Below are 576716 nucleotides of genomic sequence, written 5' to 3'. Positions count from 1 at the left end.
TTTAGAACCTGATAGTCTTTAAACAAGCCATTCCAGTCATGATGAGGTGATGTATGAATACATGCATACATTCAAAGCACTGTTTTCAAAGTTAATGCAAGTAAATACAGCAATTCCTCTTTCAATGTTTAGGCAGATCATAATTATGAGCTAGCCAAATGTGGGCATACTACAGGGAAAGTTTAAAGGTCTGATAACTTGAAATAGGTTTTTAGGAGAATTCATCTACTTAGACTTTTTAAATGCCTGCCATAAATGAAATTGAAATGGTAGAATGGCTGACCACAGCAATGACCAGCCCTCATCGGGGCCCTGGATGATTTTTGGTCTAATAACGCATGCTAGTGTTGATGTTTTTTGGTCAAGAGGGTATGAACAGGAAGAATTAATGCAGCAGGCTTTCTTTTAAATGCCGATTCACATTACTCTGTTCAAGCTGCGTTGAGATGTTAAACTGGCTTACTATAGACTTTGTAAAATGGCTCCAGAAGAGTAACAAACTGAAATCTTTGAGATCACACAGGTTGGAAATATGTACATAACTGCACAAGGTGTCAATTCTGCTATACAGTGCAGTTTTAGTCAGTTTTAGTTGCATAGGTTTCCATTGTATTTATAGTCTGTTTATGCTAAATCTGGCCAAAGATGAGCATTGTCCACCACTAAAATGCCTCTGCCACTTTGAATTCTGTGCTAATTTTGTGGCCAGAATGCGGTGATCAAAACGCTCAATCTTTTTACAGTGGCATAGGAAGATGGCAAAAATTTCCTAAAGTGCAATAGATTTTCAAGTGTATTGTGCCTTGTTCTAAAACTTTTATTAAGTAGGTGCACTTGACAGTATTGAGGTCATTTGTTATGGTGCTATTTCAATTAGTCTAGGTTTAGGCCCTTGTACATTTTGCCCATAACTTTTTACAAAGTACTTCTTTTATTGCACATTCAGAGAATTTTATATATATGTCTTGTGTGCGTGTCCTTAAACTTCCAATCTTATTTTGTCTCTTGGAGATTGTTGAACGCAGCTTGTCTAGGAAGGGGATGGGACTAGATTCTAAAATTTATTTGGGACCATGGGAATGATAGTTGGGAAGAAAACTATTTGCACACGACAGATTTCTAGATACTTTTTGCTGCTAGTTTTATGTAATATTTATTGAACATTTTGACAAATATTTATTTTTGTAAGCCTAAAAGTGATTCTTTGAAAGTTTAAAGAAACTTGACCAAAAGACAGTACAAAAACACTGGCACTTGAATGTTGAATGTCACCGTATGCGTGAAATTATATATTTCGGGGTAGTGTGAGCTTTTAATGTTAAGTCATATTAAACTCTTAAGTCAAATTAAGCAGACCCGGCATTGGCAGTGTAGCCATAACTTTCTGATGTTAGTAAAAACAAAATTGGCGACTTTAAATTAAATCATGCCAAGGTTTTGATACACTTGTCTTAAGATATTAATGAAACACTTCAAAACACTGATACGAAGTGTCCAGATTCTCAGATGTTTGTTGCGTGAGTTTTGTTTAGTTGTGTGTATTTTTTTTTTCAGTGAATGTCTGGCACATTGCAATCCTCAAACATGTGGTTATCTTTGTTGTATTGGCATAATCAGTGACTTGTACATTCAGCGATAGCATTTGAGCAAGTTTTATCAGCAAGCAATATTTTCAGTTAATAATTAAGGTTTCAAAAATCACATAAGAATGGATTTAAACTTGCTGAATGTAAAGATTGAACCTCAAGTCACTGTAGCTTTAGTAATTGCTTATTGTATTAGTTTAGATGCTAGCACTGCATGTGCTGTGCATATTCTGATTTTATTAAAATAAAAAGTTGAACTGCACAGTCTCCTTTGTTGTTGTCAATTGTGGTTTATTATTAGAGGTGAAAATAAAGTTGTGCTCTTGCCTGAAAAATTGTAATGTGTATTTTTTTTTTTTTTTGGTTGGTGTCAGGTGCTAATTTTGAGATGCCTCTTGAAGACAAAATTGTTCTGGTTCCATAAGTATTTGTAATAAAGGATGAAGATGTTAGTTTGGAATACACTGACGAAAGGATTTTTGTAATAGATGGGAATCTAAAAGGTGTCCTTATTGATGTACAGCATGTATAACAAATTGGTTGTACTTTAAGCCCTTTAATAGGTGGGAATCTGTTTTGAACAGTGGCAGAATGAATTGGGTAAAAGTCAAATGTATTGGTAATCCAACAAGTGATGGTAAGCATTTAGGGAGCAGAACTTACTTAGGGGGGCCATTCCCGTGGCCGAGTGTTTAAAGTTCCGCATGCTCTCCTTGGGCAGCCCAGGTTGGTGGGTTCGGATCCTGGGCACAGATCTTCATCAAGCCATGCTGTGGCAGCGACCCACATACAAAGTAGAGGAAGATGGGCACAGATGTTAGCTCAGGGCTAGTCTTCCTCAAGCAGAAAAAAAATTGGTGATGGATGTGAGCTCAGAGCAAATATTCCTGAGTGAAAAAAGTATTTGGGGTCAAGATGATGAGAGATGGCATGGGCACTCCCTCTCCATACCTTCAGTTTTATTTGCTGACACCACACATTGCTGCTGGCAGCTGCTACCAATTAACAGGAGACGGTATGAGAGCAATAGCTGAACAGATAAGAACTAATAGGAAATTAAGTTGAACCATATGAAACGACGGCTCTGGGGTCAAAAATGGTCGAATGTTGGCAATTGGGTAGAGTTCTACCTAATGAAAGTATGCATGTTCAGCTTTTGTTTCACTTTGAGTCCTAGGTTTGCAGTATGATTAAGAAAAATTTCTGCATTGTAAAGAAACACTTGGTTCCGGACAGTTAGTTTCAGAGTTAGTCATGATCTCAAAGCAGCAAGCCAAAGTGTTTAGGGCAGGATTCTGAAGCAAAGATGCTGTATTGATTGTGGAGATAAGGAGGAAGGTAGTTGAGCCTGTTTAGTCAAGATAAGGGGAAAAGAGGTGATGGTAGAATAGACTGAAGTGAAGGTCAATGGCTGAAGGTGGTTCAGAAAGATTGAAATTTGATTCTAAGGATGGTTCAAGGTCCCTTTTATGTAAATGATGAGAAATGTGAACGAACACCTGAGATAGCCGGTGGGGGTGGGGGCTGCCTAAATTCTCAATTGAGATGATTTCTAGTCCAGCAGAATTAAGATTATGATATCCTAAATTTATTTACAATATTTCTGTAGTTAAATGATATAGTTAAATACATACTTAAATGCTGTTGTCACTCTCCCCCACTGTTGAAGTGTTTCCTGGCTTCATTTTTCCCATCTCAGCTGAATTTCAACACTAGATAACTTTTTTCAAAAATGACATAGCATGTCATAACATTAATAAAAAATAAAAAATAAAAAAAAAAAAAAGAAATGGCCCAGGAGGAATGAATAGCAATAAGACATCAATGTCATCTGTATACTGATTTGTGATGAATTTCCAAAAGGCTTAATGGTATGATGCTATGATATATAGGGGCTTCCTGAAAGTTAATAACTGTAAGTTACCCACTTGGAAGAATGTAATGGGGAAAAGTATGTGATCACAGATAATAGATAAATAAGTAACTTCAAAAAAAAAAAAAAAAAAAAACGGAGGGACATTCTACAATGTCTGACCAGTACTCCTCAAAAGTATGAAGTTTATGAGAGACAAGGAGAGACAGAGGAACTCTTACAGACTGCAAGAGACTAAGAGGAAACAGCAACTAAATGCCATGTGGGATTCTAGATAGGCTCCTGGATCAGAAAAAGGACATTAGTGTGAAATGAGTGAAACATAAATAAAGTCTAGGTTTAGTTAGTAATATTGCAACTAATGTTAACTTCCTTTTCTTTTTAATTTAAGAGTAAATATTCAAATAACCTTTGCTGCCAAATAATTTTCTCAAACACCTCCAACATCTCTGGCCAAGATATATGAATATAAATGTATAAAAATACAAATGCATGCACCAATTTCTAAAAGATGAAATTAGCACTCCCAGTACCTCACACTCACATAGCGAACTCTTCAGGTTTGAAGTATCCTACTACTTCTGACTGAACCAGAAAAGGAATCTTCTTTAAACCCCAGCGCCTTATCCTACATTGGGGTCACAGCCTCCTATCTACTTCCTGTGGCAGCAGTCAAAAAAAAGAACATTCCTATCTTTTTCCCTACAACTTCTCATTGTCATCAAGAACATAGAGCTATGCATACAAAAAGTGCTCAGTGAAGACTTGATGAATTGAGCTGTTTGGTTCCTTTAACATGCGTCCTATTCTGTCACCTCCATTTCAATATATTCAGCAAAGAAGAAAGGGCAGGTGTGAAAGCAGTATGACACACAGGCAGACAACAAAGAAAATGTAATTTCCTTCTCTCTGCAGGGCTCTAGCTTCGGCAGGTAATGGAGTTACTCAAAACCAAGTTAGGGTCTTTTCATGCCCCTAAAATCACAGGGCTAGGAGACTGCCTAAAACTGTGCTGAAGTAAAATGCTGCCGGAGGGACGCATACCTGTAAGGGTGATGTCGTCATCATCGTCATCTATGATTTCTTCTTCAGCGACATCCAGGGAGCTCTCAGTAATCATGTCATTGGGCTCTTCCACACAGGCTAGACCTGCGTAACTATTGAGAATATCAGCACCAGGAACATGTTCCACAATTACGGCAGGAAAAATAGCTGGATCACCAAGCTGGGAGGGTGAAGGAAAAAAAACGGATTAACAAAGTTTTAATTTTATTAGCTATAACTAAAAGATAATTTATACTGGACATCAATTTAGTTTTTACTTTATCAGCTACCTGTATTTTGACAATCCTTCTAGGCTGCAGAGAATATATCCTTATTAAGAACAAATAACTTTCATTATCAGTCTTGAGTCTTAAGTTTTCTCTGGGAAATGCTATAAAATTATACTTATAAACCACATTAAATGTAAAAAAAACTAGTGTCAATAACGTGTAAGAAGTGGCATACAAATGAAATTGTACAATTAAATAAAATCTCAGCAAAAGTTTCTTTCACAGAAAAAAAAAAATGACATAGCATGTTTGAAACTGTCCAGCGTCTTTATACTCAATATGAATTTTTTGTCTATTTGGGGTGGCTTTTTATCTTGTCGTATACTCTTAAGTGACCTGGTTGCATGGTCACAGGCTTGCTCTTTGAAGCTCAGTAACTAAGATTTCCGAGTGTTGACAGTGGTCTTACCCGCCTCTACTGGAATGCAGAGGTTTCATTCACTGCAGTTACAAGACTTTGAAAGGTTGAAGACTATCTGGTTTGGGGGGCTTTTTCTCTTCCGTTCTGCTCTCGTACACGGTTCTGGGTATGTTTAAACTTGTTTTGCTTAATGTCTTGTTCTCTGGTCAGTTTATGATCTACTTTTCAGCATGTTTAGTCTCTGTTGTTTCTATTGTGGCTTTGCTCTCCATAGTGACTATTTTCCATTTCTTTCCTCATTTTCATCGTTGATTCTTTTTTTCTGAGTTTTCCTGCCCTCTGTCTGAATTGTCTGAGTCGTCTGAGTTGTCTTTAGAATAATTCTGGAAATGAGATTATTTTGACACAGAGCGCTATGTTTGTATTTTGTGACCTGGAAACATGTTGATTATGGGAGAAGATGTCATAAAACAGATCAACACGTTTACTTTAAGAGGAAGAGATATCTCAAAACAAGAGTTAAACAGAATTACCATATGACTCAGCAATTTTACTCCTAGGAGAATTCTACCCAGGAGAAATGAAAACAAGTCTTCAACTTATGTTTGCGTGTGAATGTTCATAGCACTATTCACAATAACCCAAAAGTGGCAACAACCCAAGTGCCAATCAACTGACGGATGGATAAACAGGATGTATATACCTAGGATGGTACACTGTTCGGCAAAAAAGATGGAGTAGTGATGCTGTCTTCTCTATCCTCTGGGGACCGGACCACAGCCATAATTTCCTTCCCCCTCTTCAAAGGGTCATTAGGTGGGCCTGTCGGTGCTGTGACACATGTCTACGTTCTGACTAAGGGTTTCTGTGGATGTATGTCGAGTTTCAGTCGTGTTTCATTGTAATTAGCAGTCATGGTGTATAATTTGGGGCTGTTTTTGTTTTCCCTGTTACACTGAAGACATTTTTAGAGATAAGTAGAGGACAAATGCCTCTCTTCCATCTTTGCCTGGAAATCCTCATTCTTCACTTCTTTTTCCACTCTAGTTCTAATGTAAGTGCCATCCACACCCGCCTAGATTTTCAACTGCCCGTCTAATTCACCTGACATCAGTCGAATGGTCTCTGAACCTCCACTCTAGCAGAGTCACCTGATAGGATCTAGTGGGTTATTTAGTAGACATTTACAAGGCAAAGGTTGATTTAGGGCTCATTCAAAAACTAGTTTGAGGTCTGCTGAGTACTGGGCATTGGGGAATATAGCTATGAATTCAGATGGAGTCCTTGCCTTCTTGGAACCTAGTTTTTCTTTTGTCGTTCCTCAACTGGGTTGCAACAGAAGTACTTGGGAAATGATTCTAGGGCAACTCTCCTGAGAAAATGTATCGGGTTCACCCAGTGATTTTTGCTTTTGTTTTTATTCCTGAGGCTCTGAGCAATTTCAATGCAGCAAACTTAGGTATAGAGTCCACTGTTCTCTACCCTTTATCATCTGTTCCAAAACTTTCAATTGCCATTATCATGCTTCAGGTACTTCATAGCAGAAGCATCACTTATTTCAACTTATAATAGACACTACAACCAAATTAATGGCATTCTATTAAGTGGCCCCTATGGTGTGGTGCTAGTCTACCTTTGGAGCTTTTATTTCCCATACCTTATACTGTAGCCAAATATGAGGCTGTTGTCCTGACTGCATCCTGCGGTCTCTGCCTCTGCCTTAGTTTTCGTTCACCCTGTTCTAACAGACTTGAAGCTGAATTAATGTTTAAAGTAATTTATATATTGTACTCAGAATATTAAGCTGTCATTTACAATTACTAGCGATGTGGAGAACATAACTGCTCTAATGGGTGGAGGAAAGAGTAGGTTACAATTGGAGCGTGCAGAGTGATCTCAACTATTTTGAAAATACATAGACTGGAAGGGAATCTGCTAAAATAGTGACAGTTCTTGTTTCTGGTTGAAATTTAAAGATTTTCTGCTGCTTCATACTTTCCTATACTGAACAAATTTTATACAATTAGAATATATATATATATTTTCCTTCATCTTCTCCCCAGAGCCCCCCAGTACATAGTTGTATATTCTAGTTGTAAGTCCTTCTGGTTGTGCTATGTGGGACGCCACCTCAGCGTGGCATGATAAGCGGTGCCATGTCTGCACCCAGGATCCAAACTGGCGGAACCCTGGGCTGCTGAAGTGGAGCATGTGAACCTAACCACTTGGCCACGGGGCCGGCTCCTAGAATGCATGTATATATATACATTTTTTTTTTTTTTTGAGGAAGATTAGCCCTGAGCTAACTGCTGCCAATCCTCTTCTTTTTGCTGAGGAAGACTGGCCCTGAACTAACATCCGTGCCCATCTTCCTCTACTTTATACGTGGCACGCCTACCACAGCATGGCTTGTCATGTGGTGCCATGTCTGCACCCGGGATCCGAACCAGTGAACCCCGGGCCGCCAAAGTGGAACATGTGCACTTAACTGCTGTGCCACCGAGCAGGCCCCTAGAATACATTTTCTAATAAAACTTATGCTTTTTAATTTTTCAGCTTGAGATGATTATAGATTCATAGGAAGTTGCAAAAATAGTACAGAGGGATCCTGTGTACCCTCCGCCCAGTTTCCCCCGCCAGTAACATCTGGCATAACTGTAGTACAACATCCAAACCAGGAAATTGACATTGGTGCAATCCGGAGACCTTATTCAGATCTCACCAGTTTTATACGTACTTGTGTGTGTGGTTCTATGCAGTTTTATCACGTGTTGATTTGGGTAACCACCTCCACAGAACTGTTCCATCATCACTGAGATCTTCCTAGTGCTTCCTGCCTACTCACCCTGTCACTAACCCCTGGCAACTGTTCGTCTGTTTTCCATCTCTAAAATGTCATTTCAAGTTTGTTAACATAAATGGAATTGTGCAGTATGTGACCTTTTGAAATTGGCTTTTTGTCAGTCAGCATAATGTCCTTGAGAGCCATCCAAGTTGTTGCAAATGGTTTGTTCCTTTGTGTTGCTGAGTAGTATGGATGTTCTGTAGTTTCTTTATAATTTAAGCCATTGAAGGACATCTGGCTTGTTTCCCGTTTTTGACTATTACAAATTAAAGTTGCTATGAACATTCGTGTACAGGTTTTTTGTGGAACTAAGTTGTCATTTTTCTGGCATAAGTGCCCAGGAGTGCAGTTGCTGGATCATATGGTAAGTATATGTTTAGTTTAAAATCCTGCCAAACCATTTTCTGGAGTGGCTGTACCATTTTACATTCCCACCAGTGATGCACGAGACATCCGATTTCTCTGCATCCTCACCAGCATGTGATATTGTCGTATTAAAATAATTGGGGCGAAGTGATATCCTACAGTGGCCTTAACCTGCATTTCCCTAACGGCTAGTCATGTTGAACATCTTTTCATATGCTTATTTACTATCCTTATATTCTCTTTGGTAAAATATATGTTTGTGTCTTTTGCTCATTTTAAAATTAATTGATTTTCAGTTGTTGAGTTTTGAGAACTCTTTACATATTCCAGGTACAAGTCCTTTGTCAGATATGTGGTTTGCAGATATTTTTTCCTGGTCTGTATCTTGTCTTTCCATCTTAGCAGGGTCTTTTGCAGAGCAAACACTTTTAATTTTTTAAAAACACTTTAACTTTTGATGCAGTCCAATTTACTAGTATTTCCTTTTGCAGATTGTGCTTTTGGTGTCATGTCTAAGAACTCTTCCCTAGCCCTAGGTCCTAAAGCTTTTCTCCTATTTTTTCTAATAATTTTATAATTTTACATTTAAACCTATGATCCATTTGAGTCACTATTTAAGGTGTGAGGTTTAGGTTGAGGTTCACTTTTTAATCTGCTAAAAAACAAAATTCAACCGACTAAATTTAAAGATCTAATTGGCTGTATTCAATGATTCATGAATTGAGCAGCATCCCATCTAACAAGTGGGAAGCTCCCAGAAGCTGCACAAAATGGAAGACTTTTATCGGCAGGAGGAGGCAGGGCAAGGAAGTTATTCTAGCAAAGAGTGGATTGTTTTAGGCAAGGTCACCTTCCTTTGGGGGAAGGCAGGGGTCTATCAGGCAGATTACCTCACTGGTGCTGACCAGGTAATTCCAGATTGACTAGGTAAAGGTTACATTCCTGGGAGAGGCTGAAACTGCAATTAGGTTAGGTGTGAAGTCTTGTTTTGCTGATGTGGGGCTTAGCACAAGTGACTCCATTTGGGGCCTGTTTCTTTTTTTAAACTAATCTATGGACGTCCAATTATTCTAGCACCATTTGTTGAAAAGACTAGCTTTCTTCCCTTGAATTGCTTTCACAACTTTGTCAAAAATCAGTTGAGGGGCCGGCCCCGTGGCCAAGTGGTTAAGTTTGTGCACTCCGCTTCAGCAGCCCAGGGTTTCGCTGGTTCGGATCCTGGGCACGGACATGGCACTGCTCATCAAGCTGTGCTGAGGCGGCGTCCCACATAGCACAACCAGAAGGACCTACAACTAGAATATACAACTATGTACTGGGGGGCTTTGGGGAGAAGAAGAAGAAGAAGAAACAAAGGAAGATTGGCAACAGATGTTAGTTCAGGTGCCAATCTTTAAAAAAAAAATGAGTTGACCATCTTTGTGTGGTGAGTCTGTTTTTGGGTTCTCTTCTGTTTCATTGATTTATGTGTCTATCCTTTCACCAATACCACACTGTTTCAATTATTTCTAGCTATATAGTAAGTCTTAAACTTAGGTAGAGTGATTCCTCCCACTTAATTCTTTTTCAAAATTATTTTAGCTATTCTGGTTCTTTTGCCTTTCCATATAAATTTTAGAATAAGCTTTTCATTATCTACAAAAAATCTTGCTGGGATTTTGGTGGTCATTGTGCTGAACCTATAGATTAATTTGGAGGAGAACTGATATCTTTACTATGTTGAGTCTAAAACGTATTTTTAAGTTGTGGACTCAGAACATCCAGCCAACAGGGAAGATTATCTGGTACCTCCTGTATGGAACAATCCTATTGATTCATCCTGGGATCATGTTCCTTTTTTGGAACATATCCAGGGAGCAATGTGGCATGCAGAAATCTATTAAGGAGTGCAGCGTCTAGTCACGGCAGCCTAGGTATGTCCGATCAACCCTCCTGCCGGAGCCAACCCTAAAAACGCAGGTAAATTTCATGTAGGCATTCCCGTTCTGAGCCAAAAAGCACCTTCTGGAAGGGTTCCTGTTAGGGACAGAGACAGAGGTTTCCCAACAGTTAAATAAGTCAGTAACTGCCTGCGCAGAAAACCCGATATTCAGCTAATCCCAAACTTGGAAGAAACCTTATACCTTTTCAGATTCATCTTAAAACTCATCATTTTGAGAGGACTTTGGAGTCTTACTTGACTATTAATTCTCAGCACGCATTGACCTTAATTACCATAATGTGCTAGAATTTTAGTAACACTTAAAATTTTAATGTCATCAAGGAACTGTGGCCTTGGATTGTACCGTGGTGACTTTCTGTGGAAGTTCTTTAATGGCATACACTTAGGCAGAAGCTTCTTTTTCACAAGGGACACAGAAGCTACCATGTGTAATTCACAATCCTGTTTATTTTGTGGCTTTCGAAGAGATCTACAGTGCTAACAGTATTCCTTGTAAGAGGACCTGTGGGATAAATTTATCTTGGGTATCAGTGTCACAGATAGGCTTTGTTTCTAAGAAATATGTTTTTCTCTTACCAACATTGAAAACGATATGCGTCTTCACTTTGGCCCACTCCTAGGAATGAGGTCTATGGCATTTATTAACAATATCCGTGGTTGAACCTTAGTCTACTCACTTTCTTTTTCCAACTTTTTTCATTTGCTTGCGTGGACATCTGAAAGTTGCCTCCAAATTTTGGAGTGAGATAAGGTATAAATACATAAAATGAAAGAACACTATTTTGTTAGTGTGTTGTTTTGGTTTCTTACCAAACAGGAAGGAATATCTTGAGATGGGAATCTAGATTTAGCAATGATAATAAAAAGAAAAAAGGAGGTGGGGAGGGGCGGTTCTTAAATTCTGGTGGCACAGCAACACAGGTGATCCTATTCATTTCCTGCTTTGGAGTTGAGTGGGACACAGCTCTGAGGTTTTATCTAATTCTGTAGGGAAGTTGGGTTTATCTTCTTGTCTCCTGGCTTTTCCAGGAGCTCATCAAGACTGGACGGCTTAGGGCCGGCCCCATGGCCAATCGATCTGCTTCAGCGGCCTAGGGTTTCACCAGCTCGGATCCTGGGCGCGGACCTAGCACCGCTCATTGGGCCATGCTGAGGTGGCCGCCCACACAGCACAGCCAGAGGACCTGCAACTAGAACATACAACTATGTACTGGCGGGGGGGCGCTTTGGGGAGAAGAAGAAAGAAAGAAAAGACTGGATGGCTCCTATGACTGTGTTCTCTACTAGGGGAGATTAAACAACTAATGAGATTTGTTTTGAATGATAGTGTCAATAGGGTGAACACAACTATAGGCTTACTATGTTTTAATGATCAAGCAGCCAAAATAAAGGCGTTTTTAAAGGTGTTTAGTACCAGATGATAAGGATATATTTTGGTAATAGCTCCGTTTAAAACCCTAAGGAAAGACAGGAACTAGCATCACCCTTGGCCATATCCATGTTTTTTGTCCTCTTGGATGCTTTCCATTACCTCTTGGTGGAAGAGGTACAGCATGCTCCTGTTTAAGGCCCAATCTTTCATTTGTGCCTTTCTCAAGAACTTAGTGCTGGGGTGGTGTCTCATCTGTTAATGCATCATCCGCATTTCCCTCTCTCCTGGATCATTCCCTTAGTTTTAGTTTCCCCCATCTCAAAGCCCTCTCTTTTCCTTTTTTTTTTTTTTTAAAAGGTTTTATTTTTCCTTTTTCTCCCAGTACATAGTTATGTATTTTCAGTTGTGGGTTCTTCTAGTGGTGGCATGTGGGACGCCGTCTCAGCATGGCTTGATGAGTGGCACCACGTCTGCACCCAGGATTTGAACTGGCGAAACCCTGGGCCACTGAAGCAGAGCACACGAACTTAACCGCTCGGCCACGGGGCCAGCCCCATCAAAGCCCTCTCTTAGTCTCACATCCCTCTCTAACTTACTACTCCATTGTTCCATACTCCCCACCCTGACAAAACCTCAAATTCACTGTGTCTACTTCCTTACATCTTTTTTTTTCTTTGACTCTTACCAGCATTTTTGTCCATCATTCCACTGAAGCGGCTCTTATTAAAGTCGCAGTCACCTATTCTTTCTCATCTCACTCAGCCTTTCAGCAGCATTTGACACCGAGCACTTTCTCATTGACGCTTTCGTCCCAAGCTTTCCATGAGCTCACACTTACCTGGTTTTCCCCCTCCTTCAGTCTCTCTTGCTGAATTCTTTTCTGCTTCCCAACTCTTTAGTATTGGAGGGCCCCGGGGCTCAGTCATGAAGTGGCCTCTCCATCTCCAGTCTCTCCCTAAGTGCTTTCACCCAGTTAATATTTTATGTAGATAATACATTCACTTATTTCAAGAATCACATGAGGCCAGCCCCATGGCCGAGTGGTTAAGTTTGCCCTCTCCTCTTCGCTGGCCCAGAGTTTCGCTGGTTCAGATCCTGGGCGCAGTCATGGCACGGCTCATCATGGATAACTGACATTTATGATGACTGTTCAAGTTATCTTTTTTTCATACTCAGTAATGTTTCTGAAGTTTTCTTTATATATATCTTGCAAATTTCATGTGAAGTTTATTCCTAGGTATTTTATGTTATTTGTTGCTATTATAAACGGGTTATCTTCCTCCATCATATTTTCTAGCTGGTAATTGTACATATGAAAGCTATGGATTTCTATATATTTTATTTTCTGCTACCTTACTGAATTCTCATATTGTTTATAGTCATTTCTCAGTTGATTCTCTTGGCTTTCCCAGGTATGCAGTCACATCACCTGCAAATGATGAGAGTTTTACTTCCTCCTTTCTAATTATTGGGCCTCTAATTTATTTCTCTTGTCTGATTGCTTCAGTTAGTATCTCCAGCACAATGTTAAATAATAATTGTGAATTCTTCTGGTGTTTGCCCATTAAGCATGATGCTGGAATAATGCTAAACATGTTAAAGATATCAATCTAGTCATATTTTGAGTTTTTATCAAGAATAGGTGTTGAATTTGTCACACGCATTTTCAGCCTTTGCAGAAAGGATTATGTGTTTTTTTCTCTCCAGGTTTATTAATATACTTAAGTATTTTAATAGATTTTATAATATTCAAATAATATGTACTCCTCACCATCTAAACCAAAGAACTGAATAGATGATGGACAGACATAGATACTTGTACTTTCTCCCTCTCTTTCCCTGATCTCTCCAGGGTCCATCCCCCATCTCTTAAATAGCATGATCATTTGCCTAGTCACTCAGATCAAAAGCTTAGAAGTCATTTCTTTTTTCTCTTTCTCTCATACAACTCATTGGCAAATCTCCTAAGTTCTACTTGCAAAGCTGACCACTTTATCATCACCACTGCTAAAATCCTGGTCCAAGTCAGCTTCCTTTCTCCCCTGGACCACCATGACAACCTCCTTAACTGGTTTCCCTGCCTCCATCATGGCTTACAAGACTCCACCTGATTTGGTTCTTGCCAACCTCCGCTCATCCGCTGAGCTCTTCTCCTACCGACCTCCTTTCCACCCCTTAACCGTGCCAAGTTCATCCTTTCTGCTAGAACCTCCTTTCTGCTCATGGCTGTCTCCTCCTCATTCAGGTCTCAACAAAAATGTCACCTCTTCAGAGAGCCCCCCCCTGACATTCCTAGCTAACTACTCTAATTAAAGTACCAAGGAAGCCCTAAAGGAGAGATGTGAAACCTCTGACAGGACCTGGAGCCCGTCTCTTACCTACGAGAGGTGGGGCAGTTGCTGCTGAGGCCGATGACTCCTCTTTGGCCACCTCGCTTCCAGGCGCAGTGGGAGCTGGGCTTCCACTCTCTCCTGGTCACTAGATGTGGCACACTCCAGGCAGTTACATGCTTCCTGGTTCCCCAGATGCTCCTGTATTGAGGGCCATCCTCCCCCACTGTCTTCCTGCTGTGAAAGGACCTATAGCATGAAACCACTTTTACTTCCAAAAAGATGCTGTCCCTTCACGAGCAAGAGAATACCACCTTACCGACTGTGACTTTCAGCAAGTGCCTTAGCCTCTGAGGCACAGCTTTCTTTACTGTGAGATACGAATAGCAGTACCTACCCTATACACTCTTTGTGACAACTAAGGCATGATGTGTTTAAAGTGCTGTTTTATGATTCTATGGTTTCAATGGGCATATAATAGCAAACTGCCATGACTGTCACCAAAAATAAAACCCTGCTCCTCCCCCCAATCCTTCCCCTTTCTCTCCCAGGGTGGGAAGCTCAGAGTCACCCTGACAACTCCATGTCTCACCACCTCTCTCCACGAACCAGTTACCTGAGGCTGCCTCATTGTCTCTGAACATGGCTCCTGTCTGTTGTCCCTTCCCTTCCTGCTGCCTTCAGCCTAGACCATGGAAACGGCTGCGTCTCAGCCTCCCTTCTCCCCCGTTCTCTGACAGATAGCCCTGTCCGCTCTTCCCTCCTAACGGACCCTCAGTTTAGTTGAGGACGGGTGTGCCTCTCTAAGAACACTTGGTGCCTCAGCCCGCCTTGCACCTGGGGTAGCCCTGTCTCTCAGTTCTGGTCAATCAGATGTAGGTGCAAGTCCCTGGGGTGGGTGTCCCCTCCCAAACAAAACCTTGCGAGAAGGCTTTTGGCTCTACTGTTTTTTATCTCCTAGAACTTGGCGCATGACACCCAGAGGTGCAGGAAGCAATCTGTGACCACAAGGACAAAAACTAAATGCTGACAATGGTGGAGTAGAAAGATGAATGGGCCTACATCCTGGGCAACTCCGTGAAACCAGTCCCCCACCTGAGCTCTCTTCCTCCGGACCTCTCATTGCGTGAGAAAAGCAAACCCCTGTGTGTCTCAGGCTCCATCCTTTGGGCTGTCTATTCTTGCAACTCTTTGGCAGGTTTAAATTTTTTCCTAAATAAAAAATTGGGAAGTAAAAGAATCTACAAGCTGGTGGGAAAGGGCAGATCCAATCATCTGTCATGACAAAAAGAGTTTAACATATATTTTCCATCACATGAGATATTATTTGCATGGTTCTTTTGCAAATATTATGAAATTTCTTGTTTTAAAACTGTAACTGGGGGCCGGCCCGGTGGCTCAGCCGTTAAGTTCACACATTCCGCTTAGGCGGCCCGGGGTTCGCCGGTTCGGATCCCGGGTGCGGATATGGCACCGTTTGGCAAGCCATGCTGTGGTAGGCATCCCACATATAAAGTAGAGGAAGATGGGCATGGATGTCAGCTCAGGGACAGTCTTCCTCAGCAAAAAGAGGAGGATTGGCAGTAGTTAGCTCAGTGCTAATCTTCCTCAAAAAAAACCCCCAAAGAACAAAAAAAGGAACCTTGGCAGCAGATGTTAGCTCAGGGCCAAACTTCCATACCAAAAAAAATAAATGAATAAGAAAGAAAGAAAAAAAAAAAAAGAAAAAGAAAACTCTCTATATTTTTATTTTTACTGTTAGAAAAAACAACACACACAGACACTCCTCCCAGGGATATGGAGAGCACCTGACTGTGGTGACACTGTGTCATCATAATGCCCTATGACAGAGGTGAGCCCATTACATGGAAAGATCAATAATAACCAGTCAAGAACCAGTGACTCAGTGATGATTACCACAACTCTTAATTTAAAATTTTTTCTATGAGTCAGACATTGCACTTGCTGGTTCTTGCAAGCACCCTGGTGTTAAGGAATTATGGCTGGCTTTTTTTTAAGCGTGATAATGGTAGTGCTGTTACTTTTTTGAGAGGGTTCCTCACCTTTTAGAGATACATATTTACCAACGAAATGAAGTGGTGTCTGGGATTTGCTTCAAAATAATGGAGGAGGGGAAGTGGCTCAGGGTATAGATGAAACAAGATGGGCCATGAGTTGACAGCTCTTGAAGTTGAGTCACGGGTAAATCTTTTAAAAAATATTTTCTTAGGGGGCCAGCCTGATGGCATAGTGCTTAAGTTTGTGGGCTCTGCTTTGGTGGCCCACGGTTCGCAGGTTTGGATGCTGGGTGTGGACCTACACACTGCTCATTAAGCCATGCTGTGGTGGCGTCCCACATACAAAATAGAGGAAGATGGGCACAGACGTTAGCTCAGGGCTGATCTTCCTCACACACACACACTATATATATATATATATATATTCTCTTAGGATAAATTTCCAGGACTGGGGTTATGGGAGGCTGGAAACATTTATGAGTTTTTTTTTTAAGATTTTATTTTTTATTTTTCCTTCTCATCCCCAAAGCCCCCGAGTCCATAGTTGTGTATTTTAGTTGTGGGTCCTTCTAGTTGTGGCATGTGGGATGCCGCCTCAGCATGGCCTGATGAGCGGTGCCATGTCCGCGCCCAGGATCCGAACCAGTGAAACCCTGGGCCACCGAAGCAGCACACACGAACTTAACCACTTGGCCACGGGGATGGCCCCTACAAGTTTTACACCGTGTTATTGATTTCTCTCCACACTACCAATGGTGAATAACAGCCATGTGTGCTCAGACTCCATGGTAGGTGCTTCCTGAAGCACATTTGTCTTCTCCTGATGTAAACTATTAGCAAGAGAGGCAGAAGGCATGCTTGTTCCAGCCCCCTGCATAGACTGAAAGGGCACTACAGGAGCAGGCTGATGTTAGTAAAAGAAGGACTTTACAGCTCAAAATAATGCTTGGGGCCAGCCCTGGTCCCCTTGACTCCCTGCATTGCCCCTGCCGCCTCATCAACACCCCCAAAACACTAACTCCAGTTGACTCCACTGCCCAAGCCTTCCTCAGATCCAGCCACTTCTCCCTAACGCTCCTGCCGCTTCCCTGCTTGGGGCCATCCGTCTATGCCCCTCACCTGAATTGCTGCAGCGACTTCAGAACTGGTCCACCTGGCCTGACTTTTCTCACCCGCAAATCCCTTCTCCACCCAGAAGTCAGAATGATCCTTCTAAAGGGCAAATTTGCCATGTTATTCTCCTGTTTAGATAAACTCTGCAGTGCCAATTTTAAAAAATTACAGAAAAGTGTGTACCACATGGTCCTATAATTTAATGAATAGTTATAATGCAAATACACATCTAACTCTCTCCCAGGTCAAGAACAGCTTTGCCAGCATCCCAGAGGCCCATTGCATAGTCCTTCCTAATCTCAGCTCCTCTTCCTAGAGGTAATCACCAGCCCCTCCTTGCTTTAAAGTTTTATCAGCCAAATATGCTACCTTAAATATCAGTATTGCTTATTTTTAGCTTTCTTTGCTGTATAATATTCCATTTTGTGACTATCACAATGTATTTAATCCATTCTCTCATTCCTAGCCATTTGGGTCATTTTCTAGTATTTTGCTATTGAGAACAATTGCAAAGCAAGATTCTGGGCTACAAAATTTCAAAAAAACACAAAAAGAGAGAAGAAATGGTATAATGAACCCCCATGGAACCGCATGCAGCTTCAGCAATGATCAACATTGCAATGCAAGTGTTTTTAACGTGACATCAGAATCTCTGGGGGCGCCTTTGCTAAACATCCAGGTTCCAACTCAATCCCTGGAGAGTGATTTAAAGGCCTGTTGGAAACACTCCCCATGTGACTTTGGAGCACACTGCTGGGTAGGAATCACTACTTCAGTGGCTCCCCATTGCCCTTGGAAAAGCCCAGATTCCTAATATGGTGGCATGGCATGGTTCCTGCTTTATCTTTCCTCTCTCTCTGTCTTTTTTTTGGCGTCACCCTCTGACTCCAGCCACACTGAGCCACCTTCATCCTTCTGATCCTGCGGGGTCTTTTTCTCACTTCAGGCTTTTGCATATGCTCTTCTCTCTGTCAAAACCACTCTTCCCTTCCCCCTTCTTCTGACTAATTTCTATCCTCCAAATCTCTTTTGTGATTGGATCCGTCAGGGGCCTGAGAGAAAACAGAAGCACACTTGGCAAGATATTTTTTTAACTTTTATTTTTATTAAAAAAATTTACATAACTAAAATTGACTTTTGGGGGGGTGTACAGTTCTGAGTTTTTTTTTTTTTTTTTTTTTAAAGATTTTATTTTTTCCTTTTTCTCCCCAAAGCCCCCCGGTACATAGTTGTGTATTCTTCGTTGTGGGTTCCTCTAGTTGTGGCATGTGGGACGCTGCCTCAGCGTGGTCTGACCAGCAGTGCCATGTCCGTGGCCAGGATTCGAACCGACGAAACACTGGGCCGCCTGCAGCGGAGCGCGCGAACTTAACCACTCGGCCACGGGGCCAGCCCCTTTTTTTTTTTTTTTTTTTTAAAGATTTTATTTTTTCCTTACAGTTCTGAGTTTTAACACACATATAGATTTGTGTAACTGCCACCACAATCAGGATACAGAACATTTCCATTCCCCAAACACAGCCGAGGGGTATTACTTTATAAGTCACACCCTCCCCTCACCCTGAATGCCTGGCAACCTCTGATCTGCTCTCCATCACTATAGTTTTGCCTTTTCCAGAATGTCCTATAAATGGAACTGTATAGTATGTAACCTCTTGAGATTGGCTTCCTGCCCTCAGTACGCCTTAGAGATTCAGTCCTGTTCCCCACATCAGTAGATCATTCCTTTTATTGCTGAGTAACTACATCATTGTATGGATATACCACAGTTAGTTTCTCCATTCACATGCTGAAGAATATTTGGGGAGTTTCTAGTTTTTGGTGATTATGAATAATGCTGCTACAAACATTCATGTACAAGTTTTCCTGTGAAAATAAGGTTTATGTCTCCAGGGGTAAATATCTATAAGTAGGATCACGGGGTCATGTGGTAAGTGTATGTTTAACTTTATAAGAGACTGCCAAACTGTTTTCCAGAGTGGCTGAGCCATTGTGAACTCCCATCAGTGATGTGTACATTCCAGTTATTCCACATCCTCACCAGCACTTGGTGTCGTCAGTATGTTTCTGCTTTTAGCCATCCTAATATTACGTTTGCATCTCATGATTTTGTTGTGCTTTTCCCTAATTGCTAGTGATTTCGAGCATCTATTCATGTGCTCATTTACCATCTATATATTTTCTTTGGTGGAGTATCTGTTCAACTCTCTTGCTCATCTAAAAAGCTGGCTTGTTTGTTTTCTTACTATTGAGTATTAGGAGTTCTTTATACATTCTGGACAGAAGTCTTTTACTGGATGTAATTTGCAAATATTTTCTCCCAGTCTGTAGCTTATTTTTCATCCTCTTAACAGTGTCTTTTTATTTAATTAATTAATTAATTAATTAATTTTTGAGGAAGATTAGCCCTGAGCTAACTAATGCCAATCCCCCTCTTTTTGCTGAGGAAGACTGGCCCTGAGCTAACATCCATGCCCATCTTCCTCTACTTTACATGTGGGACGCCTACCACAGCATGGCTTGTGCCATGCAGTGCCATGTCTGTACCCGGGATCCGAACCAGTGAACCCTGAGCTGCTGAAGCAGAATGTACAAACTTAACTGCTGTGCCACCGGGCCGGCCCCTAATAATACATTTTTTATTGTGGTAAAATGTACAGAACATAAAATTTACCATCTTAACCATTTTTAAGTGAAGAGTTCAGTAATATTAAGTACATTCAGGTTATGTAACCATCACCACCATCCATCTCAGAACTCTTCATCTTGAAAGTGAAACTCTTTACTCATTAAACAGTCATTCCCCACTGCCTCCTCCCCCAACCCCAGGCAACCACCATTCTACTTTCTGTCTCTATGAATTTGACTACTCTAGGTACCTCATACGAATGGAATCATATGATATTTGCCTTTTTGTGACTGGCTTATTTAGCCAACACTAGTCTCTTTTGGTTACTATGTTCATGGAATATCTTTTTTTCATCCTTTCATTTTCAATCTATTTGTGCATCTCATGTAGATAGTATATAGTCAGATCATGTTTTTTTTTTTAAATCCATTCTGCAAATATCTGTCTTTTGATTGGAGAGTTTAATCTACTTACATTTAAAATAATTACCGATAAGGAGAGATTTGTGTCATTTTGCTTTGTTCTGTATATGATTTACAGCTTTTTTTGTCCCTCATTTCCTGCATTAATGTCTTCTTTTGTGTTTAGTTGATTTTCTGTAGTAAAAAGTTTTAATTCCCTTTTCATTTACTTTTGTGTATATTCTACAGCTATTTTCCTTGTGGTTACCATGGGGATTACATTTAACATCCCAATGTTACAACATTCCAATTTGAATGTATACCAGCTTAACTTCAACAGCATACAAAAACTCTGCTCCTACAAAGCTCCATCTCCACCCCCTTTCAGCTATTGATGTTACAGAATTACATCTTTATACATTGTGTGTCCAAAACCACAGACTAATAATGTTTGTATGCATTAATCTCTGAAATTATGTAGAAAACAAAATGTAGAGTTACAAACCAAAGTTACAATAATACTAGTTTTTAAACTAATAATAGTTTTCAAAAAATATATTAGTCTCTTAAGTCATGTAGAATACAAAAAATGGACTTACCAACCAAAGTTAAAATAATCCTAGCTTTGATAATTGCCTACATATTGACCTTTACTGAGATCTTTATTTCTTCCTACTGCTTCAAGTGACTGTCTAGTGTCCTTTCATTTCAACCTGCAGGACTCCTTTTAGCATTTCTTTTTTTCGCTGAGGAAGTTTGGCCCTGAGCTAACATCTGTGCCCATCTTCCTCTATTTTATATGTGAGATGCCTGCCACAGCATGGCTTGATAAGTGGTGCATAGGTCTGCACCTGGGATCCAAACCTTTGAACCATGGGCTGCCAGAGAAGAGTGTACAAACTTAACCGCTATGCCACCAGGCTGGCCCCCCTTTTAGCATTTCTTACAGGGTAGGTCTAGTAGTAATAAACTCTTTCAGCTTTTGTGTATCCGAGAATATCTTAATTTCTCCCTCACTTTGCTGGATATAGGATTCTTGGTTGATGCATTGTTTTCCTTTTAGCTTTCTGAATATATTAGCCTTCTGGCCTTCCAAGTTTCTGATGAGAAATCTGCTGATAATCTTATTGAGGATCCCTTCCTTGTGACAAATCACTTCTCTTTTGCTACTTTCAAGATTTTTTCTGGGCACCTGCCCTGTGGCCGAGTGGTTACGTTTGTGAGCTCTGCTTCGGCGGTTCAGGGTTTCACCGGTTCAAATCCTGGGTGCGGACATGGCAGTGCTTGTCAGGCCACGTTGAGGCGGCATCCCACATGCCACAACTAGAAGGACCCACAACTAAAAATATGCAACTATGTACCAGAGGGGTTTGGGAGAAAAAGGAGAAAATAAAATCTTTAAAAAAAAAAAAGATTCTCTCTTGGCCTTTTTATAGTTTGATTACGTGTCTCCGTGTGGGTCTCTTTGACTTCACTCCACTTGGAGTTTTTTGAGCTTCTTGGATGTTTATAGTCATGTCTTTCATCAAATTTGGGAAGTTTTCATCCATTATTTCTTCATATATACTCTGTCCCTTTCTCTCTCTCTCTTCTCCTTCTGGGACTCCCACAGTCCGTATGTTGGTCTATTGATGGTGTCCCACAGGTGCCTTAGGCTCCGTTCAATTTTCTTCAGTCTTTTTTCTTTCTGTTCCTCAGACTCAATAATTTCCATGGTTCTATCTTCAAGTTTGCTGATTCTTTCCTCTGCCTGCTCAAATCTGCCTTTGAATCCCTCTAGTGAAATTTTCATTTTGGTTATACTTTTCAGCACCAGATTTTCTTCTTAGGTTTTCTCTTTATTGATGTTGACATTTTGCTCATACATTGTTTTCTTGCCCTTCTCCACATCTTCCTTTGAGCATGTTTAAGAGTTGTTTTAAAGTCTTTGTCTAGCAAGTCTGCCTCTCATCTGGTCTTTCTCAGGGATGGTTTCTGTTGGTTTATTTCTTTCCTTTAAATGGGCTGTTTGTTCCCGTTTCTTTGTATGCCTTGCAATTCTTTTTTTGTTGAAAATTGGACATTTGAATCTAATAATGTAGTAACTCTGGAAATCAGATTCTTTCCCCCTTCCCCAGATTTGCTGACTTTCGTTTTTGTTTTTCCTTCTTCCCTCCAACCTTCCGTTTTTGTTTTTTGATTGTTGTGTCTGTGCCAGGGACAGCCTGAGGTATAAACTTAAGTTCTTCTCAGGGCTTTCTTAAGCCTTTCCCTGAGCATGTGCAGTGACTTTCTAAATTCCCCTGTATGTGTAGTTGCTTTTGAATGTCCTAGACTTTAAATATCTGGCTCCCAAAAGGAGAAAAAGAGAAAAATAGAGGAAGGGATTTTTAAAAAGTGCTGGCCCTTTAAATCACCTAGAAGTTGCATCAGCCTGAGGGGGAGGGGCTTGTAACAGTGAGGGGAGAAGTGCAGTAATGGCTGTCTACTTATGTTTCTGCACCTCCAAGATCAGAAGCAGCAATCAGTGATCAGAACACAGATGACCAATTTTTGTAGGACAGGATCCTTATGCCCACCCTGGCTCCTGCAAGCCACCTGCAAGCTGTTCCAGGAATACATGCACAGTTGCCTGCCAGGAATCTGGGAGACAGGCACCTGATACCATGCTACCAGCTGAAATTGACTAAAATTAACCACAATTTACCTTCCAAACCTTCCCCTGGAAGTTACAAGCCTTGGCGTAGACTCCAGATTTCCGAAATAGTTACATCAGACAGATTCTGCCAGTGCAATTGTTGTCTAGGTGGGGAGATGGATTCGTGGTACTTCCTACTTCACTATCTTCCCAGAATCCTCTCCAACAGTGTCTTTTGAAGACCAAAATATTTTCAATTTTGATGAAGTCCAATTTATTGATTTTATCTTTTATGAATCAACTTTTGGTCTCATGTTCAAGAACTCCATCTAACCCTATCTAGGTCATGAAGACTTTCGCCTATGTTTTCTTCTAAAAGTTTTATAGTTTTCTGTTTTGCATTTAGGCCTGTGATGCATTTTGTTTTCTTTGTGGGAAGGTTTTTAACTACAGATTCCATTTCTTTATTAGATATATGACTATTCCAAGCCAGCCCTGATGGCCTGGCAGTTAAAGTTCAGGGTGCTCTGCTCTAGTGGCCCAGGTTTGCTTCATGGGCACAGAATCCCACCACTCATCTGTCGGTAGCCATGCTGTGGCAGCAGCTCACATAGAAGAACTAGAAGGACTTACAACTAGAATCTACAACTATGTACTGGGGCTTTGGGGAGAAAAAAAAATAGACTCCAGAGAGCTCCCTTGTTCCTTCCACCACATGAGGACACACATGAACCAGGAGGCAGGTTCTCACCAGACACTGAATCTGTCAGCACCTCGATCTTGGGCTTCCCAGCCTCCAGAACTGTGAGAAATAAATTTCTGTTAAAAAAAAAAAAGATACAGGACTATCATATTTTTCTATTTCCTCTTGGGTAGTTTGTGGCTTTCAGGAATTGGTTCATTTCACCTAACCTATAAAATTTATGTACATGAAGTTGTTTGTAGTATACTTTCATTATCTTTTTAATGTCTATAGTGGCTGTTAAGATAACCACTCTTTTATTCCTGATATTGGTAATTTGTGTCTTCTTTCTTTGTTTCTTTGCCAGTCTAGCTAAAGGTTTAGCAATTTTATTGATCTTTTCAAAGAACTAGCTTTTGGTTCCATTGATTTTCTCTATTGGCTTTCTGTGTTTAATGTTATCAATTTCTGGCCTTATCTTTATTGTTTCCTTCTTTCTGCTTGCTTTGGGGGTATTCTACTCTTCTTTTTCTAGTTTCTTCCTTTTTTTTTTTAGGAAGATTAGCCCTGAGCTAACTACTGCCAGTTCTCCTCTTTTTTGCTGAGGAAGCCTGGCCCTGAGCTAACATCATGCCCATCTTCCTCTACATTATACGTGGGACACCTACCACAGCATGGCGTGCCAAGCGGTGCCATGTCTGCACACAGGATCCGAACTGGTGAACCCCAGGCCACCGAGAAGCGGAACGTGCAAACTTAACGACTGCGCCATCAGGCCGGCCCCTCTAGTTTCTTAATATGGAAGCCATGTAATTAATTTGAGACTTTTTTTCTAAAATAAGAATTTAATGCAATGAATTTCCCTCTAAGCACTTTGCTTTATCTGAATCCCATAAATTTTGGTATATTTTCATTTTCATTCAATTTAAAATATTTTCTAATTTCTCTTTAGGCTTTCTCTTTGACCTATGAATTATTTAAATGTGTACTGTTTAATTTCTAAGTATTTGGGAATTTCCTAGATATCTGTAATTGATTTCCTTTTTTTTTTTTTTTGAGGAAGATTAGCCCTGAGCTAACTACTGCCAATCTTCTTCTTTTTGCTGAGGAAGAGTGGCCCTGAGCTAACATCCATGCCCATCTTCCTCTATTTTATACATGGGATGCCTACCACAATGTGGCTTTTGTCAAGCAGTGCCATGTCTGCACCCGGGATCCAAACCAGCGAACCCTGGGCTGCCGAGAAGCGGAACGTGTGAACTTAACCACAAGCCCCTGTTGTTGATTTCTAGTTTCCATTCCATTGTGGGCAAAGAACACATTTTGTATGATTTCAGCTCTTCTAAATTTGTTAAGGGTTGTTTAATGACACAAGAAATGGTCTATTTTGGTGAAAATTCCACATGTACTTGAAAACAATATATATTCTGCTATTATTGGATGGAGTGTGGTACAAATGTCAATTAGATCCAGTTGATCGATGGTGTTACTCAGTTCTTCCATATCCTTGCTGGTTTTCCCTCTACTTGTTCTATCAATTACTGAGAGAGGAGTGTTAAAGTCTCCAACTATAATTGTAGATTCATTCATTTCTCTTTTCAGTTCTATCAGTTTTTGCTTCACATGTTTGGGTTTACACACTTATACATATTTAGAATTGCTGTCTCCTTGGTAAATTGGTCCTCTTATCATTTTGTAATGTCCCTCTTTATCTTTGGTAATCTTTCTTGCTCTGAAGTCTACTTTGTTTGATATTAATATAGCTACTCCAGCTTTCTTTTGATTAATGGTTGCATGGTATATCTTTTTCCATCCTTTTACCTTTTTTTTTTTAAAGATTTTATTTTTCCTTTTTCTCCCAAAGGCCCCCGGTACATAGTTGTGTATTTTTAGTTGGAGTCCTTCTAGTTGTGGCATGTGGGACACTGCCTCAGCATGGCTTGATGAGCGGTGCCATGTCCGTGCCCAGGATTCAAACCTGGGAAACCCTGGGCCGCCAAAGCAGAGCATGTGAACTTAACCACTTGGCCATGGGGCTGGCCCCCCACCCTTTTACTTTTAACCTGCTTATATTATATATAAAGTAAATTTCTTTTAGATGGGATATACCTGGTTCTTGTCTTTTTTAAAATCTAACCTGGTGATCTCTATTTTTAATCAGTGTGCTTAAACCATTTACATTTAATGTAATTATTGACACATTTAGATTTAGAACTACCATGTCATTATTTGTTTTCTGTTTGAACCATATGTCTTTTTCTTCCTCTGCTTCTCCTTTTCTGCCTTCTTTTGTATTATTTGAATATTTTTAAACATTCTATTTTAATTTCTTTATTGGGTTTTTAACTGTATTTCACTGTATGGTTTTTTTAGTGGTTGCTCTAGGGATTGTAATACATATCTATAAATTTTCACTGTCTACTTTGAACTAATATTTTACCACTTCAAAAGGAAGGTAGAAAACTTACCACCATATAAGACCCTTTACCCTCTTCCTTATGTTGTAGTTATCATAGGTATTACACCTATGTTCATTGAAAGCTCTCCCAGGCAGTGTTATAATTTTTGTATTCAACTGTCATACATATTTTAAAGAACTTAAGAGGAGAAAAATACTCTATTCTATTTACTCAGATGTTTACCATTTATATTTCTTTCCCTTCATTCCTAAAGTTCCACGTTTCCCTCTGGTATCATTTCTCTTCTGTCTGAAGAACTTTTTAGAGCAAATCATCCATCTTAGCTTTTCTTCATCTGAGAATGTCTTTATTTTACCTACATTCCTGAAAGATATTTTCACTGGATATAGAATCCTGCATTGACAGTTTTTCTCTCTCAGCACTTAAAAAATGTTATTTTTAGGGCCGGCCCTGTGGCTGAGTGGTTAAGTTCGCGTGCTCTGCTTCAGTGGCCCAGTGTTTCACCGGTTCAAATCCTGGGCACAGACATAGCACTGCTCATCAGGCCATGCTGAGGCAGCATCCCACATGCCACGACTAGAAGGACCCACAACTAAAAAGATATAACTATGTACTGGGGAGCTTTGGGGAAAAAAAGGAAAAATAAAATATTTTTTAAAAAAGTTATTTTTAAACTTTCTGGCCTTATGGTTTCTGATGAGAAATCTTCAGTCATTTGAATCATTATTTCCCTGTATGCAATGCAGTGTTTTTCTTTGCTATAAATGGATTTTTTTCTTTTTCTTTGCTTTTCAGAAGCTTGATTATGATGTGTCTAGGGTGGATTTCTTTTTTTTTTTTTTTTTTTTAAAGATTTTATTTTTTCCTTTTTCTCCCCAAAGCCCCCCGGTACATAGTTGTGTATTCTTCGTTGTGGGTTCCTCTAGTTGTGGCATGTGGGACGCTGCCTCAGCGTGGTCTGACGAGCAGTGCCATGTCCGTGCCCAGGATTCGAACCGACGAAACACTGGGCCGCCTGCAGCGGAGCGCGCGAACTTAACCATTCGGCCACGGGGCCAGCCCCTAGGGTGGATTTCTTTAAGTTTATAATGTTTTGGTTTTGCCAAGCTTTTTGAATCTTTACTCTCATGTTTTTCTTCAAATTTGGGAATTTTTCAGATGTTATTTTTTCAAATATTTTTTTCTGCACCATTCTTCTTTTCCTCTCCTCCTAAGACTCCAACAACATGAATATTTGACGTTTGGTCTAATCTCTGAGGTCTGTTCACTTTTTAAAAAGTCTTTTTCTCTCTCTGTTGTTCAGATCAGATAATTTCTTGATCTATCTTCAAGTTCACTGACTCTTTTCTGTGTCATCTTCATTTTTATTGAGCTCATGGCAAAGTTTTATATCTTATTTCAGTTATTCTAATTTCTAATTCTAAAATTTCTTCCACTTTGTTTATTTTTATAGCTTCCATTTCTCTGCTATCACTTTCTGTCATTCCAAGAGTGCTCATACCCTTTGGAGCATGTTTATAATACCGACTTTGAAGTATTTTCTGATATTTCCAACATCTGGGGCATCTCAGGGTTGGCACCTGTTGAATCTTTTCCCTTGTGAGTTATTGAGATTTTCCTGGTTCTTCGTATGCCAAGAAATTTTGAATTATGTCTTGGAAATTTGAATACTATGTTATGAGACTCTGAGTCCTGCTTGAATCCTATGGAAAATGTTGATTTCTTTGTTTGACTGTTTTAGCAGGTAATTGATTCAGGTAGGTTCAGGCCACAAGTTCTGACCCATCTTCTGTAGGCTGTGGTTCCAATGCCAGTCTAGTTTTCAAACACCTTGCAGTGCTATTCAGGTCTGTTCCATGTGTGAGCCACTCAGGGGCCAATTTGGAAGCTAGGCAGTGGTCTACTCCATAGTTCAGTTGTCAAAACCTTTGGTATACTCTTTAGAGGCAGAGCCAACATTTGGAGCCCAGGACTTTATGCATAACTTTATGTCGTCCCTTTCTCAAGTTCCCTTCTCTTTGCAGTTGCTCCATACTCTACAGCTCCAAGGGACCTCCAATCCTGGTCTGGTGACTAGAAAGCCTGGGCCTTAGGTTCCCTGCTCTACCACACAATTCCTGTGACTGAGTCTGTGTCCAGGGTCAAGCTGCAAGGGGATATATAGAAGAACAAAAAAAACAACAGGGATTTCCCCCATGCTCTTTGTACCACAGTTCCTCTGGCCAGAGAAAAGGATTCTTTTGGTCAGAGAGAAATTTCAGGTACCTGCTTAACCAGTGTTGCCATTGCTGCTGCCATGGGACTGCAGCTTTGGAACTAGGGCTTGCTTGGGGCTTAGGGTTGAAAGAAAAGGGTATTTCTCCACGTTCTCTGTGCCACAGGACTCCCCATCCCGTTCTTTGGACCAGAAAAAGAATGCATATCTTGGAGATCTTTCTGTCCACATCTGGTGCACAATTCTGGAATTTGTACTGCCTTTGAATCCAGGCCAGGAGATATGGGAGGTAAAAAAGCCCAGGAATCGCACTGCTGGATTGATCATACTTTGAGTTCTGGTATACTTCCCCAGTCTGCCTGCCACCATTTACTTTTCAGAGTCCTCAGATAAGCTGCTCTGTGCATTCTGCCCAGGATTTTTAGTTGCATTTAGTGAGAGAAGCAGGATAGAATGCACTTGCTCCATCTTAACCAGAATCAGAACCTAGTTTTTAATTTTGAATTCAGATTTCCAAAAATGTTGCAAAAATAGTACAGAGATTTCCCATATACCTTCACTCAGCTCCCCCTTATTTTTACATCTTACATAAGTATAGTACAGTAGTCCCCCCTTATCCCTGGGGAATATGTTCCAAGACTCCCAGTGGATGCCTGAAACAGCAGATAGTACGGAACCCTATACATACTATATTCTTTTCACTTAAAGGAAGCACTTCACGACTTCTCTTTGGCATATCTGAATTGCCAGCATCACTAGTCTTGTGCTTTGGGGTCATTAAGTAAAATAAGGGTGGGTTGAACACAAGCACTGCCATACCACATAGTTGATCTCATAACCACGACGGCTACTAAGTGGCTAATGGGGGGGGTAGCGTACACAGCATGGATGCCCTGGACAAAGGGATGATTTGTGTCCAGGGCTGGCCAGAGGAGGACAGTGACGAGGTTTTATCACGCTACTCAGAATGGTGTGCAATTTAAAACTTATGAATTGTGTATTTCTGGAATTTTCCATTTAATATTTTCAATCCGTGGTTGACCATGGGTAACTGAAACAGCAGAAAGTGAAACCGCGGATAATGGAAGGCTACAGTACAATGACCAAAACCAGGAATTTAAACTTGATATGAGGCTATTCACTAAACTAGGGACCTAATTCAAATGTCACCACTTTTTCCAGAAATTTTTTTTCTGTTTCAGGATCCAACCCAGGAGTCCACATTGTGTTTTGTCGTTATGTCTCCTTAGTCTCCTCCAATCTCCGACAGTTCTTCTGTCTTCTCTTATCCTTCCTTGACACTCCCGAAGGGTACTGGTCGTGTATTTTGTGGAGCATCTCTTGATTCGGGTTTGTCTGATGTTTTCTCATAATTAGATTGAGGTTATGCATTTTTGGAAAGAATACCACAGAAGGGATGTTGTGCCCCTTTCATCGTCTCGGAGGTTACAGGACGTCACTGTGTTTTTTATTACTGGTGATGTTAACCCTGATTATTGGTTAAGGTGGTTTCTTCTGTGTTTCTCCACTAGAAAATTACTATTCCTCCTTTGTTATAATAAATATCTTGGAGAAGATACTTTGAGACTACATGTTCATCTTGTCTCTCTTAGAACTTTGGCCCACTGATTTTAGCATCCATCGCTAGACCTTCTCTGCAGGAGTTATTATGGCGTTCTTTAGATTTCCTTCACTCCTGCATTTATTAGTTGGAATTCTTTTGCAAGGAGGAGCTGTCCCTTCTCCCTCATTTATTTGTTTATTCGGTTATTTATTAATATCAGTATGGACTCTTGAATATTTATTTTATTCTATGAGTACTGCCCAGTACCGTCGCTATTTATTTTGTTGTTAAATTGTTCTAACTTTGGCCATGGGAAGCTCCTTCAGGTTGGCTCCTGTGTCCTTTCAACATGCTCCTATCCTTTTGTGAGCACTTCCTTGTTTCCTTTTTTGTTCTTTTCTTTTTAAAGATTTTATTTTTCCTTTTTCTCCCCAAAGCCCTCGGTATAGAGTTGTATACTTTAGTTGTGGGTCCTTCTACTTGTGGCATGTGGGACGCCGGCTCAGCATGGCCTGATGAGCAGCGCCCTGTCGGCGCCCAGGATTCGAACCAATGAAACACTGGGCCGCCTGCAGCGGAGTGCGCGAACTTAACCACTCGGCCACGGGGCCATCCCCCTCCCCTTGTTTTCTTTATGCAGATTTTTTGGGGAGACTTTTGATTGAAGGTACCATTTACAAACGTGTTGGCAGGATGAAGGGAATTAACAAGGGATGTCGAGGCATCCAGGAACTAGCAACACCAGGAAGCCGTTAACACCCGTTGGTCTGAAGGGGTCCATACTGTATGATTCCATTTACATGAAGTTCCAAAACTGGCAAAATGAATCCATGATATTACAAGTCAGGATAGTGGCTATCCGTCACTAAAAGTCTTTAAAAATCCATGTTAACAAATGGTTTACAGGGTACAAAGTGCCTTTGCACGTCTGTTCTCTCATTTTTTGCTCTTTTTCATGCCGAGTACTTTATTGATATACTATTTACATACAGCAAAGTGCATAAATCCTAATTGACCAGCTCAATGAATTTTGTCACATGTATACACTCAGGTAACCACACCTAGATCGACCAAAAGAACATTCCAGCACTCCTGAGAGTTCCCCTTTTATCTTCAGGACAGCAGAGCTGTTATTTGCTCCTGTTACCACCAAGGAAGATTAGCCTGAGAGACTGAGACCTGGCGTGGTGCCACCGCCTCCTCGGGGTCAGGATGGCGCTGCCCTCACAGCGGAGGGCTGGCTGAGTGGCCCTTGGTAGCCTGCTCAGCACCCTCCATCTTGAGCTCGAATCATTAGCCAATGTGTTGACTTCCTAGAAAATGAGGCGCTGACCCCTATCCACATAGCCGGGCAGGGAGCTGGGGTGACAAGATGGGAGGCACTGGCTAGTTATTTTCCAGACTCATCTCCCAACCATCAACATTCTGGACAATGCCCTGGAGTCTGAGGGCTGTCAGTGCCAGGTGTGATGACGCTAGTGCCAAGCTAGAAACCACCCCCAGGGAGGGAGTGGCCCCCAACCCGTCCAACTGGGTGGGCAGGGTGCCTGGAGAGGAACAGGCAGCCCCAATCTATTGGTGCCTGGAACGGGGCTGAAGCCAAAGCTTCCAGGAGGTCAGTGTGGGTGCACTCAAGTTCAATTCTGTTGCCCCCCAATCCTGGCCTGGGGCTGGGTGAGGTTTGAGGGCTGACCCTAAGAGCACTAGAGCAAAGAGAAGATGAATCACGAGCTTTCCTGTGGTTTTCTGCCCTTTTTCAAATAGGCTCTCTCCCCAGGACACAGCCCTGGGGACACAGCCTGAGCACCTGTGTGGCCTCTGTTCTTCAGGGGTGACCCAGGAGGCTCAAGTGGGGCGAGGACACCCTTGCTCACTGCTCCTCAGAGCTCTGGGAAGTTTCTTGGCCCTCTCAGGAGAAGTTCTCTTGACTCTTCCAGTCAGGAACAGAGCCCCTCCACCCCCTCCTGGGACTGGAACTCTGTTCTCGAAAGCCAAAGGACTGCAGAGCAGGCATGGGGCAGAGGCTTTCCGGGGTTCCCCGCAGGGCACAGGCCCCTCTAGCCACACTCTCACTGGCTCCTGAGAGTGAGAGCTTGAGGAGCCGCGTGACTCATTCTGTTTCTCGGAACGAAAGGCTCAGAGGTTCCGATGGGCTTATTTATTTATGACTGAGCTCTGGATGACGAAGGGACGTGAGAAACTTACAAGGGCTTGACAAAAGTTAGCCAAGACTTGGGCTGCAGCCCATGAGAAACCCATGAGTTTTTCTATTAAAAAAAAAAAATAAGCCTTCATTCCAAAGCCACAAATGAACTTACACCATCTGCTCATCTCGCAGCCAAGGAGTACAATTCCAGGAAGCAGGAGCAGGGAGGCCTCCCGTGGCTGATGTGTGATGACCGTGGCCAACAGCTGTTTATTCTCGAGGACTGTTTCCACGTGGACCCATTTCGGGGATTTTCTGTTCTTCACATGGCAGAGAGGAAACGAAACCCCAATTGCTCTGTATCCCCTTTTTCTTCCCCTTTTTGACTGACACATGGTGGCTTTAGCTCCGTCCTCCTGGGGCTCATGACAAGCCCAGGGACAAAGAAAAGCCGGGTCTCTACTCTGACCTCGCCCACAGGGAGCCTGTGTGAGCAAGGCAAGCAAACAAACAGCCTTGAGCTGCTCAAGGGGACTAAGGTTTCACTCAGTTCAAAAAAAACCCTCTTCCTGTTCCCGGGAACCGAGCTTCTGAGAAACAACTGTCACCTCTGCCCACACAAACAGCTTCGTCTCGATTTACAACCAGATCCTGGTGTTGGACTTTGCTGTGAATTCCAACCCTTTGATTTCAGCACAAGTCCTCTCGATGTTGTAAAGGTGTGTGTTGGGGGGACTATAATCACTTCTGGACAGGAAGTTATTTAGGCAAAAAAAGAAAAAAAAAAAGATGAAGCTTTGCTGTGAGTACAAACGCAGCCACACCTCAGCCCGAAAGGTCCTTCCAGAAAGATAAGGAACTGGCCAGCAAAAGTCACATGCTGCCCAAGCCCCTCTGAGATCCGGGGGAAATGGAAACTTCCTGTTTGTTTTAGTCCAGCAGAGTCGCAGACTCGGGCATCTAAACCATGGCTGTGGTACTTGGAAAGAATCAGAACCGCAGTATCAGTCCAGAACATTGTGGCGTTGCCCATCTCTTCAACCATGCCCTCCCGTTCCCACGCGAGGACGAGACAGAGATAATACCATAATAACACATAGGAGTTACCCAGAACTTGCACCAGATGCTTTCGATTAGCTAATTTTAACCTCACAGCATCCTTCTGGGGTGGAGATGGGGAGATTTTTTACACATCAGAGCCATCCTAGGAGGCAGAATGGCCCTATCACAATTAAATAGCAACTCAAAGGCTGAGTCAGGACCTGGCGCGGTCGTGGGCCATCCCCCACTCCAGCTACTTCCTCCTAAATATGGCTCATTGCTCAGCTTCTTGGGCCTTTAGTTTTAGCACCAAGGCTGCTATGATTAATTCCTTCGTTCTTCTCACACTCGTAGGCACACCATTTCCACTGTCCCCACCCTGGGGCTCTCTGTGGAAGGTGATCCAACCCAGGGCCACCCAACGCCTCAGAGGAGTCCCAGGTAATTCTCGGAATGGTAGACAAGTAGGGCTTCCAGAGCTTAGCAGGGGGATGCTCAAACTGTCACACCTGTGGAGCATGTTAAGAATACATATGCCAAGGATGTGCAGAAAATGGAACTCTCATTCATTGCTGGTCGGATGGTTCAGTGGTGCAGCTGCTGTGGAAAACAGTCTGGCAGTTCCTCAAAAGGTTAAACATAGTGTTACCCTCTGGCCTAGCAATTCCACTCCTAGACATCTACCCAAGAGAAGAACATACATCCACACAAAAGCTGGTACACAAGCGTTCACAGCAGCATTATACATAATAGCCAAAAAGTGGAAACAGCCCAAATGTCCATCAGCTGATGAACGGATCAACAAAACGTGGTCTACCTGTACAGTGGAATATTACTCAGCAATGAAAAGGAAGGAAGCAGTGACATGTGCTACAACATGGATGAAGCTTGAAAACATTATGCTTAGTGAAGAAGCCAGACACAAAGGACCACATAGTGTATGATTCCATTTATGTGAAGTGTCCAGAATAGGCAAATCCAGAGAGACAGAAAGTAGATTATTGGTTGACAGGGGCTGGAGGAAGGGGGATGGGGAGTGACTGCTGATGGGTTTGGAATTTCCTTTTGGGGTGATGAAAATGACTTAAAATTAGCTAGTGGTGATGGTTGCAAAACTCTGTGAATATACTAAAAGCCACTGACTTGCACACTTTGAAAGGGTGAATTTTATAGTATGTGAATTATATCTTAGTTAGGCTATTATCAAAAACATACATATGCCTGGGCCTACTCTCAGGAATTCTGGTGCAGCAAGTCTGGGATGGGACCTGGGCACCTGCTTTTTTAGTAAAGTACCCTAAATGCTGGGGAGGGAGTGGTTTACAGGAAGCATCTGACACCTCTCACGTCCCCGAAGAGCGAGCTCACAGTCACCCTGGGGAAACATAGGAGGCTCTTAGAGGACAATTCAAGGTCAAACCCTGTGGTCCTGGAGGAGAGCACGGAAGAAGTTTGAGAGGGGGGACAAAGGAGGGCTGGGGGACTGAGCTGAGCCTTGGAGAATGGACAGGATTGTGCAGACAGATGGGACGCATTCCAGGCAGGGGAACGGGGCTGGCAAAGATTCAGAGGTGGGAATGAGCACGGCGTGTGCTGGCAGTGGTTTGGGGTCTGCCTGTACTGATCTGGAAGGTGAAATTGGGGGAGTTGGGAAGACAGGTTTGGAGCAGTGGGCTGGGGTCCTCCCTGAACGCCAGGATGTATCATCTCTGGGGATGCGGAGCCAAAAATGATTACAATGATGTGAAGAAAGCATTAGGAGCCATAGCCTGGCATTTATGTAAAAAAGTCCTGTGAGCAAGGACTGGCAGTAAAAGTCTGATTGAGAAGCTGGGGCAGGAATCAAGAAATCAAATGGTGGGGTGGCCCCGTGGCCTACTGGTCAAGTTCACACGCTTCGCTTTGGTAGCCTGGAGTTTGCAGGTTTGGACCCTGGGTGTGGACCTACACACCGCTCATCAGGCCATGCTGTGGTGGCGCCAACATAGAAAAACTAGAATGACCTACAGCTAGGATATACAACCATGTACTGGGGCTTTGGGGAGAGAAAAAAAAAAAAGAGGAAGACTGGCAATAGATGTTAGCTCAGGGCCAATCTTAAAAGAAAAAAAAAAAGAAATGAAATCGTGAGGGTCTAGGCCAGGGGCTTGATGGGGATTGGAGGGGAATGAGCAAAGTCAGAGTTTAAAGAGGAAATTGGCATGAGATTGGCTAATGGAGAATGAAGGAAAGAGAAGACTCAGAGGGAAGCCTACGTGATCCTAGACACGGAAGAAGGAATCATGGCTGCTTCCCAGTGAGACCAAGATCTGGTTTAAATGCCAGCTATAGCACTCTCGGCGGCATCGCATGGTGCAAGGCACGTGACCTCTCTGTGCTTTAATCTTCCCTACGGTAAAATTCAGACAACAGTAGTGACTCCGCCATAGGTTGTCAGGACGAGTAACAGAAAATACACGTGAAACAGAGAGAACATTCTGAAGAATTCAAATGGGCTTTTCTCTCCTGCGTTTCTATATAGGCCCCCCTTCTCCTGGGCAGCCTGAGGAGCCATTCGCTTGGCAGTGGGGAAGCTTTTTCCAATTTCTTCAGTGAATTCAAAATCAATCTTAGATAAACAAACACATAGATAGAGAGAACAGATTGGTGGTTACCAGAGGGGAAGGCGGGTGGTGGGACAGTGAAAGGGCTAGAGGGGCACGTGTGTACGGTGACAGATGGCAACTAGACTCTTGGTGGGGAACACGATGTAGTCTATACAGAAGGCGAAATATAAGGATGTACACCTGAAATTTATACAATGTTACCTCAATTAAAAAAAATCAATCCTGAGTAAAAATGAACAAGTGGGACTACAACAAACTAAAAAGCTTCTGCACAGCAAAGGAACCCACCAACAAAACGAAAAGACAACCTTAACAATTGGGAGAAGATAGTTGCAGATCACGTAGCTGATAAGGAGATAATATACAAAATATACAAAGAACTCATACAACTCAATAACAAAAAACCAAACCATCCAATTAGAAAACAGGCAAAGGATCTGAATAGACATTTTCCCAAAGAAAACATACAGGTGGCCAACAGGCACATGAAAAGATGCTCAGCATCACTAATCATCAGGGAAATGCAAATCAAAACCACAGTGAGATATCACCTCACACCTGCTAGAATGGCTCTTACCAAAAAGACAAGAGATAAGTGTTGGTGAGGATGTGGAGAAAAGGGAACCCTTGTGCACTGTTGATGGGAATGTAAATTGGTGTGGCCACTGTGGAAAACAGTATGGAGATTTCACAAAAAATTAAAAATAGAACTACCATATGATCCAGCAATTCCACTTCTGGGTATTTATCTGAAGAAAATGAAAACACTAATTCAAAAAGATACATGTATTTCCATGTTCATTGCAGTGTTGTTTACAATAGCCAGCGTATGGAAACAACCTAATGTCCACCAACAGATGAATGGATAAAGAAAATGTGGTAGAGAGCCAGTGCTGGTGGCCTCATGGTTAAGTTCAGTGCACTCCGCTTTGGTGGTCCAGGTTTGGTTCCCGGGCACAGACCTCCACCACTGGTCTGTTAGTGGCCATGCTGTGATGTGGCTCACATACAAAAAGAGGAAGATTGGCGGCAGATGTTAGCTCAGGGCAAATCTTCCTCAGCAAAAAAAAAAATAAATAAATAAAAAGCCCTTTCTAAAACAAAAATGTGGTGTACATATACAATGGAATATTATCGAGCCATAAAAAGAATGAAATCTTGCCATGTGTGACAACAACCTTGAGGACAATATGTTAAGTGAAATAAGTTAGGGAAAGACAAATACTATATAATCGCCTTTATATGTGGAATCTAAAAAACCCCAAAAGTGAGCTCATAGATACAGAGAATAGATTGGTGGTTACCAGAGGCAGGAGGTAGGGGGATGGGCTGGGAAAAATGGGTGAAGGGGGGCAAAAGTACGAGCTTCCAGTTTTATATAAATAAGTCCTGGGGATGTAATGTACAGCATGGCGCCTACAGTTAACAATACTGCAGTGCATATTTGAAAGTTGCTAAGACAGTGGGTCTTAAAAGTTCTCATCACAAGAAAAAAAACTGTAACTATGTATAGTGACCGATGTTAACGAGACTTATTGTGGTGATCATTTGCAATATATACAAATATTGAATCATTATGTTGTACACCTGAAACTAAAACAATGTCATATGTCAATTATATTCCAATTTAAAAAAATCAATCCTGGAGAATCAGATCACAATATTTCTTCCGTGATGGAGAGACAATACGCCTTCCACCATCCATCAGGTCACAAAGCTTGTTGCCTTTGAGTAGGAGGCTATATCCTAGAGGAAGTGAAAACCTGGTGTTTGCTCCTTCTGGTCGCCAGGAATTGTGGGAAGAAACCTGGAGGCGGGGCCAGGAGAGGTGTGACAGTGGGTTCCAAGGTCTCTTTTCTGGGCTTATGGCCAGAGAAAGGGTGGAAAGTTGGAGAAGTTGAAAGGGAAGCCAGAAGCAGGAGGCCTTTGGCCAGATTCACATTTGGGATCCTGAGCGGAGACTGTGTCCCACACCACCGCCCTCTCACACACACCCACTTGGGGACCACATGGGAATGTCTTGGTAGCGAGACATGGTGAGATAGAGGGGGCAGGAGTGTAGGCATCTGGGATTGCCCTCTGGTGCTGTGTGGCCTGGACAGAAATTTCTGTTCTGGCTGGATTGAGGCCAAGAAGAGGGAGTCAGACTATAGGTAGAAATTTATGAGTCAACATCTACTGAGCCCCTAGAAAGTTCCGCTCTGGGAAATATAAAGAGAGCAGTGTAAAGGTGAACTCCTGTTTGAACTCTTGAAAAATGATCCTTGAAGCCAAGCTTGGAAAGCTCACTGACGAACAGTGTGGGGAAACTCATAAATTAGGGAAGACAAGGTCAGAAGCCAGGGAACACCCCCAGCCAAGGGGAGGATGAAAGACAAAGAGTCACAGAAAAGACCGGAAGTGTAGCAGGGAAACGGGAAAGTGCTGTGTCAAAGAAGCCAGGGGAGGCCAGAGCTTCAAGGATGGACGTTCAATTCTGTTAGTGCTGGGGGCACCCCCCCTGCACTGGGCCGCCCAGTTAGGCTAATCCCTGTGGAAGGAGCTGGGTTCCTTTTATGCCTCTGAGCTCCGCGATCGCCTTACAGTTCAGGATGGGCAAGCTGAGTTCTCCAGGCCTTGAATGTGCCTTTTCAGAGAGGATTGGCGCACTGCTGTTGGATCCCTGGCTGACGGGTCCACAGGGTAGAGACCACTCAGGTCCTTGCTGGTAGAGTCCCTGCCGAGACCACACCTATTGTGGGTGAGACAGGTGAGTCAGGACCTTCAACAGCCCAGGGGAGCACTTCCTGTCGGAGGGGAGCCCGGGCTCTGGATCTGGGCCAGAGGGCATGGGAGCAACTCAGTTCTCTTCCACTTCCATGGCAACCTGGGCAGGGTGGCCCAATCTGGGTGCCAGCGTGGCAGAGGCCGTGGGAGCGCCCAAGGGCGGGTGGGCAGGTCACTTGCGTGGCCAGGCCTGCCCAGTCCAGATCTGTGAACTGGGCCAGGAGGGCGTGTCGGGCAATTAACCGAGGACGGCCGTGGCTGTGTACACCCCCGATTTCCACACCGCTTGCTGCTTCTTGTTCTTCCTGTCTGGGGTAATTTTAGTTTTGCCTTGGTTGTTACTTTTTTTTTTTTTTTTTAAAGATTGGCACCTGGGCTAACACCTGTTGCCAATCTTTATTTTTTTTCTGCTTTTTATCTCCCCAAACCCCCCCCCCCGGTACACAGTTGTACATTTTAGTTGCACGTCCTTCTAGTTGTGGGATGTGGGACGCCGCCTCAACGTGGCCTGATGAGCGGTGCCATGTCCACACCCAGGATCTGAACCCTGGGCCGCCGCAGCGGAGCGCGCGAACTTAATCACTTGGCCAAGGAGCCAGCCCCGTTTGTTACTTTCAATAGCACTTGGACTGAATAAAAAAGAAACTAAAGAGAAATAGCCCCCCTATTTGGACTCAGAGAGAATCGTGGGGATGGGTTTTCAAGCCCCTGGTTGGGAAGAGAACAGTGGGGAAGTCGCTTCCTGAGGCTCCAGGATGCTATGAGCGTTACCAAAAGGACAGATGGTTTTCATGGGATATATTCATCCTTGTGACACCACGTGGATATGGAAGTCTCATTTACCAGGTTGTTTTGAGATTTTTCTGATTTGAAACTCCTGTGTTTTCTGCCAATTTGTGTGTGTGAAAGTTATCCCCTCAAATTATTAAAGTAGACAGCTCATTCTGGTGTTCAAAGCCACTGTAATTTGATCCCAGCACCGCAAAAATCAGTCTTCTCCCTCATTATTTGGTAACATAGACTCCCGGCTTGTCCGTTTATTCACTCGCCCATCCGCTCATTCAGTAAACAGTTTCTGAGGACGAAGTGTGGGCTGATACACTGCTTGAAGCTGGGATGCAGAGATGAAAAATATGGTCTATGGGGGCAGGAAGGGAGAAAATAAGAACAAATTGACTGTTCCATGGGAAGGTGTTAAGCCAGACGCTGCCAATGGCCCGCCTCTTCTCCCCTGGAAGCCCTGAGCTCACCTGCAGCTGTAGTAGGCAGGCAGCGGACCACTTTTCTACCTCAAGGCCTGGCTCCCTCAGTTTCTCAGCTTGAGCACCTGGAGGCACATCTGGAATTGGAGGAAGAGAGGGGAGGGGGTAGCAATAGGGGATGGGAGTTGGTGGAGAAACGCCCCAGCCTCCTGGTCCTCCAGTGGGACAGTTTTGAGGCTGTGCCCCTAGCCTCTCCGATGATCCCCAGCAGGACTGAGCCCCGTCGCCGGTGATGGGGATGAGTTCATAAGCTCACCCTTTGGTGGCTTCTCTCTCTGTCTCACTTTCCCCACTCTTTCTCTGGTGATCCTTGGGGTCACCTCTCAAATAGACTACCTGGACCCAAAGTCGTGTCTCAGGGTTTGCTTTGGGAGATGCAGACCAGGACAACAGACATGTGAAGGAGGGAGGGTGTGGGAGCACAGAGGAGGGGCCCCCAACCAGACTGGATGGATTACGAAAGTTTCACCAAACAAAACGCCTTGAACCAAGAAGATCAGGAGCCTGAGTTGGTCAGTCAAAGAAGAGGGAGAAGCAGTCGGGTTGCAGGCAGAGGGACCGACAGGTGGAACAGTTTGTGGGTGTGAGAAGCCCTGGAGGGCTGCGGATAGCTCAGAAGGACCAGCCTGCAGGGTACACAAGGGTGGGGGTCGCGGGGTGAGCGGGGGCCGATCTTCCCCGCAGCCAGGCCTGGGGTGGACTCCGAGTCTGCAGGGTCCCCCTATGCCGCATTCCATTCTCGGTCAAGTCCCTTCTCAACTTCAAAATCGGTTCACCCCGATCAAACACCCCACCCAGCCCCCTTCCCCCGCCGGCGCCCACCAGAAAAAAGACAACAGCCGATATTGAGATGCCCACTTTTTAGCGGAAGTTCAGGCATCTCTCACAAACATAAAAACCAAACCACAACTCCACCCTAAGGTTTTGAGAGAAAGAAAGTGGAGAAAGCAGCCAACAGTCGATGGCTTATTCCGCAGTGAATATTTGTGAGGCATCTACTGGGAGCCAGGTGGGTGCTCACACAGCGGCCAGAGAATGGCAGGGCGTCGTTCTTACAGGGCAAGTCTCTGTGTCCGTTTGCAAGTGGCCCCTTGCCTGAAATTGAGCCATGGCGTTGACAGCAAGTAGAAGTATTCAGCTGAACACAGGGGAAGTGGCAGAAAGTCTCTCCTTCCCATTTTCAACTCTCCTCCCGTTCTCTCTCCGCCTCTCTCCCTTCCCTCTTTCCTTCTCCTTCCTTCTTTTAAAGAATTGTGCTTTCATTCTCTTCAAGTACCCACAAGGGCAGAGCTAATCTTGTTCTTTTGTTTGTATTTATTTTTCCAAACAGATAATACATACACCTTTGTTCTCCAAGGAGAACAAAGGGAACCTGGAAACAATCTTCCTCCTTCCTCTGTCCTCTAGTCACCAGGTCCCCTCCCCAAAGGCAACCCTTGGGACCAGTTTCTTGTATATCTTCCAGAAATATCCTATGCATTTACCAAGATACCTCATTATATTTTTCTTTTTTGGCCCCACATAAGTAGTTGCATTCTATACACCACCTAAACCTTACATTTCTACCTAAAAATAATTCCTGGAGATCTTTCAATATCAGTGTATCTGGAGTGGCCTCATTTTGGGGGCCATACCATTGTGTATTTGGCTAGCCTACTGTAGACAGATATGTCGGTTGTTGACAGTCTTTTGCTGTTACAAACAGTGCTGCAATGTATATTGTCGTGTATAGATCATTTTGCACACGTATGAGTCTATCTGTAGGACGAATCCTTAAAGGTGGAGTTGCTGGGTCAAAGGGATGAGCAACTTTAATTTTCATAGATATTTCCAATTTGCCCTCCACAGAGGTCATACCTATTACAGGCTGGCCAGCAATTAATGAATGTGCCAGTTTCCCCACACCCTTTTAAACACAGCGTATTATTTTCTATGGCTTCGTAACAAATGACCACAAACTCAGTGACTTAAAGCAACACCCATTTGTTAGCTCACAGTCTGGAGGTCAGAAGTCTGGCACGGTGTGTCTGGGTTCTCTGCTCAGGGTCTCACAAGGTGAAAAATGAGGTGTTGGCCGGGCTGAGTTCTTGTCTGGGGGCGCTGGGGAAATATCTCCTTCCAAGTTTGTTTCTGTTGTTGGCAGCATTCAGTTCCTTACGGTTGTCAGACTGAGGTCTGCCTCTCCTTGCTGGCTGTCAGCTGCTCTCAGCTCCTAGAAACTGCCCTCATTCCTTGCCACATGGCCCTCTCCATCTTCAAGAGAACAACAGTGAATCAAATGCTTCTTGTGATCTGGGTTTCTGACTTCCCTGCCTCTGACCTCTAGACCTATTTAAAGGGCTCATGTGATTAGGTCAGGCCCACCCAGATCATTTTAAGGTCACCTGATTTAGGAACTCAATCACATCTGTAGAATCCCTTCACAGCAACACCTAGATGAACATATGAGTGAATAACAAGAAGATGCCTGTACACCATGGGGTGGGATTTTGGGGAACCATCTTAGAATTCTGCCTGCCACACACTGAGTTATCAAAGTTTTGATCTTTGTTAATGCGAGAGATGAAAGTAAAATTTATTGGAGATTTCTCTTACTATGCCTGCAAATCTTTTCATATATTTAAGATCCATTTGCAATTCTTTGTGTTTTTTTGGTGAATGATGTCTGCTTATATCCTTTACCCGTATTTCTACTGGGTTCTTGGTCTTTTACTTTTTTTTATTAGAAGAGTTCTTTATATGTTAAGGATCTTTCCTACCTTAATGACTTTGTTTGTCTTATTTATTTTACCTGGAACCTCACTCTCCTCCTTGCTGCCTCCTGAAACACCATTCATTCTTTACAGCCCAGGTCAAACCCACACTGCCCAGTGGGCTGTGCCTGACCATACCAACACTCACTCATCAGCTCCTCTTTACCCTTTTCTTGTGCTGTTCCATGCTTATGTTTGTTGGTTACTCTTGGCTTCCTAGCTGGAATGTTGAGCTTCTTTACTTCAGGGATCCAAAGAAATTCAGATATAAAACTGAGCACATGATATGCACAAAACTAGTATCTGTAAACCGATAAATTGATGCCTTGAACCAGAAGTTAAAGTTTCAGGCTTTGTCTCTACATTTCCTATGTTCGTTACAAATACACGTCACCAGACACCCCAAACAGCCTTGTCTTTGTAACTTCCACCCATTTTTATAGTTATTAAATGATATTAGAGCATGTTAATGAATGATCTCTCATGTAATCACTCATTTTTTTTGTTAGTTTGTTTCTCTATGGCATGGTTTAATTAGTGAAATTTGTCTCCAACTCTAACATTTTCTTATTTGATTTGTTTTGAAATTAATTTAAGATTTTATCAGAGAATATGTGTTCATTTTTTGTGTGTGTGTGAGGAAGATTGACCCTGAGCTAACATCTATTGCTACTCTTCCTCTTTTTTTTTTCGCTTGAGGAAGATTGTCGCTGAGCTAACATGTGTACCAATCTTCCTCTATTTTGTTTGTAAGACTCTACCACAGCATGGCTTGATGAGTGGTGTGTAGGCCTATGCCCAGGATCTGAACCCTTGAACCCTGGGCTGCTGAAGTGGAGTGTGCGAACTTAACCACTATACCACCGGGCTGGCCCTTGTGTTCATTTTTTGGTTTTTTTGAGGAAGATTAGCCCTGAGCTAACTACTGCAAATGCTCTTCTTTTTGCTGAGGAAGCCTGGCCCTGAGCTCACATCCGTGCCCATCTTCCTCCATACTTTTCCATACTTTTTATGTGGGACATCTACCACAGCATGGCGTGCCAAGCGGTGCCATGTCCACACCCGGGATCCAAACCGGCAAACCCTGGGCCACCGAGAAGTGGAACGTGCGAACTTAACCGCTGCGCCACCAGGCCGGCCCCATGTAAAAAATATGTATGCTACTTTTGCACTGAGTACAAATGGTGCAAGGTCAACTTTGTAAAACAACATGTTCTTCTCCTGCCTTTTGCACTCATTTTGACAGTAAAATTAACAATTGCACTTCAATATTTCCCCAAACTTTTCAAACAGCCCGGAACTGTTGACAAAGTTAGCCCAGCTGATTCAGGCACACACCACCGTGGACAGCTGTGGAACATTCCACGGGTGCACAGGCCTTCAGTTGCTGAGGAGTTGCCCCACACTTCCCAGCCTCCCACTGGACTTTACCCCTCTGCATGCCAGCTCCTGATGCTGGGTTTTCTCTCCCAGGCCCAGCCAGGCTCTTACCCTTTTGTCTCCTCAGATGACTTCAGCTTCCTCAGGCCTAGCACTCCCCGGGCTCACAGTGCGAGGCCTTGCCCCAGCTCTCTCTGCTCCACCTGTGTCCTGCAGGTGTCTTGCTCTGGCCTGGCCCCAGGATGGGCCTCCCAGCACTGGATGCCTGGCCATTCTTTTCAGGGGCAGAGACATGCCCGGTGTTACAGAGATGAGGACGAAGTGGCTGTCGGGCCCTAAGGCCTGCCCTTGGGGATGTGCATCGTCACCCCCCTGCACGCATGTGCGGTCGAGGACAGGCTTGGACAACCACACCTGACCACCGAGCATCCGTGAGGAGCCGCCTGATGGGCTTGCCCCATCCCAGTGTCACAGTGTGATCCGACACCCTCCTACCTCACTCGACAGACCTCCATCTGCCCTGCGTGTCAAAGAGCCTCTCCGCCTCTGCAGGACACCCTCCACCTGGTTTCCAGTTGAGGCTGCAGTTTTACGTAATTATGGCCTTCACCGAGTGCTTCTGTGTGCTGCGCGCCGCACGAAGTGTTTCGCCTGCATTATCTCCTGTGAGGTAGGTACTGTGTTCAGCCCATTTCACAGAAGAGGGGACTGAAGCTTCCAGAGTTTCTGTTCCTGGGCAAGTGTCACCACAGCTTTCCAATTCATGGCCCACAGCCAGACTGAATGACTCCTGTGGCCCCACGCTACCTCATCATCCAGGTGACAGGTAACCTGTAAATTTGCCTCCCTCTACTCAGAACTCTTCCTCGTTCATGGCGCTTTCAGCTCTACTGCCTCTGAGCCCCACCATAACGCCAGATGCCTGTCAACATCTAGCAGGACTTCTCTTTGCCCTGGTGGGACACAGCCCCTGCCAGATTTAAGGGAGGCCAATGGGATACCCTACAATGTGGGAAAGAGGGATATACAGCACGGGCCAACAGACATTGGGCTCCAAGGGAAACAATCAGAAAACAGCCCAAGACTCTCCTTCCCCCCACGGCTTCTGCTCTCCCTGTTGAAAAGCTGAAGTCCACTTTCTCGGCCCATGCAAGCTCACAGGCTTCCTCAGCCCCGTGGAGTTCCACTGTCAGCGAACGCTGTCCAGACACCCAACGGCATCTTCTACCACTCCCCACTTTGCCTGGCTCATCGACAGCCTGCCCCATTTCTTCCTGTATTAGTGTCCTATAGCTGCTCCAACAAATTGCCACAAACTTAGGGACTTAAAGCAATGCCCATTTATCATCTTACAGTTTGGAACGTTAGAAGTCCAGACAACAAAGTGTTGGCCGCTTCCTTCAGGAGGCTCCAGGGAAGACTGCATTTCCTTGCCTTTTCTAGCTACACACTGCCTGCATTCTTTGGCTCATGGTCCCTCTCTCCATCTTCAAAGCCTTCAACGGAGCATCTTCCAATTTCTCTCTTTCTCTTTCTGACCTCTGCTTCCATCACCCCATCTGACTCTGCCCCGCTTGCCTCCCTGTTAGAAGGATCCTTGTGATCGCATCGAGCCCAGCTTGATAATCCAGGCTGATCTTCCCATAGCAAGATACTTAGCTTGATTACATCTGCAAAGTCCCTCTTACCACATAAGGTGACACAGTCACAGGTTCCAAGGATTGTCATGCCTCCCACCACAACAGCCCAACCACAAGAGATGGGAAGCAGGAGAACATGGGGGAGGAGGTACTGGGCCGTGGCAGCACCTTGGCTAGCTCTAGTTAATATGTACTATGGGAAGAGGCGGTGGACCAGAAGCACCTGAGGAAACCTGCCTTTCATCTCTGGAAAAGGCAAGTCTTTCCTCAGACAAATTTCAAGCAGTCCCGATTTTGCTTTGCCCTGCCCAGTTGCCTAGTGGGGAGACGACAGAGGGATGGGGATTCCCCATAAACTGGTTCATCTTACCATCCCCGATAGGATGGAGGGCTAGGGGCCGGCCTGTGGCCGAGTGGTTAAGTTCCCGCGCTCTGCTGCGGTGGCCCAGGGTTTTGCCGGTTCGGATCCTGGGCATGGACATGGCACCGCTCGTCAGGCCACATTGAGGCGGCGTCCCACATGCCACAACTAGAAGGACCCACAACTGAAAATACACAACTATGTACTGGAGGGGAGAAAAAGGAAAAAAATAAAATAAAATAAAAATCTTAAAAATAATAATAATAATAAAAAAAAAGATGGAGGGCCAGCAAGGAAAGCCACCACTTCCACACACACGCCCTCTCCTGTCCCGTCCAGCTCCTGCCCCCTGCCATTGCCCCTATTTCTACCTCTCCTTCAACTCGACTTGCCTGCTGGCCTCCCTTTTCCATCCTTTGCCCCAGTAATTGTTGAGCCAGGCCCACCCTCCGGCTCTTCCCACTTCAGTAGAAATATGTGTACCATCTCTGGTCCCCTGCATGTCAACTACTGTACCTCGAGGAGGTGGGCATTGTTCAGGGAAAAGGGTCTGGAAATATTCATCACTGTTCTCTTGTTCTGCCTGGCCCCTCACCCCTCGCCCCAGGCATTCAGACCAGAACGGACTGCACACCGTCTACCCTCAACAGAATATGGGTCACTGTGCTCAACTTTGTGAATAATTGGGAAGTGATTTTTTTTTTCCAGCCCTACGATCTCCAAAAATGCTTAATGATTTGGTTCATTTAGATGTAATTCGTCAAGATCCTGGAGTTTAGGGGAAAATGATGAATTGCAATGACAAGCAGATAGACTATTTAAAATCAAGGCTGCCCCAGAATAGCCAGAGCATGTGATCCACATCTGGAAAACATCTGCATGAATAGTGTGGCCGCAACGGGATACCAGAGAATTGGAAATTTTAACAACTATACAGAGGGTTTCTGGGTCCTAAGAACACCCAAACAAAGTCTCTGCAGATTATATAGCAAACTGATATTCCAGGGGAAATTCAAAAACAAACCCTTTTTAAACACAAACACAGCAAAACAAATGTATGACTTAATGAATTATTATAAGCCGAACGTTTCTGTAACCACCACCTCGGTGAAGAAATGGAGCTTTGCCAGGCACCCCAGAAATCCCTTCATGCTCCCCGCGCCAATCACAGCCTCTGCCTCCCCCAGAAGTAACCATAATCCTGACTTTTGCACTAATAAAAAAAAACAAGTTTTATCACCCAGTTGTGCATCCCTACATACAACAGTTTAGCTTGCCTTTTAAAAAGTCTTATTTAAATGTCTTCTACGTCACTTTTAACCTATTTTCCCCCTTCCATCCTTTTCTTTTCCTTACAATATTATCCGTTGAAGGGCCTGAACCATTTGTCCTTGTAAGATTTCCCATAGTCTGGACGTTGCCCCAAACGGGAGAGGGTGCCGTGTCCCTTTGCTCTCCATAAGAGGAGGTTTGGGCTGTGGAAAGGAGGACTGGTGAGCGTGCCCACCTCGCCGGCTCATCTGTGGTCTTTTCCCGGAACTCTTGTGAGTGGGTCTGGTGCGTATTTAGCTCCCCCCGGCTGTGGGGCGCCTGCTTCCTCCGCCTGGTCCGTCGGGCTCCCAGGAGCCCAGCTTCCCTCGTGGAACTCTCTCCAGTGACCCCACCCCATCCCGGGGCCAGGGGACCTCGCACACAGCCACGGTCTGCTGGCTTCATTCCCAGCTCTGGCTGGCTTCAGTGAGTTTGTGGAGGATGCAGCCAGCCCCTCTCCACAAAAGATGCTGTAGAGCCTGCCTGGGATGGGGCCTGTCTTCCGGCAAAACAGCTTTGCAGCAGGTCAGCTGGTCTCTGCCTGTGGTTATGCCTCTGGCATGTTGCCGCAAAAGTGAGCCTGTTGGGGCAGGCCCCATGGCCTAGTGGTTAAGTTCGGGGCCACAGCAGGTTCAAGTTCCTGGTGAGGACCTACACCAGTTGTCGGTGGCCATGCTGTGGCCAAGACCCACATACAAAATAGAGTAAGATTGGTACACATGTTAGCTCAGGGCAAATCTTCCTTAGCAAAAAAAAAAAAAAAGGAAGAAGAAGAAAAAGTGAGCCTGTATCCCATGAAGCACATGTGATGGCCTAGAAGCATTCTTTGTTGCAGTCTTTTACTGCCCTGTCCTGAGTGGGCCTACAACATAGGCTGGGCTGCCCCAGGACGCAAAGGGAGTGCCTAATCCCATACTGCCTTTGGACCCGGGCAAGAGGGCCCTGCTCCATGCTTCAGAGGGTCCCACATAGCACAAGAACACACAGAATACTCGTGGTAGAGCTTGCATGGGCACCACCGCCTTGGGATCCAGGGGTCAGTGCCAACATAGCCCTGAGCCCTGAGCTATGCCCGTCTCCTGACAGCTACTTTTGTCCCTAACACTGTTCAGGCCCCAGGGAAATACTTCTGCACAACGCTTGCACTGTGTTCTCAAAACAAAAGCTGACTATTGATGGAGACCTTGAAGGTTTGTGGGCTATGCCTCCTCCGATCTTGGAGATTGCCACTGCCTCAGAGGGTGGGGAAGATTTGAGCTGCAGAAGGCTTAGGTGACAGAAAAGACAAATTAACTTGTCAAATCCTTGCGTGCATGCAAGAGATTCACACAGAACCAAGTATCATTTCCCACTGATGCGCTGTGTCCATATTCTTGCTTCTCTGTGTTCCAAATTGCACTTCCGGTGGCACCACATGGTGGCTAAGGCACACCATGAGACATTAAACAATTCATATTACTTTTTTTTTCTTCTTCTTCTTCTCCTCAAAGCCCCCCGGTACATAGTTGTGTATTTTTAGTTGCGGGTCCTTCTAGTTGTGGCATGTGGGACACCACCTCAGCATGGCTCAATGAGCGGTGCTATGTCCGCGCCCAGGATTCGAACCTGTGAAATCCTGGTCTGCTGAAGCCTAGCGAGCGAACTTAACCACTCGGCCAAGGGGCCAGCCCCCATATTACTCTAAAATCTATACATATGTGTGATATCTGTACACACACACACTCATACTCACAATGTGCAGGACATAGGGTATCAGCTCTCTACAATGGAACCTAACTGGACATTGAACACTAATAATGCAAAAAGTTATACATTCATAAAAACATGTAACAAGATTTAATTAAAATTTCAAATTAATAAAATTTCAGCATGATGTAAATCATTTTGACTTTAAATTCTGATGCATAAATTTTAAATAAACATGTGATATGGGGGCCTGCAGATGTTGGGGCTAGTCTGACCTCGCCGACACACTCCATGCTGTCAGGCAGCTCAGAGTAACGTCCAGGATCCCTGGCTAATTGCAAACTGCTTTCTTTAAAGCTCAAGGCCTCAGCCATTCTCCTTTGAGAATGTCCACTGTTTCCTCTCCTTTTCCTTTTTGCCTCTGTTCCTAATATTTCCATTCTGAACACAGATTATGTACTTGATTAATTACAGTCCTAAAAACCTTCGACTGTTTGTGGTCGCCCAGAGTAGTAAGATGTCAGGAGTTCTTCGCATACTTTTGTGTTACTCCCAAATTCCGAACTTTTCCAAATTTTCCAAATTATTTTTATAATCTGAAAAAAAAACACTGTAAAGAAAAAAATTGGACAGAGTTCTGTTGTTGAGCAGCAGATAACTTTTCTTGGTCAGGAGTGTGATTCATATAAACCCCAATAAATTTTAAGAGAATTGACTCAGTCATTCGGTGACTATTGACTGACTACCTACTATAAGTCAGGCACCGTTCTAGGAACTGGGGACACAGCAGCAAAGCTTTCATTCTCTGGAACAAAACATTTAAAGTTCTCTCCTAAAAAAGTCGCAGAGAACTGTAAGACGAAGCCAAATGGATGGCGGCTGGGAATGAGGAGAGGCAGGAACGGGTAGACTTAACTCTGAATTGATTTAGGATTCATTTATTTTGTCCTATGAAATGATTTCAATATTTTGTACATGAGCTTATGCAACAAACCCTATTTTAAATGGGTAATTAGTAATTACCACATTGAAATGGAGTACTTTTTGAGATGGGTTTTTATAACTTACAAATACTTATGTACAAAAATATATTTTAAAAAGCCTCAAGGAGAATGATTCATACTCGAGAGCCAGCCCTGATGGCCTAGTGGTTACAGTTCTGCCCACTCCAGTTTGGCCCCTGAGTGAGGACCTACACTACTTGTCTGTCAGTAGCCATGCTGTGGCAGGGGCTCACATAGAAGAACCAGAAGAATTCGTAACTATACACAACTATGTACTGGGGCTTTGAGGGGTAAAAAGGGAGAAAAAAGGAGGAAGACTGGCAATAGATGTTAGCTTGGGGCAAATCTTCCCCTAAAAAAAAAAAAAGAATGATTAATAATCGAAATCAGCCTCATTCATGGAGTCACAGGGAAGAAGACCAGCAGCCACCTCTCTAGGTGAAAAGTCCCCTGAAGATTTTGCAGTGGTCAGCGATTCAGCTTCCTGCTCAAAGGAATAGCAGAGAGGGCTCTATAACCCCCTAGGGAGGGGGCGAGGCAGGGTGGGGGCGGGGTGTGATGGGCACACCCTGATCAAGCCAGGAACTTGTCAGCTGCTGAAAAGGAAGGCAGGGTGGAGACACTCAGCTAGCTGGAAGAACAAAGTTCAGTCCAGGCCTCACGCCCCTTCTGGCCAGCTGCCAAGCCCTAACCCTCCACATTTGAAACTTGAATATTTTGTAAATTGGCCCCAAATTGAAGAGAGAAGGTCACTTCCATTGGAGGGTGGAAAATGGCATTCCCTGAGCCTGGCTGGGGTTAGGGACAGTAGAAGGAGCAGCTCATCTCTGTCCTACCTGGTAGTAGGAAGGCGACAGGGACAGCCTCACTGAGGGGCTCCTTGCTACCTCTCTGCAGGCTTTGGGTACAGTGTGGACAAACCAGCTCTTTCCTGGTTGACATTTGACTTTAGCCGTGATGGAACCTCCTACAAAAGTGCTGCCGCTTCCTGACGTTTGTAGAACAGCAGGAAAGCTCATCACACTTTTGCCAAAGTTCTGGATGATTTCTTGCTTCTTGAATTCTTTGTGATCTGATCAGGTTCCCACAGCGAGTACCATCTTTAGATCTGGGCAAGAGGGGCCCCTGCCCTGTGGCCCGCACTTCCGAGCGTCCCCACAAAGTCACAAGAACACATTTCTTAACAAACACATGGGCACCTCTTGGCTTAGGATCAGCTAGTCGGCCTTGGCACAGCCTGGTCCTTGACCTTGAACATCCACTCCCAACACTGCCCGGTGTTCAGGCATCCTGCGTCCTTCAAACGAGAGGGGACGATGGCTACACGCTGTGGAGATCTGCGGGCTGTGCTGCTGCAGATGCCAGAGGTGGAGAGCGTTTCAGGGTGTGAGGAGGAGGGTCTGAGGGAATGAAGTCATCATCACCGAATTCCTCAACTCCTTCCTCTCAGGAACACACAAATGTAAACGGTTCCCCTAGTGGTTGCGAGTGTCCATTTTCTTGCTTCCCTTAGAATCCTAATTCATGGTTGTAGAGGTACTCATAAATTAAAGTTATTTTTCATAACATGGCAGCTGAGGAACATGGGCAAAATAGTGCATAATATTTAAAAACATATAAGCAATATTTAAAGACATATTACAATATACAACATTTATATTACTCTTTCTTTTTCTTTTGAGGAAGATTAGCCCTGAGCTAACATCTGACGCCAATCCTCCTCTTTTTGCTGAGGAAGACTGGCCCTGAGCTAACATCCGTGCCCATCTTCCTCTACTTTATATGTGGGATGCCTACCACAGCATGGCGTGCCACGCGGTGCCATGCCCGCACCCAGGATCCGAACCGGTGAACCTTGGGCCGCTGAAGTGGAACGTGAGAACTTAACCGGAACGCCTCCGGTCCGGCCCTATATTACTCTTAATTTGGTATATATGTGGGTCTCTACCTCATGTGTGAAATGTGATACCAGATTTTTTATATTATTTTACTGTTACAAAATATTTAATAAGAATTAAATAAATTTTCAAAAATAAATGTAAAATGTCATCTTTAAATAATTTAGATAAAAATTGGTATCTGTTGATTGTATTTGCCATGTAATTAAAAAATGTTCTTATTGTGGTAAAATACGCATAACATAAATTTGCCATCTTAACTATTTTCGAGTGTACAGTTCCACTGTGTTCAGTACATTTATATTGTTGTGCAACCATCGCCTTGTTCCCTCTCCAGACTCTTTTCATCTTGCAAAACTGAAACTCTGTGTTCATTAAGTCCTAACTCCCTTTCCCCCTCCCTCTGCCCTTGGCAACCACTGCCATTTAATTTTAATACATGATTTTGAATATTTTAGAAGAAAAATATTTTTGAAACATATGAACATGTTTAAATATGTTTGTTTTTGGTACCTGCTTGAATTTAAAAATTTGACATAAATATATTAAAAATGTGTGCAATTTTAATGCAATTACATCTTGTGAGATAACAGAAAATATGCAGGTTGGTCTCTGCCCTCGGTTCCTGGCATAGAGCTCCCCAAACCCTTGTAATTTCCTAAGTGGTAAGAACACGGGAGCATCTTTTGTTCTAATATTTGGTCTGTGACCCTGGGTCCTGACACAGAGCTCCTAAATCCCTTGGAATTTCCTGGGTGACAGCAGTGTCTAATGAGGTGACTCCTGGATGGGGGCTGGTCACCAGAAAGATCAAGCCATGATTAGAAGCGTGGAATTTTCAACTCCACCCCCATTCTCCAGAGAGGGGAGAGGGGCTGGAAATGGAGTTAATGATGACTCATGCCTTCATTATGAAGCCGCCATAAAAATCCCTAAACTACAGGGTTTGGAGAGCTTCTGGGTTGGTGAACACGTGGAGGTGCTGGGAGAGCGGCGCCCGGAGAGGGCGTGGAAGCTCCACGTCCCTTCCCACGTACTTTGCCCTGTGCCTCTCTTCCACCTGGCTGTTCATCTGTACCTTTATCTTATCCTTTTATAGTAAACTGGTCAACAGTAAGTAAACTGTTTTGCTGAGTTCTGTGATCCACTCTAGCAAATTAACTGAACCCAAGGAGGGGGTCATAGGAACCTCCAGTTTATAGCCGGTTGGTCAGAAGCACAGGTGACAACCTGGACTTGTGATTGGCATCTGAAGTCGGGTAAGAAGGGACGGTCTTTTGGGATGGAGTCCCTAACCTGTGGGATCTGGCACCATCTCCTAGTGTCAGAATTGAGTTGAACTGTAGGACACCCAGCTGGTGTGGCAGAGAATTGCTGCGTGGGGAAAAGCCCCACACGTCGCATGTCAGAAACGTTGTGAGTGTGGTAGTGGTGTGAGAGCACGGGCGCTACATAGGAAGAGGACTGAGTTTTTCTAACACACATCTTATGTTCAAATCCTTTAGATAATTGCTATCAATAGAACATAAATTGGGTGAAATTTTTCATTATGGTAGCATAATTTGTGATTTTGTAAAACAAAGGCGATAAAATAAAATGTATGCAATATATATGCTAATCCATGAATGATGTCTGTCTTTATTACTCATCCAGACTCACAGAGTATACAAACACACCCAAACACAGCTGATTTCAGTAGTCTTTAACATTTTATTGACTCTCAGTCATATAAAAAATCATAGCTTTACGTATAGATTTATCAATTTTGTCATTGTGAGGGTGTGTTTGTCAAGATAGGAGAGTAGAACATATTTTATTGAACAGTTTGCTAATTTGGTGTCTAACTTCAAGTCTTGAGATATATGGTGTTGGGCCCTCCTTTTGTACTCGTCCCGGACAGTTTAGGGTGGCCAGATTTAGCAAATAAAAATAAAAAAGCCAAGTTAAATTTGAATTTCAAATAAACAATGAATAATTTTTTAGGAAAAGCATGTTCTATGAAATATTTGAAATATACTAACAAACTATGCATTGTTTATGGGAAATTTAAATTTACCTGGCAGTTGTCCTTTACTTTTAGCTTGCAGCCCTCCCTGAATTCCTCAAATGCAGGGCGGAGACTTGCCTACAACTCACTAATCTGCTATGAATTTTTACAGCAATGCAACTTTGTGTAACCTGCTGGGGATTTTACAAAAAACCTTCTCCACTGTCAAGTAAAAAACAGAAAAGTGCCTGAAACTTACACGTGTGATTTAACAAATGTTTAGAAAGCAAACACCCACGTCAACAACACCCAGATCCCAAAGTAGGACATCGCCCTCACCCTTGAAGTCCCCAGGTGTCCCTTCCCATCATAATTCTCTTCTGTCCTCAAGAAATAATCCCTCTCCTGACTTTTATAGTAATTATTTCCTTGCTTTCCCTTATATTTTGGCCACTCCTGTGTGCATTCTAAAACAGTATGGTTTAGCTTTGCGTGTGTTTGAACCTGGGAGAAATCAGTTATACTGTATGTATTTTGGGGGAGAGCTAGACACTCTATGTTGTAGCACCTACTCTGGTTTGTTCCCTCTCACTGCTGTGTAGTATTCCACGGTGTGCATATTACATGCATGATTTACTCGTTCTTTCTGCTGTTGACGGACAGTTGGTGTGTTTCCGGTTAGGAGCTCTCACAAGCAATGCTGCCGCGGCTATTTTCGCACGTGTATCCATACACGTACACGAGGATTTTGCTAGGAATACTCCGGGTTTTAGATTACCTAAATCCGGAGATTAAATAAACATCCAAATAAGATTCATTGTACATATTGTCTCTTCATTCTGTGCTGAAGAGACACAGGAATGAAAACAGAAGAATCCTAAGTTTCATCTTACCTAATTCAAGGAGCAAACTATTGTTAAAGTTTATACCAGAAAACTGTGTCATCTCTATGTATATGTGAGAATATACAGTTCCGCCCCCTCCTGCTTCTTTTACTTAAATTTAGATAACATAGGCTTTTAGTTTGTGCATTTCTGAAGTTCTCAGTCCTTGGAAAAGGGGAATAAAAGTAGCCATCCTCAATTTTCTTCATCTTTTCCTTTTATCTTGCCAGTTTTGTGGCATTTATTTGGTTGTTCCATCAGCTCAGCTGAGTCCACCTCTAATTATGGTGTCTGTACGCTGGAAACAAGACTTGGAAAGGAGGCAGAAACAGCTCCTGCTGACCCAGATTAATTTTTTCCAAGTGAAATGCCTGTAATTAGGCCAGGAATGATATTTTCCTGGAGAAAGAATTGATGAATTTAGGAAACAAGTTTCAAAGCCCAACATGCACATGTCTGGGGTGGAGGAGTTGAAACGCGAGATAATATAAGAGTTTGGCTCAGTCTCTATCCACTCGCTTTCTGTAAAGAACATGTTTTTAGTAACCCCAGCCCTATCCTTTGAAGAGAGAGCTCCTCCAGGAGTAAAGGAAATGGGCAATCAAAAAAAAATTATTTTGGTTGGAAAAAGCCTTTTAAAACAGATCTCCAACCCAGAATCCACAAAGCCAAAAACTGGTAGTTTTGATAATATAAAATTAAGAATGTCTATGTGAATAAAAATACCATAACTAGAGACAAAAGGTAAATAGGGACCAAAAAAAATCTTTGAGATACAAATGGCAGACTATAGGTTAATTTCCTGAGTATTCAAAGAGCTCTGACTGATTGATGAGAAAAAAGAACAGAAACCCAACAGAAAATGGGCAAAGGTCAAGAACAGGTAGTTTACAGAGAAAGAAGTGGCTAAGAAGCATGCGATAAGTGGCTCAACGTAATTCCTAAATAAAGAAAAGAAAATTAAAACAACAGTATTCGCCTATCTGATGGTCAAAGATTTAAAAGTTAGATATAAGCAGTATATAATAGAAACAGAAATTCTCATTCTCTCTTGGTATGTGTGCAAACTGGCAACTCCTTCAGGAGACAATTTAACAAAACCTAGCAAGTTGGCAACATTTAGCATGGTTTAAACTCTTCAAAGGGCACAAACTCTTTGACTTAGGAATTCTACTTCCCGGGATTTATCCTACAGATATACTGAAACAAGTAGGTAAAGATAAATGTAAAAGAACGTTCATTGTCGCATAGCTTGTATCATCCAAAGCTAGACATTGGTTAAGTAACACGCAGTGTGTCGTTACTGTGGTAGAATGAGAGAGCCCTATGGCTGCTGGTGTGGAAAGATCTCCGTGGTAGTCATTAAAGATGTTCCCAAACGTTCTGCCTCTCTTCTCTCTCCCCACACAGGGTAGGATTTCGCTTTCCCACCCTCTTTGAAGATAGATGTGGCCACGTGGCTTGTGGCCAATGATATCTGAGCAGAAGTGACATATGTCCTTTCTGGGTGAACACCCTAAGTGCTGGTGTGTGACATCCCCTTCTCCCTGCCCCAGTGATTGTGGACCAAATGTGGAGATGGGGCCTGGTCTCAGTGACTGCGACGAGCATGTCCCTCTTATCTACCCAGGTTAGACATCTCGTAGGAGTGGCAAATAAACATTTAAACCACTGAGATTGTGAACGCTTTTCATTACCTCAGCATATTCTAGCCTATCGTGGCTAATACACTCTCCAAGACAATTATTAAATGGAAAAAAAAAGTAAGTGCAAAAAAGAGTGATCTCATTGGTATGCATGTGTGTTTATATGCTTAAGAAATTTCTGGAAGGATTTATGAGAAACTAAATAGGGCTTACAACAAAGGTGTTGAAAGGAGGCAGAGATGGGGAAGGCAATTTCTGCTTTTCACATTATAACCCGTACTGTTGGATTCAAAAAACAACAACAAACCGTGACCATGGTAAGTTTAAATTTAAAACTAGCTAATGTTTCCACAAAAAGATTTCTGCAAGAATGTTCATGGCAGCCTTATTCATAGTAGCCTCAAACTGGAAACAGCCCAGATGTCCGTGGAGGATGGATAAACAAAATGTGGTATAGCTATAGAATGGGATACTTACTATCCCGCAATGAGAATGAATGAACTTCACTAAATGTAGCAACATGGATACTCACACAGATGTGACACTGAGCAAAAGAAGCCACACACAAAGGAATATGTACGCTTTATTCCGTTTATGTAAAGTACAGAAACTGGCAAACTGATTTATGGTGTTAGAAGTCAGGATAGTGGTCATCTAATGGGGGGATGGGTTTCGACTAGGAATGGGCTAACATGGGCGGGCTTCTGGGGCCACACGGATGTACTCAGTTTGTGGAAAGCCATGGAGCTGTGTCTTATCATATGTGCACTTCTCCATATGCAGGTTACACTTCAATAAAAAGTTCAGAACCAAATCTGGTTGATATAGAGAATCAACAAATAGAAAGAAGGTGGCACTTGGCTGGGGGGTGCTGGCTGTGCCGGGCAGAGCCGGGGTCGGCTGTTCTGGCCGGAGGGGCCCTGTTGGCAGCGGCTTCTCCAGCATGCGCAGGCCGGGGCATATTCATGCACTGAAGCCCGGGGAGCCCAATGCCCTGGTGTGAGCCCCGGAATAAAACCCCAGCAGGCTACACTCCCCTCCCATGCATGACCTCGGTGTCAGCCTCTTCACATCGCGTTAAAAAACCCTGCACTGACATCCACTGGCGCCCTGAGCCTTTCCAATGGGGCCAGGGTGCCCTTAGCAACCAGGGCAGGAGCTTCAGTCTATTATGGGAGAGATGCAGAAACACAAGCTCCAACAGGAGCTGCTGGCTTCCCGGCAGCAACACCTAATTAGCTTCCTGCAGGAGACTTCGTTTTGTCTTTAACATAAAAAAAATTATCTACTTTAAGCAATCTTATTGAACAAAGGCTCCAATGAAAATCAATCTTATTGTTGAATCCATATATAGCGTAGTTCAGGAGTCCCACGAGGTTAAAACGACTTTCACAGTAATAGTAAGACAGTGTTGAGTTTTGTACTGTCATTCTCACGGAGTGTACAGTGGAGTTTTTCAAGGCTTATATATGTTTGCTAACACAAAAGATGGAAGAGAGAAGCATCTGGAGAATCCAGCTGTCTTCTAGTAAGCCGTACATGAGAGATTTGCAAAAATGTAAAACAATGCCACTCTTCTGGTTAATTTTTTCTTGTTTTAGAAAATATAGTTATTTTTCACAAAAGTATATGATTTATGTTAATATGTAATGGGTTTCTTATTTTATTTTTATTTTTTACTTTTTTTTGGTGGGGAAGATTGGCCCTCAGCTAGCATCTGTGCCAATCTTCCTCTATTTTGTACATGGGACACTGCCTCAGCATGGCTTGATGAGTGGTGTGCAGGTCTGTACCCAGGATCTGAACCTGTGAACCCCAGGCTGCTGAAGTGGATTGTGCGAACTTAACCACTACACCACCGTGCCAGCCCCAGTTTCTTATTTTAAATGATTAATGAATACATCTTTTTTTATTTCTCAGTTTTCATTTTGAACACAGTAAATATTGATAGATGTAACCCACATAAACAAAAGCTTTTTGGAGTCTTGAGTAATTTTTAAGAATGTGAAGGGGTCCTGAGACCAAAACATTTACGAACCGCTGCTAGCTCTATAGTTTTTTCCAAAAAATCCTCTTTCTTTTGGAGTAACTTTAGATTTACAGAAAAGTTATAAAGCTCGTACAGAGTTCCCATGCCCCCCTCACTGAGATTCCCGTAATGTTACTGTAGGGGAGGAAGACTTTTCCTCTGCCTAATGTGGGTTCGTCTGGCCGGGGAACGAATTAAATTCACATGAGACAGAATAGCAAGAGAAAATTAAACAAAGCTTTATGAGGAACCATGGCCCGGGGCCTCTCTTCCCAAAGGAAGAAAGGGCACTGAAGAAGTGGGGTGCACAGAGTGGTTATACACCCCCAGAGAGGGTGTTTCACATGTGATTGAAATGTCCCTCCCACAATAGTCACAAGATTGCCCTGTCAGCACAGCACTTGATGGACACAGCAGGTAGTGGTCTGCGGTCTCGGAGGGCGTAGCAGGAGGCTAGTCGATTGTCTGGAGCTGGGCGGTCACAGGTGAGCGCAGCAATCAGTTCCTAGCCTAAGGAAAGATGCTTGCTCCTTAAAGAAATGCCAACGTTGGGAGGGGGAGGGAAGTCAGTTACAGGAGGTTACCAGACAAGCACAATAAACAAATGCAGATTTAAGTCCTTGCCTTCCCCGTTGATTAAGAGTTTCTAGAGATATCTTTATAGATGGAAAGTTCCTTTACAATGTAAATGTCTCTTACAAAGGGTAAGTTCTACTTGTCAGTTTCTTTCCTGTCTGCAAAGAAGCCAGCCTCAAATAGTCCTCATGCCAAATAGACATATCTTGGGGTGGCCATTCCAGTCCCCACATTAGCATCTTGCACAACGTACATGGTACATTAGCCAGAATGAAGGCCTCGATATGGGCACATTACTATTAATTAAACTACAGACTTTGTTCACATTTCCCTGGTTTTTCCACTAATGTCATTTTTTGTTCTGGATCCAATCTAACACAGTAAATTTAGTGCATATAGTTTTTTTCTAATTTTTCAAATTTCAGCAATTGTCTTTTTATGCTTTTTAAATTTATGGAAAACACGACCGGAAGTCCCCTCACGCCCTATTTCAGATGCTACCTCCCCAAAGGTGACCATCAGCCTGACTTCCGACAGCACAGAAGACTCTTGCCTGGTCTCGTACTTTACGTAAATGAAATCATACAATGTGTGCTCTTTTGTGTCCGGCTTTTTTTGCTCAACAATCTGTGCGATTCATTCGTTTGCTACGTGTACTTTAGTTCATCCATTCTCATTGCTATACAGCACGGGTCAGCAAACTTTTTCTGCACAGGGCCAGAGAGGAAATATTTGAGGCTTGTGAGCTGTATGGTTTCTGTCGCAACTACGCAACTGTGCGGTTGCAGCGTGAAAGCGGTAATAGGCAATAGTAAGCAGACGGGCGTGGCTGTGTCCTGATAAAACTTTATTTACAAAAACAGGCAGCAGGCTGGATTTGGGCCCCAGGCTATCCCAGGCTATAGATTGCAGATCCCTCCATATAGAATTCCATTGTGTGAATATCCATAATTGATCGATCTATTCTACTGCTGATGTGTATTCCAGAAGCTTTCAGTTTGGGGCTGTTGGGAATGGTGCTGCTCTGAACATTCGAGTACATGAATTTCTCTTGGGTGTATACCCAGGAGTGGAATAGATACTGCCAAACAGTTTTCTAATACTATTGTACCAATCTACACTCCCAGCAACAGTGTATGAGAGTTCCAGTTATTCTATATGCTCACCAACACTTGGTATTGTCTTTTCTTTCGAGCCATTCTGGTGGGTGTGAAGTGGTAACACATTATGGTTTTAGTTTGTAATTCCCTGCTAATTAATGAACTTGAGCAACTTTACATGGGCTTTTGTGCAGTGTGTAGTCAAGTCTTTCATTCCTATACACTTATCATCCATGCATGCCTATTTGTCTTGCTTTTTTCACTTTATATTATCTTATATGAACATTTTCATGTTTTTACATGATCCACATATATCATTAAAATTTTTGCTTAGTTGTCACCCATATTGCTGTATAGCATGTTTTCGTAATTCACCATTATCAATAGCCTGACTGCTTTTTTTCAACATAGAGTTTTTTGTGTGTGGGGGTTATACTTCCCAGAATAAAATCACTGTGCCAAAGAGTATGAATACTTTTATAGTTCTTGTTATATATGATAATTATATATATATATATTTTTTTTTTGAGGAAGATTAGCCTTGAGCTAACATCTGCCGCCGATCCTCCTCTTTTTGCCGAGGAAGAATGGCCCTGAGCTAACGTCTGTGCCCATCTTCCTCTACTTTATATGTAGAGGGCCTACCACAAGCATGGCTTGCCAATTGGTGCCATGTCCACACCCGGGATCTGAACCGGTGAACCCCGGGCTGCTAAAGCAGAACGTGCGAACTTAACCACTGCACCACCGGGCCAGCCCAATAATTATATATTATATATTTTGTATTATGTTTTCATTGGTTAAAAAATATTCTCTTAGGGGCTGGCCCCATGGCTGAGTGGTTAAGTTGCACGCTCCACTGCAGCGGCCCAGGGTTTTGCTGGTTCGGATCCCGGGCGCAGACATGGCACCGCTCATCAGGCCACGCTGAGGCGGCATCCCACATGCCACAACTAGTTGGACCCACAACTGAAAATATACAACTAGGTACTGGGGGGCTTTCAGGAGAAAAAGGAAAAATAAAATCTTTAAAAAAATATATTGTCTTACAAAGTCGCACTAGTTGACTATTTTGATTACAGGGTACAGAAATCGAACGCAAACAATTTAAGCCTCAAAGGGAATTTCTCGGGGGGAGGGGCAGGGGAGTTGCTGTTTAATGGACAGAGTTCAGTTTGGGATGACGGCCAAGTTCTGGAGAAGGATGGTGGCACAACAATGTGAGTGTACTTAATACCGCCGAACTGTACTCTTAAAAGGGGATAAAATAGTAAATTTATGTTCTATATGTTTTACCTAATTTAAAAAAAAGAGGGGGAGAATTTCTTGGCTCTAGCAACTTTGGGTGTGGCTGGTTCCAGGGGTCCGAGCAACATCGTTAGGATGCTGGCCTTCTCACTCCCACATCTTAGTTCTTTTCTTTGTGTGGGTTTCAATCTCAGGCAGACTCTCTCCACATGACAATTGAGATGGTCACTAGCATCACCACGTTTACGCTCTCCTTAGCCCTCAGAATCCTGGAGAATTTACCATGACTCTCTCTCCCCCACTGTCCATGTCAGTCTTTGAAAAGGGCTCTGATTGGCCTGCTTGGACCCCATGCCCATTCTAGGACAATCATTGTCTTCAGGAGAACAAGTCACTCTGGCCGTCTGAGTCACCTCCTTATCACAGAACCAGGGGATTGACAGTTCCACCAAAGTCAAACAGAGTGGGGGAGGGGAAGTTCTCCAAAGAAAGAGATGACCTCTCTTACCAGAAGGGAGAAGAAATAGGATGGGGCAAAAACAACAGATGTCCACCAAATATGTTTTGGATTCCCTGTGTAACCCAAGAACTTCCAAAGAGAGCATTTAAACGCATCAAAACATTCTTATGCGATTGACATTTTGTTTTGTTATTCTAAAAAATTTTAATGTTGGGCCAGCCCGTGGCTGAGTGGTTAAGTTCGCATGCTCTGCTTCTGCGGCCCAGGGTTTCGCAGGTTCAGATCCTGGGTGCGGACATGGCGCCGCTCATCAAGCCGTGCTGAGGCAGCAGCCCACATGCCACAGCTAGAAGGACCCACGACTAAAACATACAACTATGTACTGGGGGGATTTGGGAAGAAGAAGGAAAAAAAAATTTCAATGCCTTGTGGTTTGACCGTTTGGTGGGTGATATTTCTGTCTTTCTGTGAATACCAAACCTAATAAATTGAATAAACTCATTAATCTGTGCTAAATTAAGAGTGACTCTTTGTGGTCCAATATAGGATCATAGTTTTTTGTGTTTGTTTGTGGATGATATGATCGATGTACACTTGAAAAGAGACTATATGAACTTTCCCATCTTTAGTTTCTCCACATGTCTCTTAAACTTACATTGTTTATGGAATTATCTTTTAGCATGTAGCACAGGCCCTGGAACCTAGTGAGCCGTCCAAAATTTTTATTGAATCAGCTATTCAATCATAGAGCATTTTCCAATTTATTCTTTGTCTATTTCCCAAAATGAATTGTTGAGGGTTCCAAACAAGACAGCATTCGTTTTTGTCTTCTTGCCTTTCTGTCCGTTCTTTTCTGGACTTGTTGAAGTGGTTTTGTAACACATACATTCAGCATTTTTCCATTTTCATAATTTAATTTTCATAATTTGGCCTTTATGGAATGACCTTATGTATTTATTGTACTGCCTTTTGCTCTTGCATCTGCTTTATCTGCTACCAAAATAGTAATCCCAGCTTTTCTTCTCTTCACATGGGAATATCCTCTTACGCTGCTGCTCTGTTGATTTTTTTGGTTTGTGTGTCTCTTGTAAGCCACAAATTGTTAGATTTTGTTCTTTCGACAGTGAGCTGCCTTCTTTTTAATAGGAGAGTTCAGCCTGTTTACATTTAACCCTTTAATTGACGAAATTTTACCATATCCTATTTTCTTTTAAATTTATTTTAATTCTTTTTTGTTCTCTCTTTCCACTTATTGACTTTATGTAGGATACTTCAAACTTTTTGTTTTCTTTTGAATGATATCAACAGACAGCCTCAACTCATCTATTCTCCCAATGTTTTCAATTGATTAGGCTTTTACACAATTGTTTAGTTCTAGGATTTATTTCTCCTATTAACCTGGGAGACTTTGAATTCTCACGTAGGATGTTAAAAGTCGAGTTCTAAAAACTTTATTCTCTGTTCTCTGCCAACTCATCCTCAATCATCTATGGTTGCCAGACAATTATTTCTCAAAATATTTACTGATTTATTTTACTTTTTCTCATCCAGTTGGTCCCTTGGTGATGTTAGAATGTACTAATCTCTCATTTGCATCTTGCTGTTTGCAGATTTCTGTCGTCTCCAAATGGTACTTTTGGGCGTTTGCGGCATCACCTTACGGCATTACGCCCTCTGCCTGTGTCGAAGACTATAAGAAGCCCTATGCAACTCTTCACTGTGTTTGTTGTAGAGACGGTTTTGAAAGCATTTTTGTTTTTTTAGATGTCGCAATGCCTGTACGTACGTATGTATGCGTGTGGCTTGAGGGAGTGTCATTCTCACTCATTTCTTTGTTGGTTTTGGAAAACGGCTATTTTTCATAAAAATGTACTATTTATGTTAACATGTAATGGGCTTATTATTGTTTAAATGAATTAATAAGTACAGATTTTTACAATTTCTCAGCTTTAATTTTTAATACCATAACTATTGATAGCTATAACTCACATAAACAAAGGCTTTTGGGGATCCTTAATGATTTTTAAGGGCATAAAGGAGCCCTGAAATCAAAAAAGTTTGAGAGCTGCTGATATAAGGCATCACTACATGGATTTTTCTGTTAATTGCTGCAGAAATTGTTAATTTCTGAAAAGCATTCCTGAGTGATACAGAACAGAATTCTTCCTGGAGAACTGTCTTTGTGTAGAAAAGCGAATTGATGCGCCATTGTGATTGCAGAAAGAGCAGGGCTGGGGCCACCTGGGAATGAGACAAAGAGCGAGCCAGACTGCTCAGCATAAGAAAAGAATGGGTACTTGGGGTGAGTGTGCTAGGGAGAGGAACAAAGGACCGGGAGATGGCTGCAAAGTGGCTGGAGGTGGAGCTGAATGGGAGAGACGGCCAGGGGAAGGGTCCCGGGTGGGAAAGGAGGGTGGGGTGAGAGAAAGAAGTATGGCTGAGCGCTCTCGACTATTCTCTTTTCGCTCTCCTTTCTGCTCCTCTGTGAGGCAGCCCCCCATTGCTGCTTCCAATTCCTCAGCAAAAGTGTGCTACACATTCACAGCAGCCTGGGCGAGTGGTGTTTCAGAGAGATCGAGAAAGGGGCTTTACTACATGGCGTGGAGAGAAAACAAGAGGTGAAATGGGGACGACAGAGAATTCTGTCCGGAAATCAGAACCGGAAGTCACTAGGCAAAATGTACCGTTCTGCTGCTCCACCCCGCTCTCCGGCGACTCCCTGTAGACACTGGAAAAAGGACAGAGGGTTTCCCACCGCAAGGGGCTTTGAGCGCATCGTATTAGAATTTCAAAGAGCTGCGTTACCGTAGCCGGTGTCTGCTTATCAGTTCGCTGCTCAGCTGTTTCCCAGAGGGTTTGGCATTTGATGGCTGCAAGTTGCCTGTCATCCCTTTCCAGGTGGCAGGAGACAGCAATCTTGCAGCTCCTCGCCTCCTGGGGAGGACTTAAAAGGCGGGTACAGGACTCTGGGGGTCTTTTTGAAGCAGTCAAGTTGATTTTCCAAACATGCAATCTCCGTATTTTATTACTGCTGCTCTCTGGGTTTTTGGCCAGTTTACCTAAAAGATGGCCACTTTTACTGTTCATTTACTCTGTTTACAAAGAAAAGGGTTTTTCTTTTGAGGATTCTTTCATTCAGGTAGGGGGAGTCTGTACTTATTTAATATGTTTTAAAAATCTAATGAGGAGTTAGCATTTGGAATCTTTGCACCTTTCAGGATGAAAGCAGCAACGATCTGTGGTTATGACGTCATCGCCGTTAATTACCCCTTTGCAAAACTCTGCCTGAATGGAGAAGAGGTGGGTGTGCCTATGTGGGTATTTAACGTGATGATTAAAATATATTAATGATGGTTTTCACTTCTCAAGCGCGGTACATCTTAGAATCTTCTTTAAAAGTGTTTCCGCAGGCTTTAATTAGCCCTTGTAACTACCAGGAAGAAGCAAACCAGCCCCATTTTACAAAAGAGGAAAGTGAAACACAAGAAGAAGGATCCTGTTTGGGAGAAAGATTTTGGTAGAATAAAGCTGCCTTCTCACAGCTCAACAATGAGCTTAACCTTTCTCCTTTTCTTCCACCAAGAATTGACATTCACAGGCTTTAAATGAGGAGCACAAATTTGTTTATTCCTTGACAAGCTGGACACCTGAGCCCAAACAGCACATTTTGGGGTCTGTAAGAAATTAGTGTTTATTATAAGCCACCTCCTGAGGTTATCTAAACGAACAAAAACCAAACAAATAAGCAAACCAGGACAATAAATCAAATGGGCCATAAACCCCCAAAGTTCTGATTCTCGGTTTCCTCTTTAGTTTAACCATTTTGCATTCTGGATTATGTATAGAATTGTTCTAGATTTAAAAAAGGAACAGACGATTGCTAATTATTTCACTTTTTATAGGTTATTTTCATTCTCAAAGGAAGGAATTATAGGAAAGTTGATAGGACTGCACGGAAGGAAATGCAGAGAAAAACAGAAAATTGTCTTTACACCGAATATATTTAGCTATATATCTGAAAGGGGCCGAATGAGGGACACACTTTTTAAAAGCTATTGTGAAAAGTTTTCAATCACACACAAAAGTCGAGACTCCATGTATTCATCACCCAGTTCCCACAGTTATCAACTTTCTGCTATTTTCGTTTCAATTATCCCCTGCCATTTGTTTTGTGGGAGTATTTGAAAGCAAATCCATGGCATCACAGAAGGTGAAGGATCAGTTCCAGGAAAACACATTCCAAGGACTTTAAGAATTTGAAGTTAAAAGTGAGCAAAGCAAGCCAGCCAGGAGTAAAACCTAGAATCTTCTGATCCATAGTCAGACGCGTTGTCCATTGCACCACTGGCCCACCCCTGCAATGTGACTGTCAATATTAGTATTTTTATTACTATATGCAGTTTATACCAGACGAAGAAATGGTTGATTTTTTATTTAGACAGGGATGAGAACCAAAATCTGTACTGATTCTGGGAAAGCATGATTTATTTCATAATTGGTTTGCATCATATACATTGACATAAAATATTTTCATTAAAAAAAACACAAATCCCAGACATCATATCATTTGACCATAAATATTTCTATATTTTTTCCTAATGAATAAGAACCTTAAAAATAGAACCATAAGGGGCTGGCCCGGTGGCATAGTGGTTAAGTTCACACGCTCTGCTTCAGCAGCCTGGGGTTCTCGGGTTCAGATCCCAGGTGTGGACCTAGCGCTGCTCATCAAGCCACGCTGTGGCAGTGTCCCACATGAAATAGAGGAAGACTGGCACAGATGTTAGCTCAGTGACAATCTTCCTCACACACACACACACACAAAACAAAAAATAGAACCATAATATCATTATCACACCCAATAGAAAACCAATTCTATATATTGTCTAATAATCAATCTGTATTTCATTTCTACTGAATGTTTCAAAATTGTCCAAAAATTGCGTTTCTTGATAACCCTTCAGTCTTTTACTTAACAGATCTCCCTTCTTCCTCCTCCTCCTCCATTCCATTAATTTGTTGGGGAAACTGGATCATTTGCCCTGCAGAACTTTCAACAGTCTATATTTAGCTGATTGTATCTTTTAACATATTTCTCCATCCTTCATATTTCTTTAAATAGTAGCTAGATCTGGAGGCTTGATTAGCTTCAGGTTCTTTTTCTTTTTTGGCCCGGAATACTTCAGGGGCAGTGCTGTCTACTTTCTATTATGTCACATCAGGAGGCACCTAATGTCTGGTTGTGCCATTTTGGGGGCATGTTAAGAATGATCAGTAGGATCCATGATTTCATTGCAACATAGTGATTTTTCTCATTCTATCACTTCCGCATTTATCAGCTGTGATTTTTTTTCAAAGATTTTATTTTATTTTGCCTTTTTCTCCCCAAAGACCCCCGGTACATAGTTGTGTATTTGTAGTTGTGGGTCCTTCTAGTTGTGGTACGTGGGACACCTACCTCAGCGTCGCTGGATGAGCGGTGCCATGTCCGCCCCTAGGATCCGAACCACCGAAACCCAGGGACCCGGAAACGGAGTGTGCAAACTTAACTACTCGGTCACGGGGCCAGCCCCCTCTGTCATTCTTTTATAAAGAAAAACTTTCCCTCATCAACGACTGTATTTGGTTACCCAGAAATACAGTCCATAAAGGAAAGGCAAGATAAATGCTGGTTTCTTTCCCTTTAGTTATCACCTGTCAGAATAATGCCCTAGTAACCTGCAAAGAGGACTCATGACTCTTAAATATCATTACAAATTCATGGATTTAACTAATATATTTATTTTATTTGATTCGTTTCAATTCATTACGGTCACTATTCTTACTGATGCTTGTCCCCCCTTTGGTTAGTGGAACCATTCAACTTCCCCTCGACCCAACTTTCTCTGATGGCTTGTCTTCTGAAATAAGATGATGTGCCAGGATCATGTTGTACTTTGCCTGCCCCAGACCTGGAAGCAGCCTTTTCTTCAAGGAGCTCTGGTTCCTTTGACTGGGAAATGAAGAGAGATCTACTTCTGATGCAATGTAAAGAGAGATGATTTCAAAAGAGGCTCCAAGGAGGTGTATCTTTGGGCAGCAGGCAGGGTTTGTTGAGTGAAATGACAGGAAGGAACCAACAAACAGGGCATCAGCCACTATCAGAGCTACCTAGCCTGGTCAGGAGGACACAGCACTGGGAGACCGTCCCCAGGGTGGGACCTTTGGCAAGGCAAGCCCTCGCCCTGGCATCCCTTCGAGCCGGACTTTCTGCACCTCCAGGTACGTGACTAACGTTTCCGGCACAGCCACGCCCTGGGACTTTCCCTGGCGCGCCCCGCCCTGCCCTGCCCCGCCCTGCCCCGCCCGGCCGAGCTGGTGAGAGCGGCGCGCGGGGGCGGGGAGCAGGCGCGGGCCGGGGCCTGGGAGCCGGGGCCTGGGAGCCACCCCGCCCGCGCTCCGGAGCCTCGGCGCCCCCTGGCGGCCACGCCGGGGCGGGGCGGGGCGGGGCGGGGCGGGGGCGGGGCGGGGGCGGGGCTCAGCACCCGCTGGCCCGCCTCTTCGCCCCGGCGGTGGGGGCTGGGCCGGTGGGTCCCGGCGGAAGCCGCAGAGGTGTGGCAAGGATGTGACCTTAAGTGGAAAGCCGCTGTGTCACGCGTGGTTGCCAGCCGGGGCTGGCGAGCTGAACTAGTTCTCCGGCGCCCGGGGCCGGAGAGGGGGATGGCGGGAGGGAGGGGCTGCGCCGAAACATCCAGACCTGTGACTCGCCGCCTCCTGCCCCTGCATTAGCGAGGCGGGGCGCCCTGCGCCCCGGGGGACGGAAGGGGGCGCGAGCCCGCATCCCGACTAGGTCCCAGCTTGCACTTGGGGCGACGTCACTCAACCGGGCGGGGGTCAGAGGAAGGAAGTTACTGTTTTCTCTGCCCCTCCCCTCCTAATTCCAGTAAGGAGGCCCCTGAGCCCAAGCTGATGGAACCAGCCCCCACGGAGCTGGGTTTCGACTGGAAGGCAGGAAGTGGGACGACAGGGGAAGGAGGAGGGTTCGCTAGCAGAGAACAAAGGAGCTAGGGGCTTTAGCCACAGAATGGGTTGAGCCAAGGTAGTTGAGGGGTGTCTGGCCAGAAGTGGAGCGGCTCCCTCCCCGTCCCCCTTCTCACGTGGGCAGGGGGAATGGCCACAGGGATGGGGATCCTTTGTCTCCTTGTCTTGCTGGGGTCCCAGAAAAAACCCAGGGCTGGGAGGCAGGAGGACTGGGTCCTAGCTCCGCCTCCACCTGTCATACTGGGGAGCAGGTCACTCAAACTTTCTGGGCCTCCGTTTCCTCCCTTGAAGAAGGATGGGTGGGACTAGATTATGGAGTGTGTTTCAAGTACTGTAAGGCATGGGAATTGAGCTTACCTGTCTTGAGACCACCCAGTAAGTCAGAGAGAAAAAGGTGGGTCCAGGGCCCAAGGTTGTCACTCACCCCAGTTCTCTTTCTATAGCCCTCCCCCATTCTCACATGGGCTCTGTTGGGGCCTGGGGCTGGCCACCCCGAAATATCCCACAATAGCATATGCATTATTTTGAATTAAAGTTACTTGTGTTGACAAAAATAATCCATAACCAATCTATAAAAGAAAATTTGGGTGAGTTTATTCTGAGCTAAAATGGGAGGACCATGACCCGGGGCCTTTCTTCCCAAAGCAAGAAAGGGCACCAAAGAAGTGGGGTGTACAGAGTGGTTATATACCCCCAAAGAGGATGTTTCACACGTGACTGAAATGCCCTTTTTACAATAGTCGGGAGACTGCTCTGTCAGCACAGCGATCGATGGACAGAGCAGGTAGGTCTGCTGGCTCGGTGGACACAGCAGGGTGGCAGGTCTGTTGTCTCGAGCTGGGTGGTCACAGGTGAGCACGGCAATCAGTTCCTAGACTAAGGAAAGATGCTTATCCTTAAGGAAATGCCAATGTGGGGGGAAGTTGCACCTTTATCTTAAGGGCCTTTGTTCTTGCCATAGGAGATGTTTAAAGCAGATACACAAGGCATGGTCAATGGCTATGTCATGCCCTTTTGGAAAAAACAAAGTCAGGCCGAATTAGGTTTACACCAAATGGCTTCCCTATATATTCCAATATGTCCTATTGCTTGCCATTTCTATTTGTCACTTGAGAAGCAAAAAGGGGATTCTGGCCCTGCTGTCGCTGTTCCCCTGACAGCAGGAGATAGATCTCCCGTGAAAGGTGCTTTCCCTGCATCCTTGTCACCAGAGCTGGGGATTCAGGGCTGAGAAGCGTAGACTACCTGGCTCGTTTACTACCTCAAGTCCAAACTCTGCTTAAATTCCTCACTAATTACATACCCCAAACCTAAGCTGCTTTGTCCTGTCATTCCTCACAAATTGACTGTTTCTTTGTGTAAAAGATATATATACTGCCTGCGTTTACATTCTCTGAGCATCATTTCTGTATGATTTCCAATATGTATGTATTAAACTGGGTTTTTCTCCTGTTAATCTGGTCTTGTGTCAATTTTCTTATTAGTCCAGCCATAAGAATGCAAGAAGGGCAGAAAGGGCTCCCCCCTGCCCCGACAGCTTCAATTCTCTTTAGCAAACATTTGTGCACCTCTGCCTGTGTGCCAAACACAGCCTCCCCTAACATTTGTGGGACCTGGGGCAAGAGTCCACATGCAGACCACATACCATATGCCTAAATATTTAAAAGTTATAAATCAAACTAACACACTGTTAAATAAAACATGTTCTATCCTCTATCTATGATAGATAGACCACCATAGCAATCTGGAAGGCCGAGTTCAAGTTTGGAATTCTTGTATTCCTCAACATTCTGAGCTGGACCGTGGTGGCACAGAGAGTGGCTCCAGCTCAATGCCCATGGCGTTGGCTTTCCTCTCTTCCCAGCCCGGGTCCCTCCCACACCACAAGGGCCCTTTGCCACACACGTCCTCACGGTCAAAGAGCTGCCCCTTAAGGGGCCACTTCTCAAGTGTGCATGGTGGTGGCACAAGCTTCCCTCAGGAGGATGGACTAAAAAAAGCGGGTTCAGAATCCGTTGGGCAGGGAGTTTTGAGGTCAGGGTACCCAGAATGTGGGTCTGGGGGTGATACAGGCCAGGCATTGTGGGGGGTACAGACTTGGAGCAAGCACAGTCCTGGACCGTCGCAACACTATGAGAGGCAAGGCTGATGCATCCGCCTGTGGGTGAGGAGGGCGGGTGCCAGGAAGGGGCTCATTTCTTAGAGAAGGTAGCCCTTGCGCTAAGCCTGTCCGGAAGGTTGGAGTTTCAGCAGGTGAAGAAGTGGGGAAAGAAAGGAGCCTGGGGACCGGCCATCCAGGCTCGGAGTGTCTGTGAATTGTGGGCACGGTGCAGAAAGGCTGGAGCGAATCTGTGTCCTCTGAATAACGAGCCACGCCTCCAGTCTTGCTGCACCACGGAGGGGGGCCACCAGCTGTGGAGCCCCTGAGGGGCAGCCTCACCCATCAAAGCGGAAAGAGACCGCGTCCCAGGGCAGCTCTGCATTGGGCAAGAGTCCCCACCCCCTCCCAGCGCCATGCCGCCTGGGTAACGGGCGCTTCCTTACCAAATGCGGGAGGCTTGGCTCCTCCCGGCCTTCATAAGGAGTTCTGCCCCCTGGTTTGCTGCAGAGTTGACCCTGGAAAGAAGTTTTCTTTAGGAATGTAGCCGTTGGCCCGAGGTTCCCCATCTATAAATAAAGGCCTTGAATGAAGCGGTCGCCAGCCTCCTTCCCGAGCTCTGCTGCATCGGCATCGTATCAAATGAAACCGGGCCCCTTGCTTTGTTTCACTTGGTGTCAGGCTCAACGTGCCCGCGCCTCAGCCCCCGCGGAATGGCCCTGTCTCCTTGTGGTGTGTGTACGTGTGAGCAAGCACAAGGAATCGGGAGCAGAGAAACAGGAGGAATCTGGTTTAGCGTCCAAGCCCCCTCTGCGGGTGCCCACAGGAGGCGGCTGACGTCTGAACTGGGAACCCGAAGGAGGAATTTTGTCTTTTCCTTTCATTAGAGGCCCCTTGCTGAGTCCCCGCTGGCTGCCCCCAAACCAGTGCAGCAGGAATTACAAAGAAAACAGTAGGGCCTTGCCCACCCCCGCCCCATGGCCACCTGCATAGGCGAAGTGTTGCCTCCCGGGCCCCCTCTACTTCACGTGCTCACTTAGCATACCCCTCCTCCTTTTTCCTGCCCCTTCTTAGCAGCCACCAGCTGCAACAGGACGGAGAGCCAGCGTGACGCCCCGGGGGTCCCTGAAAGGCTGGGGCCCGAGCTGTCTTGGTCTTTGGATAACAGGGTCCAGTCTGAAGTATCTCCTTGGGGGCGTGCCAGTCAATCGCACTTCCTGTGGCAACCCCTTCCCCTTTACTTTTTTTCCCTTGGGAGCAAGGTTTCGATTACCCGGCTGCTTGTCCCCCTGTTGGAGTCAGTGGTACTAGCTGGCCCGGTGGATGGGCCCCTTCCTCTCCCTGCTGAGAATCTCTGCTTGCTCCTTACTTTCCACTCGGTAGAAATGTCTGATTTCACAGGCAGGGAAGGTCTTGCTCAGGGGGATCCTCGGCCCAGAGCAACAGACCCACTAGCCTGGAGACGACCGAAGAAGGTTTGCTATCGACCCAGTAAGCCGCGGACAAGGGTTGGAGGTGCAGACAGGCTCCTCTCCCAGCCACGTCTTAGCCTCTGGCCTGCTGCTGGGGGAGCGGAGGCTTCACCGGGCCAAGGTTCCGAGTGAAGGCTGCAGGGACGCCTCCAACACTGATGGTCACAAGGGGAGTGCTGGCCACCACACCGTCTGGGCAGGGTGAGCCCATTCCTGGGGACAGGGACTAATGGGGAGCTTCCTCCACTCACATCTCTACCCCCTCCCCAGTATGGTTTCCTTCCCAGCAGAGGTTATGGACAAGTTCAGCCATATTTTGGCTTTCAAGGCCCAAATGGAAGAAAACAAAGATTCCCCAGGACACAGTACACTCAGATGCTTAGATTCACACCCAGAGCCCTTGTTGTGAGAAGGGAACTCCAGGCTTCTGGCACCAAGAACAGCACAGCAGGACGGCAGGGACGTGGCAGGTTGCCATGGATACCTGGGAGTTGAGATCCCAGCAGAACAGAAGCCAAACCCTACAGCCAGGCCAGGTGGATCTGCTGGGGCCAGGAGAATGTGGGGGCACCTTAACTGCTGCCACCACCTTGAGCAGACCCCCTCCACCACTTCCCTAAACCAGGGCTTTACCAGGCATAGGAATCTTGTTAAAATGCAGATGCTGATTCCAGAGGTCTGGGGTGGGGATGCTGAGATGCCACATTCCTAACCAGTTCCCCCATGCTATGAGCTGCTGCTGGTCGTGGGCTACACTCTGAGCAGGGAGCCCTAACTGAGTCCTGATGGATTTGAGAAACCTCAGCCAGGTTCTGAAAATGGCCCACGGACCTGCTGTCCTCTGCAGTGGCTAGCACAGCCTCAGCCCCAAAGCAGGGACTCCGGCCTTGCTGCTGGGAAAGGACCCTCTCCACAGTCTGTTTTCAGATCATCGCCATCACCCACTCCAAAGAAGGAACGCCAGCAGCCTGCATTTCGGGAAAGCATCATTATTTTAAGCTGTCCTGTCCCTTCCTCACCTCCCCAAGTTATATAACGTGTCCTTGTTGAAAATGCTGATAATGCTATTTGGATGGCAGGAAGCCAACTTCTGGCCGCTTATTGCTTGGGGCTGGGGCTGGGGCTGGGGTCAGGGCAGGAGGTGGGTTCTGGGGAGGGTTTAAGGAGAGAAAGGGGCCAGGCAGATGGAGAGGCCAAGGCCTGGGAATAAAGCTGATTGGTGTGTCAGCAAAATCTGTCCGTGGCTCTGATGATTCGAAAGGCAGACACATTCTTTCATCTCTGTTAATCCTCATCTGATACAGGATTTTCCTGCCATTAAATCTGGAGAAAGAAAAACAAGCACTCCAACCTGGACAAGCAACTATTCCTTCTCACCCCGGCTCACCATCCCTCTACTTCTCTGTCGGACCATTTTTAGCGTCGGTGGCTCCCTGACTTGGGAGATGGATGGGCTAGGAGAGCCGAGGGCCACCTCAGAAGAGCAGGAGGACCCGGCAGAGCCCCGGGACGGTAAGCGACATTTGGGGACTATTCACTAATGCCCTTCCGCAGAGGTTTCTTCTCTGTCCATTTTCTTCCTGGGTTGTCAGTGATTTCATCTGAGTTGTTTTCAGAGTTTTAGCCTGATGAAGGGTTTCCAAATAGATCCAAGCTGTCAATTTGGTGGGAGCTTCTGATTGGCTGTTGTTACTGGTTTCACTTAACCCATCACCAAGGTCTTTGGGGAGAAATGAGTGTGAAGAAGGAGAAAAGGCAGGGCGTTCAGGAGGAAGTGTGGAGGAGTGGGGAGGGGCCTGAGTGTCTGGCTTCTCAAGGGACCCCTCCTGGGCGCCCAGTGACCTGTGCTCTCTCCCCTCAGGTAGGGATCCCACAGCTGGGCGGTTCTAAGCCGCCAGGCACGTGAAAGGCCGCGGGATGCTGGTCCTGCTGCTGCACGGTGAGTTCCGAGGCTGGCTCCTTTCCAGCCCCTGCCAGTGAGTGCAGGGGTTGGGAAGCCCGTAGAAGATGACAGAAGAGGCATGGAAACCACAGGGCTTCTGCAAGTGGCTTCCATGAAAGTTGTACCTGGACACCAGTTCTGATTAGGTTTCCCTGAACCTGTGATCACGGGGGAGGGGATGGAGAAGGAGAGAAAACAGCAGGTGGTGGGTTTTTTTTTCACCTAAAAACAAAACTCCTGAGCCAAATATATGAACTATTCCTCTTGGTGACTTTCTTATTCTAATTTCACTTAGGAATTCATTGGTGCCATTGCCGAAAACTACAGTGGTTTTCTAATCACATTAAGCTCATTTAGTTAAAAAAGAAAATCCCTTAGCGAAGCCCATCTTCCTAAAGGAAGGAAAAAAAAAAAAGAAAACTATCATGTGGGAATTGTGTGATTATGGGTGTTTAAAAATTTTGTCTCAAGTTTTTTGTCCTATTGTTAAATGGGTTTTGATATAACAAGAAGACATCACAGAATTTTTCCCACACCTCCACAGCTCCAGCGGCTCAAATCTGAGATAGCCCAAGGAAAATTTCCTTGTTAAGTTCTTCAGGAAATTATTCTACACAAAGAGTCTGTTTTTCTGACCCTCAGGTGAATGTAATTATTTGAAGTTATAACTACCCAGGTAATAAACCTCTATGTCGTGCTGGTCTATAGCACTCTACGTAGTGCCGGTCAAGAACATTTTACCAGATAATTCTAAAACGGTAGTAATAGAATTTTCTTACTCTTTCTTCCACCTTTTCAAACAGTAGAGCTTGCTCTATTCAGTGAATCAACAGGTACACACTGTACCTTCAATACACTCAAGGGACATCCTGCGGGTTATAATTGCATAGGCTTTGTCCTTGAGAAAGTTACATTCTTTTATGAGAGACCCAATAAATAAATGAGAAAAAAAATTGGAACAAGGCGCAGGGAACACTCTGATAAATAGGACATGACTTCCTACCTCGAGGAGCCTCCAAAGGACAGAGGTTGACATTTATATAATTACAAACAGCCAGCTCCATGCCGTTTCTCCTACCTGGAAAGGATATGACATTTGATTGACTCATTGGGACAGAATGTTTGCTTCTAAGAGCCAATAGTAATTTAAATGTGCCCCCAAAGCCCTCCTGTTCCCCACAGAATGCAGACAGTATTCATAGTCTGCGCACTGCAAAACAGACACCGTCCCTGCTGCAGAAACCCGAAAGACATCCAGACTTCTTGTGACAAGTTGGAGAGCTTAGCGGTGACATCATTTGCTAACAATAGATGCACTTAAAATTAATGACCGTCTCCACATCCCCTGGCGCTTTAATTTAAAACACACTCAGTAGCACAGGCAATATTACTCTGACTACAAGTCATAGGGATTATAGACGACATGTTCCCGAGAAGCAGGCAGGGCCAGGGCTCTGCCTCCTGAGCTAGAAAAAAATGACTAAATGAGCCTGACAAAACAAGGCCACGGTGGGATCAGAAGTGGCGCACAGCAGGGTGAATCTGGGGCAAGACCAAAACAGAAATTCTCCTCCAGACACAAGGGTCTCCGGAAGTGCCTCTCCTCTCGCCCCTACCCCCATGCCAACCCCTTCAGGGTCTTCCTGCTGTCCACAGCATCATATCCCAATTCCTCAACTTACTTTACAGGCTCCTTCACCATCAGCTTGTGTTAAACCATGAGTCCAGGTTTAAAGAGGGCCAGGGTGTGTAGGGGACGAGGAACTATTCCTGTACCCTCTAGGTCCTTCTGGCTGGCTTAAGAATTAAATTGACATGAGACAGAGTAACAGGAGAAAGTCAAACAAAGTTTAATAACATGTATACATGGGAGAAACCCAGGAAAACTGAGTAACTCGCCCGAATGGCCAAAGCCACCACCTTAAATACCATCTTCAGCTAAAGACAGCTAAAGATGTTGGGGGCAGTGGTTTGGGACTTCAAAGAGGAGGAAGGCAATTCACATGGAGATGGAAAAGCAAATGTTTGGTAAACAAATGTTTGCTGGGCCACCTACAGACAGTGTGACCAGAGAGAGAACTTTGATAAAATGGGCTTAGCAAGGATCTTTCCAGTCTACCGTACCCAGAGTTATCCATGGTGATGGCCTGTCCTAGGACATGCCTTTTATCTTAAGTTCTTTTAGGCAGTCAGGGGGAAGGTCAAAGTTTCTTTCAGAGTCTTTTGTCCATAAAAATAATCAAGCCATGGGGCCTGCCGGGTGGTGTAGCAGTTAAGTTCCTGCACTTGGCGAACCCGGGGTTCACAGGTTCAGATCCTGGGCGAGGACCTACACACCGCTTATCAAGCCGTGCTGTGGCAGGTGTCTCACATATAAAATAGAGGAAGATTGGCATGGATGTTAGCTTAGGGCCAATCTTCCTCAAAATAATAATAATAATCAAGCCAAAGAGACACATTTTGCCATGGCAAATTCTGATCCCCCACAGTTTGCATCTTATTCACCTCACTGTCTCTAGAGTATAAGGCATAGTAGGTGCTTAATAAGGGTTTGTTTGTTGAATTGGTGAACTCGTCCAGATTAGAACTGTTACAATATCTGATAAAGGTCTCGCATCCAAAAGATATATCTATATATACATATATATTTATACAAAACTCTTCAAACTCAATACTGTAATAAGAAGACAACTGAATTTAAAAACTGGGCAAAAAATTTGAATAGCTATTTCATCAAAGAAGATACACAAATGGCTAAGAAGCACATGAAAAGATGCTCAACATCATTAGTCATTAGGGAAATGCAAACCAAAACCACAATGAGATGTTACTTCACACCCACCAGGATTGCTAGAATCAAATCAATCAGCAGCAAGTGTCAGCAAGGATGTGGAGAACTGAAACTCTCATGCACTGCTGGCGGGATTGCAAAAGGGCGTGGCCACGTGGGGAACTGTTTGGCAGTTTCTTCTATAGTTCAGCAGATACTTACCATACGACCCAGCAATCCCACTCCTGGAGAAATGAGAAATTAAAACACACATCCACAAAAAGACTTGCACACAGGTCCTTACATCAGCTTTAGTCACAATAAGTGAAAACTGGAAGCAACCCAAATGTCCATCACCGGGTGACTGAATACACAAGTGAGGTACATCCATACAGTGGAATACTGCTCAGCAGTGTACGCAAATGATCACTGGTACACGGAACAGCATAGATGAATCTCACAAACACGATGTTGACTGAAGGAACCATTTTATCCCATTTATATGAAGTTCTAGAAGAGGCAAAACTAAACAGTAGTTCAGAAAGCAGATCAGTGGGGGTCAGCCCGGTGGCTGAGTGGTTAAGTTCTTGTGCTCTGCTTCAGTGGCCTGGGGTTTCTCTGGTTCAGACCCCAGGTGCGGACATGGCACTGCTCATCAGGCCATGCTGAGGTGGCGTCCCACATAGCACAACCAGAAGCATTTACAACTAGAATATACAACTATGTACTGGGGGGCTCTGGGGAGAAGAAGAAAAAGAAAAAAGAGAGGATTGGCAACAGATGTTAGCTCAGGTGCCAATCTTAAAAAAAAAAAACAAAACACAGATCAGTGGTTGCCTGGAGCCGAGGATGGCGAGGGGACTGCTGTCAAAGGGGCCTGAGGAAAATTTCTGGGTAGTAGAAATGTTCTAAATCGTGATGGAGTGGTGGTTACATGGGTGTATATGTATGCTATACTGACTGAACTGTACACTTAAAATGGGTACATTTTATTGTAAGTAAATTATACCTCAACCAACTTGAGTTAGGAGAAAAGAGCAAGGCTGTAGGGAGACAGCAGCTGCGCTCCAGGGAGAACAAACCCCTCGTTATTGAGGGTCAGGCGCTGTGGCGTGTCGGGCAGTATGTGTGTGAGATGTGTCAATGTTAGTGCATAGATAAGTAGCTCCTTCCTTTTGACTGCTGAGTGGTGTTCCCTCGTTTGTTGTACTGGTTTGTTTATCCATTCCCCTATTGTTGAGCATCTAAGTTGTTTCCAGTTTGGGGTGATTATCAATATTTAGGTCCGGAGGCCTTTCTGGGGCTTTGTGTTCTATTCCTCAGACAGGACAGCTGTCCACTTTGAAATCTACGGGGACTGCGAGGCCATCAGCAGACCACCCTCCAGGGACAGACTAATTTCTCCTTCCCCATGGCTCGAATTAGCCAGCAAAGCTGCAGTGTGAATCCATGATCCTTTCTTTCTTGTCACAAAAACTACCTATGTGGTGTGAGAAGTTCTGGGGTCACCATGAGGTCAGAGGCCATAGGATGGTCCGTCCCACTGCATTTCTGTTTCCCCCAGCCCATTTTGTTTTGGAAATTCAGCACTGGGTATTGGCCTGAGGAGCAACTGGGAGAGCGTTTGCCAGGAGTGGGAAGGGAATGATTTCTATAGCAAAAGTGGCGGAATAGATTTTGCCGAAACCAGAAAATTGACCATATTTTCCCTTGCTATTTTGGTTTCATGAGGCACAAGTTCTTTGAAAACAATGAGAATGAAGAAACGCTTCAAATTCAGTCTGTGGTTGGAAACTCCATGAGTAACTGTTCTCCTGGCAAACCTCAAAGGGGAAAGGCACATATTCAAGAAGCTGAGGCCTCACGAAGGCGAAATTCCTCAGCTGGTCTGCATTAAGACGACATTCTGTGGTGCATCTGAGCCTGACCTGCGCTGCCTCCCTGCAGCTCGGGGGCTGGCCGCCGCACTAGACCAGAACACAAAAGCAGGGACCCAATTCTGGCAGTTGCCCAGATTCAGGGACATCTTGTAACTTTTTTTATTGAAGTAAAAGTCATATAACATAAATTAACCATTAACCATTTTAAAGTGTATAATTTGGCAGCATTTAGTATATTCACAATCTTGCATAACCATCACTCTGTCTAGTTCCAAGACATTTTCATCACCCCGAAAGGAAACCCTGTACACATGAAGCAGTGACTCCCGACTCTTCCCTCCGCTTCGCCCCAGCAACCACTGATCTACTTTCTTTCTCTATGGGCTTGCCTATTCTGGACATTTCATATAAGTGGAATCGTACACTATGTGACCTTGTGCGTCTGGCTGCTTTCACCCAGCATGATGTTTCTGAGGTTCATCCACATCATAGCACGTGTCAGTACTTCCTTCTTTTTGATGGCAGAATAATATTCTACTGTGTGGATATACCATGTTTTGTTTATTTATTCATCTGTTGGTGGACATTTGTTGTTTCCATCTTTGGGCAATTGTGACTAGCGCTGCTAAGAACGTTCGTGTACAAGTATTTGTTAGAACACCTGCTTTCAGCTCCTTTGGGTCTATACCTAGGAGTGGAATTGCTGGGGCAGATGGCATCTCTATGTTACACCGTGTAACATACCACACAGATGAATCGCATTTTCATAAAGTTAGTCCACCTAGACCCTTGGTTTTTGACGTGGGCTATATATTGGAATCACCTGGTGAGCTTTCACAGCACCAATGCCTGGTTCCTCCCCCGAAGATTCTGATGTAATTGGTCTGGGGTACAGCCTGGGCATTGTGAGTTGTGAGTGGGTCAAAAGCTCCTCACTGATTTTAATGTGCAGCCCAGGTAGAGAACCATTCTAGACTCTTCCTTACAGTCTACTTGTAGTGATAACTTCAATATTCTGACACTTGGTGTCTTGCTTTCCACTCATGGTCCTTGAAGTACTGATCTCCTGATGAGATTGAATCCTGTGCAACAGTGGGTCAGGGGGCCTGCTATGAGCTTTGTCCAATGCTTTCACAGCTGTTTCAAGCATTACAACTCATCTGGGTCCTCATAATTGTCCACCTGCTACAGATGAAGAACCTGAGATGCAGAAAGGTCGTCTGAGGTTAAAAACCAAAACCAAAAGTAAAACAAGCAGTATAAGGGAGCAGGGGTGAAAGGCAGTGTCATCAAAATGTCTGAAAGAACTAGAGTGCGAGGCCACGCCCTCAGGCTGAGTGTTTGCAGACTGACTGCTCTGGAAAGCTCCACATGTGAATCCTGAAGCTACAGAGGCTGGCTGAGCAGGGGCCAGTCCTGCCGAATTTCTCATCGTCCCCTCCCTCCCTCAGATTGGGAGTGAAAGCACTGAAGCCTTTTCAGATTTCCACATGGATCCTTCCCAAAAATACTGATGTGAGAAGAGACATTGCTAAGCAACTGCCAGTGAGTTTGACCTTCTCTTCTCACACTGCGATCTTTATTTTAATTTGGTAAATGTTTTTCTGGCCAAGGTATTCCCCTGGAATTCAGCTCTGCACAGCCAAGGAAATTTGTTTTTGCAATGATCACTGCTGATTCCAGAAGAGGCCACTTTTCATTTGCATTTGGAAAAATCAGGGATGGCCTAAACAGTTTTTGATTCAATTTTCCATGTTTCTTGGCAGTGAATAGCAAGGAGCTTCCTTTTGGTTGAGGGGCACTGCCTGGTCCCGAATTTGAGTCATTTTCTCTTTTAGGGTGAAGAGTTCACGAGGTTCTTCGGGGAAAGGGGTGGGGGTGGGGGCCGAAGGAGGAGATGGTACTCTAGAGATTAAGGGAAGCTGTCTTAGTCAGAACCCTCGTTGCAAACCCACTCTAGGTCGTTGAAGCTGAGAAGGGGTTCATTCGGGGATGTTAGGTGTTCCGAGCCTTCCTGGTTGGAGGTCCAAGTAGTGGGGCAGCTCCAGGAAAGGCCCCATCGCCCCCACCACTGGTGGGCACACCTGGCAGCTCACGGGAATCACGCTGGGTGCTGGGTGCCAGAAATTCCACCATGGGAGCCTGAAAACCAGATGCTTCTGTTACCATCCTAGCCAGAAAATGCCTCCTGCCTGGTGCCTAGTTCTGAATCCAAGTCTCGCGGGGTGTGTCTGATGGATAAAACTAGGTCATGTGCCTGGGTCCCAAGTGCAAGGGAAGTTGAGAAAGGGAGTTTCTGGCTTCTATCTTGAGGAGGCAGAACTTGTAATGTAGGAAATTCCCTAAATGTAGCAAGAGTGCTTCAAAGGTGCTGGGTAGCCAGAAAGGGTGTCAAATGTCCACTCCTATCAGAGATGGCTTGGTTGCAAGGAACAGAAATCGACTCGTCCACGCAGATGGTTTGAGTGGGTTTCTGAAAAGGAAAGGGAAATGTCACAGAAACAGCTATGGCAGGGCCTTATGGGAACTAGAGAGCTGGCGAGCAGCTTCCCACTCTCCCTGATCTCCATCCCTGTGATTCTCACGTTGGCTCTAGTCCTCTCTCTGCACACCAGCTTCCTCACCTTGCCCTTGGCTCCTGCTGCCCCAGAACTTTGACCTGCACTGGGCTTTGGTACGAACCCCAGTCCCGATGCTATACAGGCTGGTGCTCACATGATCTTGCTGCCTGTTCCAGGTTCACAAGGAAGGAATGAATCTGATTGGCTCTGCTTAGGTCAAATGTTCACCCCCGGTCCAAATGGCTGTGGCTGAGAGGAGGCAGCAGAGACCTGTAGGCTCTGAGTGGGGTATTTTTTCTTAGAGGCAGTGGTTGGCACCAGCTGCTGTCCAACCACGGGAAATGAGACCAGAAGGGCCCCCAGAGGTCAGGAAGTGCAGGCCCTTCAGTTTACAGTTACAGAAACGGAAGCTCAGAAAGGCTGACTGTGTGGAGTGGGGGATAGTACAACACACAGAGTGGAAAGACAAAACGAAGGTTGGTGTCGATTAAACCACCTTGAACCTCAGTCTCCTCTTTTGTGAGAAGAAGAGAATAATACTTACCTTGCAGGGTTGTCGTATGAAATGAAATAATGTATGTAGCAAGCTTAGCCCTGAGCAAACACCAATTAAAAGTTGGTTGTTATAAGAGCAAAAGAAACCCATAAAATTTGATTAATTATTTGCTGTCTTTTGGGACAGAGTCCACCTGCAGGCCTTGTTCTGTTGGCCTCCCAGAGCCACTGCCAGCGGCTCTGTTCTAGAAGTGATACGAATGTCATCGTATAGAATGTACTCTTTTATGTCAATGTTTCTTTTGTTCAACACGTTTTTGTTCTTTGTATCAGTGGCTTGTTCCTTTATAGTGGGGAGTACTACTCTGCTATATGAATATATTGTAATTTATTTCTCCACTCTCTGGTTGGGTAATTTCCAGTTTTTATCTCTTATGAATAAGCCGCTATGAACCTTCTTGTACGGTCTTTAATGTGGACATTTTTTGTTTTCATTTCTCTGGGGTAAATAGCTAGGAGTGGAATTGTGGAGTCATAGGGCGGGCATATGCTTAGCTTAATAGATACTGCCACAGTTTTCCAAAGTTAGTGAACAATTTCCCACTCCCACCACCAATGGAAGAGAATCCGGTGGTTTGACATCCTCCCCAACATTTGGGGTTATCAGTCTTTTGAATTTTAGCCGTTCTAGTGGGTGTGTAGGGAAATCTCACTGTAGTTTTAATTTGTGTTTCCCTAATGGCTAATGATGTTGAACACCTTCTCAAGTGCTTAATGGCTACTTAATATATTCTTTTGTAAAGTATTCAAGTCTTTTACCCATTTTTACTTAGTTGTCTTTTCATTATTCATTTGTAGGAGTTGTTTTTATAGTCTGTATACAAGTCTGCATATATATATACTGTGAGTATTCCTTTCCTTAATGGTATCTTTTTTAAAAACAAAACAACAGCTTTATTGAGGTATAATTGACACATAACAACATATTTAAAGTGTACCCTCGTGAAACCATCAGCACAATCAAGAAAATGAACATATCCACCACCCCCGAGATTCACGGCCTTTTATATTCCCTCCCTGCCTCCCCACCCATCTCCAGGCAACCACTGATCTTTCTGTTACTAGAGACTAATCTGCAGTCTCTAGAATTTTACTTAAGTGGAATCATACAGTATGTACTCTTTTTTTGTCTGGCTTTTTTAACTCAGCAGAATCATCTTGAGATTCACCCATGTTGCATTTATCAACAGTCCATTCTTTTTTATCACTGAATAGTATTCCATTGTATGGATATATCATAGTTTTTTCTTTTTTTTTTTTGAGGAAGATTAGCCCTGAGCTAACTACTGCCAGTCCTCCTCTTTTTGCTGAGGAAGCCTGGCCCTGAGCTAACCTCGGGCCCATCTTCCTCTACTTTAAATGTGGGACGCCTACCACAGCATGGCATGCCAAGCAGTGCCATGTCCGCACCCGGGATCCTGAACCGGCAAACCCCAGGCTGCCGAGAAGCGGAACATGCGAACTTAACTGCTGTGCCACCAGGCCGACCCCCCTATCATAGTTTGTTTACCCCCTCAACTCTTGATGGGTGTTTGTGTTATTTCCACTCTTGGGTTATTATGAATAAAGCTGCTGTGAACATTTATGCCCAAGTCTTCTGTATGGCCATATGCTTTTATTTCCCTATGAGGAGAATGCATGGATCAAAAGGCAAGTGTATGTTTAACTGTTAAAGAAACTGCAACATTGTTTCCAATGTGGTTGTACTCTTTTACATTCTCACCAGCAGTATACAGAGTCCCAGTTGTTCCACATGCTCTCCAACACTTGGTATGGTCAGTCTTTCTAATTTTAGTCATTCCAATAGGTGGCTATTTTCATTTGCATTTCCCTAACAACTAATGATGTTGACCATCTTTTGACGTGTTTATTTGCCTTTTGTATATCTTTTTTGGTACAGTATTTCTTCACACATTTTGCCCATTTATTAATTGGGTTGTCTGTTTTCTTATTATTGAGTTTTCAGAGTTCTTTATATATTTTGGATACACGTCCTTTATGAGAGTCCTTTTTCTATGTATATATCCCACATATATATCTCATATATACAGAGAAAATATACAGATATTTTCTCCCAGTCTGTGGCCTGTCTTTTCATTCTCTTAACAGTGTCGTTGTCTCTCAAAGAGCAGAAGTTTTAAATTTTGAAGTTCAATTTATTACTTTTTCTTTTATGGTTAGTGGTTTTTTTTTTTTTTTGGTCCTAAGAAATCTTTATCTACCACTAGGTCACAAAGATATTCTCCTATGTTATCTTCAAAAAAGCTATTTTATAGTTTTAGTTTTTACATTTAAGTCTATGGTCCATCTAAAATGAGTTTTTGTGTATAGTGTGAGGTAGGGGTTGAGGTTCTTTCTTATTTTCTTGGGATTGCAATATGCATCTTTAATTTATCTTGGTCTCCCTTGACTTAATCTTTTATTATTTATTTTTTTATTGAGTTATTGATAGGTTACAATCTTGTGAAATTTCAATTGTACATTAATGTTTGTCAGTCATGTTGTAGGTGCACCACTTCACCCTTTGTGCCCACCCCCCACCCCACCTTTCCCCTGGTATCCACTAAACTGTTCTTGGTCCATAGTTTTAAATTCCTCATATGAGTGGAGTCATACACAGATTATCTTTCTCTCGCTGGCTTATTTCACTTAACATAATTCTCTCAAGGTCCATCCATGTTATTGCAAATGGAATGATTTTGTTCTGTTTTGCAGCTGAGTAGTATTCCATTGTATATATATACCACAACTTCTTTATCCATTCGTCTGTTGCTGGACACTTAGGTTGCTTCCACGTCTTGGCTATTGTAAACAGTGCTGCAATAAACATTGGGGTGCATAGGACTTTTGGGATTGCTGACTTCAAGCTCTTTGGATAAATACCCAGTAGTGGGATGGCTGGATCATATGGTAGTTCTATTTTTAATTTTTTGAGGAATCTCCATACTGTTTTCCATAGTGGCTGCGCCAGTTTGCATTCCCACCAGCAGTGTATGAGGGTTCCTTTTTCTCCGCAACCTCTCCAACATTTGTTGCTATTAGTTTTAGATATTTTTGTCATTCTAACGGGTGTAAGGTGATATCTTAGTGTAGTTTTGATTTGCATTTCCATGATGATCAGCAATGATGAGCATCTTTTCATGTGCCTATTGGCCATCAGTATATCTTCTTTGGAGAAATGTCTGTTCATGTCTCCAGCCCATTTTTTGATTGGGTTGTTTGATGTTTTGTTGTTGAGTTGCGAGCTTGACTTAATCTTATACTGTTTCATGTATAATGTAAGATCCTTATCAAAGAGTACAGTTCAGTTTCCTCCCTTCTCGTCCTTGTGCTGCTGTTGCCATGTTTTTCATTTACATTAGAGACTGCACGGTACATTGCTATTTCTGCTTTAAACAGTCGCTTGTCTGGTAAGCATTTAAGGTGAGAAAAGAATAGTCTGTGCTATTTAGTGACACATCTGTCACTTCCACTGCTCTTCATTCCTTCCTGTAGATTTGATTTTCATCTAGTATCATTTTCCTTCAGGCTAAAGAATGTCTTCATTTCTTGTCGTGCAGAAGATCTGCTCGAGATGAATTTCCTCAAATTTTGTTAGCCTGAAAGTATCTCTACTTTACTTCATTGCTGGAGATATTTTCATTGGATATAGAATGTGAAGTTACCAGATTTTGCTTTTCTTTCAGCACTTTTAAAAGACATAATTCTATTGTCTTATGGCCTCTATTATTTCTGATAAGAAGTCAGTCATCATGTTTCATTGTTGTTTACTCTATGTAACGTGTCTTTTTTCTTTGGGTGCTTTAAATAATTTTCTGTCTTTGCTGGTCAGCAGTTTGACTATGATGTGCCTAAGGGGTGTATGTGTGATGTTAGTTGGGGTTGGCTGAGCTTCTTGTTTTTGATCAAATTTTGGAAATTGTCTTCAATTGTTTTTCTGACATATTCTCTCTCTTCTTTCCTCTGGGACTCCAAATACATACATATTAGTCTAATTTCTTGATATTGTCCCACAGGTCATTGAAGCTCTCATCATATTTTTTCCAATATTTTTTCTCTCTGTGCTTCATTTTGGGTAATTTCTATTGACCTCTCTCCAGATTCATGAATCTTTTCCTCTGCTGTATCTAATCTGCTTTTCTTATTCAATGATTATTTAAAAATTTTCAGATGCTGTACTGTCTCAATACTAAGATTTCCATTGGGTTCATTTTTAGTTTCCATGCCTCTTCTAAAATTAAATTCCCCATGTCTTCACCCATTGTATCCATTTTTTCCCCATAAATTCCTTAACATATTTTTAATAAATCCTTGTTTGGTAATTCCAACATCTGGGCTGTCTCTGAGTCTGCTTCTGTTTTTTTCTTTTGATAAGTGTCATGTTTTTCTGCTTCTTCACATATCTAGGGTTATTTCACTGTATACCAGATATTGTAGATGGTAGCTGTGGAGACTCTAGATTTTCTTATCTTCCTTTGAAGAGTGTTGAATTTTGTTCTGGCATTCAGTTAAATTACCGGCACATCACCTTGATCCTGGGGAGGCTTGGTTTTAGGCTCTGTTAGAGGAGGCCTAGTTCAGTTTAGCCCTTTGTTCTGGGAAATGGTCTTTACCCCTAAGGTGTGGCCCTCTGGAGTTATGAAAAGCTCAACATATTTCACACGCCCTTCTAACTTGCTGGGCCTTGAGCTCTTTTTTTTTTTTTTTTTTTTGAGGTAACACTGGTTTTATAACAGTATATAGATTTCAGGTGTACATCATTATAATTTGAGTTCTGTATACACTACATCGTCTTCACTACCAAAAGTCTCTCAATCTGTCTCCCATTACTGGGAAATTGCTAAAATCTCTGTTTAGCTCTTCGGGCCTTCAATTCTTGGCTCCTTGGCATCACTCCACACACATGCACTTTAGGACTCAAAACAAGCATCCAAGGGGAGTCTGTAGGCCAGCATGGTGGCTCCTCTTTTGTGGCTCCCTCTTTACATGTTTTCCCTCCTCAATTTCTAGCCACTGTGGCAGCTATACACTCTGACCTCTAACTTGTCAGCCTAATAAACCTCTTGCTTTCTCCTCGAGCTCTACTCCCTGTGCTCAGTGTGGACTTGAAAACGCCCTGAGAGGAAAAGCCAGTTACACGTGGCTCTCACCTAGTTTGCTTTTCTTCTTTTGAAGGTTATTTCCACAGTGATTGCCTGTTTAGGTTGCTCTCCAGTGCCATCAAACAATTTTTAAAAAATATTTTTTCCAGAATTTACGCTAGCTATCAGCAGGAATGTTAGTCTGATACAAGCTGCTCTGCCATTATTGTAAGCAGAACTCACCCAAATATGGTATTTTTTCAAATTTTGTTTTGGTGCCCTGCATTTCTGAATCACTAGGCATATATACTTGGTCTTCATATTGGGTAAACCAATGCTGGCATTCGGTTGTCTGTTCTAAGGATTTACTTCATTTAATTTAAATTTCACTAAATAATCCAGTAAATTAGTTATTCTTAATGGTTATCCAAGTTTCAGAGGCTGAAAATAGGTCTCTAATAGTGACAACATCTTGAGTGTTGTTAAAATTTAAAATAAACTTTCATCTATTTCCTGAAATAGATAATACCTTCACATGGTTCAAAATTTAAAAGGTAAAAACGATACACAATAAAAAGTTTCACTCCCACCCCTCCTGCAAGTGTTTTTTAAAAATTGGCAGCTACATTTTGGATCTCATGCGTTATACAAGCAAATTGGTTGTATCCTGTCTGTCATAATCCCATGAATTCCTTGACAAAGAGTTTTTTTTAAAAAATAAATGACATCCTCCAGCAGAAATCATTACAAAGGAAGGCATCAATTCCATTTAATTCTGGAAACATTTACTGAGCCGTACAGTGTGCCTAGAACAATGTTAGCTATTGTGGAGGAGAAACATGAGTCATATGGTTGAAAGTACACTTCTCTTAATTAGAAAGGAGAAGAGAGTAGAATGAAGGACTATTTGTAAGGAAATCTGATGCCTTCTACTTGACCCAGTTGGAGAGTTGATAGAAAAAGGTTCCGCCTCTGTCGAGCTGACACCTGGAGTTAAGGTTATATTCTTGGCCCTGTATCTCTCATAGGGTCTCTCTCCAGCCCAGCAGCCGCCCTGCTTACAGCCAAGCTCAGCACAAGGTCTAAGAACCTTGCTGGAAGCTTTGTGTCTAGTTTATGGTTCTTAGGGAGAAGGAAAAGCTAAGTCAAGCCTCTGCAACGTCAGGATGTTGAACTAGCTACAGTTTACAAGTAAAGCACTGCTCAAAGGGCTGCGTGTTCTCCGGCCAAGTCCGAAACGGCTGAATCCCCTTCCCAGCAGCTGACAAAACATGGAGCGTCCACAACAGCCGTAATGAAAAGACTGGAAGCTGAGCAAACTTACAGAGGCGGCAGCAAGCGTATGCTACACGCTCCCCTTGTGGCCACACCTTCAGGTTCCCACAAGGTCTTAGACAAGCAAGGCGGGGTAAGGTGTACTCTGTGGGAGGGACTGAATAGCAGGCCAGGGGGGTTTGCTAGGAATTTGGGAATACAAGGAGCGGCAGACATTATATCAGTGGTCAGGTCTACATCCGGGTACCTTTGTTCCTCTGCAGGGATTTCAGATGGAGCACACTCCGCCTGCGAGCTGCTCCTAGCCAGAAAATAAAACTTGTACCTTTTCCCATCGGAACTCAAGATGGGTTTGGGGACCTCTGGCTACCACAGGGAAGCAGGCCGTGCCATCTTGCCTTGCTGCAGGTGGCAAGCCTACTGGAGGACCGTTGAAGTCTTTATCTGATCCTCCATTCAGATGCTCAGAATAAAGTTAACTTATAGGCATCATTCTTTCCCGTGATGATGTAAAAAAGTCTCTAGAGAGCAAGGGCTGGTGAACAGAAATTAACCGCACAGTGTCTACAATGATTCTTTTGAGATGTGTAAGAAGGTCATTGATAGTTTATTTAGTATGCTGTCTTTATGGCTTAATTTTAGTGACTGTTAGGGAAGAAAATTGACAGGCTTTTCTTTCATCCCCAACCTCCTGTCCCTTAATTCTCCTCCTTCATGAGGCGTAATTTACTCAATGGGGGTCTTCAGGAATTGAATTCTTATGGTGGGAGGGACTCGAGCAGCATCGATAGAAATACAATGTCAGCCACATATGTTTAGATTCTCTAAGTAGCCCCATTAAAAAAGGTAAAAAGAAACAAGTGACATTAATTTTAATATTTTGGTTAACCCAATATATATAAAACATCATTTCAACGTGTAGTCAATATGAAAAGTATTCATGAGACAATTTACCCTTTTTTTGGTACTAAGTCTTTGAGCTCTGGTGTGTATTTTACACTTACAGCACATCTCAATTCAGGCTAGCCACATTTCAAACGCTCAGTAGCTGCATGTGGCCAGTGGCTACGGTACTGAACAGGGCAGGATCAGCGCACAGGCCACAGGGATGCCCTCCAGGTCCCCCCACACATGCAGGCGGTGCACCCTCTAGGCTGCATGCTAGGACAGCGGAAGTGATGATCCAGGCAGGAGCAACGGGTTTAGAATGGGGTCAGATGCCCGGATTCCAGATGGGTTTTGCCGATGAAGAGAACTGGAAAGCAGAGGGGAGGGCGCCGTGGGTGGGAAAGCTGGGTAAGGTCTGGGAGGCAGGAAGAGGCCATCTGGAGGACGAGGCTATGCAGGACGTCTGAGAACTTGGTGGAGGGCCGCATCCTGCCACACGGACAGGTGGGATTCTACCCAGGACAACCCTTTGGCTGACAGTGGCTCCTTTTTTGTCTTTCCTGCCCCCTCCGCGCCCCGCCCCCCCCCCCCCCCCCCCACCAGCGGTGGTCCTCGGCCTGCGCAGCGCCTGGGCGGAGGAGGCCTGCACGGGCACCTGCCCCACCGCCTGCGCCTGCAGCAGCGCCGAGCGCGGCTGCTCGGTGCGCTGCGACCGCGCGGGCCTCCTGCGGGTGCCGGCCGAGTTCCCGTGCGAGGCGGCCTCCATCGACCTGGACCGCAACGGCCTGCGCTTCCTGGGCGAGCGGGCCTTCGGCACGCTGCCGTCGCTGCGCCGCCTGTCGCTGCGCCACAACAACCTGTCCTTCATCACGCCCGGCGCCTTCAAGGGCCTGCCGCGCCTGGCCGAGCTGCGCCTGGCGCACAACGGCGACCTGCGCTACCTGCATGCGCGCACCTTCGTGGCGCTCGGCCGCCTGCGCCGCCTCGACCTGGCCGCCTGCCGCCTCTTCAGCGTGCCGGAGCGCCTCCTGGCCGAGCTGCCCGGCCTGCGCGAGCTCGCCGCCTTCGACAACCTCTTCCGCCGCGTCCCCGGCGCGCTGCGCGGCCTGGCCAACCTGACGCATGCGCACCTGGAGCGCGGCCGCATCGAGGCCGTGGCCTCCAGCTCCCTGCAGGGCCTGCGGCGCCTGCGCTCGCTCAGCCTGCAGGCCAACCGCGTGCGCGCCGTGCACGGCGGCGCCTTCCGCGACTGCGGCGCCCTGGAGCACCTGCTGCTCAACGACAACCGGCTGGCCGCGCTGCCGGCTGACGCCTTCCGCGGCCTGCGGCGCCTGCGCGTTCTCAACCTGGGCGGCAACGCGCTGGGCCAGGTGGCGCGCGCCTGGTTCGCCGACCTCGCGGAGCTCGAGCTGCTCTACTTGGACCGCAACAGCATCGCCTTCGTGGAGGAGGGCGCCTTCCAGAACCTCTCGGGCCTCCTCGCCCTGCACCTCAACGGCAACCGCCTCAGCGCGCTCGCCTGGGCCGCCTTCCAGCCCGGCTTCTTCCTGGGCCGTCTCTTTCTCTTCCGCAACCCGTGGCGCTGTGACTGCCACCTACAGTGGCTGCGCGACTGGATGGAGAGCTCCGGGCACGTGGCCGACGTGCCGTGCGCCGCCCCGGGCTCCGTGGCTGGCCTGGACCTCAGCCAGGTGGCCTTTGGGCGCTCCTCCGATGGCCTCTGTGTGGACCCCGAGGAGCTGAACCTCACCACGTCCAGCCTAGGCCCGTCCCCAGAGCCAGCGGCCACCACCGTGAGCAGGTTCAGCAGCCTCCTCTCCAAGCTGCTGGCCCCGAGGGCCCCGGGGGCCGAGGCGGCCAACGCCACTCAGGGGCCAGGCAACGCCTCGCTGGCCGGCAGCCTTCCCTCCCGCGCGCTGGGAGGCTGGGCCCGCCAGACCCGGCTTCTCCTCGGCTCCAGTCTCCTCCTCAGCGTGGCCCGGCACGCGCTGTTTGCCCTCCAGGTGGACTGACCCTGCCCCAGTGAGGTGGCCCAAACGCCTTGGCCAGCGGGGCAGAGTTAACTGGGCTCGAGGGTGTTTGTGGTCGAGGAGAGGGGAACAGGATGGGGGCAGGTGGTGAAAATTCCAGCGGAGGGTGGAAGGGACAGTCTGCCTCCAGAGGTGGCCCTAGGAAGAGAAGAACCCTGGGTAATGCCACGAGAGGGAGGGGGAGGTTATGGATTTCTGCTCATGTCACAGGGACGTCAGTTGGGGAAAAGAAGCAAGAAGGAACAGGGGCCCTCTGGTGAGAAGGCTAGGCATTGGAAGCTTCTAGGACTACAGGGCTCTACCCCTCACCCCCCAAGTCTTCCAGGAAACAGGGCCTGCAGTGCCTGAATGAGAGTCCATCGGTTGGCTAAGTCCTAAGAACTGTGCCCGTTCTCCTGGGGGGCAACCCATGAATCCCAATCCCTTTGTTTTCTACCACAATCCTCCTCCCCCTCCCCCGGGGGTCTGGGGACCCTTGGGTCCAGAAAAGATGGACAGGAAAGAAGGGGTATGGGAGAAGGACTTAGACCCAAGGGGGTGGCTGTGGTTCCTAGGGTCAGGGGAGATGTGTTAGAAGGCATTTAAAACAAAGATCCATTTCATTTATTACACACTTATTCCCAGGGGTCGCCTTAGCTGCAAAGGACCTTTAGGGCAGGGTAGGGAAAAAAGGGGGGGAGGGGGTGTCTGTGGACAAGTAAATTTGTAAAATCTTAAGATTATGAACAAAAAAAGAGGTTAAACAGCTTTCTCTACTGAGTCTTTCATATGCAAACAGGCATTGTGAGTCTTCCGGGGAGGCCACAAAATCCTCTTTTCTTAGCGCTTTGTGGGAAGAGTGTCCAGAAGACAGAGATGCCTGTGTTAGCAGGGCAGGGAGCCTCCAGCTTGGATGATCCCATTAGGTGGGGAAGTTATTATGGGCTGCACACTTTGGGGCTAACAGCCAAGAGGAAATGAGGCAGCCAGTAGCTGGTAGGGGGGCTGAGAGATTTCCCAGGGTGGGAGCTGGCCGACTGTAGGCCCCCAGGCCCGAGTGCCAGAGCGATGGCTGTATGTCTGCTGAATTACTTGCTCGAGCTGTTTTCCACACATACGTAATGATGATTGCGTTTGTTAGCTTTCTGGAAATCCCTAATCTTAATGTCCTGAGTTCCTATCTCTGTATTTGAAGAGGTGGATTTTCAAAGCCCACGCAGATTCAGGGTGCACCGAGCTCTCAGTTCTTCATGGTGACAGTGCTGCTTCTGTGTCTCTAGGTGATACTAAGTATTAGAAATGTTGCAGAAATCGCCACCAAGGGCAGGAGTGTTCACATGGGTTTTGACCATTAGTGGTCACCAACTCAATTTAACAAGTCATGCCTGGCATTTTAGAAAACAAGATAGAACAGAAAAGTCACAGAGCATCACGTGTAATATTATAAGACTAAGTGTTGTTTTGTGAAACTTTAAAAAAAATTTGTATGCATTTGTTCAGATTGTATATGTATGTGTGTACCGGGTTGCTGTGTACAATTTATATTTTATTGTGGGTTATGTGAAAAAAGTTTGAAAACCAATAATCTGGAGCATGGATGATTTTTTTTCTAACTTTTTATTTTGAAAAATCTCAAAGCTCCAGAAAAGTTTCAAGAATAGTAGAGTGAACACTTTGGCCGTTCCCCTAGGTTTCCCAGTTGTTAACATTTTACTATATTTGCTTTCTCTCTCTCTCCGTATTATTATTTCTTACTAACAGTTTGAGTTAGTTGCAAACATCATGACCCTTAACCCTGAAATACCTTAGCGTGTAGTTCGTAACAAGGACATTCTCTGACATTCTTACAGTACCATTATCAAAATCAGCAACTTTTGATAGAATACTATTATTTAAAATATGCTCTATATGGAAATTTCAACTGTTGTCAAAATGATTTCTTAAGCAGTCATTCTGTTTTCTATGGGTGGAAAATTAGGTTCTTAGGTCGTGACTTGTGTTCATTTGATGACGATACTCGAAATCTCTCGATTGATTTTAATGTTTCAAAGTGAATTTGTTCTCCAAATGTCTCACTTTTCAAATGTGAGAACCAGATGAGGTCAGAAATGTTTGTTCAAACGTGTGTTGTGGCCATGGTAACTGGGCGAGGATCACGAGAATCCTGGAGACCAGATCTCCGCGTTTGGGTAACCATGGAAGTCCACGGCAGACACGCAGCCTGCGTTACTGAGGAACAAGATGCTGCCTTGGGAGGAATGTCCTTCCTTTCATTTGGAGCAGGTTCCTGAGAGTCAGCCTCAAAACGCTGCTCCAGTTCTGCCTGGGTGGTTAGATGGCCAGCTTTTTAATGAACGTTTGTTTGGCTGAATGTTTTTGAACAAGTATCAACACTGAAATAGCCTCCGGGGAGGCAGATTTTTATAGAGCTCCCCAGCCCAGTAGAATTCTGGGAACGTGGGGAGTTACTGCCAAACAGATCCAGAATCGCCTGGAACGAGTTCCCAGTGAATTGTGGCCATTATGAGCTCTCATGAGAGAACAGGGTGTGGAGAGTTCCCAAGTTCTGAGTTCATTAAGTTTCTCACCCCCTCACTGGCTAATTAGTACCTTGGGAATCATTAAGGTGCTATGGATTCTGCTAAGTTCAAAACTATATGTTCCCGTCAGGATGGGCCATGTTATGCTGTGGTAACAAACAACCCCCAAACTTCAGTGGCTTACTGAGGGTTATTTTTTGCTTATGCTACCCGTCCAACGTGGGCTTATTAGGGAGGCTCTGCTCCTTGTTGCGGCTCAGGGACCCAGGCTGATGAAGGATCTGCCATTTTAGGACATTGTTATTCAAACACAGGTTGTAGGGTTTGCCCCAACAGAGAAGGAAAGCTTGGGAGAATCATGTATCACTCTTAAATGCTTCCACCCAGATGTGACAGATGTTGCTCCTTACACTTCATTGGCCAGAAATATCACGCGGCCATACTTGACTTCAACAAGGCAGAGAAGTATGGTCCTCCCACGTGTCCAGAAGGAGAGGAGAACTGGGACCCTTGAACACTAGCAATGCTTAAAGCACTAGGGGCTGCAGGCAGCTCACCTGAGAGAATGAAGCCTGGACCTCTCAGAATGTTGGAAGAAACAGACGCTTGAGGGGGTGATCCGGTGAGCGAGCCACAGACCTTCTTTCCTCCCAGCTCGCCAACGAGGCTTTGAGCATGGTATTTGCTCTGGCCATTAAGAATGCTGCGGCCTCATTGTTTTTGTTCTTTCAAGAAAGGGGAGAGAAAATGTAGAGACAAAAGTTTCATACTTTCCCCTTTAAAAAAATATTTTCCACACAAAGACTCCATGTGCAGTATTCAAATGCCTGAAACTTGATCTTTGGAAAATTCCCTCTCAGAAAGCTCCCTGGCTGTTTCTAAGAGGTCCTTCTGTGGTAGTTTCACAAGGATGGTCAACAGCCCTCTGGTCTACCTACCTGTTTGTCAGGCCACCACAATGCTGCCCTCAAGGGGATGCTGTCTGCTGGGCGCAGCTGTCCTTGAGTGTTGGTTCGCTCTGCCATATTCACCTCGACTTCAAGTGGGGACCTTACTCTCCCGCTTGATCTTCTGGCCCAAGGATGGCTTATCCTCCCCGCCCTCCCCACCCTCTGAATCCCTCCCAGCACAGGAGAGCATGCCGGCCGAGAAGTGGAGACTTTTCTGGGGGGTTGGGTATAATGGAAGAGAAGTAAGTAGCCCATCTGACTACTGCTGGCTGTGGCTGTTGGCAAAACCCCCAGACCCCAACCCCCACCAAGGGCCCCTGCGGCTGGGCTGGCTTAACTCCCTCCCCCACCCACATGCGCCGGGAATGCCCAGGCCCCCCTGTGTTTCTGAGACCAAACTCCCAGGGAGGACTTTTTTCTTGCCCCCCAGTCTAAGGCCCACCTCCCCAGCCCCACACCAGAAACTCTACTCTCCCGACAGTGGCCAGTCTTGCCCTCTGCAGCACTCCCCAGGAGATGTCACGCACAGTCTCACAGTGGGGTCCATCAGAGCCGAAGAGGCCAGTCAAGTCCAGATCCTCAGCCCAGCCGCCTGCCTGCCTGCCAGTCGCTTCCTTCACCCCCACTCCATGTTGCCTGAAAACTGCTGCTCAGACCCTTGAAAGAACAAACAATAGTTCTGGGGACACCAGTTAACCTAAAGTTGCACAGAGTAGAGTAACATTTCTCTCCATAAAGCTCCAACATCTGGGAGACTGGGAAACGGGCTCTGATAAAAAGATGGAGCAATCTCCTTCTTTTTAAGTGTTGCGTGTATGACCAATGTTTGTTTGTCTTGAAAGATAGTCCCTTTTTCAGTTATCCAACAGGACTCTCCACTTCGCCCTCTGAGACTGTGTTCAGGTTTCCCCACAAGAGTGAGAGGTGGGCCCTGCCTTTCTGTTCGTACCAGCCCGATGGCTTCACAGAGCAGAGGACAGTCTTTCCCAGAGGCCCACCCAGGCCTCCATCCTGGGGGCAGAAACTGTTTGTGACGTTAAATGAGTTTCTCGGGTTCCAGAAGTCTGAGAGTTCCGTCTCTGACCTGTTCACTCTGTTGGCCAGGGAATGTCTCTGCACCTACTGGCTCTCCTGAGTGACATGTGTGGGGCCTTGCACGGCCTTGCAGCCAGTGTGGTCAGGAAGGGCCGAGGGGGACAGCAGTCATACCAGGGGAGGTGGTATTTTTGTGTCAAGCAGTAGTAACTACTGGATCTCTGCTCCCTGCTTCCTACACACACACATGCTCACACACTCACGGGGGCTGGACGGATGGAGAAAGAGTCGGGGCAGCTCTTAAGCTCAAAGAGCAGTTTGGCATCCGTCTCTCAGTGGCCGAGGTGCTAGGCTGGAGGGAAACATGGCCCCCTCCACTGTATTCCTGGCCAACTTCAGTTGCTGAATGAATGTTCCTTATATACCTTCTATTTGTGTTCCAGGCAGAGAAAATTTGGAAGCACTTACATAAACATTTGCAAATTTCAAGGGAGTTCCCTTGAAACATTGCTGAGTTTTACAACTATGATCCTGAGAGGAGAAGGAGTTTTTGTTCACAGCTAGGCTGAAACACCAACCTGCAGGGAGGCCTGTAGAGGTCTTACCTCTGGTTTCTTTCTTTCTTTCTTTTTTTTTTTTTTTAAAGATTTTATGTTTTTTTCCTTTTTCTCCCCAAAGCCCCCCCGGTACATAGTTGTATATTCTTCGTTGTGGGTCCTTCTAGTTGTGGCATGTGGGACGCTGCCTCAGCGTGGTTTGATGAGCAGTGCCATGTCCGCGCCCAGGATTCGAACCAACGAAACACTGGGCCTCCTGCAGCGGAGCGCGCGAACTTAACCACTCGGCCACGGGGCCAGCCCCCTTACCTCTGGTTTCTAGCAGCCTAAAAGGAGTTCTCTCTGGGCCTACATAACCTCGTACCCGAGGCCCATTCATGGCTCACTCATGATCCATTAGTGGGTCACGGCATTGGTGGTGACGACCAGCATTAAAAAGTAATAGTGACAAAGCAGATAGGGACACTTCAGTAGGCATCACATTTAGTAAGAAAAGTATCATTTCATTAAACTTTGCTTCAGTTATGTGTGTGCGCGTATACCAGATCACAATATAAAAATCTCTCTTACTGTGGGTCACGATCGTGAATATTTAAAAGCCAGTGTCATAGATCAGTTTGATTCCTTACTTATTTTCAAAAAGCATGGGGTTGAAAGTAAAGGACAGGTCTCGATTTCACTTGTTGGTTATTCGTCTCCCAGTCAACTTATTTTCTTGGATCACCACCAAAAAGTGGCCTAGCCTTATTTATACCCTGTGTAAAGACCTGGTTAGATCAAAAGAAGCAAGACTGGGCATTTCAAAGAGCACCCGAGCAATTAGGAGCTAGAATCGAGGTGCTCTGTGGTCGGCCTGAGGAGGCAGGATGCAGTGGTGTGTGCAGACCAGGCGGTAATGAGTGTGGGGCTCCCATAGTGAGGTTCCCTACAGGCCCACAGAGGGCTAGTGGTTATTTCCCTTAATCAGTTAATGACTAATAATGAGAAGGTCTTTGAATGACCCTCTTGGTTTCTCGCAGTGATATTTATTATTAAACCATTCAATAACATGAAAAAACCACAGCCGCCACCCAAGGGTAAATGATTACAGAGATTGTGATCATTTAGGATAAACTGTGGTATGTCGCCTCTATGCCTTGTTCCTAATATTAATTATATATAACTGCCTGTTCTGAAATGTTTCTAATTCTACTCCAAAATGCTCGTTGTTCTGGAATTCAGATGGCTACCATTATTGGCTACCTATTTTGTGTCAGATAGTCAAGGCCTAATTATCTAATTCTCTCATGTTGGCATTGTTATCCCCATTTTATAGATGTAGAAACTGAGATTTAGAGAATTAAGTGACTTGCCAAAGATCCAGAGCTAGTAAATGGCCAAACTGGAATTTGAATCCAGGTCTCTAACCTCCAGACCCAGAGTAAATTTCCTGCCTTCAGATAGCGATGTGACACTTTTCACCTCTGGGAACTTTTCTCTTCTGGAGCTAGTAGTTGAAGTTCAGAGGAAATGACTGAAAAAAGATTCCAAAAGAATTATACACCATGACCAAGTGGGATTTATTCCAGGAATGCAAGGCTGGTTCAACTTTTGAAAATCAATGTAATCTACCATATCAACAGACTAAAGGGAAAAATCCATATAATCATGCCAATTGGTGCAGAAAAAGCATTTAACAAAATCCAATACCCATTCATGATAAAAACACTCAGCAAGTTAGAAATAGAGGGGATTGATTTGATAAAGAAGTATTTATAGGAAATCTCTAGCTAATCTCATACTTACTGGTGAAGAACTGAAAACTTTCCCTAAAATCAGGAACAAGGTGAGGATGTCCACTCTCACCACTTTTATTCAACATAGTATTGGAAGTTCTAGTCAGAGCAGTAAGTCAAGAAAAAGAAATAAAAGACAGACATATTTGGGGGCCAGCCCTGTGGCCGAGTAGTTAAGTTCTCGTGCTCCGCTGCAGCGACCCAAGATTTCGCCAGTTCAAATCCTGGGTGTGGACATGGCACTGCTCATCAAGCCATGCTGAGGCAGCGTCCCACATGCCACAACTAGAAGGACCCACAACTAAAAATACACAACTATGTACCAGGGGGGTTTGGGAGAAAAAGGAAAAATAAAATCTTAAAAAAAAAAGACAAGAAATATTGTCTTTGATAATTGGCGAGGAAGTGGAGAAAAGGGAACCCTTGTGTACTGCTGTTGGGAATGTACATTGGTGCAGCCACTATGGAAAATGGTATGGAGGTTCCTCAAAAAATTAAAAATACAACTACCATATGGTCCAGCTATTCCACTTCTGGCTATTTATCTGAAGAAAACAAAAACACCAACTTGAAAATATATATGCTCCCCCATGTTCATTGCAGCATTATTTACAATAGCCAAGATCTGGAAACAACCTAAGTGTCCATTGACAAATGAATGGATAAAGAAAATGTGGTAGGGGGCTGGGCCAGTGGCATAGTGGTTAAGTTTGCACACTCCACTTCGGTGGCCTGGGGTTCGCAGATTCAGACACCAGCTACAGACCTAGCACTGCTTGTCAAGCCATGCTGTGCATCGCACAAAAAATAGATGAAGACTGGCACAGATGTTAGCTCAGCGACAATCTTCCTCAAGCAAAAAGAGCAAAATTGGCAACAGTTGTTAGCTCAGGGCCAATCTTCCTCACAAAAGAAAGAAAGGAAAAAAAAAGGAAATGTGGTATAGTAGTCCCCCTTTATCTGTGATTCCTCTTTCCGTGGTTTCAGTTACCTGCAGTCAATTGCAGTCTGAAAATATTAAATGGAAAATTCCAGAAATAAATAATTCATGAGTTTTAAGTTGTATGCCATTCTGAGTAGCATGATGAAATCTTGTGCCATCCCATTTTGTCCCACCCGGGATATGAATCATCCCTTTGTTGGATCCCCAACCATTGATATCACCTGCTCCTCATCTCCCATCGTTAACGTTGTCATGACTCAATGATCCTCCTTCTGATATATCATCAGAAGGTCAGTAGTAGCCTAACGTTACATCTCAATGCCTACATCATTCACCTCACTTTATCTCATCATGTAGGCCTTGTATCATCATAAATACACACACACACACACACAAAGAAATATTAATGGAATATTATTTGGCCGTTAAAAAGAAATGAAATCTTGCCATTTGCAACAACATGGATAGAACTTGAGGACATTACGCTAAGTGAAATAAGTCAGACAGAGAAAGACAAATACCGTATGGTCTTACTTTTATGTGGAATCGAAACAAACAAACAAACAAAAATGAGCTCGTAGATGCAGAGAACATATTGGTGGTTGTCAGAAGCTGCGGGTGGGGGAGCTGGGCAAAATGGGTGAAGAGAGTCAAAAGGTACAAAATTCCAGTTGTCAGCTGAAATAAAGAGTCTGAGTAAAGATTAGTGAAGGAGTTTATTCGATAATCAAAGTGAGAAATTCAAGTCCTGGGAAACAGTTCAACAGAGCGCTCTGATGGAACTGCTCCGGGGTCTATAGATCTGAGTGCAGTTTATATGCCCTTTTTTCTTAGCAGTGTATCTGCAGAAAGGCTTATGACTTATGCGTCTAACAATCATATATGTCAAAGAGGATAGGGTACATCTGTTTTTTCTCTAGATTATACATTAAGGGTAACATAAACAAGAATTTCTTGGTTACACATCAGACCAGTTCAGAGATGCTGATGTTATCTGTGTGTGGAGGGAGGCAAGGACCGGGGTCGCTATTTATTCCCTTAATCTCCAAGAAATGCTGCTGGGGGTGTAGAGTGACGTTCCCTTTATCTTTCCTTGTTGCTGATGTCTCCAGTGGCATCTTCAGTCATGAGGTGCGGGGTTGCAAGGTCATTTTGACACAGGCTGAAGATGGCCCGTGCGGCTCCTTCACAGTCCAGCATGGATTTTATTGGACTGGCTTAAAGCCTGCGCAGTTTGCTTGCTGGATTCACCTGTTAGACCAGGGAGAGGGGGCCTGAAAGTCTGTTCACACAGTTATAAAATAAATAAGTCACAGGATGCAATGTAGAGCACGGTGACTATAGTTAATAATACTGTGTTGCATATTTGAAAGTTGCTAAGAGTAAAGCTTAAAAACCCTTATCACAAGAAAAAAATTCTGTAACTATGTATGGTGACAGATATTAACTAAACATTGCAGTGATCGTTTCACAATATATACAAATATCAAATCATTATGTTGTATACCTGAAACTAAAATAATTTTGTATGTCAATTATACTCAATAAAAAATGAAAAAAAAAAAAAAGAACATTGGCAAAAGGCATAAAGAGACATTTTGCCGAAGAGGCCGATAAGCACATGAAAAGATGTTCAACGTCATTAGCCATTAGAGAAATGCCAATGAAAACCACAAGGAGATAACATCACACACCTATGAGAATGGCTAAAATAAAAAATAGCGACAATACTAAATGCTGACAAGGATGGGGAGAAACTGGATCGCTCATAGACAGCTAGTGGGAATGTAAAATGGTTCAGCCACTCTGGAAAAAGCTTGGCGATTTCTTCCAAAATTAAGCATATAACTCCTTATGACTCAGCAGTTATACTCCTGGTCATTTATGCCAGGAAATGAAACTTATGTTCACACGAAAACCTGTAAATGAATGTTCATAGCAGTTTTAGTTTTTTATTTTAATTTAATTTATTTTTTTTAAAGGTTGGCACCTGAACTAACAGCTGTTGCCAATCTTTTCTTTTTTTTATTCCTCTCCTGAAAGCCCCTCAGTACATAGTTGTAGATTCTAGTTGTGAGTGCCTGGTTGTGCTATGTGGGACACCGCCTCAGCGTGACCGGATGAGTCATGCCATGTCCACACCCAGGATCTGAACTAGTGAAACCCTGGGCTGCTGAAGCAGATCTCATGAACTTAACCACTTGGCCATGGGGCCGGCCCAGCAGTTTTATTAATAGTAGCTAAAAACTGGAACCAGCTCAGATGTCCTTCAATGGGAGACTGGTTAAACAGACTTTGGTCCATCCACGCCATGGAATACTACTCAGCCAGAAAAAGGAATGAACTAGTGATACACACATCAACCTGGATGAATCTCTGGGGAATTATGCTGAGCGAAAAAGCCAATCCCAAAAGTTGGCATACTGTGATTTCATTTATATAAGATTTTTGAAACGACAACATTTTAGAAATGGAGAACAGATTAGTGGTTGTAAGGGGCTGGGGACTGGGTTGGGGGTGGGGGGTGTGGTTATAAAAAGGCAGCAGGAGGGATCCTTGTGATGATGGAACTGTTCAGTATCTTCACTCTGGTGGTGGATGCATGAGCTTACACAGCTGATAAAATTGTATAGAACTAAGTACACACACATACACACAAATGAGTACTAGTAAAACTGGGGACATCAGAGTAAGCTCGGTGGGGTCAACTGTATCACTGTCAATATCCTAGTTGTGATATTGTACTCCAGTTTTGCAAAATGGGGGAAATTATGAAAAGCATATGGGGATCGCTTAGTATTATTTCTTACACTACATGTGAATCTACAATAATCTCACTAAAAATTTCAATTAAAAAAAGATTCCAGGGGCCAGCCCAGTGGCACAGCAGTTAAGTTTGCACATTCTACTTTGGCAGCCCAAGCTTTACTGGTTCGGATCCTGGACACTGCTTGTCAAGCCGTGCTGTGGCAGGCATCCCACATATAAAAAGTAGAAGAAGATGGGCATAGATGTTAGCTCAGGGCCAGTCTTCCTCAGCAAAAAAAGAGGAGGATTGGTGGCAGATGTTAGCTCAGGGCTAATCTTCCTCAAAAAAAAAAAAAAAAGAAGAAGAAGTTTCCAACATTTGGATCCTTGATTTCCAAGGTAGAAGGGTGTTTCAAGACCTCTTTGCGTTCCCGGCATAGGGCAGGAAGAACTATTCCTCTACCCTCTAAGTCCTTCCGGCTCGTCTAAGAATTAAATTGACATGAGACAGAATAAAGGAGAAAATCCAGGTTTAATAACATATACACATGGGAGAAACCCAGGAAAATTGAGTAACTTGCCAAAATGGCTGAAGCCACCACCTTAAATACCATCTTTAGTTAAAGAGAAAGGAGGATGTTGGGGGCAGTGGTTTGGGATTTCAAAGGGGAGGAAGGCAATTTACATGGAGATGGAAGAGCAAATGTTTGGTAAACAAATGTGTACCATGCCATGCAGAGACAATGGGACATGGGGAGAACTTTGATTAAAAGGTCTGTGTTAGGTTCTTCCCTGTCTATCGCACCTAGTTCGTATGATCCTATAGTTATCTTATGGTATTAGCTCCTTCCGGGAACAGGCCTTCTATCTTAACTTGTTTTAGGCAGTTAGGGGGAAGGTCAAAGTTTCTTTCAGAGTCTTTTGTTCTTAAAAATAATCAAGCCAAAGAGACACATTTTGGGGCGGCCAATTCTGATCCCCCACAGTGGCATGGTACTGTCCTGGTACTGCTCTTCATCTTTCAAATACATTTTAACTAATAAGGAAAACAACTTTCATTATTAGACATGGTTGCATTTTTTTGGCTTTCCCCTGCTCCCCACTAGCAATTTTCTTTGCTGACGTTTTTTGCTTTTTCTAGCTTTTAAATACATTCCAAGAGAACGCAGTCCATTATGCAGAGCATCATCAAACGCTCCCCTTGGTCTGAAACGTTTCTCTCGCGAGCTGAGAAGTGGCTTTGCGTGTTCCCCTGGCATGTTGTTTGGGCCTTGTAAACTAGCATCCTCTGGTTGGGAGCTGGTCCCCAGATGGACGAACCCACAATCGCACTTCACTAATTTCAGGTTCTGGCCGACCAGGAATGACTTGTGCTTTCTGGTTTCCCTGGCACACGGCTGACATCACAGGGCTTACTCATTCTGATTAATACAGTGATGGCAGGAACATCCTTCTGGAAAGACAAAACCAGCATTACTTGTCTCGCCTCCCCGCTGAGTGCTGAAGCTTCCATTTCCTCATCGAGAAAAAGCTTTTTACCTCAAAGAGCTCTTGTGAGGAATGAAGGGTAGAAATAGCTGTGAAGCCCTGTGCACCAGCCAAGGACATGTGAGTCACCACTGTAGTCTCAAGTAGGATTGGGCTCAGCTGTGAGTAAATAACCTCCAAATGCCAGTGGCTTCAACAAGATAGAAGTTTATTTCTCTCTGATGGTAAAGTCCTGGGAAAGTAGTGGAGGAAGGAAAAAGAATTTTCCTTCCACCCTTCTGAGTTGTTAGCAGAGACCCCCGTAATGAAAGACAATTAACAAGAGAAGAACGAAGTCCTAGTTTATTAATATTGGATGCCTCCTGTATGCATGGGAGATACCCAGGGAAACGGAGTGACTCCCTGAGGTGGCCCAACCAGTTTAAATACCATCTTCAGCTAAAGACAAGAGAGGTGTGTGTGTGTGGGGCTGGCGATGCCAGTTACGGGAGGCGCCCAGGAAAAGCTCCGCAAACAAGGGTCAGGCTGTTATGTAGATTTCAGTCGGTGCCTTCTCCATTGATAAGATTCTCTTGCGATTTATTCATCCTTCTCTTCCTGGTACGGAGAGGGAGATACTCTTACAAATGGAGATTACCTTATAAATGTGAATGTCCCTTATAACAGGGTAGCTTCTGTTTTCAGAGCTTCTCCTGTGTTTCCTGTTTCTCAAAATAATCCTTATGGCAAAGAGGCGTATTTTTCTACCCTTCATTTTCTGCATTTGATCATGGCATTGTGGTTATGTCAGAGAATGTCCTTGTGCTTAGGACACACACGCTGAAGTATTCAGGGGTGAAGGGTCATGGTGTGTGCAGCTTATTGCCATTTGATTCAGCAAAAGCAAATCAGAATGAGCATAATAGTGCATATATCATATATGGAAAATATGGTACAAAGTTAATAGGAAGTGAATCTAGGAGACAAGTTCATACAAGGCTCGTTGTAATCTTCTTCCAACTTTTCTGTGAGTTTTTAATTTTTTCAAAATAAAGTTAAATTAGGGGCCGGCCCGGTGGCGCAGCGGTTAAGTGCGCACGTTCCGCTTCGGTGGCCCGTGGTTTGCCGGTTCGGATCCCGGGTGCGGGCATGGCACTGCTTGGCACGCCATGCTGGGGTAGGCGTCCCACATATAAGATAGAGGAAGATGGGCATGGATGTTAGCTCAGGGCCAGTCTTCTTCAGCAAAAAGAGGAGGATTGGCATTAGTTAGCTCAGGGCTAATCTTCCTCAAAAAAAAGTTTAAATTAAAAAAAATAAACTAAACAAAAAAAAATTTTTTAAGGCCTGCCCTCCCCTGGGGTAGTTCATGTGTGTGAGCACTTTCCAGTAGGTGGCTTGTGATGTCTCAGCATTTCGAGCTGATCTAAAGCATCAGTTTATGTTCAGGCAACTGGCACCCAGCTGGCCTGGGCTGAGGTGTGGAGGGGCAGAGAATGCATGTGATAAATAAATGAAAAGCAGTAGGATATATTGGAGTATATGAGGAAGTCATTTGGTTTAAAACTAATCCGGCCTGGCCTTGTTTTTCCAGAAAGGCTTCACGTGGCCTGTTGAGCATGCATTGTACATTTGTCTTAAAACATTTAAACGTTTACAATGTCCCAAAGACAAGAATGATGCCCTTAAAGATAGGGATGTGGCTTCCCCCCATATCAGCATTTCTTCAAGGATGAGCATCTCTTCCTGGGAACTAAGGATTAATTACTGACCTGCTGTGCTCACCTTGTGATCACTGACCTGCTGCCCACCGACCTGCTGTGCCAGCTAAGCATCTCGTGACAGTAGTAAAAGAGACATTCCTGTCATATGTGATGGATGCTCTTTGTTCCAAGATGGCATATAACCACTCTGTACACCCCACTTCTTTGGTGCCCTTCCTTCCTTGGGGAAGGAAGGCCCTGGGCTACAGTCCTCTGAACTAGCCCATAATAAACTCACCCCAATTTTGATTTATAGATTGATTATGGATTATTGGCATCGACACATGTGGCAGCAGTAGGCAAGGGGCTGCGGAAGGGAGGGCAAACTTGGCCTAGGATCCCCCCAAGAAGGGCAGGAGAGCCTGCAGCTGGGGCCAGAGGCGATCAGAGAGATTTGGAGGAGCAGGAGGCCTGGGCCTCAGGGCCTCAGTTCAGCCCTGTTCCCGACAACCACTCAAACTTTTCCATATTCCAGTTCACAAATGAAACTTTTTTATGTTTCAATTCAGAAATCGGCTGCCCACCTTTCGATTCTTTGCAAGGGAAAGGTGAAGCTCAAAGCCAGGGACAAATCCAGGGCCGTGGAGGGAAGGCAATGGCTCCTGTCAACGTCAGATACCTTTGTTTATTCTTCAACCGGTCCACACTTATGAAGCGCTTGCTCTGTACTGGCCACTGAGCTAGGTTGCTGAGGGTGAAAAATAAGACCCAGAGGCCCAGTACGGGAAGCGGACATGTACACAAGCATTGCAATTCAGGGAGACGAATGCGCGAATTCAGCAGAGGGTGGACATCAGAGAAGGCTGTACAAAGGAAATGGTTCTTGAGCTGGGTTCTGAAGGGGGCAGGGGTCCCCAGCTGGAAGAGGAGAAAAGGTGTTCCCAGCTGAGGGAATAGCATGAGCAGAGCCACGGAAGCCTGGAAGAACACGGCCCAGTGCAGGCAGCAGAAGGATGGCTGGGACGACTGGTGCGTGCTGGAAATGATGGGAAATGAGACTGGAGAGGAGGCAGAAGAAGATTGGAAACATTAAGTGAGCACTTACTACGCCCCTGGTACTGTGCTAAGTACTTTATGGACATTGGTTGAATTTTCACAACCATGTTATGAGGTAGATATTATTATCCCCATTTTATAGATGAATAAACTGAGACCCAGAAGGTTAGGCATATTGGCAAAGACTATACAACAAGGACTTAGTAGGGCTGGAACTTGAACTAAGTCTGTTCGACCCCAGGGCCTATTTTCTCAAACAGTAAGACTTTTTCCTGGTGGTGTAGAGGGCCCTCAGAAGCTTGCTGTTTATTTATTTATATGTGTATGTATGTATTTATTTATGACTTTATTGAGATATAATTCATATACCATGCAATTCCTCCATTAAAAGCATTCAGTGGTTTTCTAGTATATTCACAGGGTTGTGCAACCATCACCACGATCAATTTAGAACATATTTATCACCCCCCAAAAGAAACCTTGCACCCATTAGCAGTTACTCCCCATTCCCCTGGCCCTTGGGAATCACTCTTCTATTTTCTGTGTCTGTAGATTTGCCTATTTTGGATGTGGCCTTTTGTGCCGGTCTTCTTTCACTTGGCGTAAGGTTTCAAGGTTCATCCACATTGTAGCATGTGTCAGTATTTGGTTCCTTTTTATGGCTGAATCATATTCCATTGTATGGATCGACCACATTTTATTTGTCCATTCATCGATTGATGGGCCTTGCAAGCTTTTAAGTAGAGGAGAAACGGGATGAGTTGTGATTTAGAAATATTGCTTTGGTGAGTTGGGAAGTCAGATGGGGTGAGGCTGGAGACAGGGAAATAGGTCAGTGTGCCATCTCCAAGGCCTCCGTATGAAAGGATGGAGGTTTCCCAAGCGGGAGGCAGGGCTCTGCCTCTCTGCCCATCTTGTAATGCCTGCCCCGCCCTCCGCCGCTCCACACATAGGAAGGGGAATAAAACAATGTTAAATGACCACTGTCAAGCACTAAAAAGACACACTGTCCTCCCATTCAAAGGAAACCCCCAAAGGTCAGAGGATCGACAGGCGCTGGAGGTGAGGAGACACATTGGAGAGAGGTTTAGGAGGTGAAAGTATGACAAACTTCCACTACTGAAGGACTTGAAGCTTCATATAAAGTATTTCTACTAGATATCCACAGCGAACATCATGCTAATTACTGAAACATTAGAATATTTTCCAGTAAAGTTAAGGAAAGACAAGAATGCCTGCTATCGTTTGTGATAAATATTGGGCTGGTGGTCCTTTGCCAACACAATAAGACAAGAAAAATAAATGAGACATTAAATATTGGAAAGAATGAGGCAAATTTGTCATTATTTGAAGATGATATGAGCATCTACATAGAAAAATTTAAGCAAATAAGCTGATCTGAAATTAATAGGCTTATGGAAACTAATAAGAAAGTTCATCAAAGTGGGCAGATAGAAAAATCAACTTATAGAAATTAGGAGCATTATTATTTACCATTGTTTTCGTTATCTATTGCTTCATGATAAACCACCCCAAAACTCAGAGGCTTAAATGACAGTCATCTTGTTATTGCTCACAATTCTGTAGGTTGACTGGATTCATGTGGAAACTTCTTCCACTCCATGTGATGTTGGCTTGGGGCTACAGACATCAGAGGTTTAAAATTGTTTTTCAAGTATAATATACACATAGAGAAGTCACAGATCATAAGTGTACAGCTCAATGAAATTTTACAAAGTGAACGCGTCTGTGTATTTAGTACCCAGATCAAGAAACAGAACAGGGCCAGCACCCCAGAAGTCCCCCTAAGCCCGCTTCTAGCTACTATCCCCAACAAGGGTAACGACTATCTTGACTTCTAACACTATAGATTGATTTCTCTTGCTCTGTGCATTATATAAATTGAATTATAAAATGAGTTGTCAGGTTTTTGTCTCCTACATTTTAATTCTCTGGAGTTACCCTCATAATACTTGTTAGTACTTTTTAAGTATTTGGAGTAATAGCACAGGCACAACTCTGTGCTGGTGGCTGGGACAGATGCTGGTGCTTGTCCCCTTATTTCTAGCCTGACTTCACTACTGAGGCCACTTGCAAAATACTTGTGCACACTCTCTTGAGGCTAGGAGTGGGCCTGTGATTCAGATCTGGACCATGAGACATAAGGGGAAGTCTGTTGGTAGCCTTTCTTTCCTGATTAAAAAGAAAACCCTGGGAGGAGAAAGCCTTTTGTATCTGCCCCTCTTTTCCTGCTTGGGATGCTGCTGTGAGGACATGATGTCTGGCACCATGGCAGCCATCTTGAGACCAGGGGGCAACAGGTCAGTGTGCCCAGTGTGCCAAGGGAGGTGGCAAGGAAGGATAGAACAACTGAATTGATACCAAACACCAGCTATCTCTCACCTTCTTGGTATCTAAGAAAAAGAAACTCCTGCTTGTCCTAACTACTGTTGGTTGAATTTTCTATTACGGCCAAAGTTTTCCTAGGTGACAGAATAGTGTGGCAGGGAATTAGGGCAGAAGGCTGTATGCCTTCTCCTAACACCTCATTTATAAGTGCATCATCACATCAAGGAGGACATTTGTCCTGGAGATGTTGGCAGGGACCAACCAGCTGAGAGACAATAACTTAATAACTGGCACAGTACCCAAAGGTCCCAATAGGTCTCTTCCTATTGCAAAACGCACAGAAAAGATGTACAGCTCAATAACTTATCACGAAATGAATACTCATGCAACCACCACCCAGATCTAGAAACCTCATCTCCTCAGAGCTCCTCCCATCTCTCCCCTGCCTCCTCTCCCCTTCAGAGGTAAGCACTCTCCTGGTTTTTATGGCAACTACCTTTTAGTTTTCCTTTATAGCACACATCTTTGAACACTATGGTTTGCTCATTTTCAAAGTTTATATGAATGGAATCATACTGTACATATTCCTTTGTGTCTGGCTTCTTTTATTCAGCATATTTGTGAGATTATCCGTGTTGTTCTGTGTGGCTATAGTTGGCCCATCTTCCTTGCTATATAGTGTTCCATTGTATGAATATATTACAACTTATTTATTTATTCATTCATTTATTCTACTGCTAATGGACATTTGGATTATTTCGACTTTGGGGTTCTTAGGAATAATGCTGCTATTAATATTCTCGTACATATCTCTTGGTGTACAAGTGTGTGCATTTCAGTTGGATATATACCTAGGAGAGGAATGACCAGGTCATGGGGTATTTGTATCTTCGACGTTAGTTGATAATGCTGAACTGTTTGCCAATTTACATTCCCTTCCTTGGTGTATGAAGTCCCCATTGCTCCACGTCTTTGTCAGCACTTTCTATTGTCTGATACCACCAGTGTGTTGAGTGTATAGCGGTATCTTGACATTTGATGTACATTTCCCTGATTACTAATGAGGTTGAGAATATTTTCATGTGTTTACTGGCTAGTTGGATATCCACTTTTGTGAAGTACCTGTTCAAGTCTTGTACATTTTTCCATTGGGTTGTCTGTGTTATTGATTTGTAGGAAACCACCCTTTGACATGTATTTTGCAATATTTCCTCCCATTTTGTGGCTTGCCTTTTCAGCTTCTTGATCATGTCTTTTGATAAATAGTCTAAATTCATTCTCAAGATCCTAAATTTAATAGTCTAATTTATTAATCTCTTTCTTTATGGTTTGTGCCTTTTTTTTTGGTGGGGAAGATTGGCCCTAAGCTAACATCTATTGCCAATCTTCCTCTTTTTGCTTGAGGAAGATGGTCACTGAGCTAACACCTGTGCCCATCTTCCTCTATTTTGTATGTGGGACGCCACCACAGCATGGCTTGATGAGCAGTGTGTAGGTCCTCGCCCAGGATCCAAACCTGTGAACCCCAGAGCACCAAAGCAGAGCACATGAATTTAACCACTATGCCACTGGGCCAGCCCCACTTTGTGCTTTTTGTGTTCTGTTTAAATCATCTTTCCTACCTACGTCATGAGGATATTCTGGAATACTATTTTGCAGAAGCTTTATTGTTTTGCTTTTCACATTTAGATCTATATTCTGCCCAGGGTTGATTTACGCATATGATGTAAAGTAAGGATCAAGATTTATTTTTTTCCACACGGTTAACCAATTGTCCTTACATTATTTATTGAAAAGATTGTCCTTTGCCCACTGCCCACCACTCTGCCAGTGTCCAAATATGCTGGGGCTGTTTCTGGACTCTCTCTTTTATTCCATTGGTCTATATGTCTATCCTGGTGCCAATACTACACTAGTTTACTTACTGTGACTTTACAATGTCTTTTTTTTTTTTAAGGATTTAAAAATTTTTCCTTTTTATTCCCAAAGCCCCTGGTACATAGTTGTATATTTTTAATTGTGGGTCCTTCTAGTTGTGGCATGTGGGACGCTGCTTCAGCATGGCTTGATGAGCAGTACCATGTCCACGCCCAGGATCCGAATCCGCGAAACCCTGGGCCTCTGAAGCAGAGTGTGCGAAATTAACCACTCGGCCACGGGCCCAGCCCCTTACAAGAAGTCTTAAAAGCTGTCAGAGGAAGTTGTCACACCTTGTTCTTCTCCCTCAAGATTGCCTTGTGGGGCTGGCCCCGTGGCCGAGTGGTTAAGTTCGCACGCTCCGCTGCAGGCGGCCCAGTGTTTCGTTGGTTCGAATCCTGGGCGCGGACATGGCACTGCTCGTCAAACCACGCTGAGGCAGCGTCCCACATGCCATAACTAGAAGGACCCACAACGAAGAATATACAACTATGTACTGGGGGGCTTTGGGGAGAAAAAGGAAAAAATAAAATCTTAAAAAAAAAAAATTAAAAAAAAAAAAAAAGATTGCCTTGACTATTCTAGGTTCTTGAAATCTCCATGCAAATTTTATAATCAGTTTGTCAAGTTCCACAAACAAAACAAAACAAACAAAGCATGTTGGAATTTTGAATTAGATTGTATTGAATCTATAGACCAGTTTGGGGAGAATTGACATCTTTACAGTATTGCATCTTCCCATCCATGACTATTGTATATTTCTCCATCTGTTTAGATCTTCTTTCAAGGTTTTCAATAATGTTTATAAACTATAAACTACATAGGACTCTTGTGCGTCTTTTGTTAGACTTATTCCTATGTGTTTGATGGTGTTCAAATTTTGCAAATCCCCAGCAGTTTTTTGTCTGCTCGTCTATCATTATGAGAGAGAGATGTTAAAATATCCTCTATTAAATTGATTTGTCTATTACTCCCTGAAGTTCTGTTAATTTTTTCTTTCCTTTGAGGCTAGATTATTAGGTGATTACCAATATAGAATTGTTATATCTTCCTGGTGAATTGAACCTTTTTATTGTGATGAAATGATCTCTAATAATGCTTTTTGCCTTAAAGTCTATTTTCTCTAAAATGAATATAGTGACACCAGTTTCTTTTGGTTAGTGTTTTCTTTTCTTTTTTTTTTTTTTGCTTTTTCTCCCCAAATCCCCCCAGTACATAGTTGTATATATTTTTCAGTTGTGAGTCCTTCTAGTTGTGGCATGTGGGACGCTGCTTTGGCATGGCCTGATGAGCGGTGCCATGTCCGTGCCCAGGATCTGAACCAGCAAAACCCTGGGCTGCCAAAGTGGAGCACGCGAACTTAACCACTCGGCCATGGGGCCGGCCCCATGGTTAGCGTTTTCATAATAGATCTTTTCTGTCCTTTTATTTTCAACCTTTGTCTATCCTACGCTTAAGATGTGTGTAAGTCTAGAGATTAAAATTTTAAAGAGTATAGTCTGAGCATCCTTTAAATTGGAGAATTTTTAGTCTATTTGCATTTAATGAAATTTAAAAAATATATTTGAGCTTGCATTTACCTTTTTACTAAAAGCCTTCAATTTGTCCTTCCTGTTTTATATGACTATTTCTCTTCTTTCTTGCCTTCTTTTGTATTTAGTATTTTTTTATTATTCCACCTTCTATTAGCTTGGAAGTTATACACTCTTTTATTTTTCTTTTACTGTTCACCCTAAACTTGCATCCTTGACTTACAAAAGTCTAACATTAATTAATGCTAATATCCTCTCCCTTAACTATGTAAAGACCTTAAGATATATTAACTCTGTTTACCTCCTTTCCAACTTATATGTCAGAGTTACCATGAATTTTAATTTTATGTATATTTAAAACCCAACAAGACATTATTGTTGTTCGTTTATACAGATGTAGCCATTTACCCATTTTTTTTTTTTTCCTCATGTGTCTAGTTATTTTGGGTTGTTTGTCAGACATTGTATCTGCTAAGTTATTTGTAGAAAGTATTTGAGGCCTAGGATGGTGTTATCTTCCTCCAGAGACAAATGACATTTTCTTCTGTGAGGCACCTGGGCACAAGCAAGCTAGGATCACCTCAGTCAACTGGCTTTGGAAGAGTTGAAGCTGAGCAGGCGCCTGAGGGTCTCTCTACTGGTGGTTCATCCTCACCCCTAAGAGGCAAACTTTCAGGGTCCCCACTAAAAGTCAGAGAAGTTCACTAGCCCCTCCTTAGCCCCCAGACCCGCCCTGATGCCAATCCCTTCCCCCACTTTTGAGAAGTTGTCACAAGTGCTGCTCAGCCTCCTCCTCTGGAATGGGCATGTGTCCCCAGAAGAAAAGTGGCCCTAAATGCTTACTCACTCCCTTGGGCATCAGTTTTCTTCCAAATTCTGGCCCTATAATTCTTTCCTATCTTGTTAGTTCACTAATGTCTCCAAACAGATGTTTTTAATATTTCAATCAGCTGTTTCAGTTGTCTTGGGTATGAGGGTTGGCCCAAATTACACAGTCTGCTATTAGTGGAATGTGAAATCCCTTAATAAGACTTTAACTTTGAATTTTCCTGATCATTTGTCAGATTCAAGGAAGGCCATTCAAATTTTTTGTGAATTGCCTGTTCATATCTTTGCTCATATTTTTCTTTTAAAAGTGACTTTTAGAAGTTATTTATAAATTATAGATGCTAATTCTTTGTCAGTTATACACACCAATAGGATCATCTCCACGTCTGTGGCTTATCTTTTTAGTTTATTTATAGTGTCTTCTGTAAACAGAACTTATAGTTTTGGTTTTTTTTTTTAGATTGGCACCTGAGCTAACATCTGTTGCCAATCTTTTTCTTTCATTCTTCTCCTCAAAGCCCCCCAGTACATAGTTGTATATTGTAGTTGTAGGTCCTTCTGGTTGTGCTACGTGGGACACGACCTCAGCACGGCCTGATGAGCAGTGCCATGTCTGCGCCCAGGAACTGAACCAGAGAAAGCCTGGGCTGCCAAAGCAGAGCATGCGAACTTAACCACTTGGCCATGGGGCCGGCCCCAGAACTTATAGTTTTTAATTTAAATTAATTCAACTTTATCAATCTTTTATTTTCATGGTTTATACATTTTTGGTTTTGTTTAAGAAATCTTTCCTTAGCTTGAGGTCATAAAAGTATTTTATACATACAGACACACTCAGACATATGTATACATATAACGTTTTAAGTTTTAAAGATTTGCTTTTCACACTTAGGTCCTTTAACCATCAAAAATTGTATTTTTTGTGTATGGTAAGGTAGGGATCTAATTTAACATTTTTCCACATGGATAATTCAATAGAATAGTCCATGATTTCACCACTGCATTGAAGGTCCATCTTTGTCACAGTCAAGTTTTCGGGTACCTGTGGATCTGTTTCTGAGGGCTCTCTTCCTGTCTGTGGGTCTACGTGTCTCTCCCTGCACACTGCCTTTGTTACTTCAGCTAAGCTCTTGCCTACGCTTTGTTTTGTGGGTGAGCAACTCTCCCCTGCACGTTTCAACCCAGTACAACTCTGCTGCTGGAGGTCGTTTTGACGTGACCTGTGTGGCCCAGTGAGCTGAAGCTGACAGCTTGAGTCCTCAGGCAGGAATCCAAAGCACTTACAGGGAGGGAACGATTCGGGCTGAATTGCATGACTTGTTAGGGGGTGTCCTTTGACTTCGCGCTGCCTCTTTGCCACTGTGTGATCCTCCTCATGCAGGGCTGTCCTCACAGGGAAGTGGGAGGCTCTCTGGCTCTGGAGGAATCAGGGTCTGATGGTGGCAGCCAGGCCCGGTCACAGGGCCAGTGCAGGCTCGGAGGGCTGTGGACCTCAGCCCATGGTGCTTCCCGCTGCCTTCAGCCACTGCATGCGCATCCTCTGATGTGGGCCCATCAGACAGCCATCTGTGAAATGCTCAGGTTGACTCACTTTAAAAACTATAAAGATTGGGACTGCCTGGTGGTGTAGTGGTTAAGTTCTCGCTCTCTGCTTGGGTGGCGCGGGTTCGTGAGTTCAGATCCTAGCACCGCTCATCAAGCCATGCTGTGGCAGCGACCCACGTAAAATAGAGGAAGATTGGCAACAGATGTTAGCTCAGGGCCCATCTTCCTCACCAAAAAAACCCCCAAAAACAAAACCCTAAAGAGATTCCACCTACCTTAGCTTCACTGGAGCAATGATAGCTGTAATCGTTACACATGTAATCACGTACACATTAATGTAAACTATTAAACTAAAAAACCATCATGTGTGTGTTCCCCTAAAATGGTCTACAGCCAGCAGGAGCCTGTGTATTAGGCGTACACATCCGGATGGGGAGGAAGAGGGAGTCAGAGGGGTTTCAGGGAGGAGGAAGGGGGCTAAGGATGGTCCCAGCAGTTGCACGCTCTCCTCACTCAGGCTTACAAGCAGCCAATCACGGGGACGCTCTTCTCTGTGTTGTATCCGTGGGAACACTCAGCGCTCGAGGCTAAGCCAGGTGCCGAGGTTCCCCGGGGGGGAGGCGGCGGCCCTCGGACTGCACACGGCTTGGACTCGCGCTGCTACAACCCCGTGCTACCAGGTCGGGGTGGGGGAGGCGAACACAACCCACAGACCTGGAGACCGAGCCACGGAACTGTCCCTGCCATGTTGCCCCAACAGTCACCTGAGCTACAGGAGCAAGGGAAAGGGTTGGAGAGACATTAAAATATATATATTTAAAAAATATTACAAGTGAAATTGTAAAATAAAGAAAATTTTCATTTATTATCCTACCTTCCTAATACCACCACTGTTTGAGCTGGTGAATATTTCTTTTTGGTTAAGAGCTCGAGGTCAGACGACTGACAGGGACAAAGGTACCCAGGGCGTGCAAAGCGCTCGGTGCCTGAACATCAGAGAGACGCTCAGTAAATGTCACTCACTGCCTGTTATTTTTTAGATTCTTTTATTAAAATTAGTTCCAAGAAATAGAATTATTGTAGGAAAAATGCGGACTTTAATTTTTATGGTTCTTGATAGATGTCACCAGATTCCTTGCTGTTACTGTGAGCAGAGGTTGAAAATGCTGGTTTCATCAACCCACACACACTAGCTCGGGGTATTATTAGATTTTTTAAATCTGCTAACTAACAGGTCAGTGTAACACCTCAAGGTCTTTTTTTTTTTTTTATTTTAACTTGCATTTCTTTGATCATTGAGATATTTTTCAATGTTTGTTTGTTTTTGAGGAAGATTAGCCCTGAGCTAACATCTGCTGCCAGTCCTCCTCTTTTTGCTGAGGAAGACTGGCCCTGAGCTAACATCCATGCCCATCTTCCTCTACTTTATACGTGGGACGCCTACCACAGCATGGCTTGCCCAGCGGTGCCATGTCCTCACCCGGGATTGGAACTGGCGAACCCCGGGCCGCCGAGAAGCAGAACGTGCCAACTTAACCACTCGGCCACAGGGCCGGCCCCTCTACAACTTTTTCATAGGAAAGTTTATATTTTTATGGGGTCAAATCTTTCAGTTGTTTTGTGACTTCTTTCTTCTATATAAACTTAAAAAGTTACCCTCTTCCAGAGTTTTACTGACTACTTAATTCTGTATTCTTTTCATTTTTGTATTGAACTCTTTGTCTGAAACTAATTTTGCTGGATGAGGTCTTCATTATCTTAGCTTTAGAACTGATTAAAATCTGGAAGGGCTGGGGGCTGGCCCCGTGGCCAAGTGGTTAAGCTCACGCACTCCGCTGCAGGCGGCCCAGTGTCTCATTGGTTCGAATCCTGGGTGTGGACATGGCACTGCTTATCAAGCCACGCTGAGGCAGCGTCCCACATGCCACAACTAGAAGGACCCACAACGAAGAATATACAACTATATACCGGGTGGCTTTGGGGAGAAAAAGGGGGAAAAAAATAAAATCTTTAAAAAAAAAAACTGGAAGGGCTGTTCATCTCTCATTTCCTCTTTTTCCCCTTGTCCTTAATTAAAATTAAGATAAAAAAGTCACTGTTTATTCTTCTAGATGAACAGTCATTTTGTAAAGGTCCAAAAAAATTGGTGGATTTTGGTTTGGTACTCTACTAACCTACACGTTAATTTGGAAAAAATTGATGCCACTAAAATATTCACTTGTTCCATCCAAGCACATTTCTGTCTGTCTTTGTAAGTCTTTTATATTCTCAGGGCCGCTTTGTCTTCTTTTCATAGAAATCCCACGGATTTTGTTGGTTTTTAAAAAAACGTGCTGCAGTTGAGAATGGCATCTTTTCACCTTTAAAATTTTCTAACTTGACTGCTAATATGTAAGAATACTGTTGAGTTCTGTGCTTCTGTATCTGCTCTTTATTAATTGAATGGATGTCTAACTGTTCTCTTTGGCGTGTCTAGGTGCATAATGATATTATTGGCCAAATATGGAGGATTTTGTCTCATCTTTCCCAGTGTTTATACTTCTTTCTTCTGTTTCTGGGCAGTGCTTATAAGCAACATTACAGAATCACGGAGGGAGGAGGCGACGTTGAATAAGGCAGGGAGCGACGTGTTTAGTGTGACCCCCCTCACTGCGTTGAAAAATATAAATATAAATAAATAAAGATACATGTATATTTGCACAGAAAAATCCTAGCCTGACAGAGATCCACAGAAGGTGTTTATGGCAGTTGTCTCTGAGTGGCAGAATTTGGTTGAATATCTACTTTTTGTTTATCCATATTTTCTACTCATTCAATGAAGATCGTGTGTTTTTTAGGTAATTTAAAAGATAATGGCAATTTTAATGCCTTTATTGTGTCACTTTTAGGTGGATTAGGTTGGTTGTGGGTTGAAATAGCTATTCTTTATCTGCTAAGGATATTTTCTACCTTATTTAAATTTTTTTTTTTGAGGAAGATTAGTCCTGAGCTAACTGCTGCCAATCCTCCTCTTTTTGCTGAGGAAGACTGGCCCTGAGCTAACATCCGTGCCCATCCTCCTCTGCTTTATATGTGGGATGCCTACCACAGCATAGCTTGCCAAGTGGTGCCGTGTCCACACCCGGGATCCGAACTGGCGAACCCCAGGCCACCGAGAAGCAGAGTGTGTGAACTTAACCGCTGAGCTACCGGGCGGGCCCCTCTACCTCGTTTTTAAGAGTTTTTGTTTGTTTTAAAATTAGAACTGGGTGTTGGGTTTTGTCAAATGTTTTCTTTGGCAGCTGTGAAGATGATCATATGGTTTTTCCTTTTTCTTGTTTGTAAAACTCAGGTATATTTTACACACAATCAAATGCACACATCTTAGCCGCTCAGTTTGATGTGTTCTGACAATTGCATATACCTATGTAACCATCACCCCAAGCAAGAAATGGAACATTTCCACCACCCCAGAAAGTTCTAGGGGAAATTCTGTGATAAGCTGTTGATTTGTGTGGCCGAACCTCCACCACCAGCCTCGTGCATGGTCTTGATTTCCCCATGTCCAGCCTCAGTTTACCATCTTGAGGGCCTGGAGCCACATGCGAGGGCCCAACAGGCTGTCCCCTCTCAAGGTGTCCATCAGACCACTCTGGTGGCAGAAGGGAGCCAGATCCTCTGCAGGGCAAGTGGCCAAGGGGAGGGTCAGATAAAGCTGCCTTCTGAGACGTGAAGAGGGCCATGGCAGTAGCTTGAAGCTTCTAGTGATGGAGCGTAAGAATGTCTACGGCAAAACCATTTCTGGGCATCAGCCCTGAAAGGCTAAGCGGGGGAGGTGCGGTGGGTGCAGGACCCCCGACAGAGGGTGTCTGCAGGCCCCATGTCTATGAGCTCATTCGTTGATAAAGTCAGATGCCACCTTCTGGAGCATTCTTTCCTGGAACACTCCTTGCCTTTGGCTAGGTTGCCAGCTTGCACTACTACATTGTCCCTTAGGGGGCTAGCTACACTCAGGATACTCAAGGTCACTACCTTTGATGACCTTGAACTCAAGGTCACTGTTTCCTACCCCTCACCAATCTTGCGTTCTCTTGGCGGATCCCCAGTCTTCGCTGCCACAGTTCACGGAATGACACCCAGTGGTATTTATTCAGCATATCATATTACAGTAAACTGGGAAAAACACAGAAATACATGTCTCTCTTCATTTCCACCAGCTTAATATTGACATGTTGGATGTATTTTCAACGCCACGAAGTGCAGAAAATAAGCTTAATGGTAGCTTTATGCTTTTGGTCCTCTGTGCACGGAGGGTAAGAAGTCTGCAGAAAGATGACCTGGGATTCCCTAATCAAAAGGCCAGGGGCTCGATGTCTTGGGTCTGAATGTGATCTGGACTCTTCTCTGTATTTTTTGTCAGGTGAAGTTTGAGTATAGCAAATAATCATTCCTGGTTTATATTTCCTTAACATGGGTCTTCTTAGCGTGAGCCATGTGAGCACATTTGGCACGGGCTGTTTCTGGGGGTGTGTGCTTTTGGACACAGTAAGTGTGGGTGTCTGAAGGCGCCATGCTTCTTTGCTTGGGCAGAGCCTAGGGCAAGGGCAGGGAAGGGAGGTGTAAAGTAGGTCACTGAGGCATGCCAGGGGCCACATCCCAGACTCCAGGCAGAGACTTAAAGCAGACCACCCAACAGCAAGGGCGGTGGGCTTCCTCCTGAGGCTTTCTTGCATATGTCAAATAAGGGACAAGCTTGCCATGCGGGGAGCCCACACCACTCCGATCAATTTAGACTTTTATTTCTAGGGGCTGTCACAACTTGGATTTTTTTCTCTTCTTTTAAACCTGAAGCTATTTTAAATCTGCATTCCAATGCAAGCAACTGAGCTTGAACTGCTCTCGAGACACAGTCCATACCAGCCAGGCTGAAGACACAGACTGCCCGGGTGGACCCTGGGAGCCTCAGACGCTCCTCCTCTGAGGGATGCCCTCTGCCCCTGGCCTTGTGGGAAGGTCTGCAAGGCCTAACCCTGTCCCTCTAATCCTTGTGTGGTTGGTTCCCAAGCGGTTTGGCCTGCAATCTGAGGAGACAACTGCCTTTTCGTGTTTTATACATTTTATTCATACATTTCTCCAACTTTGAAATGACAAAAGCCCAATTCTATGGTTTCCCATTACACAGCATCCTACAGGTATGTATTTTCTACAAAGAATACTATGGAGTTTCTCTTCTTCCCCTGTCACACAAGAGAGAATGGATTAGGGTTCCATCGACTTGTACTGGCCTGGCAGTGCACCAGCGTCCTGGTTGTTCTGGTGACAGGGCAAAGGGATCAGGGCGGGAGGGCGTGTGCTAAGGCATGTAAATAGATACACACAGAGAGAAAGAAAAGCGGGACATTTACAAAGAATCCGAACCTTTCTGATCCCTTCACCTCCCGGGTGTCGAAGGACACCTCCTGCACAAATGCTCTTGCCCGCTAAGGCTTTCTGGACCCCGCAAATACTTACAATTGGGTACGGTGAAATATACAACAACCGTTCACATCGCTCTCTTTTTATCACTGAGACAATACTTCAAAACCTTTTATAAAAAGGCAATTATACATACAGAAAAAAGAACACGTTGGCAAAACTTTATGCAAAACAACCCCAGAACTGAGTTTGAATGGCGACGCGCCCGCATTGCAATTAAACGTGATGCTGTGGTCTCAGCAGGAGAGGACTGTGTGGCCTTCGCATCAGTGACCCTGCCTGTTGCCCTCGCAGCCTCCCGCCCACCTGCATGGGGGCCATTCCAGGACACAGCTGAGACTGGAAGTCACTTCCCCCAATTCTTGGTCTCTTCAAAACAAAACAAAACAAAGACAGGTGGGGCCACTCACTGTGGAGGAACACCTGTTTCTATACCCAAGCAGAACTCCTTCTAAGAGACTGCACGTCGTCTGGGTCCCAAGATGGTCACCCCCAGGCCTCCATTGGTGAGAACACCAGCATGTTCCCTTGGTCAAGTGCCAGAGAGAAAGGAGGTAACACGTAAGTGGCAGCATGGTTCCGAATTTCTGAGCATATATACATAGATATGGAGTTGTGCTTGGGGCCAGAAATGAGGTCTCCGTGTGGTGACACATCTCTCTTTCCATTTTCTTTTGCTCCGTCCATTTGCACAGGTTCAAAAGAGTTGATGGAGGGTCAGGTGAGAGGTGGTGGGAGTTCTGGATTCTCCTATCCCCTCGAGAGCTAAGACTTGGCAGTCCTCGTCCTAGAGTTGGCATGGCCTGCCTCCTCCTCCTCGCTCTGTGGGCTGGCTCTGCCTACCGCCTGTAGCACAAGAGTGGCAGAGAAAATACCAGGTGAAAGGGATGTGGACTGGTGAACAGTCGTCTTCTCCCTTTCTTCCACCTCCTGGATGCGTGTCACAGCTACACTTCACCCACTAAGTTGGAAGACCTGAGACTTCCAATTATTCCAGGTTGATGGCCAACTGCTAAGAGAGCGTGGGCCAAGTCAATCAAGCATTAAGTCCTGTGGGGACAGTCCTGTAACCGAAGACACCAACTGGAGAGGAAAACCTTACTTCTAAAGGGGTAAGAAAAGGAAAAGTTCTACCAAATGAAATGATTCACGCTTGTAGCCCTTCTGTAAGCTGCAGGGAGAAGCCAAATATCTAAGAATTAATTAGAGGCGCAGAACAAGAGAAAGGCGCTCAGGGACCTTTAGGCCACGACATGCCGTCATCAGCCTCAGTATCGTAAGCCCTTGTAAAGAGGATGGAATTCGGAGGCTGTGTTCAATTCTGGACAATCAAACCCCTCCCCCACCCCCCAACACACGTGCACGCGCGCGCGCGCGCACACACGCACCAGTTTGGTCAGAGGAAACGAGGAGGAGGGATGAGGACGTGAGGGGCTTATTTTGGAATGTGGATTGCAAGGTGCCTTCACCTCTTTCCAAGGAGACAGCATGGGACCAGAAGTTATAATTAAGAATTGATTAATCAAGAAATGTTCTTGCTAGCTTTAGCAGCACGTTCTCTTTGCCCCAAGTTAAGAGACTGACCTGAACCAAAGAAAAGGACAACCCACGAGTGGGAGATGACGATTTGCTTTGGGCTGCCTGTCCTTAAGGGGCAGTGTCCACTGTGGGCATTTCCAGTGTCATTTCCTCGAGGGTGGCTCAACTGATTAAACTTTTTCAAGGAATGAGCCTGAAGCCTTAACGAACAGATAACTACAAGCGATTTCAAAACAAACAAAAACCCTCCTCTGCAGTAATAAGCTCAAAGGCCTTAAAGGGATAATCGTGGCAAGGAATCCAGGCCTGATCGGCTGGCCGCAGCAGCGTGAGATGGACTGGAACCCAGGGAAGAGGAGCCTTTGCTGCATCCTTCACACGGTGAGGGCTTTGAGACACCTTCAGCCATTCTGCCACCGAGGATGGGCTCAGAGGATGCTTTCTGAATGCAAACAGCAAGAAGTAGGCCACTTCTTTCTTTTCCTCGCTGAGGAAATATTTTAAACCGTCTCACCTGACAGGAGATACATTTAATTGCATTTTAAAAAGCTACCATATTATCTTGACACTGGGAAACTTCCAGATGAATTAAATTGAGTGATATTTTCCTTTTTAGTGTTAAAAATGAATATGCTGCATGTGCAAAGTACTGCCTTGTGATTAATCAGGACATTTCTTCTTTTTAACAAATAATTAAACATGCTAAAAACACCTTGTTTTTGGCTGTAGGTAGTGAGGCTGGGGTGGGGAGAGAGCCCTCAGGATATGGCTCAGTCGACCCGGGATAAGATTTGATAATCTAATCATTTGCTCTGGTCTTTAAAAGGAAAACAAATGGTTTTGCAGATGGAATGGAAGCAGTAAAGAAGCTTTCTGGCAATTTTCTCTGATTGCTTAGTGGACAATTGTAACGGAGCGGCAGCAGCAATGTACCGAAATTACTCTGAATTCAGAAATTTAAGTATTTTCTGCTAGGTCATAAAGACACTGCTTAGAGAAGACGTGTATTAGTGGAATGGAACAGATGACCTCTTTGAGAAGTCAGAAGGAGTTCTGGGCACAGGAATTTTGCCATCCGCACAACGGATGCCTGTGTGCTTCTCTGAGGACGCACAAAGCGACGGGGATGAGGATGAACGCTACAATGCTCCTCAATCCTGGGGCCGTGGGTATTTACCGCGGCATAGCTTTTCTCTTCCTCTGCTTGATCCTCCTTTATCAGCATGGCGGAAGGCTTAAGACAGGCATCCTCAGCATCTCTGGAGATTTGGTCTCAAAGGGCAAGTAGGGGTGTGGGGGTTTCTACCAGAGGGAGGGAGCTTCCGTTCCCCATGTGTGAGTTGTAGCCTTCTTTGTGCTTCATTGGAAAAGAGGTAGAACGGGCACTTTGACACTGAGAAGAGCCCAGAACCATTACAGGAATGACTGGCTGGCCTTGGCATCAGTTAGATTTAAATCAATCCTAACACAGCCCTAAACAATGCTTGGGGTTTCTCTCTCCATCCAGGGTGTCTCCGGTTTGGTGGTTTGGTCACCCTGCTGTGGGGCCCCAACAGAAGCAGTTCACTCAACACCTTGTTAGTAAGTTGCAGACTCATCTGGTCACTGACAAAGGACAACATCAGAGAAAAAATCAGCATCGTTTAATAAGAGGAGGTGGGAGGGGAGGGTGACACCGTGAAAGGAGTACAGATGCCTTCTCTGTGTGGCTCTTCAAGAGGAGCAGGTCAGCTCAGGACACACCCCTGCACACCCTGCCAAGGCACGAAGCAATGAGGCCTTCTAACCGACAAGAAGCAAACACAACGGTATTTTTTCAAGGATCACAGGTTAATAGAACCACTTCACACCCTGACACACTAATGAAAAACCTTCCACTGACCTCTGGCAGAGTCAGAAAACCCCCAGTCTGAATCTCCTGCATTGGAAGAATGTGACCTCATGGAAGGGTGATGAGATGGTTAATGTCTCTAAGCAACAAGGAAAGATGATTCTCCTGTGCCAAGGGATATAGCAAGAGGAAGGAGAAACCACAGATGGCCTCCAGTACATTGGTGGCCCTCGGGCGCACTGCACTCTGGGAGCCAGGCGTGGTCTGAGCTGTGCTCTGGCAGGGTATTTTGTTTTTCTGCCAACTGATAGTCACTCCTGGGCCTTCGATGGTTCAATGAGCATCTAATGGATTATAAATCTAAAAGATTATCGGCTCGTAAACCTGAACAAATCTATAATGAAATGAAGGACCCAAAGGCATTTAATTATTGAACACATAAAAGGAAGTATATTTAAAAAAAAATTGGTCAAACTGTCCTGTTAGTTATCATTTTAAAGGAATTTACAGGGCTGTTATAGATTATTCTTTTGGAATAATTCAGTTTATAGCAAATGCCTAAACTGGTTTCTTCATTGCACAGTATATTCTCTTAAAATGGGTACTTTAAAACAATTACATACATATTAAAAATCCTCATTTCTTTGCTTAATTAAAACGTTAATACTCTCAGACAACACAGATCTGAAATGGTGAAACCAGCAATTCCCCCTCCCACCTTACAACAAATTAAATTGAGACAAAATTACAAACACATTTCACTACATGATTATTATTAATAAAAATCAGTTTCTTCTTTTTTTTTTTTATAAAGTTGCCCGAAATGCAAGGGATGTGCATAGGTTTACAACTTAGTCATAATAGCATTTTATTCTTATTCCCCTGGGTGTGCCCCGTGAACGGAATGTACTTTGCTGTAGATTACAGACTGTTTTGTCCAACACAGACACACCGACAGCATAAACGCTCGCGACTGTCCACATGCATTAAGAGTCAAGACCCAAGTTCAAATCTCTACAAGGTTTACAGGGTGCTTCAAAGAGACAGTATCACATTGTCTGGATGTTACATAAAGGACTTAAAAAAAATACTATTCTAAAAAAAAAAAGAGAGAGAAAAAAGGCCTTTAAAAATTTATGACTGTTTTGTAATCACTAGACTGATTATTTCAAATAAATAAAGGAAAGAAAGATATTCCAATCCATAAAATCAGACTCTAAAAAGAATGTAGTGTTCCACCCCCAGTCAAGGTAACAGAATCATTGTTTATTATTATTAAAATAGATTATAGAAAGCAGCATCTATTTTGTGCAGTTTTTAGGGGCCTTGGAAATAAAAAGCTATGATTTCCAAAAATATAACATTCCAAAGGATTGAATAATACATACATTTAAAGATACATTTTATTAAAGTTTAGGAGAACTGATTAAAAAAGATACTGTCTCTTTAAATTAGTGTGTAATTGTTTTTCTCCTCCTATCTATTCGGACATGACAATAATTATAAATGTAGGTCACACTACAACTAGGTAGTCTCTAGGGACCACGACCTGCTGACACAAGGCCGATAACAAAGAGGCTTTTCCATGGATGAGGTGGCTCCCAGGTCTGCATCAGATATCTGGGGCGGGGCCTAATAGACCCAGGAGACGGGGACCCACTGCGGGGCTGTGCACACGAGCTCGACGGCTTCCTCCAGATGTCTGATTGTCTCATCGATTTCATTGTTGATAATTGTGAGATCGAAGTAGTGTGCGTATGTTCTCTGTAAGATATCAGACTCCTTCTGCAGACGCTGAAGAGATTCATCCTAAATGGGGATGGGGAGGAGATGGGGTGGGCATGGGAGAAGGGAAAAGCAAAGAGAAGAGAGAAGTCAGCTGGGTTCTTTCTCTTTTCACGGTTCTGTTTGTCCCAGTGTCAGAAACAGGCAAGGCCAGACCTTGACGTGCCACATCTGGGCATGAGGCCAAGTCTGCTTTGTGACAGAGGAGACGACGGTCCTTGGGATGGCGGGGTTACAGAACTACTGCTTCCAACCGGGACTGCTCACCATGCAACAGGGGGCTCCACGCCAAACTGAACGGACCAGAGAAAACGGACACTCTCCAGCAAACACACAGCCCCACCAGGCCTAGCGGTGCCTGGGTCAGTCCAGGGACTGACGGGTATGGCCCAGGCAGTTCCGCCCTCATTCCTCTCACCCAGGCCTGCCTGCCGGGCCTCTCCCGCTCTCCCGTTCTGGCTTCGGGGCGAGGTCAGAGCCCTGCACCCCTTCCCTCAGGCTGCACTCACTCGGCCGGGCCCCAGAGCCCAGCTGCATTTGCACCAAGAAGCCCCTGCCTCTGGACAACAAATTAAGTTGTATTTTTCCCTTTTCTACTTAGAGGTTCAACATGTTCCAGGAATTCAATTACATATAATGGCCCCCACTCAATAGCAGCAGGTGCCAGAGGCAAAAGCTTTTTGGATGCTACAAATAATGGATGAAATAAGGTCATTTCCCAGACACAGCGGCAATGGCATCTGATGAATCCCTCACATTGGTCTGCACTGGAAATGGCCAGACGAATGTCACTGTTCCTAAGTAGCTGCATCTCTAATGGAAAAGCCTCTGAAGGAAAAGCAGCTGCGGAACTCTAGGGAGCTCTGCTGCAGTAAAGAACTTTCTCTCAACTTCCATAGCTTGCTACCCATTTTGAGAGCCCTCGCCAGGGTGAGCCCACAGGAGGAGGGAATTCAGGGCCCCTACTTTGTCATGGAGTCTGACTTTAGCTTCAGGATGGCAGCTCTTTCAAGACAAGGGATCTCTTACGAGTCACCACAAAGGCTGCCTCTGCATTTTCACTGGTCAGATCTTATTACGCTGAACTTCCAATGCATAAGCTCAAATGTGAACCCAGGGAACTCTGTAAGTCAGATTAACGCCCCCCCCCACAGCACTATATAGGTGCGCTGTTGGGCTGAGTCTTAAATATATATATGGATACAACTGAATACCTGTTTATCTGATTAGTATCTCTCTCCCCAACTAGAGCGTAAACTTGTCTCGAGTGCCCTGTCATCACACTGTGCCCAGCACTGGGCATTGTGCCTTATACAAAGTAAGTGCTTAATAAATGGTACTGAAAGAACAAGCACTTGGCTAATACTGGCCATTACAGGATTTGATGAGTGTTAAATCTATAATCAAGAGCCAGAACAATTCTACTAGGAAATGGGTCCATGACGACAGAGACAGAGCTCCAGAAAAGCGAAAAGATGCAGTGCCTTCAGGGACGGGGAGCCGTGGCACCCGGCGCTGGCTTAGGGGCCCTCCTCTTCTCTGAGGCCCATCTGTTATTTATAAGAGACCCTTCTTGATGAGCCTCAGCTTGTGGGTGCAACTTTCTGGAAAGAGGATCTGAAGGGAAATAATGACACTTGATCAATTCCATCACGGCACTGCAGTGGGGATGGACAGACAACAGGGAGGTTGGGAACTCAATCTTTTCTATCAGGACACTGTGAGAGGACAGTGTCCTACCTGTTTTGTCATCTTCTACCAGAATTTCAAAGGACATGGCATGCTTTGGATGTTAGGTTAACTGCTCCAGTGTAGATAAGACTTCAGTCAATGATCACCTTCTAAGGTCCTATCAACACACTTTCTGCTCGCACTGAAAAAGCATAGTATTTTCACTGTGGCTTTACTTTACAATAAACACAATGCAAAAGCCCCATCTTAGGAAACGCATTCACCCAAAGACAGGAGTGCTTCCTAGCAGTATGAGAAGGAACGGTTCCCACCATGTCACTCTCGGGGCTAGGGGATTCAACTGCAACATAGAGTCCTGGGCTTCAGAAACCACTAGCAGAGTTTACGATTTGCTCAGAAAGCTGGGCTGATGAAAACATTCAAGAAAATTTATGGCTGAAAGCATCACATTTTCAACGCAGTTCTCTTTACAGAAAAATTAAGTTCCCTCTTAAGGATCGTATAAGATGAAGCTGTATTTGTCACTTTCCTCCTCGACAACAGCTTGTCTGTGGGCCGGACTCACACGTGAGCAGGACTTAACTCAGTGAAAACAAAATGCCTCTATTCTAACAGCAAAAGCAAGGATTTGTGGGAACAGAATGTCTACATTCTAAATCTATGAAAGGAAACAAGGCTGTATTTCATCACCTCCTAGCTGGTACTTACAGGCAATTTTCTGCACCATTTTGGCAGCTATGGAAAATTAGTAAAAGGGCAGGAAAACAGGCAAACAAAAACAAAAACAAAGCAAAGATGATAATTCAAGAAAAATACATGGCAACCAAAGGATAAGAGCTAACCACAATGTGGAGTTTCAAACATGTTTGTGTACTAAACAAGACGGGAAAAGACAATTTACAAAGGAATACCCTTTTGCAAATGAAATAAAAAATAATGACTGAAAATATGAGTAACAAAGAAATCTAAATACTCAATCTTCCTTAAGGGTACACAGAGTGAAAATTTATGAGTCTTGATTTTACTGGTATAGGCTTGGCTGAGTTTACTGAACAGAGCCAAGAGCCCTCTGGTGGTTTCTAGACCCTGTAGAAGTAACGGTCTTCAGCATAAGTTTGTGTAGGAGTCTCCTCTTAAGAATGACCCTACAACAGAGAAACACTTACCAGACTCATGATAACTACCTTCTAAGTCAGCCTGCTAGGAGATGGTGCAGCCAACCCTCGCAGGCGCCATCTCTGTGGCAGCTGCTGACCTGAGTTGGCCAGGAAGGGGACAGAGCTCATTTCTTGGTAGTCTCCAGGGGCCTGGAGAGAAATTCTGCGTGGGTTCCACTCCAGAGGCTGCCTAGGGGAACCTGGACTCAGCCAGGGTCATGGATTCCTAGAGTTCTCTTCAGGCAAAGCAATCCTTGGCTCGAAGCTGCGCCTGGGGGCCGCCTCTTTCTTAGCATAGTCCCTCTGAGGAGAGGAGCGGGAGGCCCCCCGGAAAGGAGACTGCTTGATAAAGCCACAGGCTGACCGTGATGGGGATTAAGGTTTAAAGTTGCCTAATGACTCTTACCCGGGAAGAGCCACACCTCTCTATGTTGTTTAATTCCTAATGCTGAAAGGGGGCCTCAAGCTTGGGAAATCTTAACGGCCAGCATCAAAAACAAAGCAGAGCTTCATTAAGTTGTCTTAACGAGAAGGAGCTTTGGTCTGGAATACACAACACAAATGGATCCTTAAAACAGGGTGTGCTTATTTGGGGAAAAACTGAATGACTCTCACCTCATTTAAACCTGGAGTAATAGTTGGTGCAGCAATAAAAACAACAAAAGGAGCGAACTCTGCAGTTCTTAGGACCTTCAGCGCCTGTGTAAAAAAAAATATTGAGACTTAAGAAACAACTAATCAAACTTTCAAATAAATCTATGAAAAATCACACAACTGAAAACGCCCTCGATTCAAATTTTTGGCAAGGTATTATTAAATCTACCAACTTTATAAATAACTTATATTACTCCTTTTCTTCCAAAGGGCGGACAACAGCCATCAGCAAAAAAAAGGTGACAAACTGGACATTTTTCTTAGGAATCTCACGAATTAATCTGACTTATTTTTCTTTAGAAAAGTTAACACTGATTATGTTGGTTAATGTTCATTTAAACCTGGTTGTTAATTGTCGCCTGAATTTTAGTTGACAGGAAAGGCATTTTGGGGCAGCTTGGACCAGCAGGCTGGCTTCACCACCCATGTGCAGCCCACTACACCGGGTTTCGAATTTCGAATTGCTAACAAGGATAGCAAATCCTGGCTGCTGTCACTGTGAGGGTTGGGTGCACACCTACACAGGCCGTCTGAGATGCCCTGATGAAAGGCCCCCATGGGACTCACGGGGAAGGGAGACCCTGTCCAGGGCTGGGGCCACGAGCCCCGGGCTTTTTGTCGTGGCTCTGCCACTAAAGGAGCTGTGTGGCTGTGGGCAGTTCATAGGTCCAGAGACAACACTGCATTCTAGGGAGAGGGCCCTCTAAGCCCCTTTCAGTTCCCTTCCAAGGCATCACAGACCTGCACTGCGCAAGCTCCTAGTCTGCACAGACACACGGCAGCGCAGCCATCCGATGCTGCATGAGCTGATTCTGGTAAGGGATCACCGCCTCAGTCCCCCAGCAAGAACGTGGCCCTCCTAGGGGTTACCAGCTCCTCACCACACAGCAAACCCCAACATGCACAGACAGGTGCATGTTTCACAAGTGACTGAGACAGAATTAATTCAGGTGCATCAGGAATAAATATCTGGCTGTCCTTTATACAGGCATTTAATATGTCCCTTCTGTTAGCCACACATCTTGCTTTCTAAATGGCCTTTCAGTTTGTTTGCTGTGCTCTACTCCTGTTCCTCCCTCTTTTGCCTGGTTTCCTATAGTAGCCATTAGAGCGGTCCCTCCGCCTGCGGTTTTGCTGCCCTGCACTCCATACCAAACCCTGTCACTAGAGTATCTTCCTGAAAGGCAAATCCCACAGGCCGTTCCTCTGCCCGAAGCCTTCGGCAGCTGCCTCCCTCCTGGCCTTGGGATAAAATGTACACTCCTTAGCATGACTGACCGACCCCTCCCTCATGAGCTGGCCCATGCTTACCTGACAGCCTCTCTCTGCCCCTTCCCCTCCAGGCACTGGCTTTGCTGAACTGCTGTCAGTTCCAGAAAGGGCCAAACTCTCTCTGGCCTCCTGGCCTATTTTCTCACTACTCCCTCTGCCTGGACCCTCCAACCCCTCGCTCCCACCCCTACTCTCCCTTTTGCTTAGCTGAGTGATCCTTCAGCACTCGGTACTGATGTTCTTTTCTCTGGAAAGTCCTTTGTGAGCTCTGAGTCTAGGTCAGGCGCCCTTCCTGCGTGCTTCAGACGCACCCATACTTATGCACCTGTAGTACCCATCACACTGGAAATGGAAATGCCTGGATACTAGAGAGTAAGCTTCTTGAGGGCAGGGGCTATGTCTCATTCTGTCGTCTCCCTCATGCCCAGTATGGCACCTGGCATAAATTGTTTTTATGATAAAATGAAAATATAAGAGCAGTACATATAATTTACACAAAATCTATCTTGCCTCTGAGGCAGGTTTGACTAGAGGGCACTATGCTTTTGTGGCTGAAGGGAATCTCTTGGCTCTATGAATACACAGGCACGTTAAGAGGCAAACTGGATAGTACAGGCAGACCTTGTTTAATTGCGCTTTGCAGATATCGTGTCTTTTACAAATCGAAGGTTTGTGGCAACCCTAGATCAAGCAAGTCTATCGGCTGCCATTTTCCCAGCAGCATTTGCTCACTTCGTATCTCTGCATCACATTTTGGTAATTCTCACAATATTTCAAACTTTTTCAGCATTATTATAATATTTGTTATGGTGAACTGTGATCACTGATCTTTAATGTTACTACTGTAATCGTTTTGGGGTACCATGAACCGTGCCCATATTAAGATGAATTTAATTGATAAATGTTGTGTGTATTCTGACTGCTCCAGTGACCACCCATTCCCCCGTCTCTCTCCCTCTCCTCCAGCCTCCCTATTCCCTGAGACACAACACTATTGAAATTAGGCCAATTAATAACCCTACAATGGCCTCTAAGCGTTTGAGTGAAAGGAAGAGTTGCACGTCTCTCACTTTAAATCAAAAGCCAGAAATGATTAAGCTTAGTGAGGAAGGCATGTCGAAAGCTGAGACAGGCCCAAAGCTAGGCCTCTTGAGACAGTTAGCCAAGTTGTGAACGCAAAGGAAAAGTTCCTGAAGGAAATTAAAAGCGCTACTCCAGTGAACACACGAATGATAAGAAAGTGAAACAGCCTTATTGCTGACATGGAGGAAGTGTTAGTGCTCTGAATAGAAGATCAACCAGCCACAACATTCTCCTAAGACAAAGTCTAATCCAGAGCAAGGCCCTAACTCTCTTCATGTCTGAGAAGGCTGAGAGAGGTGAGGAAGCTACAGAAGAGAAGTTTGAAGCTAGCAGAGGTTGGTTCGTGAGGTTTAAGGAAAGAAGCCGTCTCCGTGACATGGAAGTGCAAGGGGAAGCAGCAAGTGCTGCTGTAGAAGCTGCAGCAAGTTTCCAGAAGATCTAGCTGAGATGATTAATGAGGGTGACTACACTAAAAAACAGATATTCGGTATAGACAAAACAGCCTTCCATCGGAAGAAGATGCCATCTAGGACTTTCATAGCTAGAGAGGAGAAGTCAATGCCCGGCTTCAAAGCTTCAAAGGACAGGCTGACTCTCTTGTTAGGGGCTAATGCAGCTGGTGACTTTAAAGTGAAGACAGTGTTCATTTACCATCCTGAAAACCCTAGGGCCCTTATGAATTATGCTAAATGTACTCTGCCCGTGCTCTATAAATGGAACAACAAAGCCTGGATGGCAGCACATCTGTTTACAACATGGTTTACTGAATATTTTAAGCCCACTGTTGAGACCAACTGCTTAGAAAAAAAGATTCCTTTCAAAATATGACTGCTCATTGACAATGCAAATGGTCATCCAAGAGCACTGATGGAGATGTGCAACGAGATGAATGTTGTTTTCAGGCCTGCTAACACCACATCCATTCTGCAGCTCACCCATGGGTCAAGGAGTAATTTGACTTTCAAGTCTTATTATTTAAGTGATACATTTCATAAGGCTATAGGTGCCAGAGATAGTGATCCTTCTGATGAATCTGGGCAAAGTACATTGAAAACCTTCTGGAAAGGATTCACCATTTTAGATGCCATCAAAGAATATTCGTAATTCATGAGAAGAGGTGAAAATATCAACATTAACAGGAATTTGGAAGAAGTTGACTCCAACCCTCATGGATGACTTTGAGGGGTTCAAGACTTCAGTGGAGGAAGTAACTGCAAATGGCTGGAAACAGTAAAAGAACTAGAATTAGAAGCGGAGGGGCTGGCCCGGTGGCACAGCGGTTAAATGTGCATGTTCCACTTCTTGGCGGCCCGGGGTTCGCCGGTTCGGATCCTGGGTGCGGACATGGCACTGCTTGGCAAAAGCCATGCTGTGGTAGGTGTCCCACATATAAAGTAGAGGAAGATGGGCATGGATGTTAGCTCAGGGCCAGTCTTCCTCAGCAAAAAGAGGGGGATTGGCAGTAGTTAGCTCAGGGTTAATCTTCCTTAAAAAAAAAACAAACCATGGAGCCTGAAGATGTGACTGAATTGCTGCCATCTCATGATAAAACTTTAACGGATGAGGAGTTGCTTCTTATGGATGAGCAAAGAAAGCGGTTTCTTGACATGGAACCTACTCTTGGTGAATGCTGTGAAGATTGTTGAAATGACACCAAAGGATTTAGAATATTACATAAACTTGGTTGATACAGCAGTGGCAGGGTTTGAGAGGAATGACTCCAATTTTGAAAGAAGTTCCACTGTGGGTAAAATGCTATCAAACAGTATCGCATGCTAGAGAGAAATCGTTTGTGAGAGGCAGACTCAATTGGTGGCAAACTTCATTGTTGTCTTATTTTCAGAAATTGCCACAGCCACCCCAACCTTCAGCAACCACCACCCTGATCAGTCAGCAGCCAACCAACACTGAGGCAAGACCATCCACCAGCAAAAAGATAACTCGCTGAAGGTTCAGATGATGGTTAGCACCTTTTAGTAATAAAGTATTTTTTAATTAAGGTATGTACGGGGGCCAGCCCAGTGGCACAGTGGTTAAGTGCGCACATTCCACTTCTCGGTGGCCCGGGGTTCGCCGGTTCAGATCCCGGGTACGGACATGGCACCACTTGGCACACCATGCTATGGTAGGTGTCCCACATATAAAGTAGAGGAAGATGGGCACGGATGTTAGCTCAGGGCCAGTCTTCCTCAGCAAAAAGAGGACGACTGGCAGTAGTTAGCCCAGGGCTGATCTTCCTCAAAAAAAAAAAGGTATGTATATTATTATTTTTAGATATAATGCTATTGCACACTTAATAGACTACAGTATAAACATGACTTTTTTTGGGTGAGGAAGATTGGCCCTAAGCTAACATCTGTTGCGAATCTTCCTCTTTTTGCTTGAGGAAGATTGGCACTGAGCTAACATCTGTGCCAATCTTCCTCTATTTTATATTGTGGGTTGGTGCCACAGCATGGCTTGATGAGTGGTGTAGGTCTGAGCCCGGGATCTGAACCCATGAACCTGGGCTGCTGAAGCAGAGCGTGCCAAACTTAACCACTATGCTACCAGGCTGGCCCCTAAACATAACTTTTATATGCACCGAGAAACCAAAAAATTCATGTGCCTCACTTTATTGTGATATTCGCTTTATTGTGGTGGTCTGGAACTGAACCTGCAATATCTCCGAGGTATGCCTGTAAAGGTTTTAACTTTCCTTATTGCAAGGTTCACTTTCAGTAGGATTATGTTTCTGAATTTTAGTTACACAGTATCTCCTTGTGGGTTAAGGGAACCTGGCACATTGTTTTACCTGTCTATCAAAATGCTTCCTCTTGTGAGAGAGCTCTTCAAGCTTGCATATGTTCATTTTTGAAAGAAGTAGCTGGCAATTTCTTTGCCAATCCTTTTATGACTGAAGACTTGAGCAAAGAACAAATATCATGAGAAAGTCCATATATAGCTGAATTGAGCTTAAGAGGGATCTTCACTTAGAAATGTCCTTTTTGTCAATATTATCTTGGGCCTTTTTTCCGTCCTTCCTGTGCTCATAAATCAGGTGACTACAAGGTCGGTTGAGATATAAGGTTTCCTCTTCACCCCACACCCACCCACAGCCAGCTTCTGTGCAACTGAGATGGGAAAAAAATCCAAATGCACAGTTCCTACCCTTGCTTCCATCCCTAAAGCTACTCCTTGTGCCACATGGACGTCCACACAGCCCAGATGCTGCATGGAAGCCATGGAGGAAGTCAAGCATGACACCCCGGGTGTGAAATGGTCTTTTCTCTGTTAGTGACCCCAGCCTGACAGCCACCCAATTCTTTGAATACTTTCAGTTCTAGCCTGCTATCATATTACAGTAGCAGAAAATACACTACTTGGACAACATCAGCGCCCTGCAGATAACCTTCTCTGCACTCACGCACGCCCTTTGCCTTTATCCATGAAGACACAAAGGTCATTCTGCACCCACTGCATAAAACTGTCAATGAGGACTGTGCTGATTACACTGCCAAAGGCCTCTTGTGTCTAAGAATCACATTATATTCCTTTAGCAATTAATTCCAAGGGAAGAACCGGCATACTTCTGTTAGAGGAGAATTATGTGATCCATGACATTTCCCCTTTTTGTCCTGGTTGCCAGGAAGTTCAAAGCCCAATTTCAGGTTCCTCATAGTAACTACAGTAGCCTCTGTGGTTAGAATGTTTGCTTCCTCTTCCTTTTCATGGCTTTGATTTTCTCTTCCTATCCTATATTATTGCATTTTCAAAAATTATAAGACGCCTCAAATCCTGATTGAGATGTTCTTGTCTAGCCCCCCTCACATCTTCAGCAGAGTCACCCACACTTCCATAGTTGTTCCTCAAGGTCTCTGTCCCCATACTCTGCTCTGCTTATGGGCCTCAAGTGAGTGCCATTTTTTGTGCAGTCTCAGCTTGCCTGAGGCTCAGGGTCACTTCACGGGCAGGAAATGGAAGTGTTTCACAAGGACTCCCCTCCTTCAGGCTGTTCATAGGTGACTTTAGGTTGATCTCTAAACCCTCTTCCTTTCTGACTTAAGATAAGACACAAATTTCTTAATATTTACAGGCAAATATCTTTTTCTGAATCCCACAGAGGAGAGAGAGAGTCTAGAAAGATCAATGAAAATATGTTGGGTTCAAAGAGGCAAAGTAATATTAATTTAACATTTAAAGTTACTTCTTTAGTGCTCTTTTGTGGAGATAAATTGATTTTATGGCTCGTCTATGGCCAATAATTAATCTCAGGTGCCTATCCTCAAGGAATAAAATCTCATTTGACCAAGTGTCTAAGATGCAGATATCTTTAAGACTTATCTGGTTTGCAAACTTAAAAAGTACCTAAGGGCAAGTGTCTGAGTCATTTTGTACCAAAATCTAAGTGTTTAAGGAAGACCAAGCACAATGACCTCAGAAACAATTTTAAGAGAGTCAACTGATTTCACAAAACAGCCCCTGGTTCAGAACCTGGTTCTTGTTTCTAAGTAAAGATTCCTAACACGACAGCAGCCACACCTTGATGACTGCTTCTCCCTCTATGGGCAAAAGCAAAACCAGAAATATTCTGCTAACTCAACTTTTTAATGCAGCAAATGGATAAATCAGAATAAAATTAAATCTAAAATCTAAAACTGTCACAGTAAGTTTTGATCACACACTGGAGCTATTAGTTTCAACATCAGGGACACAGGTTATTTTCTGAGCCATGGCTTTATTTCCGTGAGAAGTAAGTTCCATAGTTCTTCTCAGGTTTGACTGCCTCCTAGATTTTTCTAAATGTTAATAAAAAACAAAGATTTAAATTGTACTGCTATATACAAGGTAGACCAGCTTAAGGATTCCTAGGGTCAACTCTTCTACGTTGGTACAGTGAAAGGAGGATTTATTATAAAAAACCCCAAACCCAAACCAATAGTTCAAATTCAAACCTCATTTTCAACAGGCTGTAAAATCTTGGTCAAATCACAATTACGCTAAGCCTTGGTCTCTTCATCTACAAAAGTAAATACTGACATCTTTACCCCAGGGTTACGAGGATCAGGTAAGGAGTACTAAGGCTTGGCAAAATACAGAGCACTATAGGAACACAGTCCATTCTTATTATTTTAAAAGAAGCCAGGTTACTAATTTCCCTCTAGTTTAATGTCTTTACCACAGTCCTCTAGGTTTAAGGTTGGACCGCAACATCTTATCACATAGTATTATGAGACGTGGTCAATCTTGCCTGAACTGTCTAAAGTATGTTGAGATGGCACAGAGTATTAGACCTGAACTCAACGAGCTGAACACCAGTGTCAGGTGGTCTTTCTATGGTCTACACGTAGCGGAAGTGGTGTCAGCAGTGGTAGAAGGAGAAGGTTTTAAAAAATGCCACATGGCACTTCTCCTGTTATGGGCAGTTTTTGACGTACATTGAGGAAGGAATTTCATCTTTACAACTTGCACTCTTATTTGTATTCTTAGCTCCTGGCACAATGCTTGGCATATAGTAAGTGCTTAACACAAGCTGGCTGAATCGAACTGTCCGTGAGATAAGCTGAGGGGGAATCCAACAGGCTGGGGCAGGAAAAGGGTGTGGAGAAAAATGTCCTAAGGAGAGAGCCTAACCGGAGAAACGAGGCTCTGCCTGACACCAAGTCGGTCAGGTCCACGGGCATCCTGAAGGCAGGATGTGGGCCTTGCCCAGCCTGGGGAGAGAGTGGGCTGAAGGGAGAGACGCCCGAGGATGCAGTCTAGTTGGTGCAGACCCTGTGGGCATCTGAAGCTGTACCACTGGACAGGACAGTCAGTGTGACAGCAGGACTGGGCATGAGGGCCCTGGGCAGGAGAGCCTGGAACCAGGGTGGTCAACCAGACCAAGGGGAGGAGCAAGATCTGGGTGATTCCTGTCCCCAGGGCCACAGGCCCAGAGTCTCAGACAGAGAACAGGACGCCTATGGCCTGCCCTTGGGGGTAGGTGGTTCTGAGAGGCGGGGACACAGGAAGCGGGAGAGAAGAATGCAGTGAGCTCATCCAGCAGTCAGGGGAGCAGGGTAAGTGCCCAGTCCAGGGTGAGGGGTGCTCTGGTGCCCAGTGCCACATGTAAAAGTGACTGCTGTGGCTGTCCTGGTAAGGCTGAGAGAAGTGTCTCCCGCTCAGCAGTGCAGAGCAATGCATGACTGGGCAAGGGCAAGGGCACAGGGAAAGCTGGCCGCCAGGAGGGGAGCGGAAGCAGCAGCAGCAGCGGTGGCAGTGGTGGCGGTGGCAGCAGCGGCGGCAGCAGCAGCAAGTAAGGCAGAAAGCCCTTGAAAGTGGACTTAGGTAATGCAGAAGGGGTCTGAGGAGCCCTGCAGCCAGCATACTGCTAGAGACATTACTACCAGCAGAAAACGACGTTCAGGTGAAGACCAGTGTGGAACCCAAGGAGAGGATGTCGAAGACCAGGACCAGGATTGAGACTTTGCCTCTAGCCACCCCTGGCCAGAAGATTTTTCCAATCCCTAGTAAGGAGGGATTAGTAGTTAAAAATCAATCTGCGTTACACATCATATATTTAGTTCTATTAAGGTCCAAGTTAACTGTTAAGTAAACTATATAGTGTTCACCCTACTGTGGCTTTCCTCCCCACCCCCTTAACCAGATTCCACGTTCAAGAACCCTATCAGGTGCTGTGAAATGGAAACGGGTGAACCCAGTGGCCACGATGTTAGGATCTTGGAGCTGAGTAACTGAGTCATCAGGCCCCAGATCACACAGACCCTGAATACGTAGGTTCCGTCCTCAATTTTGGGATGGCTAGGGCGCCAAGTCTCATACGGTGGCCCTTGAACAAGGATCTTCCCTGCGTGGGACAGCCAGGTAAGCCTCCTGATGAAATGGAGCCTGCTTGAGGGGAGCTGGTCGACCATTCTAGCAGGTGGTATACTGATTCTATTCATAAATGATAAGGGACTTTGGGTACAGATTTGTCTTAGAAATGGTAGGCCCCGGAGTCACACAGGCACCCACAAAGCTGTCCCATGACCTCCCCCAATCTACAACTCCCAAATCCTTCCTACCGGGCTTTAAGGCCCACTTCTGCTTGGTTTGTCTTCAGAGATGAAAAAATTGCTTGTCAGCATTCTGATGTAAGGCCTTCGGTTTTCTTTTTTTCAAGTTTAATAATTTCTATTGCCTCTAGCATAGGACTTATCTACAAATCATCTAATCATCTCTGCATCTGGCTCTCTGAGTCCTCTCTAAGTTCTCCATAGCCCTCCTAGTTTCAGCTCAGGGCCAGACATCGTTCTCAGTAAAGAGATGGCAGAGGCTGAGAACCACCACGGGTCTCCATTCCTGCTCCATCTGACATCCCCCGGGGCTCACTCACGCTTGCCTTCATAAAGCTAGTGCTGTGTTTCAGCCCAGGCCCCAGGATCAGAGTTTCTCACTGGTGATTAGTATAAGATGCTGGCAGAGGCCCTGATGGCCCAGCCTGAACAGTACCAAGAGAGGAAAGGCGGCTGTTGTGACGCCAAAGTGCCAGAGTCTCATCTTGAGGTCAGATTATTGTAGGATTTCTGGCAGGCACAGACCCAATCAGGTACTTTATCAAGCTTCCGAGTATAAGCAATCTCATAAGAGAACAGTCTCTGCTTCTTAAATACACGGTGTGTACACTGAGTCCAATGATTAGTCAGTTTGCATTCTAGACTGTTAACCCACGATACCTTCATTACTGATACCTTCCTGTAGTTTATCATGTTATGTGACCCATGATGTTCTGATGGCATTTTTGACTTCAGAACCTGAGCTTAGCATGCAGGCAGGATGACGGGGGCTGGGTGTGGCTGCGCATTACCTGAGGCTCCACATCCAGTATTGCAATCAGGCCCTGCTCATGGATCTTCCGGATGGTCTCCAGTTTTGTCCCGTACATCGCATCCTCGTGGCTGCCATACTCCAAGTACTCATTATTAGAGATGTCTTGCATCATTTGGTCATGAGATACAAAGTAATAATTCTTTCCATTTTCTTCATCTTTCTTTGGAGGTCTGGTTGTATCTGTAAAGTCACATGTCAAGAGAGGTTTAAAAGGCTGAGCTTATGGGTTGATGCTCCCAATGGACCTACTGAAACCCCATCTCTTCTTAAAAGCTGTGGATTCTTTAGTGTATGTCTCATGCCCTGTTCCCATCCCCTGTAGCTCTGTAAAACTAAATTCCAGAAATCATATTTATCTGTGCGACATCGGATCACAGGAACTGGTTAGTTGTTTGGTTTGGTGAATCTTTCAGTGTGTAGATGATACCTATTTCATCCATTCTTGGGTCACCACAGGAGAAAGACATTAAATGACCCAAGATTAACAAAACTTACTGTATGCCTTAATGTAGTTAGGTCTTCAGCAGAAGGAAAAAAGAATTAAAAAAGTAGAAAACCATATATGGTTAAATTTAAATAAATGAAAAATGAAATAAAATTAAAATTTCAGCTCCTCAGTCTCACTAGCCATATTTCAAGGATTCAATAGCCACATGTGGCTAATGGCTACTGTACTGGACAGTGCTGGTCTACAGCATCTTGCAAAAGGAGAAAGTTAGAATACAGCAAAAGGCACATCATATTGAAAACATAATGATCTTAGCCAGATGTGGCCATAATAGTCAGGGAAGACGTAAACCAGGAATTGGCAAACTACGGCCCATGAGCCAAATATGGTCCACTGTCTGTTTTTATAAATAAAGTTTTATTAGAACATAGGCACCCTCATTTATTTACATATTGTCCACAGCTGCTTTCATGCTACAATGGCAGAGTTGAGTAGCTGTGACAGAGACCACCTGGCTTGCAAAGCCTCAAATATTTACTATCTGATCCTCTACAGAAAAGGTGTGTTGAACCCTGACCTAAGCGGGTGTATAGTAAACTATCTGCCAATAAGTCCGAGTGCTACGGGACACTAATAGGATCAGTATTCTGCAAAACATACTTTAGGAAATGTTTTTCTAGACAAGTCAGAAACATTGGTTTTAATTTTCTTTCCTGCCACCTCTTTCTCCCTCTCTTTTGCTTTCTTTCCCCCTTCTCTTTCTCCTCTCTGTCTGTCTTTCCTTCCTTGAGCAAGGACAAATTTATGCTACTCTTTCCTGTGTACATGAGTCCAGACCCGTGGGGATTCCCCCTCTCCTGTCTCAATGAGACTATTGGAACTGCCAAGTGCTCATGGACATCAAAATGTGGATGTTTTCTAGAAGAACCCTTTCTCCAGGCACATGAAAAACTGAAGAAATGGCATACTATGTTGACGTTGTACTATCTTCAGTCATCTTGGGAGGCAAACATATGCTATATACAGATCCGGGGTAAAATATCTGAGAGTAGACATGGCTGAGGTCAGCAACAGTAAGCTTTAAAACCAAGCTAGTTATCTGGCCACTTAACAACATGGAAGTTTAATTGTTATGTGATCAAGAAGAAACTAAATGTTAGCTAATTCTGCTGTACTCATGATCTAGACATAAGGAGAATTAAAAGAACATTCCAAAGTGTTTACTAGAAAATCCCAGTGGCACCAATTGAAACGATATCTGATGAATTTCTTTTTTGGTGTAAATCAGACAGGTTCTGGGATGAGGGTGGTCTTATGAAGCCTTGTGGCTCTCCGGGCTGCTGAGAAAACAGTAAGTGGTGTTGACATGGCTTCAGGAAGGCATTAGAAGGCCCTACAGGATGGGGCTAATCTTCCCATTTTCTCCTGTTGCTTTTAAAATTCATTCTCCTTTAGCTCTTCCCACCCTGAACAAAGCTTTAACTGCTAGAAAGCTTTTGGGATTCAAATTTTACACTTTGGAATAATAATAATAAAATGAGAGTGGTAAGACGGCTACTATTGATTCAGCATCTGCTAAGTACTTCACACGATCTCGAACCCTCTTTCCTTTCCTGGAATTACTTCATTTTATAGTTGAGGAAACAAAGTGGGCAGGAAGTCAAGGAGAAGATAGAGAAAACGAGGGGAATAAAAATACTACAGGTCTAAAATTCTTTATAATAAACAACCGATAGCAAATCAACTGGTTTTAAAAGTGAGAAAAGCCAACAATTTAGGTACTGATTAAGGAAAATATTGTTATATTGAGACAACTATACCACTATTAAAACCTATTTTTCTGAAGAATAATTCATGTGAATAATGTTTATCACATACCGTTGGAAAAATTAGGTTACAAACAGAATGGGTGAGCCCAGTTTTGTTAAAAAAAAAATAACAAACAAATACACACACTACGTATGTTTGCACTAAGAGAAGCCAGGAAGGGTATACAACAAAAAATGAAAGCACTGTGATTGGAGGAGTGGGGTTGGGATTAGCGTTAACTCATTTTGTTCTTTTTTGGATTTTCCAAATTTCCTATAACAAACAGTTATTACTTATGTAATCAGAAAAAATACATCAATTACAATATTAAAAAAGTACTACGAGAAATATACTTAAAAGAGAGTGAGACGTCGCTTACGTGGAATAGGGTATGCAAACCGGTCCGGGTGCTTGGTGATGAGGGTGTTTTTTATGTGTCTTCTCCCAACACCATGCGCACCTATGTCATTTTTTAAAAAGGAAGTTAAAATTGCCAATTGTTAATAATATTCACAAAATGTTTCGAAGACAAGAATAACGAAGTCACTTATTCACTCAAACTTACCTAATAAGACTAGTGTTTTCCTTTTGAACGCTGGCAGTTTTACTACTTCCTCATATGTAACAAGATCTAATTGATCAAACACTAAAATGCAAAGATTTGGAAGAAAGGTAAATTTATGGAAGGAATATTTCCTGTATGTAAATTATAATTTTACTGGCAAAACTAAAGTTACAGTAAAACCATATCTTAAAAAATATGAATCCAACTCTATATATAGCTTACATGTAATTTAAGTCATATAACCTTTTGGGAGAAAATTTCATTTTTACGCCCATGAAAATGCACTTTATAACCAGGGGCATCCAAAAATGTGTTGAGCACATGCATAAAAGTCCAATTCTAAAAGATACTGCATATCTTTTCATGCAGTATCTAACAAATCATATGAATTCATTCAAAACCACATGCTGTTCATATTTTTGCAATTCCAAGAAATTGGCAATACTAAAAAGAAAGTCTGCAGACAGTGACCAACACGAATACAGCATGAATGTAACTAAAGCTAACCAAGAAGGAGGCCAGCTAGATTATTTCTAGGGATGGATGAGAGATGCATGGACAGCTGGTCTTTCACTTCGTGGTTCTTCCTTTCAAGAGAGTTGCTGAAGGTAGCATGCTAGACTCTTTCAAAGTCAAGGTCTGTAAATGTGATTTCACAAGCTTTTGAAATGAGCATCTCACAAGTTTTATTGTAACCCAGTTATCCATTCAATGGAAAGTCTTGGGTATGTAAGTAGGGGAACATGCTTTCCTGGGCGTCAACCTTTGTCAGCCTGTGTGCAGTAAATCAGGATGGATAGAATGGAAAGAAGCATGAAGCAGAGTCTGAGCTTGGAAACATTTGCAAAAGGGGAGTTCTCTAATCATTACAGACTGAGAAGAAATACTTAAAAAATATATTTTGGAAAACTGCGTCTTAACAAAATTATTAGAAAAACTTTCCTGAGGGGATGAGCATTCCTGTTGAAGTTCAAGGTGGTCTAATTCTCACATACATTTGAAAAGTCTCACAAGAAGGCTAAAATCATGCATTTATGTCTCCTGTAATATTTTTCTGTGTAGTAACACCCAAATGTTGTCAGGCATACACTGAAATTTCTTTTTTTAAAGAAAATTGAATAAGCCCTGGATTTTAGGGGGGTTGAAATAAATTCAATAAAATTGATTCTATGGTGTAATAAAGGAATCTGGGATGCTTCAATCATTAAGAAAAGCTTCTACTCCCTGAAACAATATGGCCAAATGCTTTTGAATATCAGCTCAGTCCTTAACATTTCTGATCTTCCCAGTAGCAAAGAACCTTAAAATGCAAAATAGGATACCCTGGAATGCAGATCAGAAATAAACAACAAACAAAAGTATCATTCCCAAAATATTAAAAAAAAGAAATACAGTACGTTAAAATAAGGGTTAGTGCATGTTAATGGGTATTTGTACATTTGTTTTCTTTTGATAACTTGATTCCATAAAGGTTGGCTAAAAGTCTCTAAAGCATATTCTCTAGCAATAGCTAAAAACCAAGGAATGCTTTCTGTGTTTAGAATGGCAGACTCACAAAACCAAAATGAACATGAGGTTCTCCGCGTGGTAGAGCTAGCTACTCATGCTGCAATGGTAATGGAGTGACGAGTTGCAAAAATAAAAGCAGGAGTGCTGACAGCATTGCTTTTTATACCTATTGCCCTCTGAGTGATATTTCCATCAGGAAAAAGTGTGCTTATGAAAGAGGTGCATCCACAAGCTGATATATTTCAATATATAAAAATAATCAAGCATCTCACAGGACAGCAAGATGATGACAACACAAGTTTTCTGAGTGGTATACACATCCCTTTTCCTCTACAGAGCTCTAACTCCAATTCTACTGAATTGAGACTTGTCATTTTTTAAAACACATAAGAATGAGTTAGATATCAACAATCAACACCACAAACAAATGAACAGATATGTTACACATCAATATCTTAACCATAAATGAGTAGCATGAAGAGGTTACTCTGGTCTAAATGAAATGATTTCATGATTGTAGGATTGAGAAACAATAAAAAAAGATATTTTAAAATGAGACATACAAGGAATATAAGGAGAACACTTAAAGATTGAAGTTTTAAAGGTTTTGTTTGCTGATTTAAAAAAAAAGAACTTAATGAAAAGAAACCGTCAAAAACAAAGAGGCATAGTCACTCAACAGGTTACTTACATGCACAGAGGCCATTGGGAGTAAGACAGCATGAAAAATGTACAGGGGTCATTGAAATATGGCTTTTAATATATTAGTAAAATAAAAGTATAATATGCACAAAAGAAACTTTACCATGCAATATTCTAAACACGAGGCAAATAAATCACATTAAGAAACAAACTCATTTTAATAAAAATTCAACAATATCCTTATATAAAAGCCAGCGGGTTTTATATATACTAGCATATGCATAGAAATTTTGTCTGGCAATAGTTATAAGAAATCTTCTTCGGGGAGTGTAAGTGTGGAAACCTTTTGCTTTTCATTTTGTACCTTCCTATACTGTATGCAATTTCTAATCACATGTGCCTATTACTTTTATTATTTTAAAAAAATGTCAACAGGGCAGTGAGATTATGGGCCACTTTTTGGTGTCTTTAGAGTTCTCTGTATTAAGGAGAAAAAAGTAATAGCTTTGTAAAGTCAACCATGCTAATTTGTGGTATTAAGCATAATTTAAACACACCAATGAATGGTATTGTAGAAATCCTCTGTGTTCATATGTACGTACGTAAATAGGGTATCTCAGGATATTTAAATACCACTGCTCAGGGTTCTAACATTTAAAAACATGAATTAATGAAGACTTTCTTTTTAAAGTTTACATTAGTAACTTGATCTTAAACTGGTTTTGGAAGTCCCGGGGCTGAGGAATCTCAATGCCTCAAGGGTATAGCTTTTCTAGCAGCATGACAACACTTTTCACATCAAATTTACATGGCTAAAAATCTCTTATGCGTTGCAGAGAATGTATTTGCTGTAAACAGTACACACACCACAATGAGATCTATTTCCAAGGCTTCAGAAATACTCTCTGGCATAGTTTACTCATATTATTGTGATTTCCTGGTAAGCTACTCAATATTCATGACACTTCTAAGTATTTAGGTAACTATTTTCCAGTTGAATTTTTTTCCATAAATAAGCCGTTAACATCGATTCCTTGTCTCAGTTTGAAAAGCTACAAGTATCTTCAAATACTGTAAAAACCTCCAACTAGAGAAGACATGGCACGCTGGTAACACTGGGCTGGGTGCACACTCAAAGGCTTGCAGCGGCCAGGCAGCAAATGTGTTTGAATGAGTGGGCCAGGTGCAAGAACGGAGCCGGGGGGGACGATGGGTCCTAGAGAATGAGTGTCCATCCAAAAGGGACATCAATAGCCCAGAGTCTTGAAGGGAGAAAGCGGGCCTAGTGTCACCACATCCTCTGTTCTTTCAAGGGAGAGCAGAAACTCAGATTTTTATGTTAAATATCTGATTTTCAAATGTGATAACTAATTAAAATTATTTTAAACACTGTGTGTGTATGGGGAAAAACAGAATTTATCTATGGGTCATACCCAGCTAACAGACTGCCACTTTATAATGTGAGATGTAGGTGACACAGTTTGAACAGAATTCTGCTTTAACTAGACGTGTGGAATTTCCTGGTGACAGAAATGGAAGGAATTAATTCTAGTATTATTGTTCCCATCAGTTCTAGATATTGATCAAGTTCCCATCCTTCATCTTTACTACAAATATAAGCAACTTCAGAATTTGATGATAAATTTTGAGTCTTGCCATCGATATACGCTGAATTCTCAAAGATTTAAAGCAAGAAACAAAACATACGGCCCTTATTTTAATTGACTGAGGACTGGGGAAAATCCCCCACAGTATTTTACAATCAACTTCGGAAACAGCCAGAAAAATCCTTCAGAAATATAGTTTGATTTGTGGCCCCTGAGCCCATTTGGTTAGTTCTTGGTATTAAAGAATACGATACATTAAAGTTCTCCAAGTATCTGCCTTGCTGATGGAGTTCAACAGTATTTATTTCTCTTTTAGAGCAGTTCTCTATAGAGGCAATGCTGCACATCAGGATGAACTACCATCACAGCTAAAGTAGAATAGCTGACACAATCCTGGACTTCCCTTCTTGACAATCTCATCTCTTGCAAGGTAAAGGTAATCACTAAACAAATGGTTCTTCTGGACTTTATAATGAGTAAAATGGAAGAGCTGGTTGGTGAACGGGAAGAAACTTGAAGAGATGGTAACAGAAAGGCCTTGTCAGGCAGCATACTTCAGAAAGTCCAGGAAAAAAGCTGGGCATCTTCTCCTAACCAGAAAAACTAATAGGAGAGCTCATGAATGACGATTTTGTGGGAGAGGGAACCCTAACAATGGCATTCTAACTAGACAATCACAAATAAGCCTAAACACAAGTTCTACAAAGAAACTTGAGGGGCTCTGCAAGGACCTTATAAAAAGCTCAGACTTTCTATCAAAGGGCATGTAAGGAGGGTCTCATATGCAGTGACAAATACTGACATGCAGAAGGAACTGTGAGCATGATGAGGAAGGCTCTGAGGCCCAGAGGCCACCACTTAAGAAAATGCTGACGACGACAAAACAGTGCTGGTACTGAGTCTTCCCTCCTCGCCCTCCTCAGTTCTAAGTTTACCAGAACTTAGATAGGTCTCTGGTTTTGGGTAGGAGGTGTAATGTCAAGACGACAGAGAAAAAGCAGTTCTATTCCATCCCCATGAGGCTCCTGCCTTCTATATCAAGGGTGATACCCTTCAAACTTGATAGGCAATGTTTACCAGAGCCAAAGCCTGAGATAAGGGAAAGTAAATGAGTACTTGGCTTCATTAAATGATACCCATTTGTCAGGCCCAGTGATGAAAGAACCTGAGATCCACTGAATTTTAGAATTAGAAAAGATATCCTTGATTGACTAACCCAATTCCCTCATTTTGAGTCCCACAGGAGCCAAGTGATTTGCCCAAGTTGCACGGTTACTTAGGTGTACTAATTCCTGGTCCTAACTCAGGTCACCTATTAAGCTTACAGGTGCATCTGCAGGACCACTGAGCACCACCCATGATGAGTCAGAGAGAATGGGAACAATGGAAGATCAGAGAACGGGAAAAGTGAACTGTGGAAAACACCGGCTGCCAGATTGGATGCTAATTCTCTGGCAAAATTCTTAAGCGAATGATTCAACGGATTCTTCGTCAGAATTTAGAGATTCTAGTTTTTGAATCAATTGGCTTCTTATTTTCCCTCAGAACTGAATGAAATAGTGGCAAATTGAATCCTCATGTCTACATGCCCTCCATTAGTGGATTATAAAGCTAATGATGAATTGACAGCCTTAATCAGCCATTTCTTTGCTTTTCTAGGTTTAAATTAATTTTAATGCCATCCATATCTATATATCATTTAAAATTATTATAGGGGCCGGCCCAGCGGCGCAGTGGTTAAGTTCACATGTTCCGCTTCTCGGTGGCCCGGGGTTCGCCGGTTCCGATCCCGGGTGCAGACATGGCACTGCGTGGCAAGCCATGCTGTGGTAGGTGTCCCACATATAAAGCAGAGGAAGATGTGCACGGATGTTAGCTCAGGGCCAGTCTTCCTCAGCAAAAAGAGGAGGACTGGCAGTGGTTAGCTCAGGCCTCAAATAAATAAAAAATTATTATAAACACTAAAAGGTTTTATAAATATATAATGTCAACACATCTTGTGAGCCTGTCAGAAGCTGACGGAAATAAAAGGGACCATGGAGACTTGGCAAAAACCACTGACATTCCATGCTAAACAACATTCTGTTGATACTACAGTGAATTTCTTCAAATAGTACTACTCGAGCATTCATAGTTAATAGTTGCTAAATTATGTTTAATCTGCTTTAAATATTTCTTCCCTTTATAAAACAAAAAAAGCCATTATCAGACTAGTGCTCTGTAGTGGTACATAATCAGAAATGATATATTTTCTTGGAAATAAAAATTTAGTACAATGCAGCTAACATGAAGGAAAAGACTCCTCATTTAACTGAACCATTTAAAATGAACCCAGGTGGCCACTCACATTCATTCCATATTATACACTATTTCAAAATGTTTACTTTTACTCTCTGATTAAGAAATGAACAATTAAGAGTTTCTACGTCATTTTTCCTAGTGAATACTAATAATACATTACATTCTACAGAGAGAAACATTATACTGGTAAATCAGGTATGCACGGTTGCATCCACCTGATGTTTTTTGCCACATGTTTCATTTTTGGACTTATTTCTGAAACCTTGGGAACTAATCTAATGCCAATGTTGGGGCTTGCAATTTCTCAGAAAAAGTTCCTTATAAAAAGAGTCATATTAAGAAGTTATTGAAAATAAGTAAATCCCACTCTGTATATCATCATGCACGTTCTTGAACTTAAGTGACATCCTGTGAGTCTTCTGGGAATTCTACTGCAATGACAGATCATGCTTTTTTGGTTATCATTTCAGTTTTTAGCAAAGGAGTGAATATTTTGACTTAAGTTGAATGAAAGCTTCTATATAGACAAACACTCCGTGAAGGGAAGGCCAAGATAATGTTCTTGGTCTCTTAGGAGCCAGGAAATACCATGAGGGAAGAAGATTAGTCACAGAAACGGATCAAACCAAATTAGTATCCAATGTCATTTGTGCTCTTTCAAACCAATCACCGAACCATTTGCAGCACAGCTCTTTGTTAAGAGTGCATCTTTGCCCTTAGAAACCTGTCACAGGGCCATGTCCAAGGGCCGGAGAGGAGCCAGGAGCCAAGAATCCTGGTGACTCAGCAAATGCTCAGGCTCTCATTTCTCAGGGGAGGACTTAATGTACTGGGTTCTTTTAAGCTCCAGAGAATACCATTTCCAAATGGTATTTTCTTCCTATAAAGTACAGCTCTGCAAAATATCTGGCAAATAAGCAACGTAATAATTGAAGTTAGGGGTTTCTTAAAGTTTTTGCAAGCTGATGAAGATCCCATTGGTGGAAATTTTGGATAGAGAACTCTGAAGACTGAATTGAGATGTTATGCCTGTTTCAGTGTCTGAGCTGTGTAACCGTCCTCAGTAACAGCTGTATTTTTCCCTACCTGCATTGTGCTTTGCCAAATATTTATCTTTGTACTGCTTCTTTTTCTTGCCAAACCAAGTACAGCTGGCCTGCTGCTCCTGTTTGGTCTTCTCCATGGCGATGCAAGCTACTCGCCTAGCACACAAAGAAAGAGAAAAAAACCCTCATGTGTATAGTTTTATGTTGATAAAACTGAAAAATATCATTCATTTGGAGAGTTTACATGAACCTGCATGAACATACTCCTCTCAGTTTTTTCAAATCATTCAGATAAAGGTTGCTCTTTGGCTTTCACGATAATTTCCTACAAGTATTTAAAAACACAGGTTTATAATAAAAAGACATTGTATTCCCTGAGCGTATACTAACTGGTAACACAGATGAGAAGCCTAATAAACACACGGTCATGACACACAGTGGAAGGAGCATGGGATTCTGAGTCGAGACAGGTCTAGTTTGCATCCTGGCTCTCTCTCTCTCTCATTAGCTTCAATCCATTTAGTGTTAGGTGCTTTTCTAGGGAATTTACATGTATTGACTCATTTAATCTTTCTATCGACACGTGAAATCGTGTCATCACTTTACAGACGAGGGGAATGAAGGACTGAGAGGTTAAGTAATTTGCCCCAAATCACACAACTAATAAGTGGGAGAGTGAGGACAGTCTGGCACCAGAGCCCATGCTCTTAGCCAGTACCCTCCATTGGCAACTTCCCTAACCTCTTGGAGCCTCTTGGATGGCTGTAATAAAGGATTAGGACAAAAAACATAAATAACATCCCTAGTACAGTGGTAGCCACAGTAGATGCTTAATAAATGCTTAATAAAAATGCTTAATAAGATGCTTAACAAAAAAGTAAACTACTACTACATGGCGATTCTAGTCTAAGATAGAAACAAATGCTATGATTAAATCCACAGTTAGAATTACAATCAGAAAATTATAATTTTGTTCTACATGATTACACTATTCAGCACTGGTAACATATATACAAATGTTGTTACAAAGTTGCTCTCTTAGGTTTAGTCTAAGCAAATACTTGCCTTTCAGGATATTGCCACAGAAAGTTTTGCTTACTTAAAGATTTTGCTTGTGGGCCAACCACAGGTCCCTGAATGAGTCACATATAAGGAGAATCCAAAATCACTATCAGAATGCCATACAATGCTATTGAAAATGATGTTATTTTCCAGTGAGGCTGTACTGATTTACACTCCCACCAGCAGTGTATGAGAGCTCCTATTGTTCCACTTCCTTGTCAAACTTGGGATTATCTGTCTTTAATTTTAGCCACCATGGTGGGCAAGTAATGGAGTAACATTGTGTTTTGAGTTTCCATTTCACTGATTATTAATGAGACTGAGGACTTTTTCATATGTTTATTGGCTGTTGGATTTCCTCTTTTGTAACCTTTATTTTTTTGCAATAAACTGAACATATTTAAAATGTACAGTTTCAGTTCTGACATATGCATACATCCCATGAAAACATCACTACAATCAAGATAACAAACATTTTCATCACGCCGGGAATCTCCTTATGCCCCTCTGTAATCCCTACCTTCCTCCTCCGGATCCCCAGGCAACCACTGTCACTATAGATTAGTTTTGCATTTTCTGGAATTTTATATAAATGGAACCACACAGTATGTTCTCTTTTTTGCCTGGAAACTCAGCGTAATGATTTTGAGTTTCATCCATATTGCTATGTGCAGCAACAGTTCATTCCTTGTTATCGCTTAATAGTATCCCATTGTACGGATATGCCATCATTTGTTTATCTATATACCTATTGATGAAAGGTTAAAAAAATTTTAGCCATTCTAGTAGGTGTGTGGCCACTGAGTTTTTGTTACCGCATTTTTTGTTCTTGGAAGTTCCTTTTGTTTCCTTGTGGCCCTGGTTATTTTGACTTGCTCGTCACTGCCCTTGACAAAGTTTATGTGGCCGGGTTAGGAGGAGCTCTAGGATGTAAGCGTTCTCCTTCAGAGACTTTCTTTCTGTTTATAACAGATATTCGAAACTATTAGTAAAGGGAAAACCTCAAATCAAACGCATGGCTGGAGTTTCCCTGGGTGCAAATCCATTCAAAGTAGGCTGGTGGCCACAAGTTTTTCAGGGGAACTTTGTTCTCCTTTTACTCTTGTCTTTTGCTTTGCCCAGTGACAAGGCAGCCTTCTCTACAGTCCCTTGGTGGTGAAAGGCAGTAAGGGGCATGCTTAGCTGTTTGCTCTTCACCTGGGGGAACAGCCTTTTGCAGTCCTAATGATGTGGGATGGGTCTCCTAACAGAATCCCCTACTGGTACAGGCCTCAGGTCTTAACCTTGGTTCTCTGGCAGAGAAGTTTTCGATAACAGAAATGCCCTCCTGGCAAAACGGGTCAATTTGTACTCTAATTTTGACCACTCTGATTAATGGCTTTCATATAAAAGTTGGTCACTGAGTTCCCCAATATGTCTTCAGCTACTCAATGCTTTTAAGGTAATTTTCAAAAGCATATTTTCTGCAGCACTTTTCATTGTTTTCAGCAGGAGGATTGATTCCAATAACCTAGTCCACCTTTACAGGAAACAGGAAGCAAATATGGTTTTTCCACTGCCATTTCTCAGGGTTCTTCCAGAGGACTCAAGTTCTAGGTATTGGAGAGACATGATTTATACTGATGATCTGACTGGGGAGAAGAGGTCTGAAATCTACATAGTTATTTTCAATAAATGCTTACAACGCACGGCAACATTCAGGAACACATTTTGTAAAACATAAATATCAGTAACAATAGCATCATCAAAGTGACTGAGAAATCACTTTACTCCTGCTAATGCTTCAACTGTTTCTTGAAGATCAGGCTGAAAGACAATGCCAGATGGAAGGCTGCTACTTCCTCTATCTGCGCCTACGATCCTTAATTCCTTGGTAAAATGATGGCATCTGAAGCTATCAGCTCCAACATTCTAAATTTAAGAATATTTCTGGGAAACATGGGATAGCTGAAAGAGGCATTCAAGCAAAAGAGATTAACTGGAAAATCCCTTTCATTAGTGAGAAAAATGAGTGAAAAAATAGTTATAAATATCTGTGGACTCAGTGCCTTTGGTCTCTTAGCTAGGGTCAAGTGTTTTGGGAGGAACTAGCACAACGTCTAATGGTTGTTATTTTTCTCACATGAAACAAAACTCAGACATAAAGTTCTCTCTTTTGCACTAGATTTCTGATAGACTGCCTAAGTACCAACAAAGGTAAACTCATCAACATTTTTCAAAAAATAGTTCAACTAGGCAAATTGTAATAATAATAGCAGAAACAGATTTAAGCAAAATATATAGTAGTCTGTGACTCCCCTTCTTTCAGTTAAAAACAATGTCTGAAAACTGTCTGACTTCAACTTGCTTTCAAAGCTTAATCTTTCTAATAGACATACATTTTTAAGACCTGGTAAGGTAAAGAATGAAGCTTCTGACTGCCTTTTACTTCTAATAGTGAAACACAGTTTATCTTCAAATACCCCGAGTGACACTGAATCACTGCATTTGCGTTTTTTGCTGGTGATGGAGTGGGACAGGGGTGGTGAGAGCACGCAGAAGGGCAAGCAGAGGGTACATTTAAAAAAAATGCAATTCTAAAAGGATTGAAACAGCATATAGGAGCAGAGGGCTCTGCTGAGAGACCGCGACCTGAGGCTAGTCACTCAACGTCTCTCTATACTTTCCTCTCCTTACATGTGAAACGGACACGTGGCTCTCTAAGTAGGAGGCTCACCAGATGCTGTGGATGACTAATTTGAATTTTGTCTGCCTACTAGAGCAAGGAAGCTATCAAACAAGTTTTATACTACAAAACAATAACAGAAAATTGAAAAATGGTGGGCGGAGCCTCATTTTTATTACAAAACAAAACAACAAAAACATACCATTCCTGAAGTTCAGGAGAAGGAATGAGACCTGCAGTTCCATTTTTGGAGTTTTCCAGTTTACCCTGCCACCAATTGTGATCATCCTTACTAATAATCTGGATAATGTCACCAACTCTGAATCGAATGCCAGCTTCTTTGCAGGGGATGAGGTCATCCTTGGCTGGATCATATTCAAATTGTGCTCTTACATAGATCTATAAAACAGGAGTTTGTAAGAAAGGATGCCATGGTGATATGAAAGAGAACAGCTCTAACCGAATAACCACACATCAACACTTACAATACAAACAGGACATTAGATGGTGAAAGGAAAAACGATGCATGGAAATACGACACAAAAAACTGCTACCACTAGAAACAATGTACTGCCTTTGATGTGTACAGATTCAAATCTTTGCTGTTTTTATTTGGAGGGAACGCTTAAGATACTTAATAAAAATAAGGACTTAATTTCTGCTTTTACAGTAACAGAATAGGCCTATAATTATAGAGAAGTACGCCTACCATTTTTAAATCTGCGTATATTTAGTTGATGTTATGGATAAGTTGTCATGATCATGTGGCAGCCTTTAAGCCATAAACACAAGCATTCAGGGTAGGTTTTAACTCTAAAGCAGTACATGATATAAAACTAGCAAGAACCCTGTGTTGGTATCTTACTGTAAAATGCCTACATGACAACTGGCAGTGTGTCTACACACTGCTGATAAACTGAAATGTAATTCAATTTTTTAAAGCATTTAAAAAAATAGTTTTATGTTTTAAAAAGGATTTAGGTTTAAATCTGTATTTTACTCTTAGAGAAGAAAAACGAATTTGAATCCTAGGTTTGCCAATGTAACACCTGAAATCAGCAAAGAGCTTCAAGAACACATTTGAGTTCAAGGCTCTCAATTCTATGATATGTAAACGTAATTAGTAAATATTAAAAGAGAAAACAGATTAGCATACAATGGGTTACCATATGGCAGCATTTTACAAATTACTGGATTTCTAAATGCTTTAAAATAAGGTGCTAGATATATCCAATGCTGCATCAATTATGCAGCCTTAAGACAAAACTGTGGGTGAACTTTATCAGCCGCTAATTTATGCAAATCTTAATTCCAAATCTGATTATTTTTTAATACATTTCAAGAAAAATCCCATAAAAATTCTATTTCTTGAAATTAAATTTGAATATTAATGTATAAGTCACTGTAAAACCAACCTGAAGGCATTGGAACTATTGTGTGATTATTCTGTTTTTCTTTTCAGAAATCCAGCCCATAAAATTAACAAGTCTCTGCATTTGTACCTAAAATCCATACTTTAAAGTGCTGGCAAATAGAAAGTTACTTGCTAGTGTTAGGCAGCACATAACTTTTCATGTTTGAACCAAGAGAGTCATATTAGGACGTAAAGCCAGGATATCTATGTTCTTATTTTTCATTGCAAATGGCTTTTAGAAATATACATGCAAATACAAATTAAGAAAAACCCTTCAAATTTCAGAAAACTATTGCTTAAAAATGTTCATCAGCATGTACATTTTAGTTTTTCTTGGAATTCTAAGAATTTTGTAACCTTTTAAATTCTTTTCCACCCCAGAGGCAAGCCCATAAGACCCCCAAAGGCTGAATTCTTAACCATCAACACAAAATTATCAGGTTGAAATTACAATAACCATCACAGCTACAAAGATGTGAGGAAAAAATCTTTATAGAGAATTAGTCATGTGTAATGTGTTAAAATGAAATGGTACAAGCTCTCAACGCTCAAATGTTATGGTCCAAAATGCAGGCATTATGGGATGGAAAGGGTTAATAAAGGATTGGCTATTAGCAGCTCAGTTTAGAGAAGTTTCTATAGAGGATATCTATTCACCTGTCGTCCTTTTGGTTGGGTAGTTGATGGCAAGTCCTGTAGAATAAAGCCAACCCAGGAGAAAAATTTTCATTTACTTTTCAAGAGTACAAGGTAATTTGTGTGTTCTGTTACAATATGGTTAAAAAATGAGCTAGATTTAACTTTAAATAGATAATATACATTATTCCATTTCTCAGAAATGTTGAGTTATCAAAAAAATCAAACCCAGGCCATTTAGCAGCAAGCTGAAGAAAGCAGGTCAGTTTAAGCAGAGAGAAAATGTGTTCTTAAGAAACAACTCAGCATCTTCAACACAAAAGCCACTGCAAGTGAAATAGCCTATTAAAAAAACCCCAAAAAACTAGAAGAGCTGTTTGTTGCCCTTTTCAACTTAGTCACTGCAACCATTTAGATTTTGAAAAATTCAATGGCTATATGAATATTCACCATCTTAAAAGTATTAAATGTTAATTGCTATAAATGAGTTCCTCTGGTAGCCTATTTTGAAGTCAAAAATAAAAATCATAGGAAATTTTCTTCCATGATTTCTCTTACTGATATCAGTCCATTTGAGATAATCTCTAAATTATTTAAAATTTTACCTGATAAAAAAGTTGACATATTTTTAAAGGGCAAATCAGTAGTCAGGAAAAAAGCGATACTGCTTCATTATTAGAATTCTCAATAATTTAACAGCAATATCGGCAACTTAGAGAAGATTTTGTTACCCCAGAATATTGCACACCTGCACCTATAAGTGCTTCCATTTGTTTAAATAAATGAAAAATAATTCTTTTTATATTCCAAAATGGATAGTTCTGAAAAAAGTGTAAAATTCCAAGTTCAAGTCAAAATATAAAGTACTTTGTGTTAAAGATGTGATAACAGCGTGGCTTAAGTGCAGTTTGAAGCCAGTTCCTTTTGCTTTTCATATCCAGGCAAGGCTTATAATTCACAAAAATATGTGCACGTACCACAATAACAGAGGGCACACCAATTCGTAAACTTAGATAGCGGAAACTAAAACATGGTGCTGATATCACTCAGAATAGACAACTACAAAGCCCGAGAATACCCAAGTGCCTACTCTGCAAAATCCTTAAATTTATCTTTCTCAAATTAAAAAAATATGTAGAAATTTCAACAAATTTCCATTTACATCCTTTGCATAAGTTTGAGCAAAGTCATCAATACTAGTGGGGTGATACAGAAACATTTTGAGAATGACCAAAATAGTCTTGAACTATAATTCTTTAAATTTAACTAATGAAAGAGATTTTTAATGAGAAGAAAAAGTTGAAAAAGATTTTCCAGGAGTAAACTGCATTGTAGCTGTAGTAGCCTTGTATATCGGCAGAAGACAATATTTCCACTGAACACATGTAACTAGAACACTCATGGCAGGTGGCACCAACAAAATTGTCACACTTTGCTGTGTGGAGCTAGAGTTCTTACCGAAACAGAATTGTTAGTGCTGCTATGACCATTAGCTGGGGACTGTCTGGAAGTGGAGGGGGAATCTCTCTGAAATAAGACACAAGGTTCATTAACACAGAACACCAGCACAGAAACAGAGATATTCACATCAACAGTCACAACCACAGTCCGACAACCATTTCCTTTGAGGTTTTAGCTGTAAAGGTGCCATACTAACTGACTTGCATGATTTCACAGAAGTACGAAAAAAATTGTGCAATTTGAAGATTCACATACTGTAAGTGATGACTGTGTCATTCATTAATCATTGCTTTTCTGTCTCCAACATTCTACAACTTTTGCTTTTAAATATTTAAATGAGACCCAGAAGAGTGACTTGATATTAAAATCCTACCAAGTACTGTAAATTGACAAATATTACTATAAAATTATTTTGCTGAAGATCCCAACTGCCTAATCTTTATTAAAAATTAGGTTTGAAAAGTATTTAAATAATTTTTAGGTACTTCAGTGTCAAAAATTACTGAATGACTCAATTTGCAGTGAAACGAACCTAAAAAAAAGACTTCTTATGTGGTAATCACCTTAGAATCTTTCTAGGACAAATATTACTAGTAAGAGTAAAAAGATACATACATAGCAGAGAAGAAACCTTTATTCTTTAGATCACTTTAGCAGATTGATTAAAACAAAATCTCGAGCCTCTAAAAATATTACATTTCTGGCAAAGATCCCAGGAGCCACAGCTACTCTCCTTAGATCCAGGCTCCTCCACTGCACTCCCTATACTATTTGACACACTCAGAATCCTTTCCAGGCTCCACTCCCTTATTGTCCAAATCAACTTTAATGATAAGAAGAAGGAGAGGAAGAAAATAAGTATTTTTAAATTTTTGGTTAAATAGAGTTCTTTGAAACCTTTGAAATGTGTATGTCTGCTCAAAAGACTTATTTTTCTAGAAGATTTAAAGAAAACTTCTGGAACTTGTTAGCCTTTTAAATAACAGGATCCCTTAGATGAGCATTCTCAAACATTAGTGAATAGATCGATCTCTAGGTGCCACCCCCCAAGAGACTCAAGTCAGTAGGGGCAGGGGTCCCCTCTTTTACCAAGGGTCAGGGGGATGCTGATGCAGGTGGCCAGAGAGTCTTTCTGTGGGAAGTATTGCCCTAGCTGGGAAAAGTTCAACCACAGGCTTGAATTCTGCCAGAGCACAGGAGGGTCAAATAGGTTGGGGGTGGGGCTAGGAGGAGAGTATTACTTTTTCTACTATTCAGAGGTAAAGAAGGTAAGAGGAGGGCTCTTCTTACTCGAGAGCATAGAACTTACATGTGTAATACTGTTCTCATCCCAAAACTAGTTCAACCACTTAAAAAACACAAGTGAAACTTATATTAATAACTAACAGTACCTTCTGTTACTTAGCCAAAAAGACAAAAATCAATCATATTTACTAAATTTCTTCAATGATGAGAAGTGGTATGAGGACCATCTGTGATTTTAGATGCTTTAAATAATGTTTTAAAATGCTTCATAAAATGTACATGTGACATCCTCTCTTTCCCAGCAAGGATTGTGTTCTAGGTAAGGAATTTCAAAACTATGAATCCTGGAGAAGAAGCAGTTCTCCATTTTCTTTTCAAATATAGTATTAATTGAAGTTCCATAAAAATCCACCAAGAGGAGCTCAAGACCTGACATAACAGAAACTCCAATTGCCACGGCTCACTAAAAATATACTTGACAAAACTACAAATTCTTATATTTATCTTTAAGCCAGATTTTTCTTGTGAAATTTAGAGCATTACTAGAGAGTGGAAGAAGCATTATAATTTCTCCCTCGACTTCTCCTAAGTACAAATTCAATTTTCTAGATGAGTTCCAATAAGTTACCTGTCAGTCTTAAAAATTAACTGTAGGAAATGTGTACTTCGTGTTGATGTACACATACTTGGAAGATGCACATGAAAGAACAAGCTTCAAAAAATAAAACTCAAGCCAAATGTGCAATGACCAAAGATGATACCATTTATGCCAGTTTGTATTTCCAAATATAAAAAGAATAGATTTTTGAATCTCATTTAATAACCAACATAAAACTGAATAATATAAGTTGGAAAAGCTACAATTTCGATAGGATAAGCCTATTGTATGAAAGAAACTTTGGGGTTGTATTACTCTAGAAAATTTACTTGTTTACGAATCACATAACATTCCAAATTTAAACAATTTCATAGAAGGTTGCAAAAGCCTATATTCCTTTAATAAAGTCAGTTATCAATTCCTCAAGGACTTAATATCCATCTAGAGACCTGTCACAGTTATTTGAACGACTCTATCTTAACAGAAATGATCGCTTCTCAGATTCTTGGAAAGAAGAACTATCTATGAGATTTATTAACAAGGGAAGTGAATGTACTTCCTGGAAATATTAATGCCATTACGATCTTCATTTTTTTCCTAAGAAACTTCATTTACTCTTTATTAAGCCTTATGTCATTATTTGTAGCTTCTCTACAGTTCGCTTCGATTCCAGCCTGCAGAAAGTTCAAGTGCTGAGGAGATCCCCATGGAAGTAGGGCTGAGTAGGTGGATGGGACCTACTCTGTTCCGTTATCTTTGTTGTAAAATTGGTGTGCAGTGATCAACAGCACAGGCAGAAACAATTTCCCAGAAAGCCAAAACATTCAGCCATCAGCAGACAGTTAGTTAAGAGCCCAGAGGAGACAGAGCTTCGTTAGAGCTATTACCTCACAGGACGATGACTGAGTGCGGTAACTTGGCACGATCTTGAAGGTAATACTCCCCCGCATTTCCCGCTGGAGGAAGAAAAAAGGAGACTCTTAACGAACAAATGTTGCACAAAAAAACACGTAAGAAACCACTCAAAATGTGTGGGGGCAATTAATGCAAGCCAGCTGAGAGTGCATGGGCCTAAAATGAAACTGAGTTACAAAGCAGGGATCGCTCACAGTAAACAGTAGAAGTCGTTCCTGGGAGAAGCCTTGCAAAGTCAAGGCTGACTGCCTTGTTCACACAGCAGTGGTGTAACAGACCTCCAATGGTCACTGTTTTATAGACATGAATACAAAAACCTCTCAGTGACATGTCTTTCAAAAGTGAATATAAATTGAATCGAACAGTAGAACAAGCAATTACATAAAAATTATATTTGGTAGGCTACATTACCATGTGCACTCCATAAAATTTACTTTTTATTTCACAATTTTGGCCTTATGTTTTTTACTGTAGTGAGTCTGCGGTGCGTATTTCACACTTAATAGATATTCATAGCATGGGAGGCTGCCACATTGCAGTGGGAAGAAGGTCCAGGATCAGAGGTCCAAGACACCTTCCTCTGCTCGTCAGAGCCTGTCATTTTGCTAAAAAAAAAAAAAAAAAAATCCAAAGCCGAATTTGAACACATATTTTGGTTATGTACGGTCAAAAATGGCCTGCCCTACTGTGACTTTCCTACCCTCTGTGCTCTAGAGAGATCCAATACAGCTGACTATGACTCAGCTAAACCGGAAAGAGGTTTCTGACATGGCTGATGTCAGCAGAGCTGAGGTCAGTGAGAAACTAGTTCACATGTATGCACAGCTGGAAAGGTTTTCTTTAAACATCTGCTGGATAAGAAACAGGAGATGAAGGATGAAAGGAGAGTATTAAAGCTCACACTGCTAAAGATGGGCAAAATGTTTCCAAACTCTGCTGCATGTAAACATCTTCCTAGTTGTCAGTTCTTAGGAATGTTGTATAAATTCAAGTCCAAACAAACGATGGTACCAGAAATACTCTGATTATAAAAGAATATCCCTTATTTGTGCATTAAAAAACAAGCTAACAAACTGAAAGTCAACCTTAGAAAAAGAGACTTTCATTTACTCACAAGCATTTTTTGCAGCTGTTCCACTGTTTGGTTAGCCACACTTATGCCATTGATTTCTCGAATTTCATCTCCAACATGAAGTGTACCTAAGATTTACACAAAGTTATAAACATGAAATTACACATACATTTTAATAACAAAACCCAAAGGCAACAAATGTAAGTAATTTTTAAAAATTAAGGGGCTGGCCCCGTGGCTGAGTGGTTAAGTTTGCGCACTCTGCTTCAGCGGCCCAGGGTTTCGACGGTTTGGATCCTGGGCGAGGACATGGCACCGCTCATCAAGCCATGCTGAGGCGGCGTCCCACATGTCCCAACTAGAAGGACCCATAACTAAAATATACAACTATGTACCAGGGGGCTTTGGGGAGAAAAAGGAAAAATAAAATCTTGAAAAAAGAGAATTAAGCTAAATATCGAAGGCCAATATTTCAGAAACAGGTACAAGTTTGGCTCATGCAGTAAACTCATCAAAACATACACCTACTTATGGAAGACACAGTTTTGAAAGATGGCTGTGGAAATTGGCTTATTTTTCTGACAGAGGCAGTGTGTATAGTGGTTTACAGTTATGGCTTCTAGATCCAGCCTGTCTTGGTTCAAATCTCAGCTACATCACTTACTAGCTTTAAGATCTTGGGTAAGTTACTGAAACTCTCTATGTCTCAGTTTTCACATTTATAAAATGGAGATGAAAATAGTACCTATCTCATAGGATTATTTTGAGAATTAAATGAGTTTAATACATGTAGAGGGCTTAAAATTGTTCTTGGCACATAGCAAGTCCCATTCAAGTGTTTGCTGTTATTATTATCAACCAAATATGACACAAAGGCTGTTGATTTTCAAAGAATTGTGATATAATACCTAGGTAACACTGAACTTATATTAGACATAACACAACCTTTTAATAATAATTTGATAGGCATTTCAGAGTCCTGTAATACTTCAACTGGAAAAAGTGACTGAGAAGCAATGCTTAAATAGAAAGTTATGTAAAATTTTGCTTCCTTATTTATAAATTGTGCACATTTTTACATACTGATCTGACTTCGTTATGAAAAGCTCACAGTATCTTGTAGAGGTAACACTAAAATGCATACAGATAAAATAAGATGCCTGGGATTTGCTTCAAAATAACCCAAGGGAGTGGGCAGTAGAGCAAGTACAGATGAAACCAGTGGCCATGAATTAACAATAGTTCTAGCTGGGTTATGAGCACATGGGCGATCACTGCACTATTCTCTCAACTTGAATTCACTGCACTATTCTCTCTACTTATGTTTGAAGATGAACATAATAAAAAATAAAACAAAAATTTGGGCACTTTTGCTTCCAATATGGCTGATCAGTCACTCAAAGACTTTCTCATAACTATATGCTGCTTAGGGCACACCTCTTGAAGTGTTACGGGTCTCACAAAAGTAGTGCAAATCCCCAAGAACACTTCCTACTCCCATCCCCTGCCCTCCCCTCCACACAAAAAAACCCTGTGAACTGGATCCAGAGCGGTGGCAAACTAAGGGTGGAATGAAATAGTGGGAAGGGTGAATGCCACAGTAGCAATGCTGCTAGCTGGATTCTGAGTCTTGGGCCAACAGCAAGTTAGAGAAGCTGAGCCTAGGATTCCACAGGAAGTCAAGACCCAGACCAGTGGCAATCCACGGCAACTGGTAGAAAAAGGAACAACCCTTCTCTGGAGGAAAGCGTTCCCAGTTTAGGCCCACAGGACTTCCACTAATTAGATAAGCCATAACCTCTTGCAGATCATCAAACATAAAATAAGGCAAACTACTATCTGAGCCATCAGAAACATAAAAAACAGATTTAGATCCTCAAGGAGGATAGATACTGGAATGACTGGTCAGATTGGAATATAAAATAGCTATATGTTAAATATTAGGAAAAAATTAAGGACTCAATTAGAAGGATGAGTATGCAACAAGAGAATATCAGGTGTGAACAGACAGATCTGAAAATAAAAATAAGAAGAAATGACTAGTACTTCTAGAAAAGAAAAATATAACTGGTGATACAAGCCACTGACTGGATGAGCGGAATGGGAGTTCAGATATAGCTGAAGAGAGTTTCAGTGAACTGGAAGATAAAACAGATAAATTATCTAGAATGCAGGTCAGAGAAACAAGGAAATAAGGAAAATAGGAAACAAAAAATAAAAAAATAGGAAAAAGATCTTAAGAGATATGCAGGGAATGTCTAACATACATCTACCTGGAGTTCAGAAGGAGAGAAGAGAGAGAATTGGAGAAGAGGTAATATCTGAAGAAATAATGGTTGCAAATTTTCTTGAACTGATGAAAACATGATTACACAGATCCAGAAAGAATAATGTATCCAAAACAGGATAAATAAAATGAAATCCATGCTGAGAGGTAGTGAAACTATATAATATCAAAGACAAAGATCTTAAAACATCCAGAGAGAAAGGAGAGATCACCTACAAAGCAAGGAAAATTGCAGTGACATCAGACTTCTCAGTATCTAACAATGGATGCCAAAAGACAATAGAATGGTAACCATCAACCTAAAATTGTGCTCTCAGCAAAATCTTCAAGATTAAGGCTGAAATAAAGTATTTACAGATAAACACCACCTGAAAGAGTTTATCAACAAGAGATTAACACTATAGGAACTTTTAAGGATTTACCTTAGAAAGAAGGAAAATGGTCCCCAAAGGATGGTCTGAGATCCAAGAAGGAATGGTGAGCAAATAAAATCATAAACATTTATATAAATCCAAACAAAAATGGTCATGTATGTTAATAGTAATTTCAAATTTGTGGATTTAAAACAGGACAGAACTAAAATACTGGGCCAGAATAATATGCAAGTCAGGAATGTGATCAAATTCAGTGTTTGTTCCAATGTCTTTGTATTCTTTGGGAGTGGGAGTAAGATACTGTTTCACTTTAGTATATGTAAAGTTAAATGTGCATGATAAAATTTCAAGGTAACCACCTAAAAAATGGAAATAGAGTGCTGAAATTCTAAACTACCAGAGGACAAAAAAGAAACAAAAAATAAAGAAGAGAATCAATTAAAAAATGGAATAAATATAAATAAAAAAGCAAGATGACAGAAATCATCACAATAAATATTAATGGACTAACCTTGCCCATTAAAAGATAGCAATCATCAGAATGCACTAAAAAATGAAAAACCCAGCTTTGGAAATGTTTGTAAGAGACACACTAAAGCATACAAGCACAGAATGACTGGAAATAACAGAATGGAAGAAAACACACTAGCAAATACTAAATTAATACTACGTAAAAAAGGTTTTAAGTAGAAAGCATTAGTAAGGATAGAAATGGTTACCAGGCACTTCTATGTACCTAATAAAACAGCTTCAAATACATAAAGCCAAAATTGAGAGATCTATAGGTAGAAATTGAAAAACTCCACTATAATAATGAGATATCTCAACAACTATTGATAGGTCAAATAGACAAAAAATTATTCAAGATATAGAAGATTTGAAAGAAAAAATTAACAACCCCAAGCCAATCATCATATAGAGAACCCTGCATGCAACAATTAAGGGATAAACATTCTTCTTGAGTACACATGGACCATTTACAAAAATGATTTAAAGTGCTATGCTGTAAAGCAAGTCTGAGCAAACCTCAGATAAATGGTGTCATACAGACCACATTCTCTGACCACACTGCCATTAAGTTAGAAGTAAATGATAGAAAGAGATACATAGAAAATCCTCTTAAATATAGTACGTAAAAAACTCTTTTAAATAACTTAAGGGTCAATGAAAAATATCATAATAGAAATTTTAATTATAATAAAAATGAATTATAATAAAATCTTATTAGATCTGAATTATAATAAAAATGCTTCATCTCAAAACTGGTGGGATATAGTTAAAACAGTACTTAGAGGTAGAGTTTAGTCTGAAATGCTTATATTAGAAATGAAGAAAGACTGGAATAAATGAATTAAGTGTCTAATTTAAAAAGTTAGATAAAACCAATAGCAAGTAGAAGGAAGGAGATAATAAAAACTAGGTCATAAAACAATGAAATAGAAAATAAATATACAATGGAGAGAATTACTAGAACCCAAAGTGGGTTTGAGAACAAACCCCTGGCAAATTGATCAAGAGAAAAAAGACGAGGCACAAATAAATGATATGAGGAACAAACAAGGGGACATAATTACAGAGATGGCAGAGAATAAACGGTTTAAGAACACTAAGAAGCTTACTGCAATAATTTTTAAAAGCAAGATTTTTCAGGAAAATGTAATTTACCAAAACTCACTCAAGATATAGAAAGCCTGAATAGCCTTAAGAATGTCAAAGAAACTGAAGCAGTTGTAAAAAAAAAAAAAAAATCTTTCCTAAAAAAAAACCAAACAAAAACAAAACATCAGGCCCTGATAGTTTTATAGGCAAGTTCTATCAAACTTTCAAGGTACAAATCATTCCAGTGTTATACAAAGTCTTCCAAAGAACTCATGAAGAGAGAAGGCTCTCCAGATCATCCTATAAGGCCAGTGTAACTTTGAAACTAAAATCAGACAGAGAAACACAAGAAAGGAAAATTAACTACAGGCCAGTCTCACTCATAATTACAAATAGGAAAATCCTAAACAAAATATTAGTATCCACAATGACTTGGCTGTATTTATCTGAGAATTGCAAGGGGAGGTTTATCTTTAGGAAATCTTTAAAAGTCATTCACCATAAAAAGAAAAAAACCAAATGATCATCTCAGCAGATACAGAAAAAACATCTGACAAAATTCAAAACCCAATTATAATTAAAATGTCCAGCAACTAAGAATATAAGAGAACTTGTTCAGTCTTAATGAAAGGTATCTACTAAAAATCTATAGTAAATGTTATTCTTTGTGGGGAAACATTGGAAAGCTACCTTTTAAAAATGAGAATAGGACAAGGTTGTCCACTACACCACTTCATTAAAGATGGCAGGTCCTAGCCAGTGCAGTAACATAAGAAAAAGAGATTAATAATGCTGTGACATTACTGAATTTATGGCAAATTATTAAAAATAATAAACAAAAAATTAATACTGGAATCTAAACCCAAACATCCTCCCGTGTGAGTGCAGTCAACTCCCAAAGTCTATAAAGATGCCCCTGAAGGCAGCAGTAATGCCAGACCCCATCTGTGTACACAGCAGTCATCTCTAAAGGGGACAGGAAGGCGCTAAAATGCTTATAGTGTTACTTCTTGCTCTCTGGGGTTAAGAAAAGAGGTGTTAAGCACAAAAATAACCCTATCTCAAAGAAAGGAAGTCTAATTTTTGGACACGAGAGTCATTTTTGGATCAGCCTCTATATTCTAGTACATATAATTCAGCCCTTTCAAAGAGGAGCCTAAACCTACATGTCCAAATCCTGTCTACCTGAGGGCTAATGAAAGTTGCACTTTCTCAAAAAATCATTCTTTGTCTACTTCAGTCCTTAGTGAATTCCTTCCTCATAATGACTGCACTTACTGTAGTAGGTATTAAGAACTTAATAACAGATTTCACATCTCTTATTTTACCATTTAAATTTTATATTGTTATCAAACATTAATCTCCTAATTTATAAATAGCGTATCTCATTTCTGAATGAATGAGAGAGTAATTCTTGAAGTGTCATTTAACTTTATATATGTATCTTATATCCCAGAATAGATGTCTTCCATATATCCTGGGGCTCGATGTGATAGTTTGCTTTATCTCCCATGGTCTCTAATAAGTCAGGATCTAAACAGAGATTCAGAGATGCTCCAGCAACGGAACTGTAATATATACCCTCCCTCCATTATGTACAGGCTGGAGCATGTACAGATGAATAAGAAAAAATGGAGGCCAACAGTGATTAAAACCAAAGGTAGAGAATTTAAACAGATGGTTTGCATGGACCATAAATTAAACAGTCTTCTATCTAAATCATAAAGGTACTTCCTCCACTAGGCTACAGGAGAAAAAGTTAAGGAAGGAAGGAAGGAAGAATTGTATATACGAAACTTACCTTGCCTGTGAATCATGCCTCCATGCATAATTCTTGCAACAATACAATGATTTAGCTCATTCATTTTTAAAGTGATTCCCTATAAAAAGTTAAGTAAAAATAGAATTACTATCAGAGGGCACTTCTTCTTATATCATGATTTTGTTGTTGATAATTTTAATTACAAAAGTTAGGAAAACATTAAAGAAAATACGGAAAATCATCCATTGCTCCACCATGTCATGATAAAAACATTATTTTTGGTATTTTGATTGCTATAATAGTAAACAAACATTTTATATACTGCTTTTTAATCTTCTAATTATAATTATTTTCCATGTTGCTTTATTTTTTATGTTGCTCATTTTTTAAAAGCAGTTTTTATTAACATATAATTGACATACACAAAGTATACAATGGGATAAGTCTGATATATGTATACATGTGTGAAACCATCACTGCAATCAGGATAGTGAATATATCCATCACTCCCCAAAGTTCCCTCGTGCCCACTGGTGACCTACTCCCATCCCTTCATGCCCACTCCCCCGCCCCAAACATCCCCAAGCAACCACTGATATGCTCTCGCTGGCTATAGATTAGTTTGCACTTTCCTTAAATGAACTCATACAGTACTCTTTTTTTGCTGCTCTTTTTTCACTCACAATGTGAGATTCAACCACATTGTTGCATTATCAACAGTCCATTCTTTGTTCTTGCTGAGTATTCCATTGTATGGATATACCATTTTGTTTATCCATTCACCCACTGAATTGTTTCTAGCTTTTGGCTATTAAAATAAAGCTGTATTTCTGGGTTAGTCTCCACGTGGTCATGACACATTCTTTTTTTTACAATATAGATTTGTTTATAATTTTTAATCTATATTCATGAGGGCTTCTGGTCTGTAGTTATCTTGTAATGTCTTTATCTGGTTTTGGTCTCAGAGTAATGCTATAATCATCATCATCATCATCATCATCATCATTATCATCATCATCATAACAATAGTAATAAAAAATAGCAAGTTGGGAAGAATTCCATCCTTTTCAAAGTTTTGGGAAGAGTCTGTGTAGAATTGGTATTATTTCTTTACTAAATGTTTGGTAGAATTCACCAATGAAGCCATCTTGGCCTAGAGTTTTCTTTGAGGGATGGTTTTTAACTACAAATTTCATTTTTAAATAGTATAAGGCGATTCAGTTTATTACTTAAGTGAGCTTTGGTAGTTTCTGTCTTCTAAGAAACTTGTCCATTTTATCTGAATTGTTTAATTTATTGACATAAAGTTGTTTACCATATTTCCTTATGGTCCTTTTTACATCTGTAGAATCTGTAGTAATGCCACTTCTCTTATGCACAATACTGTTAGTGTCTTTCTGTTCCTGATCAGTCTGATCTTCTCAAAGAAAAAGTTTTTGTTTTACTGATTTTCCTCTACTGCTTTTCTGTTCTGTATTTCATTGATTTCCACTTTGGTCTTTATTATTTCTTTTCTTACTCACTTTGAGTTTAATTTGCTTTTTCTCTTGTTCTAGTTTCTTAAGGTAGAAGCTGAGGTCATTGATTTAAGACATTTCTCCCTAAGTACTACTTTAGCAGCATCCCACAAATTCTGGTATGTTGTGGTGTTATTTTCATTCACTTCGAAATACTTTTTAATTTCCCTTTTGATTTCTTCTTCGGCCCATAGGTTATTTAGAATTGTGTTACTTGGTTTTCAAGTGCTTGGGGATTTTGCAAAGATCTTTCTTTCACTCATTTCTAATTTAATCCCATTGTGGTCTGAGGATATACTTTGATATTAATATAGCCACTCCAGCTTCCTTTTGATTAATGTCATCATGGTATATCTTTTCCTATCCTTTTACTTTGAAACTATTTGTCTTTATGTATAAAGCATTTCTTGTAGGTGATATATAATTAGGTCTTGCTTTCCCCTGTATCCTCCCCCGGGTCTGACAATCTCTGCTTTTTAATTGGGGGAATTTAGACTATGTATTACATTTAACATTTTTATTGATACAGTCAAGTGTAACTATATTTCCTTGCTATTTGATTTCTATTTGTACTATCTGTTCTATATTCCCTTTTACCTCTTTTCTGCCTTCTTTGGGATTAATTTATTTTTATTTTCTCTTCTGTGTTGTCTTATTCACTATAATTCCGTTTTGTTGTATTAGTGGTTGCTTTTGGTTTATGGCATACATCTTTAACTTACCACAGTATACCTTTAAGTGATGTTATACCACACCACATATGTTTGAAAATGTTTTTATTTTATTTTTATTTTTTGAGGAAGATCAGCCCTGAACTAACATCTGCTGCCAATCCTCCTCCTTTTTCTGAGGAAGACTGACCCTGAGCTAACATCCGTGCCCATCTTCCTCTACTTTATATCTGGGACACCTGCTACAGCATGGCTTGCCAAGCAGTGCCATGTCCGCACCCCAGATCTGAATCGGTGAACCCTGGGCTGCCAAAGCAGAACCTGTGAACTTAACTGCTGTGCCACGGGGCCGGCCCATGAAAATGTTTTTATTTTGCCTTTATTTTCCGAACGATACCTTTGCTGGGTTTAAAATTCTAAGTTGAGGAGGGTTTTTTCCTTCAGTACTTTAAAGACATCGTTCTTCTTAATTGTACTGTTTCTGATAAGAAATCTGATATCCTTATTTTTGTTACTCTGTATGGTAACATTTCTTTTTTTTTTTCCTCTATTTTTTTTTGGACATAGTTGTGTTTAATAATTTGGGGAGAACGATTCAAAACCTCAGTGGTGGTCTACATATATAATTGTAACATAATGCTGGCATGTTTTTATATCACCAAACACAACAAACATTGTTTTAAGGAAATTGAAAGACTGTCGGCAAATGAAATAAAGCTCTAGACAGTAATTTCTTTTTTTTTCTTTTTTTAAATTTTATTTTAAATTTTTTTCGGATGTACATCATATTTCGAATTCTGTATACATTACATCATGTTCACCACCCGAACACTAATTATAGTGCATCCCCTCACATGTGACCCTAACCACCCCTTTTGCCCTCCCCCTTCCCCCCTTCCCCAATGGTAACCACCAGTCCAATCTCCAATGCTATGTGTTTTTTTTTTTGTCGTTTTTATCTTCTACTTATGAGTGAGATCACATGGTATTTGACTTTCTCCCTCTGACTTATTTCACTCAGCATAATACCTTCAAGGTCCATCCATGTTGTCACAAATGGCCAGATTTCATCCTTTCTTATGGCTGAGTAGTAGTCCATCGTGTATAAATACCACATCTTCTTTATCCATTCGTCCCTTGATGGGCACCTAGGTTGCTTCCAAGTCTTGGCTATTGTGTATAATGCCGCAATGAACATAGGGGTGCAAGTATCTTTATGCCTTTGTGTTTTCAAGTTCTTTGGATAAATACCCAGCAGTGGAATAGCTGGATCATATGGTAGATCTATCCTTAATTTTCTGAGGATACTCCAAACTGCTTTCCATAGTGGCTGCACCAGTTTGCACTGCCACCAGCAGTGAACAAGGGTTCCCTTCTCTCCACACCCTCTCCAACATTTCTTGTTTCCTGTCTTGTTAATTATAGCCATTCTGACCGGAGTGAGGTGATACCTCATTGTAGTTTTGATTTGCATGTCCCTGATAGCTCATGATGTTGAGCATCTTTTCATATGCCTGTTGGCCATCTGTATATCTTCTTTGGAGAAATCTCTGTTCAGATCTTTTGCTCATTTTCTAATTGGATTGTTGGTTTTTTTGTTGTTGAGCTGTATGAGTTCTTTGTATAGTTTGTATATTAACCCCTTATCTGACATGTGGTTTGCAAATATCTTCTCCCAATTGTTAGGTTGTCTTTTTGTTTTGTTGATGGTTTCCTTTGCTGTGCAGAAACTCCTCTAAGAACAGGAACCAGACAAGGATGCCCACTGTCACTACTCTTATTTAACATAGTATTGGAAGTCCTAGCCAGAGCAATCAGGCAAGAAAAAGAAATAAAAGGGATACACATTGGAAAAGAAGAAGTGAAACTGTCACTCTTTGCAGACGACATGATTTTATATGTAGAAAACCCTAAAGAGTTCACTAAAAAACTTTTAGAAATAATAAAGGAATACAGTCACGTTGCGGGATACAAAATCAATGTACAAAAATCCGTTGAGTTTCTATACACTAACAACAAAGTAGCAGAAAGGCAAATTAAGAATACAAGCCCATTTACAATTGCAACAAAAAGAATAAAATACCTAGGAATAAACTTAACGAAAGAGGCGAAAGATCTGTACACCGAAACCTATAAAACATTGTTGAGGGGCTGGCCCCGTGGCTGAGTGGTTAAGTTCGCGCGCTCCGCTGCAGGCGGCCCAGTGTTTCGTTGGTTCGAATCCTGGGCACAGACATGGCACTGCTCATCAGACCACGCTGAGGCAGCGTCCCACATGCCACAACTAGAAGGACCCACAACAAAATATACAACTATGTACCGGGGGGCTTTGGGGAGAAAAAGGAGAAAAATAAAATCTTTAAAAAAAAAAAAAAAAAAAAACATTGTTGAAAGAAATCGAAGAAGACACAAAGAAATGGAAAGATATTCCGTGCTCTTGGATTGGAATAATTAACATCATTAAAATGTCCATACTTCCTAAAGCAATCTATAGATTCCACGCAATCCCTACCAAAGTTCCAACAACATTTTTTACAGAAATAGAACAAAGAATCCTAAAATTTATATGGAACAACAAAAGACCCCAAATAGCCAAAGGATTCCTGAGAAAAAAGAACAAAGCTGGAGGTATCACACTCCCTGATTTCAAATTATACTACAAAGCCATAGTAACCAAAACAGCATGGTACTGGCACAAAAACAGACACACAGATCAATGGAACAAAATTGAGAGCCCAGAAGTAAACCCACACATTTATGGACAGCTAATATTCGACAAGGGAGCCAAGAGCATATGATGGAGAAAGGAGAGTCTCTTCAATAAATGGTGTTGGGAAAACTGGACAGCCACATGCAAAAGAATGAAAGTAGACCGTTCCCTTACACCATGCACAAAAATCAACTCAAAATGGATTAAAGACTTGAATGTAAGACCCGAAACCATGAGACTTCTAGAAGAAAACATAGGCAGTACGCTCTATGACATTGGTCTGAGCAGCATATTTTCAAGTCCCATGTCTGACCAGGCTTTTCTCTATTTTTAAGATCTTCTATTTACCATGGGATCTAAGCAGTTTGATTATGATGTAGTTTCATGTTGTTTTCTTCATGTTTCTTGTGCCTGGGGCTCATTGTGGTTCTTGCAACTGCAGATTTATAGTTTTAATCAAGTTTGGAATGTTTTCAGCCATTATTTCTTCAAATATTTTTTCCGTCTCTTCTTCACTCTCTTCTCCTTCACAGACTCCAATTAACCATCTATTAGGCTGCTTGAGGTTGTTGAACAGCTCAGTGATGCTCTTTTCACTTTAAAAAATTCCTTTTCTCTGTGTTTTGTTTTGGATAGCTTCTATTGCTATGTCTTTGAGTTCACTAATTTTTTTCTTCCAAAATGTCTAATCTGTCATTAATCTCATAGCGCATTTTTCTGCTAATTCTAATATATTTGTCAGTTCTGTGTCAGTTTTGATTATTCTCCATACTATAGGTCACATTTTCCTGCTTCTTTACATGCCTAGTAACCTTTGACTAGATGCCAGATATTGTGAATTTTATCTTGTTGCATGCTAGATGTTTTTTTTTATTCTTATAAATATTCTTAAGTTTTGTTCTGGGATGTAGTTCAGTTACTTGGAAATAGTTTGATCCTTTGGGTCTTGGTTTCATGATTTGTTAGGCATGTCTGGAGCAATTCTCCATCTAGGGCTAATTATTCCTCATTACCGAGGCAAGGCTTTCCTGAGCTTTCTACACAATGCCCCATGAATTTGTTTTTCCAGTCTGGCTGGTGGGAACAGCAGTGGGTGTTAAGCACTGTTCCCTCTAATCCTTTTGGATGGTCTTTCCTTGGCTTCTGGTAGTTCCCTCTCATAAATGTGCTGATCATTATTGAGATGAATACTTGAGGGAGACTCTCTATAGATTTCTGGGGTTCTCTCTTTGTGCAGCTCTCTCCTCTTCAGTACTCTGTCCTATGAACTTTAGGTGCCTTGGTCTCCCCAGACTCTCAGCTCTGTGTTCTCAATGCAGGGAGTCTGCCTGCTCTGCCTCAGTTCCCCTCCCTGTGCAGTGGCCTGGAAAGTCTCTCAAGTCAATCATAGGGCTTACCTTGTTTGCTTCCTGTCTCATAGGAATCACTGTCTTTTATTGTCTGATGTCCAACGTCTTGAAAACTGTTCTTTCATGTAATTTTGTCTATTTAAAATTTGTTTTGATTGTTTCTGGTGAAAGGGTAAATCTACTCCCAGTTACTCCATCTTGGCCAGAAGTGGAAGCTCTACATATTTAATGCCAGAATACTATTCTATGGAGTAGATTACTTTTTGTTTTTCAATTATTCACCATTATATGACAAGCTTTCATAAACATACTTTTGCATTAGACCTGGCTGTTTCTAAGAATCATACAGGAATCTTTTAAATAAAACTGACTTTTAAATTTACTCTTTGGATTTAGATTTAGGACGTTTGGAATGGAGCCCAGAAATCTATATTTTTAAAAAGTTCCCTTGGTGAAAACTCGTCTTGAATTTGAGATAATTAAGAGTAGGGGGACTCTGTCTTATCTTCTTCATTGGAGAGTAACACTCTATTAGAAAGCTTCATGAAAATATTTGAGACTTTATAATCTAGATTCTGTCTGAATTTGTACAATTCTACAGAACAGAGGTTTGCATGGTTCCTATTTTGCAGTTCTTAGAAGTAGTAGGCAAGCAATGTAAAAAACTGCTTTATCAAAATGTTTCTAGTTCCAACATTGAACTGTAATGTTCAAGTTTCATTTCCAACTTCTACATTTCATCAGCATGAACAGGTGCCAAGAGCAGTGTCTCTGGAAAAATGCTGTAAATTAATGTGTAAGTCAAATCTATCTAATTTCATAACGGAAATGATAGTACAATGAGAGTTCTATCCTTGAAATTAATAAATTAATGTATTCATTCAATCAACATTACTGAAAACCTGTTATGTGGCAGACACTCTGCTAGACACAGTAGTGAATGAAACAGGGTCTCTCATGGCTAGGGGAAGTTCACCTCAAACCAACTGGAGTTAACATTTATTATTTTGTTTGTCCCAAACATTTCTCTGCAGAGAGGAATTGACTCATATTCTGTTCCCAAATTCCAGGGAAGGGATTGGCTCAGCTTGGGTTGGGTGCCTACTCCCGAAGCTATCCTAGCTTGGGATAAACTCCTGGCCTTGCCTTGTTTATATAAGCCTTTTCCCTATTGTCTAAGCTAGTTCAAGTTTGGTCTTTATCACTTGCAACTAAGGGAGTCCCAAGGAATAGAGAAATAATTATAAGTGCGATGTTACAAATGGGAAAAAGGGCATAAAGGGAGTATATCACCCTCGGATGGTGGACCTAGCATAGTTGGACACATTGTAGAAGGTCCAAAAAACAAAAGAGATCATGTGGGTATATCCTGCACAGTAATATAATGCTTTTAATAAGACAACTAAGCAAGCAAATTAAGCCCTATTAAATGTAATAGAGAACTATACTCTATTATTGAAAATATATATTTTACATAAAATAATTCCCATTTTTATGACAACCAGTCAAAAGGAGAAGAAATAAACACCTTCACTAGGATCAGAGAAGACAGAAAGAGAAGGGTTTCTCTAAGGAGACTTCTAGGGGAGACTCAAGGCCATTTTATGCTTTCTGAAAAAAGTAACTCGGGGACGCAGTTTTACATTTTTACTTAGTCTATGTTTTTATGGAGTCAGCCTTCATATAAGAGATGAAGCAAATGTCACTGAGCTGCTTTAGAACATGATGATCACAAGACATTTCTGGGATTCCATCTTGTGGTCTCTTCCACCTTCCTGTCTGCTTTGCTTGGCTGACCGTCACCCCTTCTTCCTGCCTCTCTGACACGGCCACCTCTCCTCTATAGCTCTGTCATAATTATTTTTGTTAAACTATGCTGAACTGCATATTTACCTGTTTAATGTAGGCAGCCTTGCCAAAAGAGAGCTTCAGGAAGGAGCCTTGTTTTATCCACCACTATGTCACTGTCATCTAATACAGTGATTTGCACATAGTAGGCACTTAACAAACATTTGCGAAATGAGTGAATGAATATATAAAATGAATGAATGGATATTAGACTTTCAGAGCTAGGTGGGATCTTGGAGATCATTCAGTCAAGTATGCTTTTGGCAATACTTTCTAAGCAAAGTATGAGCAAACTGAGGCCCACTGACATGAAGTGATTTGCCCAAGGTACCCAGAAGCTGCCATTGCCCGTGCTCTTAAGCCAAAGAGTTGCTTGGAGAGCACCAAAAGGGGTAGGGTGATTTGCACATGCCCTGCTTGCTGCAAGTGCTGGGATAATATAGTATAACTGGCAAAGAACAGTAAATGAGTATTACAACCTGAAACATCTAGAGTTGAGGGCTCTCCGGAAATTGCGGTCATGGAATCACTGCTCTGTAACTCTTCCTTTAATGTGGAAAGTAACTGGGCAACTTTCGTAAGTAGGTAATTTGTTTTTCTATATCTCATATCCCTTTTCTATGCTCTGGGGAAAAAATATGAATGCATAAGTTTGAAGGCCCCCCCCAAGATATGATTCCTCCCCAAAACTTAGAACTTTCCCAATATTCCCTGACTGAGTGAATAGCATCATTTGTCCATCCAGTTGTGAAAACCTAAAGCTTAGGGTCATCCTTGATACTTGCTTCTCCCTCAGTCCCCACTGTCAATCCATTATCGAGGTCTATTAATTTTACTCTTCTGTTAAATATATTCACTTCTTTTCATTGGACATCCATCCCTCTAGTCCAGAGTTCCCCTGTATTACTGCAATAAAAGCCTCTTACCTGGTCTCCCTATATCCACTCTTGTCCCCCTCCAATCCATTCTCCAGAGTAATTATTTCTAAAATGAAAATCTGACCTTATCTTCCTGCTTATGACTTCTAATAGCCTCCTACTGTTTTTAAGATAAAGAACAGAATCCTTAACATGTCTTTCAACACTTGTATGGTCTCCTTCCTGCCACGCACCTTGTTTTCTATAGTCCAGCTGTGGTGCTTTCTTTCCATCTTGAAACTATCCCAAGAGCCTTTTCACTACCAGGTTTCCGCCAATGCTACTTGATTTGCTTGGATGGTCTGCATTCCCTCAGCCCCTCTATGTTCGTTTAACATTAAAGAGCTTTTCCTTGATCTTCCCAAACTACGAGAATTCTACCAGAATGAGGCAAGCTTCAGCATCAATTCTACAATGCTATTCCTAAGCACTGTAAAAATTAATATATATTAAATAGGTAGATGTGAGTGGAAGGAATTTTATTATAGTAATGTTACTCAATTCTTTGAACGCCTTCTGAATTAGTCTTCCTGTAATTTCATTGAAGGCAAAAGATCTGGAAATCACCAGACTTGTAAAAGAATGTTTACACATTTACTTTTTCAACACCAACGCCAATATTTCAAATTGTCCCTTTCTTTGCTGCCCCGGAGGTTGTTTTTTTTTTTTCACACTCAACACAGTTTTTTATTTCACAGCTTCTGTTCTGATTGACTAAACTTAAATTTCATTTCAGAGTTTTTCCATGATTTTGCCTTAAAGGAAAATGATCTTGGTCTGGATGAACAATATCTTCACAGGCATTATGCTCATATCATTGTTCCATTCTCTTTAGACATCTCTGGTCATGCAAGTGCCCCTGCAGGTGATCATCAACTTTTTCAACTTCTGGACAGGTTTGACTGTGGATTTTGTCTTCCATTGTTCACGGTTCTTCCCCGTGCCCCAACTTGGAGAGTGCATGCCCCAGAGGTTTTTACACTCTGGAGTAATGTACCAGGTATGTCCTTTTATGGTCAAGTTGTAGAGCAATTGTGAAAGGAGAGGTGGGAAGGAGAACCAACATGCCTTAGGCGTGGTGTCATGCAGAACAACTCTGGCAGGGGTGGGGGTGGTGGTGGAATGAGGATCTGGAAACTGATTTCTTTAAAACTATCCATGCTCTCCTTCCTCCTCACCTCCTAGTAGTAACAAGTTCAAGTTAGCTGCTCTAACTCATGCTTGGATTTTATGAGAGTGTAGAAAACTTTCTTTTTCTACTTACCATTGGTTCATCTGTGTTCTTTTGGAACTGGACCAGCCGAACTCTGGTCACGTTCTCCATATCCATGTCTCCGTTTGCGCTTTCTGGAGAATCACCATTTAAATAGGGAGAGGTGGGAGGAGGTGTGACCCTCAATGCTTCATCACTGTAAACTTCATGTGCCACTACATCATGAGTCTGAAGTAAGGCCTGGTATTTTATGAAGGAAGTAAAATATTAATAATAGTATTATTTCGGCAGAAATGTATTATATAAAATTATTCTTTGTCTCTCAAAAGCATCTCTCATTTACAGAAAACTCGAAGCACATTACACCTAGATACAACTATATCCTAATTTCTTTGTGACAAATAATCATGATAGATGGATTTAAAAAAAAAGAATGAACAAATGAATGAGTGAGTGAGTGAATCATTGAATGGATGCGTTCGTTGATTACCTGGTTACAGGTGTTGCCTGACGCTATGAAAAAGGACCCAGCTAACTTGTTCAAATAACGACTGACAGAATGCAGTCTAAAATAACTTAGCAGAAACAATCATGTGTAAATAGAGGTGGCAAATCTGTGCTGGGGCTTTAAAATGGAAACAGATTTAAAAAGAAACAGTGCAATAGCTGGTATATTGAGCGAATATCTTTCATTGATGGTATTAACAATAATTCTTTTATATGACTCAAAGGATGAAGATAATTGATAACAAATGACAGTAAAAGAAAAAAAACACACACAAGTGCACTTGAAAAAAATGTAATTTTCCAAAATATCATATATGATATGGAGTTCAAAATTTAAACCTATTTAATGTTTTTGTTCATTTCAATTTTTTGGAGCATTGCTTAAATGAAAAATAAGTTGACAATTATTATTATGACTTCTTTTTGCAAAGCCTGTTAACAAAGAAAAAGTGATTTCTTTGTGTTGATATCTGTATATGTCATCTTGGTGAAACTGGATAATAAATATCCCTTGTTTCTCTAAAAAAAGATATTCCTCTACTTACTGTACTTTTTGTGCCATTTTAAGTTTTCAGTAAGCATGAATATTTGAATATTTCTACTTCAAAGAGAATTTTACAGCTAAATATAAGTATGTTTGGAGCTTCACACAGATATTTTCTTGTATGCTAATTATACATTCAGTTCTATTTTAGTCTGTGGTCTGTGTGGTAATGAAATATCTAGAGATAATGAAATGTAATTAAAATTGCCTTAAAAGTATAACCCTTAACATCTCAAATTAAGTTATTTAATTAAAAGGCTTATCAAAGTCATGACATGGCTGTTTTAATTTTAAAGGCATGCATACGAGGCAAAAATAAAGAAACAATGCAGTAAAATCATAAAGAAGATGGGGTTGATTTGTCATCACGAGAGCATGTGCTTGGGAGCAGTACATGCATTTGGGTTTCTAATGGAAATGGCAGCTATTTCTAAGATCTCAGAGGACTAGTCTAAACTGGGGTCTGCGTGAGGGGCGCTGAGGGGCACTAAGCAGTGCACAACTTGAGAACAGGGCTCCACAATGGCCGTGGGGATCTTGGCTTCTGGACCACTGCCCTGACTACATCCTGCACTGGTACCCTGGGGCCTGGGTATGGAAGTTGTGCTATGTCGGTACATCTCTCCTTTCCTGGTCTAATTGTGGCCACTTAAGAGACTAAGATTTAGGGCAAAAAGCAAAAATAATAGATAAACTGAAAAACTTCATATGCTAAAATTAGGTTGATTGTATCAACTACAGATGTGTCTTCCATAATTAGTGAATTTTAAAAAACATGCTTTGTATGACTGGAGGATATATAGCCAGGTAAACAGAGAATCAAGCTTTGATCCAGAGAATGCCAGTTACATGGGCTGGAGAAAGTGTTCATGTTGCTTTTTACAAATGATTTCTATTCATCCCTTTAAATTATATAAACAAACACTTGTATTTAATGTATTATTTATAAAGAAGGGTAAGTCCACAATCACAAAATAATACTCAAATTGAACTTTAAAAGAAAAATGCTCAAATTATGTCACCAAATAAAGTCACACTTGACATTAACCACAATTTGCCACTGTAAAAGACTGCTACCACAAAATAAAACTTAACGTAAAGTTCTAATGCGTATGCAAACAGAAAAAAGGGGCTACTTCTAGATTGTTAAAAAAAAGCCATTAAAAAGAATATGCAGGGGCTGGCCCGGTGGCGCAGTGGTTAAGTCTGCACGTTCTGCTTTGGTGGTCCAGGGTTCGGATCCACGCACCGCTTGTCAAGCCACGCTGTGGCAGGCATCCCATATGTGAAAAAAAGTAGAGGAAGATGGGCACAGATGTTAGCTCAGGGCCAGTCTTCCTCAGCAAAAAGAGGAGGATTGGCAGCAGATGTTAGCTCACGGCTAATCTTACCTCGAAAAGAAAAAAAAAAAAGAATATACAAAATTAAGAAAATAGGGAAATCAAAGTTTGGATATTTTTCTTCAACTATGTGACGAGGTATGATTGAGCAATTGTTACTAAGCTGAAACAGCTGTTATTTTTAATTACATAAGAATCATGTAATAGGAAAGAAATACTTTCACTTTTGGTACTGTAGTAAGGATACGGACAACTGACAACTTCAGACTAGAGTGAGAAAAAATCCCCAACTATTTAAAAATGAATAGGAAAAATATAAATTTTACACTTGAAAAGTGGTTCCTCTGGCTTCTTAATCACAAATCATAAAATTTACCACTTAATAATGAAACTTTCATGACAACCTAAGGTGATTCTAATCATCTTGTTTTTTGGGAAAGTAGGATACAAATTTGCGTTTAAAATCTGTTCTAGATCCTATTTCTTAAAGAAAAAAACCCACTACCTTTCTATTATATTAATATCTGTTCTTAATGTTTCATATTTTACAATTATAGTAAGCAAAGGATCTGTTCTTTTTATAAAATCAGTCTTTCTAATGGAATAACTGAAAAAGGAATTAGTGTGGTAATATATATATATATATATTTTTGAGGAAGATTAGCCCTGAGCTAACTACTGCCAGTCTTCCTCTTTTTTGCTGAGGAAGCATGGCCCTGAGCCAACATCCATGCCCATCTTCCTCTACTTTATATGTGGGATGCCTACCACAGCATGGCTTGTCAAGCGGTGCCATGTCCACACCTGGGATCCAAACTGGTGAACCCCGGGCAGCCGAGAAGCGGAACGTGCGCACTTAACCGCTGCGCAACCGTGCCCGCCCCTAGTGTGGTAATATTTTGTATGACCTCCAAAAATAGAGCACAGACTTTAAAAAATCATTTAAATCTTCACTTTTTTTTACTCTTTCTTTAATTACTGTAAATATTTACATCTGTATTTTTAAGTGTCAGGCAATTCATTGTTAAACCTGCATTTTTTTAATGATCAGAAAGCAAAGAAAAAGCCAGATAACTGGACAAATAAATGTGAAATTATAAATATGCTAAAAATAACCACCATACCTTGGTATAATTAAAACATACTATAAGCCTTAAAATATTTCCCTTTAGCTATTAATATTTCTTTAAAAATACCAAGATTTTGAAACCACAATTTTAAAAGGCTTATAAGATAGAAAGCTCCAGCATTTAAAAGTTTATTTAACATAGTATATATAGCTCAGAATTATATTTCCCACATGGGACATTATCCAAACATATGCTTATTTGGGAATGACCAATGAGCTCAAGTTAAGTTTATAGGAAAATGAATCCTCACTGCAAGTCAACCCACTTTTAAGAGCACGGGCTTTGGAGCCACCAAGATCTGGGTTTTGAACTTCAGCCAGGCCACTTTCTAGGTAGGTGACATTAAGCAAGCCTCTTTACTTTCTAGGGTACAGTTTCATCTCTGAACTGTAAAATGGGGTTAGTCATACCACCTCACATCCCAATCTCAGCAAGTCCTGTTGTATCCAACCATCTCCAACGCAGAATCCCAATCTCTCATCTTCCGCCAGCCCCATCCTTCTCCATCCTTCTCATCCCCATCGCGTCTCACAGCAGCCTCCTAATTGGTCTCCCTCTTTCAACTCTTATCTCCCTTATAGTTCATTCTCTATACATCAGCCCCAGCAATTTCTAAAGCACAAATCCGATATTTTCCCACTTGCAATCATTCAGTGTCATCCTGCTGCAATCAGGAGAAATCCAGACTCCTTACCATTGTCTGGAAAACCCTACTTGGTCTGGCCTCTGCCAAGCTCTGCTAGCTCTTCTTGTATTACTCTCTCCCTTGTTCACTATATCCCAGCCACAATGGCCTCACTTCTGTACTCTGACCCTACAAAGCTCCTTCCTGCTTCTGGGCCTCTGCATCTGCTCTTCCCATGTTTGGATGTTCAGAAGGCTGGTTCTTTCATAGAACAAGTCTCATTCCACACTTTAACTCCTCAGGGGGGCTTTCCCCTGACTATCTAAAGTAGCTCCCACTATCATCTCTGCCCTATCATCCTTTCTTTTCTTCATAGTTATTATCACTATATGAAATTATTTTGTTAGTTTACTTGCTCACTGTCTCTAGCTCACCTATCCAGTGCACCCCCCCCCCCCCACTAGAATGGAAAGATGTAGGTCCTTCTGGTTGTGCTATGTGGGACACCACCTCAGCGTGGCCTGCTGAGCGGTGCCATGTCCACGCCCAGGATCCGAACCAGCGAAACTCTGGGCCGCCAAAGCAGAGTGTGTGAACTTAACCACTTGGCCACAGGGCTGGCCCCGGCATTTATAAATTTGATGAATGAATGAAAATGTCTTTTAAGCATCTAGCTAGGTATTCAGAAATTATATGAATTAGTTATTTCTGAAAATGTTTACTAATAGCAGTACACATATTAACTCCTCTCTGACTTCAGAAATGCAAAATAAATCAAGGCTTTGAAGGTAGGTAAGTCGTGAGACATGGGGCTAGCTGAGCTTTAATGATTTTGAAAAAAAACTTAACCTTAAAAAAGGCTCTTAGGTATGTTAATTTCTTTATTAAGCTTACGTCAAATCTGAAAGATCTACTGGTCTCAAATGGTCCTATATCATTCTCTGAATTAAGCTGAGGTTACTTAGAAATTCAGAGACAGACGTGTCCGTCCAAAAAGTACAGGTTTCTATCTATGGAAAACAGTGCACAGAACAGTTAGCTGAGGCGAGGCTAAGCTATCTGCAAACGGGCAAGTTCCTAATCTAGTCAATGTTTTACTGCGAACTTACTATGTACCCCACACATGGAGTAACTAACAATATTCATTAGCTAACATCTCTCAGGCATCAAGCATACGTCAGGCATCGTGCTAAGCATGGTAGATGTATCATCTACTTCATTCCTGTTCCACCTCCAGGCAGTTGGCTTAGAGGGTCAGAGTTCACAGAGCTAGGGTGGCAAGGCTGGAGTTCAGTCCCAGGTCTCTCTGAATTCACAGCTTTAACCACTTTTACACTATGTAAGACATGATGTCTAAAGGGGAATTAATTATAATCTGGGGGAAACGTGGCCTACACATATGAAACAATCAGGGAACCAGATAATAGTAAGGGTAATTAACTCCTGATATTTGTGATTTTTCAAAGTTGAGGATACTACTAAGGCACACAATTTCTTCATTTTCCTGGTCTGTGAAACAGAGATAACAACAACGATTACACGAGATCATAAGTTCAATGAGAACAACAGAACTGAGCTGAGATGTGCCCATTCACTAGTGAAGAGATCTGCTCTAGCAGGCAGTGCATTAGAATGTTACATGGGTGAATACAAACAAGTGCAGAAAAAATTAAAGAGGCCAATGTGGATTTTACAGCTGTTAGAGAGATTCTGACAGCAGAGGTGGGATTTGAGCGAGTCCTGTGTTTACACACCTAAGTCGTAAAAATGCACTCACCCACAGGCACAGAACCTGGTTGCCTGTAACTCAGTGGAGAGTGTTGTTATCATATGGAATCAAGTCAAATATTCTCAAGGATTATATCTGAGTTCAGCATTTAATGCTTGGGTGGGACATTTAGGGTGAATAAAGTAATCTCTTCTTCCTGGGTGGTCACTTTGAGGAAAAAATTCTATTTCAACGACTGGGTTAAAGTTTTAAAAACATTGTATTATCAAGTACCATGTGTGCTAAAACTGACGGTAGCTGATATGATATCTATTATACTATCCCTATATACTGTATATACCTATATACATACCTATTATGCTCTTACCGTTATTTTAAAACTATCACCTCAATAGTAGTAATAAGAACGTGGCTTTTAAGTCAGATTTTCTCCCAAAGGGCAGTCACCTGGATTTTCTGCTCTTCACATATACTGATTTGGCTAATGTTTTAAAAATGTTATATTCAACATGAATTTCCATCTGTAATTGTGCTTTTGCAGTTAAGTAGACAACTATGGACCTTCTCCTACAGAAAGGCATCTCATCTATTTTGAGTTCTGTTTAACCATTTAGCTTAACACAAAGTGGCTAAATACGGGTGCTATCACCATTTTCCATACAGTAGAAACGAAGAAAGTTTGAGCTCTGCATTGTCAAGAGCTAGAATTCTTCCAGTATACCACCTAGATACAGAGAGTTCTTTATTAGTGAAAACTGTCTCCACTTTGAGCTCTCTGTGGTTTAAGTAACATAAACAGTTCCAGTGACTTAAGGACCGTCCTATGAGGAAGCAAACCCCTTGTCTGATGACTACACAGTCCTGGAATCTCCACCTCACAAACAGCATCCTTACAACTGCGACATAGAGTAAACAGAAGAATCTTCATGTATTTGGTGTCACCTGGTATTATAATCTTAACAGTCTGATATTATACGGATAAAAACACATTTGACGAAGATGGCTGCTTGGTGAGGACTATTAAAAACTGCTGTGGAAAGTCAGGTCTCAGTTCTGTGGAAGTTTAACTGTTACTCACCATGAAATGAGGTTGTGTTAAAATACGCTTTAGTTCCTTTGCATCATTGTTCTCAGGGTAACATGAAATTTCTTCCAATACCTTAAAAAAAAAAGCAAGATACATAATAGTGCAAACAGGATGCAAGATTTTGAAAATACAGGATTCTTTTAAATAAAAAATTAGGAATAAATTTTTATGGCAGGTAAAACAATTATTTCAGAAAAAATTCATCATTTTATTGAAAGGTTATTAATATATAGAAGAACTACACTGATGGTAATAAAAATAAAACAAATTGCTATAATAGTCTCTGCCTACATTAGTCAACTGTAACCCAAAAGGTTATTGAAAAATACAAAACAAAATGATAAGTCCACATTTATCACAGGTGTAAGAAACTTAATTAACTTGATGGAGAAATATTCCTCAAATTTTTTTCCAAACTCACCATCAAAATGAATCTGTAATAAAAGTTAATAAAGCTTTCTTTTATATTAACAAAACTGTCAATTCCTTTTAGAAAGATTAAAATGGCATAGGCTCAAATAAAAACAATTTAAAGAAGAAAAACACTTAGGTAATTTTCCTCGCAGGCTGGCCGAATCAATGTTATTTTCCACATTCATCTCCTCACACAGAGAGAACTATGCCTCTGCCAATGGTTCCTAAGGTTAATTGCCAGGGAATCAGAGAATAATTAAAAAAAACAAAAACCAAAAACCAAAAACCTTTTCTCTTTCCACTCAATTTTCTTCACTAATTAGTTGTTAACATTTTCTCAGTACAGGTAGAAATGGTTGTTTTCAAACGAAATTGTTCTTCGAGTTATTCCTTACCACCAGGATGGATTTTCTCCAATTAAAATCTGATTATGTGACCCGAGCCCAGGGGAAAGCCTCTTCTTTTCCGGAGCAAGCATACCGATCCGGTCCTGCGCAGATGGCTGGACTCACAGAGGGGTTCTACACATTGCACTCCCTTCCGAAAGTTGAGCCAGTCAAAGATTGCTTCAGCAGGACTGGATGGCAGGGGCACACAAGTCACCTGCCGAGTAGGAATCTCTCGCCTCACCTTAGCGAATCTTAATACTGGTGCAGGAAGGGACACTATGAGGTCCCTTAGCCTAAGGTTTAGATTTCAGTGGCATACTTCTGTGCTACTCAACCACCTCCTCAGGGAAGAATGAACAAACAAACAACAATGGGGGGGGGCGGTGTTCTTTCTTATCTAAATGCATCCTTAAGGAGTGCTGGTTACGCTGTTAATTCCTACTGTTTAATGATGAAAAGCCAATTCTCCTTGGTGTATTTTATGCTTTGAGTTTCTCTACCAGTGAAATGAAAGGATGAAGCTAAATACTCTTTCTGGTCCCTTGCTACTCTCACAGTCTATGATTTTAAACATGGAGATGTAGTCTCCTAAATCAGAGAGAATCTCTCCTAGCTGGTGCCCTGACCATATGGGGCCCAGCAGCCCCCCGGCCTCAGTCTTGCTTCTCAGTGAATATACGACATTTTCCGGTATAGGTCTTGCGTCTTTCATATTCTTTCACTTAGTAATCTCACTTTCTAAGAAATCATTTTTTTAAAGGGAAATGTTTATTTGCATAAGATATTTATAACATCAAAAAGTGAAAGGAAAAACCACGTGTCTAACAATGGAAGAACTGCTAATTCATTATAATTTAGTAATAGCAAAGAAAAATTACGCCATCGTTAGAATTTAGATTTATGAAGACCAAGTAGAAACATGGAAAAATGCTTATTATATGATGTCAGGTTAAAAAAAAGGATACATTTTGATTGCAACTATATTTAAATTTATATACAAATGGATAGTGATTGGAAAAGGATATGCAAAAATGAAAAGTAGTGTGCTAGGGTGATGGGATTACGGATGAATTTTTATTTTTCCAAACTTTCTGCAATGTCATGTTTCTATAATAAGAAAGTTAAAAATAAGTTTATGATGGATACAGGATGTACACTAACTGACAATTTATAAAAATGACTTCTCTCTGAACTCAGTATATTTAATTGCTATAGATATTTAATTAACTTTCAAACATTACTACCTTAAAAAAGCAACTCAAATTTTCAGAGTGCATATTTCCACCAAGTACAGTAAAATACCTTTTTCCTTCTTTCTTTTTTTTTTTTTTTTAAAAAAAAGAGAAGTAAAATTGATATGTTGATGTGTTCAAGTTTACATAGCAGAACCAGAACTAGAATCTAGGCAACGTTGCTGCTGAGATTTTTTTTCTTTTCTGTATGTAAATGCTCAGTGATAAAGTTAGAAATGCTAAATCTGAGCATAATGGTCCAACTGTGACTCGAAGGAAACTGTCTCTTACCATGCAGCAGAAATGTTTTCAATAAAGGCAGCAAATCTAACACCCAAGTACATTTACAAAACATGTCACTTACCTCTTTGGCTCTCTGTACTGCATCACTTGGAGGGTTCCTGATCTGCGGTGAGGACTTTGTATTAATTTTGTCATACAGCTAAAGGCAAAGAAGAAAATCCAATCAACATTCATCATTCTTTGCTAAAATTCAGAGCTTCATATTTATTATTTTACTAAACAATATTTTCCTCTTAAAAAAGCAGACTGGTGATTTCAGTGGGATCTTCTTGTTAATAATCTCCTATTCATTCAATGAAATTTGTCGGAGAATGAGTCTTATGCATATCTTTTAAAAATATCATCTGTAAATAGTTGGTCCAAAATTCCGTCAATGTGGTAATGTCCTTGTCACTTTAAACTCATCAATATTTCAGAAATCACATTATTTTTTTCCTCTGATAGAAGCAACATTAAAAAAGATGAATACAGAGTAAAATGAAAGAATGCTTTCTGGCCAAGACACGACTGAAAAAATTTTCACAGAAATCTAAGTCTTGGGAAAGGGCAAACCCAGCTCCTTCTAGGAAGGAAGGTTCTCACGGAAGGTTTGTGCTTGTTTCACTAGCGCCGTTCATTAACAGCATCAGTGCTGGCATCCTTCAGCAGGAAATCAAGGACATGAACTTTTTTCCTTTTTAGTCTGCAAATTCACAGAGTATGAGAAGACTATTTAAAAAACCCCATACACCTAAAAGATCCAAAATTTAACTTTCTGAAGAAAAGGAATTTAATTCTTTAGAGAAAAATCTCTGTAGTATAGAAATGCAATTAAAGCATTAATTTCTACCTCAGATGCAATATCTCAGTCAATAGTCTGCTTTGAAAAGTGAAAAGTTGAAAATGATCTCGGTGAGTCTGCCACTTCTATTTCCTAAGTTCTCTAAAATAGGTGGGGATTTTTGAGGTTGGTTTTGGTTTTGTTCTTTTTTTCCTCCCCTACTATGCACAGCAATGCTATGTGAGAGGTCAAATACTGACTGTAAACATTCTTCAGATTACAGGTAGGTTTCTTTATACTGATGCAAGATACAGCTTTATGATTTGTAAATATTTGGGCCACATCATACATAAAAATGCCTAATGATAAATCAATAAATTTTAAAAACGGCCTAATTCAAGCAATATGAAGATAGAGCAGTGACCATTTTTAAATGATGACGTTAAGAAAGCACTACTAAATCAGAGGTTAAATAGTATAAAGCCGGCTAGTAAAATATTGCTCTATTTAAAATATTTATTAACATTTAGGGGACTAGTGATATGTGGTTGGTTCACAAAAGTTTGCCCCAATCCCTACAGAATACATGTGGGCAGTCTTCATCCTCTCAATGATTTCTATCTCTAAAGATTGTAAATTTGCAGATTTGGAACTAGGGAATATATTTTCCCATACAAATAATGTTTACACAGTGTTAGGTTCCCAGACTAGTCTATAAACTAAATATTGTACATATGCAATAGAAATAGAACAAAAAACCCCAACATCCTAAAAGTAAGGAACTGTAAGTTAAAAACAACCATTTAAACTACATGAACACTTAAAAAATAGACATAGCCATCACCTGACATGTCATAATATTCATAATCACACAAAATAAAAAACCTACATGATTAATCAAAAGATTTTTAAAACTCTTGAATGCTGCTGTTTGGGAAAAAAAGCAAATTTAATTTGAGGCTTTACATGTTGATGGCACTATCACTTTGCTGAATTTCACCACAAAAACGTTTTGCCTTTTTCTTGACCAAGAGCTATTACTAAGACTACTCTCAAATTTTTCAACTATGATTAGGATTAGTTTCTATTTACACATTTAATAAATGCACATTAGCTTTTATTCACAAAGCAACAAAAATTCCATAGTTCCCAGAATTGCTCTCACTGTATCAGTGGAGACTTTTTATTTTTGGTGTGGTCTTACTATGCCAAAATGGGTCCCTAGGTCTTATGTCAGTGTGGTTTCTTGAGGACTTGTAGCAGAATCAGCTGGGGTGGTTATTAAACATCCAGAATCCTGGGCCCCACTCTAGACCTACTGAATCAGAGTTTGAAAAGGGGATCCAGAGATCTGTGCATTAATAAACTCCTTAGGTATTTGTAAATCTTATGCCCAGTGTTAACTTTTTTTTTTTAAAGATTTTATTTTTTTCCTTTTTTTCCCCAAAGCCCCCCAGTACATAGTTGTATATTCTTTGTTGTGGGTCCTTCTAGTTGTGGCATGTGGGACGCTGTCTCAGCGTGGTTTGATGAGCAGTGCCATGTTCACGCCCAGGATTTGAACCAACGAAACCCTGGGCTGCCTGCAGCGGAGCGCGCGAACTTAACCACTCGGCCACGGGGCCAGCCCCTGGTGTTAACTTTTGAGAGTAACACTAGTAGTACTAATAACAACAACGATAATTGCTGTTTTTATTGAGCGCTTATTAAATGCTACTTACCAAAGTTCTTAATATATACTCCCTCATTTAACTTCAGACAACCCTATAAGGTTGATACCCCTACTTCTCCCACTTTACAAATCAGGAAACTGAGGCATAGAGTAGTAAAGTGAGAACTACCATTCTAGCCTTACAACTTCACAGGCTGCAGACACCTGGAGTTTCAATATTTTCAAGGCCCTGCTCCAAGGAAAGTGCTCAGATCAAACTTTCCTCTGCTTCTTTGGGCTGGCCTGATCCAATTCATCCCACATTCAACCAAAGTTCAGCTGAACTAGTGGTAGGATGCTAAATATCAAAGGCAGATACAGTAGGACGGAATTAAAAGAAGGGGCCTTCTGCCTGAGGTGGGGGCACTGGGTGCTGCCCTTCCAGCTGCTAGAAGAGCATGGGAGTGGAGCTCTCAAGGCAGGCATGGGATGGAGTGGATGGTGTCCATGTGGCTAAGAATAGATGGTGGCTCTCAACAGCCTGCTCATTAACCAAAAGGGCAAGTGAGAATCAAGGCAGGAAGGGGCTCACTTTTTCACTATCAGTGGGAAGAAATGACCTCTTGTTGACCCACCGACCCACCCATCCACCCATCCATCGTTTCCTGAGGTACTAGGCAGTGGGGTTCAATTTACTGCGGTTACGAAAATGAAAAAGATGACTGTTCTTGACCTCAAAGAACTCATAAATTCCAACGACATGAACAACCAAAGGTCCAGAAACATATGATGGCTTGATCCCTTCAAGGACCAGAGAGTAGTTTGGTTCCCGGCAATATCAACTGGAACGGATCTCAGTGAACAGCCACAAGTTGGGGACTATCTGGATGTGTATGCATAACATGCCAACCTTCATTTTCCCCCTCAGTTTCTGACTGTATTTTTGCCTTAGATACTCAATATTTCAGGGATACCCATAACAAAATACAAACTGTTTGAGAAATGTGGCAAAGCAGGTAAATAGAAAGTCATCAATGGAGAAAAGTTTGAGGGTTAAAGTGTTTTAAAACAGTAGTCAGAAATATGCAGCTTTTCAACTTCTTATTCTTATGGGTCATCTTCATATTGTATGCTCCCTACGAGATGAAATTCCAGACTCAAAGTTCAAATGCAGGTGGAGTTGTGTCAAGGTCTGGGGGTAAGTGAGAAGTGGTTGGGTTTTGAGAACAAAGGAAAACTGCAGCTTCTCTTTACCACCCTTTACTCGTCCCGGAGTCCATCATGTATAAAGAATATACAGAATAATGTGATTTGGGACTTTGCCTGTTGTCTTGGACTTTCAGCTGAAGCCCAGAACTAAGGCCAACAGGAAGTAAGTGGTACCAAGTCCACTAGGAAGCTGCGAGACCATCCCTCCAGGGTTTGCTGAAAGGAAGCCAAAATGGTCCCTCCATATTCACCCTAGCACCCTATTTTTCCTATAGAGGCAGAAGCCTGGAATCTGTAGGAGTTACAGGATGAGGAGAGAAGTATTTGATTTTTTCCCTTCCTTCTTCTTGGGGAGGAAAGGTGAGGGAGTTGCTCCCTCTCTCATGCAAAGTGAAGGATGGTGGATGCTCCAAAAGAACCATGCATAGAAACTGGAGGTGCCAGCAAGGAGAGCTCACTATCTCATTCTCTGGAGGGATGTCTGCTGAGTTGCAGCAACTTATGAGGTCTATCTTGGTGCACTAGGAAGAGACCTGTGTGAGAGAGTACTTGGGGCAGCCTGACACGTAGTGTTTGGGGTCCTAAGTGAAAAGACATTGATGTCTGCCACTTTCCCGTCTGGGGGCCACCTGGGCAGCCTTTGACGGTAGGGTGACGCCAGCAGTAGGGCAGCCCACACTTGTAGTGTTATGTTGGGGCTAGAATGTGTGTGTTTCCCATGAGTCAAGGAGCTGCCTCAGAATGTAACTGGCTGGAGCCATCTTACTGGAACCCTGCCCAAGAGGGCTGTCTGCACAGAGCAAGGGGACCCAGAAGTAAGTAGCTGTGGGGTGACACCTGGGGGCAGGAGCTGAGAGGGTGTTGCTGAGGCCAGCTGCAGAGTACACTGATGATGCAGAAGCAACCAGGACAGAGCAGACATCTAGATGCCTGCCACGTCAAGGGCATCAATAGCCAAGAGAGCACTAGCTGCCCGACGGACATGATTCTAGAACATACTGTTTAAGTGCTTCTTTCTCTTTTCCATGCCCAGACTCGAGTTCTTTGCCATTCAGTAACAACACCTAGCATGGGGCTGAGTACACAGTAGATGTTTAATACATGTTTCTTCAAAAAACAAATGAGCACTTGAGCTGGTGCACAGTTACTGTAAACAGATATTTCTTAAAAATTCAGAGTAACGTAAACAGAGCGGGAATACCTATTTCTTAGCTTGTTTCTTTAGGAACCAGATATCATTTGTCTTCAGTCCTGCTTGCATAGCTAAAAACTTTCCTTCAAAATTAACAAATATATTTTGACCACATTTAGTTTGTTTCTTTTTTTTGGTATGTTTCAAGTCTGACTTACTTCATAAAATTTTCAAAGTAGACTAGAACCTAGATATCAACATGATTCAACGCCTCCATTTTAAGAAGGAGAAAGCTGAGGTCCAGTGAGGTGAAGTGACGCACTCGGGGTCCTGCAGCCAGAGCAGCAGGGACTAGACCGTGGCCTCCGGAGGCGCTGTTCTTTCATTTCCTCAGCTTGTATTAGAATTCAGCAATGCAGGAAACCTTGTGCCAGGGAGACACTTTCAGCAAATATTTGGGGAAAGAACTGCAGAAAATGCCATTTATAGGCTGTAGGAAAAAAACATACTAAATATGACTTAAAAGATATTAGCCAATCAACTACAAGCCTTGCCCTGTTATCAAGAACCTTAGAATCCTAATCCTTTCCTGGCCAGATGGTAAACATTTCAGGCTTTGTGGGCCATACGGACTTTGTCACAACCACTCAGTCCTGCTGTGGATGCGAAGGCAGTCATTAACAACCCATAAGTAAATGGGCATGGCTGTGTTCCAATAAAACTTTATTTACAAAAACAGGTGGCTAGCTGGATTTGGCTTGAGAGCCATAGTTTGCCCACCTCTGCTCTAGAAGCTTAAATTCGAGGAGGACTGAAATGACAAAATCTATTTCCTTTTGCTATTTGCTTTCCTAAACTTTGAAGGTGTCAAGTGTATTTGTAAAGCTGCAGTGTAGAGGGTGAGGCAGAGGGAGAGAAGAAAGTTAATAAATTATCCCTAGAGAGAGAACAAGAATGAATCTATTACTGCTTGTTTTCTCTTTCTGATGAAATTATAGTTACCCAACTTCAGCACTTTTTATCAAAAAAAAACCCCAACACAACAAGGCGAAAGGAGGAAACATGAACAGCCGCAAGGGGAACAGACTGTTTCACACCATCTCACTCACAGACAGCCCTGCTCTCTGCCAGTCTCTGGCAGTGGGTCAGATATGACCACACACACAACTACATGGACATGCCTCATCTTTCTGTCTCGAGGTTCCATTAGGAGGCTGCATTCTATATTTGAGATGGGTTGTTTTAAACAAAGCAGAATTGTTTTAAACAAAGCAGAACAAAGGTGGTGGTAATATTAAATTCAACTCTCCTGAGATTGTACTTCCAAACATAAAGATAACAAAATCAGTTAATATGTCACTTTTTATTTACATTTAAAACACTAAATCAAGTTTCATTTTTTTACCGTACTCCATTATATCTCACTCTTATTTCTAGTCCTCAAACAGAAGCCTTCATTTTGCTCATAATTTATACATAGCAATTAGCAAGATCAACATTTAAAATGGAATGGTTGGCAGAGAATCTATAAAATTACTATCACTGGGTTATGTGTCCCACTAACTTTTCAGCACAGAGAAAAATCAAATCTAAGGACCAGAGCGTATATTAGTTGAGAAAGATTATAACTTTTTTTTTTTGGTGAGGAAGATTGTCCCTGAGTTAACAGCTGTGCCAATCTTCCTCTATTTTTTGTATGTGGGATGCTGCCACAGCATGGCTTGATGAGCGGTGTGTAGGTCTGTGTCTGGGATCCGATGTGGTGAACCCCAGGACGCTGAAGTGGAGCGTGCGAACTTAACTGCTATGCCACCAGGCTGGCCCCAGATTACAACTTTTGAAACTAGACCGCAGACCTAGGCCAAACAATGAATGGGTTTGTAGAGTTGCAAGGAACATTTAAGTTCATCAGCAACCACCATCTTACCACTTACGTCAGAGATACTGAAGAGGCTCCCTGCCAGAAAAGAAGTCAAGTTTTCAAGAGTCAAATGTTTAGCTGCAAAGTATGCAATGAAATGTGTCTGCGATCTTAGTAAAACAGATAATAACAGTGTTCACAAGTTTACACTGTACAGTAATACTGGGAATTGAAATGACTTTCTCTGGAAACACAGACTATCCTATTAAGAACTTTCGTGACAGTTTCTATGAATTGTCTGTGAAGAAGCTGGGCAATTAAGAACAAAGTTCCAGTGTCATATCTTTTCAGTGAACTTAGCAGATCAGACATCAATATCCAACAGTACTTTTAAAAATACACTTGAAATCTGGCAAAATGTTAGGGAAAAGTGATTTAATACTAAAACATAAGGAACTGATATTCAACTGCTGTACTATACTGGAGCCGATTTTTTAAAGTTAGAGATTGGAGAAAATCTGAGATCTAAAAATCTATTTTTCTTGCTCAAGTTTATATATGAACTTACTGTCTTTAGGTTAAAAATATGAAAATGCCTTTTCAAAGCTCTTCGGCATCATTAAAAACGACATAGTCCAAACTTGGAGAAGAGTAGTATATATTATGATTTATGAAAAGAAATTAAAATCACTGAGGGCACTTTTTATTTATGAGCAAAAAAAATGCCTATTCTATCAGCACTAAAAATTGTTTTTCCTGAAAATTTAAAGTTTCTAAAAGTCAATTTAATTTTTTTAAAATAGTTGAAGAGAGCACTCAAAGATTAGTCATGCAGAGGATGTTCTATCTGTACAGAGATAATGCACTCCATTCATTTGAAAAGAGTACTTTCATTTTATTTGCACATTATCCTTGCTATGTGCTAACTTTCCCTCTAAAAGTTCAGAAAACATGTAAATAGCTAAACTTTTATAAAACCTTAACTTAACTGGTTTCTCCCGTAAAAAATAGTCTGTCAAATCTACAAATTTAGTGACTGTAATGAAGTAGCAGGAGTCCCATCCTGGAATTTAGATTTTCCCTGGAGAAAGGTTCAGGGCTGCTACCAATACTATGGCCCAGTTTATACTGGGCACCTTGAGTAAGAAATGGATATCTGATGGACCTTATATCGTATTTAGTGGCCAAGAAGAATGTTCTTGGAAGTCCTTGAGTTAGATGTTCCAGAAAAGCTTTAGCCTAATGTATAGCAGTGAGATGATAGCTTAAATCAGGTTTTAGAAAATCATGGTGGGGCATATGTCCTTACTTGGAGTCTTAAGAAGGGGTTCAGCTGGCCTAGTAATATGCAATTCTAACTAAATCCATTATGAAAGTTTTCTTCTGACAGCACATATGAAATTGAAAAATCAGTACATCTGGGCCAATTCAAGATTTCCTGAAAGGGTTGCAAAATACTTTGGATCTTGACAGTGAAAAGCACACCTGAGGAGGCCCTGTTTGGTTTAGGTTTTAATTGTCTGTGTAGAGAGCTGCTTTTGTTTCAATCCCATTAGAACATTGCACTTACAGGGATTTATTTTTGAATCCAAGAAATTGAGACTTGGTTGACCTCCTAGTTCAATCTATAAAGACTGCGCCTTTGGTGGCCTAACAATATAGGCCACTGTGGTGGATTTCTGGTCAGTTGACAGCTCTTTCTGAGAAACTCAAACACTGGCCTCAGATGACCTAATTTGACTGTTCTCTAGGCCTTTTTCAGTTGGCAAATAACTCTAAAATTAAGCCCTGTAAGAAAGAAATTGTAGCACCTATTCTTGAGCAAGCAAAAGAAAGCACGAGGAAGAACAACCAGTTAGATGATATAAGTAGGCTTTGCATTGCTTTTATTCAAATCTTCTGAAATGGGGTACTTTTTAATACTAGATCCAAGAGTTTGCCCAATTGTGAGAAATTTCACTATGATGTGAGTTTCCTTTCCAAAAAAAAAAAACCACTAAAAACATTTTTAAAAAGTGTTAAAACCTCATTTCCTAATGTATGCTTCTGAAGCATCTACAATAATACTTAAATGATATTTACACTAAATGAATATCCTATTATTAATTTGCTGCTTTAAAAGAAAACATTTACCTTAGGTGTATCACATAATATTTTATTACTGATGCAATACAATAATTTTTGACTTATGATATGGCTTTTATTTGGCATAGGTAAACACCAAGCATTTGTACAAGTAGCTGTGGCAAACGAATTTCTGTTGTGGAAAGTTAAAAGAGAACAAAACAAAGGCAGTCTGGCACAAGTGGTTTTATGAGCTAATGCTTGAAGGGCCACAAAGAAAGCAGCTATGTTCTTGGATTGTGAATTCTATAAGCCAACCTCATGGAACATTCTTCAACTGAGCATATCATTCTTTTCTAGGGGGAAACCCCTCCCCTTTCCTTGAGAACAGCATGCAGAAGAATCAGTGCTTTGCACTTTGAAGGCTTTTTGAACATTCCTTTGCCTTCTGGTAAGTTGACTATGGTGCCATAAAAAGAGAATGGCACTCAGTGGGAAACACAGATACCGGGGACAAACTGATTCATTATTCCTGGTATTTTAGAGTAAATTCCAATCCTTGTTTAAAGAAGTAATTCATACGAACAAATAAGGGAACTAGAGGGACTCCTGTAGTTAGTAATACTTTCAGTGAAAATAACACATTCCTTTCACAAAGATGTATAGCATAGGAGCTAACTTGGAGCCCAGACTGAGCAATTGCCTGGGGATGCAACTAAGGATGAATTCTCTACCATTGGAGACTTTCATTTTGAGAATTTGGCTTTTCCTATTATATAATTGTCTACCATAAAACATTGATATTAGATGAATGGATAAACAAAATGTGGCATATACATACAATGGAATAGTTTTCAGCCTTTAAAAGGAAGGAAATTCTGACATCTCATAACATGGATGAACCCTGAGGACATTACATTAGGTGAAATAAGCTAGTCACAAAAGAATAAATACAACATAATTCAACTTATATGAGGTACCTACAGTAGTCAAGTTAATTGAGACAGAAAGCAGCATGGTGGCTGCCAGGGGCTGCGGAGAGAGGGAACAGTGAGTTGCTGTTTAATGGCTACAGAATTTCAGTTGGAGAAGCTGAAAAAAGTTCTGGAGATGGATGGTAGTGATGGTTGCACAGCAATGTGAGTGTACTTAATGCTACCAAACCGTACACTTAAAATTTACCATTTTAACCATTTTTATGTTGTATATATTTTACCACAGTAAAATACAAAAAAAAGATTATGTCAAATAAAATCTGCAAAAAAAGTTATGAACTTTGGGATATGACAAATACGTATTTGAAGGTAGAAGAAATGAACTAAAAGAATAAACTAAAACATATTGCTCTGAGGTGCACCCCCTTTATTGAAAAATATACAAAATTATGTAATTCATAATGTTTTTAAACAAAAAAAGACAGTTTGGACTTCCACAAGGCACAACTATGCATTGGTTAGTAAAACAGTTCTTGAGAGAGAAAAACAAATTTGGTATTTTTAAGTCAGTAGATGGTAACTTCTTAGCCATAAAGCTAAATATTGAGATGAGGAAATCAGTGTAACGACCCGGTGAAATCTACCGGGATGACCCCTTCAGTGGGCTTTGGGCACTGCAGAGGGCAGGCAGCTTGGCTTTGCTGGCTTGGTGATAGACACAGGGACAATGCCAGGAGACATTGGAAACTGCTGTTGTAGTGGGAGTAATGGACTACAAATGACATTATGGGATCCACAGTACACTATAACCCATAGCACATGCAAGGAACTTCCAACAGTGCTTTACTTTAAAATAATACAAAATGAGTAAAATAGATTTTTTAAGTAAAAAGGAAATATATTACTTCTCATTTTTTCACTTTTAAAAGCTTTATTGAAGTATCATTTATAAACTGTAAAATTCGCCCATGGTAAGTGCATAGTTTGAGGATTTTTAGTAAATTCATACAGTTGTACAACCATCATCTCAGTCTAGTTTTAGAGCATTTCCTTCATCCCCAAAGTTTCCTTGTGTTCTAGCTAAGCACTCTTTGCCTAACCCAAGGTAATGAAGATTTGCTCCTGTATTTTCTTTTAAAAGTTTTATAGTTTTAAGCTTTCACCGGATCTATGATCCATCTTGTGGCAATTTTTGTGTATGGTGTGAGGTAGGGGTCTAAATTCATTTCATTGACTATGGATATCCAATTGCTCCAGCACCATGTTTAAAAAAAAAAAAAACTTTTCCTTCCCCACTGAATTGCCTTGGCACCTTTGCTGAAAATCAATTGACCATGAATGTGAGGGTTTATTTCTAAACTTTATTCTGTTCCATTGATCTATATGTCTATCCTTACACCAATACCACACTGTTTTCATTACTGTAGCTTTATAGTAAGCTTTGAAATTAGTTCTCCAACTTTTTTAATATCTATTTTATTTACATCTTCTTTACTTTCTTTCAGCAACATTTGTAGTTTTCAGTATACGAACCCTATACGTCTTTGGTTCAATTCGCTAAATATTTTATTCTTTTCAATGGTATTGTAAATATTCCTCTAATTTTATTTTCACATTATTCATTGCTTCTATATAGCACAGTTAATTTTTGTATATTGATCTTGCTACATTTGCCTATTAGTTCTAGTCGATCTCTTGTAGATCCTTAGGATGTTCTACATACAAGAATATATCTCTGCATGAATATAGTTTTACTTCTTCCTTTCGAATCTGCATGCCTTGAATTTCTTTTTCCCACCTTACTGCACTGGCCAGAACCTCCAGTCCAGTGTTGAATAGAAGTGGTAAGAGGGGATAATCTTTGCTTTGTTTCCAGTTGTACTAGTTTTCCATTGCTGCCTAACAAATGACCAGATACTTAATAGTTTTTTTTTGCTAAGTTTATCGATATCTACATTACGAATAAAGAAAAACTGGGGCCGGCCCCATGGCTGAGTGGTTAAGTTCATGTGCTCCACTTTGGCGGCCCAGGGTTTGGCTGGTTTGGATCCTGGGCGCAGACATGGCACCGCTCGTCAGGCCACGCTGAGGCAGCGTCCCACATGCCACAACTAGAAGGACCCACAACTAAAAAAAAAAATATACAACTATGTACCTGAAAAATAAAATTAAAAAAAAAACGAATAAAGAAAAACTACTTTGAAAATATTCAGGACATATATTTCCAGCTCTCTTTACCTCAGGAATTTTGTTTTATGTGGTACTTTTCTACTGATACTAATACTTTGATACACTGATGGAAACATATGGGAGGTTTGCCCATCTAGTTAGAAACAGTGGAATGACAGACCCCCGTACCCAAAGCAAGCAGCAGTGCACTTCAACCTCCAGCCCCAGGAGGCAAGTAGCACAAGGGCCACTACCACGGGCCCAATATCTAGCTGGTTTCATATTTGCTGAAGCTCACTCTTAAGACTAGATGGGACCCTGAGAAGGTACCAGTAGCTCAGCCTATGAAGGTCCCCGGACAAACCTTATTATTCTAGACATTTTAGTACAAATCGACTGGACTACAAATTCATGGGAAACTTAGCTTTGGCATTTCCTGACTGGTAATCTATTTAAACATCCAAACTTAACAGTGTATTAACTTACTTCTCAGACCTCAAATTTCTCAGAAACATCAAATTATTGCAGAAGTTCCATTTTTTCCCATTATGAAACTTTTGAGTTCTAAAAATATGCTCTTCCCAAATATGGCTACTAATTTAATATCAACTCAAAAAAGCAAAACAGTAAATCAAGAGTTGTCGTTTTCCAGTGTTAACTTTGGGTCAGATAGAAAAACTTTCTAACTCTCCCTAAACAGTAAAAAATGATAATAAAGATGTCAGAAATACAAAATATGGAGCATTCTAGACACCAAGTTATTTCTAAAGCAATATTTTAAAATATTACTTAATCTATTATAAAAATCTACATATAAATTAATATCAAAACTGCTAAATTAAGTTGCTACTGCAGTTAGGTTTCGCTTTATTAATCTAATCATTGATGATGTTTTTAGAAAACAGAATCTTAGGACTTCTCACAAAAATAATCTTAATTAGGTGGGGCATCACATTTCCTATGGAAACAGCAGTCTGTAACCAATGCTAACAGCTGTTCAGAGGTATGACAGATGGTGGGTGAACGTTCAAAACTTAGTTGTCACAGTTTGGCAGACAGAAAGAGAAATGTGTCATTTAACAATGTTTTATAACATTGTTGACTTACAAAGTAAATATTTATTGTGTAATAGGAAAATTTCTACAAGAAATTAAGAAGACCGAGGATCACCACCAAATAACATTTGCAAAATGCTTTTTATCTGAAAAAGCCTTGATTTTTCAGTCTGTCCAAACGCATCCATCATCTGACCATCCAATGTATCACATACAAGTTCCAATCCAAAACTGATTCAAAATATCATTAAAGGACACAACAACACTTCAACGCCAATTCCCAAGAAAGCCTAATTAATGAATCACAGGGTAACATTTCGTTATTTTCTACTAGATTTGTGTAATTTGCACTCACAACTGAAGAATCAATTCAGGGCAAAATCAGTTTCCATGCTGTACAGAGTTGGACACCGTCTCCTCAAAATTCATGTCTACCTGGAACCTCAGAATGTGACCTTATTTGGAAATAGGGTCTTTGCAGATGTAGTTATGATGATTAGAGTGGGCCCTAAATCCAATGACTGGAGTCCCTATAGGAAGGCCATGTGAAGACACAGGCTCACACACATACAGAGGAGAAGGCCATGTGAAGCTGCAGGCAGAGATCAGAGTAGATACAACTACAAGTCAAGGAATGCCAGGGATTACCGGCAACTCCCAGAAGCGGGAAGAAGCAAGGAAAGATTCTCCCCTGGAGACTTTGGAGGGAGCGTGGCCCTGCTGACACCTTGATTCAGGACTTCAGCTTCCAGAACTGTGAGAGAATAATTTCTGCTATTTTAAGCCACCCAGTTTGTCGTACTTTCTTACAGCAGCCTTAGAAAATTAATATATATACACCAAATTGTCTTTTACTAAAATTGATCTAAATATTTCATACACAGATCATCTCTGGACCAGTGCTTTTAACTTTTAAAAGCAGACATATTGGAACAAGCTGGACCAAGCACAGTTCTTCCTCAAGCCTCTTTATTTCTCCCCATAAAATGAGAAGCAGCGTATGCGTGCCAAGTGGAACTGGTTAGGTAGCAAACATTTAGAGATTTCTGGATCTATTTCTAACTGCAGATTAAACTAGATGTTCTTTACTAGAATTCAAATCAGAAAGCATTCCCCCCCTCAGTGGAACCACAGTATTTCTCCTTTTGTTTTAATGTAAATTCTTTCAACATGACACATGTTTTGTTTCCTCCAAACAAATTCTAATGTTTCTTTGAACTTGTTGCTATTTTAAGGGCATGACTAGAACAGATAAAGTACTACATGATCTTTAGTCTTCTGTAGGAACTCAGTCCTGTTTCTCTTTGTCAGATTAAAAATTATGGCCTCAAATTTAACTATTTAGAGTGTTATTGAATTAACTAAATACAATAAAGATATTTCAAAACATGGCTCAGTAGGATTAAGTAACCATCAATTCATAGTCCACAAAACTATGCCACTAGGTGTCAGTACTTGGAATCCTTAAAAAGGAACCAATGTTGATTCCGCAAAACAAAACAATCCAAATCTAAGCACGGGGTATGGAACATTAGAAGGAAGAAAAATGAATGTTCATTAAAAAGCTTCTTCTCAAGAGGTGGTCACGCCATGATCCTTTTTTAATGCGTACCATATGCATTTAAGTATTAACATTGTTTTAATGGTTAGTTTTCTCTATATGGCAGCCACTTGAATACTTCATTGATTACAATCTTGAAATGTAGCCTGTTAGCTCTGAAATAAGAGCTTAATGAACCATATTTATGGGCTGCAGATCATGAGGGTACATTCTAATGATGGCTTATGTCATTCATGATGATTAAAGCTTTCAGTGAAGGATGGCTCAGTTTGGATCTTCAGAACCAAATGCATCCCAACCCTCCCAAGGCTGACCCTATAGTCAGTCATTTCAGGAGAGTTTCAGGGTTCACATGTAGCACTTGTCTGCAAAATTCTGCAGACGTGCCATGTTTTTATCGGGCATAGCTCATTTTCAGTCCACCAGCTTCCTTTTCAAATTGAGATACACTGACAGGGCAAATGCTGGTACTGCAGACACTTCTTTAAATTCGTAATTCATAAGAATCCAAAGGAACTTTAAGCATGTTTTTCCTCACTACGATCTATGAGTCACTTCTGAAGTTGTGACAATGTCTACCCAAGAATGCAGCAGTTATTCAAAATAACTGTTTTCAGGGAGGTCTGAGGAGTTTAGCATTGAGCAATAAGTGGCGGCCTGGCTCAGTTCCAAAGTCCAGTCTATATCTGAATATCTGCACTTCCTGGTAGAAACAAGCAATGTTCTTGCATTTCCCCAGCAGTCTCAAGCTTGGTGTGCTCACATACCTCCTCACATTACTAAGAAAAATATAACTTTGAAAACCAATTTGGGCTTCTCTGAGGCCTTAAATGACAAAAACTCATTGATCTAAAGAAGGTCAGTAAATCTTAGCAATTACCTAACCACGGACTACATTGAAATAAACCAAACCTCCACGCTCTGCTGCAGCTTCTTTTAAATATCCCACACTTACTACTTCTAGAAAATGAGTATGACTTCTGTGGGAAATTCACAACTGTGAAAACTTTCTGCATCATATGAAGCAATGATAGAGAACAATAGATATTTAAATAGCCAATGAATAGAGGTCAAACCCTAAATCAAATAATACAACAGTACATAACACATGACAATAATGACAATGATGATGATCATGAAGGAGGGGGAGGACGAGGAGGAGAATGAGGAGAAGAAGAAGAAGAAGCAGATGAAGATGATAATGGAATGCTAGGGGTTATCCACAAAATGGAATGAATTTCAAGGGCTTTTTGGTTCCTAAAGAAAGTTAACAGCTATTTGAAATAAACTTAATCTGAAATGTCCTCAAATTACTTAAAATAAATTACACTAAAGAGAAGACTCATTTCCTTATCTCCCTGAGCACATTTTTAGCTTTATTGAGGTATAATTGACAAATACAACTGTAATTTATTTGAAGTGTACAATGTGACAGTTTCACAAATGTACACATTGTGAAAGGATTCCCACAATCAAGTTAATTAACACATCAATCACCTCACATATTTATCTTTTTTTTTCTTGCTGAGGACCCTTAAGTTCTACTCTCCTAGCAAATTTCAATTATACAATACAGTGCTATCAACTCCAGTCATCACGTTGGACATGAGATCCTCAGACCTCATTCACCTTATAATCAAAGTCTGTACCCTTTGACCAACCTCTCCCCATTTCCCCTACCCCCCAGCCTGGGGCAACCACCATTCTACTCTGTTAATATGAGTTCAATTTTTTTTTTTAGATTCCACATATAAGTGATACTATGCAGTATTTGTCTTTCTCTGTCTAGCTTATTTCACTTAGCACATTTTAAAACTATATTTCCCAGCAATCTTGCAGTTAGGTAGCCATGTAACTAGTGCTTGCCAATCATATATAGGCAAAAGTGATATAGCCCATTTCCAACCTCGAGCCTGCAAAATTCTCCATTTTCTCTCATCTGCTGGCTGGATGCAAAGGATGCAGTGGAAGATTCCAAAGCCCTGGGAGATAGCAGAACCACACAGTGGAAGAGGCCTGGATCCCTGAATGACTGTGGAAGACACCCCTGCACCTACCTGCATTAGACTGTGATGTGAGCAAGAAATAAACTTTTGCTCTGTTAAGCCATGCAAATTTTAAGATTGCATGCTATAGCAGTTAGTCAGCCCTGATTAACACATAAACTATATAAAAAAGCCAAAGTAAATTTAAACATTTGATAGTTAACTTGATTTGGTCAAATTTATGGAAAGCAGCAGCTGCTAGAAACCTATGACTGCACTCGTGTGAAGTTGAAACATAATGCAACGCTCTTAGCTTAGCTTTTCCCAAACTAGTTCTCATCAATTTGACAGGACTGTAAACAAAAGTTCTGTGCCCAAATTAGTTTGAGAAATGCTATTAGAGTTAATCAGATTTCTTTGCTATAGGACATCTCAGAGCTGTTAATATACTAACATCCATTGTGAATCTGTATAAATGGAATAAAGAATGTACCATTTCCCAAATTTATTTCGTCAATAAATCATTTAACCAATAAATTTAAGATCTATCCCCTTCCCCTATGGCAATAGCCACCACTATCTCCCAGAGCAATGTTCTGTAGAACACATTCTGGGAAACTTTGCTTTAGTTTAATTTGTATCATATGGTGGATTAATCAGAGTTAGCACCAAAACGTTCCAGGCACCCCAAAGCAAATATCATTCGCTTATTAAGGGAAAGTTTTTCTTATAAAAAGACTAATATGTACTAAGAAAGTTTTCACTGCTGAAGTTAACCAAGTTCTCTAAGAAAGGTATTTTATTCAAAATATCACTGAAATGAAGGCAGATGTGAACTGTCAGTTGATTTTTCTTTGTATCTCAATCTGCTGTCAATGGAACCTGTCATATTTAATGATGGAATACATTCTTATGTTTTAAGAAGACACTGAGCCTATGAAAACCATCAATGTTAAATATGAAATGTGTGTGTGAAAACAGTCCATTGCACAATATCTTATTTATTTTTCTCTCTCCTATACTCATGCTCGAAGTGCAATGTTTTAAAATAATGTTTAAAGCAATAAAAAGTGATCACAGCTAAGATCAATGGCTTCTCCTAATAGGAACACACGTACACACACACACACACACACATATAAACATACACATATAACTTTTTCATTGTGACTTGCTGGGCTATGTTGCATTTGTTCTGTATATAATATACTTTATTTTAGTTATGAATCTATCATGGATGATTTCCCACATTTCTCACAGACTTAAGGCAACTGAAAAAGGACTGTTATGATGGACATCTGGAATTCATGTAAAGTAAAAAGGTATGCTGAATATTCAATTTGTCAAAAAGAAATAAAAAGAAAAACAAAGACTTACATCTAATAGTGTATGAAGATGCTGATCCTGGAAAACACTGTGTAGAAAATCTAAGTCCTTTTCACTGCAGTCTGTAAGGGCGTGAATTTCTTCCAGGCTGTCCAGCACCTGTGAGACTGCTCCTGAGGAGAACAAACAGAAAAGAAACAGCCAGTATAGAAAGCCAATGTCAAACTATCATTTGTAGCTTCAATGTTACAATTCAGAACAAAGAGAACTTCAAAGGTTCACGTCTTTACTGAAGGACAGACTTGAATGAGTTTCGTATCACTTAAGGAACAGAGTATTTTCAGCGAGTTTATATTCTTAATGTATTTGTGTGCTCCTCATTTTTCAAAGTAAACTGAAGCTTGTCTTACTTGGATTAAGGAAACTCATCAACTATATTTGAGCTACGAGGAGATCTGGGTCCAGTAAGTTATCTATCAGGAAGAGAGTACGGGTTCCACGATCCCATGACGTTTTAAAATATTACAGGAATAATCCAGGCGAGCCTTTCATACAGGTGCATTCCATCAAGAACTGAAGGTAAAGCCAGCTGTAGATCTGAGGGACAAACCTTCAACCGGGAGCTCCTGCTGTGTGAAACAGGCTGCTTAGGATTTTTAAGGCTCAAATTTAAGTGAACAAAAATCCCAATCCTTTCTTTTTCCTTCCTTTACATACAAAGTCAAGGGAACCAAATCATTCTCAGCCTGTTAGGCTCTTTTTATTCAGGAGAGAAAGACAAAGGGTACGTCTGCTGACTGACACTTCCAAATACCATATTAAATATTAGGGCAAATCATTTTTGCAGGGCAAAGCAAATGGTAGTGTGGTCACTTTCTTTAAATTTCCTCTTATAACCAGGAATCCGGAGAGGTGTCAGTAGGGAAAGATGCGTACTGAGTAGCAACAAAGTCACTTACACAGCACTGAAGACATGGCTGGCCTATCATTCTGCAGACAACATGCACATACATACTCCAGAGAAAGAAAAGAACCTGGAGAGGCTAAGCTACAGAACATTTGTGTACACAATGTTAGAGAAATTTTAACAATAAGCCCCTCACCGCACATGTACGTCTTGGACCAGCCGTTTTCAACCAGTAGCAATTTTGCCCCCCGAGAGGACATTTGGCAATGTCTGAAGACATTTTTTGCTGTCACAACTGTGATGGGGGGGCAGGGGACGGGTTGTGCTACTGCCATCTAGTAGGTAGAGGCCTGGGATGCTATTAAACATCTTACAATGCCCAAGACAGCCCTCCACAAGGCAGAATTACGCAGCCCCAATGTTCATAGTACTGAGGCTGAGAAACCCTGCTTTAGATGAAGATAAAAATCAATCTTCCTGTTCTGGAACTCTATGCTGTTTTTAAGTACTTCTGGTCTTGACCCTCATCCATTCACAGGCACTTACTGGTGAGAATGTAAATTAGTACCACTTTTCCAGAAAGCAATCTGGTAACATATATCAAAGAGCCTTAAAAATGTTCATGCATTTTGATTCACTAATTCCATTTACAAAAACCCAGCCTAAGGAAACAATAGGAAAGGTAGAAAAAGATTTATGTATTAAGGATATTTATCATATAAAATGGAAAAAACATCTAATAATTATAGAATGACTACATAAATTATAGAACATCCATATAACAGAATGTATAGGCAAATGAAAATTGTTTTTGAAGGATTTTAAAGACAGAAATTCTCATGATAGAAAATTCAAGAAAGCAGAATGTGAAACCATACAAACTGTATATTCCCAATTATGACTGAAAAAAGATATATATACAAACTCAGGAAAAAACAGAATGAAATACACCAAAAGGGTAACAGTAGTTATCTTTATTTTCCTATTTATACTTCATTCTGTTCTCGTCCATACTTTCTGAGTTTTCTAAAATAGAAAGAGAAGGTTGCTATATAAGCAACTGCTTTTTGTAGTACTATTTAATTATGTTTAAGATTTGGGGCTTAAGCTACAAATCAAGTGGTTATCCATGTGGAAATTACTGTGGCTTTTTTAAATTTGATTTTTTTTTTTTGGTGAGGAAGATCGCCCTGAGCTAACATCTGTTGCCAGTCTGCCTCTTTTTGCTTGAGGAAGATTGGCCCTGAGCCAGCATCTGTTGCCAATCTTCCTCTTTTTTTTTTTTTATTGAGTTAATGATAGGTTACAATCCGCCAATCTTCCTCTTTTTGCTTGAGGAAGATTGTCACTGAGCTGACATCTGTGTCAATCTTCCTCTATTTTGTATACGGGATGCCTCCACAGCATGGCTTGATGAGTGGTGTGCAGGTCCAGGCCTGGGATGCGAACCTGCAAACCTTGAGCTGCTGAAGTGGAGTGTGCGAACTTAACCACTATGCCACCAGGCCAGTCCCAAATTTGATTTTTTATTATGAGATAATTATAGATTCACATGCAGTTGTAAGAAATAATAGAGATCTCATGTACACTTCACCCAGTTTCCCCCAGTTGTGAAACTGTCATACAACATCACAACTGCGATACTGACACTGATACAGTTAATCTACAGAATATTTCGATTGCCACAAGGATCCTTCATGTTGCCATTTTATAGCCACACTCATTTCCCTCCTACCCTACCCACCCCAATCTCTGGCAACTACTAATCTGTTCTCCATTTCTATAATTTTGTCATTTCAAGGATGCTATATAAATGAAATGATACAGTATGTAACCTTTTGGGATTGGCTTTGTGTGTGTGTGTGTGTGAGGAAGATTAGCTCTGAGCGAACATCTGTTGCCAATTTTCCTCTTTTTGCTGGAGGAAGACTGTCGCTGAGCTAACATCTGTGTCAATCTTCCTCTCTCTTACGTGAGATGCTGCCACAGTGTAGCTTGACGAGTGGTGCTAGGTCTGCACTTGGGATCCAAACTTGCGAACCCTGGGCTGCTGAAGTGGAGGGTGCCAGCTTAACCACTATCCCACTGGGCAAGCCCCTGGGATTGGCTTTTTTGACTCAGCATAGTTCTCTGGAGATTCACCCAGGTTGTTGTGTGTATCAACAGTTTAATCCTTTTCATTGGTGGGTAGTATTCCACAGCATGGACGTACCACAGTTTGACCATTCATTTATTGAAGGGACTGTGGATAATTTCTGATTTTGAATAGTCACACCTGCCAGGCTATTGGTATTCTTTCCTTGAAAACATTAAGTGGATATTAAGTGGGATAAAAAAGGTACAAGGCAGAAATCAGTTCTCATTTCCCCCGCTGTCCCTGAAAAGGTATTAACCGAACCCATTTCCTTCTACCTGCTCTTCTTAGGACTTTTACTTTGTTCTGAGTAGGAAAAAAACTCTGGAAATTAGTTCAAAGCCAGCTCGCTCGTCATGCCTTATTGAAAGCCTTGGAAAGTAAGAGCTAATATGAAGCAATTAGTCCCAAATGTCCCACTGAACCCCTGACTCCAGCACATCACCAACAGCAGAATTAAATGATACCAGGTCTATAAAGTTACCAAAGCCAGTTCTAAACTTCTGGATTTATGAAATAGCAATAACAAAAATACTAATGAAGGTCTTTTTGGTATATTAAAAAAATTCAACAGATACCACAGAAACCCAATTATCATTTTCATTCGGTTAGCTTAGTGGAATCTTATTTAGTTTTTTTTATTGTCTCTATCCACCATCACTTATGGTGTTACACAATCTAGGTAGCAGTTTATTAATACTATAAGATTAAAATAAAGCAATCTTGTATATATCGAATACTAAGATGGCAAGTCTAACCACTGGGAAGCAGTTTTGGCTACACCAGACCATGGACGTATCATTTGTTGGTCTGTGAACTCCCAGAGTTCCTGGCCCATCAGCAGACTCCATGAGGTACCCTATGTGTGCACTTGTTCACTCTTCTTTTCTGTGCTGTGAGGTCCTTAAGGCACATCTATATTTGATTCATTTTATAACATCCACAAAGTATGCATTGAATTAATTACTAAAGAAACATAATATAGTCATGTGTCACATAATGACGTTTTGGTCAATGATGGAGCACATATATGGCAGTGGTCCCCTAAGATTAGTATCATACAGCCTAGGTGTGTAGTAGGCTATACCATTTAGGTTTGTGTAAGTACTGTAGGAGAGGAAGAAATTTCCCTCTATCCTAGGTTCTTCTGGTTCGTCTAAGAATTTAATTGACATGAGACAGATTAACAGGAGAAGAAGAAACAAAAGTTTAATAACATACATACATGGGAGAAACCCAGGAAGACCTGGCTAACTTGACAAAATGGTGCAAGCTTTCACTATAAAGACCATCCTTGGCTAAAGACAAAAGAAGATGTTTGGGGTGGGAAGAGTCAGGGACTTCAAAGGGAAGGAAGGCAATTCACAGAAGGCGAAAAGGAGCAAACGTTTGGAAAACAAGTGTTTGGCCAAACAGAAACAAAAGAACACAGAGGGGAGCCCAGCAAACAAGGTTTTCTAGGTTCCTCCCTGTCTACCATCTAGTTCATGCGGTGCTAAGGTGAGAGCTCACTTCCTGAGACACGTTTGTTTAATCTGAATCCTTTTAGGCAGTTAAGGGGGAGGTAACAAGAAAAACTTTCTGAGTCTTTTGTTTCTTAAAAATAATCAGCCTAAAATAATCCTCATGTTAGAGAGACACATTTTGGGGTGGCAAATTTTGTTCCCATCAGTACACTCTATGATGTTTGCACAATGACGAAATTGCCCAACAGCACATTTCTCAGAATGTATCCACATCGTTACCTAACGCATGACTGTAATAACAGCAGCTCCCAATTCTTGAGTGTTTATCATGGGCCAGGCACATCTCAGGACACGCAATGAGGTAGATCTATTACCCAACCTTTCTAGATAGAGAACTGAGGTTCAGAGAGGCCAAGGCAGGTTACAGCTGGAAGTGGTGGAGCCAGGACTCAATCCCAGTGTGTCTGGCTCAGAAGTCTATGCTCTGGCTGACTTACTACACTAATTGGTCGTACTAGGAAACATGGGGGGAACCTTCAACAACAGCTGTGTGTGGTTTATGCATGGATATGGAGGTTAGAAAAGAACTTGAACACTGTTGGGTCAGACAATAACCAAAGCATTTACTGAACATTCCTGCTTTTTGCCAGGTGCTAGGCAGGAGCTTCAGAGAAAACAGGTGTGATCCTTGGCCTCGAGGAAGGGGCTCTCAGGCTGGGGCGTGAAGGAGGCAATACTATACACTGAAGTAAACAACACAGAAGAGGTTAAAAAAAAAAAAAAAAAAAAAAGCAGCACAGAAACAGGCTGCCCAGAGGGGAGCTGGGATAGCCTCAGAAAGGAGGTGGATGAGCAGGAATCCAACACCACCCAGGGTCTAATCTGCTTTGACGGACCCAGTGGATGCTTTGATGGAAAGCACAAAGGCATCTGTTAGCCTGTGTTTCCAGGAGGCAAGACCCACCAGGTCAACAGGTCTATTTAACCTCCTTAGACTGTCATCTTTTTTGAACTGATTTACAGTCTTATCTTATACCCAATGTGATTAACTTTGTGGATTTTCAATCATGGAAGGAAGCATTTCCATGGCTGTACTCAAGTTGCCTATTTCAAGCTCTGAAAAGTGCCCCTAATTTTAAGTTTCTGTAATTAGGTAAGAAAACTACAGTTTTTATTCCATTTCTCCTTCATCTTTCCAAGTTGAATAAACATATGTTTTTAGTTTAACTTCAAAATCTTTCTTCACCCTTGATCATTTTAACACCTTCCATTGAGCCATTTAACACGTCTCCTAGTTCCATTATTTCTTCCTTTGGGTATGACCAGCAGAACCACAGAACACATTCTTTGTCTGATAGATGTGTATAATTTATACCTGCAGTTCAATCCAAGCCCATCAAAAAGTCCCATAATTTTTCAATTCATTATAAAATATAAACGTACACAAAGACATTTCTGGGGCTTTTCCATTGCTTTTTGCTTTAAACACTGAGGCAGAAGTAATAATTAATACAACACAACACAATGATACACACACGCATGCTCCTAAGCTGCTACTAGTACTTATTTTGTTGATCAATACTGTCATATCTGAAAGAACGATTCATTTTTCTCAAAAACTGAAAAGGATGTTTTTTTCTATAAAACTTTTGAATAAACTCGTAACTACCTTGGAAAAAAATCAATAAATAAATAGTACATGAGTTCACCTCAGAGAGCAATTTATTTACTGGCAGGACTGTAGGCTATTCTATCCATTTTCGTATTCCTGGCTGCACTTTGCAGAGTGCTTGGTACCAAAAGACACAATAAAATGTGTTTGGTTAAAATTATTTTTTCTGAGCAAATTCTGAAGAATTGAATATAAGGTATTATAACAAAATAACCGCAGAAAACAGCTGATTTTACAGTGCTTTTTCCTTAAAGTCATAATGAAAATTATTTTAATATTCATGTTTGTATAACAGTTTATAATTTCCAAAGTGCTTTTACAGTTATTACCTTACACGATTCCACAATAACTCTGTCCTGTATACAAGTGTTTTTATACGTGAAAAATCAGAGGCTCAGCAGGGTTAAATGACCCTGGGGCCACGCAGTGAACAGAAGAGCAAGTTCGAGAATGCAAGTCTCTGACACCAGCCCCTCCTGAAATGATGTTTCATCCTCAGCAAGGCACCTGAATAATTTGCATTTGGTAATAAGATGATATCCAGTTTCTATTCTCTCTTTAATTTCACTTTTAGTTACCATATAAGGTTTATTTTCTTAGGCCTTGGTCCAAACTTTCACAACGATAAATTCATGAGAAAATAATCAAAACTGCCTTCAGAATAGTATTTCACTTTAATTTTTGCATAATTAATCTGGTAATCAAGTTTGTATCTAAAAATTAGGTCGATAATTTTATACATTTTAACTTTGAACATTTCTACTTTTTCTAAGAATCTCACTAATACAAACCAGTTTCTCAAAAGTTTTCCGTTACTATTATGAAATAATAATCAAAAAAGCATAAATATGTCAACTGTTTTAAAAATGTTTTCTGAGTCTATTTCTTTAGAGAGGAATATGCTTTTAAGGTCAATGAAAACTTTTTGAGTCTAGAACAATTTCATTACAAGAGTGGAAAAATCTCATAAAAAAGTTGACTGAGTTAAAAATAACCTGAAAGGAGGACAGAAAAATAAATAGCAGAATGTTTAAACTAAAAAGTTCTCAGTGTCAAAGTAGCCTGAGTCTGTATGAAAACTGTTTCCTCTTATGTTTTACTATGAAAAATTTCAAACCTATAGAAAGTTGAAACAATTGTACTCACTACCTAGATTCTCCAGTTGTTAACAGTTTTCAATTTTTGCTTTATCACACATCTATCCATCCATTAATTCATTTCAAAATAAGTGGTAGAGTGATCCACATCAGCACACTTTACCCCTAAACGCTTCAGCATAGATTTTAACACTTGTCTGTCTCTCTCAGGTAAAATTTACACAGAGTAAAATACACAAATCTTAAGTGTACAATTCAATGAGTTTTGATAAATGTATACATTACATACATCTGATAACATTACATACATCTGTTATTTCAGTAACAAAGATTTGTATGTGTATATTTAAAAAATGATCTGTATAGCTATAAAATGCAATGTCACTGAGCAAACACAGCATCTGAATCTCGTCTACCTTCTCCTGTGGTTGTCAATAACCTCTTTCCTATTAGCTATCCCACTTACACCACACTGAATCACTACGCGCACATTCAGATCACCCACTCAATCAAAGCCTCTCCTTGCTAGCACAACAGCATTGTAAAAAAATCTGCTTACTAAGGTATAATTTATTAAGCTAAAATTCACAATTTGAGTGTACATTTTCATTACTCCAAAAAAGTTCCCCTCTTGCCCCTTTGCAGTCAATCTCTTCCCTGTACCCCCACTTCAAGGACGATAGCTTTTATTCTCACTGTACAAGGCAAATTCTGGTTATCAATCAAGTTATAAGCAATAATGAATCCTGTAATGGAAACTGGATTTTGGACTTAAGTATTTGTGCTATATCCAATTCAAGTTGTGAAAACTTATGCATGATGATAAATGCTTTAGATTCTTTATGTATAGATTATAGTGCTGATGCCTCAAAATTTATTAGTTAAAAGAAGTAAACTCTGCAAATGTATTCTGTCAGAGCACAGATGTTATAATTCAAATGCCATTTTGCTTGTTGAAATAGCCTATGTTTCCGAATAGCAACATTGTTGGACACAAATGTGTCAAAGTACTTTAAGTACCATTCTGCTGGTTATTAAGTGCCCATTCACATAAAACTTTATGACTAAGGAAAAGCACTACTTAATACCTCCAAGATGCTTTCATTCCCAAATGACATGATAGGTCTGATTTAAAAAAAAAAAAAAAAAGGAGAGGGGTGCTAAATCTGGAGAAACAAGAGCATGGCGGGCAGCCTCTAAGATGACCCCAAGATCCTTGTCTCCTGGTATTCACAGCCTTGTATAATTAATCCCTTTCCTGGAGAGTGGGCTAGACTTATTAACTCACTTCTAATGAACAGAATAGGGCAGAAGTGATAGGATGTTAGTTCTGAGATTAGGTTATAAAGACTGTGGCTTCTGCCTTGGGCGCTCTCTTACTTTTGCCCTCCCTCTTTGATCATTCATGCTGGGGGAAGCAAGCTTCTATGTTGTGAGCAGTCCTATGGAGAGGCCCAACAGCCAGTGAGTCCCACAACCATGAGTGAGCTTGGAAGAGGATTCCCCCTGCAGTTGGACCTTCAGATGAGACTGCAGCTCTGGACAACAGCTTGACAGCAATCTCACGAGAGATCTCGAGCCGGAGGCACTCAGCTGAGCCACCCCCAGATTCCTGACCCATAGAAACTATGAGATGATAAATACTGCTTTGAGGTTATTCATTGCACAGCAACAGATAACTAATATACTGTGAGATTTTTATATTAAATCAGCTGCAATTTGAGCTACCAGTAACTAATGCAAGAAGGTGTGACAATGACTTCAATTATTAGCAACCAGATTTTCTAATTTATCTTTGTCTCATATACTTTCCCCCCATAACACTGAGGAAAGGGTTTATTCTATTGTTTTAATTGAAATTATTATTGAGGTAATTGTAGATTTGTATGCAGTTGTACGAAATAATACAGAGATCCCTTGTATACTTTGCTCAGTCTCCCCATTGGTAACATTTTAGGAAACTATAGTATAATATCACAACCAGAAGACTGACATTGATACAATCCACCCATCTTATTCAGACTGCTTTGGTTTCCCTTGTACTTATTTGAGTGTGTGTATGTGTAATTTCTTACATACTTTTTTCTTGAATATTCTCACATACTCAAATTACATTCCTTTGTAATTAAAATCTAGCCATTATATTATTCTTTATAAATGTTCTTCTGATGGTACAAGTTGTCAAGAGACATAAATTCAGGGGTTTATTTCACAGCTCCACATTAATAAATCTAAAATAGAGTCAGTAACAGAGTAATAAAAACTGCTTATAGATTATGTAATTGTCAAAGGAAAATTCACTTACCCTGAAAGTTTTCTTGAAAGCAAAGTATAAAATAAAATGTTACCCTTTCCCCAGAATTAATGTATTTGTGCTTGAAATTCAGATGTGAAATAATATTAAGTACAGTTAAAATTTTAACACTGCCTCTTTTTCCTCTTATGAAAGAAGTGAGAAGTTAATATTATTTGTATAACAACGCCTCAGGAAATCAATATATCCAAGTTTTTATTTTATGATCAGGCAGTGTTAAAATTCATAATTAAACATCTAAACACAAACAGCCAAGGAAAAAGTCAAGCTGATTACGAACCATGCAAAGCCAAACACTTTTGCATAAAAGATAAACCTTAGAGGAAAACAAAGGGGTACCTACTTTCTGCTGCTAGAAGTCCTAGGAGGAAGGCAGCATATGGACAAACAACAAACAGTATGATTTTAGAGCAAGCAGATTATCAAGCCACAGTTGGGCCCAGCAGATGAGCCACAAGAAGCATGGTCCCCCGGTGGAGCCCAAAGTGAGCCCCTGTGTTCCATGAGCACAATCACGGGGACTGTTCAGGATTTCAGTCACCACCGCACTGGGTTCTGATTCTGACTTCTTTGATTTGAAATATGAGAACAGAACATTCTCGCTTTGGATTAGTAAGTAACACAGCAACAATCCACTGTCTATCATAAAATAAAACTTAACAAATTCTAGCGAACGTATAATAAACTAATTTCAATAATCAACGTAGACAAAAATCTCATATAAAAATTGTTTTACAACGTAAACAGCATACCTAAACATTTTAGACTCTTCTTTAGATGACAAATTGGGAAACTGATTTGTTTTAAATTCATTTTTAAATTGTGGTTTTAAATAGAATTTTCGGGGGACCAAAATAAGATCGCCAGCTTTTAATTTTGTCAAGCAAAGTCATTAAAAAAAATCTAACTACCTACCATTTATTATCATTTTATAGAAAGAATACAAAAAGGCATTATCTAAAGATGAACAGCAGACTGCCCATCTCAAGAAAGGGCAGTGGTGACCTTACACGTTTCTCTCTCTAACTCCTCCTTCCCCACCCCCTCACCCCCACTCTACCACAAGCACACGCTCTATGAACACTTTTCTTTTTTCGCCATGGGCCTAGAAGTTTCAGGTAATGATGAAAAGTGTTTTGGTGTCTTGTACTATAAAACAAACCTATGCAAATTTAAACAGAAAGACAGTGGAAAGGATAAGGTTGGGAACTTAAAATAAATGATCAACTTAAAATAAATGAAGAATTTAAGGATTAGAATTAAATAGAGAAGGAGTTAGGCTTGAAGATTAATGGAAATATTTTAAAAAACGAAATAAAAATGAAAATATAGATGTGTTAATTTATGAAAGGGTAAAGCTGTTATGTGAGTCTAGATAAAATATATAACAGGCTTTCTGCAACCAGCCGTACAACTATTACGTTGGCTGCAGAAAAGAAAATTTGTGGCAGATAGCCATTTGATAAATAATGCCGATAATAAGAGTATAATGCCTCCCTTTAAATGGCTTAGCATTAAAAATTAATTTTAGGAACATATTAATAATCCCTGATAGCCATGTGAAGTTTAGGAAAATAGAATTTTCTTCAAAATTTTGTGTTTGACTTCTGAGTATATAAAAATTTTGTCTTCATTTAGGGCAGATGATCAGATATGTACATTGCATAATAATTACTCTATCTTGCATTTGTAGAAGCTGGACAGTGCCATTTAAAATATTTTAGAGATAGACATTTAGCACATCAAAGATATATATTGCTTACAAGAGCATTAAGATCCAGAAACATTAAAAAAAGACAAAAAAAAATAGCGTGACTGCAGGAAAGGGAAGCAAGAAGGAATGCTAAATTGTGAACATCTAATTTGAGGGCTTGCAGGCTACCTGCAAGACAGAGTAAGAAATCTTTTTGTTTAAAAAGCAAGTACTGTAATCATAAAATTTTCAACCATATCATTTAGAGATTGTACTGAAAAACAGAAAATATTCGGCAACAAAAATGTACTTAATAGAAAATAAGCATGTCTATAACTACAGACAATTCCTTTCCCTAAAAGGAAAATCCACCTCTTCGTAGAAAGGAACATTTAAGACTAGGCAGAGGCAAACAGTATGGGGCAACATTAAAGATTAGGATTACGAAGCTGTTGCAAGGACCATCCTGCTCTCTAGGCCGATTTCTAAAGATGAAAATGGTATCAGAGATCTTGACCTAAAACCTCTAAATATATTCCAAGTATATGACTATATCACATAGTCACAGTACAACATAAAACCATTAGTGGATCCACTCCCCCTAGACAGCCAATTGTAACCTGAGTGTAAGAAGAGAAGAAAGAGGTTCGAGCTAACAAACAATAACAAAAAGCTATAGGTGGAGGGAATACAATGGACTGGAAGAAAAAGGACAGACATGAAACAGGGAGCACTGGGGAACATACCTATAAACACAACTATGGCCTTGCCTGTCACGTGGTAAGGGCTCTGGATTATTACCAAGTCAGCACAAGAGGAAACAGCAAGGCCTTTCTCTCAGAGTCTCTTCTCTAAGATTCCCATTTCTGAATGTTTTTGGAAATCACCTTCACTCAAAAGAGGAAGATTCACATCCCAATTGGTAAAGGTCAAAACAAGGAACTATATACATGGTGGAATGGGAAACTTGATCCTGTCATGTTGCACAAAGTGGTATGTAAGCACATACCAATTGGTAAGAAAGTCTGTATGTGTGTGTGTGTGAGCATGTATGTGCACATACATGTATAAAAGAGGAAGGAAGAAGCATAAATACTGACAAACACTCATGGTTCCAACCTAAAAGAAGTATTAGCACCTCCATTTTTCCTATATTTCTAAGTGTGAAGAATAAACAATTCATGCTTTTGGAAGGACCCTGAGCCTTGATTCCAATGGTAATACATGAATACTGAATGAGCCGGTCCAGGAGTACAAAATTCAAATCACCAGTGCAAAACAAGGTCAACCATATGACAAACACTGAGTGACTCTAAAGAAAGAAGGAAAAAAAGCTGAGGCCAGAGGACATGATGTAGAAGTATATAAAAAAATACACGAGTAAAAATTAAAAACTATAACACACTCATACACGCATTTACATATACATATAAATGGGTCCTATGGATTTTTAGTAAATAATTTTTGAGAATACCTCACTGGTAAGATGGAAATCTGAGCACTTTATACAATAATTTTGTGAACGCTAGTGAGTTTTTTTCAGGAGTACCTATAGACATTTCATCAAAATAGGGAACTCTTCTTCTACGTTCTTATCCCTTGAATGCTTATATACATGTGTTATAGACTTTATAAAAAGAGAACTTAATTGGTTTAAGAGAGAACTCACAAGACAGCTTTACACTGAAAGATTCAATTAAAAGCAGTGTTGTCCTGAAGTCTGATCTGCTACAGTTGACATGGGGAAAATCTTACATCAGAAGTTTTTGTTGAGGTAGAAGGTAAGCAGAAAGATCCAGAAAGACTGACTATGACATTGGAGTGGATGAAGTGCAATGCTGAGTCTGGAGTGGGGGAAGGGGAAGAAGTATTTCTGAGATAAAAAAAAAAATGTGAAATGTTGGTTTTGCAGCAGTAGGGGAAAGCAACTCTGCTATTAAAATTAAAAGGAACCAGACACATGGATGGGATTTGGTTGCTGACAAACTTCCTTAGAATCTCTTGGAGAATCTGACTGAATCACAGAGAAAGTGCATTCACAATGGAAAAGAAAGGATGTAGACACCAAATGATTCACACTGGTGCATGGATGATGCAATTACCTGAGGAGGTAGGGTCTTCGGAGAAATCTGGCAACTCTTCAGGGGGATCCCCGTAGAATGAGTTAAACTTGTGACTTGACACAGCTGCTAGTACTGCACCCTAAAGCAAAGAGATGAAAAATATGCAGTATTAAAACAAATACAAAAATCTAAGAAAGTAAATTAAGCAATGGTTATTTAAGGATTATTCAGAAAGCCAAATATATGGGACATGACAGCTAGAAGAAAGGTAGCTTTTAAACAATTTTGGATTCTTTTAAATAAATCACACGTGCATTTACCAGAATAACACTGTTGGGGATTGTAAGAGTATATGAAACCATTTATGTCTTGAACTCAAACATGTACCACACAATGGAATATTCTGCAGTGATTATAAAATGATGCTGCAGGAGGATGTTTAATGAAACGGAAAGATGCCTGTGATGAATTACATAAAAAAGGTTTTAAAATAATCTATAGTATGACCTCATTTTTGAAAAAATAAAAGGTTAATACAGATATAAAAGACTGAACATATACCAAAATATTAATAGTATTAATTATCTCTGGGAAGTAGAAATAAGTCATTTTTCTTTTTTTAATCTTCTTTTCCTCTTTCTTTTTGTTGTTAACAGTGACTAGGTGTTACTCTTGTACAGTATTTCTCAAACAGGCCACACAGCATAATCAACTACACATGGCTCCTTTTTTTATTTTGTGCAGGCAAAGATTCGCCCTGAGCTAACATCTGTTGCCAATCTTCCCCTCTCTCTTTTTTTCTTCCTCCCCAAAGCCTCAGTACATGGTTGTATATCCTAGTTGTAAGTCATTCTAGTTCTTCTATGTGAGCTGCCACCACAGCGTGGCAACTGACAGACAAGTGGTGTGGTTCCATGACTGGGAAGCGAACCCAGGCCACCGAAGTGGTGAGTGACGAACTTTAACCACTAGACCACCGAGTCTGGCTCTACACATGACTTATATCACGTGCATAGCCTCTCCTGAGTCCTAGTTGAGTATCACTGTCACATTGAGTGCATGACATTCTTTAGGACAACTGGGTGGAAAAAGGTTGGGAGTTATTGTTTCACTAACAAGAAGAATGATAAAAGTTATTTTGTAAAAGTGTTCAATTCTACGAGTTACCAAGTGTAGGTCAGAATATGTGGGTGTGTTCCTTGGCTCTGCCACTTTCCGGCTGCACGATGCTAGTTGAGTTAATCATTTAACCTCTTGAGGTTTTCTCAAGTTGAGTTAATCATTTAACCTTTTGAGGTTTTCTCATTTGTAAAGTGAGGATATTAAAATTGACATAACTTACCTTACAACACTGTCAAAAGTCATATATGTATATACAAGTGCTTTGCAAAGTGTAAAGCATTTTGTAAATGCAAATCATTACCAATCCTATTAATATATAGCTAGAACATGAGCAAAGCCTTTTGCTAGTCTAGGTAGAATTGCTCATTTATGTAGTCTAAGTATCAAATCACTTAAGTAGTTTAAGTCTAAAATTTAAATATTGAACTCCTGGATTTTCCTGAAAAGAAAGATAAATCTTTTATGTATATAGGCATTTATTAAATATATGGAAAGATTAATAGAAATACATTTCCACAAGGTTTGTTTTTTGGGGAGGAGGTCATGTAAGGGTTTCTTCCTACAAATATAAGTTGAAAAAGAGATGGACCACAGAAAGGGAAGAGCAAAAAAAATGAGAAGTGATCTTGATGATACCATCCCAGGCAACTCTTTAGATTTCCAAAGGTCCAGGGTTAATGCATGAGAGGTTCTTAAGTGGAATTTTATGGTCAGCTACCACGATGAAAAAACAGTACTGAATGTTGAGTTCTTCTTTCTACAGTAGACGCTTATTTCACTTTAAATATTATGCATGTTCCCTAAAAGCTGGGTGAGAATGGGATTTTTACATATCAAATCACGTATTTCCCATACACTGAAACTAAAATTTTAGAGATGCTTTATTTTTATTTCCAAGTGGAGTTCAATTGAGTTTCTTAATATGTCAATTTTATGTTTCAAGGCTTGTTCTAGCTACTACTATAGTCAAAGATCTAGAAATATTTATACTAGGAAAGCACTATTTAAAAAAGAGCTGTGAGAGGTAAATTCTTTTGAAACAATAGTAGCAAGTTTCTGTCTTATGGTTAGCAGTTTATTTAATTCTCTAAACTCAGTGACTGCAAGTGGGTCGCATAGTAAATACAAAGCTATTATGTAAAACTGCACAATGGTTCCAAAACAGTTTATGGATTTATAGAATTTTATTAGAGTTTGAAAGTCCACCTTAGAGATGATTCCTGCAGATGAGGAAACCGAGGTCCAGAGAGGCTTAGCAACTTGTTAAATGTTGCTGCCAACTTAGAATCAAGAGAAGAAAGAACTGAGGTCCTCTGACTACTCTCCCCAGTTGAAAGGTTTTTACTATACCTGGGGTCAAAAGCCTTTTTCTGTAAAGGGCCAGACAGTAAATATTTTAGGCTTGCAAGGCTTATTCTCTCTGCTGCAACTACTCAACTCTGCCATTGTAGTATGAAAGCAGCCATAGCCAAGATGTACATGAATGTGCATCACTGTGTTCAAATAAAACTTTATATATGAAAATAGGTGGTGGGCTATTTATGGTCCCCAGGTCCTAGTTTGCCAACCCCTGTACTATGTTATTGCTATTAAAGAGCCTGTGGGTACAACAACAACATGAAACCAGATCTTACACAAGTAGTTCTTCAAACTTCCCAGTTTAAATCCTCAATAAAAACATTTCCTATCTACTTTAATTTAGGAGGTATACTTTAGTATGTTTTGAGAGTGAAACATAACAATTTTGAGTCAAGAAGACTATTTACAATCTTTTAAGATAACTAATATTAAAGATGCAATTTTCTACTAAGCAAATTAATCTAGAAAGGAGAAGGCAGATTCTAAATTCAAAGAAAAAGAAAACTAATATTAAAACTAATATTAAAAACTAATATTAAAGATGCAATTTTCTACTAAGCAAATTAATCTAGAAAGGAGAAGGCAGATTCTAAATTCAGAGAAAAAGAAAACTACAAGTGATTAACACTTAACTCAATCAAATTATAGTTAATATGTCAAACATCAAAATGGAATGTTCCAGCTAGATGATTCTGTGTTTCATTTAAGGAAGTGCAAAACAAGAAAATGGTTAGCTCAGACTTCTGCTAAGTTAAACTGCTGATTGCACTTAAGGAGGCAACAAAGTTATCAAGTAAGGAACAGGAGAGTTGAACACAGGTGAACTGCTACTTGAAGACAACAGCCAAAAGCCAATACTCCCTTTCTGGATGCCCCCAAACTGAGCTCAGAAATAAGCACCATGAAGTTTGACAGGCACAAGGGCACAGAGGGATATTTTAAAAAGTCTAAATACGAAACACACAAGTATGAGATGTAGAATAATTGACTTTGCATCCAAGTGGCAAGATAACACCCAGTCATACCGTAATGTACTGAGGGGGCAAAACCCATCACAGGGACATACAAACACAAGTGTGACATAGAATTTGGGAGACAATCATCTCATTAGGATTCAAAACCCTGAACTCAAAGCCCTAAAAAGAGTGGAGAACTTGGAGAGGTTGAGGCTGAAAAGAGACGACTAAAAGGCTAGAAAATTATTTCAAGGTAGAAATGTTAGAAGATGTGAGCTGACTACATGTAAGAATTAGGTCCTAGATGATAATGAGGTGAGATCATTGATTAAATCAGAACTTCTGATCTCTCTCCATATAGTCACAACCAAAGATATCATTCAGTTTAGTCAGCATAGCCTATACGTATATGATACTCAAAGATAACCTAAACACAGGTCTAAAATCTAAGACTGCGTAACAGTCAGTTAGGATACATGACTAAAGGAGGATGTGTTATCTTCTCTGAAGAAGATGAAAAATGGGACTTGGAAGTGCAGTAGATATGGCTATATTTAAGAGCAACTGCATGGAAGAGATAGCTTAGGAATCCTTTTGGGTCTTTGTAAAAGTATTTTATAAAGATGGTCTTTTAATGCACATAATAATTTTCAAAAGCTAGATTGCCTAAGTTAGGAACCAACAAACAAATTCTATATTCCAGAACTGGAAATTAATTACTTTGTAAAAATCAACATAGGAAGATCAAAATCACTTCAATTAGTATTTATGTAACTGTTCATACCAGAATAAGTTTTCAGTTTTTTGGTGCCTTTTGAATACCAGATTTACTTTTGAATACCAGATTTACTGCTCTGAGTAGCTGGAGGCCACAACTGCTGCGCTTACTGCCTCTGCACAAACCCTCGCTACAGGAGAGGACTACATGTAAAGGCTGGCTTTCATTAGGGCACAGAGGCCCTTGATAAATCCTTAAATTAGCTCTTGGTGAATTAAGGGAAAGGGGAGGATTGCCAAAAGGCGGCTATTAGAGCTTCCTGGTTGACCTGTCAAAAGGTGCCGCCTAAGTAGGTATCGGCATTACTCTTGGCAGTGCCAAGACTTGGGATCCGGTGCTGTACAGGAGAACTTTCTGTTCTGATGGAAATGTTCTACACCTGTACTGTCCAACATAATAGCCATCAGCCACATGTGGGATTGAGCACTTGAAATGTGGCTAGTGCAACTGAGAAATCAAATTTTAAATTTTATTTGATACTAATTAATTACAACTAAAATTTAAGTAGCCACAATATGGCTCAGAGCTATGGCATGAGATAGTGCACCTCTATAAAGTACTGGAAAATAGCATTCCTAAACAAACTGTTTCTAGTTCTGCAAAGTTCAGGAACCCAAGAGACCAACTGGTAAATCAGAGAAGCATGCAGGTTCCACCTTTGCAATTTGCAAAGTCAATAAAGAAAAACTGGAGAAAGTTATCAGAAATCTCCCTCACTTTCTGTATATACAAGGAATAAATGGTTTTATTCTCTAAATTGAATCACATGGATTCAACTCACTATTTCTTGAACTAATTGCAATAAACTTACCCAAATACAGAATACTGCTTCTATCTAATAAAGAATTTCTTAAACATACTTCATCATAGGGAAATTTGCTTTCTAGAAGTAGAAATAATTCATGAAGTGAAGGGGATGATTTCTACAACAAATTCCCTCCTAAGCCTCTTCCCTAGATAGACAGGATTGGACACTCACAGCACCCACCCTAGCCCCTCCCCCCTCCCTCTGCTCAGTAACTCCTTCAAATAGATGGCACCCAGGGTTAGAGCACATACTCGTAGGGCAGAGATTTTCCCAACAGCCTAGATCACAGAGCCTGTCCCACGCATCCTAACATTCAGTTTGGGAAAACATGTTCCTCATATCTAGTCCCATGCTCAGGCCTATGTAGTTTATTAAAGGAAGTATTGTAGCTAGAGGATTTTTAAACTGTAGTACTAAAATTCTAGAGCCTAGTATGAAATAAAAAGGGGGAAAAAACTCCAACAAATGAAATGTCTGATAACTAAAATGGGGAAAAGAAATTTTCCATTATTATTCACAGACATCAAATAAAATAATGAAAGGAGAGGGGCTGGACCCATGGCCAAGTGGTCAAGTTCGTGTGCTCCGCTTTGGAGGCCCGGGGTTCGCCGGTTTGGATCCTGGGCGCGGACGTGGCACCGCTTGTCAGGCCACGCTGAGGCGGCGTCCCACATGCCACAACTAAAAGGACCTACAACTAGCATATACAACTATGTACTGGGGGGCTTTGGGGAGAAGAAGAAGAAAAAAAAGATTGGCAACAGATGTTAGCTCAGGTGCCAATCTTTAAAAAAGAAAAAAATAACAATGAAAGGAGAATAAAAAGAAGTGTGTGATAATTCAAATCACATGCAGGGTTATATTAACTTTTTTTAATCTACAGTTTGAAAGATAAAGTCTTAAAATGATGTTAACGCTTTCTAATTGTTCAATAATTTTTCTCATTAGGGATATGTTGTCTCCTGTGGCCTGCTGAAGATGTTAAATGCCAAAATGAATGTACGAATATGGGAAGAAACAATTTCTGATTGTTGAGTACTGATGCTATTATAATCAATAAAGAGTAATAATCTTGAAATTTCAGCAAAGTAAAATAGTAATGTTTTATATTTTGGCACAAAAAAGTTTCACAAAACTTTCAGAATAAGAAAAAGGTTCAAGCTCAAAAAGAAAACTTACTACCACAAATACATAAACACTTATTCAAATCAGTATAAGCCCTTTGGAGGGCAAGTTATTTATAGATATCAAGTCTTAGGAGTGACGTCAGCATCATGGCAGAGTGAGTTGTTCCCTTTGTCTCTCCCCTCTAAGTTACAACCAGTCAGACATCCTGTGATCGACAAAGGACTCCTGCACAGCACACCAGAACCCTGTGAGTGATGCATGCAGCTATCCTTCTGAAGGTGTGTGGACTGGACCTCTGGGAGGCAGTGGAACTGGGGGAGCAGCCCCTCCCATGCCCCCAGTAGTGGCAATCCAAATACGGATCCTCACACCAGCTGCAGGCCAGCTACTACAGGCTGCAAGGGCAAAGATGGCACTCCTGGCTTGGCCCCTGTTCCCCTCAGAGGTGGTGAGTGGCCCACATGTCTTGAGGATTCAGGACACAGAAGGGAGCCGGTGACTCGGCCCCCTTCTTCTCCCCTGGCAGTGGCACTGATCTTTCCAGCAGTGGGGACAGCATCCAAAACGTGAATTTCCCTGGAAGGGGCAGGATGCCCTGATCTGAGGTTTCAGTGCACACCAGCATGTGCCAGTGCACAGAATGTTGTAAGCCAATATGACTGTGATAAGTAAATTAAAAAAATAAAATAAAATTGAGAAGTCACAACAAAAGTCTTAAATATATATATATATACTTTGATGCTAACAATTCCAGTAGCAGAGAGCTTATCCTAAGAATATAATCACAGGTATACAAAGGTTTACTAATGAAAATAATAAATGCAGTAGTATTTATGACCATGGAAAACTGGAAGCAACCTCCATCTCCAAAAGCTGACTACATTATGGTATGTACAATATGATGGAATTTTGTAGAACCATTACAATTTGTGCTTTAGAGTAATGACTCAGTACGGTGCACACATCAGAATCACCCATGAGGCTTTTTCAATAAACACACACCCCTCCAACCTCCTGCACACCCGGAGCTGAAGGAGGGGGGAGTGGTCTCTCAGCTGAGTTGAGTGGTGCACTGAGCCACTGTTACTGTGGGAATGTGTTGTATATCCCTCAAGTGTGCTGAAGTGGAAATCAGTATTTAAGGATATATTTCGTCACACGGTATACAAACAAGCAGGTTATAACATAAAATTAACCATTTTAAAATGTACAATTCAGCAGTATTTAGTACATTCACAATGTTGTGCAAGCACCACTTCTGTCTAGTTCCAAAACATCCTCATCACCCCCCCAAAAATCCCCAAACCCACTAAGCAGTCACTACCCAGCACCTGGCAATCACCAATTTGCTTTTGGTTTCTATAGAATTATAGACATGAATACCTATTTTAGATATTGCAAATAAATGGAATCATCCAATATGTGGCCTTTTAGGTCTCTTTTTGCATGTGGATTTCCAATTTTCCCAGCATCATTTGTTGAAAAGACTATTCCTTCCCCATTGAATTGCCTTGGCACTTTTCTTGAAAATCAACTGACCATAAATGTAAGAGTTTATTCCTGAACTCTCAATTCTGTTCCACTGATCTACATGTCTATCCCTATCCCATACCAATAGCACAGAGTCCTGATAACTGTACCTTTATTGTAAGTGTTGAAATTGGAAAGTATGAGTCTTCTAATTTTGTTTGTTTTTGTTATTCTAGGTCCTTTGCATTTCTGTATAAATTTTAGGATCAGTTTGTCAATTTATGCTTTTTTTTTCTTTTTTTTGCTGAAGAAGATCCTCCCTGAGGTAACATCTGTTGCCAATCTTCTTCTTTTTTTGCGTGAGGACGATTAGCCCTAAGCTAACATCTGTGCCAATCTTCCTCTACTTTATATGTGGGTCACCACCACAGCATGGCTGACAAGTGGTGTAAGTCCACACCCAGGATCCAAACCTGCAAACCCGGGCTGCTGAACCAGTGGAGTATGCTGAACTTAATCACTACACCATGGGGCTGGGCCCCTGTGCTTAAACTTTGATAGGGATGGTGTTGAATCTATACATCAATTTGGAAAGAACTGCATCTTAACAATATTGAGCCTTCCAACTCATGAACATTAAATGTCTCTCATTTAGATCTTCTTTAATTTCTTTCAACAATGTTAGTTTACAAGTCTTGCACTACTTTTGTCAAATTTATTCTTAAGTATTTAATTCTTTTGATGTTATTGTGAATGGAATTATTTCTTAATTCATTTTAAGACTGTTCATTGCTCATATATAGAAATACACTTCAATTTTGTATACTGATCTTGCATCCTGCAACCTTGCTAAACTTGTCTGTTATTTCTAACAGCTTTTTTGTGGATTCCTTAGGATTTTCCACACACAGGGTCACATCATCAGTAAAGAAACACAGTTTTACTTTCTTGAGGATGCCTTTTACAGGCATACCTCGGAAGTATTGCGGGTTCAGTTCCAGACCACTGCAATAAAGCAAATATCATGATAAAGCAAGTCATACGAATTTTTTTGGCTTCCCAGTGCATGTAAATGTTATGTATACACTATAATGTAGAGTCTATTAAGTGTGCATTATGTCGAAAAAAACAACACACATATCTTAATTAAAAAATACTTTATTGCTAAAAAATGCTAACCATCATATGAGCCTTCATGAGTCATAATCTTTTTGCCGGTGGATGGTCTTGCCTCGACGTTGGTGGCTGCTGGACTGATCTGGGCAGTGGTTGCTGAAGGTTGGGGTGGCTGTGGCAATTTCTGAAAATAAGATAGCAGTGAAGTTTGCCACATCAACTGAGTCTTCCTTTTATGAACAATTTCTCTGAAGCATGTGATGCTGTTTGATAGGATTTTACCCAGAGTAGAACTTCTTTCAAAATTTGAATCAATTCTCTCAAACACTGCCACCACTTTATCAAGTAAGTTTATGTAATATTCTAAATCCTTTGGTGTCATTTCACCAATCTTCACAGCATCTTCACCACGAGTAGATTTCATCTGAAGAAACCACTTTCTTTGCTCATCCATAAGAAGCAAGTCCTCATCCGTTAAAGTTTTATCACGAGATTGAAGCAATTCAGCCACATCTTCAGGCTCCTGTTCTAACGCTAGTTCTCCTGCTATTTCCACCCATACACAGTTACCTCTTTCACTGAAGTCTTGAACCTCTCAATGTCATCCATGAGGGTTGGAATCAACTTCTTCCAAACTCCTGTTAATGTTGATATTTTGATCTCTTCCCATGAATCACGAATGTTCTTAATGGCATCTAGAATGGTGAACCCTTTCCAGAAGGTTTTCAATTTACTGTGCTCAGATCCATCAGAGGAATGGCCGCTATCTACAGTAGCTATAGCCTCAAAAAATGTATTTCTTAAATAATAAGATTTGAAAGTGGAAATTACTCCTTGACCCATGGGCTGCAGAATGGATGCTGTGTTAGCAGGCCTGAAAACATTTGTCTCATTGTACATCTCCATCAGCGCTCTTGGGTGACCAGGTGCACTGTCAATGAGCAGTCATATTTTGAAAGCTTTTTTCCTGAGCAGTTGGTCTCAACAGTGGGCTTAAAATATTCAGTAAACCATGTTGTAAACAGATGTGCTGTCAATTCAGGCTTTGTGGTTCCATTTATAGAGCATAGGGAGAGTACATTTAGCATAATTCTTAAGGGGGTCCTAGGATTTTCAAAATGGTAAATGAGCGCTGGCTTCTACTTAAAGTCACCAGGTGCATTAGCCCCTAACAAGAGAGTCAGCCTGTTCTTTGAAGCTTTGAAGCCAGGCATTGACTTCTCTCTAGCTATGAAAGTCCTAGATGGCATCTTCTTCCAATAGAAGGCTGTTTTGTCTACATTGAAAATCTGTTGTTTAGTGTAGATTATTAGTGTAGTTCATTAATTATTTCAGTTAGATCCTCTGGATAACTTGCTGCAGCGTCTACATCAGCACTTGCTGCTTCCCCTTGCACTTTGATGTTACAGAGACGGCTTCTTTCCTTAAATCTCATGAACCAACCTCTGCTAGCTTCAAACTTTTCCTCTGCAGCTTCCTCACCTCTCAGTCTTCACAAAATTGAAGAGGGTTAGGGCCTTGCTCTGGATTAGGTTTTGGCTTAAGCGAATGTTGTGGCTGGTTTGATCTTCTATCCAGACCACTAAAACTTTCTCCACATCAACAATAAGGCTGCTTTGCTTTCTTAAAGTTCATGTATTCACTGGAGTAGCACTTTTAATTTCCTTCAAGAACTTTTCCTTTGCATTCACAACTTGGCTAACTGTTTGGTGCAAGAGGCCTAGCTTTTGACCTATCTTGGCTTTTGACATGCCTTCCTCACTAAGCTTCATCATTTCTAGCTTTTGATTTTTTTTCTCTCCAAAGCCCCAGTACATAGTTGTATATCCTAGTTGTAAATCCTTCTACTTCTTCTATGTGGGATGCTGCCACAGCATGGCTTGATGAACAGTGTGTAGGTCCATGCCCAGGATCCGAACCTATGAACCGTGGGCCGCCGAAGTGGAGCACTCAAACTTACCCACTACACCACCGGGCCAGCCCCAAGCTTTTGATTTAAAGTGAGAGATGTGTGACTCTTCCTTTCACTTGAACACTTAGAGGCCACTGTAGGGTTATTAATTGGTCTAATTAAATATTAGACCAAATGTCTCAAGGAATAGGGAGGCCCAAGGAGAGGGAGAGAGACAGGGGAATGGCTGGTTGGTGGAGCAGTCAGAATACATACAACATTTATCCATTAAGTTTGCTGCCTTATATGGGCATGGTTCACAGTGCTCCAAAACAATTGCAACAGTAATGTCAAAGATCGCAGACCATCATAACAAATATAATAATGAAAAAGTGTGAAATATTGTGAGAATTACCAAAATGTGACAGAGACACGAAATGAGCAAATGCCGTGGGGAAAATGGCGGCTGATAGACTTGCTTAACGCAGGGCTGCCACAAACCTTCAATTTGTAAAAAAACACCAGCATCTGTGAAGGGCAGTAAAGCAAAGCACAATAAAATGAAGCATTTCTGTATTTTGTTTTCTTCTCCGATTGTATTAGAGGCTGAAAATTTGTATTTTTAATAAGTACCTAGGTGATGCTGATGCTGCTGGTCTGGGGACCACACTTGGAGAGCCATATAATGGATATGACATCAGAGGAAAGTAATGAAAGGGAAGTGAATATTATAATATATCACAAGTATAAGATCTTCTCTTTCTAGATACTGTGAAGGAAAATGATGATCAAAATGGTCAGAAAAGTCTAAGCATAATTTCTTTGGAAGAAATACATAGAGATTATCCAGTGAAATTTTTGGTGGTTTATATATTTTTTAAAAGCCTTTTAAAACCTCAAAGTGTTAATGTCAGTGACTAGAAAAAAGCTAAAATGGTATGGAGTATCTATTTAGGAATTATAGTTGTTTATAAATAGAGCACCAAATCAAAGGTATTAACATCAAAATCATAATAAAACAATAACAACAATAATGTTAATAGCAAATAATGTCTATGGAGCACTTATGACTGCCAGGTACTGTTCTAACTGCTGTAATATACTAATTCATTGAATCCCTATAACCTATGACTTAGCGATTATCATAGCCCCACTTTACAGATGACGAAATTGCGGCACAGAGAATTTCCATCACTTGTTCCAGGTTACACAGCTAGTAAGTGTCAGAGGCAGTTTTCACCCAAGGCAACGTAGGTCCAGAGCCTACTCTTTCTCATAATGCTCTAACTCCTTCTCTTTCTTCTTGCTACCAACAATAAAAATTTCCTACCTCTGACGAAGTAACAAAAGCAATTTTCTACTGCTGTCTGTGATCTTCCCTTTTAATCACTTCAAAGGGAGTCATAAAAATAAGGTTGTTGCCCACCATTTGAGGAGCTTAAAAACAGTGTCTGGGTAGAAGGATGGGTACCTAGCTGTTCATTTGTGAAAATACGTTGTGTGGTGGGCTCTGAAAGCCAGGGAAGTTGCAATCTCTGTTCTAGAAGCTTGCAGAAGAGGCAGAATGAGGAGAATTAGTTCCTTCGGGAGGGTAGGTCTAACATGCTTTAACCAGGGTGGCTGAATCACTCAAAGGAATACAGTCTTACCAGAAGCTGAAAAAACCTGCTGATGTTCCCAATTCTAGGTTGTTTGGTAGGTCTTGAAACTTTAAATAGCCCTGCAAAGGGATGTGGTAAGTTCCCATGACCCCTCTCTGCTGTGACAGCTTGGCCCTGTCCAAATGAATCTTAGTCACCACTTTGGCTATTTTAGGCCCAAGTCTGATTTTGCGGCACTAGGAGAAAGACAGCAAGTGTTTCTTGTGATGGGGCAAGCCTGAGCCCTGTGGTAACAGGCCTGTACATGGGCAATGAAAGGTTCAATGCCAAACAGGGTAATGTCACATAAGCCAAAGCAGCATCAGAGCTAAAAAGACTTTAGGGAAGAATTGAGAAAGAAGTATAATTAATGGTTTCTTTGGGGAGGAAACTAGCTTCAAAAACGGCTGGCCAAATTTCACTTTGGATAATGAGATTTGCTTCTTTTGTAGGCTACACTGGGTTAGGTGTATATCAAAGCAAAGAAACAGAAGTCTTGGGAAACTGCTTTGGGTACCATCTCAATAATGGCACGTCATTAATAATTATTTTTGCAAAGGACTTTCAAAGCAAATAGAGAAGAGCAGTTTGAACCTCTGACAGCAAAAAGAACTAGAAGAAAGGCTTAAGTGGGGATAAGCATCCCCAAGAATGACATGTTAAAATTTCCATGCCCTATAGTAGCACTGTCCAATAGAACTTCTTGCAATGATGGAAATGTCCTACATCTGCGCTGTCCAATATAGTAGCCACTAGCCACATATGGTTATTGAGCACTTGAAATGTGCTAGTGTGACTGGGGAACTGGCCCTTTAATTTAATTTAATTTTAATTAATTTAAATTTAAATAGCTACATGTGGCTAGTGGCTACCATGTTGGACAGTTCAGCTCTATAGGATAATACCGTGGCCTACATAGTTCCCCCAAAATTCATACAAACGTTCTTATAAATCTAGAGTTGTATACAATCACTCACATATTTCAGGGGTTGAATAATAATGAGTAATATTATTGCAACTTACGACATATTTGAAAATACTTACAAAGAAAAGTTTTATAGTTGGCAGGAATCACACGGCTAAGGAAGACTACTATCCAATCAGCCACTTAGAGGACAGAGTTAAAGTTTTTTACAGTAACTGAAAGTAAGTCAAACCTAAGTTAATTTTAAGACCATAATATAATAATTCCCTCTGTTGAGGGGAGGGGGAAAATGCTGTCCCATACAATTTTCGCCCAGTGCTGAAAAGATTCCATTATTTTATGTTGGATCTTTTTCAAAACCTTTTAAAGTCAAATGGGCTCCCCATATAGGGTAATTACCATTTTTTTTTGTGGGGTGGAGGATAGGGAGAGTGATAAAAGCAGAAAAGTACGTAGGAAGAATAAAGGAAAGGTGGAAAAGTAATTTGAAAATATTTTCCAGCAGACCAAGGTAGTGGGAATTTTTACTGTTTTGGGATGGTTGTTCAATCCTAATTCCCATTCTAATTTCGTGTTGTTTCCATTAAACTCACATATTTTTGCCAAAATATTTAACTTTGAGAAAATGTGGGCTATGGTCATATTTAACAATCATGGATAATAATAGTAAATTACTATTTTTAAAGTAATTATATCCGTGCTATAAATTTTAAAGATAATACAAATCTAAAATATGGTTAACCTTCCATTTATTATAACTTATTACTTAGATTCATACTTAGATACTACCATAAATGATTTAAAAAACCAAAATCTTATTGAAATGGTAGTAATTTTTGGAAGTGAAAATTTAGCTAAAAGAAAAACAATGGCCAACACTAGGATATATTTATGGGTACCGAAACAGAATAAAAACATTATCATCAACTGCATCTGTCTGGCTTTTTGCTGATTTCTTTAATTTACCTTTAGTTTCCTCCTTGCATTGAATTTCCTCAGTTGCTCTACTGTTTCTGGAAGATGAATCTTGTAGGCATAACGATCCCGTTCCTATAAAAGAAGAAAGATAATGAACATATACAACCCTTTAAAAAAGTGAAGAAGCGGGCCACCCCCTGTGGCCTAGTGGTTAAGTTTGGTGTGCTCTGCTTCAGTGGCCCGGGTTCAGTTCCCAGGTGCCAAATCACACCACCCATGTCAGTAGCCATGCTGTCGTGGCAGCTAATGTAGAAGAATTAGAAGGACTTACAACTAGAATATACAAATATGTACTAGGGGTTTGGGGAAGGAAAAAAAGAATAGAGGAAGATTGGCAACAGATGGTAGCTCAGGGTGAATCTTCCTCAGCAAAAAAATTTTTAAAAACGTGAAAAAGCTTAATCTAAAGCAAACTTTAAATAAAGCCCAAATTCTTAAATGTGAAACTTACATGGAATTCTAGGAGACTGGAGATTTTATTCCATGATACTGGTAAACATTCTCAAATGAGGGATATGAAGGTCAAAACTGATAGGAAATAATATTTTATATTCAGCAATGATAAAGGGCTGAAATAATAGGTCATGTAATTTTCAGATATTTGGGTATGTGGCTAAAATAATTAATCATAATTATTTCGAAAGTATGAAGTTATCTTTGACGTGATCTTGTCAGGTAAAATGAACATTTGAAATATTAACTCCACAACTGATTGAGCATTCTTAGTTGTCAGGAATAACTGGATTTAAAGATATCACAGTATCTTCAAACTAGAACAAACTTTTGGAGGTCATCTAGTTCAATTCAAACCTAATTCCCATATTTCCCATGTGGGATCCCCTTCAATCCCTGATGGATGATCACTCTCTTTGACTTCATCCAGTAGGAGATCATTACTTTATGGCAACCCATTATAATTTTAAGAAAATGAAAAAGTTCGTACCTAGCCTGGGCCCCTATCTGGCTTGTTTGGGCTAGCTGTCTTCTGGGGCATCACAGAGCACACATACTACCTCTTCCATATAATAAGCCTTCAGTCGTTAAGAGGGGAATCACACTTCCACTAAATCTATGCTTCTCTACGATCATGTCTCCAGTTGCCTCACCCATTCTTCAAGTATATTTCAAACCTCTTGTTATTTTTCTTATTCCCCACCTTTGGTTCTACTCTAATTTGTCAATGTATCTTTAAGATTTGTCTGCTATAAGTATTCACTTCAGAAATATTTCTGGAGAGCCTACCATGTGCCAGGCATTGTTCTGTGCACTTGGGCTACACAAGCAAACAAAACCAACAAAGATTCAGGTCCTCGTGTAGCTTATACTGTAGTGGGAGAAGATAAGAAAATACAAAATACGTAAATTATAAAGTATGTTAAAAGTGCTATGGAGTGCTAAATAAAGCAATGAAACAAAAAGTGCAGGAGAGTAAGAGAGATTGAGTACATTGCAATTTAAAATAGGGCGGTCAAAGTAGCCCCAGTTGAGAAGGTGACATCCAGAAGAGGTGAGGGAGTGAGTGGTCTAGGCAGAGAGAACAACCAGTGTAAAGGCCCAAAAGGAGGGAGCGTGCCTGGAATTTTCAGGAACTAGCAAGGAGACCCATGTGTGTGGAGTAAACCGTAAATCAGATCAGAGAGGTGACAAGGCTGGGGTAGGCCATAAAGGGCCTTTGGCTTTTATTCTGAGTGGCAGAGGGAGCAACTTGGGGGTTTTGAGCTGGAGGGACAGGATCTGACAACTTTAAAGGAACACTCTGGTTGTTGTGCTGAGAGCAGATTGGAAGGGGGAGAGGTTTGACACAGGCAGGGAGACCAGTCAGGAGGGAAGAGATGCTGGTGGACGAAACCAGATGCAAACAACAAAAAGGGTGAAAGGGAGAGAGCCTCGCAATATATTTTGTTTTCCCCAAAAAGTTTTACTGAGGTATAACTAGCATACAATAAACTGCACATTTAAAATGTACAATCTGATAAGTTTTGACATCTGTATACAACCGTGAAACCATCACCGCAATCAAGATAATGAACATATCCATCACTCTCAAAAATTTCCTCATGCCCCTTTGTCATCCCCCTCCCCAGGCAACCACTGATCTACTTTCTGTCACTATAGAGTAGTTTGCATTTTCTAGAATTTTATGTAAATGAAATCATACTGTATGTACTCATTATTGTCCAGCTTCTTACACTCAACATAAAGATTTTGAAGTTGACACATGTTCTCGCGGGTATCAATAGTTCAGTCCTTTTTATTGCTGAGTGGTACTCCATTGTATGAATATACCATAATTTGTTTATCCATTCACCTGTTGACAGACCCTGGGTTGTTTCAAATTTCTGTCTATCACGTATAAAGCTACTATGAACATTACTGTACAAGTTTTTGTATGGACATATGTTTCATTTCTCTTAAATACTTAGGAGTAGAATGGCTGGGTCATATTACAGGAGTGTGTTTAACTTTTTCAGAAACTGGCAAACTGGTTTCAAAGCAGTTGCATCATTTTACACTCGCACAGCACTGCATGAGTTCCAGCCGTGCTACAGCCTCATCAACACTTGGTTCCATTAGTCTTCATGAGTCCGGCCATTCTGACATATGTGTGTAGAGGTATCTCACGGTGGTGTTAATTTGTATTTCCTTTATGACTAATGATGTTGATTTGCCATCTATATATCTTTATTGTTGAAGTGGCTGTTCAAATCTTTTCCCGTTTTAAATTGGGCTGTGTGTTTTTTTATCATTGAGTCTTGAGAATTCTGAATATAAATCCTTTAACAGATAATTTGCAAATATTTATTCCCATTTTGTGGCTTGTCTTTTCATTCTCTTAACAGTCTCTTTCAAAGACCAGAAGTTCTTAATTCTGAACATATTTTGAAGGTAGAGAGAAGAGAATTTTCTGACAGACTGGATGTGGGGTGTGAGAAAAAGAGAGGAGTCAAGGATGACACCAAGGTTTTCAGTGTGAACGACTAGAAGTCTGACACCAACTGAGTTGGGGAAGACTGCAGACAGATTTTTTTGAGGGGGTAAGATGGGGAGGGGATCAGGACTTTAGTTTTGGCTATGTTATGCTTGAGATATCTAAAGTTCAAGCTGAGATTCAAGTAGGTACTCAGACATACAAGCCTGGAGTTCGGAGAGAAGTCTGGGCTGAAAATATAATTTTGGGGGGGGAGCATAAAAATTTAGAAGGTGTTAAGTATTAAGTTAATACTTAACTATGTCCCAGGCACTGAATCTGGGACTTTCATAGGCATTATCCCATTTATTCTTTAAAACAACTATCTAAGATAGCAGAGGCAATACCACACATTAGTTATATCAAAGTGTCATGGTTCAAACTGGACATAATTGTCATCATCATAGCTAGCATTTACTGAGGGCTTGTTATGTGCCAGGCACTGTTCTAGTGCTTTACATGTTTATATTATTTATTCCTCACAACAATCCTAGGAGGTACATATCATTACTATCCCATTATATAGTTGAGAAAATGAGATGCATTATACCAGATGAGGATTAATTAGTATGAAGTAGACCTCTTACTTCCCTTGATCTGGATACTATGTAGTATTTATAAGTAAAGTTCAAGGTCATCATCATCATCACCACCACTGCTTCCTCCTCTCCTCTTCTTCCTCCTTATTATTATTATTTTGTAACTAAAATTCCTATTTGTATGTGAGCCACTTCTAAAATCATAAAATCTTTTATGTAAAAAGGCATTGCCTGTTAGTACATGCCAAGTATTCTTGGCACATTAAACCTTTTAGAATGGGTGGCAACATCTTGGAAGAAAACCTGGAGCCAATAGTGTAGCATTTGTAAGAAATGTTTCATCATCAACACAGGATAATGCTGTGCAGAAAAATATGAACACTAATTCAGAAGGGTTAGACTCTGAATGTGAAGAAAATTTTAAGCATTTCTTAACTAATTTATTTGCATTTTTATATATACACAAGGTTGATATATAAAAAAAGTCTATGTCCTCCTCCTCCAAAATCAATAAAATCAATATTTTGGTATTACGTACTTACACAATTTATTTTTGAATTTATTTATTTATTTATTTTCTGCTTTATCTCCCCAAATCCCCCTGGAACATAGTTGTACATCCTAGTTGCAGGTCCTTTTAGTTGTGGCATGTGGGACGCCACCTCAATGGCCTGAAGAGCAGTGCCATGTCCGCGCCCAGGATCCGAACCAGCGAAACCCCAGGCCGCCTCAGCAGAGGGCGCGAACTTAACCACTTGGCCACGGGACCAGCCCCTATTTTTGAATTTAAATGTAGGATTTTGCAGTTAGTTCTGAAAAATTTCACCTTTATTTTATCAGTGAAAATTCCTAAGGAATGAATACAAACACTTTAAAATTTATTTTCTATATTAATGACTAAAAGTGACAAGAGTTCTACTGGAGAGCAAAATATTTTTCTCAAGTACACATACAGCACTTGATGTCAAAATGACTCCAGTTTTCATCTCTCCATATATTAAATATCTTGGAAATAATTTCATTATCTTTAGTGACAACCTCCTTTTCCTGCATTGAGCAAAAACAGGTTCACCGATACAGAAGACATAAGAATTTGTCAAATAATTAACCAGCAGAGAGAAGGACAAAATTACTATTTAAGAATGAGCAATGGAATCTTTTAATGGAGTGCTATTACTGTTTGTGGATTATAAATTTTAATTCTGTTATGTTTGATGTTTAACATATACTGAAAAAGAAACATCGAAATTGCCTTTGCATTATTTTTTGGATAAAAATTGTTTTGCATCATGATAGAATATAGGAAAAAAAACACAGGGAGGGTCTTAAAAACAAGAAGAAAAAACCCCAAACAAAAAGAAACTGCATGGTACAGCAGGAAGACAGTGGTCCGGGTCGTCAGGAAGACTTCTGTTAAAGTTCTGAGTCATTTAGGTACTAGCTGTATGACCTTACGTTCTCTCAGTCTCAGTTGTTTCTTTTCAAAAACTAATCTTACAGGCTCGTTGTGGAGATTAAATGAGGTGCTGGATAGGTACATGATTAGTTTTAATAATCACTCTTAATAGTCAAGATGTAGAAACCTCTGACGTAAAATAATTTAGGAGCTCTTGTAAGTGAGTGTGTGTGCGTGTGTATCAACAAATAGCTTTCTAAATAAGCTTTGTTATTTTTCCAACTGAAAACGTGTTCCTATCATGTAAGGAAAAAGGTAAAAATAAAACCTAGTGAAAATCACAGAGGACCAAACCTGTGACCCATTTCTAACTGTTTCCAAAAAGGGTGAACCAAGAGACAGCATTTTTTTTTTTTAAGATTGGCACCTGAGCTAACATCTGTTGCCAATCTTCCTTTTCTTCTTCTTCTTCTCCCCAAAGCCCCCTGGTACATAGTTGTATATTCTAGTTGTGAGTGCCTCCGGCTGTGCTATGTGGGACGCCGCCTCAGCATGGCCTGATGAGCGGTGCCATGTCTGCATCCAGAATCCAAACCGGAGAAGCCCTGGGCTGCTGAAGGTGGAGTGCACGAACTTAACCACTCGGCCATGGGGCCGCCCCATCACAGAGTATTTTTGAATGAAGAGTCTAAGGCTGCTCTGTCTAGTATAGTCGCCACTAAATAAGACTACTAAAATTAAAATTAAATATAATTAAAAACTCAGATTTTCAGTTGTACTAGACATATTTCAAGTGCTAAATAGCCAACTTGTGGCTAGTGGTTACTGTACCGGCCACTGCAGATATAAAATACTGTCAGCATGGCAGAAAGCTCTTATTGGACAGTGCTAGTAGGGAGTCTCTCTTTCATTATTACTACTACCGAATTGAGGCTAAAATCTAACTGAATTTTGCTTAAAATGAAATTGCTTAACATTTTAGGTATATGTGACAGAAAAATTTTCCACTATTTTTTTTCTTTGAAGGGTCTTCATTCCCTTCCTCAGAAGTGAGATCAACCCTCTGGCTGACACCTAATGTATGTGAGAGAGAAGGGCCTGGAGAAAGTGGCTTGAAAGATGCATGGCATGCCTGGTTTCCGGAGCAAGAAATGGGCATTGGAGCTGCTTTTTAAAGCATTCCATATTCTATAGAATAGATACTTCTTTTTCCAAAGTCTACTTTTCTAGAGTTCTTGATAACAAGACAATTGATGATTCAAAAGTGAAAGCAACTAACAGAAGGCTCTGAAACCTGGAGAAAAGGCCGACTGGGGAGGGAGTCCCAGGGCTCGGGGGGCGATCCTGTGGTAATATCGCTGGGAATTTTTTTGCCTCCTACCATATCCTGGCCTGGCTGTGAGAGCCGCCCGCAACCTGGAAACTCCAAGGACAAGGAGCGCAGACAAATGGACTCCCAAGAAACGCCTCCTCTTTTTAGCCAAGGACTGAGAAGAGGTTGGCTCTGCAGCACAGAACCCTTTTGACTGTACCCATGCTACTCCAGGGGAACACCACGAAAGAAGCCAAGTTCCTCCCCCTCAGAGCTCTTTCTACCATCCCAGCCCTGCCTTACGCAAACAGCAGCAAGCAGGTGGGGCCCCACCCCCGCAGAGAGCAGGGGCAGGATTACAAAGAGAAGGGAACTGGGGAAGGAGTCTTTAAATCTCTATATGAAGTCCTTGGCACACTCCCAACACACTCAAGTGTAAAACCAACCAGAATCAACACAGCAAGAGCTGTGAGACTAAACCACGGCATGGAATACCTCCTCAGGTTTCGAATGAGGTAGCACACAAGTGGGGCTGACCAGATGAGTACTGCAAGCCATTGAAAATGAAACTGGTGGGTCGGTCTGGTGGTGCAGTGGTTAAGTGCGCACGTTCCGCATCTCGGTGGCTGGGGTTCACCCGTTCGGATCCCGGGCGCGGACATGGCACTGCTTGGCAAAAGCCATGCTGTGGTAGGTGTCCCATGCATAAAGTAGAGGAAGATGGGCATGGATGTTAGCTCAGGGCCAGTCTTCCTCAGCAGAAAGAGGAGGATCGGCAGCAGATGTTAGCTCAGGGCTAATCTTCCTCAAAAAAAAAAAAAATTTCATAGAACTATACACCAAAAAAAAAAAAAAAAAGGAATACATATAAAAACTAGGGCAATTCGAATAAGGCCTGTAGTTTAGTTAATAGTAGTGTTTCAATGTCGATTTCCTAGTTTTGACAATTGTGTTATGGTTATATAAGATGTTATCATTGGAGAGAAGAATGGTGAAGTGTACACGGGAACTATCTGTACTATTTTTGCTACTTCTATGTGAGTCTAAAATTATTTCAAAATAAAAAATTTAAAATAAATCACTTCCGGTCTACATGTTTAACCCTCCCATAGGCTTCCTAATTCCAAATACCCCAAATCACTCACTGAGCCCCACTAATTTTCCTTTGTTAAAATCTCTCAGTCTGGGTACTTCTTTCCCACTTCCACTTTTAGTCCCTGGTCCAGGCCCCTCTCACCTCCTGACTGGACAGCGATCGCTCTGTAGGATGTCTTGGCCTCCACTACTTGCCTCCTGACAGGCAACCCACCTGCACACAGTGTCTGAAGGAATTATATGAGCATGCCGCTTGTGCTGTATCCTCGCTCAAAAACTTACAGTAGCTTTTCACTCTTACGCTTTAGTATCTAAAGGACTCAATGTGGCATTCTAGACTATATGTATTCTTTCCTCAAACCAGATTTTCCAGTGTACTAGTGCTACAATCCTCCAGATAGCTGACCTTTGTGTTACACCAGTTTGCTGCCTGCCCCCGTCTGCCCTGAGCACTTTGTAACGCTTTGTCTGTGCTCCCCTGCACGTCCCACGTGGAGCACCTGACCCCCTTTAGTCCCACTAACATGCGCAGCCCTCCCTGGGGCTCCAGCCTGCAGTGATGGCTCACGCTCCTCATCAGTCCTTCCGAGCCTACAGCTCTGTACTCGTCTGTGATGCTTCCCACGTGTGACTTCTTTGAGGTTATCTTTCTGTGTCTTTATATTAGTGGCACTTGAAAATCCAGTTCATAGCCTGACTACGCCATTCTCTCTCTACCAGATCAAGAAGTTTAGTACGTAGCCTACTGTGAACTCTTATTTCTAGTGGACACCTTTTCCGACCAACACTCACAAAGGTGAAGTGGAGAGGACACAGAAGATAAGGACACAACCAAAAAATACTTGGTTTTTAATAAAATCATGCTTAAAATTATGATTTCTGATATTTTCTAAGTGGATAAAATCACAAGATTAAAAAACAAGTCTATTAAAGTCTCTCTTACCAGAAAACAAGTAAACAATAACAAAACCCAAGGCATTATAAATGAAACAAAAGAATAAAAATAATGTTTTTATGGATTAAATAGTCCAACCTGAAATGAATAGTAATGTGATATGAATTCAGAAAACTTTCCACAGCAACATGCCCTGCACTTTAATGAAGAACTTGATCCATCATCCCTTGTGCACACTAGATGCTGAATATACATTTAATTGATGTGTTGACTGACTTTTCCAAAATTCAAATTGATTAGCCTGACCGAAATAGTCTTTTCATATTTTATTACAGCCAATATACTTTAGGGTCTACATATTAAGGCTACAAAGGGTGTGAAAAGAGCTAAATTGTCTATGAAGAAAGCACAATTTCAGCTGGTCTTATTTTGCTGAAATAAATATTCACAGCAAATATCACTAATTTAGATAGATAAAGGTGTTAAACAGGTTTGATTTAACAATCAGAAGACATTTACATATTACTTGGCGTATTTACTCATTCTTTTTTGATATGAAATGATTAACTAGGACTTTTTTTGTGGTTTTAGCAAGAAATAATTCTTGGGTTTTTTTTTTTGACATAAAGCAATGCATTACGACTTTGGGTACTCTTCATTACAAGGATTTTCATCATCTTATTTCTTCACTTTGCAGTTATTCAGGAGTTTTTTATGTTTAAACCATAGCCCTTACTAAGTTAACACCACTTACATCCACAGCAATGATGTACAAGTATACATGGGTAAGTTTTTAATATAACAGGCCTGTTCTCATCAGCTAGATAACATTCTCATTGAATTCTTCCATCTTCAGATGACACACAAGCAGTGAAGGTAAAGTGTAGTTCAGACATGGTACATGGCACTGAGCTCAAACAGCCTTCTGGAACTTTCGCATTTAAGTTACTGACATTTTTTGTCTTTTGTCTTTCTGGTGCCAGAAATCTATTATTTATTAAGCTCATATATTTAGAATGAGAACTACAATCATCGCAGGGACAAGGGTTTCCAAAAATAAATATGTTATTAGCCAAGACAAGCATGATAATAAAAGCCAAATTTTCTAAAGGATCTTAGAAATGACTAATGCGGCTGCCATTTTCATTGTTATTTGGCATTTAAGCTAGCTTCTAATGAACAAAAGATCCCCATTATGGAGAAGCTAAGAAAAGTAAAGGAGAGACAGAAGTCCCCCCTACACTGTTCATTTCTGGGAGAAAAAAATACTAAGAAAGCATCTAAGAACTATTTACCTACTCTTTTCTGGGGGACATCAGGAATAACTAGGACTGAATATTTCTAGTCAAAAATAATTAGAACTGAGTATCAGAGGGTTGAATGCAGATTTGAGAAATAATATTCTTAAGGAGAATCAAGATTCATCGGAATTTCAAAATTGTTCTGTAATATTATTATTCCATGTCACTGTCAATAAGATACATTATTAATCTACATTTTAATATATCTTACTGTTTTGCATAATCTTTGGGGAAGTAGCACGGTATAATTCATTCGTTCATTCAGTCAATCGTTAATATTTATTGAGCACCTACTATATGCCAGAAACTTTCTAGGGTGCTAGACGGAAGTGAACCAATAGCTAAAAGTTCACACTCTTATGCAGCTTGTATTTTATTGGGGTAGACAGACAACAAATAAATAAGTATAAGTACACTTATGGTGACAAATGCTATGGAGAAAACTAAGGTGGGGAAGGGGGAGAGGAATACCGGCGGCAGGGGGCATTCCTTCTCCCAGATTTTAAATTGAGTGGGCAGGGAGTACGCCATGAAGATACCTAGGGGAAGAGTACTCTAGGGACGGGCACGACTAACATAGAGGTGCTGAAGGGAGAATGTGCCTGCTGCGTGAGGAACAGCAAGGTGGCCAACAGGAGGAGAACAGAGTAAGAGGAGAATAGTAAGGGGTGACATCAGAGCGGTATCAGGGAGCAAAATTATATACTGGATTAAGAAAGAATACCTCAGAGGAGAGGCCTGGCCTGAAGGTATAAATTCAGGAGTCATTGGTGGACAGATAGCATTTAAAGCCTTTAAAACTAGATGGGGGGGTCGGCCTGGTGGTGCAGCGGTTAAGTTTGCACATTCCACTTCTCGGTGGCCCGGGGTTCGCCGGTTCGGATCCCAGGTGCGCACATGGCACCACTTGGCACGCCATGCTGTGGTAGGCGTCCCACATATAAAGTAGAGGAAGATGGGCACGATGTTAGCTCAGGGCCAGGCTCCCTCAGCAAAAAGAGGAGGACTGGCAGTAGTTAGCTCAGGGCTAATCTTCCTCAAAAATAAAATAAAAAAAATAAAACTAGATGGGTCTCCAAGGGCCTGAGTGTAGACAGAGAAAGAGAAGCAAGGATGGAGGTCTATGGGGTGCCATTGTGAAGAGGTGGGTGGGGGGAGAGGAGGAAGGATCAGCACGATCTGAGAAGGAGCAGCCAGAGAGATAAAAGGGAAACCAGGAGAATGAGTATCCTGACGCCACGAGAAGACAGTGTTTCAGGAGGACGGATGTCAATTGTTGCTGATACGCCAAGAGGTAGAAGGCCTGAGATCTGACCACTGGACTTAGCAATGTGAAGGTCATTAGTGACTTGGCAAGAGCTGTTTTAGTGGAGTCGGTAGGATTGCAACCCTGAGGAGAGTGGGTTCAAGAGAAAGGGATGGGAGAAACTGGAGAAAGTGAGCACAGACAACTCTTTCTAGGAGTTTGCCATCAAGGGGAGCAGAGAATAGGGTAGAAGCTGGAGGGGGTTGTAGGGTCAGGAGAAGGTGTGTGTATGTGTGCATGTATAATAAAAATAAACTGTAGCATGTTCGAGTTAACAGAGATAGGAAACTGAGGATGCAGGACGGGGAAAACTGCTGGAGTGGTATCTTTAAGTAAATGAAGGGCTAGAGCTCGTGTACAAAGGAAAGGGTTGTGGTGGCATGAACTAAAATCCTGGTTCCCCCACCGAGAGCTTCTGTGACTTGGGGCGAGATTCTTAACTTCTCTGAGCCTTACTTTTCTCCTCTGTAAAGTGAGAATTTCTTGGAATTATTGAACTGTATAATGTCTTCATCAAATAATACTGTTTCATTGAAGTCCCAAATTATCATTTTCCTTAATACTCATTCACAAGATGGGATATAAAAAGAATTTAGGAAATCTGCCTTTTTCCTAAAATAATGACTCCATATCTAGTATCTATTGAAATAAAAATAGTGCTACAAAGCAGATAGTCATGCCCAAAATAAAGATCATTCATTTGTTATTATAACACGGTACTATTTCAGTTGTTCATGTTGCACATTTCGGAACATGTGTTGGTAAAGTACAAACGTGCCTTCCTTCCCGATATATTCTGTCTCAATCCACTTTTGTATCCTCTGTCTGACAGCTGAATGTCATTCGAATGGTATGTGCTCCACTCCGATGTTTACAGAGGATGTGAGCAAACAGCGAAGAAGATGAGCAAAACTGTAATGAAAAGATGCTCAGAAAAAACAAAAGGTGGAAGGGGCACCTTGCAGAGCAACACATTCCTGTCACTGGAGATGTTCAAATGAAGAGTAGATGGCCACCAATGAGCTCACGTACCTTAAGCCATGGGTGATTCAGTGCTTCATAAACAGTGATCCTTTCCGCTGGATCCAGCATCAGCATGCGACGTACGAGGTCTTTGGCACTTTCAGAGATGTGGCTCCACTGCCTTGGATTCATCTGAAGAGGAGGAAAGGAAAATTACATGGTCACTTTCTGGGAGAAGTTAGCATTCACTATTATTTAATATTCCTGTGCTGTTTCAATGTGAATAAAGTTCTCAGAGCAAAGAAGAGAAATCTGATTCTAAAGGCTTGCTTTCTAAGGAAGAAGAGGACAAACCCGATTCTTTTCTTGTTGCTGGTTGTTATATGAGATTTTGTATCAATAAACATTCCTTACATATGTTCTTGTTATTACATAAGTTATATTTTTAGTAATTGAAGAATAGAACGTTCATGATTCCAGGTTCTACCTCAGCTAAAATAGTCTAGAATCTAGACTCGAAAGAAACTAGAATACTTTGATCCAGAAAGGACTAAAATAGAATTTAAAAATTAAGATTTTTAAAGAAATATTTTTAACATTTTGTTTTTAAAAATTAGGATTAGCAGTAATTGTGAAGCTATACAAAGTTATTAATAGGATATTTTGGTCACAGTATATCAATTTCAGTATTTAGGTAAAAATATACTATTACTATAGGCCCTGCAAAAATACCCACTTCACTGGTATATTGTCCTCAGTGAAGTTACTTTTGTTCCTCTTTTAGAGATGAGACAACTAAGCCACAAGGTAAACTGACTAAGGTCAAACTAAAACAATTATGAGTTTTTCAAAAGGCACAGGATTTGTGAGAAAGGCCGTGGATCTGTGAGGAAAAGAGCTGGAAGGCTCCTGGGAAAATGGGTATGTCTGAGACCAAGAACCAGAAAAAACTGGAAAGGAATGCTTAGGGCTTAGAGTTGGGAAGGCAAGTGGAAACAGGAGGGTGGAGACGGAGTAGGGCCTCATTCTCTATTTAATATCAGGAAGCCGACTGATCGAGGGAGCTTATGGGAGCTGCCTGGTGCCAGGAGCTTTAAGCAATGCCGTGGCTTTAACTGGCAGAGACCAATGTCACCTTCTAAGAGAAAAAGATGGAGAATAAAGACCACAACAATTTATAGCCAAATGAAATCACAAATTGCATCACAGACATATAAAGCATTACAGTTTGGCCAAGGGTGAGCATTAGACACTTTACTCTGGCTAACGTGAGGCTTTGTACTTTGAGATGGAGAGTGGAAAATGTTCCATTTTCTTTCTCTAACAGAATTCCAAACGATAGTCACTTCTGCTTGTTAGCTCCTTCAATTAAAATGAATGCCATGAGACTGTTGAAATACTGTCACCCTACTGAAATTGTGACCAATTGACCAGTCGGAAATAAGGAGGTGAGTGATTAGATAGGGCTTAGAGAGCCTCGTTCCCTCTTCCCCAACCCGGAGCTGATGAGCTCCTTAAAGTCGGAATGATTTGTTCTCGGGAAAGGGGTTGAGAAATCATCTAAAGGTGGTGGTAAGACTTCTCGAGTGAGTAGAAGATGAGAAGTATACACCTCCCTCCTTTTTACGAGAGAGTCCAATCCAGGATTTTCTCTTCCTTTGGCTGTGAAGAGCAGCTGAAATTAATTTGTGAGGTTGAGTAAAGTGGAACAAAACAGGGCTTATAAAACAGTCTCACCTATTTGAATACTACGGCCAGGCAGCTCAGACTCCTGCTGTGTAGATACCAACTGGCTATCCCGAAACAAAGGACATAAGATGACACTGCATCTTTTATACACTTTGGGAAATATATTTTTATTTATAAACATGTTAATTGAAATTAAATGTTAGCACTTAAAAGAAAGCTAGTAAATGAAAATAAAAAGTTAAAATAATTTAAGATCAGTAGCAGTTTATAAACTATGACAATTTAAATTTACACTTAAAATATGTCATCAAAATTTTCTTGAAAATACCCACTGAGATCAAGGAAGTTTGTTAATAGTTCTTTTGTTAAGAACCACCAGGATGATGAAATATTTTTGAGATCTGCTTCAAAATAATCTAGCAGTATGTGGAATATAGATTAAACAAGATTGGCTTTAAGCTGATAAGTATTAAAGCTCGGGGTTCATTATATTATTTTCTCTACTAGTTTTATTTGTTTGAAATTTTCAATAATAAAAAATGTAAAAATAGGGGCCTGCCCAGTGGTGTAGTGGTTAAGTTTGTGCAGCCCGCTTCAGTGGCCTGGGGTTCGCAGGTTCAGATCCTGGGCATGGACCTACATACTGCTTATCAAGCCAGGCTGTGGCAGGTGTCCCACATATAAAATAGAGGAAGATAGGCACAGATGTTAGCTCAGGGTCAATCTTCCTCAGCAAAAGGAAGAAGACTGATGGTGGATGTTAGCTCAGGGTTAATCTTCCTCACCAAAAAAAAAAAAAAAAGTGTAAAAATAAACGCTGACACCATCAAAGCACAGTATATTTGGGGGAAAAAAAAGGCCCACTAGGTTCATCATTGATGGCAGAAAGGGATCTATACACTTCAAACTAAGCTGCCAAAAACCTGGAGTGTTTGTAAGGAAAGCCACGAATATAAGAGAAGTGGGGTTAGCCAAGTAAAAGAGCAAATAAGTTATTAACCTCAAACGCCAGTTACAGAAATTATGATATAGCTGCCACCATCCATCTGACTGACTTTAATACTAAGAATATGGAATTTTAAAATAATTTAATTTTGGACACGTGCTCTATCCAAGTTTCTTACAAAGAAACAAAAATAACTATTCAATGCTTTAAAAATAGACAAAATAAAATACCAGAAGCTGTTGGAATGAAGCACATTGCCTTGGAAACCAGAAAGTTAGCAACTGAACAAACACAAAGGAATAATTCTATTAACAAATGCTTATAACTCAAAAAGGCAGGTGGGAGATTTTATTATCTGGTATCTACGTCATAAGTCACTGTGAGGATGAAAGGAGTTAACATAAGACCTTAGAACAGTTTCTGGCACACAGTAGGTGCCATGGACGAATTAGCTCTCATTATTGCTAGTATTATTATTACGCTGATGCATTACGAATTGTGTTTCTTTTCACGTTAGTATCTGTAACTTCACTTGGCAAAATTCAACCAGAAAGCTATGACCATGCATTCCTGATAGCCACTCACAATTTCCAGGGATTGGAGGCGGGTGATTACTTACAAGCGGTTTCCCGAAACTTTTAGTCACCCTGAAAGGACTGATTTTATTCCCCAGTGGCCAACTGACTCTAAGAGAAACAGAAAAATCTATACTTAAAACATCTTTCTCTGTTAACAAAGTTTTGGCATATATCTTAACCTAAATAAAATAAAAGAGCAACCTGTATGCCTTTACAAGCTGATGGCGCACAAGGCTGAAGGGGAAAAGAAGGATAAACCATTCTCAGCTTCTCACCTCCACAAGTTTCATTTACGGCTTAAAAGGCTAAGGTAGCAATTCTGAAACTACAATACCTTTCATTTCTTTTTCTTTATATTTTTTCAAGTCCCATATAAAATTGTAACATTATTGAGGAATTGAAAAGAAAACTTCAGGGGCTTCACAGTTTTGAAGTCATATAAACCTGTGTTTGGTTTTATGTTGCCAGGCATGGCTGAAAATGAAACAGTGATTCTACTGAATAGAAAGTACAGAGTTCAGGAATAATGGGAGGAAAAGGAACTTCTCCAACATAAGCAGCCCTGATCTGATATCCAGTCAAACACTCCCCCATGCTTCCCACACACAGCATCCTAGTCTGTCAGCCACTCATGGTGGTACAAGGCAAAAAAGTCTAAGAGCTGGGGTAGTGAGACCACCCGTAAGCTTATTTATTTCCAAGAATTACTTAGGTCTTTTTGGTATGGCCATTACAATGTCAGTAATGACTTTTTAATTTTTCAGTAATGAAAGTAATAATGTACTAATCACCAGTTTGAGAATAGTGCATGCAGTTTCCAATCCATAGTAACCAAAGAAGAATATGAATGTTTAAGTCACACCAAAATGGCTCCAAATTACATTAGGAAATGCAGTTGTGATACTGGCATTTCAGTTTATCCTGGAAAGTAAATGGCAAATTTTTCAGCTGTGCTGGCTGACTACACAAAATGCAATAAACATACGTGATAAAGCAAAATAAATAAAGGCTAATAGACAATAAATCTTTAAATCATCTGACAAAGAATTACTACAATTACCTGCATAAAATTTCCATTTTAACTTTACAAATTAAGCAAAAAGCTTTAAAAATAAAGGCTTTTTCTCAAATTACACAAAGAAGAGCCAAATAACTTTATTTTCTAGCTTAGCCTGAATAAATGGGTTCGGTCACCAGATAGCAACGGTTGTTTTAAAGTAAGTCTCCTCTCTGCCACCTAGATGACAGTTCAGCTGACAGCAACTCAGAAATTTACCTGAGGCCTATGTTGCCTGGCAAGGCTAGTGGATCAATGACGCGAACAAGCACTTTTCTCTGACTGGGTAACTATGTGACAGTCAATAAGCAATCCAAAGACAGACAGTAACTTCAAAACACATTTTTCAGAACAATTTAATCTCAATGGAAAAATAAAATATTCATATTACCTTATATTTTCCTTTAATAATGCCTTCAAACAATCTTTCCTTGGTTCCATAAAAAGGCAAACAACCACTTAGCAGGATAAAAAGGATGACACCGCAACCCCAGACATCTACAGGTTTTCCATAAGGCTCTCTTTTGACAACTTCTGGGGCCATAAAATGAGGTGTTCCAACACGTCCTACATTTAAAACAACAACAACAAAATTAAGGAAAAATGTTTACATAAAATGGGCTTTTATTCTCATTTGAAAACTTCATCATAGAACTATAACAGTCTGAACAAAAAGTTTAACAATAGAAAAATTCTTTCACCCCCTCTCCCCTCTTCCATAAAATCAAGTTCACAGAAGGAAAAAAATTGTTTATCTAATCACCTGTTGAAAACAGAGCCCAGGAGAGCTACTCAGTCTTTTCACACTGGTACTATTTATTGAATTCAGCAGGGTACATGGTAAGTATATACCTATTTTTTGCTTCATGAAGAAGTTGTTTAAATTTTCTAAGTTTCACATGTTCGAAAATCGCTAACAATATAGAGCAGAGGCAGGTGGAAGAGTCAGCAGGCAGAGTCTGCAGCTGCCCAGGAAAGAATCAGCAGTCTGCCCGGGGCAGGGCAGGGAGGGCAGGGAAGGGGGCAGGAGTGAGAAAAAAAATCTGTGGAGAAAAAGATTACTTTTGACTGCCAAATGGAAATTCTCAAATTAAACCTAATGCTGAGAACTTTGATTTGGAATTTGAATCTGAAATCCTGTTCAATTGATTTTAGGAGTTGACTATAGCAATTAACAATGGTTAGTAATATTTTGTTATAATAGGATCTTTTAAGCTTCCTCCTAATGTTAACATTTGAAGAGAATGAGAGCAAATGTATGACATAAACCAAAGCAAAATCATGAAGCTCCTCCCATTCAACTCTCCGTGACCTCCATCTTCTTTAAAGTTTCCTTTTCCCCTCTCTATCAAAACCAGCTTTCAGGAAGGAATCTGACAGCAGCTGTCTGCACACTAGTAGCCATCTTTAACTCAGTATCCCACAAGAAGTCTTTTCTTCTACTGTAGAATGAAAGACTTGTACAGTGTAGGGAAGTTATTGTGGGAGGAGGCACTGCCCACCAGGCTCCCTCCTTTTCTCCTCTCTCTCATCATATCCAGCCCAAGATAACTTTAACTTTGAACACTGCACAATACTTATCTAGAGCTTAGAACTGTGGTTCAGAACTAAAAAAGACCTTAGCGATATTCTCATCGTGCTAGAGAGAATGTACCATAAAGTCCTGTCAAACTTGGTGGGGATGGAGAAGGAAAAAGCAGCACTGTGTACTGGGGATGTTCCTTTGTGCAGATCATTACGGTTCCCCTCCTTCCTCCATAATAGAAGAGTTTAAGTTCAGGGTTCAGAGAGTGAAAAAACTTTCATTTAAAATGTATAGTAGATCAATGAAAATTCTGTACTGGTTAGAAGGAAATATTTTTATTGCCATATTGCCCCATTTTGCTTCCTCAAGTAACATAAAGAAGCTGAAGTGATGAGAGCTAAACCTCCTAATTCATTAACAGCCTGGACGGGTGGGGCCATTGAAGAATTCACCTTGTTCTGATGGACAGGAGTTGGCACGAGTAGGGAAAAGCAGGGCAAGAGATCAGGGTACCTGCTGACAGTCTGGATGACTCTGAAACTCAATTTGACTCCTACCACTGCCCACACAAGTGCCAAACTACTCAAAATGGGGCCTCACTTTGGGAACAGTCAGAGCCACCATGGCCAGTCTCAGCCATCCTGAGGAGGTTCTCCCCATTTACCTGGATTGAAGACTAGCCTGTTCTGGAGAATTAGTGTTCATCCTTGAGAAAGATGCATGTCTTTTGGTTCAATAATTTTCTCACAGATGATGGGGGGAAGACCATGGTAGAAAGACTATATAGGAATGATCTTTTTACTTCATGCAGATCAGTAGAACGTGAACGAACTGGAGTCAACCTTTAACATACACCAACCTCCCCAAACTCCCTGCTTGTGATCACTCGACTTTTCCTTCTTGGTTTTTTCCACTTGGTTTTTGTGACTTTGACAACAAAATTCTAAGAACAGGAAGTCAATTACCAAACCAAATTAAATCTAACTGTATATGACATACTTTAGATACACATTTAAATACTTAAATGTTAGATTTTTTTGATAATATAATAAAAGCTCATTATCTAGAACCTCAGGGAAGGAATTGTTCTGAATAGCTACATATTCAATACTTCAGGACTTGAATCTTTATTGCACCCAAACCTTCTTACTTTAATAATTTTGGATGGCTACCTTTCTACAATTTCCTGACTTCTTTGACACAAGATGCTACACATAATTTAACCTTTTCTTGATGACTCAAAATTGTCATTGTGGATACTGGTTAAAGAACTATGCTTTCGAACAGGAAACACTCTCAGGAACTTCAGAGGTACACAAGGGGTGATTTCTTCGGTATTAAAAGGCTGCCGTGCTTTCCAAGTTTTGGTATCTGCTCAACACATTTTTTCTGTCAGGTTTTCATTTCTTTTCTCTCACTACACTTACTCCAGGTTTGGCTTCTCCTAATTTGTTGCATAAAATCTGCTATTAACCGGAAATGAATTATCAACCAGATTCTTTCATTTAATAACAATTTCCTAAGTGCCTGCTAGGTTCTAGACGCCATGGTCGGTGCTGTGGGCACAGAGGAGGATAAGCCATGGTCCCCCTTGCCCTCACAAAGCTCAGTCTTTGATACGATTACAAATGCCTGCATCAAATGCTACATGGAGGTATGCAGCCCAGACCGTTACAGTAATGTGGAAGAGGAGGAACAAGGCTACCTAACTTGGGAAGGTGAAGATCAGCCTGCTTTTAAGAGGAGATGATTGTTAGCTCAGCCTTTAAGAACAGTAAGAGTTAACCAGATACATAAAATGACAAAAGGCATTCTAACCAGAGGGAACAGCAGGTGCAAGGTATGAAGGATCATGAATCCATAAAACTTTATAAAAAACGGGAGCATGTCAGCCTCAGAGAGTGTGTCTTTAGACGCTCACTTGAGAGGACCATGAAAGAGTATAAGGGCATCAAATGTCTTGCTGCTATTATAATTATTTTTTAGGTTCCTAGGTATCTTCTAGGTAAGTGAGTTTTCCAGCTGAGTTTCAAATAGGGGAAGTGTAAATGTATGTAAATGGTTTTTACTATATGGAACACATAAAGGAAAGAATTCCTTTCTATTTGGAGGACTGAGTGATCAAAGATTCTGACAGGAAAATAGCTTTCTGTTAAAGATTAGCAAATGAGTTGATAAATATTAGTAAAATTTTCAAAAGTATCTTAAACAAACAGGAAGCTTTTTATAAGAGAAATCACTTATCCCTTATCTACATACATTATACTTTTAAAGACATTGTAATACTTGAAGTAGTTATTTCAAGACTGCAAGGAAGGGTATGTTAAGAAATGATAACATTTTGACCATCACAAAATATTTTAATTCTTGAAGCACTGAGAAAAATAAATTTTGCATAACTGACACACTGTGTGTTCAAATTCAGCTTTAAAAATATACAGTGTAGGGGAAAAGTTCATGGACTTTAGGAAAATAGATTAACAGGTAGAAAATGTCCAGGTAAATCTAATGAATCTGTTTTTCCCCCTCAATCAAGAAGCACAGTAAAATATGAGACCCGAGCCATGCTGAATACTAACAGGACCCAGATCCAGATCAAGGGAAACAAAGTCATTATATACTGTCAGTAGATAACACAACACAAGTTTGTTTCATTTCATCCCATCAACCTTGGGGATATAATCATCAGATATTATGTGTGATAATTGTGTAGTCTCAACACAGGGGTGGGTCTGTACAAATATCGAATTTGAGAGAGTTAAATAGCAACACTTGTTTAAAAACAACAATTTAGGATTTGTAGTTGATTGCAAGATTATTATGAGCCAGCAGTGTTATGCGGTTGTCCAAAAAGCAAATGCAATTGAGAGCCTGAGAGAAATGTAAGACCCACAGCAAAAGAAGCAATAGCCCCAAGCTCCTGTGCACTCAACTGTACCTGTAGTTGTGCTCAGTTTTGGCTCCGTTCTTTGTGCATAGTGAGGAGATTCTGAACCAGTTTATATAAGGAATGGCTACATTAACCTAGACAAGTTAATTTGGTTAAGACTTAGGGGAACATGACAGCTGTCTTCAAACCTGAATGGCTATCAGGTGAAAGGATTAAAACTGTTTAGTGTGGCTTCAAATGTCAGAATTAGGACCACTGAGTGGAAGTTACAGGAAAATAGATTTCTGTTCAATGCAAGGATGAATGTTTCAATACCTAACGATCTTTCTGAAAATGCAATGAACTGTCCTGGGACATAGTGAATTCTTTGCCATCTGAGGAATTAAACTAGAGATCAACCTTTTTCTGGGAATTTTATGACAGAATTCAATCATTAATTACAAGACTGGAGAAGTTAAGGCCCCTTCAAATCTGAAGATTCAATGATTCTACAATTAAACCATGTGTTACTATCTGTCCCTATGGTTAATCTTCTAGTTACAGATGAAAAGTGTTTGAATTAGGAAAAAAATCAGTTTTTAAAACTCTACTCAACTTGCAGTTTCTAATATTATTGGAAATGATTAGCTGGAAGAGAATGTAAAACTAGAAGAAAATCTAAACATAATTTAATTTTTAGGGGGCAATGTGGTGAAACAACTGTTTAAAGAAAACAACTGACTCATGGCTCATTTTTCAGAGATGGTCTATGTTAGGAATTTAAAACTATGGACCAAGAACAGTTTAGTGGATACCAGGGGAAAGGTGGGGTGGGGGGTGGGCACAAAGGGTGAAGTGGTGCACCTACAACATGACTGACAAACATTAATGTACAATTGAAATTTCACAAGATTGTAACCTATCAATAACTCAATAAAAAAAAAAGAAGATGGTCTATGTTAGTACTACCGCTTTGACGTTTAGTAACAGTGAATCAAAATAAATGAAATATCCTGTGTAACAGATTATTTTGATATTTATCATTTGTCTGGTATTTGAATTTAATGTAAGCATTCTTGAAAGTTGACAGCTTTAAAAAGGTTCTGTTGATATTTTTCATATTTTTCCTCTTTGTGAAGGCTGCCGGTATTTGGAGATGGAAAATAGGAGGCAATGATGAGAAGATTGATAGTTTGTAGAATGGAGAACTAAATAATTTGCAAAACTAAGCAACAGAACTAAAAACAGAGCAGCATTCTGAGCCATTGAAAGGAATAAATAAAAAAACAAATACTTGAATCTGTAACTGGCATCCACCTCTGTACGCTGGTGAAGAAAGTTTCTATTTTAACTTTTCTTCTTCCTTCTGGCACGGGAACTTTCTAATTATGTTCTGCTTTGGATAAGAATAAAATCAGTCTGCATTCACATCTGCTTGCTCTTCCCAAATACTCAGATTGAGGGCTTGAGCAGGACTCTTTCACAAATGGAAAGAGAAAAACAGCATGGAATTAAAAATTAGCCATAGATGTAAACCTGAAAGTGGTTAATCCACACATTTTAGATTTGACTTTGTTTGGCCAGTTCAACTTTAAAAGTTACTTTGCCCCAAATATCATCTTCTTCCAACACTGTTTTAATCTCTGCGTGTAGGGTCTCTTCTCTGTTAAGTGCTGGGGATACAAAGAATAAAAAGACAGAGTCTCTTCTTAAGGGACTAAAATTCTAGTCATGACTACAGAGTTATTAAATTCAAAAATATATGATGGGACTTTTTTGAGGCAGTTAGGTGGGGTGGAATGGAGTATGAAACACTGAGGATGTGCTAATATTTAATTTGAAAGTTTTACACCAGCCTGAAAGTGACCAAGTTTTGAAGGAAATTTTTAAAAGTATTCTTACCTCCAGCTACCAGTCCAGACTCCCCTAACTGAATAGCTACCCCAAAGCCCCCAAGTTTAACAGGTGCTGAGTTTTCCTTTGAGGCGAGGAGAACACAGTGGGGCTGAAAAGACAGACAAACAACAAACAAACCGAAGATAAAGATTAATTGAAGATAAACAATTCAATTTACACAAATGGAATAACATCATCATATAGTAATATATAAAAGCTCCTGGAATTATTTTGGATGCTTAAATTATTGGTCCTAATCTTACTTCTGGCTGATTTCTCCAAAGACTTACCTGTTTTATCCAATATCTTTCAGGAATTATTTTTTTCAAAGATTAGGGTATGGTGCTAAGAATCAGAAAGCACGGATGCTCAACTAAGACAGATATATTTTCTGCATTTTCATGCAATATTCTCTTCCTTTGAGTGACAGTCTACATTTACTTAAGGAAAAATACATTTTCCACCTCCTGACAAAATGTTTCTTGAAACCTCTGATTTTACCTATAGGACCACTATATCTTGGCCCTTAGGGGATGCTGATGGTCTTCTCCTTGTCCACCCTCCCACCATCCTCTTTCTGTTCTTTATTCATTCCACCCTCAAGTAAGAAGAGTCAGATTGAATGACTTTAATTGAGCCTTGCTCCTAGGGAATCCAATGCCCTTCTCCCGCAGGTCTTTTCTCTGGACTTGCCCTTTTTCTCTGTGGGAGTGGGACATGAGAAAGGAGAAGGAGACAACTTGGCTGGCCTTTGGTCCAGGGCAAAGACATCCTCTACAAGGAGTGGCTGCTTGATCAGGGCTCCCTAAGAATCATATGCTTTGTGGTCACAATGGGAGTTTCTTTGTAGGACCTTGTCCTTTCCATCTATCTTTTTCTGCGACCTTGTTGGGACTGGTGTCAGGAAGGGATTTAATTGTGAGGACCTTTCATCTCTGTTCAAATACTATGCTCCCCAATATGACTGATGTTACACATGACCTGCTCTTAAAATACGGGTTAGTGAAAAAGGCAAGCCTCTTCGGGCATAGAAGACAAAAGTACTTTTTATTCTCTCCTATACTTGCTCATTCATAAAATGACACAGTTTTAGTTCAGGTTTAGCCTACGTGATAGTGGACATGAAAAAACCTGTGCAATAAAACTCTGAGCTGGGGCCGGCCCGGTGGCGCAGCGGTTAAGTTAGCACGTTCTGCTTCTCGGCGGCCCGGGGTTCGCCCGTTCGGACCACAGGTGCGGGCATGGCACCGCTTGGCACACCATGCTGTGGTAGGCGTCCCACATAGAAAGTAGAGGAAGATGGGCACGGATGTTAGCTCAGGGCCAGTCTTCCTCAGCAAAAAGAGGAGGGTTGGCAGTAGTTAGGGCTCATCTTCCTCAAAAAACAAAAACCAAAACAAACAAACAAAAGGAGTAAAACTCTGAGCTGGTACACCCAGAGAGATGTTTGATGATGATACACAAAAGTGGGAGAGATCTTTACTCTGCCCAATGAAAGCATCAGGGTTCTACTTCGGAAGTTACTCTTTTTGTCCAAAGATGTTTAAAGACTTTTACAATAGAGTCTAGCACAAAGAAAGATGAGCCCTCAAATATAGATGTGCGTATGAGTGTGTGGGTGAGAGAAAGAGAGGAGAGGATAAGCAAGTGTAAATGAATGGTGAGCAAACTGCAGCAAGACACAAAGGAGCCAGAAGGGTCATGAGAAAACAAGCAAACCTCTACAGAAACCAACCGATAAAGACTGCTCTCAGTCAGAACTTTCAGTTGGTTCAAATGGAGACCGATGGCAACAGACATCATGAAGAAAGCAATAGCCCTAGCAAGATTCTAGCATGTGGCACAGCAAATGAACAAGCCTAGAAACAGACGGGCATGATGCAGAAGAAGAAAATACAAACTAGACCCAGACAGGGTCTTCTGGCCCTGGTTTTCGTCACCTTTTTAGGAAGGAGAAGTGGAAGCTTAAAGCAGAATCCCAAAGAATACCCTTTAATAGTTTGCTGACTATATTTATGCTTAAGTTAACGTTACACTGAGATTTATGCAATTCTTATTAGAGTGTGGATTCGGTCATTCTCCACAAATCCTTAAGTGAGACAAATCATAAAATTGGAACTTAAAATAGAAAATAAACAAAGAAACCAATACAAACAAATGAATATAAGACCAGATAGTGTTAAGTGCTATGAGGTAAAATTAAGCTGGTAAGGAGGTCTTACAGGTTTGGAGACTAGGGAGCTTAGTTAGTAAGGGGGGCAATCAGAGAAGGCCTCTCTAATAGTGTAATATCTGAACACAGACCAGAGTGAAGCGGCAGTGTGGGCCATGTGGAAGCAAGTTCCAGGTGGGGAGGATAGTAAGTACAAAGGCCCAGAGGCACGAGGAGGGTTCGTGTGTTTGGAGAAGCGTAAGGAAGCCAGCAAGGGGGAAAGGAAAGAGCAAGGGGGAAGAGTGGTGGGAAATGCGATCCAGATGATCAAAGGTCCTAACATTCAGGGCCTTGGAAGCCATGGTCAGAACTCCCAGTGATAAAGCCCATAAGCTGAGTGAGATGGGAAACCACTGGAAAGTTTTGAGCAGGGGAGCATTATGATCAGTTTTAGGTTTTGAAAGCATCACTTGGGCTGTTGTCTGGGGAAGAGATTGCAAGGGCACAAGAGTGGAAGAAAGGAGACCAGGTAGGAGGCTCCTGCAGTTGTCAAGAGTTGATGGTTGGCAAGTTGGCAAGAGAAGATGGTGATCTGGATTAGTCTAGAGTGAGATGGTGAGAAGTGGCCAAATTCAGGATACATTCTGAAGGTAAAGCTGACAGGAACTGCTGCTGGATATAGGGTGTGAGAAAAAGAGCTAAGTCAAGTATGACAACTAGGCTTTTGTTCTGGGCAACTGAGTGAAAATGAAGATGCCATTTACTGAAATTAGGAACACAGGGAGAGGAGTTTACAAGAGGGATCAAGAATTCGGTTTCATACAGATTGAGATCTTATAAGACAGGACAGAGAAGGCTACGATTAGAGATACAAATTTGGGATCAACAGCATATAGATAGTATTTACAACCAAGATAATGAATGAAATCCCTTAGGGAGTGACTGCTGATAAAGAGAAGAGGTTGTGGAGGACTGAGACCTGGTGCCGGTCAGGAAGATGAGAATGGCCTACAGCAAAGGAAACAGAATGCTGAGACAGTGAAGCACGAGGAAAATCAGAGGGGTTTGGTGTCCTGAAATGCTACTGAGAGGTCATTTAATATGAGAACTGAGAACTGACTATTAGATTTGGCAACCTGGAAGTCACTGATGACCTCGATAAGAGGGGTTTTGGTGTTATGATAGAGACAAGAATCCCCATTGGACCAGGTTTAAGAAAGAATGGAAAGAGATGATGTAGAGATAGTAAAGTCAGGTATCTTTCAAAACTTTACTGTACTAGGAATAGAGAAATGGGATGTAGCTAGAAGAGAACGTGAAGCCAAAGAAGTTTCTTTTCACTTTTTAATATTTACAATTGGAGAAAGTAGATTAATAAAACTCCATGTACCTGTCACCCAGCTTTAACAATTACTGACATTCTGCCATTCTTGCTTCATCTATCCCCAATCATTTATTACTTTTTTTGCTGAAGTATTTTAAAACAAATCATATCTTTCATCTGTTAATAGTTCAGTATTTCTAAGATGACTTAAAAAATAACCGTAATATTATCACATCCAATAAAATTCACAATAATTCTTTAATATCATTAATATCAATCCATATTCAATTTTTCTTGGCTGTCTCAAAAATGTCTTCTTATAGTTGGTTAGTCCAAAATGATATTCAAGGTCCATACACTGCATTTGATGGTTGTCTCTCTTAAGTCTCTCTTGCTCTATAACATACCCCCCTGGAACCTTTTTAAAAAATGTTCATGCCATTGATTTGTTAAGATACTAGGTAATTTCCCCTGTGGAATCCCTTGCAGTCTGAATTTGACTAATGGTACCTACGTGGTATCATTTAATATGTTCCTTAATCTCCTATATTTCCTCTAAATTGGTAGTTAGATCTAGAAGCTTGATTAGATTCACATTCAATTTTAGTTTTCTTGCAATAATACTTCATGAGTGGTGTATCTACTATAATACATCAGGAAGAACATAATGCTTGGTTGTTCTAATTTTAGTGACAGGATTGATCCGTGGGTTCAGGTGTTGTCTGCCTTGATCCATCATCATAAAGTTCTCTATCAACTTATCATTCAATGATTTTAGCAGCCATTGATGCCTAGCTTCAAAATTAGGGGTTCCAAAACGGAGGTTTTCCCTAATACTTTGTTATGAAAACTATCAAACAAAGAGAAAACTGAAAAAATTCTATAGTAAATGGCCATATATTTATCACATAGATTCCACAGTTAACATTTTGCTATATTCCCTTTATCAAATATCTACCTATTCATCCTTCTATCCAACCATCAATCTATCTTTTCACACTTTAGCACACATATCATAGAGTTTAATATTTGTTTAAAATTATGTTTAAGGTAAAATTTACATACTGTGAAATGCACACATCCTAAGAGTACCATTAGAGAGTTTCAAGAACTTCCATATATCTGTGTAACCCAAATCCCTATCAAGGCATTATCATCATCCCAGAAACCTTCCTCATCCCATTCCCATTCAACCTCTGCTGCCATGCCCCCAGTGCAAACCCCTATTCTGATATTTTTTTCACCACAAATTTGTTTTGCCTGTACTAGGACTTCATATACATGAAGCCATGTGGCATGTACCCTTTTATGTAAGGCTTCTCTCAGTCAGTATGTTTCTGAGATTCATCCATTTGGTTGTGATCAGTAGTTCATTTTTTATTGCTGAGTAAGTATTCCATTGTATGAATATACCACAGTTTCTCCATTCTCCTATTGATGGACATTTGGGCTGTTTCTAGTTTTTGGATATAATGAATAAAGCTGCTATGAACTATTTCCAGAATAACAAGTTGATTTCTGGGCAACCTCCAAAGGTGACCAATGAAGGGTTTTTTTTGGTATTATTAATTTATAGATTTTTTATATTTGGCATGTTTTAATCAATTACACCCATTATTCCTTCTGATGTTCAAATTGTCGCATTTTTGGCAGTGGGCGCCCCTTTAAGTCAGATCTAATGTCCTTTTGTAAGACTCTAGGAGTCTGATAACTTCCTTGCTCTCAGATACAAGAAGATGTTCGAGCCTTATCTTGTTCATTTCTTGCCGTAAATCTAAAACCAGCCATTTCTTTAGTCTCATTTTTGTTTATTGGAAGAAGGTATTTAAATCTACAACAGGGTATTAGGTATATTATTACTACTCGGTTATCACTGCTTTGACTTTTCAGTGGACAGAGCTGGAAAATATATGTTTTTTAGAAGGAGAAAAATAAATCACCAATTCATACTGATGCTTCTTCCTACTTAATTATAGGGTTTTTACTTTACTTCTTGATTTTGTCACGTAATGTTGGTACTTAATGACATTAAAATAATTACTCATTTGCTTTATCCTTTAGTATATATTGGTATAAAAGTTTCAAAATAACAATACCTACATTACCATTAACAACAAAATCACTATATGCTGTTTAGGATTTCTTTGTGGGTTTTTTTGTCCTTAGGATGTATTCTACCAGGGATATCCAGTCAAAATACTGCTCTACTATCGAATAAAGTAAGAAATCATGAGTTTGTGCTGATATAAATAAATAAGTGAATGGGGAGAAGGAAAGGCTTTTCTTTAAGTAGAAAATCAATTAATAAATGCAGAAGAAATTCTGGCATTAGAAAATCACCATTTGGCAGTTAACATCATAATAAATGATTCAGGTAGGAACCATCAAAGGGTGCTAACTAGTGGGTGAAAGTTTGAAGAGTGACAAGATATTTATACAATCTCAAAGTAGCTCCTCACAGGATATTTATTAGTTACAAAAGGTAAAATAGTAATTTTACAGAGGAGAAACCTGGCAGACAGTACTAGCAAAGTTACCACTGCTAGTAATGGGACTGATAGCCTGTGCTTCCTTCACTGAGAAGAACTCAGCAACACTGCTGTGGTATTCCTGCCAAAGGACACAACTGGATGTAATCATGAGGAAACATCAGACAAACTCAAACTGAGGGGCATTTTAGAAAGTAACGGGTCCATCTTCTTCAAATACTGTTTCAGATTAAAGGGTTTAAAGGAGACTGAAGAGGTTTAACAGCTAAAATGCAACACATGACCTTGTTTTTATTTTTGCTATAAAGGATATTATTAGGACAATTGATAAAATTAGAATGTCTGTAGATTACATAATAGTATTCTTTCATATAAATTCCCTGATTTTGATAATTTTACTGTGGCTATTAAGAGAATTCCTTATTTTTAGGAAATATATAGACAGAAAGAGATAAGATAAGAATGAGAGAAGAAGAAGGATAAAACAAATGTAGAAAAATGTTAACATATACGGAATCTGAGTGGAAGGTGTCTGGAATTCTTTGTACTACTCTTGTAACTTTTCTGTAAGTCTAAAATTATGTTTAAAAAACCCACTTAAAAGAATCCTCCTTGTGGTTATGCTATCAATTTGTTACACAGTGAGGTCAATTTGTTTTAATTAGATTTTGACATAATTTGATGTTTTAATTATATAAATCAGGGGCCAGCCTGGTAGCATAGTGGTTAAGTTTGTGCGCTCTGCTTTGGCGGCCTAGGATTCACTGGTTCAGATCCTGGGCATGGACCTACACAGTGCTCATCAAGCCACGTTGTGGTGGCATCCCACATAGAAGAACCAGAGGGACCTACAACTAGGATATACAACTATGTACTGGGGCTTTGGGGAGAAAAAAAAGAGGAAGATTGGCAACAGATGTTAGCTCAGGGCCAATCTTCCTAAAAAAAATTATATAAATCATGTACACAACAGCTACAAAGTCAAAACTGTAAACAAATACCATTCAGATAGGTCTAGCTTTTGGCTCCTGTCCTCAATCCCAATCTCTCCCTCCTCACTGGTAACTGTTTGTATTAGCTTTTGGATTATCCTTCCATTGTTTTGGTTTCTTATTTTGAAAATAAGAAAATACAGATAAATATTCAAAATTTTCACATAGCAATGTGTCTGATAGATGACTCCATAGCAGTACCTAGAGATTTTCAGGGAAGTTTTGTGTTTTGTTTTGTTTTGTTTTTTAAAGAGAGACATTTGTGTGCTGACGGGAAAGATGCCGTAGAGATGAAAACCAACCCCAGGAGAGGGGATGGGGTGTAATGCCCAAGTCAGGAGGGGAGTTGTCCCTAGAGAGAGCAAAAAAGGCAGCCTACAGGGGCACCTGTAGATGCAGGCAGATGTGGATGTAGAAAGATGAGGAAGTTCTCTTTTGAGCGCTTCTATTTTCTATTTACTTTGAAATAAAAAGTGATCATCAGGCAGGAATAGAGAAGGAAAGGGGGTTGTTGGCAGTTTGAGACGAGCAAAAGTGTGAAAAAGTATTTTCAAAGAATAGGAGAAAGAATTGACTAAGGCAGTGGTTTTCAAACTTTAGCATCAGAATCACACAGATTTACTGGCTTCTACCCCCAGAGTTTCTGATCCACATGGTCTGGGATGAGGTCAAGAGTGTGCACTTCTAACAAGTTCCTGAGTGACGTTGATGCTACTGGTCTGGGAGCCATGCTTTGAGAACTACCAGACTAAGGAAATATAGCAGGACTGCTGGCAGCATAGGGGCCACTTGAGGTTTGTGATCAAGAATCTGAAGTGAGACCAATCAGCACGATTGTGTGTCTGTACCCAGCAGTGCTCATTTTAGCCAGCATGGGCCTGGAGTAGGTAGTGGGCTGAATTCAACCAGAGTTGAATTTAGATAAAGAGAGAATGGTGATATTAGTAATAGATGGCACCAAACAAGCATATCCATTTATTTCTTCTTTTTGTACTTCTGTCTTTACATAAATAGAAAGTTAAGATACCACCAAAGGAAGAAGCAGAAGGAGATATACAGGAATGAGCTAAGAACATAGAGACAGAAAGTAGAAAGTTCAGCAAGAACAGGAAAAAGCTCATATAAAGAAAGAACTAGAAAAAGATTATATTCAAATCTGGTCACAGTAGGGCCACCAGGGAACTGAAGATTAAAACATATTTAGTATTCTGAAAAGGGATGACAGGTGTGGAAAAATAGCTAGCATAATACAAAAAATGATTGTATTATATTTTATGAAATAGAATGCTAATAAACATCTATTTAGTCATTAAAAAATCCTGACAGGATCTCAAAAAGATATTTACACACTCATGTTTATTACAGCGTTATTCACAATAGCCAAGAGGTGGAAGCAACCCAAATGTCCACTGACAGATGAATGGATAAAGAAAATGTGTTATATACATACAATGGAATATTAAGCAGCCTTAAAAAGAAGGAAATCCTGTCACATGCTACAACATAGGTGAACCTGCAGGATATTACACTAAACAAAATAAGCCAGTCATAAAAGGACTCCACTCAAATGAATTATCTAAAGTAGTCAAAATCATAGAAAGTAGAAAGGAGGTTGCCAAGGGCAGGGGGTGGGGCAGGGGAATTAGTGTTTAGTGGGTATAGAGTTTCCATTCTGCAAGATCAAAAAGTTCCAGAGATCTGTTGCATAACAATATAAATATACTTAACACTACTGAACCATGCATTTAAAAATTGTTATGATGGTAAATTTAATGTTATGTGTTTTTTAGTGCACACACACACACAAAATTCCTACCGGGCTAATAAAGTAATCATAGCAGACCAATACAGTAATTATCTTCCTTCTCAGAAGTTCTTGGGGGAAGTAAGAGCTACCACATATTTTTATCCTAGCAATTTAAAAACATTCTGTCCCATGTATCATATTTATAACAAACTAAGAGCTCTGGAGAATATGAGTTCAGAAGAGTGTATGTACCTGGAAATAATTCAAATGTTAGATACAGCCCAATGAATATTATTTAGCAGGAAGTAAAGAAAGCTGCAGGGCAACAATTATGGGGAGGATAAAAATTTTTCTTCATTTCAAACAACAACAAAAAGGGAAATGACACTAAACTGCAGGGCCAGTGGTTACATGGACGGACAGATAGTAAATATTGGAGTAGGATCAAATCAAAAACTGCAGAATTCCTTCATTATTTTCATTAAAATATAGAAGATATTTCAATTAACTTGGGAGAGTTTATCATAGTGATAATAAGACCTTCACAAATCTTATCTGGTCCTAAAATTATAAGATTGTTTTAGAAAATAAATCCAAGATCTTAAAGTAATACATGAAAATACACTAAAATAATGTACAGATCAAGTAATATTTTAAAAAATTAAAGAAAAAATAATTCATAACTTATGTTAGTATAATTCAATACAGAAGTGCCATTTTATGTGAATAACTTAATTTCTAAAACAAATCCAGAAAGAAACAAATTCAATGCTTGTGCTTTAAAAGTCCACATACCATACAATGCATCATTTCCTGGGAAAAACAGAAAATACATATTTCTTCTTAGAATTTATGACACTTCTTTATTTTGGAGCAGAAGGGAAAAGTTTCCACAATTGTCAAGGTGGAAAGTATTCATATAAAAGATATAAATAATTTCCTTAAAGTTAAATGTTGATTGAACTTAAAGATAAAGTTGTTGCATAGTGGTGGGGCTTTTCACTATTTTCAGACGGATTCTGAGAGTTGTCATATTGAAAAAAGAAAGAAAAGGGAAAAAAATTCTATTACCACATGCAAAAAAAAAAAGAGACAACCCCAACCAATTGCACCACGACCGGATGGAGGAGCTCAGCTGACACACCAAGACAGTCTGTGTCCTAGGGAAGCTTGGGGTTCAGCTCCTTTTACTTCAAGAGAACCTGAACTGTGAGTATTCTTTGATTTCCACTACATAAATAGTCCTTTAATTTTAATTAAAATTTGATTATCTAAATATTAAAAGTGAAACCTGCTTCGTGGTGACTAGCAACAGTTTGCTTTCAGAACCCTGAGTAAACTGCTTGAATGATACCTCCGCCTTGACTTGAGTCAAATTGACGCTGTGTCTTCTTAGTTACTTGAAGTACTCTAGGACACTGGAGGTATTTAAGCATATACTATCAATATTATCACATATTTATACTGTATTTTGCATATTGCCATAAAGACTTGCAGATATACTTGAATCAATTAAAAGTTATTTTCATATGCAACAGTTTATTACCAATGTATTATAAATGATCTACAATATTAACTTTGTTAAGTTATGCTGTCTCCCTATTTTCAAAGATAGTATTTTCTTCTTTATTATATTATTACTATTTTATGGTAATTACCAGACTAATTAAACTTTAAGTTTGGTGTTTCAGAAGTAAATAAGGTGAATATTAGATAAAAGAAAAAGCAAAATACACTTTAGTTAATTCAAGTAAAATTTTAAAAAATGGTTTTTTTTACAGATTAGTGGTTACCAAAGGAGAAGGGGCTGGGGGAAAGGTGAAAGGGGTAAAGGGGCATATATGTACGGTGATGGATAAAAACTAGACCACTGGTGGTGAGCACGATGGAGTCTATACAGAAATTGATATATAACAATGTACACCTGAAATTTACACAATGTTATAAGCCAATATGGCCTCAATAAAATAATTTAAAAAATAAAAAGGTTATGAAAAAAAATTCACACAAAAAGATAGTTTTTTTAGACACAGTTAAATTTATAACAGAACCTAATGTACTACTGATAATATTATTTCCCAAGTAACATGTTTTCAATTTTCATTCTGTATGCAGCAATTAACACAATTTTTGAAGCATAGCCTGAATGATTCAGTCATTGTCAAGTCAAACTACAAACAGTGAAAGGTTGCTATCATTGCCAAATAGGTACGTATTTTAACATAGCAATGTGATATTTTCGTAAACATACCCCAAACTGCATTTAAAAAGCTTTTGCTCACTGGAGGCCACAGTGGAATCTGTTTGGTCCTGCCCTCTAGTACAGAAGCTTCTACATGAGCCAGTTGAAAAATATCAATAAGGGTAGAGTGGTGGTGGATACAATGCAGCACTAACACAGGGTTGCAAACTTCAAGATTTGCCAAGTAATAACATTAAAAAACCATTTACCATCTACTATCAGAAACCCATTGTGACCACTTCAATATAGCACACGAGTTACAGGTAACGTCCACTGAGAAATTAGTCCACTATGTGAATGCAGTGGTTTGTTTCTTGTCTTCACTAGCCATTCTTAACAAATCAAATAAGCAGTTTTTAAAACATCAATAAATGGCCTTAAGAACAGTGGGTGAGTGACACATTGCAAAGGAGGCCAAAAATCAGCCATAAATTTAAAACAGAATCTAATCTGTTAATTTGTCCATAAATGACTGGTCACTAGCCATCTAATTCATGGTTCTAAAAGATGGCTACTATTAAACAAATGCATTGCTTTTGCCTTATTATCTTTAAGCTTAGAAATAAAACAAAACCAGAAAGGTTTCTTGGTGATCTCATCCAACCATTATTTATTTATTTTATTTGCAGATTAAAGCTGAGGCAAATGGTTTCAGGAAATGTGCTTTGTGCTAACAGCTTTCTAGAAACATCTTGATTATGACTATCAGGGCTAGAAGTAAGTTTGAAAAGATATGCTCTGGGGGATGTGTTGAACATTCTGATAAATGATTTGTGATTCTGTAAACTCCGGACTTAGTTAATTAGAATTATGGACATAGAAAACAAAAAAAAGATTAATATGTTTTCCAAAGAAGTAAAGCTAGATGGCATAATCTCTTCTTAAAATTGCTAATATGGAGAATGTTAAAGGAATTGTGTCAAAATACTGCTGACAGAACTCATCGTTAATAAAGAAAATGCTGATCATATGTGACTAGGAGGGGGGAGGTTTGGTGAAAAGGACCATGTGCTCTAAACAATAGACAGATCTGAGTCTCAACTTGGGTACTGCCACTTAAGGGCTATGTGGTCATGGGTAAAGATCAAAACCTCTTGATCTCTCATTACCTCTTTTGAAATACCTACTTCACACAACTGTTATAAGGATTATGCAAATGAAATAATATAAATGTGCTTAACACACCGCCTGGTACACAGCAAATGCTAAATAAGTATCAGTTAATGGTTTAGCCATCTAGCTCAAGGGTTCAATTCTGACTGCACATTAGAATCCCCTGAGGAGCTTTTAAAGGCAACCATTGCCTGGGGCCCATTCCAGACCAATTAAATCAGAAGATCTGGGGATTGAGCCAGGCACTGATAGCTTGAAAAAGATCTCAAGGGGATTCTAATATGCAGTCAGGATTGAGAGCCACTGAGTCTCTTCTACAAAGTACCCAGTTGGTGGTACGAAATCTCTGGTGGTAAGACCCTTATTGCCTCCCAAGATAGACTGTTTCATTCTAAAAAAGCATTTCCTTAAAAGGAGGCAACATCTGTCTCTGCCATTTCTACTCAACTGGTCCTTGTTCTGCTTTCTGAAGATACATATCACAAGGTGAAATCCTTTTCTCCATGGCCTAGTGAAGCGTTCACATCTTCAGGGTAAAGTGCCTATTTCCTTCAAATTGCTCCTATGACACGATTTGGGCTTTTCTCCCCATTTGCTCTCTGGCCTTTTCTAAGTGTGCTGCGAGGATGAAACACTGTATTACAGGTGCAGTCCTACCAGCTTGGGATCAAACCAGATTAGTAGTAACAATCTCCATTTAAGACACTCCATATCTATGAATTCAACCAAAGAATGGCTTAGTTTTTGTTGCAGCTGCATAACACTACTGATACAGCACCCGCAGTCAACTGCAATTGCATTTCTGTCAATGTAGCTACAGCCCTTCCTGTACTTGAATGGTGGATTATAACATCCACTTGTAGAACTTTACATACTTTTCTACTAAATTCTCTCTTTCATTCCACAATATTTATTGTGCTAAGCACTTGGTACACAGAGGCAAACAAAACAGTCTTGGTTCCTAACCCTAACGGAGTTTAAAATATAGCACGGGGGAAGAAAAAAACCAACTACTTACAGATGAGTTTTTAAAATCATTTCAGCTATCCCAGCTTTCAAAAAAATCACATCACTTGTCACGCCTCAGGCTCCCTTTCATCAGTGGCTATGAGATGTTTCTACCTGTGCCTCTGTGAGTTCTCTAGGTAAGCACACAACACAGGTCCCTCTACGGTGCCCTTTTCCTCTTCCTGGTGATCTAGATTACATTATTGCTGCATTTTTTGGCAGCCTGCCATTCTTCCTAGATTGCCCTTTTAGAATTTCAGATCACCAGAAACATTCCTGTAAGTTTCTATAAACTCTGTGAAATCTGTCTTCCTGCAGTTGAGACACACGACAGACTACACTCCGCGCTGCTGCCTCCTTCCTTCCACTGTCCTGAACTCCGGAGACAGGCTTCCACCAGTGATTACATAACTTCCTCTTCACCAGCCAGTTCCTCTTCCCTGGAATCAACTTTTCCCCTTTACAAAATTTTAAAATCAGAATTTTAACTTCTACCAAAATAGTTTCTTTTTGATCAAACTATAGGTAGAGTTTTAAGAAAGGCTAAGTTCTTCCACGTTTTTCTCTGTGTATAATGTCAGATCAGGAGATTAATTATTGTAATTCAAATCCACTTTACATTGTAGCATTCAGAGCTTGAATGTACACTCCTGCAAAAAATGTTTACCAAGGGCAGGGTCTCTCTTGTTCACCTTTGTTTTTCAACCAGCACTTAGCCAGGTGTGAAATATTTACTAAAATGAGATGAATCAAAAGGTGTTTTTTTAAAAAAACCTTTTATTGAGGTAACATTGGTTATAACATTAACCAATTTCAGGTACACATCATTATATTTTGATTTCTGTGTAGACTAAAAAGGTGTTTTTTTAAAAGCTAACTTTCATTAAGCACTTGCTATGTGCCAGGGCAAAATTCTTCATATGCATTTTTCATTTCTACAAACATGAAGACTTAGAAAAGATTAAGTTGTTTGCCCAAGGTCACAGAGTTAGTTAGGCCTGATTTTGATAACCTTGCTCTGCATGTCTTTATGTTATACCTGCTGAGGCTGCTGTAGAGAAACAGGCAGTCACTCTAAGAAAGGAATGTGATGAGACCTCCTGGAATCCCCTCCTCACGTCTTCTAGCTCTTTATCACGGCGTCTCAGACTGAGCTTTTCATAGCAGTCAATGCCCAGGAAAGGGCCAATAACAAGGAGTATTGCTAACATTCTCTGCTGCCACAAACAAGTAGAATTCACACACTATCTCTTATAAGGTTCTAGCAAGTCTCAAATTACCGAACCCAAGGCATATTTAAACTGCAGTTAGCTACTTTCAAACTCTTGGATCGCACATCCTGTTTCCCATCGATACTATAACTCTGGGCTCTATGCTTCCAGGTCAGGAGACTGAGCAGACTCGGCTTTGTCTGGCTCCTTTGCTCTCCAGTGCAGCGCTACAAGAGTCGGCCTAATGAGGCAGGCGGGGGCTGTGTGCTCTCTTGGTCTGTTATGTTAATTGCACGCCTCTATAGGCAAATGATTTTAATACCCTCAACTTGGTCTTTGGTTGAAAAGAAAGAAATTTAGGACCTTTTCCTCTGTTCCCACCACGGAATGAGACTGCCACAGGTTATCTGTCACATGCCATGTGGCAATATGCGTCAAAATAAACGAATGCCATATTATGAGGGAAGGGGTCAAGGCAGGAAGCTGTGGGCCCACAGCTCACTCGTGGCTAGAACTACCTTTAGGGAAATTGATGCTCACCTTCGAAAAATATGGGCTGTCATTTCACCTCCATCTCTATTCCCATAACAACTTCCCTAAGAAAAGACGATCTCATAGTTCAGTTGTTTATTTTAATATAATAAATGAAACAAACCTTGAACATTTACCACAGCCACAGGAAAGGTTGGAACAGGACATTCCGTAAGATTCTACTATATTTGCTGCTTGTTTTGTGAAACCAAAACGCTGCCACATATATAGTGTAGATACCCAAATGGTCCAAAGTAGGATAAAACTAAAGTTTCTCACGATATCTGAAAACAAATCATTACTTACGCTTTGAGTTAAAGTAGCTGTTATTAAATAGCAAATAACTCAATGTTTGGCATTCTGTCGCAGGAAAAAATCTGAAGACGTAAAAGCTACACACAAGGAACATGTCATTTAGCCTCTTCACTATTTGATCCCTACAGAAGAATGAGAAGTCACACTGTAACAATGGCGACCACTTCAGTCAGCAGCTGGCCCTGCTCCTCCCAGGGAGTGCACTTCATTACTAATCACAGCAGCCAAGTGCCACGCAACTTCTCAGGAGCATCAAATTCTACTGCCTGTTTCATGGACGAAAAATTACTCTCTAGTGTGTTAACAACATTCTACTCTGTTATTTTCATCGTGGGACTGGTTGGAAACATAATTGCCCTCTATGTATTTCTGGGTATCCACCGTAAAAGAAATTCTATTCAGATTTACCTACTTAATGTAGCCATTGCAGACCTCTTACTTATCTTCTGCCTCCCTTTCCGAATAATGTATCACCTTAACCAAAACAAGTGGACGCTGGGTGTGGTTCTTTGCAAGGTTGTGGGAACACTATTTTATATGAACATGTACATTAGCATTATTTTGCTTGGATTCATCAGTTTGGATCGCTACATAAAAATTAATCGGTCTATACAACAACGGAAGGCAATAACAACCAAACAGAGTATTTATGTTTGCTGCATAGTATGGACAGTTGCGCTTGCTGGATTTTTAACTATGATTATTTTAACCCTTAAGAAAGGAGGTCATAATTCCACAATGTGTTTCCATTATAGAGATAAGCATAATGCAAAAGGAGAAGCAATTTTTAACTACGTTCTTGTGGTAATGTTCTGGCTAATTTTCCTACTAATAATCCTTTCATATATTAAGATCGGCAAGAATCTATTGAGGATTTCTAAAAGGAGGTCAAAATTTCCTAATTCTGGTAAATATGCTACTACAGCCCGAAATTCCTTTATTGTACTAATCATTTTTACCGTGTGTTTTGTTCCCTATCATGCCTTCCGATTTGTCTACATTTCCTCACAGCTAAATGCGTCGTCTTGCTATTGGAAGGAAATTGTTCACAAAACCAATGAGATCATGCTGGTTTTCTCATCTTTCAATAGCTGCTTAGATCCAGTCATGTATTTCCTGATGTCCAGTAATATCCGCAAAATAATGTGCCAGCTTCTTTCTAGACGATTTCAAGGGGAAGCGAGCAGGAGTGAAAGCACTTCAGAATTTAAACCAGGATACTCCCTGCATGATACATCTGCTGCAGCTAAAATTCAGGCTACTTCTTAAAGCACTTGAGGTAAACATATTAAAAAGAATGATAAAATACAGCCTCTTAATTCCTTGAAGAACTAAAAATTATGAAACAAAGCTCTAGCATTTATAAAGCTCAGATCTTCTTAAAGCTCTTTTCTTATGTCATATTTCTTTTGCTTAACTGTAAAATATTTCAAGTGAAAGAAAAGCTTACACTCATCACTAGATTTTAAATCTGTATGTAAAATCTTTTCAAAATATATTGTTAGGCTAACAAACTTCACATAGATTATAAAGTTAAGTGAAATTTATGGCTTTAACAACAGAATAATTAAAGATGTCACAGTTTCTCAAATCACTAGTTATTCAAAATCAAGTTCTTCAAAATCAAGAATACTAATTTAAAGTGTGTTTAAAAGTAAGTTAAATGATTCAAGGACAACTTAAAATGTCAGAAAATATATGTTCATTGTCATTTAAAAGCGCCTGTATGATTTGCCACTGTATTCATTTATGCCTAAACCTCTATAACAGATGAAATGATAATAAAATTCTAATAAAAAATGAAATCACCCATTATCTATCACTGCTTAGATAAAATGGAAAGAATTTAAATACTGTACAGTAAAATCAAACAGATGAGCTAAGAACTCAAAAGCCTGGCAACAGTACTTAAAACTGCACCTTATTTAAAACAGATTTATAAAAGAATGATTCCGCCCTCTCGCACCACACTTTGATAGAGTGAAATGGAAGACGCGCACACCGCGATCCAGCAAGTCCACTACTAGGTATACAGTTTATAGAACCACTCAAACACGCATGCAAGAAAACATATGCAGTGATGCTCAGTGAACTACTGCTCATAATACTAAACGAGTGGAAACAACCTGAGTGAGTGCGTACTAGCAAAGGAATGGAGAAATCAACTGTGGCTCATTCACAAAATGGAGCACTGCACAGCACTTCAATGAAATGAACTACACCTGCATGCACCAACATGGAGAATTCTCAAAAACAATGTTGAATAAAAAACGACAACAGAAAAGCTGCAAAAGGATATGTAGCATATAAAATCATTCATGTAAAATACAAAACCACATAAAACAATACCATATTCTTTATGGATCTATACACATACAATAAAAATGCAAAACATGTATACTAATATACACAACATATACGCCAACTTAAAGTTAATGGTCACATCTGGAGAGATTTGAAGCAAACATGGCAAAATAGTAATGTCTGTTAAACCTGTATGAATATTTTTGGTTTATTTTTGAGTGTTTGAAATATTTCACAACCAAAGAAAACCTGTAGATTAGAATTAAAAGGAACAAATTCTGAAGTTTTCATGTATGTTCAAAAATGATTGGAGAGTAAGCCCTAAGGGAAAGGGCTCTTATTCATCACTGACTCCCCAGAGCTTAGTGGAAGCGCCCGGCAGACAGGAGATCAATACATATTTGTTGAGTAATTGAATGAATGAGTGAATGAATGGATGAATGAGACAGGGAAGAAGTACTTAATAGAATTGAAAAAGTGGGTGTATTTCTTTTTTTCCCTAGTCAATGTATCTGGATACAGCTGCACAGAACATCATACAATCGTAATCAGCAGCTGTAATTAAGGCAACCATTCTCAAAAGTTTGGTCAGCATTTGTTCAGTCCTTTGGTCACACACAGGATCAGAATGCTGTTCACTGAATATGTAAAAGCCTCTTATGACAAACTCTAAGGATCCATTCATAAGTTTCTGTCACAGAGTATGAGAATTTTTTATAGTCAGATACTTCAAACTTCAGGTAGGCCACTCGCTGGGAAATCAATACTAAGAATCAGTTTTGTTAGGGCTGAATTTGTTTTAATGAGATTTGGTTTGTATATAATTAGTGCTCAGTTAGCCATATTTCAAAAAATGCACACAATTGGTTGAGTAAAGAATAGGTTCAAAGCAGAATTATATTTAAAAAACAAGAAACATTTGAGAGTAAAAACTGAAATTTGCAGACAAATCAGAGGCTCAGAAAAAATAACATTTATATTAATTACCTTGCTCTGACAATGTCAACAAATACCACCTAACTGAAATTCAGCATTTGTATGATTTTAAAATATGACAATATTGATTTTCCCTCATGTTCCCCAAATTAAAATTTTTTTTACATTACTGGTAAACACTTCATATCTCTACATGTCTCTATTGTAAACAAGCATACAGTTTGAATTGTTAAATTACACTCTACTATTATTATCAGTTTTATGGAACATTAAAAGAAACAAATAGACTCATAGTTCTAGAAGCTGTCTCATTATTTAAATTCAGAGAGGGGCTGGCCCCACGACTGAGTGGTTAAGTTCACACGCTCCGCTTTGGTGGCCCAGGGTTTCGCCGGCTCGGATCCTGGACGTGGACATGGCATCGCGCATCAAGTCACGCTGAGGGGCGTCCCACATAGCGCAACCAGAAGGACCTACTACTAGAATATACAACTATGTACTGGGGGCTTTGGGGAGAAGAAGAATAAAAAAGAAACGAAAGGAAGATTGGCAACAGGTGTTAGCTCAGGTGCCAATCTAAAAAAAAAATTAATTAATTAATTAAATGAGATGATCCCTATAAAGCCCTGCACAACGGCATTTTAAAAAAATAAGAAAAGTACAGGGAGTTAATTCTTGCTATAATATTTGTGATAAAATAAATTTTGATAATGGATTTTGTTTACTGATAAAAGTTTCACTAATAACATATCTTAGGATAACCCGAGTCCTAAGAATATTTCTAAATTTGTAGAAAGACATGCTACTGACTTACCAAATTTCAGGCTATTTATTACATATAATCTTTTATTTCTTACTGAGCATTAGTATATGCAAGCAGGGAACACTGTCCCTACCTCCCCCAACCCAACGCTTAGTTCTAGAAGCATAGATAAAAAGGAAATTCAGAAGTACACACACATCCTCACCTTGCAAAAGATTCACAACAAGTTTCTAAATAGCATCTCACATATGCAAAACCAAACAAGGGCAAAATTAAAGGCCTGACTGCCAGAGTGAGACCTAAATGCTGAGTATTGCTGTTAGTTTTGGAAAAGTATTCTGTGCAGAGCCAGGTTTGACGGCGGTTGAATTTCTAAGATCAGGTCAATAGAAAAAACATTCTGTTCTAGTACAGAAGGCTTTGTTTCCAACTTCTTTTTAAAATGGATTCTTCAGTCCTGCTGATATAAAAGTAGAACTAATATAATTACAAGTCTTTGAAGCAAAGCCTTACTGAAAGTTATCCACAAGAGAAAACCAGCATGAAATAGAGTTCTCTCAACAGGCAAACTGGATTTTGCAGAAACATGTTAATGGGCTAATTATTTTTTAGCCTTTTGAAATACGAATGGAAATTAATTTTACCAGATATTAAAATAAATTCATATCCTTCAATAAGGAGAACACTGTGGAGCAGATGCAAAGATAAACTTATTAGTGGAACAGAATACACATTGCTCAGCAGACCCTCGATGGCATGAGATTATATGACAAATTAATGGCTCTCAAAAGGGCAGGAGCAGGAACAAATCAGAGGGAAACGTAAGATTCTGTTAGTCAAGATGTGCTAGAATCTTGCAAAGTGGGGTTAAGTGAATTTTTAAAAAGTTTCCTGAGTGACTCTCATACACTATCCTCCCTCAAAATCACTGCAAATAAGGGAGCCATCACAAAAGGATCGGGGAAGGAAGGGATGGATTAAGAAACAGTGCTGTGCTTATTTAAAATAGAGAGCCAATTTATAGCCTCACCTTGTATCACACCAAAAAAAATTATAAGTGAATCAAAGAGTTAAATGTAAATAATGAAACCATTAAAAGATTTAAAAATACATGACTATAACTCATCTGTGAATGGGAAAGAACTTTCTATTAATAAAGCAATACAAATAACCATAGGGGAAAATGCATAGATTTGACTTAAAAAAAGTAGATTCTTTTTTGTCAAAAACCGTAAAGAAAAATAAAAGCAAAAGCACAAAGTGGGAAAAATATTCACAACAGACATGACATTTACTGGACAGCCTTTTATGTCAGGCACCAACAGACACCATAACTTGTAAAGAAACTTGCATTTTTGATCAGAAGAAAGCATTTGAAACTCAGAATATAATCCGAATTATGTCAGCTCAGATGAGACAGAAACTAAGGCACACTCTCACGCTGGATGATGCGGTGTCTTTTTTCCACTGCTCCATGGCCCAAGTGAGAACACACGCCTATAAGCGGCTGCGGCAGTGCCACCCTTCAGTCTGGTTCTCAGATAAAGATGTGGAGGGCTAGTTGGGTGGTGGTAACAATAGACTTAGAGCTAAGAGGGAAGTGCTAGGTTTGTCCTAAACTTTTACTTTTCTTCTTATTTCTTCCCTTCAAGATCACATGCAAGGGAATGGGAAGCAAAGTAAAATATATTTATTTATGTGTCCTTCACTGTGCTAGGTGCTTGACATGCATGATTATCATTTAATCTTCAGTGCAGTGGTGTAAGCATCAACTGTATTTTACATATGAGGGGATGCAAGTTGGTAGACGTTCACTCCATAGACATTGTCTCTAAGTCAATGCTTTTTTCACTTTCATTTCATTCTGCCCAAGCACAGTGGTAATTACTGAGATGTTTTTTGTTTTTTAAAAAAACATAAATTGGCATTAATATGTCTTTGGGGCAAACAGTTCTGCTTATCACTCATCAAAATTGTGTGATGTCAAAAAACCAAAATCTTAAAGACTACTTTTCTAGCTATCACACACTTGCACACTCTGTGAAAGCTCTGCCTGAAACCAGTACAAAAGCATACAGGTTGAACAAAAGGAAAAAAGGGAAATCAAATTGTAGCATCTCACCCTTATTAATTTTGCTTCTGGCCCAGGAAATGCATAAAGAACCATCATAAGATGAGCTTTGGAAAAGGTTTCTAATTATAGTTTGGATACAGGCATTGATGACACATAGAATCTCTTTTTGCTTTAGTAAGCCACGCAAGTTATTTCAGAAGCAACAGTTAACTGTTATAGTTACACTCTGGCTTGGTAATTCCACATATAATTTTTTTTAGTTATAAAATGTTTCAAACATACAAAAAAGGGAAAATACAACATAACAGGAAACTAAGCACCCATCACCCTAACTGGACAGATGTTAATGTTTTGGCTGCATTTGCTTAAAAGTTCTCTTGTACCCATATGTAATCCAGAAAGTTAGATATACTAAAGCTCATCCCGAGGTAGCCTCTTTCCTGAAGTTACCGTATATCATTGTGATGTATATTTTTATACTTTTATAACATATATGCCTAACAATTTGTATGAGTTTTTGTTTTTAAAATGTACACAAATAGTATCTTACTATTACAGCCTTTTGTAACTTTTTTCACTCAAATTATGTTGATACATGTAGGTCTCGTTCATCCATTTTTACTGATGCGCAGTGTTTCATTGTACAAATAAACAACAGTTCAATTCTCCATTTCCTCTAACAATGGGCCCTTAGGTAGTTTCCACTTTTTTGCTATTAGAAACCATATACAAGTGAATTCTCTTGTACACCCTGTGCAACCAGTGGAATTTCTCTATGGTTGACACCTAGAAGTACAAATGCTTGGTTGTAAGGGTATGTACATCTTCAGTTGATCACACTTGTGACAAATTGCTTCCCAAAGTGATTTTATTACTTTATACACCTATCAGTTTATAGACCTATCAGTACTAGTTAAGATATGAGTTCCTGATTACCCACATCCTCACCAATACTTGGTATTATCGGATTTACTAACTTTTGCCAAGCTGGTAGGTGTGATATGGCATCTTCTGTGGTTTTAATTTGCATTTCCCTGATTACAAGTGGAAAGAAGCAGCATCTCATGTTTTGCCCATTCAGGTTTCTTCTTGGTGAATGGCCTGTTCATATCTACACTTTTCCCCCATTTTCCCTTAATGAGTTGCTTATCTTTTATTCTTTTCTTTCTTTCTTCCTTCAAATTATTGAAGTAATTCTTTACATATTCTGGATACTAATCTTTTGTTGCTCATATGGGTTGCAAATAACTACTACCAGAATGGGACTTATCTTTCACTTTGCTTATGGTTTCTTTTGCCAAACACTATAAGCAAAGTAAGATATTCTCTAATCAATGAATCTAGATAAACCCGGGCCCTTTGACATACACCCCTCAAGGACCAAGCTCAAGAATTTGTAGACAAAACTATCTTATAATTAGACAGCTTGGCATTTCAGCATAAATAGTACACAGGAGTCAAAATGAGGTGTTCCCTGAGAACACAGAAACAGAATTGTTTTCTGAGACTTAAAATACAAAATTCAAACATCTGAGTACTGATATGCAAAGGATCTTAAAGTGTTGAAAGTCTCCTAGACCAGGAGTTGACCTGTTAAATGTATTAACATATTTAAAGGAAGAATTGGCCATTCACTAGGAGGTAACCGAGGGAAAATTAGAAAAAATGTGGGGTCTGGAGGGAGAGACTAAAAAGATGCTGGTATTGCCCATCCAAACACAGTCCAGGGGAAGAGTCTTGACCAATGGACCAGGAGTATTACCATTCCATTGCGAAGTCCCTGGCAAGGATTATGGTGGGGCTGGATCTAACAGGTCTTCTTAGCTCAATGACATTAAACATTATTAAATAATGAACTGAGAGGCAGCATAGCAGACAGGCTAAAAGGGTGACTGTTGCAGCCAGACTGCCTGAATTCAATTTCTGGCTCCACCACTTACTATGTAACCTTGGACAAGCTCTCTTTCCTCTCCTGAGAAAACAAGAATAAAAGGAGTACCTAACTCAGTGTTGTTATGAAGACCAACTGAGCTAATAAACATATCTGGCCAGTAGGAAACATCTAATATATGTTATCCAAATACCCAAATGCCAAGGGAAAGGGAGGGGAAATATACAAAATGGAATGGCCAGAAGCTGAAGGTAAAATTCAGAACTAGGAAGATATACAGTGGAAGCTGATCTGGATCCAATGAGGTGGGGGGAAAGTAACTCAAGTAACCCTTTAACTTTAGCTTTCATTAATAACAGCAATGTCCAGGACAGGAGCGGAAACAGATCCATCCTATTCTGTGCTAGTCAGAACCATACTCTGAAACTTGAGCAAGGAGAAGAGGAGAATGTGGGCCACCTTGCAGGATGCCACAAGAAGGACTGTTGAAAGAATGGGATTATTTAGTCTTAAAGCAGAAGATTAAGCAAAGACATTAGAGCAAAAATGTGTGTGGGGGTAGCCTCAGAGAGCAGCATAAAGAGGACCAGTGAAGGACTGGAGTTGCAAACAGCATGTTTCACCAGATTCTAAGAGAGGGTTTTCTAATAATTACAGATCTCAGACAGAATAGAAAGCCGGTGAGCTATTTCCTAATAGAACTATTTCAATATAGTATGGATCTCCAGCAGCCTGGGAAGGCAGCAAAGCATTTAATAAAGTTTGGATTAGATGTTCTTTAGATCCCTTTAATAGAAGTTTGGGGTTTTATAGAACGCTCAATGCCTTAATGAGTGGTAACTAGAGGCCACCTACGATCATGTTGTGCCATCATATTGTGCTGATACAGCAGTGCCCTCAGGGCTACTCAGATGTGTGCAGCTGAGGGGAAGGAGGCTGCTGGCTGCACAGTCAACGGGCCCCAAGCAGTTTCCCTGAATCTTCTTTTGTAGCGACTTTGTCCAGTGTCCCTTGCTCAGCAAATAGTAGGTATTCATTAATATTTATTGCTAGAGAGATTGTTTAAACTATGTCTAAAATAAGTGGATGGATTCTGGGAGCTTTGTGACGTTTATGTTAGGTGCTGAGGTATCTTTGCTTTCTTACTGACCCTTGGCTTTGTTCTGTGCAATCAGAGTGGCCAAACAGGTCACCACACTGCATTCTAAAATACCGACAAGGTACCTTTGCTGCAAACCTGGCTCAATAGCATTAACTCAGGTGCGAATGGTAATCACTCTACTGTGCTGTATTTTCAAATTTTATCCAATTGCAAACCTCTGGACCAAAAGATCTTAATGCCTTCCACTAATACTGCTGGCAATGCTGTTATAGGCCATTTCCTGTTATAGACATTTCCTTTCTACATTTCCTGCCTCTTCTCGTGTTCTATTACTTACGAAGACTTTCTAGTACCCCCAATACCCCCACCCCCACTTTTTTCCTTTCCTGTACTCAGCAGCACCTCTTTCTCTTCCCCAATTCAGTTTTGTCTTTGTTTTCCTACTTTCTCTTTTAATTGTCTTTCTCACAATTTAGTGCCCTCTTCTCTTGTGTGTCCCCTGATCTGTCAGAAGCAGAAAAAGCTTCATATTTGTGTGGAAATTCAGTTTGTATTCAAAAGAAAAATACTGTTTCCTCTATATTAAAAACAGCTTTCAGCTGGTTGCGAAGGGAACTGATGAGGTTTGCATGCATGTTCATATTCAGTTCCCCTTTGTGGCCAGTGAGACTTGAAAAACACTAGAACACACAGGGTCAGCTCTTGTGGGGACTGATTATAGAGTTCCAAATATATATGGCGAGTAGTGAGAGGAGTCAGCTAAGTAAGTAAATGTGGGTCTCATGCTCTGATAGTTTGCATTCAGGATCCTGCAAATAATGAAACCTGAGTGATGAGTACAACCTGGCCTGGTGGGGAGAAAAGCTACCAAAGGGGCAAGCTAGACTAATTGTCTTTCTACCTCCTTCTAGGCTCTAGTATTGGGGATGTCAATGAATTTATCCAGCTCTCAGGAGCAAACTAGCAAAAACCGTCTTTTCTTCTAGTTTTACTGAAAAGCTAGATTAATATCCTGAAAATAGAAAAGAAAGGGAGACGTTACTTACAGAGGATAAAAAGTACAAAGGAAATAGCATGGATTTATGACACGCCTAAATACAAAAAATAATCAAAATGACAGCTCCAAGACCATAGTAGGACACAGTGGGCACCCCTTTACAAAGTAAACCTAGCCTTTTTTGGGGAATATTACCCAAGAAACAATGGACTCTGAAGTATACATACTATATTAATCCCCAGGGAAAGAGCCAATACACTGCACTTTGAGGGAAAAATACAAAAATTCAGTTGCAACATTACAATTGCAAGAACATTAAAGGAAATGTGGTAGATTAACAATGGTAGATTAAAATTCTCTGCAGCTCCTCCCATCCAGAGATGGAGTCTTTGCCCACCTCTTGAAATCTGGGCTAGAACTGTGGCTTGCTTTGGTCAATAAAACATGGTGGACATTGTAATACATCTGAGCAAGACCTTAAGAGGGCTTGCAACTTCCAGTTTTGCCCTCTTAGAACCTGGAGACCACCACGTTGTAAATAAACCCAGGGTGAAAGATCACATGGAAAGAGATGCTCAGCCTGCACAACCATCTCAGCTAAGGCTCCAGACATGTGAGCAAGGCCATCGTGGACCATCCAGCCTCAGCTGAGCTGCCAAATGACTAAGAAGCTGTATAAACGACCCCAGGTGAGACTGACAGAACTGCTCAGCTGGGCCTAGAACAAATTGCAGAATTGAGAGAGAACAAATGGTTGCTGTCATAAGCCAGCAAGTCTGGGGATGGTTCGGTACCCAGCAAAAGATAAATGATGCATATAAAATATAAATAAAATGTATGTGTACCATTAATTTCTAAAAAGGTGACAATGAATATAATTTCGTTAACAAAAAAGACTACGTCTTAAATTATTTTACTTGAAAGCTGTGTGTGTGTGTGTGTGAGAGAGAAGGAGAGGGAGAGATATCTATTTTCTAAACCACTACAGGATGGGGAGTGGCAGGGTTACTGATGATTTAGTAACACACATCCCACAACTAGAATGACGTGCAACTAAGATATATAACTGTGTACGGGGGCGGGGGGGGGGGCGGTTTGGGGAGATAAAGCAGAGGGAAAAAAAAAAGATTGGCAACAGTTGTTAGCCCAGGAAAAAAAAAAGATTTAGTAACAAACCATGTGTTCTCAGAGATAAAAACAAGCATATCCTCCCCCTGATGGAGATAGCTGAAGAATGAGGCAACCCTTTAGGTGGTCTCTTAGGACGAAGGAATCTGCCTAGTTTGTGAAGCTGACAGGAAGAAATGGCTACAGTGGAAGATAAATGTGATTTCTCCTATACTTTCTTCACTAGGTGAAATATACTTTACATTGCATGTATTAATAGACATGACGTGCTGTATTCATTACAAGCGTTTTAGTATTATTTGACTTTTAAAACTACGTCCATGAATTGCTATGATTAAAAAAAAGGTTAAAGAAAAACTAAAAGATATGATAAAAACTTTCACATACTAAAATGTCAGATTTTCTTCTTACCACTAGGATAATTGTACTTGTGAATGTTTTACAAAGGCGACTCCTGTGATAATCACTAGCATGAAACAAAACAAAAAATCCCCAAAGGACATATCCTATTAAAGGCAGATGAGTGGCACTAGGTTGACATCTTAAGAAATTTAACACGTTTAAAGTGTTTTTTGGCTACTAAAATAAAGAAGTTTATCATTTTGTTAGGGCTTAAAAAAACTAAACTTTTAAATCGTTTTAAGTTTCTAGTTGGAAAATAGTGCAACGCAGGCAGCTTATGCTTCAGGCTTTAATAGCAAAAAGGGTTTAACTAGGGCTGGTAATACATTGCCCTCTGCTGGCCAAAGCATCACCAAAGAAATGAGTCTCTTATAGACCTTTTCATTGTTAAATTCAACGGTGGTTTCTTCTTTCCAATTTTCTCTAGTAGATATTTCTGGAGATATGGAACTCCAGAGAATTTCTATTTCCTGGCTTCAATATATTATTTGTAAGTTTATTAAAACAATACATTTTACGTTGGTTTTTGATGGAGGAAAGAAGAAACAAAACGGCAGTATTAGAAACTATGCCACATATAGTGCAATTTGAGAAATATCTAAAACACCAAGACTTGTTTAGAGGGATGCCTTAAAATGATACGTCAAGTATAATATATCTCCATCCACCAAAAGATTACCAAGATGCAACCATCAGTACAAGAACTGATTTAGGCAAGCATCATCAATGAATGCTAAAATCCATTGTATGAAAGGGAAACAATACATTCGAGTCTCAAAATATGACCCTCAGATTACTTATCAAAGGGGAAAAGGTACTTTTACAATGGGGAATTGGCAGAAGTTAATACATGTCCAGATTGAAAACTGGAAATAGGTATATAAATTAGACATATTTTTGGTCACTGGGAATACTCGGTCTCCTTATCCAAAACAATAAACCAGATTCTGGTAGCAGGTAAGAATATAAGCTCTGAAGTCACACTACCTCGGCTCGAACCTAGGCCCTACAATATACCAGTTACATTACCATCAGTAAGTTATTTATCCTCTATGGACCTAAATATCCTCATCTAGAAAATGAGAGTAATAACAGTATCTAGCTCAGAGATATTTAAAAAATTAAATGAATTAATATATATAAAAGCACTTCAGTGGCTATCATTTATTATTATTATATATTTTCTAAAAGCAGTTCTCAGGAAAGCTTGTTACTTCAATACTTGGGGCTGTTAATTAGAGAATGAATACAGGTACTAAGGAGTACACGATGTAAGACCTCAGATACCCAACTCTTCCTTGCCTTCCCTTGACGTCTCTCTCTCTCTTTTTCCCTTGAATAAAGATAGCAAGTGACATGGAGCAGGGGACTTAACCTCAAGACAATTTTAGAAATTCAAAAGAAGTGATTGGTAATAAGATGGCCAGGAAACCTTGGTCTTGGGAAGAAAGAGACAGTTGTGAGAGTTCTGGGCACTGATATATGATGCCTTTCTAATTCCCTAAATCTCACTGTAAGCCAAGTTGCTGTTTCCCAGGGTATAGGTATGTGTATGTGTTTTGTACCTGTGGCAATAGGATGGCCTGAATTATTTTTAGAATTCTATCATCAAATGTTTCATTTTCAGAAATTTTTATCTACTTTAGGCTTCTCAAAGAATCAGTAAAAAAAAAAAAAAAAAAAAGGTAGGTTCTGAAGCATAATATGAACCAAACTTGACTGACTTGAAGATGTTGAAACTCAAAATTTGATTGTTTTCAAAAATATTTTTGCCTCCTCTAATCCAATGCTAAAGTTTCTTCCCTTCTCTAAACCTGCTAATTTCCCATCTGCTTTCCAACTGTCACCTCTGAGGTCATTCCAATTTTATGACTGCCACTGAGACTGCTACAGTGTTTCTGTGGTGTGCCTCTCTAAAAGACAATGTCTATCTAGTGCATTAAAGCATGTATGAAAACACAAAAGCCAAAGGTAAAGTATAGTGAAACTCTGATTAGCAGGTCCGCGCTACTGTGATTTATAAGAAATATATATTTGGTCACCAGCCACAGTTTTTAGGTCACAGCTCCCAAAACCCTTGGCATCTCCTAAGTGTTGAGAGTGATAAAGGTGTCTTTTGTTAGGTTAATGAGGTGACTTTTGGAAAGCATCTAAGGGTGGGGGCTAGGTGCCAGTGGAACCAACCATGTGATCAGAGGGTTGGAACTTTCAGTCCCACCCCCTGACCTCCAGGGAGGGGCGAGGGGCTGGCGGTTAAACCAGTTGCCAACTGCCAACAGTTTAAATCAGCCATGCCCATAGAATGAAGCCTCCATAAAAACCCAAAATAACTGGGTTTGGAGAGCTTCCAGGTTGGTGAACACATGGAGCTGCTGGGAGACAGGCGCACCTGGAGAGGGCATGGAAGCTTTGTGCCCCTTCCCTACACCTTGCCCTATGCATGCCTTCCATATGGCTGTTCCTGAGCTATATCCTTTTAAAGGAAACTGCTAATCTAGTAAGTAAGCCAGGCCTGATGGTCCAGTGGTTAAGATTCAGCGCTCTCACTGCTGCGGCCCAGGTTTGTTTCTCAGTCAGGTAATAATGTCACATGTCTGTTGGTTGTCATACTGCAGTTGCTGTGATGCTGAAAGCTTATACTGGGATTTCAAATACCAGCAGGGTCACCCATGGTAGACAGGTTTCAGCAGAGTTTCTAGACTAGACAGACTAGGAAGAAGGAACTGGCCACTCACTTCTGAAAAAATCTGCCATGAAATTGTTATGAATAGCAGCGGAGCATTGGCACTGGCTGATACAGTACTGGAAGGTGAGAGGATGGTGCAAAAAGAGTGGGCAGGGTTCAGCTCTGCTGTACACAGGGTTGCTAGGAGTTGGAATTGACTCAATGGCACTAACAACAAAATCTAGTAAGTAAAATGTTTCTGTGAGTTCTGTGAGCCGCTCTAGCAAATTAATCAAACCCGAGGAGGGGTTCGTAGCAACCTCTAATCTGTAGCTGGTCGGTCAGAAGCACAGGAAGCAGCCTGGGCTGTGTGGGGCAGCCTTGTAGGACTTAACCCTTAACGTGTGGAATCTGTGGGTAGATAGCATCAGAATTAGGTTGAATTCTTGGACACCCTGCTGGTGTTCGAGAACTGTTTGTTGATGTGGGGAGCCCCTCCCCCATGTAGGAGACTGGGTCTCAGAAGACCAAAAAGAAGGTCCATTTACGTTGTCATTGACTTTTCTTACAAAGCTAAGCACTGTTCTGTGCTATTATAAATTTCCAAACTTTGGACTAGAATTTCTGACTATAATTTTTAAATAGTGCTTGAGGGAAATACTCCCATGGTTTGCTAAGAAATCAGCTCTTACAAGCAAGTAGAGGTTTTTCTTCACACCCCAAGTAAGAGTGGGAGGGCCATGGTTATAGCTGCTCGTAGTAGGTGGCAAGGGCCTGAGCAGTGCAGCTGGAGACAGGGCTGTGGCCAGACACCACATCCTGAAGAGAGCACGGTGCTCAGAGAGCCTCAAACAAACCACAGCTTTGAGTAACAGGTCTCTGCCTCACTCCTCCTAAAGGTAACCATTGCCTGGGGCGTGCATCAAACCAGATAAAGGGTTCCACTGCCCCTCTTTTGAGAAATAATTATCTTTTGAATGTGATGTTCTAATGGGGACTACATAAGGCATGTCTTCTCATCTTGCACACCAACCTCCCAATGCCCTGAGCTCCTAACTGGTCAGAGAGAGCACTTCAAAGGCCAACTGGAGCCAATTTAGAAACTAGCTTGGATAGCCTAAAATAACTGTCTAGTTGAAGCACAAAGTTTCAAGTATGACTGAGCTGTCCTGTGTCCTCTGGGTTCTGGCTCTGAGGGAAGTTGATAAGGGACCCTAATCCTAACCCCAATAATCCGTGTGAGTCAGGAAAGCTCTCATGTACCCCTATTGTATATGTACAGCTCACCATCAATTGTCAAAACAATTACTATATGCCTGCCCTTAGAACCATTCTTACTGAACCACTCCAAATGAATTCCGAGACCAGAGTCAAAATTGCACTTGATACTCACACATATATCTCAAAAGCAGGAAATTTAGCACAAGGTGGGACTTATATTCTTGGGAACTACTCTAACACCTCAAGGAGTAAACATAAGGGGCAGAGCAGAACGCTTAGGAGAACAGGATGTGGCAGATGAAATAGGAAGTAATTAGAACTGTTAGGCAAGAGCATTTGGACTTGGACAACAGAAGTAGAACTTTGAAGAAGAGATGGATGGGAAAGATGAATGAGAACAAAGAAAACTAACGGTGACCTGAGTAAGAAAAGTCGATGGGCCACTTTTACAGAGAACTTGCAATTCCTGAAATTTACACCTGACAAGTTATATTTGTTCATCCAGTATGCTCTGACATCTATGCTTTTCTACCAATTGCAATATTTCCTAGTAGCTTAGAAAAATATAAATAAAAATTTCCTCATATTTCAATTAGGGAACTCAAAGTCACTTAAAGAATTTATACTGATATTGATGGCATAAAAATTAGTTTAATGAAGCCCAAAGGTTTCAAAGATAGAAAAAAATTGGGCTTGATTTCTTTCACAGTCAATTCTGCTACCTCGGAGCCTAGAATAGGAAACCCTGTCTGAATAAAGTTAAAAGTATTCAAAACTCGACCCCAGTTTACTTACCATTAAGTAACATAAGATACCTTTTACTGACTCCCAAGAAAAACCAGTAATTTCTGCTTTCTAAGGCAGAAGTTGAAAAAAAAAGATGTGTGCTTTAATTTACTAGTGTGTGACCTTGGGCATGCTATTTAACCTATTTGAGACTCCATTTCCTCACACGTAAAGGGACTACTGCCACTCATCGCTAGGATTCTTACACGTAAAATGCTCTGCCAGTACCCAGCACAGAACTGTTGCTCACCATGCATTCTCTTCTCTTTCCTTCCGGAACTACTTTGATTCACTGCTTCCTCCCTTTTCTAATTCATAGAGCACCACATATCACAAGTTCATCTGAATTCTTGGCTTGCTTGTGGAATCTCTTGAATTTTCAGAGACCCTAAATTAGCTTGTGGCTAATATACTTCTTCTCTAACCTCCACACGCTACTAGAAACATAATAAGCACTCCAATAAATATTTGTTAAATGAATTGCACTATTTAAAGAAAAATACAAAGCACTAAAAATCAAAAAGAAGAAGAAATGGCAAAACTTACACCTATCCAGGCATTCTGGCCCAATCAACTATCAGTTGTGTAGCAATCATTTTAAGCAGTACTTCTGACTCTTCCTCAGTCCAATCGTTGATTAACATCTGTGGTTGCCAGCTTCTAAGATGGCTCCCAATGATCATCACCTCCTGATATTTACCCCTCCACACTGTGTGACCAACAGAACATTGCAGAAGTGAGGGTGTTGACTTCAGAGGCTAGATCAAAAGAGGCACTGCAGCTATGGCCTTGTTCTCTTGAATCACTCGCCCTGGGGGGGAGCCAGTCGCTAGGGTGTGAGGACGGGTGTGAGGATGGATGGCTGCGTGACCTTAGGCAACTATGTGACCTTTCTGAAGTTCAGTTTTCCTCACCTTTAAAATGAAGATATTTATTTCATAGTATTTATTTCACAGGGTATTGTGAAGATTAAACAAAAATTCATGTAAAGCACATAGCGGGATGCCTGGCACATAACAAGCTTCCATTTCAAATGGGGCTCATACTGGTGGTGGAGGCAGAAGCTGCAGGAGCAGTGACTGGATGTGAGATGCGAAGGAAAGAGCGGAATCAAGGATGATTCTTAGGTTTTTGGCTTGAATAACTGAAGAAGTGATGGTATCATTTACTGAGTTTGGGGACAATGGAGGAAAAGTTGTGGAGAGCAAGGGCATTTATTTTTTGGACCCAAGGTGCTTAAGTGTCAAACAGGTAATATTAAAATGACCTTTCAATTACTTATAAACAGTATTCCATTTCCATTCTTTCTCCTCTAAATTACTTCGAACTGTTTTTTGTTCTAAGTAATTCCTTCCTGGAACATGAAAAATTGTTGAAGTAAAAAATGATAGGAATCCCAGAGGCCAAATTACTGTGCAATCAATGGCCCTGAAACTGTGGATGTGTCACTGTTCTTAATTAAATGATGGCAAGCATTAACAAAGATGAACAGCAACAGAACAAAATCTAGACACTCAGGTAGTTCTCACTTCTGTTTGGAAGTATTAGCAAATATTAGGGAGAATTTATGCAATCAACATGAAATAAGATAAGCATGGGGAGTTAAGAGAAATGGCAAAACGCTTCTATGAATTTTAAATGAACATTTACTGATAACTAAAGTGCTCAGGTTTGATGAAACTAGATTTCTGTTCCCATTCTCAGAGGCCCACTAGTTTAACTACTCAAGGTAGGGTAGTGCGTGATGCAGGTTTCACTCCGCAGCTGTACACACTCAGCTTTCATTTAGTTAATGGTTCATAGACTGATTAAACAATACTCTATATAAAATTGGTTTCACAATTCTTTATAACTATTCATTTTACATGAGGCATATTTGGTCTTCAGATTCTGGCACTTTCCAGGATTCCCCAAATCTATTATGAAATGCTCCAAACAATGTATCACTTTGAATCTGAATGGAGGCAGCACAGGGCAATTTGAAGAATGGGTTAGTTCATTAGTAACCAAGTTGGGACTCAAACCCCTGGGTGCAGTCTGTGCTTACAACTGCTGCTCTGGGCCTCACTTCTTTATCCTTAAAACAAAGGGTTTCTGCCCATAGATGATCATGAAGTTCTATTCCAGCTCTATAATATTTGATTCTAGTAAGCTGCTACAGGTAAGAAAACTGAGTTTTGTTTCTCTTTATTCTTGATAAAGATGAATTGCAAATAAGCCATTTACAAGTGATTTTACAGACAAGTTTGTACCAATATTTTACTGGGTTACTATTGTGGGGGACTGGAATTGGCCACCCCAAGATATGTTTCTTTGGCATGAGGATTATTTTGGGCTGGTTACTTTTAAAAACTGCAGACAGGAAAGAAACTCTGAAAAGTAGAATTTACTTACCCTTTGTTAAGAGACATTTATATTGTAAAGGAAATCTCCATCTGTAAAGGTGTCTCCCTCTCTGTACCAGGAAGGAGGGATGACCTTATCTCTAGAAACTCTCATCAATGTGGAAGGGAGGGACTCAAGTCTGCATAATAACCTAACTCTTGTTCACTGTACTTGTGTGGTAATCTCCCATGATCGACTCCCCCTCCACTCCCAACATCCTCCTTTGTCTTTAGCTGAAGATGATATTTAAGGTAGTGGCTACAGCCATTTTGGCGAGTTGCTCAGGTTGCCTGAGCCTCTCCCATGTATACATGTTATAAAGCTTTGTTTAATTTTCTCCTGTTATTCTGTCTCATGTGAATTTAATTTGTTCTCCAGCCAGAAGAACCCAGAGCGGGTAGAGGAAATGTCTTCCTCCCCTACACTATGGAGTGGTTCCCTCTACCACTGTGTTACATAAAACTAACTAGCCATGGGAGTTAAACCTTTACCCTTAACTTCAGCCAAGCATGCTAATAAAGCTAACTGAGATGTAATTGGTTCATGAAATAATCATAAGGAAGTAGAGTGTATATATCATCTACCAACTTCCTCCCGCTACAGAAATAGAGAAATGAAGTGTTTTTTTTTTTGAGGAGGTAACTGCTACATTTACCATAACTATTAAATTTCTTCAATACTCTGTTTAACTTCCTTTTCCCCCCACTGTTGTTGGTGTCATGCAAGAATCTATTCACACTGACTAAAACTGAAAGATACTGGAAAAGTGACAAGCAGAGAATTTTAAACTCGAAATTTAGCATCGCTGCCTGGGAACAACAGAGCCTTGGATGGCATAAACTACTCCTACAGGTAAGACTGATCACTTACTCTTAGCTTAAAAGTTAACTCTATAAAAACTCTAACAGGGTGAAAATGTTTAAATTTTGAAAACTGATCATTAAGAAAGGTAGTCAGCATATTAATTATGTAGATAATCATTAGTGACTCAACTTAGAGCTGTAGAACTTTTTGTGTTTGTCAAATTAGCAGACACAATATGTTCATGAGTGACTCAAGACAGACATTCTGCTCAGGGAAATGCAGACTTGCAGACATTTTCTGGGGAGCAATTCTGCAGACATAACGTGTGATTTTTGGTTTCTTAAGCTTTACAGTACTTCCCAAATTTTAGACAATAATTATCTAGTAGTTTTATAATCAAAGATTATTTTTAAAGGAGAGGTATATAGCAGATACAAGTTTGATGTTTGGGAAGCTAAAGATGGCGAACTAGTCATTTGTTACAGTAAAGTTCCTACAGAGTCTCAATGTCATCTGTCACATAAAGCTAGCCTCTGTCAAAGTCTTTTTTATTTCTCTTCTGTTCTAGAGCATTTGCTAGTGTGAAATAGAAAAACAAGGCAATGGTAATGAGTAATATGAGACAGCAGATGCTGTATGAAGTGGTCTAGTTTAAAACAAAAAGGAATACTATCTATTAATACAGAAGCACTATTACCTTTACAGATTTTAGTATATAATGCATTAACTACACAAGGCGGGGGCTAGTGTTTTTCTTTAATCTCATCATAAAAGGAAGCTCCATTCCTTACGTAAAATAAAAATCTACTTTAATCAGCTAAATTTTCCTAGGAAATAAACTGGGTTATTTCACTGTCTCTTTGACTAATTTTTAAATCAGTCAAGTTACAGATTAGGTTTTATATATTTACACCTGGATATTCACTAACTGCAACCAGATTCCAATTGGTCAGATTGCACTGGATTCAGATACAAACTAACTCTGTAGCATATGGACTGTTTTCTAAAGAAAAATTGCAAATGATAATGACACTGGTAGACATTAATTAAAGGTTTCCATAATTGAATCCAGAGACACTGCACAGCCCTCAAGCTTTCAAGTCTTTAGGTGGAGATCGCTTGGTTTAAAAAATTATTTCAAAATTATAATAGTGTGTTTGGAAAAAAAAAATCCCTATTTCTTTAAGCCAAGATGCAAAAAATATAACCGTAATTTTTAAGAACAGTAGAGAGTAAAATAGCCCTGAGGGGCTGACAGCATATAAGAATCTCAGAAGACAGCATATGCTAAAATTTTTGTGTCTATCAAAAAAGAGAATGTGATTAAAAAAAGAAGATTGAGAATCCTTACTCTAGATTATAAAAATCTAGAAAGCTATGGTGAAAAACTCAGAGAAATGCGGCACATTCTGAATAGAGCTCATGATTCTTATTTGACCAGAATCCAATAACTTTTCTTTGTTAGTCCCACCTGAAAGAAATAAGGAAAGGAAAAAATAAGAATGAAAAGAAGTTTGTATGACTCTTCGATATTTCATGTGTACCCTTTGAAGCAAGAAAGATTTAAAGGCTTAAAAAAGCAAAAACCACACCTCGCATTTATGCTGTGATTAAAATATCTTCTAAAAGAAATCCTATTCTTCGAAAAACCAAGATACTAAATTACACACGAGGACACATGAGGGCGCTCTAACCAATAAGCATAGCAACTAGTTTTGACATAGAATTTTAAAGTAAATTTTTTATTGAAGTATGATAATTTAGCATTAAATATTTGAAATAAGAAATTATTGATACCCTTTGGTAAAGATCCTGGGATTTTGGTGTCTATCCTTCGTCACTACACTTTCCTTCTGTTCAATTTAGGATCTTGACTCAGTATTTGTTTATGTGGAATTAAATTTACTTCTGAAATATGAAAAGAGACTCTTCTAATAGTAGATTATAGAGAAGTGCTTTAACTTAGCCATGAAAAGATAACACTTTGAAAAGTATTTATGTACAATTAAGGTGATAATTAAAAATCAGTCTTCTATTAATGTGGCCACAAAATACTTTTTGTAACACTTTCCTTTGGCCAGTACATATTGCTTGCATGTGCCTTGAATTTTTTTAAATTATCTTTCTAGGCAAAAATTAATCGTTTACAAATTGCTCTGTAATCTAATACAAGAACTATAAATTCCTCAGGTATAAAATGACAAATCTCAGGCATTTAACTATTTACACCAAATTTTGTTTTTTAGACAAAGGCACTATCCACAATAATCAACTTTTTGCTTTTATTTCAACTGGATAATCCTGATTAGAAAAGGTGAGAAGGTATCTATACTTTCTTTCTATCCAATGCATTTATGTTACTATTTTATTTCACCCAATGCTTTCTTTAAAAGAACTATTCAGCTTAAATACCATCTAAAACTTTAATATTAAATATCTGCAATTCTCTTCCAGCTCCTGTGACAAAATTCAAGAAAATCTGATATAAATGAGTAACAACACAACATGCATTCATCCATCCATGATCTCCTCCATGGCTTTGCCAATTATTTATACCTTCCTCTGTATCATTGGTCTCTTTGGAAATTCTCTCTCTCAATGGGTATTTTTAACAAAAATAGGTAAGAAAACATCAACGCACATCTACCTAGCACATCTTGTGACCGCAAACTTACTTGTGTGCAGTGCTATGCCTTTCATGGGTATCTATTTCCTGAAAGGTTTTCAGTGGGAATATCGATCTGCACAATGCAGGGTGGTCAATTTTTTGGGAACTCTATCCATGCATGTAAGTATGTTTGTCAGCCTCTTAATTTTAAGTTGGATCGCCATAAGCCGCTATGCTACCTTGATGAAAAAGGATTCCATGCAAGAGACCAGTTCATGCTATGAGAAGGTATTTTATGGCCAATTACTGAAAAAATTTCGCCAGCCCAACTTTGCTAGAAAACTATGCGTTTACATATGGGGAGTTGTACTAGGCCTAATTATTCCAGTTATCATATACTACTCAGCTGTAGAGGCTATAGAAGGAGAAGAGACCCTGTGCTACAATCGGCAGATGGAACTGGGAGCCGTGATCTCTCAGATTGCAGGCCTCATTGGAACCACATTTATTGGATTTTCATTTTTAGTCGTATTAACATCATACTACTCTTTTGTCAGCCATCTGAGAAAAATAAGGACCTGTACGTCCATTACGGAGAAAGATTTGACTTACAGTTCTGTGAAAAGGCATCTTTTGGTCATCCAGAGTCTACTAATAGTTTGCTTCCTTCCTTATAGCATTTTTAAACCCATTTTTTATGTTCTACACCAAAGAGAGGACTGTCAGCAACTGAATTATTTAATCGAAATAAAAAACATCCTCACCTGTCTTGCATCAGCCAGAAGTAGCACAGACCCCATCATATTTCTTTTTTTAGACAAAACATTCAAGAAGACACTATATAATCTCTTTACAAAATCTGATTCACCCCATACACAATCTGATGGCTGACTTCTGAATGGAAACCACCACCAAATAGAAAAGTGTTCATATGACTCTATTAGGGACACTAAACTACATGATTACCAGGTCATAGCTTGGTTAATAACAGGCACCGAGAAAGCCTCTTTGGCTTTAACAAATACATAAATAAATAAATAATCATATACATCACTTTACAGTTCTACTTATACTGAAAGCTGAGATGGCAGAGACTTTCAGAGGCAAAAATCAAGCATATTGAAAGGATCCCACTGCTTCTGAAACCCACAGACCATTTTCTGTTTGAACTCAATCGCGGATGCTTCTATTCAGAGCACAGTATTTCACGACTGTAGGATAAAAAAGCAAATTGTTTATGACTTCTGCTTTCTAGTTGTTAGAATACAAAGGTCTATCTACGGTTAGTGTCTTGTTGGGAACTTTAAAAATGAGTAAAAAAAAAGTGAATAAGAAATTTCCTCAAGTAAGTCCCATCTAAATGAACAGGTAAAAACCCAAGGTTGTATAAACACATTATTCATTTGGTATTATCTGGCTCATGTTACTGGGAGAAGCAATATTCATTGATTCTAATATTTATTAAACAGATGTTATTTATAAATATGCTTAAATATTTGGATTAGGTGTTGTCAAAATAAAAAGCTAAAACAATGCATTAAATGCCGATCTCCATCACATTTTGCATATTTTCCTCTGTATTCAATATAAATAATGTTATTAATGACAAACAGTACCTGGCATGTAGATATGTTCAATTACTTTTTGTGAAATAAATGACTAATAAGGCAGTATAATAGTATGGGCGTTGAGAGATGGTCTCTGCAGTTAGATTCCCTGGGTTCACTCCCAGGCTCCACCTCTTACTTAGCCGAACAATCTCAGGCAAATTACTTACCCTCTTTAAGTGTTAATTTCTTCATTTGTAGAATAGAAAAATACTACGTAATTCATAGGTACTATTATTAAAGCAGATGATGTTACTTTTTATGAGTAGCTATCATTTACTAGGCACTCTGCTTATATGCTTTACGTGTATTGTTTTAATCATCACAATCCTAAAATATGCCAATTTACTGATGAAAAAAATGAAGTGTACAGTTAAGTAAGTTGCCCAAATTTTCTCCAATATCTAAGTAAATATTTAAAGAGTAAGCATTTCTTGATGGTCATTTCTTTCTTTCATGTAATCCTGGAATCTATATTCTGCATTATATACATTATAATTTAAAAAATGTGTGTTTTGTCTTTCTAAAAGAGATCATAAGCACCTTTGGAACTATAGTCCATTTTCTATTTCTCCTCCCATGGTACTGGCATTCTCTGCTCTGATAAGAACCAAACAAAAACAAGTGAATAAAACTGAAGTTGAATAAACGTGAACTGTAACCTGCTACTTCGTTAGAGACTGCTTACAGACTCATTTATTCTCGCCATGGTAATTTCTTCAGTGCTCAAGAAGAAGTTTAAAGTAAGTTCACAAAGTGCTTCCAAATCTTTAATCTCATAGCATGTTTTTTTCCTGAATTAAAAATGTAGAAACAATTCACTGTACCAATTCCCCAAGAGCTTTGTGTTCAAAATCACTAAAGATTTTTCCAGCACATCTGAGTAATTTTCATTAAAAAAGAACAGAAAACAAACAGTAAGTATTTTTTTCTCCTTGTTTACTTCAATGCTTAACTGAGAGAAGAAAATGTTCAGAGAAAAGTCTGAAAAAAACCTACGCTGGCTTCCGATATGTACAGTGTCTATCCATTCTCTTACAGCAATCTGGGTCTGGCTGATTAATTTGCAGAGAAAAAGGTAGACCTGGGAACTCCACGTGACTCCCTAAGTGCTGGCTGTAAACAGAGGTGTCCAATCTAGTAAATTCATAGACATGAGAATCACAGAATGACCCAGAGTGGACCAGGACAGCTCCTGAGACACCAGCTTCCTCCACGGTTCTATCGCTAGTTTTATTCTTATACAAGTTTTAAACCAAAACTCATTAGACTAAGAGGAACTGAGAAGATGATCAATAGTTTGCATTTAACATAAGCTATACTGTATGAAATCTCACTGCACTTAGGAGTTTTAAAAATATCTATGACTTCTAAAAACCATTACTTAAAAAAATCACTTTTCATCGCCACTAATTTTAAATTAAAAGATAAAAGATATTACCAAAGTAGAGTTTCCTACATTTAAAAAAGGCAGGAAAGGAGGTATGTAATTTCTCTTCAAGTGACTCATTCTGATAGAAAACCCCACTTTAATTCTCTGGACTGAACGGTACACTGAGCTTCTCAGCACCATGTTTATCTTTATATCATAGATGCCTTCCTGAACAGGCGATTCTAAGTCATGTTGAATTTTTTGTGTAATTGAAGAACTGGCTATTTAATGTCACAGTAAATATCTTATATGAAATATCACTTCCTAAATTAACCCTAATTTTAAAGTGTGGATTTCAGAAAGACAGTCTTTTTTAATGCATCTGTGAGTTATAGTCAAACACAATTTCAGAAATCCACAATTTTGATTTATAGGCCAACAAGATCTTAATTCTAGAAAACAGGCATGACAAATGTTTATTTCCTCTTTTATTCTTCCCAAAGACACATTCTCATTGAGGCAGCTTTCAAACTATTAATCAGGAACACAAACCATTAAGACTAGACAAGCAAAATTAAGGACAGCTACTCAACCTAGAAGTGAGTTCCTACTCCCCGGGTACAAGAGGAAGACGTCAATCCTGTTCTGATTTGGAAAGGACCGCTGCAGCTGAGCCCTGGTCTTGCTGTCTGCAGGGTGGGAGTTGTTAAGAACAAATGTGGGAAGATAAGCTGAAAGGAAATCTTGCTTGGCAAACCACAAAGGGAGCACAGAGGGACACTGGCAATTTGCTAAGCATTTCAATCATGCAGCCTAATGCCACAGATCTTCCTCTGACTGCCCCCAAATTCAAATTGAACTGATATCAGTGGGAAGAGTTATAAAACCCTGATAGAAAAAAATCTTTAGCTATATCATAAATGCTTGCTACCCCTGGCTCAGAAGGAGAGAAGCAGTGAAAGTATTTACATCTAATAAAGAAAAGAAGAATCACTCTTTCCTTTTGAAATCAGAGTTAATTTTTTTTAGGGGAAGGGTGAGGTAGAAGAAGAAAAGCACAGCAGTTAGAAATACAAGATAAATTTAAGATCATCTTATAATTCATACAATTTTTCTAAGTACAATTATTAAAACTCCATAGTCAAGCCGAACATGCACATTATGTTCAACAACCTTACAAAAGTAATACAGAAGATTAACCGGTGTGCTTCTTCTAATAAAGAATAAAATAAATAAGCTTTCATCTTAATGAAAATTTCAATTTCTTTATATAACCTGAGGGACTTTTGGGAGTTGTGGTAACAGATGTGAAAGAAATGTCAGCGACCAAGAGCAATAGAGGAAGAAATACTATAAGAAATTCACAAGGCTCCTGCAACTAGTGTAATGTGATGAATACCTTACAGAATCAAGTCTGGCCCCATGCAGGTGAAAGGAGAACTGAGACCAGAAGGGGACGAAAGAGCAGCCAGGCGTGTTCCCGGATTAACAAGGAAAGCCATTAAAAGGAAGCACACAGAAACGCTTGGGTGGAGGCTTCTGGCTCAGTGTCTGTGTGAGTGGGGTTTTGCACACTTCTGAGAACTAACTGAGCCCCCAAACTTCCCGGGCACAGGCCCCACTCAGAATAGAAAGTGACTGTGTGTAGAGCAGTTTGCATTCGGAGAAGCTGCTTAACTTCAACTTCAGTTATTAAAATTGTACACCAGTAGGTCAGAGCCACAGAAACGTCTAAGGATTGCTTGGTCTCTCCACGCCCCGTTACATTGTGAGGCTGTTTCCAGGAGTTAGGAGAGACAAGAAAATTCCACCAACTCTCAGTACTTAACAAAGCCAATGAAGGAAGGCAAGGAGCCAGGAGTTGCATTTACCTTGACAACTGTGCTATTTCTTTCTAAAGTATAGTACTTTTAATTTAGGGGTTAGAGAAAGAAAAGAGAAAAACACTGAAACATAATGGAAGTTTTCACATCCTTTCACAAGAAAAAGAGGAATAAAAGGGAAGAAGAAGATAACAGGAAAAAAAAAGAAATTTGCATGCATGCTTTAATTAATACCTGTAGGGAGGCAAAACATGAGAATTATAACATTATACTATGACAGTGGGTCTTAACCAGGGGCGACTTTTGCACCCCAGGGGACCTTTGGCAATGTCTGGAGACATTTTGTCACAAGTGGGGGGAAATGCTACTGGCATCTAGTGGTTAGAGGCTAGGATGCTGCTAAGCATCCTACAACACATAGGACAGCCTCCCACAACAGAGTACCTGGTCCAAAATGTCACTCGTGTGGCTGCTGGGAGACCCTGTACTATGATGGCACACCCCTTCAAATTTCAAAGGATTATACAATTACTTTTTATGCAATTTCATGTGAAACTCCTTCTCCAAAGCAAGTAGTTTCCACTAGAGGTCATGTGGCACCACATACTCAAATCTAACTTGACAAAATCAAACATTCTTAGACTAATTTATGATTTCAAAAAGAACTGCCTACCAGGTAAAGAAAAAAGTATTATTCATCAATATAATGCTAGGACCTTTGAGAAACCTAATGCTTTAGGATCATATGCCAAGAATTATGAGAGAGAGAGAAGAGAGGGAGAGAAAGAGGGAGGGAGAGAAAATGAGAATATTCTTGGCTAGAATGAAACAGGTAATTAAATAATCTAAATTTTTCTAGAAGGAATGAAACATTGCAATGCTCTTCTATTTTCTTTACTAAGCATAGGGAAAGAAAACTTTGACAAAACCTTTAACTATAAAAACCAAAATCTACATACAAATGAAATCTATGTACAGACAAGTCATTGAATAGATGTCTGAATGTGAAGAAAAGCTAATAGGCTGTTTTATTAGCAAAAATATTAACAATACAACAAGTGAAAATTTAAATTATTAGCCATGTGAAATGTATTACTAAAGTTTTATAATTACTAGTACTTTGGAAAACCCCTATAACAAGGTCCTGAATAAAACTACTTCGGGTTACCTAAGTTACTGAAGTTATATTAGGAAATCCTGTGACACAACCTTCAAAATATATCTGGAATCTCTGTTTTTATCACCTCCGTTGTTAGCACTCCTGTTTCCCCGTTTCCACCCTTAGACTCCTATTCAGTGTATTACCAACAAAGCTACATAGTCCTGTTACCCCGGAAAGTCAGATCACAGTCTGCCTTTGTTCAAAACCCTCTGGTGAATCCTCATTTCTCTCAGAGTAAAAGTCAAAGTCCCTCCCCTCCTTTCCTCTCTAACCTTATCTACTGTCCACTCTCCTCTGTGCTCATTTTGCCTCAGCCGTACTGGCCTCCTTGCTATTCCTCGAACAGGAATCCTGTTCAAAAGGCTCCTGTCTTAGTGCCTTTGCACTAGCTGTTCCTTTTATCCAGAACACTCTTCCTTTGGATATCAGTTAGCCCACTCTCTTTCCTCCTTGCTCAGATGTCATCTTCTCAATGTGGCCTGCTTTGATCACTTTTTTTAAAATTGCAACTCCTTCTCTAGCAGTCCCTATCCCTTTGGCTGCTCTGGTTTTTTTCTGTAGTCCTTCTCACCTTCTAACTTACTATATAGTTGAGTTATTTATGCTCATTGATGAGTGTCTGTCTCCGTGAACTAGGAAAGTCAACTCCACAGGGGCAGTGATTTTACCTGTTTTGTTCATTGATGTAGCTCCGGTTCTAAGAATAGTACCCAATATATAGTAAGCACTCTTAAGAAAAATACCCCCAGATTCAAAATTACCAGTTAGCTAAATGTGAGTATTCCATTTACCCATGCAAAATGTATAGATCTCAGGTACTAAAATATAAAGAACATCAACATTAATATGTGCTCTGTGCTGAGTCCATTTGCCAACTGAGCAATGGTGCCTTTTCTGGTGGTTTCCTTTTATTAATTTGCAGTTTGAGAATTACTTCCCTCTCCCCTTCTTTAAAATTATTTGGCAGGTGCCTTAAACTAATTTAATAAAATCCAGTGTAAAACTAATTTTGAGCCCTTGCACATATCGTTCCTTTTACCTGAAATGTCCTCTCGTCTCCATATAACTACCCCATGACTCAAGACCGGGCTCAAATGTGACCTCTGCCATGAAGTTTCTCTGACTCTGTCTTTTAATGATATTTCCTATCCTCTACCTTGGACAATAATTATTTGTTCTGCCTGTCTGTGAAGATGGCCACAAACAAGTTCTCCTATCCTTGTGCACATATGCCACTCCTCCAACCAAAAGGTGTAAATCTATTTTTCCTCCTTGAATCCAGGTTAGTCCTGTGACTTTTTGACTAACAGAATGCAGAGGACATGATACTGTGCCAATTCCAGGCGGAGGCTTCAAGAGGCCTGGCAACTTCCATTTTGCTCATTTGGAGCCCTGAGACACTGTCCGGCTAGAGACGGGAGGCCAGGTAGGAGCAGGGGGAGAGAGACAGAGAGACAGAGATGCCCTAAATGAGAGACTACGGAGAGCCCAGCCAGCTCCCAGCTGTTCTAGTCAATTCAGCTGAGATGCCATAAAAGTGAGTGAGGCCTTTGTGGATATTAGCCATGCTGCCTCAGCCAACAGCCTGTGAAACAGAATCTGAGCAGTCTCCATCAAGCTCTGCCTAAACTGAAGAATTGTGAGCAAATAAATGGTGGTGGTTGTTTGAAGTCACTAAGTTTTGGTGTGTGCTCACCCACTCAGTAGGTAACAGATACACTGCCTCATCTCCCTACTGAGACCATAATACCTTTAGGGCTCCAAGCACAGTATTCTGCATCAAGTCGGCACTTGAATACTTGTTGAATCAATCAATCAGAAGGTAAATGAGAAGGTGAAGCCCCGTATTCAAATATAACCACTTTGAGATTTTATTTGGTTTTGGATTGCCATTATATCAAATACCAAGGCTCATCAAAAGCTGACTATATTATTGAAAGTATTAGAGTATGTTGTCAATCATTATTTATCGTATGATGTTGATGTAATTACCTTTCAAGAACAGAATGCAAAATAAAATTGCCTTTTAAGCAAAAGCGTTTTTGCCATAATGCTATTACATGAAGTAAGAATCTGTTTTACACATTTTAAGTTTTCAAATTGCCGTTCTGTCATTATATGTTTTATGTTACATACAAGGAAATACAGTTTACTCTGTATATATGCATTTTCTTATATTAATTAAATGCAAAAGAATAACACAGCATGCTACTATCATTGACAATTTTCCCTCTTTTATCTTTCCACGCTTCTTATTCATTTTGTTTGCATAACTGAAGAATACTTTTTTTCTTTTCGGTGAGGGAAGATTCACCCTGAGCTAACATCCATTGCCAATCTTCCTGTTTTTTTTTTTTTTTTTTGCTTGAGGAAGACTAGCCCTGAGCTAACATCCATGCCAGTCCTCCTCCACTTTGTATGTGGGACGCCTCCACAGCACGGCTGATGAGTGGAGTAGGTCTGTGCCCAGGATCTGAACCTGGGAACCCCGGCCACTGAAGTGGAGTGGGCAGAACTTTGACCACTTGGCCACTCGGCCAGCTCCTGAAGAATACTTTTTTATAAAAGTGCTATGAATCCATTGGGTTGTTCAGTGTTGATAATAATAATATCATTTTCCTATCCCCACATTTGAAAAGAATGAATATTTTACAACTAATTTACGCTAATGTGTATTTTGTACATTTCTCTAATGATTTTTCATTTGCTATTATAACACGCCACTGGATTGTTTTGGAATTGTTCATGCTTTCCCTCAGCTTTTAACCACAAGAATTTCAGTTAAAATTTCCCAAATGTTATAGAAAATTTAACTAAACTCTACTTAATTTTCTTAACCATTAAAACACATTGAAGAAGCCAGACCTTTGACAGTATGTCTTGAGGGAAGGAGAGCACCATGTCTGTGGATGCTCTGGGTTAGAGAGAGGCCTGTGACAAAACACCAGAGCGTGAAAGTGGACAAGAGGGACAGAGAGACTTCAGGGGCTCTTAGTGATTCAAGGCCTTGGAAGGGGCTGGGCATCAGGAGGAAGGCCCAGTGGTCTCCTTTCTTGCATGCCTCCATGTCCTGCCTGACACTGTTAGGAGACAGAGACTGACAGTGCTCATGAACTTGATACTGGGATCAAACAGGCAGAAAGACTGAATAATAGTAATATTCATATTTCCAAGGGTACAAACGGTATTACCTTTATAATGATTTCAGACTATGTTTAAAAACTATCTGCAAAGAAAATAAAATGCTGACTATTCTAGATCACAACGTTACAAAAATGTAAGTGTATGATGAACTTTTACTGTATAAACCAAATTCTAATTTTCCCTCCAATTAACTTAGTATAGGATATTGTTTGGTTCTTCCTATCTTAAATTTTTCATTTCTTTCTTACACACACAATGGCAAAAGAGGAATAACAGGATTTTAAAATGCATGTACATTTTAATAAAAATAAGGAAATTGAAATTACAAAAAAGTGTTCCTGTTAAGAATTAGTACGACTCTCCATAAAAAGCAGTTAAATAAATTTTTATTTGTAAGTAAAATTAACTTTAAGATGCTCTCCATAAGAATATGAAAGAAAAATTTCTGATTGTTATCATTGTTACAAGTCAGTTTCTCTTCACAAACATTAAAGTTAGTGATAAAAATGACTTACCTTCACATCCCTGTGAATTATATTATTATCATGACAATAGCGCAGAGCTTCCAGTATCTGTCTCATGTAATGACTGTAGAAAAACAAAAGAAATCTAAAACTGTAAAAAAAGCCTTTTTATTTTCTAAAACTTAACATACAGTGTCCCTAGCTTGTAACTTCCACTTTCACATTCACTGCCTATGGATATTTTTCATTTGAGTAGACAAGATTGGTGGAATGCGAAGCAGACTTTTTATGCACTTCATGAAGAAATAATGTGTCCTATATTTTCTAAGATATCTAAGTCAAAAGAATTTCACACAGTTCATAAGTAAAATAGCTCTGCAAACTAAAAATGTAAGCTTACAACATGAAAAAAACATCAATTCTATGACACTCAGTTAATTCTATTTAGTTACACTGGATTGCTTCTAAGTGCTCAGAGGTACACCAAGAATTCTGGCTAAAGGGGTGGGAGCCTTTTATCTGCCAGCGGAGGCTGGCTCTCTACCTTATTTTCATTTAGCTGTAAGGACAAACAAGAGAGAAGAGCCCCCTTATACCTACAATTTCTTTTTGCAACATAATCAAGTGTGAGTTGGGGCATCTTTGAACACAGCAGAGTTATTCTGGGCCTAAATTCTAGGGAGCTGATCAGGCTCCTCACTAGCGGCAGGGATCGGCTGAGGTTCCCCACTGGGTCCAGGTGAAGAACAGAGGAGGAGTTAGCATTTCAAAGAATTATGCTAAAAAGTGGTAACAGAGTCAACTAGAAACAAGGATGTGACAATAGTAGTTTACTCACTATTACTTCAGAATTCACTTTGACTTCCTTCCCTCAATTCTAAAGTCCGTCTTCTGTAATTCGGCTACGTCTCTTTCTCTGAGTGTCTTTTCCATCTTCTCTTCCTCTGCATTTTACTCCCTTCATAGCTATTTTTCCTATTATCCCTCTTCCTTTCTCATTTTTCCTTTTTCCATCCCAACCACAGAACTGCAAAGTACTCAACATTATTTATCATACAGTATTTATTGAATTTTGTTTTATCTTTCCAAATCTTATATTCCTCACACTTTACAATAAAAACCAATTAATTTAATAGTACTTACAAATGACCTTGTGACTTAAAACAAACAAAAAAAATCCCCAATCCTGCTTTACGATTAAAAGACATTTCCATCAAGTTTCCTCTTTGGGAACTCACATGAATGTCCCTCTAATTAGCATATGCATTATTTCACATGTTACAATTGATCAGAATGTTCCATTTTTTTAAATGAAAAGTAGGAAAAAATATATATACTCTTTGCCTGGGCCAGTGCAGCCTGTAATTAAGTTTCTGCTTAAGTTAGGGGTTCTTAATCTGGTATTGTGGTCCTTGTCTGGTTAAATGAGGCTTTGCAGGATCTGTGACTCCCTGAAATGGCAGAGGCAACAGATGTAAAAGTGCTCTGTAAACTCTAAGCCATGCTACAAAGGTTAAGTAAGTTGCTATCATTACAATATTATTATAGTTGTTAAATTTAGTTAAAGATTTAAGGATAGCCTATTTGTGCATCTGGATGTGAACACTGGAATAGTGGGTAAATTTAAATTAGGTACTGTGGACAGAGTTTATACCTACAGCATGGACTACTTTGGATACATTGTAGTAAGACAGCAACTTCTATCTTTAGCCCAAAGAAAATTCCTATCTTAAAGCTTCATTGAAAAACAACCTCAATGAATATTCTTTAATCTGAATATCAGAGTACTCAATTATTTGACCCAAATGTACATACATATTAGAATCTCTGGGGTGTGTGGAGGGAGGGCAGAATTTTTTTCTCCCCAGATATAACAGATTTAAACTGATCTTTCTCCATCCTCCTGGTCATGACCCCAGGAGCCTGTGTGTGTTCACAAGCGCAAGCAGAATAAAGAGGGAACCAAAATTCACCCACATGTTCTAGAGAGCTGCTGACTAAACTTTAATCAGAAAGCTTCATTTCATGAAGTATCATGGTGGCCTACGCTTTCAGAGAAACTCAGCAACATATACGTTGTCTCCATCTTCCTGAAGGATCAGGAATGATAACTCTGTGGAAGGAAAGAGCTGGCTAGCAATTCACTCACTTCCTTTGGAAGGACACATTTCCAGGGTGGTGGAAGGAAAGGGAGGTGACTCAGTCTCCTTGTCAACTCTGGGTAAAGAGACTAGGCTTTTTGAAAGGAAGAAGAGACCTTATTTCTGAAGCGCCCTTAACAGAATGTCCCTGGCTAAGGATTACTTATGGTAAATAGAAGCCAGGATCTTTGAGGCATGGATGGCTTCCTGGAGTATGTCATGTAAGCTCTAAAACTCTCTGGGGTATACAATGGAGATGTTTCATAACTGAAATGTTCCCCTCTGTGTGTGGGATCCCACAAATTTCACGTAGAGACCTCATCTATTCTGGGCCAGAGATGCATTTCTGATGCGAGAAGGAATAACACGGGGGGGGGGGGGGGGCTACCCTTGAAGGCCCAGACCACTCTGCTTCAGCTGAGCCTTTTGATTGCCTGTATCCTTGTAATTATTTAGTAAAGCTTGGTACTAGGTAAGAAGATCTCTCTGATTTGTGCGAGTTTGATTTGATAATCTGATCCTGTATGTTAGCTCACTCCACAACTCATCATCCCTGAAAGAACAGAGGTAATCACTAATTGGGTTGTAAGGACTGAGCGCAGTTTTATGCCGTGCTTTGCTGCTCCTCTTGAAGCTCAGCCAGTTGAAGCAAAACATTATCAATTTGATTACTTGGTGTCTCACAGTCTTCTTGCAGTTGGTCTCACTAGAATACTGATGCCAGCTGAATTTTCCAACAATGAATCACAGAATCAGAGAGGAGGAAGGAAGGTTAGAAGTCATCTGGTTGAACACTCTACACCAAAGGAAGGATCTGTGTGCCCTTGTTATATGGTCATTGATCCTCCGCAATAGGCAACATAATTAATAATACTTTCTGAGGCGCCCCTCCCCCGCCACTTTGTCATTTTTAGAAAGGGTCTTTAATAAATTGTGCCAAACCTCTCTCTTTGCAGTGTCACCCCACTGGTCCCAATGCTACTCTTTTCTGGTCCATTCTGGAAAAGTTGCCTTAATAAAATCACCATTTTAACAACAAATATATGTGGATTTTAAAATCAACAGTCTTTCATCTTGACATATACAAACATCTACCTTTTCACTAAATCTCAAGATTGAGAGAGATCTCAAGTCATTTCACTGTATGACATTACCTCTACACACTATTGTCCTCCTGATCCTGATACCCAGCCCAGTGGCAGGGACAGGCTCGAAGTTAAAGAAAAGCAATACAGATGACTGGGGAACAGAGTAAAAGTGGTACTGGTTTAACATCAACTGGATAGCATACATGCCGGGTACTCCAGTGTTACTGCGGTTCAAAAAGGAAACAGTTATCTTCCTCCAGTGAGCTACACTATTCTATAAAATCAACATTCAGAATTTTAGTTTTCTCTATTTGTTGCTGCTATTGAAAGATATCAATATGGGAAAGTACAAAAGGCAAGTTGTCTCAAATTCAAACAATGATACGCAAAAGCCTGAGAGTTTCGTTTAGTTGGATAAAGTGGTTTACCACTATGCCATAAGAAAAATCAAGATGGTATTGACTATTTTTGCTATTAAAGAATGCTTCTTAATTTTGAAGCACAATAAAAAATAAAAATTTAAAATTGTGATTAGAACTCAAAACGAGAGAAAAAGGGGATTTAAAAAACCCTAGAATGTGCTTTAGTGAGGATGGCACAAAAGAAAAGAGGATATTTAGCCTGAGTTCTACCACGAATACATCAGGAGTTGAAAGAAGTAATTATAGTTAATATATATAGACTTTCATTTGCTTCTTTTCTCTAGCCACAGTAGGACAGAAAAGCAGCTACCTCAAATTGAGCATATTCTTTATTTTGCGCAATAGCTACGGCTGCTCCATCTCCTGAGACTGGGGCTCTTGCTTCCCAGCCAGGCGGAGGCAGGGCAACAAATCTGAAGAAAGTCAAGCTACTCTGAGCTCAAAGTCCTATTAGGTAGTCTCCAAGCTGTTTCCAGCTCTATCTGTCTATGATGCCATAATAATAAAAGGAATGATAGGAGGGAGAAAGTTGTAATCATTTAGTGGTAACTTTCTCAAATGGTAGAAAGTTTTAATAAATGTTAATGGATTCATGGGTTTGAAATCTTCAACACATTGTGGTTGGTGACTGAGGAGAGATGCTGTTACCCCATGGATTAAAAAGGCAACCCGCTGGAGTGGGTATTTATGGTAGGAGTGAATGTCACCAAAGCAGAAAGCTGTATTGCTCTAAATATAGAAGCAGGTGGCCCCGTGCACGGCTCCTGTGATTTTTCATATTTACTCCTTGTTTTGAGCCATTAGTTCTTTACAACTCCTCCCTCAGAACAATGGCCACCGTTTGACTGGGAGATCACACACTGGCATGAAGCAAATACATTCAGCAGATAAACTGCTTTTATTTCTGTTCCTCTTGTTCTGTGCTTTTCCTCAGATTAACTGGTCACATAACAATTTGCTATTACTAAAAGGCAAACTGAAGAACTAATGAGGCACATTTGCCAAAAAACAAAAATCAAATATACAAACAAAAAAGCCAAGTTTAATTCTACAGGGTTCCTCAGCTATCAAATCCCTCCTTGTAAAAAAAAGTCATTGGAATTGGGAAAGATAGCAGAACTGATGTTAAGCTGTAAACTCATATTAACAGATAAATTCACTGTTCAGTATTCTGCATTTCCAGTCACCATTCGGTCCCACTAAAGCACCTACAACAGATACGCTCCTTGAAGGCAAGAGTGGCAGTACGCTCATCATCAGGTCAAAGAGCAGTCCACTCCAATGTGATTTCCTTGTCATTTCCTTTTTTTACTTCCACCTCGACCTCTGGGGAGTCAACAGAAATTACATACCTGGCTACAGCTTCACTGTATACAAAACCAGCGTCAGCTCGCTTTACGATTTCAAAACACAGATCCGCTCCATCCATACTGTAGAGAAATGTGAAAAAGAAAATAAGAAAAGAGGAAATTCCAGGAAGAAAACACTGAGAGTGAATACATTGTAACTAAGTTATTAGTTGACTTACAGCTAATGATAGTAATAAATCACTTAAATCTCCTTTCAATGAAAAATAGCCAAATTATAAAGAACAGTATAACCATCTTAACACTGAAAATCTATAGGGAAAGAAAAAGGAAGAACAAGAAAATGGTAGCATCAAATAACACAAGGTATGGAAAACTGACTATAAATTTTTTTTAGGTTATCACAATAAGAAGTCTCAGAAAACGGCAATGCTGGGGACTGTGGGCATATTGTTTTCTTTTTAGATTTTAGTTTTCCTTTTTCTCCCTAAAGCCCCCTGGTACCTAGTTGTATATTTTTAGTTGTGGGTCATTCTAGTTGTGGCATGTGGGACACCGCCTCAGCATGGCCTGACAAGTGGCGCCATGTCCATACCCAGGATCTGAACCGGCGAAACCCTGGGCCGCTAAAGCAGAGCGCACAAACTTAACCACTTCGCCATGGGGCCGGCCCCATGTGGGCATATTTTTGAGTTAAATTCCACATATCTAGTCACGTCATGTGATATTTTAAGAATATAACAAGAATTCTAAAACATTTAGCTATAGTTCTCACCACTAAATGAATATTCAAGCTATACATTGTGGAACGAAAAAAATGATTAGCTAATCCATAATTTACTTCTGTTTACACTTCTATTACCAAAATTAATTGCTACAAACATATTCTAACACACTGATGTGTTCGTGACACAGTGCCACCATCTTGCCCCCACACTTAAAATGGTTCTCTATTTCTAATCAGATCAGTAAGGCCTCTTGTTGTAGCCACACCCTGCCTCTTCTGCCTACCCTGTCTATGACTTTTCAAGAATACCTCACGCTCTAGGCAGACTAGTCTTATTACTAACTCCCTGAACACACCATTTTCTTTCTTTCTTTTTTGCCACATTCTTCTGTATATATTGCTTCTCATATTCAAAACTTACCTTAATTCAAGGTTCCATTCCAATCCCACCTTCCCCAGGAAGCCCCCTCAATGATTAGCCACATTAAGGCCTTCTTTTACTTAAATTCTCTAAGAACTCTATACTGCCTATAACATTTAGCACTTACATACAAACATATGTTTATACACATAAATACGTGTAATTCATGAAACTTTTGCCATAACATTACATATATGAATGAAATTATTCACATATTAATAGTTAGCTAACATTTTCATAATGCTTTAAGGCTTATAAAGTGTCTTCAAATCTGGTGTCTTATTTATTCATTTATTCAGTAGCTCAGGCTCCAATATATCTGCTGCGGGTACCATACTGAGGAAACAGACTTCTAGAAGGGCATGTAAACGAATTAACTATCCATTACTATTACTAATAATTACTAATTAGTTATTGCAATTAATAATACATATTAATGATCATTACTAACTAATATCACTGTTCATCAAGCATATGGGAAGCACTGCTTGTTATATCTCTCTTCATTCTTACAATCACTTCATGAGGTCAGCATGCTTTTCATTCTCATATAATTTGTCTAAGTGAGTAGACATATGTGACAGGGACAGGATTCAAATCCCTGTCTATGTTCAATGGTTTTATATAAATGAAAATGAAAATACTTTCACATTTATACATGGATTTACAAATTTTACCTAGTTTCCATTTCACAGCTAATGAACATTTTCCAATGTAAAAAAGGATTCTTCTCCAAAATAATTTTTATGATAACCTAGTCTACTCTGAAGTATGGCAGCACCCCATTTCTACCATCAGAAATGAAGCCTGGATGAACATGATCATGCAGCTTTGTGAACAACCCTGACCCTCTACTATAGGAAAAGTCCTAGAAGTGGAGCTGCTAGGTCAAGGGGCATGCATACACAACAACAACTTTCATACACACACTACTGGAAAAATTTCAACAATTTATACTGCTACTACTGAGTGTGAAATGTCCTTTCCTCTACCTTGCCTCCACTAGGATGACTATTCTTTTTATTTTTTGCCAATCAGATAGGAGAAAAAAAAGTCATTCATGATTGCTTTAATTTGCATTTCCTTGATTACTAGAGCGGCTTAATATTTTCCATTTCTTTGTATTGTGCGGAGAAAAAAATACGATTTTTAAAGTTGGCTGCAGTTTAAACTGGTTGGTTGATCTATGAAGACTAAAAAACACCTCATAGTGAGGGAATTACAGTTTTCTTTAGGCATTTTCCTTTTTAATTGTGAAATGTGAGGACAAGCATTATTCAATTTAGATGAGAGAGGAGTTAGACAAAGGAGAGAGCTAAATTTACTGCATTACAAAGCAGTAAGAATCTGGGAGCTGTCCTGAGAGCTAGAGGAAGGCTTTTTAGAGGGACCTGGAAGACGGGAAAGAAGAATCTTAGGGGTGGGAGAAGGCAGTAACAGGGTGAGAGGCCAGTGCTTAAGGAGAGAACCAATCAGTGAGAAAGAACTGGAAATTATTTACCAGCATGAATTGATCCATTGTTTTCTGGTTATATCTCAAATCCTAGCACTTACAATCTCTACACATACACACACAGATATTTTTAGCTTTCCACTCTTTTCCACTGACTTGTCTATTCTTATATCTAGTACCATACCATTTTTAATACTGTAATAGTAATTTTAATATTTGGCAAAAATAAGTCTCATTTCATTACTGTTGTTTATCAACATTAGGATTTTTTTTCTCCTAGCTGAACTTTAAAGTCAGTCAAACGCCAAAATATTTTTATATTTTGGTTGAAATAGTATTATATTTATCGATTAACTTTTATAAATTAGCATTTTTCTAATATTCTCATCCATGACCATGATATGTCTCTCCATTTCCTGTCATATCTCTAAGTTGTAGTTTTGTTTTGTTTTGTTTTTCCCTTCTTCTTCTCCCCAAAGTGCCCCAGTACATAGTTGTATATTTAGTTGTGGGTCCTTCTGGTTGTGGCATGTAGGATGCTGCCTCAACATGGCCTGAGGAGTGGTGCCATGTTCGTGCCAGGATTCGAACCAGCGAAACCCTGGGCCGCCGAAGCAGAGTGCCCGAACTTAATCACTCAGCCATGGGGCCGGCCCCCTCAATAATCAATTTTTGAAACTAGTATGAAAGAAGCCTTAAAACTATAACTTAGGGGCTGGCCCCATCGCCGACTGGTTAAGTTCACGGGCACACAGCAGGGGTGGGGGTCTCACAGGAAAAAAGTGAGAACCACAAAGGGGCAGTTAGACCCAGAGGCATATATACCATTTTAACAAAGAGTGATAAAGTGTGGAAAAGAGACTAGACAAAGGAAGGAGAGGAGTTTGGCATCTGGGGTTGGAGGTAAATTGTGGGAAGGTGACCAGGAAATGTATGATAAATAAGAATTGTTTAGTAAGGTTTGTTATGCAGATAAGAGTAGTTCTCCTCTTCCTGGTACATGAGAGGAGAACACCTTTACAAAGGGACATTTATGCCCTGTGTTTAGACGCAATGGAGGAGAGTGGAGAGTTCTTCCTGTGTCTGCTGTTTTTCAATTGCCTTCAGCTCAAAATAATCCTATGCCAGAGTGGCATATTTTGGGGTAGCATATTCCGACCCCTTCAACATACAGCCAGCCATACCTTGTGCTTCTAGACCTGTGATTTGTTTTGGTTATTCAGTGCATTTGTTTTTGGATAATTCTTTAAATTATATAAGTAATGCATGTTTATTATAAAATTTTTAAAATTCAGATAGACAAAAGGGAGGGATAGCTAAGATCATTCATAATTCCACTACTTTTCACAATTCAGAATAAACCTCCCATAGTTTTTCTCTGCATATAGTGTGGAAGCACTCCCCATATTCTTCCATACTAGGATTTCTTCTTCCTCTCATTTCACTCCCTCAGAATGGAACCAACTGGGGAAATTCAGAGCATGCTGTTTGAAGCTTCTTGGCAGCCCCAGAAACACCCCAAGATGGGAAGCCAAAGAGAAATGCAATAAAAGAAGCATTATATTATCAAATAAGGTTTATCAAAGATTTGAGACATCAAACTTTTTGTTCAAGAGTATTATATCGGGATTGTGTGTATTATGAATATGTATATTTTAAATTTCTGATGAATAAAATTTGCATGAATAACAGTATTTTTAGTTTTTATTTCTGTACCTCATAAAATTTAAAATTAGTGGATTGCCTCTTTTACTTTAATATCAATTAATGTTACAAATAACTAATCAAATAGCTTTAATAATAGAAAATTACTTTCACAGTGATGACTTACTTTCAGGCTAACCCCTCCAAGAACATGCCTGCATATTTAAAAAGTTACACAGGTGATTTTGTTTGGTATCCCTGGTTATGAACAATTGTATTAAAAAATGTATAATCCTGTTATATGTATATAAAAAATGTATAATCCCCTGTTAATCCATCATCTGTCAGTTTAATTCACAGGCTCCCACCTCTTAACCAAAGAGGGTAGAGGAAAGGTTTTGTTCCTCCTCTATGATGTGTTCTGTAGAAGCAGAGAAAGAGGGGGCTTGCAGGAGACCAGCATCTGACTGTATGAAGAAGTGCTTCTCAAATTAACTGTGGTGAAGGACCAGTTTTTTTCCCTCAGATATATTATGAACCGATACTTTTATAAAATACAAAATCATGTGTTATGATTTCACAGCAATGTCAAATTGCTCTAACAGTTTCTCAATGTTTACTCTCAATTTCTGTACTTATTACAGACTGGTAACAGTTGGTACATGTGAACTCATCTGACAACTCTTCTTTGAGGAACACCGTATAGGACAACTGAATCTGGATTTCTCTGACCAGCTTTTTTTCGGAAAGTAACAAAAACAACAATTACAAAAACTGGATGAAATTTAAAAAATTTTTTTAAAGCTTTAAAGAATTAACAGTGCAATGAGAGTCAAAAACCACCTAGTGAGAATGGGGAAAGAATTAGAGCTCAAAGAGGTAAGCAAGAGATGCTTCTGGCCTGAGGGTAAGGAGTGGGCTATGGAAAGAAGGCAGCTGTGGAGGGAGGGGTTGCACTTTTGGGGAGCTCTGGAGAAGAGGGTGGGGGCAGTCAGATGGAGACTGACAGGGTCCAACTGCTTTTGCACCAGGGTGATCCAAGAAGAGAGACAGAGCTATTCTTTTGGCAGACCCCAGAAGAGCCTGCCAAAGGCTAAGGCCCTGATGAAACACCCCATGCTCTGGGAGGAGGCCATAAAGAGCTGCATTTTGAAAACTGGGGTACAGAATATATTCTGGTATGTCTTACTGACAGCATTGAAAAACCCCAATGCTTACCATGGAGATAAAAGCTGAACTTCAAAACTTCAGCAAGAAACAAGAAATTATAAAAAGTGACACCACAGAGGTGAAAAAGCAGCAAATAGAAATTTCAGAACAGAAAAATATAATACCAAAATTAGGAACTTAAGCAGATTAGACAGTTGAAGAGAAAATTAGTGAACCAGAAGATACATCAGATTGAGGCATGGAGAGACAAAACATGGAAAATATTAAAATGAGGATAAGAAATAAACGATTACAGTGAGAAGTTCAGCATATATTTTATTGAAGTTTCAAAAGTGAAAAGAAAATGGAGCAGAAGGAATACTGAAAATATAATGCCTGATAAGCACCCAGAAATGATTAAAGATACCAATCCACTGATTTGAGAAGCCCAATAAATATCAAGCAAGATAAATAAGAGAAATCTATAGTTAGATATATATCAGTGAACATTTCGGGAAACCAAAGAAAAATAAATATTAAAAACAGTGAAAGAAAAGAATTGACTATTAGACTGACAGCTGACTTCTCACTAGCAACCCTGGAAGCCAGAATACAGTGGAAAGATATCTTAAAACAAAATAACTGCCAACCTAAAATTCTCCTCACCAAATGAACCCTTAAGGAATGAAAGTGAAAAAAATTTCAGACAAGCAAAAAACAAGAGAATTTGCCACCAGCATACCTATCCCTAAAGGAAATACAAGAGTATGCCTCAGGGAGAAGAAAAATGAAGTCAAATGAAAACTCAGAGATGTAGCAAGGCATGAAAAACATAAAATGCAGTAAATATGTAGATGAATCTAAATGAACAATAATTGTATAAAACTCTTTTCTCACTCTCTTCTGGAGAGACCATATAAAACAATAACTATTCTCAGAGAGAGAGAGAGATTGATTTTTCAATAAAAATACTTGACAACAATAACACATAAGTCAAGAGGTATACTGTAATTTCTAGGGCAACCACTAAGTTCTCTAACTTTTTGACGTCAGGGACCTTTCCTTAAAGATTATTGAGAACCCCAAAGGGATTGTACTTAAGTGGGTTTTATCTATCAATATTTGCTGTATTAAAAATTAAAATCCAGAAATGTAAAAAACTATTTTAAAATAACAATAAACCCATTACATGCTAATAAATATTTTTTCATGAAAAATAACTATATAACTAGATTCTCACATCTGCTTCTATACTCAATGTGTTACAATATGTTATTTGGTTGAAGTAAATGAAGAAAACCTGGCCTAACAGATATATAATTGGAAGAAGGAAGTATATTTGAATAACCCTTGCAGATATTTGTGAACATTCTTCTTTGATACTACACCAAGAATCAAGAAGTGCTAGTTTCTTAAAGGTAAACTGCAATGTGGAATCTGAAACCGTATCAATGAACTTTTTGTACTCTGTTACATTATAATCCATGTTCTGTCTTGTTCTTTGAGTAGATCTTTTACCTGTGCATGACTTTGTAACATCATGCATTAGTCATTTGAAAAATACTGGTCCATTGAATTATACAGATTTTCCAAATATTGATACATTTGATTACATGATATCAAAAAAACTGCATTCATTAATATCACCACTGATTACATTCTTTAAGTCCTGGGAAGCTGTTACAAGTTTTCCAAAATTTCAATTTTTCACTTGAAAATGTGAATTTCATCATTGGCGACAACTATCGAGTTGTTTCCCTTGAAGTAGCAGGCTCACTTCATTCATTTTTGATTAAATGTCTGCCACATCCCCAAGTATGAGTAACCATGGTTTGTCTGTTAGTCATTCTTTAAAGTAAAAATGATGTTACACACACAAAATACTAGTTCAGCTTATAACTCAAAGAAATTACACAAATGCTTTTCTGAGATCTAACAAAATTTAAAGGGCTGTAAGCACTAAGAGCATGTTTCCTGATCACAATATAGTTATGTTAGAAATAAATTAACAAAACAACTAGAAAATCCCCAAATGCTTGGTAACTGAAAAGTGCCTGCTAAATAACCTATGAATCAAGGGAGAAATCATATTGAAAACTAGAAACTATTTCTAACAATGATAATGAAAATAGTACCTATCAAAACTCGTGCAGGATTGAGGCATTACATTTCAAGATTGGAGTGTTGCCATTATTAGACCCACAAATACAGAAATCGCTGAAAGGAGAAGTTGGGGCATAGGTCCAATCTTCCAGTATGAGAAGCTAGCCACACACACACACATACTCCTCAGCATTGGAGACACTGTTCTTGAATCAGGTAATCGACTGTTGATGGAAAAGTACAACCTTTCCAGAGGGCAATTTTACAGTGCTTGACAAAAGCCTTAAAAATGTGCATGTCCTTTGACTTAATAATTTCATTCCAAGGGAATCATTGGGTTTATCATAGGTATTTATAACAGAAAGAAGTCAGAAGCAACCTACAGGTCCAACAATACGAGAATGGTTAAATAAATTGTGGTAAATCCACAGAGTAGAATATTATGCTACCATTAAAATGATGCCATAGAGGTATATTTACTGATATAGAAAGGTGTTCACAATATATTAAGATGTATAAACATATATATGCATGTTTATGTGTATGCAGATACACTGAGAAGTTTTTGGATATTACAACAGGGTCTTAAAGAGTGGGTGGGTAGGACTGTATTTGAAATTTTCTTCTTTTTACTTTCACCTTTTAAAAACAAACAGGTCTTTTCACGTACTACTTTTTAGTCATACTACTTTTGTCATACTAAAAACAGTTCTAAATGTTAAAAAAATAAAATGCAAAAATACCGTTCAGAATTCAGCTCAAACAATATTTACAAAGAAAGCAGTTTGTATCCATAAATTTGTAAGTTTTAAAACTTTACTCAAATTTAACAAATATTACAAATACTGATGTAAAATATCAGAAAATAAGAAAACATAGTCAGTGATGTTCCATTGGGAGAAATTTTTTAAAAGAACAGCAAATTAAATCCAATGAAGATAAAAAGAAATAACAATGAGCAGAAATTAATAAAGAAAAGACAAATAAACACAGAGCAAGAGCAAAGCAAAACATAGGTTCTTTGAAATGATTAATAAAACTGAACTAGAAAATGCCCAGTGTTTGGAAATTGAACAATATACAACTGCTACACAGATCTCAGAATAAATTAGAAAATAAGAAAATATTTTAAATTGAGGCATAAAACTAATAACATGAAATAATAACAAATAATAACATGAAAACTTGTAAAATGCAGATAAAGTAGTAGAGGGAAATTTACTGCTGTAAATGCATATATTAGAAAAGAAGACAGGCTAAAGATCTGTGAACTAAGCATCCGTCTCCATAAGTTATATAAAAATCATCAAGTTAAATTCAAACAAATTAGAAGGAAATAAGAACAGAAATTAATGAAATGGAAAACAAACAGATATTAGAGGGATTAACAAAGCTAGAAGTTGTTCCCTGTGAAATGATGAATCTTTGGCAAGACCAAAAAAAAGAGAAGACGCATATAGCAGTCTATATTAAGGACAACAAAGGAGATAACATTTCATATCCTGCAGACTTTAAAATCATATCAAAACTTTATGACACAAATTTATAGGAAATGGAAAAATTCCTAGAAAAACAAAACTCATCAAAATGAACACAAAAAGAATTAGAAAACCTAAATAATTCTTTACTGATTAAAGGAATTGAATCAATAATTTAATACCTTCTGGCATAGAAAACTCTAGGGCTAGATGGCATTTCCGACAAGTTCTACAGAACATTTTGAGGAGAGATAAAATGAATTAAAAGCAGGAACAGTCTCCAATTCATTTTATGAAGCTAGCTTAACCTAGATACTAAAATCCGTTAAGGACAGCATGAGGAAATTAAAGGACAATCTCACCAATGAACAGAGAGGCAAATAAACCAAACAAAAACATTAGCAAACCAAACCCAGCAATATATAAAAATTACATCAGGACCAACTTGGGTTTACCAGAGGAATGCAAAACTGTTTTTAGCATCTGGAATTCAATTAATATAATTCTGAACGTTGAGATAGATTAAAGAAGGAAAAATTATGATCATCTCAATAAATGCCAAAAAATTTTAATAAAATTACGTATTTATACCTTAATAAACTCTTAGATTAAGAACAAGACAAAAACGTCCATTCCAACAACTTATATTCAACAATATTATGATGGTCCTAGCCAGTGCAGTAAGGGCAAGATAAAGAAATAAAATGTAGGGGTTGGCCCTGTGGCCGAGTGGTTAAGTTCACGTGCTCCGCTTTGGCGGCCCAGGGTTTCACCGGTTTGAATCCTGGGCACGGACATGGCACCCACCGCTCATCAGGCCATGCTGAGGCGGCGTCCCACATGCCACAACTAGAAGGACCCACAACTAAAAATACACAACTATGTACCAGGGTGCTTTGGGGAGAAAAAGGAAAAATAAAATCTTTAAAAAAAAAAAAAGGAAGAAAGAAAATGTATAAGAATTGAAAAGGAAGAAACAAACTGTCATTATTTATAGATGGTATACCTGCATATACAGAATATCCAAAATAATCTAAGGCAAAGTTAGAATGAATCAGAACTTAGCAAAATCATTATCATAAATCACATGAAAAGTTTTAAAGAATGTTTTTTAAGAATCTAGAAATAAACCTAATAAAAAGGTGTACAGGACCTCTAGGGAGAAAAGCATGATATTTATTAAAAGAAGTTAAACAACTAAAGTAAATGGAGAAAGAATTATTCTGTTCACAGACTGGAAGGCTCAATACCATAAACAGTCAATCTTTCCCAAACCGAAGCATAAATTCAACAGAATTCCAATCAAAATCCCAAAAGGTTTTGTGGAAGCTGTCAAACAGGATCTAAAACATATGAGGAACTGCAAAAGGACATGAAGATCCAAGCTATTTTGGGAGAATAACATCCCCAAGTGGGAAGATTGCTCTACTTGATTTCAAAACTTGGTAATATAAAGCTTAGTAATTAAAACTGTATGCTGTTGACACTAGGACAGACAGTAGAACGTAACAGAGAGCCTAGAAACAGATCCGTACATATATGGATGCTTGACTTACGACAAAGAGGTGACTGCAGAGTATTGGGCAAAGATAGTCTCTTCAAATAAACATGTGCTTATGTGGACCAGGAGATGTGTATCTGAATGCTCACAGCAGCATTGTTCATAATAGCCACCAAGCATCAACAACCCAAATGTCCATCAGCAGTAGAATGGATGAACATTGGTATACTCATACAATAGTATACTACACAGCAATGAAAAGACATAAACTACATGTACACAAAGGAATTTGGCTGAATTCTAAAGATAAAACAGTGAAAGCAGCAGACACAGCAAAACACAAACTATGATTTCTTTAATACATAGTTAAAAAAGCAATAATCTTATTTTGTTGTAATAAATAATTAAAGCTAGCATTTATTACTAAGTGACAGGCATTTTCCAAGTGCTTTACCTGCATTAATTCATTTAATGGGTACAGGAAGTCTGTGAGGTAGGTATTATTACCATTCCCATTTGATTTATGTGAAAACTGAGAAACAGCAAAGGTTAAGTAACTTGCCCAAGAAATTGCACAGCTAGTAAGGGGCAGAGCCAGGATTCAAACTCAAGCAGTATGAGTTTAGAGTCCATGTACTGTCCCCACAAAAATGCTCAGGTTACAAAGAGGGAACTTCTAACTTCTGCTCAAGGCTCTGAGTTACTTAACAGAAAATAAGAGATTACAGCTGGGTAGGGAAAATCATAGTACAAGGGAGGGCTCTATATCCATTTTCATGCCTGTTATGGGGCTCCATGCTCCAGAACCACCCAGGGGGATCTTTGAAATGCACAGCCTCCATCCTGCCTCCCTGGATGATACATGTGAATACTGTATGGTTGATACTGTTTAAATGAATTGTCTATATTTAATAAGTTTACCGATAAATGCTTTAATCCTTGCATATACAAATCAATCTCTTAATTAGAAAAAAAAGAACTTTAATTTTGCTTTATTTTCTTCTAATTCAGGGCTTTGCTTGTGGTAGTGTCTTGACATCTTCACAAATTTCCCATAACCACTATCTTTTCCCAATGCTTTTGCTCTCTTTATGCCCCTGCTAGGGATGTCCTCTCTCCACTTTCCCCCCGTTTCTCTCTCCTACACTGATGTCGACGCCCTTCATCAACTTTTACACGCCTGCCTGCCTGCCTGTTCCAGCTCCCAAATCTTTCCTCCACTGATCTCTTAGGGCTCTAAGAATCTGTGCCTCTCTGGTCATTTAGACCTACATTACCAGTTATTATTATTTATTTCATGGATAAGCACTCGTCTGGTCTGTACAATTTGACTATAAACAACTTGAGGGCATAAACAGACCTTTTATCATCAGAATAATATCCCACATATTGATGAATATTTACAAATATTTGTTGCTGGTGAATTCATTTCTGAAAGAGAGAGAGGAGTCATGTGTACATGACCTTTTTTTACCCTTCCCCCATCTAAAATGCTCCATTTTAGGGGGTGGTCAGTTTCATTCAATATGCATTTATTAACCATCTACTGTATGTAGAGGATAGAGGGAACCAGTTACATGGAGATCTCATCTTCTAAAAGCCTCTATCTACAGAAGGGGAGATAAGGAAAAAAGACGAACATAAAAAATGAAAGAACAGTGCATATTAAAGTTTCAATGGAGGGAAAGGGTTCAGTCTTCATGGAGTAAGCAGCCTCTGAGATGGGTCCTGAAGAAGAGCAGTGGGGAGAGGAAAGAGTAGAGGATGAGCAAGAGCAAGAGTGAGCGAGTGGGGGAGCGATGGGGACTACAAGGTAGATAAGAGGAGAGCAGCATCTCAAGGCATTTCTCCTGACAAGCAAACAACAATAAGGCCTGGAGCACGAGGAAATGAGTGAACATGTTAGGTGGGTTTGGGGTGGAGCATGACAATATTTGAGGGGCTATAATTTAAGCTAAGCTCTTCTCTCCCACCTACACTGTAAACAGAATGCGATCAAATTCTTTCACTATGAACTCAGACAGGGAAGGTACTCACACAGGATTGTTAACTATGATATGCAAGTAAATAGAAACCTTAATCTTTTCAGTGGGGAAAGGGGATGCTCATTGTAACAGGAATTGCTTAATAAAGCAATTCTGATATATTGTCAAAGATATTAAAGTGACCGAGCATATCCCCAAATGCATATGTACCAGTTATATTCCTTTCGGTGGGAACTGTCTGTTCCTGTCCTTGCTCATTTGTGTATGAAGCTTAATATCTTCCCTTCTTATTGGAGTGAGCTCTCCTTATCTATGTTCGGTAGAATGTAATCCTTTTATGTCAATATTGAAGCAAATTAATTTTCTAGTTTTTTCATTTTAGTTAAATCTATTGATGTTTTCCTTTGTGAATCCCAGTCCTTTGAAGTTATAAAAGCTCTCCAAAGATCTGTTAAATAATCTTATTTTTTGCTAGCTTTCCTATGATTTGATTTGTTTATATAAACTCTATTCTGTCTGTGGTTTTCTTTTTTTGGGTGGGGGGTTGGATCTAAATTGACTTCTGAATTGCTAATTAGTTTTCTCAACACTACTTTAAAATCCTTCTTTTCCCTATTATATTTACTGCACTTTATTGCATGCCCTGCTGAAAGGACTCCCATTGAAGAAGGCCGCAGTGTTTCCTGCCCTGTATCCTTCATCTGATGTCAAGTGTGGCCTTTGGTAGTTTTGCAGGTCTGAATGTTTAGTAGTGCCTAAAAAGAAGACTCCCACTGAGGGGTGCTGCAGATTAGGTAACATCTGAAGGGGGTTTCTCATAGCTCACTGAGGGAATGAATGTAACAAGAAGGCCTTCAGCTGAGGGTGAATGGACACAAGGAGACAGAGCACCAAAGGAAGGAAAAGGTCACTGAGAGGGAAGGCAAACCGCGTCGAAGAAATTCTTCTACCTCACAACTTTGCCTGGAGCCAGCAGGGTACAGGTTCAAAGCTGTCTTGGTCCACATCCTATAGGTGGCTTCCCTTAGTTTAGGCTCATCCTTAACATTTACAGGGTCTGAGACAAGTGTACAAACAAAAGCCCATAGTACCGTATGTCTAAATATTTAAAAGTTACATATCAAACTTATAAATCACTAATTATGTTCTGCCCTTCCACCTTGACAAATATATATTCATAAGGACCTGGCAGGTTAGGTTCCATTAAGAATTCTTGTGTTCCTCAGAGTTCCTCACCAAAACATGGCATCTTGGGATATCTGGCCCTTGGTCTGCCCTCCTTTCTTACCCCACCCCCAGCTCCATGCCTAATCTTACAGCCTTGCTAGGCCATGGTTGACATCCCAAGGTACAGGAGGTGCCAGTTCAACTACAGATTTTACAACCACTTAACATGGCCACTGACTTTTCTTCTTAGAATGGTGTCTTCTGCCATCCCTCTACTCATTCTTGTTTCTTAATGCAGGGTCAGTTAAGGTTCTCAGGTATGAGAAGCAAACCAACTCTGGTGGATTTAAATAGAAAAGGAGTTTATTAATAGGACACTGTATTGCTCACAGAGCAGTAGGGAGGCCTGTAAAAACTAAGACTGGTGCTATGCAGTCAGAAACAAAACCTCAAATAGATCTGATGAGGACATCACTGCAGCTGTTCTATACCAGCTTGCACCGCTGTCCCTGTTACTGGTGGATGTTGGAAGCCAGCCTGAGTGCTACTACAACTATCCCGGTAATCATCCTTGCTATCACCTGGGAGTTCCACATGGTCCATGTGTTTTGTCACTAGCTACTACATCATGGGTAGATGTGTCTGACTCATGAAACCTGTCATATGCCCGTATCCTAACTGCCAAGAAGAGAAAACATCTGGCATCTTTATCTTCTATAGTAGAAGATGGGCTGTACCCCATCAAGACTCTTAAGATGAAAGATTCTCCAAATACTAGAAGAGGGTTCACATGTTGGATAGCCAAAAACAATGAGAAATGTCCTCCACATATGGGTTGTATTCTCAGGTTGACCTTTAACTGCCCAGGAGATCCTTAATCATGCCACTTAACTTTTCTGGGTTGACAATGACTCTTCAATTAAATGATGGGATTTGGCTTAATAATTTCTAAGGTCTCTTGATATCCTACAGAATTCTGATTCTTTGAAAAAAGACTGGCTTGAACGAATTTGCCACTTCTAAAATTGAAATGTAGTCTAAGATATTGTTTATCAAGTTGTAGAAACTGAGTATTGTTCTCATGCCTATCTAGATATCAAAGGTTGACTTGTCACCACTTCCACGGTCCGATATTTACCACCCTTTTCTTTTTACCAAACATTTTTCCTGTCCAGTTGCTTAAACGACCAAGATCTCTTGACCTTTAATCAATGTTGTTTGACAATAGTGCCTCCTAGTGGAGAGGACACCCCAGCTACAAGAGATAGCAAATGATCCTAAGACAGGAGAAGCAGATCTCTGCACTAGTTGTTTATGTTAAAATGACCCTCTGTATGGTTTTCTGAAATTCCCAGAAAAGAAAGGAAGGCAGCTGTGAGCAACAATCCCTGTTCTGTTTACCATGTATCTTCTGTTCACTGTGAGCCCTCAGGGTTCTCACTAATCCTCACAGCTAAACGCCTATCTCCCCAACCTCCAACATTCACATATACACACTTACTCTTTCACTTTCAGTTAAGGCTCTGAGGGGAAGAAATAAGGCGGAGGGGCCTCCAGATATAAATCACGATGAGTCACGTCACAGAATTTTAGAACTGGAAGTTTAATTAAAAGACTTGCTTTAGGTCAGCAACTAATTAACGGCAGATGGGATGAGAACCTCAACCTCTTGATTCTCAGCCCCCTGTGTAACTCCATGTTTCCTGCTCATCTTTGTGAATGAGGAAGTTACCCTTGCCCTGACATGGACTTACACAGTTTGTTGAGAGGATAGTGATATTCTATTTCTTTAAGGGGCTTTTTTTTTTTTAATTACTGCAAATCCTCACAAGTGGAGAAGGGAATCTCACCTGTGTTTTCTTTCCCCTCTGACCAGGAGACAGACATGGTTTCACAGTGCTAGGTAGGAACTAAGTTTCCAAGCCACCATTGTTTCTGTTCTCAACATGAGGTCTACAGAGTTCATCTAAGACACTGGTTACCACATGACCCCAGTTATAGTTGCACAGGGTAAAGTGTCCAAAGGCCCAGGTCCTTGAATTTCTCTTTTCTCTCCTGCCTCTCCCCTCAAATCTTTTAATTTCATTAATTTCAAAAAAATAATTGCTGCAAAAATATCTTACATGCAATTCTTTATCTACTGGATGTATTAGTTCAGTAATTTAAACACATTTTGTTATTTATTTGTAAGTTTCTTAGACTTCTGATCTAGTCCCACTCACTTTCGCAGGTGAGAGCCCAGTGAGAACCTCTGCCACTCAAAACCAAATCATTCATAATCACTGCATCAGTTTACTGTCTATAAGTTCTTATAACTCTGGTGTGGGTGAGTATCTATGTTTCTTCCTAAGTCTCTCCAGCTCTTCTTTCTGTCTCTTCTCACTAGAAATACAGGTTCCTCAATGCAGCTCCTGCCACCACTAACAGTAAAAGTTCCTGGCTACAGGAGGGAACATACCTTTAAACAATGTACCTTCAAACAACGTAGAGATGAAACCCCCAACATGTTCCTTCTAGCCATTTGTGGAATGAAAGGATACAGGGTCATTTTTTGCCAGTTCTACTTCTGGCATGTCCTATGTTTATCTGTCTTGCAGAATATCTAAAGAACTGTAAATAATCATGCCAGACTCCAATATGGTCTTGCAGATGAGGAAGGTGAGTTAATTTGGAAAATCATCTCATCTTGAACAAATACTCCAAGGATTAAAAAATAGTCACACGATTAATTACACTCATGTGTCACTTAACAAGGGGAAAGCATTCTGAAAAATGTGTTGTCAGGCAATTTCATCATTGTGCAAACATCAGAGAGTGCACTTCACAAACTTAGAGTGTATAGCCTACTACATACCTAGGCTATATGGTACTAATCTCATGTCTGGGACCACCATCGCATACGTGGTCCATCATTGACCAAAATATCATTATGCAGTGCATGACTCTATTGATCTTCTGTTTTCATTTTACTGCCATTTGCACTCTGAAACCAAGCTAGTTGGTGTAATTCTTACTTGTAGGCAAGTTCCTAGCTAACATGAAAATGTTAATGTTGGTAGTTATAAAACTATAAACAAAGACAGAAGCATAAGCATAGGTCTGCTCAAGACTGTATTGTTCCAACTTAGCAAGAAAAATGGAACTGTTACTGTGTCCTCATGAGAAGATTCTATATACCCATGAATTATTTCCAAGTTTCAAACAAGACAAAGGAAAAAACAGGAGTTCTTGAATGTACAAATAATATCATGGCCAATTTGCAAAGAGCAACAAAACTCTTTACATGGACAAATAAAAGTCGGCAGTTAACTAGACATATCCTTTGAGTATTAGAGAAAGACAAAGATACTTAAATTTATTATCCTCATAGACTATGATTTTCACATTAGTTACTCCCCTGGGATAAGATACTCAAGGCTCCTGTTAAATGCAGATATGTTAATAGCCAATAGCAAAGATTTACCGAGCATTTAACTACACACCAAGAGCCATTTTAAGTGTTTTACATGTAATAACTTATTTAATCCTCAAAACAACACAAGGAGATAGGTATTATTTTGCAGATGAGGAAATTGAGGCTTAAGACAAACGTTATATAACTTGTCCAAGGTCGCACGGTTAGAAAGTAGCAGAGCCAGGATTTGAACCTAGGCAATGTGGCTCCAGGATCCTGAGCTCTTAACCTCTAATTCTGAGGCTCTACAATAAATAGAACCTATGACAATGACAAGGAAGGTGACAGTAAGACTATCTAGAGTTTTGATTACCAGAATACTTTCACATTTCATTTCATTCTCAGAAGTTGGTAGGGTAGATACGGAGGTGCCAAGAAGTGAAATGGGCCTTGTGCCAATGGCAATGACTCTTAAACTCTTATTTCCAGCCAAGCTTCTTCTCTTGGGGGTCAGAGTCATATAGGCAGCTGTGTACTGGACATCCATAGGTAGGTGTCCCAAAATCACCACAAACTCAGTTGATCCAAAAGTTAATTAGGAAGTTTCTTCCCCAAACCTTATTTCTATCTGAGGGGGATAGTCTTTCTTCAATTTGGGAAAGTTTTTGGTTATTATCTCTTTGAGTAAGGCCTCCCCTCTTTGGTCTACTTCTAGAATTTCTGTTTATATATGTTGGATAGTCTCAATCTGGCCTCCAAGACTTGAAGCTTCTCTTTCATACTTACCATCTCTATCTAACTGTGCTTTGTTCTATATTGGTTCTTCAATACTGTCTTTTAATCTGGCCATATTGATGCCAAAGACAGGCAGACACACAGGTGTATATGTGTGCATACACACATTTTCTTAAGGATTTTTCAACATTTGCCAAATGGAATAGCGTCTTGTTCTATGGATGTTAACCCTTCCCTTGATCTTTTTGCGGACTTTGAAGTCCCCTTCAGATTTTTCTATTATTTCCATTTCCTTTAGACCGAATTTCCTATCTTCTGAGCTTGTTTCAGGATGCTAGATTTTCCTTGTGTGCTTTGAAATTTTCATTTGAACACTATTCTTGAGTGGGGATTTGCTTTTTTTCCTTCTTCTGTCTCCCTGAACTATCGCTTTATATATGATGGCTAGAGCCCCTCTCAGCCACTGTTCAAGGCTGAGCGTCTCTGTCCCTTCTCTGGATTTCATTCAGTGAGCCAGATTCCAGTTCCCTTTGTTGTAGGACTTTCAGTCTCTATTACAGTGAAGAAGTTTTACTCCACATCATGTCTTGTCTGGAGTCCTTTACTGACTTTAGTTTCAACCCTCTACTACATTTTTCATATTGAGTCTAGGGGTATCTTTCTAATGTACGAATATGATTATATTATTGCCTTGGTAAAATTACTTCAAAGTACTCCACCGCCTATAGAATAAAGTTTAAAGTCTGGTCAAGTATCCCCTCCTCAGAAAGGGCTTCTGTGAACACCCTAGCTGAAGTAGCATCCTCATCACTCTCTATCTCTTACCTGGTCCTTGGTCTTCCTAGCACTTATCACTACTTGCTATTATTACTACATATTTATTTGTTATATATAACAAGAAAAAAATATATATATATATACATACACATATACATACACACGTTTAGCACAGGTAAGGATTTTGAATCACTCATTGTTAAATTCTCAGCACCTAGAGCAGTGCCTGGCACAGTGTAGGCATTCAATAAACGTTTGGTGAATGGATGAATTAAAAACTTTAATATGGCATCAAAAGCCCTGGACATATTAAGAGCAATTAAGAGTGAGGGCACTAGAGTCAAACTGCCTAGGTTGGAATCCTGGCTGCAGCACACAGGCGTTGTGACCTTGAGCAAGTCAGAACTTCCTAAGCTTTCACTTTCCTCATCTGTAAAAAGGGCATAGTAATTAACCTAGTGGGTTGTTGAGAAGAATTGAGATACAATAAAGTAAAAAGTGAAGCATGCAGTTAGATACATCGCCAATGGTTTTTATTATTACATATCTAAACTTCTCCAGTGATTCTCTCACCTTGGACCTTGTTCCAGAGTAACAGCCCACCATTATTAATAACGCCTTAACCACATAAGCTGACTTGCATTTCTGGCATTTCCACGTGTCCTTTGCCCTGCCTGTAATGCTTACCTCCTTCCCCACTCATATAGTCGATTCGCCTCCCTTACTCTATTAAACTCTCCAAACCTAGAACCCCAGCCCAAGCATGGAAACAGCAGTGGGCTTTTACTGTCCCCTGGTTGGACGTGGAACAGATCCCTGATTCAAAAGGAGGTTATCAATAGGGGTCAGGCCAACAATTTAGGATACTCAGGATTCTAGAAAAGAAGGGAGAAACCGAGACAATCACCATTCACTCATTCATTTGTATTCTCTCTATCTGGAATGTGAAGTAAGAGAAGCAGAAAGAAATAACCTGAGTTTGAAGGTCATGCAGATTTGGGAACTGGGGAACATGTTTTGGGGTTATGTGTAAGCCCTTGAGTAAAGAGGGAAATCTGGTGTTTCCAGAGCAAAGTAGATACAAAATCCTGAGGGATAAGCGGAGCAGTGACCTCAGTCTTTCTTTCTACTTCCTATGAGGCCTGGTTTCATTCTGTTTTCTTTCTTTACATTTGATGAGGTTTCCATATCTTTACCTCTTTACTACTTTTGTCTAGTTTCATCCTGCCACTCCTGGTCATCCTTCAAGCCTCAGTATCGCCTCCTCTGTGAAGGCTCTTTCTCTTCCTCTCTCCCTCTCTCTCACTGTAATTGTTTTCATGCCTATCCATCTCTGTCCTGAGCTTCTAGCTGTACCTCACAGATAACAGGTATTAAGAAACAAAATTACTAAATGGATAAAGTTGGTGACAGAGCTAGGCCTCTCCACTCGTCCTTTAATATTCTTTCACTCACTATCTCCCTCACTAAGGGAATGACTGACCAGATAGGGAAACCAAACAGGAGCAAAGAGATATCAAGAGATAGCAAATAGGGAGCATGTCTCAGAACTGAGTCAGAATGGGAGTTCTGCACAGCATGAACACTGGACACTGGTTGAGGAATCAAGCAGCTTAGTGAAGGATGGAACTAACAACTTAGCGCCCAAACTCTTCATTGCCCCACAATATTGTCCTTGATATACTCTTCCCCTGCTTCTGCGACACCTTGCTGCCGTGATTTTCCTTCCGTCTCTCAGTTAGTCCTTCTCTATCTCTTTTGCTAGTTATTCCTCCTGTTCTACAACCTTTCAAATTTAGGAGACCCTCAGTCCTCAAGTCCTCTTTTCTTTTCCCTCTATATACTCTTCTAAACCATCTAAATAGCCACCATCTCCAAGTCTCTATATCTATCCAAGAGCTCTCTCTGTGCTTTTAATCCACATATTCAGCTTCCTCTTTAGCAACTCCACTCAGACGTCTCACAGAAACTTCAAACTCAACATGTCCAAAATGTATTTCATTATCTACTTCCAGAGTTGCCCAAGTTAGTTAATGGCACCATGATATAGTAAGTGCTCAAGCCAGTGACCAGAGAGTCAACTTTGACTCCTGCTTCCTTACTTCCTTTATCCAATCATCAAATCCTGTCCATTCTAATTCTTAAACATCTTCACGTTCTAGTCCCTTCCTTTTGTCTTTACTGACACTGATCTATTCTAGCCATCAATGTTCATACTAAATCATTGTAATGGCCTCCTAATTCTCTCCACATCCAATCCAACTTTACGGCAATACTGTAGCCAAAGTATTCTTTAAAAATGGAAGTCTGATCATATAATTTTGCTTGTGATGGCATCCATTTCTTTAAGATAAAATCCAAAATCCTCACCATGTCTTAAGACCCATCAAGATTTTGCCCCTATTTCTTGCAAATCTCTTGAGCCCTTGATGGTGTGCACAAGAAATATGAAGAATATCTTTAAGACAAGCAATACTTTCTAGAGTCTGGCAAAAAGATAGAATATATTTTTTACATCCCCATACTAATATTCAAAGACACTGCCTACTGATTCAAGTCAACAGCTAGTAGAGGGATAAATGACCTTACCTCTACTTTGAGTCTGACAAATTCTCTTGGGCCCCCGTGACCTCACAATGATATGAAATTCACTCTAGTTAAGGCATTCTGGTCAGGTCCGCAGACACAGACGGGGGCCATAAAACTAAATCAAGATTTATCTATGACTCTCTCTACCCAGATTTATACACATAAGCACAGTTTTAGAATGAAATAAGGTATTTACTAATTAATATGACTGAGAAATGAGTTCAGCTCTTTATATCACAATTTAAAATTAAAGTCTACAACTCTTACACACAACGCTGGTAGGAATGCAAAGTGGTACAACATTTATGGAAGGAATTTGAAATTAGCAATAGTATGAAATGATGTATGCACAAATTATTAACATAACAGAAGAAGAATGGAAATGATCCAAATGCCCATCAATACGGGACTGGCTTAATAAATGATTCTCTATCCATAATGGAGTACTAAGCAGGTATAAACAGGAATGAAGAAGATTTCTATATACTGTTAGGGAGGGATTCTTGGTGTTTTTATATTGTTAAATTTAAAATAATCAAGGTTTAGAAGAGAGTGTGTAAGAAGAGGGCAGTACAAAAACATATAAATACATATATATTTTCTTATATTGTGAAATAGAAATAATGGAAAATAAAATTAAAACTAATTTAAAAACTAGTTTCTCTAAAGCAAGCAAGTGAATGGGGACAGGGATGCAAGCCAGACCTTTCTGAATGAACCTTATTCATAAGTTTGACTGTGCAATCACCTACATGTTTTTCATAATCTAAAAACAAAATTAAATCAAAAAGGAAAAAAGAGGGGCCGGCCCGGTGGCCAGAGTGGTTAAGTTTGCCTGTTCTGCTTCAGTGACCCAGGGTTTCGCCAGTTCGGATCCTGGGCACAGACATGGCACTGCTCATCAAGCCAGCTGAGGTGGCGTCCCACATGGCACAACCAGAAGGTCCTACAACTAGAATATACAACTATGTACTGGGGGGCTTTGGGGAGAAGAAGAAGAAATAAAAAAAGACTGGCAACAGATGTTAGCTCAGGTGCCAATATGAGCTAAGAAAAAGAAGAAAAGAAGAGGCGATCCCTGTAATTAAAAACAAACTGAGGCAGGGGCAGGCCTGGCGGTGCAGCAGTTAAGTTCGCACGTTCCGCTTCTCGGCGGCCTGGGGTTCACCAGTTCGGATCCCGGGTGCGGACGTGGCACAACTTGGCACGCCATGCTGTGGTAGGCGTCCTACACATAAAGTAGAGGACGATGGGCACGGATGTTAGCTCAGGGCCAGGCCAGGCTTCCTTAGCAAAAAAGAGGAGGACTGGCAGTAGTTAGCTCAGGGCTAATCTTCCTCAAAAAAAAAAAAAAAAAAACTTGAAAAGAAAAACAAACTGTTGCAGATGTCTGGATAAGATTGGTGGAGTGTATCCATTTCAACATCCTGGTTATGATATTACACTAGTTTTTCAAAATATTAACTTTGGGAGAAACTGCACAATGTCTACAAGGATCTCTTTGTATTACTTCTTATAGTGCATGTGAATCTACAATTATCTCAATAAAAACTTTAATTAAAAAAGCAAACTGAGATAAACAAACCTAACTCTATATCAAGCTTGTGGCATAACAGCAAAGAGAAGAGTTATTTAAGTGACTTTAAAACACAGTATTTTGATTGTACATCCCTAGTGGGGTATATCCTAAGGATGAAAAGAAGGACAAAGAAATCCTAATCTGCCTTCAGTAGTTTCACTTTTGTTATATTTAAACTAGTAAAATAAAGCAAGTAAGTATGTTAATGTGGCAAGGAACCCAGATTTTCTGAGAAAAGATATACAAACATAAAATTTGAAAAGTTAAGTAAAAACTCTAATTTCTTTCTCACTTAAAAAAAAAACTCTATATTATGGAAAATTTCAAAAGTAGAAAGTATAGAGCAAGGAAGCCTCATGTGATATCCATTACCCTGCTCCAACAATTAACAACTCATTGGCTAATCTTGTCTTACCTATACTCCAACCCAGTACCCACTGCTCACCCCTCACGTGATTTTGAGGAAAATCCCAGACATATCACTTTATGTATAAATACTTCAGTACTTATCCCCAAAAGGACTCTTTTTGTAAAATAACTACAATACCAAAATTACATGTTAAAAACTAACAATTCCTTATTATCTAATAAGTGTCTCATAAATAAAAATCTGCAATTGTTACTTTAAACTGGAAATAATGGTATGAACTCACAGTTTTGTTTTTGTTTGTTTAGTTTTGATTAAAGTTTTTATTTTAGAATAATTTTGGACTTACATAAAAATTGCAAAGATAGTACAGAGTTTCTTTATACCCCTCACCCAACTTCCCCTAACGTTAACATCTTAGGTAACTAGAGTACATTTGTCAAGACTAAGAGAGTAACCCTGGTACAGTACTATTAACTAAACTCCAGGCTGCACCCGGACTTCACCAGTTTGTCGACTAATCTACTTCCCTTGTTCTGGGATCCCGTGCAGGACACCACATTGCATTTTGTCATCAAGTCTCCTTAGTCTTCTCTGGTCTGTGACAATTTCTCAGTCTTTCCTTATTTTTCATGACCTTGACAGAGTACTGGCCAGGTATTTTGTAGAATGTCCTTCAGTTTGGATCTGTCTGAAGTTTTACTCAGTTTTAGATGAAGGTTGTGGATTTGGGAGAAGGATACCACAGAGGTCATCACATCACCTCAGGGAGCACATCATATCCACATGACTTAGCACTGGTGATGTTAACTTGATTCCTTGGTTAAGGGGGGATCAGCCAGGTTTCTTCACTGTAAAGTTACTATGTTCTCCTTTCCATGCTCTGTTCTTTGAAGGCAAGTCACTAAGTCCAGCCCACACTTAAGGCAGGAGGGGGATTATCTCCATCTCCTGGAGTGGGAGTACCTACATATATTACTTAGAATTCTGCAAGGAAGCTTTGTTTCTTCTCTTCCATTTTTTAATTTATTCAATAATCTATTTATATCACTATGAACTCATATATATTTATTTTATACTTTGGGTTGTAATCCAATACTGTTACTTATTTTGTTGCCCAAATTGTTCCAGGTTTGGCCATTGGGAGCTCTTTCAGGTTGGTTCCTGTGACCCTTTGACATGCCCCCATCGTTTTGTTTTTTGAACACTTCCTTACTTTCAGGTACTGAAAATGCTCCAGGCTCACCTTGTATTTTCTGTGCCCCAGTCCTAGAATTAATCATGTCTCCAAGCAGTCCTGGCTCCTTCTATCAGAGAATGATATTTAGAAATGAAGATCTGGGTGTGGGTATGCTCATTACTACTGTGGTGTCACTGCTTCTAGGCCCTCTCAGAGGACAGAGCTAGGAAATATATGTATGTGTACTAACTCATGCACATATATGTATACATATAGACAAACATATATGTACACACACTTGTTTGTGTACTCACATTAAACTAAATATGAGGTCATACCGTGATCTCCAACTCTAATCCAGGACCATAGGGTTCATTCTAGCCTTCACTCTTGTTTATTTGTAACTTCTTTCTCAGAATTTTAAACTTATGCATATTAAAAAAAATCAGTACACAAAAAAATCCATTATCATAAACAAAGTTAAACAGGTAAATTTGGGGAAAATATTTGCAAATACACGAAATAGGTAAATATCCTTAGTAAATAAAGAATTCTTACAAAATGGCAAAAAACTAAAGAAAGGGAAGGAATGAAAAAGAAATTGGTAAGCATACTTTTAAAATATTTGACCACACTAGTAACAGAATAAATGCAAATTAAACCAAAACATCATTCTGACCTATCAAAATGTAAACGTGGATGTTCTAATCTACCATTGGTTTGAATATAAATTGGTATAATCTTTATGGAGAGTAATGTGACACTATGTAAAAGGAGTTTCAACTGGATTGCTAGACTTCTGCTAGGTGATGCCTCCCACTGAAGACACAGAAAACCTGGATAAAAAGTTTCCTGAAAGCATCAAAATACTAACCAAATTGCCAGGAATGTCAACTAAAGTCTGGGAGAGAATGGCAATTCAGAGCGGTAAGGCCAAGAATCAGAGTCCTTCTTGCCGTGGGGATATTCGCTGGGAAAACAAGTCAGAATTCAGGGGAATCTCATAAACTACTCTCCAACATCCAGCTAGGACCCTAAAGAGCTAGAGATGAACTGGAAGTAATCAGGCCCTTAACATACTTGCAACCTGGCTTTATCGCAGAGGGGTCCTGAAAATCTAAGCCTTGAACCTTGATTAAGATAGTCCCAAACCGCTAGTGCCTGCAGGTGCCTAGCAGAAGCAAATAAAAGTCCTTTCTGGAGGAAGAAAGCATCATTCCAGGACAACAATTTTTGAAATGCTTTCCAGCACACAATCAAAATGAATCAGGTACATGAAGGTGTAAAAGATCTTGACTATGAACCAGAAAAAAGGACAGACGATAAGGAAAAACCCATAGGGACTTCATATACTGAGATTATACAACACAGATTATTAAATAATCAAACTTACTATGTCCCAGGACATAAAAGGAAACGATTTTTTTTGCAAGGAAATGAAAATAATAAAAAGTAATATAATAGACTTTAAAAAGAAAAACAAAATACAGAAAAGAAGGTAGAAGACATAGAAAATACCATAAAGTGTACCCATACTTAATTATGTCACAAAGGTGATGAGAGAAAGAAAGGGGCAGAAGCAATATTTGAAAAGATAATGGCTGAGAATTTTCCATAATCATGAATAATATCAAGACACTGATTCAAGAGACCTAATGAACCCAAGGCAGGATTAAAATAAATACACACATACTCAACACATCCAGAGAAAACTACAGAAAACAAAAGATGAAGAAAATATTTTTCTAATACCCTAAGAAATACAGACAGATTAGCCTCAGAGAAGTGACAGACTGCTTCCATTGATGCTGAATTCTCAACATCAGTGTAAGCCAGACAGTACAGTAGTTCCCCCTTATCCACGGTTTTGCTTTCTGCAGTTTCAGTTACCTGTGGTCAACTGCGGTCCAAAAATATTAAATGGAAAATTCCAGAAATAAACAATTCATAAGTTTTAAACTGCGCCCTGTTCAGAGTAGCATGATGAAATCTCATGCCATCCCAAGGTAAATCATCCCTTTGTCCTTCATATCCACTCTGTATACACTACCCCACTGGTATTGCAGCACTGGTGTTCACGTAACCCTTATTTTACTTAATGGCCCCAAAGCACAAGAGTAGTGATACTGGCAATTCAGATATGCCAAAGAGAAGCCCTAAAGTGCTTCCTTTAAGTGAAAAGGTGAAAGTTCTTGAAAATAAGAAAAAAAATCATATGCTGAGGTTGCCAAGATCTACGGCAACTTTTATTGTTATATTGTTATTGTTATAATATACAATATTGTATAATATTGTCTAATAATATATAGTAATAAGTATATTGTTATATCTGTTCTATTTTATTATTAGTTATTGTTGTTAATCTCTTGCTGTGCCTAATTTATAAATTAAACTTTATCATAGGTATGTATGCATAGGAAAAAACATAGTATATATAGGGTTTGGTACTATCTGCTGTTTCAGGCATTGCTGGGGGTCTTGGGACATAGCCCCCATGGATAAGGGGGGACTACTGTAGAATGCTATCTACTAGAAAGAAAATGCCAACCTAGAATTCTCTACTCACTGGATATCCTTCAAGACTAAAGGGGATATAATGAAATTTTGAAATGAACAAAAATGGAGAGTTTGCATCCAGCAGACTGACACAAGCAAAATGAATTCAGATAAAACTTTAGAGATAATGAAAGAATAAAGAACAAAGAAAGGAGAAGTGTGTTGGTAAATCTAAATGAATAAAGATAATAAAATAATTTGGAGTGATGTAAAAGACAAGTAACTTATGTATTTATACACACAAGTATAATTTAAATGCATGAAAACATTAGCCTGTAAGTCAAGGGGGCATTATACGGAATTAATGTGTTCTACAGTGCTTGTACTGTTCAGGAAGACAGTAATGGTACTAACATTAGAATCTGATGAATTAGAGAGGCATACCGTAATTTTGAAATATAATAGCAAACAGTGCTTAAACTTCCTTAATAGAGGAAAAATGGAATGATAAAAAATATTCAATTGATCCAAATAAATCAGGGAGGGTGCGGAAAAGAAACATGTAATAGGTGTTACAAACAGAATGCATGAAAGAAGACCACAGATGTAAATCATAATATACCAAAACATAATTAAATGTAAATGCACTAAATGCTCCAATTAAAAGACCAAGATTGAGAGTCTAGAATAAAAAACAACTTAACTATATGCCTTTAACAAGAGACATATCTAGAACGCAAGGATACAAAAAAGGTTAAAATTAAAAGGACGGAAATAAACCCTAGAAAATTAAACCCAGAGTATTAGAACAAAAATAACAACAAGCAGAAATTACTGAAATAGAAAATTAACACACAATATAAAGGATTTGCCAAGCTAAAAGCCATTGTTTAAAAGACTAATAAAACTGGTAAATATCTGGCAAGGCTGAGACAGAACAAGAAAAGGTACAAAATATCAATATCAAGAATGAAAAAGACTCTGCAGAGATATTATGCACCACTTTATGCTGAAATTGTTTAAAGTTTAGATAAAATGCAGTCATTTCCAGCAAAATAAAATTCACCAAAAGTAACACAGTAATAAACAGAAAACCTGCGTATTCCTATAAATATTTAAGGAACTGAATCAGAAATGAAAACACTTCTCACAAGAAAGTCTAGCCTGGATGGGTTTATAGGTGAGTTTCATCAATCACATAAGGAGAACAAAGACAGAGAACACTCCTCAATTCATTTTATGAGCCTAGCATAATGTAGATGAAAACCTAATATGGACAGCACAAGACAATTATAGCATAATCTTCCCACAAATATAGATGTTAAAAGTCTAAACAAAATACAAGCAAACCAAATCCAGCAAAAATAAAAAGGATTACAAGGATTATACATCATGACCAAGTTTGGTTACACAAAGAATCAATGAAATTCATTGCATTAACAGATTAAAGAAGAAAATCATATGATCATTTCAATATATACAGAAAAAATTCGATAAAATTCATCATCCATTCATGCATAGGCAACTCTAAGATAAGAAATAAACAAAGATAACTGCTATCACCATTGTTCTAGATGTTTTATCCACTGCAGTAAAGGCTCGAGAAAGACATAAAATGTAAAAGAATAGGAAAGGAATAAACAAAATCCTCTTCATACACAGATGATACGATCAGGTATGCAGAAAATCCAAATGATTTTACAGATAAATCATTGGAATTGATGAAGCCTGATGAATAGAAAGGAATACAAAGTCTATACAAGGAAAGAGGGATCGAGAGAAGGGGGACAGAGAGACTCATCTACCTTTAAAAGCATATACCTAAGAATCTAACAAAAGAATCTAACAAAAGATGTACATAACCTCTATGGAGAAAAGTATAAAACTTTATTGAAAGAAATCAAAGATCTAAATAAATGGGAAGACAGACACTATGCTCATGAATTGGAAGACACAATACTGTAAACCTGTCGATTATTCTCAAGTTGCTATAAAGATTTGATATAATAATTCAAGGCAAAAATCCCAACAGTGTTGTGTGTGTGTGTGTGTGTGTGTGTGTGGAAATCGACAACTTGATTCTAAACTGTATATGGAAAATACAGAGACAAGTACATCCCTCAAGAGATGTCTGAAGAAGAACAAGGTAGAAGGCCCTGCTCTACTAGTTACCAGGACTTATTATAAAGCTATGGTAAATAAGACCAAGATGCTCTTAGCACAATGCCAGGCAAATAGGCCAACAGACCAGAATAGAGTCTTGAAATAATCACATATATACGGACACTTGATTTATGGCAAAAGTGGCAAAGCAGAGCAGTCTTTTCAGCAATTATGCTGAGTCTACCGAAAATCCACATGGAAAGAAACAAAAATTGGACTGCTACCTCACAGTGGACCCCAAATCAATTCCAGATGGACGATAAAACATAAGGGATATTTTCATAATCTCAGAGTAGTAAAGATTTCTTAAACAAGACAGAAAAACACTAAGCATAAAAGATTGATAAATTAGACTATATTAAAATTACAAACTTTTGTTAATCAAATGATACCCCTGGAAGAATGAAGAGACAGGTCGCTAAGTGGCAATTAGGGAAGAGTAATCAGGAAAAACCACAATGAGATTCTACTACACACCAATTGGCAAAAGCTAAAAATTCTGACAATGCTGAGTATTAGCAAGGGTGTGCAGCATAGAAAATAAGTAATCATGAGAATAAAAGGAGGGCACTGTTAATAAAGACAACAACAGGCTTTGTAAACAGGGGCAGTGCCAGGAAAACCAGGACTTGGATCACCCTAGAGAGGCATTATACCATTGGTAAAGGGTCAGTACATATACCTACTTTAGAAAATAGCTTAGTGTTATCTAGGAAAACTAAAGTTGTATATCTTCGAAAACCTGTCAATTCTACTCCTAGGTCTATACCCTATATGAATGTGTCCTTAGGTATAACAGGATCCATGTACAAGATTGCTTACAACAGCATTGTTCAAAATAGCCAAATCTGGGAACAACTCAAATACCCATTAACACTAAAATGAATAAACTGTGAATGTCTGTCCACTGCAATACTATGTAGTGATAAAATGAAGGAGCACAAGGCAACCTGGATCAATCCCACAGACCAAAAAAGAGTATAGACTGTATGATTCCATTATAGATTTTAAAAGACAGATAACACTGAATTAAGTTATTCAGGGATATCTATTTGGATGGCGTAGATATAAAACATGGAAGTCTAGATTAAAGTTAATTCTGAGAGAAGTAGGGGGTTGTGGTCAGGAAGGGGAATTCAGGGGCTGCAATTCTTTTATTTCTTGACCTGGGTTGTAGTTACACGGTTGTTTACAATAATTCCTTAAGCTATATAGTTATGCATATGCATTTTTCTAAATGTAACATATTCTATTAATAAAAGGTTTAATCTATGGGTGATATAGGTGTTTGTATTTATTCATACATTCTTTTGCCCAGTAATTCTACTTCTAAAAACTTATTCTGAGGAAATAAAGCAATTAGGGGGTGTGAACAAGTAATTATGTACAAGAATATTAATCATAACATTATTTCTAATAGGGAAAAACAAAATAGTGTAAATGTCCAATTACAGGGAAATTATTAAATTGAATATGGCGCATGCATATAGTTTAGACACCTTAATGCAGCCATTAAAATACTGTACCCAGATCTTGTCAAGATGGCGGTGTAAGCAGACTCTGAACTCATCTCCTCCCACGAACACAACCAGGTTACAACTATTTTTGGAAAAATTACCCTGGAGAGAAAACTGAAAACTGGATAAAAAGAACCCCCACAACCAGGGACAGTCCTGACTAAGGCGGAAGAGGCAGAAATTCCTGCTGGAGAGGAAAAAGCCACCTTTGGGAGCAGCAGAGCCTCTCAGCTGGCCAGCCTGGAGCCACCCTAAGGTACGCAAACCTCCCTGGAGGAGTGAGGTCTGGAGTGGGGGCAATACTGCGATAAGCATCCTTTGGACTCAGCCCAACTGAGACGGGGGTCTTACAGTCTGGCTTTGCTGGCTATTAACTGCAGCCAGGATACCTCCAGAAAAGCTATCTGCTGAAAGTCGAAAAAACCTGGGTCTTAAAGGGCCCACGCACAAACTCACTCATTGCAGTGACCTAAAATCACTAGAGAGGAGGATGACAGTCCTTTGGTGAAACGAGACTCACCTGGTGGGTTCTGGGGGCATCTTGGTGAGAGGAGAGACCTCTCTGGAGACTGAGACATTGCTGGAGGCCATTGTTCTGAACTGGTCCAGGCGTGCTGACACAGACCCCAGTAGGCGCCATTGAGGTTCATCCCTTGGCCTGTTAGCCCAGGGGTCTGTCACACCCACTAGAGCACAGATTTAATTCAGTTCAGCCAGGGCAGGCAACCACCCTAGGGACTGGCCCCACCTAACAACAAGCCCTCAGGCTACATTTCAGCCTGCATTGACTGGGTACCTTGATCCTCTATAGGCAGGCAAGGGTGTCTGCCTCTGTGGGGCAGGGCCTGTGTGAGGACCAGGTGAACTGTGGGGGGCATTGGTAGAGAGGTGGGGGCCTATGCAGTGCGGCATCAGGGTACGCTCCAGGGGATTGAGAAATTTGCACAGACTAGGACTGTGTTGACGTGTGTGTGGTCCTGTGGGGGGTGAGGCTTATCAGAAGACCTGTGCTTCACAAATAGTCATAAAAAGGATCAGCCCCACATTCCAAAGCATGAAACAATTGAGTATTCCCTGCCAAGGGCCAGCCCCATTCAGCCCTGTAGGCCTGAGGCCTATAGCAACTGTAAGCCCCTGAGCCTGGCAACCAGCTACACTGGGTACCAACCCAATTAAGAGGAAAACTGCAATAGGAGTGTGCTCATAGACTTTGTAGCCAATGGTGCTGAGGCTCCCCAAACCAGATTTACAAACAGCTGGCCAGGGAAGGAAAGATTAGACTCCCTGGGTACCTGCAGTGGGAACAACCGTGCCACAGCAGAAGGACACAAGTAGCCCACAAAGGGGTCACTCCTGCTTCTTATGGACTGGTGACGAGAGGGAAGCACACTGCTGGGCCTCATAAGGCATCTCATACATAAGGCCACTTCTCCAAGATCAGGAGACATAGCCGACTTACCTAATACATAGAAATAAGCACAGAGAAAGAGGCATAATGAGGAGACAAAGGAATACTTTCCAAGCAAGGGAACAGGACAAAACCCCAGAAAAAGGACTAAATGAAACAGAAACAAGTGACCTACTCGACAAAGAGTTCAAACAAAATATCATGAGGATGCTTACAGATATTGGGAGACGACTGGATGAACACAGTGAGCACATTAGCAAAGAACTGGAAGATATTAAAAAAAACAATCAGAAATGAAGAATACAATGCGGGAAATGAGAAATTCACTAGAGGGACTCAATAGCAGAGTAGAGGATGCAGAAGAATGGATCAGCAAGCTAGACCAAAGACTAGAGGAAATCACCCAAGCAGAACAGAAAAAAGAATTAGACAGAACGGGAACAGTCTAAGGGAACTCTGGGACAATATCAAGCGTGCTAACATTCGGATTATAGGCGTCCCAGAAGGAGAAGAGAGAGACAAAGGGGCAGAAAATTTATTTGAAAATTTTCCTAATCTGAGGAAGGAAACAGACATCTAAGTTCAGGAAGCACAGAGAGCTCCAAACAAGATAAGCCCCAAGAGGCCCACACCAAGACACATTATAATTAAAATGTCCAAAATTAAAGATAAAGAGAGAATCCTAAAAGCAGCAAGAGAAAGGCCAAAGTGACATATAAAGGGAAGCCCATCAGGCTGTCAGTGGACTTCTCAGCAGAGATGCTACAGGCAAGAAGAGAACGGCACATGGTATTTAAAAAACCTACAGCCAAGAACACTCTATCCACCAAGGTTGTCATTCAGATTGGAAGGAGAGATAAAGAGCTTCCCAGACAAGCAAAAGTTAAAGGAGTTTATCACCAAGAAACCAGTTCTACAAGAAATGCTGAAGGGACTTATTTAAGTGGGAAAGCAATGACCACAAATAGAGATAAAAAAATTATTATCAAAAAAACAAAACAACAACAACAAAAAACCAGGCAATAAAATCACTTGTAAAGGTAAAACTATAGTAAAGGCAGCAGATTAACTATCTGTGAAGACGATATGAAGGTTAGAAGACAAATGTACTAAAATCACCTATTTCAATGATAAGAGGGTAATGGATGGACACACACTAAACAAGAGACTATATATGATTTGAAAAACATAAAATGTGGGAGGAGAGGAGTGAAAAAGTAGAGCTTTTAGAAAGAGGTCAAGCTAAAGAGTCTATCAACTCGATATAGACTGTTATATACATAGAATATATTAAATAGGATCCTCATGGTAATCACAAATCAGAAACCTATAATAAGCAAGCAAAAAAGTAAGACAAAAGAAATCAAACATATTACTAAAGATAGCCATCAAATCACAAGGGAAGACAGCAAGAGAAAAGACAGGAACAGAGAAGAACTACTAAAACACCCCCCCCCAAAAGTAACAAAATGACAATAAATACACATTTATCAATAGCTAATTTAAACGTCAATGGACTAAATGCTCCAATCAAATGCCACAGGGTGGCCAATTGGATAAAAAAACAAGACCCATGTATATGCTGCATACAAGAGACACACTTCAGACCTAAAGACACTCACAAACTGAAAGTGAAAGGATGGAAAAAGATATTCCATGCAAACAGCAAAGAAAAGAAAGTAGGGGTAGCAAGACTTCTATCAGACAAAATAGACTGTAAAACAAAAACTGTAACAAGAGACAAAGATGGGCACTACATAATGATAAAGGGAACAATCCAACAAGAAAATATAACACTTGTAAATATCTATGCACCCAACATAGGAGCACCTAAATATATAAAGCAATTATTAACAGACATAAAAGGAGAAATAGACAGTAACATAATAATAGTAGGGGACTTTAACACTCCATTTACACCAATGGATAGATCAGCCAAACAGAAGATCAGTAAGGAAACACTGGCCTTAAAGGACACATTAGACCAGATGGACTTAGTAGATATACACAGAATAGTCCATCCAAAAACCACAGAATGCACATTGTTTTCAAATGCACATGGAACATTCTCCAGGACTGATCACATATTAGGCCACAAAACAAGTCTCAATAAATTTAAGATTGAAATAATACCATGCATCTTTTCTGACCACAAAGGTATGAAACTAGAAATCAACTACAGGAAGAAAACCAGAAAAGCCACAAAAATGTGGAGATTAAACAAAATGCTACTGAACAATGATTGGGTCAATGAAGAAATCAAAGGAGAAATCAAAAAATTCCTGGAGACAAATGAAAATGAAAATACGACATGCCAAAATCTGTGGGACACAGCAAAAGTGGCTCCAAGAGGGAAGTTTATAGCAATTCAGGCCTACCTCAACAAAGAAGAAAAATCCTAAATAGACAATCTAAAAGCACATCTAAAGGTACTGGAAAAAGAACAACAAACAAAGCCCAAAATCAGCAGAAGGTAAGAAATAACAAAAATCAGAGCAGAAATAAATGAAATAGAGACTAAATAAATAGAAAAAATTAATGAAACCAAGAGCTGGTTCTTTGAAAAGATAAACAAAATTGACAAACCCTTAGCTAGACTCACCAAGACAAAAAGAGAGAAGGCTCAAATAAATAAAATCAGAAATGAAAGAGGAGAGATTACAACGGACACCTCAGAAATACAAAAGATAATAAGAGAATACTATGAAAAGCTATACGTCAACAAACTGGATAATCTGGAAGAAATGGATAAATTCCTAGAAATATACAACCTTCCAAAACTGGAGCAAGAAGAAGTAGAAAATTTGAATAGACCAATCACCAGTAAGGAGATAGAAACAGCAATCAAAAACCTCCCGAAAAATAAAGTCCAGGACCAGATAGCTTCCCTGGTAAATTCTACCAAACATTCAAAGAAGACTTAATACCTATCCTTCTCAAACTCTTCCAAAAAACTGAAGAGGAGGGGAGGCTTCCTAACTCATTCTATGAAGACAACATTATTCTGATACCAAAACCAGACAAGGACAACACAAAAAAAGAAAATTACAGGCCAATATCACTGATGAATATCAATGCAAAAATCCTCAACAAAATACTAGCAAACCGAATACAACAATACATGAAAAAGATCAGGCATCATGATCAAGTAGGTTTCATTCCAGGGATGCAGGGATGGTTCAACATCGCAAATCTATCAATGTGATACACCACATTAACAAAATGAAGAATAAAAATCACATGATTATCTCAATAGGTGCAGAGAAAGCATTTGACAAGATACAGCATCCATTTATGATAAAAACTCTAAATAAAATGGATATAGAAGGAAAATACCTCAACATAATAAAGGCCATATATGACAAACCCGCAGCAAATATCATTCTCAATGGAGAAAAACTGAAAGCTATCCCTTTAAGAACAGGAACCAGACAAGGATGCCCACTGTCACCACTCTTATTTGACATAGTATTGGAAGTCCTAGCCAGAGCAATCAGGCAAGAAAAAGAAATAAAAGGGATCCACATTGGAAAAGAAGAAGTGAAACTGTCACTCTTTGCAGATGACATGATTTTATATCTAGAAAACCCTAAAGAATCCACTAAAAAACTTCTAGAAGCAATAAGGGAATACCAAGTTGCGGGATACAAAATCAACGTACAAAAAATCGGATGTGTTTCTATACACTAACAATGCAGTAGCAGAAAGAGAAATTAAGAATACAATCGCATTTACAACTGCAACGAAAAGAATAAAATACCTTGGAATAAACTGAACCAAAGAGGTGAAAGATTTGTACACTGAAAACTATAAAACATTGTTGAAAGAAATCGAAGAAGACACAAAGAAATGGAAAGATATTCCGTGCTCTTGGATTGGAAGAATTAACATCGTTAAAATGTCCATCCTTCCTAAAGCAAACTATAGATTCAATGCAATCCCTATCAAAGTTCCAATGACATTTTTCACAGAAATAGAACAAAGAACCCTAAAATTTATATGGAACAACAAATGACCCCGAATAACCAAAGGATTCCTGAGAAAAAAGAACAAAGCTGGAGGTATCACACTCCCTGATTTCAAAATATACTACAAAGCCATAGTAACCAAAACAGCATGGTACTGGCACAAAAACAGACACACAGATCAATGGAACAGAATCCAGAGCCCAGAAATAAACCCACACGTTTATGGACAGCTAATATTCAACAAGGGAGCCAAGAGCATACGATGGAGGAAGGAGAATCTCTTCGATAAATGGTGTTGGGAAAACTGGACAGCCACATGCAAAAGAATGCAAGTAGACCATTCCCTTACACCATGCACAAAAATCAGCTCAAAATGGATTAAAGACTTGGATGTAAGACCCCAAACCATGAAACTTCTAGAAGAAAACACAGGCAGTACGCTCTTTGACATCGGTCTTAGCAGCACATTTTTAAGTCCCATGTCTGACTGGGCAGGGGAAAAAAATGAACAAATGGGACTGCATCAAACTAAAAAGCTTCTGCACAGCAAAGGAAACCATCAACAAAACAAAAAGACAACCTAACAATTGGGAGAAGATATTTGCAAACCACATATCAGGTAAGGGGTTAATATCCAAAATATACAAAGAACTCATAGAGCTCAACAACAAAAAAACCAACAACACAATTAAAAAATGGGCAAGAGATCTGAACAGAGATTTCTCCAAAGAAGATAGACGGATAGCCAACAGGTATATGAAAAGATGCTCAACATCATTAGCTATCAGGGAAATGCAAACCAAAATTACAATGAGGTATCACCTCACTCTGGTCAGAATGGCTATAATTAACAAGACAGCAAACAACAAATGTTGGAGAGGATGTGGAGAGACGGGAACCCTTGTACACTGCTGGTGGGAGTGCAAACTGGTGCAGCCACTATGGAAAGCAGTATGGAGGATCCTCAGAAAATTAAGAGTAGACCTACCATATGATCCAGCTATCCCACTGCTGGGTATTTATCCAAAGAGCTTGATAACGCAAAGGCATAAAGATACCTGCACCCCTATGTTCATTGCAGCATTATACACAATAGCCAAGACTTGGAAACAACCTAGGTGCCCATCAAGGGACGAACAGATAAAGAAGATGTGGTATTTATACACAATGGAATACTACTCAGCCATAAGAAATGATGTAATCTGGCCATTTGTGACAACATGGATGGACCCTGAGGGTATTATGCTGAGTGAAATAAGTCAGAGGGAGAAAGTCAAATACCGTATGATCTCACTCATAAGTAGAAGATAAAAACAACGACAAACACACACATAGCAATGGAGATTGGATTGGTGGTTACCATGGGGGAAGGGAGGGAGGGCAAAAGGATGATTAGGCTCACATGTGAGGGGATGGACTATAATTAGTTTTTTGATGGTAAACATGATGTAATCTACACAGAATTTGAAATATATTATGATGTACATCCTAAAGCTATATAATGTTATAATCCAATGTTATTGCAATTAAAAAATACCGTACCTAAAAAATATTTAATGGTATAACAAAATGCTTAAAATTATTAAGTGAAAAGAATCAGGAAACAAAATTGCATATATAAAATGCTTTCAATTTAGGGCAGTTATGATAACGAGTATAAAAAGAAGGAAATGCTCACTACAATTAACCTTTGCAAATGGTATTATTTTTATCATTATAATTTCCCATAATTTCTAAATTTGTACAAAGTATGTGTATTGTAAAGGTTGCTTACTCTAAAAACTACTTAAATTTTTTATTTTTAATGAAATACTTCTTTTAAAAAGCAGAAAGTTAAGTGAATTTTCTTCATATTTTATATGTATATAAATTTACTAAAAATTATTTTGGTGGTTGAAGATCAGCTTTCATATACAAAAAAATTACCAGAGTGACAACTTCAAATGCATTTCTAAGACAGTAGGCATCAGAACGCAGTTTATTTTCTAATGCAGCATCCAAAGCTTAAAATCTATTCTACACTGTAATATCACAATTTAGGATTTGTTTTATACAAAAATCGGACCACCTAAATTTTTTTTCAATAGATGTCAAATTGACACAGTATTTACAGTTAAAAGTCTTTAAAAAACCTAAACTTGGCAATTATCTTTACAGGCAATTATATTTTGTTTGCAGACCCAGGAGTTTATCAACTCAAAACCCTTCTTCTACTGATCTCTATTTTAGTTTGTGCAGAAAAGAGTTAACATAGCGGGCCTAAACTAATATCTTTTGAAAGGCTTGAAAGGTCTGCCTACAAGGTTGGCTCTTGACTGGCATCTGGGAACTTGGATTTCAAGAGGGTTCCTGCCCTCATAACTGAAAAAAAGCGGCTCAGAGTGTCTAAACTGTTTGTGCAAACAATATGATTTATCCTGAACACCTGTTTTCTTTCTGGGAGTCTGGAATTTGGTACACGCCAGGCAGAGAGGGTGGCTACACAAAAAGGCCCCAGTAAAAATCCTGGGCGCTGAGTCTCTAACAAGCTGCCCTGTCGGCAACATTTCACATGTGTTGTCACAACTGGTTGCCGGCAAAAGACTCTCGGAAGCCTGCGCCTGGTTGCCCCTGGATTTCCACCCACGTACCTTTTCCTTTTGCTGATTTTGCTTTACATCCTTCAGGTGCAATACATCACAGCTATGAATGTGACTATATGCTGAGTCCTGTGAGTCCTCTTAGTGAATCATCAAACCTGGGGGTGGTCTTGGGGACCCTTGACACATAGTCCTTAAAACTAAAACACAACTAAATATTTAATATAATGAAGCTAGTCAAAAGAAACGTTTAATTTTAAGAAGTTTATAATGATACAGAAGTTTTTTCTTCAACTAGTATTTATCAAAGGCCTATATAGGCACCCAGCTAGGTCCTTTCATATATCTTATCTTATTGAATTACCTTAAGTGTCAAGTTTCTAATGTTTACTAGGACCAAGCAATATTTTCTGACCATTTCCTATTACCCAGCACCTAAGTAGGCATTCAATAAATATGTGCTGAATGAATGAATAAATAGCAACTTATGTCATTATACATAAAAACAAAAAATCAAAATAGATAAGACTAGCTATAAAAATATGTACAGATCTTCACATAAATTAAAATGCTGCAGTTCAGATTTTTCTTGCTTGATATGAAACAAATACCTTTTTCCCTAAGTGGCAAGTTTGCTGGTAAGTAGTAATCAGTTCTACTCTATCAGTACAAATGAATTTCACAAACAGTTCCTTCCCCAAGCATAAACACCAGATGAAAAAGAAAATTAAATAAATAAAATAAAAAAAATAAAAGCTTTCAGTTTATCTCCTTTGTGAGCTTCAAAAATACAAATTGCTAATATTATTTTAAAAGATGCAAACTATTGTTTTCATGTCAGATATGTTTTAAATCCATCTTTAATTACTGTAAAAGTCTCCCCGTGGTATATGCAACCATTCTATAATAAGGTGATTAAAATTCCTTGACTAGCCAATTTAGGATTTACAGCTTAACTCAAGTATCACACTACTAAAGACAAGCCCGGACGTGTTACTGAGAAATACACATTTAATTTTGGGCGGGGGGAGGTGGTGTGGGGAATGACACCACACAGGATGTCTTCAAAATTGAAACTACATTTTAAAATATGTTTCAGCAAATTGCTGCAGACAAGCCCAAATTTAAATGTAATCCCAAAACAATGGATATAGTGCAAATACATGAACATTTCTAATAAACTACTGTGTGTTGGGGAAAATGACAACATAGTCTCTAATAGTATTACCCCTACTTTAAAGGTCAATCATCTCTTGACCTCCCGCTTCAGGACCCACATTTGCTGAAAGTGACTACCTAGGGCTGGGGCCTGGGTACATGCTTGTTTAATAAGCTCTGCTTAGGATTTCCCAAAGCTAAGTTTTGAAATGTACTATTCTAATCTTTTCCAGCTCTAAAATTCTGCTTCTGTGAGTCTCTGTATTTGAGGATGCTTTAAACTTACAAACCATTTCTAATTAAATGGGTCTCAACTAGTTCTAAGGGTTTTCTAACATGATACGCAACATGATTTGGCCATATAATTTCATTACTTCAGTTTAGGGGGGGAAAAAGGGAGATCTGGTTATAGATAGTCTACAGCAAAGACAAATATGGATATCATATTCAGAAACTCAGTGATAACCCAAACATATTGTTTGGTCTAGCCTTTTCTCCATCAATCAAAATTATCAGAGCTGTTTCCAAGTAGCCAGCAAATAGCAAAGTCAAGTGACCTTATTTCATTAGTTTTCCCTTTCCTTGTCTACTCTGTATGGGTGTCATGCCATAAAACTGTAGAAAGGATCCAGACAACCCATAACCTGAACAACGAGTCCCTGGATACCAGGGGTCACGAAATCTATTGCCAGAAACATGGAACTAATTCTAGAGCAGCTTTGTCTACACTGCAGCTATACAAACAATCTCTTACCTAGCCAGTAGATGGAGGCACACGCAAACTTAATGCTTTGCTCTTTGATCTACAGGACCTTAAATCTTACAGTAATCGATGCGTTTGGTTCTTGTTCATTCGTTTGTTTTAAACCCAGGAGGTCAAAGAGAATGCAAAAAACTGGGCAAGGACAACTATTGAGGTGAATTTATAAAAAATAACAATACAAAAGAACATTTTTATATTTCTATTTTGTTTCTGGCCCTTTTGAGAAATAACTAAGTTATTTTAACTGTGAATTTATAATCTACTTCCAGATCCCTAGAGCTACTAAAAAAATTCTAAATTTAGAAATATGTGCTTTAAAATTCATGTTCAATAAGGGAAAACTGAACATCAACTGAATATGACATGATATTCAAGGACTGTTGATTTTGCTAGGTATGATAATAGTCATATGGTGTGTGTGTGTATACATATATATCCCCCCTATCTGTTAGAAACACAAACAGGAGTACTTATAGGTGAAATGATATTGCTTTAGAAATCTCCATGAAAAAAGACAACAGTAAAGGATAGAGAGAACAAGAATGGCAAAATGTTGATGCTCAGTGACAGGTACACTGAGGTTCATTACACTATTTTCTTTTTATTTGAAAATTTCCAAAATAAAAGGTTAAGAAAATTAAAATGAAAGCCATGTTCTAGTGATTTGGGTTAACACTGGGATTAGGTGACTTGTAAATATGCAACTTTAATGAGGTCTTATCTCAACATATAACCATCAATGAATTATTTCAATCACAACTGAATCTTACAAAATTAGCTATATAAAATCCCATATAGATTCAACACTGAGAAACCAAAACCACCCTGTTAAATCTACTAGAAACAATACCTTACAGCTGTAGAGCACTTCGCCATTTTACAAAGTGAATTCACACAGTTTTCTCATCTAGTTCTCATACTCTTATAAAGATTTTAAAGATAAAAAAACCAGGCTTAGAGAAGTTAAAAGACTTGACCAAAGTCATAGAATTAGTAAAAATGACAGAGTTGGGATACTAACCTAAATTTTATGACCCCAAAGACCATCTTGTCTCTACTATACTGTCACTTTGACCCCTTTGAAACAGATAGCAAACATGGTGAAATTTAGGTGAATTTCTAAATTTTGCTTTCTGTGCTCATTACTTCATAGTATATGATAAAATCTTTTTAGTTTTCGGTGTGAATGAAAATATGGACAGAAACAAATTTCTTCAATAAAGAAAAATTTAAAAAGAATCATAGTATCTTAAAATTGGAAGGGACGTTAGAGGCCCTCTCTAGTCCAAAATTAAAACCTTATCTTCAGCCCCCTTGGATGGATCTAGCTTCAGCTTGAACATTCCTAGTGAGAAACTGTGTACTCTCTGAGACAGCCTGCTGGATTCACGGAGTTAGTCTAATAACTGGAGAGGCCTTCCTTGCTTAGAGGTGAAATCTACCTGCCACTTGTTGATTTTATTTACAGTCCCTGACCCTACATACACTGAAAAAACATATAATCCTCTTACACATGATGATCTTTCAAATAATTGAAGATAGCCATTATGTTCTACCACGGGCTTCTGCTCCGAGGACTCTTTTAGCAGAAAAAGAAAACCAATAGATTATTGGGTAACTGAAGCCTCAGGCTTTTCAATAGCTCTTCCATGCAAGTGGCCTTCAAACTGGGAGTAGCCAAAGTCCTTCCAGGGGATAGGTGAATTAGGATATTTTTAAGGCAATCAATGTCTCTATCTTCATCTGCCATAATCGAGTCTGTCAGAAAATAAGTCTGTGGTCTGCTGATTTTCCTTTTACACCTCCATTCATATGAACCCATCTGAAAAGACAAACTGCTCACCCATCCTGAAAAGCCTGCCTAGCTTCCAAGAGACAACTGGGGAATACAAAGCTCCTGAGGGAGGGAGAGACCCTTGAGAGCAAAGCAGAGAGCTCTGGAAAGAAAGGGAAGAGCCACCTTATTTCTTCCAAACAATATATTCATGGCAAAGCCTTATCTATTTTAGAATTAGAAATCAATAGTAAGAGGATTGCCACAGGGATGCCTATTAACACGAATTTTATTTGAAAAATGAAGTCCGATTTTTTTTTCTGACAGAAAGCGAGTCTGATTTGCCTGACTGGTTTGACAGTGATGACTAGCTCTGCCATTCAGGTCACATAGCAGACATTTTCCATAAACTGAATGAGATAAAGGTGCAGCTCTACAGTTTTGAAGAAAATATTTTTAGAAATATATAAAACACTTAAAATTACATCCTCACAATAGAAGTTTTTATATATCAACTTAAAAATATGTGAGGTGGTACACAGTTTTCAGAATTCTTCTAGTAGGTTTGCCAACAAAGATTCTGAAGGCTGTGACTCTATGACAGAATTTCTAGGCTCCTTCCCACTGTGGTTATCCCCTCTGGAAGTGCGCCAGCATCCTGCTTACTATGAACACTCCAAGAAGAATGAGCAGTGCACAATACAGTGGGAGTGTGGCTTGGTTCTGAATACTATATACTTATAATTAATATAGCTGAAGGTTCTATTTAAAGCTTTTTAAGGTATTGCAACAACTAACTAAAACGTTTACATCTTTTTCACATAAGCAATTACAACTAAGCTCACAGTGATCTTGCACTTATATATTTGAATGAATGAGTTTATATTAACTGATCTTAAATTTCACCTTGTTTCAGCTCCTTTGCTACAAACTGGTAAAATATTTAAAAAATTTGATCTAGATATTCAATGTATTAGCTAGTCCTCCGTGGGGAGCAGTTTCTGCCATGGCTCCCAGTGATCACCACCTCCTGGTATTCGTACCCTTGCGTAATCCCCTCACCTTGGGTGTAGGCTGGATCTAGTGACATTTCTAACTAAGAGAAGATGGCAGAAGTGATAGTGTGTGACTTCTGAGATTAGGTGACAAGACTGACTTTCGTCTTGTTTGTACTCTTGCCCTCCTACTTGCTCACTCTCCAGCTGCCATGTTGTGAGCTGCTCTATGAAGAGGCCCAGTGACAAGGAACCTAAGGAGGCCTCCAGCCAACAGCTCATGAGGAACTAAGGCCCTCAGTTGGCTTATTGCCAACAACCATGTGAGTGAGCTTGGAAAAAAATTTATCCCCAATGGAGCCTTAAAATGACTTGAGGACCAGCCAACGTCTTGATTACCACATTGTAAGAGACCTAATCAAAGTCTCTGATTAAAATTTTGAAGAGAACAGGATGCCATCCCATAAAGCTTTATACAATCTCTTTGGACACAATCATCCAACCAAGTATGAAACTACCCAGTTATATTATCTTATATCACTTTTGTCAATCTTACTGACAAAAATTCTGTGAGAAACAGGTCAAGTGGTTTATTGAAATCAAGATACACTGTTATCTATAGAATTTCCTTCATATGCCAATATGGTGATTATATCAAAAGAGGAAGGTAAGTCTGTTATAGTTTTCAGTTGCCACAGAGGCTTGCTACATGGAGGCCTCTACTCTCATCCCACTCCTCTTCACTAAGACTCCTGTGGTCAGAAGTTTATATTTTGGGGCCTCCTATCCCTCTGAACTCTATGTCCTTTTACAGCCTCTTCTCTGAAGTATGCTAAAAATGCGAGGGTAACTAAGCAGGCCCAACTTTTGCTTCTTGAGCCGCTGTGAACCTCAAGATGAGATAATCTTTTTATTCTTGCTCCTTTAGGTCTTTCTAAACAGATGAGTTCACAACTATTGTTAAATATTAGGAGAAAAGGTTAGCGTTACCCAAAAAACATCATTGCTTAAAACTTTAACCCTTAAGAAAATAAAATGTACACTCACAATTCAAAAACCATGTAAAGCATTCCATCTGAGCTATATGTCTCCAATAATTCTACAATGTGGGGATGTTTCAGCATATGACAGATACTGGCTTCCCGCTTTAGATCTGAAAAACAAACACATGACATACTTTGTTAGGTAGGAACAAAAGACAACCAGAGTGAATGATGAATGAATGGATGTGATCTATGGTAACATGAAGACTTCTCTAACTAAAGAGATGAAATCCCCCATTTAGGCAAAGCTCAACTTTTTACCCTTTAAAATCTTTGACAATATAACTTTTCATATTTTTTACCAGCTTAAATCTATATATATTATAGTCAGCTCTTATTAATAAGAAATATAAACAGCACAAATAAATACTGCCCGCAAACTCTTATAATCAAGTTTCAAAATTTTTAACTTTCTTGATTTGCTAATAAGTAACTCAATTTGCTGTTTTGAATTTTACCTCTTTTTCTAAGTTTTCCCTATATTGGATAAGAATATGTTATCTATTCTTTAGCCTAAAGTCCAGCATTTATAGACACATATCAAGGAACTTATATGGAACGGGGGCAAAAAAAAAAAATAGTATGGTTTAATCAGAAAAGGCACTACTCCCAGCGTCAAAGTCAGAAATTTTTTTACCTCATCTACAAGATGTGTTAGATAATTCATGACACTACCTATAGTGTTATTTTGAAGGACAAATTCAGATAATGTTTGTAAGACTAGTGTGTAAGTTATATAATACTATTTGGAGAATAAAACTGTTAATATCATCACTGTCATTATCACTGTCACCATCATCACACGAAAACAGTTTGGGCACAGGTATCAGTTGCCATGTGTGCATGGAACAAGATAATTAAAGCCTCCCTGTGTTAATAGCGCTGGAGTTTTTGCCTTTTCGCTGATGAATAAAATCCAATGTGAAGTTTTTTTTATTTGGAAGTAGAAGGAAGACAGGTAAAGAAGAACCAAGGCTAAGGATGTACTGCACAAAGCAAAAGAGATAACATCATCTCCTCTCTGATTTATTAACTCAACTTAGTCTTGTCAACAAGAACAATGGCTGCAGATGGAACCATAGAAGACTTACATAAGGGTGGAATGAAGAAAAGAAGTCAGTAAATTAGACAAAAGAGAAGCCACCAGAAAAGGAAGAATCAATAATACGATATTAAGAAAGTCGAGGGAATTAAGGCATGAGTACTTGGAGAAGGCTGAGAAAAGGCTGTAAGATTCAGCCAGATAAGACCGTTAGCACCCTGGGCAACATCAAGTTCTGTGGAAAGGTTAAGTTTGAAGTTAGTATGCAGGAGACAATTACGTAAGAACAAATTTAAATCTATCATGTCTCTCACTGGGCTAAGGACTTAATATGATCATTGTCGTTTACTGTCTTAACACCCAGTGAAGTAGGGATTTTACAGATGAGGAAACTGAGGCTTAGAAACGTGTTCACGATCACATAGCTATCAGAAGGGGGTAGGTTTGAGCCCTGGCCTGTCCAACTCTCAAGTCAGCAGTCCTGCTACGATGCCATGCCGGTTTAGACATGATCCAAGAATCTGGCAGTAGGAAAGGAACAGCAGGGTCAAACAAGGTTTGATTTGTTTGTCTGTTTTTGCTGTTGTTTTAAAGGGAATGTTCTGTGTGTTTCTAAGTGGCAGTGACGAAAAACCCACAGGATCTGGGGTGGGAAAACTTGGTGCCAGTCCTGCCTCTGTCACTGCTACTTGCCAGCCGACTGCTAACCTCTACAAATGCCTTCCTTACTGCTAACGAAATGGGGAAGGCAACAGATGATGCAGGACTGCACTGTCGACGAAACCAACTGCAGAGGGCAAGGGGAAGATTCAGATGAGAAAATGGATGTGACAGGACTGTGAGGAATGCAGCACTGTGGGGCTGAGGGGGTGAGGTGGCTCAGTGTTCACTGTAAAGGAAGAGATCAGAGGCACAGCTAAGATGGTCTCCGTCTCCAAAAGTGGCTGGAAAGGTCCTGCAGGAGAAGAGAGGTGTGAATCAGGTGTGCGTTTTGTGCTGGGAAGTCATAACTATGAGGAAGGATTTTGACAAGAGTGCTGGAGAGCCAGGCTGTAGCCAGACAACATAAATCAGATGCCTGCACAGTTTTTTCTCTCCCTTCAAGAATGTTTTGCCTCTTGATTCTGTGAAAAGCTTAAGAGTTTTATTACCCATTTTTATGTTTCTCTCTAGCTGCCCATTTTATTAGAAGTCACCCTTTTCATACGTTCTGTTTTTACCTGTTTCTCTCTTTCCATTTCTTTCTATTCTGATAAAAAAGGCCTAATTTAACTCAACGCTCTGACATCAGAGTCAAGAGCAGAGATTTAGTGTTTGCCACCACAAAAACTGGTCTTTCCTCCTGTTTTCAGTTTACTATTTTTTTTGCTCCTTTCATGTAACTACAGTGTGTTTCAATCCCCATATTCACATTTGCCACGTGCCACACCTGTTATACTGAAAGACTCTAAGTAGAAATGGATATTCTAAAGACGTCTCCATCTGACCTGCAAATTTTTGCTTGGTATATGGCCGAACAAGCTCCTGGTCTAGTCTATTGCTTACCCACCCTCAAAATGAAGGCAGAATTGCCAGGGACCCTGCCTTCAAAGATTAAAACAATTTAAATATTTGATCTGACATTTCAGGGACTAAAAGTCGAACACTGATTGAATAGCACAAAACTAACAACATACAAACATATTTGAAATTATAAGGGCAATGATGTAAACAATGGCTTAAATCTAGGATAACTGTGGCACCATTTTCCATAATTCAAATATCAATTAAATGGGTGTATTAAATAGCCCAAATTGAAAATCACATTTAAAAAACACAAATGCATTATACAAGCACTCAAACTATAGATTCCGGGAATGTTAAACTCAAAATGTTTGTTTTTAGATGTGAATGTGAATTAAAGATGTATGTATTAAGTGCTATTAATTTCTTGATATAACAAACTAAAAATAGTATTTCCCTACAAATCAACTCATGAAGCAGAGTGGGAAGGAATTCAAAAGTAGGTGATAATAATATGATCTGAAGTTGTGATTATCTGACTGCTTAGAGATACTAGCACAAAACATTCCTGTGAGTGGCCTGACCCAGTTACCATGGCTGTTTTGAAGTGCTGCTTTGTCTGTATTAAGCGGTAACTGGTAACTCTCTACATTGTTTCTTGTACTTTTTAATTTTGTAATTTCTCAGAGAACTTTTAAAAGATTTTTAAAATAATCTATTTCTATGTTTAGTGCCCTTATATTTATATGCCAATATTTAATCAACATATTTCCCTTTAACAGGGGCACTAGTAATATGGAAAGTAATTTTATTTTCTGACCAAAATTTGAGACACACTTAAATCAACCTGTTATATGGCTTGAGAACTACTACTAGTTTCCTAAGAAGTTTGGGCCATCCAGGAACAGTAAAGCAACTGTGCCCTCCAGGGTTTGCCTATCAGTCTGTCCCTCAAATAAGGCAGAGTTAGGGAAGCTGTTTCAGGTGGTCTGTTTTAAACAGAATTTTCCGGGAAAGTATTTACTACTCATTTTACTACTCGTTGTTCTTGTAATAGAAAAATTCTTCATACTATCTTTAAAAGTCGGATGCCACTTTCAGAGTGCCACAACTCTGCAGCAAGCTAAGTTGACCGTGGGTCAAAAGTAATTTGGGTATTTACAAATATGACTGAAGAAAAGAATGATTTCTGACATTCTTAGCATTAGAGTAGCAATCTCAACCTCAATATGTGAACTTAAAAGATCCAAATTTAAGAGTTAGCTTGCCCAGAACCATTGAATAAGGATTTAGATTAACACTGTCCAAAAGAAATATAATACAAGCCATATATATAATTTAAAATTTTTCAGTTGCTACATTATAAAGTAAAAAGAAACAGGTGAAATTTAACATATTTTATGCAATCCGATACATCCAAAGTATTATTATTGCAAAATATAATCATATTAAAAATTATTAATGAAATATGCTACATTCTTTTTTTGTACTAAGTCTTTGAGATCCAGTGTGTTTTATACTTATAGCACATCTCAATTTAGACGAGTCATATTTCAAGTGCTCAACAGCCACGTGTGGCTAGTGGCTACCAAACTGGAATGCTGCAACTCTAGATAAAATGACTTGCTTTAATTCTTATCCTCTCCCAAGTGGGAGTTCTTCTGTATTTCTTACACAGATATTTGTAAAGTCACTCAGTCATTCAAAAAAGAATCTAAACTCAAAGAGATGTGTTTCTAAAAACCATTTCCATAGAAGGAAATCACAGCTTCTTTTAATAATTCAAATCCATCCCTTAATAACTAACTGCAATTTCTTCACTACCGTTAATCTAAATCCTTCATTTGTTCAGGGTTTTTTTTTTTTTTTTGAGGAAGGTTAGCCCTGAGCTAACATCTGCTGCCAATCCTCCTCTTTCTGCTGAGGAAGACTGGCCCTGAGCTAACATCCGTGCCCATCTTCCACCACTTTATATGTGGGACGCCTGCCACCGCATGGCTTGACAAGCAGTGCGTAGGTCTGCACCTGGGATCTGAACTGGTGGACCACAGGCTGCAGAAGCGGAACGTGCAAACTTAAACCACTGGGCTGGCCCCTGTTCAGTAGTTTTTGATTAGTTTATCTTGCTTAATCTACCAAACACGCAAAGAGTAGCCAATATCCACTGTATAGTAGCCCTCTGTACTCTTCAAAATTTATTGAATGACCTTAGACTATGCAGCGCAACATGTGAGAGTTTACTATGTAACATTTGAGATTTTAAGTGCCCCTATATAAGTCCTCATTTAATCATTATAATAATCCTGCAAGATAAATATATCTATTCTCACTTTACAGAGAAAGAAGTTGAGGCCCTAGGTTCAGTGAGATAAATAAGTTGTCGAAATCTCACAACTAATAAGTAGAGGAAGCAGGACTAACAATCGAAGTCTAGCGCTCTTTACGTCACACCACAATGGCTCCTGGGACTGCACGGCTTTTCTATGTGCCCTTAAGACCCAATCACACAACAGTGCTAACGTGGTAACACTGACTTGGGTGACGAGCTATCAAGACTGCTACAGAAGCAGTTTATTTGAGCTACACTGACGATCAGAAACTAGACACTGATCTTTTCATGATAAACACATAAGTATTCTCATTCATTTCCAAACAATTTCCAAGTTCTGTTAGAAACTCAATAGTTAACAAAATTCACTAAGAGCCGACTCAGGCTCCAGATGCACATAAAGAATATTCTAATCTAGTCATAGAAATAATTAGGACAAGTATTAATGTGTTCATTTGAATCAATTAATAACAAAATAAGTAAAAACAAGGGAGGAATTGTACCTTCTAGAAATGTTTAAAATATTGTATTTCTAGATTTACCATGTATCAAATATCTTAATAATGGTCATTCAGATATTTGAGAAAAACTCTAATAGTGGAACTTTATTTGTTTTGGATTTCAGTCACTTCTGCCTTTTCCTTATATCCATGTAATTAACATCTTTCTATTTTATTATTTGAGTCCAAAACAGATTTTCACCAAATTCAAGGTTGAGTAACTCCTTGAATAGAAGACCTTCAGAGTTACATTTTCTGAGAGACAAATAATTTGGTTTCTTTTTAACCTAATGTTGGCTCTTATCCACAAATGACTTTTTAAGCAAATGCTCTTCTCTGGAGGACATCTTAACACCTCAGAAGATAAATGTTAGTTAAGATCATTGACCTGGTCACCTGTAATTTTATTAATATCTAATCAGTAAGCTCAATGATTTATGGTACTTCAATATTGGTTAGGAATGACCTGGAGGTTTTAAATGTAAGTCCCTAGAAAATAAATGGCACTTTAGATAATTATTCACCAAACTCATCCTAATGAAGAGTGAGAGGGAAGACAAGTAGTTCACATAGAAATTGGTATTATATTTTACAGCTGATAGTTGTTTACAAATATAGGGTTGAATTTAGTTTAAATCTGGTATTCAACTCGACAGGCTGCTTAATATATTCATCACATTTATCAGAACTGAAAATTCTTCGGGAAATATATTACCAAACCCCCTTAATTTGTAAATGCTTAATACAGTTAAGATTGATTTCTAACTGATACTTTTGCCTATTTAAGAAAAAATTTTACATTAATCGAACATTCTCAATTAATGGTACACTGCTTCCTTTCTTTATTCACCTGACAGGTGATGTCTTAGACCATAGGATTAAAGAAATATGGGCAAGAATTCAAAGAAATGAAAAGCTGTTTGGATTTCTTTTTGTCTGTGAAAAAAGATAATAAAATGCATAGGGTGGTAGTGAAATGTCTAAAAGATCAAAGAAATAATGAGTTTGCAGTTAACCCAGATTGGTGTGTGGGCCTGTCTGGGCCTCCGGTCATCCACTAGTTGAGAAGGTCAACTTTCCTGATTTATAGGAAGATAGCTTCATTAAAGCCAACCTGACCTGTGTTATTGCCAAAGGCAGCTGAGATCTTTAGTCTTCAAAGTGGTTATTAGATAAAGGTGGAACTCAGCAACAGAATTTGACTTTGCTACTGTAATCCTTCCAAGGTTCTGCTTGGATCCTTTTCTTAAAATGTCATATGGTCGTTAATTTTCAGTACACCAAGGAAAATTGTTGAGTCAATAATGACTTTCATTTACTTATTTGTTATTAATATTGATTCAAATGAACACATTAATACTTGTCCTAATTATTTCTATGACTAGATTAGAATATTCTTTATGTGCATCTGGAGCCTGAGTCAGCTCTTAGTGAATTTTGTTAACTATTGAGTTTCTAACAGAACTTGGAAATTGTTTGGAAATGAATGAGAATACTTATGTGTTTATCATGAAAAGATCAGTGTCTAGTTTCTGATCGTCAGTGTAGCTCAAATAAACCGCTTCTGCAGCAGTCTTGATAGCTCGTCACCCAAGCCATTCCATTTCAAAATGGTACTCCTAACTTTACAGAATCAGAGAAATACCAGTCTATATTTCACTTACTTTTCAATATGAAAGACTTAAAAAACATACATGTTGGGAGCATGAAGGAACTTTGTGGGATGACAGAGTATACATACTTACTGAAAATCATTAGACTGTACACTTACATGGATTCATTTTATTGTGCAAAAATTTTTATTCAATAAAGTTTAAAAAGAAAAACATTGCAATCAGACAGGAATTCAACTAATATGTCTAAGTCAAAAAATGTTATTCACATACCTGTATTTTACACTGTCCTAATTATGTTATCTATATTTACCTTCTATTTTTATTTACTTAGTGATAGCTGAGGAGTTCAACAAAGATATGTGGCAGGATAGGCTTCCTTACCTCCCACTTCCCCCCACACCTTCTTCCTCCAGGATGAGGCCAGCCCAGAAAATACTGCCAGGAGGACCAAAATTCTCCCCAGAAAGCAATTTATAGTCTGTTTTAACATATAAATAAAAGAATGATTGAGGCCGAGATTTTTTTATGGCATTGTGAAATAATTATCAAAGTTTTCTTTTTTTTAAATAATATGGGTTTCCCCATTGAGCAGTAGATTCATTTTCTCAACAAATTTCATAAAAACACTAAAAAACAAATTTAGAGTAAAAAATAAGTACCAATATGTGACATTTATTTTGAAAAGGATCAACAAAAACAATAAGCTAATTGTTTTGATAAATAACAACTTAAAATCAGGGATTATGGATAACCCTGCAGACTCATGGCCTCAACCACCAAATTATTTCTGTATTTTATTTTGTTGGTCTGCTAAAACCCAGATTTGTATGAATAGCTGCAAATGACTAACAGGTGTGTGTAACTTAAATAGCTAGCCTTATAGTCTTAATTTCTTAAAAAGTGAGCAAGAAGCTTCAAAGAGTAGTAGCAGAAATTTTTTGTTTCAAAGTGGAATCACTGGCTGGTTCAAAGTGGCAGAAAGGAGAGGATACTTTTTATACACAATGAAACTCCAGGCTAAGGGAAACATAGGCAGTTCTGGAAAGGCCATATCTTTCCTTTTTAAAATAAAATTTTAAGTAAATAATATATTGCCTTCCCCTTAGAATAAACTGTCATCATTTAATCTTTTCTATAAAACCAGGAGGTAGCATAACTAAGTGATTTTTAACTCATCATTTGATAGATCTGTTAATGTGATAGATACTCTGCCCCAGAAGATTTTGCAGTAAGATTTAAGGGAAGCACAAAAGCTTAAGAAACTGATCTAGATACTGCTGTCCAAGGATCAAGAGCATGAGAGATAATCACCTAACCCATCTCCTGGAGGCCACAGGAGCACCTGTTGAGACTGGAAAGTCATAGAAGCTAGCGACTCCCTGTATACCTAAATAACGGGCACAATTTGAGGAGAACCATGACTTACATAAAAAACGTTAAGTATATCCCCTATATCATTTTAGCCTCTGCGCCAAACCTAGCACTTTATTGTGTGAAATGCATGAAACCACCATAAACTATGCTTTTCTTCTTTTTATTTTTGGAAAAATTACAAAAAATTCCCTTGGAGACATTCCATGTGGCTCAATTTCCTGTTTCCCATCTTGATATCGAAATAATATGAATTCCTTACTTATTAGAGTATAATGTTCACATACATAAAATAAACATATTTTCTATTTATGCTAAGGGTCTTCCTTATTTGTTGTGGGTTGAATGCCAGAATATACAATTTTCTTACTCTTTAAAGAATGTACATTTATAATCAACCTGCATTCTTCCTTGACCTTTTTCTCAATAGCTCTTTTGCCATTTCATCAAACTTGGAACATAAGCTTCCTTAAAACCTGAGATAGAAGCAGAGGCTTCCAGCATCTGATTCACACACAGTTAAGTGCAATCCTAGCAAGGCAGGATGCTCAGAGCCAGTAAAAACAAGTAGAAGGAAGGCAGGCAGGGCCTTAATCCCTCTTCACTTAAGAATCATTTGTCACTTAGTAGTAACAAAAGGCCTAATTCACGTCTCAAAATTATGGGAAACAAATACAATCAATACCTTTTAGTCATTCCAGATAATGGCTTATTTCATACAAGTGACTCTTCCAGAAAGGTTACCAACTCATCCTGGTTTGCCCAGGACTTTCCAGTTGTAGCACTTAAAATTCTATATCCTAAGAACCTGCCCTGGGTCCCAGACAAACCAGAATGGTTGGTCACCCTATTTCCACAGAGCTGGCACTTATCTTTTCAAATGCTAACACTCTTCTGCAGGGAGATAGTTATGATATAACACAGTCATGTACCACATAAGGACGTTTCAGTCAACAAAGAACCTCATATATGATGGTGGTCCCATAATATCAGTACCATATAGCCTAGATACGTAGTAGGCTATACTGTCTAGGTTTGTGTAAGTACTGTAGGGGAGGAAGAAACTTTCCTTTACCTTCTAGGTTCTTCGGGCTGGTCTAAGAATTAAATTGACTTGAGAGAGATTAGCAGGAGAAAAACAAACAAAAGTTTAATAACATGTATACATGGGAGAAACCCAGGAAAACCAAGTAACTCGCCAAAATGGCTGAAGCCCTCACCTTAAGCACCATCCTCAGCTACAGACAAAAGATGATGTTGGGGGTGGGGAGAGTCAGGGACTTCAAAAGGAAAGAAGGCAATTCACAGGTAGGGAAAAAGGAGCAAACATTTGGAAAACAAGCATTTGTTTGGTCACACAGAAAGAGAAGAACACAGAGGGGAGCCCAACAAACAGGCTTTTCTAGGTTCCTCCCTGTCTACCATCTGGTTCATGTTGTGCTAAGGTGATAGCTCACTTCCTGAGACAGGTTTTTTTTAATATGAATTCTTCTAGGCAGTTAAGGTGGAGGTAACAAGAAAAACTTTCTGAGTCTTTTTTCTCTTAAAAGTAATCAGCCTAAAATAATCCTCATGTTAAAGAGATACATTTTGGGGTGGCAAATTTTGTTCCCCTTCAGTACACTCTATGATGTTCGCACAAAGACAAAATCGCCTAACAACGCATTTCTCAGATCATACCCCTGTCGTTAAGCAATGCATGGCTGTAGATAGAGCAACAGATTTGTAGTCAAAAGACATGTCTTTAAGTCTTGTCTCCATCACTTAGTAGCTGTATATACTTGAACATCAGTGTCCTTATCTATAAAATGGAAAGAGAAGAGAACAGCTCCCACACTGGGTTGTAGTTAGCCCTGGATGGTTAATAAAAGTACATGAAAGTGCTTGCTATGGTGCATGACACAGAGCATGTGCACAGGAACTTTTGCTTCCTTTCTCTTTGACCATTTTTGGTGGAAATAATTTTTTCCTACCTTTACCAAATGTCAGTCAAACCAAGTTTGATGACAAGAAATTGGCAATGTCAACATCCAATTACTAAACCACACTGCTATATGGTTCTAAACCTACTTTTACTTTGCAGTTTTTCATCTACAGTTTTTTGGGAAATCATGTAATATAGCTCATAAAGAACTGAATCTGAAGGTGACTATAGGATTCTTTGGAAAACAAAGTAAAAACAGGTGTACTTGACGTGTCTAACAATAAGGACACTGGTAAACAACAACAACAAAAACAGAATCCATGTAGCTGCATGTGTGTGGCCTACTGACTACCAGCATCAGTGTTCTTCCAGATGGCCCTTGGAGTCATCCTCACACCAACTACTAATTCTCCTCCACTTCCTATATGCAGGTGCCAAAACCTGTCATTCTATTTCTGCAATACCTGTCAAAACAATCTACTCCTTACTGTACTTACCCTAGTTTCAACCCTCGTGGATTCTTGTCTGGATCATAGCAAAGATCTCTTAATGAGTTTCTTTGCCTCCAGTTCCTTCTTTTATTCCACTGATTAAATTGTCATCATAGTTTTTACTCTAAAACAGGAATTATCATATTACTCCAAAAACCTTCATTGCTCCCCATTCCATACACCAAGACATATAATCCCTCAGCTCAGCTTGGAAAGCCTTCCAAAAATGATTTTAAGTCAAACAACTTAATGGGGATCCACAGAGCTATTTAGCAACATAAATGGAAACAGAACCTAGCTCTCCTGCTTCTTAATCAAGCAGTTTAGGTTTGCTTTCTTCTTCTTCTTCTTTTGGATGTTACACATACTACACTCCTTTCCATGTTCCTCCATCACCCTCCCTGACCCCCATCCTGAACTACCTGCAGCTTCTGCAACCTCCCCTACCCATGCTCTCTATGCTCCTGAAAATGCTGCTCCCTCTGTTTGACATTCCATGCGCTTCCTTCTCTGCTGGTAAACCCCAACTGTTCATCCAAATTCCACTCACACTTTGCCTCAAAGTTCTCCTTAACAGTCTCCCCCGCTGAGGTAGGCATGCCCCGCTGTGATCTAACAACCGGCCCCCCCCCCCCCCCGCATGCCTCAGTATCGCAGCACTCCCCAGACTATACTACTGCTGGTGGTTTACATTCCTGTCAACCTGGTGCAAGGTGGCACCAAGCACACAGAACTCACTTGACCAAGGTCTAGTATACCTTCAGTCTCGCATCAAAGTATATCTATCACTGAATCAGAGAGTGTTAGAAATGGGAGAGACAGTAAGAAGCCATCATCACATGCTCACATTTTACTCATAAGGAAAATGAGGCCCTAGGAAGGCAAGTGACATGCCCAAAGTCACACAGCTAGTTCACAGCACAATGGGAAGATGAACTCAGGTCTCTGATTCCCAATCTAGGAATCTTTCTGTTACCCTAGGCCCTATTAGAAAAGGACTCTACAAGTGTCCAAAATTTGAGACAATCTATTCCAGGTAGCACATACATACACTGACTAAAGCATTTTCAGAGAACGACCAAAAAGTGCCATCTACTTGGAGATAACTGGGTGCTAATGTTATTCTTTATATTGTATTACCATGACTGAAAATGGAAAACTTCAAGGCGCCACCACTACTGAATGCACTGGCTTTCAATAAAGTAATATACGCCTAACATTTCTATGTCACTGTATAGTGTAAGTACTATATTATTTAATACTATAAATTACATGGCCAAAAAATGTCTTGTTTTCAAAGAATACTTAAGATTTAAAGTTTCCTGTAGATTTTAACTAATTCTTAAGTCTATTTATATGTGGATCTTGTCTTTGGTTAATTATTCAGAAGTAATTTTATTAGGTTAAATGATCACAATTCCAAAAGCAGCATTTATGAAAAGAGCACATCTTGTTTTCTTCCACTAGAGGACACTAAAGATCATATTATAGCTAGTTAGACAACTAATATCACCAAGATCTCTGGCTGTAGACCATATTAGTGGTCTCGATAATACAATACACAGATGAGATGATTATTGGCCTTTGACGTGTCTAACAACAACAATAACCATCAGCTAACATTTACTGAGTGCTTACTATGAGTCAGGCTCTATTCTAGATGTGTCAACTCATTTAACCCTCACAACAACTCTAGGAGGTAGACGATACTCACTTTACACATGAGGAAGCTGAGGCAGAGAGCAGTTCGGTAACTCATCCACAGAACTAATAAACTGCAGAGCAAGGATTTGAACCCAGGCAGTCTGGCCCCAGTACTTATGCTCTTAACACTCTGCTATACTGCTGCTTAGGTCAATAACTACTCAATTCTGAAGATGAACTTTATAGGTAAAAGTTATTTCTCCACATTATTGCTAAAAATTGAAATAGAAAGTTTCAAAGTACAATCAGAGCAAATTTCAGTAATAAAATCATAATAACTTTCAAGAAAATCTTAGTTTAGCTCTTTCAATTCAAGACACCTGGTTATATTTTTGAAAAACTAGCTTTCTATAAGATGCGGAATCATTAGAAATATGACTAGGCAAGTCTTTCAGAATGGCTGTGTGAGCTCAGGGAAACCTCCTCCCAGAGAGAGAGAAATTTAGCTGGTCAAAATTAACAATCAAAGTCTCTGAAGATTGATCAAAGGGTTTACAACAAATTGAGAAACATTTAGTCAATAAAATCTACAGAAACTCGGTAAGAACAATGGGAGGCTGTGGCATTCAAGATTGGGACTGCACCGGTGCCCCAGAGCTCTGCCTTGTGGAGAAGTGTTCTAAGGGGCCCAGCCACTGAGTGGAGATCAGCTCTGTGAGGTGGAAGAGCTATTCGGGGCAGACTTTGCAGCTGGTGAACATCAGAAGATCCCATTTCCCACAGCTGCATGCTGTGGAAGGCCTATATCAAGTGGGTGGTAGAAGCCAGATAGCAGTGCCCATCCCTCTGCCTCCCCAACTCCAGCTAAATACAGATTTATCTGGGTGGAGCAGCCGGTAAAGAGTGTAGTCTCCCTTTCCCCACACTGCTCTGTGCCGCAAGAGAGCTACAAAGGTGGGCTCAGCAGCCGCGTGGCAGCTCCCATCTCCTTCAACTTCCTAGGTAGAAGAACTAGTCCAAGTACATTTAGCACCTGGTGAACAGTGGCAGATGTCATCCTCCCTGACTGTGGGTGTGGGAGATCCATATTAAGTGGTAGTAGCAGCCAGGAGGGGGCACCAATCTATGCTTCCCCAACTCCAAAACACACAGCTCTGGAGCAGCCAGGGAGGAGTGAATTCCCCATTTTCCCCAGCTCTCACTCCACACTGCAGAGATTCTGCTCTGGGGAGGTACAGCAAGCCTCACAGACTAGCAAACCCTGTCCCTGAACAAGTGGCTCGATTTTAATTGCATCTGACTATGGAGCAATTTATATCACAGGGCATTGTCAAAAACAATAGTGCAATCAGCTAGCAATTAGTACAGTGTGATACCAAGAGAGGTAGGACCATTGTAATGAGAGATCAAGAGAAGAGATAGTCAAAGAGAATCCAGTTAAATCTATAGTCATTCCCGATAGTCAGGAAGGTTGTGCACATGCCCAAGGCTGCTCCCTCTGGAGAGGGACATCAGAGGTTGCAATAAACTAGTCCAGCAAATCACTAAACAAATAAACAAGCAAACAAGAACAACAAGCCCTGGAGTGTCAGAGGGGTGTCAGTACCCAGAGCTGCTATAAAAAAAGTTAGGAGACATGCAAAAAACAGGAAAGTGTAACCCTTATATAGGTTGGGGGGAAAAAAGTAGAAAATAGAAACTGCTTTTGAGGGGGTCCAGATGTTGGACTTAGCAGAAAAGATTTCAAAGCAGCTACTTTAAGTGTATTCATTGAACTAAAGGAAATTCATGTTTAAAGAATTAAAGGAAGATGTGATGACAATGTCTCATCAAATAGAGAATATCAGTAAAGAGACAGAAATTATAAAAAAGAACAAAATTTAGTATATTCTGGAGTTAAAAGTACAATAACCAAAATGAAAAATTCACTAGAGGGGCTCAAAAGCAGATTTGAGCTGGCAGAAGAACCAGTAAACTTGAAGATAGAATGAGAGAGATTATGTATTCTAAGGAATACAGAGGAAAAAAGAATGAAGGAAAAATAAACAGAGCCTCAGAGAAATGTGAGACACTTAACACATTATCATATGCATAATGGGAGTACCAAGAGGAGAGAGAAGAAAACCTGAAAAATATACTAATATAAAGATTGAATAAATAAACAAATGGGAGAAAATAGACAAACCTCCCCTGTAGAAGATATTCAAATACTAACCAGGTTATCTGATTCTGTTCTTGAAGACTTTGTGAATCTGTTTCTCTTTGTCTACCCCAGTTGCGGCTTAGGAGGTAGTTGAGGCCATCATTTAGCTTGTCTAGATTACTGCAAAAGCCCTCCAATCTCATCCTTATACTATAGTCAAAGAGTTCTTTCTAAAATGAAAATTTGATCATGGCTGACTATAGTCCCCTATCCTGTACTCAAATTTTATTCCCCTTAGATATGGCTTATTGGTCCATTGGAGTTTTTTAGAGTCACTACAGAACTTATTTTTAAAAAGAAGTTCCTGGCCCATACTCCATACTTACTAGACTGGACTCAGTGAGGAAGGGGCCCAAAGATCAATCAGCGCTCTCAATAAGCACCACCCCCCCTTCTCCCCAACAATTCTTCTGCACAGTCAAGAATGAGAACCACAGTGAACTGGCCCCTGCTTATGTCTTTATCCTTAGCTCTTGTGGCTCCCAGAAAGTTCCAAATGGTGATCACTATGTGACCAGAGAGGGCTATCTTGTAGGAGAGGGTAACTAGAGATTCATACAATATAATAAATACATAACACATATAACAATTTAGGGAATCATAACTCAACTGCATGAATAAGTAAACGAATACTTCCATTGAAGCATGGTAGCCTAAATGCATGCATTTCTCTTCTACCCTTTGAAGCTCAACCAATATTTCAGTAATGGAATTAAAAAGGCATAGACTCACAAAGATAGAATGAGACAAGAGGCAGCAGCATACTAGATAGATAAACAAAATCTTGGATGGTAGAGAGTAAATGGACAAAGTTGGCAGATCAGAGAAAGCTGAAACCCAAATGTGGCAGCCCTTGCGATGTGACTCAATCTCTACAAGGATTGTGACTGACTGACACCCTCAGGCGCAGCACTGTGAATTCATCACTGTGTTCCCACCAACACCATGCTTCCCACAGGCTACTCTCAGCCAGTGACTAAGGGCAGCAGGAATACTAAGGCAGGCTTATTTCTAGGAGACAGGGGACTCTCATGGCCAAGAGTGGCTTGAGGACTTCCAATAACCTTCACCAAAACTTTCTTGGAACTGCCCTTAGTCTAAGATTTTTTCCTACCCTTTCTCCTCCAAAGGAGTCAGACCTGCATAACCTGTGATGGCTCTCCCAGGCTCCTCTGGCTCCCTTCCCTTTCATTTCCACTCACAGGTAGTTTCCCAGTAAACTGATTGCACATCTAATCCTTTCTTGGCATCTGCTTTTTGTAGAACCTGAACTAACAAACAAAGCTTGCAGCAAGGCAAGCCAGTAAGAAGGAAGCTGACATACCTACCAAAATGTTCCCAAGAAAGGTTTAAGAAAAGGAAGCAGCAGGTATCTTTGAAGACAGGGGTGCATGGTGGAGAAGAAAACAGGAGGACTGGCTGAACCTTTACAGCAGCAGTCTGACCCTACAGATCCTTGAGCAAGCAAATTATCCCTCCCTCACTCTTTAGAGACTGTGGACACCACTCTCATAGCTCAGGTCAAAATGAGGTGCTGTACTTAAACAGGGGGATTAACTGTAAAAGTCACATGTTAAATAAACATGCTAAAATAAAGACTCTCAGCCTCCTTCCCAAAAGCGGCTTCTGGAACCACCGCAATCAGGCTTAGATGCCCACTGTGTACCGCCACTCCCTGCTCTCCAAATACACACATTCCTACACACACAACCCTAGCCCAAGGTATAACATTGGAAGATTGTTCTCTGTCAACTGACCTGCTTAAGAACAAAAGACCTACACATACCGGTATCCACAGGGGTCATGAAAAATGGTCCAGTCCTTGTCAGATCATCTATAATTAAGTTACCCATGTATACAGAGCTTCCAGCTAACTATTTACGACTTCCTTCTTAAAAATAAAAGAACAGCCAAAGATAACTAGGCATTTGAAGAAAAGCTCTAAAAAGAAAGGGACTAAAACAAATAGAAAAAAAGATTTCTGAGGAAACCATTTCCTGCATAAACTAAGGCAAAGAAAATTTCAAAAAATTTACTATTTTGAGATAGATAAAAATGATATGAAACCTATGAAACAAGAATAGTAAACTATATAATACTAATGATTTAAAAAAGAAACATTCAAGGAGGGGGGGCATTGAAAATAAAAAATGAGAGCCCAAACAGGAGATTCAAACAGAAGGGTCAGAAGATCAAGTTGAGGAAATATCTCAAAGGAGAACAAAAAGACAAAGAGGGGGAATTGGGGAGGAAAAGGCTGGAGAGAAAGATCAATCCTGCGAGTCCTGATATTATTTGAATAACAGCAATTCAGGAAGGAAGAACAGAAAAACTGGAGGAAAGGAATTTATCTAAGAAATAATACAAAAAATTTCTCTGAACCGAACAATGAGTTTCCAGATTCAAAAAGATCTCCAAGAACCCAGCCTAATGACTTTTAAAAAGGCCTACATCAAAGCACAGCATTGTGAAATTTGGGGGTATTGGGGTGAAGAGAATATCATTAAGGTTTTCAGAGAAAGAGAAAAAGGGCCAGGCACTGTTCTAAGTGCTTTACTTATGTTACTCAATTAATTTTCTCAATAACTTAGAGATTGGTAAGATTATTATGTCCAATTTTTAGATGAGAAAACTTAGGCACAGAGAGGCTAAGTGACTTGCCCAAGCCACACAACTGGTAAGTATGACATGAACCCAAGTTTCTGGTTGCACAGTATAAGCCTTTATCCATATGATATACTTCTCCAAAATTCTAAGGGAAAGTTACTTCTAACCTAGAATTCTACATCTAGCCAAATTATCGAATTGTTGAGTAGAATCAAGACATTTTCAGATATCCCAAAAAATGCATCTTTCCTCCAGAAGTTACTAAAAAAGACACACTACCAAAACGAAGATGAAAGTTGAAAAAGAAAATAGGAAACAGGGAATCCAGTACAGATGAAAGGCAAAGAGAATTCCCATGATGACAGTCCAACAAGCCAAGACAGCAACCAATTTAGAATGAAACAGATAGACGAAGGGCTCGCGGAGGGAGCTGTGTTGCCAAGAAAAGAATCGAATGCAATAAATTATCCAATGGGATTGATGTACTGAGAGAAGTCATATGGTTCAGTGGGCCAGTTTGGGGATGAATTAGCTGTAATACATAGAAAATAAAGCAATCGAAGAAATAAGTTAACTATTTACTTTAGGTATAACAAATTACATAAGAAATAATTACATTAATGACTCAAATATAAATAATGTTATAAAAATGGAGGGGGGAAGTGAGGAGGGATGGGGGTAGCAACATAAGAGAGCTACATCCTTCATAGCAGTAAGTCAGTAACTGATAACATAGTCATGCACCACTTAACGACAGACATACGTTCTGAGAAATGCATCGTTAGGCGATTTCATCACTGTGCGAACATCACAGAGTGCACCTACACAAACCTAGATGGTACAACCTACTGCACACCTAGCTCTATGGTACTAATCTTATGGGACCACCATTGTATATGCGGTCCGTCACTGACCAAAACGTCATTATACGGCACATGACTGTATCTAAAATTATAAAATCAAGAAATAGTAACATAAGCATATGTTGTCAGTTATAAAAGGAACAGCAAAAAATCTTTAAAGCGGTTGCCTCAGATAATAGACTGATGAGGTTGGAATGAATTAGGACAGAAACTGCCTTTTGTTGTCGTTAGAAGTAGTATGATTTAACTTTTAAAATCTATGTGCTTATATTACTTAGAAAAGTACAACAAACATACATAAGAACCAGAATAAAACTTATATTTAATCCACCAAGAACCATATATTTATGACTATTGAAGAAAGAGAAGACATAAGTAGAATCAAGATGGGTGAGGTTTTGAACATTTACAAATTAAAAAAACTAAACAAAACAAAAACTTTACTATAAGGAAAAAGTAAGTGCTGCTTGCTATAACAGCCACTAGAAAAAAACATACAACTATGTTAAAGATGCCAAGTAAATATATAGCTATCCATTTTTTGGAATTTTCATTTATAAAGTGTATGATGTACTTTTTTCATTGTGTCCTAACTCATTTCTTGGACTTCAAGGCATACTCCAATTTACAAGAGCATAAGTTATCCATATATTAAGAAAAAATAGTATAACAATGATATTCACGTGATTTGAGGAAAAAAATTCAATTGGTCACATTCTCCCACCAATTCCCTATGACATACTCAACTGGATTTAGATTGCTGGAGCTGGATGCAAAGATTTTCTTACACAGGTGTCCACCCACCATTTGTTGAATATTCATTTACATATACATAGAGATGCATACACATTTAAAATACAACAGAACAAAAACCCTTAAGACATAGAAGACGGAAAAGAGGGAGAGCATAGCTGTGAAAGTCCATCTTTCTAACTAAAACTACTAAGGTGACACCAGGGATCTCCGATAAGCTTGCTTTGTAAGAAGTTCAACACTGGTCATGGCTCTCCACTTTTTTTGGGAACTGTTATTTTTCATATTACAAATTAGAAAGCTCTTTGTAAAGGAAAACAAAGCTGATGTGATATGCTGGGGCTGCAAAAGCATTTCAGCACCAACAAAAGGAAGCAATTTCAAGCCGTTTAATTTGTTGTTTAAACTTCATTTATTAGGCAATTTAGTGTTTGTTCTCCTCTACAGTATTAAAAGAAAAAACCTTTTGGTAAAATAACAGAAATTTAAAAAGCATCATCTAAACCGTGGTAAGACACATTCAGGTCTTGGATACTGTGAACTAAATATGAGGCTTTGTCCTGTAGACTGATGGCTCTCCCACTTTAATATCAGCACTCATTTTATCCTACGCTGACTTATAGGTCGTTTAATCCACTGGTAATGGAGTACTAAAAACCACAATTAAAATTGTTTTCTTCTTGTTTTATTTCTTGGTTAATTACAACGTTCAAACAGACCACTGGAAATAACTCCCTTTTAAAATTCTCAGTTTTTCCCATTTTTATCCTTTCCCTTTTTTAAGAAAAAATATGGCATGGGTCTCATTAATGTCGTTAGTTGTGATGCCTGCTGAGAGAAAATGCTGACTTCGTGAGCATGGAATCAATTTTCTGAATTAAAAACGGGTTTTGTGAGGCTACTTTTTGCATAGTATTTATTTTCTCAGACGCCTTCACTGTAGGAAATGCTTTAATTACTGTGGTAGGTGCCAGATTACCAAATCTACATTTACGTAATGAAATCACACGAAACTTCGTGACACGTGTTCCTTCACTGCTTTCAGCCATTTAGCCTTGCTGCGACCTCCAATGCGTGAGGAAGCATACAAGGATCTTAAAGAAGTTTCCTTCCCCAGGAAGACTAGACAGACAACATTTCCTACCTTTATATTTGTGGATTTGGGGATGAAGGTTACTCTTGAGTGAAGCAATGTATAATGAATGAAAAGAGATGAGAAACACAGAGAGCAGACGAGGAGAGCGGGGGGGAGGAGAAGGGGATGAGGCCACCATGTGCAGAGTTTAGGAGCCACTAGGTTAACAGGTCCAGGACAGAATCACTGCGAGGAGCCAAACAATACTATGAAACAATGGCTAGGCTTCAGGGCCACCACTGGAGGATAGGCAGAAGAAAAGAAAGGAAGACCCAAGGTATAACGAAGATTACTCTGAGGAAAGACACCAAATTCAAAGATGCAAAGCCCAACCCAGGATCCTGAGATAAAATAAAGAGGGTGCTCCCAGGAGCCAACACAGAGATAGGAAGGGCACTGCCTAGCACAGATATGGCCACTGCTGTGACAAAGTACCTGCTGTGAAAGCAGGACAGCTGCTTTCAAAAGTCTGGGCTGGCACTCCCACATGGCCATCACATACAGTCTTCAGAGGAAAGTTCACAACCTTATGACATGGGGCTATTAAAGAATAAGGAATATTGCAGAGTGCAGAGAGGTGAGGTGTAGAATAGGAACATGGTACAAAGAAAATGGTTAGAGCAATACAGGAAAGAAAGGGCTGCTGGGCAGTATAAGTACATTAATCCAGACCAACTGGAACATTCTGACTTTCTAGGGACTGAAATTAATAGGGAATATTTAGAAATAGCATACATTCACATGACCTACTTCTCTGCCACAAATTTTATGATCAGATATCTAAATATTTTAAATGTTGGGATGCATTCACTAGGATGCTTACAAATACTACTGAAATAATATTAAATGAAGAAACAATAAATGACAAAAAACCTTCTGCTCAGTGTTTTCTAAAAAGTAGACAGGTAAAAATAAAAATAAGTGTTACTGGGGGCCAGCCCCATGGTGCAGTGGTTAAGCTCTGCATGCTCTGCTTCGGCCCCAGTTCACGAGTTCAGATCCTGGGTGTGGACCTACACTACTCGTCAGCCACACTGTGGCGGTGACCCATATATAAAGTAGAGCAAGACTGGCACATGTGTTAGCTCAGGGCTAATCCTCCTCAGGAAAAAAAAAATTGCCAGATCAGCTACTGTATATCAGGGAGAGGTATATATTTTTAAAAGTATTTTAAAATTCCTTGTTTATTTCAAAATGCCATGTATTACATTTGATAGATGATATATACAGCAGATAATGTTTACCAAATTAACATTTTGAAGACTGTGAATCCAATGGAATATTTAAAAACAAAGGACAATCTGTATATTTTTTGTTACGGAGTGAACTCCAGAATATATATTATTTAGTGAAAAAAACGAAGATGCAGAGTAGTGTGTAGAATATGTCCCTGTTGACACAAGAAAGAGGGAAGTATATGTATGTGTTTACAAATACATACATTTATAATTTTTAAGAAAAGACAATGAAGAATAAACCAAAAGCTAATGAAAATGATTACTTCTGGAGGAGGGAGGTAACAGGGATGGAAAATACACTTCTTTTTTTTTTACAGTTTGCTTTTGGAACCAGGTAAATGTTTTACATAATTATAAAACAAAATTGAATCAAATTTTTTAAAAACCCAGTATCTATAAATTAAAATCAAAATAAAACAAATAACTGAATAATATAGTAAGTTGGCAACTAAAACACAAAGAGAAAATTTTAAGTAATTTTGTTACTTTAAAATCTTTTTATTTTGAAATAATTTCAGACTTAGAAAATTACTGAATGTTTTGCTGTTATAAACCTAGCTACCACTTTTCTAGTAAGGTAATTCTGCTCCCATGGTACTTTACCATTCTTAAAAACCTGTCAATGCAGAGTTACAATAAAAATGACAGCCAATGACAAGGTTTCCAACCACCCAACCTCTCCTTAGATTTCCAGTCACGTGCAGACAAAAGGAAGACACCATCAGAACCTCGCCATAAGTGTTGCTTAAAAGATGCCTGACTTGACCTTTTGAAGTAAAAAGCAGTGAAAATGGGACCCAAGAAAGTCTGCTGTACAAAACCTGGAAATGGGCCCCAAAAGTATTGCATCCCAGACTCCCAGTTCTGAAGCTGATCCCATAATAGATCACAGTTCAGGAAGTATGAGGGAGATGGAATGTTCAGCTACCAGAGTACCAGCGAGAAGGGAGCTAGGCACAGAAAAAGCTCCAAAAATCTACACAAAAAACACTATGAGTCTTTATCTTAATAATAATTTGTGCACACATAGGTTGAAACTCCATGAGGTTGGGCAAATAGAGCAGGGGGACATTAGAGTTCGAACCAGTCACAGCAGAAAGACCTCACCGAACACTAAAGACAATTAGTAGAGACCTCAGAAAGGTCACATCTAAGTACTGGAGCTAAATTAAGCCCTAGAATAAAGGCTACTCTAGATCCGGACTAATGAAGGAAGCAGCAAACTGCAAAACATAACAAAAAGGAAAGTTAATCAATATAAACAGACCTATAAATGACAGATATAAAGTCATTACATGGCAGGAACTCCAAAATAGCTTAGGAATATGCCCAAGGATTTAAAAGAAGAATGATTATGAGGAAAGAAATAGAAGAAATAAAAAAGAACAAAAAGCTTCTAGAGTTGAGAAAATACATGATCTTAAATGAAAAGCTCACACTGAATGAACTAAATAGATTAGACAGTACATGAAAAAATTCAGTGAACTTTAAGACATAGGGACAGAAATTTCCCACTGTAAATCACATTTCTCAAGAGAGAAAACAACTGAAATTAAAATACGGAAGCTCAGTGACATGTGGGACAATATTAAGGGGTCTAACATGCATGTAATTGGAGCCCCCGAAGGAGAGGAGAGGCAGGTGAAGACAGAAAAAAAATTCTGAATAAATAATGTCCAAAATTTTCCCAAATGTTATATAAACTGTAAGCCCATAGATACAAGAAGCTCACAGAATCTCAAGCAGATTAAAATTAAAAAGTCGCATCATCAACAAACTGCATAAAACCAGCAATAAAAACAAAATTTTAAAAGCAGAGGAATAAAAAATTGCATAAAGGAAAAACAAAAGATAAAGGTCAGTTCATAATTACAATGTGGTCAACTCATCAAGAGAGCATAACAATCCTAAATTTATATGCACATAATAACAGAGCTTCAAAATAAAGGAAAGACAAAATTGGTAGAAGTACATGAAGAAATAGACAAATCCACAATTATAACTGATAAGTAAGCAGAAAATCAATGAGGATATACAAAAGTTAAACACTATTACTTACTTTGAAATAATTAATATTCATAGAATACAACACACAACAACAGCAGATTATACCTTCTACCTAATTGCACATGGAACATTTACCAAGGTAAGCCATACTCTGGGCCATTAAAAAAAAATCTTAATAAATTTAAAAGGATTCATGTCATACAAAGTATGCTCTCTGATCATAATGAAATGAAATTAGAACTCAATATTTGAGTTTAAATATTTGGAAATTAAATAACACACTTCTAAATAACTCATGTGTCAAAGCAGAAACCAAAAGGAAAAACACAAAATTTTCTGAACTGAATAAAAATATGGAATGTCACCACAGTAGCACTTAGAGGGAAATTTACAGCATTAAACACCTACATTAGAAAAGGAGAAAGGTCTCAATTCAATGATCTTAGCTTCCAACTTAAGAAACAAGAAAAAGATGAGCAAATTAAACCAAAATAAGGCCATAAACGGAAAAAATAAAGCCCAAAGCAGGAATAAATGAAATGGAAAAAAGGAAAACAATAGAAAAAAACAAACAGGGGCTGGCCTGGTTGCACAGTGGTTAGGTGCACACATTCTACTTCGGCGGCCCGGGGTTTGCAGGTTCAGATCCCGGGTGCGGACATGGCACCGCTTGGCAAGCCATGCTGTGGTAGGCATTCCACATATAAAGTAGAAGAAGATGGGCATGGATGTTAGCTCAGGGCCAGTCTTCCTCAGCAAAAAGAGGAAGGCTGGCAGCAGATGTTAGCTCAGGGCTAATCTTCCTCAAAAAAAATACAAACAGAACATTCTTGAAATAGGTCAATGAAATTGATAAATCTCTAGCCAGACTGATTAGGATAAAAAAAAAGGACAGATACAAGTTAACAATACTAAGGACAAAGAGAGGTAACATCACTGATGGTTTTAGATATAACAAGGATAATAAATGTTATAAACAACTTCACGCCAATAAATTCACCAACTTAGATAAAATGGACAACTTCCATGAAAGATACAAACTACTGAACTCACTTAAGAAGGAATAAACTGAACAGTCCTATACGATATTAAAAACAGAATCTTTAGTTAAAAAATCTTTAGTTTAGTTCTCAAAGAAAACTTCAGACCCAAATGGCTTCACTGACGAATTCTACCAAATGTATAATAAAGAAGTACTATCAATTCTATACAAACCATTCTCAAAAAATTGAAGAGGAAGGAGCATTTCCCAATTTATTCCATGAAGTCAGCATTTCCTTGATACTAAAACCAGATAAAGACATTACAAGAAAACTACAGACAAATATCCAATTTCCAGGAATACAAGTTGGTTTATCACTATAAAAAAATCAATATAATTCACCACATTAATATACTAAAAAAGAAAAATACACATGATCATCTCAATAAATGCAGAAAAAGGATTTGACAAAATCCAACATCCATTCCTGATAAAAGCTCTCAGCAAACCAGGAATAGAAGGGAACAACTTCAACCCAAAGAAGGTCATCCACAAAAAACATACAGCTAACATCATACTTAATGTTAAAAGATTAAATGTTTTCCAAGATCAGGAATAAGACAATGTCTGCTCTTATGACTTCTGTTCAACACTATACTAGAGGTTCTAGCCAGTGCAATAAGGCAAGAAAACTAAATAAGAGGAATCTGGATTGGAAAGGAAAAAGTAATGCTGATGGTATTAAAGATGACATAATTGACAATTGTTTTTGTAGAAAATCAGACGGAATCTACAAAAAAGCTACTAGAACTACTAAGTGAGCTTAGCAAGACTGCAGAATACAAGACTGATATATAAAAATTAATTGCATTTATATATTCTAGTAGCAAAAAATCAGAAATTGAAACTAAAAAAATACCATTTACAATAGCATCAAATATATGAAATACACAGAGATAAATCTCACAAAATATACAAAAACATTTACATTAAATACTATAAAATGATGCTGAGAAAGATTAAAGAACACATAAATAGAAGAGAGATATTGGGTTGATGGGGTGGAAGACTAAATATTGTTAGTATGTCAGGGTCTTAGTCTGATTGGGCTGCTATAACAAAATACCACAGACTGGGTAGTTTATAAAAACAGAAATTTATTTCTCACAGTTCTGGAGGCTGGGAAATGTAATATCAAGGCACCAGCATGGTCGTGATCTGGTAAGAGCTCTCTGCCTGGTTCATAGCCAGTGCCTTCTAGTTGTGTCCTCACATGGTGGAAGGAGGCTAGGGAGCTCTGTGTTGTCTCTTTTATAAGAGCAATGATCACATTCATGAAGGCTCCACCCTGATGACCTAATCACCTCCCAAAGACCTCACCGAATACCATCACAATTGGGGCATTAGGATTTTAACATATGAATTTAGGGGGGACATAAACATTTGGACCATAGCAGTCAGTTCTCCTCAAATTATTGTCTATACAGGCTGTACTTACTTTGCACAGTACTGTGTTAACTGAAACGTGCACATTAGAACCATGTAAGGTGAAGCCTTGGTTCCAACATGCATGTTTCAATTAACACAGTACTGTGCAAAGGTAAAGACTATCTGTATTCAACATTATCCCATTTAAAATCCCAGGAGGCTTTTTTTTCCCAGTAATCAACAAACTAATTCTAAAATTCATATGTAAATACAAAGGACCTAGAAAAGCATAAACAATTTTGATAAAGTAGAACAAAGTTGGAGTGCTGATACTGATCTCAAGACTTATTATAAAACCACAGTAATCAAGACAGCATGGTATTGCCCTAAAAACAGACCAATAGGTCAATGGAACAGAATAAACAGTTTTGAAAGAGACCCATACTTACATGTACAAACAACTTTTAACAAAGTTACAAGGGGAATTCAATGGAGAAAGAATAGTCTTTTCAACAAATAGTGCTGACAACTGTCTATCTATATGCAAAAAGAAAAAGAACTTCTATCCATACTTTGCATCATATACAAATATTAACTCAAAATGGATTATAGACCTAAATGTAAAACCTAAAACTATTAAACTTCTATTTAGAAGTTTAGAAGACCTTTCTGACTGACGTTGGATTAGGCAAAGATTTCTTAGAAATAGCATCAAAAGTATGATCCATAAAAGAACAGAGAGACAAATTAAACTTCATCAAAATTAATGACTTCTATCTTCAAAAGAGACTGTTGAGAAAATGAAAAGTCACTGACTGGGTAAAAACATTTGCAAATCATATATCTTAAAAAGAACTTACATCCAGAAAATATAAAGAACTCTCATAACTCAACAATAAGAAAACAACTCAATATAAAAAGGGAAAAATGTTTCAACAGATATTTCAACAAAGAAGATATATGGATGTCAGGCACATGAAACAATGCTCAACATCATTAATGATTAGGAAAATATAAATTAGTACCACAGGCAGATACCAATACATACTTAGTAGACTGGCTAAAATTGGAAAAAGAGTAATCATACCCAATGTTGTCAAGGATGTAGAGAAATTGGAACTCTCATATACTGCTGGTGGAAATATAAAATGATACAGACACTTTGAAAAACAGTTAGGCAGGTTCTTCAAAAGTCAAATACACACCACCTATCACACGATTCAGCCATTACACTCTTAGTCATTGACCCAAGGGAAATTAAAAGATATATACATGATTGGATCGCAGAGAGTAAGTTTACTTGCAATAGCCCCAAACTGAAAACAACACACGTCCACCAACAGCTCAATGAATAAACCAACTGTGGTATATTCATATAATGGAATACCACTTAACAATAAACAAGGAAAAACTATTGCTACATGCTACAGCAGCCTGATCAAAGTGTACGATTCCATTTATATCAAACTCTAGAAAATGTAAACTAATTTATAGTGACAGAAAGCAAATCAGTGGTTGCGTGGAAAATAGAGTTGGGGGGGGATGCAGGGAAAGACAGGGGGGTGGGATTAAAAATGGGCATGAGGAAACTTTTGGTCCTGAAGGATACAGCCATTATCTTAACTGCAGTGATGGTTTAACAGGTTTATACACATGTCAAAACTTATCAAATTATACATTTCAAATATGTGCAGTTTACTGGATATCAATTATACTGAAATAAAACTGTCAAAGAAAGACAACTGATCTTTAAGGTAAAAATAGTAACAACACATGTAGGGTTTATAACATATATAGAAGCAAAAGATATGAAAACAATAGTGTAAAGGTTAGGAGGAGGCCAAATGGAGATATAGTGTTGTAAGGAGCTTATATGTACAGCGTTTAAATGTTATTTGCAGGCAAACTGCAATAAATTAAAAATATATATTTTAAACTCTAGAACAACCACATAAAAAAAGAGGTATAGCTAAGAAGCAAACAGTGAAAATCACTAGCACATTAAAAAATACTCAACAAATTTAAAGGTGGCAAGAAATGAGGGAAAAAAGAACAAAGAACAGATGTGAGAAAGAAGACAAATACAATCACGAGAGAATCAAACCCAGCCACACCAATAATTACATTATATGTAAGTGGTCTAAATACTTCAATTGAAAGACAGAAATTGTCAAAATGGATTTTTTTAAAAGTCAGACCAAATAGTACGTTTTCTATAGGAAACATTTTAAATGTAAAGAAACAGATAAGTTAAAGGTTTAATGGTGGAAAAAAATTAGAACATTCAAATACTAATCATAGAAAGCTCAAGTGCCTATATTAATACTAGGAAAAATAGACTTTAGGACAAAGAAAGACATTTCATAATGACATAAGGATCAATTTATCAAGAAAATACAATACTAATAAACATATATGGACCTAATAATAGAACTTCAAAATACAGAGAGCAAAAGCTGATAGACATGAAAGGAGAATTAGATAAATCCAAAATTATAGCTGAAGACTTTAACACTCATCTCTCAGAAACTGACAGATTAAATAGAGAGAAAATAAGTAAGAATACAGAAGACCTGACCAACACCATAGACCAACCAGATCTAAGAGACATTATAGAAAAATCTACCAAATAAGAAGAGAATACACGTTCTTTCCAAGGGCACATGGAACATTCACCAAGATGAACCATTTGCTGAGCCATAAAATAGTCTCAATAAATTTAGAAAGACCACAGTGGAATTGAAATAGCAATAATAAAAAGGTATCTAGAAGAGCCACAATTATTTGGAAATTCAAAAACTCTGCAAAATACCCCACAAGAAAAGAAGGCATCCCAAGGGAAATTAGAAAATATTTTGATCTTAATAAAAAAATTTTGTGGGATGCAGCTGGAACAATTTTTGATACAGAAATTTATACTTTTAAATGCTTCATTAGAAGAGATTTAAAAACCTGAAATCAATGATTTAAGTTTCCATTTTAAGACAGAAAAACAGCAAATTAAATCCAAATAGGAGAAAAAGTTAATGACCTAGAAAATGAACAAACTATAAAGTCAACGATATCAAAAACTTGCTATTTACAAAGATCAATAAAAATAATAAACTCCTAGCTAAACTGATCAAGGAAAAAGAGAGAAGACACAAATTATCAATATTGGAAGGAAAGAGGAGACATCACTAAAGTTATGTCAGACAGAAAAATTTTAAGAAATACTATAAACAAGATACATCAATAAATCCAAAAAATAAAATGAAATTGACAAATTCCTGAAACTATTCGAATTATCAAAACTGACAAAAGAAATAGAAAAATCTGAATAGCCCTGTATCTACTACAGAAATTGAATAGATAATTTAAAATCTCCTCACAAGGAAAATCCCAGGCCCAGATGGCTTCACTGGTAAATTCTACCATAAATTAAAAAAAAAGCAATACCAATTCAACATAAACTTTTCAAGAAAATACAGGGTAAAGGAGCTGATTATATGAGACCAGTATAACCTGAGTCTACTGATACCAAAGCCAATAAAAACTTTAAAAAGAAAACTAGAAAGCAATATCCTTCATAACCATTGATGCAAAAATCCTTTAAAAATATTAGTATATTGACTCTATCAATATATAAAAAGCCTAATACACCATGACCAAGTGGGGTTTATCTTAGGAATAAAAGGTTGTTTTAACATTCAAAAATCAATGTAACAGAATAAAGAAGAACCATACAAAAATCTCAATACAGAAAAAAAGCAATGCTTGTCCATCATAAAAATTTCAACAAATTAGGAAGAGAAATATTCTAGAACTTAATAAAGGGCATTTATGGAAAACCTACAACTAATATTATACTTAATGGTGAAAGACTGAATGCTTTACCCCCCCAAGATCATTTAACTGGATGTACTAGCTAGGACATTAAGGTAAGAAAAAGAAACAAAAGGTATACAGAATTGAAAAAAATAAAAAGTGTCTTTATTTGTAGATGACATGACATGCAAATAAAAAATCCTAAGGAATCTTTAAAAAGCTACTAGAATTAATAAGTGAATTTGGCAAGACACTGAATATAAGATCAATACACGAGAATCAACTGTATTTCTATATGCTATCAACAATTGTTAAATAAAAAATTTAAAAACAATACCACTTACTATAGCATTAAAAACATGAGGTCCTAAAAATAAATTTAGTGGAATATGCATCTCTCTTCTTAAAACTACAAAAATATTGCTGAGAGAAAGTAAAGAAGACCTACGTAAATGGAGAAATATACTGTGTTCCTGAATTGGAAGACTCAACACTGTTAAGATTTCCATTCTCCCCAAATTAAAACGTAGATTCAAAGTAACCCCAATCAAAATCCTATGCTTTGTTGCAGAAATTGACAAACTTAATTCATTGTTTATGGCGATGCAAAGGACCTAGAATAGCCTCAACACTTTTGAAAATACTTGTAGGATTCAGGATACATTAAGACTTAATATAGAGTAATCTAGACAGTGTGGGTCTGCTATAAGAATAGACATATATATTAGAACAGAAAGTGCAGAAATAGCCAACACATTATTTTTGATAAAGATGTCAGAATAACTCATTAGGGAACGGGTAGTTTTTCAACAAATGGTGCTGGAACAACTAGCTATCCATGAGTCTCAACCTTTACCTCACACTATACACAACTCTTATCTCAAAATGGATCATAAACCTAGAGTAACAGCTAAAACTACAATTCTAGAAGAAAATATAGAATAAAATCTTCACAAATTTGATGTGAAATTTTAAGATACAAAAACCAGGAACCATGAAAGAAAAAAATGGTAAACATCATCAAAATTAAACACTTCTGCCCTTTGAAAGATTCCATTAAGCATATAAAGTGGAAAGCCACAAACTGGGAGAAAATATTTGCAATACATATGTTTGACAAATGAAGTGTATCCAGAATATATAAAGAACTCCTACAACTTAATACAAAGAAGACACACTTCAACAAAAAAAATATAGACACAAGATCTCAAGAGATACTTCAGCAAAGAAGATATATGATGGCCAATAAGCACAATATCTTTAGTCATCAGGTAAATGCAAATTAAAACCATAAGATATACCATGACATACTGGAGTGGCTCAAATTATAAAGGATGCCAATGCCAAGTATTGGTAAGGATGTGGAGCAATTGGAACTCTCATATTACTGCTGGTAAGAACAGAGCAACCACTATGAAAAATACCTTGGCGGTTTCTAAATGACCCAACAACTGCACTCATAGGTATTTATGCAAGAAAAATGAAAATCTCTGTCCACTCAAAGATTTGTACACATTCAAAGCAGCTTTATTCATCAAAGCGGAAACAATTCATATTTCTATCAATAGGAAAATGGACTAAAAAACTGGGGTATATCCATGCAATGGAATATTACTCAGCAATAAAAAATAACTACTGATATATTAGACATGGGGATGAATCTCAAAACCATTATGTTCAACAAAAGAAGCCATACACAAAAGTACACAATATATAATTTCATTTATATGAAATTCTGGAACACAAAAGTAATGAGTATTACAGAAAACAGAAAGCAGATCAGTTTGGGGCAGGGAGAAGGTAGAATGACCACAAAGGAGCACAATGGAACTTCTTGGGATAATGAAAATGTCCTTTATTTTGATTGTGGTGCTGGTTATGTAGAAGTGTGTACTGGATAAAACTCAATGAACTGTAAACTTAAAATAGGTGCATTATGTTGTATGTTAGCAAATTATACTTCAATAAAATTAATTTTAAAATGTATGTATCTAATTTTGAAAAAATGTTCAACAGATTGTATTTTCCAAAAATAGCCACAACAATATTTCTGATACCACATGCTCTTCTAGAACCATGCCATTCCCCATCAAGACATGGTATATTTCCCATTCTATTGAGTCTAGAACATTGAGTACGATATGACTTCAACTTGGTTCTCTGTCTTGCTCAACGTTCACCCTTGAAACTCAGTGGCCACGCTGTGAGAAAGCCTCTCAAAAGGGAGAGGCCATGTGAAGTGTGGCCAGGAGTCCTAACTAAGGTCTCTCAGTCAACAGCCAGCATCCACCGCCAGACATGTGAGTGAGTGAGCCTACAGATGATTCCAGCCCCTAGTCCCGGAGTCTTTCAGCTCATGCCCCAGACATCACAGAACATAAAAACTCTATTCCTGCTGTGCTCTGTCCAAATTGATAACCCCTAGAATCTGTGAGCATATTAAATAGTTGTTTTCCACCACAGGTTTTGGGGTAATTTGTTATGCAGTCATTGTACCTAGAATACCATGTGGTGAAGCAAAATGTTCTGATCAAAACTGGCTATTAGCCCTAAAAGAAAATGTATTCTTGATTTCTTTGTGCTAGAATGGCATCTCTAGTGATGTGTCAGATTGTACTTTCCCATTTCTTGACATATTACTTTAAACATCTGTTGAGCATTTACTATGTATAAAAATTCAAGCTTGCTTAAAAGTCAAGTAACTTTCACAAGATCAAATCTGAACTTAAGTCTTTCTGAAATTAACCCCCTTATTCTTACTCACAGTAATATAGTTCCTCTTACAGAGGCCACCACAGCTATTGTGACTGATGACTAAACTGACCAACTAGGATATTTTTGTTGTACCTTTGAAATCTTTCTTTCCCATCCAGCTCCACGATCTTTTTTCTTGCCATTACTTTTAGCTCTCTATTCCTTCATCCATTATGTCTGCTATGTGTAAGACCTCCCACTCTGGTGCAATCTACCCATACAATTCTCATCTCCTAAATTGCAGGCTAATTAGTGCTGCCGAGAGAAAGTCTATCAGCATGCTGATGAGTATCCAGCCTCGGCTGGGCCCTTGAGGCAGCCTAGCAATTTGTCCTCATATCTCCCTTCTACTCCTCTAAAGTGTTGTTATAAACGCTCTTATCTCTCTACTCTCACCACCACTGCTACTCTAAGCAGATGGCTCTGCTTCCTACTTCACTAAGAAAATCAGGCCATCAGTTGAGGGACGGCCTCTGCTTCCTCCTCCTGCCTGCAGACCCAGCTCTATCTGTACCCTGTCTTCCTTTTGTCTCAGTGGAAGAAAGGCCCACCTCCGAACTATGCTTCAGACCCATCCTCCACCCATCAAAGACCTCACTCCATCAGTGCATCCCTTTCCTTTCCGCTAGCTCTTTCCCATGCAGCACAAAGAGATGCTGAAATCCCTCCCATCTTAAACTCCACTCCTATTCCACATGCCCCTCCACCCACCATGGTCTCTCCTCTTCCCAATCTAGTCTCTTGAAAAGTATTCTATATTTACTTTCCTCACTTCCTCACTAACCATTCCTTCCTCAGCCTACTACAGTCTGGCTTCGATCCCCACTGCAACACTGAAACTGCTCTGGCCAAGGTTCCCACCGATTTCCATGTTGCCAAATTCCATGAACATCACAGTCATTCTCTCATTTGGCCTCTCTAGAGCATTTGAGACGACGGAAAATCTTCTCTCTCAGCTTCTGTGACAGCATTCGCCGATGATAATTTTCCTACTTCTCTCTTCCCTCCTCCTGGTTCCTCTGTCTCAGCCCACCCTTTCTTTAAAGGTAGGTGTTCCTCAGGATTCTGACCTTGACTGTGTTTAATTTTCATTGTGCTCCTTTAACGTCTTGTCTTTAAGCAATCATATGTAGTTCTGAGTTTCACCTACTACTGACATGATGATGATTCTCAGATCTTTTCTCTTTTGCTCTGACCTTAGTCCTAAGTTTTAGACTAAAGTATCTAACTGCTTCTGATCATCAACATTTATATTTCAAAGGTTCCTCAGATTCAACATGTTCAAAACTCAACTCATTTATTCTCCCTGACCCACCTACCATTTGATGGTGTCTATTTGAATAAAATAAATAGCACTGCTATCCAGTTAGTCACATGAACCCCAAAAGTGGGTATTTCTTAGAATTTTTCTTTTTCTTAAGCCCTATGCCACCAAGTCCTACTGATTGAGTCTCCTTAGTATTTCTTCTATTTAGTCCCCCTTCTCTACCCAGGACTAGTGCCAAAGCTTTAACTTGGGTACCTATCTCTTGTGTGGACCATTGCAACTTCTAGCTGGTTCTCTCTCCTTATCCAGTCTCCTCCATAATACTACCTGACCAGTCTTCCTAAAATATGAACCTGACTGTGTGGCTCCTACTTAAAACCTACCAATAGCTCCCCAGTGCCTAGAGAATGCAGTTCAAACTTCTTAGCATTGCTCACAAGACAGTCATAACTTAACTGGTGTATCTCTCACCCTCCCCTCCCCTTCAACTCCAACAAAACCAAACCACCTGCAATTTCCTGACCATGTCTTGCTAATAATTCACTGCGCTACATCTCTGGACATACCTTTCCCTTAGTTTCAATGCCCTACTTCCCATCAAGTCCATTTGTGAATTCTCTGTCTTGTCACAACAGAATTTATCACTTTCCCCTCTGTGCTACAGCAGAGAATGCTTACATTTTTGTATTTATTACATTGTGCATTAGTTTTCTATTGTGGCTGTAACAAATTACTCAAACCTTATAGTTCAAAACAAGACAAAGTTATTCTCTTATAGTTTTGGAGATGCGAAGTCTACAACGAGTCTTACAGGGCCAAAATCAAGGTGTTTTCAGGGCTGGTTCCTTCTGGAGGCTCTGGAGGGGGGAATCAGCAACTTGCCTCTTCCAGCTTCTAGAGGCTGCAGACATTCCTTGGTTCATGGCTCCATCACCCCAATCTCTGCTGCTTTTGTCACACTACCTTCTCCTGTAGTCAAATCTCCCTGTCTCCCTCTTATAAATATCCTTGTGCTTATACTGAGCCCACCTGGATAATCCATGATATTCTCCCCATTTCAAGATCCTTAATTTAATCACATCAGCAAAGTCCCTTTTGAACATAAGGTAACATATTCACAGGTTCTGGGATTAGGACAGGGGCATCTTTTAGGGGTGGGGGAGCAATATTCAGCCTTCCACACACTGTAACAATCATTTTAATAAGCATGCCTCCCTGACTGCATTGTGGTAGGTGCATTTTTGTCTTCTCAGTATCACACATACACTAAGAAGTTAATAAAGATCTGTTAAATAAATCTAACAAAGGATTCATGTTGGGAAGTAAGGGGAAATAAAGCCTGGTAATGTGGGTCTAGATACCAAACACCAGAAAATCAAACATCAGAATTTCACTTCAATACTAAGGCAATAGGGCAACAGGGAAAACCACTGTTAATTACATGTTCCCAAGATTGGGAAAAATGATGAAAGTAGTAATTAAGGAAGATAAAAATGGCAGTAGTTAGCAGAATAAGTTCGAGGCGGGGTGGGACTCGACAGTACCCAATAAGAATATTCTTGTAGTAGTTGGGCAATGAAAAGATTAGGGCCTGATTGGGGCATTGTTAAGTGGGAATAGAAAAGAGAGAGAAGGGTATAAGTTTATGTTATTAAAGATGATACATTAGTCCTAATAACAGCATGATTAGTAGCACTACTCGACAACGCGTCTGTTAGCATTTATACAACACAGTACGCTAGGGATCCATCTGACCACATCTCCTCCCTCATACTGTACTTTAAACTCACTTTCTTTTCAGAGAAACATGCTAGCTTTTACTTTAACATACAGAGTAATAATGCTTTCACTAAAACTCATTTAGACAGTCAATGTTATTCTACACAACCTGTTTAGGTAACATATGTGAAATCCGAATATCACAGGAATAAATATGCAATATGGGCTAATCCAATATTCTAAATGAAATCATGGGTCTATTCTATTTAAGTGGATGATTTTTCAGGTAGAATTTGATTTTTAAAATTTAGTTTTGCTGAAGTGATGAAAATCAATATAAAAATTCTACTTTGAAATAACCTATAATATTTAGTTACTAATCATTTAAGGGGAAGAAGGAATAGGAGAAAAAGAAAAGCAAAATAAAAGCATTGCCAAGTATTACAGATGGGGTTGCTTGATAGAACAGCTCATCAAAGCTATATTCACTGTCATACACACCATCTCCAGGCCAGTTATCGATCTATTGTCTCTCAGCTCCAAATCCACCCTTCCTTGCCTGCCCTACACTATTGGAGCTGGACTTTAAATATTTTTCCAGCTGGCACAAAATTAAACTTTATCAGTAGAGGGCACTGGCGGGACACTGGAGGAGAAAGAGGTTTGCCCTCCCGGTTCCAGTATGTTTTTCTCGTCAGGCTCCTGCAGCGTGTGCAGTTTACCTGCAGCGCCCAGTGGCCAGCAGCGTGCATGCCCTTCCATGGGCAGGTGGCTTGGCAGCAGAGTGCTGCTGGTAGGCTGCGCCCCGTAAACAGCTTCCACCGGTACTCCCTTGGTCAGCTTGCTGCAAGTTCAAAGGTAAGGAATCTCCCAAGGTTGGCTTCCCTTGGTCTCCAGAGGGCACGTTTCCAAGTCTCGCCAGCAAGGTGATTCAGTGACCTTCTCTGTGATCAGGTGAGCCACAGCTATGCCCTCTCCAGCAAGGTGCACACCTCAGCCCTCTTCCTGGAATGTTTTATCTCAGTCCTTGGGGGAGAGCAGCTGTTCCCTATGTCTGCTATGCCTGTATTTTTCAGAGTTGCCTAATTCTGACTAGCCAATATAGTCCAATCTCTGGGTAATAATTCTTTATATTAAACTTTGCCTGTTCGAATTACTGTTTAGTTTCTGTCTCCAAACCGGACCCTGACTGATGCACCACCCTCACCCAGAAAAAAAACCCCAAACTGTTTCCACTGGGCTCTATGAGGCCTCTGATGTGACCAGATTACCTAAAGTGATAAAATATTCGCTCTACACCCCAGCAAATTCTTCGATTGTCTGGAATTATAGAAATTAAATTGGTCACGTAGAGAACCAAAGGAAAAAGAAACAGTTTTAACAGTTTTAGAATCAAACATTTTAAAACGTATTATAAAACCAACAACACCAAGTCTGCTTCATTTCATGAATTTTTTAGTTAATCAATCTCTACCTGCCCGTTCCGATGAAACCAAACTAGCTGTGCACTAGGCTCTAAGGATATCCCCACAGGAGAATTTTATGACCTGTTCCAGGACTCCTGAGCCTCCTGGTGGCCACCCCACCACTGATCGACAGAGGATTTGTTCTTCCAAGTTGTTTCAAGACCTAAAACTCTTACCTAAAAATGAAAAGCACTTTACAGTTCAAAAGGTAATCATCACCTGTTTCCTTATAATATTATTTTTCTGAGAAGAGTGCCAGAACCATATTATAAAAAACAGCCTGCCTAAAATAATTTCCCTACTTTTTGATTACAAAAAATATTAAAATTCAGTTTTAATAAACAGTGCCAGACTAGATTTTAAATAGTCTCTTTCTAATTGTAGAACACAATATGTCCTTATTTTAGTCTCCTATTCCCAGTGACAAATTATACACTGCTGTCATACATATCCAGAATTGGTACCTAATGAGGACATTTGATCCTATACTAGAATTTTACCCTGCTTTGGAACAGAGTAGCGCCAGCTACTACAACCTCACTCAAACATTAAGGCAACAAAGTTTAAGTTTAAAAAGTACTTGGTATGGCAGATTAAAGATGGCCAGACATTTTCTGTCATCTCTCCCACTCAGAGGTGGGATCTACATCCCTTCCCTTTCAATCCAGGTGGGCTCTGTGACTTCTCTGACCGGTACAACATAGTGGAAACGAAACTGCACCCGTTTCCCTGTGAGCCTGCCACAGCACTTTCCTTAATATGTTACCCAGGTCTGTGGCACCACATCACTCTGGTCTTTGGTTGAAACTAGTCTTAAAATACCAGATTTTGGGGCTGGCTAGCTTAATAGCTGTCAAATTTCACTTAAAAGATAACATAAAGGGGCCGGCCCCGTGGCCAAGTGGTTAAGTTCGCGCGCTCCGCTGCAGGCGGCCCAGTGTTTCGTCAGTTCAAATCCTGGGCACGGACATGGCACCACTCATCGAGCCACACTGAGGCGGCGTCCCACATGCCACAACTAGAAGGACCCACAACTGAGAATATACAACTATGTACCCAGGGGCTTTGGAGAGAAAAAGGAAAAATAAAAAATTAATTAAAAAAAGATGACATAAATATCACTTTACTGTATTTTATCCTTTTAATTATTCTTGGGTTAATTTTAACAATTATTTAATAGGATTTCCTGGTAAATATCCACTGTTTTTAACGTGCATTGGTAAAACTGTTTCAATTCCTCTTTACTGAAGCATTAGCAGTATATTCAGGCAAAAAAAGTTTTAAAAGATACTAGTAATACATTTACTTTGATTAACTTAAGAGAAAACTCCAACAGAAAGTAGCCACCATGTAAAATCTAAATGGGAAAGGGAAACTCATCCGATGATCTCAGTTAATAGTCCTGAGAGAAATTTTAAGAAAAAAATAAACACGAAAATGTCCTCAAACTAAATTTAAGTCGAACATAAAAGGGCCCATTCTCCCCAAATCAACAGTCCTTAATAAAGATCTCAGACTTATGAGTGGAAAATTTATTTTACCAGCCACCCTGGGGGCAGAGAGCTTGAAAAAAGACAAAAACTTCTATAAGCATGTTTGACTTTTTAATTTTTAAAAAAATTTTGGGAATTTGTTTTGTCTAACAGTATTAGAAGAAAAAAAAATTCATGTCTTGTCAGAGCCTAGAAAAACTACTTTACAGTAGGCTTTATTTAAAAAAAAATAAGAGGAAGACAAAAGAATTAAAATAAACAAATCGAAATCGTAGAGACGGGATTGAGATGGGCAAAATGAAGGTAACTCCAGAATGAATCTCGGATGAGTCTCAACAGAGGGTAGGCAAATTACAGCCCACTTACAATGTGCTAAGCATGAGCTGACATCAGAACTATCATCATCCTTAATCTTTGCACCAGCTCTGTGAGGACAGTGTCACTTGACACCTAGGAAAGCTAAAGTTTATGGAACTTAAGGTCACATCATGCAGGACAGATTTGGAATCTCTGACTCCAACTCTTCCCATGCTTTTCCTACTACAACGGATCTTTAAAAAGAACTGTAAAATCTTTAGCTATAACCCACTCAGTATTTTACAACCTCACACTGTCCTTGGACTTAATAAGAACTCTACAGGATAGTACTGTTCTTTACTTAATTTTGTACAAGAGATCGATGTTTTCAAATGACGTGAGGGGAGAAAATGATCATATTAAAAAGATGAAAGGTTAGTTTCTAAAGTTCAGTAAAAAAAAATCATTGCATGAACAAATAATTAAGGTGAGGATACAGGAAAAACTTGGTAATATTTTCATTCGAATATTCGAAGTGTTAAAAATATATACACATTATAAACTGGCGAAGCTTTTCAGAAAACCTGTATTGCTTATTGATTCTGCACTCAAAAGATGAGTAATTTGGAAATTATTCCTCAAACAGTAGTCTTAAAATTCCCTGGCAGTTATTTCTGAAGAGTAAACAAAATAGACAAAATCTACCCTATTGATGGGGAGGAAATATACGCAAGCCAAGATAAAGGCAAATACCCCAGACAGGCAAGGCCAATTCAAACAGGCTAATGGAATTCTTTCCAAAGCATTTCAGAAATGGTACTTCTTCTGTTGTAACTTTAGATGCATTTTGAACCAAATACCTTTCGCCATTATTTTCTAAATATCTAGTAAGGATAACAAAACAAGATTCACCTGTGTCCTGAGTTGCTCTCCCTCTTTACTATTTACTATCAAGGATAAGGATCTTCCGTCTGGATTACTGGATTTAAAGGTATCTATGTTTTATTCTTATCTATACCCATCTTAGTACTTAGCATTCTGCACAGACTAGTTATCTAATGAGCCTTTTCCCCCTGATACTGAATGAATGCTTCTGTGAACTAACAAACCAGACTCCCACTAGGCAAAATGTAAACATCTAAATAGTCTACATGGAACTTTATCTCTGACCACATGAGCTGACAAAACAAAACTGCTCCAGTCTCTTTCCCTTGGGACAGCATATACCTATTCCTTGTATGTAAACTGTAGGTATACAGCTTGATAAATTTTCAGTGAACTTACCCACGTAACCAACACCCAGATCAAGAAATAGAACACGACCAGTATCTCGGAGGCACCTATCATGGTCCCTCCCAATCACCTACCTCCCCCTAAAAGTAACCACTATTTTTATTTCAAATGTCATAGATCAGTCATGTTGTTTTTGTGCTTTAAATAAATGGAGTCATAGGGTAGGTAGCCTTTTATGGCTGGCTTCTTTCACTCATCATTTTGCTCATGAGATTCATCTCTGTTCCATGTAGACAAAGCTTCCTCCATTCTCCCTGCTTTGTAGTACTCCACTGTATAAACACACTACGATTTATGCCATTCTACTGCTGCTGGCCATTTGAGGTGTTTCTAATTTAGGGCTATTATAACTTGGCTAAAAGCATCCTTTTACATTCTTGTACATGTTTTTCAGGGGACATATGTCAAGGCATTTCTGCCGGGTATATACCTAGAAGTGGAAATGCTGGTCATAAGGTATGCGTATGTCAGCTTTGGCAGCTATTCCAGTTTACCAGAGTGGTTGAACTAATTTATGCTCCTATTAGCAATAAGAGTTCTGGTGGCTCTATGTCTTCACCAACCTTGGAATTGTCTGTCATTTTAATTTTTTAGCCATCAGTGGTATCACACTGTGGTTTGAATGTGCATGCCTCTGATGACTAATGAATTTTTATACCATTTACCAATCATTTGGATACATTTTTTCTGAAATATCTCCCAATCTTTTGTCCATTCCTGAGACTTCTTGATCTGTCTCTGGGATCACTGCAGAATTTACTTTGAGGATACGCAGACTTGACTTCTTTCTCATAGAAGGGTCATCATCCACCACCATAACCAATTACATGACCTCACTGTAACAAGCTGCAGAATAAGCCTGCACAGCAAAGCAGAGTGCTAGCCAGGTAAGAAAGGGTAGATAAACATGGTATTAGAATCACATGTTTTTATAGCCCAGCTTTGGAGTCCTGACCATGAAAGTATAACACAGCATAGCTACCTTTTACAGATGTAATTTTTGCCAAAAAGCAGAAATCTGCCTTTGTTCATCAGCTATCACATGTTCTTTTATTGTAACATCCTCAGGATCCTCTATAACTTCACAAAACTTATGACAATCCTTTATTTACTCAGTAAGAATTTATTGAACACCTACTTTGTACCAGGCTAGATGCTCAGACTAATAATAAAAATCTCTGCCTCTGATTCACATACACACAACTTTTCTGTTTGGGGGGGTGGGGCACACAAAGCCAAGGATAGCTGGTCTCTAGGGTATAAAAGGGGAGGACTAAGCCCAAGATGTGGGGAAAGTACAGGCTTTGGAGTCCGAAAGACAGACCAACTTGGGTTCACTTGGCTCTATCACTTCTGTGCATGAATTGAGAAGTTCTTTAACTTCTCTAATCCTCAATATCCTCAACTGCAAAATGCAGATAATATATTTTTTTGCAGGATTTCTCTGAAGAATAAATGAGATGACATATACAAATAGTAGCTAACAACATGCCTGGCATTTTAAATAGTGGATGATCAGTACATGGCAGCAATTAAAAAGGGGAATATGCTTATTTATTTGGTTATAGATGAAATCTTTACTAGAAATAGAAGCACAAAACCTTCTGTTTATACATACTACTCTTCTTGATGCAGTATTACTAAAATCTTTTAATTATATAGTCAATTATTCATGCTACTGGAGAGGTAAACAGTTAAGATATTACAAAGCAACAGTTCATATGAAAACATCAGCTTTTAAAAAAGTACTAAGCTTTAACTCAGAAGTATGCTCATCAACTTCCTTCCTAGAGGGTAAGGCTTAAACCCTCTAGATTCAATCCCATAAGCTGGCCATGAAGGAAACGGGCAATAGGAAAGTGACACAGATGATGGAAAGCTGGTATAATGAACAAAGAAAGGAATCTACTCCAGGAAAACTGTAAATGAACAGCTTTGGGCTTCCCTGAGTGTGGCAATTTCTTGTAGTTGGGCATGTCTCCTGAGGGGCCCTTGGAAGCTATGCCTATGGAGTTGTCACAAGAGATATTGATTTCTATGTGTTATGGGCTTCCACGTCAGGGCAATTCTCACAACCACCCAACAAGGATCTCATTTCCTTGCACTTGGTAGAATAAGACAGGGTTCAGCATAAATTCTATTTCTGTTTTCATTTTTATAGATGTAAACACTGAGAAACCTTGTTTTCAAAAACAAATAGATGTTACCATATGACCCAGCAATTCTGGGTACACACTCAAGAGAAATGAAAACATATGTCCACACAAAAACGTGCACAGTCATTTTTCACTATTCGCAGCAGTTATGCTCTATACAGTCACTGTGAACACTGAATGAGTAAATACTGAATCACTGCTCCAACTAACAAGGTTGGCTCCTGTGAGTCTCTGGTCGCATTTTTGTCTTAACCTTATTTTATGTGTACTTCTGCTTAAAGACACCTTATTGCACACATATTGTTGACTCATTAACATTGAATTCATGGCCAACAGCCCTATAACTCAAGCCTGAAGGAAGCTCATCTAACACATATATTTTCTCCATCAGGCACAATGCAGCCTTCTTGCGCTTAGGAACACGACACAGTACTTTAGCACTACGCTTGGCGGTCATTTGAAGCAGCAAACTCATCAGCAAAAAGCACCAGGATGCAAAAAAATGTGGCACTAAATGGATCACAAATAGGGCACGTGTTTATAGTATAAGAGCCAAAATAAGAAGGCAGAGTGTGGCTTGTTCGATCTCAGCAGGGAATGTGTGTATTGAGCAATTCAAATTTTTTGCTCTTCTGCACATGTCTGTGAATGACTGTGAAAGTGCCATGAGTACTCATTTTGGAGTTATAAGTAAATTTTAGTGAGTAGGTAAATTTGCAAACACAGAATCCATGAATGGGGATAGACTATACATGAATGTTCATAGCAGTATTATACATAATAGCTAAAAAGTTGATACAACCCAAATGTTATCAACTAATGAATGTATAAATAAAATGTAGCATATCCATACAATGGAGTATTATTCAGCCATAAAAAGGAATGAAGCACTGATATATGCTATAACATGGATGAACCTTGAAAACATGTTAAGTGACTGAAGCCAGACAGAAAGGTCACACATTATATGATTCCATTTATATGAAATGTCCAAAATAGGCAAATACATAGAAACACAGAAAGTAGATTAGCATTTGCCAGGGGCTGGGGATGGAGGAAAATAGTGGGTGTCTACTAATGAGTAAGGGGTTTCTTTTGGGGATGATGAAAATGTTCTGGAAATAGACAGAGGTAATGGTTGCACAACTCTGTGAATATATTAAAAACCATTAAATTGCACGATTTAAAGGGGTGAATTTTATGGTGTGTGCATTATATCTTAATAAAGCTATTATTTAAAAAAAACCAAGTAGATGGAAATGGATGAGATTTTGTTAAAGCAAACTTCTCCTCAGTTATATGCCACAAACTGCATAATGACTTCAAATTACTTTTAATGATCCATCAGCTAACAAGTCGATAAGTTCCATTAATTTTGTTGAAAGTAAAGCAAGAATCAATCTGACTTGAAAAAAGTATGCGTTACCTGATCTTTAAGGGTCATTCACTTTCTCAGCACTAATGTCAATTTTCAAACTGCCACTTTGTTGGCATCCTGAAGGCTTCTGTTCATATTGCAACACATCAAAGTAAGATTCTGGACGGGGGAGAGGAAGGTGCATTGTATAGTGAGAGAAGAAAAAATTGTGACAGGGAATATGAGAAAGGAGAACCTATATGTCCATTACAGGCGTTTTCTTGGGCGTATCAACTTTAGAAAGAATACATATAGAAGAATTTGGAAATTGGTTCCCTTAAAACTATCCATGCCTGACATTGCTCAGCAGTCTTTGTGAACATCCAGAGCACCTGTACCCAGTTTGCAGAGTGCCTGTTAAAAGAGTGAAAACTCAAAGGTTAGTTTTCTCCCCATCAGCTTAATTCAGACTTCTAGTCACTGGCAGGTAGTACAAGTTACCATTTTAATTCTACAACCCTCATCCTATCCCAAAGATGTTTTACATTGCAAGGGGACAGACTGCCTCTTACGATTCTTTGTATCCCCTTCATATTACTAAGCATGAACTTAGTTAAAAGGCAAAAAGGTATTCAGTAAGGATAAAATTTTGCTAACATTAAAAACTATTTCTTGCCGAAGAAAACAAGGCACAGTAATATTTCTGTATAAATGAGCAATAAAAGAACTGGATACTGTATATGACTCTTGAAAGCCCTCACAGATGAAAATGTTGAGTTTTACCCGAGCCCCCTGATCCTGGAAAACAGCAATGATTAATAAATCCCCACACCCTTTGTGCTCCGGAAGACAGTTTACTGCAAGAAAACACCTTCCTCATGTGACTTAAAGGAGTCACAGACACCCCCCTCTTTGTTTAACTATGATAAAGCCAGGCAGATCCTCCAGATTCCCAGTCTTTTTCTCAGAAGTGATTAACTGAACCGCTCATTCCCACTGACAACTCAGAACCAGTTGCTTGTTAACCAAACTTTGGTTAAGTTTCTCTGTTTCTCCTAGGTCTTCCCACTTCCCTGTACTCAGTTCTTTCTAGCCTCGAGTATTCCTCCCGATAAAAGGAAAATCTTTTTTGCCTAACCCTTGAGATACTTGTAGATCTTATTGTCAGAGCATTCCCTCTAGTAAAACAGACTCCACTCTCTATTGCTATAGTCCCTTTCTCCTCCTTGAAATAATCTTTTCAAATAAAGTCTCTCCTAAAATGGGAATTTGTTTTCAATTTGACACATATTATTTAATTGAATAATGCAGCTTTCTTCCAGAATAATCTTACTCACAGAAGACTTATTTCTTAGGCTATTTCTAAGCCTATTCATATAGATGGTATAATAGCAACACAAACATTAAATACATTCAAGAACTACCCCTCATCTATTTCTTTAGACTTAAATTTTCATTAGTAACTATACTCCAAAATTCTCCTTGTGACCTAGGATATAGAATGAGTTTCCCATCTACTATCACCCATATATCAAGGGCTATGCATACACCAAACCACCAAAATCCCTGCCACCATCTATTTTCCATTTCTACAGCTTGCTGACGAATTCTTTAAATCACATAATTTAAAAGCTAGCAAAATGGAGATTTGAAAGGACATAGGTAGTTATTCATATAGGAAATGAGAACAGAAAAAAGATTAAAAAATGAAGCACAAATTAGTCCATATAGTGGGGGGGAGGGGCAAAAAACAAGCTGCTTATTTCAGAATAAAAAATGAGCAGTCTCTCATCTCACATTTTTTCATACTGTTACATTTCCTGAATGTGATACTAAGATGAAATTGAATATATAAGCCAAAGAGCTTTGAGAGCTCTAGTATATAAACATGACAGCCATATCTAAGTCCTATGAGATAGGAAATCTAGGTTAAGAGATATTTATGAATAAAATGTTGACATTAGGGATTATGGCCAACATGTTATCCATAGTATCAAGCCATGCTTGCATCTAGAATTACAATGAACAAGTATGAGTCATTTTAGTTTAACAGCCACATACTTCTAGAAGCAGGTAATGCAGACTTAAGTCTTCTCTGCATTTTTTAAAAGGCAAAAAACAAATTGAGATGAAAGAAATCAGGATTTTCTTTTTCCACACTGTTGATCTTAACGATAGTCACTATCAAATGCCTCAGAGCTTTAGAGTCATCACACAGTTACAGAACAGTAACTGTCAACAGGATTTGACTAGCAACACAATTATAAACTTGATGTGCGGGAAATTCGTATCTCATTTTAAATATAGTCGTCCAGAAATGCTTGCCACAATATAGCAAAATTATCTAAACATGAAAAAACATATGTTTGTTTTCAAAGTTGACTCTTCGGCCTCAAAAAGTTCAATATAGTAACAAAAAAAGCCATCAGGAAAAACAGCCAAAGATGTATCATCAAGGCAGTTTGCTAAAACAGCACTCAATTTATTGCCTAACAACTATGGAAATACATGATTTTCTATATTAAAAAATATTCACTTTAAAAATAAAGAAAAACAAAGAGCTAATGGGAAAACCCCCTTTAGGACTATATATTATCCAGTGAGCCATATAGTAATTAAGTGACTACTATGATCAGGAAGTATGAAAAGGGGATGTTTTGCTGAAAATTATTCCACTAGGGAGAAGCTGGATTCCAGAAGTTTTTCTCAAACTACTCCATGAAATACAAAACCCATTCTATTTTCCTCATAGAACCACTATTAATGAACATGGTGTTTAAAATACTAGCCAAGTTTAAGGACTTCATCGGCCATGAGTCTATGATTAATAATACCAATGCTCAGAAATGATTATCTGATAACTCAAAAATAAAATTAATATTTCACATGTCTCTGACCCAGCACATAAAGGATAATCCATTAATGTTTGCAAGAATGGGTCTTTCCATTTCAAATACTTAATTTATAGAATATAATTTGATATATTAAATCTGTGATCAAGACTTAAAAATACATTATCAACCTGTTGAGGAATCATATTTCATGGCATTTTATATGACAAAATTAAACAGAAGTATAAGCCTGGAAGTCGCTGGATTATTTCTAACCATTTCAACTGCAGACTATAGTGGAAGAAATGGTGACACTAAGAAAATGCAACTGCAAATAAAAGGTTTTGGCAAATGTTTTCTGAAGGAGGAGATAGAGATTTATTAGCTAGACCGGTAATTATCCCACAAAATGAACATGAATTCCCCATGTAAATTAAATCTATTAAATATTCATGTTTCCTAAGGAAAACAAGTGACAGTTTTTGATTACGCTATCAGTTACACTAATCAGAGTTTGCCTATACAGAACAATTTGGATTATCTGGAAACCAAAACCTTAAGTTAATATGATTTTACCTATACTCCCAAATTTTTGTGGGCAATTATCCATTTTGCAGATAAGCATATAGATATGAAGAAACTCTCTAAAAATATCTTTATTTTAAAATAATTTTACATTAACAGAAAATGCAAAAATAGTACAGAAAGCTTCTGTGTACTTTTAACTCAGTTTCTCCCTGATGGTAACACTTTATATAATTGTAGCACAATATCAAAACTGGGAAATTGACATAGGTACAATCAACAGACCTTATTCACATTTCACCAGTTTTACGTGCACTCGCATGTATGTGTTGAGATTTTCAATTTTGTCGCCATGTGTACATTCACATAGTCACCACCACAACAGATAGAGAACTGTCACACAAAGATCCTCCACAACGATTCTAACGTACTATTCCTCTGCAGTAACACCTACTCCCTTCTTGTGCTCCTCACACAAACTTTGTGGTCCCCAACACCTGACAATCACTGATCTGTTTTCTGTTCTATAATTTTATCACTTCGCAACCTACATAAAGGAAAACATACAGTATATGACCTTTAGAAATAGTTTTAAACACAGCATAATCCCCTTGAAATCCATCCAAGTCATTACATGCATCAATAGGTTTTCCTGGTTTTTGCTCAGTAGTATTCCATGATAGATGTACCACAATTTGTTTAACCATTAACCCATCGTAGGACATTTTAGTTCTGTCTAAATTTTAGCTATTTCAACTAGAACTGCTATGAAAGCCTGATTACAGGTCTTAGTGCGAACACAGTTTTTCTTTTCTCTGGGATGTACATTTCCCTGGAGTACAACTGCTAGACCGTACAGCAAATATATGCTTAGTTTTTTAAAGAAACTGCCAAACTATTTTCCAGAGTGACTGTACCACCTTTATATTCCCACGAGCAATGCATGAAAGATCCAGTTTCCCTGCATCCTTGCCAGAATATGGTATTATCATTATTTTTTATTGTAGCTGTTCCAACAGTTGTGTAGTGATATCTCATTGTGGTTTAAATTTATACCTCCCAAATAGATAATGATGTTGAACACATTTTTACAGGCTTGGAAGGGACTTGTATAAGCCTTTTTGGGAAAATGTTCATGTCTTTTACCCACTGTCGAATGGGATGGTTTCTTCCTTTCTTTTTTTTTTTTTTAACTGTTGAGTTTTTTTCATCTGTAGATTGTGCATTTGGTGTCATGTCTAAGAACTCCATGTCCTAGGTCCTGATGATTTTACGGTATGTTTTCTTTAAAGAGCTATATAGCTTTATGTTTTATATTTAAATCTATGATCCACTTTGAATTAATTTTTATATAAGATGTGAGGTTTAAACTGAGGTTCAATTTTCGGCCTATGGATGTCTAATTGCTCAACCACCATTTGCTATAAGAAACACTATCTTTTCTTCATTGAATTAGGTTTGAAACTTTGTCAAAAATCAGCTGGCAGTACTTGTGTGGGGCTACTTCTGGGCAATCTAATCTGTTCCACTGAGCTATGTGTTTATCCTTCTGCCAGTACCATTGTATTAATTCCTATAGCTATATAAGTCTTAAGATGGGGTACAATGATTCCTCCCACTTTACTACAGTTTTTCAAAAATTGTTTAGTTATTCTTGTTCTTTTGCCTTTCTATATATATTTTAGGATAAGCTTTCTGTATCCACAACAAATCTTCCTGGGATTTTAATTGGAATTGGAGCAAACCTACAGATAAATTTGGGAGAAATGACATCTTTACTATGTTGAGTCTTCCAATCCATGAACAGAGTACTTCTCTCCATTTATTTAGACCTTTGATTTTTTTCATCAGTTTTGCAGTGTTTACCATACAAGGCTTATACATGTTTCGTGGGATTTATACCTAAGAATTCACTTTGTTTTGGGCAACTGCAAATACTATTGTCTTTTTAACTGTGGTTTCCAGGTGTTCTTTGCTAGTATATAGAAACATAGAAATACAATGGATTTGGGTATGTTCATTTCATATCATTGATAAAGTCACGTATTAGCTCTGAGAGGTTTTTTTTTTTTAGATCTTTGGGATTCTGTACATAGACTCTCATGACACCTGCAAATAGGAACAGTTTCGTTTCCTCCTTTCCAATCTAGCTTTTCCTGCCTAATTGTGATGGCTTCCAGCACTAGGCTGAATAAGAATGGTGAGAGTGGACATCTTTGCCTTGCTCGCATTCTCATAGGAAAAGTATTTTGAGTAAATTTTTCTGAAAGATGTAAGGTCTATGTCTAGATTCATTTTTGCATGTGGATGTCCAGTTGCACCAGCACCATTTGTTGAAAAGACTATCCTTTCTTCATTGGATTGCCTTTGCTACTTTGTTAAAGATTAGTTGACTATATTTGTGTGGATCTATTTCTGGAATAACTTCTCTAGTCTATTGATTTATTTGTTTATTCTTTCACAAATACTACACTGTCTTGATTATTGTAGCTTTAAAGTAAGTTTTGAGGTCAAGTAGTGTCAGTCCACCAACTTTGTTCTTTGTTATGCTGGGTCTTTTGCCTTTCCATATAAACTTTAGAATCAGTTTGTCAACATCTATTAAGTACCTTTCTAGAATTTTGATTGGGATTATGCTGAATCTCTACATCAAGTTGGGAAAAACCGACTCTTAAAAATTTTGAGTCTTCCTTGCCATGAACATGAAATATCTTTCTATTTATTTTCATCTTCTTTTATTTCTTTCACTGGAATTTTGTAGCTTTTCTTTATATAGATCGTGTACATATTTTATTAAATTTATACATAAGTATTTCATATTTTTGGTGTTAATGCAATGGTGTTGTATTTTAAATTTCAAATTCCTATTGCTCCTTGCTGGTACAAAGAAAAACAACTGACTTCTGTATGTTAACCTTGTGACCTGAAACCTTGCTACAATCACTTATTATTTCCAGGAGCTCTTTCGTTGTTGATTCTTTGGGATTTTCTAAATAGACAATCATATCATCTGGCAACAAAGTTTTATTTCTTCCTCCTCACTCTGTATAACTTTTATTTCCTCATCCTGTCTTATTGCATTAGCTAGGAGCTCCACATAGGATATTGAATAGGAGTGGTGAGAAGGGACATCCTTACCTTGTTCCCAATTTCAGGGGGAAAGCATCTAGTTTCTTACTATTAAGTATGATGTTAGCTATAGGGTTTTTTGAAGATGTTCTTTATTATGTTGAGGAAGTTCCCCTCTGTTTCTAGTTTGCCAAAAGTTTTATCGTGAATAGATATTAGATTTTGTCAAACGCTCTTTCTGCATCTGTTGATATGATCAAGTGATTTTTCTTCTTTGGCCTGTTGATATGATGGATTACAGTAACTGATTTTTGAATGTTGAACCAGCATTGTGTACTCTTCATGCCATTTTATAGTGGATTAATATTGCATTGTAAGCAACGTTTCATTTATTTATCCATTCATCAGTTGATGAATAGTTGGTTTCTTTCCACATTTTGGCTACAATGAATAATGCTGCTATGAAAATTCATGTACAAGTTTTTGTACGAACACATATTTTCAATAGTTTTGGATGTATACCTACGAGTGGAATTGCTAGGTCAAAGAGTAACTCTATGTTTAACTTTTGAGGAACTACCAAACTGCTTTCCACAGTAGCTGCACCATTTTACATTCCCAGCAACAATGTATGAGGGTTCTAATTTCTCCACATTCTTGCCAACAAATGTTATTGTTTGTCTTTCGGAGTATAGTCATCCTAGTGGGTGTGAAGTGGTATCTCATTATGGTTTGGATTTTCATTTCCTAATGAACAGTGATACTGAGCATCTTTTGACATATTGACTGATCATTTGTAAATCTTCTTTGAAGAAATGTCTGTTCAAACCCATTAACATTTTTAATTGTCTCTTTACTGTTGGCTTTTAAGAGTTCTTTGTATATTTGGGATACTAGAACCTTATTAGATACATGATTTGTAAATATTTTCGCCCATGCTGTGTCTTATCTTTTGACTTTTTTGATACCGTCCTTTGAAGCACAAACGTTTTTCATTTTGATGAAGTCCAATTTATCTATTTTTTCTTTGGTTGCTTGTGCTTTAGGTTTCATATCTACAAAGCCATTGCTTAATCCCAGGTCATAATTTATGCCCATGTTTTCTTCTTAAAGTTTTATAGTTTTAACTCTTACTTTTAGATCTTTCACCTATTTTGAGTTAATTTCTGTATATGGTGTGTGGTAGGGGTCCACCTTCATGCTTTTGTACAGTGGTCCTAGTATCACTGCTTTGAAGAAACTATTACTTGTCCAGTGAATCATCTTGGCACTCTTGTTGAAAATCATTTGACTGTAAATGCATGGTTTATTATTGGATTCTTAAATTCAATTCCATTAATCTATGTCAATCTTTATGCCGGTACCACACTATGTGTATTAATGTAGCTTTCCAGGAAATCTTGAAATCAGGAAATTTAAGTTCTCTACCTTTGTCCTTTTTTTCCAAGATTGTTATGGCTTTTTGGGATCCCTTCCTTTTCTATGTGACTTTCATGATCTGCTTGTCAATTTCTGCAAAAGTGATGGTAGGGATTTTGACAGGGATTGCATTGAATCTGTAGATCAATTTGGGGAGTATTGCTATCTTAATAATAAGTCTTCTGATCCATAAACATGAGAAGTCTTTCCATTTACTTAGTATGTCCTTAATTTTTTTTCAATATTTTATACTTTTCAGTTTACAAGTATTGCACTTCCTTGGTTAAATACATTCCTATTTTATTTCTTTCAATGCTATGTTAAATGGCATTGGTTACTTAATTTCATTTTCAGATTTTTCACTGCTAATGTATAGAAATACAATTTATTTTTGTATATTAATCCTGTATTCTGCAACCTTGTTAAACATATTTATTACATAAAATAGGTTTTTTTTGTGTGAATTCCTTAGGATGTGCTATATACATGATCATGTCCTCTGCAAACAGAGGAAATTTTATTTCTTCCTTTCCAATCTGGATGCATTTTATTTCTTTTCCTTGCATCATGTCCCTGATGAAAATTTCCAGCACAATGCTGAATAAAACTGCCAAGAGCAGACATCTTTGTCTTATTCCTGATCTTACGGGGAAAGCATTCAGTCTTACACTATTAAATATGAAGTTAGTCATTGTTTTTTTGTAGATACTTTTTACCAGGTTGAAGAAGTTCCTTCTACTTGTAGTTTGTTGAGTGTTTTTATCATGAAAGGGTATTGGACTTTGTTAAATGCCGTTTCTGTATCTATTGAGAGAATCATATGATTTTTGTCCATTATTCTACTAATAAGGTATATTACAATGAATTTTTAAAATGGTCAACCCAGCATGCATTTCTAGGATAAGTCCCACTTACTCATGGTATATGATACTTAACATATCTTTATTGAGATATAATTAGCATACAATTTGCCTGCAAAATGTACAATTTCATGGATGTTAACATATTCACAAACAATTATCACCACATTCAATTTTTGAATGTTTAATCACTTCGAAAAGAAACCCCATACCCGTTACAAGATGCTCTCCATTCCTGCCTTTCTCTAGACCCTGGCAGCCATTAATCTACTTTCTTCAGTCACTACACATTTGCTCATTCTAGACATTTCACATGATAGAATATAAAATATACGATCTCTTGTGACTAGCTTCTTTCACCTAGCATAACATATTCAAGGTTCCTCCATGTTATAGCTTATATCAGTATGCCATTCCTTTTTATGGCTGAATAGTATTCCACTGTATGGATATACTACATTTGTCTAACCATCAGTTAATAGACATTTAGGTTCCGCCTTTTAGATACTATGAATAATGCTGCTATTAATATTAATATACAAGGTTTTATATGGACATTTATTTCTCTTGACTATATGCCTAAGAGTGAAACTGCTGGGTCATATGATAACTCCTTAACTTTCTGAGGAACTATAAAACATTTTATACATTGCTGGATTCAGTCTGTTAGTATTTTCTTGAGGATAAATGTGTTTATATTCATAAGTAATATTGTTTTGTAGTTTTCTTGTGGTGTCTGTCTAGTTCTAGTATCACCATAATGCAGGCCTCATAGAATAAGTTGAGAAGTGTTCCTCCTAATTTTTAGAAGAATTTGTGAAGGAATGATATTCTTTAAATGTATAGTACAACTCACCAGTGAAGTCAGCTGGGTCTGAATTTTTCTTTCTCTTTTTTCTTTTTTTTTTGGTGAGGAAGATTGGCCCTGAGCTAACATCTGTTGCCAATCTTTCTCTTTTTGCTTGAGGAAGATTGTCGCTGAGCCAATCTTCCTCTATTTTGTATGTGGGACACCACCACAGCAGGGCTTGATGAGCAGTGTGTAGGTTCACGCCCAGGATCTGACCTGCAAACCCTGGGCCACCAAAGTGGAGTGTGCAATCTTAACCATTACACCACCGGGCCCCTGAATTTTTCTTTATGGTAAGTTTTTGATTACACTTTCTGTCTCTTTTCTTGTTAAAGGTCCATTCAGATATTCTATTTTTTCTTGAGTCAGTTTTGGTAGTTTGCCTCTTTCTAGGAATTAGTCCATTTCATCCTGGTTATCTAACTTATTGGCAGACATTTGTTCATAGTATTCTCTTATAATCCTTTTGGCTTTTATAATGTTAGTAGTAACGTCCCCTTTTTCATTCCTGACTTTAAATTTGGGTAACTTTTTTGCTTGGTCAGTCTAGATAAAGGCTATTCATTTTTTTTAGTCTTTTCAAAGAACAAACTTTGAGTTCCTTTGATTTTTTCCCCCTGTTTTTCTATTCTCTATTTCATTTATTTCTCCTCTAATCTTTATTTCCTTCTTCTGCTTGCTTTGGGTTTATTTTTCTCTTCCAGTTTCTTAAAGTGGAAGGTTATTGATTTGAGATCTTTCTTCTTTTTCAATATAAGCATTTACAATAATAATTTTCCTCTAATCACTGCTTTTGCTACATCCCATAAATGTTGGTATGTTGTTTTTGTCTTCTCAAAATATTTTCTAATTTCCCTCGCAATTTCTTCTTTGACCCATTGGCGGTTTAGTAGTACGTGGTTTAACTCCCACATATTTATGATTTCCCCAAATTTCCTTATTATTGATTTCTAATTTCATTCCTTTGCGGTCAGAGAATATATTTTGTATGATTTCAATCCTTTTAAATTTACTGAGACATATTTGATGGACTAACATACAGTTTATTCTACATAATGTTCTATGTGCACTTGAGAAGAATGTGTATTCTCCTGTTGTTGGGTGGAGTGTTGTACAGGTGTCTGTTAGGTCTAGTTGGTTTATAGTGTTATGCAAGTCTTCTCTTTCTTTGCTGATCTTCTGTCTAGCTGTATCCATAATTGAAAGTTGGGTACTGAAGTCTCCAACTATTATTGTTGAATTGTCTATTTCTCTCTTTGATTCTGCCTGTTTTTGTTCCACGTATTTTGGAACTCTTTTGTTAGAAACATATATTAATAATTGTTATATCTTCTTGATGGATAGACGTTTTTATCACTATAAAATGTCCTTTAACTCCAGTAACAATTTCTGTTTTAAAGTCTATTTTATCTGATATTACTAGAGCTGTTCCAGCTCTCTTTTGGTTACTGTTTACATGGTATACCTTTTTCTATCCATTTACTCTCAACCTATTCATGTCTGAATCTAAAGCAGATCTATAGACAGCATATAGTGGGGTCATGTTTTTCATCCATTCTGCCAATCTCTGCCTTTTAACTGGAGTAATTTATTTACATTTAATGTAATTATTGATAAGGTAGAATTTATGTTTACAGTTTTGCTATTTGTTTCCTATATGTCATTTCTGTTCCTGTATTCCTCTATTATTGCTTTTTTGTGTGTTAGATATTTTTGAATGTATTCTTCTAACACCTTTATCATTTTTTTTCTTCTATATTTTTTGGGTTATTTTCTTATTGCTTACTTTGGGGGTACCAATTAACAACTTATAACATTCTGACTCAGATTAAAATAAATTTAATTTCAATAATATACAAACACTTGGCTCCCATATAGCTCCATTCCCTCCTTTGTGCTGTTATTTTCATTCCATCTTTATACATTGTATGCCCATAAACACAGATTTATAATTGTTAGTTTATGCAGTTGTCTCTTAAATCAAGAGAAAAAAAGTTACAATCAAAAACACATTTGTAGTATGCTTTATATTTACATATGCAGTTACTTTTACTGGTGGTCTTCTCTTCTTCTTATGGTTTTAGTTACTATCTAGTGTTTCTTTTGAGCCTAAAGGACTACTTTTTACTATTTCTTATAGGCCAGGTTTGCTAGTGATGAATTTTCTCAGTTTTGTTTATCTGGGGATGTCTTAATTTATCCTTCATTTTTGAGGTATGGTTTTGTTGGATATAAAATTCTTGGTAGATAATCTTTTTCTTTCATCATTTTGAATATGTTATCCCATTGTCTTCTGGCCTCCATGGTTTCTGACGAGAAATCTGCTGTTAATCTTATCAAGGATACCTTGTAAATGATGAGTTGCTTTTCTCTTGTGCTTCACAAGATACTCTCCTTGTCTGTTGCTTTTGAAAGTTTGATTATGATGTATCTTTGGGTTTATCCTACTTTGAGTTTGTTGAACTTCTTGGATGTGTAAATTTATGTTTTTCATATTTGGGAAATTTTTGGTCATTATTTCTTCAAATATTCTTTATATCCTTACCTCTGCTTCTAGGATTCCAGTTATACATATATTGATATGCTTGACAGTATCCCACAAATTTCTGAGGTGTTGTTAATTTTGCTCAATCTTTTTTCTTTCTGTTCCTCAGACTAAATAATCTTAACGGACCTATCTTCAGGTCTGCTAATTCTTTCTTTTGTCTGCTCAAATCTGTTGTTGAGCCTCTCCATTGAATTTTTCATTTTGGTTATTCTACTTTTTAACTCCAGAATTTCTATTTGGTTCTCTTTTTTTTTCCCGATAATTTCCATCTCTTTATTGATAGTTTCTATTTGGCGAGGTGTCATTGTCATACTTTCCTTTAGGTTTTTTAGACAAGGTTTCCTTTATTTCTTTGAACACATTTAAAGTAGCTGACTTAAACTCTTCTTTTAATAAGTCCAACACCTGAATTTGCTCAGGAGTAGTTTCTACTGATTGCTTTTTTCCCTGTTAATGAGCCATACTTTCTTGTTTCTTTGCATGTCTCATAATTTTTTTTTTTTTTAGGAAGATTAGCTAACATCTGCCACCAATCCTCCTCTTTGTTGCTGAGGAAGATTGGTCCTGAGCTAACATCCATGCCCATCTTCTTCTACTTTATATGTGGGATGCTTACCACAGCATGGCTTGACAAGCGGTGCATAGGTCCAGACCTGGGATCTGAACTGGCAAACCCTGGGTCACTAAAGTGGGACATGCAAACTTAACCACTGCGCCACCAGGCCGGCCCCTTGCATGTCTCATAATTTTTTGAGAACTAGATGTTTTAAATAACGTGTCAACTCTGGAAATCAGAATCTCCCCTCCTGCAGGGTTTGCTGTTACTGTTACTATTTATTTTCGTTCTTGTTTATTTGTTTAGTGAGTTTTTGGAACTAATTCTGTAAAGTCTGCATTCTTTGTTGTATGTGGCCACTAAGTCTCTTCTTGGTTAGGTTAGTCTTTGCTCAGGGGCTGGGTGTGTGTTGGGGCACACCTTTAACACTCAATCAGGAAGTTGACAACTCTGCCTTAGCATTCAATTCCTGCTTGCACAGCCTAAAGTCAGCCAGAGTTGAGAGCTTAAGGCCTTTCCAGGTCTTTCCTGAGCATGTGCAGTGTCCATGCACACACATGCATGGCCTTCTTGATTCCCAGGAATATGCTGCAGCTTTTACAGAGCCCCTATAGACATCTCATTATCCAGCTTTTCAAGTTTTAGGTTAGTTTTTTGTTTACCCCAACTGTTATCTATAGCCTCAGGCAGCTGTGAAGTTAAACTGCCTCTAACAGTTTCTAACAAATGCCCTTGGGGAAAAGGTTTTTTTGTACTGGGTGATCTCTGAGTCAGGCCAAATAAAGACTAGCCTTGCAAAAGTGGGATCTTCCAGGGAACTAGCAAGATAGGTCAAATAATGACAATTTCCTGGGCACGAGGCTTTGTTCCACCCCTGTTCTCCCTCCTCTGGTGGCTGCCAGGCTCCTGGTTTTCAACATGATTGTGAACTGTTTGTTTTCAAGGTTACCATGGAGTTAGAGAGAGGTGGATGGGAACAGGGCAAGTTAAAATGCCACAAAGCTCACTGTTCTTACCAAGAATCAGTTGTTTTTCTTGAATAAATTCTTCCTAGATAGCTGAAAGCATTTAATTAATTTCTAGAGTTCTGAAAAAGTTGATTCTGACAATTTTTGCCAGTTTTCCCTTTGCTTTTATGGAGATAAGAATTGTTGAAGGTCTTTACTCCTCCAATTTTGCTGACATCATCTTCTATCTGGGACTTTTAGAATGAGATCATCTTGGAGACTAAGCAAACTGGAACCCAATCTACATTCTTTCTAGAAGACAACTAACAATATTCCAAAATAAAAATCGCCATTTTGATCTTTTTTTAAAAAAAAAAATTAACCATAAAGAACTGAGTCCTTTCAAGAACTCAGAACTCTGAAAATTCAGTTTCCAATTCTATACATCTTACCTTCCTTAAATTTTCTTACAACAATCTGCCTGAATTAATTTTGATACCTATTTTTAAAATAACAAAGACAAATTTGATTAGTGGCTCAGCAAAGTAAGAGATAAAGTGTGTATTAATTAGAAGTTTTAAGATAATAATCAAGGAATTTCATTCATGGAGGCTGTATATGTAAGTATGAAAATATCCTCCAATCAGAAGTAATATCCTAATAGATGAAAGCTGGTACTTTCATTTTAGCTTTCATTTAATAGAAACTTCTTATTCATCTCATGTTCATAAGCATCAATTTCACTTTTTCATACATGTGAAAGAAGAAATTCTGACCCACTTAGAAATAGTATGCCTTTTTAGGAATTGAATAAAAGCTGCAGACTCTCTTCCTAGGAAAATTAACATATATATGCAATTCTGTTTACAATTTAAGGGGTTCTTGGATACTCTGCAGCCTGTAAGTTAAGAACTTGGGCTGAACAAAAAAATTATGATTTTAATGGAAAAAATAGAACAGATAATCACAATATCTCATCTTCAGTAGAGCAACGAGAATTTAAAACATTAAAATGAGTATAGGTGGTCTCCAATTAATATACACATTTCATTTCAAAAGTTAATTTGTAAATTATGTATCTAGAATTTATTACATATTTTTCTTATAAAAACAATGTTAGAAACAATAGTTGGGGACTATTAAACTGTAAGTCTCTTAAGCATTGGTGCTCTTTTGTCTTTGTATTATAATGACCTATTCAACTAAACAGCATATGATAGGTTGCCACGTGACTGTTTACAAACCTATTTTACTCAATAACGTATTTGAAATAAATGCACCAGGAAAACAGGAAAAATATTGAGGCAATGACAAAGATCAAATAAACCACAAAGATAAAAATAAAATAAAATGGAAAAGGAAAGAATAGAATAGATTTCAAATTATCCGATGCTTGAGAGACAGGCTTAATTAGAAGAGAATATAATGGTAAATACAGGTATTTCTGGATATTCTTATTTGAACTTATGGATTGTGTTAATTTCACTTTAAAATATGTCTCTTCTTAATACAGCATCTCCTATGCTTAGCCATGAATGAGGTCATTTTTGGACTCTAACAACTTGTAAATGGACTAGAAGGGCAAAGGGGATAAGATGTTTTCCCTGCAGTGACTGGAAGAGTTGAAAGAACTTAGGGGTAAGGGATACTGTTCAAAGAGATTTCATATAATGAAATAATTTATTATTTGTTATATATATCTTATAATAAAATGTGTCCAAGTTAGAATAAAGCAAGCTATTGTGAACATGAGCAAGAGAGGGTATGGTGACTCCACTGGAAAAAAGAAAAAGGTAGGGGTAGAGATGAAATTTTGATTCTGTTTCTTGGTCATTGAGCTAAAGAAGATGGGAAAACTACATTTTGGTGCCATAAATATAAAGAACGAATTGCACATTTTCCTTTGAATAACATTGAACTCTGATTAAAACCAGATACAGCCATGAGTAATATGCAGAATTCAACTGGATATCACTTAATATCTATAGGTTGTGGCCCTACCATATAAGATCAACGAAATGACCTGGCCTTGTCTTCAGAACAAGATTTGAAGACATTTACATAGCCAAAGCAATGCCAAAGCAGTGAAGGAGTGAGTTATAATTTCCCATATATCATATTAGGCAAAGATAAGACAAACTCAGAGACAAGAACGACATGCCAATTCCCTCTTTTTAAGTTTGGCGTTTGACTCCTTGGCTACATGACAACAAAAAGACATACAGCCTGGCAGTCCAAATCTACAGCTCCAGAGATCCCTTGCTAAAGAAATCTGTAAATAAACAACCTTAGCCAACTGAGAAAGTAATTAATTTTCTCCTTAAAAGATGTCTTTAGCCTGCAGAGATTCAGAATGAGGTATAATGATGAGCTAAGTCAATATAATATAGGTATACTGTGTAACTGATTTAGGCCTGTGATCTTAAACTGGAATCTTACTAAGTTCATCAACAGTATCAGAAAATTATGAGAAATAAAGATTCAACAAATCTCTATGTTTAATAAACTAGGTTTATACAAAAATTACCTCAGTATTCAGGAAGGTTTTCATTATTAGTTGATAACTGAGGTACAGAAAATCAAACACAGTCTATTAAACTTAATTGCAGTTAAAAAGTTTTAGGAAATATAAGTTAGTTATAAAGTCTGCCTAGAAGTAAATTTTAAATTCTGCTAAATTTATAAAATAATTTGTATTCAAAAGTAGTAACAGCCAATTCCAGAGTATGAATCCATAAGATATAAAATCACTAAATCTTACCATAAGATTTTAAAGATTAAAGCACTAAAAAAAAATCAGTGATGCTTTGTGAGTAACAACTTCTAAGAATCTTCTATAATTGGTATGTGGATAATAATAATTCAAAGGGTTACAAAAGTATTTAAAAGTAATGATCCTGAAAAAAGATCTCCAGGAACAGATTAACTTGGAGCTCACAGTATGTGGGATTCTACTTCCCAAAGTAAGATAACTGGATAAAATATAAATAGGCTACTCTGCCTTAGCTTTTCCAATTTAAACTACCAACTGCATTACTCTTGGGATCAAAAACTAAAGGACTAAAGAAGGATAAGTTTTTTACTGGACTGTGGAAAAGTCTAAAGTTAGAAGACAGGCTAATTAGAAAATATAATAATCAATTGTGGGACCAGCCCCGTGGCCGAGTGGTTAAGTTCACGTGCTCCACTTCGGTGGCCCAGGGTTTCACCAGTTCGAATCCTGGGCATGGACATGGCACCGCTCATCAAGCTGAGGCAGCACCCCACGTCCCATAACTAGAAGGACCCACAACCAAAAACACACAACTATGTACCAGGGGGCTTTGGGGAGAAAAAGGAAAAATAAAATCTTTAAAACAAAAATAATCAATTGTGCCATCTGAAGTACGAGCATATGTGAATCATGGCTACACAAAACTATGGCTTAAAAAAACTGTAAAAAATAAATGTTTAAAATACTTACATACTGTTTATAAATATTTATACATCATTATCTATATGAATGTCTTGAAATAAAATTTTAAGTCCTGAAAGTTCTCACAATACTGATTTTCAAATTTTCACATATATACCATATGTGACTTAAGGCAAATGTGATATATGAGTCTTTCAGTTCTATTAGATCATAATCCTAAAAGTAGTAAGCTATGGACTTAGAGGGAATTCATGTTAGTTTCTTCTGAATCTGCAACTATCATATCTTTGCCATTATTTCCCCTCTCTCCCTTCCCATCCCATGTTCCATACCACAGGACTCAAAGTTAGAACCTAAAAAACTGTATGTCCAGATTTCACTTTCTTTCTAGTCAAAAAACATAGGCCTATAGCAATCCTAGATGATTTTTATAACTGTAAATTACTCTATCTTTAAAATATTATGTTCTAGAATTCTGTCAAACTAGAATGGAATTTAAACTGTCTCCACCCACTCCCCACTTCATTACACCCTCCACTTCCCCACCCCCAGATGAAGGTTAGGTTGATAAATGGATTTTGGAGATGAAATAAAGCCAGACATCAAATAACTTACTTGAAATCCATCTCTTACCTTCTGTACTTAACCCTGGACTTGATGTGAACTTGGCTACATCAACAATCTTTACAGCAAATTGTTGTCCAGTTTCTCTGTTGATACATCGTCGTACAACACTGAAGGGACCCCTAAAAAAAAAAAGCCAAGGTTAATTCACTGATTTCCTTAAATTCCTATTTCCCTTCAATATCTTACTGATGTTTCATCGTCTACTATAGCCATAGTTTTCAAAAATCAAATTTAGGTAATTCTTAACATATTTTTCTATAATTCATAAGGTAGGTCATTCATAATTTTAAGTTATTAAACAAGAAAAACAAAACACATTTGTATTTCAAAATCACTTTTTAAAATTCTAAATAGTAGTCTTATATTCAAGGCAAATAATCTTTGTAATATTCTATACCTATTATCAACTAAAAAGAAGAAATCCATCACAGTGGTACTATACACAGCTTTCATCTTTTGAACCAGAAACTTAAGTCATTCTTGACCTCTTCCTCTCATCTTACCCACCACTTATCTAATCTTCACTAACAAGTCCTAATGAGTTTATCTCAAATATCTCTTAATCCTGTCCACTTCTCTCCATGCCTCATACCCTAGTCTAAGCTACTACCATCTTCTACCAAGACTACTGAAAAACTTGTTTCTGCCATTCACTCTTGTGGTGACATTTTAAAAATGAAGATCTGATATTATGTTTCTGCTTAAAATCCTAGAGAAAGAAGGGATTTGCAACACATATATTTAGTCAAGAACCAAAATATATAAATAATTCCTAAATAAAATAAGAAAAGAAAATACACTCCAATAAAATCTGGGCAAAACACTTGGGCACTTTACAAAGAGAAAGCCCTGCATGATTTGGGCTCCAACAAGCTCTCCAGTCTCATCTGAAGTCACAGAGAAATCCTTCATCTTCCTCAAACTTCAAATTAGAATTGTTCTAAACTGCGATAGGAAAGGAAGTAATTTCTACCAGCAGAGCCACTAGTCCAGTCATTTGCTTACCTAGTCCCCGGCTCTCAATACTGGCCATACAAGTGAATCAACTGGGATGATTAATAAAATACTAATGCATAGGCATTTAAAACACACATACATACACACAAGTGCACACACAGTTCCTTGTGATTAGTTATCAAATAAGTATATGAAGTAAAGAGAATCCGAAGACAGATTTGTACATGCTTGAATCGACTACCTAATAATATGAAATGCAATAGCAAGATACTACGGTAGTTTATTTGAAGGCTAGTATGGTTTGAGTCATTAAATACACACCCATGTACACACACGTGTGCATTTTCTCCCTACCCAGGAAAAAACCAAAACACTCTCATTGGCTTTTACAGGTGAAAACAGTACACCTGGATGCACATGGTCAATCAGCAGATAGAGAAAAGTTCTTCATTTACACCAGGACACTTGTGATACTGCTTGCCTTAAAGTATAAGTTTGCCTTTCTTCTTTCAATTAGAGGACAAGCAAAAGAATATAATCTAACCCAGACTTAAACATTTCTCTAAGATCACATGAATTAGTTGATTTCACCATGCCATCATCAGGACATCAATTACACCACAGCTTCAAATCTCTCTCTTTCAAGCAACCTAACAAAGGAAAAGAAATGGTAATAATGCATCTTTCAGAACTCAATAGAAAGAGGATCTTTTTGATTATCACTCAAAACTGTTCAAAGATTTTCCTCTGTGAGAAGACAATATATTTAACAAAGTGAGGCAGGACTCCCACAAACGTTTTCATTCTCAATCTTGATATCTTACTTGTGATTACTTATCCTGACAATAGCAAGCAATTTCAGGAAACGCTTAACGTAATTGGCTTTTGTCCACACATAAACCCTTGGGACTCTATTTATACATATTTGCGTAGTGTGCTTCAATTCACTGCATCTTTTTGGAAACGTTCCAAGATCTGTATGTGGGATTATTCGTGGTCTATCAGGTCAATTCTTTACTTTTTCCTGCTTGAACAAAGGTGAGGAAGAAAGCATAGCTTCTCCCCCGGCTATTTTATAACAGTGAAATGAAGAAAACGAGGGAGAAGAGAGAGAAAAGGGAATACTGAGACCAAAAAAACACAAAAACCCAGAAATGTGTTTAAATCTGTGAAGAAAAACTGAATCAAATCTCAATTCTTTAGGCTTATTTTATTATGTGAAGCAAAGAAAATGAGTTTACCTATGAACTACTGATAACCTGAAGACAGGTCACATTTCAAGGGTCTGTCCCTCAATGACATCCAGGGATTAGGCAAAGGTGAACCAATTCAGTACACTAAAGACACTGAAATTATACTTTAAGCTTTTTTTGTGATTTAATCCATCAACTAGAAACTCAGTGCAAACTGATACAAATTTAAATAAGTATATGGTGTCTACAATTTTAGCAGGGCTCAATTACATTTACTCGGTCGATAGGTTAAAGAGAAGCAGGCTATGAGAAAATCTGGCATGGTTTTCCACCTTAAAAAGGTGGGAGGTGTAATAAAGTATGTACAAAACGTCTATTGTATTACACTTATTAATTACACTTAAATGACAGCTTAAGGAACAGCAAAATTTCAGAAGACCTAGGTTTCAGTCTTGCCTAAACTCTCTTTTGATGCTTGAAATTTCATCCTTAAATTTTTCAGTCTGTTACAGCTGATCCAAAAATATTGATATAGCAGTAAGCCGTTACCATAAACTACTATCTTTCTCATATTTCCACTAATTCTGGCCAGAGTACTAATCAAAGTGGAATGATAAAATAATCGATGGCATTTAAGATTTGAAGAAATATATATTCTTTATTCAGTTCTTTAAGAATACTGAATATTGACTGGGATTATGGCACAAGGTTCTACTTGAGGCAGGTGGCTGCCTGCAGAATTCTGCTTTTAAGTAAAAGGTCAATTAAACCAGAATATGTTAAAGTGAATATTGCTATAACATCCCTAAGGTTTTGAGAAGAATGCAGCTGTGTCTCCAAGCAGACATGGAATAATCTCTTCTAGTTTTCATTTATGTGAAGAAAGGTTAAGTCTAGGAAATGAACAATTCTGATACTAAAAGTAAATACATCAAACAAAGAGACTAGAATTAAACAAAATTATGCTAGAATATAGTATGTTGGTTTACAGAATAATAGGATAGATTTAGCACAATGCATCTCATGTATGTTCCTGCCCAAATCCCACTAAAATGATGCCAAAGGGAGTAAAAAAATTTTTAAAGGACTGGGAGAACAAGAGAGGAGACTATAGTAATAATCAAATTTGAGAAGCAAGAAAGCAGACGGAGTAGTGGTAACTGATTTAGCAGACTTGGGAAAGCTGAATTGTAAAGAAAAAATAAGAAAAGTTCAGAACCAAGCCCATTTACACTACAGAATCCTCAAGAAGTTCATAAACTGGTAGCACCAGATAACTCTGGAACTAGAGGGAAAGAGGATGGGGCTAAAACAACAAGGTTTCAATGAAATCTACAGAGAAGCAGTTGGAGTCCCAGATCCCTTCCTCTACTCCCTATCACTGGGTAACTGCCCCACCCTCATCCTAAGAGGTCCATTCTCTGGAGAGGGTAAAACATAGGGTGTTAGAACTGGGGACTCAAGGCAGTTGAGGAAGTGGGTATTACATGGAAAGCAAGGGGATTATGTGATCACACACATACTGACTACAGACAGCCCCAGTCCCTTTGCATTTTAACAGGGGGAAGGTTAGAAGTTAGATCCTTACCCTTCAGGCAGGAGAGAAAAGATTTTCTATTGAATATCTGACTAGCCCAGAAGGAAAGGGCTAAAGATAATGATATGATGCTGTTCAAACCATTCAACCAGATCATCCCGCCTCAAAACTCAAAGTTAACAAGTTCTGCCCACAAGTTCAGAGCTGTCAATCAGCTTTTATTCAGTCCCTCAACTGCAGCGTTCCCAACCTCAGCACTATTGACATTGTGGGCTGGCTAGCTCTTTGTCGTGTGAGGAGGTCCTGGGCACTGTAGGATGCTTAACAACATCCTGAGCCTCTGCCCACTAGATGCCAGTAGCACCCCCTCACACCCAGTTTTCATAACCAAAAATGTCTCCAGATACTGTTAAATGGCCCCTGGGGCACAAAGTTGCCCCTGATCAAGAACCACTGCTCTATTCCTAATGATGTATAGACAACTAAACTCCCAAGACATATGGAGAAGGGTCTCTAATTTGGAAGACAGAGATCAAAACAAACAGAAAGAACAACTTAGAGGAAACAGACTAAAAAGAAAAAGGGCTCTTGAAAAATACACACATGAAGAAATTTAAAACTCAATAGAAGGGCTGGCAGATAAAAGTGAGAAAATTTCCCAGAAAGTAGAGCAAAAACAACAAAGAAAATGGAGGGGAGGAACTCAAAGGAACAATTCAAGAAAATTTCCCAGAACTTAAATCATGAGTTGCCAAATTAAAAGGATCCACCAAGCACTCAGCAAAATAGATAACAGACCCAAGTCCACACATGCCACTGTGAAATTTAGGAACACCGCAGGACAGAAGACTTTCAGATTTCCACATGGAGGTTAGGGTGCCCTGGGAAGGGAGGATGATATAATTCACATGCAACGGATCAGGAACCAGAACAGCTCCCAATCTCTCAATGGCAACACTAGAAGCAAGAAGACAACAGAGTAACACTTTCAAAATCATGAAGGAAAATTATTTCTAACCTTTAATTCTACATCCAGCCAGAAAAATCAATAATAATAAAGACATTTTCAGACATGAAAGAGCTCAATCAATTACTTGCAATGTATACTTTCTGATGAAATTATTGTAGGGTGTGTCTGCCAAACAAGAGTAAACCAGTAAAAAGGATGCCAAAGGACAGCAAATAGGAGATCTCACACAGAAGATACACAAAGGGAACCCCCAGGAGTACAAGCAAGGGAGACCTCACAGGTCAACAGCTATACACTGAGCACAGAGGTTAACCAGTCCAGACTGACAGCCGTCAGAGATTCCCACCGCCACTGATCACCTTTTTAACCTGAAAACAGAAGGACAGGGTGAGCTGGGCCCAGATTCTACTATTTTGCCTTTTCTGACCAGGGGCTGATGAGATTCCCGCTCTTCTCTGCTGCCTGGATCAGTAGAGGACTCTCATTTCACTCCACAGCAGTGTTCTTTGGCCTATCCTCGAGAGCTGGAGGCAGGCCTCAGTGAGCCGAAAAGCAAGAAATGCAGAGCAGCCCATGCCCCAAGTCGCGTTCCTGCTGGAGGTTCAGTACCCAGCCCTGCACTACAGCAGTGATATCCAGTCTGTGAACAGCCCCGTGTCCTGGGAGGTACTTGGGACCTTGCCAACCTACTTCCCAGAAGGGGCTCCTATACACTCTCAGGTATCCAAAGCCTGACTGTGAACCAGAGGTTCCGTTCAGCTTCTCTACTCCTGAGAGTCTTCATACAATAGTGATAATGTCGCCCTTTCCTTGCACAGCTAAGTTCACCCCTGCTACTCAGTTTTTAAAGACTAAATAATACACTCTTTAAGGATCCATACATAGGTAGTAAAGCTATAAAGAAAACCAGAAGGAATGATTAATACAAGAGCCAAGAGAGTGGTTATGGGAGGGGAGGGACTGTGACTGGGAAGGGGCACACAAGGGGCTTTTAAAGGTACTAGTAACTTCTATTCTTAACCTGGATGATGGATTCATGAGTTTTCACATTTTATTATTCTTCTTTAAAATACATACATATACACACTTTATTCACTCCTCCAATATATATATTTCCCAGTTAAAGATAACGTTTTTAATGGCTGAGAGGTATATCCCTAAGATCTTGCTAATCAAAGGAGGTCTTAATTTTTTACATATCTGTATGAAACAAATTATTTTAAATGACATGATATATATAAATGAGGAAAAACGATGTCTGCATCTCAAACATAACAGTCAATATGAATTACGCTAATTATAATTTTACATCTAATTGAACTAAGTTTAAAATAATACTTCAAGTTCTTACATGTAAACTTTGGGGTGACATCTGTAATATAAGTTCTCATCCTATGAGAGGTTTACAAACAAAACACATCATATCTCAGGAACCCTTTGATAAATGGGGTGAACTTCCTGTCCATAGCAGAGTCCTAGGAGCTTCATTACATTTATAATGAATTGTGCAATGTACCACAAGAGATGTAGGAAAACTGTGAACAAGAAGAACTAATTTACAAAAGGAAATAAAAAGGTGGGGGGGGAGCGAAGATCAAGAACAAATTCATAAACACATGCGCGTGTGCACACACACAGTTGATATAGAGTCAATCCTCATTATTTGCAGATTAAGTATTTTTAAATTCAATTACTTACTAAAATTTATTTGTAACCCAAAATTGATACTCATGGCACTTTCACGGTCATTGGTAGATGCGTGTAGAGCAGTGAAAAGTCTGAGTCACCTGATGCACCCATTACCAGCTAAGGTCAAACAAGGTGACACTGCCTTGTTGTTTCAGCTCTCATACTGTAAATGTGTCCTTTTTGCCAACTAATTAGTGAATTTTTCTCATTTTGTGGGATTTGTTGATGGTTTCACTGTTTAAAACAGCCCCCAAGTGTAGTGCTGAAGAGCTGTCTAGTGTTCCTAAGCACAAGAAGGCTGTGATGTACCTTACAGAGAAAATATGTGTGTTAGATAAGCTTCATTCAGGCATGAATTATAGGGCTCTTGGCCATAAGTTCAATGTTAATGAATTAACAATATATATGAAATAAGGTGTTTTTAAACAGAAACACACATAAAACAGGTTACGTATTGATTGGTTGAAGAAAACGTGACCAGAGGCCCACAGGAACCTAACCCTGTATTTCCCTTAGGAGCAATGGCTTAGTATTCACTCATTCAGTGTTCACAGCAACTTTACAGAACGTAACTACTGCAAATAATAAGCATTAACTGTGCCTATACTCACACACACATATACGCACATACATACATATTTATATTATATTTATAATATGTAACATTATGTTCTATGTATTTATATTACAATATAAACTCAACAAGAGGCCCCCAATAAATATTTGGTGAATGATAAAAATAAACTAGAAATGAACAAAATACTGATAAATTTATCTTATCACACAATTTTATATGAGTATATAAAATTGAGAAATCATGGTACTTATAGATATTTCTCTACCCATTTACTAAATCTATATCTTCCTACTACTTTCTGCATAGCTTTGATGTTAGGAATTGAGGGAAACAGATGGTGGGTGGGTAAAAGGGAAACAAAGCAAAGATATAGAAATAATGACAATATTAGCAAAAAAAAAAATCTTGAAAGCTATACTCTATAGACACATACATGTATATAAAAGTGATACCTAAAAGATAATGATAATCTTTTCCCTCTATTTCAACACTGTTAGTTTAGTCATTGCCACTAAAGAAGAGCTTATGCATAGCATCCCATCAATAAAACCTTTCCTGTTGCATCTTGTTACTTTGTGGTAGTGACAGGAAGACAGAAATGTTCTGACACTTTTTTTTCTCTTTAATTCTTTTGGTACCCACCCCACCTTCAATACACACACACTTACATACACACACCAAGCTGGGTTACTACTTTAAGTATAGTGACTAAAACAAAGGAAAAAAGTTCACCGAATCATAGCTACTGCTAAAGAAACACACATAAAGTAGAAAATTATTAAAATCAAAGTCTCAGGAACTGTTGCCTAAATGTTATCAGTTAAAGAGCTGACAAAGAATTAAGCTCAGTACAATTCAGATTGTTCCTTGAAAATAAGCAAGGCTTATTTGAAAAAGTTGGCAATGGATCTCCAATAAGCTAACAGAACAAATCTGGCTCAACCGTCAAAGCTGAGTAATTCACAGAGTTAAGATTAGCATTTACTAATCCAGTACCTGTATTGGCGTAATTGGTACCCCTGTCAAACCCTGACAGTTCAGTGAAAAGTTTAGTAGACCTCGCTTTAGATTTTATGTAGCACATCATTCTCTGGTCTAAGTCTGCATATGATACATTCACCATTTACTACTTTTATGAGAGGACTACAGAGCATATATAGCAGTCTCTGTTGATCCAAAAGTTCTGGAAAATTTGATTGATGTGTGTGTGTGTGTGTGTGTGTGTGTGTGTGTTTAAAGGGCTGGAGTTAGAGTCAAGGTAGAGGGACATGGACTCTAGGTCTTTGTTAGCTCACATATGATGGAGCATGTATCAAGGAGAGTTGCTAAGAGAGAAGAAAAAAGATGTCTGTAACAGATAAGAAACAAGAAGGAGGCAAGTCGACACAGGAGGAAAGAAATGAAAAAGAAAGCATATAAAGTACTGTGAGATAAATACATCCCAAAGTAAGAACTCTGGCTTGGTTGTACATGTTTAGTTAAATATATAAAAAACTTTCACAAACAGATATGAAGTGCTGACATTAAAAAATTCTATTGATAGTTTCCATTCTATCTTATTCATTTACCTCATTTTCTCCAATGGAAATAAGACCAAAAAAGAAAAAGAACAAACAAAAAACGATTAATAAAGCAATTCTTGCCCTCAGGAAATTCCCAATCTAACAGACTGCTGTTGGTATATGTATATAATTATAGAACAAAGATTGAAATAGTATACCACCAAGAGTTTATTACCTGAATAGAAAGGTGGTCAGAGAAGGCCTCTATGAGACAGAGACACGCAGGAGGGTTCGAAAGATGAATAAGTTTTTTGGGCCAATGAGAGAAAGGGGAAGATTCCAGAAATAAGTAGTAGCAAGTCAAACCATGGTGTGTGCTGGCTACTACCAGCTGTTTGGTATTGCTGGATGAAAAACTGGAGGATAAGTGGCTAGAAAAGAGGAGCGAGCCAGAGATCACTGTGACTGAAGAGTGGAGTATGGGATGAGGAGCCGGTGGGGGCCAGTCAGAAAGTTATTACATTAGCCCAAGCATGAGATGATAAAGACCTAAACCAATATAGTAGAGGCAACTAAGAGATACTTAAGAAAACAAATTGACAAGACAAAATAGTGAATGATTAGCTAGGGGGTGATTGGGAGTCAGTTGAAAGAATGACTTACAGATTTCTGGCAACAGTCACCAGGTAAATAATGGTACCACCAAATGAGAGAGCGGCTACAGAAGAAAGAACTGGTAGAAGGCTGAGAGAGAAAGGAGATACACAGTTGTGTTTTGAAAATATTGATTTACAAAATAATGATTTTCATGGACTATCCAGGCAGAGCACAATTAGATAGGAGTATAAAGTTCGAGGAAGGGGTCAACACGTAGATGATGAAGACATCAACTACCATTTACAACATACCACATACCAAGAATGCTGCAAAGAACTTTACATAGATTTTCTATTTTTTTCATTATTTATAATTTATTTGTCATAATAGCTAATACACTATTAGATCTCATTTTATAGATTAGCAAACTGAGGCTAAGACAGGTTGTCTATTGCCAAACAGTTAGTAAATGGTAGAGTTAGGACTGGAGCCTAGACATATTGAAATCTAACATCTAAGTTCTAGTTTCTATACTCCCTAGGAAGCATGAGTGAACAGGAGGTAACTGAAGCCACTGATGTGAATGAGAATACTCAAGAGTACAGATTGCAAAGGGCAGAAGACAGAGGTCCCAGCTCCTCCCAAAGGAATGGCTGCAAACATCCCCACAGAACGACTACAAGAAGCCCAGAAAGAAAAAAGTGCTAAAGGCAAGCTCTTAGAGCATAGTATCTTGCAGAAATACAGACATGAAGACCAAGTGCTTAGCGGGGTCTGCCCTAGACACGAACATAGAGCTTCTCCCCATTCCTCTCAAGATGGGCACCAGAAAAGTGTAATTTTCATTTTTAAATTAAGAGCCGCACATTCACATTTTGCTATTGTCTAAATGTGAGACTATATATATCAGAAACTGGCCCAAAGAAATTATTTAGTAGAGAAATAACTTTTTAGAAACTTGCTCCTAACCTTGTCTACTAGCATTCATGAACTTAATTACTTATAACTAGTACTAACATTATCACAATTTTCAAATTCTGTCTGCATAATGCAATCTTTATAAACTGAAACTAATAATTATGGAAGTCTGGCAGTATAAAATTACATTGTAAATCATATTTATAACAGGAATGTGCTCTGTTAATATGCCACTAACATAGATTGTTTTCCAAATGCTACACTATCCTATAACAGTATTGTTACCTGTCATTAATTACAACTCTGCATTGAAGAAGAGTAGGGGGAATTAACATTTGGACTCAGAAGTTGCAGAGTACTGTTAATCTCTTCCCATTCAGCACCATGTTTTATGGATCTCCATAATAAGTTAGACCTACTTCTGAATTAAATAAAATTAAATTATCTAAATTAAATAAGCTGGTGAAAGAAATCTCAAAGCCAGCAACACTCCCTTCTCTATTATTCATTTCAGTTGCATCAGGATTATGCAAAATTTATACAGTAGCACAGAAACAAAAATGTAATTAGCTAACACTCTAAAATGAGGTTTCCCAAATTGGCATCCTTTGGAGTCCTTAAAGAATAAAAGTTTCTCTGTCAAGTAAGCTTGGGAAACACCATATAAAAGATCCCAAGCCCCACCTCCACCCCATATTCACAATACACATTAGCAGCCAAGTCTTGCAGTTAGGAAACAAGCATCTTTGTCTTTCACCACACTCTACTTCCATCACCCATGGTAATCATTAGTGTTCACTTTGGACATGATCTACGTTTTAATATTTAGAATAACAAACAATACAAATTATGAAGTTGTAATGGCTATGAATCACTCAGATTTCAAACAACTTTTTTCTGAGACAAATATTCTCCCCCAAAACACGGCATATAAAATTGTTGTTTAAATTCTTACGGGGTGGGGAGGGGATCCAATTGTTTGCTTAGTAAAGAATGGAAAGGATTTAACTATGCACTTTAAATGCCTATTCATTAATACTTCCAAAAGTAATTTACTTTTCACAATTGTTAATATAAGCATATTCAGCAGGCAATAATGCAACCTCTGGTTTTTTAACCAAAAAACAGTTAACAAAAAGGCGAAGCATAGAAAAGAAATAAGCACTTACACCCAATTACCCAGCTCAGTGCAGGGCAGCAGAAAATAGGTTTTGAATCGTAATTGTAGTAATCAGTTTCTAGGTCTAAAGAAGTAAAGTAGATGATCTGGAAAATAATTGCTTTAAGGGGGAAAAATCAGAAAATAAAAGTATAAAATAAGTGGATATAACTGTTTAGGCAAGATAGTAAAATCAAATATTCAAACGGTTGAGGAATTTTTCAAGTTAGGTAAGAAAGCAAAGTCCCTGCATGTTACAAAGAGTATGGAAGTTAGTAATGCTCACTTTTAACCGTTTTTCCAAGGATGGATCAACCTTTCAGTGCTCATATAAGGACTTCCTTTTAATCTATAAGGCACACGATAGAGCATGGAGGACAAGAAGAGCAAGGGTCATCACATCCCTCAACATGGCTGAAACTGAACTCCTGACTCCGCCGCCCCCCATCTCAGTTGAAGGCCAACTCCATATTTCCTTCCAGTTGCTTAGTCAAAAATCATGGTGCCATTCTTGATCCCTTTCTTTCTTTCACATTCCAACTCCAATTCTTTAGGAAATGCTCTTGGCTCTACTTCGCTGAGATCTTCTATCTTTTAATTCATTTCAAGAAAATTTATAACTGATTATTAGACCAATTTTCTGACAGCTGAATTAAAACCCTTGTGAGATAATTCCCATATCTGATTCACCTCGGTACTGGCCTCAGTTCAATGTCTTCTTTCATTCAAACTGTGGTTTTCCTGGTGTTTGGTATGATGAGCGGTTTTCAATTGTATCCCGGATATTTTGGTCATTGTTAGGAGACTCTTGATCGTAGGATTTTCTATTTTAGCAGGCAGTCGCCCTGTTTAGGTTTAGTGTGCCAGTTCTAGACTACTTTTGAAGGCTTAAGTTCCAGTGACAGTTTAGTTTTCTGAGCCCTTGCAATGCTATTTTATTTTGGTCTGCTTCATCCCGCTAGTGCTGCTGGGGACTCCCAGTCAATCCCTGCTAATGCCACCTGCAGGGACACAAGGTGCTTCCTAGGGCCACCTGCTATCCCCCGGCAACCTTGAAGGAGAGGGGGTCAGAAGCCAGTGGGCCTGGGTCTCCTTCTGCCATGGGGTAGAGAGCAGGGAGGGAGACACACTGCTGCTGCTCTTGCTGCTACCATCACTGCCTACAGATCAGACCACCCACTGGGGCTGGTGATGGAGCAGTGTCTGGTATAGCCTGGCCTTTGCTTTTGCTGCTGCTGTCAGCAGACAAGACAACTGGGGCCTGGACTGCAGAATGGAGGCTGAAATGGCCAGGTCTCTGCTGCTGCAGGGTCCTAGTTGTGGAGCAGGGGCTAGGATGGCCAGGGGCTTTGCTGCTCCTGCTGGGACTGTGGGCAGACCAGACTACCCACTGGGTCCCAGGTGTGGAACCCGACTAGGTCTCTGTTGGGCTTCCCCTTTCCTGGTCCTTTGGCCAGAAAAAGTAGACTTGTTTTTGTTTTTCGTTTCTATGCCCTTTGGTGGTTCTGGGTAGTAGGTCTCTCTGGCACCCAGTCCAGGAATAAATGGAAAATAAAAAGAAAACCCAGTGAACTCACCGCATTGTCATTCCTCAAGTGTCAAGGTTCCTTAGCTAGTCTGCCTTCTTTCCAATTTTCAGTCCTTTTATTCTTGTCAGTTGAATAATTTCCAGGGCATTTAGTTGTATTCTTAGGGGAGAGGCAAGGAAAATTGAGTCTATACCATCTTGTCCCAGAAATGGAAGTCTGTAGATTTTCAGCCTCTTTCATTCTGCCTAGCACTAGGAGTCCATTTTATTCAAAAGTTGGAGACAAGCTACAGTTCTTTTATGTCCAACATATCCAGTTAAAAATAGTAGCCATTAAACTCATCAGGTCCATAATATAGTTTTCGATGACTCCTGGCTCAGAATTTTAGGGTCTCAAACAAGTAATTGATGTTTCTCAACATTTTGGGGTTTGAAGACTAGAAAAGGGGTGCCTTTCTGTTATCTCCACATGCGTGTATGTATACAGGCATACACACACACTCACCCTCGCAGTCTTCCTGAGTCTAAAAGGAGATCTAAGATACCAGTCTATCTAGCATATTTCAGTCATGGCACACTGGTGGAGAAATGGTGTTTTTAGTAGCAATTTCACTATTTGGTCTTACATATTACAAAATGTGAGAAAAGTTAGGGGTTATAGCAATCTACATAAATAAGGTTATGCATAACTGAAGGTCAGCTTTTAACAAAGGATCTGTTGGTTGACTATACTAATTCTTTGAGGGCAGGGATTTTCTCTTATCCATTCTGTATCTCTAGCATGTAGAACTATGCCTGACATTATGCTAGTGAAGACTCTATAAAGGCTTTAAGATGACCAAATGGACAGATAAATCCAGTTTAGGACACGTGAACATGGCTGTCATCTTTAAGACACTTACATTATATTTCAGTTAACCTAAACTTATAGCTCTTTAATAGTTTTTGTAGCTCTTTAATCTCTTGGGGCAGATTTTCACTTATCTAGTAGAAATAAAAATTTTAATTTGTCAATGCCAATTACTGAAAGGTAGAAAAAAGTTGTAAAATCATAATGTCAATTTTTAAATACTTCTCCAAAAATAAAGTTCTTTTGTTTTATTAGAGATGTTGACCCAAAATTCTTCTAATGCTACCATAATTAAAACTCAAAAAGCAGACTTTTTTGCTTTTAACATGTACTAACATCTGTTCTTAAACACTGTTTAATGATTTAAAACAGGCCTTGTAAACTGGAGGCATTTTACAAAGATAGTATTTTGTAATGGCAGAGAAGCAAACGTAGCTCCTAAAATTCAGAAAGCTTTGCAACCTAAAAGTTTATAAAATCAGCTGTGACACTGATTGGCTCAAAATTAATTCTATCTTTTTGTTTGTTTGAATGTGTAAATAGTTGACTAAAACAAATTTCAGTTTGTATAATCTGGCAAGATTAAATATAAGCCTCAATCACTATAATAGTTTACCACAAGATATAACCAAATGGAAATAAACTACTTAGTTTATCCACATGATCACTTTTTTGGGTGAAATTACAAGTAAATAAACTCAAGACTTAGAAGACAAAGACATTTCAAGGTTCCTAATTAATGCTGGATTTAAGACTGACAATTTTAAGCACAAGCTTAAATCAGTAAATAGACATAGGATGAGATCACAAAATTAGAAACATTTTAACCCATGACTATTCATCAGTTCATTAAAAATCAATAGTATGCAATTACTATTTCCTGTCCTTTAACGAAATCTTCAGTGTATAGCAGCCAATGGGGGGGGGGGAGAATGAAGCATGAACAATATCTAAGATACAAAACGGATCATATAGAAGAACAAGATGTTTTTAACAAATTTTTTAGGAAGCTCCATTGAGTGACCATTGAAATTTTTTTTTTTTAAAGATTTTATTTTTTCCTTTTTCTCCCCAAAGCCCCCCGGTACATAGTTGTATATTCTTCGTTGTGTGTCCATCTAGTTGTGGCATGTGGGACGCTGCCTCAGCGTGGTTTGATGAGCAGTGTCATGTCCGCGCCCAGGATTCGAACCAACGAAACACTGGGCCGCCTGCAGCGGAGCGCGCGAACTTAACCGCTCGGCCACGGGGCCAGCCCCTGACCATTGAAATTTTTAAAGGAAAATAGTTTGTTCTACTAGTCAAGAATCCTTGCACATTAACATCTCATAATGAACTTACAACTTCCTTTTGGCATGCCCAAGCAACCTGGAAGTACAAACACTCCAACTGCAAACATCCCTTAGCATGAAAAAGTTCCTTTAGGAGAAGGCACTTTAATCCTTGAGAGACTTTAACCTTTTTCCTCTGAATGAAAGCCATCACAGACAGTATAAACAGAGCGCAGGCTTGAGAGTCAAAAGACTTGGGGCTGAATCCTGGATCTGCCCATCACTAACTATGACGACATTCGGTCAGTTATTCAATCTCTCTGGGCTCACTTTATTTAAGCTATGAAATGAAGATAACGGCTACCTCGAAGGGTTCTGATGGGATAACAGAAGGTAAAAAGGGCTGTGCCTGGCACATACGCACAAGAGGGGACTTCATCGGGGGTGATCTGTTATTGGACAAGCACTTCTTCACTACTTCTCTTCTAAAAAATATGAAATGTCTCCCATACTACAAGGGTACCATTGCATTATCAACACTAAGAATCAGGAAAGAACCAGGGAGAGTTCTGCTTCCAACAACAGCGAAGTGGGTAACCTGGGCCAACCTTCCTACTGAAAAACAAAATAAAACCTGGATACACACACGCACATCTTCTTGAAAGTATAAATACCTTATAAGGTACTTCAATTTTGCCAGTTAAAGATCTAGGGGAACAAGAGAAGCCACAGCAGTAAGCTCAGTCATACGCAGCCACTTTTGCCTATAAGGCAATTCTCCACGCCTGGGGGGCAACTGCCCCTAGGACTCATAGGGCATCACAGGAATGGGTGAGAGAAGAGAAGACTTGCATTCAACTTGATAAACCAATCCTCACTTTGTTCTGATTTCTTCTGAAAGGTTATGTACCTAGGGTGGAGGTGAACCTCAAGAAAACCTAACCTTGCATAGACTTGGAGCCTGGCTCCCTCTCATCTAGTAGTCCATGGAATCTCAAATCTTAAAGCTGGATTAGGGCCATAAACTCTCCCCCACAAACCTGTCAGGCAAATCTTCTCTTGAGAAAGATACTGTTGTCTTAGTATGAGCAAGAATCAGAATAAAAGACAAAAGAAAAAGACCAAGGCATGAGATACTGAAACAAAAAATACAATGGCCAAAATTTAAAACTCAATGGATTGATTTCAGAGCAACTGAGAGCTGAAGAAGGAATTAGTAAAGAGGAATATAGGTCAGAAGAAATTATTCCAAATAGATCATGGAGAAAAAAACAAAAAGAAAACATAGAAGACAAGGTAAGAGACTTAGATGAAATAATGAGATTTAATGTATGTTAATTGGGGTCCCAGCAGGAGAGAGGCGAGAGAATGAGGTAGAGGTAATTATTTGAGGAAATGGTTGAGAATTTTTCATAGAATTTTTTCACAGAATTTTCATCAAGCATGTCTATCCACAAATTCGAGATTCTCAGTGAATCACAGCAGGATAAATAAAGAGAAATCTATACACATGGACACATCATAGAAAAAACAAAGAGAAAAATCTTAAAATAACCAGAGGCACAAAAAAAGACATTATCTTCAAAGAAGTGACAGTTTGACAGCTGACAACAGAAACCAGAAGACAATGGAATGATGATGTATTCAATGAGATGAAATAAAGTGTCTTTCAAACAACTCTATACCCAGGGACTTAAATAATGAAAAGAAACAAAAGACAAACACAAACTGAAAGAATTTCTAAAGGATACTTCAGGCAAGAGGAAAATTACCTGAGATAGAAATCTAAATAACTACTGTGTAAAACAACAATGATAATGTCTTCTAGGTTTACAAATATAGAGAGAATTAAAAGGTACACCAAACACTAACATATAAATCAAGAAGGGATAAAGTTAAAATGTCCCAAGATCCTTGCATTGACTGAGATAAGAGTAATAAGACTTATGAATACTACACTCTGTAAGTGCATAATACATATTGTTATTTTAGGGATAACCACTAAAAGAATTGAAACACAGTGTCTAAATCCCAAACTAAGCGGGGGAAGGAATGGAGTGATAAAAAAAATCACATAAGAAAGAGAAAATATAAAATGAAATAGAACAGTCAGGACAAGCAAAGAACAAAATAAGAGATTGAAACTCAAATATATTATTACTGTGGGCTAGAGGCATGAAAAAATATACAAAAAACCTAATAAGTAAATTATAAAGCACATTAAAAGAGGATAAGTTTATAGGAAAAAAGAATAATGCTGAGGAGAGCTAGAAATACTAAGGTGAATTTGGGACAGGTATCAGTATTAAATAGGGTAGTCAGGCCTCATGAAGAAGGTGGCCTCTGAGCAAAGACTCCGTCCCTCTCTATAGCTGACCTAAAGGCACAGACCTCCAGCCACAGCTCTGGGGCTACCATTGCAGGGACCATTATTTTCAATGTATTGTACTCTTCCCACATTTGTCACCCCTATTTCCTTGAGGGCTTCTGAAAGAGTTCTTTCATTCATCCTGGACCTGCCCCGATGAAGACAACAGCAGCAATGCTACTATTTATTGGATACCTATTGTTTGCCAAGCATTTGACTGGGTACTTGCAAAAGGTCTCATGCAATTTTCTCCATAGCTCTAGAAGAAAGACACTATTATTCCCATTTTACAGACAAGAACATTAACTTTAAAATCTTACCCGGTGTCCCACAGTTAATACATTGCATAACTAGGATTTTAACATAAAATTTGCCTGGCTGTAAGGTCTGTGGGCTTTCCACTATCCATGCTGTATCTTGCGCCAATCATTATTGCCAATAGAGAAAAGCGAATTTAGAAGGTAAAGAGTCAGCAAATGGTCAGTAGGTGCCATGAGACACATTAAAGACACTCAACAAGCATTTGACTGAGGATTCAGAGATTTTATGATCAACGACCAGCTACAGAAAAATGCTCAGAGAACTGAGTTTACAGGCTAGAGTGGGCAGCCAGTTTAGTCACTTTCAACAGCTGTACCTCCCGTCACCTTTCTGTTCTTCCCCTTGCCTTGCTTTGGTTTGTACTGGTTCTTTTCTTTCTTCTTATCATCCTGAGAATGTCCAAGAAATCTTAGTTTTTCTTAATCTAAAGGTAATACTCTGTGTTTTCCTGTCTCATTCCCTTTCTCTAAGCTGAAATGTCTTGATTCTCATATTGTTTGAGGGAATTCACCCAGCATATAACAAAAATTTAAAGTCTAGGAAACAAAAGTTGAATTGATTTTTCCAGGCACGGTGGTTTTGAGAAATTTTTATGCAATGCCTGACTCTGTCAAGCCAGCCATGCTACATACCAAGGGTACCCTGAAAAACTACAACCAGACTACCACTGAACCCAGTCTTTTTGTTTTAGGGGAAGACATGGTGTCGAAGGAGGGGGGCCTGCTCTCTAATAGTCTGAAGAGAAAGAAGAATGAAGCCTATAGGCTGCATTAGGTTTATTTTTAATTACTGCATAACAAATTATCACACATTTAGCAGCTTAAAACAGCACCCATTCTTGATCTGAGTTTCTGTAGGTCAGCAGTCCAGATGGCTCAGCTGGGTTCTCTGCTTAGGTCTCGCAGGCTGAAATCAAAGTGTCAGCAGGGCGGGGCTCTTATCTAGAGGCTCTGGGGAAGAATCCACTTCCAAGTTCATTTGGGTTGTTGGCAGACTTCAGTTCCTTTTGGCTATAAGACTAAAGATCCATTTCCTTGCTGGCTGTTAGCCAGGCTCATAGCCCCTAGAGTCCGCCTGCATTCCTCGCCAGGCAGCCCCTTCCATCTTCAAGCTAGCAAGGGAGAACCTCTCTTGTATCACATCCCTCTTGCAATTTGAATCTCCTTCTTTAGGAAATCTCCTTTAAATCAATATTCTTTACTTAAATAAGCTTATTTTTAAAAATATGCCACTTCCATTAACAGAAAACAATATCACTTGCCATAAATAGAAGGTGATCTTAAAAATAAATATAACTAAAACAACAGCACTATAAAATTCTAGGTAGGTACTGTTGCCTTCCTTCCAAATGGTGTGAGCTTGAAGACTACTGTGACTTGAAAAAAAAAGAGAGGCTACGTTGGCTGTTATATTAAAACCAAACTTAGACTTTCTCAATTAAGAGTAATCAGAAAGACTGAAAGACGACTACAGAGAATTGTTTATTAATGTTTACTTAATGATTTGTTGGAGTACTACCTAAAATCATACAACCTACCACAATACCTGTCACACACTTTAGGAAATACTACTTTCAGCCCTGGTTAGAAATTTGGACTAAAAGAGAAGTGGTATAGGGTTTCCCTAAAGGATCTGAATACTGTGTCATAGTAAAATCAGTCAAGAACAAACAAATGAAAAGCCCATACTCAGACTAAACCTAAAAAGAGCGTGGTTAACAAACTGCCGTGAATGCAGACACACACATATATATACATACCTTGGAGCTTACAAAGGCACAGTGACCCACGCACACCTAACTCTACACTGCTGCCATTTCTACTCTCCTTGAACAGACACAGAAAGCAATATCATTCTATTTTGCTCAGACTACATTCCCTCACAAATTCTTAAGGGAGAAATGATGGCGTGCCTCACAGAGCTGGGCAACAAGATCCCTTAGATCAGGAGTCAGCAAACTACAGGCCACAGGCCAAATCCAGACTGCCACCTATTCAGTAAACACAGACACAGACATTCGTCTACGTATTGTCTGTGACTGCTTTTTTAGCTACAACAGCAGAGCTGAGGGGTTGTGACAGAAACTATGGCCTTCAAAGACTAACATATTTACTCAGACACTTACAGAAATAGGTTTCCCACCCCTCAGATGTTCCCAACAAGTGTTGATCTCAATCACCTAACATGTTCAGAGTGAAGGTTTCAGATTATCCTAAATGACCGTGTTTCTTATCTCTTCAATTCTATCGTGGGTAAATTTAGTGTGCCAATTCTACTTAGAATAAGGAATTGTACTTGTCGAACAACTGATATTGGATTACCAAAATTATCAGAGTCTAGATCTCAAGGAACATCCCTACCTATGCTCCTTTAGCTTTTCTTAAATATTTTATTTACCTCATCACCAAGAGATCATCTAAATAGAAAGTCAGAACATCTCTTATAACATTGTTTTTTAATTTTTTTAGACAGAACATCTCTTATAACATTGTTTTTTAATTTTTTTTAGAAGTTTTGGACTTTCAGAAAAATTACAAAGATAATACACAGTGTTCCCATACACCCTGTACCCAGCAATAGCTTCCAGTAGAATGTTACATTTGTTACAATTAATGAACCAATATTGATACATCAGCATTAACTAAAATCCATTCTTTATTCAGATTTCCTTAGTTTTTAACCTAAATGTCCTTTCTCTGTTCCAGGATCTCATCCAGGTTACCACATGACATTTAGTCATGTCTCCTTAGGTTCCTCTTGGCTGTGACGGTTTCTCAGACGTTACTTGTTTTTGACGACCTTGACAGTTTTAAGGAATACTGTTCAGGCAATTTGTAGAATTTCTTGACTGGGATTTTTCTGATGTTTTCCCCATGATTAGGCTGGAGTTATACATTTTGGGGAGGAAGACCACAGAGGCAAAGTGCCATTTTCATTACATCATGTCAAGGGTATACCCTGCCAACATGCCTTATCACTGGTGATGTTAACCTTGATCACCTGGTTGACATAGTGTGTCAGGTTTCTCCAAAGTAAAGTGTTTTTTTCCCTCCCTTTACATACTGTAGTTTTTGGAAGGAAGTCACTACGTTCAATCCACATGTACTATTTATTTCTTAGTTATTAGATTTGAACAAGTGACTTACTTACTTTAATAAGTGACTTACTCAAATCAATATTCATGTAAAAGTAAAAATATTTAACAGCTAAAAATTTCTACCTGCCATACAAACTGGTACATATTTGGATTAAATTAACACCACAAGTATCTTTAATTTTTTTCATTGCTAGTACTTTGGCAATTCTTACAAAGATTGCTTCTGAAGGCACGTCATAGAGTGGAAAAATCCTATAATTTTCAAATTAAATAAAATCTCCAAAAGTAAGTACTCCTTAAGCAAAAAAGTCTAACGAAATGTGACTGATTCTGGACTATTTCTCCTGTCTAGCACTTTTATCCCATTGGTACAAGCAGAGGAGCCATCACCATCTCACAACTCAATGGATCCGTCCCTACCCCCAAAATGCAAAATGAATTCAGATAAGATTTTGTGAAGAAAACAACGAAGAATTCTTGGTTGAGTTATGTTGGACTCGGTTAGCACCCTTTCTTAGGGCTGTGGCAATTAGGCCAGAGCACAGTGACTCCCACTTCCCCTGGCAGCTAGGGCCTGGCTGCTGAAGCACAATCATCAGCAAAGCGAGTTAAGTAAGTGGAAGGACCTTTTGCTAATCCTTTAAGCCCAAACCTGAGCTGGTCCTGGGCTGAAACGAGGCATTCGATAAAGCTGGCCTTTGGCATTGACTCTCTTCCCATTCCAGATCCCCTCTCCTCATTTGGTGCCGGCCAGTGGCCCTCTCTTCCTCTGGCAGGCTGCCAGTAATTACTGACAACACAAGCAGCCTTCAAGGGTGGCTATCCCTTAAAGAGAGAGTCCAGAAGGAAAGCTCTTAGTGGCAGTTGTTCTAGGAGGAGCTCATGGAGGAGCTCATGGAGGACTCTGTCGGCCAGTTACCTCCCCACTGCCAAGAGAAGATGGGCACTTGCAGGCCAAACCAGGCTGGAGATCAGAATCCACAGGATTCAGGGCGGGGGCAGATTTGCTGATGAGGACAAATGTTACCCAACAGCTGGGAAAATTCAAATCCACTCATGGGACTCATCTGGAACTAATCCTGTATAAGATGTCTAAGACATTAGTCGAGGTCATAGCTCTCTTCCTTATTTCCTCCCGTGTCCTCATATGATCAAATACTTCATAGTCAAAGAGTAAAATAAGTGAAAAGTTTACAGGAGTGCTTTTGCCAAAAGTAATGACAAACAAAAGGATTGAAATGATGCTATTTGAATACTATCTAAAATATAAATTTTCACAAGAGCTCTTTATCCAAAATATTTAGTCATTCTACTAGTAAATTTTAGAAAAAAGAAGAAATCATTATTTTTGACCTTGACCCAATGCTGACCTCACTCAAGGAGCAGCCTGAGAAGAAAATGCAAAATTGATGCCAACCCTGCTTTCTTCATTGGGAAAAAATGAGAATCCAATTATGTCATCTAGAAAGACACAGTGATACAGCTTAACATTAAGTGCTCCAAACAAAAGGCTAATACTGCAGTAAAGGTGAAAACCACATACCAAGAACCAAGACTTTAAAACAGTACATCTGGTGTGCAATTCACTGTAGGGCTGTAGGCAATTAGGGTTTCCTCAAACATCTTTCACAGAGCCAGCCATAGAGCGGAGAAGAAATGAGTTCCACTGCACAGCCCTATTCTATTTTGGCTGTGACATTATTAGTAAATAACACTGAAAGCCCTGAATAACAGAGTTTATCAGTTGAAAAAAATGATGGACCACAATTCTTTCTAGGGAACACATCAAAAAAGCCATTACCATTCCATTTGTGGAAAAATTCTGGTACTTCCACAGTACACAAATGCAGAATTACTGTCCTTAATGAGATTGCAGTTTGTTACTTCCATGTAATGACTGGATTTTTTAGCTTGTTTTCTACCTCTGATTTACCACAAATACTTAGCTGATCTGTAATACAAACAATCCAAAGTACTATACATCTGCTGCTTTCATTTCTTGGACAGATAAAATGGATCTCAATACCAGCTAAGGAAATCACATTAGGCTAAAAATCTCATCTACAGGTAATACACTATTGATCAAGACTAATAATTCTTTTCGAAAGAGCTCACTCAGCTTAAACCTTAACTCTAGCAAGTAAAATGTATTACAGTGGTCAGAAAATAAAGACGGGTGTGGGGATCAACAGAATTAGCAAAGGCCACTATTTCAACTGCTGCTCAAGATACTCTCAGAGCCTTGCCATAATGTTGCTTTTCTCAGAACAGAGACAAGCATGAATAGTAACAGAGGCTTACTGGTTTAGATTAGTACTTGATTCAAATACACAATGCCTTAATGTTTTTCAATCTTAATAAAACATTAAATAAATTGAACTATCAACCACAGTACATAATGCTAAAGCTATTAGAGCAAATCTGTTTTTATTGCTTTATCTAAAATCTTGGAGAGATTCCGACCCTAAGCCAGGAAGTCACTGCTAAGCAAATAGTTTCAATAAGATGTTCTTTAAAAGTGAAATTCTGTCTTTATATCTTTGCCTAGAGTAGAACTGATCAGAAACAATGCATATTTGAAAACCATCATACTAATCCTTTCTGCTTCTTCCTTAAATTCTGGCGAGTCTTCTTTATGGCCTAACTAAACATTATGTCCTTCTTGTCCTGTTGAAGTTTCCTCTCTTCTCAACTCAGTTTCTTTAGAGCATTTGCAAAACCATTTTAGCCGTCTTCCCTCTCCCACCTTTAATTCCTCATACAGAACACCGTGGTTTACTCCAAGCCTCAGCCATGCTATTCCCCTTGTCATCAGAAACATAACTACAGGGACACCTTCACTCCTAGTCACTTAATGAGCCACAATCTACCTCTGCTTATGCTCTCTGACTCTAGAGTTATCGAGACGTTTTGAAGAAAGTAATGTTAACAACAATATCAAGGTGGGGGGAAGCTGGTGGAGAGGACTGCCAGGGAAACAAGAAGGCATGTGAAATGAAGCATACTAATCAGGAAGGCATAATAACGCTTCCTTTAAAAAAACTATACTGGTTAGTATATTACTGTAAAATCATAAAGAAAAAATAACGTTTTACAATTCCAATACAAAATAAAACTTACAATAGTGGAAGCCATAATTAATAAAATTTGACATTTAAAAAAGCCTACTTTTAGGACTTACACAGAAAAAACTAATCCCAATAAAAATACTTTCAGGAAAATAGAAAAAAATTACAAATGTTTTAACTGTATGGTACAAAAAATTGATCAAGGAATTAAGTTGGCTTAGTGAAACCATCTGGGCTGAGAAATACTTTCTCAACAAAAAATTCATTAGTATTGGTTTAATTCTGATTAAAATATTTATATTTACACTGAAGTAGTCAAAAGCTTTCATAGGTCAAAAGTCCTGCACTTACCAAAGAAGCATAAAAGGATTACCCATTCACATAGCACATTTACCGTCTTCCAACAGGACAACAACAAGAATGATGAAATTATTAGCAACAGGTACCGTATTAGTATTATTAGTATATATTAGAATATATTATCAGTATATTATTAGTATTACAGGTATTGAGCACTCACTATGTGCCACTCATTTTTCTAAGACTTGCTGGTATTATTAACATTTAATTCTCATAACTACTCTATAAGATGGGCAATATCTTCATTCTCATTTTACAGATGAGGAAACTGAGGTACAGAGAAGTTAAATAACTTGACCATAGCCCCAGAGCTAGTAACTGGTTCAATCAGAATTCAAATCACAAAAATTCCAGATCCAGAGCCCATGACTTTCTTAATCGCTATGTTATCCCTGCCTCACACCTGTATCAGACATATGCCCAAGGTCCCCTGTTGAAGTTATCCAATCTTTATCCCCTTATAGAAGCAAAAACCCACCTGTTGCATTTATCAGGAAATTTGGTAGACTTCAGTTGCCTCATGTCTTTTATTTATGTTCTTAGTACTTTGGGTTTTCTTTTTAACTAGTATATAGTAAGTATTCACTTATATGATATGAGAAAAATACTGTATTTGTAGAAAACATCTCTCTTCATATTCAAAGTTTAGTTTAAAAACAATTTTCAGAGCCACCCCTGATGGTATAGTGGTTAAACTTCAGCGCACTCCACTTCAGTGGCCCGGGTTCATTTCCGGTCATGGAACCACACCACCCGTCTATCAGTAGCCATGCTGTGGCAGCAGCTCACATAGACGAACTAGAAGAACTTACAACTAGAATATACAACTCATGTACTGGGGCTTTGGGGAAAAGAAAAAAAAAAGACAGGAAGATTGGCAACAGATGCTAGCTCAGGGCAAATCTTTCCCAGCAAAAACCAAAAAAGTTTATTAAAAAAAATTTTCAGACTTACAAAAAAGTGAAATTAACATTGTATACTGACTTAAGTTTCCTTTCTGTTGAATGATTACACTATTAAGCAGCACTAAAAAATCTTGTTCTTAGTTGGTCAGAAGGTGACCCAGAACCAGAATAGCAAAAATACTTCTTCTGGAGTAATTCTATAAATACCTAGCAGCAACAATTCTACCAGGTATTTTTTAGGCAAACAAACTAGTAGAGGCAAACACGGAGTCACACTCCCATATATCTGGCACTAGAGCAAGAGTCAAGATAATATGGGTGCCCAGTTCTGGCTCTGCAAACTGATGGTTTATATATTTTTGAGTCATTGTCACTCTGCGCCTGTCTCCTCATTTTTAATAGAGAGTGTTAGAAGTAGATAAATACTTTCATTCTGCCAAGCTCTAAATTCTGACTTCAGAAAAAACCATAAGGCACTAGAGGTTTTCTCATAGGTTTTTCTACTGACCCTGTCCCTCTCTGTTTCATCGAGGACCACAGGACAATCATCTTCTCTGACTAGAGATTGGAACATGTGTGTTCTAGTTCTAAATTCATCACTATTAGTTCCAACTCTCTGGGGCTTCCCTCAAGTAGAGGAATTAGACTGGTCTCCAATCTCTTTTTGTAGGGACAAGTCACTTCATTTACCCAAAGACTGAAGATCAACTATCAGCAGCAAGAGGGAGAATATTCATAAGACACATCACTTCCAGAGTGGAGGAAAGGTTTGTCCTGATAGAAGTTACCAGCTTCCAGCCTGATTGCCAAGTAGATATTAAAAGCAAGGGCAAAACCTATAGCAGTAACTTGAGACCACTGGAAAGACCAAAGCCTAGATGGAGAAGGTATATCAATAAATATTAGACATACCTCCACACTTCTTTTGCTTGAAATGCTCATTGCCTTAAAAGTATGCTGCAGCAATGGAATACCTGTGCCTAACAAAAGCAACTATTCAATGCGGTACTTGCTGATTTCAATTCTGACCAATCAGATCAAACTATAACGTCTACCAAAGGATTTAGTAATCCAGATCTAAAATACTAGGCTCTTAAGAAATCATTTAACCATTCTATACCATGACTTTCTCTCCCTTCCCACAATATCTAAGTAGGATAATGATGCTTTTGTCATTTAGCACAAAGGTATCCTGGTGTAAAGTGCTGTAAAATACAACCAACTTAAGTCACAACAAAGCCTCACTTAACAAAAAGGTTACAATACATCTTAGACATGGTTGCACAACACTGTGAATGTAATTAAAGCCACTAAATTGTACACTTAAAATGGTGAAAATGGCAAATTTCATGTTATATACATTTTACCACAAATTTAAAAAAATGGAAGGAACAAAAAAGTATACTTAGAATGCATTTTATTTCCATGAGGCATGAGTACTCTTTTTAAAAATTAACTAGTACACGTTGTAAGTACATTATGATGCTTGAGTTTTAAAGGACCAACTTTTTCACTAATAGCACTAATCAACATCAATCACACAACGGCAAAAACCTCCTAAGAATCAGGAAGTAGATGCCTACAGATACAGGTGGATTTAACTTATACATGTTAGACTTCTGGAAACTTAGTTATATGTGAGCTACATATGAATGAATTTGAGGGAAAAACTGATAAAACTCACTTTGAAAAGGTGATTTCTCTACAGTGAAGGATATTTTTTTTGCAAAGCAAGCCAAGTGCCCAATAAATTACTTAACATTCTGCCTTCTGTACATGGTTTTGGTAAAGTGAGGCTCATCAAGAATTAAAAATGTCAGATGTAGAGATGACTCCAGGTGTCACCTGATCCAGTCCCTCATTTTATAGATGAAGACTCTAGGTCTGCAAAAGGCAAGAGACAACCACCGCCTCCCACATCCCTCAAAACACTCACTCAGGACACACAAAGTGCTGGCAACAGAGCTAGGGCTTGAACTGTGGAACTCAAAGTGCAACAGTCTCCATTCGCTTTGTACTGTTCTCCATTTCTTTTCCTTCCAATCATCATGGCTCAAGAATGCCAAATACATTTTTTAATTCATATAAAACACTTGGTTACTCATATTTTTTAACATTTATTTATTGAGTTATTCATAGGTTACAATCTTGTGAAATTTCAGTTGTACATTATTGTGTGTCAGTCGTGTTGTAGGTGCACCACTTCACCCTTTGTGTCCCCCCCACCCCACCTTTCCCCTGGTATCCACTAATCTGTTCTCTTTGTCCACATTTTTAAATTCCTCATATGAGTGGAGTCATGCAGAGATTATCCTTCTCTAACTGGCTTATTTCACTTAACATAATTCCCTCAAGGTCCATCCATGTAGTTGCAAATGGGATGATTTTGTTCTGTTTTGCAGCTGAGTAGTATTCCATTGTATATATATACCACAACTTCTTTATCCATTCATCTGTTGATGGGCACTTAGGTTGCTTCCATGTCTTGGCTATTGTAAATAATGCTGCAATGAACATTGCGGTGCATAGGACTTTTGGAATTGCTGACTTCAAGCTCTTTGGATAGACAGCCAGTAGTGGAATGGCTGAATCGTATGGTAGTTCTATTTTTAATTTTTTGAGGAATCTCCATACTGTTTTCCATAGTGGCTGCACTAGTTTGCATTCCCACCAGCAGTGTATGAGGGTTCCATTCTCTCCACAACCTCTCCAACATTTGTTACTATTAGATTTAGATATTTTTGTCACTCTAATGGGTGTAAGGTGATATCTTAGTGTAGTTTTGATTTGCATTTCCCTGATGATCAGCAATGATGAGCATCTTTTCATGTGCCTATTAGCCATCCGTATATCTTCTTTGGAGAAATGTCTGTTCATGTCTCCAGCCCATTTTTTGATCGGGTTGTTTGATTTTTTGTTGTTGAGTTGTGAGAGTTCTTTGTATATTATGGATATTAAGCCTTTGTCAGATATATGACTTGCAAATATTTTTTCCCAGTTAGTGGGTTGTTTTTTTGTTTCAATCCTGTTTTCATTTGCCTTGAAGAAGCTCTTTAGTCTGATGAAGTCCCATTTGTTTATTCTTTCTATTGTTTCTCTTCTCTGAGAAGACATGGTGTCCGAAAAGGTCCTTTTAATACTGATGTAAAAGAGTGTACTGCCTACATTTTCTTCTAGAAGCCTTATGGTTTCAGGTCTCACCTTTAGGTCTTTGATCCATTTTGAGTTTATTTTGGTGAATGGTGAAAAAGAATGGTCAATTTTCATTCTTTTACATATGGCTTTCCAGTTTTCCCAGCACCATTTGTTGAAAAGACTTTCTTTTCTCCATTGTATGCACTCAGCTCCTTTGTTGAAGATAAGCTGTCCATAGATATGTGGTCTTATTTCTGGGCTTTCAATTCTGTTCCATTGATCTGTGCACCTGTTTTTGTACCAGTACCATGCTGTTTTGATTACTGTAGCTTTGTAGTAAGTTTTGAAGTCAGGGATTGTGATGCCTCCCGTTTTGTTCTTTTTTCTCAGGATTGCTTTAGCAATTCGGGGTCTTTTGTTGCCCCATATAAATTTTAGGATTCTTTGTTCTAATTCTGTAAAGAATGTCATTAGGATTCTGATTGGGATAGCATTGAATCTGTAGATTGCTTTAGGTAGAATGGACATTTTAACTATGTTTATTCTTCCAATCCATGTACATGGAATGTCTTTCCATCTCCTTATGTCGTCATCCAATTCCCTCAGAAAGGCCTTGTAATTTTCATTATATAGGTCCTTCACTTCCTTAGTTAAATTTACCCCGAGGTATTTTATTCTTTTTATTGCAATTGTGAATGGTATTGTGTTCTTGAGTTCTTTTTCTGTTAGTTCGTTATTAGAATATAGAAATGCTACTGATTTATGCAAATTGATTTTATACCCTGCAACTTTGCTGTAGTTGTTGATCACTTCTAAGAGTTTTCCAATGGATTCTTTGGGGTTTTCTATGTATAAGATCATGTCGTCTGCAAACAGCGAGAGTTTCACTTCTTCCCTCCCTATTTGGATTCCTTTTATTCCTTTTTCTTGCCTGATTGCTCTGGCCAGGACCTCCAGTACTACGTTAAATAAGAGTGGTGATAGAGGGCATCCTTGTCTCATTCCAGTTTTCAGGGGGATGGCACTCAGTTTTTGCCCACTGAGTATGATGTTGGCTGTGGGTTTGTCATATATGGCCTTTATTATGTTGAGGTAGTTCCCTTCTATGCCCATTTTGTTCAGAGTTTTTATCATAAATGGCTGTTGGATCTTGTCAAATGCTTTCTCTGCATCTATTGAGATGATCATGTGGTTTTTATGCCTCAGTTTGTTGATGTGGTGTATCACGTTGATTGATTTGTGAATGTTGAACCATCCCTGTGTCCCTGGTATAAATCCCACTTGATCATGATGTATGATCCTTTTGATGAATTGCTGAATTCTGGTGGCCAAAATTTTGTTTAGAATGTTTGCATCTATGTTCATCAGTGATATTGGCCTGTAGTTCTCTTTTTTCGTGATGTCCTTGTCAGGCTTTGGTATCAGCGTGATGTTGGCCTCATAGAATGTGTTAGGAAGTGTTCCATCCTCCCTAATTTTTTGGAATAGCTTGAAAAGGATAGGTATTAAATCCTCTCTGAAAGTTTGGTAGAATTCCCCAGGGAAGCCATCTGGTCCTGGGGTTTTATTCTTTGGGATGTTTTTGATTGCTGTTTCAATCTCTTTCCTTGTGATTAGTCTGTTCAAATTGTCTGCTTCTTCTTGAGTGAGCTTTGGGAGATTGTAGGAGTCCAAGAATTTATCCATTTCCTCTAGATTATCCATTCTGTTAGCATAGAGTTTTTTGTAGTAGTCTCTTATAATCCATTGTATTTCTGCAGGGTCTGTTGTTATTTCTCCTCTTTCCTGTCTGATTTTGTTTATTTGAGCTTTCTCCCTTTTTTTCTTTGTAAGTCTGGCTAGGGGTTTGTCAATTTTATTTATCTTCTCAAAGAACCAGCTCTTTGTTTCATTGATCCTTTAGACAGCCTTTTTCATTTCAATAGTATTTATTTCTGCTCTGATTTTTATTATTTCTCTCCTCCTGCTGACTTTGGGCTTTATTTGTTCTTCTTTCTCTAGTTCAGTTAGGTGTAGTTTAAGATTGCTTATTTGGGATTTTTCTTGTTTATTAAGATGTGGCTGTACTGCAATGAATTTTCCTCTTAATACAGCTTTTGCTGTATCCCATATGAGTTGGTATGGCATGCTATCATTTTCATTAGTTTCCAGGTATTTTTTGATCTCTTCTTTAATTTCTTCAATGATCCATTGCTTGTTCAGTCCTGTATTGTTTAGTCTCCACATCTTTGTGCCTTTCTCACCTTTTTTCTTATAATTAATTTCTAGCCTTATAGCATTATGATCGGAAAAGATGCTTGTTATTATTTCATTTTTTTTTAATTTGGAGAGGCTTGCCTTCTTTCCCAACATATGGTCTATCCTTGAGAATGTTCCATGTGCTCTTGAAAAGAATGTGTAATCTGCTGTTTTAGGATGAAGTGATCTATATATGTCTATTAAGTCCAATTGTTTTAGTTTTTCGTTTAGCTCCACTATTTCCTTGTTGATTTTCTGTCTGGATGATCTGTCCATTGATGTGAGTGGGGTGTTGAGGTCCCCTACTACTAATGTGTTGTTTTTAACATCTTCCTTTAGGTCTGTTAATAGCTGCTTTATGAACCTTGGTGCTCCTATGTTGGGTGCATAGATATTTATAAGCGTTATTTCTTCTTGATCAAGTGTCCCTTTGATCATTATATATTGTCCCTGTGTGTCTCTCTTTACCTGTCTTATTTTGAAATCCACTTTGTCTGATATAAGAATTGCAACACCTGCGCTTTTTTCCCCTTGCTATTAGCTTGAAGTATTGTCCTCCACCCCTTCACTCTGAGCCTGTGTTTGTCCTTGGGGCTGAGGCGTGTTTCCTGGAGGCAACAAATTGTTGGATCTTGTTCTTTAATCCATTTTGCCACTCTGTGTCTTTTTATTGGAGAGTTCAATCCGTTTATATTGAGAGTGATTATTGATGCATGTGGACTTAAAGCTGTCAATCTGTTGCTCATTATCTGGCTTTCCTGCTTTTCTCTTCCTGTGTGCTTTATCCTACCCATCTGATACTGCAATTTCTTATGCTGGGTTTCTTAGATTTTTGTTTATTTATGCTGTGTGTCTCTGTTCTGTTTTTTAGTTTAGTGTCTACCCTGAAGTTTGTATTTAGAATCTCGTGTATAACATAGTCTATTCTCTGGTGGTCTCTTACTTACTTGGTCTAGACTAATTTAGTCCCTTTGCTCTTCCCCTCCTAAATTATTATTTTCACTTCTTGTTCCAACTTGTGTTATGAGTTTGTAGTTAGAGTGATAAGATCATCTTTGCTTTAGTAGTTTCCTTACCTTTATCCTAATGCTATAGTTGAATATTTGCTATCCTGTTCTGGTTCTATTTTTCTGTCTCCCTACTCTGTGGTTTGTGACCCCTTTCTCCCTTTTTTCTCTTTTCAGGTATGAGAGCCTTCTTGAGGATTTCTTGTAGCGGAGGACTTTTGGTTACAAATTCCCTTAACTTTTGTTTGTCTGGAAAAGATTTAATTTCTCCCTCATATCTGAAGGATATTCTTGCTGGATAGAGTATTCTTGGCTGAAGATTTTTATCTTTTAAAGCTTTGAATATGTCACTCCATTCTCTCCCAGCTTGTAAGGTTTCTGCAGAGAAATCCGCTGAAAGTCTGATAGGAGCTCCTTTGGAGGTAATTCTCTTTTGTCTTGCAGCCTTGAGTATTCTTTCTTTGTCATTCATTTTTGCCATTTGTACTACTATATGCCTTGCAGTAGGTCTTTTTGCACTGACAAATCTAGGAGATCTGAAAGCTTCCTCTACACACATTTCTCCCTCAATCCCTAGATTTGGGAAGTTCTCTTCTATAATTTCATTAAGCACATTTTCTGCTCCATTTTCCTTTTCCACGTTCTCAGGAATTCCTATGATCCTTAAATTCTTTCTCCTCATTGAATCTGCTATCTCTCTAATACTTTCCTCATTCCTTTTAATCCTTAGTTCTCTTTCTTCCTCTGTCTGGAGCCATTCAGCCTGTCTATCTTCAATTATGCTAATTTGCTCTTCTATGGAGTCTACCTGGGCATTCAGGGAATCCATATTGTTTTATCTGGTCCATTGTGTTTTTCATCTCTAGTAATTCTGTTTGATTCTTCTTTATAATTTCAATCTCTTTTGTGAAGTAACTACAGAACTCAGCTTGTTTCTCTATCTCTCTCTATCTCATTGAGTTTTTTGATTATAGCTGCTCTGAACTCATTTTCATTTAGTTTACCTAATTCCAAGTCCTCAGGACTTAATTCTATGTTTTTATTGTTTTCCTTCTGGTCTGGGGCTTTTATAAATTGCTGGATGGTAGAGGAGTGGTTTTTTCACATGGTGGTAGAATTCGGTTGCAGTTACAGCCTGCCGCCACTAGATGAGGGTCGAGTGCCACACGTTCTGAGCTCTCCACCTTCAGGCAAGATGGCGGCACCCAGTGTGCTTTGCTGGGGCGGGGGCATTTCTCTCACGCACCGATCTGGATTCGATCGGTTCTGTTCTCTGGTCTCCCAGGGCCCTGCGTTTATGGGGTCCCCATGCACAGAATCTTTCCCCCATCAGTGAGCTTCCACTGTACCGGCGGCGGGAGTCCTAGACGAACCCCCGGTCGCGTGGCCCCTCCTCCGCTCCTTCCCGGACCCGCACGGCAATCCCAGTTTCTAGGGGATGGAGCGATGTTCTCTCCTAACCCGTTCCAGCTCCTCCGAGGCGGGCAGCAGGGGCTCCTTCCTCTGTCTTTTGATACTGTAGGTGTCTGAGTCCTGGCATTAGGTTCATTAGCTGAAATTCAGGGTTTTTTTTCAGTCCTTTGTTGTACTTTGGAGGGGAGAGCGTCCCGGGTCAGCTCACCCTGCCATTTTGCTCCCGGCATACTCCCTCGGTTACTCATATTTTTAATCATCTTTTTTATTCCTATCACATTTCCCATCATGTGTTCTGAGGTTCAGTATTCCTGGAAAATGTTCTACTACTCAAAGGTTCCATAAGAGTAAATTTAGGAAATATTCTATAACATCCCTATCATAAAAAATCTCAATGCAGGGGCCAGCCCTGTGGCCGAGTGGTTAAAGTTCTGCAAGCTCCACTTTGGCAGCCCGGGTTCATGGGTTCAGATCCCAGGTGCGGACTTACTCCACTCATCAGCCATGCTGTGGCAGCAACCCACATACAAAGTACAGGAAGATTGGCACAGATGTTAGCTCAGGGCTAATCTTCCTCAAGCAAAAAAAGAGGAGGATTGCCAACGGATGTTAGCTCAGGGTGAATCTTCCTCACAAAAAACAAATTAAAAAATCTCAATGCATATTAGCAAATTTAAGGTTCTGCAAGGTCCTATGGAAAAAAGACTTGTTAAATTTCATCGAAACTAGCATTCCCTAAACTTCTGAGCACACAATCTTAAAAAAAAAATGGAACCAATATTCTTTGCAGCATATTTTGGGCGATGCTATCCAAAGCTTCATTTAAGACCTGGAGTATACATGTACCTGTGGAATTGAATTGAATTCAGAACACATCAAATAAAGTGTCAACAAAAAGCACAGCTACCAACTAACTATATATTTGATTCTTAAGAGGAGGAAAATGTATTAGAATGTATAATGATAACAGACCCTTCAAGTAAAAGAGTAAATTCTAACAAATCATTTTTATCCAAAATTTGACAAAGTTTAAGGTCATTTAAATATAAAAAGGAAAACACAGGTTCTGATATGGAACATGTTCATTACATGGCCTCAAAGAATTTTCAAAGACCAAGACTGTGACACATTATAGGCAGACAAAACACATGCCACTCCTACCCTAAAGAACAAATATCCTTAAGATTGATGTTCTCCCTACGGTTTTCAGGAACAACCTTTCTGTTGAAGTGATTATATAGATTTGGTGGCAACCTGAAGTGATTATATAGGTTTTCTGCTAACCTGAAGGCAGCAAGCTTTGGTGAGCCTATGCTAAACAATCAGGATAGCATTGTGTTAACCCTTCTACCAAGCATGTAATTTTGGGAATTTGATATAAAATGTAATTACATACACCTTATATAATTTGAAATGTTCTATCTACTTGTACTAACTACAATGGCAAACCATGGGACATTAGTTATAAATGTTTCCAAACTTTTATCAGTTGTGCACTAGATGGCAGGGACAATTTAAAAAGATCTCTTCCTGGGGGCTGGCCCAGTGGCGTAGTGGTTAAATTCATGCGCTCCACTTCAGTGGCCTGGGGTTTGCCGGTTCGGATCCCGGGAACAGACTTATGCACCACTTATCAAGGCATGCTGTGGCAGGTGTCCCACATATAAAGTAGAGGAAGATAGGCACAGATGTTAGCTCAGGGCCAATCTTCTTCAGCAAAAAGGGGAGGATTGGCAGTGGATCTTAGCTCAGGGCTAAGCTTCCTCAAAAAAAAAAAATCCCTTCCTATCCTACTGAGTAGATTTGTCTTAATAACATGCTTCTGTTGCCTGAGAAAGACATGCTCTAATGTTGTAGGGGAGAGTCCTTGTTCCAGCCAGGAGGGGTTTACCTTTACTCATGGGCCCATGTGAACACTTGGTAGCCTTTCAATTCTGCCTAAACAGCTACAAGAAATTCAAGTACTTGACAAGGATTAAGATAGTTTCTTTTTCTGGATGTGTTTTAAATTACCTTATGCTGCATTCACATTTAAGACACCCTCTGCAACCGCAAACCTAGATTCTACATTCTTCACAGTGACTAGGTTTCTCCTTGATATGAAAACACCTGGCCACTCAAACACACCCACCTACATATCTCTTCCAAAGCATCTATCAATGCTAATTAAACTCTACCCAGAAGATATAGAAAAGACACTGGCTTTCTGAAGGAACCGAGAGTCACCTGACAAATGAAGGAGCCCTGCATCCCAAAGCACGCACTGTGGGCAGCGTTATTACAGGTACTTAGCTGATTTGGCCCTCCTCTACTCTGTCCCAGGCTGCGCTGGAGACCCAGAGCTGGCCATCCCCAATGGAACAGACTGAAGTCACTGACTACATGGAGCCAAACGGGACTAATTCGAATGCCCAAGCTTGTCTATGAAAATATCAGTTAAATAATATTTGGTTCTAATTTTCCTTCCAAATTCTATTTTAAAATCTGGAAATCCTAGGCAATATTCAAATGTTTATTGTAAGTATAGCTGCTCTATTTGTTTATTCTTTAGAACTGTACCGCCTATGTTAAACATTTCTCAAGTAAATCATCAAACTGAAAGATTTACTAAAATTCTAAGCTCAGCAAAGATCATTTTAAATATCGAAAAGAAAAACATGCAAATAAAATGACCTTACTTTTCAGAAATTAAAACCCATAGTTCACTATCTTTCACTTACAGGTAAATTTCAGAATAGATCCTAAGGGAATCCAATAAGACACTGTAGAGGGAGATGATAAAGAATTTGGAAGCAACAGAAAAGTGCAGAATTATTATTGCAGTGACTAGTGTCATTTGTTAGAAATGGTAAGCAATCTGTTATCACACTAAATAAATTTGAAATCTTTTTCAAAAAGTGCTACAGGAGTATATAGTTTGATTTATGATTACTCAACAAGAAATCAATTATTCATTCAGTGGTTACCAGGGGAAGGGGGGTGGGGGAGCACAGCAGGTGAAGAGGAGCACTTATGTGGTGACAGTCAAGAAATAATGTACAACTGAAATCTCACATTGATGTAAACTATTATGAACCCCCCCCAAAAAATCAATTATTCAGTTAACAGTATTAAGAACATGAAGGTGGATTTCCTGTCATAAAAGCATTTATTAACATTTAGATTAATATAGAGAGATTAAACATGAGACCTCTTGAAACCTAAACAGAAATATTTGGTGAATTCAAGACTTGTGGGTATTTGCAATATGCAACTTGCTTTAATTTCAGGAAGCTACTATTCCTTGAGCATCTTCAAATAAGGGGAGTGGTTTCACATCTGTTGAACATGTAAAAACACACAAGTTGCTTTACTGAATCCTAAGAATGACACCTTGTAGGAATTAACATAATAAGGCATTGCATATACTCTACTTACACGTCTTTATGATGAGTTTTAGTCAACTGTTTTGTCCTTTGCTTTGTGGTTTTTAGACTTCCTTCCTCATTCACTCCCAATGTAATAGGATTATTAATAATACTATAAGAAAGCTCTATGCGCTACACAACTTTGGAAACTGGTCTTACTTCCCTGGGTCTAACTCATAATGCTAAAGCGATCTCATTTCGCTTGCACAACACTATCTGAAAGAGATCAAGGCACTTCTTTTTCATTTTTCAACACTCTTGAAAAGTGAAGACGACAGTATTACTCCTATCTTAAAGATAAACATGGAAGTGCAGGAAGCACAAAGAGGGCTTCTGGTAATGTCCTAGTTTTTTGACCTGGGTGCTGGTTACAGGTATGTGTTCTGTTTGTAAAAGCTCATCAAGACACATATATTTAACGATTTGTGTACTCTTCTGTATGTTATATTACACATATTCCAGTAAAAAGTTCAAAACAGTAAAAAACTAGAGATTCAGCTTCCCAAGCATCCAGTGATTTGCCTAAGGTCAGTGGTAGAGGCTGGCCCAGATGCAACCATCCGACTCTTCGGTAGTCCTCAGTGCTCTACATCAAACTGCCCTTGTTGCTTTCACTGTTAATCATGTCCTCCTACTCAATCTCTTATTTCTCCTTTGATCATTAACATATAAAATATTCTGCCCCATCATCAGAATATGGCTGGAACACTATGCTTAAAAAACTTTCTCTTCACGTCTATTTAATCTTATACACATGTAGTAACATATATTCCTACAACACCCAGGCCTCACCCTAGCTAGGAGATCCAAATGCATTTCACTAATCAATAACCATGCTTTGGCAGTCCAACTGCAACTCTTATAAATAATTACTGCACTGTATACAACTATGTTTTTAACTATAAGATATCTCATTATTTAAACTGTTTAAGTCAGGCCTTATACTTTCTTTAAAAATGCTAACAATTAAAATGTGGGGGAGAAAAGAAAATCTCACTCTATTCCTCACATCTCTTAGATTCTCTGAAATGATGGGGAAAGGTCAGTAGAACAACTTTGCAGAAACCAGATTTGGTTACATAAATATCCCTCATCTATTTATCTTTCCAATCTACTCTCTTACTCCACTAGACACTTACTACCTCTTATTAGGTTCTCATCTGCCCCTGATGCCTTTGTGCAAACTGTTTTCTCTGCCTAGATTACCTTTTCCCTTGTCCAACCTCTCTCTACTAATCCTTCAAGACTAGCTCAAGTATCAAAGAATGGTTTCTAATTCCCCTCAGATCAAGTTAAGCTGGCTCGCTCTCTCCCCCTCTTGGTGCTCACAAAGCTCAAGACTGCCATATACTAGTAGAAAGAACAATGAATCAAGAGCCACAAAACTTACTGATAAAATACTAAAGTAAGTTGTGGAGTTTGAAAAATCTCTCCACTCAGAAGCTAGATCATTCCTCCAATTCTCAGTCTCGAAGTAGGTTGGGTTCCCTTTCTATATTCTGTCATAGCACCCCTTTGGCTTTCCTTCACAGCACTCACACTGGAATTTTAAACAACTATTTGTAGAATTAGTTAACATCCATCTCCCTCTCTAGATAGCAAGCTCCGTGACAGAAAGGGCACCTTCTATGTTATTCACAGCTATATTCCCAGGGCTCAGAAGAACCTGGAACACAGTAACTGCTCAATACATTTTGTTGAATGAATGTCTCCAAGAAGCACCATACCATTTTGGTCCACTCGATAGACCATTTTGCTTTACTGCTTCAAAAATGATATTCTGACTTAGCATGCCAAAGCTGCTTCACATGTGCAACTTATGTTTATAAACATTATGAAATAATCACAACTATGGCCAAACTAAGAAACTGAAGTAATTCAACTTATTATTTACATGTTAACTTCCCCTATTAAATGAGTTCCCAAATGGCAGGGACTGTGTACAATTACAGCAAGGTGGCTGAACAGTTCAGCTGATAGAGTCAAACTGCCTTAAGCTCCCAGCTTTACCACTAAAGAGCTTGCTAACCCTGGACAAGTGACTTAAACCTCTCTGAGCCTCCATTTACATAAAGTGGGGATAATAAGACCTACTTCCTGGGATTGTTGTATTTCTTTTCCAACTTTATTGAGGCATAATTGATAAGTAAAAATTATATATATTTAGGGTATACAACATGATGATTTGATATATACATTGTGAAATCATTACCATAATCAAATTACCAAATCAATTAACATTTCCATCAACTCAGTTAACCATTTTCTTTTTGAGATAACGTTTATGATCTCTTAGCAAATATCAAGTATACAATACAGTATTATTAACTGAAGTCACCGTGCTGTACATTAGTTCTCCAGAACTTACATACTCTGCACAATTGAAACTTTGCACCCTTTGAGCAACATCTCTCCATTTCCCCCATCCCCCGGCAACCACCATTCTACTCTCTGCTTCTATGAATTTGACCATTTTAGATCCCACATATAAATGAGATCATGCAATATTTGTCTTTCTGTGTCTGGCTTACTTCACATAGCATAATGTCCTCCAGGTTCAACCATATTATCACCAACAGCACGATTTCCTTCTTTTTTTTTTTAAGGCTGAACAATATGACATTGCATGCCTGCATGTGTACGTATGTGTGTATGTGTATATGTATGTATGTGTGTGTGTGTGTGTGTGTGTACATTCTTTATTCATTCATCCATCCATCCATCAACAGACACTTAAGTTGTTTCCATACTCTTAGCTATAATGAATAATGCTGCAATGAACATGGGAGTGCAGACACCTCTCTGAAATACTGATTTGATTTCCTTTGGATATGTACCCAGAAGTGGAAATGCCAGATGATATGGTAGTTCATTTTTAATTTCTTGAGGAACCTTCATACTATTTTCCAAAATGGTTGTACCAATTTACATTCCCACCAACAGTATACAAGAGTTCCCTTTTCTCCACATCCTTGCCAACACTTGTACTCCTTTTTTTTTAAGATTAGCCCTGAGCTAACATCTGCTGTCAATCCTCTTTTTTTTTCTTTTTGAGGAAGATTAGCCCTGAGCTAACTACTGCCAACCCTCCTCTTTTTGCTGAGCAAGACTGGCCCTGAGCTCACATCCATGCCCGTCTTCCTCTAACTTTATATGTGGGACGCCTACCACAGCATGGCATGCCAAGCAGTGCCATGTCCGCACCTGGGATCCGAACCGGCAAACCCCAGGCTGCCAAGAAGCAGAACGTGTGCACTTAACCACTGCGCCACCAGGCCAGCCCCACACTTGTTGTATTCTTAATAAGAGCCATATTAACAGATGTGAGGTGATATTTCATTGTGGTTTTGATTTGCATTTCCCCCTGATTATTAGTGATGCTATGAACTTTCCTCTTAGAACTACTTTTGCTACATCCCATAAGTTTTAGTATGTTGTGTTCCCATTTGTCTCAAGATATTTTTTGATTTCCCTTTTGATTTCTTCTTTGACCCACTGGTTGTTCAGGAGTGGTGTTCAATTTCCACATGTTTGTGAATTTCCCAAATTTCCTCCTGTTACTGATTTCTAGCTTTATACCATTGTGGATGGAAAAGATACTTAATATGATTCCAATCTTCTTAAATTTGTTAACACTTGTTTCGTGGCCTAACATATGATCTATCCTGGAGACTATTCAGTGTGTACTTGAGAAGAACATGTATTTTGCTGTTGCTGGATGGAATGGAATGTTCTGTATACGTCTGTTAGGTCCATTTGGTCTACAGTATTACTGAAGTCCTCTGTTTCCTTACTGACCTTCTGGCTGGATGTTCTATTATTAAAAGTGGGGTATTGAAGTATCCTGCTATTATTGTGTTGCTGTCTATTTTTCCCTTCAGTTCTGTCAATGTTTGCTTTATGTATTTAGCTACTCTAATGTTGAGTGCATATATATTTGTAATTATTATATCTTCCTGGTGGATTGAACCTTTGATCATTATATAATGTCCATGTTTGCCTTTGGTGACAGTTTTTGACTTAAAGTTTATTTTGTCTGATATAAGTATAGTCACCCCTACTCTCTTTTGTTTAGTATTTGAATGGAATATATTTTTCCATTCCTTCACTTTCAACTTGTATACGTCCTTAAATCTAAAGTGAATTTCTTGTACATAGCATATAGTTGAGTCTTGTTTTTTTAACCCATGCAGCCATTCTATGTCTTCTGACTGAAGAATTTAATTCATCTACATTTAAAATAATTATTGATAAGTACCAACTTACTGTTGTCATTTTGTTGTTTTCTGAATATTTTGTAGTTTTTTTCTTTTCTTACTCTCTTGCTGTCCTCTTTCGTGATTTGATGATTTTTTTGCAGTGGTATGCTTTGATTCCTTTCTCTTTATCTTTTGTGTGTCTACTACATGTTTGTTCTTTGTGATTACCAAGAGGCTTACATAAAACATAACAATCTACTTTAAGCTGATAACATAACTTCAATCACATCTAAAAACCTCTATACTTTTACTCCCGCCTCACATTTTATGTTACTGGTGTCACAATTTACATCTTTTTATATTGTGTATCTATTAACAAATTATTGTAGCTCTAGTTATTTTTAATATAAAAGTTAAAAGACAAAAGTATTAGAGTAAAAAGTGGTTTATGCACCGCCATTACAGTATTAGAGTATTCTAATACTTACCTTTACCAGTGAGTTTTACATTTTCACATGTTTTCTTGTTGCTAATTAGTGTCTTTTCAATTCAATTTGAAGAATTCCTTTTGCATTTTTGTACGGCAGGTCTAGTGGTGATGAACTCCCTCAACTTTTGTTTGTCTGGGAAAGTCTGTCTCTCTTCTTAATTTCCAAAATACAGCTTTGCCAGACACAGGATTCTTGATTGGCAGTTCTTTTCCTTTCAGCACTTGGAATATATCATCCCACTTTCTCCTGACCTCCATGGTTTCTGGTGAGAAATCTACTGATAGCCTCATGGGGTGGGGGAAGGAGAAGGAAGAGGAGGAGGCAGCTTATATCTAATGAGTCACTTTTCTCTTGCAGCTTTCAAAATTGTCTTTGACTTCTGAAAATTTGATTATAACGTGTTTTGGTGAATACCTCTTGATGTTCAGCCTATTTGGGGTACTTTTGGTATCATGGATCTGGATGTTCATTTCCTTTCCTTGATTTGGGAAGTTTTCTATCATTATTTCTTTGTATAAGCTCTCTGCCCCTTTCTCATTTTCTGCTCCTTCTGGGACTCCCACTCAAAAGGTCCTAACATTGGAGAACTTATAAATGACAAGTTGTGAGTTTACTTTCTACTTGACCATGGTACCTCTCACAAGATCCTGGGTAAACTGCATCACTTGGTGGTTAAAATAAGAAACTGGCTGGCATAATATGTTTTCTGCTTTAACAGGATCATACAGAGAACACACTGCCCATTCACCCATCACTGATTAACTCCCTTCTTGGCAATAATGTTCACATATTTCTTCTCTCATACGCTTCCCTTGTCTTTTCCAAATGTTTCTGTCCTTAGGAAAAAGCACTCCCCCTAATCCTAATTTCTCCCAATTTATGAGTCTAAGAAGCAAATGCACCCCAAGCTACTCATCAATGCTTGGAATACACAGGAATAATTTCTTTTATTGTGTTTTGCTTTATTGCACTTTGCAGATATTGCAGTTTTTTATAAATTGAAGGTTTGCAGCAACACTGCATTCAGTAAGTCTATCGGAGCCATTTTCCCATCCCAATAACATTTGCTCACTTCGTGTCTCTGTGTCACATTTTGGTAATTCTTGCAATATTTCAAAGTTTTTCATTATTATTATACTTGTTAAGGTGATCTGTGATCAATGATCTTTGATGTTACTATTGTAGTTGTTTTGGGGTACCACGAACCGTACCCATATAAGACGGTGAACTTAATCGATAAACATTGTGTATGTTCTGACTGCTCCACTGACTGGCCATTCCCCCGTCTCTCTCCCTTTCCTCAGGCCTCCCTATTCCTGGATACACAGAAGATTGAAATCAGGCCAGTTAATAACCCACAATGGCCTTGAAGTGTTCAAATGAAAGGAAGAGCCTCACATGTCTCAATTTAAATCAAAAGCTAGAAATGACTAAGCTTAGTAAGGAAGGCATGTTGAAAGCTGAGACAGTCCCAAAGCTAGGTCACTTGTGCCCAACAGTCAGCCAAGGTGTGAATGCAAAGGAAAAGTTCCTGAAGGAAATTAAAAGTGCTACTCCAGTGAACACACAAATGATAAGAAAGTGAAACAGCCTTATTGCTGACGTGGAGAAAGTTTTACTGGCTGAACAGAAGATCAAACCAGCCACAACATTCTCCTAAGACAAAGTCTAATCCAGAGCAAGGCCCTAACTCTCGTTAATTCTGTGAAGGCTGAGAGAGGTGAGGAAGCTGCAGAAGAGAAGTTTGAAGCTATTGGAGGTTGGTTCACAAGATTTAAGGAAAGAAGACACCTTTTGAACATAAAAGTGCAAAGTGAAGCAGTAAATGCTGATATAGAAATGGCAATTTATCCAGAAGACCTAGCTAAGACAATTAATGAAGGTGGCTACACAAAACTGCCTTATACTGGAAGAAGATGCCATCTAGGACTTTGATAGCTAGAGAGGAGAAGTCAATGCCCGGCTTCAAAGCTTCAAAGGACAGGCTGACTCTCTTGTTAGGGGCTAATGCAACTGATGACTTTAAGTTGAAGCCAATGCTCATTTACCATTCCAAAACTCCTAGAGCCCTTAAGAATTATGCTAAATGTACTCTGCCTGTGCTCTATAAATGAAAGAATAAAGCCTAGATGACACCATATCTCTTTACAACTTAGTTTACTGAATATTTTAAGCCCACTGTTGATACCTACTACTCAGAAAACAAGATTCCTTTCAAAATATACTGCTCATTGACAACGCACCTCATCACCCAAGAGCTCTGATGGAGATGTACAATGAGATGAATGTTATTTTCATGCCCGCTACCACAACATCCACTCCGCGCCCAGGGGTCAAGGAGTAATTTTGACTTTCAAGTCTTCTTACTTAAGTAATACATTTCGTAAGCCTATAGCTGCCAGAGCGATTCCTCTGACGGATGTGGGCAAAGTAAATTGAAAACCTTCTGGAAAGGATTCACCATACTAGATGCCATTAAGAACACTGTGATGATTCATGGGAAGAGATCAAAATATCAACATTAACAGGAGTTTGGAAGAATTTAATTCCAACCCTGATGGATGACTTTGAGGGGTTCAAGACTTCAGTGAAGGAAGTGCGTGCAGATGTGGTGGAAACAGCAAGAGAACTAGAAGTAGAAGTGCAGCCTGAAGATGGGACTGAATTGCTGCCATCTCACGATCAAACTTTATGGGTGAGGAGTTGCTTCTTATGGATGAGCAAAGAAGGTGGTTTCTTGACATGGAATCCACTCCTGGTGAAGATGCCGTGAAGATTGTTGAAATGACAACAAAGGATTTAGAATATTACATAAACTCAGTTGATAAAGCAGTGGCAGAGTTTGAAAGGATTGACTCCAATTTTGAAAGAAATTCTACTGCTGGTTAGATGCTATTAAACAGCATTGCATGCTACAGAGAAAATGCTTGTGAAAGGAAGAGTCAATCGATGCGACAAACTTCATTGTTGTCTTATTTTAAGAAATTGCCATAGACCACCCCCGCTCCAACCTTTAGCAACCAACACCCTGATCAGTCAGCAGCCATCAACATTGAGGCACCACTCTCCACCAGCAAAAGATTACAACTCACTGAAGGCTCAGGTGATGGTTAGCATTTTTTAGCAATAAAGTATTTTTTAATTAAAGTGTGCATCTTGTTCTTTTAGACATAATGTTATTGCACACAAGAGACTACAGTATAATGTAAACATAACTGTTTATGCACTGGGAAACCAAAAAATTCGCGTGACTCACTTGTGATATTCACTTTGTCACTGTGGTCTGGAACCGAACTCACGATATCTCTGAGGTATGCCTGTACCTCTATCAGGGAAAAGGAAGACTTTACGGAAAATTAGCCTTAAGAATTAATGCCATAAGTCTCTAACCAACTCAAAGTTAGTGACTCCTAAAGCTGGTTACTCCTGTTAAAGAGCAAAACAATTGATAACACCACATGCCAAATGATGCGACAGATCAGGAAAACATAGGAAAACCTCAGGATAGGAGCACATGATGGCTTTTTCTTGCAGCTTTTGAGCCCAGCACTACAAGAGGCCAAATCACACTACAGCTAGCCATTCTGTGCCTGCAGCCTTCAATCCAGATTGACTGAGACTCACATAATTTGAAGCTTTGCAGGGCTGTAAACATCAACAGCCTCTGCACCTTAAATTGAGGTGATTATAAGCAGTAACTCAGAGAAGTAGCTGTCTTAGCAGGAGATAAGACCACAGCCCCAAGCTGTTTTAAGAGTTCTCTTCAGGACAAGGAAAAAAAATAACCAGCCAGCAAAAATCAGATTAAGGATGTTGCCTACCTCGAGGCAGCTGGCTATTAATTTAAAAGCTATAGGAAAAGGGCTGAGCACAGAGTCCAGTAAGCAGAAGCCTTTTCAAGCTAAGAAACTATGTCTAGATGTAGCTTCTCCTCCATGGAGCCTACTAACAGCAAAAATATCAAAAGCCTATACGTTTTTCAGGGAATAATATTATCATAGAAACCCAAGACTGCTCTGCAGCAGCAAGTATTAAATCTCTAAAATAATTAGTGGCCCCAAACCCTCACAAACAGACATCAGCCGTGAAAGCTGAACATTCCCCAAGAAAAGTATGCTACCCCATGAGTGCTTCAGATGAGACCATGGAGAAGAATGGACAATAAAGACTCTTTAGAGAACAGTCAGGGACCTGTTCTGGGCCAAAGGAAATCCCCCCTGTTTTATTCAGACCATTCTGATTTCTGCTTTGACCCTGGTGTCCATTTAAATAACCATGCCTACCTTGGACGAGTGCCACTTGGCCTCTGCCACCCCAGGATCCAATTACTCCCACTGTATTTAGGTTTGCCAATTCATTGGCAGCAGTTCCCACTATAATTTCTGACCTATAGGGAAGAGCAATCACAGAGCTCTTCAAGAATGCTGGGGCTCCCCTCACAAATTTATTTCCCAGGCAAAGGAAATCCCCCTAAAAAGCAGAACCAAGGACTGCTAGATAGGACATCCAAGAAATTTTTTCTACTGCCAGGACAGGGAGTCTCTGCTCTTTCTGCTCAGTAGGATTTGGTCACTGCTCCCTCTTTTTGGGTGGGAACTTTCACTATAGTTCTTCTATTCTTTTTCTACCTATGTTTGGAGAAGGGGCACTTTGTGGAACACCAGACCACAGAAAGCCATACCTAGACTTAATGGAGAGGACTGCACATCACCCAGAAAGTGAGGACTTAGAAATGGGATACAATAAGTAGATAAGGCTTTGGAGGTGTTTCTTGAGGAGGGGGTGAGCATGTTCTTTGTGTGGGAAGAAGATTAACGATTGGATAGCTAAGGGATATACTCTAGCAAAGACCATTAATCATCCACCTAATATCCATTCTCCTCTTCTTTCCTGCTACCAGAAGTCCAAAGTGGTTGGGCTCTAATGTACTCAAGCAAAAATGCATGTCCCAGCTTAGATGAGGTGGCTATGTTGATATAGTTTGGCCAATGATATATAAGCAAACTTCATTGGATGTGGTTTACAGGAAAGTTCTTTAAAGAGGTCTTACTCATCTGGAAGGCCCCATTTTGCTCCTCCTCGTCTTCTAGGCTGCCTAGAACACAGATGGGGTGACTCAGGAGCTACCCTGTAACCATGAGCATACACTAAGGATGGCTGGGAAGAAGGCTAGAAGGCACCTTGGAGACACTCTACCAAGCCTGGAATGCTAAACTTCGGAATTCTCATTTCATGAGTGGAAAATAAACTCAAATTTATTTAGACCACTATTCATTGGGTTTTCTGGTCCACATAGCGAAATTCAATTCCTTAACTGATACACATAGAATCCTGTAACTCACTGAGGAATTAACCAAATTTATTTTAAGTTTGTTAGCCAAAATATAATCCATAAAAAAACTCTATCAAGTACCTTTACTTAGCCTGACTGCCACATACCTGCCAGCCATAGGTTGCCCTCATGTCCCCTTCAGGCATGGTTAATCAGTCAGGGCATTCTCTCCCAATAAGTTGGAAGTACACCTACAAAACTGTCTCAACTCCAAGTCTCAATAGCACCCAAGATAGAACCTATTTTCCATTTGCATCAACTTCATTTTCTCCCCGCTCTAGAATTCTAGGATTCTAAGACAAAATTACAGACCTTACGATAGAGAAACTATGTCGAGATTTCTATACTTATCAAGTAACTCAGATCAAATTATATAATCTAATTCTACAACTCTGGACCAGTCACATTTTCTCAAAAACCTTGGTCCTTCATTTGTGAGATGGAAAAAATAGGAAAACCTACTTACCTCATAGGGTTGACGTGAAGATCATGTACAAAATGAGTGTGAAAAAACTTCGAACCCTAAATTACTATGAACATGTACTAAATTACTATGAACAAATCTATAATATGTAATTTATTATTCACAACTAACATAATTTTCTACCTATTAGAGACACTTAACATCTAACAGTAAATTCATTTCAAGAACATGGTTATATTGTCTTGTGTAATAATATAGAGAACTCTACTCAGATTTCATTCTTCTGATTTTACACCAAAGAAATAATGGATGGGGGTGGGGCAAGCACAAAAAGATAAAGGGTATAGTCCAATCATTTCTACAGCTTAATTCCACCAGGCAGAAATAACACTAGTTGGGCTGGCCTGGTGGCACAGCGGTTAAGTTCGCACGTTCCGCTTCTCCTAGGCAGCCCGGGGTTTGCCGGTTCGGATCCCGGATGCAGACATGGCACCGCTTGGCAAAAGCCATGCTGTGTAGGCGTCCCACGTATACAGTAGAGGAAGATGGGCATGGATGTTAGCTCAGGGCCAGTCTTCCTCAGCAAAAAGAGGAGGATTGGCAGTAGTTAGCTCAGGGCTAATCTTCCTCGAAAAAAAAAAAAAAGAGATAACACTAGCATTCATGGAAGAAGTTAGTTTCTACCCTATTGGGTTAATCTTTCTAAAAGAAAAAGTAGTTTCATTATGGGGGAGGGGAAGTTTATCACATGCATACTTTTCTAAACTCAAAGGAGAGAAATCTCTTCAGTTCTACAGACTAAAATTTACAATAAGGTAAAAATAACTAGGCAAGTTTAATTAAATTGGCAAATATTTGTCTACTAAATATAATCACTTGTTGCTACTACAATCATGAATAACCTACGACTCCTCACCTCAATAAGGGCAGTGAAGTAACCCCTGAGATGTAAGTTTTAGTACCCCGGATAAAAAGTGTTTAGAGAAGATTTAGTAATATAAAAAAATATACTCATTCACATCTCGCTATCAGTGGTTTTTAAAACTGGTGCTACATACACATTCCCAGCTGAAGTTCATTAAAGTTTTCCAGCGCTCACTTCAATTTCCTTTTCAACACTTTGAAACCACCTAGAAAGTCTAGAAATATAACTTATGGAAGCTTGGAAACTGGGTAGGCTTTACAAAGGAAACAGTAACAATGTGGAACAAGTTACAAAGACATCTTTAAGGTCAGGCTTGCTCAGATCACTTTTGGAATACCTTACATACTGAATATATAAATATAACACAGATTCCAAATAAAAGGCATATATGCGGATACCACAAGTGATCATTCTACAAGTGCTATAAATTAATGTGTCTACAAGTTAAAGGACCTTAGTTTTTAAAACGAACAAATAAGGACATGCAAGCAGAGTTAGGAAATTTCAAGTTAAAATCAAAACATTCTGGCTAGATGAGAAGATAAAAGCTTCTTTCAAAAACACAGCTAGGTGCCAGAGATAAAAGCACTAGATATATCCTGCTGTCTAATCCATCCTCCTACTCGGCTAATGTGGATGGAAAAGCCTCAGTAACTTTCTAAAAGCCACTCTACATAACAGGTATGCAGCAGCATACCTTTGACACTGGGCATATACATCCGCAATCAGGAGACAAATGCCAGAAGCTGTGATATTAACAGCTTTCTGCCTTGCTATTACTATCCACAATGGGCACCATCTGGGATGATTCAGAGACTCACACAAGCAAGAACAGAAGATTTAAAATATATTGCATATTCTCCTGTACAAAGTTATCTGTATACTATTACCTAATAAATTCTACTAGATTTTGCCAAAGTGAAAGTAGCACCTTCTGAAGAAAATGGTGAAGAAATAAAAGTTGTAGGAAGACATAAAAATAAAATATTCTGTGATCTTCAAGATCAGCCACATGGACGAGAAATCAGAGTGTTACAGACTGAATGTTTATGTCCCCCTAAAATTCGCATGTTGAAACCTAATCCCCAACGTGATGACATTTGGCGGTGGAGGCTTTGAGAGATGATTATTTTACGAGGATGGCGCCCTCATGAATGGGATTAGTGCCCTTATAAAAGAGATCCCAGAGAGCTCTCTCTCCCCATCTGTCATGTGAGGACACAGCAAGAAGATAGCCACAGGAAGCAGGCCCTCACTAGATACTAAATCTGCCAGCACCTTGATTTTGGACTTGCCAGTCTCTAGAACTGTGAGAAATAAATGTTTGTTGTTTAAATCACCTAGTTTATGGATTTTTTTAATAGCAGCCCAAACGCACCATGACAGAGGGCAAATACTTCATCACAAGTGCATCCCAAACCAGGTTTTCATAAGTTTTTCCCCCGGCTTCTGATCAGTAGGCACCCATCTTTTTCTAGGCTAGGTGAGTCCATTTTTTTTGGTACAAACGTCAAATTCCTAACCAAATTCTCAAATGTTTAATATTTCTTAAGTCTTTATCTGCTACCTAAGCAAATAAAACTGGGTATGATACATCTGTACATTTCCAAGATAAATGCACTTAAATATTTTAGACATGTCCTAGACATACAGTGAAATGTCAAAACTTAACCTATCAAGTTGAGGAATCACCTTGTATTCAAAAGGGACAGTAAGCAATATAGGGGGTGTGGGTACAAGAGAGTGGTTGAGATCAGGGCCATTTCACCCTTTTCAGTGAATCATGAGACTTTTTTATTTTAATGTATCAGGCATAGCGGGCTCAACAAATATTGAATTAAAAGCTTAACAATGCTCTGAGACTTACACAAAGCAGTGGTATCTTTCTAATTAGTTGAAGCCATGTCTCTGAAGGCACTGAAAGCAAAAATCACATCTACTGAAACCATCAATCCCTTACAGATGCCACTTTTCCTCAGCTAATTCCAGGTGAAGAAATGCAACTCTAAAGAAAAAAAACCAAAGAAGTAACAACATCAATCTATAGTCACATTCTTCTATCAGAGAAATGTCAGTACTTCTCAAATTCACAGAAAATATCACAACCTTCAATGTCTTCTTTCTCTATTTCACTTTTCTATTCTGGAATGAAAAAATAAGATAAAGCTGACACAAGGATTCCAATTTAACCATCTGCCAATAGATCATAAAGCCATCTGAAGTTTTCGGCTACACAGCAGCCACAGGTAGCTCCAGATGGTCAGAAAAACTTGGGGACACTTGCTGCATGAGCTCTGCTCTGCTTTCTCCCAGGAACCCCCAATAACCTAAAACTAGGAAAGGGAAAAAGGGCTTGCAATTGGTACTTTCCAGAGCACGGTAAGAAGAAAGCTTTAAGAGACTAAGGCCCTCCAGCTGAAACCAATCTCCCACGTGGGTTGGTTGTTGGCTGTTTGCTTTAATACAGTGCTGATGAGTCACTTGGAAGCAACTTATAAAACAAATAAATATTGGGAAGATTAAATACAACCTATCGACACCAAATAATAATAATTTGAAAGTAAAATTCACACAGTGATTGTTTAAAGAGAAAACATTTTAAAATATAAAATCAGCATAAATACCACTGTATAATAAAAATTTCCACTAGTAATATTTGCTTCATAGCAGTTTCTTAATATTTACCCTGTATTTTCCATATAATACTTGGAAGCTGCTCACAGCCTTAAACATTATTAGACTCGGTATTACACTAACTGACCTTATGCTATGGCCCAGAAAAAAAGCAGTAATTACACAGTGAGGTCAATTTATTCCAGAGAAAGGCTTATATGAAATACACCATAATTCAAAGGACTGAAGAATTACCATAAAGAATTTCTCAGCAGAAATTGGTAAAATAGATGGAGGTAAATCATGCTTTCAAGTTTGACACTATGTGTAGAACTTGAATTCCTTCCTTATTGATATGCCGTTTATTAATAAACTACCTATTAACTGTTTCTGTTTATTAAGTTGCTTAACAAACTACTTTCCCTCACTATTATCCAAATAGAGATCCCAGCTGCCCCTTCATATCACCATCTAGGGCAGGGCCTGAGTTCCAAAAGGGGTTCCTTGAGAAATACCCATTTCTTGTTAACTCTGTTCTTACCCAATTTCTCAGTCCTCTTTTTCTTCTTAGAGTGTGTGAGTGTGAGTGTGTGCGTGTGTGTGTGTGTGTATAAAATCCCACTCTTTTCTCTACCTGCCCTGCTCCAACCCCAAGGATGATACTGACCTACTCCCAACACTAAACTAATTGTTGAGAACTAGAAAAGACATTTTTGATCAGTTGCTTTTAAGAAAGCACTTGCTCTACTGGAAAAAAAAAAAACTGGCACATTATTTGAGGATGGAAAATCTATTTAGATCCTTATTTCACACTGAGAAACAAAATAAATTTCAGATGTGTTAAGGTAAGAAATCAAAACACAGAGACAAATGTAGGTGAACTTCTACATGACTACCAGAAAGGGAATGACTTTCTAAGCATCAGAACAATCACGGAAACAACGAAGAGAAGGACTGACAGATTTTGACTACAGTAGAAGCTCTCCTAATCAACTGTCACTTGACCAATTTCACAGCCCGACCCATTCCCCGGCCCCTGTGTAGAAACCTAATGAACGCCCACAGCATGCTGACTGCTCAGTGCTAACAGGCTACTGTGTAGTACACCCTGCCCATGAGCCCTACAAATGAAGTTGCCTACTTGCCAAGAGTTATTTGTTTGTTGCCAAATCTGTTCCTTTTTATGCTGGTTGTGTACCTGTTACTTTCTTAATTATGTTACATCAATTGAATGTGAGTGCAAAAAGAGAGGTACTGGCTGGAAAGACCAGATAAAGGTGATGCTGAACTAAACATGGTGATAAACCTGCAAAAGACTGAGGAGATCTGTAAAATACCTGAAAAGATTCTGCGTTGATTACAGCTCATTAAGGTATCACTCTACTTTAAAGGGACCAAAACTAAAAATCACTGATGCATTTTGGATAAGATGTAAAAAAAAAAAAAAAAAAGTGACAGATTTCTAATTCAATTTGACTCATATTCAAAGAAAAGAGCAGCCCAATATAAAAGGATTAGCTACCTAACGTGTATTCTGAAGCTTTAATGTTGAAGATACATAGGTAAACTTCTTTAGGATATCCCTTCCTGTTCAAAAGACCAGTTATGAGATCTAATCAGAGCAAATAAAGAGGCTTCTGTATGATTTTCAGTTTCTGCATATCCAAACTCATCAAGAACAAAAGCAAAAAAGAACTTGAAAAATATTTGAAAGACAATGATAACAGGTTAATATGTTTGATATGTAAAGTTTACATAAATAAGCAAGAAAAACACTAGGCAACTACAGAAGTCCCTCGGTATCCACAGGGGAAAACCTGTGGATACAGACGGCCAACTCTAATAGGAAAATGGGGAAAAAATGGCCAATTTATAGAAGGAATAAAAAACATTAAGCATGAGGAAAACGAACACTTTCACTGGTTATCAAAAAGACACAAAGTAGTTCAATGAGATAACATTTTTTGCCTATCAGGTCAGTAAAATTTAAGCAACTGCAGCAGAGTGCAACGGATAGACATATCATTTGCTGCTGAAAGAAGACATTTTGGTAGAACCTTTCTAGAAATCAATCTGGCAACCTATGTCAAGAGGCTTAAAAAGCTCTATATCCTTTGACCAGGCAATTTCATTTCTGGAACGCTCATTCTGAGAAAATAATCTGAAATCTGGATAAACCTTTGGCAGTAAGATACTCCTCAAAGTGTTATTTATAATATTTTAAGATTTTGGGGAAAAAACCTTTATTCAACAAAAATTGTGTCAGGCACTGACAATGAAACAATAAACAAAACCGTCCCAGCCCTCTTTGAGTTTAGAGCCTGCTGGGAAAGGGAGACAAATTAAACAAGTAATTATCTGAAGTCCAACAACAGGGGAATTAGCAAATAAACTATGAGACATCCAAATGATGGGATGATACACAGCCATCAGAAATTATTTATAACGGATTATCAAGGACGTGAGGAAGTACTTATACTAAATGAAAAGCTATCAAACTATAAATGGGTATAAAAAATACATTGAAAATCTAAGGGGGGGTGGGGAGCAGGACTTTTGATAGCAGGGTGAGGACCTCAGCTACTTAGGATCTTTGGTAAGACAAACAGGGTCTGTGGCATCTTAACTTGGGGCTGCTTCCCTCCCCTCCCCCACTACAATTCTGTGGCATTGTAGTTCTGTGGACACTGCCATTTAAAGGGAGGTGACCTGATCTGGAGCTTCAAGGGAAAGCCCCAGCCTGCAGCATTGCTGAAAACAATAGGGATCATTAGCAAACAATCAAACATCACAGCTGTCTAAGCCTGCAATACCAGTTGGAGCAAACAAGAATTCAGCCAAACTTGTAAAAGGACGATCTGGGGAATGAGACAGCCAGTCATATGGTGTTAAAACTCTGACACGTTCTTGGGGTTCTGGAAGGCTGGGTGCACGTGAGGTCCTGCATTTAGATGCATTGTGGAGAAGGAATAAGCAAGGGTCAAGGGAAGAGGAGAGCTTCCCAACTTATCTCCCAGAAGGATTTCGCTGTTTGATTTGAAATTTCTGCACGAGCAGAAAGTCAAAGCCAAGGCAGACTTGTAAACTGCCTGAACTTCGAATGTATGGGTTGGGGCACACATTCAAAGTTCATTCATTTAATAATGCTGCTACACTCCAGACATTATGCAAGTGCTGGAGAGATAAAAACCCTGGTTCCTGCCTTTGAGAAACTCATATTCTAATGGTGGAAGCGGATGTCCAAGAAGTAATTAGAAATCCAAGAAAAGAGAGGGTTTAAAGGGAGAGAGGGGCTTTTGATTAAACATAGCTGATTGAATATAAGCATTTATCTACCTCCCCCTAGAAATCAGGAGCATGAAGAATTAGAAAAGATATAAACCAACAAGATCAAGAAAGTGGGAGAGAATCTGACAGCAAAGCAGAGATGTTCACAAAATTTAAAATGAAAAACATTTGGGGCCGGCCCCATGGCCGAATGGTTAAGTTCGCGCGCTCCACTTCGGTGGCCCAGGGTTTCACTGGTTCCGATCCTGGGCGTGGACATGGCACCGCTCATCAGGCCATGCTGAGGTGGCGTCCCACATGCCACAACTAGAAGGACCCACAACTAAAATGTACAACAAGGGGGATTTGGGGAGGAAAAAAAGAAGATTGACAACAGTTGTTAGCTCAGGTGCCAATCTTTAAAAACATAAATAAATAAAATGAAACGAAAAACATTTGGAAAAGAGGTAACTAGCTTGGTTGTATCTTTCCTCTTTCTGCAAAGTACCTGCAGTGGGGGAATCTAAACTGAAGCTAGTACGCTGGTTCATTCCTGACGGCTCTGGAAAAGCAGAAGGTAAAAGCTCAAGAATTGCAGCTTCCAGGGACATCTGGAGGGAATATTAATTTTTTTTAAAAGGGTGGGGGCTGAAAAATCCCTTAGAAGAGCAGTAAGACTTCCAGATTCTCCTCAACCAGGGCACTGGGCAACTGCCTTTCCTCCACACAGCAGAAGACTTAAGCTACTCTCTGGAGAAGTTGAATCAGACTCCCTGAACTCAGGAACAATTCTGTCCCTAAGAACAGAAATAGGATGCCTTACTAAAAACGAGGAGAAAGTAAAAGTCTGCAGGGCCAATGGTGAAAGATCCAGCCCCTCCCTGGCTGGGCTTCTGAATACTAGATGAGAGCTTATTAACCCCCAAATCCCCTCCCACAAGAGATTTTCAAGGAGTCCTATGTAGAAAAACTTGCTTAAGAAGAACTGACAGGCAGGGAGGAAGTACCCAGGTTTCCCCACCTTCATCCTACAGTGAACAGTCACGCCCATCAGTCAACAAGACCCACTCGCGAACATGAGTTTCCAATCAGCTTCTCCTTAACAGAAACAACCTGCCAAAGATGCTTGAGGAACACCTCTAACACGAAAGATGGTCATCAAGACCAAGAAACTGGGGAAAGAAAATCACAGAAAACAGACAATACAGGGAAAAGAAAATGTCACAGTAATTATAATTCCACTTTCCTCTCTTTTTGAGGACATTAGATGCAGCATCCAAGAAAATCAGAGGGAAAAAACAGCTCTCAGAAACAAATTACGGAATTGGAAAAATAAGTTGAAGGGACCCCCCCCAGAAAGTAAAACAAGATGAAAAAACAGGGAAAATGAGAGAAAACATAAAACTGGAAGCTCAAAACCCAGTAATAAGAGTTCCAAAAAATAGAAGGGAAGAAATTATCAAAAAGTATAAGAACTTTCCAGAACTGAAGAAAATGAGTCTTCAAATTGAAGGGCCCATTGAGTACCCAGTAAAGTGAATGAAAAAGGATCCACGCCAAAGTATATTATCATGAAATCTGAGATAAAGTCTAAAAAGCTGGCAGAGAGGAAATGAAAAAAAAACAGTCACAGAAGATTAGCAACTTTAAAGAGAACAATGTAGCAGTGCCTTCAAAACTTGGAGAGCAAATCGTTTCCAACCTAGAATTCTATATCCCATCACCTATACAAAGTATATTATGTCTACCTAAACTATCAATCAAGTCAAAGGGCCTAACAGTGACATTTCCATACATGATGCATTCATAAGTTTCTATTAGTGTTGTAAAAAATTACCACCAACTCAGTGGCTTAAAAAACACAAATTTTTTTCTCACAGTTCTGGAAGTTGGAAGACTAAAATCAAGGTGTTAGCTGCATTCTTTCTGGAAGCATCGGGGGAGAATCTGTTTCCTTGCCTTTTCCAGCTTCTAGAGGCCACCTGCATTCCTTGGCTCAAGGCCCTTTTCTCTATCTTCAAAGTGCATCACTCCAGCCTCTGGTTGGTTGTGGTGTCATATCTCCTTTTACCGACTCTGAGCCTCCTGCCTCCCTCCTATAAGGACCCTGTGATTACACTGGGCCCATCTGGATAATCCAGGATAATCTCCCCACCTCAAAATTCTTAACTTGACACCTACAAAGACTCTTTCACTACGTGAGGTAATATATTCACAGGTTCTGGGAATTAGGATGTAGTTATTCAGCATACTGCACATAGTCTCGAAATTTACTTCCCATTTACCCTTTCTCTAGAAGCTCCTGGAGGATATGCTCTACCAAAACCAGAGAGTAAACTGGTGTTACCATAAAGTTAGAACAAGGTGACCTAAGAATCAGACAAAGCCATGAAAGAACTCCAGAACTCAATGAGATATCTTTTTTAGCATCAAGAGTTTTGTGGATAGAAAAGTATGAAAACATGGCAGCATTTTACCTCGTTCAAAGAGCCGAAGCAGAAACCTATATTAAGAGGCAAAGTTCTGTCAAGTGTTGTAGCAGTGAGGATGGAGACTGCAGACCTTTGTGAGTAGAGAGGCGGAGGTAATGTATACATTGAATCCAAGGGCCTGGATGAGAAGACCACTTCCTTGTTAGAGTCACCAAACCAGCAGCTATAAATAGGGCTCAATGTGTCACAACCAACAATCCATTACGCAACCTTGACCAGCTGAGACCACAGCCCCCCAAACTACTTGACACAACTGTCTCCTTAGTAGATAAATCCTTCTTAACTTTGGGAATATTTAGAAATTAACTACAGAAATAGCACAGAAAAAAGGCTGTGAAGCCTGGAAGGGTATAGGATAGCTTCACAAAGGAAGGGATATTTGAGCTGTGCTTTCAGGTAAGTGGGGCACATGTACACACTAGTGCTGGGAGAGGGCAGGAGGAGGACGGGGCTTGGCTAACAGAACAGCTTCTGCTAAAGCACAAAAAGCACTGTGCTTTTAGGGTACTGTAAATAGCTCTCTTGGGCTAGCAACAAAGTGGGAGTGGAGAAGGGATGGCAAGAAAACCAAATACCCATAAAAAGAGGAAACAATATAACAGACGTGAAGTACCTTTGCAGTAATACAACTTAGGTTAGAAACTTGGCTCTGCCCTCACTAGCTATGCAAATCTCTTAAAACTCAGTAAAGCCACAATTCATTCATTTGTAAAATGCAAGAATAATAGCACCTACACCTCATGGGTTTATTTTGAAAATTAAATGAAAATAATTTGGGGGTTTCCCAGTGGAACAGTCAGAAGGCAACAAAGAGTAAAATTACCCAAAAGTAACATTTCTCCAAAGCATAATCACATAATCCGTCTTCCATTCTGTGACTTTTAGACTGTTTTTTCTTTTCTTTTTGGTCCCACTGAGAAACTCAGTTCCTCTAGGTCATCACTGTCTAATAGAACTTTCTGTGGTGATGGAAATGTTCCCACAGTCTGCACCACCCTCTCTGTAGCCACTATCCATCCACATGTCGCTATTGAGTACTTGAAATGTGGCTGATGCCAACAAGGAACTGAATTTTTAAAAACAACATCTTCATTGAGATGTAATTCATACACCATAAAGTTCACCCTCTTCAAGTATACGGTGTTCTTTCATATATTTACAAATATGTGTCTCGATCAGTAAGCACTATCTAATTCCAGAACATTTTAACAATCTCAGAAAGAAACCCCATACCCATTAGCAGTCACTCCCCATCCTCCCTTCCCTCCAGCCCCTGGCAACCACGAATCTAGTTTCTGTCAATAGATTTGCCTATTCTGGACATTTTATAAATGGAATCATATAATACATAGTCTTTTGTGTCTAGCTTCTTTCACTTGGCATAATGTTCTTGAAATTCATCCTTATAAGTAGTATATATCAGTACCTCATTTCTTTTATGGCTGAATAATATTCCATTGTGTACAACTGCCACATTTTGTTTATCTAATCATCAGTCGGTGGACATTTGGACTGTTTCCACATTTGGGCTATTGTGAATGCTGCTGCTATGAACACTGATATACAAGTTTTTGTGTGAACACGTGTTTCAAATCTCTCGGGTATATACCTAGGAGTAGAATTGCTGGGTTGTATGGAAACTATAACTTTTTAAGGAACGGCAAGAGTGTTTTCCACAGTGGCTGCACCATTTATATTCTCACCAGCAATGTATGAGAGATCCAATTTCTCCATGTCCTTGCTAACACTTGTTACTGTCCATCTTTTTTATTACAGCCGTCCTAGTGGGTGTGAAGTGGTATTTCATGCGATTTTGATTTGCACTTCCCGAATGACTAACGATGCTGAGCACCTTTTCATGTGTTTATTTACCATTTAAATCTTCTTTGGAAAAAATCTCTATTCAATGCATTTTAAATTTTATCTAGTTTTAATTGACTTTAAATAGCCATGTCTGGCTACTGGCTACAGTATTAGGCAGATGGCAAGATTTAGTGTCTAGTCCCTTACCTTTGCTCAAGGTCAGGTGGGACTGGCTAGGTGACTGAAGGTCAAGCCCAGCATCATGACTCGCCCCAGAGGGAACGAGGAGTGAGGCAGCAGGGAGAGAGGAAAGGGAAATTGGTGCAACACCTGGAAGGAGGAGGCACTTGGCACAGAGCCTGGCACTTATAAAGCTCTTAAACCTTACTGTTGATGATGAGAACAACTTGTGTTTATTGGGCACTTGCAAAGTACCGGGAACTGTGCTTTATACCCACTTTCTCATTTAATCCTTATAAGCAACCCTATCCGGTAGATTCTATTGTCTCCATCTTACAAATGAGGAAGCAGTTTTGGACAGATCAGGTAAGCAAGTATTAGTAATTTTACTCACTATAAAATTCTCCATTCCATTTCAGCCTTAGAAACTTCTTTTCTTCATCTAATTTAATCACATCAATGATCTTACAGATCTCAACTAGGGAAGCTAAGTGTTAGGATTCACCATTATGTTCAGCATATACTGTACAATTCTGTATCTACTAACCTGTCTCAAAGGGACATTAGGAGAATTAGATGGTTTTTGAGGCAGCAAAATATTAGCAGGAAATGCAAATATGAACTCCTGATTCTGCACTATGGGCCAGATTTTATCTTTTCTACCATGTTCAGCTACTTCCTCCCCTTTGAATTGGTTCAACAACTATATAACGAACATCGACTATGTGCCATTTGCTGTCCTAGGTGTAGAGATATAGCAATGACTATGACAGCCATGAATCCTGACCTAATGAAGCTTAAAATATATATTAAAGGAATACATGGTTTTAAAAGTACACAAGCTCCAACAAGTTTATGTCACATGGAGGTCTCATTGCAGTGTCTACTTCATAATGAACCTCATCCCTGCAGCATAAGTACCCTTAAATGACACTCTCTGCCTACTAAGAAATTCTGAGTCTGAACATTATAGCTTTTAAAATGGCTCAAAATCCACAGATTTGGCAGGACTCGTGCACAGCAGTTGCTTCTAGGGCAGTGGCAGCCAGCTGCCAAGGAATGGAGAGCATGATTAAAGCTTACCTCCAGATCTGCAGGGCTGTCCCAGACTCCCAGGCACGCGAGGGGAGGACGACACAGCAAGAGTCACCAGGGCATTTTTCTTGCCTAAAGCGAGGCGTGATTTCCCAAGCTCTCCTCACCACCCACTCCTGACCCCCATTTCAGGTGGATGAAACAGAAACGATGAGGTTGTTCAGATGATTCGTGTGGGTGGCTATTGTGCCGACTGGGACAATGAGGCTACAGAACAGCGCTCTCTTTTAAAGAGTTCATATTTTATTCATTGCTATAAATAACTATTTAATTTTAAAAACACTGCATTTCCACACTGTATTGTACAAAACAGTAAAGTTCAAATTCTCCTACAGATGGGTTGCTTTTGGCAATAGACTTAAGTAGCCACACTCTGAGGGCTGGCCTTTGCCTGACCCTCTCTCTCTGTACCTCACCTCTGGGATGAGTAAGCAGGGTAAAAGGTATGAATTAAGTTGATTGGGAAAGCCTAAATGAAAGGTCTAACTCAATCATTTCCAGTTTCGAGCTCACTACTTCCTGTGTCTTAACCGGCATTCAACCCAAATGTACTGAAAGAAATCAAGGACCAAACAAACTCACCAGTAACATAGTTCAGTATCATTTGGCCAAGTTATATTTCTTAACTCAAAACATCAGTCATGTACAACCATGGAATCACTGCTGCAAAAACAACACTTTTGCCTGATCTTGCTACTAGAGCTAATGGAGACCGCGAGAAGGCCTGTTTTTCGAGAACTATTACACTTCCTTCAGCGGTGTGGGTAGAGAGAAAGATTCTACGTGCATCAATAAGAACAATGTGAAAATTCAGTTCTTGTATCTTATATGTCACTGACCAACAATCACTTTAAAGACTGAAAGCAAGTACAAAAGAATATCAAGAATGCATTATGATATTCCAGCTAAGAATAGAAATAGCCATCCTTGGTTAAGGAAAGGCTAATGAAAACTTGTCCAGTAAACAGTCTAAGATTGCCCATAGTATCTATGTGTTCACAAACATCCTCATGAAGTACAAGTGACTACAGCACTCCAGACCAAGGACGAAAATTTTCCAGATGGGGTGGTACTATTTCAATGGCTTAGAGTACACCAACCAGCTCCGACAAATTCCTAAACTTAGCGGTCACAAGGTGGGCTTTCTCCTGAGGAAGTAAAAAGGCAGTAAGAATTGGGAGAAATGAAGACCATAATAGATAATTAAGTTACGTTAAACTAGAGTACAGAAAAACCAAGGACACACCAGTGTAGAATCAGTGACGAAATGTTGCAGAATTATTAAACATGCTACCACTATTACGAAACAGGACAAGGCACGGTAGTATATTATTCTCACTCACAAGTCTCTAGTCACTGAATAATACTTTGATATCAGAGAGAAGAACGGGTTTGCAGAAATAAGAGAGTTAGGTGTAAAGGCTAAAGAAAAATGTGTTTACCTACTGATTTCAGATATTTGCAGTTTAGTATTATGGGTAAAAACACAGTACCAAGGTTTCAACTCGAGCAGGGACCAGCAAACTTTTTTGTATAAAGGGCCATAAAATAAATATTTTAGGCTTTGTGGGCCATATGGTCTCTGCTGCAACTACTCAACCCTGCCCTTGTAGTGTGAAAGCAGCCATAGACAATATTTAAATAAATGACCATGGCTATATTCCAAAAGAACTTTATTTATAAAAACAGCGGGCTGATTTGGCCCATGGGCCAGAGTTTACTAAGCCCTGATCTAGAGTTCTAAATCAGTGGTTCTCTAACTTTAGTGTGCCTCAGGATCCCTTGGAGAGCTACTGAAACAGAGATTTCTGGGCCCCATCCCCAGAGCTTCTGATCTGTAGGCCTGGGGTGGGGCCCAAGAATCTGCATTTCTAACAAGTTCGCAGATGATACTGCGGCTACTGGTCAGGATGAGGTCCATACTTTGAGAACCACTGCCCCAGACATTACTACTAAACAGGAAGTTCAACATTTTAAGTAACTGCCAAAGTTCACAACTGGTTGGCCACAAAAATTTGTCCTCTGCTTTGGCGGCCCTGGGTTTGCTGGTTCGGATCCCAGGCGCAGACCCATGCACTGCTGTCAAGGCATGCTGTGGCAGGTGTCCCAAATATAAAGTGGAGGGAGATGGGCACAGATGTTAGCTCAGGGCCAGTTTTCCTCAGCAAAAGGAGGAGGATTGGCAGAGGATATTAGCTCAGGGCTAATCTTCCTCAAGAAAAAAAATTTGTCACCTGTAGTAAGTTCCAAACTTCAAAGCTCAAATAAAATGAGATAATTTAAAGAGAAGCAAGAGGAAAAAGGATTTTTTCTTTGCTTTGACTTCAGTTTAAACATCGCCCCGTCAGTAAAATACACATAATTCATCCTCAAATCTCTTTATTCAACATTTTCACCTGACATGGTCCAAGTCCTATAAAGAGCTGAGAAGCATTAAGCTCTAGAAATCAAACACAGAATTGACTCAGTTTTAAAGATCCTTGCAAAACGAAAGAAAATTCAACAAAGCCCATTTCTAATTACAAGTGACTCATTTCAATAAAATCAAAATAAATATATGTAAGATAATTTAAGACTTTTGAAGAATTATGTCATTTTTTTAAAAGATTTTATTTTTTTCCTTTTTCTCCCCAAAGCCCCCTGGTACATAGTTGTATATTCTTACTTGTGGGTCCTTCTAGTTGTGGCATGTGGGATGCCGCCTCAGCGTGGCCTGATGAGCGGTGCCATGTCCGCGCCCAGGATTCGAACTGACGAAACACTGGGCCGCCTGCAGTGGAGCATGCAAACTTAACCACTCGGCCACAGGGCCGGCCCCGAATTATGTCATTTTATGTTCATAAGAATTCCAAGAGGTAGACAACGTAGCCTTTTCTATCCTTGTTTTACAGGATGAAGAAACTGAAGAAAACAAACCAAGTGATGATCTGACACAATCACAAAAACGTTTCTTTAAAATACTGTTTTTCCCAGTAAGTTTTAAACTGCATTTATCAAATCCAACTTATACAATATCTGTTCAGGACTATGTCTATGAGTGTGCCTTTATGGTGAAATAAGATCTTCAAGTCTGTATTTCATATTTGTGGACCTAGTTCTGAAGCCACCCTGGCAAGTCTAACCAAGAAGCCTGAACTTTAATCAGACGGCAATTTAAAACACACTCGACCTTTAGTGCAAGTGGGTCATAGATTATGGAAGTGTGGTGATCCCTTCCAGCAGTACAATAGAAGCACTCAGCAATGGGAGAAACACTATTAATGGAGATAATCCAAAAAGTAGAGCAGCAGGCCTAGAATCTCCCTCTCCAGATTCCCAGGCTCTTTCTGAAATGATGATAATGAAAGTCTATTCATCTGAATAGATATTTACCCAAATCATTTTCCCATCCATTATGAGAGGGAAATGTTTAAAAAAAGAAAGACGAAAGAAGCATAACCTACAATATGTATGGTCAGTAGAGGTTTTTTCCATCCTTATTAGCTTTGAAAGTATTATATATGTTGATTATAATGTGAGATAATTACATTCTCACTCTAACCTGTGATCTGAATACTCCAGTAACAATTTTTTTAATTTATATGAAATATAATTAAAGTCCTCAGTGAAAACTCCTACTTGTTTGTTTTATAAGTACATAATTATTTTTACAAGTGACTAACGAAAAATTATTTATTAAAAAAATAATCTCAAATTCAATGCCATATATTACTGCTGGGACAAAAACCCAGTTAAGATGATAGCAAGCCTAAGAAGACCAGTAAAGATTCTATATAAATAAAGGCTGACTATTCTGCTTTTGAACTAATGGCTCAAATGGAATTCAGCAAAAATTTCTAACCTAAATAATGCAACATAAATAACACTACCCGGGGCTGGCCCCGTGGCCGAGTGGTTAAGTTCGCGCGCTCCACTGCAGGCGGCCCAGTGTTTCATTGGTTCGAGTAGTAGGCGCGGACATGGCACCGCTCATCAGGCCACACTGAGGCGGCGTCCCACATGCCACAACTGGAAGGGCCCACAACTAAGAATATACAGCTATGTACTGGGGAGCTTTGGGGAGAAAAAAAGGAAAAAAATAAAATTTTGAAATAACACTACCCAAGGATTATCTTAGGAGGAGATGCCTTTTACTGTCCTCTGAAGCCAACCTAAGAAGTATTTCATCGAAGTAAGTGGTCTAAATAGATTCCAACATGATCATTCTTCCACCTGACAATGTGACCTAGTAGATGAAATGTGTTCTGTAAATTTAGGTTATTTAGATTCAGTACCCAATTGTATCAGAGACTACAACTTTAGGATCTTTCCACCTCATTTTTCTTGCTGTTAAGATGTGGACACTGCTGCCATAATAAAATTTGGGGGAGTTACATAAAAGAACAGTGTAATATTCATAAATCCTGTATATGGCTGCTTCCTAAAGATATACTCTGAGATTTTCCTTGTCTCTGTTCTGAAGAAATTTCACACTATGAACAACTAATTCATCTGTCAAATGCCCAAATGCAAAGATAAAAGCTGTGATACAAAATTCCGTCTTTTAGGGGCCGGCCCCGTGGCCGAGTGGTTAAGTTCGCGCGCTCCACTGCAGGCGGCCCAGTGTTTCGTTGGTTCGAATCCTGGGCGTGGACATGGCACTGCTCAGCAAACCACGCTGAGGCAGCGTCCCACATGCCACAACTAGAAGGACCCACAACGAAGAATATACAACTATGTACCGGGGGGCTTTGGGAGAAAAAGGAAAAAATAAAATCTTTAAAAAAAAAAATTCCATCTTTTAACATAACCTTAGGAGCTTTCCACAACACTGCAAAATTAGAATTTAGAACAGTCTTGCAAACAAATTATAAAAATCTATAAGCTCAAATAATACTATCTTTCCTATGACCATAAGATGCAATGACAGTTTTTTTAAAAGCCACAAAACACTCTAAACAGTATATGTGTACTACCACGAAATACATTGAGTAAAATGGATTTCAGACACAAAATAGAATTTGAAGTTTTATTTACATCACACACACACTCTAATCCCAAAGAATGACTCTATCAAGGGTTCTTGGTGAAACCATAAAATAAACACAGTTGGCACATCACAACTCTCTAATTATGGATGAAGATTTAGCAAGTGATTTCCCCCCCAACTTTATTAAAGCTATTTTAAATAATCTTCCATTTCTGATAATTTCTAGTATGTTCTCAGCTCTATTTTCATCCATTGTACAGGCAATATTCAAGAATGAAGGAAATAAGTTTTTTCAAGAACTCCACATTTATATTGCCTCCAGTCAGACAATCTTAAAAGAATTTTGTGGGTTTCTTCCCTTTAACCTAGGATCAGAAAGAGAATCCAAAAGCAGTAAAAGAAAAAAAAGACTAAATGGGTAGGATTTCCCCCACTTAACACTGAAAAAAGTTCAGTGAACCAGTCTTAATAGCTTTACATTTTGCAGAAAGAACCTACCCACCATGGGGCTACTCAGACCACTGAAAGAACATCCAACCTTGAGGGTAGACAAGAACGGGAACTGGACAATAAGCTCTAGTTTCATTTTTAATCTACACCAGGATCAGCAAACTACAGCCCAAGGGCCAAATCTAGCCCACCACCTATTTTTGTAAATAAAGTTTTATTGGAATACAGCCATACTTATTTGTTTTCATATGGCTGTCTTCAGGCTGCAATGGCAGAGTTGAGTAGCCATGACAAACGCTGTATGGCTCACAAAGCCTAAAATATTTACTATCTGGTAGTTTACAGATGGTTTGCCAGCCCTTGGTCTACAATATCTAAAATTGTTGAAAATCAGTATGAATATGTCCATGAGGTAAAAGGCTGACCAACAACCCACAAAATTGCTTTCTGTCACAGTGTGTTGAACAGACTCTATAGGCAAACTCTGATAGTACTCACCTGATTAAGAAGCATTCTAACCCTCACACATTGCTGATGGGAACATAAAACGGTACAGCCACTTTGGAAAACAGTCTAGCATAACTCAAAAAGTTAAAAAGAGTTACCATTTGACCCAGCAATTCCCCTTCTAGGTATATACCCAAGAGAAATACCAAAACATAAGTCCACCCAAAAACTTGTAAATGAACGTCCATCGTAGGATTATTTACAATAGCCAGAAGGTGAAAACCACCCAAATGGCCCATCAATTGATGAATAGATCAACAAATATGGTATATCCACACAATGAAATATGATTGGGCCTTAAAATGGAATGAAGTATTAATATATCTACAACGAGGATGAACCTTGAAACTATTATGCTTAGAGAAAGCAGCCAGTCACAAAATACCACATACTGTATGATTCCATTTATTTGAAATGTCCAGAATAGGCACGTCTGTAGAGACAGAAAGTACAGGAGTCGCTCCCAGGGCTCGGGAGCGATAGAGGGGTGAGAGGTGAAGTATACAAGGTTTCTGTTTGAGGTGATGAAAATGTTTGAAAATTTATTGTGGTGACGGTTGGACAACTCTGTGAATATACTAAAAACCATTGAATTGTACACTTTAAATGAGTGAATTATATCTCAATGAAGCTGTTACCAAAAAAAAAGGCATTCTATTAATCTGTTAAAACATCCAAAAGCAGAATATTAGAGTCTTATATTTAGGAATACTCCTTAAAAGACAGTCTCTGCTCATACTAAATGACAAGTAAAACAGTACGGAAGAGCAGGCGCTTAGATGGGTCACATTTACCCAGGTGAGAATCCCCGTGCTGCCACTTGTTACTGCCACTTAGCCGGGGGCAAGTTACTAATCTCCCTCTTCCTCAGTTTCCTCAACTGTAAGATGAGAAGTAGGATGACTGACTCAAAGGGAAGTGTTGTGGCCCAAGTTCCGTTACAAAAATATTAAGAATTAACACCATGTCCAGCATATAATGAGCACTCAAACCACAGAATTTGAGAACCAAGGAAAAAAATTCCTCAAGTTGTCCCTGAAAACTGTAGCTTTATACTTATTGTCTGAATTTCTTATGTTACCTGGGTCACTAAAACTAAAATAGGAGCTGTGAATCTAAAACTGCTCTAAAAGAATAAGGTTTATTAATTTAAAAAAACAGGATACACATTTTTAAGAATTTTCTTAAGATTTCTTTAATTTTCCCTACCTGTATTCCTCTACTCCTTTTTCCAAATGAGCAAACACGCCTAAAATAATTAAATGAGTTATCAAGAAGACCAACCAATCATTTGAGCCTCACCTCCTCTGTAAAGATGTCCTCAACTTCCTTCTACTCAGTGGTCACAGTCTCTGGATTGCTCACTTAACACTCTCACTCCTTCAACAACTCCTAACTGAGTACTTACACGTCAGTTACCGAGTTCTGCTGAGGATACTAGGCGAACAAGTCAGACGTGACCCTGGCCTTAACAGGCCTTATGGTCTAGTTGGATTAGATCTGAACTATTTGTCAACTTCTCCCGTTGACAGAGAGCTCCTTGAGGCCAGAGAACGCAAGTATTTGGTGAGTGATAATGATAGTGGCAATTAAAATAACAACAACCACCTTTAGACATTTTACATAGATCTTGTTATTCAATCCTCACAACTCTGCAAGGTATATACAATCACTCTTATTTTACAGATAAAGAAATGAGGCTCCGAGAGATTAAGTAACTTGCCCAGGGCCACACAGCTAGAAATGAATGCATAAATGAACAAAGGAATAAATGTTAGCACCACTAACAATTTTACGCATGTGGTAGAAAAGAATGTTCACTTCACCATATTATTTATGTAATAGAGCCTGTGTTTAGCACTGAGAAAGTGCACATTTAGAAATTGTTGAAACTTATCTACATAGCTGCCAAAAGTAATTTGAGTATCTCAGAGACATTCTGGAAATAAAAAATACTTATGCTGCACTTTACAATCACTAATCCATGCAAATGGCTTGCGAAGCAGCTATCATTCCTTCTATAAATAAGGAGAAAATGGCTACCCTGTGCCCAAAGGTTATCAGATCAGATCTTAGGGGGCTGCCTTACAAGCTACAAAGCAATGTTGATCCATATGTTTGGGGGGAAGGACATATAAAGGGTAAGCAGAAAGGTCAAAAATCCATGATGTTTCCTAAAAACACGAATTAGATTCTATAAAATAGCAGGGGTATAATGGTAATCTGTACATTTTAGCAGGGCTAGAGACCTCTGTAACTGAATTAATAACTTCAAGTGTTTTAATAAAACATTAAAATCTGCATATGGTTAAACAGTAATACTTCCATCCTAGATCTAAATACACTCAAATACTCTAAACTCAGGGTTAAAATTAAAAGCCTGAAATACAGACTCAAGATAGTATATTTGGATATTATTAAACTACACTGAGAGAGAGAACAATCATCATTCCTATCTGTAAATGATTCAAATATTTGAAACAATGGTAACAGCAAAAAAAGTGTATTAACAGAAATAAAAAAGATTGAAAAAAAAAGAATGCAACAGCCCAGTAATAGAACACAAGATGCTGAAATGAAATAATGTGCACTTAGATACAAAAAAATTGGCTTAAGTGCAATAAAGTAATAATTTCTTATTGTGAATGGATGAGGACAACTAAAAAAAGCAAATTATCAAATTTAGTTGGGGTTTGGGGGGAAGAGCAATGTGAAAGGGGAGGAGAGTACTACACTCATCAACTGGAACCAAAAACCTTGAGGCAAGGAAGAATTCAGTTCCCTACAGGGGGAAAGGATTTAAGAAAATAACACTGGTTTGACAAATATCAAGAACTCAAAGTAAATTTATAGTATCCAAAATTTACTTTGTCATTTCATTACAGGCTTCCATTTAATTGAAAATTATGCACCAAGCTCAGGAATCAAAAAGACCTAATCTTAGGAAAACCAAATGGTTTGCCTAGAAGCCAGCCATGAGAATTTGCAAAACACAGCTATAGTGAAAAAGAAATCTACTCCTTTTTTTACCCTAAATATGATGGTGATGAGAAAGATTCACAGAGAGATAGTATATTACCAACATCCACAGAAATGAACCCAGCACCTTGCTTTTCAGTCACACCATGAACTGAATATTAAACATTATATTCATGTAAATTGACTTTCTGGTATAGACGAGCCTTTCTGGGTCCTCAATCAGAGTGTGTTGCCATTTTACACTACTGATCCTCCCCTTTGTGAAACTTCTGTGATGTCCGGCTACTGTAATTCTTCTAACTCTGTGAGTTACACTCCAAGCCACAATCCCCCAGCTCAGTCAACCCCCCAAAACTCATTCACTCATAGTTTCACTTCCCCAGATGATTCCCAAATCTTCACTGTCATTCCAGATGTCTCACTCAAACTCCTGTCAGGCATTTCCAGCAATGTACACTTAGAAATGGCCTTCACTCAATTCAAAGCCAAAGTACCAATCTACACCATGGAATACTGGGCAGCAGTCTAAGAAGAGACAGAGTTAAGACAGACACATAGATGGATACAGAAAGGTCATCAGATATACTATTTTTCAATGGAAAATGAATATTTCACTATTGTGTACAAATATGATCCTTTTCTGTCTTTCAAACAAAAAACTTCCAGAAAGATATACAAGAACTAGACAATGGCTACCTCTGGAGAATGAGGTCTTGGATGGTGGGAGAATGGAGAGAGACTCGCTAGTTACCCTTGTACCATCTATAGTTTTAAATTAATTTTATAAAAACGAATTAATGAAGAGAAAGCAGTAGAAAATTATTAAATCTCAAAATTGGAAATACACATTAACTTCTTTTAAGTCAAACTAGCTTCAGAAATGAAATCTTCCCAGTGTAGACAGCCAAAGAGAGACTCTGCCTATACTGACTTGGACTCTGCAACCAATCATACCAAAGTACCACAATGGCCATCAGGGGAATTATAGTGTACTGAGTTGAAAGAGGGGAGACCAAGATACTGGGTGGCCCCAGGAGAGAAAGAAAGGAGAGCTGGTCCTATAGCACCTTGAACCCTGTAACATAAATCCAGAGCCATATTTGGTGGTCTTAGAATCTGCACTGTCAGTTGCAACTAAAAAGCACAACCAAAAATGTGAGCAGTGCACACCCCATCACCTTGTTGGCTGGGGTTAGGTACCTGCTCTGCAGCAGCGACTCAGTCACTTGATTACTTAGATGTGTGGTGCTGACAAACAGCTGAGATGCTCACAACTCCGCTGCTGTGATCCTGTACACAGTTCGGAGAGACAGAGAGAACAATTTCAGTATTTTTCTCACAGGATACAGGAATAACTACCCTGTGGAAACTACCCCACCCCACTCCCAACAAACACCTCTCTCTGCAACCTCATTACTTCTGGTTTGGCAAGTTAGGAGTAATCAATCAACTATTCTGTCTGTTGGGGCAGGGAAATTGGAAGGAAAAACTTGGAGAGTAAAAGGGATAGAGAAAGTTCCAAAACAAATCATATTTTGGATGGATGGCCAAGATTCTATATTTCCATTGCTAAAGAATGCACAGACTTATCAGTTTGGTGGCAAACGCTGATATTTCATTAAAGAGAAAGACAAAAAGAAAAACAAAATAGATGAAACAATGAATAGTAGTATGGAACCTCTGCTGAAGAGGTAAGAAATTTAACTAGTGTGTCAAACAATTAAAATTTGCAGTAAATAAACTCTGAAAATGAAGACGTGCTTTTAAGGAAACCCAGTGCAGCATTTTCACAACTGGAATCAACAATGCAGCATGAAATGAATGCACTTTAGAACCAGCTGGAATCCCATGTATGATCTCAGGTAAGTTACTTACTCCCCTCTGAATCTCAGTGTTCTCAGTAGAATGGGTACAATTAAAGGAGATAATATATGTAAAATGCCTAAAATTAGAAGGCATAAATGTCAATTTCCCTTACAAAGTAGGCATTAAGTTATGAAAGATTTTTTTTTTACTCATAAACAATCTTATGTCAAAGTTCCCTTAAACAGTGCTTCTGCCACATTCAAAATGTGAAAACATTTACAAAAATGCAGTAATTCAAGAACAATCTCAAAAAGTGAGGTATACTTGCTTCTTTAATTTATTGAGTAGGGCTACAACGGGAGATGGCAAAAGAATTTTTAATTTAAAGGAACTATCCAGGAACACAATTTAAGGGACATTAGAGATATAGTCTGTCAGGTGAAACTGTTGCAGACACAAGGGAAAAATGGAGGGGGATGAACTGTTTATGTCAAGGACATACAGAAGGTAAGGAAGTCGCAGGAAGTATTTACGAAGACAAGGTGCAAATAACACTTCACAAACTCTAAGTCCTAAATCAGACTGTAGAAAACAGACATGAAGAGACTGGGAGAAGGTTGTGCACATGCAGAAAGGCAACTGAGTAGCTCAGTTCCCTCCAAAATGGTCCGAGAATCAAACTCCATAGTCAGGAATCAACACGGCTTACCTACTCCCAATAAAGCCTGTGGCAGATAGGAATCCACACCCCACGTTTAACAGGTTTTTCCACTGCAGAACCTCAGTTTAACCCCCACGGGCTTGGATCTTTCTGGGCCACCAGCAGGTTAGCTGGTGACTATGTTTCTTTTACCTTTTGTGTTGCTTCTGTTACATGACTGTCATTCTGATCAAGCACTTCTTGCATGGAACATTTACTCATTTCTGGAAAATTCTTCGTTCCATCAGGCTCACACTTGACCTTTTCCTAACATTAAAAACTAACCTACCTACAATGTCCAGTTAAAATTCCCAGAAAGATGTTCCAACATGAGGTAACATTCCCAACTGTGGGACTAGAAACTGAAATCACTGGGCTAATTAATATATGTGAAAGCCATAGTGATTAGTACAAATCAGTAAAGTTAAATTCTTCTCTATGCTAAATTATGTATTTTACATATTATTAACCCAATATTTACATAAAGGCTGCACTTAACTCAATTATCTGGCAAACAGCCGTTATTGGAATCTCCAGTACAGTATTTAAAGTATATAAGCAACTTAACCATACTCTTTTAATAGAGTGAATGTGTAAACACAATCCATACTAAACTGATAAGTTTCTTGATATTAAATTAAGTCATTATAGTAGACAGCCATCATCAACTGTTATTGAAGTAATCCTTGTTCTGTGTTGTTCCAAACATCAGACAATCACCGCGTTAGCATCAAATGAGTGCCATAAATCAATGCGAATCTTATAAGACCCAAAAATCAAAGCCAAACACAGGTTGAAACAAAATTCTTACACAACAAGGCTCAGAAACACAGTGTAGAGAAAATAAAATCCATGTTTTGGTCTTTTGGCTTCAATACCTCCCCCAAAACATTTATTCTACCTTTTAAAAACTGTAAGCCTCTGAAAAGACAGTCCCAAAATATTAGACATAACTTACGTTTTAAACCAATGATTCTCAGTCATAGCTGCCACATTAGAATCACTTACAGAGCTTGAAAAAAAAATACTAACCAGGACCCACTCCCAGAGATTATGATTTCACTGCTTTGACACAGGGCCCTGGCACTGGTCTTTTCTTTTCTTTTCTTTTTTGAGGAAGATTAGCCCTGAACTAACTGCTGCCGATCCTCCTCTTTTCGCTGAGGAAGACTGGCCCTGAGCTAACATCCATGCCCATCTTCCTCTACTTTATATGTGGGATGCCTACCACAGCATAGCTTGCCAAGCAGTGCCATGTCCACACCCAGGATCCGAACCGGCGAACCCCGGGCCACCGAAGCAGAACATGCACACTTAACCGCTGCACCACCGGGCCAGCCCCGGCACTGGTCTTTTTTAAAAGCTCCCCTGGTGATTCTAATATGCAGCCAGGTGGAGATCCACTACTTAAACTAATACAGCCTTTCGGGACAATTATTGCTCTGAGGTTGATAAACACGCTTTTTGCCTTTGAATGAGATTTTATTAAAACTACTCAATTCATTCCATAGTTAATGAGCGACTGTAACAATGCAGACACTGTGTTAAGTAACGGAGAAAGATGTGTAACATATGTTCCCTGCCCTCAAGAAGCTCCCTGTTAGCTAGGTGGAGAGACCCATAAATAAGTAACTGTAATTAAATATGATAAGCGCTCTTGAGGTGTAAGCAAATACAGCATGCCTCAAACTTGCATGTCATCCTTGAGCAGAAAGATGGGGTCATGCTGCATGAGTCCAATTTTAGTCTGTGTCCTACCAAGCAAGGCAGGAAAATCAGAAGTTACAGGTTACTAAACACTCAGGCAAATATTCAGCCTACACAAGGTGAAAATAGTGTGCGTTTTGCTATTCTCTTTCACAAAACTGCTGTACCATGAAGGTAGGCATTCCTATGTTTTAATTTGGATGAATCATCTTAAAATTTCCTTCATGTAATATTACTGATGGTACATTCACTTATAAAACTATAAATTTGCAAAAGATAGAGTAAATGATCATGACATAAAAATTAGCCAATTACTTGTATTTGCACAATACCTTTCCTTTCTAGTAATTGCCACATTTGCTAAGATAAGAAGTTTGGGTACTATGATAAGGTCCCATCATTGGAGTTTTGTTTCAGTCACTTGAAAGACGTTACATGGGAAAATGTTAAGGAAACAATAGGCATTCAGAAGAGTTTTTGTAAGACTTTCAAAAATAAGAAACACAGAGGAAAAGAGCTTAAATTTTTTTTAAAAGATATAGCATCCTCCCAATATCCATAATGAATCAAGCTCATGATTCCCTTGAAGATAGTGGATGAGTGAGTAGATAAGTAGTGACGTAGTGGAATGAGTGGGTGGTCAACTGATCCTGAAAAGTGAAATCCATTTTAAAGTACCTCAGTGAAAATTTCAACCTATTAAGACCTAAGGGTCAAAAACAACTTGTGATACTAATTTGGTATAAAAGAAAATCATAATTCCAGAGAATTTGGAGAGAAATCAACAAAAAGGTATTCAGTACAAGTGAACATCTTCAAGGCCTTTCTGTTTAAATCCAGAGCTGAACAAATTGTAAGTTAAACATCTGCTGTCAAGGTCTCTGCAAGAAAATCTCAAGTGAATTTCAATTTTCAGATCAATATATGCTGAGACAATTTACTGGAGAAACCTTCAACCTTTACACAGGGTGAGGAACACTATCATTACATTCTTTATCACGAAGGCTACCTTGAATTCATTATTTCATGGAATGACATATTATAAATGGCACTGACCAAGTTAGATTTTGTAGGCTATGAATGAGATTTCACGTTCATAGTAGTTAAGGTAGCCATAGCATACGTATCCTCTCAAAATTAGCTTGCCCTCCCTCCTCATGCAGCTTCAAAGCAAGAGAAGAGATGAATTTAGTTGTAGGAGAGGTGTTTCCTGAAAATATTCTATCAATTATAACTCAGCAGAATACTCATGGTGCTAATGTGATGCTGACCACTTCTTTTCAATATCCAAAGAGATCAGATCATCACTCTTCCAGACCTTAAGGAATCAGAATGAGTTACTAACATTGATTCAATGATGGCTATATTTCGTCATCACAATATAATTAACATTTTTTAATGTCACATTTCCAATTACTTCACAATTCCAATTATGCCTCATTTAAATCAAATACAACCAAGACACAACAAACATCATTCACTCCCCCACACACACAAAATCATTTGGGGGCTTTTGGGAAACACCTAATTTACCTTCAGTGGGTGCTAAGAATGAAGAAACCAAGGAGATGTTTTGACATATTTGTCTCTAGAACTGTGCTATTCACATATGGCTACTGAGCACTTAAAATGTGGCTAGTCCAACTGAGGAACTGAATTTTTAATTTTGTTTAATTTTAATTAACAAATTTAAATTTAGAAAGAGATACTTGATTCAGTAACTAGAAAACTTTTAGGGATGTTTGGAACAACTTGGGTATGTGAATCTACTTTTGCAAATGCAAATTTTATGAAACCTAAATACAGATCAAGTATTTCCGATGAAAATTTAGCTTAGTGTCAGAATTGAGACGTGTTGTTAGTGTAAAATACACGTCAGATTTCAAAGATGAAAGAAAGGATGTAAAATAGCTCCATAATTTCTATACTGATTACATGTTGAAATGATAATAGTTTGGATCTATTGGGCTAAATACAATATTTTAGTAAAATTAATTGAACCTCTTTGTTTTTAATCTCTTTAATGTGGCTATTAGAAAATTTACATATGTAAAATTTACATATGTAAAATTACATATGGGGCTGGCATTATATATCTTTTGGACAGCTGTGCTCTAGAGCACTTCCACAAGCACTTTGTCAGGGCACATTTGGACATCCTTCTTCTAGTAGACAGGCTGGTCATGTAACAATAGATGCAAGGAGTAACATGTCCTTGTATCAATTGGGTCTGAGGAAAGTGTGCAGCAAGCTCCATCCACAATTTCACCATGTGAGGCAACACTGAAATACCTCAACATGGAAGAAAAAAATGAGTTATCAGCACTTAAACAAATTGAAATTCAGTACTGCAGACAACTTAACAGAGAGCGAGCCAACTGCTCTAAGGTCTTGGTTTCATTTCCAAACTGCGGACCTTAAAATAGACAATAAAGCACCGCTTCCAAAAAGAGGTAAAATATTTCAATGGCAGTTATCTAGAAATCCTCAATAAATAAGCAAAAATTGCTCTTAAATCTTATCTCCTCAACTTCTAAAGCCACAGAATACACACTGAACTAGGAAATCAACTTCAGATCGCCAGCATTTCCTTCACAAGCAAATTAGCAGGATTGTGCACTTGGAATACTGTTTGACAAGAATGAAAAGGAAACTATTCAAAACAGATTTAAGGAATGGACAATTAGATGAGGAACTGCAGATTTAATTCTCAATCAGCACTGTGATTAATCTGATTCTCTGCTTTTCCCTAGTGTAATTATACAACGCAGATGAAAGGATGAGCATTTGGACTGTCAGTTCTATATTCTAGACCAGCCCGGTGACTCAAAGCAGACGGCTCTACCACGCTAACCACCATCCCAACAACAGTCGAAGGAAGCCTCGAACACTGATTTAACAGTCATTGCATAACGAGGCATTAAAAATTCGGATACCCCCAACTCTTTCCACGTTCGTCCATACCAGGGGAGGAATTCGCTGAAACTGAACGCACCCCGTCTTAAACGACCCCCTCCAATCCGCGCATGGGATGAACACAAAGGCATCTATCTAATATCCTGCACAATAGACACACACCCCACAATTAAAAACCCTGGACGTTCTTTCTCTCTCTCTCCACGCAAGCAAAGGAAATGCAAGCTGCTCTTTTCGTTAATGGTCTGTGCTACACGCAAGGTAACAATAACCCCAACTGCTCCCAGGAAGCAACTATAAAATCGGTTCTGCCACGTCCCTGTGCAACCGTCAGATAAAATGCAGACAGCAGATTTCAGCCGGCCCCACGCCTCACGGGGTGGCTGACCTCGGCTCGCTGGCCTCCACGGATCGCTGAGAAACCCCCAGACCCCCGCCCGGCAGGAGGTCCAGGTACACGTCTATAAATACTCCTGGGTGAGGAGGACAAGGGAGGCGGAGGGGAGGGAGGGCAGGGGGCAGGCCCGGCGCGGGCGCGGGTGCGGGAAGACCCAGGCATCACTGAACTGCATTTCTCCACACTCCCGCTCCCTCGCGTGAAGACTCACTTGCCGATCACCTCGCACAGCTCGTACACATCCTCGAAGAGCACGTCGTCGTCGGCCATGGTCCGGAGGGGGCAGCGGCCGCAGCGTGGAGGGCTCCGAAAACCGGGGTGGGGGCGCCAAAGAGCTCAGTGCCCGGCCCCTGCTCGCCTCCTCCCCTCAGGACCCGCGAGCCCTCGGCGCTGAGGACGCTCGAGCGAGCGGGGCTGCGAGGCCGGAGACTGCGGCGCCTTCCTCTGCGGGCGACCGCCCCGGCGCGGGCGGCGGGGCCGGGGCGCGGGAGCGAGGGCGGCCCGGGCCCGGCGCCGCCCGCCCGCCCGCTGCTCCTCGCGCTGCTCGGGCCGCGCTGCCCGGCGTGCGGCTCCTCGGGGACCGCGCGGCGCCGCGCTCTCCACTCGTCAGCCCGCGCGGGCCGCGAGGCCGCGACCGCTCCCTCTGCTGAGGCTGGCTCCGGCACGGCGCGGTGCGGCGCGGGGCAGCTCCGGCTACAGAGGGGCCCGCGGCAGGACCATGGAGGGAGGATCGCCGCGGAGGGAGGTGGCGGCGGCAGATCGGCGCTGGGGACCAGGAGGCGGCGGCAGAGACGCTCCCTCCTCCGTCTCCTCCTCCCGCCGCCGCCGCCCGCCTGGGAGTGGGAGGGGGCTTCGCGGGACTGGCTCTCCGTGCGGGCGGGAGCCGCGACCGCCGCCTTCAGCTCCTCCTCCTCCGCTCAGCCGCCGACCTGCTCGCCAGCCCCGCGTACCCGCCTCGCGCACACACGCCCTCCTCCCGCTACGGCCGCGCGGCTTCCCGAACCATAGGCCCCGCCCACTCCAGCCCGCCGGGAGGCGGTGGCCCAGGAAAGGAAACGGGGCTGCGCGGCGCATGCGCGCGCCGCCGGCCACGTCACGGCGAACGGGCGGGCGCCGGGAATCTGGAAGGGGTGGGGGGTTGGCCCGCAGGGGCGCGCGGGCGGCAGCTGCCTAGGCGGGTGCGGGTCGGGGTCGTCACCTCCGCCGCCAAGCCGCGGAAGGGGCTGGGGACAAAAGGTCCACGACCGGACGCATGTTCTTAGCTCTCTGCGGCGAAAGGCTGGGGACTCCGGCCGCTCCCCCCCTTCTTTTGTAACTGCAGGAACCGTTTGCCAATTTTTGCCGGGGAAAGAGGCTGGAAAGGGTCCTAATGAATGGGAAAGCGAGAAGAGAGGTGGAGAGGTTGCCACTCCAGACCGTGCTAGGCGGCGGACGCTCTTAGTACCACTCTGTCATTCCTTAATGAAAAGGAGGGCTGGAGAAGGGAGGTCGTCCACCTACAAGTAAAGGACCGAACAAAAACTGTCCAGAAAGATGCGCAACAACAAATGGCAATTTATATAGACAGCTGCTGTCGCATTCTGCCCCAAACTTATCAAATATATATCCAGCGCCTGCACCCACTAGAGACAGCCCAAAGACAGGTCAGGAAAGCAGGGACACACAGAGACTCTAAGCCCCTTTGTATATTGCCCCCACCCCCCGCCCTCAAGCCCCCAGCACTTACTCTGCTCCCTAAACTCCCTATAAATGTTAGATATGTCAGATAAAAATGCAACTAGAGGGAGTGGACGCACAGGGTCAGCCAGGGAGTGAGGTTCTGGGTGTTGCCGCTGTGCTAGGTTGTATTCAATATGAAGATTTCTGTTCAACTGGGCATGTGCGGAATGAGCCAACGCCATCAGACAGGTATATGCCTCAGTTGAGGACCAATAAAAAAAGTCTTTGTTCCTCTGCACAGTAGAAGTGCCCAATTAGTTCATAAGTCAGCTTCTAGAAATCATCTGGTAATCTCAGTGCGGTAAGAAAAAAGACAAAGATAGTATTTACCAAAGTGTGTGTGTTGGGGGGGTGGAGACCCACAGCCTATTTTGTTTTCAGAAACGTTTTGTGCAAACCTTTGACCACTCCCTCAAGAGGCTGAGAGATTTGCCAGTGTTAAGAATTTGAGTACTAAACCTTTTTTAAAAAATGCAAATCAGAGGAAACATATAATTGTATGAGAAGGTTTTCCTCCTTTCCCAAAGAGCTCGTGCATTCTCTGGAGAAGGGAGCTTTAGAGCCTGAGAAACATTGCCTCAATTGAGGATCCAACAGTTCCAAGTCACTCACCCCAAGTTGGCATGTCCACCTGGTGCCTGATGAATAAGTCGTCACTTCATTCTGCCCTGAAGTGCACAATGACCCTCACAAGTCACCTTACCAGCTTCACTTCCTCTCCCCAGCCCAAATCTGAGCTATGCCAAGGCTAATCGACTTCATTTTGAGGTTTCTTATCTTCTACAGGGGCCTATGCTCAGAGGTGAAAGAGGACAATTATAAAATAAAAGGAAGGGGAGTTGAATAAAAAAGATGACTACAGAGATAGGTTTGCACTGTGTTCATGGAATCCCAGCTGGTTTAGATCTGGGAAGAGCCTCAGAAGTCAGCCAGTCCAACTCAGTCATTTACAGATGTGGGTGATGTAGTGGTTGCTCTCCCAGGAGCCGTTCCACCCCTCCACTATGGGGTAGCAGCTCTGGGTTTGAGATGGCATTGTAGCCGCCTCGCTTGGAGAGGTGGGTCCTGATTCATTAAACTAATAAATGCAGCCCCTTAGCAACAATGATTGGCCTAACTTAATCAGCTCTTGGCATTCCCTGGTCACTGGCCTTGAATGATGTAAGGTCTTCCAATCGGCGCAAAGCTCAGCACTTTTCCCGCCTAAAGATGGGAAACACTCTCTTTCTCTCCACTCCACCCTCTAACCACCACACTAGCCTTGAATAAAGAGGTATGCAGCTTCAATTGTTGCCATCAGACATCTTGTACCTATGAGGGTGGTCAGACCTAAGATAAAGGTGGAACTGAGGGGCAGCAGGGTGGCGATGTCCTCAATGACATTGTCAATCTCTTGTTTAGCTAACTCTCCACTTTCTGGTAGTATAAGGCAATGAATTCCCGTATTGTTTAAGCCATTTTGAGTTGAGTTTTCTGTTACTTTCAGAGAAAGCATCCTACAAATGGTACAACAGACAAGAAAACAAATTCAGAGACAAATATCTGTCAATGGTCACATACTTAGCTGAACATCTGATATGAACCTAGATCTCTCAGCTCCCAGTGTGGTATTTAGTCATACAGACGTTGTCTGCAATACACAGCCCTCACAACTTGTACCCTGCACTGCGGCTAGAGGTAGCTCCTTTCTGCTTCTACAATTAAAATGTCCAAGCCTTTGAAATGAAGTTAATTCTTCTCTGGGTTTCTTCCAAAAATCCAGTATTCTTCCAAATAAGTGCCGGTATAAATGATCAGGTGTCAATAATTTAGTTCTGGGGCTGGCTCCGTGGCCGAGTGGTTAAGTTCGCGCGCTCCGCTGCGGCGGCCCAGGGTTCGGATCCTGGGTGCGGACATGGCACCGCTCATCAGGCCACATTGAGGCGGCGTCCCACATCCCACAACTAGAAGGACCTGCAACTAAGATATACAACTGTGTACGGGGCGGGGGGGAGGGTTAGGGAAGTAAAGCAGGAAAAAAAAAAAAAAAAGATTGGCAACAGTTGTTAGCCCAGGTGCCAATCTTTAAAAAAAAAAATAATTTAGTTCTGTTTTTGTTTCTATAAAGAAAATGTTAAGGTAACTAGGTGCATCAGTTAGATTCTGTTCAGATGCTAATAACTGAATACTCAATAACAGCAGTTTAAACAATGGGGGGGGCTTATCTTTCTCATAGAGCAAGGAGTCTGCAGGTGGGTGGTTACTAACATTGGATCAGCTCCTCAACAGTGTCATTAGTGACCTAGGTTCTTTCTTTCCATTCTGCCAGCCTTGACATGTTAGCTTCTCATCCTCAGGCTGCTGCAATTTCCAACATCAAGCTGCATTCAAAGGCAGGAATCAGGAAGGCAGCAAGGGTAGGCAAGGCCCTTTTGCTCTCTCTTCTATCTCTTATTAGGGAAAGAAAATATCTTTTTCCCATCTTACTGGCCACAATAGTCACATGGCAATCCTTACCTGCATGGGAAGCTAGGGACGTAAGTATCTGACTTTTCCTGCCTCCTCTTTGGAGGTGCGCAAGGGAGAAGCAGGTGGGGAATGCACTTTGGCAGCCAAACAGTAGTATTTCCAATACCAGGAAAATTATCAATGAAATAATTCTGTATCTTCATCATAATGTAGATATACCTTGAGTATGTAACTGATAGGCCTTTCAAAATTCAGAAACATCTAAAAACCCACAAGGATGGAGTTGGTGCTAAACAGAGTTGATTCTCAGATGTCAGTGAAAATCTTCAATAATTTTGAGGTATTGGACTTTCTCACAATTGCATTAGACAGTCTCAGGTTGTTGGGCTCCCACATAATTTCAACATGACACAGACATAAAAGGGGAAGACACACTCTAGAGAAATATTAGCATGAGTACAACACAGAGGTCAGTGTTAATTTAGGCAATTCAAGGTTCAGCCTCATTCTGTAGCTATTATATTCAGTAATGTAAACTATTACTGAATTAATGGATAAAATTAAGAATGACACTGTTCTAAACTGGAATAAAGTTATTGCCTCATAGTATAAGCAGGGTGCTCTAAGCTCAAATGAAAGACACCATCTGTCTCTCCAGAAAAAGCTACTGTACTACACAAACTCCGATGTCATGTTGCAAGTCATTTACAGTGGGCCCTCTGTATCTGCGTGTTCCGAGGATCGCGGTTGGTTGAATCCGCAGATGAAGAACCCGTGGACGCGGAGGGCCAACTAAGGGCTTTGAGCTTCCGCGGATTTTGGCATCCAAGGGAGTCCTGGAACCAATGCCCCGCGGATACCAGGGACAACTGTATTTTATATTCATTCAATGAATGTCTATGCTAGCCGCTAAGGCTACAGCTACAAATAAAGCAGACGTGGTGTCTGCTCTTTCCAAGTTTTGTTCTAGAAGAAAACAAGTATCAGGCAAGTAATTACAATGAAGAGTGATGGTCGGTAGGGTGTGGGAAGTAGGGGGAGCAAATAGCAAGGGGACCTATGAGTCAGGGAAGGCCAACTGAGGAAATGTTTAATCTAAGACTGAAGAAAGTATAGAAATTGACCAGGTGAAAGGAGTGGGGACCTGTTGATCCTAGGCAGAGAGAACAGTATTTGTGAAGTCCTGGAGGTGACCAAGAATACGTACACTCTTTTGGAAGAAGAACGTGCTCTTTTGGAGAAGTAGGTCATGGCTAGATCATAGCGTGTAGGAGGAGAGAGGCCAGAGGAGGTTAGAGAAATACGCAGGAGCCAGATAGCAGAAGGTGTCTAACGCCATTTTAAAGAGTTCACTCGTTAGAAGACTGCGGATTTCAGTGGCACTAAAGTCTTACGTGTAGACTGAGCCCCCCAAAGACCCATGCATGAACGGAATTCTACTTTTAAGTGTCTCTTCCCTTCGAGCTTGGTGCAAACTGTCCTCTGCCTTAGTTACTTTTAAAATGCAGATCCTCCTGTACTAAATATGAAACCCCTTAATGCTTTGAGCCGACACTATTAGGTGCTCCGCTGGAATCCCCCCTGATCCCTTTTACCATTTCTGTCTGCCCCTCCCCCAGCTTCAGCAAGTTTTTGCTTCCAAAGCCCAGGCCTGTAACTTCAGAGGACTTCTCGAAAGCGATTGCAATCATTTTGCCTACATGAAAATGCCTGGGAGCTTAGGTCTTCCCCACCTGGCTATTAGTGCAGGGATGTGAAAGCCCAGCTCCCATGCGGGGGGGGGGGGGGGGGGGGGGGGTTGGAGGGGAGGTGGGGACGGTGGCGGGGGGGGGGGGGGGGGGGTTGGGCGGACCCCCCGCGTCTGGCATCAGGCTGCAGCGACTCTCCGCAGGACTTTGCCTGACTCCCTCCCCTTCCCTTTACTACTTCTCCCATTCCCTAACAGGTTTCTCCTGGGACTACTTCCTTAACAAATCATTCGCTTATGAAACCCCTTATCAGGATCTGCTTTAGGGGAACCCAATGTAAGATAGTGACGTTTCTCAAAATGACAACTGCATCCATATCACCTGGGAGCTTATGAAAAAATGTTAAAAATCTTGATTCCTGGGCAGTACCAAAGACTTAACTGAATCTGAATCTCCTGGAGCATGTCGCAGGGATCTGTATTTTTATAAGCTCCCCAAGTGAGTCTTGTACACCTAAAAGTTAAGAACCACTGCCCCAACACTGGCTGCGCATAAGCTCACTGAAAAAAAAGGGGCCAGGGCTGACTTCATCACTAGGGTGGAGAAACCCATAAGAAACGCAAAAGAACACTTCAGGGAGTAGAGGAGGATCTGAATACAAACGTGTTTGCTTCTGTAAACCTCTGTCTAAAGATTCATTTTACCCTTCTTTATTATCAGTGAACAAGTGACTGGGAACTTTTGTTTGACAGTGAAAACAAGATTGCCTTTGGACACAACATAGTGTTAGTATACACTGAACATGTTGTATCTCAAAAGTTAATAAAAAGATATCCATTCATTGGATCACAAGTAGTTTAAGACCACAAGTAGTGATTGGCCTCCTTGGGACTCAACACTGTGCTGTGCTAATGGGCTTGCAATAGTCAGGATTCTTTTGGTTGCAAGTGAAAGGAAACTCAAACCATCTTAAACAATACAGAGAATCTTTGGCTCACATAATTGAAAAGTTGAGATGTATGCCAGCTTCATGAGAGGCTTGATCCAGGACTCAAATCACGTCACTGAAGATGCACTTTCTCCCCGTCTCATCATTGTGCATTCTGTGATACTGGCTTCATTCTTAGGTTTCACAAGGTGGCCCCCAGAGTTCCAAGTTCTCCCCTTGAAGTAGCAAAACAGCTGCCACTGTTCCAGACTTCACCTCTTTATATATCAGCATCCAGGACAAGAGAAGAGGAATCTTATCCAGTAGGTCTTGCCCATGTTCTAGGATTCACTCTGTCTCATTGGTCTCGTATTGAGGCACATGACCATTCCTGAACAAATCACTGTAGCCAGGGAATAAGAGTCACTGAATAATTTAACCAATCAGGGCCCACACTTGAGCTGGATGTGGGAATCAATCCCCTGATGAGAGTGGAGGGGTAGGAAAAGGCCCCAGAAGAACATCAGGACACTTTCAGCAGGAGAAGGGTAGAATGAATGATGGAAGGCTCCCTGTTCTGCCAGTCACCCAAATACTGGCGTTGGCTTTTTCTTAGCACTCTACTTCTTTCTCCATGTTCAGCTAGTCATCAAATCCTGTCAATTTTTCTTTCATTCTCCACTCTAATCCACTCCCCCATCAACCCATACTGAGATGTTGTCTCACTTTACCCACTGGGCTCCTGCCTCCAACTTCTTGTCCCATCCTGCTCACCATGGGAAGGCACAATTCAGGTCCATGGAAGAGAATTCTCTGCATCTAGAACAGTGCCTGCTGTGTAGTAGGCATTCAAGATATTTGAAGTCAAAGGATTTTGTGGAATGAGGAATGAATGAATGAATGAATAGCTCCATAGCCCTTATCACTTCCTGGAAATCTCAATTATTTGTTTCGTTTATAGCCTTTCTCTTTCAACCCTTGAACTTAGAAAGTGTCTGGAACATAGTCAGTATTCCACGTATGTTCATCAAATAAATAAATAAATGATTATATGTTTCTTGAACTGTGTTAGAGAATCACTTATAATTAGGAAGAGATTGAGGAGCCAACAGAAACAGTTAAAGTGGTTGGATTCTTGGGAAGAAAATGCACAACAGAAGAAACATGATTTTCACAGAGGAGGGGAGATCAACAGTATCAGAGCTGAAGAGGTATTAAAGAGAGCAGAAACAGAGAAAAGGGCATTGGATTTACTTCTACTAATTAAAAGTAATTCTACTAGCTATCTTTTGTGTAGAAAAACAAATGAAAATCTTACATAGCATTTGGAATTTTTCCTTCTGTCTTAGCTATGAGAGATTTCAAAGGTAAAGTGGGGACTTAAATTGGTATCTTTTCCTTAATTTCCTTTTCTGGGTTTCCTGGTGCTTTCTTTCCAGGCTGCCACTAAACTGTCACACTACTTGGTAAAAATGCACAATCAGCTGCAACATGTCCAGTGGGTGACATATTGAGCCCAGCTCTGGCTAAGTTGCAAAGAGTCATGTAAGTCACCCAAACTTCAATAGAAAGGAGTATATGCTAAGTGAGCTGTAGAAAAGGTCAAGTGATGAATAAGTCGCCAATATGAAATACAAGCCTATCAACACTGGTAGGTTTAATCATTTACCCTCCCCTGGGCACAGATGGAGCAGATCATCTCTAGGGGTCTTTTCTGGCAGTATGAGCCTGTAAAACTCTCAAGGAGATATTTCCTTCTTACCATACTTTCCCATAAATGATACTTGTTTTTCAATGGAGATTCTTTTCCTGAAAAATCTTTATTCTTCATTCTCATGTATTATAGTGTCAGGATCTGCACTAATAAGATGGTTTCCATTTTGGTCAAGAGGAAAAATAACTCTTAACTTTTCCACAGGCTGTCTTTGGTAATTCCCAGATCTGAGAGGAACTCTTCAATGATATTTTGCCTTAAGTATTCTAATCAAATATTTCCCATTTAAGCTATTTACCCTTGTTATCTATTTTAAATTGTCTTGTAAATGGAGGCAATAGTTAAGAAAGTAACCTTTTAAAGGACAATAGCAAAACCAAACTAAGGGGAAAAGATAGAGATTCTAATGGTCTGTAAAGAAATAACAGAAGGACCATTTATTGAGGGCTTATTATAAAAGCCAGACACTATGCAAAGACGTTATACATATTTCATTTAATCCACATAACAGCTATATGAAGTAAATATTATTGCCCTCATTTTACAGATGAGGAAACTGAGACTTGGAAGAGGTTAAGTAATGTGCCAAGGATTACAAGGCCAGAAGGAGATGGACCAATGTTTGAACCAAGTCTGCCAGATCCCAAAGCCTGAATCATCGTGCATTCTGATATTGGCTTTCTCATGTTTCTTGGAGGCAATAAGTTTTATTTTCACTTTTTTCAGATTAAGCAAAATGTGCCTCAGGCGAAGGGTACATACAATAGGTTGAATAGCAACAGTAACAATAATAATAGCTCCTGCTCATTGAAATTTTATTTAGTGCCAGGCACTGTGCTAAGTTTTTCTCAAGCATTTGTTTGCTCATTCAATAAAACTTTATGGAGCCTTTATTATATACTAAGCACTGAGGGTACTCACTCAAGTTAAGTGAGCAAAATCAACATGATTCTTGCCCTCTTGGAGCTTATAAGTTAGTGAGGGAGGCAGACATGAATCAAATAATCACAACAACAAACATATAATTATGTCCACAGGGACGCAAAGACTATTCAATGGGGAAAGGATAATCTTTTCAGCAAATGGTGTTGGGGAAACTGGATATCTGCATGCAAAAGAATGAAGTTGGACCCTTACCTTATACCATATAAAAAATTAACTCAAAACGGATCAAAGACCTAAGTGTAAGACCTAAAACTATAAGCCTCTTAGGAGAAAACATAAAGGAGAAGCTTTATGACATTGGATTTGGCAATGATTTCTTGGATATGACACCAAATACACAGGCAATAAAAGTGAAAATAGATAAATTAGACAACATCAAAATTTAAAACTTCAATGCATCAAAGGATGCAATGAACAGAGTGCAAAGGCAGCCTACGGAATGGGAGAAAATATTTGAAAATTGTATGTCTGATAAGTGGTTCATATCCAGAATATATGAAGAACTTCTACAACTTAACAACAACAAAAAACCAAATAACCCAACTAAAAAATGGGCAAAGGACTTCATTAGACATATCTCCAAAGAAGATATACAAGTGGCAAACAAGCCCACGAAAAGGTGCTCATCCTCACTAATCACTAGAGAAATGCAAATCAAAACTACAATGAGATATCACGTTACACTCATTGGGATGGCCACTATCAGGAAAAGAAAAGACAGAAAATAACAAGTGTTGGTGTGGATGTAGAGAAATTGGAACCCTTGTGCACTGTTGGTACGAATGTGAACTGGTGCAGCCAGTATGGAAAATAGTATGGCAGTTCCTCAAAAAATTAAAAATATAACTACCATGTGATCCAGCAGTCCCACTTCTGGGTATTTATCTAAAAGAATTGAAACCAGGGTTTCAAAGATATTTGTACACCCATGTTTACAGCAGCACTATTCACAAAAGCCAAAACGTAGAAGCAACCAAATGTCCATCCATGGATGAATGGATGAACAAGATGTGGCGTATACATACAATGGAATGTTATTCAACCTTAAAAAAGAAGGAGATTCTGACACATGGTACATCATGGATCAACCTTGAGGACATAATACTAAGTGAAATAAGCTAGTCACAAAAAGGCAAATACTGTATCATTTCATAAATATAAGGTATGAAGAGTAGTTCAACTCATAGAAACAGAAAGTACAATGGTGGTTGCCAGGGGCTGGGGGAAAGGGGAAATGGGGAGTTATTGTTTAATGGGTATAGAGTTTCAGTTTTGCAAGATGAAAAAGATCTGGAGATTGAGTGCACAACAATGTGAATATACTTAACACTATACACTTAATAATGATTATAATGGTATATTATACATATATTTGATCACAATTGCAAATTTAAAAATTTAAATGTATAATTAAAACATTTATCTCCTTTAATCTTTTTAACAACTCTATGAGAGAGCTTTTTATTGTGGTCATTTTATAGAATAAACTCAATTTTACAGAGGCCAAATCACTTGCCCAAGGTGACAGTTAGTGATGGGTGAAGATGGAATTTGAGCCCATTTCCTGAACCTAAAGTTCATGCTCTAAACTGTCACCCGATTTAGCTAGCCAAGTCTTCAAACAAGTGAACCAAACCACGTCTTGCTGGGTTTGGTCACTGCGTTTGGAGAAATCACAGAGCACCCAGTTGAGAGTGGAGTGTGGGTAGCAGTGGGTGTCAAGGGTGCTGACAAAAGCCCTGTCTCTCGTGATTTTACCAGTTCCTCTCCCCTCCCCCGAGATGAGAACTGCATCTAAGTGTAGAATCAAGATAGCAGTTTGGTTTCCTTTATTTCTGTTCCATAAACTTTCTACGTCTTTCCTTCTCCACTGAAGATAACACCTTAAACCCAAGAAGCGATAGAGCCTAGAAAGTTTTCATACAGTAGCTACCTTAAAAGCCCGTTGGCAGGGCAGAATGGCAGCTACAGCATGAGTTCCTAAGATAACGCCCTTGGTTAACACCCCAGAGTTCCATTTAAATCACAGATTGCCTTAGCCTAAGTAAGGCAACTAGCAGATGTGAGCCAGAGAGCCCTTTTTCCAGGGAAAGGAGAACAAAAGGTGACAGATGCCCTGGCCGGAAGATCCTGGGAGTTGGGGTGGGGGGCAGTGGGAAGAACAGAAGGTGGGGAGTGGGGGCGGAGACTATGACCTGTTGAAGCTTCCGAGGAACTTTAGAGCGAAGCTAGTGTAACGTTAAAGAAAGCACTCCAGGCTGATACCGTTGAGCAGACCAAGGCTAATACTATTGTGAGGACTGTGTGCTAGGCCAAAGGAGAAATACAGGCAGTGGGTGGCAAGAATGGACTTGGGGGTAGGCTGAAGAGCTACCTGCTTAAGCGGGAACAAACGGGGACAGAGCTTTGGTCAAGCAAAGGAATGCAGCCCTGCCGTGAGCTCAAAAACACCCAGGTAACATGGAGACGGGAGACAGCTCACAGTTGCACAAGCAAATTATAGCTTCATTCCCAGAAGGCCTAAAATTCTCTAGAAATTCTTTCTAACTATGAACTTGAAAGTATAAAAACAGCTGCAAAAAGGATTCTGGGTATTTTGATAACGTAGCTTCTCTACCCAAAGTGATGCTTTTCAATAAGAAGAAAAACCTGGGCAAACTCTCGCTCCCCTTAGCCTGTGAGCTATTTTCCTTACAATTACTTTTCTCTGAAAGCAATATAACAAACGTTAAAAAGAACACTAGAATCCATGATGGTCTGGAATGAATGTTTTAAGGAGACAAGGACTATCATTTGAGTGGATTTATCACATAAAGGACCACATAGACTACTTGGAATAGTAAGTTGAGGCTTCAGGCTGAACTGAAAGAGACCCATTTCCTTATGAATAGTTCAGTTAAGACCACTAAATTAGTAGTAGGCTTGTGGAAAAACCCACTAAACTTGAATGTCTAGAATTCAGGGAATATTAAGACATAGGGTGTCATTTTTTTTTTAACCTGGGGTTATTTGAAGTCATAAAACCCACCATTAAGAGTCATTACATACCAACACACACACAAATAATTATACCACTATGATCTCTTCAACATCAGCCTTCTGACTGACAAGGAATAAACACTGCAGCTGGTCTGTAAGCTGAAATTTCCTGAGTCATGAATCCTTATCCTTCATGACCTGGGAGGTAGGACAAATGTTGAGCAGGGAGGCGGGAGAGGCTTCCAGTTAAGCAGTTTTATTGTACCTTACCAGGCACTCGTGGGAAGCATTGGCTCCTCTGGGAGAGCAGGCACTGAGGCTGTGCTGGAGAAAGCGGTTACAGGAGAATGATGGAAGGCATCATCGCTCTCAGAAATGAAGGGATGGAACACAGTTTGGCAAGGAAAAAATGGCTTTCTTTAGCCAATTCCTACATAACTGGGTTTTAAAGTTAATTTTCTTTTCCATATCCACTTTAGCTTCTGCTTGAATTCAAAGAAATAAACTCAATTCTAAAGTAACTTGTTAATATTAGTCAATCATTCATTCTTTCTTTGTTTTGGTGCCTACTAAGTGTCTGGCACGGTGCTCAGCATGGGAGGCACCAGGGGGAACAAAACAGAGGAAGAGGGCTTCATCAAAGCATCACAGGAAAGGAATATAGAATTGGAAATGAAGATAAGTGCTCTCAGGGAAGACACCATTGTACGTAAAGTGGGAGCTTAACCTAGACTGGGGGTCTGCTGGGGGAGGTCAGATAAGGCTTCCCCAGCAGAGTCCTGGACTAGGCCCAGGGTTTGGTTGGGAGTGGAGAAATCCAGACAAAAGAAATAGCTTGGGGGCCAGCCTGGTGGCACAGCGGTTAAGTTCACATGTTCCGCTTCTCGGCAGCCCGGGGTTCACTGGTTTGGATCCCGGGTGCGAACATGGCACCGCTTGGGAAAAGCCATGCTGTGGTAGGCGTCCCACGTATAAAGTAGAGGAAGATGGGCATGGATGTTAGCTCAGGGCCAGTCTTCCTCAGTGAAAAGAGGAGGATTGGCAGTAGTTAGCTCAGGACTAATCTTCCTCAAAAAAAGAAAAAAGAAAAAAGAAATAGCTTGATGCAAAGGCCTTGTGGCTTATTCTAGGAAGTGAAAGAAGGCCTGTGTGACAGGAACAAAGGGAACGAGAGGGAGAGCAATCCAAGATGAGGTTGGGGGCATGGTAAGGATTTTGATGCCTTTGGGAAGCAATTGATGTGTTTTAAACAGGGATTTGCCATAGTCAGACTTGCATATTGAAAAGATCACTTCCACTGCAGTTTGGAGAACATATTGGAGGGGAGCCACAGTGGATGGTGAGAAACGACTTTGGCTTTAGTTTAGTAGAGAGATGATGATAAACTGTAAGAGGGCGGTGTGCTGAATGTTCTCTATTTGCCCCTCCAAATTTACTCTCCACCTTCTCCATCCTGCCTTGTGCCCTGGGAAGCTGACCTGTGTGAACTACAGAAACAAGATCCCGGGTCCTCTGGCTACTGGTTGCATTTGGCCAATGGGGAACCACTGTAGGAGGCTGGAAATTTGGAGGAGAATGAGGTCAGGGTACATATTTTCCCAATTCACTCTTTCTTGGGTTTCCTCTGGCTGGCTGCGTCCCTCAACAGACGTTCATACTCCTCTCCAATCTACCTTCTGTACCTGACTCTTTCTCTCTAGATAACTGCTCCCTCCCCTGGTCCCTTCAGCCCTAGGGGTGATAACTTTTCTCTTACTACCAAGGGTTTCTCTAATTTCTACTCCGTGGTTTCTCTGAGCTCACTCCTTTGTAAATAATCCCTCCTCCAATTTGAGTGTGTCATATGTTTCCTGTTGGTACCCTCAACAACATAGGTAGTAGAAGGCTATGTAAGGAAATAAACAGATTAGAGATGTACTTAGGAAGTTAAATTAGCAGGATTGGTGATTGTAAAAAGCATTACTTATAGACATAACAATACTATAGTAGTAGTACCTTTATTTTTACCACTAACAAAATAGATGCCATGGAGTATTAGCTGAAAATTATATTTGTGTTCATCATTTGCAAGAATTATGATTTTCAAAAGCAGCAAGATTCCAATAGTGAAAGGGAGACAACAGTGATGGAAAAGTAATATTTGGTAATTCCACTTTTACCTTCCCTTTCTCTTCTTCTGAATTTGCCTGTTCTCCTCTTCCATAACTCTGTTGTTGAATATATTAATGGGAAAGCCACTTGTAAAGCTCTAGATCCAAACTCTAGGCAAAGACCTTCTCCAATGACCCTACCTGTTTTGCTAACATGTATTCCCTGGTAGCATCCCCTGGGCTTTACTCTTAAACCCTTTCCAATCATGGGGCAATACAAGCAAATCTATCAAAAGGTCGCTTGTGACCTGTGTAACTCATAAATGTCTAGTGTTGGCCCTGGTTTGGTGGGATTGCCTAAACCATACCAGAGTGGTCAATAAAACCTCTCCAGTTTTTAAGTTCCATCTGAAGATGATGCCACAATCTTCTCTGATGAATGAAAATGCCTAATGATGTTATAGTGTATGCCCCTTCCTGATTTCTGTGGGGACTAAGATTAGCTCAACATTATACTATGAATAAAAGATATTTATTTACTTGAAAACTTGATCTTTCCAGAATTGTCTGCTGCATTTCCTGGAGTTAACCTTTAGCTTCTGTAATAGTTTCACATTGCTGCTGTAACGAATTAACACAAACTTAGTGACTTAACACACTTTTCACCTCTTACAGTTCTGGAGGTCAGAAGTCCTAAAATGAGTTGGCAAGACTGTGTTCCTTCTGGAGGCTTTAAGGGAGAATCTGCTTCTTTGCCTTTCTAACTTCTAGAGGCCACTTGCCTTCTTTGGCTCATAACCCATCATTCATCTTCAAAGCCAGCATTGTAGCATCTTCCTCTCTCTCTCTTTTCTCTCTTTTTTCTCTTTTTCTTCTCTCTTCTCTTCTCTCTCTCTCTGTTCTTCCAGCATCACATTGCCTTCTGTGTCTACGACCCTTCTGCCTCCCTTTTATAAGGAAGCTTGTGATTACATTGGGCCCACCAAGATAATCTCCTGATCTCAAGATCCTTAACTTAATCACATCTGCAAAATCCCCTTTGCCATGAAAGGTAACATATTCACAGGTTTCTGGGATTAAAACGTGGTCATTTTGGGGGGGCCATTATTCAGCCCTCCACAGCTTCATTCTGATTGGCCTATTCCAAACACACCTCCTCTTTCCCACTTTACCATATTTGTTCCTATTGCCTAAGTATTCTACTATGACCTAGCCACATATCAAAATCTTCCTCCAATTCAATGGCAATCGAACAAATATTTTTTGAGTATTGGGCTAGACTTGGAGATACAGTGGTGAACAAGACACTGTTAATATGTCTATTCCCTCTGAAACCTCCCCACTGTACTTACACTTGGGGGAGGGGAGTCCCAAGGGGCGGAGTTGAGCTCTAGCTGCTTGGACCTGTGTTGAAAACACACATCTCATCTTTAGGTTTTCATTGCCCTAATTATTTCTCATCGCTTTTTTCAAAAAACTTTTTGAGGACTCTTGTGGGTCTCCTCTGTATCCTCTGCGCATGCCCAGTTTGGGAATCTGGTACAAAACACACTTCTCTAGAAATGTTTTAAATATTACAGGAAATAATCAAAGAGAGATTAAGCAAAGATATTAAATATCTTTGCAATCACAGAAGGGGCATAAGGAAGGAATATTTCTGGATGATTTTCTTTATACTTTACGTACTTAACAAATGTTCTACAGGGAACACATAGTTTTCTAATTAAATAAAAGTACAAGATAAAAAGGTAAAATGGTTCCAGTTTCCAGCTCTTAAAATTCAAATTCCATATTAACAATTAACACTAGATTTTGCATAGATCCAGAAAACAAACCTGCTTCTTAATTTAAGCAATTATTTGTAATCGGGCCTGACTACATAATTTGTGTGGCCCAGGGTGAGATGAAAACATGGGTACCTGGTTCTAAAATCTTAAGAATTCCAAGACAGCAACAACAGCAGAGCTTTAAATGAAGCGTGGGGCCCCTTCCAAGTGCAGCGTCCTGTGTGACTGCATAGGTCGTATGTCCATGAAGGTAACCCTGGTTGTCATTTTTGTCACACATAGCTACAATGGCCTTTTCATCACATTAGGCAAAATCTGAGAGCTGGAACTAGCTTCTGCAAATTTCGGTGAAGAGAAACAAGCCTTAAGTGTGGTAATAACCACTTTGCCACTTTTTGGTGTTTTCTTCTTTGTACAGTTTTGACAGTAATTTTAGTGTGTTTCTAACTGATACCAAAATGCATAATAAAATGTGAAACATTCAGTCAGTTACCCAGATCTTTCCCTAAAGCTAGATATCACATGTTATGCAACAAACAAATGGAAGCACAACCTTTGATGACTAGACTCGACCTCACTGTGTGGCCTCTAGAACCCCTCACCCTACCAAGCTTGTCCTCAGCAGATTGGAATATTTTATTCAACTGATAAACCATTTGAGTCTGGCTCTTGGGTTAGTAGTTAAAATATGAACTCCCAAGACTGCTGAAGTTTCTTCCTGGCTCTGGGTTTAAATTACCTTGAATAGCTTATTTCATGCTGCTGTGAAAGGAAAATAATTAAATTCCTCTAAGTCCCAATCCAGAGAGATACCAAATGAAATTAACACTTGGAGAGCCTCAGATAAAATATGCTCTGAAAATGCAAATCTTCCTCCACTTCTTCAGCCCCTAGCTCCTATTTAGCTGAGGGGTTACCTCTTTCTAGAAGTCTTTTTGATGCCCTCTCTGGCTCAGTTCCTGCTCTGTGCTTCTGTAGCAACCTACATACACATCTATCACAACTTTTGCCACATTGTGATAAATTATATTTGGGTCTGTTCTTCCCACCACACTGTGGTAGACAGAGATGTGCTGCCCGGGTCCCCCTTCAAGGAAAGACTTGCTGCCCAGCTGCAAAAAAGTGTGGGCAGCCCCCTCAGCGTCTGCTTCCATCACAGACAGCCCCCTGGCCCTAGGTCATGCCTCTTCCTGGGCAGCCCACAATCAGTGACTGATCAAGCTGAGGATATCAAGTCCCAGCCAGTTCAAGCCAGATTCAGGACAACTGTGATGGACAATTCTTACTGCAGAGCTCCCTGCTGGGTTGGGGGAGACTCTGTCAGACTTGCATTGCACTTCAACTTCTCTCTCTGCCCATTCCTACTGTCTGCACATTCCCTTTGCAGGTGTTGATCCCTAATAACCATCATGTACCCCTATCTCCATCTGACTGTCTGCTTTGGGAGAATCCAGTCTACGACACAGACTATGCTTTTGTATTCGTGAATCTTAGCACCTTGCCACAGTACAAACCAAATCCACACTGGTTGAACTGAACAGTTTCCTATGGACTTAAAGAATACAGTATTATTCTTGGTTTTCTCTCTCCCTTTCACAGAAAAACATAGGATGAAAATCATTGTGGAGCTTATTAATGTTAAACATACCACCAATAAAGAAAAATGTAGTAAGGTGGTGCTGAAATACCTTTAAACAAATTATTCAGCCAATATAATCTTTATGTGTTATCTGTACAATTTTTTAACATGATGATGTTGGCATTTTAATATAGTATCAGACTTTGCCAGTCTCTTTATAGACTGTTAAAGGGTGCCTTTGTTTAAACCTTGGGAAAATGTTTATTTGTTGGTAGAAATGAAGGCGATCCCCAAAGTGCTTTTTAATATGAGGAATGCGGCGTGGATTCTTAGTTATGAGTTTTCCTTATAATACATTTTTGTTTGTTTATTTTTGAACAAGATGCTTCAGAAGAGAAATCAGGTTGGGGGAACTGAAGGAAGCAATGAAGAGAAGAAATAAACAAGTTGCTAGCACTGTCAAGAGGCTGTGAGTGACATTACAGCTGCTAAATCAGTTCCCAGTGCAATTAGGACTGGGAATAAAATTGGAAGAAAAATGTAAAAAAAACAACAAAAAAAAGCCAAACAACTCCCCCCTCCTACCGCCCTCCTGAAGATATCCACCCTTCCCACCACAAAAAGCCGCAAAAAACTCTCTCTCCAATAATCTAACGTCATGCCAAGTACGGCAACTTTGATTTCCAATTAATGGGCACTAAATTAATCTAAATGCAATGGGTTTTGCAGCTCAAAAGATGCTAGAGCACAAGGGAGAGGGGCATTTAAGTGTGGAAGGATGAGAAGAGGCAAATTGGGGTAAGACAATCTGTGAGAACACAAGAAGACTTGGTATAGTTTTCTATTCAAAAAAGCAGATTTATCGGTCTGTAAAATAGTATCCATGTTGTCCTCTGAAAATGATCGAAATTTTGGTTAAACGAAATGCTATAATTTTCAAATCCTTTGCAAGTGTTTATTCAAAACAATATTTCAGTCAAAACTGTAGATAAAGTAAAAAGATCAGTGGTTGGGAGAGGATGGAAGGACAGAATGAATAGATGGAGCACAGGGAATGTTTAGGGTGGTGAAATTATTCTGTGTGACACTGTAACGGTGGGTACATGACATTATGCATTTGGCAAAACCCATAGAATGTACAATACAAAGAGTAAGCCTTAATGTAAACCATGGATGTTGGTAAATTATAGGGTACCAATATTGTTCGTCCGTTGTAACAAATGTACCACACTAATGCCAGATGTTGATAATAGGGAAACTGGGTGTGGGAGGGTGGGAGGGTGGGAGAGGGAGTATATAGGAACTCTCTGTACTTTCTGCTCAATTTTTCTCTAAACCTAAAACTGCTCTAAATATTAAAAATCTATTAATTAAAAAACTCTATTTCAGTCTATGCTAATGACTGTTAAAATTGAGATGAACAGTCTGCCAAGAGCTCCTTTTCCATGCCTCTGCTGGCAGCAGGCCCCTCTTCCAATCCCAGTAAGTGGGTAAATAACCCAGGCCTAGCCACTATTCTTTGGCCACCGGAGTTAGTCTAGAGTTTTTGAATCAAAGCTGGACCCCTCAGAGACCTTCCCTGGGGAGAGCTCCCTTTCCATCAGTAGTCACCTGCAGCCAGGGGCTCCAACACCCGACGAATGTCTCAAAGAATGAAACAGGGAGAAGCAGGAATGATGGGCGGAAAGAGGGTGTCCAAAGTTCCTGGATCCAGTCACCTGAGGCCAGCTTACCCGTGTTCTTTGTTTGATCTCATGACCCAGCACAAGCTCTTGTGTGCTTAAGCTTGTTTAAGTTTCTGTCCATTGTAACCAAAAGAAAGAAAAATTGTTTTTTTCCATTTTGAGCAAATAGCCATTTATTGAGGGCTTACTATGTATCAGATACTTGCTACATGGTATCTCACATGATTTTCACAGGAGATTTATGAGGTAGTTTCATTATCTATGTGACAAAATGGGGGCTCCCGGAGGTTAGGTAACTTGATCCCCATTGCACACTAATAAGAAGCAGGATTTGAATCTGGGTCTGACTCAATCCAAAGCCCATGCTTGCAACCAGCGTGGAAAATGTGTACAACATCCCTTTACCGTCTACTCTGGGCCACACCTATTAGGATCACTCTTGAAACCACAAGCTTTGTTCTCAATCTGGATTCAAACCTCTGCCCTAATACTTACTATTAGGTCCAATCATATGAAATTGCTGATATTTGGCCATTTATGACCTGTAGAGATGGCATTTTCGTATAGTTCAACCTAGTAGCTATGTGGCCTGGTGTGCATTACCTAACCTTTTAAGAGTCTCAGTTTCTTAACCTATTAAATGGTATTGTAGCCTAAGCAGACCCTGAGATAAACATTTGGTCAACATGCTCTCTGATGAGGAGTTAGGTGCAATTATTTCATTTGGGAGGATTTTATAGGAAGCCCAGTGAAGGGGTGGGGACAGTGAGATAAGGAAAAGAGAAAGCCGACAAAGGCGTGTTGATGAGCAGGTTACTGCTGTGGGCAAGGGCTCAGTCCTGCTGGGGAGCTTCTGAGACACTGTGTAGAACACGCCTGGAAACATTCCCCCTGACAGCTGAGGAAGCCGGGGTATTTATCCACCAACTCCTGTCACTCGTTGCACGAGGGTCATTCCCTGACACTTCCAGCCCACACCTTATGCAGGCTGAGAGGTCTCCTGCATCCAGAGCAAAGAGATGCAGGAAGAAGGGCTTCTACTGGAGTTTTCTGTAGGGGACCTCTGAGGTGGGTCATGGGATATGAATGGGGCCCTGACGGAGACTACTACAGAGGGTGTTACCGCTCACTTTGTGGACTTTTTGGTAAGGATGAAATTTATGTAAAATAGAGTTGTTAAAATAGCCAATCAATTTAACTGGAGGGTAAGGGCCAGATTAAATAAAAAAGATTCTGTGATGTCTCATAGATTTGGAAACTCCAGTGTTTGATTTCTAGGTATTTTATCTGGCCAAATAAGCATACCTATGTTGTAAATACCCGACCTCCCCATCATTTTACACATAGGGGATCATCCTATTTAAAATTTGGCACTTTCTTTTAATATATCTTGGACTTTTTCTCTGTCAAATATGGATATACCTCACTCTTTTTAATGCCTGCATGATATCCACAGCATTTCATTGTATGGATTTACTATAATTTTTTTTAACTTTCATGGTGTTATTTTCCAGTTTTTCACTGTTACTAAAAAGAGCTGTGGTGGACATCTTATACATATATTGCTATACCCTTATGCAAGTGTGTCTGTAAGATAAGTTCCTGTTAGTGTAGTTGCTGAGTCCAAAAATATGCACCTTTAAAATGTTGATAAATATTGACAAATTGGTCTCCAGGAAGCTTGCTCCTATTTACACACTCACTAACAGTGTGCAAATTGCTATTTCCTCACACCCTTGGCGATACTGCTTAGTTTTTTAGATGCTATTTGGGAGATAAGCCCATTTGGAAACAGTTTCAAAATTGTATGATAAACTTTTGCTTCCTTTAAATTACAATAATAATAGTAATATTAGTGGATGGAATAAATCACTTGTTGATTCATTCAACCAATATGTTTTATGAGCTGACATGTGACAGCACTGTGTAAAGGGCTGGGGACTTGAGGTCAGCAATGACATTGATAAGGATTTGTAAATATAGTTATAGCTACTACTTCAGTGGAAAACCGCATCATACAGTGAGAGGGTGGCAGTTGCTAATGGTGCCCTGCCCAAATTCCTTTGCTTTTACGACTTCAGAGCATCCAGGCCTGAAGGTTTTCTCTGGCCTCCATAGTCGGCTTTGCCATCCATGCAACAGGCCAGAAATGCCAGGAAATTAATGCTTCCTTGGGAGTATTGCTCAGCCAATAAATGACAGGAATCAGTGTATAAATATCCCAGCTCTCTAGCTCCTTGGGTGGAATAACTCTGAGGTCTATGTGCTCTTTTGGCTCCCAGAGTTCCTCAGTGGACCTGAGTTCAGGTTGTCCACTCTGAAAACAGGTGGCTTTGTTGGCTCTTTTCCCTTCTCTGTCTCACTTCTCCACCCTGCTACTGGGTGTTTCATTCGCCTTCCAAATAAACTACTTATACTCCAATCCTTGTCTCAGAGTCTGCTTTTGGGGATCCCAAATTAAGGCCTATACCTGACCTACATTTTACTTTGATGAATTGTTCTGTAATTCTTACTCCTATATGTAGCTTTCATAATCTCTGCAATTTGCAATCCAAGAAACAAAGGGTCAGCAGAGTTGAGTAGAGCCCTAAGAGTTTACTTTCAAAATATCTCTCAAATTCAAAGAGTTCATAATGAAAAGTGGAGATTTTAGTCTTAAAAGATTAAAGGAAACTTTTCAAAACACTCACAATGCTATTTATTCTTCCGAAGTTCAAGATCATCTTCCTCTGAAGGGTAGAGGTCGTTGTTCTCATTTGAATGTTGTGTTTTCTCCCTCTAGCATCCTAGGTGTGACAGATGCATTGTACCCTTTGTTCTCTGAGATTTAAAAACATGCAACAGTTGGCACACATGGCCTCCAGTTTTAAATCTTTACAACCCTCTGTGGCCTTACGTGACTGCTGTGTTTAAAAGACCTAATGGTCTCTTTTCTTTTGCCTAATTTTGCCCAAGCAACGTGAGTGAAAATATTTAGGGTTCATTTGGATTCTCCAAACTTAAACCCATCAAATAATCAGTCAGTGACCAAACTGAAAAGATTTCTTTGTCCCCAGTGGATTGATTAAACATGGAATTCCATAAAGCTACTACTGTCCTGTGAACTGTGAGGCTACAATACATTGAGTTAATTTGTTTCAACAAAACTTTGCGGGTCCCGTTATATGTCATGACTTTTATGTATAGTGCAGTGGCACTTTCTGCAGCAAAATGATTTCATCTTAAGGCTGAAATGCAAATTAGAGTTTTTCTTTTAGATTTTAATTACTTAAATGTCCACCCCCTGAGGGTTGGGAGGGAGAGGAAGGGACAAAAATAAAGGGCACATTTCAGAAATAGAGTTCTTTAGAAACAGTGTGAGTGGAAAGAATGTATATAATTTCAGGCCAAACAGAGACCTGAACAACTGTTGTCATAACAGCTACAGGGGAATTTTTTTCTTTTTTTTTTGAGGAAGATTAGCCCTGAGCTAACTACTGCCAATCCTCCTCTTTTTGCCGAGGAAGACTGGCCCTGAGCTAACATCCGTGCCCATCTTCCTCTACTTTATATGTGGGACGCCTACCACAGCATGGCTTGACAAGTGGTGCCATGTCTGCACCTGGGATCCGAACTGGCGAACCCTGGGCCGCCGAAAAGCGGAATGTGCGCACTTAACCGCTGCGCTACTGGGCCAGCCCCCTACAGGGGAATTTTTCATTTGCATAAGAAAAACAAATGAATAAGGGAGATCTTTTCAGGGAAATGATGGAGGAGCGTACTTTGGAGCAGATTGTCCACCCAATAAGGTCTAAAACTACCAGTGGTCCATGAGCGTCTACTGGGTGGTCAGTTCTGGTGCAAAACGGAAAGGCAAGGTTCTGAGGACAGCATAAGCATGACAGAACAAGTAACTTACTTTCTAGACACTCTCTGGTGTCAGCCTAAGTACACGGGGCATAATCCAACTATAGTTAAATCTCATAGATTCCTGGCCCCGAAAGGAGGCAATGACGCCTTTAAGGACAGAGCAAACAGGAGGAAGGGGAGCATCCTGTCTGACCCTCTGGGCCTGCTCCTTTTGCCAAGCTTAGTTTCTCCCCGACTTGGCCCTCCCCCTGTGACATTAAATAGCACCAGGCAGCCTCAGAGGAGAAGGGCTCAAAGAGACTGCTATCTGGAGAAGTTTCTGTGTGTAAATCCTGGGAGCCTTTAATGCAGATACCATCCAGCAGCCCCAAGCTTCGAAAATCTTTATGTTGAAGTTTTGAGGATAAGCTTGGTTTTCCTGGCACTAGACAGACCCCATGTGGAGCACGATGACTGATATCTAAATTTTCTCTGTCCCATGTTCCGCCACCAAGTCAGTGATAGCCTCCACGCCTGACTCAGCTCCCAAGAATTGTAGTTGCTTTAGGAAAACAGAGGATGGTTATTCCCTATGTTCCAATTAAAAGTATAAACACACCAGTTCTATTGAAAAGGATAAGTTTTAAGATAGTAAACTGAATCTACTCTACTTGCTTGGCATGAACCAAAAGTAATAACTTCTTTTATTTAAGTGATTTTCTCATATTTCCACTCCTGGCTCCGTTCGACTTCTTACACTGCTTCACTATTGATTTATTTAAATTCTAAATGTTCCTACTTCTCTTAGTGGCTTCTACTCACTTTTATTTTTTCTTTGCTATTACCTTTTTGGACTTCATAGGCAGTGACTTAAATTTAAATACTGGCTCTTCAAAACAAAAATTTCAGGAATAACTCCATGTCCCTTGACAAATAAATAGATTTCTATGTGCAAATATTTTCCATGTCTCTTGAGCCTCTTCTTCTCCTTCCCTTTGTATCCTTATGTATGTAGATATACATATATTCATATTCACATGGTTCAAAATTCAAATAGGTACATAAGTCTAGACAATGGAAAGTTTCTGTTCAATTCTTATTCTTATCTACCCGGTTTCCCTGCCTGGAGTTAGATCATGTTACCAGTTTCCATGTGTGTGTGTATTTCCAGAGATATTCTGTGCCTATATAATTTACACACACACACAAGCATATACATTGTTTATATACGTATGTCTGTGTTTCCTTTTCCCCTTTTTATAAAAATGATGACATACCAAGCATACTGTTCTGCATCTTGCTTTTTTCACTTAACAAAATAGTGAAATAATCCCCATCTTCATGCATAAAGAGCCTCCTCATTCTTTTTTATGGCTCCATAGCATTCCATTGCACAGATGTGTCATGGTTTATTGAACCAGCCCCTTATGGATGAACAATTGGGATGTTTCCATTCTTTTCTATTACAAACAGTGCTGAAAAGTATAACTTGGTACGTGCTTCATTTTCCCTATGAGCAAATATATCTGTAGGATACATTCTTGCAGTGGAATTGTTAAGTTTAAGGTCATGTGCTTTTGTAATTTTGATAGATGTGGCCCAATTGGCCTCTACAAAGTTCGTCCAGTGGGCTGGTCTTATGTTCCCTTCTGAGCACCACCACTGTATTTGAATCACACTTGCACATTTATCTGTTTTCTACTCACCTGCCACACCCAGGGACCCTCTTATATCAGTGATTCTAATCTTATTCTTTTTATCAAGCACACATTACATGAAGTATTTTGTTCTTATACTGAATAACACTTTAAAAAGAAAAAGAACAAAAGGAAATTGGAATCAAAAGACTTGTGTGCAAGTCTTGGCTATACTTCTCACATGCCTGTGACATTGGGCAAATCACTCATCTGTTCTGAGCCTAGTTTTTCTCATCTCAAAAGTGGGATCAGGCCACCATCTCAAAAATTTTGTGAAAATGAAAAGAGACACTGCATAAGAAGCACCAAGTATCGTTCTGGCACACAGTAGGAATCCTTTAATTGATGGTTTCTTCCCTTTTTGGTCCTATTCCCACTTTGGTTTCCTTATTTTTTTTTAAAAAAACATAAGGTTTCTGAGGTAGACAGAATTCTAAGATGACCTGCAATGACTCATTCCTTTGTATGATACCCTCCCCTTGAATGTGGGTGGGACCTATAAATGTGATAGGATGTCATTCCTATGGTTATTTTATGTTATATGGCACAGTTCACTGCAAGAGAGATTATCCTCAGTGAAGCTGATCTAATCCAGTGAGCCCTTTAGAAGCAGAGAATTTTCTCTGGCTAGTCACAGAAGAGGAAGGCAGAGTGATACCCTCTGGCTGGCCCAAAGAAAGCAAACATCCATGTAAATTCCCAAGGGAGCCACATGGCAAGGAACAAGGGGCGACCTTCAGAAGCTGAGAGCAGTCCCCAGCCAATGGCTAGTGGGAAAGTGGGGATATAAGTCCTATGATCCCAAGAAACTGATTTCTGCTGACAATCGATAAGCCTAGACAAGGACCCTGAGCCCCAGATGAGAACCACAGCCCTGACTGACAACTTAATGTTGGCTAGCGAAACTCTGAGCAGAAAATCTAGGCACACTGTGCCCAGACCCTAACCTACAGAAATGTGAGATAGTAAATATGTGTTTTTCTAAGTCACTAGGTTTGTGGTAATTTGTTATGCAGCACTAGAAAACTAATACACTATGTAAATCTTATGTCCGGTGAGATAAACCAGCGATGAGGTTGTATATAGGCCACGGAAAACAAAAACTAGTATTTACTCTCTTTTAACACTACACTAGCATCACTAATTTGTGTTTCAGTTGATTGAATGCCTATCTTCTTTCTAGAAGTCAATTTCCCCAAGCAGAAGAATGTCCATGGCACCTTAATATTTCTTTTCCATTTTTAGGGTCTTGCGTTCACTAAATGGCCATTGCTTGCTTCTAAGAAAACAATTTTTTCCTTTTCTTAAAACAAGTTTTGATTAATTTGTGAGTAACTTAACTGTATTATGTTCCGGGTGACAGAATCTGACTTTAAAAGCACTGATGTGAGTTTTGGTAAGTTTCATCCTATTACTCAGAAACAATAGAACTCTCTCAGTCGAAGATTAGACTGAGGATTCCATGTTCTGATTTGGTTATTGTTCTTCATTATCCACTCTCTTTGAATGTGTTTAGTGCATTTTCAATGTCTTATAAAGATAATTGTTCATTCTAGATGAGCAGCTAGTAGTGAGTTTCCTAAAGAGAAAGCAATTAGGTGATTTGACTTCAACTGCTATCAGTGGTGTCCATAAGAACAAAATTCTGAATCAGGAGAGCATGTAGAAGCTTAATTTGAAAGTTTATGAAGGGTATAAGACCAGCTATTATATGGTAACATTTATCTGAGAGATAAAACTGATAGATCCTATAAATATTTTAAGTGTGCTGGCTAAGACTTCTTTTCATATTATTGCCTTAGTCTAGTTTTTTAAAACCCTGAAAATTAAAACAATTATTATTCATTAAAAATATATTTAATAAGAACAATATAATGACCAGATATAGCTTGTCTAATTTTAAAAATTGATGACATTTTAGGACACAGTATTTGCTTGAAATTTTATATTTACAATTTTGCCTTCTGATTCCACATGGTAACATGGGGTCTTATGCACTGAGCTCTTTGTATGACTTAAGAATTTGGTGTTCATGGATAATATCCATCTTTCCCATAGGGTTCAATAAGGGGGAGCAAATTTCTAGACGGTGCTTCTACTCTTGATTGTTAACTTGATGGATTAATTGATTAGGAGCTTCTAATATAGTGATAAATGGTGCTTATACTTAACATTTTTGTTATTCTAAAGCTATTGATTCTTTGAAAATTCACTGTTTATGGCTTAACTTTTGTAAGTAAGGGAAAGAAAGTGTTAACACACAGGCAACCTACTGCTATAGTGATCTATTAGAGAGCGTCCAGTTAAGAGACTTGGCTGCTGCCTACATACCTCACTTTCCCCCTTGGAGCTCAAGGGATTGTACGAATAATCCTCCTAACATCCATTTACACTTGATTAAGAACAGGTGGAAGGATCTTCATTTCACAAATGAGACCCTTACACATAAAGAGGTTACTGGTTTGCTGACAAGCCAGCAACAAAACTGGGCAGGCAGCCCTCATGGCTGCCTTCTGGCCCAGAATCCTCTGCTCCACACCAACATGCTTCTGTTTTTATAGTCATACTCTCAGTGAAACTGGTTTTCATTGTAAACCACATACTTGCTTTTGGGTCAAAAATGGAAAACTAGACAAAGCAGGTCTTCCGTCATACTGTTTACATCATATAGTTCAAGTAGTCACTGATCCATGTTTGTATCTACAAAATCATTTCTGTTTAGTACTTTGGCCCCTGTTTTGTCCTTCTGTGTGAAGATGTTAGAAAGAAATGAAGTGGTCTATCATATTTTTGTTTTTGACAAATGCCTTTGGGATGCTCTTGTAATAATAATATACAATTTTAAGGTGAAGGACTGACATGGGATTATCCTCTCGATGGCATTAACATAGCGGAATACCAAAGAAAATATTTTTTATTCCATGGAAGCGAGCTTCCTTTGTAGCCGTGTAAGTCTGCTCAGCCACTGAGAGTTTTTATATAGTCATGGTTATAAAACAAGTCTTGGATTTTGGGGAAACATCAAAAAACCTTAGAACCACATTGTACAACCTGAGTAGCCCCACTGTGTTATAAAATTTAAAATGGAGGGAAGTAATTGCAGGCCCCACTTTGAAGATATCAAACATGAGACTTTCACTCAAGCTGCCTCCCCTCTCTCCACCTGGCAGCATCACCACCGGAATCACAAACAACAGCAGGTAGTTTTAGCAGAATGTGTCTCATCCGGAAAAAAAAAAAAAAGTTTAGTTGTACCAACAGACAGGAAAATTCAACAATTAAGCAACAATTAACAAACAATGTGGCATCAGTGCTATAAAGACTATTTTGAAATTTTAACTGAACTTGGAAAAATGCAAATTAACTTTGCCGGGAAAAATTGATCCAAAATACAGAAAACTCATTGTTGTCTAATGTGGTCAGGGTATCGAATGTTCTTATAAATCAACATTTTGATTAATAGAAGTAGCATTGTATTACATAAAGGATTTTATGCAATTAGAGGTCAGAAGATCAACTCTGCTTCTAGCAGAGTTTTGTGACTTTCGTTCATCCCTTTGGCCTCTCTGAGTAAGTTTTCTCACCTGTACAATGGGTTGGTGACGGGAGTAACACATAGTCTTTCTATCTCACGGGCTTAGGACAAGGAACAAATGTGATCGTAAAGTATAAGGTTCTGTTAACACCATACATACTGGGGGATCCACTTTTAAATTACTAGGCTAGAACAAACTGCATATGATGTGAAAGCTAAATTGTATATAAAGCAAGACTATAGAATTAATGAGTATCATTCCACAAACCCATGGGTGCAAGAAATGACCTTTCCATTTTTCTAAAATATCACTTCAGTCATTTTTCCCTTCCCTACAGGCTGTTATCCACATCTGGGATCTTGCCCAGGGTTAGAGTACTGGGGGTGTGTGTGTGTTTGTGTGTGCCTGTAAGTGTCCATCTAGTCCCCTGTGATTGGTCTACACTGAGACATACGCTGGCCCTGACCACATGATGCCCATTCCTCTCTGGGGTCTTGCTCCCTCCCCAAGGGCATTGCTGAGAAGCTGGATGCAGGTCTCCTTGCTCTAGAGACCCACAAACACTTGCCTCTGCTAGTCTCTGGAAATTTTCTTCTCATCTGAGGGAAATCCTTTTCCTTACGTTTTTCTTCAAGAAACTATATAGACCTGTGAATGTTCTTCAAAAGACTTGGGCTTTTAGAAAACAAAACCCAGGAGGATGTGCAGGCGTTTTCGACTTTCTGCCCTTCCCCTCGAAGTACTTCCCCTCTGAAGCACAGAGCTGGCTGTCTGATTGAAGGTGGGCAAGAGAAATGAAGGAAAAATTCCAGATTACTATTGTGAAATATCCGTAGCCATTTATTCATTCAACACATGGTTATTTAGCACCTACTGGATGCTAGACCTTGTGCTATGCCCTTGGGATACAGCAGTGAACATGACAGGTGTGGTCCCTGCTCACGTCTCCTTACATTCTAGAGGAGATAGACATTAAACAGTGAGTTAAATGAGTAATTGCACAATTGCACTTGTGATAAGTGCTGTAAAGAACATGCAGAAGGTGTTAAGAGCAGGTATAAGGGGGAACTGATCTAATCTTGGGTCAGGGAAGGTTTCTCTAAGGAAACCATTTAAGCTGAGAAGTGAAGGATAATAGCAATCTGTTTGGGGTGGGGAGGGAGCAGTCAGGCAGGGGGAAGAGTGTGTACAGATGGAAGGGTAATGGCCCGTTGAGCCAGGCTGACATCACCTACCATGATGCAGATGTGCAAAGAAATACAACATTATTTTCTGTGATCAAACTCAGCTTTACATCAAGGAAACTTTTTAGCTAAAGCAGCTAACTTATCCTTTTCCAGTATGCTCATTCCAATTTATTAATTTTTCCCCAAATTCAGTGACCATTATTTGTCATTAGCCAATTCAAAAGTGTGTCAATTATCATCGTTTGCCACTATCCAACACCACTCTTGATATTATCAGATTCCTACACAACTATCTAGGAGTTTCTAATCCTCCCACTCCCTAGATTTTGAGCTCAAGGGCTGATGAGGGGGTGGGGTCCTGGGCAATCCTGTGCAAACTTGTGTGTTAACTTTGCCTCTTTCTGTGGAATCAAGAATGGATAGAAGGGAGGCAAAAGAACAAAGAAGACAAAATAGGAAGCAGGTGTGGTGGTCCAGGTGAACAATGTTGGAAGTTGGACCAGAAGGGTAGCAGTGATGATAAAAAAAAAAGTAGATGGACTTAAGACATACAGAGGAGGGAGAATAATTAGGATTGGTGATTGATTAGATATGCGTGTGGGAATTTAGAGAGAGGATAGTGACTTCTGGGTTTCAAGACACACGGTGTTGCCACTTACTGAGATATGGAACCTTGGAGGAAGAAAATTGGGGAGGATCTTCTTGCGGGGGGATGTAACATCAAAACATTTTCCTTCTGGCGAGGGTTGGAATCCTTTGAATTGAAGCCTAGCAATTACTTGGCTAGACTGTCTGCTGGGATTGTTTGAGTCAAGAACAGATCCTGAGAATTTTCTTTTTTTCTTTTTTTTGCTGAGGATTCACCCTCAGCTAACATCTGTTGCCAATCTTCCTCTGTTTGTATGCAAGCCACCGCGACAGCGTGGCTACTGACAGATGAGTGGTGTAGGTCCCTGCCTGGGAGCCGAACTTGGGCCACCAAAGCACAGTGTGCCAAGCTTAACCACTGGGCCACTGGGGCTGGCCTGATCCTGAGAATTTTCTGGATGATACAACTGCCTCCTCAACATGTCCACTTGAGTGCGTAATTGGCATCGTACATTCAACATGTCCCAAATGGAGTTTCCAGTCTTCCTTCTAAACCTGCTCCTCCTACAATGTCATTCATTTCAGCAAATGATAACTTTGTCCTTCAAGTACTCTGGCCAAACCCCTGAAGTCATCCTTAATTCTCCTCTTTTCTACCCCATGCAAGCAAGCAATCAGCAAATCCTATTGGATCTGCTTCAAAATAAATCCAGAATCCAACCATTTCTTTTCACCCCCACTGCTACCTCATTTGTTCCAAGCCATTATCATTTTATCATTTCTCTCCTGAATTGTTTCAGTAGCCTTTCACTTGCCTCCCTGCTTCTACTTAACTCCCCAGTAGGCTGTTATCCACATAGCAGTCAGAGTGAACCTGTTAAAATAAGCCAGATCATGTCACTCCTTTGATCAAAATCCTCTAATGACTCCTCATTCTTATCAAAGTCAAAGTCTGCGCACTCCATAAAGGCAGGTATTTTTTTTCCCCTCCTTTGCTGTGTTTCCTGTGCCTATCTTGGTACTTGACACATAAGAGGGGCTTTGGTGGTCTTTGCTTGTAACCAGCCCAACTGCATCTCAGGTTTGGTCTTCTGTTTGGAGGGATCATCACATTTGTCCAACTTTGAGGACTCAGGGCTTTGGAGAGTCCCAGAGTTCAGAGTTTTTCAATTTCTTTGGCTTTTCCATAACATTCCCATTCCAACCACCAAGATTTGAGTCTTTTCCAATTACGGCATTTATTTTAACCCAAGAAACCCAGCACAACATAGAAGCCAGATAGTGCGATTCAGCCAGGCTCACAACTGTCTCCTCATTTGGGTCCCAGTAGACTCAGACCTCCAGTATGTTGGGTCGATTATGGCTTAAAATCAGTAGTGGAAGATTTTATGAGCCTTTTTTAAAATCCTAGTTCTTTTCCTACCTAACAGCTTCTCATAAAAATAGTATTGGTCTTGGTTCAGGGATGGCAGCAGCCAAAAGTGAAATTATATTGTGTCAGTTGTGTCCTCTGCAAAGCCAACACGGAAATAGAGCTAGGAGTGCAATAGGTTTGTTGAGGATAAGGCTTATGAAAGACAAAAGGGGACCGAAACAGGATTGGGCATGGAAAGTCTGCAGATTGAGATGCAGATCCATCAAAGTCTTATCAACCCAACCATGAGCTTTGGAGCAAAGATGCTGTTGGAGGCGTCCCGCATTGGGCAGAATGGCTAGTCCCTGGACTTCTGCTGTGCCGAGTCATTGGCTGAGACTGCCTGGGAGCTCCAAAGCTGAGGTGGATCCTGAAAATGTTACAGCTATAGGCTGTCAGCTGATTGAGCTCCTTGGCACTGAATGGTAAGTTCTTTGTTGAAGGGTGATCTGAACAGCACACTTCCGTGACTGCAACATATACTCACTTAAACATCATTTTGACAGCCCTGCATCTCCAGGTTGGTCCATGGTGGGTTGGGGAGGGAGGAATATGGAAGGCAGACTTATGTAATAGTTCACTGTATCTGAGAGATGTCCCCTGACCTCAATTGGCTGAGGAGTGGTTGGTGGCAAGATTTCTTTTCTTTCTTCTTTTTTTTCCCTTTGGTTGGAGGAGACAAGAGCCAATAACTAAGTGGCCTTTATGAATTTGCTTGAGATATCTGCCTCAAAATAGGAGCTTTCGAGCATTAACTGAAGCCTTATCTTTTAGTGACAGGGCAATCCAAGGCTATGGGACAGCACCAATCCTGTTTACATATTTTAAAATATCTCTCACAACAAATGCAAATCAAATGATTTAAAATTTTAAATCATTCCCACTAGTGTGCACTTCAAACAACAAACCAACACTGGCAGTTATTACATCATCTTAAAAAAATACTCTTGTAATCAATTAAACTCATTACACCTGAATAATCATTACCAATGATGTATAATTTAAATAATTTCTGCAAGATGATTTATTTACGACTGTCAGGCCTACTGACAACTTTCCAAAGCATCATTCAGTAGAGTCTGATAAAGTTTCCTGTTGAAGCCGTTTCACACCTTGGGGAGTTTCCAGTATTGCGTTGGGACAAACTGTTACAGATAGGAAGAACAGCCCGTGAAAATTACTGAAGTGCCTTGTTTTTCCTTATCTTCATCCAGCTGGGCACTCTGGAAAGAATTTATCTTTCTTGATATTCTTTACTTAAATCACCAGATGTAATAACCAACTCACTCAGATATCCTTATATTTGGCTACCAAGTCCTGCAAATCTTCCTCCTTGATGGGTACCCATTCAGAGACCCTTCAGTTAGCTGGCTGCAACTTAACCAGTTGCTTTGCCGCCCTACATGGACTACCATTTTCCCATCTCGGGACTGGGGGCACCTTATTACCATCAATCCTACTATTACTCCACAGTTTCACTCAAGATCTATTGTACGCAACTTCACTTCTGTCTAGGCACGTTTTGATAGCAAGAGACAGAAATCTACTCATGCTAGCTTGAAGTGAAACAGGATTTATTGTAACATTAAGTGCTATAATCTCATGGGGACTTGAGAATGAGAACTGGATTATGGCTATGTCACACAGGAATGAGAACTGGGATGTCAGGTACTGTAGGGGGTCCTGCCAACTTTTAAGGAGGCACAGCACACTTTCTTCTCTTGGTAGAGTTGCTTGGTCCTATCTCTTGTGACTTTTTCACACCTCCACAACTTCAGCTCATGAGTTGCGTTGGCTTGCCATGGCAATGACTCCTGTCCTGTCTCTGCCTGATTTTATTTGGAAGATTCAGTCTCTCAGTGTCTCAATTTCTGAATTAAGTTTTGTAGTGTTCCAATTCTGAAGTCCCAGGAGAAAGTTAGGTGTAAACCCCTGGTCCAATTACCTGTGACTAGGATGGGGGTGCCATAACACTTCTATGGTGGAAGATGATGCAGATTTTCTAAGACGAGAATATGGGTGGCAAAGTAATGATTGGTATGTCACCTAAAAGTTGGGATTCTGGAGTCCCAGTCAGCAGTTAGGAAGAAGGATAAGAATTTGCATAAATATTTAGAATAGTTTTATTATGAGGAGATAGTATAGCATAATGATTAAGAACATAGACTCTGGAGTCAGACTGATAGTCTGTGTGACCTTGGATATGTTATTTAGCTTCTCTATATCTCAGTTTCCTCGTGAGTAGAATGGAGGTAATGGTACTCATATTATAGTGTTGTTAGTTAATATACGTAAAATACTTAGAATAGTGCCTGGCTTGTATTAAGTGATAGATAAGCATCAGTTATTATGTTATTAACTACATTCTCATTAGGGTTCCTTACCGAGTGGCAGTATAAACTTTTATTTGCATTTTATTGTTCAAATTCTATTTATATAAAAATAAATATTATTTGTGTTCTCTTATTGGCATCAATTGGTTGCTGTGTGTAGACAAGGAAGTTCAGTTTCATGGATATTTGGGCTATTTGCCTTATTATTTAGCACAGTGAAGTATTTAATATTTTAGTCACATAAGTACTGACTTTTGTTGTTTTTGTTTACCACTTATCCTACTAGTTAATATTTTTCTTTAAATTAACACTTAAATGAAGAAACGTCTTAACTATATTTCCTTAAAAGACAAAACACTTTATCATTACAATAAATGAATACCCTGTATCGCTTGCCTTAAATAGAAGATAACCACAGATATAAATATAAGGAAAACAGCACAATGTTCCTAAAGTCTAATTAGGTAACACTTGTGTGCTCAGAGTGCGAGGTTGGTTTTCTATAAGAAAAAGATCAACAAGTGTTAGGGGTGTTAATGACCAGCCCTGCGTTGAGCCTTTAGTAGAGATGTAATCAGAGGATTAAAAAGAACAAAGGATGTGCTCTCACTATGTGGCATACTGTTATTTAATGTAGGGTGGGAGGCCTGCCAAAGCCATCCCTGAAATTCTCTCTCCTACCTTCAGCAGTACAAGTTTTACACAATAGGAAATCCACTCTTCTGGAGGGACTAAAAGCCTGGAAGCAGGGAGAAGACTAGGAATGCCACTTTTCTCTTTTTTACTTCCTTGTCTCTACAGGAGACTTATACCTCCAGGAGAGAAGAGGGTGTGGTGTTCAAATCCTTTTCCAAACTCTTTCTAGTCTTGGAAGTGACTTACCATCTCTCGTTTCCTCACCTGTACTGTGGGGGAAACGATAGTACCTAATTTGCAGTTATCATGAAGATTAAATGTGGCCACACATGAGGCGTGCTTAGCACAGGTCTTGACTATAGTAAGCCCTAGTAATATATATGTTTTGTATTATAAACGGAATCATGCATACTATGACTTGCTTTTTACTCTTAATAATAATTTACAGTTTTTCTCCATGTGAATTCATATAAATCTAACTTATTTAAAAAATGGCTGCATAGAACTCCCAAGTATGTGTATTCCATATTTTCTTTAACCAGTCTTTTTGCTGGGGGACATTCAGGTTGCTTTATGTGTGTGCATGTGTGTATATCTGTTTTATAAGTGAAAGGATTGAGGCTTAAAGAGGTTAAGGTAGCCTGAGCATACCAAAGTCACACCATGTCCTGTGCCTCTGAAACATTGTCAACAGCAGCCTCATCCCCAGCACTGGCCTTGCCCTATCTACATATGCCAGAAATATCAGCTGTCCCTGAGTGTCAGACCCCTGAACTGGAGTCAAGGCAGTTTGATTCATGTAAAGGGGCAAATGATATTACTCAAGGGAGTACATCAAGACCCCCAGCCTGTGGAAAGGGCATATGTGTGGGGTGGAAGTGAAAGGGGGTAGCCAGAGGTCTGACAGGGCTAAGAAAAACTGGAAGGATACTTGAGGGTAGGTAGGGGGGGAAGGGGGAAAGACTACGCCAAGACTCACTAGAAGAGAAGTGAAGGGATGAGGCAGGAGAGCTTTACAGGCTCACTCTGCCCACCTCTCAATTTTGCATCCTCTTTTGTCGCTTGTTTATTGTGTAGAAGAAATAGCAAATTACCTTTCAGTGCCTGTCTAGCACAATGCCTCATCCTGCAAATGCTCAATAAATATTTACTGAGTGAATGAATAGATTTACATTCCTGATTACCTAAGACTCAGAAAATCTTGAGACAGGCATCTAGGCGTGTCAAGGATGCCATCTGGGAGTGAAGGCACCATTTGACTTGGCCCCACACAGACAAGCCGAGTCAGACTAGTGAGCTGAGGCTGGTACCAAATTTCATGGTTGCCACATAGAGTTGAACACAATTTATAGCATTGTTTCAGGTGCTAGCGGAGGAGACAAAATCTTGAAAGAACTATTATAAGACTTCACATGTCCTTTGTGTAGCATCATAAAAACAGGATATCTTGCCCAAGTTTACGATTCTATTACAAAAGAAAAATAAAGCCATTAGTAAATCTAAGGAAAGATATTGACTACACATCTCTTTGTCTAAGTCAGTTTACAGAATATATTGAATTGGGCTATGTGGCCCCCAAGAGCAAAATCCATGAGTTATTTTTAGTGGAGTTAGAGCAAGTCTAGATAAGTACAAGGCTGTCTGCCTTGAGTTGCTCTTTATGGTAGCAGTATCATCCCCTTTATATACTAGACATGCTTTCAAGCTTCAATACTTTGAACACAGGTAGGCTGCATTCCATGTCAAATAGCTGTGAACTGAGTACTTTTTGAGCTGTGGCTCAAATTGAAGTGGGATATGCAGTCTGAATTCTGGTTGTTCCTCATCTTAGTCGTACGTATTAGTCATGATTTTGCTGAAATAATGCTGTGTAAAATAACTATCAAATCTCCCTTATTTTTCTCATTTGCAAGCCAGTGGATTGCAAGACTGTGGCTCTGTTGGGTTCAGCTGTAGGCTAGGTTCAGGTCTCTTCCACATATCTCCTTATTCTGGAGAAGCTACTCAGGCTATGCTCCCTCATGGTGGATGGCAGAAGTGCAAGGTAGAAAGCCAACCACACAGCCACATTAAAAACCTCTACTTGTGTCATGTCAACTAACATTCCATTGGCCAAAGGCATGTTAATGGAACAGGGAAGCGTCCTCCTCCCGTGGAGAGGAGACATAGCAAGAAGGAAAAATTGTGAGCGAATAATGCAGTCTAACACAGCATAGGCCCTTGGTTAAGATACTGAATGGGAGAAAATATTTGCAAATCATGTATCTGATAAGCATTTAACATCTAGAATATATAAAGAACTCATACAGCTCAACAACAAAAAGACAAACAACCCAAGTTTAAAAATGGGCAAAGGACTTGAATAGATATTTCCCCAAAGAAGATAATATACAAATGGCCAATAAGCACATGAAAAGGTGCTCAACATCATTAGTTATTAGGGAAATGAAATCAAAACCATGAGCTATCACTTCACACCTACTAAGATGGTTATTAAAAAAAAGGAAAATTAGTGTTGATGAGGATGTGGACAAATTAGAACCCTCACACATTGCTGGTGGGAATGTAAAATGGTACAGTTCTTGTGGAAAACATTTTGGCCTTTTCTCAAAAAGTTAAACATAGAATTACCGTATGATCGTGCAATTCTACTCCTAGGTATTTACCCAAAAGAATGGAAATAAGGGACTCAAAGAGATACTTGTACTTCCATGTCCATAGCAGCGTTATTCGCAACAGCCAAAAGGTGGAAACAACCCAAGTGTTAATCAACAGATCAATGGATAAACAAAATGTGGTACATACATACATTAGAATATTATTCAGCCATAAAAAGGAAAAGTTCTGACACATGCTACAAAGTGTATGAACCTTGAAAACATTATGCTAAGTGAAATAAGCCAGACACAAAAAGACAAATATTGTATGATTCCGCTTTTATGAAATATCTAAATAGGCAAATTCTAGACACAAAAAGTAAATTAGCAGTTGCTGGGGGGCAGGAGGGGAGGCAGGGGAGTTATTGCTTAATGGTTACAGAGTTTCTGTTTGAAATGATGAAAGGATTTTGGAAATGGATAGTGGTGATGGTTGTATAATGCTGTGAATGTAATTAATGACACTGAACTGTACACTTAAAAATGGCAAAATTTGTGTTACATATATTTTTTTACCACAATAATTAAAAAAAAAAGAAATGGAGAAGTGATGCTCTCACCTGGGGTCACTATGATAGATGGAATAATGCTCCCCCTGCCCTAGATATCCATACCCTAATCTCTGGTTTTATGCCTTTGTACATTATATTATCTAGCAAAAGAGACTACAGATGGATTAACCTTACAGATCTTAAAATTAGGAGATTATCCTGGATTGTCTGGGTGGGCCCACTGTAATCATATGGGGCCTAAAAAGTAGAAGGGGAAGGTAGAAGAGGAGGTCAGAGAGATGCTATGGAAGAAGAGGCAGGAGAGGTTCAGAGTGTGGGAGGGCCTTGAACCATCCACCATTGCTGGCTTTGAAGATTGGGGAAGGGGACAGTGAGGCAAGGAATTCAGGAGACCTCTGGAAGCTGGGAAGAACCCTCAGCTGACATCCAGCAAGGAAATGTGTCCTCAGTCCTACAACCCCAAGGAACTGAATCCTGCCAGCAACCGAAATAAACAAAGAAAGAGATTCTCCCTCAGAATTTGCAGAAAAGAATACAGCCCTGCAGACACCTTGATTTTAGCCTAGTGAGACCTGTGTGGGTTTACAGAACTATAAAATAATTTATGTCAAAAAAAAAAGAGAGAAGCTATTGTGGAGGTGGCTATTACTCTGTGATTAGAAGACAGTCAGGGCCCAGATGAGGAGTTTTGCTGAGTAATCAGAAAACAGAGAGCAAAAAATGACCATCAGAAGTGTTGTAGCAGATTATTTTTTTCCTAAAATGGCTACAACAATATCTCCAATCCCACGTGCTCTTCTGCAATGAGACCCTGCCACTCTCCCATCAAGAAGCCCCTCTCTTTAACCCTCATACACTGCTGGTGGGAATGCAAACTGTGCAGCCACTATGGAAAACAGTATGGGGATTTCTCAAAAAATTAAAAATAGAACTACCATATGATCCAGCCATTCCACTACTGGATATTTATCCAAAGAACTTGAAATCAATAATTCAAAGAGATTTGTGCACCCCCGTGTTCATTGCAGCATTATTCACGCTAGCCAAGACATGGAAGCAACCCAAATGCCCATCGACTGATGATTGGATAAAGAACATGTGGCATGTATATATACAATGGAATACTACTGAGCCATAAAAAAGACAAAATCATTCCATTCACAACCACATGGATAGAACTTGAGGGTATTATGTTAAGTGAAATAAGCCAGACAGAGAAAGACAAACACTGTATGATTTCACTCATTTGTGGAAGATAAACGAACACATGGACAAAGAGAACAGCTTAGTGGTTACCAGGGGAAAGGGGAGTGGAGGTGGGCACAAGGGGTGAAGGGGCACATTTATATGGTGTCTGACAAATAATAATGTACAACTGAAATTTCACAATGTTATAAACTATTATGACCACAATAAAAAAAAAACCCTCCCCTTGAATCTGGGCTGGCCGTTGTGACTTACCTGTAATCAACGGAATGTAATCAAAGTAAACCCGCATGTTGTCTGAGGCTAGGTGAAAAGACACCATGCAGCTTCTGCCTGGTTCCCTTGAAATACTTGTTCTCCGTACGCTACTTCTTAGGACTTTGCATCTTGGAACCCAGGCTCCATGCTGTGAGGAAGACCAAGTCACGCAGAGAGGCCACGTATAGGTGCTCCAGTCGACATTCCCAACTTGGAGTCATCCCTACCCAGATGCCAGATGGGTGAATGAAGAAGCCTCCAGATAATTCCAATATACAGTCGTTTGAGTCATCTCCAGCTGCGTCTGAATCTATGTGCCCCCAAATTGCAGCACATAGACAAGCCATCCCTGATGGGCCCTGTCTAAATTCCTGACCCACAGAATCTGTGAGCATTAATTGGTTGTTGTTTTATGTCACTGAGTTTGGGGCATTTTGTTGCAGAGCAATAGATAACCAGAATAAGCGTGAAAGAAGAAGAAACAGAATTTAATAACATCCACAGGGAGGCAAGGGAGTGAAGAGGCATAGATCGTTACAGAGTCTCTTGCTAGGCTAGGGGAATGGTGGTCCTCGTTACTTGTGAAATGCAGATTGCCAGGGATGGAAGGGAATCAGGGAAAGAGAGAAGCATGGTCATGAAGCAGCATGATCTCTATGGAGCAGCATCGAAATAAAGGATCCCTTCTGTTTTGATGAAAAGCTTGGGATTGGCCTCCCTATAGCCATTCTCAGCACTATGAAGAATACCACTGTAATTCTCAAAAGTATTGAAGTTTCAGTTTAGTGCAGCCAGGCTGACCCTGAGTAAGGGCTGACCAGCCCACAAGAATTATTGTCAGTTGGCTAAAGCAGAATACAGATCTGCATATTGAAGTACCTATGAAGAATGCATTCGATGGTATAGAATTCTTATGAAAAACTGTTAAATAATGAAAACGATCATTGATGCTTGCTGCAGGCCTTTTAGAAGGACCTAAATTATGACTGTTCAATATATGCAAAACTGAAAAAAATTATGAGGTTAAAGAATTATGTCCAGAATCAAGTCATCCTCAGAAGAACCAATGAAATGCTCTCATAAAAAGCAGTCTTAGCATTCTACAAACGTAACTGTACCAAGAAACGAGTAGTGATGCAGATTAAAATAGGAAAGCCTCTAGATGAACCAGAGATTCATCACAATTGGTACCCATAATCTTGACCACAAGCAAAATTAAGGGAAAAGTAGACAATCGGTAACAGTGAGGTTTAACAAGAGATTCCTCAAAAGGAAACTCACAAAAGACGGTTTTGCTTTTTACTTTTTGATTAGTAAAGATCTCAACATATGGCCACACCTATGTTCTTTAGAACCTCTGGAATCTGCATCATCATTCATTAGAACTGCATCGTTTAAGAGCACCATAAGACCATTTGGCCAAAACTGGTGGTACTAATTCAACAGGCATTCTTAACTACTCAGCTGTGCTATATTAAATAATTTGGCCTCTCGAAATCTTTCTCCCTTACATTCTGGTACACTACGTTGGTTTGTAATTTTTTTTTATCCGTTTGATTCTCTTGAGTCTTTGTTAATTTTTCTTCCCCATTAACTGTAGTTGTCTTCAAAGCCCCATCCTGTGGTTTCTGCTCTTTTCATTCTGGGCCTCATACCTTCAGGGAGCTTATCCACAACGTTAAGTTATTCCTTCTTCAAGAATTACTTACTGATTCTTACGTCTGTATCTCCCAATTCTTTCTCTTAACCCACTCTGCAGTTCCACCCCTCCGCTTAGATGTTTTCCCCAATTTTCTAAAAAAATGAGAACTCATGATCTAAAATGATCGGAATGAATTTTAAGTGGGGATGGTCATCATACTTTACATTTTTAATCTAATTAATTTGCTTTGCGAATCCCATTTTCAGTAGTAGCATTCAAGTAAGCACCCTGTCAGCCACTCTGAATTAGTGTAATTCAAATTATGAGGATTTTTAAAAGAAAGCTATAATCAACGTTAGATATCATGGATATTGTCTTGCAGACTTCAGGGGAGAAAAATTGGGATTCTCTCTCCATTAACATGAGAAGGTTGGAGCAGATCACTGCTTTTCAAATTGGACTGCGTGAGCACTGGGGAATCTGTGACCTCCCTTCAGGGGTGCCAGTGGGATGAGGGGGTGCCCAACAGGTAAAGCTTCCTCAACCCTTGCCCCTCGAAAGTGTCAACCAGAGTGACTCCACTTTCGTCTGTTTTTCAGACTGTAAGATTTTGTTTGTACAAAGGTTTCTGAATCTAATTTTTAGTTAAAAGTTTCATACTAGCTGATCTCTAAGGCCTCCTCTAGGTCTTATATTCTATGGTTCTGTCAAGTCGTTGAAAAGAGGCTATAGGATCAGAACTACAAACAAAATAGTTTAAATATATCTTCATAATCTACCTTCATGCATTAGATGAGTTCAGACAGAGAGTGAAAAGGGAGTTGTATTGTATTGTGTCATGCAGCTCTGCTGGTGCTCTTGATTTGCAAGGGCAATAATGTTCCTGCTTCACTACGATTTCTCAGCAAAATAAAAGATGTCCACATTTCATAATCTCCTGTGCCTCTTCAGGATTTGAATAGCTAGACCTTGAAGACTTAACAATCAGCATAGCAGATGCCCACGTTGGTGCCCACGTTTATTCTTGTTCTCACCATTCCTATATATGCCCGCAGCTACTTGCCATAAGCACCTGTGACCCTCTGCCTGAGGGCTTTCTCTGGCCACAGGAGCATGCTTGGACTATGTACAACGAAGGCTGGAAGTGCTGGGGAGTTAATGTTTCCAGGACTAGCCCTCAAGTGATGAAGGACAGGAGTTGGTGACTAAATATTCCAGCTTCATCACTCCTTGAGTGAGACAATTCTGAGCCGTGTTCTATAGAGTCACTCAGAGGTCCCCGGTAGGGTCAAGCCCTACAACTTCATTAACCCACCCTACGTTGCCTTCCTTCCCTTCCCTGTCTCTCTTACAAGTTCTCCTTGGCATCACTTCCAAAATAAACTACTTCCAAATAAATTACTTGCATTCATATCCTTTTTGCAGGGTCTGCTTCTGGGGGAAACCCAAGTATATCAGTTAGGGTCGAGTCAGGAGACAGGAATTCCGCCAGTTGTTTTAACAGGAGAATTTAATGTAAAAATTGTTAACTAGGTATAAAATTGTTAACTTGGCATCTGTGTTAGTTTCCTGGGGCTGCCATAACAAAGTATCACAGACAGGGTGGCTTAAACAACAGAAACTTATTGTGTCACGGTTCTGGAGGCTAGAAGTCCAAGATCAAGGTGTCAGCAGGGTAGATTTCTTCTGAGGCCCATGAGGGGAAATCTATCCTATGCCTCTCCCTTAGCTTCTGGTAGCCTCAGGCTTTCCTTGGCTTAGATGGTGTTCTCTCTGTGTGTTAACATTGTCTTTTCTCTGTACATGTTTATCTCTGTGACCCAATTTCCCCTTTTTATAAGGACATCAATCATATTGAATTAAGACCCATCCTAATGACTTCATCTTAACTTGATAATCTTCAAAGACCCTACTTCCAAGTAAGGTCATATTCATAGGGACCGGGAATAAGGACTTCGATATCTTTTGGGGGAACACAATTCAACCCATAGCAGTACCTGAAGAGGAAAAAAGGGATCTCTAAGGTATCATGGAGGTAGAAACTTCAGGAGACAGCTACTACCCCTAGCGCTCTGGGAACAAAAGAAAGATGTTGAAATTATTAAAACTTAGAGACCTGGAGGAGAGACCACATAAGGCTGACGGACAGATGGTTGAGGAAGGGACACCAGTTGGCTGGTGCTGATGTCTTTGTGTTGAAAGAAAAGACCTCATGGGGCTTGGGCTCAGACCCCCGAGGAGGGGGTGCTAGTGGGCTGGTTCTGGTGTCTCGGGCAGGGACATGGTGAGACTGGTTCTGCAAGTGTTGGAAAAACTGCACACTGGATTCAGCTGCTGCTTAGGGAAGGGACTGCCACTTCTGGGATTAAGAAGTGAGGTTCTGGGGCTGGCCGAGTGGCCGAGTGGTTGAGTTCACGGGCTCCGCTTTGGCGCCTGGGGTTTTGCGAGTTCGGATGCTGGACGTGGACATGGCACCACTCGTGAGGCCACGCTGAGGTGGCATCCCACATGCCACAACTAGAAGGACCTACAACTAAAATATACAACTATGCACTGGGGGGCTTTGGGGGGAAAAAAAAGTGAGTTTCGGGTGACTCTCACAGGAGCAGGAAGCAGATAGGAAACTCCTAGAAGTAAACAGGAAGTAAACAGGAAGGAGCACGTCCCTTCTTCCTCCTCCAGCCTTACATCTCTCTAGCACTCTGTATGGGCAAAGCTTGAAAGGGCACAATCCCAGTCCCAGCCTTATAAAGCAAGGTATAGAAGGCTGGGTTTGGAGCTGAGAGAGACCAGCTTAATAACTGGTACACCAACATTAGGCCATCAAGCAACTCAGAAAAATAAGATTTTTGTCCCAAGGAAAGTAAAGATTAGGCCTAAGAACATCAACATGGGTGCTTGATTAATGGCAGTTAATGAGGCAGTATCTGAGTGAGAAAGAAACACCTGTATAAAGGTGTGGCTATAAAGTAATGTGATTGAATTTTTAACAACATACTAAAATTTCAGCATACAAATGAGAACAATTCTCTTCAAAGTGGTTTCATGGGAATTGTTTCAACTCATTCTTTCAATATGGCCATGACTCAAAGAATCTTTGGAACTGCCCTTTGGGAGCCTGTGGCCTGCATTTTGATTCAGTCCATGTTGCCAATACTTTATCTTTTGAGGATGAGTTAACTTTTTGGAAACAGCTTAATGCCATCCCAAGCTAAACCTGATGAATAAAAGTCACAGGCTCAGGTTAGGTTCTACTTTTTTCTTTTGACAGGTTGGAGAGAGGTGCATCAAAATCAAGGTGTAATTTCTGTCTTAAGGTGGTGTCCGGCTGGTGGTCTCTGACGCTGTAATTCTTGACTTGTCACTAAAATGATCATGAACACAGAAAAAGATGGACTCAAAGTAACAAAGAAAATCAAGATTGACATTTAGTCATTTGCCAACTCCTATTTAGAGTTTCACTCAATTGTAAGAGTGATGTACTTGTTTCAAAAATACAATTTGTGATCTACAGGTATTTTGCTGTCAGTTACAGAAGAAAATCTGCCAGTGTGATAAAAGAGGTTATTTTATGCTTCCTTCATGAAATGGAGGGTTTGGGTGGCTCAAAATCATCAGATCTGGGCCTATCAGAAAACATGGTAGCCATCCACTCACTAGTGGGGAGCTTTTATGAGACAGCTAGAATACTCTTCCTTGCTTGTGTCCTTTTCTGTTAGTATATCTCTTATATTTAGTAGGGACCAAAAATCTTCGAGAAAACTATTTGCAAGGAAGTATAGAGGGAATTGATAATATCTTATTGCAGTTGAAGAGACAAGAAGAACCCCTGTCATAGTGTGTGTTGATAGTTATGGTTTTTCATGTTCTTTATTGATTTAGAGCATCATAAAACCAAGCTATTGGGGTGGGAGAAGGTTCCTAGTACCTCAGAGCTGCTGAAAATAAATATCTCCTGGGCACTGAAAAATGGATTGAGAGCAGTGCCCAGGGGAAAATGAGGACAAAAAAAGTCTGTCTTTTGGCAAGAACTGGGTCAGGCTAGCTCTCTCTTCATTTAGGGGATGAGTAAATAGAAACAACTTACATACAGGTTGGTGAAGAAATACGGCGGAACAGGAGAAACACCACCCTGAAGACTCAAGAGAAGAATGCCAACTGCGAAACGATTTACTATTGAAAGCAGTAGAAAATTGTATCCTTAAAGTTACGAGAAGATGTAACTTCTATGAAGCAGGACTAGAAGCCTTAGGGAAAGTGGTAGCAGAAATAAAGACAGCTGTAGGAGAATAACAGGAAAGTGGTTGAGATAAATAAAAAAATTTTAAAAAGTGTAAGAGAAATAGAAATGCAGTGGCAGAATCAAATATCCTTTCTAGGGACAGAAAAGAGCAGAATTGATGCTAAAAAACTGAATTGGTAGCTCAGAAAACAAACATGAACAATTTTCCCAGAATTTAGGGAACAAGTAGAAAAAGATGAAAAGACTTAAGCAAAGAGAAAAATCATCAAACCTAAAAATTATAGATACACCAGAGAAAGAGATCAGCATGACTAGAACACAAGCAATAATCAGACATAATTGAAGAAAATGTTCATGAGCCAATAAAAGATCTGATTGCGCAGATTGAAAGTCCAGAATCTTCCAGGCACAAAAAATAAAAAGAAATTCTCATGTAGACATATTTTGAATCATATGGATTTAAACATATCTTATAAATATTGGGTCATTTAATTAGTTTACTTATAAAGGAAGGAAAAATCAGGCTAACTCCAGTGTTTTTAACTAAAGTAAATAAACGCTAGAAGACTACAGTACAACGTCTGAAATATTTGGAGAGAAAGATTTAGTTCAAATAGCCAATATTTATTTATGAAGGCAACAGAAAGACATGAGTATTATAGACTCAGAAAATATGCCATCCATGTACTTTTTGAAGAAAATAACTTGAAGATCTACTCCATCTGTGTAAACATTTACTATGTGGATTACAAAAGTTTATAATGTTTATATTTTCTAAATGACTAAATGGGATAAACACAAATCATGCATAGAATATATGTCTTTAAAGAAACAACAAGAACCCCCCAAAATGGGATAAAATCAATGAAACATCAGTTATAACAACAAGCAAAAATTATTAAAACTTCTTATTAAAATAGAAATACCCTCTGGTTAGATTATAATATGAAATATACCTATATATTGTTAGACAAAAAGACACTGAATCTTAAAAATTAAAAATGGACAAAATTTTTTTAAAGATTTTGTTTTTTTCCTTTTTCTCCCCAAAGCCCCCCAGTACACAGTTGTATATTCTTTGTTGTGGGTCCTTCTAGTTGTGACATGTGGGACGCTGCCTCAGTGTGGTTTGATGAGCAGTGCCATGTCTGCGTCCAGGATTCAAACCAACGAAACACTGGGCCACCTGCAGCGGAGCGTGTGAACTTAACCACTCAGCCACGGGGCCAGCCCCAAAATGGACAAAAATTTATCTTTGTAAGTATAAACAAAAAACCCCAAGAGGTGGCAATATTAATTTCAGACAAAGCAGAATTGAAGGCAAAATCATTATACAGAGCAAAGATATAACAGCTATGAACTTTATATACCAAATAACTTAGTATTGATATTTATAAGTCAGAAACTGTCAGAAACTCATCGACAAACTCATATAACTCTAAAAGCTTTTTAGAGATTTTAATACAACTCTATCAGATAAAAACATATAAAAACAAGAGGATGTGTCTAATTTGAATAATATGCTTGTTAATTTAATAAAAATATATTGAACTTTATACCTTACAGAGAATGTATTTTCTTTCCAATTAGCCATGCCATAATTACAAAAATTTATTTTACTAGGCCTCAAAGAAAACTCTGCTGTATTTCAAAAAGCAGAAATCAGGCAGTATATACACTTCAGTACATTGCAATAAAACCAGAAAATGGTTACAGTAGTTTAAGAAACCTCCCAAACTTTAAATTAAGGAATTTGAAGCTATTCTATTACATTAGTATTTCTTCAAAGAATAAAGTTCTAATTTATGGATTAACAACAGCCCATATTATGGGATGCTGCTATAGCTATATTCAGAGGCATGTATAACTTTAAATGTTTCCTATTATTAATAATACACAATGAAAGTAGATGAACAATCAACTCAAGAATTTAGGGGTTTCTGCTAGAGTAAATCTCCTGGCCTCCTCACCCCTCACTCAATCATTCTCAGAGGAGGAAAGTAACTCACTTGATTGGTGAGTTTGGGAGAAGAAATTGAGCATACTTTGCTAGCCCTTTATAGGTTCTCTCTTGTGGAGACACCCTGACCACAGGCTGCACATATTTTCTACTAGTCACTGTCCTTGTGTTGGAGACCCACTGTTGTCCAGTTGGGGCTCAAATCTGTCTAATTCAACCCATTTGGCTGCAGCTCTGAAGAGAGTTTCTTAAATCAGCTTTATCAGTAATAAAACTGACATGTTCATTTCCATCTACTTCCTATGCCTCGTTTCTCAGTTTGTGTTGGGAGGGGAAAGAGGGCCCTCTACCATACTAACAAAATTAAGGGAAAAAGTAGATTTGGAAATCCCGAATCAGTTTCTTTGTTAGAATAAATAAATAGTGAAATAGTCAAACTTCTGGAAGATCACACCATTCATTCACTGAACAAACATTTGTTGAACACCTACTATGCACTAGGCACTGTATATGAATTGAAGAAAAAATGGTGAACAAGATAGACACAGCTCTTCTCACAGATCTTACAGTCTGGTGAAGGAATACATTCAAGAAAACTATCAATACACACGATTATCCCACAATATAGTATGATGAGTCCTATGGTGAGAGTAAGTCATTTTTGAGAAATTGAAAGAAGCTCAGTATTCCCAGAGCATGGGGTTTGCAGGGTTTGACTGGTGAGAGATGAACTGGGAAGAGGTTAGCAGGAGCCCAATTATACAGGACGTTCTAAGTCCAAGGAATCTGAAATTCATCCTAAGCGCAATTGGGATCCATTAAAAAGTTTCAAGCAGGGGAGGCTTAGAATTAGATTTTCATTTTGGGAAAATTACTCTGGTCATAATGTGGAGAATGGTTTGAAGAGGGCAAAACTGGAGTGGCAGTAACCTATTTTGGAGTATATCTCCCGAATCCAACCACCGTTTACAATCCCAACTGTCAATTCCCAAAACTGATCTGTTCTAGGCAATTGACAGTGGGGATGGAGAAACGTGGATGGATTTGGGAGATGCAGAAATTACAAGCCCGTGTCATTGATTAGATGTGGGGAGTGAGGGAGAGAAGAGTCACAGATGATGTCGAGCATTCTGGACTGGACAACTGAGTGGATGGTGGTGCCTTTCACTGAAGGAGGGGACACAGGAGTAGCAGGATTTAAGGAGAACATCCCCAATTCAGTTTTGGATGTGTGGAGTGGGTCCTCCAAGTAGAAATGTCATCTAGGCAAATGGATATATTGGTCTGAAGCTTAGAAGAGAGATCTGGGCTGCAGCCATAGATTTGGGAATTGTCAGCACATAGACATGGCAATCAAAGTTATAGACATACATGAGAGTGCCCTGGGAAGATAAAAGAGTGAAAATAAGACTTGCTGCTCTATTATATCATGACAGCTACTGAGGTACCTCAGTTTAGCTATCCAAATCAGCAGATTGAAGGGAATAGGGATTTAACTGTCTCTAAGATTTGGCTCATTAGTCCAGGAGAATAGCCCCACAATTTAGATCATTAATATATCTAGTAAATAATAATGCCCATTCTCCATATGGAAACTCATTGGTCAGATATTTACTTCTTTGAGTTTTAATTCTTGGCTTTCGAGATGGAGTCCACTTTTCTACTTGGCCTAGCCCATGGCACGTTTGATGACTCAAAGATGATTTTATGAACCATTCCAAAGACAATCTTTCTGTAAAAGTACTGAACTATATCAGTATATGGTAAATCCATATGAAATGATATTCTTTTAACCTCAGCAAAATTTAAACATGCACCCATCTTGCCACTATTCCAATTGCCCTCATTCATAAGAGAATGCCGAATCCTCCACTGGAAATATTTGGAGCAAGAACTTGAATATTGACATGCTTCAAGGACTTCAAATGGCTATTTCACATGTGTTAATAGATGCTCAAGGTTGCTGGTCTGGGCAGAAACAGTTACCTAGATTCTTCAGAAAGTAAGCCAAGATTTTGTTCAACTTGTCATAGTTGACTAGACTGAGGCAATCAGAATCAAAACAAAATTTTAAAGGTCTCCTTAGCTTTTATTAATTGTCGAATAAGCAGTGGGATCTTCGATAACGATATATATTTCATAATCTTTGGGCTTCCATTTAAAAATAATAGCTTTTGGAGATTGATAGGGGATTGTGAGTGACTATGAAAGAAATCCCTTTTTCCTGAATAATTTGCTTATGAAAAAAAAGATGTGGGATAAGGATAAATCTGGATTATTAGGCAAAATGGCCATTTTCCTCTGTGTGGTTTTTTTTTGAGGAAGATTAGCCCTGAGCTAACATCGGTGCCCATCCTCCTCCACTTTATACACGGGACGCCTGCCACAGCATGGCTTGATAAGCAGTATGGAGGTCCCTGCCCGGGGTCTGAACCGGTGAACTCCAGGCTGCTGAAGTGGAGCGTGGGCACTTAACGGCTATGTCACAGGGCTGGCCCCGCATTTTTCTCTGTTTTTGACAAAAATTCAAATAAAAAAAGTTGGATAAATACAACAATGGACACCCATATACCATCCACCTGGAATCACCAATTGTTAATGGTTTGCCACATTTGGTTTTCTCTCTCTCTCTTTCTCTCTATATGTACATATATGTCTAATTTCCCCCACATCATTTGAAAGTAAATTGCAGACATCACGACATGTCACCTCTAAATACTTCAGCATGTATTTAAGAACAAGGCCATAATGAGGATACATAATGAAAATCCTATTATACACCAAAGAAATTAATATTATTATAATATTATCTAATTTGAAGTCTATATTCAAAATATCCCCAATTGTTCTCAGTAGTGACCTTTATAGCTATTTAAAAAAATTCAGGATGCTTTCAAGGACCATGTGTTGCACACAGCTATCATGTCTTTAGTTTTCTTTAATGTAGAACAGTCCATTTAGCCATTTTTGGGGGTGGCTTTTATGACAATGACACTTTTGAGGAGTCCAGATAAGTTGTCTTGTGAAATGCCCCACAATCCAGTTTTGTCTGATTGTTTCCTTAGGATTAGATTCAGGTTATACATTTTCGGCAGGACTTTCCAGAGTGTCCTGCTCAGGGCATCACGTTAGGAGGCACGATGTGTCACGCGTTCCCATTATTTGTTGTGCTAACTTTGAGCACTTGGTTGAGGTAGAATTCGCCAGATTTCTCCATTGTGCCTTTTCTGCTTTGTGCCTAGAAAGTGATCTGTGGTGTAGAGAGTGAGACTGTAAATATCCTCTTCTCCAAGAACTTTTCACCAAGGTCTGAATCAATTATTACAATGGTCGTTGTAAATGACAGTTATAATTTTTATCACTTTTCTGTTTATTAGCTGGCATTCTTCTGAAAAAAGAACTTTTTCTCCTTCCTCTTTTTTCAAGTATCACTATAGACTTATGGATACTTTTTAAAAAGTTGAATGTGTTGTAATTTATTACCATTATTATTTATTTTGATGTTCAAATTAGCCTAAATTTGGCCACCCTGGTCATTTGTGTTTTTTTTTTAAGATGGCACCTGAGCTAACACCTGTTGCTAATCTTCTTTTGTTTTTTCTTCTTCTTCTCCCCAAAGCCCCCCAGTGCATAGTTGTATTTTCTAGTTGTAGGACCTTCTGGTTGTGGCATGTGGGATTCCTCCTCAGCATGGCCTGAGGAGCGGTCCCATGTCCGCACTCAGGATCCGAACCGGTGAAACCCTGGGCCGCCGAAGTGGAGCGTGTGAACTTAACCACTTGGCCACGGGGCCCACCCCTCGTCATTGTTGCTTGAGAAGGGACACAGGTAGAAGTTGAGGGAATACAATGACTCCCACAGTAAGGAAGGGGAAGCCTCAGGATGTATTGCAACCCCATCATGACACAGGACTTAGGAGCACCGCTTTCTTTCCTCCCTTCAAACCAGTAAAGGCTGTGGCTCCCACACCTTTCTGCTCACAGAGACTGCTGGCAACTCCCTTTCTCCAAAGTAATTTGGTTCAGCCTCTAGGCCTGGTCTTGGCCCATCCATCTAAGATAATACTTTGTCTTTTCCTCATATGCTGTCATTACTGACCATGTTCTGGTTTAATCTCAAATTTTATTACTTTTGACCGCTACTGGGCTGATTCTGCTTAGAAAACAAAAAGAAAATATCTATACTAGTTACAATATTGGTACATCTAGCTCTTATAATAGAGAAACTGAAAGTAACAGTGACTTAAATAAGATAGAAGTTTCTTTCTTTTTAATATAAAAATCTGGGTAGATGGCAAGGCTGGAAAGGTGGCTCCACAATCATCACAGTCTAGGTACCTTCTATCTTGTTTGTTTCTCTTCCATCTTTAATTCATTGCTTCCAACTTGTGCCCAAGATGTTTGCTTCAGCTCCTACCATTATGCCAACATTCTAGTCAACAGGAATGTAAGGTGAGGGCAGGCCTTTGCTCTATAGGGGCACAACCTGGAAGTTGAACATGCTACTTCTGGTCACATTCAGCTAGCCAGAACTGGATCACTTTTTATACCTAGCTTCAAAGGAGGCTGGGTAATGTATTCTGGGTGGTCACGTGCCATTGCTATCACTATGGAAGTCAAGGAGAATGGATTTAGGGAGACAATTAACAGCCTCAGCCACAGCGTCTTAATAACAAAAGATTTATACACCAATAATTTTAATCATGTAAAAATAAGTGTCAGTTTTTAGCTGAGTTTCACAGCCCATATAAAGGGGATGCAAGAGGGAAAGTGTCAGATGGCATTGGTATGCTTCTGGATTGCTCTATTTCCTACCTAGAAGGGCTGTGTGCACTCCTGATGTCCAGTGGAGGAATCTATTTGGGAGAATTAAATTAAACACACCTGGGGATAGATGATCCACTGATATATAATAACCCAACTCTAGAGATGATCCCAATCTCTTAAGGATTTTGCAGCAATTTGGGTTTCACAGACAGAAACTGTTGAGTCACAGTTCAGATGACCAAGGCTATCTTGCCATGAATCAATTTTTTTTGCTGGAAAAATAAGTGGGTGGGAGCTTAATTAGTGTACACTAAGTGGGAATGAGTCACGATCAGTTAAAAACCTTTTCTTCTCCTTGGGCCACACCTACCTAACATTCAGGCTGATGTAGGCATGAGCACAGTACTCCAAAATATCTGGGCAGCCCCTGCCTTCCCTTCCTGATTTCCCATCTTCCTTACAACAATCAGAAAGCCACTTCCTTCCTCATCTCTCCTGCTCTCCCTCCCACCTTCCATTTCTTCTAGCTCTTTGCTTTACTGAGAGCGTTTGAGTTGGAGTTGGTGGTTGAAAGAGTGGAGATAAGTTGTTAGGTGAAAGAAATGAAGTCTCAGGGCAGTTCTCTGGATTAATGGTATTACTAGGAACAATATCATGTGCCCCACCCCTATTGCCAAAGGCCTTGTTCAGTAATACATCATTCCTGCCAGAAAAGGAACAGTTGATGATACTACTGAAAGGGCGGTGGGTGGAGAGAACCTATGCTGTCTTTCAGTAAATATCTGAGAAGGTCAAGGACTTTATAGATTAAAGTTCTTTGCACAAATTAAATTCAATAGAAAACTAACATTGGTAAAGATGTTGTTCAAAGCATTATTTCCTAGAATAGTGAACTCCAATCATAAGCAGTAGCCATGAAATGGCTCAACTTAAAAAAAAAGAACCCAGCATGAATATCTCAAAATATCCACATCTAAGGGATATCTTCCTCCAGATAAAGATGGAGCTCTAGTCAGTGAAATAATTGCTCTAAGTTAAAAAATCTACAGTGACCCCTAGACCTTTGCACTAAGGCTGTGCACTTAATGAATGTAACCCTCAGACTCAGACTTCAGGGGCTAAGTCTGATGACTAAATACTATCTAAATAATCAACAACCTGAGTAAGTTTGTAATGGCCTAACGAGCCAGCTGACAAAAGAAAGGTGACTCACAGTCTGGTTCCAACAACAGAAGGCAAGTTTGTGCCAGACCCGACTGCACTTCTGTGCCATTCTGATCTCTGATTGGGCTTGTGGTCAATACAGGGAGAGAACTCTATTTTGTCAGGAACATGAAAGTAGAAAGAAAGGAAGCATAGGCACACATCTGTTCAGTTGTTCTTTCATCTAACATTTATTGAACCCCTATTGGGAGTCAGACACTGTGTTGGGCTGTGGGGATAGATTAAAGCCCTTGAGGGCTTTTCAGGACAGCCAGGGGAGACAGACGTACAATCAAATATAACATAATACATATGATATTATACACAAAATATAATACACATGGTAAATGCTGGACCAGTGCTTCTCAAACTTTAGTATGCGTGGAAATCACCTGGAGAGCTTGATGACAACACATGCCAACCTAGAAGCACATGCAGGGCACAGCGGGTACATGGAAAGAGAGTTGTCTATTTTACCCGAAGGTGATGATTAAGCTGAATTTCAAAAAAATAAGTAGATATTTATTCACCAGGAAAAAAAGGAGAAGAGGATAGAATTCAGAAACAGAGTTCGCTGTGTTTGGGGCCCAAATGTGTGACAGATAGGAATGTAGAGATGAGTGGGGACCACATCACAAAGGGTCTTAATTGCCACATTGAGGAACTGCAATTTTATCCTGTAGGCAATGGAAAGCCACTGAGAGTTTTAAGCAAGGGAATAAGCCATGCAGGTAAGTGGCAAAGAACATTCCAGTGAGAGGAAACAGCAAGGGTAAAGACCTTGAAGTCAGAGTGACCTTGGCTTGTTCATAGACAAACAAGGAGGCCAACATGGCTAGAATATGTGGGGGACAGTACTAGGTGATGAGGTCAGAGAAGGAGGCAGGAGACAGATCATGTAGGGCCTTAGGGACCGAAGTAAGAAAAGTGGATTTTATTTTAAGCCCGTTGAGCATGGGTATGACATGATATATCGTAGGTTCAAAAGTATCACTCTGGCTATCATATACACTGTGAGGGGGCAAGAAAGTAGTTAGGAGATTACTGTAAGAGTCCGGGGAAGGGTTGACGGTGGCTTGGACCAGGAGGGTTGACAAATTCTTATATTTCCTGTATCCACCACCACAGTCATGACATAGAGAAGTTCCATTATGCTAAAAATTGCTTCATGCTGCCTCTTTGTAGTCACACCATCCCCCCAAACCCCAAATGCTGGCAACCACTAATCTTATCTCTGTCCCTATAGTTTAGTCTTTTCCAGAATTTCACATAAATGAAATCATATAGTATGTAGCCTTTTGGATCTTGCTGCTTTCATTAAGCAAAATGCATTTGACATTCACCCCTGCTGTTGTGTGAATCAATGTAGCAGTTCGTTCCTTTTTATTGAGTAGAATTCCCTTTTATGGATATGCCATAGTTTGTTTCTTCATTCAGTAACTGAAGGATATTTAGGTTGTTTCCAGTTTTTGGTTATGTATGAAGTAGCTATAAATCTTTGTGTACAGGTTTTCATATGAACATAAGTTTTCATTTCTTTTGGGTAAATATCTGGGGGTGTGATTGGCATATATGGTAACTGTATGTTTAATTTTATAAGAAACTGCCAGACTATTTTGCATCCAGAGTATGCTATTTTGCATTCTTGCCAGCAATACATGAGAGTTCCAGTTGCTCTGCAACCTTGTCAGCATGTGGTATTGTTGGCATTTTTTATTTTAGCCATTCTAGTGGGTATGGAGCGGTATCTCATTGTGGTTTTAATTTGTATTTTCCTAATGACTAATGTTGTTGAGCAAAGTAGAGCCATCAGGATTTACCGATGGAATGGATGTGGAATGTGAAAGAATGAGGAGTCAAGCATGATTTCAAGGTTTTTGGCCTGAGCAAGATGACAGTGAAAGAGGTTGAGAGAATTCACAAACAGTTAATGTGACATGATTTCAGTGGTTCAGGAAAAGCTCAGAAATAGTCACTAGGAAAGAGAAAATAGTTACTGTTATTGGGCAAAGGAAAAGTGATAGCACCCTCCTACCCCACATTCCCATCAGGAACTGCAAATGAGATTTACTCAGAGCAAACAGAACTGAAGATGATTAAAGAACTTTTATGGGTGGTGTGTGGGTAGAAAATGAAAGGTGTCACCCTCAAGGAAAGACGTGTCAGTCTGGGAAAAGCCAGCTCCTGTAACATCTCAGGGATGTGATTCACTGTGAAAGCCTGAAACCTGTTTTATAGCCTGGGTGGGCGGTGGCTGGGGCAGAGTTGTTTTTAGAGACACAAAGAACAGAGAGAAATTGATGGATTTGATAATGGAACCTGGTACCTGGGCATAATGGGCCATGATGTCATCTTGAACAAGCAAACCTAAGGAAAGAATTACACTGATCCACCCCAAGTAGGACCATAGGAAAGCTGACAAAGCAAGGGGGCCTGCCAGAAACATTATGTCCTGGGTTCTCCACCTGGCTCCTCAGAGGGACCCAGGATCATTATCCGTGTGTAGATCATCAATCATCTCTGGTTCAGATAGAGGTGAGGATGATTTAAGGAACAATAAAAAAGATTATCTGGGATCCTCCTCTCTGGCGCCATGGTGACAGGTTCCAGTCAAACAAGACAGAGATCTTCCTACCATATTTCTGGGATGCTTCATGGTTCGATTTCTAATTCTGCTTTGATTTCTTTATGAATTCCCTTTCTTCAACTTTCTAGCTTTATTTTTACTTATCGTTTCTAACAATGAAAATAGCTTTATTGTTTTGAGTTTTGCTTTCCGAAAAATTCAAAGAATTTGGAAAAAAGTGCTAGAGAAAGTGCAAGTTTTCTGAAATCCTACCACCCCAGGTCCTCACCATTTCTGTTTTGGGAGACCGTACTTTCACATTTATGCATGCGTATTCACAGCTCTACTTTTACCTAAATGAGATAATATAATACATGCTGGCTTCTTTAAATCATGGAAAACTTTTGAAAAACTGAGTTTTGTTTAATTTTTTATTGATAACCCCACCTCTCACTGACATCCCTAGTAACCAATGTAAATAACTTGGTGTTTATTCTTCTGGAACTTTCTCCATGATCATATAATTTTACACACACACACACACACACACACACGCACGCACACACACACATGCACACAGAGTTAAGAACTGTTTAAAAACCAGGATCTTTGTAATGTACTTCCCTGGATCTCCCTGGATCACTGACTTGTGTTATTCTTTTCTATGGCTGCCTAATGTTCTGGGCTCCAATTGATTGATATTAATTTTGCTTCCTTTTTTTGTGCTATTACAAACATTGCTACAGTAAATATCTCTGGATATATGCCTTACATACTGGAGATTTATCATACTGGAGTTTTTATTTCTATGTGATAGAGTCCAAGAAATAGGGTTTCTGAGTTGAAAATTATGTGTAATTACAGTTTTAATAAATATTGCCAAATTAATTTCCAAAAAGATTATTTATGATATCTTCTTGTTATATTTTTTCCATATTTGTTGAGGAATAATTGACAAATAAAAATTGTATACTGTAATTTAAGGTTTATGACTTGATGTTTTGATTTATGTATACGTTATGAAATCACCACCACAATGAAGCTAATTAATATATCCATCACCTTATGTAGTTGCCATTTTTTTTTGTGGTGAGAATGCTTAAGATCTATCCTCTTAGCAAATTTCAAGTATACAACACAGTATTGTTAACTATATTCACATTGCTGTACTTTAGGTCTCCAGAACTTATTCATCCTGTATAACTGAAACTTTGTACTCTTTGACCAACATCTCCCCATTTTTCCCTCTCCCCAGCTCCTGGCAACTACCATTCTACTCTCTGCTTCTATGAGTTTGACTATTTTAGATTCCACATATGAGTGAGATCATGCAGTGTTAGTCTTTCTATGTCTGGCTTATTTCATTTTGCATAATGTCTTCCGAGTTCATCCATGTTGTTGCAAATGTCAGTATTTCCTTATTTTAAAAGGTTGAATAATATTCATATATGTATATATATACACCAGATTTTCTTTATCCATTCATCTGTTGATGGACGTTTACGTGTTTACATGTCTTGACTATTGTGAACAATGCCGCAATGAACATGGGGTGCGGATATTCTTTAAGATCCTGATTTCATTTTATTCAGATATATACCTAGAAGTAGGGTTGCTGGACCATAAGGTAGTTCTACTTTTAATTTTTTGGAGAACCTCCATACTGTGTTCCATAATGGCTATACCAATTTACATTGCCACCATTGCCCTTTTCTCCACAACTTCACCAACACTTGTTATCTTTGTCTTTTTGATAATAGCCATTTTAACAGGTGTGAAGTGATATCTCATTGTGGTTTTGATTTGTATTTCCCTGATGATTAGTGATGTTGAGCACCTTTTCATATATCTTTGGCCATTTGTGTGTCTTCTTTTGAGAAATGTCTATTTAGGAACTTCGCCTGTATTTTAATTATTGTTTTCGTTTTCTTTTTCTTTCTCTCTTTTTTTTTTTTTTTGCTATTGGGTTGTATGAGTTCCTTATATATTTTGGATATTAACACCTTATCAGATACATGGTTTGCAAATATCTTCTCACAATTGTTAGGTTGTCTTTTCATTTTGTTTATTGTTTCCTTTGCTGTGCAGAAGCATTTTAGTTTGATGTAGTCCCATTTGCTTATTTTTTCTCTTGTTTCCCTTGCCTGGTCAGACATGGTACTTCCAAATATGCTGCTAAGACTGATGTCAAAGAGCGTATTGCCTATGTTTTCTTCTAGAAATTTAATGGTTTCGGGTCTCATGTTCAAGTCTTTAATCAATTTTGAATTAATTTTTGTGTGTGATGTAAGATAACAGTCTACTTTCACTCTTTTGCATGTGGCTGTCCAGTTTTCCCAGGACCATTTATTGAAGAGACTTCCTTTCTCCATTGTATGTTCTTGGCTCCTTTGTCAAAGATTGTCTGTCTGTAGATGTGTGGGTTTATTTCTGGGCTCTCAATTCTGTTCCATTGATGTGTGTCTGTTTTTGTGCCAATACCAAGCTGTTTAGATTACTATAGCTTTGGTAGTATATTTTGAAATCAAGCAGTGTGATACCTCCAGCTTTGTTCTTTTTTCTCAGGATTCCTTTGGCTATTTGGAGTCTTTTGTTGTTCCATATACATTTTAGGATTCTTCGTTCTATTTCTGTGAAAAATGTCGTCGAAACTTTGATAGGGATTGCATTGAATCTGCAGATTGTTTTAGGAAGTATGGACATTTTAACTAGGTTAATTCTTACAATCCAAGAGTACAGAATATCTTTCCATTTCTTTGTGTCTTCTTCAATTTCTTTCAACAATGTTTTATAGTTTTCAGTGTAGAGCTCTTTGGTTAAATTCATTCCTAAGTATTTTTTTTCTTGAAATTGTAAATGGAATTATATTCTTAATTTCTCTTTCTGCTACTCTATTGTTAGTGTACAGAAATGCAACTTGTTTTTGTCTGTTGATTTTGTATCCCTCAAATTTACTGTATTCATTGATTATTTCTAAATGGTTTTTGGTGGATTCTTTAGGGTTTTCTCTGTATAAAATCATGTCATCTGCAAATACTGACAGTTTCATTTCTTCCTTTACAATTTGGATCCCTTTTATTTCTTTTTCTTGCCTCATCGCTCTGGTTAGGACTTCCAATAATGTTAAATAAGAGTAGTGAAAGTGGGCATCCTTGTCAGGTTCCTGTTCTTAGAGGGATAGCTTTCAGTTTTTCTCCATTGAGCATGATATTAGCTGTGGGTTTGTTATATATGGCCTCTATTATGTTGAGGTACTTTCCTTCTATACCCATTTTATCAGAGTTTTTATCATAAATGGATGCTGTATCTTCTCAAATGCGTTCTCTACATCTATTGAGATGATTGTGTGATTTTTATCCTTTATTTTGTTAATGTGGTGTATCATGATGATTGATTCACGGATGTTGAACCATCCCTGCCTCCCTGGAATAAATCCCACTTGATCATGGTGTATGATATTTTTAATGTATTGTTGTATTTGATTTGCTAGTATTTTGTTGAGGATTTTTGCATCGATGTTCATCAGTGATATTGGCCTGTAATTTCCTTTTGTTGTGTTGCCTTTGTTTGGTTTTGGTATCAGGGTAATGTTGGCTTCCTAAAATGAGTTAGGAAGCATCTCATCCTCTTCAATGTTTTGGAAGAGTTTGAGAAGGATAGGCATTGAGTCTTCTTGGATGTTTGGTAGAATTCACCAGAATTCCTGGACTTTTTTTTTTTTTTTGGGAGGTTTTTGATTAGAGTTTCGATCTCCTTACTGGTGATTGGTCTATTCAAATTCTCTATTTCTTCTTGATTCAGTTTTGGAAGGTTGTATGAGTCTAAGAATTTATTCATTTCTTCTAGATTATCCAATTTGTTGGTATGCAGCTTTTCATAGTATTCTCTTCTAATATTTGGTATTTCTGAGGTGTCCATTATAATTTCTCTTCTTTCATTTCTGATTTTATTTATTTGAACTTTCTCTCTTTTTTTCTTGGTAAGTCTAGCGAAAGGTTTGTCAACTTTGTTTATCTTTTCAAAGAACCAGCTCTTGGTTTCATTGATTTTTTCCTATTATATTTTTAGTCTCTATTTCGTTTATTTCTGCTCTGGTTTTTATTATTTCCTTCCTTGTGCTGATTTTAGGCTTTGTTTATCCTTGTTTTTTCAGTTTCTTTAGGTGCCCTGTTAGATTGTTTATTTGAGATTTTTCATATTTTTTGAGGTAGGCCTGTATTGCAATAAACTTCCCTCTTAGAACTGCTTTTGCTGTATCCCATGAATTTTGGCATGTCATATTTTCATTTTATCTGTCTCTAGGTATTTTTTGATTTCTCCTTTGATTTCTTCTTTGACCCAATCATTGTTCAGTTGCATTTTGTTTAATCTCCACATATTTGTGGCCTTTCTGATTTTCTTCCTGTATTAGTTGATTTCTGGTTTCATACTGTTGTTGTCAGAAAAGATGCTTGGCATTATTTCAATCTTAAATTTATTGAGACTTGTTTTATGGCCTAATATGTGATCGATCCTGGAGAATGTTCCACGTGCATTTGAAAAGAATCTGTATTCTGCTGTTTTTGGACGGAATGTTCTGTATATATCTATCTGGTCTAATGTGTCATTAAAGCCAATATTTGCTTGTTGATCTTCTGTTTGAATGACTTATCCGTTGGTGTAAGTGGAGTGTTAAAGTCCTCTACTATTATTGTGTTGCTGTCTATTTCTCCGTGTATGTCTGTCAATAATTGCTTTATATATTTAGGTGCTCCTATGTTGAGTGCATAGATATTTACAAGTGTTCTATCCTCTTGTTGGATTGTTCCCTTTGTCATTATGTAGTGCCTTTCTTTGTCTTTTGTTACAGTCTTTGTTCTAAAGTGTATTTTGTCTGATAGAAGTATTGCTACCTCACCTTTCTTTTCATTGCCATTTGCATGGAGTATTTTTTCCCATCCCTTCACTTTCAGTTTGTGAGTGTCTTTAGGTCTGAAGTGTGTCTCTTGTATGCAGCATATATATGGGTCTTATTTTTTTCATCCAGTCAGCCACCCCATGCCTTTTGATTGGAGCATAATCAATGGGCCTTTTAGTCCATTGACATTCAAAGTAGCTTTTGATAAGTATGTACTTATTGCCATTTTGTTACTTTTTTTCTGGGTGTTTTAATAGTTCTTATCTGTTCCTTTTTTATTCTCTTTCTCTCCTCCCTTGTGGTTTGTTTGCTTTCTTTAGTATTATGTTTGGATTCCTTTCTTTTAATTTTTTTGTGTATTTGTTATAGTTTTCTGGTTTGCGATTACCATGAATTTCCTATATAATAACCTACGTATACAGCAATCTATGTTAAGGTGATGTCTTAAGTTTGACCTCTTGCTAAAAGCTCTACTCTTTTACTCCCCTCCTCCCACATTTTATGTTTTTGATATTATATCTAGCCTCTTTTTTGTGCATGTGTATCTGTTACCTTCTTATCATGAAAATAGATAATTTTAATACTTTTGTCTTTTAACCTTCACATTAGCTTCATAGGTTGTTGATCTGCTACCTTTATTGTATATTTGCCTTTACCAGTGATTTTATTGTTTTTTTAAAAAAATAATTTTCTTATTCCTACTTGTGGTCTTTTCTGCTTAAATAAGTCCTTTTAGCATTTCTTGTAAGGCTGATTTTTTGGTGGTAAACTTCTTTAGTTTTTGCTTGCCTGGAAAAGTGTTTATCTCTCCTCCCATTCTGAATGATAACCTTGCTGGGTAGAGTATTCTTGGCTGTAGGTTTTTCCCTTTCAACACTTTAAATATATTGTGCCACTCCCTTCTAACCTGTAAGGTTTTGCTGAGAAGTCAGCTGATAGCCTTATGGGGATTCCTTTGTGTGTAACTTGTTGCCTTTCTCTTGCAGCATTTTTAGGATTCTCTCTTCGTCTTTAATTCTTGACATTTTAATTATAATGTGTCTTGGTGCGGGCCTCTTTGGGTTTATCTTGTTTGGTGCTCTCTATGCTTCCTGTACCTGGATGTCTGTTTCCTTCCGTGGGTTAGGAAAGTTTTCAGCTACTATTTCTTTGAATAGATTCTCTGCCTCTTTGTCTCTCCCTTCTCCTTCTGGGACACCTGTAATACAGATGTTAGTGTGCTTGATGTTGTCCCAGAGGCCCCTTAGACTTTCCTCATTCTTTTTAATTCTTTTTTCTTTTATCTGTTCAGCTTGGGTGATTTCCTTTAGTCCTTCATCCAGCTCATTGATCTGTTCTTTTTTATCATCTACTCTGCTATTGAGTCCCTCTAGTGAATTTTTCATTTGCATTATTGTATTCTTCATTTCTGATTGGTTCTTTTTTATATTTTCCAATTCTTTGTTGAAATTCTTGCTGAATTCATCCATTCTTCTACCAAGATCAGTGAGCATCCTTGTGACTATCAGTTTGCATTCTTTATCAGGTAGATTGTTTATCTTTGTTTCATTTATTTCTTTTTCTGTGGATTTGTCTTGTTTCCTTATTTGGAAGATATTCCTTTGTGTCCTCATTTTCCCTCTTTCTCTGTGCTTATATCTATGTATTAGGTAGATCAGCCATGTCTCCCAATCTTGGAGAGGTGGCCTTCTGTAAGAGATGCATTATGATACCCAGCAGTGTTCCTTCCTCTTGTCACCAGTTCCAAATGTTCCAGGAGGGCCCCCTGTGTGGACTTATGTGTGTCTTTCTGTTGTGGCAGGACTGCTTTTGCTGCAGGTGCATGGGGAGGCTAGGCAGTCCCCCTGGCCAGTTGGTTGTAATGCTCAGCTGCATGTGGCTGCTATGGTCCCTTCAGCCACTTTATCAGGCATGAGGAACCCAAGTATATTTGGCTGCAAGGTCTACTAGCACATTCCTGCTTCAGTTTTTCTGCTAAGTGAGTAGGGCTCCAGTGCGGCTGGTTGTTAGGCTCATTGGCTTACAATTCCTATAAGCCTCTGGCTTGCAAGGCTGTTTTCAGCTCTCTTAGGAGCGCAGCTGGGTGGGGTCAGCCCCAGGCATGGGAGCACACAATTCTTTCAGGTGTTGGAAAATGGGGCCAATCCCCCATGTAGCTGTTTGAGAAGCACAAGTGTGCTGCAGCTGACAAGCCCCACCACCCACAGGCCCACACACCCTGTCAACACAGTCCTGTCCCATGCACATACCCCAACACACTGAAATGTACCCACTTGCCCAGCTTCAGAGGCCCTACACATTCTTCCAATGCAGGCTTGTGCCTCACGCACACCCTGCCCTGCAGATGTGGACCCATTCACCCTGCTGAAGAAGTCCCACACACCCGGCCTATGCAGGTCCACACGTTGCCTGAGGGCTTGCTGGTGGGTGTGGCCAGTCCCTAGGGTGGGCTGTCTGCCCTGTCTGAGCTGGAGTAAATCAGTGCTCTAGTGGATGGGGCAGACCCCTGCCCCAAGGGGCCAGGGGAAGAACTCCAATGGCATCTGCCAGCATCTATGTCAGTACATCTGTACTAGGTCACAATAATGGCTGCTGCCAATGCCTCAGTCCCTGAGGAGGTGGTCCCAGCCACTTTCCACCTCCCTGAGATGCTCCTAGAGCCTACCAAGTAAGTCTCTTTTCACCAAAGGACTGTGCACCTTTCTTTCTGATGATTTTAGGTTGCTTTCCGAAACAGGTGAATTTGTGTGTGGGCCCTTTAAAAGCAGAGTTTTCTTTCCCTTATGTCCAGTAGCTTTTCTAGGGGTATTCCTCATTGTTGTTAATATCCAGTAAAGTCAGATATTGTGACGCTTGTCTTGGTTGTGCTGAGTCCAAAAGCTGCTTATTGTGGCATAGCTATCCCCCTCAGATCCTCCACTCTTCCAGGAAAAGCTTTGTACCTTAAGATTGCTCCCAGCCATGAAGTGTTGCAGCTAGAAGGTGGCTTTTTCCTTTCCAGAAAGGAATTTCTGCCTCTTCCATCTCAGTCAGCACTATCTCTTCTTGTGGGTTTTTTTTTTAAATCCAGTTTTCAGTTCTCTCTCAGGGGTAATTGTTCCAAGAGTACTTGTAAATTTGTTGTGTCCATGGGAGGAGGTCAGTTAGAGTCCTCCTATGCCACTATCTTTTTTTTTTGTGGAAGATTAGCCCTGAGCTAACATCTGCTGCCAATCCTCCTCTTTTTGCTGAGGAAGACTGGCCCTGAGCTAACATCTGTGCCCATCTTCCTCTACTTTATATGTGGGATGCCTGCCACAGCATGGCTTGACAAGCAGTTCCATGTCTGCACCTGGGATTGAAACCAGCAAACCCCAGGCTGCCTAAGTGGAACGTGCGCACTTAATTGCTGCACCACTGGCCAGCCCCCTAGTGCCGTTTTTCAACAATATTTTCTCCCTTTGTGTCTCTGTGTCACATTTTGGTAATTCTTGCAATATTTTGAACTTTTTCAATATTATTATATTTGTTATGTTGATCTGTGATCAGTGATCTTTGATGTTACTATTATAATTGTTTTGGGGCACCATGAACTGCACCCATATAAGACAGCAAAACTTTATAATACATAAATGTTGTGTGTGTTCTGACTGCGCCACTGGCTGGCCATTCCCCCATCTCTCTCCCTCTCCTCAGGCTTCCCTATTCCCTCAGACAGAACAATATTAAAATTAGACCAATTAATAACCCTACAATGGCCTTTAATTGTTCAAGTGAAAGGAAGAGTTGCACATCTCTCAAGTTAAATCAAAAGCTACAAATGATTAAGCTTCGTGAAGAAGGCATGTCGAAAGCTGAGATAGGCTGAAAGCTAAGTTTCTTGTGCCAAACAGTTAGCTAAGTTGTGAATGCAAAGGAAAAGTTCCTGAAGGAGATTAAAAGTGCTACACCAGGAGCTGACCCCGTGGCATAGTGGTTAAGTTTAGCACGAGGAAGACTGGCACAGATGTTTGCTCAGGGATAATCTTCCTCAGCAAAAAAAAGTGCTACTCCAGTGAACACGTGAATGTTAAGAAAGCGAAACAGCCTTATTGCTGATTTGGAAAAAGTTTGAGTGGTCTGGATAGAAGATCAAACCAGGCACAGCATTCCCTTAAGCCAAAGCCTAATCCAGAGCAAGACCCTATCTCTCTCCAATTCTATGAAGGCTGAGAGAGGTGAGAAAGCTGCAGAAGAAAAGTTTGAAGCTAGAAGAGGTTGGTTCATGAGGTTTAAGGAAAGAAGCTTTCTTTATAACATAAAAGTGCAAGGGGAAGCAGTAAATGCTGATCTAGAAGCACCAGCAAGTTATCTGGAATATCTAGCTAAGATCACTGGTTCAGGACATTGTGTATGAAAAACTGTAGATGCTTCAGCTGATATTAACTTTCTCCTGGCAGGCAGACACAGCACTGAAAGATCACCTTAATCCAGTTGATGGCAGGCATTAGCCTTTGTCGTGGCTGGTCTATTTCTAGTTTGTTCTTATTGGTGGAGTATCACCCTTAGTATAAGAGATTTTCCCTTCTGGCATCTCAATTTAAAGCTTTGTGTGTTTAAAAGGGCTATCCCACTTAGTTGAGCCTGAACTCCATTCTCTGATTCCCTAGCACTATCAGAATTTTGACGTCTTTTATTAACTCTTCAGCCTCCCAGACGTTGCTTTCTTCTTGGTTTTCTGGGACTTCCATCTTGAGTATGCACACAACTTAGGGATGAGTAAACATCTCAAGGTGAGATTGATTCTAGATTTTTTTGGTTCACTTCCCTCCTCCTATTTGAGTTGTGGTCTCCTTGGCAACACCATACTTTGACTATTTTCTCTGTAACCCTGAGAGATTTCCACAATCCTTGACCACTGCTTTCTGTTAGGTCTCTATTCCCAGTGCAGTGAACTGCCAAATGTACTAAAGGAAAAGTCAAAGGCAGATGAGGGGCTCACCTCAATGTACCTCCTAACTCTCTGAAATTTTGACTCCTGGAGTCTTGCTTACTTTGTTATTCCCCAGTGACTTCACACGGATACTTTATGCATTTGCCCCAGCTTGTATAATCATTCTTGGCAGGAAGGCTATTCTAAGACAAGTTGCTCCTTTGTGGCTGGAAGCCAAAGTCCATTGTTTTGTGTTTTGTAATATTTTTCTTTGTTCATCTTTCAGACCATCAATACGTGTCTCATCTTCTCTTTCATTTCATCCACCGATTTTTAAAAAGTGAAAAAAAGATCATGTTTCTGGGTCCCAGAAAATCTTATTTTGAACTGTGGCTGACCATCACTGGGTGTTCCTTCTTTTCCTCTATGTTGTTATCTGTGTCCTTTCGTAATTCTGTGTCAGCGTTGTAGTTCCTCTCTGGCATGTGGTCTGCCCTCTGTAGACGCACCAGGGGGAAGCCTCACTGCTCACTCTCTTCTCAGATTGAAAGATCAGATTCTCGCTGCTCCTCTGGCAGGGAGGACTCACCTCCAGATTCAGCTTCCTCATGGGTCCTCCCTGGACCATTCCCTATGGCTCGTACTACCCTTCTTCTGAGGTGGGATAAGTCCAGAGATTTTTAGGGAGCAAACTTATCTCTAGGAACTGAAAAGCTCTGGTTCTCACTTCGATAGTTTTTTGCCACCAGAATTTCCTAGACTGTAGTTAGGTCTGTAGGGAAGTAAAGTTCCATGTCAGCTCCTTCCTCAGGGCTCTAAGGCGTCTGGCCAGGCCTTCCTCAGTCTCTTAAGCCCCACCTGCGTGCCAGGCCCTGTGGATGCTCCTGCTCAGGAGAGGAACTTGGTAAGTGGCATTTGGATTAGCACTGTGAGGCACTGAGCAGTAGGGATTCACGTTTCTGCTGATATCGTCCCAGAATCCCTTTTAACCTCCTTCCCGCCTCTCAATATAAGTGGTTCCCATAGGAAACTAGGTCAAGGCCATTGGTCCATAGAAAATCAAGTGAGCTGAGAGTCTGAACAGTATTAAACATTGCTTAAGGGCCAGCCCCGATGGCCTAGTGGTTAAAGTTCGGTGTGCTCTGCTTTGGCAGCCCAGGTTTGGTTCCTAGGCATGGAACCATACCATGTGTCTGTCAGTAGCCATGCTGTGGCAGCAGCTCACATAGAAGAACTAGAAGGACTTAGAACCAGAGTATACAACTATGTGCAGAGGCTTTGGGGAGGGAAAAAACAAAAAGATGAAGACTGGCAACAGATGTTAGTTCAGGGTGAATCTTTTCCAGCAAAAAAAAAAAAAAAAAAAAAAGCAGGTTCCTTGAAAGGGATAAAATAAAAAAAATATTGCTTAGGTTAAGGCATTTAAAAATCAGTCTCTCATCATTAGCTAACAAGCTAAAATATACTTTAGCAAAATAAAAATTTGGCTAAAACTCTGAATATTATGATACAGGCAAATATGTTTTAGTACCCTCTGGGTCCCCATGAAAGAAGAGTAAATAAAATTTCATAAAAGTTAGGAATGTGTCAATATCAATTCCAGCACTTTCCAAACTGGCTTTAACCAGGTTAATAAGGGCGCCATATAGGTTTGTTTGACTCTTAAACAATGTTAAATAGGTTTCTGTTTTGCTGCTGGACTTTTCAATACCCTTCTTATCCTTATGTGTATTGTAAATATCCAGCAAGGGGAAATCGGTGGTCACAGATAGTCTAGTGATCGCTCTTTGGGGAAATATTGCTCTATTTCAGGGACCTGTGAAATAACATCGTTCTATTAGTCATCAACAACATCCTCACTTGGCTGAGCTATTGTGTTTTAGTTTGAATTCCCCCCAAAGCATATCTTATGAGTAGGTCTGAGAGGAGAATTTTATATGAGAGGTAATGTCAGGAAGCACTACCAGGGACATAGGGAAGTGAGACAGGGAAGAGAAAATAGCCAACACAGAGTGCGTTAATGTGGGTAATTGGAGATCAGGCTTGCTGAGGACCTCTAGGCGAGAGTATAGAATATTCTACTTGAGAGGTGAAGAAGCTGAGGAACTTATCAACCAACTCTGGTACCTTTACTTGAATAACTTTGGTCTTTTCTTATGCAATTTCCTGTTGCATTATAGTTATTCATAATTAAATTAAATTCTAGCTCTCTAACCAAGACATTTTACACTTGAATAGAAGGACATATCTTATTCATCTTGATATGCTTGCAGCAATTAGCACAGTGGCTTGTGCAGGAGAGGAGCCCAATCAAGGTTTGTTGAATGACTGAAGGTCTTCAAATTATAGAACAGAAACAGCATTAGCACAGAATGACTTAACGCATGAAGAATTCAATCGTTACTTCTACAAGTAAGAGGATGGCTCGAATCACTTATGTTTGGAACAGTCATTCTCATTTGCTGGATGAAGTTTGTATCTGGGTGGCCAAACATTTAAATAAATGCCAGGAGGGGCTGGAAAATTTTATCATTCCATCTGGACTGCAAGACACGTGTATGGGTGGGTCTGCTCTGAAGGCGTGCTTAGAAGTAGTTAAGTATATCCTTGGGAATTTTCTGACTTTATTCAGACAGATGTTTCTTCTAACTAGTATTGGCCTTTTGTTTAGATAAACATAAAAGTCAGGATAGTTCCCTTTTGCTTTTTTAATAGAAAAAACGGTTTCTTCTGCATTCATAATGAACGTTTATAGTCATTTTAATATATTAAATGTTATTAATCAAGAGAAGTAATCTGAGTGAAGCTATTGCCATAAATAAGTAAAAAATGGGGGTATAATTGGAAATGGCTTCCCCTCTCCTATTTTTGTACTGTTCTGCTTAATATTTGGCAGATGGAGTATGAATAGAAATGCTTAAGTTGGAATGCTTTATGGAGTTTTAAACCGTTGTTAATTAGTCATGAAATAATTTTAATTACTTAAAAATTCCATTATGACAGTGCTTCAAATATGTGTCACATATTGGCAAACTGTTACAGACCATCGTTTTGTAAATCATTTCACTTACACTTATATTGATGAGAAGGAAAATAAAGTGAATATATTCAATATATTTATGGAGAAGAGATTTGACAGGGTAAAGAACAACCGTTTACCTGAAATTGGGCTATAAAAACTCTGAAGCCTTGGGTTTTTATCAGCGATTCAAAGCAATTACTTGAAAAAAAAAAAAGGAAAATGTAGTGTGAAGGAAAGAGGAAGATGAATTAAGTCTAAGCCACTTCTTTCAAACTCCTCTTTTTACTATTTCCATTTTTTATTTTGGCTATTTGCAGTTTTGTTCCTAGCCCCAAACAAGGAGGTGACAGTCATGACTATGAAAAGTAGCCTTTTAATATCTCTGGGAAGATTTGCTGAGGAAGGATGATGTCATATATAAGGCACTGGGGAGTAAAGAGAGATTCATTCCTTTGTTCATTCAATCACTCAAATATTTGTTGAACAAATAAATGAAACATTAGGAAGACATAGTTCTCAACTTTAAGTGATTTATAATTGAGTAGGAGACAGAACACATGTAGTCAAATGACTATTATAAAATATAGACTATGTAAGTACCTGAAGATAGGTTAGAAAATATTAAAAAATATAAAAGAGGGAGAATCACTTCAAGTTTGGTGGCGTGGTGGTGGAGTATATGAAGATTTCTTTAAAGAGGTAGCATTTGAGTCTTATCCTTGAGAATGGGTAGAATTTTAACAGGCAGGTAGGAAAATATTCACAAGAGACACATTACCCTTTTCCCTTGCTCTAACTGTACCCTCTTCTGTACAGCCCAAGTATGTTGGGGAGAGCTGGCCCCAGTATAAGCTCTAGGGGTGGCCTTGGTTGACTTAAGCAAATCACCATCTTCTGTTCCCCAGGCTGAGGTAGAGAAAGGTCTAGGGGAATCATTGGGTCAGAAACACAGACAAGGTTAAGAAACCATCAGAGACCTGGACTGGAGGAGGATCAAGAGCCAGAAGCTGAAGTGAGTGGGCAGTGGAGCTGTTAGAGTGTTGAGGATTTGGATTGAGTAGCAAATGTCCTGGATCCAAATGTCCTGGTCAGGGAAGTTAATTCAGTTTGGAATGATATCATATTTGACTAGCAGAGGGAAATTATTCCCACGGTGTGTCCAGAATCCAGAGCCTTTTAACACACTGGTTCTGGTCCACCTGACCATTCAGCCTGCTTTTAACGTGCATCCTCCCCCCCTTCCCAACACAGTGACTAATTCTTCGATTGTGTCTTCATAAATTTCTCAGATCTGTTCACTTCTCTCTGTCCCAGTTTTTCCCTCATTACCTCTCATCCATATGACTGAAATCCCTTCCTAATCAACTTCCCTGGCACCAATTTGGCCTCTTATTCCAGAAGGAGCTTTGCAAAACAAACATTTGATCATGATATTCCCAAACCTTGTCTTTCATCACTCCTCAACCTCCATGTATGCCCCAATCATACTGAACATGCGACAGCTTCCTAAAGGTAACAAAGCTCTCTACCTTTACACATGATGGTTCTTTGCCTATAACCAGTATGTCTCCTTCTCTTTGTCCCCAGATTATGCCCCAGGCCTTTCTCAGAATATGAGTATTTGGGACTCCCTCTCCCCAGTTCTCAATCTACTGAGACTCCAGGGTGGGTTGATGCATTAGTCTCCTGCTGTGACTATGGGGGTGAACACTGGGCGCCAGAGCGTCAGCTAGCTTCCGTGAGGTGATTTAGGAATTGTAGGGAAAGACTGAACTCTCTGTTTTGCTGCTGTCCCAACTCTCATGAAACTAACAGTGAGTGACAGCAGGGCCTTGGAGGACAGGCTGGCCATTAACCAAGGTCAGGATGGCCAGAAATCAGGGTCTAGAGGGACACGGACCATAGAGCAGTCAAGGGCTTTGAAGCAAGACTGGGAGGGCAAAGAGTTGAAGGCTCTGAACTCTAATGCCTTCTCCATCCTTTGTCTTTGTCTTCCCCAGCTTGTCTGCACCACCCCCACCTCCCAAAGGTAGCTGATATAAACTTACCTTGATGTTGAAGGGGACTGTTTTGCATTATTTTTAAATCTTCTTAGGAGATTGAATAACCAATACTTCTAGCTTTGAAAAAGTTTATATTTTAAAGAACTTTGCCAGCAATATTAATTTCTAAATTAATTTTGTTCTATAGGTAGAAAGGGCTAATTAATTAATTCGTAAGAATGAGCTTTTAAAAGAATTCCTCTCTTGCCTCATGCTGCGTGGAATTTTAACTAAGTACCAGATAAATTAGTTCTGCCTTTGTGGTGTTTTCCATAGCTAACGTTTTACAACCGTTCAAAAACATAATCAGTCACTGTAGGACAGCAGTTTTTGCAGCTGCATTACAAAGAAAGTTGCATGGTCTGGATTTGTCATTTTCACTAATCTTAATGTTGTTGTTAAACTCTTATTAATAAAGATTAAATAAACTCGCTTATTTAACAACTGTTTATTGAGCAGTTAGTATAAACAGCACACTGTGTTAGTCACTGGTAGGGATACAAAGATGTAAAAGACCCATTGCAACTCTTAGGGAGAGAATCTGGTAGGGAATATAAGATGCATAGAGAAAAAGTAAAAAAAGGAATAAAGATGTAATACATGTCATTACAAAGCTATAAAGTGCAGTAGTTAATCTACTGAAGTGATTGAAGAATTCTCTCAGTATGTATGGGGAGCAAAGGTGAGGAGGGAGGAGAGGAATGTGTAGGCAGAGATAATTCCACGAGCAAAAGCTCGACGGTAAGAAAATATAGGAGGACTTGTTTAGGGGAGTGATGAGGGAGGATTTGGTATTTGAAAAATGTTAATTGGGCAGATTATTCGAGGCTTTTAAAACACACGAGTGTGAATGCTTATTTATTTTTTTGCCAATATTTCTTAATATGAGACCTACAGACCTATTCTACAAGACCTATGTCTTTTCTTTTAGATTGTTTTTACAACAAAAAAGATTGTTTCTCGTTTACATTGTATCTACATTATGGGTTAGCTGTGGCTCTGCTTCCCTCTAGGACTCAAGCTATTGCTACAGCATCTATCTGGAACATTTCTGGTTGGCAGGGCGGAAGAAAAGAAGAATATGGAAAGCTGTGCCATGTCATTTAAAACTTTTGTTCAGAATTGATGCATTTCATTGGCCAAATAATGTTTATGAGAACTGAAAAGTTTTATGTTTTAGTTTATATGATAATCTAAAAAAATTTTTGAGGTATTTTGGATGACCGGAACATTCATCTTTAAACTGAGAATCATAAGATTTCAGAACTTACGTTGGCTTCCGTGATTAGCTAGCATCAAATAGTACCACTGGGTTGTCTTATTAGCACTCCCTAGGCAATCAGAGGCGGTTGGAGAAAGTAAATGATCTTGATATCTTTGCCCTGGTTGAAGCCAAATGACATCACCAGTATACAATGAAGATATCCCAGGGTTTTGAATAGAGAAGTGGGAGGATTTAGTCATCACAGGTATATTGCAATATACGTGTGCCAAAAAACAACAGCAACAAAGACAAACCTGTGCTGTAGCATTCAGTACCATACTTATGTTAAGATGATAACTTAGTTTAAGCCAATTATTATCTGTCACATTAAAGTAATGCTGTTAATTTGACTTTCATTGGTTTGGTAGTTTTGTTTTTATGTAAAGTTATTTTAGTTTATGGTTATATGAAACATTTAAACACAGAGTTTATGATACTTTTATATTTTCTGTAAGTGAAATCTGATAAGAATAATTAAAAATTTTTTCTCTTTAAAAGGACATCCATACAGTACTAAAATTTGAGAAATATTGAGGTAAGTAATGGGAACCTATTGAAAAATTTTGTGGATATGAGTGACGTATTTGGGGCTGTGCTTAAGGAAATTGGTCTGGCAACAATATGGAGTGTTTACTAGAAACAAAAAAGACAGGGAGAAGAGGGAGAATGCAATTTTAAGAATCTAGGTATGTGGCAGTCAGAGTTTACGGGAATGAAAAAAGAAGGGACAGATGGAAAAGATGTTGGTAGAGGAGCTATAACGGGAAGTTTTCAGGGACTACTTTGATGTATGAAGGGAAGGAGTCAAAGCTCTCTTGAGATTTTTATTCTCTGTAAAGTAAAGAATAGGAGTGCCATGAGCAGAAATGGAGAACGAATCAGTTTAGCAAAGACAGAGTTTGACTTTAGACATGATTTTTAATCTGTTAATAATAGTTTTAAGATAGGTCAATAAATTTGAAATATATGAAAGTGAAGAAGAAAAAGAATACTTTTTGAGCAAGGGATGGTAATAGAGTAGTTTACCTAGAAATAGTTTTATTTTTATATCTCCAGCACTTAGAATATTGCTTGGGACATAGTATGCATTCAATAAATGTTAGATAAACTAAATTTGTTGACGTGAATTAAATAAGGCTACTTAAAAAGATTAATTACTTGGATTTCCACTTCTGGCATTATGGCTAAATAAGAGCTTTGAAGAACCCTGCTACTTCAGAACAACCATATTCTGCATAGAACACATTTGTTTTTGCTTGTATTATGAGAGGAAAGGGACATCTTCAAGGAGCACTTCCAATGTACCTCAAACTGGACCTGGAGAGGTAGGGAACTGGGACCAGAGAAATGGGTCCAATGAGATGCAGATTTTCCCTGAAAGTATATGGCAATGGAGGCATTGCTGCTGGGGTAGTGAGCCTCGAGACAAGGAGGAGGTAGGGAAGATGATCTAGGGATTGCTGCACTGAGCAAAACCTTCAGACTGAAGTCAACCCTTGGTTTCTGGGAGAAGCAGAAGCAAACACTCTGTAGAAGAAAGAGTCCCTAAAATTTGCCCACAAAACTCCCACTAATTAAATTGAAACAATGAGCTCACAATCAAAGATTATGAAACCCATGGTAAGGAGATGCACAATGAGTGAAAATCAGCAGAAACAACAAACAATACATTTTGGCTCTTCAAGGATACAGATATGAATACAATCAGAGGTTGAGCATAGAACAGTTGAGTATGAAATGTTTAAGGAAATAAAGGGCACAACAGTAAATATAACCATACAGCAAGATACTATCAGGAATGACCAGAGAGAATTGAAAAAAAAATTTAAGTCCTAGAAATGGAAAATATAACTATTGAAATAAAAGACTCAGTGACAGATTAAACAGCATATTAGATAAAACAAGAGCAAATTAATGAATGTGGTTAAGGAAGACAAGGAAATGGGAAATAATGAAGAGAAATAGAGAATACAATGAGAAGGTTGTCTAAATGCATCTATTCTGAATGTTAGAAGGAGAGAATAGAAAGGATGAAGAAAGGCAATATTGAAGGGATAATGGATGTGAATTTTCCAGACTTGATGAAAAATATGAATTCACAAACTCAGAAAGCACAACAGACTCCAAATAGGATATGCAAAATACAACTAGAATGACATCAGACTTCCAACAGAAACAATGAAGACAAAAAAGTAGTGGAATAATATCTCAAAAGTGTTCAAAGAAAATACTTGTTAACTAGAATTGTTACCAGAAGACTACCTTTCAAAATTGAGAGTAAAATAAGGACATTTTCAGTAAACAAAACCTAAGAAAGTTCACCTCCAAGATACCCACACTAAAAGAAATTCTAGGGGCTGGCGCCATGGCCGACTGGTTAAGTTCGCGCCCTCCGCTTCAGCGGCCCAGGGTTTGGATCCTGGGTGTGGACATGGCACCGCTCATCAGGCCATGTTGAGGCGGCATCCCATGTGCCACAACTAGAAGGACCACAGCTAAAATATACAGCTATGTACTGGGGGGATTTGGGGAGAAAAAGCAGAAAAAAAAAAGAAATTCTAAATGATATTCTTTGTGAACTAGGAAAATTACCTCATAAGGACAGTATCAGATGCATGAAGGAATGGTGAATAAATAAAATCATACATATGTATGCAAATCCAAACAACAATTGTCTCATAAAACAATGATAACATTGTGAAACATGTGGACAACAGTATATAAGTCAGAAAAGGGGTAATCATCATTAAAGTGTTCAGGAGGTAGGTTAAGATATTATTTATCATTACATTTTGCAAGTTAAACGGTAATGCTGAAAAATTCAAGGGCAACTACTAAAAGAATAAAAAACAAAGTACAAAAAGTCCACATCAGTAGGATAAAATTGAATAAAAAATCAACTGAATAGACTTAATCAATCTTGAAATGTATTAAAGGGGAAAAGAGAAGTAAAAGCAAGTTACATATAAATAAAAATATAAGACATGAAACATGTTCATTTATATTAATAATCGCAGTAAAAAATGCATCAACACAAAATCATAAAAGCTCAATTGACCAGGGAGATATAAACATCCTAAATTTCTATGCATTTAGTAAAATAGCCTCAAAATATATAACACAAAAATTGATAGAACTACAAAAATTGATAAAAGATCATAGTGGAAGATTTCAATATACATTTCTCAATGTATATGAAAAGAATAAGTACATAGAAGTTTTCAACAACACAAGTAAAAATTTTGATCTAATGGACATAACCCCACACTCAATTATTAAAAAATATACATATTTCTCAAGGTCATGTGGAACATTTATAAAAATTGATCATATACTAATCCATAAAGCAAGTTTTAAAACATTTCACATAACTAATATCATACGGACCACATTCTCTTACCATAATGTAATTGATTTAGAAGTCAATAATGAAAAATTCTCAAATATTTGGAATTTACCAAAATTCTTGTAATTGAATTAAAGAAGAAATCATAATAGAAATTTAAAAAATACTTAGAACTGAATAATGCCAATGCTACATATCATTTTGGGGAGGTAGAGAAGTCAGTATTATCAGTATTAGGATGGAACTTTATAATATTAAAATGTTTGTATTAGAAACATTAAATTAATCCACTTTAAATTAATGAGTGAAATCATCAACAAAGACATTAGAAAAACAGTAACATATAAAAGAAAGTAGGAGAATGGATAAAGATACAGTAGAGAAGATTAACAAAGCCTAACTTGGCTATTAGAAAATATTAACAAAAAAGATAAACCTCTATCAGATTGATCAAAAAAAGAAAGAGAAGGCATAAATAAACAATATTAAGAATGAAAAAGGAGATACAACAGTAGACACAGTAGAGATTAAAAATGTAACAAAATATTATGAAAATATTATAATCTCCAATCGACTAAAAAAATACAGACATAAGGGAAAAATTTCCAGAAAAATATGACTTACAAAAATACCTCAAGAAGAAAGTCTTAATAGTCTCATTACTATCGAAGAAATTGAATTAGTTTAATATTTTTCTACAAACATCAGCTCTACTTGGTTATACAGGTGAGTTTCTTAAAATTGTAACCAATGGATCGTTCCAATTTTATACAAAGTTGTATACAAAGTCTTCTAGGAAACTTAAGAATTGGTATATTCACCAAGTTATACTATAAGCTTGATACCAAAACCAGGCAAGCGTATTATAACAACAGGAAATTACAGACCAATCTCATTGCTAAGTATATGCAAACATCCTTAACAGATATTAGCAAACCTAATCCTGCCATGTATAAGAAAGGTAATACACCATGACCAAGTTGGGTCTATCCCAGGAATGCAATAGGTAGCTCAGAAAGAGACCCATGCGTATATGGAACTATGATATATGTTGTGGGTGGCATTGCAGATGAGTGGGGAAATGATTTTTTTGCTTTATTATAGCATTTATTAAACATTATTTAGCTTCACACAATCGTTGCCATAAGACATTTAAAGGAATGGAACAAAAAGTTTTGTTTCCACTTTGTCTATTATTTTTTTCTCTGTGTGTGTTCTTCTGCCCAGCATTATTGAAGTATAATTGACAAATAAAATTATAACATATTTAAAGTGTACAAAGAGATGATATGATATATGTATACATCGTGAAAGAATTTCCTTCATCGAGTTAATTAACTTCATGTATTTACTTTTTTGATTTTATTTTTTTGTGGGAACAATTAAGTTCTACTCTCTTAGCAAATTTCAGTTACACAATACAGCATTATCAAATGTAGTCACCATCTTGTACGTGAGATCCTGAGAACTTATTCATCTTATAACTGAGTTTCCACCCTTTTATCAACCTCTCTCTATTTCCCCCACCCCCCAGCCCCTGGAAACCACTTTTCTACTCTCTGTTTCTATGAGTTCAACTTTTGGTTTATTTTATTTTTAGATTCCACATAAGTGATGACGTGGTATTTGTCTTTCTCTGTCTGGCTTATTTCACTTAGCATAATGTCCTCTAGGTTCATCCATGTTGTTGTGAATGACAGAATTTCCATCCTTTTAAAGGCTGAGAGGAAGATCCAAGATGGCGCCGTGAGTAGTCCTCTTTGTCTCTCGCCCTTCGAGTCTACAATTATTTGGACACTTATCGCTTGACAAAGGATATCCAGACAGCATCTCAGGACGTCTGAGACACCCACGTGACTATACATCGGAAGGCGGATGGACTTTCCTCCGGGAGGATGTGGAAATAGGTGAAAACTCTCCGACCCCCACGGGCAGCCTAGTACCCGCAAGCGGCTTTCTTCCAACGGACGCCCCCAGAGGATCCACACACATCTAGGGCAGGAGCGAGAACACAACAGAGGAGCGACGGTGGAAACAGGTGACCAGAACCCTACCTAAACCCCCCGCAATTACTTCTAAACGCAGAGGGAAACTTTGGAGTTGCACACCTGAGCCCGCGGGGAGAGTCTCTCCCTGCCATTGGCGGGGAGACCCAGCCTGGTGCTCGGGGCGCCCGGAGGGTCCCAGAGAGAGACACGGAGGGCACGGAGGTCTCCCAGCTGCCGTTGCCCGCCCCGTGGGGCTAGGGATTGCCAGAGATCTCGGAGAGGACCGGGGCGGGGGGAACTTTCAAAGGCCGGTTCTGCGACCCGGAGGGGAAGCGCCGGAGTTCCGCCAGGCAGCAGACAAAACTCTCTGTCTGCCATTAGCAGAGGGGCCACGCCCAGCATTCAGGGCTCCCGGCAGAGGCCCGGAGAGAAGCCCTGAGGGCGGGGCGACCCCCAGCTGCCGTTGCCCGCCCCGTGGGGCTAGGGATTGCCGGAGATCTCGGAGAGGACCGGGGCGGGGGGAACTTTCAAAGGCCGGTTCTGCGACCCGGAGGGGAAGCACCGGAGCTCTGCCCAGGCAGCAGACAAAACTCTCTGTCTGCTGTTAGCAGAGGGGCCACGCTAAGCATTCATGGCTCCGGGAGAGGCCCAGAGAGAATCCCAGAGGGCGGGGCGAGCCCCTAGCTGCCGTTGCCCTCCCCGTGAGGCTAGGGATTGCCGGAGATCTCGGAGAGGACTGGGGCTGGAGAGAGTTCCAGAGACCCAGCTTAGTAGCCTAGGGGGAAACCCTACAGGCTCACAGCAGCCTTAGGGAAAGCCTCTGCACAGCACCAGTAGAAGGCACCCAGCCACCAGCCACAAGGCTGGAAGACCCCAGGGCAAAAGCAGCATAGCTAGGTGCACTAACCACAGACTGTAGAAGATGCCAATAGCTCTCCTGCGACCCATAGAGGACAAGTGAGATTTGGTGGGTGCCGACAGCAACGGAGCGACAAATATAAGTGATCCCACCCCTGGCCGCTGGAAAAGCCCATAACACCGTTGCAGACCCCAAGGAGAGAGCACATCTAGGTGGGCTGCAACAGTAGGCACCTGCAGCCTGAAGCCGCCCTGTGATGGCCCCCATGGCAGAGGAGGGAATCCAAAGGGCCACTGTGGCTACGAAGAGGGGCCCAGGCCCAGTTAGCAACTACAGACAGGGTTCCTGGTTGGTGCAGTATAAACAGCTGCTCCCCCACCGCAGCAGCTGAAACAAGTGAAAGGAGCAACTAAACTCTATCTCCATGCGGAGGCACAAATCAACAACATCAAGCAATATGAAAAAATACATTAAATCTCCAGAACAGAAAGAAAGTAACAAATACACAGAAAACAATCCCAAAGAAAATGAGATATATAACCTAAATGATGATGACTTCAAAACAGCCATCATTAAGATTCTCAATGAGTTAAGAGAGAATTCTGACCGACAACTCAACGAGTTCAGGAGCTATGTCACAAAAGAGTTTGATACGATAAAGAAGAACCAAACAGAAATATTGGAAATGAAGAACACAATAGAGGAGATTAAGAAAAATCTAGATGCTCTGAACAGTAGGGCCGATAACATGGAGGAAAGAATTAGCAATTTGGAAGATGGCAATATAGAATTGTTGCAGGCAGAGGAGGAGAGAGAAGCAAGACTTAAAAGAAATGAAGAAACTCTCCGAGAATTATCAGACACAATTAGGAGATGCAACGTAAGGATTATAGGTATACCAGAGGGAGAAGAGAAGGAGAAAGGGGCAGAAAGCCTATTCAAAGAAATAATGGCTGAGAACTTCCCAAATCTGGTGAGGGAGATGGATCTTCAGGTGACAGAAGCCAATAGATCTCCAAACTTTATCAATGCAAGAAGACCAATTCCACGGCATATAGTAGTGAAGCTAGCAAAAGTCAACGACAAGGAGAAAATATTAAGGACAGCCAAGCAAAAGAAACTAACCTACAAAGGAACCCCCATCAGGCTATCAGCAGATTTCTCAGCAGAAACTTTACAGGCTAGAAGAGAGTGGAATGATATATTCAAAAATCTGAAGGACAAAAATCTACAGCCGAGAATTCTCTACCCAGCGAAAATATCCTTCAAATACGATGGAGAAATAAACACTTTCCCAGATAAACAAAAATTAAGGGAGTACATTGCCACAAAACCTCCTCTTCAGGAAATCCTCAGGAAAACCCTCATTCCTGAAAAATCCAAAAAAGGAAAGGGGCTACAAAACCAAGAGCAGAGGAGATAAGTAGAAGGACAACAACAGAGAGTAGCAGCTCTACATCAGAACAGATTAAACCATGGGACGAGAAACAAAGGAAACTGAAGAAAACCGGAAAACAAGACACAAAATGGGAGTGGTAGGCCCCCACGTCTCAATAATCACTCTAAATGTAAATGGATTGAACTCCCCAATCAAAAGACACAGAGTGGCAGGATGGATCAAAGAACAAGATCCAACAATATGCTGCCTCCAGGAAACACACCTCAGCCCCAAAGACAAACACAGACTCAGAGTCAAGGGATGGAGAACAATACTCCAAGCTAATAATGAACAAAAGAAAGCAGGTGTCGCTATACTAATATCAGACAAGGTAGATTTCAAAGCAAAACAGATAAAGAAAGATAAAGAGGGACAGTATATAATGATAAAAGGGACTCTCCACCAAGAAGACATAACACTTATAAATATATACGCACCCAACACAGGAGCACCAAAATTTGTAAAGCAACTGTTAATAGAATTAAAAGAAGACATCAACAACAATACAATAATAGTAGGGGACCTCAACACACCATTAACACCAATGGACAGAACATCCAGACAGAAAATCAACAAGGAAATAAGAGAATTAAATGAAAAATTAGACCAGATGGACTTAATAGATATATATAGAACACTTCATCCAAAAACAGCAGGTTACACATTCTTCTCAAGTGCACATGGAACATTCTCAAGGATTGACCATATTTTGGGAACCAAAGCAAACATCAATAAATACAAGAGAGTTGAAATAATATCAAGCATCTTTTCTGATCATAATGCTATTAAACTAGAAATCAACTACAAGAAAAAAGCAGAGAAAGGTGCAAAAATGTGGAGACTAAACAACACGCTTCTCAACAAACAATGGATCATTGAAGAAATTAAAGAAGAAATCAAATTTTATCTGGAGACTAATGAAAATGAGAACACGACATACCAAATCATTTGGGATGCAGCAAAAGCAGTCCTAAGAGGGAAATTCATTGCAATACAGGCTCACCTCACTAAACAAGAAAAAGCTCACGTAAGCAACCTCAAACGACACCTAACAGAACTAGAAAAAGAAGAACAAACAAAGCCCAGAGTCAGTAGAAGGAGGGAAATAATAAAAATAAGAGCAGAAATAAACAATATTGAAACAAAAAAGACAACAGAAAGGATCAATGAAACAAAGAGTTGGTTCTTCGAAAGAATTAACAAAATTGACAAACCCCTAGCCAGACTCACCAAGAAAAGAAGAGAGAAATCGCAAATTAATAAAATTAGGAATGACAGAGGAGAAATCACAACAGATACCAATGAAATACAAGAGATCATAAGAGAATACTATGAAAAACTATATGCCAACAAATTGAACAACCTGGAAGAAATGGACAAATTCGTAGACTCCTACAATCTCCCCAAACTGAATCAGGAAGAAATGGAGAATGTGAATAGGCCAATCACAAGTAAGGAAATAGAAACAGTAATCAAAAACCTCCCCAAAAATAAGAGTCCAGGACCAGACGGTTTCTCTGGAGAATTCTACCAAACATTCAAAGAAGACTTAATACCTATTCTCCTCAAACTGTTCCAGAAAATTGAGAAAGATGGAGAACTCCCTAACACATTCTATGAAGCCAACATCACTCTGATCCCCAAACCTGACAAGGACAACACAAAGAAGGAGAACTACAGGCGGATATCACTGATGGACAGAGATGCAAAAATCCTCAACAAAATTTTGGCAAACCGATTACAGCAATACATCAAAAAGATTATACACCATGATCAAGTGGGATTTATACCAGGGACACAGGGATGGTTCAACATCCACAAGTCAATCAACGTGATACACTACATCAACAAAATGAAAAACAAAAACCACATGATCATCTCAATAGATGCAGAGAAAGCATTCGACAAGATCCAACACCCATTTATGATAAAAACCCTCAGTAAAATGGGTATAGAAGGAAAGTACCTCAACATAATAAAGGCCATATATGATAGACCCACAGCCAACATCATACTCAATGGACAAAAGCTGAAAGCCATCCCTCTGAGGACAGGAACAAGACAAGGGTGCCCACTTTCACCACTCCTATTCAACATAGTACTGGAGGTGCTGGCCAGAGCAATTCGGCAGGAAAAAGAAATAAAAGGAATCCAAATAGGTAACGAAGAAGTAAAACTCTCGTTGTTTGCAGACGACATGATCCTATACATAGAAAACCCCAAAGAATCCACAGAAAAACTATTAGAAATAATCAACAACTACAGCAAAGTAGCAGGGTATAAAATTAACGTGCATAAATCAGTAGCATTTCTATACACTAACAATAAAGTAACAGAAAAAGAACTCAAGAACTCGATCCCATTCACAATCGCAACGAAAAGAATAAAATACCTTGGGATAAACTTAACCAAGGAAGTGAAGGATCTATACAATGAAAACTACAAGACTTTCTTGAAAGAAATAGGCGATGACATAAAGAGATGGAAAAACATTCCTTGCACATGGATTGGAAGAATAAACATAGTTAAAATGTCCATACTACCTAAAGCAATATACAGATTCAATGCTATCCCAATCAGAATCCCAAGAACATTCTTCACAGAAATTGAACAAACAATCCTAAAATTCATATGGGGGAACAAAAGACCGCGAATTGCTAAAGCAATCCTGAGCAAGAAAAACAAAGCCGGCGGAATCACAATCCCCGATTTCAAAACATACTACAAAGCTACAGTGATCAAAACAGCATGGTACTGGTACAAAAACAGGTCCACAGATCAATGGAACAGAATTGAAAGCCCAGAGATAAAACCACACATCTATGGACAGCTAATCTTCGACAAAGGAGCAGAGGGCCTACAATGGAGAAAAGAAAGTCTCTTCAACAAATGGTGCTGGGCAAACTGGACAGCCACATGCAAAAGATTGAAAATTGACCAGTCTTTTTCACCACACACCAAAATAAACTCAAAATGGATCAAAGACCTAAAGATTAGGCCTGAGACAATAAGTCTTTTGGAAGAGAATATAGGCAGTACACTCTTTGACATCAGTTTCAAAAGAATCTTTTCGGACACTGTATCTCCTCAGTTGAGGGAAACAATAGAAAGAATAAACAAATGGGACTTCATCAGACTAAAGAGCTTCTTCAAGGCAAGGGAAAACAGAATTGAAACAAAAAAACAGCTCACTAATTGGGAAAAAATATTTACAAGCCACTTATCCGACAAAGGGTTAATCTCCATAATATACAAAGAACTCACACTGCTTAACAACAAAAAAACAAACAACCCGATCAAAAAATGGGCAGAGGACATGAACAGACATTTCTCAAAAGAAGATATGAATATGGCCAATAGACACATGAAAAGATGTTCATCATCGCTAATCATCAGGGAAATGCAAATCAAAACTACACTAAGATATCACCTTACCCCCGTTAGATTGGCAAAAACATCCAAAACCAAGAACGACAAATGTTGGAGAGGTTGTGGAGAAAAAGGAACCCTCATACACTGTTGGTGGGAATGCAAACTGGTACAGCCACTATGGAAAACAGTATGGAGATTTCTCAAAAAGTTAAAAATAGAAATACCCTATGACCCAGCCATCCCATTACTGGGTATCTATCCTAAGAACCTGATATCAGATATCTCAAGAGTCCGTTGCACCCCTATGTTCATCGCAGCATTATTTACAATAGCCAAGACGTGGAACCAGCCTACATGCCCAGAAACTGATGATTGGATAAAGAAGATGTGGTATATATACACAATGGAATACTACTAAGCCAAAAAAAAAAGACGAAATTGGCCCATTCACAACAACGTGGATGGACCTCGAGGGCATTATGTTAAGCGAAATAAGTCAGTCAGAGAAAGACGAACTCTATATGACTCCACTCATAGGTGGAAATTAGTATATTGAAAAGGAGATCTGATCGGTGGTTACCAGGGAAAAGGGGGGGTGGGGGGAGGGTACGGAGGGGGAAGTGGTGTACCCACAACATGACTAACAAAAATGTACAACTGAAATCTCACAAGGTTGTAATCTATCATAACATTAATAAAAAAAAAAATGAATAAAGGCTGAATAATATTCCATTGTATATATATATACCACATCTTCTTTATCCATTTGCATGTTGATGGACATTTAAGTAATTTCCATACCCAGCTATTGTGAATAATGCTCCTATGAACAAGGGAGTACAAATAACTCTTTAAAGTAATGAATTCATTTCCTTTGGGAATATACCCAGAAGTGAGATTTCTGGATCATATGGAACTTCCATTTTTAATTTTTTTGAGGAATCTCCATACTGTTTTCCATAGTGGCTGCACCAATTTACATTTGCACCAACAGGACACAAATGTTCCCTTTCTCCACATCCTTACCAGCATCTGTTATCCCTTGTTTTTTTGATAATAGACATCCTACCAGGTGTGAGGTGATATCTCATGTGGTTTTGATTTGCGTTTCCCTGATGATTAGTGCGGTTGAGCACCTTTTCATGGACCTGTTGTCCATTTGTGTGTCTTCTTCTTTGGGAACATCTAAGTCCTATGTCCATTTTTTAATTGGCTCACTTCTTTTTTTCACTATTGAGTTGTATGAGTTCCTTGTAAATTTTGCATATTAACTCCTTACTGGATATGTGGTTTGCAAGTATTCTCTCCCCTTCCATAGGTTGCCTTTTCATTTTGTGGATGGTTTGCTTTGCTGTGTAGAAGCCTTTCAGTTTGATGTAGCCTCATTTGTTTATTTTTGCTTTTGTTGCCTTGGTTTTGGTGTCAAATCCAAAAATTTATTGCCAAGACTGATGTCAAGGAGCCTTCCTGTATGTTTTCTTCTAGAAGTTTTATGGTTTCAGGTCTTAGTTCAAGTCTTAAATCCATTTTGAGTTGATTTTTGTATATGATGTGAGATAAGAGTATAATTTCATTCTTCTGCATGTGGATACCCAGTTTTCCCAGCACCATTTATTGAAGAGACTACCCTTTCTCCATTGTATACTCTTGGCTCTTTTGTCAAAAATTAATTGATCGTATATGCATGGGTTTATTTCTGGGCTCTCTGTTCTGTTCTATTGGTCTGTGTGTCTGTTTTCAATGCCAATATCATACTGTTTTGATTATTATAGCTTTGTAATATAGTTTGAAATCAGGAAGTCTGATTCCTCCAGCTTTGTTCTTCTTTCTTAAGTTTGCTTTGGCTATTCAGGGTCTTTTGTAGTTCCCTACAAATTTTAGCGTTGTTTTTCTATTTCTGTGAAAAATGCCATTTTAATTTTGATAGGGATTGCATTGAATCTGTAGATCACTTTGGGTAGTATGGACATTTTAACAATATGAATTCTTCCAATCCATGAATATGGAATGTCTTTTCATTTATTTGAGCCCTTTCAATTTCTTTCACTAATGTCCTGTAGTTTTTAGTGTACACGTCTTTCACCTCCTTCATTAAATTTATTCTTCGGTATGTTATTCTTTCTGATCTTATTGCAAATGGGACTGTTTTTTTAATTTCTCTTCCTCATAGTTCATTTTTGGTTTATAGAAACACAACTGATTTTTATATATTGATTTTGTACCATGCAACTTTACTGAAATTGTTTATTAGTTCTAACAGTTTTTTGGTGGAGTCTTTATATAATATCATGTCATCTGCAAACAGTGACAATTTTACTTCTTCCTGTCCGATTTGGATGCCTTTTATTTTTTTTTCTTGTGTAATTGCTCTGGGTAGGACTCCTCATACTATGTTGACAAAAAGTGGTGAGAGTGGGCATCCTTGTCTTATTTCTGATCTTAGAGAAAACATTTTCAGCTTTTCGTCATTGAGTATGACGTTGGCTGTGGGCTTGTCATACATGGCCTTTATTATGAGATATGTTCCATCTATATACACTTTGTTGAGAGTTTATATCCTGAAAGAATGTTAGATTTTATCAAATGCTTTTTCTGCATCCATTGATATGATCAGATGATATTTATACTTCTATTGTTGATGTAGTGTATCATATTATTTAACTTGCAAATGTTGAGCCATCCTTGCATCCGTGGAATACCCCACTTGATCATGCTGTGTGATCCTGTTAATGTATAGCAGACCTCAGTTTATTGCATTCCGCTTTATTTCACTTTGCAGGCATTGCATTCTTTTACAAATTGGTTTCTGGCAACCCTATGTTGAGCAAGTCTATCAGTACCATTTTTCTAATAGCATTTGCTCACTTTGTGTCTCTGTGTCATATTTTGGTAATTATCACAATATTTAAAACTTTTTCATTGTTATTATATTTATTATGGTGATCTGTGATCAGTGATCCTTGATGTTACTATTGTAATTATTTTGGGGCACCACGAACTGCATCCATATAAGATAGCAAAATTAATCAACAAAAGTTGTGTGTGTTCTGGGGGCTGGCCCCGTGGCCGAGTGGTTAAGTTCGGGCGCTCCGCTGCAGGCAGCCCAGTGTTTCGTTAGTTCGAATCCTGGGCGCGGATATGGCACTGCTCATCAGACCACGCTGAGGCAGCGTCCCACATGCCACAACTGGAAGAACCCACAACGAAGAATACACAACTATGTACCGGGGGGCTTTGGGGAGAAAAAGGAAAAAATAAAATCTTTAAAAAAAAAAAAAAAAAGTTGTGTGTGTTCTGACTGCACCACTGAGTGGCCATTTCCCCATCTCTCTCCCTCTCCTTGGGCCTCCCTATTCCCTGAGACATGACAACATTGAAATGAGGGCCATTAATAACTCTACAATGGCCTCTAAGTGTTCAAGTGAAAGGAAGAGTCACACGTCTCTCACTTTAAATCAAGAGCAAGAAATGATTAAGCTTAGTGAGGAAGGCATGTCGAAAGCTGAGCTAGGCTGAGAACTAGGCCTCTTGCAGTAAACAATTAGCCAAGCTGTGAATGCAAAGTAAAAGCTCTTGAAGGACATTAAAAGTGCTACTCTATGAAGCCGTGAGTGTTAAGAAAGTGAAACAGCCTTATTGCTGATATAGAGAAAGTTTTAGTGGTCTGGGTAGAAGATCAAACCAGCCGCAACATTCCCTTGGGCCAAAGTCTAATCCAGAGCAAAGCCTTAACTCTCTTTCAATCTCTGAAGGCTGAGAGAGGTGAGGAAGCTGCAGAAGAAAAGTTTGAAACTAGCAGAGCTTAGTTTGTAAGGTTTAAGGAAAGAAGCTGTCTTCATAACATAAAAATACAAGGTGAAGCAGCAAGTGCTGATGTAGAAGCTGCAGCAAGTTATCCAGAAGATCTAGCTAGGATGATTAATGAAGGCGGCTACGCTAAACAACAGATTTTCAATGTAGATGAAACAGCCTTCTATTGGAAGAAGATGCCATCCAGGACTTTCATAACTAGAGAAGAGAAGTCAATGCCTGGCTTCAAAGCTTCCAAGGACAGGCTGACTCTTTTGTTAGGAGGTAATGCAGCTGGTGACTTTGAAGTGAAGCCAGTGCTCAACTACCATTCAAAAAATCCTAGAACCTTTAAGAATTACGCTAAATCTACTCTGCCTATGCTCTATAAATGCAACAAAGCCTGGATGAGAGTACATCTGCTCACAACATGATTTACTGAATATTTTAAGCTCAGTGCTGAGACCAACTGCTCAGAAAAAAGATTCCCTTCAAAATATGACTGCTCATTGACAATGCGCCCAGTCATCCAAGAGCTCTGATGGAGATGTATGAGATGAATGTTTTTTTCATGCCTGCTCTCACAGCATCCATTCTGCAGCCCTGGATCAAGGAGTAATTTCAACTTTCAAGCCTTATTATTTAAGAAATACATTTAGTAAAGCTATAGCTGCTGTAGATAGTGATTCCTATAGATTCCCAGATTTCTATAGATTCATAAATCCCTCTGACGGGTCTGGGCAAAGTAAATTGAAAACTTTCTAGAAAGGATTCGCCATTCTAGATGCCGTTAAGAACACTTGTGATTCATGGGAAGAGGTCAAAATATCAACATTAACAGGAGTTTGGAAGAAGTTGATTCTAACCCTAATGGATGACTTTGAGGGGTTCAAGATTTCAGTGGAGGAAGTAGGCACAGGTGTGGTGGAAATAGTAAGAGAACTAGAATTAGAAGAGGAGCCAGAAGATGTAACTGAGTTGCTGCCATCTGAAGATAAAACTTTAATGGCTGAAGTGTTGCTTCTTATGGATGAGCAAAGAAAGTGATTTCTTGAAATGGAAACTACTCCTGGTGAAGATGCTGTGAAGATTGTTGAAATGACAACAAAAGATTCAGGATATCACATAAACCCAGTTAATAAAGCAGCAGCACAGTTTGAGAGGATTGACTTCGACTTTGAAAGAAGTTCTACTGTGGGTAAAATGCTATCAAACAGCATCGCATGCTATAGAGAAATTGTTCATAAAAGGAAGACTCAATTGATGTGGCAAACTTCACTGTTGTCTTATTTTAAGAAATTGCCACAAAAACCCCAACCTTCAGCAGCCACCACCCTGATTAGTCAGCAGCCATCAACATCAAGGCAAGACCCTCCACCAGCAAAAAGATTACAACTCTCTGAAGGCTCGGATGATGGTTAGCATTTTTTAACAATAAAGTATTTTAAAATTAAGGTATGTACATTGTCTTTTTAGACATAATGCTATTACGCACTTAATAGACTACAGCATAGTGTAGACATAACCTTTACATGCACTAGTAAACCAAAAAATTTGTGTGACTCTCTTTATTGAGATATCCACTTTATTGCTGTGAGCTGGAACCGAGCCTGCAATATCTCTGAGGTATGCCTGCGTTGTCAAATTCAGTTTGCTAGTATTTTGTCAGGGATTGTTTGCATCTGTGTTCATCAGGGATTTGTTTCTTACTATAGTCTTTATCATAAATTTTATTTTGTCTGATATAAGTATAGCTTCCCCAGCTTTCTGTTGGTTTCCATTTGCGTGGAATATCTTTTTCCATCTCTTTACTTTCACTCTATATGTGTCCTTAAAGCTAAGGTGAGTCTCTTGTGGGCAACATACAGTTGGGTCTTGTTTATTTTTTATCCATTCATCTAATCTATGTGTTTTGATTGGAGAATTTTGTCTATTTACATTTAAAGTAATTATTTGTAGGTACGGATTTACTCTTGCCATTTTGTTACTTTTCTAGTTCTTTTGTAGTTTCTTTGTTCCTTTCTTCCTCTCTTCCTTTGTGATTTAATGATTTTCTGTAGTGGTATGCTTTGATTCCTTTATTTTTTATGTATCTACTATAGGCTTTTGCTTTGTCCTTTTGCTTTGTGGTTACCATGAGGCTTACATAAAATGTCTTATATTCATAACAATCTATTTTAAGTTGACAATAATTTAACTTTGAATGCATACCAAAGATCTCCAAACTCCACATTTTATGTTGTTGATGTCACAACTGGCATCTTTTTACATTGTGTATCCATTAACAAATTATTGTAGTTATATTTGTTTTTGATACTTTTGTCATTTAACCTTTATACTAGAGTTATAAGTGATTTACCCACCACCATTAACACATTAGAGTATTCTGAATTAACTATGTATTTACCTTCATCAGTGAGTTTTATACTTTCATATGTTTTCCTGTTACTAGTTAACGTCCTTTCATTTCTGCTTGAAGAACTCCCTTTAACATTTCTTGTAAGGCTGCTCTAGGTGAGGAACTCCTTCAGCTTTTGTTTGTCTGGAAAACTCTTTATTTGTCTTTCAATTCCAAAGGACAACTTTGCAGGGTAGAGTATTCCTGGGTGACAGTTCTTTTCTTTCAGCACCTTGAATATATTATCCCACTCCCTTCTGGCCTGCAAAGTTTGTGGTGAAAAATATGCTGAAAGTCTAATAGGGCTTCCCTTTTGTGTAACAAGCTGTTTTTCTCTTGCTGCTTTTAAGATTCTTTCCTTGTCTTTAACTTTAGACAATCTAATTATAATATTTCTTGATGCAGTTCTCCTGGGATTCCTCTTACTTAGAAATCTAGGCACTTCCTGGATCTGAATGTCTGTCCCCCCAACCCCCAACCACCCATGTTAGGGGTGTCTTGGGCCATTATTTCTTTGAATAAGCTTTCTACCCCTTTCCCTCTCAGTTTTCCTTCTGGGACCCCTATAATGTGTAAATTGTTCTGTTTGATGGTGTCCTGTAAATCTCTTAAGCTATCTTCACTCTTTTTCATTCTGTTTTCTTTTTGCTCTTCTGATAGGATGAATTCTACTTCCCTGTCTTTGCGTTCACTGATCCTTTCTTCTACTTGATCTAGTCTGCTATTGAACCTCTTTATTGAATTTTTCAGTTCAGTTATTGTATTCTTCAGTTCTATAATTTCTGTTTGGTACTTTTTTGTATTTTCTGTCTCTGTTGAAATTCTCACTTTGTTCATGCATTGTGCTCCTGATCTTGATGAGCATCTTTATAATTGTCATTTTGAACTCTTTGTCAGGTAAATCACTTATCTCTGGTTCATTAAGATCTGTTTCTGAAGTTTTATCTTGTTCTTTTGCTTGGAACATATTCCTCTGTTTCTTCGTTTTCCTTGATTCTATGTTGGTTTCTGCACATTAGATAAAACTGCTACCTCTCTCAGTTTTGACAAAATGGTCTTGTGTAGGAGATGTACTTCACTGATCAGCCCACACTGTGCTCTTGGTTGTCTCTCAAACTTTTGTGATTGTCCAAGCTGCCTTCTTTGTTCTTGGCCTCCCAGTAGTTGAGGGTGTGCCAAGATCTGTCAGTGACCCATAGAGGAGGAGGATTGCAGTCAGCACCTAGATGCAGATTTATTGGAATCTGGACCCTCAGACAGCATATGGGAAAGTATTCAGTTAGGTCCCTTCCAGGGACATGGGCATTTTTACCTTCTCCCTTTGTGCTGGGGCCCAAGTGTGTAGCCACAGAATGAGTGTATGTGTGTATGCTCCTGCATCCATTAATAACTGTTTTTTGTTTTATGTAGTCCTGTGGGACTCATAAATGCAAGTCTCACTGGCTGTTAGAACCAGGTGATCCAGTGGCCCATCCCTTGGGTGGCTGCCGCAAAAGGTGGGGTGCCAGATGTGTGTACAAGCTCCTTCCAGGGAGATTCTGGCTACTTGGTCTTATTATTGGAGCTAACTGGAGGGAGAAGGCATGAGAAGTATCTGCTGGCTTCCCTGGTGTCTGGGGGAGATTGCAGCCAGCACCTAGATGCCTGCTAAATTGGAAACCTGGCCCTCAGGCAGCAGCTTTTAAAGTATGTATGTAAACCTCTTTTAGGGAAAGACAGAGATGGGTGATTTTGCCTTCTCCCTCTGTGATAAGCCCTGGGGAGATAGCCATGATGAGCATTGTGCACCCATTAAGAATTGCTTCTTTGTTTTCTATAGTCTTGTGGGTCTTGTGGACAAAAGTCCAGTTGGTTTTCAGAGCTAGGTGTTTTGGGAGTCTGTCCTTCTGATGGGATTCTTAAAGGTTGGGGTGCTAGATGTGAGGTCCAAACCTTTCATTGCTCAGGAAGAAGCCAGGAGTTGGAGATTCCCTGTTGATTGTATGGTGCTGTGCTAGGGGTGGGGTTTATGGTGAGAATGTGTCTCAGTCTTTCCTAATCATTTCAATGTGGGTAGTTTCTCATTCATTCAATGTATAGGAGTCACTCAGCTAGTTTCTGGATCTCTTTCAGAGGGAATTGCTCCAGGTGTAGCTGTACATTTGGTGCATCTGTGACAGGTGGGGAACTCAGGAGCCTTCTATGTTGCCATCTTGTTTGACTCTAGAAATCTATTTCCAGGAGATTATCAAATAAGTGGTCATTATCATATATATGAATATGTAGAAAAAATGAAATTTTATCCCTACCCCACGCCATACACAGAATTCAATTCCAGATGGATAAGAGAGGAAAATGTGAAAAGGAAAAATTATAAACCTTTCATGGAAAATATGGGAGAATATATTTCAGACCTAGGGGCATGGAAGAATTTCTTAAACAAGGTAAAAAGTTCCAACTGTAAAAACAATATTGATAAATTCGTCTGCATTAAAAGTAAGAACTTATGTTTATCAAATGACAGCTTAAAAGGAAATGAAAAATAAACTACAGATTAGATAAATAAAATATATCTGCAACACGTAAAACTGACAAAGATCTAGTATCCAAAATATATGAAGAACTCCTAAATCAATAAGAAAAGACAGCAACCCATTAGGAAAATGGGCAAAAGACGTTAGTGAGCATTTTATAAAGAAAAAGAAACATGATGGACAAATGGGTACCGTGTTAGGTTGGGGTTTCTAGAAGCTTTCAGCAAGGGAGTGCTCGAAGGCGAAACCTTTAGGGAAGTGAGGGAAGCAGGATAGAGCAGAGGAAGGAGCTAAACAGAGATAAGGTTTTGTCCTGATCCCATGGGGAACTCTGGAGTGTGGGTGGCACCACAAATGTGAAAAGAAGAAGAGCCATTAGCAGTCAATCCAGCAGCATCTAGGGGAAAAATGCACTGGCTCAGTAAAGGGGATCTGGGAAGGGCACTAATAGTGTCTATTACAATCACTCTCATTAGTAATCAAGGAAATGGAAAGTGTGACTAAAATGAAATATGATTTAAAAATCCTTTTATTTATTCATTTCTAGCTTACTGAGTTTTGTTATGGACTAAATTGAGTCCCTCAAAATTTATATTTTGAACTACTAACTCCCAATGTGATTGTATTTGGAGATAGGGTCTTTAAGGAAATAAATAAGGTAAAATGAGGTCGTAAGAGTGGGGCCCTGATTTGA

At 39.5% G+C, this 576716-nt stretch overlaps 5 protein-coding genes across 30 annotated transcripts in view; 4 read left to right on the top strand and 1 right to left on the bottom strand.

Moving 5' to 3' along the window:
* DDX3X (DEAD-box helicase 3 X-linked) overlaps positions 1–1921 on the top strand; it is a 15366-nt gene extending 13445 nt beyond the window's left edge. For both annotated transcript variants that reach the window (XM_044763332.2, XM_044763331.2), the window contains exon 17: positions 1–1921. This exon is cut by the window's left edge and continues 724 nt beyond it. The gene's annotated coding sequence lies outside the window, so the exon portion shown is untranslated.
* A 65334-nt stretch (positions 1922–67255) lies between these two features.
* On the top strand, positions 67256–94556 carry NYX (nyctalopin). The gene is made up of 4 exons (XM_070502687.1): positions 67256–67713; positions 73347–73554; positions 73904–73981; positions 89598–94556. The coding sequence occupies exons 3-4, from the start codon at positions 73960–73962 to the stop codon at positions 91004–91006; spliced, it is 1431 nt and encodes a 476-aa protein (XP_070358788.1). The 5' UTR covers positions 67256–67713; positions 73347–73554; positions 73904–73959; the 3' UTR covers positions 91007–94556.
* Positions 94557–122562: 28006 nt separating this feature from the next.
* On the bottom strand, positions 122563–484823 carry CASK (calcium/calmodulin dependent serine protein kinase). Of its 18 annotated transcripts, none has more exons than XM_070502071.1 (27): positions 484621–484823; positions 409079–409209; positions 348203–348308; positions 304131–304208; positions 299179–299251; positions 252372–252474; positions 246467–246642; positions 241875–241997; positions 230019–230102; positions 215899–215998; positions 212447–212464; positions 202565–202686; positions 184867–184944; positions 182459–182539; positions 175557–175745; positions 165320–165398; positions 159301–159386; positions 158159–158227; positions 155426–155494; positions 153989–154024; positions 152120–152316; positions 148231–148346; positions 141086–141166; positions 140900–140980; positions 138241–138443; positions 128022–128105; positions 122563–124581 (listed from the first exon to the last, which is right to left on the bottom strand). In XM_070502071.1, the coding sequence occupies exons 1-27, from the start codon at positions 484677–484679 to the stop codon at positions 124405–124407; spliced, it is 2799 nt and encodes a 932-aa protein (XP_070358172.1). In that variant the 5' UTR covers positions 484680–484823; the 3' UTR covers positions 122563–124404. The 18 variants fall into 18 exon arrangements, with proteins under 18 accessions (XP_070358172.1, XP_070358173.1, XP_070358175.1 ...); XM_070502072.1 differs by having other exon boundaries at positions 141086–141151; XM_070502074.1 differs by having other exon boundaries at positions 409097–409209.
* On the top strand, positions 262151–269294 carry GPR34 (G protein-coupled receptor 34). Of its 7 annotated transcripts, XM_044763159.2 has the most exons (5): positions 262215–262278; positions 262396–262493; positions 263185–263277; positions 263941–264028; positions 267544–269294. In XM_044763159.2, the coding sequence occupies exon 5, from the start codon at positions 267622–267624 to the stop codon at positions 268756–268758; it is 1137 nt and encodes a 378-aa protein (XP_044619094.1). In that variant the 5' UTR covers positions 262215–262278; positions 262396–262493; positions 263185–263277; positions 263941–264028; positions 267544–267621; the 3' UTR covers positions 268759–269294. The 7 variants fall into 7 exon arrangements, with proteins under 7 accessions (XP_070358691.1, XP_014696252.1, XP_070358694.1 ...); XM_070502593.1 differs by lacking the exon at positions 262396–262493 and having other exon boundaries at positions 262210–262278; XM_070502591.1 differs by lacking the exon at positions 263941–264028 and having other exon boundaries at positions 262212–262278; positions 267618–269294.
* Positions 278137–291768, top strand: GPR82 (G protein-coupled receptor 82). 2 transcript variants are annotated; one of them, XM_014840771.3, is made up of 4 exons: positions 278137–278245; positions 286870–286995; positions 289194–289261; positions 289402–291768. In XM_014840771.3, the coding sequence occupies exon 4, from the start codon at positions 289436–289438 to the stop codon at positions 290444–290446; it is 1011 nt and encodes a 336-aa protein (XP_014696257.1). In that variant the 5' UTR covers positions 278137–278245; positions 286870–286995; positions 289194–289261; positions 289402–289435; the 3' UTR covers positions 290447–291768. The 2 variants fall into 2 exon arrangements, with proteins under 2 accessions (XP_014696257.1, XP_070358192.1); XM_070502091.1 differs by lacking the exon at positions 278137–278245 and having other exon boundaries at positions 286856–286995; positions 289194–289269.
* Positions 484824–576716: the final 91893 nt, after the last annotated feature.

Source organism: Equus asinus, chromosome X, assembly GCF_041296235.1.
Source record: "Equus asinus isolate D_3611 breed Donkey chromosome X, EquAss-T2T_v2, whole genome shotgun sequence".
Taxonomy (NCBI): domain Eukaryota; kingdom Metazoa; phylum Chordata; class Mammalia; order Perissodactyla; family Equidae; genus Equus; species Equus asinus.
The sequence above is the reverse complement of the archived record's forward strand: the minus strand, read 5'-3'. Positions and strand labels throughout refer to the sequence as shown.

Excerpts from the sequence above, each read along its gene's own strand:
- GPR34 (XM_070502590.1), top strand. The coding sequence starts at position 263,216 with ATGATTCAGTCATTGTCAAGTCAAACTACAAACAGTGAAAGGTTGCTA. Across the intron at positions 263,278-267,617 it reads TTGCTATCATTGCCAAATAG|AAGAATGAGAAGTCACACTG; the intron begins GTACGTATTTTA and ends TGATCCCTACAG.
- NYX (XM_070502687.1), top strand. The coding sequence starts at position 73,960 with ATGCTGGTCCTGCTGCTGCACG. Across the intron at positions 73,982-89,597 it reads GCTGGTCCTGCTGCTGCACG|CGGTGGTCCTCGGCCTGCGC; the intron begins GTGAGTTCCGAG and ends CCCCCCCACCAG.
- CASK (XM_070502071.1), bottom strand. The coding sequence starts at position 484,679 with ATGGCCGACGACGACGTGCTCTTCGAGGATGTGTACGAGCTGTGCGAG. Across the intron at positions 246,643-252,371 it reads GTCTGGACTGGTAGCTGGAG|GACGTGTTGGAACACCTCAT; the intron begins GTAAGAATACTT and ends TTTTAAATGTAG. Across the intron at positions 182,540-184,866 it reads CAGTACAGAGAGCCAAAGAG|GTATTGGAAGAAATTTCATG; the intron begins GTAAGTGACATG and ends TTTTTTTTTAAG.
- GPR82 (XM_014840771.3), top strand. The coding sequence starts at position 289,436 with ATGAGTAACAACACAACATGCATTCATCCATCCATGATCTCCTCCATG.